We start from the raw sequence: 576,716 nt of genomic DNA, 5'->3' as shown, positions 1-576,716 counted from the left end.
CAGAGGAGGGGAGGGGTATGTGGACCCTGAGTTCTCTTTCATCCCTTGTCCTTTTTATCACCCATAAACCCTTAGGCAGGCTATGGATGGAGGTTACAGGGTCAGCTCAGCATGGTAAATCCCACCCCCTGAACTCTGTGCCAGTGACGCATGGCGATGTGTGACGTCTGATGTATATTGCCTTTACAGAACAGAGGGCAAAGGTGCACAGTGATAGCAGTTAATTACAAAGCATTACTGCCTTTAAACCTGTGCATGAAGCTTACACTATCAGCAAAATTATTATATATTTTTAAATTCGAAGGCATCATTTCCAGATACTTTGAACTATGAAGAAACACTTACTTATTCCTGGCAGTCTGTCTTCAACAATTGTCTGATTCTACATCTTTTTTTTGCAGATTTACATTTATCTTTTTTGGGTATTCTGCAATTTCAGCATATTTAAATTAAGTGGAACTGAACATGATTCATGTCAGTAGGGCATTGCAGTGCACACTGTTGTTGCAGTATATTAATTAATTGAGTGTATATAGGGTTTTCCATGTCTGAATTTACATTGTCTCTTCTACTTAGATAACTTGGTGTCCTGTTTTGAACTTAAAACTGATTTATTTTTATTACCGCAATGACAGTAGTGGTGTATTGTACCATGAAATATATTGTAAAATGAAATATATAGAGACTAAAGAAGAGATTGAGGTTATCCCGGAAACTTGCATCTTTTTTTTTTTTTTTTTTTATTTCACTGTGAAAGTACAAAACAGGGCCCTTGGTTCATACCCCGGCCAATTGGTACACATAGCCATGCGCATAACAGCGTACAACTGTATCTCAAAACTAAACCTATCTAACTAAACTTGCATCTTTAATAACTTAACCACTTCCCGACCGGAGTAAGGCGATGTACGTCGGCAGAATGGCACGGACAGGCAAATGGGCTTACAGGTACGTCCCTTTAAATTTGCCGCCGTGCCATAGCGTGCGTGTCGCTGGTTGGGACCTCCGTGAGTCCGATCGCGGGTCCTGCAGATTCCATTGCCGCGGGGATACCCACGATCATCTCATGGGGAGGAAGTAAACAAGCATCTCCCCGTTCTGCCTAGCAACAGTGTCACTGATCTCTGCTCCCTGTGATTGGAGCAGAAATCAGTGATGTGTAAAACACAGCCACGCCCCCCACAGTTAGCAACACACCCCTAGGACACACTTAACCCCTACACTGCCACCTAGTGGTTAACCCCTTCACTGCCAGTGTCATTTATACAGGAATCAGTGCATTTGTATAGCGCTTATTGCTGTATAAATGACAATGGTCCCAAAAATGTGTCAGAAATGTCCAATGTGTCCGCCATAATGTTGCAGTCACAATAAAAATAAAGGACATCAAGTAAATGCCAAACTTTCTGTATTTCCACCATGACTAATATTGGCCTCTGAGTGATCATTCAACAAGTAAATGGTAGGATTAACCCCTTCTCTGCCACACAGTTATGGTAGGGCAGCGGAAGGCGGAAAACTCCTGGTCACAACAGATTTATTTTATTCATGCTGCTTGTGAGTTTTGTATTGGATTATCCAAGTGGCTGTAAAGCCATCTGATCATTTCTACATGCCAGCAATGCAGGGCTGTAAAGAGCCATCTGTCAGGAAGGGCATACCAGCAGACCCATAGCCCTTTGCATGCACTTAGGAAATGTAGACAAGATAGCACTGAAGTAGCCAGATGCAGCGAAATAAGTTGCAAGCAGGGGTGTTGGTAGGTCTGCAAAAGAGCTGGGGCTAGGGCCCATAGCAGCGGCCACCAACCTTTTTGTAGGCTCGGGGGTGGTAAGCAATTTTTCACAGGCAATTTGTCAGGACAATGGCTGGTGTTGGCGCTTTAATCATCACAGCACCATGGTTGATATGTGCCAGGGTGATTGAAGCGCATTATTTCTATTGTTACATTGTAATATACAGTATCTCACAAAAGTGAGTACACCCCTCACAGTTTTGTAAATATTTTATTATATCTTTTCATGTGACAACACTGAAGAAATGACACTTTGCTACAATGTAAAGTAATGAGGGTACAGTTTGTATAACAAACTTGCTGTAAATTTGCTGTCCCCTCAAAATAACTCAACACACAGCTATTAATGTATAAACTGCTAGCAACAAAAGTGAGTACACCCCTAAGTGAAAATGTCCAAATTGGGCCCAAAGTATCAATATTTTGTGTGGCCACCATTATTTTCCAGCACTGCCTTAACCCTTTTGGGTATGAAGTTTACCAGAGTGTAGACTATATATTCAGTGGAGACTCTATATTCAGTCAGTGCAGGCAGTTGGGTGCTTTGGGGGACCCCAAATCACCCTCCCTATGTTGAGGGCATGTGACCTGGTATGGTTCAGGAGAGGGGGCGCTCGCTCCCCCCCCCATCCTGTTCTCCAGGCTGCATGCTCGGATAAGGGTCTGGTATGGATTTTGGGGGGCCCCACACCATTTTTTTTTTATTTTGCCGTGGAGTTCCCTTTAAAATCCAAACCAGACCCAATGGGCCTGGTATGGATGGGGGGGGGGGGGAACCCATGCCATTTTTTTCCTTGATTGTTAGCTATATTACCCGGCGCCAGCAATAAATTACAGCCACAAGCAAGTTTAAATTTAATTTTTGCCTTTATAAATATAATTTTGCTGTGAGACTGTAAAACCCATCACACAGATGCGCTACTTTACAGGCAGACTAGGGGGACCCCCGGCACGATATTTAAAGGGATATTTGATTTTTATTGTTTCATTTTAAGAATTAATAAAATCACTGCTCCTGAAAAAACTGTTGTTTTTAAAACTTTTTTTGCATTGATATATGTCTCCTGGGGTTGTACCCGGATCCCCATAGACTTTTTTGGCAACAACATGCATATAAGCCTTTAAAATTAGCACTTTTGATTTTTCATGTTCATGTCCTATAGACTTTAACAGTGTTTGCATGTTCGCAGAAATCTTTTGTCTGATCGCATGTTCTGGTGAGAACCAAACAGGGGTGTGTTCAGCTCATCCCTCCTCTGCAGCAATGCCGGCAGCATTCATATGTCCATTTCCCAAGGACAACCTCCGGATATGACCGTGAGCACGTGCACGCAACTTTTTTGGTCGACCATGGCAAGGCCTGTTCTGAGTGGAACCTGTCCTGTTAAACTGCTGTATGGTCTTGGCCCTTGAGCTACAGTTTCAGTGTCTTGCCAATCTTCCTATAGCCTAATCCATCTTTATGTAGAGCAGCAATCCTTTTTTTCAGATCCTCAAAGAATTCTTTGCCATAAGGTGTTATGTTGAACTTCCAGTGACCAGTATGAGAGCGTGAGAGCGATAACACCAAATTTAACACACCTGCTCCCCATTCACACCAGAGACCTTGTAATGCTAATGAGTCACATGGCACAGAGGAGGGAAAATGGCAAATTGGGCCCAATTTGGACATTTTCATTTGGGGGTGTACTTACTTTTGTTGGCTGCGGTTTAGACATTAATGGCTGTGTGTTGAGTTATTTTGAGGGGATAGCAAATTTTGTTATACAAGCTTTACACTCACTACTTTAAGTGGTTGTAAACCCTTACAAACCACTTTGACCTACAGGTAAGCCTAGATTAAGGCTTACCTGTAGGTCCAAGAAATATCTCCCAAACCTATACGGTTTAGGAGATATTTGCCCAAAGACGGGCACCGCTATCTACAGCGCGTGCACCTTAGACAGCGGCGCGCAGGCACACTGAGCGGGGCATCGTCGATGACGGCAATGCCGCGAGTCTCGGCTCCCGTCCGCATGCGTAGGAGTGACGTCATCGCTGCTCCGGCGAATCACAGCGCCGGAGCAGCGAGACCCACGGAGACCCACCAAGAAGATGGACGCTCGGAACTACAGGGGACAGCGGTGACTTCGCTGGCTCCTGTGTCAGGTAAGTGACACTTAATGGACTACTATGCAATGCATAGTAGTCCATTATGCTTTGCACTTACAGGGAATGAAAGAGGAAGTAAACTCATCAGGGTTTACTTCCTCTTTTACATTGTAGCAAAGTGTAATTTCTTCAGTGTTGTCACATGAAAAGACATAATAAGATATTTACAAAAATGTGAGGGGTGTACTCACTGCAGAATCAGTGGGAGCCCTGGGCGTGTCACTTGCCACATCTCCTGCCAACAGATGGGAATTGTCACTTGCCACGTTGCCTACCACCATTTGCGGATTGTCACTTGCCATGTCGCCTGCCACCAAAAGGGAATTGTCACTTGCCACATTGTCTACCACCAATTGAGGATTGCCACTTGCCATGTCGCCTGCCACCATTTGCGGATTGCCACCTGGCACGTCGTCTGCCACCAGATGTGGCTGATCGCTTGCCAAGTCACCTGCCACTATTTGCAGATTGTCCATTGTCATACCAACCAGTGCCACTAAATTGTCCCTGCATTGGTGTAAGCTTTTTAAGTGCAGAGATACCTCTCAAGTCTCCAATCCCATGATAAAAGTATTCACCTTGATTGAACTTCACAGGTGCTGGCTCTGCTCGTAATAAGGTAGAAAAAGAAGTTCCCGGATGGCCGCACTTCAGGCATCTTTGATTGGTTGAATAAAATCCAAAATACAGTCACATCATCATATCCTGTTTGCCATTTGATGATGTGACTGAATTTTGGATTTTATTCAACCAAATAAAGATGCCTTTCTGAAGTGTGGAGATCCAGGAACTTCTTTTTCTACCTGCATTGGTGGAAGCACTGGTCCATTTAGCACAGAGGCAGGTGCAGTTGTTGATTCTGAGTGAGGGCAGGAGAACGGTGATGCGGGGCTGGCAGTGAGAGATGATGTCATCTCGCTGCTCCCCGCCAAACCTCCAACATTGAAGAGGCCCAGCTGTGAGGGCGGAAGAGCAGTGATGCGGGGCGGACAGAGAGAGATTATGTCATGCCTGCCCGCTTCTCTCATCTGCCTGCCCTGGCTGCAGAGAGGCCACGGCCCGGTGGTTAGGCAGGGATACCCGCGGTAAGAAACTCAGGGCTATGGGCCCCAGATTCGGGGCTATAGCCCCAATAACCACCCCCTAGCGATGCCACTGGTTGCAAGTATGCACCGATACACTGTAGAAAAGACAGCAATGAAGCTTAGCACAGGCTCAGTTTTGCGCCAATGCATCTGTTGCTCATGCGCACGCATTTGTTGCTCCCCTTGGCACCAAGCGGGCTATTTAAACCAAGCCTGCGTTCCTGTGCATACCTGCAACCTATTTCTCTGTTACCGACCCAGCTTGTCCTGACTACTTCTGAACTCCACCTGCACTGACCTTGGCCTGCCTCTGACCTTGCTTCTGCCTGTGCCATGCGTGAGTCGCTGTATGACAGGCGTTTTAAGGGATATAGGGGGGCGTGCATGCCCACCTCATCACTTAGGAGCCAATGCGTGTGCCCAGTTTATTTGTGTAAACACACAAATCCCCGTTCTGTCAGGGGGGAGGAGAGAGATCTTTTGTTCCTAATGCTTAGGAAGACCGATCGGTCTTCTCCCCCAGTCAGTCCCATCCCCCAGTTAGAACACATTGATCCCCTTGTTCGTCCCCTAGTGTTAACCCCTTCCCTGCCAGTGACATTTATACAGTAATCAGTGGCTATTTTTAGCTCTGATCACTGTATAAATGTCAATGGTCAAAAAAAAGTGTCAAAAGTGTCCGATCTGTCTGCCACAATGTTGCAGTCCCGATAAAAATAGCTGATGGCTGCCGTTACTAGTAAAATAAAATTAAAATAAGAAAAATGCCATAAATCTATTCCCTATTTTGTAGATGCTATAACTTTGCGCAAATCAATATACAGTTATTGAGATTTTTATTTAAACTAAAAATATGTAGCATACATATTGGCCTAAACTGATGGAGACATTTTTTTTTTTTTAAAACATTTTGCGATATTTGAATAATATTGGTTGTATCAACACAGAGTGGTCCTGTGGATACTTCTATAGTGAACAGTGCCATGTCCTATTAATTGTGACAAGAAATTTGGAATAGAAGCCTTGTACTTTTTAGGCACAACCTAGTAGGTAGTAAATATATAAAAAGTTTATTAATACATATAAAGGAAATACATAAAAATTATCCACATTTGAAGAGTCAGTACAAAACAGTTATACAATTCATACTGTACAAAGCCACTGGAATGACATGTAAAAACTTGGAAGTGAAGAACAATCATTCCATGATCATATAGAGTCCATAAATAAGGCCCAGTACAGAATTGGATGAATATCATATCCTAGGCTCTACATGTTGCGCACCTTGCTCTTCTTCAGGAGAATCAAAAATGACTGAAAACTAAATAGAAAAACAAACAATAAAATTAAACAAACTAAATATACAGAGTTTAAAAAATGTAGCATAATAAATGTTAGTGGCGTTCTGTTTTTGAAAATCCCCCATACTATCCGAGGGGACCAACCAAAGTAGACAAGAAGGGCAGATGGCCCAAATGACCAGTATAGGGACATATATAACATGGTAACCATAATATTTGTTTGCTTTTCATAACCAGGAATATAGGTATAAAGGCTATGGTTGGCAAGCATGATGCAGATGTGTTGGAAATAGGAATTGAGAATAAGGCACAGCATAAGAAAAGAAATGTGAAGCGGAGGGAAGGGAAAAAAAGGGCGGGAGTGGGGAAGGGAGGGGGGAGGGGGAGGAGAAAGAGAGATGGGGGAGGGGTGCACTAGAGCCTGATTGCAACAAGTAACATGTTCAAATGTAACGCCATATATAGTTACCAAAAAAAGGTAAACCAAAATGACCATAAAATACTTCCTATATCATATGTGCAGCAGGCTTGGAGAATAAGCGGTCAACTAGTCCTGACGACATAATGTCATGGTTATGCAATAGAGTTCATCTGCTTACCTGTCTCCATGTGTTCATTGCTAGAGACCAGCCGACCCTCACCTGACTGCTTTTATAATCCATCCTCTGGCATGGCTCCACCCTAGCTCCTATCAGACAACTCTATATTAACCTGTGCACTGCAAGCCAATCCTGCTGATCAACCTTTGTGTGTTAGCTTCTTGTTTCCTGCTGTGTGTTCTTCTACTGTTTTCCATTACCGACTTTGGCGTGTCCTTGACTATCCCTGTTTGCCTGTGATCCTGACCTTTTGGCGTGTCCCCGACTATTCTTGTCTGCTTGTGGCCCGACCTTGGCTTTGTCCCTCTCCATCCCTATCCTCCTGTTGCCTACTGTGGGTGTGAGCTGGGGGACCCTGGGGGTCGCGACCTGGAGCCAGTTGCAGTCAAGTCCATCCTCACCACTTGAGGCTCTGGTGAACACCTGCTGGCTCTTAGACTCCGCGCCCCAGAGAATCTTACGCTCTAACCCCGGTGGGATCCATCTTGGTGTTCTGGCGGCCCTGCCTTCCTATCACCTTGACCCCCATCCGCAGCAGTCAGCCGTAGGGTCCACAACCTTGCGGTGCACTGCTAAGCCCTACAGTGTGCATCTGTCACCTGGGCTCTAGGTGACCTGACACATAATATGTCTAGAAGATCTAAAAAGTTAAGAAAATAGCACCAATAAAAAAAGTATGGCCACCATCCAGCTAAGGTAAAAAGCAGCTATAGTACAAAAATAAGATAGTATTTGAGGCAAATAACAATTGTTTCTTTAAAAATAGTAATTCTTTATTTTTATCAAAGTATCAAAAAGGGTGGGTATAAAGCGTGAATGCATAGGAGTAATAAAAAACAATTCTGGTCTTAACATAAAAAATATATCTCGTCAACTTGGGAAAACCATACATGAACTCATTTTGTGTATAAAAAGAAAAAACTTTTGTAGAGTTTCACATAAATATCCCTACGCGTTTCGACCTGTATAAATAACGGTCTTCTTCAGGGAATTTTATTCTATGTGAAAAAAGAGTTTGATTTATACCATCTATACATCATTTATTTTACATACCGTATATACTCGAGTATAAGCCGAGATTTTCAGCCTCTTTTTTGAGGCTGAAAGTGCCCCCCTCGGCTTATACTCGAGTCATCGCTGTCTGCCTGCTCGATCAGCGTGTCGAGCAGACAGACAGCGGCCATTCTATAATTCAAAAGCCGCGCCTCCGGCTCCGCCTTCGCCTGTGATAGGCGGAACACTGAATTTCCCAGCAGCCTGTGTTCCGCCTATCACGGACATCGTCTCATCCTCGTACTACGGACGAGGATGAGACGATGTCCGTGATAGGCGGAACACAGGCTGCTGGGAAATTCAGTGTTTTCCGCCTATCACAGGCGAAGGCGGAGGCGCGGCTTTTGAATTTTACAATGGCCGCCGAGGCGCCGACGAAGAGCGGCGATCCTGGCAAGGCACGGGACGGAGGCAAGGCAAGGCAAGGCACGGCACGGGACGGGACGGAGGCAAGGCACGACACGGGACGGAGGCAAGGCACGGCACGGGACGGAGGCAAGGAGGCAAGGCACGGGACGGAGGCTCGGGACACAGGCTCGGGACACAGGTAGGCTGGACACACACACACACACACACACACACACACACACACACACACACACACACACACACACACACACACACACACACGGACACACACACACAGGGATGGATGGATGGAGACACACACACACAGGGATGGATGGATACACACACACACAGGGATGGATGGATGGATGGAGACACACACACACAGGGATGGATGGATGGAGACACACACACACAGGGATGGATGGATGGATGGAGACACACACACACAGGGATGGATGGATGGATGGACACACACACACACAGGGATGGATGGATGGATGGACACACACACACACAGGGATGGATGGATGGATGGACACACACACACAGGGATGGATGGACGGACACACAGGGATGGACGGACACACAGGGATGGACGGACACACAGGGATGGACGGACACACACACAGGGATGGACAGGCATGTCTCACCCTCGGCTTATACACGAGTCAATAAGTTTGCCAGTTTTTTTGGGGGTAAATTGGGGGCCTCGGCTTATATTCGGGTCGGCCTATACTCGAGTATATACGGTATATAAAAAAAACAAAAAAACACCTACTACAGAGGTTTTAATTAATTCCCACTCCACCAAAACATCATATAGGAGGCCACTAATGGCCATGGTGTCCATTCCTTTTTTGAATAAAAATAAAGTGCTTATACAATGTGATTATATATTTATCTAAAGTGATTATATATAAGCAGCCATCATGGCCTACTTCTCCCCCAACTCTTTAAGTGAAAAACCCAAAAATCAAGAGGATAAAAAAGCAAAAAACAAAACAAACCCCCCTTCCCAAAATCAGTGGTGACCATGTACAGTCTCTATCCCATTTCACCCCTCCTGTGATCTCCTTACTCCTTGTCCTTAAACCTCCTCTCCACCCCCCCCCCCCCCCCCACTTACGTTACTCAATCCCTCTTTGCTCTTTGGAGCAGATATTACGCTCCACAATGTCGGGGCAGTGAAGAGTTGGTGAGGGAGATGGAAAAAAAAAACACCTGATCAATATTCATAATTCCACTCTTTAATCCCCTATGGCTAAAACCACATATAAGTGTACTAGGGCCCTTACAGATCTATCACACCCCATACTCTCCCATTCCATGTTACTTCTCCATTAACCCATCTCAGATGCACATTGTATCCAGCCCGCCAATGTCTTAAATTCCCCTTGTTGACCCTTCACTACTTGAATCCACCTCTCGGCTACCATTATCAGATTAACCTCCTTCTTCCAGTCCACCAGTGTTGGACAGGCGATCTGTTTCCAGAATCTAGGGATTAATAATTTGGCTGCGTTCAATAAGTGTGGTGTGATACTCTTCCTATAGGATTTAAAGGAGCCAAGCGTTCCATGGAATAGAAAGCATAAAGGCATAAATTCCATAGGTCTGAGGGTCAACCTCTCGACCCATGGCGTGATTGCTACCCAGAAAACTTCAATCCCGGGGCACTCCCACCACAAATGGAGAAATGTACCCTTCTGCTCACAGCCTCTCCAGCACCGGGCATCCTCCAGTGGATACATCTGAGTTAGTCTTACTGGTGTCCTATACCACTGTCAGGACCTGGACTTGAACCTGGGACCTCTGCTGTGTCTGGCAATGAATCTTCTCTCTGAGCTATCTGAGATGCTTGTCAGATCCTTTTGACAACCCTGCCTTGTACCTTGATTTCAGCTGAACCTTGAACTCTTTGCTCCTCCCATGAACTTCCTGATATAAGCCATGTCTCTGCACTTCCTCCTTGCCAGAATATTGTGCCATCTCCAGCCTGTATCTCGCTCCTGGCTTCTCTGCTGCCGCTTATATTTACTACTGCTCGTTATCGACCCTTGGCTTGTTCCACGACTACGCTTCTGCCTGATCCTAATCTGCAACAACTCATTACCGAACTTTTGGCTTGCTTACTGACCACGCTTCTGTTTGATCCTTACCTGCTCATCCGCTACTGAACCCCGGCTTGCTCACCTCCTGGTGGGGCAATCCTGAGGACCGCGACCTGGTACTAACACGCAGCTAAATCCATCTCTACCATCTGGAGCTCTGGTGAAAACCGGTTAGTACTTAGACTCGGCACCTCAGGTGAGCCTGTGTCTTCTGCCAGGGTGACGGCCTGTGTTCCTATCCTGCTGGTTAGTGGTAATCCTGCAACTGCTATAGCAATTGGTCTTCGAGCCTGACCCCTGATCGTGACAGAATATTCTGGCCAAAAACATGGAGGCCGCTATAGCAAATGCCGTGGCTCCGTTCAGGCAGCAAATTGCTGAGCTGCAGCAAGAAGTCCGCTTGTTTAGAGGCACAGTACACCCAACCCCGGAACCGGTATGTCCAGAACCGTTTGTCTTGATGCCTGAGAAGTTTGATGGTAATCGTGCATCCTTCTTTTGTTTTAAGATGGATTGTGAGCTGTTGTTTTCCCTTAAGCCTAGGACCTATGCCACTGACTATATTAAGATTCGTGCTTCCATCAACCTGCTCACTGGACAATGCAAAACATGGGCTCATCAGCTTTTACAGGAAAGGAGTCTAGTCTTGGATAGCTGGGATGCATTCATGTTTGCTCTGGACTCTTACATTCCTGTTTCTAAGAAAACCAGAGTTCCCAAGTCTGCTTTTTGCTCACGTGGCCTGCGGGCATTCAGGGACAGGAGTACCCGGTACAGATACGACTCCATGCCATCACAGTATGTTCCAAGCCATGAAGCTGAAGTCCTTACCCCACAAAGCCTAGACGCTCCTAAGGTCACACGCACACCTTCCCTGGGAGACGTGGAACCCATGGAGATTGGGGCCATCCGGCCCAAGCTATCTCAAGGTGAAAGAGAGCGGAGGAGAGACTGTGGTCTTTGTTTTTACTGTGGGGGGAGAGGGCATCTTATCTCTCTCTGTCCAATTCGCCCACCTCGGCCAAAGGTTCTCCAAGTGGGTACTTCTAGGATCCTTCCTGCTGTCCCTGAATCTCTGCCTGCTATCCAGCTCGAAGTGTCGGTGCCTGTTTCCCCAGTCACAGTACCAGTGTCGGTGTCCCCAGTCACAGTACCAGTGTCGGTGTCCCCAGTCACAGTACCAGTGTCGGTGTCCCCAGTCACAGTACCAGTGTCGGTGTCCCCAGTTGCAGTTCCTGTGTCGGTGTCCCCAGTTGCAGTTCCTGTGCCGGTGACCCCGCTACCTCCTGACTGTACATATGCCTCAAATGGCACCATAGTCCGTAAGCAGGACCTGAAGACTTTCGAAAGAGCCTTGCGAGCGACGAAAGTCTCCCCAACTGGAACTTCTAAAACGAATAAAGCCCAAAGGAAATAGAATGTTCATGCTCCTAGATTAACAAGAGAATTCCACCAGAGGTTCCCTCACAAACCGGGCCCTAAGATGTCCAGTGGACGTCCTGGGAGGAGGGGAGTACTGTCAGGACCTGGACTTGAACCTGGGACCTCAGCTGTGTCTGGCAATGAATCTTCTCTCTGAGCTATCTGAGATGCTTGACAGTTCCTTGTCAGATCCTTTTGACAACCCTGCCTTGTACCTTGATTTCAGCTGAACCTTGAACTCTTTGCTCCTCCCATGAACTTCCTGATATAAGCCATGTCTCTGCACTTCCTCCTTGCCAGAATATTGTGCCATCTCCAGCCTGTATCTCGCTCCCGGCGTCTCTGCTGCCGCTTATATTTACTACTGCTCATTATCGACCCTTGGCTTGTTCCACGACTACGCTTCTGCCTGATCCTAATCTGCAACAACTCATTACCGAACTTTTGGCTTGCTTACTGACCACGCTTCTGTTTGATCCTTACCTGCTCATCCGCTACTGAACCCCGGCTTGCTCACCTCCTGGTGGGGCGATCCTGAGGACCGTGACCTGGTACTAACACGCAGCTAAATCCATCTCTACCATCTGGAGCTCTGGTGAAAACCGGTTAGTACTTAGACTCCGCACCTCAGGTGAGCCTGTGTCTTCTGCCAGGGTGACGGCCTGTGTTCCTATCCTGCTGGTTAGTGGTAATCCTGCAACTGCTATAGCAATTGGTCTTCGAGCCTGACCCCTGATCGTGACAACCACCTTGTCACACACTTATAAGCCATTTCTTGAACATACAAACGTATACAGTAGATGTAGAATAAGTTGATTTAATCATTTTTTTATTTGTTCAGCTGTCAGTACCTTATTTAATTCTCTTTCCCATTCCCTAATAAAGAATGGGACTACAGTGGTGTGAAAAAGTGCTTGCCCCCTTCCTCATTTCCTGTTCCTTTGCATGTTTGTCACACTTAAGTGTTTCGGAACATCAAACCAATTTAAACAATAGTCAAGGACAACACAAGTAAACACAAAATGCAATTTGTAAATGAAGGTGTTTATTATTAAAGGTGGAAAAAAAATCCAAACCATCATGGCCCTGTGTGAAAAAGTGATTGCCCCCCTTGTTAAAACATACTATAACTGTGGTTGTCCACACCTGAGTTCAATTTCTCTAGCCACGCCCAGGCCTGATTATTGCCACACCTGTTCACAATCAAGGCATCACTTAAATAGGAGCTGTTTGACACAGTAAGGTCCACCAGAAGATCCTTAAAAGCTACACATCATGCAGAGACCCAAAGAAATTCAGGAACAATTGAGAAAGAAAGTAATTGAGATCTATCAGTCTGGAAAGGGTTATAAAGTCATTTCCAAAGCTTTGGGAATCCAGCGAACCACAGTGAGAGCCATTATCCACAAATGGCGAAGACATGGAACAGTGGTGAACCTTCCCAGGAGTGGCCGGCCGCCCAAAATTACCCCAAGAGCGCAGCGACGACTCATCCAAGAGGTCACAAAAGACCCCACAACAACGTCCAAGGAACTGCAGGCCTCACTTGCCTCAGTTAAGGTCAGCGTTCATGCCTCCACCATCAGGAAAAGACTGGGCAAAAATGGCCTGCATGGCAGAGTTCCAAGGAGAAAACCACTGCTGAGCAAAAAGAACATCAAAGCTCGTCTCAATTTCTCCACAACACATCTTGGTGATCCCCAAGACTTTTGGGACAACATTCTGTGGACCGATGAGACAAAAGTGGAACTCTTTGGAAGGTGTGTGTCCAAGTATATCTGGCGTAGAAGGAACACTGCATTTCATAAAAAAAACATTATACCAACAGTAAAATATGGTGGTGGTAGTGTGATGGTCTGGGGCTGTTTTGCTGCTTCAGGACCTGGAAGACTTGCCGTGATAAAAGGAACTATGAATTCTGCTGTCTACCAAGAGATCCTGAAGGAGAATGTCCGACCATCTGTTCGTGTACTCAAGCTGAAACGAACTTGGGTTCTGCAGCAGGACAATGATCCTAAACACACCAGCAATCCACCACCGAATGGCTGAAGAAAAACAAAATGAAGACTTTGGAGTGGCCTAGCCAAAGTCCTGACCTGAATCCTATTGAGATGTTGTGGTATGACCTTAAAAAGGCCGTTCATGCTCGAAAACCCTCTAATGTAACTGAATTAGGACAATTCTGCAAAGATGAGTGGGCCAAAATTCCTCCAGGACGCTGTAAAAGCCTCATTGCACGTTATCGCAAACACTTGGTTGCAGTTGTTGCTGCTAAGGGTGGCCCAACCAGTTATTAGGTTTAGGGGGCAATCACTTTTTCACACAGGGCCATGATGGTTTGGATTTTTTTTTCACCTTTAATAATAAACACCTTCATTTACAAATTGCATTTTGTGTTTACTTGTGTTGTCCTTGACTATTGTTTAAATTGGTTTGATGTTCCGAAACACTTAAGTGTGACAAACATGCAAAGGAACAGGAAATGAGGAAGGGGGCAAACACTTTTTCACACCACTGTATGTTACTTTGGGCACTGAGGATCAGTCTATACATCTGAGACAATAGATGGCTTGCGTCTCTCAAACGTACACACTGGCCCCCAAACACCATAATTGAATTTAATGATCTTCAAGAAACCTTTCATTTGGTAATATCTCCATCCTGCATTGGGAACATATCCTAAGGCTGCGGCCAGCTCCGAATGGGTTATTAACATTCCACGTGGGGCAAATTTACCACACGTGGTATCTCCATCATGCCCCCAGAAATTCCCCTCCCTCCCCCGGTAAAAACCAGGGGAATCCCTCCAGTGGAGCCAAAGGGGATACCTGGGGGAAATATATTCCTGTATTTTTCAGTTTATCCCATATTAACAAGGAGTTCAGAGTCAGGGGAGATGTCCATTTTTAATACACTGGATCCAAGGGGCCCTGCTAGGTTCCTCCCGCCATTGTTTTTTCTAATGGAACCCACATTTTACTAGAACAGCCATGGCACCAGTTTAAAATTCTAACTAGTGGCATTGCCTTATAGTACAATGATATGTCTGGTAGCCCCATTCCCCCCTCTGCCTTGATCTGTGCAAGATATCATAAACCAGTCTTGGTCATTTGTCCTTCCATACAAATGCTACGAAAGCTTTCTGTATTTGTTTAAAAAAGGCCCTGGTAATTTAATTGGAACTGTATGTAATATATAAATTATTCTAGGTAATATGCATTTTAATGGCACTCACTCTTCCAAACCATGTTAAATATTGTCCTGTCCATTTCTTCAAGTCCCCTATTATCCCTGCCATTAAGGAAGCATAATTAAGGTCATATAACAATTTTTGATCTGTGGTAATATGAACCCCCAAATAGAACAAGGAGTCCTTCTTCCATAAAAAGGGGTATGCACCCCGCAGCATCCTCGTCATCTCCTAAGGGACGTGACTGGGTAAAATTATTGATTTTTCAAAATTAACTTTAAAGTTAAATAGGTTCCCATATCTATCCACTTCCCGCATAAGAGCTGGTAGGGATGTCTGTGGTGTTGAAAGATAGAATAATAAATCATCAGCGTAAGCTGATACTTTACGTTCCACAGCCCCAATACATGTCTCCGATATCTCGCCATTACTTCTGATCTTACGAAGGAATGGCTCCAATATTATGGCAAATATTAATGGTGAGAGTGGACACCCCTGCCTCGTTCTGTTTCGTATGTTAAGATATTCCGATAATGTACTGTTTACTTTGACCCTTGCTCTTGGGTCAGCATATAGAGTCATTACCCATCTCATTGTGCGGTCACCTATGCCCACCCCCCTCCACACTTCAATCATGAAGTCCCAATTCACCCTATCAAAAGCCTTTTCGGCATCCATTGATAGTACAACCTTTGGGGCTTTCTCTGGGCCATGTTGCATCCAGTGAAGGAGGTGGAGTGCCGGGATGGTATTATCCCTTGCCTCACATCCTTTCATAAAACCTGTTTGGTCTGGGTGCACTAAATTCCCAATATGCTCTTGCAATCGAAGAGCTAAGATTTTGGCCAGCAGTTTAGTATCGAAGTTGAGAAAAGAAATAGGCCTGTAATTAGCACGATATTGAGGATCTTTCTCTCCCTTAGGAAGTACAGTAATATACACTAATAAGGCTTCCGGAGGCAATAAATTAGCAGCATTAATTGTATTGAAGTAGTTGCATAGCGGTTTTATCAGTACTAAAGAAACATTTTTATAATAAGTATTCCTCAAACCATCTGGGCCAGGACTTTTACCTGTTGGCAAAGCTGAAATTACTCTGCTCAACTCTTCTACTGTAATTGGGTGTTCTATTTCTGCGGTAACTGTCTCCGACAGCGTGGGCATTGATTATTCCCTAATATAGTCTCCTATCTCTTCCCTTCTTTGGTTCTCCCTAATTTCTGATAATGAAGACCCAGGCATCCGAATATTATATAAGGCTTCATAGAATCTATAAAATTTTGTTGCTATGGCCTGGGTTTTCACTACCTTTTTACCCCTTATTAGTAAGTTATGGATGTGTCTGGATTCTTGCTGCTTTTTCAGTTGTTTAGCCAGCAGCTGCCCACATTTATTCACTTGCTCATAGCACCTATGAGCAAAGTATCTGCATTTATTTTTGATTTTATCATCTAAGCATTGTGAGAGCTCTGCTCGTAGATTCTGTAGTTGTTGGATGTCTGAGGGGTCGAGATTTTTTTGTGTTTAGTCTCTATTACACTAATTTTCTGTAATAAATCTGTAATCTCCTTCCTTTTTTCCTTCTTCATATGTGAACCATAAGATATCAGCTCTCCTCTTATGACCGCTTTATGGGTCTCCCAAACTACTTGTTTCTGACCCCTCGCCTGGTATGTCCTTCTCAAAATATTCCCCTATTTTAACCAACAATTCTTCGGTTATCTTTTTGTTATCCAATATTTATTCATTCAATCACCATGTCCGTTTTATATGGCCTGCCTGGATCAGGGAGAGTATCAGGGTTATAGGGGCATGATCTGAGATAGTTATAGACTCTAATGTACAATTACGAACCTTTTCTATGTAAAATTGGTCTACTATAAATACATCGAGACACGAGTACATTTTTTGTGTTTTAGAATACCGTAATAGCTGTAGTCCTTAACTCCATTGTGCATTACCCACCAGCTGTCGACCAAATGTTGGGTGCGTAAAAGTTGTTTTAAATACTTTAAAGCTCTAAAGGATAGAGAAGTTTTCCCTATTGTTGTATCCAGACTTGGATCCCATATAATATGAAAATCTCCACCCAAGATCAAACAGCCTTCCCTAAATTTCTCCATCTTCAATGTTTAAGCAAGAACGCGTAGCACTGGCTATGTATTGTACCTTTGGCAAATAAAAAATTACCTTCTCTGTCTGCTTGTACAGACATCAAAATCCATGGACAGGATTTCTTAAACGCAATTGTTACCACCCCCCCCCCTTGCTCTTGCAATAGGCAATGTTGCATGGTACCAATGGTTGAACATGTGTCCAGGCATATTGGGTACTGACCCTCCATGAAGTGCGTTTCTTGTAGAAAAGCTATATCTGGCCAGAGGCAGCCCCTTTTCTGCTGTGAACACAGTCCCTTTACATCATACGATACAATTTTTAGTGATGTAGCCATCTCTCAAAATACCAACCATATCTTGCACTCTCTGCCTTTGACCAGGAAAGAAAAAACAAAACAAAGTCTTATAAAGCATCCCCCCAGAGATATTCCAAATATACCCCCCCTTGGAGCATCCCAACTAACTGGAAGAGGGGTCCGCGTACACCCTCTATACCCAGTCCTCTCTGCCCCCTCACTGATACCAGTTTAACCAATCCTATTATATCGGGACCGTCTTATTGGAAATTGGATCTAGCTCCCTCTTCCCTCTTCCCCAGGCACGTTTCTCTTAAATTCTTCCAGTAGCTAAATATTCTAACTAAGACCAAAGACCCTTTTTAAGATTGAGGGGTCTCCTATAACCTCCCCACATGTTATAACATATAATATAGGCATAGATACATATCTCCTCCCCCCCCCCCAAAAAAAAATGAGGAAACAATCTCATCCACATGCACATATTTAACGGCCCATGTCTCCCCTTATATTTATTTATATAAGTCTCTCTTCCCAACCCCCCCCCCCCCCCCCCAGAAAAAAAGTCTTGTCCACAAGTAAATACATATAAATACTTTACCCCTTCATCCAAAAGAGGGAGAGGGGGTATAAAAGGTGGGGGAAAAAATTATGGGGAAAAAAGAAAAAATTAGGAGCTATGAGTGGGACTTCTCTCCCTCCCCATTCAGTGAACCGTCTGATAGGGCCATTTAGTCTTTATGTGGGTCTGCATCTTCCTTCCTTTACGATTTCTACGTTGACCTCTAGGGAAAACTTGCTGCCACTGTACCACCTTATGTATCCTCCAATCTATAAGGTCTACTCATGGGATATCCAATATTTCAGTGAACAGCTGTAAATAGTTTTTAGTATGTAAAGTTGCTGTTCTGCCATTCTTAGAAGCCATCAAGCTAAATGGAAACCCCCAGTGATAATTAATCTCCTTTGCGCGCAGGGCTTCCAGCAGAGGCCGAACTGCTCAGCGTTGATACAGGGTCCTGCGTGTTAGGTCTGGTTACAGTGATAGATTTATGCCATCAAGTGAAATATCAGGGCTACTACAGGCCATTTTCATAATGGTTTCCTTTGCTGCATATTTATGTACTCTACATATGACATCCCTGGGTTTCTCCATATTTTGGTTAATGTACACTGGAATTCGATGAACCCGATCTATCTCAATACACTCAGATGCAGACTCCCCCATTATCTGACTGATAATACTTTTTGATACTACTGAGGTTAGTTCAAGTGTTTGAATTGTTTTAGGTAGCCCTTTTATACGAATGTTCTGCCTTCTGTCCCGGTTCTTGTAGTCATCCAATTGGTCCTTGTATGAGTTTAGGGCACCCTCATGGTCTTTAACGGAATCTTGAACATCCACCACCATCTGCACCATTACCTCCTGACTCTTCCATACTTTCCAGCCAAAGCCCCAGTGCCTGTGTATCCTCTCTTAAATCCTCTACTGCTTGCTGACAGGCCTGTTCCACTGCACTTATTAGCTGTTAGATGTCCACCTTTGTAGGGAGGGCCCTCAAGAGCTCCCTGATATCCATCTCTGTATCCTCCACTCCCCCCCTTAACAACGGGTGCCTCCTCTCCCCCCCACCAGAGAGGGGCTTGTGGCCTGGGGGTCAGGTTCTCTCCTTGTATACAGAGGCTGTAACTAGGTCTTGCCGTTGCCTGGCTCCCCTCCATCACTGCCAAGTCCTCCCCTGGGAGTGGGGCACCTCTCTCCACTGATACTGGGTCCCCTTTGGGGATAAAGCCTCCAATGCCTTTCTATCTGAGGGTTCCGAAAAATTGTATTCCAGTAAAAGGGTATTAAAGTCCTCTGCTGTTTGAGTGTCTCTGTCTCCATACCCCTCCTGGCCAATTTCCTCCCTTTCCACATTGGCCCCCCTCCTCCGACATCAAACAGCCCTGCTCCTGTACTGCCATGTCCACTCCCAACCTCGGGCGGTATTGCTCTACATTGGGGATGTCCCTTTCGGGGGGGCTTTCTCCCCCTTCCTATTGTCGGCGGTCCTCTACCGTAATCCGTGACGGCCCTTCCTGCTACTTGGACACCACGGCCTGGTGTCGGGGACTCGGGGTCCGCTCGCCTCCCACCACCTCCATTGGCATCCATAGCCCCACGTCTCTTTTCCTCCTGTCTTCCTGTGTGGTGTCCGGTCTCTGCACATGGGGAAAGGTAAGCCCGTATCCCTCCTGTCTCATTCCGGCTTCCCTTAGCCAGCTGTAATGCATTATTTAAATAACACCCATTGTCACTGTAAACATCAACTTAATACAAAAAGTGTTATTGAGCATTGAAAGAAGAAGCCACACATTATTGAATAGAAAGCCTTTTACTCCGTGCATATTTACATGTGCGATATAAAACATTTGGTGGTAAAAAAAAACACATCTTCTGTGCAAGCGTACCATATTGCTCTTTATAGGTGAATGCATATTGATTTATGGTTATATTTACATTGCCTTTTATTTACGGTTGTTGTATGATTATAATGTACGAAAGTCAATATGTAACTCTATACATTGTTATTCTGAAAAATGTGAATAAAAACTATTGAATAAAAAAAACAAAAACACATATTTTTTTGTAAAAGTTTTACCTTGAATTTTGAAGTACATAAACAAGCATGTTTTTAAACATAACATACACAACTCTGGAACTTACAAAGTTCAACATTGCAAAAAGGAAGACAATATCAGACATAGTGTGAAAAAGGTCTTGATATTGCCTTCATCAGATGCGGTCAAAAATGGTGATTTCCTTTCTGATCCCATACCTAATGTCACTGTGTGCATCTTCCAAATGTGCCTTTTAAACTGTATTAAAGCTTTAGAATTTTTTTTTTTTTCGAAAAAATAGAAAAAGGTGTAATCTTTTTTGGATTTAGATTCTCCCTAGTACATCAGTCATGTTCTTCAGTCTTTGTTCAATCTCCTTGTTTTTTTTCCTTGATAAGATCTAAATCATGACTGCACACCATTGCCCTGGATAAGCCGTTGTGCACTGTCACTGGTGAAATTATTAGCTTTTTCTTCCAACCCCTGCACATCACCTAAAATAAAAAAAAACACACCATGTATTATAAATATGCAGGCATACATCTATTACCTGAATCAGTGGTGTCAGACACTGACCTGTTGTGGTGCCAATTTATACCACTTCTTCCACCTCTCCTTCCTCCACATTCACAATCCTACCACAATCATAAAATCAAAATCAAAATAAATAAAATAAAAAAATACCACAATCATCTTCTCCGCTTCTTCCTGGGGTATGGTGTTGCTAGTGTCCTCAGATTGACTGACTGAGTCTTTTCTCCCATTTGAGAATGAAACAAAAGGTATACTTAGTACACAGATATTTGTGGACAGAAATATGAATGTGAAAAATTGCTTGGAAGTGGGGTACAATTGTCTGTTTGGGCAGAGGTCCAAGTTGAAGACATGATTAATTCCCTTAAAGAAGCTGGAATATTTACCTTTTTTGGACAAGTTTCAAATATGGAGACATCCCAAGTATCCACTGGAGCACTTGTGTTTGTCACCCTAAAAAAAGGGACTCTGGTAGACATGTGCATTTGTTTTTGTCCGAATGCATTTTCGTCCGAATTTCAGGTATTTTTGTTATTGTTTTAACAAACGATAGCGAAAGTGCAGAATTCAAAAAAAGGAAAAATGCGACATAAATAAATGCTTTATTTTCATTTTCATTGTGACAACAGTTCGATATAGATAGGAGATTCGACATGACACTGACAATAACAATCTGTGTCTATCTAACCTGTGGTCAAATGTGCCTAACCTTAACTCTATTAGTCCAGGATTATTCTACATAGAGAGAAAAGATTCAACAGAGAGAGAAAATATTACTGCTGGAATTGGGTGGGGGAAGTAAAAAAAAAGTAATGATGATGAAGAATGTTATTGGCTGATTGTAACCAAAGAGGAGGAGCAGTAAAATAGCTAGAACTAAGTATACATGTAAAGCCAACTTACTTACGATGGCTAGCAGAGAGAGACACAGACACTGAATCATTTCAGAAGACAGTCAATCTTAGCTGGTCCGTTTGTCAGAGAACCTAAATTATTTAGCAATTAGGCATAAGCACAGAAGCAGAACAATAGTGAAGCAAGCTACAGTTCAACTTAATTTTTTCACAATAATCTGCTGCTATTGTGTTAGTGTTGTGAACTTGATAGTGATACTAGTCTTGCTAGTTTTGTGATAGCCTCTGAGGCTGCTTGTGTTGTGGGGGGGGGGGGGGGGGGATGATTTATTATTATAGATTCTATATTATAGATTGAGATTCTATATAGATTCTATATACCCTATCTTGTTACCTGTCTGATCAGTGATCACTATCACCAGTCCATTTTCTGTTTGAACTATATACATTCAACATGAATCACAAAGATTCGACAAAGCAGTGAAAAACATAGAAATGTCGAATCTTTGGCTTATGGTGTCTCTTGAAAGTTCTAAGAAGATTCGACGGAGCAGCTAAACTATATGGAGTCATACAGTTTAGCTGCTCAGTCGAATCTTCTTTGAACATTTTGACAGACACCATAAGCCTTCAATGACAGATTCAACCTTAATTCATTTGGATTTTCGGACAAATTTTTTACGAAAAACAAAATAAATAAAAACTAATTTGAGGAGTAACTAAATGTATTTTTCGGACAACAAAATATTTCAGTGTGCACATGTCTAGGCTCTGGTGTCCCACACTAGTGCCCCTGAGTCCAGATGTGTAAACAGCTGCTGAGTGTCCTCTTCTTACATTACACTGAATCAAGTTTGCAATTCATTCTAGCTTCAAAGACATCTAGACAACAATGTCCTAAACTTCTTTTACTACAAATTAGCATGACCAAATGTAGTTAACCCTGTATCTGCCAAAAAACATCATATTTAGTTGGCAAACTAACAATGTTTCCTACGAACGATTACTGTGCCCACGAACATGAAAGTAGCCATTTTAAACTGTACAACAGTAAAGAAAAGCACATGAAGCAGCATGCTAGTTAATAATAATAATAATAGGGACGCACGACAAGTACTTACTTTATAGAAGAACTTTCTTGATCCTTCTGTACTTATCCTGCTCCCTTAATTTGAAATCTGACCAGCGTTTCCTCAATTGCTCCTTGGATCGTCGTATCCCAAAATTCAGTCACAGACTCTTCACAACTTTTGTCATGAATTTGGCCTTTCTCAGATTGGGGTTTAGGTACGGTCCATGCTTCCCATTATAATTGGCCCTCTTCAATATGTCGACCATCTCCACCATCTCATCAAAAGACATATTGTAGGCCTTAAACCTCCTCCTGGATCGGGATGTTTCGGCCTCTGGGCTTTCTTCCTCCTCGTTACTACTAGCAGTAACCACCTGCTGTGTTTCCACCATGCTCCTCTCTCACTGCGATGAAAGAGACAGGGTGGGGAATATTATAGAAAAACATCAAGTGCGGGCGCCACGGGCAGTGTTTCACGCATGTGCAGTGTATATGAAGTTAACACGTGTGTGTTGCACGTGCGTTCGGTGTGCTAAAGAAAGGTAACATCTAAACTTTGGTACATCAGTGGCCTATACTGATTCTAGATTGAGGCCTATATTGAGATAAGATTAGGAGAGTTTAGCCTGATATTAGTGTTTTTGTCTTTTTGTTTTGTCTTGCAGCAAATATGAAACAATTCAAAGACCCTGAATTCATGGGCCACTTCATAGACAAATACAGGGATATGTGAAATTTGTGGGAGGTTAAAAACCCCTTATATCGCAATAAACCAGCTAGGAAGGCATCGCTGGAGAAACTGCTGGAATTTGTGAAGACGCAGGTCCCCGACACAGACATCAAGTTTGTGGATATGAAAATTGGTAGCTTGAGAAGCACATATAGGAAGGAGCTTAATAAGGTCAAGGCTTCCATGAGATCAGGAGCAGCAGCAGAAGATGGGTATGTACCCAGTCTGTGGTACTACAACAGGATGCGGTTTATGGAAGACCAGTTGGAAGCCAGGGAATCGCTTTCTACACTTCCATCCACCCTTCCCTCAACCCCAGCTGAGGTTTCCGAGGACCAACCTGGGCCTTCCATCCTGGAAGAAGTTGAGGAGCCCAGCTGGAGCCAGGCATAGTATTTTTTAACATATTTATTGTCCGAAAATGATTGTTGTTATTGCTAACAAATGAACGTATTAACAAAAAGTGTTTGACATATCAATAGACAGTAGGGGCCAAAAATGAGTGACAAGAATGAAAAATGCTGGGGTCAGAATGATAGTCTTTTCTATTTATTAACATTACATTTATAATAGTCATGAGATGAAAATTGTGTGTAATTGATGAAGCAAAAACTAAAACTATGTCCCTTTTTCATACACAGAAAGACCTCAGCCAGGACGAGGCTCTGGAACGTGGTAGACAGGAGGCGGGAGTAAGTGGCAGCCAGGAGGTGACGGGCCCCTGTAGCCTCACCCAGTCGCAGGTGCCTCCGGTCCGCCTTACAACAAAAGGGCCAGAAAGGGGAGTAATGTGGAGGAGGCCGCACTGGGCCTCATTAAGAATGCTAATGCGGGCCTGAAACCCCCCCCCCCCCCCTGACACTGAAGAGGCCTATGGCTGCTATGTAGCTGCTAAATTGCAGCAAATGGAGGCAGGCCAACGCCTCAGCTGTGAGAAATCTGTTTTTGAGGCCATTCAAAAGGGGTTGAATGGCCAAATAGGTGAAAACATGCACTTATGTGTGCTTGCCCATCCTCCTCCTCCTCCTGCCACAATTCCAACTCCAGAGCCACAGCCTCAAAGGCTATAAGGAAGGCTGCAGGGAAGACAAGAAAGTGATGGCCTGGGTCCAGTCTGGTCTGACAGAAGACACAGGCTGTGGTAGTACCACAGCCTGGGGACATATATGTCATCTGCTACTGTTCCTGATCTCTGGAAAGCATGGACCAGATTGTGCTCCCTATTATATGGACTTCTCAAGCAAACAATTTTATTTTCCAAATAGTTGATGTGTGCCCTGGGGTAGAAAGGCTTCGCAAATTCCAGCGTTGCCTTCTTTATTTTGTTATCAGCCAGAATAAATGGAGATTTCTTTTTCTGAAAATACTTACATATGTGTTTTTCGTCAAATAGTTTGACAGTTTGTGAGTAGGCAGGTACATGTAAAAAATACAATGTCAAATTAGCAAGGGACACCAACACCAACCTCCTTGAGCTATAAAAATACAAGATACAGTAATAATGTTGTTGTGTAAAAAAAAAATGATGGAGATGGCTAGAAAATCATTTTAAAATATTCCAAAAAAAGTTCTTGATTAAAAAAAAAAATACAATAAATTCAAAACATTATTATGGAGATCTGGCTTTAAAAACAAAAAAGAGTATTCATGAGATCACAAGAAATAATAATGAAAGTAGTTTGTGAGAACTGTATGAATATGAGCAGCAAAACAATTTCATTCTTCTAACATTCTAAAGAAGAGAATGCGCTCCATTTATATTATTTCACAAATTTCAGAGTGGTGAATGTGCATGTCCATTACGGACGGTAGTTTTACCAGACCGAGCGTTTCTGTCTCGTAATGGAATCTGAGCATGCGTGAGTTTTTGTGTGTCGGAATTGCATACACACGAACGCAGTTTCGTATAGGAACTTTTTCCAGCCAAAAAAATTGAGAACCTGCTCTCAATCTTTTGCTGCCTGGAATTTGGGCCAGCAAAAGTCCGATGCAGCATACACACGATCACATTTTCCGACCAAAAGCTCTCATCGGTCTTTTGCTGGCTGAATTTCTGATTGTCTGTACGCGGCATAAGAGATGCGGTGGTGTTGAGACTTAGCACTTTCGTCTTGCCTAAGATAATATTGTAGTGGCATCACTTTTTATCCACCTTGTCAAGCAGTGGGTTGCATATCTCTTAAATCCCTTTTCCCACAATCCCCAGGACTCCTGGACTCACCCAGGAAATTATTATGCACTGCTTCCTGTCCTCCAGGGCTCAGAGGGACCAAGCCTGAGGGACAACAGTGACTTGGCACAAGAGGTGCTGGCCCTTCCAATGTTGTATCTGGCGCACAGGCTGCCAATGAGCCACAGTGGTCCAGAATTTTGCCCTTCCAATGGGGGTGGTATTACCTTCATGTCACCAAAGACCAACATTTTCTCCAGCTTTACACTTATGGAGCTTGCCATGGGATCCCAATGACCTGCTACCTGAACTAACATCCACCCACAGTCAACCTCCTAGTGGGAAATGTATACAATTCTCTTCCCAGGGAACTGAAAGTGTGTTTGTTCTAGTTTGTGCCAAAGCATTTGTTTGCAAATTAATTCTTCTGCTTCTCTGTTATACTGTATTGTGCTGCCACCTTGTGGTCAAGTAAGAAAACTGTTCCTAAACTTCCCTGTTTCTTAGATGACTTATTGGGCTCAGTTCACAAAACTGTATCTACCGCTTTAAGATCAGCTGTAAAATAGCCGATAGCCTTTTTTGCAGTTCACTAAAATACTTTACAAAAATATCAAGTGATATTTTTCGCATTTCTTAAAGCGGTATATGCCAGTTTGTGAATGCGGTAAAATACTGCATAGATTTAAAAAAAAAATTTTGTCATTCACTAAGAAACACATCTAAAATATTACATGCAATAGTTTTCTGAAACATGCAATATTTATCTCATAAAACCATGCAGTATTTTATCTCCCCAGTTGAATGGATAAAGTGGAGAAGAATTAGAACCTCTGTCAGTTTTTACTGCTAATAAAGAGGTAAAACGGTTTAAATGTAGAAATATGCCAACTCACTAAGTCAGTGCGGTCCCTGCAGCATATGTATCTTGAAAAAAGCAAAAATATACAGGACACATGTGGTGTATCAAAAACAACTAAGTTAAATCAACCCCTTCGTGCCTAAGGGTAAAACAAATCTTAATGCCTAACCCCATTTTTACGACATGTGTTAGTAAAACCATACATATCATCATAACTACTTTGTGCATCCAGTTGGATTATACCTTGTTTTTTTTTTTCAGGAAAGTTGGGCTTTTATTTGGTGGTAAATGGTAATGGATATCTCCTGACTTTTTTTTTTTTTTTTTTAATCATCAAAGGAAAACTGTCCCAAAACAGTAAAAAAAACACCTTTTTTTTTTTAATGGAGCTGTATATTTCTTGCCACTACCATAACCTTCCACCAAAGCACAAACCAAAATAAATTCTCCTGCACCTGAGGATCACAGCGATACCACATTTGTATGTTAGATGTTGTTTGTACAGTGCTTTCAAAAAGTCTTCATACCCCTTGACATTTTCCACATTTTGTCACGTTACATCCAAAAATGTAAATATATGATTTATTGGGATTTTATGTGATAGACCAACACAAAGTGCCACATAATTGTGTAGTGGAAGGAAAATGATAAATGGTTTTCCAAATTTTTTACAAATAAATATGTGAAAAGTGTGGCGTGCATTTGGATTCAGCCCCCTTTACTCTGATAACCCTAACTAAAGTCTAATGGTACTAATTGCCTTCAGAAGTCCCCTAATTAGTAAATAGAGTCCACTTGTGTGTAACTTAATCTCAGTATAAATACAACTGTTCTGTGAAGCCCTCAACAGTTTGTTAGAGAACCTTAGTGAAACAGCATCATGAAGGCCAAGGAACACATCAGACCGGTCAGGGATAAAGTTGTGGAGAAGTTTAAAGCAGGGTTAAGATATATTTAAAAAAAATCCCAAGCTTTGAACATCTCATGGAGTATTGTTCAATAAATTATCTGAAAGTGGAAAGAGTATGGCACAACTGCAAACCTACCAAGACATGGCTGTCCACCTAAACAGACAGGCCAAACAAGGAGATCATTAATCAGACAAGCAGCAAAGAGCCCCATGGTAACTCTGGAGGAGCTGCAGAGATCCACAACTCAGGTGGGAGAATCTGTCCACAGGACAACTATTAGTCGTGCACTCCACAAATCTGGCCTTTATGGAAGAATGGCAAGAAGACAGTCATAAGAAGTCCCACCTGCAGTTTGCAACAAGCCATGTGACACAGCAAACGTGGAAAAAGGTGCTCTGGTCAAATGAGACCAAAACTGAACTTTTTGGCCTAAAAACAGAATGCAATGGGGGCGGAGGTTCACCTTTCAGCAGTAAAGAGACCCTAAACATACAGCCAGAGCTGCAAGGGAATGGTTTAGAGCAAAGCATATTCATGTGTTAGAATGGTCCAGTCAAAATCCAGACCTAAATCCAATTGAAAATTGCTGTTCACAGACGAAACCATCCAATCTGACAGAGCTTGAGCTATTTTGCAAAGAATGGGAAAAATGTCACTCTCTATATGTGCACAGCTGGTAGAGACATCCCCAAAGACTTGCAGCTGTAATTGCAGCAAAAGGCGGTTCTACAAAGTATTGACTCAGAGGGGCTCAATACAAATGCACGCCACACTTTTCACATATATATTTGTAAAAAATTTGGAAAACCATTTATCATTTTCCTTCCACTTCCAATTATGTGGCACTTTGTATTGGTCTATCACATAAAATCCCAATAAATCATATATTTACATTTTTGGATGTAACATGACAAAATGTGGAAAATTTCAAGGGTTGTGAATACTTTTTCAAGGCACTGTATCCGTAGTATAGCCCACAAACAATAGCGCGCATTTTGCTTTTTTCTATCCTACCTAAAACACACTAGCTGAAACTGATACTCACAAAAAGGTAGTACACCCCTCACATTTTTATAAATTATTTTATTATATCTTTTCATGTGACAACACTGAAAAAATGATACGTTTCTACAATGTAAAGTAGCGAGTGTACAGATTGTATAACAGTGTAAATTTGTTGTCCCCTCAAAATAACTCAACACACAGCCATTAGTGTCTAAATTGCTGGCAACAAAAATGAGTACACCCCTAAGTGAAAATGTCCAAATTGGGCCCAAAGTGTTAATATTTTGTGTGGCCACCATTATTTTCCAGCACGGTCTTAACCCTCTTGGGTATGAAGTTCACCAGAGCTTCACAGGTTGCCACTGGAGTTCTCTTCCACTCCTCCATGACTACATCACAGAGCTGGTAGATGTTAGAGACCTTCCGTTTGAGGATACCCCACAGATGCTCAATAGGGTTTAGGTCTGGAGACATGCTTGGCTAGTCCATCACCTTTAACCTCAGCTTCTTTAGAAAGACAGTGGTCATCTTGGAGGTGTGTTCAGGGTTGTTATTATGTTGTAATTCTGCCTTGCAGCCCAGTCACCAAAGGAAGGGGATCATGCTCTGCTTCAGTATGTCACAGTACATGTTGGCATTCATGGTTTCCTCAATGAACTGTAGCTCCCCAGTGCCAGCAGCACTCATGCAGCCCTAGACCATGACACTCCCACCACCATGTTTGACTGTATGCAAGACACACTTGTCTTTGTACTACTCACCTGGTTGCTGCCACACATGCTGGATACCATGTAAACCAAATAAGTTTATCTTGGTCTCATTAGACCACAGGACATGGTTCCAGTAATCCATGTGCTTAGTCTGCTAGTCTTCAGCAAACTGTTTGCAGGCTTTCTTGTACATAATCTTTAAAAGAGGCTTCCTTCTGGGACAACAGCCATGCAGACCATTGATGCAGCGTATGGTCTGAGCACTAACCTCCCACCCCTTCAACCTCTGCAGCAATGGTGGCAGCACTCATACATCTATTTCCCAAAGACAACCTCTGTATATGACGCTGAGCATGTGTACTCAACTTCTTTGGTTGACCTCGGCGAGGCCTGTTCTGGGAACACTAACAAGTCACATGACAAGTCACATGACACCGGGGAGGGAAAATGGCTAATAAAATATTTACAAAAATGTTAGGGGTGTACTACCTTTTGTGAGATACTGTATATAAATACCCTTCTTCCACCAATAAAAAAATACAATGTTGTCTTTTTTATTGGTGGAAGGGTATTCATATGTGTGATTTTTTTTCATACTATTTTCATTCAATTTTTTATTTATATTTTGTATTTACGTAAAGTATAACTAAAGGAAAAACCTTTTTATTACTTTTGGATGGGGTGTAGACCTATTAGGTATTTACTGCTGTCTGTGCCCTCATTAGGGAGAATCACCCTGTCTATTTGTCCTGTTTACCATTATTGTTGAAAGGGAAATGAAAAACAAAAAGGGGACATTTTCCAATGGGGGGACACTCATCTGGTGACCTGGGGGACCCCAAAAGATTCCCTACATTTGCAGGGGATTTCCTTCCTGTTTTGCCAATAGGAAGTGAAAGTAAATCTCCCCAATGGGACACAGACAGCAAAAAAAACAGGGGTTCTAACGCTCCAAAATTGTAAAACGTTTTGCCTTTAGTTACACTTTCAAGCAGCCTTTCTCAACCTCTTCAACACAGAGAAACCCTTTAACCGCTTGCCGACCGACACAATGATATACGGCGGCAGAATGGCACGGGCAGGCAAAGTAATGTACTGATACGTTACTTGCCTCCTGCGTCAGTGTCCAGTGTCACTTAGCGATTGTTTTTCTGATCGCTGTATTAGTGTCACAGGTGACGCTACTTAGGCAGGTAAGTATTTAGGTTCGCCGTCAGCTTTTTATAGCATCAGGTACCCCCATATACTACCTAATAAAGGTTTCAACCCCCTGATTGCTCCCTAGTTAACCCTTTCACCAGTGATCACCATATTACTGTTACGGGGGAAGCTGGTTAGTTCATTTGTTTTCTATAGTGTCAGGGCACCCGCTGTTTATTACCTAATAAAGGTTTAACCCCCTGATCACCCAGCAGGTGATATAAGTTAGGTTTTAGAGTCTGCGTCGCTCCAGGCAGCGTCAGGTTAGTGCCAGTACCGCTAACACCCACTCACGCAGCATACACCTCCCTTAGTAGTATAGTATCTGAACGGATAAATATCTGATCTGATCTGATCAAATCTATACTAGCGTCCCCAGCATTTTAGGGTTCCCAAAAATGCAGTGTTAGCGGGATCAGCCCAGATCGCTGCTAGCACCTGCGTTTTGCCCCTCTGCCCAGCCCAGCCTACCCAAGTGCAGTATCAATCGATCACTGTCACTTACAAAACACTAAACACACATAACTGCAGCGTTCGCAGAGTCAGGCCTGATCCCTGCAATCGCTAACAGTTTTTTTGGTAGAGTTTTGATACAGTCGCTAACAATCAGGAGCTTTTTTTTACCAGTGAGTCTCACTAGTGTACCACTAAATTTAGAGACCAAAATGGCAAATCGAAGTACACTAGTGAAGAGGCCTACACGTTTCTGAGCATGACAGATAGTGAAGAGGAAGTCACTCATCTGTCAGATTCAGGCTCAGAATACGATCCTGTAGACAACAGCGGCTCTATGACAGATAGCTCTGATGACAGAGTTATGGTCCCTGCCAAGGTCAGGCATACCAGACACCAATCGTCTTCTTCTGTCGTTGATGTGCAAGAACTGCATGTCCCTCGTATGGAGCAGAGCAGTACTGGTGCCGCTCATCCTTCTTGTTAACTGGCAAGCACCAGCGGCCTAGTACACCCTGGTCGTAGTCAAACCAGCACTACAGTATCATGTGGTGATGTGGCGAGTCTCATAAGGACAGTTCAAGCTGGTGAGGTGGCAAGCAGAAGTAGTGTCCCTCTGCCACCAAGAAGACAAACACAGGCCCGTTGTGCCCATAGTGCACTTCCTGCTGCATTCGCCAATCCTAATTGGGAACCCACCACTTCTGCAGCACCCGTACTTGCCCCAATCTCTGGCCAACCTGTCATTCAGGTCGAAAAAGTTGATTTTACGTCACTTGATTTTTGTTCACTGTTTTTCATCGAAGATCTCTATAGCTTATATTGTAAAGTGCTGCGTAAATTGTTGGCGCTATATAAATCTTGAATAATAATATAGATCTATTGTGGATCAAAGCAGTTTGTACGCTGGTCAAAATATTGCCACTATTCTCCTGCCCTCCCTTGCCAGAGATTGGAAACCAATTACGGTTTCCGAATTTAAGCGCTTTCTGGGCCTTTCCCTCATCATGGGCATTACCAAAAAGAGGGAGTTGCGGTCATATTGGTCCACTGACCCAATTCACCATATGCCCTTGTTCTCTGCTTCCATGACCAGGGCACGATATATGCAGATCTTGCGGATCATGCATTTCAATGACAATGAACTCTGTCGTCCTCGTGGAGACCCTGGATATGATCGGCTCTACAAAATTCGGCCTCTTGTAAACCACTTCAACCAACGTTTTGCAGACTTGTTTACTCCCCATCAAGCTGTCTGCGTTGATGAGTCTCTGATTAAGTTTTCTCTCCGCTTGTCATTGGCACTTTCACTTTCTAGGAATCAATAATTTTGTAACATTGCATTGGGTAGCAAGCATCTAGATTAGTTGGCACAGGAGGATTAGTCGGCATAGGAGGACATGTTGACTTGTATATTTGAGAGTGGTGGTAGTTAGCGCAATCCACATATTTTTATATTTTCTAAATATTCCATTCACGGGTTGGTATATATTTTTTTGATTGCAGCAAACTAAGGTACATTTAAGTTGGTCTTTTTGCACCAGTAGCACCTGTTTTTTTATTAAATGTTTTATTGTTATTATGTTTTATCATGTTTGCTTTTCAAGTATGTATTTTTTTATACTTTACTGTTTACTGTGTTTTATTGTTAAACATTTTTTGGTTGTCAGGTACGCCATTCAGCTGCAGAGTCGATTTATTTATCTTGACAGCAACAGCGTTTGCTCCCACAATACATAAAGCCGTGACTCCAGCGCTGTCAGAGGTGACTTCACTACCACAGTTAAAAAAAGAGCATATATGCCGAAGCATGGGGGCAACAGGGGTGGAGGAGCGATTTGCTCCTACCTTTTGCGGAAGGATGCCCCCATGCTTCAGCATATATATATTTTAGGCACAGATTGCGTAAAATTTTTTTTTCTTTTTTACAATTTTTTTTTTGTATTTGCCTTGCTTACTTTGTTTTATTGTTAACCATCATTTGCTTAGCAGGTACACCATTCAGTTGCAGCACGGATTTATTTATCTTGACAGCAACAGCGTTTGCTCCCACGATACATAAAGCCGTGACTCCAGCGCTGTAGGAGGAGATTTCACCACCACAGTTAAAAAAAAGAGCATATATGCTGAAGCATGGGTGGGGTGGAGGAGCGATTTGCTCCTACCTTTTGCGGGAGGATGCCCCGAAGCCTTAGGCATAAATATATTTTAGGCACACATTGCGTTAAAAAATGTATTATTTTTTACTGTTTTTTTTGTATTTGCTTTGCAGGTATGGTAAGTCTTACTGTTATACTGTAATGTTACTTTGTTTTATTGTTAACCATCGTTTACTTAGCAGGTATGCCATTCAGTTGCATCGCGGATTTGTTTATCTTGACAGCAACAGCGTTTTTTCCCATGATACATAAAGCCGTGACTCCAGCGCTGTAGTAGATAATTTCATCACCACAGTTAAAAAAAAAAAAAGAGCATATATGCCGAAGCATGCTTCGGCATATATAAATGGCGCATGTATGCCCATCATTAGAAGTGGGTGGATGAAGGGAGGTATTCTAATGGTGGGCATACCCACTGATCAATCTCTTTTTTTTGTTCAGCCCACAGGCTGCATGAAAAAAAAGATTACAATATATGCCCAACAAGGACCAGCAATGTACTGGCATGTTGCTGGACTTTGAGTGGTTATACCAGAATGATGCCTGCAGGTTTAGGTATCATCTTGGTATCATTCTTTTCAGCCAGTGGTTGGCTGTCATGTAAAAGCAATCCTAGTGGCTAATTAGCTTCTAGACTGCTTTTACAAGCAGTGGAAGGGAATGCCCCCCCCCCCCTACCATCTACCATGTTTTTCTCTGGCTCTCCTGTCCCAACAGGGAACCTGAGAATGCAGCCGGCGATTCAGTCAGCTGACCATAGAGCTGATCAGAGACCAGAATGTCTCCAATCATCTCTATGGCCTAAGAAACCGGAAGCTACGAGCATTTTATGACTTAGATTTCACCGGATGTAAACAGCGCCATTGGGAAATTGGGAAAGCATTTTATCACACCGATCTTGGTGTGGTCAGATGCTTTGAGGGTGGAGGAGAGATCCAGGGTCTAATAGACCCCAATTTTTTCAAAAAAGAGTACCTGTCACTACCGATTGTTATTATAGGGGATATTTACATTCCATGAGATAACAATAAAAATGATAAAAAAAAATGAAAGGAACAGTTTAAAAATAAGATAAAAAAGCAAAATAATAATAAAGAAAAAAAAAAGCACCCATGTCCCCCCTGCTCCTGCGCAAAGGCGAACGCAACCGCTGGTCTGGCGTCAAGTGTAAACAGCAATTGAACCATGCATGTGAGGTATCACCGTGAAGGTCAGATCAAGGGAAGTAATTTTAGCAGTAGACCTCCTCTGTAAATCTAAAGTGGTAACCTTTAAAGGCTTTTAAAAATGTATGTAGTTTGTCTCCACTGCACGTTTGTGCACAATTTTAAAGCATGTCATGTTTGGTATCCATGTACTCGGCCTAAGATCATCTTTTTTATTTTATCAAACATTTGGGCAATATTGTGTGTTTTAGTACATTCAAATTTAAAAAGTGTGTTTTTTTCCCAAAAAATGCATTTGAAAAATCGCTGTGCAGATACTGTGTGAAAAAAAAATGAAACGCCCATCATTTTGATCTGTAGGGCCTTTTCTTTAAAAAAACATATAATGTTTGGGGGTTCAAAGTAATTTTCTTGCAAAAAATATATATATATATATATTTTCATGTAAACAAAAAGAAAGAAAGAAAGAAAGGGCTTTGTCTTCAAGTGGTTGGAAGAGTGGTTGATGTGTGACATAAGCTTCTAAATGTTGTGCATAAAATGCCAGGACAGTTCAACCCCCCCCCCCCTCAAATGACCCCATTTTGGAAAGTAGACACCCCAAGCTATTTGTTGAGAGGCATGTCGAGTCCATGGAATATTTTATATTGTGACACAAGTTGCAGGAAAAATACACTTTTTTTTTTGCACAAAGTTGTCACTAAATGATGTATTGCTCAAACATGTTATGGGCATATGTAAAATTACACCCCATTCTGTTGCTTCTCCTGAGTATGGGGATACCACATGTGTGAGACTTTTTGGGAGCCTAGCCGTGTATGGGACCCTGAAAACCAAGCACCACCTTCAGGCTTTTTAAGGGTGTAAATTTTTGATTTCACTCTTCACTGCCTTTGACAGTTTCAGAGGCCATGGAATGCCCAGATGGCACAAAATCCCCCCCAAATGACCCCATTTTGGAAAGTTGAAACCCCAAGCTATTTGCTGAGAGGTATGGTGAGTATTTTTCAGACCACACTTTTTGTCACAAAGTTTTCAAAATTGAAAAAAAAAAAAATACATTTTCTTGTCTTTCTTCATTTTCAAAAACAAATGAGAGCTGCAAAATACTCACCATGCCTCTCGGCAAGTAGCTTGGGGTGTCTACTTTCCAAAATTGGGTCATTTGTTTTGTTTTTTTTTGCTATCTTGGCATTGTTTGGCCTTTGAAACTGTGATAGGTAGTGAGTTGGTTAGAAGGTATTGAGGTCAGCAATGTGTGTCCTTATACTGCATACTTTGTTGTTCCAAATTAATACAAGCTGTTGCCTGGGTATTGTGCCACATGGGTGTGGTAATCTGTTCAATGGCATTAGTTAATTTTTTTTGGGTGTGGGGTGGGCCCATACAACATATACAACATTTTGCTATGGGGCCCTGTGATTTCTAGTTACGCCCCTGGGCATAAGTCTTTTCTCTATAATAAAAGTTTCCTTTCCTGTACAGTTCCAGTACCTGTTCTGTATGGCTAAATACAGGATTTCTAACAGCTTTATTTACACCTTAAAAAGTGAGCCGAACCAGAACATGTATTGACACACAGACCTGCTGGAACATGCCCCTGCACTTAAGCATAATGCTTGAGGGCATGAAGAGCCTGCAGATGCTGGAGAGTAGCAAGAGACAGAACAGGCACCAGAGACAGAAGGATGAGCAAGTGAAATTATTCCACAGCCAACCACTTGACCTCTGATTGCAAGCTGTATGTTCCTGATGAATCAAAAACTTGATCAGCTGTGTTTTAGAACTGTGTCTTTTATGTAGGGTTGCAACCAGTCTGGGATTTACCCGGACAGTTTGGGTTTTGACTCGTGTGTCCAGGTTTCAGACCATCTGTAACCCGGACACAATATTCAGAATTTACTGTGGCTCCCCAAGTAATCAAGTACAACAAATGCCACGTGTATAGGTGTGCACAAGGGGCCCCACCCCCATACACGGACAGGAGAGAGGGCTTGATCTGCTCCTCCTCCCACCCCTACCCCTCTGTCTGCCCACCCACACGCCAATCCCCAGTGTTCTGTGCCTCAGGAAAGGGATGTGTGGGGCTGGAAGTTTGAAGCTCAGCAACTCAGCTCAGATACATGGTGGATGGAAGGTGTTGATGCATGAGCCTCAGGTGAGTGAGCTCCCCATCCAATGTCTGTAACTGAAGTATTCCCCCTCTCTCCCTTCTCTCTCCTGCCGCCACGCAAGTGAGTACACTAAGGTAAGGGGGGCCCTGTGGACTCTGGTGTAAAGGGGGCTTTAAGGACCCTAATTTAAGGAGGAATGCTGGGAACTCTGTAAGTTGGAGGTTTGGTGAGCAGAAACTCCCCAGTAAGTCTAGTAGTGTTCCCCCTAAAAATAAAATTGCTGTGCGCCGCTAAAGTGTTCGGGTTTGGCTTGAAGAAAAGGTGGCAACTCTACTTTTATGGCTGTTTATTTTTAAAGCTCAACTCAGGATTTGATTTTAATTGTTTCCTGACATTACAACGACACTAAAGTATTTTTTTTTAAATCACACTTTAACCAAAATGTAGGCATATTCATTTTGTAGCATATTTAGTAACTGGACACTCATCATATAGGGACCTTAGATTGTAAGATCCTTGAGGGTAGGGGCCGATGTGAATGTACAATGTAAAGCACTGTGTATTGACGGCGCTATATAAGTATCTTAAATTATAATAATACTGATTGCTTCATGTTAATAACAAATAATTAATTTTCACTAGGTGGCAATATAACAATATTACAAAAGTAACAAAACAGTAAGTGTTTTATAGTATTACATAGCGAATTAAATCTAATTCATAAATCCTGCATGTATTGACAGCCAGAAGATATTTTCTTTTTGTTTGTTTTTTTATACTATTTGTTAAAGGTAGAGATACTACACCCTTAGCTGCTGATTCCCCCCCCCCCCAAAAAAACTATATACATGTGTGTGTGTGTGTGTGTGTGTGTCTTTCCTCTTCCCTTCCTTACCCCTTTCTCCCCTTCTCCTTCCCTTCCTTTTTTTGTAATTTATAATATGTTTTTACACCCCCCCCCCCCCCCCCCCAACTCATAATTCCTTCCTGTAAAGTGCCTATCCCCCATTCATCACTCAATTTTACTAAAAGTTCCTTTAACTCAAATGTATTTAGTGAATACTTTCCCCAATTCCTTACAGGTTTATTGAGTGCTCTTGGCAAATTTCTTATATATATATATATATATATATATATATATATATATATATATATATATATATATATATATATATATATATACACACACATAAGTGAATCTGTGACCCTCCCATACCCTTTTTATTTATTTATGAGGTGGAGAGTGTCTTATCTCTCTACCACCACTGTATACCCCTACAAATCTTGCATTCTTCGAGAAGAAGAGAGAAACCCACCCCCCCCCACCCCAATGGCCACCCTCCCGAGAAAAGGGAAGGGGCCAGGTGTTGAACCTCTAAATACTACCCTCGTTTCCCATATAACTTGCGTATACTGAAGATTGTTTAAATTCCAACCACCCTTTCCAAATACTAGCAAATCTTAATTCAGAGTCATTTTGCAAGTGTATTACTTCTTCCATAAGCCTAGTCTTATCTACCTCCGTAAGCCATTCCTTCATTGTCGGTACCTTCTTTGACCCCCCATTGTTTGGGGATTAATGCCTTCACTGCATTCAGCAAGAATGGAGAGATCGCTTCTCTATATTTCTTCCTTGTGGAGCCCATCGTGTGGAACAAGCATTGTCACGGATCTAGCCCAATTTTGTTGCCACTGATTTTTTTAATTAAATCTAGTATTTCCACCCAATATGATTGAATCAAGTTGCACTGCCACCATATATGGGCATGGGTCCCAACCTCCCCGCATTCCCTCCAGCATAAAGGAGAAATTTGAAGGTTCATTTTATGTAGTTTTAATGAAACATAGTACCATTTAACCAATAATTTGTAATTAATTTCTTTTGTCCGTGTGTCCATTGAAGTAGAGTAGACATAATCTGTGACTTTATTTTTCATTGCTTCAGGCAATGCTTGATTCAGTTCCATTTCCCAACTTCCTAATGGGCACACAGACCCATCTTCCGAGGGGGACATCAACATTCTGTAAATATTAGAAATCCCCTTTCTATTTATTCCCCCTTGATCGACTAATCTTTCCCATGAGTTTAACCTAGAAGCCACGCGGAGAGGTTTTGGGAGAGACTCCAGGCGTTCTCCTTTAGGATATCTTTAAGCCTCATATGCTCGGATAGGGTCCATTTTAAATATTGACTTTTATCTTTTCTCGGCGGGAAATTTGTTGTTATCTGTCGGGGGTCAGAGGACTATTATGCTGCCATGATATACTTTTAAGTAGTTTATCCCATACTCTTATTGTTTCTATAGTAATTGGGGCCATTTCTCCCAAAAGACCTCTATATTGCTTTGGGATCCAGATAATCTGGCCCAGAGCAGCTTTACTCACATTTTCCTCCAGACACCCACTTTTTATGCAAGGAACCGTGGACCCAGTCCAGGTTCCTCCGCAATGCTGCTGCCTCATGGTATTTTCCAAAATCATTATTATTTTATAGGCAATACGATTGCCTCTAAAATTCCATACGAATTTCAGCAGTATCAATATTGAGTTGTGAAATAAGGACCCAGGATATTAATCAGAAGGCTTTGGAAGATATACAGAGCTTTCGGAAGGATCATCATTTTAATCACATTTATCCTACCAAACCATGATAGTCTATGTGCAGGATAACCTTTCAAGTCTTGTTTAATTTTATTCAATAGGGGTAAAAAGTTGTCTTGGTATAGAGCTATTATTGATACTGCCAGGCTCATTCCCAGATATTTTAATCCCTTTTGCTTCCACACAAAGGGAAAGAGCTCTAAGGATCCTATTTTTAGTTGGGGAGACCAAGATTTTTAATATCTCCATTTTCGCCATATTAATCCTTAAATTCGAAACAGCCTAATAGCTGCTCAGTTCTCCCAGAATCTTTGGGAGGGTTTGTGTGGTATTCGTTATATAGAAAATTATATTGTTTGCGAAAGCGGATGTCTTGTATTCTTGTCCCACAATTTCTATACCTTTAATTTCATAGTTGGCTCTTAAAGAAGCTAAAAAGGGTTCCAGAGAAAACACAAAAAGTAAAGGGGAAAGTGGGCAGCCCTGACGTGTACCATTATAGAGCCTAAAGGCTTCTGATAAGGTTCTATTTACCTGAATTTGGGCCTTAGGTTTAGAGCACAGAGCCTCTATCCACCTAAGCATGCGTGGGCCTATGCCAAATATATGCAGTGTCCCAAGCATGAAGTCCCAATCTAACCCATTAAAGGCCCTTTCAGCATCTATTGATAGGAAAAGAACAGGTTTCTTACCTTTTTTTGCTTCATGCATTAATAGAATTATTTTTAGAATATTGTCCCTTGTTTTTCTTCCAGGGACAAAGCCTGCTTGATCTTTTCCTATACATTCTTGCATATATAGCTTCAGTCTCTCAGACAATATCCTCGCATACATTTTCATATCTTCATTAATAAGGGATATTGGCCTAAAGCTAGAGCATAGTGTTGGATCCTTCCTTTCCTTTACCAGGAGTGTTATATAAGACCCCAAGGCTTCTTCACATAGCTTCAGGCCCATCCCAATGGAATTCATATATAAGTGAAAATAAGGAGTCAGGATTTCCAAAAACTTTTTAAAATCTAGGGACGCATACCCATCTGGGCCCGGACTTTTCCCAACCTTACTATTTTTAATTGCCTGCTCTATTTCTCCCTCCGATATAACAGGTAGCTTTATATTCCGTAAATACTGTTCTATTTTATTTCTTCTGTTTTGTGCCTCGTCAGGGTTTTGGGTATCATTTACTTTATAAAAGTGCTTGATAATATTCCATACAAATTGGTCTAATATCCCTAGTAGAGACTTTCATCTCTCCCTTTTTATCTTTCATTTTCTGAATAAAATTCAAATTCCTCCTAGTTTTAATCACCCAAACTTTGGTACTTAAAAATCTCAATTGGCGAAGCTATACAATTTTTTACAGGTTACCGGTTTTGAGCTACAGAGGATGTCTTGGGCTAGAATTATTGCTCTCATTTTAACATTTGCGGCAATACCACACGTGTGGATTGAATGACGTTTACATATGTGGGCGCAAAATATGTATGTGTTTGCTTCTGCGTGCAAGCACATGGGGACAAGGGTGCTTTAAAAAAATACATTTTTATTGTTTATTTTATTTTTTGATTTTTACACTTTCCCTTTTAAATGTATTTGTTTTTTTAATCACTTTTATTCCTATTATGGAATAAGGAATGTAAACATCTATCTCACTCATACTATCTCACTTCTATGAGTATGTAGAGCGTTGCTATTGAATTTTGTTCTCTTGTCTGCGCAAGCTAAATACCAGGTCTACTATGGTATTTTTATTCTTGATAACGTTTTACAATAAGAACACATTTAAACAATAAATTATAATAAATACTATGCAAGAATCTTTAGGGAGTCTGCTCTGGTACAAATTTACTTCAGATCAATTTAGCTGAATAGGCAGATCGAAAATATGGATTTATGAGTTGTGATAGCTTCCATTGTAACATATATGCAGAGTATGTAAGTACGTAAGTTTTATGTCATCATTGCACAGCAAAAGTGTAAGTGTCACCAGTTCTCAAAAACAAAGCTGTCCCATTAAATAATGTAAACAAATCTACACAGTACATGGAATAGGGTTGCCACCTGCCCGGGATTCACCCGGACAGTTCGGGTTTGGAACCATGCGTCCAGGTTTCAGACTGACTGAAACCCGGACACATTATTCAGAATGGACTATGACTTCCCAGCAGGGTTGCTGGCTGCAGTTGGCCAAGCTGAGTGTGTCTGTTACACTCTCTTTCACACTGCCCAAAGCCAACACTAACAACCCCCCCCCCCCCGAATACAGATGGGAGAGGAAAGAGGGCTCGATCTGCTCCTCTTCCTCCCCTCCTACCCCTCTGTGTCTGCCCACACTCTAATCCCCATCACTGTGCCTCAGGAAAAGAAAGTTGGGGCCAGATATTTGAAGTCCAGCAGCCTCAGATACATTTGGATGAGAAGTGCTTACTGCCAAGGGGTGAGTGAGCTCACCTTCCATCCCTCTCTGTGACTGAAGTCTCCCCCCTTCTCTCTCCTGCCTCTGAGTGAGTACACTAAGGTAAATCAGGGTTCTCAGAGCACCCCTTACATCAGAGTTCCCCTTTACACCAGAGGCCACAGTGTTCCCCCTTATATCAGAGTCCTCTCCATATACCAGAGTTCTCAGTGTTCCCTCTTAGATCAGGGTTCTCAGAGGATCCCTTATGTTAAAGTCCCCAGAGTTCTCCCTTACATCAGAGTCTGCAGAGTCCCCCCTTAAAGTGAAAGGGAACTCTGTGAGTTCAAATGTAAAAGAGGAGCTCTGTAGATTCAGATGTAAAAGGGGGAACTCTGTGGACTCTGATGTAAAGGGGGGCTCTTGTTATTAACTTCATATGATTAGAAATGTTATTTAATAACAAAATATATGTATAATTTTTACTATAAAAAAAATTGCTGTGCGCCGCTAAAGTGTTCGGGTTTGACTTGAAGAAAAGGTGGCAACCCTAACATGGAATCATAAATTCAGTGCAAAATAAGCAAACAGTATGCGAGGGATGAGATTGATGTACGGGTTGAACATAAGTTCAAGCAAAAAAGAAAACACTGCGCTACTATAATACAACAAGCAGCTAACACTCAAACAAAGTTACAAAGAATGTGGAACAAAAAAGTTTAGCGCTGAGAGAGTGAATGTAAAAACACTAGGTACAATTTATGAACAAATGTGAACAACCTGTGTTGAACCACAGAGGAGTCACACACTTGTTGTGAAATCAGTGTAGGCAACACTATGTGCACTATATAGTCACCAATGGAGTATACATACAATTTTTATGTGAAAAAAAGTAGTGGCAATAAAATAACCCAATATAAATCCAAAAAAAAATAATAATTGGGTAGTAATCAATATATCAGTTTATACAGGAGTCCTCGTGTACTATTTACGCAAAGTCAACCAATTTTCTCTTGGAAACCTTGAATTAAGATGGCAGAAAAATCAACGACAATGATCTGCTTGTCTATGGTGATATCTGAAGACACAGCACTCAATAGAAATAAGGTGGACACCCTTACCAGAAATGTTGTACCCACCTGCCATACGACAGTGGGTCTAAAATGCATATCATCCCAAAGGGACTATGCTCCAACTCCTCATGGAAGGGGTCCCAGCATCCAGTTCTCCCATAGACGTCCTCAGTCTCAAGTAGAGGTGGATGATCCAAGCTGTCGCCAACCAATGTTTTCCACAATCGAGGGTGGTAATACTTCCAGGGCCAGATGTATACAAGCTTTAGTTTCAAATAGGAACTCAAACAGATGGCATAAAAACCCAAAAAAGAAAAAGAAGGGGGCTCCGGATAGTGTAGGTCAAAAATAAACCAGTCGGTTTTATTAAAATTATACGTATTTAACAAATATAAAGAGTGATCACAAAAAAGGAAATCGAATATAAAAAAGCAATGTGGGGTGCAAGTAATGCTGCCCGACGCGTTTCGAAACAAGCGGTCATCAACAGGGGCATACTATGTCCCCCTACATTGCTACTGGTATAAATACATTACTCTAAAGCTGGTCCGCCCATAAAAGTGGGCGGGACAGGAAATTGGCATGAATGAGATGCTAATGGATTCCACATGTGCATGGGGCAATCCATTAATAAACTTGCTTAGGTCAAGATTTTAAATCCATATCAGCAGTAAAACTACGATCTAATATTATCAACATTTACATTATAACATGGGCAGAAATCAGAATCACAGTAGGGATTAAACCAGAGAGTTATAGACATATAAACTTATCACCTCCAGTGTCCCCAACTAAACAAAGGTTAGAAAGCATACTTCCGGGGTCACTAAATTTAATATAGCAACAGGCCAGAAAAATATAAAATTACTGTATGAACCAATGATAATGGTAAAGCACCTGAATAGGGATAAATAAGACCTGATATTTCACTAGAAATAGTACTGTAATGATGAGTATAAAATTACTCCTCTATGAGTGTTGGATGTGCTTAAACCTCCTATACAGATCACCTAGCCATTCAGCGTCTGAAGGCCACGTGATCGGCAGGGGGGAGGGAAGGCGTGTGCGTCAGCTGTAACCATGACGACATGACGCCCACATCGCAAATCCCGGAACTCGGGACACTGGTCACCTAGATCGACCGGCGCATGTTAAAAACGAGTTGCGCCGGCCACACCGAGGACTGCTCCCCACCGCAGACTCTGTGACCGTGCGTGGAAGAACAACTCCGCACACCGTCAGAGCTACAGGGGGAGGGGACTGTGTTCCGGACAAAGTGCTCGGTCAGAGTATGACACGCCCCCCAATGTCACATGAATATCACGTGACGCAGGGCGGCGTGACGGAGCGTAACAAGCTGCCAGTCACAGTGCCCTATCCACTGTAAGGGTAGAGGCACATAGATATAGCCGGAACGTGTGTAAGGGGGCGTGGCCATAACTAGTCCGCATAATGGTGTTTCCACTATGTGAATTTATCTCATGTGGGTGCTTTGTGACACCAAAGCATCGACATGAGTGAAAGTTACTAAAAGCAACTTCCAAAAAATGTTATATAGAGTGAAAACAAAAGGAATTTGGACAAAAAAACAAAAAAAAGGCTCCCATATAAGGAATAAGGAATCATCTTATTAAAATAATCTATACCTTCCCAAAATGAAATTATAATGAATGGTGAGAATGTCCGTGGGGAATAAGAACACCCACAGAATACGTCACCACTCACATAATAAAACAGTGACATACAGGTGGATCCAACGTTTCTGCCAACTCCTGACATTTAACATTGTATCCCACAGAGGAACTTATAGATCAAGCCTGATTGATAAAACAGTTGACATCCCAGTCAGTATTCATGCTGTGGGGCGCATAACACCTGAGTTCATGGATCCAAAAAGTCTCAAGGCGCGATACGCCCCGCAGGCAAGAATCCCCCCTCCAGTTCAGGATAAAACGGTCTATGATTTGAAATTGGGTACCTGTTGGGTTTCTCCCATGGTGTTCTAAGAAATGTCTAGGAACAGTGTGTTTATCACAACCCTTTTTAATTTTAGCTATATGCTCATTGACCCTGATGGAAAAACTTCTAATTGTGCGACCCACATATTTTTTACAGGGGCACATAATTAAATAAACAATAAACTTTGTTACACTGTAGCAAATTGTTTAATAGAATAAGTCTTGTGAGTAACGGTGGATGTGAAGGTTTCGATTTTTCTTCTCCTTCCTAATGCGTTATGCAAACATACATTGCATTTCCCGCAAAGGGAAGAAGCCCTTACTTTCAGGAAAGAAGGAGATAGGTTTAGGGGGATCTATTGTATTGGGAGCAATAGCTCCCTGAACAGACCGTGCGCCCCTAAATATCACCCCCGCTCGTTCTGGGATAGACTTCCCCAGAATCCTGTCACTGCGGAGCACTTTCCAATGTCGATTGAAATTTTTTTTAATCTCTCTATGCTGAGTAGAAAAGGTTGTAAGAAATGAAATGGCAGTGTGAACTGCCGGCGGGAGGTATGCGATGCGGGAAAACGCCGCGGATTCGCGGCGTTCCCGCATCGCAGCAATGTGAACCTAGCCTTACTGTGATGAAACCTTTCTGTATTTGGAGATGAAATCTCTTCTCCTCTAGACGTAAAGAGTGCCCCCTTGTCCTCTTTGTTGACTGTAAAGTGAATAATTCGACACCAAGTTCCCTATATGGACCCCTTATATATTTGTACATGTTGATCAAATCCCCCCTTAATCTCCTCTTCTCAAGAGTGAATAAATTCAGTTCCTCTAATCTTTTCTCATAGCTGAGTTCCTCCATGCCTCTTATCAGTTTGGTTGCCCTTCTCTGCACTTTATCCAGTTCCCCGATATCCTTTTTGAGAACTGGTGCCCAAAACTTAACGGCATATTTCAGATGAGGTTTTACTAATGATTTGAACAGGGGCAAAATGATATCTCTCTCTCTGGAGTACATACCTCTCTTAATACAGGAAAGGACTTTGCTCGCTTTGGAAACCGCAGCTTGGCATTGCATGCTATTATTGAGCTTATGATCTACCAAAACCCCCAGATCCTTCTCCACTATGGATTGCCCCAGTTGTACTCCCCCTAGCGTGTATGATGCATGCATATTCTTAGCCCCCAAGTGCATAACTTTACATTTCTCAACATTAAACCTCATCTGCCACATAGTCACCCAATTAGACAGAGCATTGAGGTTGGCTTGTAAATTGGTGACATCCTGTAAGGACGTTATTGCACTGCATAGCTTGGTGTCATCTGCAAAGACGGAAATGTTACTTTTGATCCCAGACCCAATATCATTTATAAAGATATTAAAAAGCAAGGGTCCCAGCACTGAACCTTGGGGTACACCACTGATAACCTTAGACCATTCAGAGTAAGAATCATTAACCACTACTCTCTGAATTCTGTCTTTTAGACAGTTTTCTATCCATCTACAAACTGATGTTTCCAAACCTGTAGACTTTACCTTAAACATGAGCCGTGTGTGCGGAACTGTATCGAACGCTTTTGCAAAATCCAAATATATCACGTCCACCGCCACCCCTCTGTCCAAGGTTTTACTTACCACCTCATAAAAAGAAATCAGGTTTGTCTGACAACTTCTGTCTTTCATGAATCCATGCTGTCTGTTGCTCAAAATATTTTTTTCCTGCAAGAACTCGTCTATGCGGTCTTTTATTAATCCCTCCAGTATCTTCCCAACTATAGAAGTTAAACTAACGGGTCTATAATTACTTGGTAAAGACTTTGTTCCCTTTTTAAATATAGGCACCACATTGGCCCTGCGCCAATCCAGTGGTACTATTCCTGTCATTAATGAGTCCCTAAAAATTAGATACAATGGCTTTGAAATTACAGAGCTCAATTCTTTTAGGATCCGTGGGTGGATGCCATCAGGTCCAGGTGCTTTATCCACCTTTATTCTGTCCAAATATTTCTGGACCATATCACTTATGAGCCATTGTGGATTTGGGGCTGCGTCAGTATCACCCCCATTATGGACATGAGCTCCCCCATGCTCCTTTGTATACACAGAGATGAAGAAAGTATTTAATAAGTTAGCCTTCTCTTTGTCCCCAGTCACCCACTCCAGATTATTTTGCAAAGGGCCTACATGCTCAGACTTAACCTTTTTACTATTAATATATTTGAAGAATTTTTGGGGGTTTGTCCTACTGTCTTTTGCAATCTGTCTTTCATTTTGAATTTTTGCATCCTTGATTTCCTTTTTACATATTCTGTTATATTCTGTTATATGCATGGTTCCCTCAATGAACTGTAGCTCCCCAGTGCTGGCAGCACTCTTGCAGCCCCAGACCATGACACTCCCACCACCACGCTTGACTGTAGGCAAGACACATTTGTCTTTGTACTCCTCACCTGGCTGCCGCCACACCCGTTTGACACCATCTGAACCAAATACATTTGTTCTGAGTGGAACCTGTTCTGTTAAACCGCAGTATGGTCTTGGCCACTGTGCTGCAGCTCAGTTTCAGGATCTTGGCAATCTTCTTATAGCCTAGACTATCTAGACAACAATTCTTTTTTTCAGATCCTCAGAGAGTTCTTTGCCATGAGGTGCCATGTTGAACTTTCAGTGACCAATATGAGAGTGAGAGCGATTACACCAAATTTAACACATCTGCTCCCTATTCACACTTGAGACCTTGTTACACTAACGAGTCACATGAGAACAGGGAGGGAGAATGGCTAATTGGGCCCAATTTGGACATTTTCACTTAGGGGTGTACTCACTTTTGTTGCCAGTGGTTTAGACATTAATGTCTATGTGTTGGGTTATTTTGAGGGGACAGCAAATTTGCACTGTTATACAAGCTGTACACTCACTACTCTACATTGTAGCAATGTGTAATTTATTCAGTGTTGTCACATGAAAAGATATTTATATAAATAATATTTATAAAAATGTGAGGGGTGCACTCACTTTTGTGAGATACTGTGTATATACATATTCTGCATTTAGCATAGACTATATATTCAGTGATTATATTCAGTCAGTGCAGGCAGTGTATTAATATATAGATATATATATTTATATATATACACCATTTTCAATGATTTTCATCTATATTGCTGGGACCCGACAATACTTTACAGCTTTGAGTAGTTTTAAATTAAATTTTTTCCTTAAGAAATCACATTTTGCTGTGGTATTGTTCTAAACACAGGAAAAAATGCACTACTTTACAGGCATACTAAGGACACCCCCAGGCACAACATGTAAAGGAATATTTCATTTTAATTTTTTCACTTTAAGCATTATTAAAATCACTGCTCCTGAAAATAAATGCAGTTTTTAAAACTTTTTTTTTTGCATTGCTACATGTCTCCTGAGGCAGGAGCCAGGTCCTCAAACACTTTGTATGGCAATAACTTGAATATAAGCCTTTAAAACTAGCACTTTTGATTTTTTACATTCGTGTCCCATAGACTTTAACAGTGTTCACGTGTTCAAAAAATTTTGGTCTGTTCGCATGTTCTGCTGCAAAGCAAAACAGAAACCGGGGGTGCTCGGCTCATGCCTAGTGGTCACCATACCAAATGGCCCCTGGTTTATTTTACTAGGAAACAGTTGTTTAAGGGTAATGTTCTGGACATGATAGCTACTAATGGCTGTATTCTTTTTTTTAATGCTTTTAATGCTGATTTTTTTAAGTACAGTAACCCAGTTACTCAAAATCCATCTTACATTAGTTTGACTTAGGCAGAGTGAATTCTCATAAAAATATTTGTTGGTTCTACTCTTTAACAACACAGCAGAGTCATACATTCTAAAGAACCTAGAGCAGGGATGGCGAACCTTGGCACTCCAGATGTTTTGAAACTACATTTCCCATGATGCTCATGCACTCTGCAGTGTAGGGGAGCATCATGGGAAATGTAGTTTCAAAACATCTGGGGTGCCAAGGTTTGCCATCCCTGACCTAGAGTCAGTCAACCTTTTTAACACTAGGGAAGCCTCAATGAAAACCTGCCGATAAATACGATACTGTATCCAGGGCCGTCTTTAATATTGATTGGACTCTGGGCAAAACTATTCTTGGCCCCACCCCCCCCCCATGCAGTTTTGCTCTCCACCTGCTCTGAGACATACAATAAATAGCAGCTAGACTCAAAATCAGTTTACTGAATCAGATCAGGTAGCGATTACGATTGGTTGCCAGAGGTTACAGTGTACGGCTCACTGATTAGTTGCTAGAGGTTACAGCACATAATTTCTGCTTGTTGATTGGTTTGCTAGAGATTACTGTGGATATGACCTCAGGGAGGCATAGTATACATATCAATGCAGCTGCTATATACATATGAATGCCACTAATTTACATGTAAACACAGGGTCTGCAGGTGAGTCGTCTGTACACAACAGGGCAGATCTGGGCAGCATTAGTAGTAGCATTTCACACTCAGATATTGGGACATAGCACAGGACTTAAACCTCAAGGGATGAGGGAATTTAAGCCAGGATAGTTGGCAAGTATGAGGCAGCTGCTTTGGGCCCCATAACAATGACAGGGCCCAGGGCAGCTGCCCCTTTTGCCCTGCCTTAAAAACCTGACTGTATCTCCAGTTAATGGTAGATTAGTGTGATGGTCACTATGAAGAATGCTACTTATATTTGTATTCATTAGAAAGTATCCCACCCTTACAAATAGCTAAAAAAGCAATTGCTAACTTATTAAGGCCTGGGAAATTGATATGGGAGAAACCCTTGATATGGGAGAAACCCTTGATGAGCAGGCCTGGGAATGAATATTTTTGATAATTCATAAGGGCTTACAAAATGTGTACACACAGGAACATAACCACAAGATATTTGCTAGATGGCATAGAATCCCTGCTGTGCTCCATAAGATCTATTCATAGATTTTATGGATTGCTGCTGGAGATGTGGTACTGAGGAGGGAACTTTGCTAAACATTTGGTGGGACTGCCCTGCCTTACGTGTACACTTTCCAGGGTTCACAACATTGTCTCCAGCGTCATTTCATAGGCTCTTGAATTCTCCCTGGACCATTACCTGCTCCAGAACTCGAGAGTTATAAACCATTCGTTCCATAAATCTTTTGCAGTGCACATGGTTAACATGGGTCATATGTTTATACAGATTTTCTGAATAACACAAACCATTTCATGGCTTTCAGACTAAACAGAGTGACTGGAATAGGGAAGCTAATCTACACCTCCCAAGATAAATTAACGGCATACCATAAAACATGTCTCTCCTGGATCAACTTTGAAATTACCTTAGGGTACACTGATAATATATCTATCACTCATATATGGAGACAGGATGGTACCCAACCTAACAGAGGTTCACACTCTATAGACTGACTAATTTAGGACCCACCCAAGGACAGATGGTTCCCCTTCTTCTCCACTAACCAATAAAGAGAAAATAAAGAACATTCACATAAAATATGTACAATTCTTGTGGGATGGTCCTCTGCACCCTGTAAAAGAGGGGGATATAAAAATGAGCTTGTTTGGAAGGCCAGAGATGCCATGGGCCAAAGTATGTACATAACCCCTATGTGAGTCACAGGACTGCTGAAGTATATACAAGTTTGAACTGGACCCAGGGTCCCGTAGATCGCTGGGATACTGACCTAAAATGAGAACAGTATGGGAATGATGTCTCAGAGAGGTAAAAACCGTAGTGTACACATATACAAAGCAGACCCCCAAGTGTGCAGGTATCTGGGCCTGGCTGGTGCCGGCAAGACCATGCAAAAATTACCTTTGAGATGGTTCCAGGATGGGAAAGTGGTGCCGGTGGTGAGTATCTTGATACGACGTAGCAGGAACCTAGGGTTAATGCAGAGGGTGCCAGGAGTGTTTTTATCCTGCTTGACTACAACCCCCCCTGCTCATCCCCCTACCCCTTCCCTCCATTTTTTTTCCTTCCTTTCTCCTTCTCTTCACTTTCCTCTCCCTTTTCTACACCACTTCTTGGTCTCTTTAGTATTTTTTTTTTTTTTTTTTACACTGACATTATATCTATCACCCATATATGGAGAGCCAGTGTGTTTAATCAGGAACGCACCCCGGGACGGTACCCGACCTAACAGAGGTTCACATCTATAGATTGACCAATTTAGGACCCATCCAAGGACAGACGGTTCCCCTTCTTCTGCTTTAGGTGCACTATATTGAAGTCGCTGCATCTACACTTCTGAGGCCTATCCTGCTCGACTACAACTCCCCCTGCTCATCCCCCTAACCCATCTCTCCATTTTTTCCTTCCTTTCTCCTTCTCTTCGCTTTCCTCTCCATTTTCTACAACACTCCCTGGTCTCTTTAGTATTTTTTTCCCTCTCTTGATTCTATTTCCACTGTTTCCTATACCTAACTTTCATCCACCACCTCTGTTAGTTTTTGCAGCATACCAGAATCTATCCCTCAGGTACTTAGTGACTCTCTAGTTGACCTGCGCCCTCCTTCATGAACTACTGTCAGACAATCGACTCCTATATGCTTAAACTTCGGAACATTCATTTACATAGATACATAGTTGGTCTAGCTGAAAAAAAAAACATCTAGTTCAACCAATAAAAGGATAAAAAAAATAAATAAATAATATATATATATATATATATATATATATATATATATATATATATATATATATATATATATATATATATATATACACACACACACACACACAGTATCTCACAAAAGTGAGTACACCCCTCACATTTTTGTAAATATTTTATTATACCTTTTCATGTGACAACACTGAAGAAATTACATTTTGCTACAATATAAAGTAGTGAGTGTACAGCTTGTATAACAGTGTAAATTTGCTGTCCCCTCATAATAACTCAACACACAGCCATTAATGTCTACACCGCTGGCAACAAAAGTGAGTACACACCCCTAAGTGAAAATGTCCAAACTGAGCCCAATTAGCCATTTTCCTCCCTGATGTCATGTGACTTGTTAGTGTTACAAGCCTGAAAACAGTTTGCTGGGGCGTGTCCAAGATGGCGACCTGAGAGGTTGTGGATGCCAGAGCTCTGCTGCCTTTTTATCCTGAACCTATGCTCCTGCTGTTCTTTTTCCTGAACAAAAATACCCACGGGTGCTCCGGATGTCCTGCAGAACGCGGCATAAGGGTAAGAAGCTTCTCCCCCGGTACCGGCCCTGCAGGCGGCGATCTCCCCTGTAAGGGCGCGCAATATGGCGTCGCAGACGGAGGTGGAGGACCAGGAAGGGGCTGAGGAGATCGGGCTCAGGGACGTGATGGCGGCCATAGCCACATGCCAAGCCACCCTGACTAATAAGATCGAGGCCGTGCAGCTGGACATCGGCCTGGTCCGTCAGGATCTTGACAAGCTCCGGTCCAGAGTTACGGAGGCCGAACAACGTGTCGGGCGGACGGAGGATCTTACGGCTGAACATGCGGAGTCCCTCCGCACCCTCCATACCCGGGTCCGGGCCCTGGAATACAAGGCCGATGACGCGGAGAATAGGAACCGGAGGAATAACCTCCGCGTTGTCGGCCTCCCTGAGGGAGTGGAAGGGAAGAACCCTACTGTTTTCGTGGAGGAGCTGCTGCGGACTCTGCTGCCGGACGCGCAGTTTTCCCCATACTTCACTGTGGAGCGGGCACATCGCGTTCCTCCTACCCCGGGGCCTCCTGGAGCGAGACCACGCACCTTGATTTTTAGGCTCCTGCATTTTCGGGATAGGGATGAGGCCTTGCGGGCTGCCTGCAGGGTGGGAGAGTTGCGATACCAGAATGCCACCGTTATGATGTTCCCGGACTACTCCATGGAAACACAGAAACTCCGCAGAACCTTCGACCAGGTGAAGGTAGGCCTGAGGGCGCGGAATATTAAGTATAGTGTCCTCTTCCCTGCAAAGCTGCGGGTACAAGATGGAGAAACCACTAAGTTCTTCGCCAACCCGCGGGAAGCTGCTGCTTGGCTGGAATCGCTACCCTCTCGCCGTTAGAGCTGTGATGATGCCCTCATCTTAATTACTGGCTGCTACAGGTGCCTACTTCTGTATCCTAATGTACCGGATCATTTTTCTCCCCCCCTTTTTTCTTTTTTTTTTCTGCTGCTGTCCCCCTGGCTAGTGAGAGGTGGTGGACCGTTTAATATCTGACTTGCTTACCCATACAGAGCGGCTACGGCTATGCCCAGGTATACGTTATGTCAGGAAAAGGACGAACTCTGGGTACTGCACGGTCCAGGGGGCAGCGGTCTTGGGTACTCTTTTGACTTGGCCACGTTTGTTTGCTCCTATGCCATGGACCCTCTTCATGATGTTGTCCGCTCTGGGAGGGGAGAGGTTTTTTGGTTTTCGGATGTTGACTGGCGGATCCTTGGTTGGATGCATGTTACCTGTGCCCATGTTTGCATATAAGCTGAAGCCCCTAGCAGGAGCTAGGAGACATGATATACAGTTTTTTCTCCCCCTTTTTATACTTTTTTATTTTATTTTACACTTGTTGTCAGCACCTCTATGGCTCCTTAATGCCATTAGGCAACACTTCTTGCTATGAACACACGCCCTCTATAGGAAATGTACTTATTGGTTATCTGGGAGATTTATGCACCCTCGGGTTTGGGGGGGGGGGGTGCGGGGAGGGGGGTTATGGTGTTTATATCCGCCGTTCCGGATAGGGAAACTGTTCTGTTCATTGTTGTTTTCTTTGTGTGTTTGTTGGAGTTGCTTATTGTCCACAGGGGGTACTGCCCACTACATACATGGTGTCACCCAGCTGAACCTCTACAGTTACCGGGTCCGTGGTTCCTGTGCTGGGGAATGAGAGCGGGGGGGGGCCTGTGGATTTGGTTAGGTCATGTGTGTGTAGTACAGTATGGCTGATATATCTATTATCTCTTGGAATGTCCGGGGCCTCAACTCCGCTATCAAGAGGTCTCTAGTGTTTAAGTACCTGCAGAAGTATAGTCCCCACATCTGTATACTGCAGGAAACACACCTGACTGGCTCACGAATAATGGGTATTAGGAGGGCGTGGGTGGGTGCTCACTATCATGCTACTTACTCTACATATGCTAGGGGAGTTAGTATTTTGATCTACAGGTCCCTCCCAATGCAAGTCCACGAGGTGCGAACTGACCCTGGAGGTAGATTTGTAATATTACATGTTACCTTATACGAAAGGGATATTGTACTGGTAGGGTTGTATCTCCCCCCGCCAGCTAATGGACAGCTCTTGTACGATATTATGCACACTGTTCTCGGATTTCAGGCACAAGAGGTTTTTGTTTTTGGAGACTTTAATTTGGTTCCTCAGCATGATGTGGATAGGCTCCGCCCCGCATCCTGTCCCAGTGGTGAGCTACAGCTCTGGGCAGACACTTTTGCCCTGGTGGATGTGTGGCGCCACTACCACCCACACGAGCGGGGATATACATGTCATTCCGCCTCCCACCGGGCGCTGTCACGCATCGACCTGGCGTTTGCCTCCCCTGGGGCTCTGGGGTGGTCGAGGGCTGCGCGGCATTTACCCCGTGGGATCTCGGACCACACCCCGCTTATGCTTACAATATCTTTGAAAACAGTTTGCTGAAGACAAGCAGACTAAGGATATGGATTACTGGAACCATGTCCTGTGGTCCGATGAGACCAAGATAAACTTATTTAGTTCAGATGGTGTCAAGTGTGTGTAGCGGTAACCAGGTGAGGAGTACAATGACAAGTTTGTCTTGCCTACAATCAAGCATGGTGGTGGGAGTGTCATGGCCTGGGGCTGCATGAATGCTGCCAGCACTGGGGAGCTACAGTTCATTGGGGGAACCATGAATGCCAGCATGTACTGTAACATACTGAAGCAGAGCATGATCCCCTCCCTTTGGTGACTGGGCCGCAGGGCAGTATTCCAACATGATAACGACCCCAAACACACCTCCAATATGACCACTGCCTTGCTAAAGAAGCTGAGGGTAAAGGTGATGGACTAGCCTCCAGACCTAAACCCTATTGAGCAACTGTGGGGCATCCTCAAACGGAAGGCAGAGAAGAGCAAGGTCCCTAACCTCCACCAGCTCCATGATATTGTCATGGAAGAGTGGAAGAGGACTCCAGTGGCAACCTGTGAAGCTCTGGTGAATTCCTTGTCCAAACGAGTTAAGGCAGTGCTGAAAAATAATGGTGGCCACAAACAATATTGACACTTTGGGCACAATTTGGACATTTTCACTTAGGGGTGTACTCACTTCTGTTGCCAGCGGTTTAGACATTAACCACTTCAGCCTCGGAAGAATGTAACCCCCTTCCTGACCAGAGCACTTTTTGCGATTTGGCACTGCGCCGCTTTAACTGACAATTGCGCGGTTGCACCCAAACATATAGAGCTTTCTTTTGGTGGTATTAGATGGCCTCTGCGGTTTTTATTTTTTGCGCTATAAAAGAGCGACAATTTTGAAAAAAAAACACAATATTTTGTACTTTTTGCTAAAATAAATATCCCCATTATTTAAAAAAATAAGAATTTAAAAATAAAGCATGATCCAATTACACGCCCACAGACGAAGACGTAGTGACGAAACGCGTATGGGCGTGACCAAGCAGCTATACGTCACTACAGAGCAGTCGGTATGAACGTTCGCCCGGGACCCGCCGTGGACGCTGAGCCTGTATACGATCTGAGGCGCTCAGAACTGCGGTGAGGCAAATCCGATCGTACTGGTAGTGATACCTTTGGGAACGATTTAATTAAACGATGATTGTGTACGTATGTTTTATATGCGCATGAGAATTTTAATCAATAAAGCAGTGTGCACTATGGAATATGTTTTTTGTCGTTTCCTACATGTGAATCTGCTACTGTGAGTGAAGCACAAAAAACCAAGAAAGTTGTTGCTGTTAGGATATCAAGGAACCTGTGGTATCGCTGTTGAGAACCTCTTGATTGTTGGTGTGATAAAAAGATTCTCCATAGAGGAACCAGCGAAATAATTATAATTATTGGTGACGATGGGCCTGTTAACCCTCAGTGTTCTGGTGAGTTTATTACCATAAGGGGTGTCACCGGCTGTCAAGTTTCTACGCACTGGTGGTTCTATCTTGGAGATGGACTGTCTTTTCTGTTTTTCCAGCGTGTGAATGTTTTAATTGAAAACTCATATGTTTGGGACTTTCATGAACATTTCTGTGGTTTCTGTTTTGATTACGGAACTGTCACCCTCTTAAATATTTTATTTGGCTTTGATATTTAGCGCTGTCAATATGGTATATATGGGATAATAGGTTAATGGATGATATATACTATATAATGTTATGATCCAATTAGCTCCTGAGGGGGAAAAAAATCCTTCCAAATCCCACAAGAGGCAATCAGATATTCCCTGGGTCAACTTTACCTATAAATATTAGTATCCAGTTATATTATGTAGGAAAGAATCTAGCATCCAGGCCCTTCTTAAAACAATCCACTGAGCTGGCCAGAAACAGCTCTTGAGGGAGTCTATTCCAAATTTTCATAGCTCTTACTGTGAAGAAGCCTTTCCGTATTTGGAGATGATATCTCCTTTCCTCCAGATATAAAGAATGCATTTTGTGGATTCCCAATTCTTTTAATCCACTCTACACTGAATGAGGACAATATTTTTTGGAATAAACCACTTATTGCCTCCTAATGCATATTTACAGTTTTTCTACAGTGCAACATATGATGATTGGAAAAAAAGAATTTGCGGTTTCTTTTTTAACTCCTTTTTACTGTATATGCATTGTACTTTGTTTAATATTTTCATACAATTTTTATGGAACTAAAAAGATATTTGTTGCCAATTTATTTACTTATCTAAGAGGCTCAAGGAGCCCCTGTCAACCTCTATAGGATCCCAAGCATTACACAGACCTGTCGTTGAGAAAGCCTTCTCTAAGGTGAATTTGGATTACAGGAGACCTAATTAGTATGTTTTTGGATTGTGAAAGGACACTGGATGATCCAGAGGAAACACAGGGAAACACTGACAATCTGGAGAAAGTTACATAGTAGGTGAGGTTGAAAAAAAGACACAAGTATAACCTATGTGTGTTATTATATGTGAGTATTACATCGTATAGCCCTGTATGTTGCGGTTATTCACATGCTTATCTAATAGTTTGTTTAAACTATCGATGCCCCCCGCTAAAACCACCTCCTGTCTCCTGTGGAAGGGAATTCCACATCCTTGCCACTCTTACAGTAAAGAACCCTCTATGCAGTTTAAGGTTAAACCTCTTTTCTTCTAATTTTAGTGAGTGGCCATGTGTCTTATTAAGCTCCCTTCCATGAAAAGTTGTATCCCTTTTGTGGGGTCACCAGTATGGTATTTGTAAATTGAAATCATATCCCTCTCAAGCGTCTCTTCTCCAGAGAGAATAAGTTCAGTGCTCGCAACCTTTGTTCATAACTAATATTCTCCAGACCCTTTATTAGCTTTGTTGCCCTTCTTTGTACTCGCTACATTTCCAGTACATCCTTCTTGAGGACAGGTGCCCAGAACTGGACAGCATACTCCAGGTGAGGCCGGACCAAAGTCTTGTAGAGTGGGACAATTATCGCTTTATTCCTGGAGTTAATCTCCTTTTTAATGCATGCCAATATTCTGTTTACTTTGTTAGCAGCAGCTTGACATAACATGACATTGCTGAGCCTATCATCTGCTAGGACCCCCAGGTCCTTTTCCATCCTAGATTCCCCCAGAGGTTCACCCCCTAGTGAGTAGATTGCATTCATATTTTTGCAACCCAAATGCATTATTTTACATTTTTCTACATTAAACCTCATTTGCCAAGTAGCTGCCCACCCCATCAATTTGTTCAGACTTTCCCACGTCCTGCAGAGAAGTTATTACCCTGCTTAGCTAGTGTCGTCCGCAAATACAGAGATTGAACTGTTTACCCCATCCTCCAGGTTGTTTATGAACAAATTAAACAGGATTGGTCCCAGCACAGAACCCTGAGGGGACCCCACCTCCCACCCCTGACCATTCTGAGTATTCCCCATTTATCACCACCCTCTGAACTTGCCCTTGTAGTCAGTTTTCGATCCATGCACTCACCCTATGGGCCATGCCAACAGACCTTACTTTGTACAGTAAACGTTTATGGGGAACTGTGTCAAATGCTTTTGCAAAATCCACATCTACGGGCCTTCCTTTATCTAGATGGCAGCTCACCTCCTCATAGAAGGTTAGATTGGTTTATCTCCTCCAAGAGCTTGCATACTATTGATGTTAGGCTAACTTGTCTGATTCCCAGGGATATATTTTGACTTGTTACTATACTTACCTTGGGTTTATGTGCTTTAGTCAACCTACTACTAATGCCCACAATACTACCCTCTGGAATATGTTCATTGTTGACTATCTCTACCTCTGGACCCTCCCACGTTGCCTAGTTTAAAAACCCCTCTAACTTTTTGGCCTTCTTCACTCCTAGCAGATCTGTACCCTCCTCATTTAGGTGCAGTCTGTCCCTTCTATAGAACTGGTGAACGACTAAGTCGGCACAGTTCTCCATGAACCCAAACCCCTCCTTACTACACCAGCTCCTCAGCCACTTGTTTACTTCCCTAATCTCCCTCTGCCTTTCTGGTGTGGTTCAAAGTGCTGGTAGTATCCCAGAGAATACTACCTTGGAGGTCCTTTTCCTCAATTTAGCTCCTAAGTCCCTAAAATCATTCTTTAGGACATTCCATCTGACTTTGACATTAGTGCCAAAGTGCATCATGACAGCCGGGTCTTCCTCAGCCCCTCCCAGTAATCTATCCACCAGATCCATGATGTGCCGAACCCGAGTGCCTGGTAGACAGCATACAGTTCCACGCTTCAGGTCTTTGTGACAGATTGCCCTATCTGTCCTTCTAAGAATTGAGTCCCCTACCACCAAAAGTTGTCTATCCTTTTCCTTTGCTCCCCCCCCCCCCCACTCTCACTGGAGTTCTTCCCCTGGCAGCTAGGAGAGTCCCTCAGCTTCAGCAGTGCTGGTCCCTGACTGGTTTCATCAATGTCACTCAATGGAGCATACTTATTGGGATGCTCCAGCCCAGGATCGGCCTCCCTGGCACTTCTCCCTCTATCCTTCCTGTCACCCATCTACTCGTTTCTATTGCCTGCCCCTCTTTGTCTCCACCCGCCTCTGTGCTGGCCCCTTACAGCACTTACATTCCCGGCTCTCCTTTTGTGTGGAGGGTCTTCTCAGTGCTGACCATTGCTTCACTAGATTCAGAACCTGGACCTCCAGGGAAACAATGTGCTTACATTTTGCACAGCAGTATTCGCCCTTGATCAGATGATCAAGGAATACAAAAATGTTGCAAGATGTACACTGAGTCACATCTCCACACCAGCTGGGCATCGTACCTACTAATTTAATGAGGATTGGGGATTATACCCTGTCCAAATAACCTAACAACTAGCTTCCTGACACGAATACTCAACAATACAATGCACAGGTACTCAACAAGACAGTACTCACAGACCACATGCACTCACAGCCTAAGTGCACTCGCAGAACTCGTGTACTCACTGCCCACATGCACTCACAATACACAGGTACTCACAATACACAAGTATACACAATACACAGGTACTAGTCAGACAACACTCAGGTACTCCCAACACTCAGCTACTCACAATACTCAGCTACTCACATACACTGTCAGTCAGGTTTTGTGTCTCTGTGTCACTGCACAGCCTCCCCTTGTAATCTGACACTAGCAGTCAGTCAGTCACCTTCAGTGCCGCCACTCACTAATCAGCCTCACACTGTCCCTCCTCTGGTCTGCACTTCACTTAATCACTGCCTCTCCCTGTCAGCCTTCCACCTCTGGTTCCGCTGGATGTCCTCCCGCCTTTTCTGTCCGTGTCTGTGGGGTGATTACTGTTCTCAGTACACCCACCCCCACACCATGATGTCCAGCTTTGCCCCCTCTGTAGGCACCAGGTCACCCGCTTCCATTCACAGTTTTGGGGGGGTTCGGTTGTGGGGGGGGTCTGGTTTGGGCAGGGGGGTCATTCAACCGCCCTACTGATCTCGGGGTGGGGGGGGGGGGGGTCCGGTCCTCTGCATGCTGCTCCCTCTCACGCCACGCTGTCCCCAGCACTGACTCTATGGAAAACTCTGCAACATCACCACCTAGATGTGATGGAGTTACACTAATATATCAAGTAAAGGTAACTCCAAGGGGAAACACACAGCGGTATACTTATCAAAAATGATGTTTATTAATACAAATTGCAAAATTCACAAAAAAAAGCAACCATCCCCACACCATCATAAAAATGATCATGACAACGTTGTCAGTAACTCATAAAAGGGGGACCCGGGCTCTCATTCATAACCCACTCTCACCAGGCAACTGGCTGAATAAACCGAAGTCTAAAGCAGCACTTAGTAGTGAACAGCAGTGGCCAATATGGGAGGCAAATTTCACATGCTATCATGTGCTGGGGTGCCACATCAAGAAACAGTCCATGTATAGAATACCGGAACCGGCAATGTGATTTGGACTTAGGCTGTATTGATAGGTGCTGACATGCACAGCTGTAGTAAGAGGTATGTTCCAAGGCTAAACAATGGAAACACATGGGAGGGTGGAGGGAGGGAGGGATGGTGAAGTCATTCAGGTTGATAGTCATGGGTGAGGAAACATCCACACAGCAGTGATAACAGCAATGAAGTTAGCATAGGGAGTCGAGAGCAGCATCCCAGTATCAATCTCACCGGATCTCTCACTGATGCTCTGTCCTTTACTTTCTTCAGGACATTGTGGAAATCCGTTTCAGGGGTTTATAACAGGTAGCCAAGATACCTCCCCTTTTTAAATTTCTCCCAATCACTTACCATAGTCTTAAAGAACCATGCCATGAAAAAAATCAATTTAAAAATATAATAATAGTTAATAGTGTGTCAGATAGCCTGATGTTATACAGTTTAGGTCTCAAAATACAGACATATTATTTTACTGTAGACATATACATAGAAATATAATATAACGAAATTTCTTTAACCATGCATCCAAACAAATCGATATTGGGGTCATTGACATCCACAACAGGGCAATCAGATGGGAGTTAAAATGACAACAAAAAACCCAAGAGTTTTCTATATTGAATTCTATTTCAGTTCAATTGTTTTGTAGAGACAGAAAATATTAAGCAGTAACCAATTCACGGATAAAATTCCAAAGTTCACAGGTATCTCTGGTGCTATCAGTAACATTACAAATACAGAAACACCTGTAGGCTCAGCTCAGTGTTAAGCCTCTTCGGAACCATTGTTTTTAACCACTTAAAGTGATTGCAAAGGCTCGTTTTTTGTTTTTCTTTAAATAATAAACATGTCATACTTACCTCCACTGTGAAGTTCATTTTGCACAGATTGGCCCAGATCATCCTATGATGATCTGGGTTCCCCCGGCGGCGCTATCAGCTTCTCCCTGCATTGTATAACCCCCTAGGAGAAGCACTCTCCCAGGGGATTACCTTGCGTGCATAGACACAGAGATGGATTTGATGAACAGCAGCGGGAGCCAATGGCTGCACTGCTATCAATCTATCCATCAAGAGCCGAGAACCCCAGGCAGAGAGGTCCAGCTCGTCTCTGCTGAGGAATCAAAGGGCTCAGGTGAGTAAACAGGGGGGCTAGGGGGCAAGTCCCTGTCAGAAGTTTTTTTCACCTTAATGCATAGAATGCATTGAGGTGAAAAAATACAAGGGCCTAAAAATTGAGTTAAAATAATTTTTTTGCTAAAAAATTTCTTAGACCCCCAAACATTATATACTTTTTTTCAGACACCCTAGAGAATAAAATGGCGGTCGTTGCAATATTTTATGTCACACCGTATTTGCGCAGCGGTCTTATAAGCACGCTTTTTTTTTGGAAAAAAAAATACACTTTTTTTTTAATTAAAAAAATAAGACAACAGTAAAGTTAGCCCCAGTTTTTCTATTTTGTGAAAAATAATGTTACGCCGAGTAAATTGATACCCAGCATGTCACCCTTCAAAATTGCACCAGCTCGTGGAATGGCGAAAAACTTTTAACCTTAAAAATCTTCATAGGGGACATTTAAAAATTTCTACAGGTTACCAGTCTGGAGTTACAGAGGAGGTCTAGGGCTAGAATTATTGCTCTCGCTCTAACAACCGCGGCGATACATCATGTATGGTTTGAACACCGTTTTCATATGCAGGCGTGACTTACGTATGTGTTCGCTTCTGCGTGCAAGCTCAGCGGGGCGGGGCACTTACATTTCTTTTTTTCTTATTTATTTTACTTTAACTTTTTAGTTTGACAATGTCCTTTTTAAAAAAAAAATTTTGGGTCACATTTATTCCTATTACAAGGAATGTAAACATCCCTTGTAATAGAAAAAAAGCAATTCAGGACCACTTAAATGTAAGATCTGGGGTCAAAAAGACCTCAGATCTCATATTTACACTATAATGCATTAAAAAAAAAAAAAAAAAAAAGTAAATGTTATTTGAAGAAAAAAATAAAATAAAAAAGGTCCCCTTTAAGAGCATTGGGTGGAACTGACATTTGCTGATGCTTCCATCCTCCAATGCTATTGAGCCAAGTGGGGTCCATCTATCTCTCCCTCACTCTGCATCCAGGCAGTGAGGGGAGAGGAACCGATCAGATCCGCCACTACTGATGGCTCTGGTAAGCGGCGGAGATGACCGAAGCACGGCGGGAAGGTCACCTCTCCTGCCACCGATTAAAAGCGATCTCACAGCGAATCCGCCGCAGAGACCACTTTTATCTGAAAGAAGACAGTCCTCTGTTTAAAAAAAAAACAGGCTTATGGCAGCTAGCTGCTGCCATAACAACGGTATTTAACATCAAAGTAGCGTTGATAATGATGACGGCTGGTCCTTGGTCCCACCCAAAAATGGAACTTCTACTTTTCGGAATCCCCCCCTCCAGTGTCACATTTGGCACCTTTCAGGGGGGAGGGGGAGCAGATACCTGTATAATCCAGGTATTTGCTCCCACTTCCGGGCATAGATAGCCGCAGTATGCGCAGATATCTATACCATATCTGGCGCTTCCTCCGTCCCCCTTGCTGTCTTCTGGGAGACACACAGGTCCCAGAAGACAACAGGGACCAGTGGGATCGCGCAGCGTGACTCGCACAGTAGGGAACCAGGCTGTGGTTTCTGATTCCCTTATCGAAGATTGCGGCGCCTTAAGCCTAACGCTGAGGGACAGATCGGCTTTGGGAGCCTGCTTCATCTGAACAGTTCCTACGAATACGAAGGAACTGACCTATCGGAATTCCCCTAATAAATGATGGAGGATGGTGGCTAGAGGCCACAAGCAATGTGTTAGCAGCTGTCTGTTTCTAAATGTTCTTGCCTCAAGTCTGCCATTGCAGATAGATATAGACAAATCGAGGAAGGATATAGTTTGGGTATTGGAAGTAAATGTAAGTCTAATATTCCTTTCATTAATATTTAGTTCTGAAATTAATTGATGTAATTCTTCCATAGTCCCACCCCAGATAAGCAAAACATAGTCATTATATCTTATCCAAAGATGCACATGGCAAAGATACATCGGCAAACAGTACACATCACTCTCCTCCCACTGTCTAAGGTGGAGACAGGCTTACGTAGGTGCCCAAAGTGCCCTCATGGAAGTTCCCCTAGTCTGCTGGAAATTTATTGCAGAAAATTTGAAACAATGATGAAGAGCAAAGCCAAGCAGCTCCAAAATGAATTCATTTTGCAAACCCATACTGGGATATTTTTTCGCCAAAAAGTGAGCTACCTCAGTCAGACCATATTGTTGGGGGGGTGGAGGTGTAGCGGGACTCAACACCAATACTAGTCAGTATTGCCCCCTTCTGCACCTCCACCCAGGCAATCCTCAGAAGGACATCCCTGGTGTCCTGAACGAAGGATGGCAATTCCTTAACCATCCCTCCGATCAGGGCATCCAAGTATTGGCCAATCCGTTAAAGTGGACCTTCAATGGCTGAAATAATAAGTTTTTCTGGTAGTCTAGTTAAACTTTCATAGACCTTTGGAATCACATACAATGCTGTGAAAAAGTGTTTGCCCCCTTTCTGATATATATATATTTTTTTTGCATATTTGTCACACTTAAATGACTCAGGTTATCAAACAAATGTTATTATTACACAAAGATAACCCGAGTAAATACAAAATGCATTTTTTAAATGATGGTTTCATTTATTAAGGCAAAAAAGCTGTCCAAACCTGCCTGGCTTTATGTGAAAAAGTAATTGTCCCCTAAACCTAATAACTGGTTGTGCCACCCTTGGCGGCAACAACTGCAATCAAGCATTTGCCATAACTGGCAATGAGTCTTTCACATTGCTGTGGAGACATTTTGGCCCACTCTTCTCTGCAGAATTGTTTTAATTCAGCCACATGGAGGGTTTTCCAGCATGAACAGCATGTGTAAGGTCATGATACAGCATCTCAATTGGATTTCCAGGCTTTGACTAGACTACTCCAAAACTTAAATTTTGCTTTGTTTGAACCATTTGGAGATGGACTTGCTGTTGTGTTTCAGATCATTGTCCTGCTGCATAACCCAAGTGCACTTTAACTTGAGGTCACAAACTGATGGCCAGATATTCTCCTTTAGGATTTTCTGAGCTTAGAATTCATGGCTCCATCAATTATGGTAAGTCGTCCAGGTCGTGCAGCTGCAAAGCAGCCCCAGACCATCGCGCTACCACCACCTTGCCTGACTGTTAGTATGATGTTCTTGTTATGAAGTGCTCTATTAGTTTTATGCCAGATGTAACGGGACGCACACCATACAAAAAATTACATTTTGTCTCATCAGTCCACAGAATATTTGCCTAAAAGTCTTGGGGATAATCAAGATGTTTTGTTAAATGTGAGATGAGCCTTTGTGTTCTTTTTAGTCAGCAGTGGCTTTGGCCCTGGAACTCTCCCATGGATGCCATTTTTGCTCAGTCTCTTTCTTATTGTTGAATCATGAACACTGATCTTACCTGAGGCAAGTGAGGCCTGCAGTTCTTTAGATGTTGTTTTGGGTTCTTTTATGACCTCCTGAATGAGTCGTCGTCATGCTCTTGGAGTAATTTTTGTAGGCCGGCCACTCCTGGGAAGGTTCAGCACTGTTCCAAGCTATCTCCATTCGTGGTAAATGGCTCTCCCCGTGGTTCATTGGAGTTCTGAAGCCTTAGAAATGGCTTTGAAACCCTTCCTAGACGGATACATGTACATTACTTTGTTTCTAATCTGTTGTTGAATTTTTTTAGATTGTGGCATGTGTGGCTTTTTGTGATCTGTTAGCGTGCTTCACTTTGTCAGACAGCTTCCATTTATGTGATTTCTTGATTCAACAAGTCTGGCAGTAATCAGGCCTGGGTGTGGCAAGTGAAACTTAACGCAGCTTTCCAAAAAATTGTGGTTAATCACAGTTCATTCATGATTCATCATGGAAGGGGGCAATTACTTTTTCACATAGGGCCAGGCAGGTTTGAACTGATTTTTTCCCCTTAATAAATTAAATAATTTAAAAACTGCATCTTGGATTTACACAGGTTATCTTTGTGTAATATTGAAATTTGTTTGATGATCTGAATCATTTAATTTATATTCAAAACAAAAAAAATCAGAAAGGGTGCAAATACTTTTTCACAGCACTGTATATAGTGGGAATATTAAAATCCTTCACTGTAAGAAAATTCAACTCCTTTTCAGTGAGTAGTTGTGATTTAAAGGCCAGTTGAAGTTTAAAGTTTAATGAGCTAACTATTCCTGCATTTTTTAAACATCAAAGCAACAGTGCAAATCAATGAACCTTAGGAAAAACCTGTCCTGTAAGCAACACATTTTTTACTGGTTTTATAATTAAAGCGGGAGTCCACCGGGACTCCGCGTTTTTTTCTTTTTTTAAAAGCCAGCAGCTACAAATACTGCAGCTGCTGACTTTTAAAATAGTGACACTTACCTGTCCAGCGCGCCCGCGATGTCGGCACCCGAAGCCGATCGCTAGGTCGTCTGTCGGGTCCTGCCGCCGCCATCTTGGGTATGGGAATCAGGAAATGGAGCCTTTCGGCTTAATTTCCCGGTTCCCTACTGCGCATGAGCGAATTGCGCTGCGCAATAAGGACGCTCCCCGCTGCCTCTGGGAGCTGTGTGTTTCCCTGCAGGCAGCGGGGCACTTGCGGGAAGGGGCGGGCACTTGCAGAAAGGGGCGTAAGTTACGCCCCTTTCCGCAGAGAGCTGTCCCGGAAGTGGGTGCGGTTACCTGGATTATCCAGGTAACTGCACCCCCCTCCCCCCTGAAAGGTGCCGATTGTGGCACCGGAGGGGGGGAGGGTTCCAATGAGCGGAAGGTCCACTTTAGGGTGGACCTCCGCTTTAAGACTCTCTGTATGCTTGTAGATTAGACCAGTTTACCTAAAAGAAAAATATAGAAACAATAATATTCAATTCACATAAACAAGGACACTTATTATCATTAGTACACATTGCTACTGTAGATATATTTCAATAACTGCTCCTAGTATTCTAATAATGCTCAGTAAAACTTTAAAATAACATGACAAACAAGAAACAATGGTGAATGTAATGCAGTCAGTCCTCTGTTTATTATCATTTATTCAGAAGTGCTTTCTTTTATAAAGAAATATAGCAATCAAAATTCTATTCAACATGTTTTATGTACAAATCATTTTATTACATGCTACTTGCACATTTCTAGTATACACAGTGCTTTGCAAAATCTTCAGACCCTTAATCAGTTCTCTCATTATGCTGAATAACAAATCCCATAATTAAAATGTGTGCTTAGTACCCTTTCCTATCGCATCTTATGCTAGACAAAAAAATAAACAACTGAAATGTGTATTTACTTTAGTGCAGATTTGGAATTGCAGGCAGAATCACACTGATTCTGCCTGCAATTACAGATCACTACATGTGAATGGGGCCTAAATAATCCAAATTGAGACTTCAGACACAAAGGTAAAGCACATCTAAACCCAAGCACTAACATTTTATATATATTGCAGCTTACCAGTCCTTAGATGCAGTCGCTACATTATTTTTTTAGGCATATTTTAAATTTATGTTCACATTATGATCCTGCCAGTAACACTTTTCCTGCCCTAGGGTGGCAACGCCAATTTACTATACTGTACTATATCTACCATAAGCAGAGTTGTCACCCTAGGACAGAAAGTGTTAAGGACTACAGAATAGATTCGCCCATCCTCCATAATATAGTGGGAAGGTGTTTTGTAGTTTACAGGGATAGATGGAAACAATATTAACTGATAAAATGGCCGGTGGCAATTAACCTAGGCACCCTTCTGTCTGTCGCACAAATAAAAGGAGAAGAGAAGCTGAACGGGAAAAAAAAATTGTAGGTACTTACCTCTCCCACTGTCCATGCTGCTGAACACCATTACAATGATGTGAAATTCCCTATAAAGTCTGTGTAAAAACCAACATTTTTGAGAGTATCATTCAGTCCCCTGAATTGTGCTTAGTGGTATCTCTCACTGACCTCCAAGTCACTACTTTGTTAGTTAGCAGTAGGAGCATTGCAGGGGACACAGGAGATCAACACTCCCAAAATTGTTGCTTTGTGCACACACTTTAAGGCTAGTTTCACACTTGAGCTTTAGTTACTTCATACATTTTTCAGGCTTAAGCCTTTTTGCCCTAGCCAATGAAAAGCTCTCCTATTGGGGTCTACAGGGAAAAATAAAGCATGATGTCCCCAAAGTTGATGTATTTTTTGAGCTTCAAGCGACAATGTTCAAATGTGAGTTGGCATAATAGGTAACAATAGAAATCCCCATGTCAAGCATTTAAGCACTTCTAGAAAAGCAATATATAATATGAATTAAAAACTGTGCCAATTTAAACTATCCAAGCAGCAACTTTTCTGTGAGATATAGACACAGTCCCAAAGGTAATGCAATTAAAGATTCACTATTATAATGAATTAACCATCAGTGACAAAAGTCCAAGAGGTATGAAAGTGTAGAAAACGTCTTATTCCTCGTCATCAACCACCGCCTGAAAAGTGTACCCTTTTAAAGTACCACCACCAACTCAAACAAAAAGTGCTCACTTGCCAGCTCGCACAGACCTCCTGTTATGGGAGGTCATTTACACTTGTGGCTCAATACTCAGCCTGGGCCTTTGCTATCATCAGAGGGAACCCTTGAACCATCCGTCCGAGCATCAGGGAAGTGGTGGTACCGTAAAACAAAAATACAGAAGGCTACACATAGCCATATTACCGAAGCTTGCAATTTGCACTTACATAAGTAGTAGTAAAATTCACCTTAAAACAAATTTGCGGGCCGGCAAATCAGCAACAAGCCATGCTTCTAGCACTGTGGACAGCGATGACATAAGCATATCCCTTCCTTCCTACATGTTTCGTCATACGATGACTACTAGAAAAGTGCTTTAAATCATTAAGGTATAAACTGAGCCTAATGGAGGATTTCTCATCAAGTGGCATTAGTGGCATAGGTAGAGGTTTTTTTCCGGGTACAGCTTTTTATTATACTTTTATTTCAGCAAAATGTTTATTTTCAGTTCTTTGACAGGTACTGCTTGCACTGTAAAATAATCTAAGAATATAGGAGTGCGACCTTTCCTCCATTTATAGATCATTTTTAGTCATGGAAACTAGAGTACAGCTTCTGTGAATAAAGGAGTAAGGCAGAAAGGGCAAGCATAGTTGGCAATCTCGATGAGTGCAAATGACAGGTCTCTCAGCTTGTATTAACCCCCTGTGACACAGGAAAATTACTGCTTTGGGGGTAGGGGAAAATCAGTCAGACAGAGCACGTGCAGGCTCAGATATTTTTTATAGTCACAAAGTGTGATATTCTGCAATTTCTACACTTGCACTGACTAATCAAGTCTAAAGTGTGCTTAAAACATGCTAAAATGGTCTCTCAGATAATCCAGTGTGCTTCCAACTTCCTCTTTGGACTGACAACGCAATGTCTTTGCTGTTTAAAATCCCAACCAGCATTGTCTGCTAAAATACCCATTCTTTCCCACTCCTCTCAATTCCACTCTATGGATGAATAGATTATTTTTCTAGCAAAACAATAGTCTGCATTTCAAGAGCCTGCCCACAGACTGCACGTAATGGATTAACACTTGAGAGCAGGCCCGGACTGGCCATAGGGCAGACCGGGCATTTGCCCGGTGGGCTGGGGCCGCCCAAGGCCTGTTGATGATCAGGCTGCACAGCAGGAGGTAACCGGCGGCCGCGGCCTGATCTTGGGTAACACAGGTCACGGCCGCCGCTCACCTACCGCCATACGGCCGTGCCTGTGTCATGCGGAACTGGTGGCTGCATGGGCTGTGCTGTGTGTCTCTCTCACACACAGCTCAGCCTCAGCGCCGCGCTGACAGTTCCGCTCTCCTCCGCCAGCCATGGGTGTTTGCACGGTGGGGAAAGCTGCTGCTGTCACTATTCCCCCCTCTCTCCCCCTCCCCTTCTCCCGTCTGCAGCAGGGGAAGAGAAGGCGTTCCTGTATGGTCGTTTTCCCTCCCCATTGGCCAAAACAGAGGGCCAATCAGAAGAAACTAGAGGGGCATCATGGGAAATGTAGTCCCAGAGAAACATGGCACCATTGGTCTCAGCAGGGAGCAGACTACAGTCCCCAGCATGCTCTCTGCTGGGGTGAAAGAGAAAACCCAGAAGCAAGCTGAGGAGTGCTTGTAGCAGCTACTACAGGAGACATGGCAAATGAAACAGAGGACTGTGCTGGGGGAACTAATAGCCCCAGCCCTACCAGAGAGAGAGAGCCACGCTGCACCGCACCACCAGAGAGAGCCGCACCGCACCACCAGAGAGAGCCACGCTGCACCGCACCACCAGAGAGAGCCACGCTGCACCGCACCACCAGAGAGAGCCACGCTGCACCGCACCACCAGAGAGAGCCACGCTGCACCGCACCACCAGAGAGAGTCACGCTGCACCGCACCACCAGAGAGAGTCACGCCGCACCGCACCACCAGAGAGAGCCACGCCGCACCGCACCCCCAGAGAGAGCCACGCCGCACCGCACCCCCAGAGAGAGCAACGCCGCACCGCACTCCCAGAGAGAGCCACGCCGCACCGCACCACCAGAGAGAGCCACGCCGCACCGCACCACCAGAGAGAGCCACGCTGCACCGCACCACCAGAGAGAGCCACGCTGCCCCGCACCACCAGAGAGAGCCACGCTGCACCGCACCACCAGAGAGAGCCACGCTGCACCGCACCACCAGAGAGAGCCACGCTGCACCGCACCACCAGAGAGAGCCACGCTGCACCGCACCACCAGAGAGAGTCACGCTGCACCGCACCACCAGAGAGAGTCACGCTGCACCGCAGCACCAGAGGGAGCCACCCTGTACCCGCAGCACCAGAGGGAGCCACCCTGTACCCGCAGCACCAGAGGGAGCCACCCTGTACCACACCACCAGAGAAAGAGCCACACTGTACCTGCACAACCAGAGAGAGAGACACGCTCTACCGCACTGCCAGAGAGCAGGTCAGTGTAACTGGGCCATGGACACAATAGGAGACAGACAGTACTGACATGGCCACACTAGGACTGGGAACTTAAAAAAGAGCACTGTAATCATTGCAGTGCCCCTTTTTAGTGCAGTTCCCTTTATATCACAGTGTCCCTGCACATTACAGTGTGGAGGACCAACACCAGCCACCCCCGCTAATGTCTACCGAACCCCCCCCCCCCCCCCCTGGTCCCTGGAAAGGTTGGCTGCTCAATCTAAAATGCCCGGGCCTATTTTTTGTCCTAGTCCGGGCCTGCTTGGGAGATATAATTCTGGGGGCATACCAACATCAATAGTAACTGAGCCAGGATCTGCCCCTGCAAAAAAATTTACAAGCCTGGTAATGATGTAAAATGTAAAAAAATGTAGGGGGAGAGGGAGTTCTGAGAATACATTTGGGTAAAGTGTTGACATAAACTTTAAGGGGTGTATTTTAAAAAAATGACAGAGCTATTCTTCCCGTGAAGCTGCATGTACTGGATATTTTGTATGAATGCGAGCAAAAATTTTATGGAGCTGATGATGATGATCATAGTAAATATGTGTTTCTGCATTATCGGCTCCATCTTGTGGCCATAATGTTGTATTTTCTTGATTCACGCTAATCTAATACTTGAAAAACATAGGACCGGAATGAAAAATAACATTTGATCCAATTTGCACAGAACAAATATACATGCAGTTTCACAGGACAGATAGCTTTGCAAACTTTTAGTGTCAAATGTAACTTGATTAATCAGGACAACAGCTCTAATAATCACCAGAGGGAGCTCAGATCAATAAGCTGTGTTTTCAAGAAGTAGATCATTGCTTTCTGAACAAGCTGTAATGTACAGCTGTTGCACAGCACCAGCAAGCAAGGTTGTTAAAATATTAATGGAGGTTTAGATTGTAAGCTCGAACGAGCAACGCCCTCTGATCCCTCTTGTACTGAATTCTAACTATACTGTGTCCCTTTATTTTGTCTGTGCAATATGTTGGCGCCATATCATTTCTGTATAATAATACTTATTACTGTTTACATTCAGTTCATCACATTTGCATGTATCTAGTAATAATAATAAAGTATGCATATATATATATATATATATATATATATATATATATATATATATATATATATATATATATATATATACACACACACATATACACAGTATCTCACAAAAGTGAGTACACCCCTCACATTTTTGTAAATATTTTATTATATCTTTTCATGTGACAGTACTGCAGAAATTACACGTTGCTACAATGTAAAATAGTGAGTGTACAGCTTGTATAACAGTGTAAATTTGCTTTGCCCTCAAAATAACTCAACACACAGCCATTAATGTCTAAGCCGCTGGCAAAAAAAGTGAGTACACCCCTAAATGAAAATGCCCAAATTAGCCATTTTCCTTCCCCAATGTCATGTGAGTCAATAGTGTTACAAGGTCTCAGGTGTGAATGGGGAGCAGGTGTGTTAAATTTGGTTTTATCACTCTCTCTCATACTGGTCACTGGAAGATCAACATGGAGCCTCATGGCAAAGAACTCTCTGAGGATCTAAAAAAAAAAGAATTGTTGCTCTACATAAAGATAGCCTAGGCTATAAGAACATTGCCAAGACCCTGAAACTGAGGTGCAGCACGGTGGCCAAGACCATACAGCAGTTTAACAGGACAGGTTCCTCTCAGAACAGGCTCTGCCATGGTCAACCAAAGAAGTTAAGTGCACATGCTGAGCATCATATCCAGAGGTTGTCTTTGGGAAATAGACATATGAGTGCTGCCAGCATTGCTGCAGAGGTTGTAAGGGTTGGGGGGTCAGCCTGTCAGTACTCTGCATCTCTACTCTGCAGCACACTGCATCAAATTGGTCTGCATGGCTGTCGTCCCAGAAGGAAGCCTCTTCTAAAGATGATGCGCAAGAAAGCCTGCAAACAGTTTGCTGAAGACAAGCAGACTAAGGATATAGATTACTGGAAACATGTCCTGTGGTCTGACCACTGCCTTGCTAAAGAGCTGAGGGTGATGAACTGGCTAAGCATGTCGCAAAACCTAAACCTTATTGAGCAACTGTGGTTCATCATCAAATTAAAGGTGGAGGAGCGCAAGGTCTCTAAGATCCACCAGCTCCATGATGTTGTCATGGAGGAGTGGAAGAGGACTGCAGTGGCAACCTGTGAAGCTCTGGTGAACTCCATGCCAAAGAAGGTTTAGACAGTGCTGGCAAATAATTGTGACACTTTGGGCCCAATTTGGACATTTTCACTTATAGGTGTACTCATTTTTGTTGCCAGTGGTTTAGACATTAATGGCTATGTGTTAAGGTATTTTGAGGGGACAGAAAGTTCATTCTGTTTTATAAGTGGTACACTCACTACTTTACATTGTAGTAAAGTGTAATTACTTCAGTGTTGTCATATGAAAAGATATAACAAAATATTTATAAAAAAGTGAGGGGTTTAGTACTCACTTTTGTGAAATACTGTGTATATATATAATTATTATTATTATATATAATTATATATAATTTATTTTACTAAACTAACAAAAAAACAAAAAAGCAATGTTACAAACTAATTATCAGTGTTAGTGTTTTCAGATTGAACTATTACAGAGATCAAAATTATTCAGAAAAATGAAAGTACTGGACAGGGGTCTGAAAAGATTTCCAAGCCACAGTATATTTTCTGCTGACACCAACATAAAAGAGAAGTGTTGATGACGTCACTCATATTAAAGCAACACTGACATTAAGCTTCATAGAGAATATTTACAAATCAATGGGTTAGTTCAAACAAATTTACAATATGTGCAATATCTGCTATGTAGTCAGTGAATCCAGAACTTTCTAGCTTTAGATATTTTAACATGTCATCACAATGGCTCTGTTCAAGACAGTAGACTTGACGTCCTCACATGAACCTACTGGTTTTCATACAATGCAGGAATGACTCACAGTGCAAGCTGTGGTCACATCTTAGATCTCATCGAATGATAGGAGCAGAGCGATCATTGGTTACTGTAGGACGAAGCTTAACAGTTGCAAATGGATTTGTTCCCCTAAAAAAATAGGACAATGAAAATGTCATGTTATTATTGTTGTCAATTTAAGATGTTATTATTTTCATTAGGACTTATGGAAGTTTGTTCATCTGAAAACAGTGATGTGAGATCTCCCCATCTGATTTCCCATCTCTGCCCCATTTAAGTCATTATGAAGTGTCACTTTTCCTACTCCATTCTGTACAAGTAAAAATAGGCAAACAGGCAAATCATAGCAATTATTGGAAATCCATGTACCAGAGATACCTCACCAGAGTACCAAAAAAGACATACAAATTCAAAGGAGAGTCAAGCTGCATCCGTCTTCCAAATACTAAAATTTCTTATAGGCAGACTGGTCCTTCAAATTTCATGGTAAGAGCCTAGAGTTCCCAAAGATTTTCCATGCTACAGTTGACATCATCATTACAATCTACTGTTCAGGTACACATGCAGCCTACACCAAAAGCCAAAGTGCTCAATCTGTGCAACTACTAGGGATGAGCTTCGTGTTCGAGTCGAACATACGTTCGACTCGAACATCGACTGTTCGCCCGTTCGGCGACTTCCGAACGTTATGGGCCGTTTGCGCCAAATTCGTGTGGCGTCATCGCAGTGCATTGCTGGCTCTTGATTGGCCAAGCATGCACTGTGACCCCGCATGCTTGGCCAATCACAGCGCCAGCAGCGAGGAGAGCCATGATTGGCCACAGGCAGGATGCCTGTGGCCAATCATAGCTCAGGCTGTGTAGTACACGCCCCACACTATATAAGGCCGCCAGCGCGGGGGCCTAGTGTAGTGTGTTGGTGTCTGAAGCAGTTAGTGGGTGTTCTGTGTACCTTCAACACAGTACACACGATCGTTATCGGCCGATTTTCGATCTTGCTCTTCTGTAGTGGTTGTTGTCTGCTTGCCCTGACCGCAGTATACACCGCTATATTCACCTCACCTATATAGCTAGTGATCTATCTTTTATAATAGAGCTTGCAGTCAGTAGTGTTAGGAGCTTGTGCGTGCTGTCTGCGTGCTCTGTACCCAGTACACACCGCTATATCCACCTACATTGCTCTTCTCTATTTGAGCCCACTTGCCATCTGCAGGAGTTATTGGAAGTTGTGTGTGCAGCACAGTATACATCTGAATATACCCCTTTATCTCTGGTGTTCTATAAAAAAGGCATCTGCAGGAGTTAGTGGGTTTTTTGTGCCAGCACAATATACACCTGTATCTACCCTTTATTGCTGTTCTCTAATAGAGGCATCTGCAGGGCTTAGTGGATGTTGTGTGACTCAATTACAGTATACCCCTTTATCTCTGGTGTTCTATAATAAAGGCATCTGCAGGAGTTAGTGGGTGTTGTGTGACTCCAGCACAATATACACCTGTATCTACCGTTTATTGCTGTTCTCTAATAGAGCCATCTGCAGGGCTTAGGGGGTGTTGTGTCACTCCATTACACTGCTGTTTTACCCAACTCCCTTCAGGCCATTACCATGTCTGGAAGGACAGCAAGGAGAGGCAGACAGGCGCGAGCCGATAAAAGAGGGCAAGCAGGCTCTGTGTCTAGAGGCAACAGTGCTGGTCATCAGCACGTGGCCATGGGACACGCTTGTCCTTTTCGGCAGCTGGACATGTTGAACGGCAACATTCCAACGACTTGGTAGAGTGGATGACCAAGCCCTCTTCATCCTCCTCATCCTCTCTCACCCAGTCTCAGGGTACTAGCAAAGCAGCTGCCAACGAATTGTCTTCCCTCCTCTCAATGTCATCATCAGTGACTCCATCCCTAGACCCACCACGTCCTCCTGAGGAGTCTCCTGAACTCTTTGAGCACAGTGTTGGGTACATGCTCCAGGAGGATGCCCAGTGTTTTGTAGGCTCTGATGATGACACTCAGCTAGAGGAAGGCAGTAGCGTGAGCGCAGAGAGAGGGGATGCTCAAGAAGGACAACAATCTGGCAGTCATGTTCCACAAGCTGCAGCATACTGCCAGGTTTGCTACAGTGATGAAGAGGGAGGGGATGATGAGGGCACTGACTCCACGTGGGTGCCTGGTAGGAGAGAGGAGGAGGAGGAGGAGGAGGAGGAGGAGGCACATGTCCAACGAGGCAGGATGCCCTCCGGGGGCCAGCTTAGGGGCAGCACACCGACTGAATCACACCGCAGAGCTCCGCCTGTGCAGGGCACTGCCTCTGCGCGTTATTCTAAAAGTTCTTTGGTGTGGGCCTTTTTTGAGACGAGTGCATCAGATCGCACCGCTGCTATTTGCAACATATGTCTCAAGCGTATCTCGCGTGGCCAAAACATCAGCCGCTTGGGCACCACATGCTTAACCAGACATATGTTGACCTGCCATGCAGCTCGTTGGCAAGCGTACCTCAAAGACCCACACCAAAGAACAAAGCGGACCCCCACCTTGCTTCTCATCAGCTGGCATCTCCAACCCCACTAGACCTTCAGTCCTCTCTGAAACCTGCTCTGAGAGGAATGAAGGTGTAGAATTAGGTGTGTCACAGCCAAGTGCTTTCCGGGCACTCTGCTAGCAGTACACCCACGTCCGATAATAGCAGGCAAAAGTCCCTGCCCCAGCTGCTGGACCGGCGAAAGAAGTTCACTCCCAGCCATCCACATGCCCAGCGGTTGAATGCTAGCTTGGCTAAATTGCTAGCACTTCAACTGCTGCCTTTTCAGTTGGTAGACTCGGTCCCCTTCCGTGAGTTTGTACAATGTGCGGTTCCTCAGTGGCAGGTCCCCAAACGCCACTTTTTCTCACGGAAGGCGATTCCGGCTCTCTACCGGCATGTGGAAGGCAATGTCCTTGCCTCGCTGGACAGGGCGGTCAGCGGTAAGGTGCATATTACCGCTCACTCATGGTCCAGCAGGCATGGACAGGGACGTTACCTGTCTTTCACGGCCCATTGGGTCACTCTTCTGGCAGCTGGGAAGGATGCAGGACAAGGTGCAGTAGTGTTGGAGGTTGTTCCGCCACCACGCCTCCAAAATGCTTCTATTGGTTGTGACACACCTCTCTCCTCCACGGCCTCTTCCAGTGCTCTGTCCTCAGAACCAGCGGTGCTCCGTAGGCGTTCCAGGGGCTATGCAAGTACGCAGGCAAAACTATGCCATGCCGTGCTTGCGCTGGTTTGTTTGGGGGACAGGAGCCACACTGGGGCGGATGTTTTGTCAGCTCTGCAGGGGCAGGCCGAGAGGTGGTTGACGCCACGCCAGCTTAAGCCAGGAATGGTGGTTTGTGACAATGGCACCAACCTCCTCTCCGCCCCCGACAGGGACAACTGACCCATGTGCCCTGTGTAGCTCACGTCCTTAACCTGGTGGTGCAGCAGTTCTTGGGCAGGTACCCCGGCTTACAGGATGTCCTGAAGCAGGCCAGGAAAGTCTGTGTGCATTTCCGCCGATCATTTAATGCCTGTGCTTGGCTGGCTGAGCTCCAAAAAGAGTTGAACCTGCCCAAGAACCGCCTTATATGTGACATGCCCACCAGGTGGAACTCAACGTTGGCCATGCTGCAGCGGCTGCACACGCAGCAGAGGGCCATCAATGAGTACCTGTGCGACTACGGCACCAGGACAGGGTCAGGGGAGCTCGGTTTTTTCTCACCACGCCAGTGGGGCATTATCAGGGATGCATGCACTGTCCTGTCACCGTTTGAGGAGGCCACAAGGATGGTGAGCAGTGACAGTGCATGCATCGGTGACACTGTACCTCTTGTCCACCTCTTGGAGCATACGCTGCGTGGAATAATGGACAGGGCACTTGAGGCAGAACAGAGGCAGGAAGAGGAGGACTTATTTGCCTCTCGAGGCCCCCTTTATCCAGACAGTGTTCCTGCTGTGCCACCCATCACACAGGAAGAGGATGAGGAGGAGGAAGAGGAGGAGGAGGATGATTGTGTCAGCATGGAGGTGGAGGCTGGCACTCAGCATCAGCAGCAGCAGTCTTGTAGGGATGATTTACAGTCCCAAGAAACACGTGGACTTGTACGTGGCTGGGAGGAGGTAGCTGCGAATCATGTTGTCCTTAGTGACCCAGAGGACTCCGGACCGAATGCCTCAGCTAACCTACGCTGCATGGCCTCCCTGATCCTGCAAAGCCTGCAGAAGGATCCTCGTATTCTTCGGATCAAGGAGAGGGACCATTACTGGCTGGCCACTCTCCTTGATCCACGGTACAAGGGTAAGGTTGCCGACCTTATCTTGCCATCGCAGAGGGAGCAGAGGATGAGGCATCTCCAGGAGGCCTTGCAGAAAGGTCTGTGCAACGCGTTCCCAGAGACTGGGAGGTTACAAACTCCTGGTCCTGGACAACGTGTTGCTGAGGCATCGGTCAGAAGGAGCGGTGGAGAAGGTGGCCGTCTGACTGATGCTTTCAGACAATTTTTTAGTCTGCAGCCCCAAGGTATGATCGGTTCCAGCAACCATCGCCAGCGTCTGATTTACATGGTGCAGGAATTCCTAGGGGCACCGTCAGACTTGGACACCTTTCCCACCGAAAATCCTCTGGCTTACTGGGTCTTGAGGATGGATCACTGGCCAGAGCTTGCACAGTATGCAATTGAGCTACTGGCCTGTCCTGCATCCAGCGTTCTTTCGGAACGCACCTTCAGTGCTGCTGGTGGCTTTGTTATCGATCACAGGGTGCACCTGTCCACCGAATCAGTTGATCGACTGATCTTCATCAGAGTCTTGGATCACCCACAGCTACCAAGCACCTGAAGCTGATGTAACCAAATAATTTTTTTTGAAATATCACATCCCTTCAAGACTGCCTATGCTGAGTGACTGTCCTGTTATGTTGATTGTCTATCCTCTTCCTCCTCCGCTGATATGTTGGAAGAACATTTCTGGCTCTGGGTGATGCCATCAGCTCAATTTTTCTGCCCCTGTTTAACAGGGGCGTTTAATTAAAATTTTTTATGCAATGCTTTGCAGCAGGGCTAATTCCTGCAATAAAACTAGAGTATATGGAAGAGGTTGCAGTGTGGTGGCACCAGCACCAGTGCCTAAGGCCCAATTTTTCTGCCCCTGTTTAACAGGGACTAGTAATTACAATTCTTGATATAATATTTCACAGGAGGGCCCGTTCCTGTGCCCACCCAGAGTAACTGTGAGGACTTCTAGTGTTGTGGCACCAGCACCACAACCACCAAAAGGTCAATTTTTCTACCACTGTTCAACAATGGCATGTAATTACAATTCTTGATATAATCGTTCACAGCAGGGCGCTCCAGCGCCCACCAAGAGTCACTTTGAGGGCTTACAATGTTGTGGCAAAACCAACACCTTGTTCCGCCATTTCTGCAGAGCATATAGGGCAGGCCCCTACTTTCAAACATCCAACTTACAAACATCTCCTACTTGCAAACGGAAGGAGACAACAGCAAGTGAGATGAAAAAAGATGTACGACAAAACAAATTATACAGGGGTGATAACCCTTCCCTATGTTTTCCAAAAAGCTTAAAAATTGTTTTTTTGACTGGAGCTACACTTTAAAAATGTACCAGTTGAAAATTACAAACAGATTCAACTTAACACAACAAACCTACACAGTCCCTGTCTTGTTTGCACCACCTGTATACTGCTGTTCTGAGTATAGAGGGCCTGGGGGCCACACACATTTCCTTTTTTTAATATGAGTACAGGGTTCCCCTTAATATGCGTACAAGACCCAAATAGGCTGGTAATGGGCAGGGAGGGCTGCCCATGCCATTTTTCTCAATGATTTTCAACCATATTGCAGGAACCATATATAACATTAAAACCGCAAGCAGTTTTAAATGGTGTTATTTCCGTTTAATGTCATTTTGTGCAGGGATTGTTCTAAACACGGGAAATACGTGGCACTTCACAGGCATACTACAGACACCCCCCAGGCACCATATTTAAAGGAATATTTCACTTTTTTTTTTTACTTTAATCGTCATTAAAATCAGTGCTCCCGCCAAAATGGCCATTTTTAAAAACATTTTAGGCATTGACCCATGTCCCCTGGGGCAGGAGCCAGGTCCCCAAACCCTTTTTAGGACAGTATCTTGCATATTAGCCGTTAAAATTAGCACTTTTAATTTCGAACGTTCGAGTCCCATAGACTTCAATGGGGTTCTAAAGTTCGTTCGAATTTGGGGTCCGTTCGAAAGTTCTGGTGCGAACCGAATCGGGGGGTGTTCGGCTCATCCCTAGCAACTACCACTACGATTGTTTGGGTATTGGATATCCAGTAGTCCTGTTGGGTGTAAAAACAACTTAAACAAGTCTAGGTCTGTTCCTTTTTGAGCAGATTTCCCTCTTAAAGGGAAGTCTTAAATTTTTTCTTAAATAAGGCAAGCTCAATGTACATATTATTAGCATTTTTGTTTATATGAGCTTAATAAACTTTGATTCTATGTAAAAAATAAAACTAAGTTAAAAGTTGAGATTGTTACTATCATAAAGCAAGGAAAAACGAATACATCTTGATTAACTGGAAAGGGTTCAATCACATTAATATGGGAAGATGATATTGACTCCTACCTAGGGAAGAGGTTCTCGCGCAATCCTCCTGGACCCTTCTGTAAACACAAAATGGGTAAATAAATAAAAAGAAAAAAATGAAAATATAAAAAAACGCATGCAAATAATAATAAAATGCAGGATTGTACCACAAACCTATCAATACTCTTCTGTTGGCAAAAAAAAAGTACATTGCTTTTATATGGTTCTTAGGTGGAAAGTAGGAAAAGCTAATCTCACTGTCAGACAAAATGACTGACATGATTGGAAGTTTAGATTCTATCCAGTCTGGTTAGACAATATCGTGTAATTTAATAGGTTAGGCCAGCATGCACAGAACTGAGTTGATATGCTAAAGAAGTTGACAATCTTCACTCAGAAAATTGTGTGTGAATATTCACTTCAATTTTCCAAACATTTAAAAAACATCTTTACATTATTCGGATTCAAGGTGAACAGGAATTCGCTACAACTCATCCTTAATGTATCAATGCTTAAAGTAAACCTGTCAAATGTGGGGACTGACATTGTTTTCCAGTTTCAAAAATGCAGGTTAACTGGCTGTGATGCTGACCAATGGGCTTCAATAAGCCTAGATTCACTGAAAAGAAGCATGCAGATCAGTAAATATCAAATAAAAGTCAGATGTATTTATCTGCATAGTTGTTCTAGATAACTAAATCAAATAAGCAAGAGGCAAGAGCAAGAAGGTCAGCATGAAAGCCAGGGAACTGGCATTTTCTGAAGGCGAGGTCAGAAATATCAGTCAGCAAACATATATTAGTCAGCGGACATATAATATTAATTGTCCCTGCATATGTACGTCTTGTATAACTACATTTGTATGAGGCCTTCCATTAAAAACAAAACACAGCACAGCTTACACTCACACTCTGCAGTGAGTTTTTCCACACACTGTGGTCTGGTTTAGTGGTGTGCAATCTGTTAGTCCTAAAATGTGGGGTCCGAAAATCTGTTTTAGGGATCCAATACTAGTAAGCCTGCTATTCAACAGAAGCTACCACAGCTGCTCATTTTTTGGAATCAGATCAATAACCTGTTTGGTGTTTGGAGGCATAACATTGCGTCATGATTTGAGAGGTTTAGAACAAATGCTACAAATCTTCTTGCCTCAGGTTGCTTGGACAATACGGCCCAATTTACAGATGTCCCTTGCACATCCCTAACCTTCCCTGCTTCCACAGTGTGGGGATCCCCCATGCAGGGATTGACAGTAGGAACACTGATCATACTGTTTAACAGTCAGAGCTGTCATTCTGCATCCACCAGAAGGTTGGCTCTGGGGTCATGGTCGTGAGGATGGAGCTAAAGGGACCCTGCTGGGGAAAGAGGAGTAAAAGCTACATGTAAAGCTGAAAGGGTTATTCTTTGCCAGTGTAGATAGAACTGTATTGTCGATGGTTTATCAGGATTTGACTATAAAGGAAATGTCTTCACCATATAAACATTTGATCCATGGATATTACAACTACCTTGTGGGCCGGAGGATAAACGATAGCTCATAAGCTCCTCGCAACATTGTTTTTTCATTCTCAACTTAAATCTATATGGGCCCCTTCAAACCATAAAATGCATAAAAAGTTTCCAGAAAGATTATTTGTAACTTTACACAAAGATTTCAGCAGGGAAAGTTGATACGTATAGTGGTAATATTATGTACCACTCAAGATTAAAGCTGAATATACACTAGTAGATTTTCAAACAAGCATTCTTAAGAATATTCATATGAACATTTGTAAGATATTTCTTTGTACATTCGATGTCTGGATGAATGTTTTTTTAAAGTACTTCAAAATATTGATTTTATAAAACAGGTCCAATCTCAATGTACAGTGCCATATCCTATATATTCTAGACACACGGACATACATGGAATAATCTTATTATTATCTTATGAGAACTACTTAGAAATGTTGTTTGCTTTTAACATTTCATTTTGTATCGAATATAATATATTGAACGAAAACCATATACACCATTAGAAATTTGTTCATTCAAGAAAGAATTTCCATCCTGTTCCTTCGAATTTTCATACTACTGTGGTTGAAAATGAATGCCGCTTTGTCTCCACTAATGATTAGAAGATTGAACAAACATTCTTCTACACAATTCTACTAGTTTAATTTCTGAAGCCAGAATCCTAACTAGGTCTGGTTCAAGTGATCATATTACCCCTATCCTGGAGTCCTTGCACTGGCTACCAGTCAGGTTTCGTATAGACTTTATGATCCTCTTGCTCACCTACAAGGTTCTTCTTGGCTTGGCACCCCATTATCTCTTAGAACTTTTTTCAACTTACCCCCCCCCCCCCCAACCTCTACTCCTCAAATTCTGGTTTACTGTGTGTCCCCCCTACTCACCTACACTCAATGGAGGACAGAACCTTCTCCTGCTATGCTTCCAAAACTCTGAAATTCACTTTCAAAGAGTCGTCTTCTCTAAACTCATTCAGATCCAATCTAAAAACTATTTTATTTTATTCAAGCTTTCACTTGAAAAAGCTTGTGTTATGTTATGTATCCTGTGTATTTCTTGGATGTTTTCCTTGTAAAGCACTTTGAGAAGCTACCTTTAAAGGCACTATATAAAATAAAGTTTATTATTATTAGTTTATAGCCAGCTTAAGGCTAGGTTCACAGATCTAGAGATGGGATATGTGCACAAAATTCCACAGAGAAATGTGCTACACTTTAGCAAATGCATATGGGTGGCAGTAATTCTTAATGGAGCCCCCGTGCATCAAAAACGGTGGTGTGTTTCCACGGACGCTAAACTACATGGTGCAATTTGGCATACTGCAATTAAAAAAAGGGTCGGGGACCTTCTCCCCATGTTTCTTCAGGTAGGGCAACCCACTGAAATGAAAGGGCTGCCTACATGTAAAATGCAGACCCACACAGATCTGAATAGAGCCCAAGACTGCACAGTTATCACTTGTGCTCTTTTTGTAAAAAAAAGTACATTGTCAGGAGAGAATCCTTATCTTATGTGGAAACGAGTTAAATTTCTGTTTTGAGCAATGAACAAAACAAAATCAGTTTTGGACCAATTTATTTTTTTATGGTTAAAAAGTCTTATATGTTTTATATCTTTATTATTATTAATATAAAAAGCTTTATATTAAAAATCTGTAATACAAATTGTACCAATGACCCTGATTTTGCAGAGCATTCTGGATTTTTTAAAGAGAATTAGAGGGCTGAAGTAAATATTTTCTGTGACTGTATCTGCTTCATATGGCTCTATATGAATAGAGAATGGAGGGAGAGTTACTCAGTTGTGTGTAATTTAAGCTGCAGCTATTTAGCTTTGTAAACAGGTTTTTGTTCAGCAAATAAATATGTAAATACAGTATGTCAACATGTGCCTATAACTCCAACCAGTTGCTGGAAATGGTCAATATGAACTGTACAGCGCAATATTATTGTTTTAAAACTAATCATAGTAAAGCCAATATATACCAAAATACAATTAGGGAGGTTTACTAAAGAAGTTGGAGAATCCACAATAAACAAACAGTGCATACAGTATTCACTTCAGTTATTCAATCACAAGGGTAGGTATTTAAAGTGAACAGGAATTTGTTTTTCACACGACCGGATAATTAAAGTGAATATTAACATGATTTTTTGAAATCTGAGCATCTTTAGTAAATCGTCCTCTTTATATTTAATTTAAACTACTGTATATTGTGAGAACAAATGAAATGAAGCTATTTGTATACTAGAGATTATTTGCAGATTTGTGTTTGGTTAAATAAGGGAAATCATATGTGGTTGTGGAACTAGTAAATTGTAATTGTAATTGTAATTGTTTGAACTAAAGTGTATAAAATATTCTGACTATTTTTTGTGGGTTACAGTACATGAGTACTCTTTGTGATATTTTATTGAAAGGTCCACCTGCTTCTGCCAAATGGTATGATTGAAAATTACAGATAACATATCATTACCATTGTGTGGTTTAGTTAAACTGTGACTCTCAACAATTTTGTTTTAGTACAATAATATGCTGCTATAGGCAAAACAAAGTAGACAAAGTCAACTGTCAGGGTATTTTATTGGCACCGTTTGTTACCTTTATGCTGTTGTTGTTGGGTGGTGGAGGGGCTGCATTTGCCACATTTCCTTTTTGGCGGTTTATATTGGCAGGTTGCCGGATATTTTCATCCAGGAGATCGTTAGCACTATGAGCACTGCGCAATGGTGGGGACCTATTTGGAGGGAAGAACATTTAGAACACTTTTTAACTGATTTAAATTAATAAAAGGACTGATAGAACCTTAAGGTAATTCAACTACAGTACCTGTGCAAACCCACAGATGCTTTCCCTTTTTTTTTAAGCTTGTTGCTATTGGAAATGCCAACACTTTCTTATTTGATCAAGAATGAAGACATCATTTATATAAAGAACATATCTAGCTAAGAAGCTGTGGACATCAATACATACAAGTAATTAACACTGTCAACTGTGTAACCCTCAAATACCAGTGATGCCTTGCACCTTTAGAAGGGCTCCCTTCTGGTATTTTATTTGAAAATGCAGTTTAAGTATATACAAATGTATACATAGGAAATAAAATGTAAAAATAAATAAAAAAATTGTCAGAAAAAAGACCAAGTGATACATTGGGTCTGCCCAATTTTTTGTTTATATATGTTTTTATTTTTTTTCATCTATAGACCTATGTTTTCATGCATGTTTGAACAAACTTACTGTTGACTGACTCACTACCTCTGCGTCTACTCCAAGCATCAATCACTCATTCTGTAAAGTAATACTTTCTAGGTTTAGTTTTGAACTTTCCTCCCATTAGTTTAGGTCATGTCACGTGTTCTTGATTTTAGCGATTTATTGGAAATACCGCATGCCAGAACCTTATTCTCATCCTTAATGTACTTAAAGGTTTCAGTCATGTCTACCCTTTCCCTTCTTTCCTCCAGACTGTATATATCACATTCCTGAGGTCTCTCTTGATATGCTTTATCCCCCAAACCTTTCACCAATTTTTTTGCCTGCCTTGGACTCCTTCTAGCTTATCAATATATTTTGTAAGTGAGGTCTCCAAAAGTAGACATTGCATTTTTAATGGGTTCTAACTAAATATCTATATAGGGGAATCAGAGCCCCCTTCCTCTGATTGTGCTCCCTCTAGTGTAGTGGTTCAACTCCTGTCCTCAGGACCCACTAACAGGCCAGGTTTGCAAGATAACCGAAATACATGACAGGTGATATAATTTGCTGAGTGTTTGCAGTATTCTAGTCTGCATCTCCACAAGGCAATACTTAAAATCTGGCCTGTTAGTGAGTCCTGAGGGCATGAGTTGAGAATCACTGCTCTAGTGACAACCAAAGATCTATATAGGGGAATCAGCTGTTGGTGTCACCGCAGCTTCCTGTACAGCATCCTTTTTTCCCTTCCACTAGCTATGATCTGCCTGCATTGCACAGAGAAGCAAAGAAACATAATGATGATGTCACTGGCTCTAAAAAAGGTATAAAATGAAAATGTAAAGGTTTTACTTTATAATTTCATGAGCAAATAGATGAAGTGGGAAAGGAAAAACCAAGGACGAGAAAATATTAGCAGATTACTCTTCTGCTCTTGTTTTATTGTAACTTATTTAGAATAAAAAGTCAGTTTGCTACATTTTTATTACCCTCATATTGTGTGTGTCTTTGTCTGCTGCCCCTCTGTATCACTCTGGAAACACAGCTTATGTGTGGATATGAAAAGCTTACATTGCATCATACTCAAATGACATGAAGAGGAGGAGTCAGCACACAAAAGAATACAAATACAAATGTACATTTCTGTGATAATATTTACTATAATAAGATTGGAATTACCTGCCTGGAATGTTGTTTATGTTTTATTGTGTATATAATTATTTTAGATATTTTGAAAGTAGGTAATAGATTAATTTACACAGAATAAAAGAACACAATATGACCCTTTAAAAACGGCTGTAGCACGAGAAGCATAGACTAGATCCTTCACCCCGCTCTATAAATAAAAAATTGCATTCTTGCCTTGAATCTTGGCTTGCATCCACTGATTTTACGTAAGCCTCGGGGAACCAGCCAGTCCTATGTAGACAACAAAGAAGGAACAATTGAGGATTCTTTTCCATCTATCAGCTATTCTTTCCAACTCTTTAGTTATATTTTAGAGTTACAGAGTACTTTCCACCCAGGCCAAAATGCCTGTGTGTTTTCAGTGACTTTCAGCTTTCGAGAGGATTCATTATATCTTTAATAAATGGCCAGACATAATTAAACGTTCCTGTGAATGTGCCTGGATTAAGAAGTTAAATAGTCTGTAACTGCTGCAATTTTAAACCAGGTTTATAAAACGGAACCCATGGAAATTGTTGACTTTTCCAACATATTTAAACAGGCAACCATTAGCTCTTTAATCAAGCAATGCCTACAGGTTAAGGTTTTATACTTGAATAAACAACCAAGAAAAATTTGCCTTTTCAATCATTTATTCACAAAATTCAACAAAAATATAAATAGCCGTAATTCTGTACTGTGAAAAAAGTAGGTGAACCCTTAGCCTCGAAGTTAGAATTGCCCTCTTTATTAGCAGAAATTACTTCTTGAAGGTATTTTGTATAACTACCCTCCAGTCTCATTTTAACCACTCCTTCATGCAAAATTCCTTCAGTTTTTTCTCTGGGTTCCCTGCACGAACTCCCAGTTTTCAATCTCCCACAACATTTCAATGGTGTGCTTCAGCTCATTATCGTGTTGAGATATTCATTTTCATAAAACATTTTGGACATATGGCCTTACATTTAAAGTGCACTTTGATATAATGCAGAGTTCATAGTTGACTCTAACACTTTAAGCTGTCCAGGCCCTGAAGCAGCATCACAGATGGTATGAGGCTCTTCTCCTGAAATGCTGTCTTTAGCTTGTATTAAACTTGTCTACTACGACCAAACAACTCTAACTTTGTTTCTCTAGTTCATAACTTATTGTTCTAGAGGGCCTGGTCTTTGCCTGTATGATAAATGCAAATGTTAATCTTGCACTTATTTATTGATTACAGAACATCTGCATTAAACAAAAAAATCCCCTTGCCAGACCCATAGCCATCCACAACCTTTCTGAAGCCTTGGAGAGCTCTTTTGCCCTTGCCATGATCACACCATACACATCAATAGAAAATAGAACACCAGACCCAATATATCTAAGGTTTAAATAGGACAGGTTTTACCTTCTGCCTATTCCCCACAGAGGTTCTGAAATTTTACAGCTAATCTGGAACACCTGACTTCTGATTTCGTGGATTTAAAGTTGTGGTTAATCTATGTTTTTACACGTAAGAAATCAGAATTTTCATTAATTCAGATTATGAAAATGAACACACGTCAACTTTATGTGTCATTTTTTCAAGTACTATATATCACTTTATCTGGTGGCACTTTTTGAATGGAGATTTTAAGTGGAGCTAAACTCTAGCTGACAGCACAAACTGAAAATGCCATTTACATAATTTTAATTACATCCCCCCCAGCCCTCTTGAGTAATGGCAGATGATTTATGTAGCATTTACTTCCTGAAATTCATCTGTCCTTAACTCAGGTATGCAGGCAGGAGGGTGTGCCAAGCTGAGAAAGCCCCTCCTTCCCTCCCCCAAATGGGAAGGAAAAAAAATGTGTCCATGAAGCATGAAGACTCCTGGGTTGTACGGCTGGCCTAGGCCAGGAACCAAAAATGAAAGGTTAAAACAAGAAAATAATACACCTTCCTATCTATTTACTAATGTTAGCAACATTAGGATTACATATTAATTAATTACATAGTTAATGGTTGAGGGAGTTTAATTCCAATTGAATGTTTACTTGTTCAAATATGTAAAAAAAGGCATACCTTTCCATGGGGTGTACTTACTTTTTCTCATATCTGTACATCTACACTGACTCCTCCTTCACTCACATTGAAATATATGCAAACCAAGGGGTGCAGGCTGTCTGCACACAGCAGCTGCATTCATTGTAAGCACTCCTTCCTTTAAAACAGTTATTTAGGCCGCGTACACACGGGCGGACTGTTCGCCCAACCTTGTTCGGCAAACAGTTTCATCAAACAGTCCGCTCAAAATTTGCATGAGCGGACTTGCCCACACACGAGCGGACTGTTTGACGAACAAGGTTGGGCAAACAGTTCGCTCAACTTTTGAAATGAACGGACTCGCCCACGTAAGGCGGAGGCAAGTCCGCCCATTTCGAGCGCGTGTACAGGTAGGCGGGGCCCGCGAAGGAGACGTCGCGGGCTCCGCCGCCTGGAATGGGCTTAAAGGGGAACCCCAACGCCGAAAAAAATCGGCGTGGGGGTTCCCCCCAAGTCCACACCAGACCCTTGTCCGAGCACGCTACCCGGCCGGCCAGGAAAGGGGGGCGAGCGAGCGCGCCCCCCCTCCTGAGCCGTACCAGGCCGCGTGCCCTCAACATGGGGGGGTGCCTTGGGGAAGGGGGGGGCCGCGCGGCCCCCCCACCCCAAAGCACCTTGTCCCCATGTTGATGAGGACAAGGGCCTCTTCCCGACAACCCTGGCCGTTGGTTGTCGGGGTCTGCGGGCGGGGGGCTTATCGGAATCCGGGAGCCCCCTTTAAGAAGGGGGCCCCCGGATACCGGCCCCCCACCCTATGTGAATGAGTATGGGGTACAATGTACCCCTACCCATTCACCTGTGAAATAAAGTACAAATAAAAACACAACACAGGGGGAAAAAATATTTTATTGCACAGCCGGGGGTCTTCCGTCTTCGGGGGTCTTCTCGCCGGACTCCTCCGCTATGTGTGTGTAGCTCTTTTGCCAGCGGAGGAGTCCGGCTTTCTTCCTCCCCGCCGCCGGCCTCTTCTCCCGACTTCGGGGGTCTTGTCCCCCTCTTCGGTTCTTCTGCCGGGCCACCGCGCCTGGTCCGGTGGCCCGGTCTTCTGTCGCCGTCTTCCGTTCTTCTGTCGCCGCCTTCGGTTCTTCTGCCGGGCCACCGCGCCTTCTTGTAGCTCTTTTACAGGCGGTGGCCCGGTCTTCTGTCGCCGTCGCCGCCTTCCGTTCTTGTTCTTCTTGTTCTTCTCCAGGCGATGTTGACACGTCGCTCCCTCCGGCCGGAATGCCAGAGCCGCCCTGCGCTGTGACTTATATAGTGACAATGGGGCGGGGTCACATGGTATATGTCACATGGGTTGATGTCACATGGTGACCCCGCCCCCTTACGATGTCATAGTCCCCATGTGACATCAACCCATGTGACCAACCCATGTGACATATACCATGTGACCCCGCCCCATTGTCACTATATAAGTGACCGCACAGCGCGTCCCCGGCATTCCGGCCGGAGAGCTCGTCGAGTCAACATCTCCAGGAGAAGAACAAGAAGAACAAGAAGAAGAACACGAACGGAAGGCGGCGACGGCGACAGAAGACCGGGCCACCGCCTGTAAAAGAGCTACAAGAAGGCGCGGTGGCCCGGCAGAAGAACCGAAGGCGGCGACAGAAGAACGGAAGACGGCGACAGAAGACCGGGCCACCGGACCAGGCGCGGTGGCCCGGCAGAAGAACCGAAGAGGGGGACAAGACCCCCGAAGTCGGGAGAAGAGGCCGGCGGCGGGGAGGAAGAAAGCCGGACTCCTCCGCTGGCAAAAGAGCTACACACACATAGCGGAGGAGTCCGGCGAGAAGACCCCCGAAGACGGAAGACCCCCGGCTGTGCAATAAAATATTTTTTCCCCCTGTGTTGTGTTTTTATTTGTACTTTATTTCACAGGTGAATGGGTAGGGGTACATTGTACCCCATACTCATTCACATAGGGTGGGGGGCCGGTATCCGGGGGCCCCCTTCTTAAAGGGGGCTCCCGGATTCCGATAAGCCCCCCGCCCGCAGACCCCGACAACCAACGGCCAGGGTTGTCGGGAAGAGGCCCTTGTCCTCATCAACATGGGGACAAGGTGCTTTGGGGTGGGGGGCCGCGCGGCCCCCCCCTTCCCCAAGGCACCCCCCCATGTTGAGGGCACGCGGCCTGGTACGGCTCAGGAGGGGGGCGCGCTCGCTCGCCCCCCTTTCCTGGCCGGCCGGGTAGCGTGCTCGGACAAGGGTCTGGTGTGGACTTGGGGGGAACCCCCACGCCGATTTTTTTCGGCGTTGGGGTTCCCCTTTAAGCCCATTCCAGGCGGCGGAGCCCGCGACGTCTCCTTCGCGGGCCCCGCCTACCTGTACACGCGCTCGAAATGGGCGGACTTTCCGAGCGGGAACAGTCCGCTCATTTCGAAAGTACAGCGGACAAGCCCACACACGGGCGGACTGTTCGCTCAAACACAGTTTCAGCGGACAGTTTTTCGGAATTTCCGAAAGACTTTGTCCGTCCAACTGTCCGCTGAAACTGTCCGCTGAAAGCCCACACACGAGCGGACTGTCCGCCCAAACACTGTTCAGCGGACAAGGTTGGGCGAACAGTCCGCCCGTGTGTACGCGGCCTTAGTCATGCACAGTCCTCTGCATTCTATTAGTACATAGCAGATGGTTAGATGATATGATCTTTTGTGTCTGCTGGAATCATCAGATGAGTCCTATCCTTAGTAAACATATGCTGAGGAGCAGGAATACTGGAATTATTTCTATAATAATATGGCAGTTATAGTCATTAATTTTCAGTTTATCGTAAGTTGTAAGGGGCGGTAGTGGGTAGCACTCTTCATAGTTAGTAAGGTTGAATAAAGACACCAGTCCATCCAGTTCAACCTGAGTGAGGTGTCTACAATTGTCCCTATCCCTGTACATTGCACACTCACAACAGTCCCTACCCTCAAGGAGCCCACAATTCTAGGTCCCCATTCATATACTAGGGCCAATTTTGGACAGAAGCCAATTAACCTACCTGCATGTCTTTGGATTGTGGGAGGAAACCGGAGGAAACCCACACAGGCATAGGGAGAACATGCAAACTCCAGGCAGGTGGTGTCATGGTTGGGATATGAACCAGCGACCCTTCTTACTGCTAGGTGAGAGTGCTAACCACTACACCACTGTGCTTTTACTGCTAGGCTCTTGCCTAGCAGTAAAAAAGTTTCCTCCCACACCCCAAAGACATGCTGGTAGGTTAATGGGCTTCTGTCCAAAAATTGTCCCTAGTATATGAATGTGAGTTGGGGACCTTGGATTGTAGGCTCCTTGAGGGTAGGTGTGTAGCGCTTTGACGGTGCTATATGGGTACCTTGAATAAATAATAATAATATGAGACACAATGTACAGGGATAGGGACAAGTGTAGACAAGCACACACACTCACTCAGGTTGAATTTGATGGACTGGGGTCTTTATTCAACCTTACTAACTATGTAACTATGTATGTGTTTTAAAAAAAGGAGCTTAAAATTGTTTATACATGTATTATTTATATATATCAGAGATATGCAATTAGCGGACCTCCAGCTGTTGCAGAACTACAATTCCCATGAGGCATAGCAAGACTGACAGCCACAAGCATGACACCCAGAGGCAGAAGCATGATGGGACTTGTAGTTTTGCAACAGCTGGAGGTCTGCTAATTGCATATCCTAGTGTATATATATATATATATATATATATATATATATATATATATATATATATATATATACACACACACACATACACATACACACTGTATATATATTATCCCTTTCCCGCCGAGCGTACGCAGATGTGCGTACTCGGCTTCCGGGGGGTATACCGGGATGATGCCCGCACCTGCAGGCATCATCCCGGTACCGTTTTGTTCAGCGGGCGATTGGCTATCCAGGCATAACAACCGATGCGGCTAAAAGCCGCTCGGCTGTTATGCCGGAGGAGCGGGAGGGGACGTCCCCCCTCCCGCCGCCTTCCGCCGCTGTTACCGGTGCTCCCGCTCGATCAGGAGCACCGATTCGCCATCCGATGCCTCCGGCCGCTGGGGCGGAACTGGAACGAAGCCGTAATCGGCTTCGTTCCAGTCTCCTCATAGTAAACACGGAAGCGACGTCATGACGTCACTTCCCGTTTACTCGGCTGCTAATGGCGCCGGTTTTAAAAAAATATCCGGTATTCAGAATCGCCGTTTTCGGCGATCTGAATACACTGAAGTCTAAAGGAGGGGTGAGGGGTCTTTTAGACCCCCGATCCCTCCATAAAGAGTACCTGTCACCGCCTATTACTGTCACAAGGGATGTTTACATTCCTTTTGACAGCAATAAAAGTGATCAATTTTTTTTTTTATTTTAAACAATTTAGTCATTTTAAAATAAATAAAATAAATAAAAAATAAAATAAAATTTTTAAAGCGCCCGCCGTCCCCGCGAGCTCGCGGAGCAAAGAAAACGCATACGGAAGTCGCACCTGCGTATGTAAACGGTGTTCAAATCACACATGTGAGGTATCGCCGCGATCGTCAGAGCGAGAGCAATAATTCCAGCACTAGACCTCCTCTGTATCGCTAACCTGGTAACCGTAAAATATGTTTAAAGCGTCGCCTATTGAGATTTTTAGGTACCGTACTTTGTCGCCAATCCACAAGTGCGTGCAATTATAAAGTGTGACATGTTTGGTATCTATTTACTCGGTGTAACATTATCTTTCACATTATGCAAAAAAATTGGGCTAATTTTACTGTTTCTTTTTTTTTAATTCATGAAAGTGTCCCTTTTCCCAAAAAGTTGCATTTAAAACACCGCTGCGCAAATACCGTGTGACATAAAATAATGCAACAATCGCCGTTTTATTCTCTAGAGTCTCTGTTAAAAAATATATATATAATGTTTGGGGGTTCCAAGTAATTTTCTAGTAGAAAATATGGATTTTAACTTGTAAACACCAAATTCCAAAAATAGGCTTAGTCATGAAAGGGTTATTATACACGATTTATATAGCACCAACAATTTACGCAGCGCTTTACAATGTATAAGGGGGGACAAGACAATTACAGTACAATACAAAAAGGTACAGGAGGGCCCTGCTCATAGAGCTTACATTCTAAAAGGTGGTGGTACAAAGGGTAATAGCTGCAGAGAATGATTTGATGGGGGTGGCTCAGGGACAGTTGTTAGGTGGGTGAGGGATAGGTATATATATATATATATATATATATATATATATCACTGTATCACTCTATATTTGTGTGGTGTTTTGTGCATAGTAAAAGATAAGCAAATCTATGCAGCAAGTCTAATATCCATGCCAGTTTGATAACAATGGATTTTGCTCGCCCTAGTCTGATGTCTGAACAATAAAGGACACCTTCTGAAAGCAAACTCTCACTGTAGATTAAATACACAAGCAGTTTTAAAGCGATAATGATAATTTTTATCAATATATAACTAGAAAAAAGGGTTCTAATTATGAATGACACTGTGACAATGTAATTATAGCAAATCATTGATTTTAAGTGTATGTCCAGCCAAAATGTTTTTTCTTAGTTTTGGATAGAGTGGGGGAGGATTAAAACCTTTGTGAGGAGGTTATTGCTATTCAGGGTTTTTTTTTTTTTAAGAGAGATTTAGCCTTAATTCCTGCCTCTATGACAATGTTTGACCAGACAGGAAGTAAAAGGAACTCCTCAAAAGAAACAAAGGCAGAAGTAAATATGGCTTTCTTTAGTATACATGGGAGGGATAAATCCCCAGATTTGTATTTCTGTCTGTGTCTCTGTTGCAGATTTTCCTTCACTTCCTCAGAAAGCAGTAAAAACACGACACAGGTTCTAACTCGTCCTTACTCTATAGAAAACTAGAAAATATATTTAGGTTATCATACACTTTAATCAGTTTGGAACTAATTACAAAGGATTATTTACAGCAAGCACACAGAGACTTCCTAAATAAAGACTCACTTGGATAAAGAGTCCAGTCTCCCATACAGCCAACCATTTCGGGCTTCTGGCACCATGACAGTGATCATATCTCCTTTAGAAAACTGTAGCAAGGTATGGTTTCCGTTTGTGTTGTGATCGACAATAGCTTGAACTTTTATCATCCCTGTACTGGATGCAGCTGCTGCCACAGCTGCTACTGCCACCTCACCAAAGGAGTTAGAACGACTACGAAAATTGCCCAAGGATCCTGAGAGATAAGAAAATACAATGACAGATAAACACAGAGAATATCAAGATTATATTAATGATGTAATGTTGGTAGCAAAATGCTTGTCAATACAGTACAGCTATTAACAGAAACAGAAACATGTAATCTGTCAATACTGACTTTCTTCTGAAAATGCTTGTTGCTTTGCTGTTTCTGGCTTGGATGCTTTGAGTCACTGACCCACACCAATCATGCAAGTAAAAAGCACTATACAGCATGACATACAAACATCTAACAATTTTAGAAGGAAAGGTCTACATTTTCAGCATGCATGTTCTCTCAATATAAATATCCTAGTAGCCTAGAATATTTAGTAGTAGTTTAGTAGTAGTAGCCTAGTGCAGTGGTTCTCAACCACAGTCCCCAAGTACCCCCAACAGGCCATGTTTTGGGAATTTCTCTTAGATAAAATAGCTGTCCACAATTCCAAGCCATTGACTTTAATTTAAAGCACCTGTGCAAGATAAAATAAAAACATGCAAACTTGGCCTGTTGGGAGTACTTGAGGACTGAGGTTGAGAACCACTGGCCTAGTGCTTTGGCCATGCTGGGCATCCAACCGGTTCACTTTAAAGGTTACCACAGCAGCACCTAATATCTAGCTTCCCTTTACATTCCTGCCACTCCATGCCACTCCTGCCACTTATGACTAGAAGCCCTTTGTAAGCTCCTGTGAGATTACAGTTGGTGCTTATACAGACCTGAGTACTAGGGGGTGGTGGTGGCTATGCAAATACACTTGGTGTAATGGTAACTTGGGCATTTAGTATCAGGGAGAACCGAAACTGGACTGCTCGACGAACTGAGGGCTGTTAATAGGTCTCCTTTAGAGACAGCTGGAAGGGTTACCTCCTGATGTGGATGAAGAAACACCAGGTCTGGCCGAAGGGTCGAGGGTCCCTGGCCTTCTTGGTGTAGTTCCTGCCCTTGTAATTTCTGTCAGGAAAGAACACTGGCCCCCTGTCTGGGGCGGATGGCTCGGTTAGTACTTCCTGAATGTAATTAGGTGGGAATGATGGGAGCGGTGGTGGAGCCTTTTCCTCCTGGGGCTCTCCCTAAGCTCTCAAAGTTCCATGCCTTTCTGGTGGGGACGGGACTGCACTGGTCTGGCTGTGGGCCAGGGTTGAAAGAAGCCCATGGTGTATGTGCCCCTGGAGTGGCATAGTTTCACAGTGATGTGGATCACATGAATTATGGCACCAAGGTCACTGCACTTCGCACGCTTTTTTCCGCACATGCCTCTTAAGCCGAGCCTTTTGGCTAGGATCAGCAGAATTTTTTATTCCTGGCCAAGGGCCGGTCATTGTATGGCACAATGGTCACTTTTCTCTTCCCCTCTACTTCCTTCACCCACTTAATTTATTTAAGCCCTTTGTCACTTTTTGTCTTTTTTTGTTTGTACATGTTTTTGCATGTTTGACTGGTAGGGTGTAGGTCCTTGGGCCTGCCCTGAAAGTCTTGGGAAGGTTTGAACATAGCTTTCTGGCTTAGTTCACCCTCTCTCATGGGGTCGCCCTTTGGGGGAGCCCCATCTAGTACTTGGGTGGGTCTGTTTCGGCAGACCCTCCAAAGAATAGGAATAGGGTCCGTCTGGTTTTGGCCAGATGCAACAAGTGTAAGTAACCCAGTCCCCACCTGGAGCCTAACCCCCCGAATGATCAGGGCAAGGTCCTTTGATTTTGGAGGACCATGTTTACACCCGTTGCACATTTTGTGTTTCACTCTTTATGTGTGTGCACTTTTTTCTGCATCGGGTGGAGTTTTTGAAGTGTGTTCACACACCACGGTCTTTCAAAAAAAAAAAAAAAACACTTCCCATTCAATCCTATGAAGAGTTAATATAATGAGAGTACACACTCTCAATAGGACTGAATACAGACTAAAGTGTGCATGTACAGCTCTGATGGAGAAGGTGTTAAAGAAGCCACACAGGTGAAATCTTGGTGGATCAACAAAAATTAAGTCTAACAGTGGCCAGAAACACTTTGTTTTTTGTTCTAAGTGATGTGTGATTTGATTAAAGCAATCAAAAAGCCATAACTTCCCTTCCGATGTTTTTAGTGTTGAAAATATTTTTATTGAAACATTTCAAGTGAAAACAATAAAACAGTAACCAGCATGAGGCAAATGCAAGCAGGAACAGTAACAGGAGTACAGTTACGGGGGGCCGGCTAATGCCCTGTCGGGAGGCTTGGAGAGTAGGGAAGACGGCCTGTTCTCCGATCCACGTGGCCACAGTAGTGAGAAATACTCATGGGTTACTACATGAGACAATGTTTAATCAATAGCATAAAGAAGACAGAAAGAGAGAGAGAAGAGGAAAGGGAAGAGAGGAGCAAAATAAAGAGGAACAAAGTGGTAGAGGGGAAAGCTGAATAGCAAGAAGAGAGGAGAGGAGAGGTAAGGGGGAGAAGGGGAAGGGATATGGGTAAGGGGGGTAGGGTAAGAGAGAGCCCACAGTGTCCCTATGCGTTCGAGATTTGGTTCATTAAAGCGGAGGTCCACCCTAAAGTGGACCTTCCGCTCATTGGATTCCCCCCCCCCCCTCCGGCGCCACAATTGGCACCTTTCAGGGGGGAGGGGGTGCAGGTACCTGTACAGTACAGGTATCTGCACCCACTTCCGGGATGGCTCTCTGCGGAAAGGGGCGTAGATTACGCCCCTTTCCAAAAGTCCCCCGCTGCCTGCTGGGAAACACAAAGATCCCAGAGGCAGCGGGTCCATCCTTATTGCGCAGCGCGACTCGCGCATGCGCAGTAGGGAACCGGGAAATGAAGCCGAAAGGCTCCACTTCCTGATTCCCATACCCAAGATGGCGGCGGCAGCACCCGAGAGATGATCGAGAGATCGGCTTCGGGTGACGACATCGCGGGCGCGCTGGGCGGGTAAGTGTCACTATTTTAAAAGTCAGCAGCTGCAGTATTTGTAGCTGCTGGCTTTAAAAAAAAAAAAAACGCGGACTCCCGGCGGACTCCCTCTTTAAGGTGTCAGAGGAAGAGAAGCGGAGCCAGATCGACCATTGAGATATAAATTTGGTGTAAGTGTCATTGTCCAGTGCCAACATCTCCTCCATTCTCATGGTGTCATTCATAATTGATACCCACCGTGACAATGGGGGAGTATTCGTCGTCTTCCAATAAGCAGGTATCAGTTGCCTAGCAGAGGACATAAAAAAACGGAGCAATCTTTGTCTCTGCGATTTAATAGACCCGGGCAGTATTGAGAGTAATGCAATTTTCGGAGAGATAGGAACCGGAATATCAGCTAAAAGATTTTAACATTCAAAAACCTGTGTCCAGAAGGGGCGGATCCTCTCACAGTCCCACCAGACATGTATATAAGTTCCGACTGAAGCTTCACAGCGCCAGCAGGTGGCTGGTGTAGACGGGAAGATTTTGTGTAAAGTAGCAGGGTCTCTGTACGATCTGGACAATAGCTTGTAGTTCTTTTCTTGAGAGTAGCAGGAGATGGTTGACTTATGTGTGAAATGAAAAGAGGTTTGCCATTCCGGTACAGAGATGTCTTCACCCAAATCCGCAGACCACAGCCTAGTGTAATGTGGGAGTTGATCATGTGCTAAAGTCTGCAGTAAGTCATATAAGGAGGATAGGAGGTGTTTGGGAGTTTCTGGGAGCGAGCACAGTTCCTCGAAGTTGGTAAGCTTGCGATGTATTTGAGAGGAGGAGTGTAGGCGTTTGGTAAATGTGGACACATGTAGGGCCGTGAGCCAATCTCCGGAGTCTGCCAGGGGGACCGGGGTCCCCTGAGAAGGATGTACAAATGTGCAAGCTTGCGGCCACTCCGTACGCTTAAAGGATCTTAGGGAGGCTGCCCCTGTACTTTGTGGTAGAGCAGAATGGTCAAAGAGGGATGTCAGGGGGCCCGGATCAGAGGAGAGGGTGGTGTTTAGCCCTGTCTTATACCACAGCTTCAAGGAGGTCAAAGTCAGTGGGGATAAGGATGTCATACGAGAGTAGTCCTGTTTGTAACCCCATAGAAGAGCTCGGAGATCTACAGGAGAAAGGTCCTGTTCAACGGTCACCGAGGCCTTGCAGGGAGGACGGGGGAACCATTCTATGATGCGAGTCATATGAGCAGCTGTATGGTAAGTCTCAAAATCAGGGAGGCCTGTTCCTCCCATAGTCTTCGGAAGCGTGAGCAGTTTAAATTTTACTCTGAGGAGGCCCCTGTTGCACATGAATCTGGTGGCCAGCGAACGTAGGGAGATAAAAAATGATTTGGGGCGTATCTCCCGAAACGACTTTACTATTTCAGGGTTCTCCCCATCCCAATTCCCTCCCATGTCCTCAATACCCATCAGCGTAGGATCCCGCAATTTATCTGGGGATCGTCTCACCCCCGTATTAATAAACAAATCCTGTTCGCCAACAGAAGTAATGGGGGCCTCTCGGTCCCGAATATAAGAGACTACTACGTAGCTGCTACCATTGCTCCGCTCTCTCTCCTCCATGAGACGTATCAACTCCCACTATGGGCGACTATTGATCTGCTGGAGACTGACCCCGTCCCAATCTCTTCGTTACCATGGCTCCCACCAATACATCACCCTAAGATTACAGGGCCTTGTATGATTCATACGCTGCGAGTTTGGGACTCGGTGAAGTACTCGGCGGGGCTGGCTTCTCCCCATCTCCCGCTGTTGCGACTTTTACGTTGCCCACTTTTACCTCCGGGTCTTGATAACTCAGCGCAATTCAAGTGGTGGACCATAAATGGATTTGGCGATGTACACTCCTTGCTTACTCCCACTAGGATCTTATGATGTTCTGCGCTCGTCACATGACATACCTCTACGAGAATATTTCAGGTATCTACAGATCCGTCATTTCCTCCAGAGTCTCATTAAATCGCAGGACGCCCCATACAGGTTGACACCGTTTGAGAGCATCTGCAGATCCAGGTCCCACTCTCCTGGTCTGATATCTATGATTTACTCAGCTCTGATCTCTAAGAGGAGACCTCCAGTGCAGTCTTATCATTTGCAGTGGGAGAGAGAGTTGGGGAAGAAGCTGGATCCGGAGGATTGGCAGGCAATGACTCTAGCCATATCCAACTTCTCGCGGCAACGTAGTAATTCTGGAAAATGCATATAAAGTGTTATACCGGTGGTATTATACCCCGACGCGCCTGGCTCGCTTTGTCCCATCCTGTTCCTCTCTTTGTTTCAGGGAATGTGCCCAAGAGGGCACTATGGACCATATTTGGTTGACGTGCCCGCGGGTGTGCAGACTATGGGTCAGGGTGTATGCATTGCTCCGTAGCCTACTTCGAGTAAATCTTAAAAGGGATCCGTTTGAGGAACTCCTTGGCAAACCAATCACTGCGCTATTATGCCCAGAGAGCCAATTGGCGCAACATCTCTTTACTGCAACTAAGTTGACAATAGCCAGAGCATGGAGAACCCCAGCCCTGAGCTTCGAGGCAGTTAAGAACCGACTGAATGGTATCCTCCAGGGACCCATGCGACCGTTTATTATGCCGGCAGGATGATACGTTTGACTGTGGTTGCATAGGTTGTTTATATATCCTGCGCTGGACAATCTTGAGAAGTGTATACTAGAACATGGTCTGCGGATAGATAGTGACACAGTACTTGAAAAATTAGCTGATTCATGTATTTTTCATTTGAAAGTTTTGTATTGTTGATTGGAAGACCCTTGCACTTCAACTGTATGTCGAATATCTTTCAATAAAACGTTATTGATAAGAACCGACTGAATGATGTTATGGTCAATGAAAAATTGTCTTCTGTTCTTTCTGACACTCATGCCAAGTTCCTACGTGTCTGCCAACCCTGGATCGGGTATCATTATTCTCCTAGATTCGATGTCGCTATATTGTCAATGTAAGGACCGGTTGTGCACACCCTGTGAACCCATTCTCTTCCCTCCCTCCCCTCTCTCTTCCTCGACCCCCACTACTCCTCCCCTGATTTTCATTCTGCAACCCTTTTAATCTACTCTTGACTCTTTGTACATCTTCTTCTCTCCTTCTTTCTTTGGTCTTACCAATTTACAGTAGATGATTACTATGGGCTGTCAAAGTATTGTACGACAAGCTTCTGTTGCAGTCATGTGAAAACCCGGGTTCACCCGGACACAGAAAATGTTGGCATCGCTTGGGCAACAGCCTGCTTTACTTAATACTATACTGTGAAACACCTGAACTGTAATTTGTATGAAAGCCTATTGTATTGGAATGTAAACTTGTTAATTAATAATAATAAAAACTTTTGTAAAAGAAAAAAATGATTTGGGGACGTGGATGGGGATTGTTTGAAATAAATACAGGAACTTGGGTAGAGTGTCCATCTTTAGGATATTAATCCTTCCGAACCAGGGCAAGGGAGATCCCCCCCACTCCTCAAGGTCCTTCCGTATACAGTTAAGCAGGGGAATATAATTCAGGGAAAACAAATTAGCTAGATTGGAGGGTATAATGACCCCTAGGTAAAAGATCCCCTTGGTCTGCCATTTAAATGAGAAGTTGGATTTTAGAAGGGACAGTGTGGAGGGGGTGAGGGATATGTTGAGGGCTTCTGTCTACTTCCGATGTTTTTAGACATTTTACATAGATTGGTTTCGATCAATCTGAGTTAATCGGCCAATGAAGAACATTATTGATTATTTTGCATCAATCAACAGCACTGAGATGCTCTGTTCACGAATACAAGAATTTCGAGATTACATGGTAGAAACAGAGATGTAAGTTACAATCATGTCTTAAAATGATTGTAAACTATCACCTTCTAAAACAATCCATTCAGTTTAAAATAGAAATGAAAGGCGGGAAGCGTGTACTCCACTCTGCTAGAACCACAATCTGAGAGGTCTGTGCAAGTCTGCAGAGGAGACGGAAATCTCTGCCCACTGAACGCTGAAATTAAGAGGAGAGTCAGCCTGAATATTAAAGAGAGTTCCGGTTCCAGGAATGGATTTAATACAGGCACAAGTTCATAATTCTTCCGGTGAGTCTAATTTTTATTATTATTTGCTTTTTTATTAGTAATGGCGACGATCTGCAATTTTTATCGTGAGTGTGACATTATGGCAGACAAATCTGATACTTTTGACACTATTTTGGGACCATTGTCATTTATATAGTGATCAGTGCCATAAATATGCACTGATTACTGCATAAATGACACTGGCAGGGAAGGGGTTAAACACTAGGGGCGATCAAGGGGTTAAGTGTGTCCTAGGGAGCAATTCTAACTATGGGCGCTACCACTGACATGACGGCGATCACTGCTCCCGATGAGCAGTAGATCTCTGTCGTGTCACTGGGCAGAACGGGGAAATGCCTTGTTTACATAGGCATCTCCCCATTCTGTCGCTCCATGACATGATCATGGGACACCGGCGGACATTGAGTCTGCGGGACCCTTAATGCCATGTCTTAAAGGGGACATACCTGTATGCACATTTGCGCAGCCATGCCATTATGCTGACGTATATCATCGTGCACTGGTCAGCAAGCAGTTAAACATTTTTTTCCTCATGCTTACGCACGGACTCCTCGCTACCTGACATGACAAAGTTTGAGCGTATTTGCAAGAAAGATCCCCATGCACTGGGCTTGATCTCCTCTTTCTACTTACAACCGGTAGATCCACCACACATCTGTACACTACCTAAACAAATGGCAATCCGGCCTGGGCCTACAACTGGATGCTACCGACTGGTCTAACAACTGGGCTGACAAAATCAGCTTCACAGAATGTTGTGGCCTCTGAAGCAAATTACAAAGTATTAATGTTCTGGTACCTGGTTCCTTCCCGGATTGCCAAATATCTTCCATCCTACTCTCCTGCTTGTTTCTGAGGTTGTCCAGACAATGGCACACGCTTTCATATCTGGTGGAGTTGCCCCCTAGCCCAATCATATTGGGCTGACATTTTCCATATCCTTTCCACCCTTATTGGCAACACCTTAGCCCCTGACCTAGCCATGGCTCTACTCAATAAGAAACCTCCTGAAGTAACCTATCTTCAATTCAAGCTACTTTTGCAGGTTACAACTGTTATGAAGCAAACCATTGTGAAGGCCTGGAAAACCCCCCACCTCATTATCTTGGAAAACAAAAATAGTGTTACCAGAGCCATGGTTCATGCCAAAATAGAAGCAGTTTTATTAAACAGGGTCAAAAAGTTAAGCTTGAACGCCTTTGGAAACCTTGGGTCGACCATTTCTTCCCTCCCAACTTCGATAGCGCTTACTATTACCTTGAATAGCCTTATAGATAACTCTGCCTACTCATAAGGACCAGACTCATATCTTCTTCCCCCTCCTTCTTCTCAGCTGCCCCCCACCTCTGCACTGTGCCATTACACTACTAATGCCTGCCCTTATCCTGGGAGAAAATGTATTTTCGATGCATCCTGACGAGATTTATTGTTCTTTCCGTCAATAAAAAAATTGAACAAGAAATGTTGGCATAACACTTTAACTATCAAAGATCGAAATCCTCTCTCTAGTGTGTGACATATCGATCGAATGGCTAGTTGGTTATAGATTGATCTCAATTCCAGCAAGAATACTCAATCATAAAAATTTATAATTTATCTCAGTGTGTTTATAGCCACCTGTCATACACACACAGCCAGCTGCCATACACACAGGCCGAATGTTGGACTTGCATCCTACGCGCCGATTCGTATCGGTTCGTACCATACCCTACGATTCATTATTCATATCATTGCTCTGACCGATTTAGATCATGTCAGCAGCTATGTGCATCACACTCCAAACCGAACTCAGTCACAACGGCGGCACAACGGTTTGCTTCACCAGTATTCCACACACCAATTCTTAACAGTCCCTATCATAAATCTATGATTCGCTATGTATGCCATTTTCACAGTTTGCGCCTACACATACTATTTCTGCTATCCTTTTCTTTTCGCCTATTAGTAGGTTACCTTTGTTGCAATCATTGCAAGAAAATACATCAAGCAATCGCTGCAAAATACACATATCTCAGCATATACTCATTGCATTTGCTACAAACAGGCTTCTCAGCATAGACTCCTTGCAATCGCTGCAAGTACACGCATCTCAGCAGTTACCCATTTGCTATGCTGCAAAAACATGCATCTCAGCATAAACTTGCAAACGCTGCAAGCACACATCTCAACATAATTTCTTGCAAATCGCTGCAAGCACACTCACTTAATCGGCTACTCGTCTCCAGTGGCATTCATACGGGCCACTCATTATTTTCCGTTTGTCTTTCTCCCTCAGGTCAGTTGAGTTCAGGTTCTGTCCTACACCAGGTTGGAAGTTATTTCCCAGGATGAAAAAAAACCCCCCCAATGATTGCATCTTCACCTGGGTCAGTCGCATACAAAGGGAACAAAGGGGGAGTAAAAAAAAAAAAACGTTTTGGTTGCACTTATGTCACCCCTACTGCAGGTGTTCCCGGTTGACCGATTTTCGATCCTAATCAGGACCTCACTTCTAGAGCATCAGGCAGGTGCGTAATTCACAGGTTTTTCTATCACATCACTTTGCAGCACCCTTGCACTACATGATACTCTATTTTCGAAGGACGCCACTCAGAACAGGCCTCGCCATGGTCGACCAAAGAAGTTGAGTGCATGTGCTCAGCGTCCTAGCAAGAGGTTGTCTTTGGGAAATAGACATATAAGTGCTGCCAGAATTGTTGCAGAGGTTGAAGGGGTGGGAGGTCAGCCTGTCAATGCTCAGACCATACGCCGCACACTGCATAAAATTGGTCTCCATGACTGTTGTCCCAGAAGGAAGCCTCTTCTAAAGATGATGCAGAAGAAAGCTCGCAAACAGTTTGTTGAAGAAAAGTTACAGTTCATTGAGGGAACCATGAATGCCAATATGTACTGTGACATACTGAAGTAGAGCATGATCCCCTCCCTTCAGAGACTGGGCCGCAGTGCAGTATTCCAACATGATAACGACCACAAACACACCTCCAAGACGACCACTGCCTTGCTAAAGAAGGTGAGGGTGATGGACTGGTCAAGCATGTCTCCAGACCTAAACCCTATTGAGCATCTGTGGGGCATCCTCAAACAGAAGGTGGAGGAGCGCAAGGTCTCTAACATCCACCAGCTCTGTGATGTCGAGGGAAAGAGGACTCCAGTGGAAACCTGTGAAACTCTGGTGAACTCCATGCCCAAGAGGGTTAAGGCAGTGCTGGAAAATAACGGTGGCCATAAAAAATATTGACACTCTGGGACCAATTTGGTCATTTTCACTTAGGGGTGTACTCACTTTTGTTGCCAGCAGTTTAGACATTAATCGCTGTGTGTTGAGTTATTTTGAGGGGACAGCAAATTTACACTGTTATACAAGTTGTACACTCACTACATTGTAGCAAAGTGTAATTTCTTTTTTTTTTTTTTTTGTTTTCAAAAAGTTTTATTAAAGCGATAAATAGAAAACAGCTTCAGTGAAAAGGATCAAATGACATAAACATCATATGCAGTTGGATGACAAGATTATAACAAAATGGCGAACAGACCATAGGGTTCTACAGTGGCATAGATCTTACATCCAATGAGAAATCGTAATCGAGGGAAAGCAAAAATATTCAATGTCCTGACCTTCATATTCGTAATGTATAAGAATAGACAGCACCAAGAAAGAAATGAGAAGTCTAGAAAGAAAGCAAAGAGAGAGAAGAGAAAAAAAAAAATAACAAAAGTAGAATTCTTTTTATTAATTTTTTATTCCTTAGTTCTTCTTTTTCCAGATGGGCAAGAGAAAAGAAAAAAAAAATCCCCGGTGTGATCATTTTTGTAATCTAAATAGGAACCATGGGTTCCACTTTAGGTCATATATATGAGTGGTGTCCTGTAAAGTATGGAAAATCTTTTCAGTCAGCATTACTTGATCAATGCGTGAGAGAACCTGAGATAAAGGGATCGAAGAGGACTTCCAATGTAACGCTATAGTCCATAGCATAGAAACGGAGATGGAATGGACGAGCCTCACTAGAGGTTTAGGGGTGTCCTGTGGGGTTTGGAAGAGAAGACAGTAGTGGTAAGTAAGGGACATCGCTCTACCAGCGAGTTTTTCTATCAATCTCAAAATCTCCTGCCAAACTGGCCGAATCCGGTCACATTCCCAAAAAATGTGAACAAAAGTGCCTCGGTGATTGCAACCTCTAAAACAGTTGGGGGATGTATGAACATAAATCTTGTGCAAACGTACCGGAGTGTAGTACCATCTAGTAATTACTTTAACAGCTGTTTCCCTAATTGTTAAGGATCTGGTGCATTTACACATGTTGTCCCATCCCTCCTCCCAGTCCACAACACCGGTCCCTAGTGCAAGCTCCTGTTCCCATTGTGATCTATACTTCAGAGTCTGAACCATTGTAAGTCCCTCTAGAGCTTTATAGATCAGGGAAATCAGGCCCTTTTGGCGTGGGAAGTTAAAACATAAATCCTCAAAGATGGTGAGTTGGACCTGGGACCGGAGTCTGTAATGGGAGAGAAAGAAGTGACGGATTTGCAGGTATCTGAAAAGTTCCCTGTCGGGGAGTTGGTGCTGGGTCTGTAATACTGCAAAGGGAATGAAATCAGAACCCGTCACGAAGTCCCTTAACTGAGTAAGCTTGCATTGAACCCATACTCTGAAAGACTCAGGATGTAGGTAGGCTGGGGGGAACCTAGGATCGCCCAGGTAAGAGGCGCCCACAGAGCTCTCCGAAGTGAGGTTGTATTTGTGCTTGTAGCGATGCCACAGTTGCAGGCTGTCTGCAACCATAGTGTTAAGCGTGCATAAGGTTGAGTGAGGTCGATGGGTTGACCACATAAGGCCCGGGAGATAAAAGGGTGCTATCGAATCACTCTCAAAACGCACCCAAGGAACTCTGGAATTAGGGATCGACCATTGTGCTTGTTGCGTAAATCTGCAGGTAAGATAATACAACCAGATTTGAGGAACCCCTAGGCCTCCACTTCTCATAGAGCTGTATAGGACTCCCCTGGCAAACCTGGGCGACCTATTATTCCAAATGAATCTGTTAAAATGGGACTGAAGGTTGAGGAGAAAAGATTTAGAAAGCCTAACCGGTAGGGAGCGAAACAGATATAGCAGCCTGGGAAGGATGACCATTTTGAGCACAGTGATTCTCCCCATAAAGGGGATATGTAAAGAGAGCCAGCTTTTAATAGTATTTTTAAGTTTTCTAATCAATGGGGGATAATTAACCCCAAAGAGGTCACGAAAATTTCCGGGCAGCCCCACTCCCAGGTAGGGTATGTGGGAGGTGGCCCATGTAAAGGAGTAGTTTTGTTTAATAAGGGCTAAATCAGTGGGATCAAAACCTATGGGAAGGGCTACCGATTTGGAAACATTAATGGCTAGACCAGAGACCTTTGCGAAACTTGACAGTGTCGAAAAAAGGTTGGGGAGTGAAACATGGGGATTAGTTATTAACATCAAAACGTCGTCTGCGTACATGCAAAATTTGTACATTTTGTCACCCTTAGTGTAACCTGTGATATCGGGATGTCTCAAAAGGGCAATCGCTAGGGGCTCCAGGGCTAAGGCAAAGATTAAAGGGGAAAGGGGGCACCCTTGTCTAGTGCCTCTACCTATGGGGAAGAATTCGGAGCAACAGCCAGGTAGTTTTATGCGGGTCCTAGGGTTATCGTAAAGGGCTTTGAAACCTACTAGGAATTTCCCCTGAAATCCCATGCGTGGGAGGATTGTGTTGATGTAATCCCATGTAACACTGTCAAACACCTTCTGTATGTCCAGGCTTAACAGGAGGAGCTTGCGGGAAAATAGGTTAGCATCTTGGATAACGTCTGTTGCCAGGCGGATGTTGTCTGTAATTAAGCAGTGTGGAATAAATCCAGATTGGAAGGGGGATATCAAGGAGGGGATAAACTTTGCTAGTCTGTCAGCTAGAACTCTGCTAAATATTTTGATATCATTGTTCATAACCGAGATAGGCCTAAAATTTTGGGGCAAATTGTGATTCTTATTGGGTTTCGGGATTAGTGACATGTTGGCTAACAACATTTCTTCTGGGAAGCTATGGCCAAGTAGGACTGAGTTAAAGAGGTATGCCATTCTAGGGGCTAGGATCATGGAGTATTTTTTGTAATAAAGGGCCGAAAAGCCATCGGGGCCTGGGGCGGAGCCTGTTTTCAGTGATTTGATGACCCCTAAGATTTCCGGAGTTGTGATAGGGGCGTTGAGTTCGTCCAGTTGTGAGGTGGAAAGGGTCGGGAAGGGGATGTCATGTAGCCATGTCAAGTCTTCAGGGGAGGGGAGAGTGTGGGGGGACTCTAAGAGTTTGGTATAAAATTGCTCGAAGATTTTGAGAACCTCCCTGGGATGTGAGGATACAAAACTGTCCTTATTAGACAACCTGTATAAATGAGGGGGGCGAATCGAGTTAGACAATCTTCTAGCAAACAAAGTTGATGCCGAGTTATTAAATAGTAAATTGCGGGCCATGGTCCAACGGATAGACTTTTCAACTTTGGATGACAAAAGGGAGTCCAGTTCTAGGCGCTTTTGTTCGATGGATTGCCTGGTGGAATCCAAGTGTAGCAGAGATGAGTTTTTATATAAATGATCTAGTTCCCTAGTTAACTCCACAATTCTAAGTCTATTAGACTTGTTGCGGGCTGCGGAAATACTAATAATTTTTCCTCTGATGACGGCTTTATGCGCCGTCCAGAGAAGTGAGGGCTGAGTGTCTGGGCGGGCGTTAAGCGAAAAATAGTCCTCCAGAGACTGAGCTAATTGGGAATCTACTGCTGGGTCAGAGAGAATGGATTCGTTCAATCTCCAGGAGTGGGGTGTGGGGGCAAGCCTAATAAACCCTGTAGTGAAAGATGTAACCTGATGGTCCGACCAAACACAGGGGTGGATGGAGGCCTCCAAAGAGTTGGCGAGTATGATGGGGGACGTGTATATGTAGTCTAATCTTGCATAGCTGTTATGAGGATGGGAGAAAAAGGTGAATTCCTTGCAACCCACATTATGTGCCCTCCATGTGTCAGTGAGTTGAAGATCCTGTAAGCCACCAGTGAGAGATTTCGGGAAAGCTCTAGAAACAACCGTAGTTGACGAACGGTCTAGAGTGGCGTTAGCTACTGAGTTAAAATCACCACCTATGATCAAATGGGGGGAGTGGTATTGTGCTAATTTTTCAAAAAATTACCTAAAAAAGGCTGCTGAGCCGTCATTGGGTGCATAAACACTAGCAATAGTAAGTTCCCTGTTGTGGACAACCCCTTTCACAATCATATAACGACTTTCAGGATCCCTGAACAATTGTTTAACCTCCATCGGGAGGGAAGAGTGGAGGAGTATGGCGGCCCCCCTGGTCTTGGACGAGTGGAGCGAGTAAAAGGCTTGGGGGAAGTCTTTATGTAAAAATTTGGGATGGGAGGAGCGGGAGAAATGTGTTTCTTGGAGAAGAAGGATTTTTGCTCCAAGCTGTTTATAAAAGGTAAAGGCTTTACGCCGCTTGGAAGGGGAGTTAAATCCTTTAACGTTGTGTGAAATACAAGTTATCGCCATGGCGTATGAAGTAAAGCGTAGGCAGTTGGGGGATCAAAATTGATGGGGGGAGGGAGGAAGGGGATCACAAATGAGCACTCGTCCACCAGGTCCAAGAACGTCAGGGGAGTCCCCGCTTCATCCTCCATAGCTCGCATGAGTAGGGAGCTATGCAGCAACACTGAGGGCATGTTCAGATCACAGAACCGGAATATAAAAAGAACATATGCTGTAGAAGAATCGTAGGATTTGAAAAATGATTGACCAATATAAGAAAGAACCAAAAAACATAGAAAAATAAAAGTAACCTCTGAAAAAACAATCCCAGCCTTTAACAAAGACTTGGGGAACAACATTAATAACAGATATGGTAGCCTGTGGGAGAGAGTTTCCAAGGCAAAGAGAAAATCATACATCGAGACGACCAGGTCTCGCACCCAGTAGGGTTGCGCAATGGGGGGGAGCACCCCCCAGAGAAGCAACCAACCACTAGGAAGGGGAGCCATGACATAGCTCCTAGGGACATGTATAGTGCCAGAGGAGTAGGCAGACAACAGTAGGGGAAGTATGCTTTTCCTCTCCATCTCCTCTCCCCCCCCCCCAAAAAAAAGGGGAAGAGGAAGAGAGGAAAAAAAAAAAAAGAAATAAAAAAAATTAAAAAAAAAGGGAGTATCTCTTGAAAAAACTGAAAACAAACACACAGCGTGGATGTCCTCTGGGAGTCAGTATTAACCGCAAATAGAACCTCAAGATGGGCCGGAGAAGGTACCCTTAACGAGGGCTATCTTCCATACGTTCTCCAACATCATACCGGATCCTCCGTCTGTCTCTCCTTGTAGGGGGTGTTTGCCATATAGGTGTAGCTCTGGGAGTGGAGGGTAGCCTGCGAATCGCGGAAGCATCCAATAAGCCCAGTTTTACCAGGATCTCTTGACCCTCCAGGATGGTGGTGGCGGAGTATGTTGTGCCATTATGAGGGATCACCAGGGGAAACGGGAATCCCCACCGGTATCTGATACGGGCAGATTGCAAGACAGTGGTAATCTCCTTCAGGTTCCTCCTCCTCTCCAAAGTCGCCGGGGCAATATCAGGGAAAATCTGTATAAAGTGGTCATCAAGGGTTATTCTCTGCTTGTTGCGGGCAGCTCTCAATATTTCTTCCTTGACGAGAAAGTCTTTCATACAAAGGATGACATCTCTAGGGGGTTTGTCATCCGGGGGTTTAGGGCGAAGAGCCCTGTGAATACGATCACATTTGAACATGTTGGAGTCATGGTCAGGGAGCAGGGACTTAAACAATCTAATCACCACAGGTATGAGCTCAGACTCAGACTCAGGAATTCCGCGGAGGCGCAGATTATTGCGCCTGTTTCTGTTGTCAAGGTCTTCGATCTGAGACTGCAGCAACTTGACCGAAGAGGATAGTGCTTCATGTTCTCTGCTAAGGTCGTTATGAGCAATCGCCAACTCATCATGCTTAGTCTCTAACCTCTCCGTTCTGGTTCCCAGGGCAGAGATTTCTTGTGATAAGGCATGTGAAGTTTTGTGAAGTTCCGATTGGAATTTAGATGCCAATCTGTTATACATGGTTTCCAAACTTTCCTCTAGATCAGCTTTAGAGAGGGAGCCAGGGCACTCACCATTAGATGAAGGGGCAAGTGAGGATGGACACGGCGAACGTGGAGAGGTGGCGGGACCCGGGGAGAGGCCCCCCCTGACTGCGCCATCCTGCGCCATGTCGGACTGTTCCTGAGAGCGAAGAAGATACTGTGTGAGGGTCTTTTGAGCGGTGCCCCGTGCTTTTTTTTTCTTCGCCGGCATGCACCAAGGTTCTGCGGGTTGAGGGGTGATAAATAGAAAAAAAGGAGTGAATTGCGGTGTTAACGGCCCTCGGGGATAGGCAGAAGTCCCGGACGGAGCAGAGTTAAGAATTCAAACGTCCATCTTGCTCCGAGCCGCGTATGCGGTTTCTTTGGAAGGGGGTGAGCTGAAGTGAGTGTGGAAAGATAACTGCAAGTTTACTATCTATGGGCCTGCTGGGATATGTGGTCCCACAGAAAGAACCCGAACTTTAAGTGACCCAGGTCCTGCAGGGCAAGGAGGAAGGGGATACTCCCCAGGATATATACTCCAGCTGGGTCTGTGGTAGTGGGAGCTGTGAGGAGCTGGGTGTAGCAGGGTGTAGCAAGATGGCCACCAGGATCCAACATAGGCCGGAGCCAGGGACTTGCCTGGAGAGGGCTGCCAGGGACTTCCGTTGCCTGATGCAGTGGGATAAGGGGATCAGTCCACATAAAACCCCCAGAGGGGGCCCAGTAGGATGTCCTCTTGATGTTGTGGAGAGGGGAGGTGGAGGGGAGTAGGCAGGGGAGAGTTCGGATAGCCCCACAGGAGACTCACCAGGCCGGATGGATGCAGAGCAGGGGATCCCAGAAGACTCCTGTGTCCAGAGGTGCAGCGGGAGCAGCGATTCGGCAGCCGAGTACGCCCCCTCCGGGATGTCCGGGTCCGCCGCCAGAGCGGCCTTCGGGTGGCTCCGCAGGAAAGGCCGGGGATTACGGATTCCTAGTAGGCCGCAAGATGGCGCCCGGCGAGGCGGCAGACAGCGGCCGAAACGGGCCGAATCCTGCGATCCACAGACAGCAGATGGCTGTCAAACGCAGATAGGTCTGTGGAGGAGCACCCGAGGAGCAGGGTGGTATATGTTGTTGGCAACCAGGGCGCTCTGGAGCGGAGGATGGCACCCGATTGTCAGAGGCCCAGCGGAGCTCTGTAGAGAAGCGTCCTTCCTTGGTTCCGGCCGGCCACGCCCCCCCCCTCTTTTTTTTTTAACAATCTTTTTATTAAAAGTTTCACAAATTAACAATCCACAGGTACATGTGCATGTGCAATGAAACAAAGAAAAGGAGTACATATCCTGTACAGTATCGTGAAAGTAAGAAATCATAAAAAAAAAAGAAAAAGAAACAGTAATACCTTTTCCTATAGCAAGCTATACCTCAATGGGCGAGTTTGAGAAACGGTCAGATAAATTTAACATAGAAATGAGACAATGGCAGAATTTCAAACAGGTCACAACTAGTTTAGCAGATGAATTCAAGAAACAGTGTAATGACGTTTTCTAAATTTGTCCCATAAGGCCCATTTTCGAAGGAAGGGTTGTAATCTATCTTCCTGATACGCTACCGTTCTTTCATATTCAAACGAGTGGTCAACTAGAGTCACCACTTCTGACACCAAAGGAGAAGCATTGGATTTCCATTTTCGTGTAATGCTCAGCCGAGCTGCGAATAGTATATGTGACACTAATGTGCGCTCTGGGATTGGATACATGTCCAGATCTACCCCTAGGAGAGCTTGTTCTACTCTAAGGGGATTTAAAATTCCTGTCATTTTAGCTATTATCTTACTTATTTCTCCCCAGAAGCTTCGTAAGGATATGCAGAACCAAAATATGTGTGCCAGATTTCCCACCCGGCTGCATCCTCTCCAGCACTCGATCGCACCCTCTCCCGCATATTTCGCTATTATATAAGGTGTCCTGTACCATCTAAATCGTAACTTATGTGTGCCTTCCCTAAAATTGGAGCACCGAGTGGAGTTGTAACTGCCTTTAATAGCTCTTACCCATTGGTCTGGGGATATAGTGATATGTAATTCCTCCTCCCATTTGGCCAGCTGATTATACACTTCAAAATGCATTTTACCATGTAGGAGATTGTATATAACCGTAATACCTTTTTTTTGTGCGGAAACAGGCTGCCACAGCTCCCAAATACATTCTGGGAGGCTAAAATACTGTATAGTTTCTTTAGGAATCATGCTAGTCAGTCTGGCAAATGTCAGAAATTCAGTTTTAGGAATGCCCTGAGTAGCCATCAAATTGCTAAATGACCGTATGTCGCCCTGCGTAAAAAGTTGGTGAAGAAAACGGAGTCCATAGTTTGCCCAATGTGTTACTTGTAGGTCAGGGGTAAGGAAGGACATGGCCGAAAGGGGGATAGGAAGATGTTTAAGGTCGATATTGGTTGGTTGGTGTTTACGTAGATAAGCCCAGGCCTGCAGTGTCGCATTTATGATGGGGTGGTGTTTATGTGTTCTGGGGTCTCCTATCACCGTGGCATATAGGAGCCCTTGGAGATCTTTCTGTTGTGTCTGTTCAAGCTCACATATATGCCACCGTTTCTGTTCAGGTGCATAGAACCAGACTCTAAGTTGGTCCAAAATAGCTGCCATATGATAATCTCTTAGCTCTGGTACTCCCATTCCACCCACTTGTCTGTGCTTGATTAGAATTCTAAAGCCACATCGAGCAGGCTTCCCGTCCCATAAATATCTACTTAGTTGGCGTTGTAATGTTGTATAAAAAGAAACTGGCAGCATAACTGGAAGTGTTCTGAAAAGATACAAGAGCTTTGGTAGTAAAAACATCTTATATGCGGCTAACCTGCCGGACCAGGAAAGGTAAAACTTTTTAAATCTAGACATTTCACCCTTTAAAGCTCGATAGATAGGGATAGATTCAAAGTTGCATTTGTAAAGTTGAGACAGGGAGCTGGTTAATCTTATGCCCAAGTATTGGATGGATTCAGATGCCCACGTGTAAGGTAGAGAGAGCATAATTCGGTTCTGCATATCCGATGGAACATTAATACCCAATATGCTCGACTTAGGCCGCGTACACACGGGCGGACTGTCTGACAGACTTGGTCCGCTGAAACGTGTTTCAGCGGACAGTCCGCTCGTGTGTGGGCTTCAGCTGACTTTTTCAGCGGACAGTCTGGCGGACTAAGTCTTTCGGAATTTCCGTAATATTGTCCGTCCAACTTTGGTTTCAGCGGACAGTCCGCTCGTGTGTAGGCAAGTTGGACGGACTAAGCATGCTCAGAAAGGATTTACACGGCCGAAGGTTGCATTGCAGTGTATTGGACGTCGTATTTCTAGTCCCGTCGTACGTGCTGTACACGTCATCGCGCAAGCTTTCAGCGGACTGTCTGTTCATCGTGTGTGGTCAAGTCCGTTCATTCAAAAGTAGGACGGACTGTCTGTCGGATTGTCTGACGGACTTAGTTGGACGGACAATCCTCTCGTGTGTACGCGGCCTTAGATGCATTAATTTTGTAATAAGAAATCTCATTAAAATTCCCCAACACTTCGTACACCGTTTTCAGGGATTCCTCTGGGTCAGCAAGAGACAAAATCACATCGTCTGCGTATAGAGTGATAGGGTGCCTTGTCAAGCAAAGTGTAATTTCTTCAGTGTTTGTTTAAATATTTACAGAAATGTGAGGGGTGTACTCACTTTTGTGAGATACTGTAGTTCTGCCACAACAGAACACTGTCAGCTCCTGTCTACGCCTATCATTCCTTTTCCTGTACTTCTCTTTTTATTCCTCTCTGCGTTTTCTCTTTAGCACTCCGCTCTCTATCCTACGGCTAGGCTATGTCTCTTCTTAACATCAGTACCCAAGCTTTTTGTCTTCTAGCCTGAGCCATGTCACAGGCTGGCAGCGAGGGCTCCACACCTGCCTCTCTGTCACCCTCCGCGGGCTCAGAGAGCTGTAGCGTACAGTCCCTCAGGGGATGGACGATCCCCAAACTAATTTCTGAGCTGAGGCGCAGAGATATTCCCTTTCCATCTATGGCCAGGAAGGCAGAGCTTTTCAGGCTCCCCTTCCTAACCCTACCTGCTGCAGCCGGGCCCAGCACCCAGCAGCCATCCCTGCAATCCATCTCTGGGGCCATTTCCCAGCTGCATTCTTTGCTCTCCTCCTATACTGCAACAGTTTTGGAAGTCCAGAGTCACACTTTTGGAAGTTCGCCCACCCATGGCCCTCCCTGATCCGATCTTGGTCCCGATGACAGCTTCCCAACACCAGGCTCTACACCTGCCAGCCTCCACACTCATCCTGTCACAGCCAGCATCAGGAAGAATATACTAGAGTGCAAGGACGCCAATTTGGCATCCCTGCTCATCTCAGCCCATGACTTAGCTGACAACAAATCTTATGCCTGTGGGGACCTATCAGTAGTTGTCAAGTCAAAAGACCCCAGACCCCTGGCCTTCGGGATATTCAGAGACGTCCTCTGTTCAACCACCGCCAGCAGGAGGGAGGAGTTGGACCTATACCTCCATGCAGTGTTATGCCGCATACACACAACCGGTTTTTCCATCAGAATAAACTCTGATGGTTTTTCTGACAGAGTTCCGCTGAAAGGACTTGCCTACACATGAGCACACCAAAGTCCGATCGTTTAGAACGCGGTGACGTGCAACACGTACGACTGGACTAGAAAAAGAAAGTTCAATAGCCCGTAGCCAATACCTGCCCAACAGCATACAGACAAACGGTTTTCCCGACAGAAATTGATTCAGTCAGAAAGATTTAAAACATGTTCTATTTCTAGGTTCGTCAGAATTTTTGAAAAAAAAAAGTCAGCTGAAGCCCACACACGATCGGAATAGCCAATGAAATGATTCAGTCTTACTTTTTCTGCCAGAAAGTCCGACCGTGTGTACACGGCATTAGATGCTTACAAATAGGGTGGCTTTGCCTTCTACGACTACCATCGGTCGTTCTCAGCCAAAGCAGCAGCAAGATTCACCCAGTTTCAGATCAGTACTGACTAGAGCATCTCAGACATAGAACTGTTTTGTCGCCACTTTGCTGGTCTTCGTTCCCCACACTGCGTGATTTGCCAATCTTCCGCCCACACAGCAAATTGGTGCTCTGAGACAGCCACAAGACGCTCCTTCAAATTACCTTCCACCTCCGGCTTCAACCAGGGCCCATCAAGCCCACCTCCCCAGCAGCAGGTAGACAAGTTGGGAAAACCAGTCTTTTCAGTGGGGGGTGTGGCGATATGCAACAACCTCACCCAAAGCGGGTGCTCCTTCAACCAGTGCTGTCTACTGCACTTCATGCCGCAAGGCACACCCAAAGACCACTTGTCATCTAAAGCAGCTAAACAAATCCTGACTAAAATAGATGGATGCCGGTGGCTTGGCTTCTACCTCTCCACACACCCTACCCCTTCACTGGCCATATTTCTGCTACATGGCTTCATGGCTGGATTCCACACCGGCCTAATCACCTTACCCCTCTCCACACACGAGTGCAATAACCTGCAGTGAGCGGCCATCGATGCTCAGGCCATAGACACCCTCTTACAGACAGAGTTAGATAAGGGGTTCATCATCGGCCCCTTCTCACAGTCACCTTTCCAGATTTGGAGAGTCGCCCCCCTTTGGGCTTGTCAAGGGCTAGATCTAGACAAGATCTAGACAAGCTGTCTTCAACAATCCCAATGTACCTATAGCTGAACACAAAGTGGAAGGCCCGGCACATTCCATCACCTTCTTAGGCATAGTCCTAGACATGCAGGCTATGCAGGATAGCCTGCCTTCTGACAAACTAGCCTGTGTTAGGTTGGGCCTTCACGATTTTACCCGGTCACAAGGGTGTACTAAAAGACAGCTGCAGTCCTTACTAGGGATGCTTAACCACCTCAATACAGGACACTTAAACCCCCTTCCTTCCCAGACCAATTTTCAGCTTTCAGTGCTCTCTCACTTTGAATGACAATTACTCAGTCATGCTACACTGTAACCAAATTAATTTTTTATCATTTTGTTCACACAAATAGAGCTTTTGGTGGTATTTATTCACCACTTCATTTATTATTTTTTGTAATATAAGCGAAAAAAGAGCGAATATTTTGAAAAAAAAACTAAATTTTCTACTTTCTCTTTTAAAAGAAACCAAAAAAATCTAATTTTGGCGAAAATTTAGGCCAAAATGTATTCTACTACATGTCTTTGGTAAAAAAAATCCTGATAAGTGTATGATCATTGGTTTGTGTGAAAGTTATAGAGCCTACAAGCCATGCTATGCATTATTGAAAATGTATCAATCCTAATGCACTGATGGCCTATCTCAGTTCTTGAGGCCCTAAAATGTCAGGACAGTACAATAACCCCCCAAATGACCCCTTTTTGGAAAGAAGACAGTCTGCGGTATTTAGTAAGAGGCATAGTGAATTTTTTGAAGTTGCAATTTTTCCCCCACAATGCTTTGGAAAATTAAGAAATATATATATATTTTTTTTTCTTCACTAAATTATCATATTTACAAGTTATTTCTCACACATCTGGAAGGCTAGTATGGGCACTGCCTCGTTGATGGGATGATCTGTTGCTAGCATCTGGCCTATCTTCAAGGAAGGTTGCAGAACTGCTGGTGGATGCCTGCCTATCCCGGAGTGCTGCGCTGCTGGTGGATGCCTGCATATCATCCTGGATTGGTGCGCTGCTGTTGGATGTCTGCGCCTGCTCATTTCTCCCGTTTCTCCTTGTTAGGATTCTATCTTCCACAGTTTCCATCTCAGAGCCACTGCTTTCCACTGGCTCATAATCGCTATCCGAGTCTGACGGAGAGAGTTCCCCGCTACTCTCGTCCGACATACTCTGGAGCATCTGGAAAGCCTCCTCTGCGCTGTACGACCTTTTAGTCACTTTGACGGGCAGATGTCAGATGGCGGGCGGAAGATGTCAGATGGCGGGCGGGAGATGTCAGATGGCGGGTGTCAGTTGTGCCTGATGGCGGGCGGCAGATGTGCCTGATGGCGGGCGGCAGATGCGCCTGGTGATGGCGGGCAGATGCGCCTGGTGATGGCGGGCAGCAGATGCGCCTGGTGATGGCGGGCAGCAGATGCGCCTGGTGATGGCGGGCAGCAGATGCGCCTGGTGATGGCGGGCAGCAGATGCGCCTGGTGATGGCGGGCCGATGCGCCTGGTGATGGCGGGCAGATGCGCCTGGTGATGGCGGGCAGATGCGCCTGGTGATGGCGGTCAGATGCGGCTGCTGATGGCGGTCAGATGCGCCTGGTGATGGCGGCAGATGCGCCTGGTGATGGCGGGCTGATGCGCCTGGTGATGGCGGGTCGATGTGCCTGGTGATGGCGGGCCGATGCGCCTGGTGATGGTGGGCAGATGCGCCTGGTGATGAGGGCGGGCAGATGCGCCTGGTGATGAGGGCGGGCCGATGCGCCTGGTGATGGCGGCAGATGCGCCTGGTGATGGCGGGTCGATGCGCCTGGTGATAGCGGGCCGATGCGCCTGGTGATGGCGGTGAGATGCGGCAGGTGATGGCGGCAGATGCGCCTGGTGATGGCGGGCAGATGCGCCTGGTGATGGCGGGCAGATGCACCTGGTGATGGCGGGCAGATGTGCCTGGTGATGGCGGTCAGATGCCCCTGGTGATGGCGGGCCGATGCGCCTGGTGATGGCGGTCAGATGCGGCAGGTGATGGCGGGCAGATGCACCCGGTGATGGCGGGAAGATGCGCCTGGTGATGGTGGGCAGATGCGCCTGGTGATGGCGGGCAGCAGATGCACCTGGTGATGGCGGGCAGCAGATGCGCTTGGTGATGGCGGGCAGATGCGCCCGGTGATGGCGGGCAGATGCGCCCGGTGATGGCGGGCCGATGCGCCCGGTGATGGCGGGCAGATGCGCCTGGTGATGGCGGGCAGATGCGCCTGGTGATGGCGGTCAGATGCGCCTGGTGATGGCGGTCAGATGCGCCTGGTGATGGTGGCAGATGCGCCTGGTGATGGCGGGCAGATGCGCCTGGTGATGGCGGGCCGATGCGCCTGGTGATGGCGGGCAGATGCGCCTGGTGATGAGGGCAGGCAGATGCGCCTGGTGATGGCGGCAGATGCGCCTGGTGATGGCGGCAGATGCGCCTGGTGATGGCGGGTCGATGCGCCTGGTGATAGCGGGCCGATGCGCCTGGTGATGGCGGTGAGATGCGGCAGGTGATGGCGGGCAGATGCACCTGGTGATGGCGGCAGATGCGCCTGGTGATGGCGGGCAGATGCGCCTGGTGATGGTGGTCAGATGCGCCTGGTGATGGCGGTCAGATGCGCCTGGTGATGGCGGTCAGATGCGCCTGGTGATGGTGGGCAGATGCGCCTGGTGATGGCGGTCAGATGTGCCTGGTGATGGCGGTCAGATGTGCCTGGTGTTGGCGGGCAGATGCGCCTGGTGATGGCGGCAGATGTGCCTGGTTATGGCGGCAGATGCGCCTGGTGATGGCGGGCCGATGCGCCTGGTGATGGCGGGCCGATGCGCCTGGTGATGGCGGTCAGATGTGGCTGGTGATGGCGGCAGATGCGCCTGGTGATGGCGGGCAGATGCGCCTGGTGATGGCGGGCCGATGCGCCTGGTGATGGCGGTCAGATGTGCCTGGTGATGAGGGCGGGCAGATGCGCCTGGTGATGGCGGGCCGATGCGCCTGGTGATGGCGGGCCGATGTGCCTGGTGATGGCGGTCAGATGCGGCAGGTGATGGCGGGCAGATGCGCCTGGTGATGGCGGGCAGATGCGCCTGGTGATGGCGGGCAGATGCGCCTGGTGATGGCGGGCCGATGCGCCTGGTGATGGTGGGCAGATGCGCCTGGTGATGAGGGCGGGCAGATGCGCCTGGTGATGAGGGCGGGCCGATGCGCCTGGTGATGGCGGCAGATGTGCCTGGTGATGGCGGGTCGATGCGCCTGGTGATAGCGGGCCGATGCGCCTGGTGATGGCGGTGAGATGCGGCAGGTGATGGCGGCAGATGCGCCTGGTGATGGCGGGCAGATGCGCCTGGTGATGGCGGGCAGATGCGCCTGGTGATGGCGGGCAGATGCGCCTGGTGATGGCGGTCAGATGCCCCTGGTGATGGCGGGCCGATGCGCCTGGTGATGGCGGTCAGATGCGGCAGGTGATGGCGGGCAGATGCACCTGGTGATGGCGGGCAGATGCGCCTGGTGATGGTGGGCAGATGCGCCTGGTGATGGCGGGCAGCAGATGCACCTGGTGATGGCGGGCAGCAGATGCGCTTGGTGATGGCGGTCAGATGCGGCAGGTGATGGCGGGCAGATGCACCTGGTGATGGCGGGCAGATGCGCCTGGTGATGGTGGGCAGATGCGCCTGGTGATGGCGGGCAGCAGATGCACCTGGTGATGGCGGGCAGCAGATGCGCTTGGTGATGGCGGGCAGATGCGCCCGGTGATGGCGGGCAGATGCGCCCGGTGATGGCGGGCCGATGCGCCTGATGATGGCGGGCAGATGCGCCTGGTGATGGCGGGCAGATGCGCCTGGTGATGGCAGTCAGATGCGCCTGGTGATGGCGGTCAGATGCGCCTGGTGATGGTGGCAGATGCGCCTGGTGATGGTGGGCCGATGCGCCTGGTGATGGCGGGCAGATGCGCCTGGTGATGAGGGCGGGCAGATGCGCCTGGTGATGGCGGCAGATGCACCTGGTGATGGCGGCAGATGCGCCTGGTGATGGCGGCAGATGCGCCTGGTGATGGCGGGTCGATGCGCCTGGTGATAGCGGGCCGATGCGCCTGGTGATGGCGGTGAGATGCGGCAGGTGATGGCGGGCAGATGCACCTGGTGATGGCGGCAGATGCGCCTGGTGATGGCGGGCAGATGCGCCTGGTGATGGCGGTCAGATGCGCCTGGTGATGGCGGTCAGATGCGCCTGGTGATGGCGGTTAGATGCGCCTGGTGATGGCGGGCCGATGCGCCTGGTGATGGCGGGCCGATGTGCCTGGTGATGGCGGTCAGATGTGCCTGGTGTTGGCGGGCAGATGCGCCTGGTTATGGCGGCAGATGCGCCTGGTGATGGCGGGCCGATGCGCCTGGTGATGGCGGTCAGATGTGGCTGGTGATGGCGGCAGATGTGCCTGGTGATGGCGGGCAGATGCGCCTGGTGATGGCGGGCCGATGCGCCTGGTGATGGCGGTCAGATGTGCCTGGTGATGAGGGCGGGCAGATGCGCCTGGTGATGGCGGGCCGATGCGCCTGGTGATGGCGGGCCGATGTGCCTGGTGATGGCGGTCAGATGCGGCAGGTGATGGCGGGCAGATGCGCCTGGTGATGGCGGGCAGATGCGCCTGCTGATGGCGGGCAGATGCGCCTGGTGATGGCGGTTAGATGCGCCTGGTGATGGCGGCAGATGCGCCTGGTGATGGCGGGCAGATGCGCCTGGTGATGGCGGGCGGCTGATGTGTCAGATGGCGGGCTGATGTGCCCGCTGTTGGCGGACAGATGTGCCCGCTGTTCTGTATGACAGGTGTTTTTGGGGACACTGTGTGTTTTGGGGACACTGTGTGTTTTGGGGGACACTAGCTGGGTGATCAGTGGGTAAACAGCAGACAAACAGCTATAAACTCACTGATCTTCCCGACTGAAGCACAGATTTCTCTTCCTCTCCTCACTGACAGGTTCTGTGTGAGGAGAGGAAGAGATGAGAGCAGTTACAACCGCTCTCTATTTACATTACATGACGACTGTGATTGGACACAGTCGTCATGTGATCAGGAGGGCCAATCACATGGCCCTCCTGTTGTATACTGCTCTGCAGTCTCCGGGGGTCTCAGGCAGATCGGGATCGCGCCGCTGCGCGGGCACGTGGCAGCGCGATCACCGGTTATCTGCCACCCATCCCCCTTTGTTTATCTTACGATGGCTGTGATTAGACACAGCCATCGTGCGGATCAGGAGGGCAAATTACATTGCCCTCCTGCCGATCCGAGATGCGGCGTGTGCGGGGGACACGCGCGCATCGGGATCGCGCGCCTGCGCGGGAGCGCGCCCGCGCGATCCCGCTACTTTGACAGGACGTTCAGGAACGTCCTGTCAGGAGTAGAGAGCTCCCACCCGGCCACTGCATATAAACGGCCGGGTGGGAGCTCTCTATTAAGGGTAGATCCAAGTCGCTCCCCGTCATGTCCTTCCCGTGCAGGCTGGTGCAATTATCACTACATCACCAATTTACCATGAGCATATCTCACTTCAAATTTTATCTCATTCTTCCAGCAGGAATCCAGAGCCGACCTATCATCTATCCCACCTTGGTCTCAACCAACAATGGATTGAAGCCACATCTTGCCAATGCAACCCGGCTCATCAACCACTTGCTGTCTAGCAATGCACTAAAGGCTTATCGCACGGCCTGGAACACCTACTGCAGGTTCCTAGCTGCTTGTCCCGGAACCACAGCAGACCACGTCACTCACATCCTAGCCTTCATATCTTATTGTCATACACAGCTGGCTCTCTCTCATAGCACTATCAGGCTGTACCTAGTCGGTATTCAGCATTTCCTGCCCTTACAGAATTCCAGAGAGCCATCTGTATTCACAGCCCATACAGGAAAGCCCCGCTGCATGGAATTCAGAAGCAGAAGCTCGCTACCAATGGCAACGCTTACCCATCACAAGCACCATCTTTAGGGGCATGTCTGAAATCCTCACACGTTCCCCCTTTAGCCTCTTGCTCAGCCTGGTCATCCAGGCGGCCAACTACCTGGCTTTCCACGGCTTCCTATGACCTAGTGAGTTCACCTCTGATAGTACTAGTAGTCAGGTACTGTTCAGACACCTGCTGACTTGCTTCCCAAACCATTATGTCATTCATCTTACGGTCTCCAAAACGTAACAAATCGGAGTAGTTATCAACTTCTTCAGGACCAGCAATGACTGGTGCCCAGTAACGATCCTTGACCATCTGCTCTCTCACCTAACCAGCTAGTCAGTCTCCAGCCCGTTACTGCTTTTTCCGGTCAAACCCCTGAGTGGCAGTCAGTTTATCAAACATATTAGAGTCCTACTGGTAAACTTAGGCCTAGACCCCAGGTGGTATTCTGGACATTTTTTCTGGATCTGTGAAGCCTCAGCCACATCTCAGCATGGACTACCATGTGATCAAGAAGCTAGGCAGATGGAAGTCCACCTGCTTTGCCAGATATATTCCGAAACCTCAAGTGGAGATGGCCCTAGCCTTCTCCAAGCTTGCTCAATGAGCTTAGAACCAATAAGATATACTCCCTACCTGCTTATTTTTGGCCCCTTTTCTTGGCTTACCTACCAGACGACCAAAAGCCACACCTCAGGTCTATTTATGTTGTAAGTCCTGTAGCGTGTTTACGTGATCCACATCTTATTGGTCTTAGGGCCACGACCATAAATTAGAAGGCCAGTATGGTGGCCTGAATTTATGGGAGGAGCCCGATGGGTATTTAAGCTCACCACTCGCCCTTGCTCTTTGTTCGGTTCCAGTGCACGTTACCCTCCCTCCCATTCCCCTTTTACAGCATTTCTCAACTCATTCTCCTCCACAATCATCCATTACTTATCTTGGGTATGGCCCCTTTTCTTGGTTTACCTACCAGATGACCAAAAGCCACACCTCAGGTCTATTTATGTTGTAAGTCTTCTCGCGTGTTTATGTGATCCACATCTGTCTCGGTCTTAGGGCCACAACCATATATTATATATATATATGCACATACATATATACACACACACACACACACACACACACACACACACACACACACACACACACAGTGCATCTGGAAAGTATTCACAGCGCTTTAATTTTTCCACATTTTATGTTACAGCCTTCCAAAATGGATTAAATTCATTATTTTCCTAAAAATTCTACAAGCAATACCCCATAATGACAACATGAAAAGACCTTGTTTTAAATCTTTGCAGATTTATTCAAAATAAAAAACGAAAAAAGCACAGGTACATAAGTAGTAGCTTTTGCTCAATACTTTGTTGAAGCACCTTTACAGCCTCCAGTCTTTTTAAGTATGATGCTACAAGCTTGGCGCACCAATTTTTTAGGAAATTTCTTCAGATAATTTTGTTTCTCATGGTCAGAGTCTTTCAGGTGCCTTTTGGCGAACTTCAGGTGGGTTGTCATGTGCCTTTTATTGAGGAGTGGCTTTCGTCTGGCCACTCTACCATACAGGCCTGATTGGTTGAGTGCTCATCATTTGCGGATGATGGAGGCCACTGTGCTCAATAGGACCTTCAATGCTGCAGAAATCTTTATGTACCCTTCCCCAGATCTGTGCCTCAAAACAATCCTGTCACAGAGGTCTACAGACAATTCCTTAGACAGCATGGCTTGGTTTGTGCTCTGACATGCACTGGTAACTGTGGGACCTTATATAGACAGGTGTGTGTCTTTCTAAATCATGTCCAATCAATTGAATTTACCACAGGTGGATTCCAATCAACTTGTAGGAACATCTCAAAGATGATCAGTGGAAACAAGATGCACCTGAGCTTAATTTAAAATTGAATTAATTTTGAGTGTCATGGCAAAGGCTGTGAATACTTCTGTAAATGTAAATTTTCATTTTTTATTCTTAATAAATGTATAAAGATTTCAAACAAACTTCTTTCACATTGTCATTATGGGGTATTGTTTGGAGAATCTTGAGGAAAATAATTAATTTAATACATTATGGAATAAGGCTGTAGAACAACAAAATGTGGAAAAAGTGAAGCAATGTCTGTGTGTGTATATATATATATATATATATATATATATATATATATATATATATATATATATATATACACATATATTTAATATCTTGGTGAACATATCTAACCTAAACAAATGGTATAATGTGCTTTCACAGTAAATATACATTTTGACAGAGTTTCTGCTCACCATTCGATGCTGTCCTTTGTAAATCTCTTCTGCCCATGTCAACTGGAGGTCTGGCTTCATTCTGTTCTGATCGGTTCACCATAGAAAGGACATCCACCACAGATCTAGGGGTCTAAGAGGCATATACCAAGGAATTCAATAACATATCTCTGTTGGTAGCTACAATTTCTTCTATTGAAAAGGTTTCAATGTAAAATCAGGGAAAATCACCAAGTATGAGATAAATTCTCTATACCAAAACACAAATTTTTGGTTATAAAACCATACTTCACCTGTGCTTTCAGAAAGTTAAAGGTATACAGTCTATATACCAGGTTATGCGCATGATAGGTAAATATGCAAATCTGCTGAGAATAACGCAGAGCATTTACACATGGGTGCAGGTTATATAAATAGAGGTAAGAAAAAAAGAACTTGTGTTGTTTAACCAATCATTTACTGCATATTATATTTTTGTGGTCTCTGTAACCAGGGCCATGGCAGGGACTTGTCCTTGTAAATACTATGGGTTAAAAGGTGTTCATCTTTATCCTTTCAGAAAGTAGAGAGGTATGCGTATCACTTCTGTAACCTGCCTCTTATAATCAATAAGAAAAAAACTGCAGAAAAAATGTCTATTACAGTCACACACTCATATTTGAACAGTACATGCAAAGTCTGATATATGACCTCTGCACTGAAGAGTATGCTTTTGAATGTTTTTAACTGTTTTTAACAGTTTTTTTAATAAAGATATTCGTCGGAATTACACTATGTGGAGCCTTTTTATTTACATGCCCATCTATTATCATTACTGCAGTGATGGAGAGTGGATGTTTATACTATTTGAGGAGCATGTATAGTGGCCCACTATACCCTTCCATATGCACATTTTGACTTCTCTTTAGAGAGTCACATTGTGTTCAGTAAGCCTCAGTGTTTGTCGGTGCAGGACACGTGGTGATTTGTCCCACATAGGATTATGAAGAGAATTCAGAGCACTTACCACTTTATTATAACACATTTTGTGTGTAAATGGTGGACTATTCACTACTTTGTGGGACTTTTTGTTGCTTTACCATTCATGTTATCACTATGTAGAATGCTGAACTTTGTATGAACTGTGTATGAATGTTGTAGTATACAGGCAGTCCCTGGATTTACAATCAAGAGTAAGTATGTGCTGTATGTAACTCGGGACCTACCTGTATAGTGTATCCTGTATTTAGGTGCTGGCTGCTCTTTTTAACTTTTTTTCAGATTTTTCTGTTCACAGCGCAGTGGATATACACACACTTGTTTTATGTTCACTGAAGAGTATTGTTGTTATGGAATAATAGATGGGCAGAATGGTCTGCTCTCTGTGTGTTTTAGATTATATCATTTTCATAAACTGGATATAACTGTTTTAACAACATTTAGAGGAGCTTGCTTATAAAGTGATTGCAGAAAAGAAAACTACTCACAGTCAGTGGTTGTCTTCTATGCTTGGTACCTCAACTGGTTATATGGCTGCACAGACAGTATGTATAGAAGTGAAGGAGAAAGAGAGAGGGACACCGGAAGGAACGCTGGAGTGCACCGCTCGTTTTTATTCATACACCGCTGTTTATGAGTGCTCCATAATGTGAGTACCCTGTTGTTATATCTCAATAAAATTTGTTTTGCTGAACTACTACACTATGGATTACCATCTCTATATCTTGTGAGGTACACCCATCCTAAGATTTCAGAACTGGAGCGATAGGATATACACACCTACACTATAATAAGGCTGTAACCTCACAGCCGTGAGGTAAGGGCACATCCTCTCACTTATTGGATGAAAGAAAGAAACAACCACTGCACTGAAGTGTTTGCATGATAACACCAACACTTGAGTTTGAAACAAAGAACTTTTATTTTGCAGAATTTTGCACGCTTATTTTTTAATATTTCAGGACTTATCAATTTGCATCATTAGCACTTTACTTTTCCTTTTTGCCACTTGCAACGTTTACACAAAGCTATGCACTGTTTTTTTGCTGCTAGCAGTATTTGCACAATGTTATGCACTGTATGAACTAGTAGTCCATGTTTTATATTTTATTATTTTTTTGCTGTCACTATTTTTTCTTAGTTAATGTACTTGATTTATTTAAATTTGTTCTACATTTTGCACATTCACTTGGCACACTATATTGCATTTTTTGCACAGTTTTATTTACTATTATTAGAGTGAACGTATATGGATTTCTGTTGTCCAGTTACTGGCCTATGATTGCTATTATATATTTATTTACTTAGCTCATTACGCAACATATAAGGCAAAAGGTATATTTTTTATATTAAGTCCATATCCATTTATATAGTTCTCTTTCATTACCTCTCATCTATAGCTCTATTATCCAACCCCCCTGTTTGCTTTCCCCCTCCACCCTGTCCCTTCATTTTTTCTTCCCTTTTTCTTTCTCTCTATTCCTTTCTTGTCTCATACTGCACGACACTATCATTTATAATTGGCAAAACTTTTGGGGTAGGTAAACCTCTCTTCTAGTGTACGCAGCAGTTTTCTGTTTCTTTGTTTGGTTGGTTGGCGCAGAGGTATTTTTACACATCAATGTATAGAAGTGAAATATCTCAGTTGCTATACAGATACTATCTATTAAAATGTTACTTGTTTTTTAAAACAGCAACAGATGTTCCTTTAATTCCCATGCACGGTTTGTAGTAGTAGACTTCTGAAATTGAACAATCCATTTTTGACTACCTACTGTAAGGAGATTATAATTGCAAGCTTTTGAGATAGCACAGTCATATTGTCTAATAAAGAGGCCTTTGCTGTCTGGAAAGATGTTGGTTGTAACCTAGACTAGGGTGACCAGATGTCCCCGGTTTCAGGGGACAGTCCCTGGATTGAGGACACTGTCCCCGGACCAAGTCTGTCCCCAGTTTTGTCCCTGGATTTGACTTCAGCAAGAGCTGGGGCAATTTTCAAAGACAGTCAGTGCAGAATAAAAACAAACTCTGAATTACACACCCCCGCTCCTACTAGCTTAAGGGGGTGTATTTTTTCCATTATCTGTGTCCCTTTCTGATGATGATATGCTGATCAGAGGGGATGGACTATTTCTTCAGTTTCCGGCACATGCCCGTTCAGCTCCGCTCACATGTTCTTCTGCCTTGGCTCAAATCCCGGGCAGCCGCCTGCCTGCTTATCTCCTTTTGTCACTAATGCCGCATACACACGAGCGGAATGTCCGACAGAAAAAGTCTGATGGAAGCTTTTCATTAGATATTCCGATTGTGTGTGCCCCATCTGACTTCTTTTTTTTTCAAAAATTCTGACGGACCTAGAAATGGAACATGTTTTAAATATTTCCGATGAAACCAATTCCTATCGGGAAAACCACTCGTCTGTATGCTGTTGCGACGGACCAAAAACGACGCATGCTCTGAAGCAGGTACGAGACGGAGGCTATTGAACTTCCTTTTTCTAGTCCCATCGTACGTATTGTATGTCACCGCATTCTAGGCCGTTGGACTTTGGTGTGATCAAGTGTAGGCAAGACAATTTCAGCGGAACTCCATCGGAAAAACCTTTGGAGTTTATTCCGACGGGAAAACCGGTCGTGTGTACAGGGCATTAGTGTCCGATTTGACCACCGCAATATCGCAGTCCCGCTATGAGTTGACGATTGCTGCCATTACTAGTAAAAAAACAAATATGTCCCCGGATTTCATTTAAAAAATCTGGTCACCTTAACCTAGACAGTCAATAAAATGCATCATTCAACTTGAAATTTTAGTTTCAGCACTGTCTTTTACAATAACCTGTATGTAGATGCTTTATCACATTGGCTATAGATCTTATAGATCTAGCTAGCATAAACAGTGATGTTCTTTGAGATGTCTGTGTTCCTACACCCAGCACTGATTTACAGTTTGAAGACAGTACTCTCATTTGAAATGATCTCCACCTGACAGCAGAAGTACTGTTCTGGCCTGACGTCATCAGAGACAGTGTAATGCTGGAGCATGGTTGTTATTGTGGTAACTGTCACTAATTCTGGGGAGTTATAGAAAACAATTCAATCCGGATGGCTGCACTCCAACAACAATTTCTTTATTGGTTAAAAACCATACAGCAAAAGATGAAATCAACAGCTGACATGTTTCAGACCGTACCTGTTGGTGCTTACTCATAGCTCTCTATGAGTAAGCACCAGTAGTCACGGTGCATTGGTGACAGTTGCCAACTGCCAACGCACCACCTGGCTTGACCTACTTTGATTGAATTATGGGGTTGAGAATTGTTGGCCAAACAATGCATGCATCCAGTCAAATGCAATCACTGTTCTGGTGGGGGAGATTTCTCAATCTACACTGTTTACGAGGATGGGGAACTGACTGAATTTTCATTTAGCCTGCAAGGATAAACAAGAAAAATCGAAATTGACATGCCTATTTAAGTGCTCACCTATTTGAATACGCAATAACCTTTTTGAAAATGTTACTATAAAGCCGTGTACACACGTAGCCGTCTGTCCGACGTACTTAGTCTGGCGGACTTACCGCCAGACTGTCCGTCGGACTTTCCGAACGGGCTACTTGTCCACACACGGCACTTTTTCAGCGGACTAATACGGCGTACTAAGTCCGCCGTACTATCCGCCCTACTTTTGAAATGAACGGACTCGCCCACACACGCAGAGGAAAGTCCGCTCATTTCGAGCGCGTCTCCAGGTAGGCGGGGCCCACGAAGGAGACGCCGCTGGCCCCGCCACCTGGTATGGACTTAAAGGGGAACCCCAACGCTGAAGAAGAACAGAAGAACGGAAGGCGGCGGCGACAGTGGCGGCGATAGAAGACCGGGCCACCGCCTGTAAAAGAGCTAGAAGAAGGCGCGGTGGCCCGGCAGAAGAACCGAAGAGGGGGACAAGACCCCCGAAGTCGGAAGAAGAGGCCGCGGCGACGAAGAAGAATGCCGGGCTCCTCCGCTAGCAAAAGAGCTACAAGAAGATAGCGGAGGAGTCCGGCGAGAAGACCCCCGAAGACGGAAGACCCCCGGAGCTGTGCAATAAACAATTTTATCTTGTGTGTTGTGTTTTTTTTTACTTTATTTTACAGGTGAATGGGTAGGGGTACATTGTACCCCATACTCATTCACATAGGGTGGGGGGCCAGTATCCGGGGCCCCCTTATTAAAGGGTGCTCCCGGATTCCGATAAGCCCCCCGCCCGCAGACCCCGACAACCAACGGCCAGGGTTGTCGGGAAGAGGCCCTTGTCCTCATCAACATGGGGACAAGGTGCTTTGGGGTGGGGGGGCCGCGCGGCCCCCCCTTCCCTAAGGCACCCCCCATGTTGAGGGCACGCGGCCTGGTACGGCTCAGGAGGGGGGGGGGCGCTCGCTCGCCCCTCCTTTCCTGGCCGGCCGGGTAGCGTGCTCGGACAAGGGTCTGTTGTGGACTTTGGGGGGACCCCCACGCCGGCGTTGGGGTTCCCCTTTAAGTCCATAACAGGTGATGGTGCCAGCGGCGTCTCCTTCGTGGGCCCTGCCTACCTGCAGACCCGCTCGAAATGAGCGGACTTTTCTCCGCGCGGGAAAAGTCTGCTCATTTCAAAAGTACGGCGGACTGGCATACACACGGCCGGAATGTCTGCCGAAATGCGAGTCTGGCGGGAAGATTGGAGTGCAACACTGCCTTCTAAGTCCGCCGTACTTTCGGGTCAAAAAAGTATGGCGGAGGCTACACACGGGGGGATTGTCTGGCGGACTTGAGTTTGCCGGACTTTTCCACCCGCTTGTTTGATCGTGTGTACGCGGCATAACTCTCACTTTTATGAGCAAATAGATTCTAGAGCTCCCAGTAATTATGGGTAAACTCTCCATTACAAATCTCTAAATCTATTTTTGGACCATCATGCAATTTACTGTAAGGTGGTCGTTCATCCAGGATGCAAACAACTCATTTGTCAATCTGGCAACAACAATTATTGTGTGTTCCTTTGCAGCCACCTGCAGCCTGCTCTGTAAAGGCCCTAGGTTTGATTGGAAGATCACATCAATTAGGAAGGCATTTCTCAGATTGTGGGATGTGTTTTAAAATCTAATGAGATAAAATCCTTCTATGTTAAAGAATCAATGTCCAAGCCTTTTCCAAGTCTTTATACATGTATAAACTAAAAATCCTGCGAGCTACCAAAAAGTATTAAATCTGAGACTATTAAGCTGCTGGTATTGAACACATCCCATACATCCAACCAAGTCTTTATACATGTTTCTTACCTAAGATTATTCCTTGGTAAGTCTTTAGCAATAACAGACAAACATACCAGAGTTTACAGAGAAGGCATGGCAGGAAACCGTAGCGAATTTAGTTGATTTGTGATATTGGCTAGGGGTTCCTGCATAAAATAAACATAATACCAGCCAGAATGTAACAAAATAAATCACACTAACTCATGCCCTAGATGAAATGTAGAGAGGGGTTGCTTAGCTCTTTGCATTTGGTCATGTGGCACCTTAGAGCCAAAGAGGAAGTTCTGGAGGACTTTTTTCTGTGATTGTGAGTCTAAAGCAGGAGCAGATAAATATATATGTTTAGTACATGTCACTGACTGCAAATCCCTCTCTGACAGGGACACCAGTCTAACATATCTTATTATTACTGCCCAGGAAGCAAATGTCCTGCAGTCCAGTCTTTTCCGTGGTACCCCAAAATGCATACCATGTGAGAGTAGAATAATGACATTTTCTTACCATGTTCATGGAATCCCTTTGGCTTGGAGCTGAACGAGCAGATGTATAGTTCTGAGCCTGAGTCACTGGGCCTGCCTGTGCTCTGCTGGCATCAATCTGCTCCTTCCATGTGGGTACTCGTACATTTAGCAATCCCTGTGCCTGCACGTGCAAAATAAAATATAGGCTAATGAAGATTAAAGTGGTTTTAAAGGTAAAATGATTTTTTTGCCTTATTGCATTCTCTGTATTAGGGTAAAAATGTGCTCAGTGTCCCCGCCAGCCCTACACCTTATGCATACCAGAGCCCAATATCTATCCAGCACTGTGCTTGAGAGCAGTGGCTGTCTCCTTCCTCAAAGCAGCGGGAGCCGTTGGGTCTTACTGCTGTCAATCAAATCCTGTGATGAGGAAGAAGGGGGGGGGGGGGCAAGCCAATCCTGTGTCTATGGAAGCAGTCAGTGTGGCTCAAGATTGAGCCTGCAGGCGTTCCACAATAGAAATCGGCTTCCTATGGTGGCACACCAAGAAGAGGAGAAACCAAGAGCACTGGTAGGGGACTCGCAAAGGAGAAGGATCAGAGCTGCTATGTGCAAAATCATTGTACAGAGAAGGTAAGTATAACACATGTATTACCGTATTTTAAGCCAATATTTTGTTTTACCAATGGGGGGCAGGGATTGGGTGGTCCGCACCGGGAGACACACATTGGGTGGCGGTGTCAGGCCGGCCACCCCGCCTCTCCTGGCCCTGGGACAGTGCTACCTGCATAGTCTATAGTTGAGAAGAAAAATCACCTGCCAGCCCCTTCTCCTACACTGCTTCTCCTGTGTCACTGTCATTGTAAAAGAAACATACCCCAATAGCTCAGTTTTTTTCTGGCTGCTCTCCTCCTCCCGCTCATTCTGCTCCAAGTGTAGGTATAGACTGGAGGAGGAGACCGATCTCCATCCATGAAACGTCAGAGGAGAACAGTCACGTGACTGGATCAGTGAAAGAACGGCACAAATTGAGGTATTTAGAAGCTTTGTTTTACAATGACACAGGAGGAGTGTTGTAGAAGGGGCTGGCAGTGATTTTTTCTGTAGAGTATGCTGGCAATGCTGTCCCAGGAAACTGGGGGTCTCCTGGGAGTGCAGGGGGGCTGTGTATTGAGCAGATATGGGGGGCTGTGTATTGTGTAGAGATGGGGGGCTGTGTATTGTGCAGAGATGAGGGGCTGTGTAATGTGCAGAGGGAGGGGGGCTGTGAAAAAATGTTTTCCTTTAAACTTCCCTCTTAAAATTGGGGTGTTTGTTATACGCCGATAAATACGGTATTTCAAATTTTTTTAAATTACCCTTTACAATTACTTCAAGGTATTAGCTGGCTTCCTGTTTGTTGCATAGATAGACAATACATTAGATTATTATAAATGTTATTTCTCACAAATGTAAATAAAAGAACATTTTCAACGTATCATGCTAGCAGCTGTGAATATATAAAAGTATATTAGCTACTGTATGAAAAACAGCATACAGTGCAATTCAGAAAACATACTGTTCAAAGTGCTAATAAATCAATGAATGAATAAAACTTTGGTGCAAAGTGCAACATGAGATAAACGAGTTCAATACAGTGCAATTACTTTGTCCCAAAGTCCCAGACTAATGTGACCAGTTAACTAAGCTAGCCATAAACTGATCAATGGACACATTCTGATCAGTGTGTGGTCATCCCTTGCCTGACGAAAGTCGATCTACTGATCAACTTCTATTGAAGAGACATGCTAGAAAACTTGATCAGCGATGGCTACAGCCACTGATCAGTGTATTCAGAAAGAGGTGAGGGTGGAGCTGCTTATGCCGCGTACACACGATCAAACAATCGGGTGGAAAAGTCCGGCAAACTTAAATCCGCCGGACAATCCCCCCGTGTGTAGCCTCCGGCATACTTTTTTGACCCGAAAGTACGGCGTACTTAGAAAGTAGTTTTGCACTCCAATCTTCCCGCCGGACTCGCATTTCGGCGGACAATCCAGCCGTGTGTATGCAAGTCCGCCGTACTTTTGAATGAGCGGACTTTTCCCGCCCGGAGAAAAGTCCACTCATTTCGAGCGGGTCTCCAGGTAGGCGGGGCCCACGAAGGAGACGTCACTGGCCCCGCCGCCTGGTATGGACTTAAAGGGGAACCCCAACACTGAAAAAAAACGGCGTGGGGGTCCCCCCAGGTCCACATCAGACCCTTGTCCGAGCACGCTACCCGGCTGGCCAGGAAAGGGGGGAAGAGCGAGCGCCCCCCCCTTCTGAGCCGTACCAGGCCGCATGCCCTCAACATGGGTGGTGCCTTGGGGAAGGGGGGGCCGCGCGGCCCCCCCACCCCAAAGCACCTTGTCCCCATGTTGATGAGGACAAGGGTCTCTTCCCGACAACCCTGGCCGTTGGTTGTTGGAGTCTGCGGGCGGGGGGCTTATCGGAATCCGGGAGCCCCCTTTAATAAGGGGGCCCCCGGATACCGGCCCCCCACCCTATGTGAATGAGTATGGGAAGGCGGTCTTCTGCCACCGCCGCCGCCGCCACCTTCCGTTCTTCTCCTCTTCTTCTTCTTCTTCAGATGTTGCCTCGCCGAGTCCTCCGCTCACAATGACGGGGACCGGGCACGCGGCGACTTATATAGGGACAAGAGGCGGGGTCTTCGGTTGATGTCACATGGTGACCCCGCCCCCTTACGATGTCACAGTCCCGGAGGATGCTGGGACTGCCGCCATGTGACATCAACCCATGTGACATCAACCGAAGACCCCGCCCCTTGTCCCTATATAAGTCGCCGCGTGCCCGGTCCCCGTCATTGTGAGCGGAGGACTCGGCGAGGCAACATCTGAAGAAGAAGAAGAAGAGAAGAACAGAAAAACGGAAGGCGGCGGCGGCGACAGAAGACTGGGCCACCGCCTGTAAAAGAGCTAGAAGAAGGCGCGGTGGCCCGGCAGAAGAACCGAAGAGGGGGACAAGACCCCCGAAGTCGGAAGAAGAGGCCGCGGCGAGTAAGAAAGCCGGGCTCCTCCGCTAGCAAAAGAGCTACAAGAAGATAGTGGAGGAGTCCGACGAGAAGACCCCCGAAGACGGAAGACCCCCGGAGCTGTGCAATAAACTATTTTATCTTGTGTGTTGTGTTTTTTTTGTACTTTATTTTACAGGTGAATGGATAGGGGTACATTGTACCCCATCCTCATTCACATAGGGTGGGGGGCCCCCTTATTAAAGGGGGCTCCCGGATTCCGATAAGCCCCCCGCCCGCAGACCCCGACAACCAACGGCCAGGGTTGTCGGGAAGAGGCCTTTGTCCTTATCAACATGGGGACAAGGTGCTTTGGGGTGTGGGGGGCCGCGCGGCCCCCCCTTCCCCAAGTCACCCCCCATGTTGAGGGCACGGCCTGGTACGGCTCAGGAGGGGGGGGGGGGGGCGCTCGCTCGTCCCCCCTTTCCTGGCCGGCCGGGTAGCGCGCTCGGAAAAGGGTCTGATGTGGACCTGGGGGGACCCCCACGCCTATTTTTTTCGGCGTTGGGGTTCCCCTTTAAGTCCATACCAGGCGGCGGGGCGAGCGACGTATCCTTCGCGGGCCCTGCCTACCTGGAGACGTGCTTGAAATGAGCGGACTTTCCTCCGTGTGTGTGGGCGAGTCCGTTCATTTCAAAAGTAGGGGTGATAGTACGGCGGACTTAGTACGCCGTATTAGTCCGCTGAAAAAGTGCCGTGTGTGGGCAAGTAGCGCGTTCGGAAAGTCCGATGGACAGTCTGGCGGGAAGTACGCCAGACTAAGTACGTCAGACAGACGGCTACGTGTGTGCGTGGCTTTAGCAGCACAGTAAGAACTTTATTGTGGGGAGAGCAGGACCAGCACTACCTAAAGAGACCTACTGGTAAGCTTCCATTTTGGGACAGCGGCAATTTGCTTTGTTCTGGGCCTCTCTGGACTTGAGTAAGAGATGCTGAAGAAACATTAGCATTCCTTTTCTCTTCAGGGGCAAGCAAATTAGCATCAGGTCTGCAGTCATAGGATAGAAGAATAGTACATTGTAGTGCATTGTATTTGAGACAATGTCAATCGTTCAGTAAAAAAAACAGTGTTTCATCGGTGTGTACAGTGAAGACTATTTGAACGTACTGTGGGCTTATTGCTGTATGGCTACAGGCAGTCTGAAATAATAGGAAAGTTGCCTTTCAATATGCCCGACTCATCATCTGGTTTTTTGGAGATACAGCACAGTCAATACCTGTGGAAAGTGAACTTAGCAGCTGGCTTGATTAGGAAGCTAGTGATGGCCAAGAGAAGCAGGTTCAGCCAGCCTGATGATGGTGAAAAGTCCCTCATCTGGACCAGTGTGTCTTGTACCTTGTGACTGTGGCTTTTATGCAAAGTAGTTGGAAATTAGTTTCTCTGTTCCCTGCTGATTCATTGCAAAAAGGCACAACATGGTAATCATCTGACTTGCACTGAATAGCGGATGTTTATATTATAATACATTTATGGGTTTTATAAATGATACAGGATCTGGAATTAAAAGTACCATTTCACTCTTGGCAGATGACACCAAGCTATGCAGTGGAATAACGTCCTTACAAGATGGCTCCAATTTACAAGCCAACCTCAATGCACTGTTTAATTGGACACATGTGTGGCAAATGAGGTTTAATGTTGATAAATGTAAAATTATGCACTTGGAGGCCAAGAATATGCATACATCATACATATTAGAGGGGAGTAGAACTGGGGAAAATCAATGGTGGAGAAGGATCCAGGTGTTCCGGTAGATCATAAGCTTAATAGCATGCAATGCCAAGCTGCAGTTTCCAAAGCGAACAAAATCTTTTCTTGTATTGAGAGACAGAGAGAGAGAGAGAACTATAATTTTGCCCCCAAACAAATCATCAGTAAGGCCTCATCTAGAATATGCATTTCAATTTTGGGCATCAATTCTCAAAAAGCATATTGGGGAACCTGAGAAAGTGCAGAAAATTGCAACCAAATTGAAAAGGGGCATAGAGGAGCTCAGCTATGAAGAAAGATTCGACAAATTGAATTTATTCTCTCTTGAGAAGCGGAGATTAAGTGGGATATGATCAACGTGTGTGTGTAAATATATATATATATATATAATATATTCCATATAGTGAACTTGGTGGAGTTATTCCCTTTATGGTCAGTAGGATTGGATTGTGTATATAGAATTGTATGATTCTTTTTTTTATAAGGATCCACCCCCCCCCCCCTTTTATTGGTTCAACTAGATGGACTTGTGTCTTTTTTCAACCAGACTAACTATGTAATAGTAAATAAGGTTTAATTACAGAGGACAAGGAGACACTCATTATGTTTGGAGGAAAAGAGATCCAATTTCCAAATACATAAAGGCTTCTTCACAGTAATGTACACGCGGTTGGAATTTCCGACGTAAAGTGTGCGATCGGAGCTTGTTTGTGTGTAGGCTCCATCGGACAGCTTCCATCGGAATTTCAGTCGCTCAAAATTTGAGAACTGGTTCTCAAATTTTCCGACAAAAAAATCTGTTTGCACAAATTCTGATCGTATGTACACAATTCCGATGTACAAAGTGCCACGCATGCTCAGAATAAATTACAAGACGGAAGCACTCAGTCTGGTAAAACTACCGTTTGTAATGCAGGTAGCACATTTGTCACGCTGCAAATTTTAAAATCTTTTAATGCAGCGCATTCTCTTCTTCTTTATAATGCTAGAAGAATGAAGTTGTTTTGCTGCTCATATTCACACAGAATTCTCACAAACCGATTTCTTTATTATTTCTTGTGATTTCTTTTTTTTTAAATATACATTTTATTGAATTTTCCAAAGAAAAAAAGGGTACAAAAAAAAAAAAAAGAGTACAGTACAACAGTGGCCATAAAAGGAAATTAAACATACAGATTGATCTTCCATAGAAAGCCCAATTTCCATTAATAGTGCGAACTGCCTGAGATGACATATATTTCTCGTGATTTCATGAATATAATTTTTTTTAGGTCTTCAGAAAAATTTTATTTTGACTTTTATAGTGAATGTTTTTTTTTGGTTGTTTTTTTTTAACCCCCCGATGGTATTCCAGAGTCTGGCTCGGGATGGAATTTCAGAACCAAAAGTGGTAACCCCGAGCCAGACTCTGGATTGCATCGCAGGATCCAGGAAGAGTGTGCTTACCTCATCCCCTGGATCCAGCGATGTCCCCCCGCTGTCTTTCGCTCAATGTATAACGGAGCCGAGCTCCATTTCCTTTGAGCATTGTGACGCATGGGGACAGAGAACGGCGCCAAATTCAAAAAGTGAAACACACACATTACATACAGTATAATGTAATCTTACAGATTACATTGCTGTATGAAATTATTTCACCTCTCTTTTGTCCCTAGTGGTCTGTCCAGTGCCCTGCATGTAGTTTTATATTATAAAAACTGTTCTTTCTGCCTGGAAACTGGAGATTGTCCTTAGCAACAAAAACTGTCCCTTTACATGAAAAGTGGTTTTAGACCAGCTAGAAAACAGCAATAATAAATTAGAATCACTCGCAGACTTCAGCGATAGTGATTTGTGGGGAGATCCGTCATCAAATACTGAAAAGTAATTATTATAGTAGTTATTATATTTTAATTTATGATTTAGTTTTTCAAATTTTATCATACCTGGGATGTCTACTAGACTCTGGTTTGGACAGATTTAAGCGAGTTATTCCTAAGAATTAGGGGCCTACAATATGAAACGCCAAATTTCCATGAAAGATTTTGGTACCGTTTTCAGCACCAAAAATCTTAAATATACAACCCGCCAGGGAGGTTAATCAAGATCTCCTGTTTTTTTTTGTGATCTCCCTAATTTTTGTTTGTGTTTTGTGTGTCAAGTTACCACAGTACCATTATTATCTTGTATTTTTTAACCTCAAGGAAGTTGTTTGGTGTTGGTGTCCCTTGTTAATTTGACTTAGTATTTTTGAAATGTATCTGCCTGCTCACAAACAAACTGTCCCTTTTGAAGGAAAACACATACCGTATTTATCGGCGTATAACACGCACTTTTTTCCCCTTAAAAGCAGGGGAAAATCGTGGGTGCGTGTTATACGCCGATCCCCCTGAAATTCTGAGCCTCTGGGCGGCTTTTAGCCGCCTTCGGCTCTTCAAGGCGACTTTCGGCCACCTTCGGCTCTTCTTGGCAGCTTTCGGCCGCCTTTGGCCGTTCTCGGCAGCTTTCGGCCGTTCTCGGAAACTTTCAGCCGCCTTCGGCTCTTCTCAGCGGCCCAAAGCTTCTGAGAACGGCCGAAAGCTGCCCGAGAAGAGCCGAAGGCGGCCGGAGGCCCGCCGAGAACTACCGCACGCCGCCGAGATACACATCCGGCTCTGTATCTTGGCGGCGGCATTTTTAAAAAATAAAATAGACAAGACTGCAATGGGGGACAAGACTGCATAAGGCTGCAATGGGGGAGAAGACTGCATAAGGCTGCACTGGTGGACAAGGCTGCATAAGGCTGCAATGGTGGACAAGGCTGCATAAGGCTGCAATGGTGGACAAGGCTGCATAAGGCTGCAATGGTGGACAAGGCTGCATAAGGCTGCAATGGTGGACAAGGCTGCAATGGTGGACAAGGCTGCAATGGTGGACAAGGCTGCAGATGACACTGATGAGCATATAAATGTAAGTATTTTTTTTCCCCTTAAACTTCCCTCCTAAACGTTTTTTTCCTTAAAATTCCCTCCTAAACTTGGGGTGCATGTTATACGCCGGCGCGTGTTATACGCCGATAAATACGGTAAATATTCCTTTATTAGGGGTCATAACCAAATAAAGAGGAAGGCAACGCTGGGAAAACTGCTGAAATTGGCAAAGCCTTTGTACCCCAGGGCACACATCAATTGTCAGCCAAAATTGGTGGCCTGAGGAGTCCATATAATAGTGAGCACAATCCGGTCCAGCACTACAAGAGATCAGGAACAGCAGCAGATGCCATATATGTCTCCAGGTTATGGTCATACAACAGCCTGCCTCTTTTGTCAGACCAGGCTGAACCCAGGCCATCACTTTCTTGTCTTCCTTCCACTCTTCCTTCAGACTTACATCCAGGCTGTGGCTGAGGTGTTGGAGGTGTGGGATAAGGAGGAGGATGGTCCAACTCACACAGGTGGGTTTTGTTGGTGATTTCGATCCACAAACACATATTTAGTGTGAGGTACATGATTTCCTCACACAAGAAGCATTGGCCCTCCTCCATTTCCTGCAGTTTGCATGCAGCCATGGAGGCAAAGGCCTCTTGAAGAGTGGGGGTGGTTCCGAGGGCCGCAGAAGCCCGAGTGCTGACTCCTCCATGGTCCTCCCCTTCCTGGGCTTTTTTGGTGGAAGGCAGGGGGGGAGGGACCTGCGATTCTGTCAGACTGGGCATGGACACCTCCTGGCTGCCACATTCCACGCCCTCCTCCTGGCTGAGGCTTTCCTGTGTATGAAAAAGGGACATCATTTTAGTTTTTTGGTCATCAATCATACACAGTTTTCAGCTCATGACTGTTGCAAATTGAATGTTAACATATAGAAAAGACTACCATTCTGACCCAGCATTTTTCATTCTTGTCACAATAACTTTTGGCCACTACTGTCTGTTAATATGTAAAACACTTTATTAAATCAGCAATTAGTGAGCAAAAATAACATCTCGTTAACACCATTCATTTTTTGACAATAAATATGTTGAACAATGCTATACCTGGCTCAAGCTGGGATCCTCCACTTCTTCCTGTCTGGAAGGTCCAGGTTGGGCGTTGGAAGCCTCAGCTGAGGTGCAAGGAAGCGTGGAAGGAAGGGTGGAAGGAAGAGTGGAGAGCGATGGACTGACTTCAGTCTGGTCGGACAGAAAGTTTAATCTCTCATAGTACCACAGTCTGTTTAAATAAATGTCATCTGGTGCTGCTCCTGATCTCTGGGAGTCCTGGACATTCTTCCGCTCCCTAAGATATATGCTCCTCAGGCCACCAATTTTTGTTGTTAAATAGGGGATGTTTGCCATGGGGACTTGTGGCTTCACCAACACCAGCAGTTTGTTGTTATAATGTGGACTACCCGCAAAGTATTCCAGATATTTTTGTCTCATTTCGCGGGCGCTTTGGGGGGGGGGGGGGCAAGCCAGGGCGGCCAGCTTCAAGTGCCATCAGGGTTGAAGTATCAGGAAAGCCGACCTCAGTCCCAACTGAGGCCACATAGTTTGTTGCATTGTTTTGAAAATAATTATGCAGAATGCAGCAGGCAAGCACAATATGGTTCAGTTTATATTCCGGCATGTGGGTTGGTATCAGAAATAGGTGGAACCAGCTGGCCATTATCCCGAAAGCATTCTCCACCACTCTTCTGGCTCTTGCCAACCGGTAATTAAAAACACTCTGGTCCGGGGTGAGGGTCCTCATGGGAAATGGCCTCATCAGATGTTCACCCAGCCCAAATGCTTAATCAGCAACAAAGACAAATGGGAGTCCTTCCACATTCTCTTTCGGAGTGGCAATCCCAAGCCACCACTCTGGAGACGCTTGTAGAACTCTATCTGGGCGATGATTCCACCATCCAACATCCAGACATTCTTCCCCACGTCCACATGGAGGATCTCATATGTCGCCGACACCACCGCTAACATCACAATACTATTAAATCCCTTATAGTTATAATAGCATGACCCCGAGTTGGGGGGTGTAACTATGTGGACGTGTTTCCCATCAATTGCCCCTCCACAGTTGGGAAAGTGCCAACGTTGGACAAAGTGGGATGCCACAGTCTGCCATTCCTGTGGCGTTGAAGGAAATTGTGGCATCAAATAAGAAAAAAATAGTAATTTTCCACAAAAACATTGCAAGCAAATAAGACACAAACATTTTTGGCCAACATCAGTATAACATTTATTTGAAGGAGTATTTAAAGACAAAAGTATATTTATCAGATCCCCCCCCCCCCCCCCCCCCGATGGTTCATTGTAAAAATTTGAGGGGGGGGATGTTTTGGACAGGTAACCCTGTCCACTTCAATGAGAGCTGAATGCATACATGATGTGTGTTACTTTGGCCAGCCCCTCCTTACTTATACATTATTGACCGCCCACTGGACAAGTAAGAAGTGTCATAATACAAAAAAAAAATACACACTGTACAAACGAAGCACATTTTTACATTTTACAATTACCTATCAAGATAATATGAGAACTAAACTTTAAACAGTATCATTTGAAAGTATTCAGGCAGGCCATTTCACTACATGCTTTGGTGAATTCATCCATAAATATGAACACAAAAGAAGTAGGTATAGTGTTATGGCAAAGTCAGCAGATAGAAGATTGGTACCGGTTGACTTAGCGGTTGGGGGGAGGGAGGGTTCCAAATGATTTTGGGACCCCCAAAAAAAGCCTCTAGCACTCTGCATGAATTTAAGCACACAAATAACATTTGGACACATTTTAGGGGTGTTTAGGGTAAAGCACTACTATGGAGCTGCCAAAATACATTGTTAAGTGACTAGGCTAGGTGTGTGCCCAGGATAGCATGCTGGGAAGGTTAGTGAAGGCAAATATGCATGAAGGACAAAAAAGGAAGTTTAAAAAATTCAAGCATGCATGAGAACAAAGGGGACATTCACGGCATATTACAATCATGGTAATTAAGGAATAAGGAAAGAAATACAATGCATTAGCAAACATTAAATACATATAATGTGATGTTAAAAGATAAAACTTACCCTAATATAGTCCTTCTGCAGGACCTGAATGATGGCAGTCTCTGGAATAATGACCCTCAGAGCCCTCTGTTCAGGAGTGATGGCTTGCCGCATGCTGGTATTCTGCTTCATAATATAAGGGTACAGCATAGCCAACAAATGGTGAAAAACAGGGTCCGTCATCTGGAGATAATTCCTGAAATCATCAGGATTATTCTCACGGATCTCCCACAACAAAGGCATATTAGAGAATTGGTCACGCTGGAGTAAACAATTTTTGGCCCATGAACTCCTCCTCCCCACTCTGTGCATGGACTGGGCTTGGGTCAAAATAAGAACCCCAACACCAAGCTCCTGCATAACACGAACTCTACGACAAGAACCTAACCACAACATGGCTTCAAAATGGTCGGCTGGTCAGAACGAACAAACTGAAAAACAGCAAGGCCTGAGAAGAGTGAGCTGAAAATCAGATACGAGCAGACAAGAACGCACTGAAAAAACAGATACGAAATGACTACATGCACTGAAAACCAGATACAAACCCACAAGCACAAACTGAAGAGCAGTAACGAACTGAAAAGCATGAGTCTGAAAAGCATGATTTGTCTCTCACCAAACTTCTACTAACATGAGATTAGCACTAAGAGCCCAAAGAGTGGCGCACTTACTATTGAACTTCCCATTTCTAGTCCCGTCGTACGTGTTGTACGTCACCGTGTTCTTGGCGTTCGGAAATTCCGACAACTTTGTGTGACCATGTGTACGCAAGACAAGTTTGAGCCAACATCCGCTGGAAAAGATCCATGGATTTTGTTGTCTGAATGTCAGATCAATGTCCGATCATATGTACAGGGCATAAGAGTTGTGAAAATGTGCAAAAGACTACCTCAAGAGCAGGCTCTGGCAAGTTCAGTAGGTTATTTTAAGAAAGGCATTACTTCCTAAATGCACATAATATAACTGGATACTAATATTTATAGGTAAAGTTGCCAGGGAATTTCCAATTGCCTCCTGGGAGATCAGGAAGGAATGTCTTTCCCTCGCTGGAGCAAATTAGATGATGCGTTATTGGGGGGGGGGGGGGGGCGCCTCTCTGGATCAACTGTGGTTGTTGACTAGTGTATAGGGAGGTTTTCTATTTGTGTGCGTTTTATTTCTTGTTCATTTTTCTCTGTTGGTTGAACTTGATTCACTTGTGTCTCTTTTTCAACCAGATTAACACTTCTCTTGAGGGTATAATCATATTCTCATATTTACCTGTATGTGGACTGCCTACTGTTGCTCTTCCATGCAATGTTATTAATCATTTGCTTACTGGGCACTTAAACCCCCCTCCTGCCCAGACCAATTTTCAGCTTTCAGCGCTGTCCCGATTTGAATGACAATTGCGCGGTCATGCAACTGTGTACCCAAATGACATTTTTATAATTTTTTCCCACAAATAGAGCCTTCTTTTGGTGGTATGTGATCACTTTTTTTTTTAGTTTTTGTTAAAAAAAAAAAAAAATGAAAAAAGACTGAAAATTTTGAAGGTAATTTTTCTCCTTCATTGACGTACGCTGATGAGGCTGCACTGATGGGCACAGATAGGCTGCATTGATGGACACTGATAAGATGGCACTGATGGGCACTGATAAGGCAGCACTGCTGGGAACTGATAGCTGGCACTGGTGGGCACTGACAGGTGGCACTGATCCTTTTTTTTCCTTTTTGCAGTTTGTATGAAGGTTGGGCCCTTCAGAGGAGTCCTTCAATTCACTTTAATCACCTATTTATCTGGAGTCACCCCCCTGAGCGGTGTTTGTTTCTTCCCATGTAATGACACCACTAATGACACCACAAAGCAACTTATTCACTCCTTGAATATTTCCTGCCTTGACTACTGCAACTCTCTCCTTAAAGCGGGATTCCACTGCCGTTTTTTTATTTTTTTTACCTGTGTCACTGTTGGGCGATTCCTACGGTGTCTTTGCAGCCACGATCGGCGTCTTTTTAACCCCCGGCGTGACGATTTCATTGCTAAGGAAAACTTTTAAAAAAGCAGTCCGGCGGTTTCCATTTTCACTGTGGGCGTTTGAAGCCCACAGGCATTTACTTCCTGGATGCGATGACACTGAGCTCCCAGCATCCACCGCTCCATCTCGCACATGCTCATTGAGTGTCCTCTTTGTTTTCCTTCCTTTTGCCTCATGTGCTATAGTGATAATGGCTGATAGAGCTGCCTGCCCACTTTCAAAATGGCAATTTCGGCTTGACTGTGTCCCCCACGGATTCCTGGGAAATAGCTAAAAAAGTTCCCAGGGACCATTGCGAAGCCGATAAACACGCCTACTCCCACGGGAGCAGAGCCCGGAAGTCGGCATAAACATTAAAAATAAAAAGTAAATACTGCATATTATTTTATTTCAATGGTCATAACTGCATCTATGTTCCAAAGCCATTTGAATAAGATGAACTTGAAATTTTCTGTACAAAACCGCTTTAATGGCCTACTCTTAAGCATGCTCTCCCCCCTTCAGTCTATTATGAATTCTGCTGTTAAACTAATACACCTCACTAACCGATCCGTGACTGCTGCTCCTCTCTGCCAATCCCTTCACTGGCTCCCCCTACCCCACTGTGTAAAATTTGAAAATGCTAACCATAACATACCAACCTCATCTGCAGATATCAGCCAAATCGTTCCCTCCACTCCTCCCAGGGCCTCCTGCTCTCTAGCTCCCTTGTTACCTCCTCCCATGCTCACCTTCAAGACTTCTCCAGAGCCTCTCCCATCCTCTGGAACTCCATGCCCCAGTATATCCGATCAGCCCCTACCCTGTCCACCTTTAGGAGATCCCTGAAAACACATTTATTCAGGGAAGCCTATCCCACATTCACCTAACTGTCCCTGAGCCACACCCATCAAATCATTTTCTGCAGCTATTACCTTTTGTACCACCCCCCCTTTAGAATGTAAGCTCTACAAGCAGGGCCCTTCCGTATCTTTTGTATTGAACTGTGTTGTCCCCCTATACATTGTAAAGCGATGCGTAAACTGTTGGCGCTGTATAAATCGTGTATTATAATAATAATAATAATGTAATGCTATAGTCTGGACACTACCTCAAAGTGTATTACAATTGTGGCAGAAGATTGTGCAGGCATTTACTCTAATGAAGATAGAGCTTTGCTCTATGAGCATTGCTGTATATACATGGGGTACAGGCGATACAACTGTAAAGGACCCGCCCAGACCAGAAGAAGGCAGGACGGGTGAAGTGGAGCCATGTTGTGCACTATAGAAACAATCTCGCAGCTTCTGCTACTCTCTGTGTCATCGAGCTCTTTACTGCCACCCCTGGCAACTATGTGCATATGCACCCCTCGTGTGATCTGCTTGTACTGTGCTCCTCTGTGTCAGCAACATGTCAGCTTTGTGAAAACGAGCTAGGACTAGGTAGGAAGATTTCCTTTACATGTAGGGGCTGTGAAGGAAAGGGAGCGGGGCTGTTTGTGTACAGGGAGGGGCCAGAGGCTTGTGTGTTTACAGATTTGTGTATGTGTGGGGCTGACATATATACTGGTGCGAGGGTGGCTGGCATATATAGGTGTGTGTGGGGGCGTGGGGCTGACATACATACAGGTGTGAGGGGGGCTGGCATATATATATAAGATTGAGGGGGATCTAACATATATACAGGATTAGGGGGGGGGCTGGGTGCATACAGGTGAGGTGGCCTGTGTAAGGATTAGGTGGGATGGCCCATGGGCAAGCCCTGGGGAATGTTGGTGGTCAGGCTCGGAGGGGCCCAGGCCTAAAGTTAATTTCTGATGGCTGTCCTATATACAGGTGCAGGCTTTGGCCCACCCAGCAATGGAAAAGTGACACAGGGACAAATTCAATAAGAAATGTCAAAAGGGCTGTGTGACTGTTCTAACTTACCCGACTGTGGTACTGCATGAAGGAGTTGCAAAGTTGTAAGTGCTTCTCTGCCAGAAAGCGATACCTTCGCTTCTCTTCCAGCTCTGCCGCTCGTTGGCTCTCTTTTACAAAGGACAACATGTCTGTATGCAACATGTTTACTTTCTCCTGGAAAAATCCATGGAGCATGGTTTAAATGACAGGGTAAAGAAAGAAATGAAAGACACAAGAAGTAAGAAACAACAGTTTAGAGCAGGGTTTATCAACCAGGGTTCCATGGAACTCTAGGGTTCCTCTAGAGAGTTTACTAGGGGTTCCTTGAAGCAATAAGCAATTTCTGCCTGTCAGATAAGGTCCCATTGACACCATTGATCTTCCCGTTCTTCCCACTGACCATCACAGGCAGATGTAGGCCTGACCATCACAGGCAGATGTAGTAATTTTTATTAGGGGTTCCCCGAGACCAGAAATTTGTTTACAAGAGTTCCTCTGTGTTGAAAAGACATAAAAGATGAACATCCAACTATAACTGATACAGTTGCCAACTTTCCTAATACAAGAGATAGAATGGAAGTAACCCAAAAATGGGACTTTAACGGCAACAGAGTAAAATATATTATAATTTATTTAGAAAACAATATACAAAATACAATATTCAAACCAATAAAACAATGGTGTTGATGGTGATGAATCCCATAAAGTATCCAGGCGGCCCAATGTGTTTCGGGACGAGGAATGTCCCTTTGTCAGGGGCAACTGTCAGGAAGGGATCACACTAAATAATAAAATCAAACATGTTAATTAGTAGCAATGTACATAGTGATTCTAAATAGGTGCTTCAAGCATGGAACATACAGCATAGTAATAGCATAATAAGGTGCATACCCAGATCAGTCACCATGAAATTTCACTGCTGAAGCAATGACAGCACTTAAATCGTGGACAGGCTACCCCAATGTCCAAAGGACAATGATGTTAAAAGGTGGGTCCACACTGATCCACCACAGTGGCACAACCAGAGACCCACACACAGGATGTCAACCTTCAATATTTCCCACAGTCTCTTCCTTAGTATGAAATCTATTTTGAAGATATAGCACTATATTTTTCAATTCTGATTAGATTACACCAAGTCTGAAAGAGATATCTCCTTGGCAGACATGGTTCAATGTAAAGATGAAAACATGAAGGCACAGATCCCTATTAGTCTGTGTCCTACCTTCATAAGATCCACTTCAAAAGGTGAGGCAGGTACTGGCAGCATACAAAGGGGTGTATATAGAGGTCCAACTCAAACCCTCCTTCTGGATCGCTTGAGATGTGGTCTATATTGGGACAAAGAGAGTATCCAATAATGTGCCAATCAAAAAATAATAATAAATAACACAGCTCACATCCGCAGGGATCTAACCCTGCACAGACGTGGGCTGCAGTATGAAGCAAGGAGGGCAGGGGAGGTCACTTGCAACAATGGCTCATAAAGCCAGTACATACCTAAATGCAATCAAATTCTTGTATAGTGTTTCCAGGCAAAGATGGTATACCTTCAATTGGAAAGCCGGTTTCATCTCCGCCATCTGATACAGTGACGACACAGCAACGTCTAACACTGCTATATATATGATTTCGGCGATCGCGTGTGATGTGATGACGCACCTAAGTCAGGTGCCATAACGTCACTGCCTACATCGTCACACCGTCAACCCGGATCTACCAAGTGCTCACAAGGCATATGCGGTGATCAGCATTGGAAGCCCTGTAATCCACAGTTGCATAGCAATCATTCAACAGTTAATATACACAAAGCCTTCAAAACAGGAGGTGGGACATTTTCCATGGAAAAGCCTACTCTGCATTTTAAACCCCCATACAAGAGAAATTAAGTTGCCTTGGTACAAAAACTTCAAAGCTGGGGGCGGAACGTTTTTCATAGAGGAGCCTACTCTGCAATTTAAACCCCTGCATAAGGAAGTATTGGCTGCTATAGCAAAAAACCTTCAAAATCGGGGAGTGGGATGTTTTTAGTGGAGAGACCTACTCTGCAATTTAAACCTCCGCCTAGGGGGGATTCTAGTTGCTTGGTAATCATCCAGTATGTGGTATATAGGCAGTAGCCCTGGGAGGACCCTGAGTCTTTGCTGCACGGGCGCCACCCACAGGTCCCATCCAAAATGGAAGGCACTGCGGAAAGGCATCCTGCAGGAAAGACCCACCGACACATGCAAGTGGTCCAGGGGGCGGGCACCACTCAATGCCCATGTTGTATAGATAGTACAGATGTAAACAAATAAACAACGAGTTGTACATAACAATACTCCAAACAGAGATATAACAATCAGTTAGAGGAAACATACAATATCGGGGATCGCAAACAATACCTCCTTCATCTTAGACACAGATATAAATCAAAGAAAAGGAGAATATTACAAAAGAGGAGAAGAGGGGGATTATCCAAATAATAAAGGCGAGAACAAAGACAGGTTCTTCATTCCTTTTTGCATCCACCCGAGGAAAAACCCTCCAAAAAGGGTCTAAATCTCAGATGTTTATTGAGCCCGGGGGGGTGAGGCCGCCCCATGGTCCGCAATCCAACGAGCCTCCCGTTGCAAGAGGACTTTGTTCCAGTCCCCACACCTCGGGCTCAGGTGAATCCAATGCAATTTACCCTGGTGTTTAACGATAACATGCCTCCAGAGGGGGAGCTCTGGATTGGGTGTTTTCATCGATGTTATATGTCTAGAAGCTCGCTTATAAAATCTCAATTTGGTTTTACCCACATAAAATTGTTGACACGCACATGTCAGGAGATAAACCACCCCCTCAGTTTTACATTTGGACATTCCCCCTCTTCTCCTCTCTTTGTAATATTCTCCTTTTCTTTGATTTATATCTGTGTCTAACTAAGAAGAAGGAGGTATTGTTTCCTATCCCCGAAGAAATTGTATGTTTCCTGTAACTGATTGTTATATCGCTATTTGGAGTATTGTTATGTACAATTCATTGTTTATTTGTTTACATCTGGGCCATCTATACACCTTGGGCATTGAGCACCCTTTCATTCTCCTTTGGTTACTTGACTGTGACTTTTGTGTTTGGCTCACTGGTGGTTGTCGTGGATTTCATGACACCTCCTTGTTTGGATCCTCTCTTATCCCGCCCGGCGCATGGGGGGTCTCCCGTTTATCGGGTGCCAATCTAGTGCAGCTGGTCGTCTCTCTGGAACATCAATTTCATGGTGCCCATAGTGGTGCCTGCCCCCTAGACGGCTTGCATTTATCGGTGGGTCTTTCTTGCAGGGCGCCTTTCCACAGTGCCTTCCATTTTGGAGGATGGGACCTGTGGGTGGCGCCCGTGCAGCAAAGACTCAGGGTCCTCCCAGGGCTACTGCCTATATACCACATACTGGATGATTACCAAGCAACTAGAATCCCCCCTTGGTGGAGGTTTAAATTGCATAGTAGGTCTCTCCACTAAAAACATCCCGCTCCCCATTCTGAAGTTTTTTTGCTAAAGCAGCCAATACTTTCTTATGTGAGGGTTTAAATTGCAGAGTAGCTCCTCCCCCTGCTTTGAAGTCTTTGTGCCAAGGCCACTTAATTCCTCTTGTGCGGGGATTTAAAATGCAGAGTAGGCTTTTCCATGGAAAATGTCCCGCCTTCTGTTTTGAAGGCTTTGTGTATATTGACTGCTGAATGGTTGCTATGCAACCGTGGATTACAGGGCTTCCGACGCTGATCAGCACATATGCGTTGTGAGCACTTGGTAGATCCGGGTTGACCTTGTGACAATGTAGGCGGTGACGTCATGGCGCCCGACGTAGGTGCGTCATCACATCACATGCGATTGCCGAAATCATATATATAGCAGTGTTAGTCACTGTTGTGTCGTCACTGTATCAGATGACAGAGACGGATACGAAACCGGATTTCCAATAGGACGTATACCATCTTTGCCTGGAATCACTATACAAGAATTAGATCACATTTAGGTATGTACTGGCTTTATGAGCCGTTGTTGCAAGTGACCTCTCCTCCCCTGCCCTCCTTGCTTCATATTGCAGCCCACATCTATGCAGGGTTAGATCCCTGCGGACGTGAGCTGTGTTATTATTTTTTGATTGGGACATTATTAGATACTCTCTTTGTCCCAATATAGACCACATCTCAAGTGATCCATAAGGAGGGTTTGAGTTGGACATCTATATGCACCCATTTGTTTGCTGCCAGTACCTGTCTCACATTTGAAGTGGATCTTATGAAGGTAGGACTTTTAGACACAGACTAATAGGGATCTGTGCCTTTATCTTTACATTAAACCATGTCTGTTAAGGAGATATCTCTTTCAGACTTGGTGTAATCTAATCAGAATCTAAAAATATAGTGTCCCCTATATCTTCAAAATAGATTGTGTACGGGAAGGTTGACATCCTGCGTGTGGGTCTCTGGTCATGCCATTGTGGTGGATCAGTGTGGATGAGTGTGCACCCACCTTTAACATCATTGTCCATTGGTCATCAGGGTTGTCTGTCTGCGATTTAAGTGCCGCCATTACTTCAGCAGTGAAATTTCATGGTGACTGATATGGGTATGGTCCTTATTATGGGATTACTATGCTGTATGTTCCATGCTTGAAGCAACCATTTAAAATCACTATGTACATTGTTACTAATTAACAGTTGATTTTATTGTATAGTGTGATCCCTTCCTGACAGTTTCCCCTGACGAAAGGGACATTCCTCGTCCCGAAACCCATTGGGCTGTCTGGACACTTTATGGGAATCATCACCATCAACACCATTGTTTTATTGGTTTGAATATTGTATTTTCTGAATAAATTATAATATATTTTACTCTGTTGCCATTAAAGTCCCATTTTTGGGGTATTTCCATTCTATCTCTGTGATGAAAAGGTCGAGAAAGGCTGGTTTAGAGAGATACATGACATCGATCTAATTAAGTAGATACATTTACAATAGAAAACTCACATTGGAGCAACCATTTTTGCATAATTAGAAATGGGGTCTAAGAATCCTGTTTTATGATCCTGGCATAGATACATTATATACTCAATTGCTTTCCCAATATTTTAAGCACCAGGCCTAAAACACCCATAAATTTGAAAATGAACACATTAATACTTGGTTCCATTGTTGAACAGTACTTTGGAGTTTGTTCACACTAATATCTGCATTGATGTGAGCTAAATACACATAACAATGCATTTTGTAAAGTCTCTATCTGAACTGATTCAAATTATAAAATGCAGTTTTGTGTAATCTCAACAAACGGATACATATTAAGGGATGACAATATAGGGATAACACTACACAAAAAAGTCAGACTGCTAAGATCCTGAACTGTCACAAGCAGAACTGTAAGTCTTGGTTCGCATATGTCCAGCCATGGTCTAAAAGTCCAAGAAACAAAGTATGCTTTATTCTGAGCTAAAATATGTTTTAGAGATTATTCAAAAGAATAATAAATATGTATTTTGCATTCTGTCCTTTACCTTCATATTTTGTAAATTTCGATCCCTTTGCCTCTCCATCTTCCAAACTTCTGACATGCACTTATCAAGAGTGGTTGCCCTCTGGCGATACTCCATTTCATAACGATTTTGGCTTTCCTATTGAGAAAGAGAAATTACAAGTAAATACAATTTTAATGTTTGAGATTTTATTCATTTTGCTAATGATATTTTAAACAAATATATATATATATATATATATATATATATATATATATATATATATATATAATGTTTTACATTGACTACTTTCCCGCCCAAAGGTCATGCACAGATACACTGTTAATTACACCATTTTGGTAGGTCAGTAACTGCTTATCTTTCTTAGACACAGTACTGGAAAATAAATTCTGAACAAATCATTATATATACACACCACTATATACTGTATGTACAGTATATATAGATATATATATATATATATATATATATATATATATATATATAGGTATATATATATATATATATATATATATATATATATATATACAAAAGAAAAAGTCCAGAGGATCGCTGCACTTAAAATGATGTGTAAGTTCGTTAAGTTTCGGGCTCTGAAGCTTATGCCCTTCTTCAGATCAAACACGCATCTAAAGTCAGAGCTACACACATGGCTTAAATACTATCATTTCACATCTGGAATCAATTATGTGATTAGCAATCAATCAAATGCAAACTAAATCCTTTTCTTATGCATCCTTATATCACAGGTGGGGAAATGGTTACCCCGAATGGAGAAGCACCCCCCCCATTTCAACAGAAGCCTTCAACACATTTAATCTGTCACAAAGAAACATGTACATAATGTATCACCATCTAGACATCACATCAAATTAATTACCACCCCTCCTATTTGTATTAATCCCCTCCAGCACCATGAATTTTAATTGAGAAAAAGAATGTCCTTTCTCCAAAAAATGTCTTGCTAAAGGCAACTGTACCAGTTTGTATCTGATTGAATATTTATGCCATGCTATCCTATCTTTAACTTTCGGAATGGTCTCACCAATGTAAAGTAACCCACATGAACATTTTATTGCATATATTACATATGATGATTGGCAAGTGTAGTAACCTTTGATTTTAATATCATACCCCTTATGTGGATGGGATGTACTTTTGCCTTTTATCATGGCGTTACACTGTATACACGATAGACATGGGTATGACCCTGTGTTACAGGGTCACTAATGGGTTAGGAGGGATATATTGGTCCGATCTGACCAATCGATCATTTAAAGTTCAACCTTTTCTATAGGAGGATAAGAGGGGAGTTTGGAATTCACTAATATTCAGATAAGTCTCTCTTAATAAACCCCAATGTTTCTTAAGGATATTGTGAATAAGAAGTGAATATGGATGATACTGAGACAAATGGAATTATCCTATCTATTTATATAATTTCTATGGTGATGCCTATTATCTGCTAGATGTGTACATTCCCTTTTAACTAATGATTGACAAGCCTGGCTTCCATTTCATTTAGTCTTCACATTGTTGTGGATCACTAACAATTCTTTTAAACCTATACAGTTGGCTCCTAGGTATTGGGGAGTAACAACCAGACATCAGAACCATCGGAGGACAATGTGGTATATAATATTTCTTCTATATCATTGACAGAGACTGAAGTACAGGTATTAAATAGAGGTTTGGGCTTTTGCCCTAAAGAAAAAATGAATGAATTTGTGTTGAGACAGGATTTGTATCGATTTTATAGCTTATTTTTCTTTGAAACAAGGTTTACCAGATCTAGGTGTATTACCACTGTCTATCAAGAATGTAAATTTGAGAGCTAAAAGCACTACTGTACCCCCTATCTCATGCTCTGCCCTTGAGGTGTTCATTGATGAAGTAAATGCAGACATTGATTCATTTGTAGGTGACAGGTTTAAATTGGACCATATACCAAACAACTATAGTTGTAAAGAAAGTGAAGCTCTGTCCTCCTTGTCTGCCCGGCGAGATATTGTTATCAAACCGGCCAAACAAGGGGGGAGCGATTGTGGTTTTGGACACCCATTCATGCTCATCCATGCCACATCAGTTCTCATCAATGCCACATTCATGCCACTACAGTGCCTCACAAAAGTGTAATGGGTAGTCAAATTATATTTGAAACGTATGCCCCTAGAACACCTGATGGTGCTCCCTGCATGTTGGGCCTCTCTATGTGCCCACGCTGTGGAAATGTCTCACACGTGGTTTCGCCATACTCAAGAGGAGTAGGAGAATCTATTTTGGGGTGTAATTTTTGGTATGTACATGCCATGTGTTAGAAATATTGTGTAAATGGACAATGCTGTGTAAAAAAAAAATGCGTTTCGATTTTCTTTACACATTTTCAAAAAACTTGTAGAAAAAAATGACTTCAAAAGACTTGATATGCCTCATAGATTATACATTGGGGCATTTCCATTGTCCTAGTTCTCCAGGGCCTTCAAAAGAGGTAAGAGGTAGTCTAGAAATTATATGTGTAATTTATGCTCCAAAAACGCCTGATGGCGCTCCCTAATTGTTGGGCCTCTGTATGTGGCCACACTGTGTAAAATTCTCACACATGTGGCATCACCAGGGGTCAAGTCCTGGGGAAAAAAGTGTGAGAGCTCCCACCAAAGATCCACTCCCCCATCAAAAAAAAAAAATGATACGCTTATATCCACGAACACTTCAAAAGTGGTATTTTTGATCCAATTTTTGTATTGTGTGTATGAAGCTTAACTGTTAGTACACAAAAAAAACAATCCTCAATAAACATACATACGGTAATTCTCTGAATAATCAGCATTCAATCAATTGTGCTTCCATGCAAATGTGAACGTCATGTTCTGATCTTTATTGGGGAATGTTATTTTGTATATAGAGTGTTTATGTGGTGAGTTTACACTTTTCATTGAACAGAGTTTGGATAACACAGGGTTAAACGGAAAGATCATAAATTAACTGCACATTATCTGGACAGAATGCTTAGGGAGATAGTGATGTGTTCCTGCTTAGGAGATGTATGTTAGCTTGGGGGCTGCAAACTTTGCAGGGCTCCAACACACACTCACTGCTATTCCAACCCTTCACATATTTCCACATAAACTTCCCTCCTGGCATTAAACTTTGCCAAGTATTGTGCTCAGCTTATCACCCCAAACTGATGTTCCTCCCTCAGCTCACCTCTCTTCCTGCATGTCCTGTGAGCAGAATAGCTGTGCTCCTCCTCTGGGTTCCCTCATCATATGGCCCTGAAGATAGAGGAGGGGGGACACACAGAGCAAGTATGCAGGAGACGTGGGGGGGGGGGGAGGAGACAGAAAATCAGGAGGGGCCAGCGGGGAGGAGCGCATCACCAGAGGTCTGACTAAATACAATCTCTTAGCAGCAGGGACCTGATCTATCCATCAGCTAGCTGTGATTGACAGGTAGATCGAAGAGCAAGCTGTCATGGGGCCCCCTACTATCAATGCCTGAATGGTCAGTCCCCCCCCTGGTGTGCGGCACTTACTATTGCGAGCTGTGTCAGCAGCTGCTGGTGGTGTAGCACCTGCCACACAGCTCGCATACTTCAAAGTCTTGTAGGATGCGGCTGCTAACGGGAACTGAGTTCCTGTTGTGGAAAAAGTACAGGAAATCCGTTCCCATGCATTCCCACAGGACTTGAGCCCTGGGTATCACCATACTCAGGAGGAATAGTATAATGTGTTTTGGGGTGTAATTTGTGCTATGCATATGCCGTGTGAGAAAAATAACCTGCTACAGTGCCTTGCAAAAGTATTCGGCCCCCTTGAACTTTTCAACCTTTTGCCACATTTCAGGCTTCAAACGTAAAGATATAACATTTTTATTTTTTGTGAAGAATCACCAACAAGTGGGACACAATTGTGAAGTGGAACGAAATCTATTGGATTTTTGAAACTTTTTTAACTAATAAAAAAATGAAAAGTGGGGCGTGCAAAATTATTCTGCCCCCTTGCGTTAATACTTTGTAGAGCCACCTTTTGCTGCAATTACAGCTGCAAGTCCCTTGGGGTATGTCTCTATCATTATGCCCCTGTTGAAGACACTCTTTGTCGAAACGCGTCGGGCTTGCATCTAGCACCCCACATTGCTCTTATTGACGCTTCCGTTTTGTGATCACTTGTCATAATTTATGTCCTTTTTTATGACTTTTTAATAAATACCTCATGGTAAACTTTTTTTGACCTGCACCATTTGGAGCTTTCTTTTTTCTTTTGTTCCTACCATCCTTGTCAACCCCCTTTACATTTGGGGTCTGGAATGTAAATGGGCCACACTTGATCCGGACAACTTGAGGGATCCCCCTGAAGAGACGCTTGCCACGGTTGTTTCACCACCCGGAGCCTTCTGGGAATCCCGTTGGACTGCTTCCAATCTACCATCTGGTCACATGTGCAGACCCTAAGCGTTCCTGACTCTACTGTCGTAAGACTGGGGAGTCCACCGCATCTGGTAAGAGTATTCCATCTACTTTCTTGATTACTCCAGACAAGTTGACACATCTTGCTACACCTGATTAGTGAAACGTCTATTTCACCTGAAGAAGGCCTCTCATCTCACTTCACGTGTATCAGTCACATGATAGAGGACTTTATACTTTGTTGTTTATATATGATTGTTTTCACTCAGATATCTCATTTCAAGTATATTATCCTCTTATATACGGATTAATCACATGATAGAAGGCTACATTTCTAGGTTTTTTTTTTTTAGCATTCGAAGATTGCTTACACACGGATTTTTTCTCTTGTGTTTATATCACTATATAATTAGCGCTACACTATTATTTTGTTTATAATTTTGGACTTTGTTTGAAGTGTCAGCAGCTGTTTTTTTCACCTGTATTCCAATATAGCGTGGTGTTTTCCCCCCTACCCATTTCCCCTACTATCAATGCCTGAATGGTCAGTCCCCCCCCTGGTGTGCGGCACTTACTATTGCGAGCTGTGTCAGCAGCTGGTGGTGTAGCACCTGCCACACAGCTCGCATACTTCAAAGTCTTGTAGGGTGCGGCTGCTAACGGGAACTGAGTTCCTGTTGTGGAAAAAGTACAGGAACTCCGTTCCCATGCGTTCCCGCAGGACTTGAGCCCTGGGTATCACCATACTCAGGAGTAATAGTATAATGTGTTTTGGGTTGTAATTTGTGCTATGCATATGCCGTGTGAGAAAAATAACCTGCTACAGTGTCTTGCAAAAGTATTCGGCCCCTTGAACTTTTCAACCTTTTGCCACATTTCAGGCTTCAAACGTAAAGATATAACATTTTTTTTTTTTGTGAAGAATCACCAACAAGTGGGACACAATTGTGAAGTGGAACGAAATCTATTGGATTTTTGAAACTTTTTTAACTAATAAAGAAATGAAAAGTGGGGCGTGCAAAATTATTCGGCCCCCTTGCGTTAATACTTTGTAGAGCCACCTTTTGCTGCGATTACAGCTGCAAGTCGCTTGGGGTATGTCTCTATCAGTTTTGCACATCGAGAGACTGAAATTCTTGCCCATTCTTCCTTGCAAAACAGCTCGAGCTCAGTGAGGTTGATTCTCGATTGGATTCAGGTCTGGACTTTGACTTGGCCATTCTAACACCTGTATACGTTTATTTGTGAACCATTCCTTTGTAGATTTTGCTGTATGTTTGGGATCATTGTCTTGTTGGAAGATAAATTGTCCCAGTTTCAGGTCTTTTGCAGACTCCAACAGGTTTTTATCCAGAATGGTCCTGTATGCGGCTGCATCCATCTTCCCCTCAATTTTAACCATCTTCCCTGTCCCTGCTGAAGAAAAGCAGGCCCAAACCATGATGCTGCCACCACCATGTTTGACAGTGGGGATGGTGTGTTGAGGGTGATGAGCTGTGTTGCTTTTACGCCAAACATATCGTTTTGCATTGTGGGCAAAAAGTTCGATTTTGGTTTCATCTGACCAGAGCACCTTCTTCCACATGTTTGGTGTGTCTCCCAGGTGGCTTGTGGCAAACTTTAGATGAGACTTTTTATGGATATCTTTGAGAAATGGCTTTCTTCTTGTCACTCTTCCATAAAGGCCAGATTTGTGCAGTGTACGACTGATTGTTGCCCTATGGGCAGACTCTCCCACTTCAGCTGTAGTTCTCTGCAGTTCATCCAGAGTGATCATGGGCCTCTTGGCTGCATCTCTGATCAGTCTTCTCCTTGTCTGAGCTGAAAGTTTAGAGGGACGGTCAGGTCTTGGTAGATTTGCAGTGGTCTGATACTCCTTCCATTTCAAAATGATCGCTTGCACAGTGCTCCTTGGGATGTTTAAAGCTTGGGAAATCTTTTTGTATCCAAATCCGGCTTTAAACTTCTCCACAACAGTATTACGGACCTGTCTGGTGTGTTCCTTGGTCTTCATGATGCTCTCTGCGCTTTCAACAGAACCCTGAGACTATCACAGAGCAGGTGCATTTATACAGAGACTTGATTACACACAGGTGGATTCTATTTATCACCATCAGTCATTTAGGACAACATTGGATCATTCAGATATCCTCGCTGAACTTCTGGAGTGAGTTTGCTGCACTGAAAGTAAAGGGGCCGAATAATTTTGCACGCACCATTTTTCAATTTTTTGTTATTTGCTAAAAAAGTTTAAATTATCCAATAGATTTCTTTCCACTTCACAATTGTGTCCCACTTGTTGGTGATTCTTCACAAAAAATTACAATTTTATATCTTTATGTTTAATGGCCTGAAATGTGGCAAAAGGTTGAAAAGTTCAAGGGGGCCGAATACTTTCGCAAGGCACTGTAATATAACAATTTTGTGGGGAAAAAAAAGAAAAAAAATCTTGATTTTGCAAAGAATTGTGGGAAAAGATTGCAACTTCAAAAAACTCACCATTCCTCTTACAAAATAAAATGGAATGTCTACTTTCCAAAAAGGGGTCATTTGGGGGGTATTTGTACTTTCCTGGCTTGTTAGGGTCTCAAGAAATGTCAGTACTTCAGGAGTGATCAGATGAGATTGGCACCATAGCTTGTGGACTATAACTTTCACAAAGACCAAATAATATACACCGATTCGGGTTATTTTGATATGTAGCGGTATAAATTTTGGCCAAAATATATGAAGAAAAATTACTAATTTGCTAAATTTTATAACAGAAACTATGAAAAATGCATTTTTTTTCTAACAGAATTTTTGGTCTTTTTTCTTTTATAGCGGTAAAAATAAAAAACCCAGCGGTGATTAAATACCACCAAAAGAGAGCTCTATTTGTGTGAAAAAAAAGAGGACAACAATTTCATATAGGTACAGTGTTGCATGACTCAGTAATTGTCATTCAAAATGTGAGAGCACCGAAAGCTGAAAATTGGTATGGTTAGGAAGGGGGTTAAAGTGCCCAGTGGGTAAGTGGTTAAAGAGACCCATTATTTGCAGCTTAAAAGGGATGGGTTCCAATGTCACACCCCTGTATGCAAATATATTTCTGAATATGATTGAGACCTCATTTATTTATAATAATAAAATGTTTACTGAGCACTGCAAGGGGTGGTTCAGATTTATAGATGATATTTTGGCGGTATGGGATGGTGACATTGGAACCCTTTTATTGTTTGATCAGTATATCAATTACATAGTACCAGGTCTGAAATTTAATGTCTTGTACAGTAATGAGGAGATCTCATTTTTGGGCACATTACTGAAAATAAATGGTACAAACATATAGAGAGTGATCTGTTTATAAAAAATACTGATCATAATCAATTATTACACTACAAGAGTTTTCACCCCCCATGCGGTGTTTAATTCAATACCTAGGAGCCAACTGTATAGGGTTTAACGAATTGTTAGTGATACACAACAATGTGAAGTAAGACTAAATGAAATGGAAGCCAGGCTTGTCAAGTGGGGTTATCCAGCTTCATTCATTAAAAGGGAATGTACACATCTAGCAGATAATAGGCATCACCATAGAAATGATAGGAAAATTCAATTTGTTTCACAGTATCATCCATATTTACTTTGTATTCACAATATCCTTAAGAAACTTTGGGGTTTATTAAGAGAGAATTATTTGAATATTAGGGAATTCCAAGCTCCCCCTTATACTCATATAGAAAAGGTTGAACGTTAGGGAATTGATTGGGCAGATCTGACCAATATATCCCTCCTAGCCCATTAGTTTTTTGGGATCCCTAACACAGGGTCATACCCATGTCTATCGTGTATACAGTGTAACGCCATGATAAAAGGTAAGAGTATATCCCATCTACATAAGGGGTATGATATTAAAATCAAAGGTTACTACACTTGCCAATCGTCATATGTAATATATCCAATAAAATGTTCATGTGGGTTACTTTACATCGGTGAGACCATTCAGAAAGTTAAAGATAGGATAGCAAGGCATAAATATTCAATTAGAGACACATTGATACAGTTGCATTTAGCGAGACATTTTTTGGAGAAAGGACATTCTTTTTCTCAATTAACCACTTCAATACAGGACATTTTCACCCCCTTCCTGCTCAAGCCAATTTTCAGGGGTCATGCAACTCTGTACCCAAATGAAATTTTTTATAATTTTTTCCCCACAAAAGATTTCTTTTGGTGGTATTTGATCACTTCTACAGTTTTTATTTTTTGTGCTATAAACAAAAGAAGAGCGACAAGTTTGAAAAAAATATATATTATTTACTTTTTGCTATAATAAATATCCCAAATTTTTTTTCCCTCAGTTTAGGCCGATATATATTCTTCTACATATTTTTGGTAAAAAAATAAGAGTATATTTATTTGTTTGCGCAAAAGTTATAGCGTCTACAAAATAGGGGATAGTTGTATGTCATTTTTATTTATTTATTTATTTTTTACTAGTAATGGTGGCGATCTGCGATTTTTATCATGACAGACATTGCTGTGGACATATCGGACACTTTTGACACCATTTTGGGACCATTGGCACTTATACAGAGATCCGTGCTATGCAAATGCATTGATTACTGTATAAATGTCACTGGCAGGGAAGGGGTTAACACTAGCGGGCGCTCAAAGGGTTAACTGTGTGTCCTAGGGAGTGATTCTAACTGTAGGGGGCGGGGACTCACAAGAGGAGGAGACCGATTGGTGTTCCTCTGTACTGGGAACACATGATCGGTCTCCTCTCACCTGACAGGACGTGGATCTGTGAGTTTACACACACAGATCCACGGTCTTGCTCGGTTAACGGGCATGCGCATCGGGTCCTAAATGACGCGGCTGGGGGGCGCACGCGTCGCCCAGATGGCCGGGAAGCCCAAGACGTCATATGACTACTACCCAGGATGGGAGATCCCTCCTGCAGATGTCATAGGGCTATATGCGGGATGCGAAGTGGTTAAAATTCATGGTGCTGGAGGGGGTTAAAAGAATAGGAGGGGTGGTAACCGGGAATCTATTTTAACCACTTCAGCCTCTGACCATTTGGCTGCCCAAAGACCAGAGCACTTTTTGCAATTCGGTGCTTTGTTGCTTTAACTGACAATTTCGCGGTCATGCGGCGTGGCTCTCAAACAAAATGAACGTCCTTTTTTTCCCACAAATAGAGCTTTCTTTTGGTGGTATTTGATCACCTCTGCAGTTTTTATTTTTTGCGCTATAAACAAAAAGAGAGCGTAAATTTAGAAAAAAAAACGTTTTTTTCCCTCAGTTTAGGCTGATATGTACTCTTCTACATATTTTTGGTTGAAAAAAAAAATCGCAATAAGCGGATGTTGATTGGTTTGCACAAAAGTTATAGCATCTACAAAATAGGCAATCGTTTTATGGCTTTTTTATTATTATTTTATTTTTACTAGTAATGGTGACGATCTGCGATTTTTATTGGACTGTGACATTATGGCAGACACGTCAGACAATGCTGATGCATTTTTGTGATTATTGTCATTTTTACAGCGATCAGTGCTATAAAATTGCGTCAAATTCTGTAAAAATGTCACTGGCAGTGAAGGGGTTAACCACTAGGGTGAAGTGAAGGGGTTAAGTGTGTCCTATTGTGTGTTGTAACTGAAGGGGGATGGGAATGTGCAGGGGAGATGACAGATCGCAGTTCATACTCTGTATGAACAGACAATCTGTCTGTTCTCCCTTCAGAGAACTGGAAACTGTGGTATTTCGTGTGCCCTGAGTGATCGTGGGAGCCTGGCGGTGATCGCGGCCGCCGGGCACTCGCATTGGCTCCATGTGCGAGCAGGGGGTGCACACACATCCCCTACTGGCTGTCTATGGTACCGATGTACCATGACGGCGTTTCACACAGCCGAACCATGTTGCCGCAGTATAATTGCGGCGGCTGGTTGGCATGCGGTTAAAAAAGCGAGAAGAAGGGGTTGAATACAGAACTGGTGTGCTGCCGTTTGGCTGCAGTACGGGTGTACTCGCGGTTTTCTTTAGCCGCAGTCCCTCAGACTTTTTAGGTTGTGTTCTTTTTGTGCACTTTCAGAATATGCAGTGAGGAGAAGCTCACTTATTTGGTCATGCAATGGACAGCCCCAGGAGGCTGGCTTGATTTTTTTTTTTTAATGCTGTGGCTGCAGAGCTGACTGCTCAGTTTTAACTTTCCCGCCCCACACATCCTCTTCACAGACAACACACGGGCTGCCCGGAGTGTGGGCGGGGAAAGAGAGAGCAGATCCAGCCTCTGACAGACATTTGTGTGGAGGAGGGCGGGGCTGGGCTAAGCTCTGCAACACAGACTGTCAGGTCTGTGACAGAACTCATCGCTGGCTTGCAGTACTGACTCTAGCCATGCCCAACCCGTGCCACACTCGGCCAGCTCCAGACTGCGCATGTGCAGTTCTAAGCTGGCAACACAGCAGCCAAATTGTACAGGACATCAGAGCAGCCCGGGAGGCAATTGCATCTCTGCCCCCCAGCCCAGCCCGCCCCTGACCACTGCTGACCAAAAAAAGAACACAAAGGTTCATCTCACATTTACCAAAAAACATCTTGATTATCCCCAAGACTTTTAGACAAATATTCTGTGGACTGAAGAGGCAAAGATTTTACTTTTTGGAAGGTGCGCTTCCCATTACATCAGGCATAAAACTAAAACAGCAATTCATAACAAGAACATCATACCAACAGTAAAACATGGTGGTGATAGTGTGATGGTCTGGGGCTTCTTTGCAGCTTCAGGACCTGAACGACTTACCATAATTGATGGAACCATGAATTCTGAGCTCTACCAGAAAATCCTAAAGGAGACCGGCCATCAGTTTGTGACCTCAAGCTCAAGTGCACTTGGGTTATGCAGCAGGACAATGATCCGAAAACACAACAGCAAGTTCACCTCCAAATTGTTCAAATAAAGAAAATGTAGGTTTTGGAATGGCCTAGTCAAAGCCCAGATTCAAATCCAATTGAGATGCTGTATAATGACCTTACATGGGCCGTTCATGGTGGAAAACCCTCCAATGTGGCTGAATTAAAACAATTCTGCAAAGAAGAATGGGCCAAAATGGCTCCACAGCAATGTGAAAGACTCATTACCAGTTATCCCAAACACTTAAATGCAGTTGTTGCCACCAAGGGTGGCACAACCAGTTATTAGTTTTTTTTTTTTTAAACAACAGGAGTGTTTTATTGTCAAAGACAAGTGTACAGAATAATAGAACAAAAGACAGGGGAGTAGCCCACATCACAGTCGGATACATAAAAAGAAAAGGTGACATTTCCTATATATAATACAGGTAGCCAATAAGGAATACATACAATCCTAACAGAGGTTCCATCCCAATAACACGCATAGAGAAAGAACAACACCACCTGGCTTAGGTAAGTGCTCCTATACTATCCAGAGGTCCATGGGAGCCAGACCTTATCGAACTTCCACGGGCAGCCTCGATTGTGATACGTGAGTTTGTAAAGTGGCAGAACACCATTTATTTTCTTCTCCCACAAGGCCACACTAGGAGGAGAGGGTGAAAACCAATGACAGATCATTTCTTTTTTGGCGTAAAAAAGGAGATATGAAATCAAGAGTTTAGTATGGTAGGGTGTTTGCTCATCAGCCTGAATATCCAGCAAAGCTAGCTCAGGAAGCCTGGGGACACCCAGCTCTAGCCTGGAATTTAAATGATCAAATATCTCATTCCAGAAATCGACCAGTTTCACACAATCCCAGAACATATGGAGATATGTCCCCAGCTCCGTTTTGCACCGGGGACAATGCGGATCTCTAGCGGGATAAATTCTGGATAGACGCATGGGGGTATGATATACCCGGTGTACAAATTTGGTTTGAACAAGCTTATCTCCTGCGGATATTACCAATTTACTGCCCCTATCCAGACACTCCTCCCAATCATCCCTTTCCAACGCCAGAATATCCGCTTTCCATTTGTCCCATAGAGAGTTCAATTTAGAAAGAGCAACAGGGGACACGACACGATACACATCGGAGAGTGGCTTTTTAAGGCCACCTCCCGCGAACAGTTCTTCCAACTGAGTGGCCTGTAGGGTCGAGGGGGCAGGGAACTGCGCTCTGGCTGCATGGCGCAGCTGGGCATACCTGAAGTACATCCAACCGGGCAAAGCGTGGGAGGCAGTCAGTTGAGCAAAGGAGAGAAGACTACCCGACGGCATTATGTCTCCCAGCGTTCGGACCCCAAATCTCACCCATACCTGCGGGTCCGGGACTGTCCTAAAATGAGGCAGATTCGGATTACCCCACAAAGCTTGAGCCGGAGACCAATATCCCGGTCGCAGAAACCTGCGTCCGGCCACCCCCCAGACCCTAAGTGACGTCTTCGTGGGACCGGGGAGGACAGCATAGGCCCGCGCCCCCTTGTAGGCCAATACCCCCAATTCCTGCAGGGAACCCAGGATAGCCGCCTCCAAGCACACCGCCGCATTCGACCTTCGCGCCGCAAACCACCAAGAGACGGTAACTAACATGGCGGCCCAGTAGTAGAGCTGCAGGTTAGGAAGGGCGAGGCCTCCAACATTCGTTGGTGACTGCAACGTGGACTTGGCTAGCCTAGGGGCAGAACCGTTCCATATAAAGGAGCCTATAAGTTTGTCCGCTTCCCGAAAAAAAATATCCCGGTATCCAGCCTGGACAGTTCCGGAAAACATAGTTAAATTTGGGCAAAAGTATCATTTTAAAAATATTAATACGTCCCAGCAAATTTAGTGGGAGTCCAGACCAAGATTGACACTTCTCACGCAGGAGACGGAGGAGAGGGAGAACATTCAGATTGTAATACTGACTGGGGTCCCTAGTCACCCACACCCCCAGGTATTTAAATTCGGTAGTCCAGTGCAACTGCACAGTGCCAACCGACGGAGGTGTTCCAACATCTATGGGAAATAGGATGGATTTAGACCAGTTAATATTAATACCCGAAAACTAGCCAAATTTATCAAATATTGTGGGTGCCGCTAAAAGAGATGGACCCGTGTCATTTAAATAGAGTAGGGTGTCGTCCGCGTAAAGGGATATCTTTTCTTCCACAGTACCAACCCGAAGGCCCCGTACGACAGGCGACCCCCTGATCAGGATAGCCAGGGGTTCCAGGGCCAGGGCAAACAATCCAGGCAACAAAGGGCACTCTTGTCTGGTACCCCTCTGCAAGGAAAAAGGTTCCGAGAGGCAGGTATTCGTGCGCACCCTGGCCCTGGGAGCCCTATAAAGCAGCTTAACCCAATTGATGAACCTAGGGCCAAACCCAAAGCTAAGGAGTATCCCCCAGAGAAAGTTCCATTCCACGGAGTCGAATGCCTTCTCGGCATCGAGAGAGGCAATCGCTCTGGACCCCACCACCTCATGGTCTACAGATAAATTGAGAAACAGACGTCTGATGTTGATATCCGTGCCCTTGCCGGGCATAAAGCCCGTCTGATCGGCATGGACCAACGTAGATATCACAAAATTTAACCGGGTGGCTAAGATTTTGGCTAGCACTTTGGCGTCTACATTTAAGAGGGAGATAGGGCGATACGACCCACACTCCCGGGGATCCTTGCCTGGCTTGGGGATCAGGACAATTATAGCCTCCCCCATAGATTCGGGGATGCAGTCCTCCCTCTCAAGCCCCTCAAGGAGTTTGTGAAATCTAGGCGCCACCAAGTCAGCATGCTGGGAATAGAATTCTGCAGGCAGGCCATCAGCTCCCGAGGTCTTACCATTTTGAAGGCCCCCGATTGCTAATTGTATCTCCTCCAGGGAAATATCCCCGTCCAGCAACGCCTTATGTTCCCCAGATAGAACCGGGAAGGGGATATCCGCCAGGTAATCCTGCAGTTCCTCAGCCGAGTACTGCGCCCTTGACGTATAGAGGCTTTGAAAAAATTCACAAAATCTACTGTTGATATCTACTTGGGAGGTAAGCTCTCTGCCCTGGGCATCCGTAACACTTGCTATATGGGAAGAGGCTGATTGAACCCGTGCCAACCATGCCAGTAACCTGCCATTTTTGTTACCGTATTCAAAAAGCCTCTGCTTGGAATACAACATAGACTGCTGAGTCTGAGTCACCTGAAGGAGAGATACTTCCCTAAGGACCTCCTGCCATCTGCGATAGGTATCCACATGTCCCGTCCGGACATATTCTGCCTCCCCCTCCCACATTCTTCCTCCAAATCCGTGAGAGATTTATCTGTTACCTTACGGATAGCGGCAATATTGGAGATGTAGTGGCCCCGCATTACAGCCTTGAATGTGTCCCACATAACCGAACCTTCCGCAGAGTCATCGTTCTGTTGCCAAAAATTGCATACCGCCTCCTCAGTTTTTTCTCGCAACCTCTCATCAGTGGCCCAGAACCTGGACAGACGCCACAGCCTAGGGCCCGGAGATTGGGCCAGGGACAATGTAAGCAGGAGCGGAGTATGATCCGATATCCCTCGGGGTAGATGTCGCACAGACCTAGCCCACCGTAAAGCCCCCGGGGAGGCGTAGGCCAAGTCTATACGAGACAGCGCCCGGTGGGTAGCGGAGTGACACGTGAACTCACGTGCATAGGGATAGTAGTGGCGCCAGACATCAACCAGAGCAAATGTGTCCACCCATGCTTGGAGGCCCCTCCCAGACCGAGATATGGGGCGGAGCCTGTCCAGGTCCTGATGGGGCACCAAATTAAAATCCCCAAACACTAAAACCTCTGGTGCTTGAAATCCCATAACTGTGTGCATAATATCATATAACAACTGGCCATTCGCCGGAGGCGGGAGGTATAACCCCACCAGCACCACTTCTTTTTCGTATAGGGAGACATGTAAAATCACAAACCTTCCACCCGGATCAGTCCGCACCGCCCTGATCTGGAGCGGGAGAGACCTATGGATCAAGATGCTGACACCCCTGGCATAAGCAGAGTAGGTAGCATGATAATGAGCACCCACCCAAGCCCTCCGAATACCAAGTGTGCGCGAACCAATCAAACGGGTCTCCTGTAAGATACAAATCTGGGGGTTATATTTCTGTAAAAATTTAAATACCAGGGATCTTTTGGTAGCCGAATTAAGACCCCGGACATTCCAGGAAACAATGGAGACGTCAGCCATCTAAGTCATTATGTAGATGAGGCCACCCGATCCATAGGCATCCCCCCTCCCACCACCCCCCATCCGGAAATACCACAGAATCAAGTAGGGCTAAACCAGACCCGTACATTATAATAGTAGGACAAGAGCACACTCCCCCCGACCACAAAGTCACTCCAAAAAATAATAGGTAAAGAAAACAAGAAACCGAAAACATTATAAAACAGAAAAAAAAACAGAAAAAAACATAACCACCCCATCTGCAACGGCAGAAACAAGTAGTTCCCCCCTCCCCGCACCCCCCCCCCCGAACCTCGGGGGCGCCTCATGCCCCCAAAAAAAGATCCAACACATCCGCTATGGAGAGCGTGAGTTCATAGCTGGAGGTTTCGCCCTGCGGGCACAAGTGAGCCATATAGTTGCTGAAGATAAAAGAAAAAAGTCCAAAAAGAACCAAAGTCTCCCAACTCCTGTTAGGGGTACCGACTTAGTTACAAACAGATCCACGGTCAAATAAAGTTCTAATATAGTCTACTCCAATATAAAAGTAAAGAAGTCCCCGGCCAGGGATCGAGCAGCAGCCCGAGCAGTTCCGTACCTGCGGAGGCCTGGTGCAGTCAGAGTCCCCCCATTAACACCAAAGAGATGCACTGTCCCCCACTGACTAGCATCCCGCTCACCTTGTGTTTATACAGGCAAGAATACCCGGACCATGGTAGGCTGCTCAGGTCCGTGTAAAAGCAGATCTCCTTGGGAAAATCCTTTGCCAGCGTGTATTTTCCCACGCAACCGGTAAGTAGCCAGGTGGAAAGTCAAGCAACTCCGCCAGGCCGCACAAAATCACATCCGATCCCTAGGAGGGGAGCCAGGAGCAGGCCTGTCCAATGCCAGTGCGAAGTGGCCAGGGAACCTTCCATCAAGTAGACAACACAGTGGGAAATGCGAAGATAGAGCACAACGATCCAAGTATAACCCCATCCGACCGGTAACAACATAGGAACATCACGGGCACTTCCATCCCTCACCGGCGCGGAGGAAGAGATTCCAACCAGGCAGCAGCTTCACGTGGGTCGGTAAAGAAGCGAACGGCTTCGCCATCCTGCACTCTCAGTCGGGCTGGAAAGAGAACACTGTATTTAATGTTCCGTGACCGGAGTCCCGCTTTCACCTGGTCAAAAGACCTGCGCATTTTTTGTGTTTCCAATGAATAATCCGGGAACAGCATAATGTTAGAATTTTGGTATCGCAGCTCCCCCATCCGCCGGGCAGATCTCAGGGCCTCGTCTCGATCCCGAAAATGCAGAAGCCTGAAGATCAGAGTGCGCGGTCGTGCACCGGGGGGCCCCGGAGTGGGGGGAACACGATGTGCCCTCTCCACTGTAAAATAAGGGGAGAACTGCGCTTCAGGTAAGAGACCGCGCAGCAGTTCCTCGACAAAGACAGTAGGGTTCTTCCCCTCCACCCCTTCTGGCAGGCCGACGATTCGAAGATTGTTCCTCCGGTTTCTGTTCTCTGCGTCGTCGGCCTTGTACTTCAGAGCCCGCACCCGCGTATGGAGGGAGCGGAGGGACTCCGCGTGTTCTGATGTAACGTCCTCTGTCCGCCCAATGCGCTGCTCCGTTTCCGAGACCCGCGAGCGCAGCTTGTCGAGATCTTGGCGGACGAGACCCACATCAAGTTGTACAGCCTCTATTTTATTGGTCAGCGCTGCCTGACACGTAGCTATGGCCGCCATCACCTCACGAAAGCTGATCTCAGCGTCCTCCGCCTGGGCCTCCATCTCCGTCTGAGACGCCATATTGCGCGCCCTGGCCTGGGGGATCGCGGCCTGTACGTTCAAAACCGGGGCTGGATCCGGGAAATGCAGCTTTTTCCCCTTTCGGCGTGTTCTGCTGGACATCCGGAGCACCGGAGTGCAGCGTTCGGCCAGAAATAGGTGTAGGAAGTTGGTATTCAGGATAATAGAACAGCAGAGCTCTGGCAGTCACAACCTCTCAAGTCGCCATCTTGGACACGCCCCCCCAGTTATATGGTTTAGGGGCAATTGCTTTTTTCACATAAAGCCAGGCAGGTTTGAACAGCTTTTTTGCCTTAATAAATGAAACCATCATTTAAAAACTGCATTTTGCATTTACTTTGGTTATCTTTGTGTAATAATAAAATTAGTTTGATGATCTGAGTCATTTAAGTGTGACAGATATATACCATTTCCCCACCTGTGATATAAGGATGCATAAGAAAAGGATTTAGTTTGCATTTGATTGATTGCTAATCACATAATTGATTCCAAATGTGAAATGATAGTATTTAAGCCATGTGTGTAGCTCTGACTTTAGATGCGTGTTTGATCTGAAGAAGGGTATAAGCTTCAGAGCCCGAAACTTAACAAACTTACACATCATTTTAAGTGCAGCGATCCTCTGGACTTTTTCTTTTATATATATATATATATATATATATATATATATATATATATATATATATTTATACTGTTTATATAAAACTCCACAATTTTTTTTTAACCACTTTAAGACCAGGCCTCTTTTTTGATGTGGAGTTTACAGGTTAAAAACAGTTTATTTTGCTAGAAAATTACTTAGAACCCCCAAACATTATACATTTTTTTTCTAACATCCTAGAGAATAAAATGGTGGTCATTGCAATACTTTCTGTCACACCGTATTTGCGCAGCGGTCTGTCCAGGGGACAGACGCGATCGCCTCCGCCACTCCCGACGGCTCCGGTAAACGGCGGAGGGCACCAGATCGTGGCAGAAGGGGGATAAGAGTGATCTTGCAGTGAATCCACCGCAGAGACCACTTTTATCTTATAGCTGACTGCCAGACAAACACGGGGATACCGGGGTTATGGCAGCTAGCTGCTGCCATAGCGACGATATCCGTCCCTAAAGTAGGGACGTACATCGGCATGCGGCGGTCGGCAAGTGGTTAATTATACGTTTGAGAAAGATTTTATATATATTCTGACCACAGGTGTGGATGTCAGATAATGACATTCTTACCATTGCCAACTTTATCTGTGCTGAACACTAGAGTGGAAACGTGGGAGAGGTCAGCCATGGTGGCATAAAGCAGGGCTCGACAAACCCCAGACGCCAGGTCTCCAATGCGACCAGAAATCGGGCCTGGTGCCTAAGCTGCCACCAGCCCACTCACTATCGATGCCCCAGACATGCAGCAGCATTAACACTGACTGCCGTCCTCCTCCCTCCTTCACACTCTGCAGCACCGCGCTGTGTGTGAAACTGACACGCAATGGAGAGAGGAGGATCTGTCAGCCTGATGTCGGGGTGGGCGGGACCCGGCCGGGGTGGGGGCGGGACCAAGCAAGCTATCAAACACCAGCCAATGGGATCTGGGCGGGCCGCTACGTGTATGTGGCCCGCCCCTTTTCTTAAGCAGCCCAATCGTTGGCTGGTGTTTGATAGCTGCTGAGTCCCGCCCACCCCGGCCGGGTCCCACCCACCCCGACATCAGGCTGAAATCTGACATATCCACCTCTCTGTTTCTTGCCAGTTTCACACCCCGGCAGGGTCCCACCAGCTCCTCTGTTACATTTCAGTAACAGAGTGCTCCGTGTAAAACCTGCCAGTGCCAATCAGTGCCACCTGCCACCAATCAGTGCCAACCAGTGCCACCTCCAATCAATACCACCTGCAACCAACCAGTGCCACCTGCCAGCGCCAACCAGTGCCAGCACCAACCAGTGCCACCTGCCAGCGCCAACCAGTGCCACCTGCCAGCGCCAACCAGTGCCACTGCCAATCAATACCACCTGCCACCACCAACCAGTGCCACCTGCCACCAACCAGTGCCACCTGCCACCAACCAGTGCCACCGCCAATCAGTGCCACCTGCCACCGCCAATCAGTGCCACCTGCCAGTGCCAGTGCCACCACCAATCAGTGCCACCTGCCAGCGGCAACCAGTGCCATCTGCCACCGCCAATCAGTGCCACCTGCCACCACAAATCAGTGCCACCTGCTAGTGCCAACCAGTGCCACCGCCAATCAATACCACCTGCAACCACCACCCAGTGCCACCTGCCACCACCCAGTGCCAGTGCCAATCAGTGCCACCTACTAGTGCCACCTGTCAGTGCCACCTGCCAGTGCCGAGTGCCACCGCCAGTCAGTGCCACCTGCCACCGCCAATCAGTGCCACCGCCAACCAGTGCCACCTACCAGTGCCACCTACCAGTGCCACATGCCACCACCTACCAATGCCACCACCAACCAGTGCCACCTGCCACCGCCAATCAGTGCCACCGCCAATCAGTGCCACCTGCCAACACCAACCAGTGCCACCGCCAATCAGTGCCACCTGCCAGTGACAACTAGTGCCATCGCCAACCAGGGCCACCTGCCATCACCAACCAGGGCCACCTGCCATCACCAACCAGAGCCACCTGCCAGTGCCAATAGTGCCACTTGCCAGTTCCAAACCAGTGTCACCTGCCAGTTCCAAACCAGTGTCACCTGCCAATGCCAACTAGTGTCACCTGTCGGTGCCATCTGGCAGTTCCACGTGCCTTCCAGTGGCAACCAGTGCCACCTGCCAGTGCCAGCCAGTTCCATCTGTTGCCAGCCTTACTCTTTCTGGTCAGCCCATACCCCTGATGTAACAGCGTTTCAATGGAGTTATTGACTGGGTGCTCCATTGTGAGTTAGGGATAGGGGGCTAAAATGAGTGGCCTTACCCCGGGAGCTGAAAAAAAAACTGGCTCCTAACTTTTTTAACTGGCTCCTAAATGTAAAGCAAATTTGTCAACCCCTGGCATAAAGTATAGGTGGAACTCAAAGTGTAACACAGATATGCGGTGCAGGTTTAATCTTAGCCAGAACAATAATAAGTGGAAAATCTTTGTTGCAGCCTTACATGCCAGAAGGTGAAAGAGTTATGGTGATTGTCCTAGATCTTTTTTTTTAGGTGAAAAGCTGACCCACGTGGCTATCTATTACACTCTTTTGCCACCTGTACTTAAGGTGGTTGTAAACCTCTGACATGAAATATGAACAAACCATAGAGTGTGTTCTTTGTCTAAAGCACGTCTAATTTCTGTCTGCTGCCTTAATCCTCTGCTATCTGCATAAGACACTTTTGACAAGTTTTCCTGACACCGAGAGGTAAAAAGGTGACGGGGAGGGAGCTGCAGGACTGCATCTCCTACTTTAGGTAGATTCCAAACCAGTCTTATCAGTACACTGATAGAACACAGCAAAGTCTGGCAAATAAGATAACCCCTTTGATTTAGCCCCATGATGGCGAACCTTGGCACCCCAGATATTTTGGAACTACATTTCCCATGATGCTTGTGCACTCTGCAGAGTAGTTTTAGCATCATGGGAAAAGTAGTTCCAAAACATCTGGGGTGCCAAGGTTCGCCATCACTGATTTAGCCCATCATAAACCCCATTAACAGGACTTAAAGAGGAAGTAAAGCCTCAGCAATAAAAAATAAAATAAAAAAATAACCCCCTGCAAGACAAAGGCATAATGAGCTAGTATGCATGAATTACTTACCTGAGATCGAAGCCCCCGAATCGGTCCTCGTTCCCCAACTCCTATGCCGCCATCTATCCCGGAGTGACAGGCCGGAGCAGCAATGACGTCACCCCCGTGCATATGTGCTACGGCATGATCGCCGTTAGAAATGGCCCGCTCCTAGACATCGGTGCAGCTGGTTCTGAAAATAACTCCTAAACCTTTTAGGTTTGGGAGATATTTCTTGCACCCACAGGCAAGCCTTAATCTAGGCTTACCTGTAGGTTAAACTGGTTGTAATGGGTTTACAACCACTTTAAGCAGTTAAGGTAATACACATCCAAGTCTGGATGATATCATAAGATGTTCCAGTTTCCAGACTTAAATAATTACAACCCTTAAAGGCGAAGTTCACCTTTCTTTTTTTTCTTCAAATTCCAGCTCTCCTATGCACCAATATAGCATTCATGTACCTTTTTTGCAAAAAGATCAAAGCTTTCCATAAAATCTACAGACACGTACCTTACTATCCTAAGTGTAGTGTGAGTATGACCAGTCATTTGTTGGTAAAGATGGGCAGGGTCTGACATTGTGTTTACCCGAGGTAGTACCTTACAAATGAACTTTACCTATTTCATTCAATGAAACTAAGGCAGGACCGGTGCAACGTTTTTTTTTTTATTTCTACATAGGCAAAGGTGCATTTTGCCCTCCATCCATCCTTCAGCTAACCCAACCTGGTACTGCTAGCCCACCTCCCCCATCCTCCACCTTCCCCACACTGGTACTGCTAGCCCACTCCCCCTTCGAGTCCCCCCATGCTGGTACTGCTAGCCCACCCCTCCTGCTCCAACCACCCCAAACTGATACTGCTGTAGCCCCCCACTTCCTCTGGGCCTCCAATCACCCCATGCTGGTACTACTGTACCCTCCACCCCCCATCCAGTCACCCCACTCTGGTCCTCCAACCCCACCTCTAATCCCCTACCACCCCACGCTGGTATTGTTAGCACACCCTGCACCCCCCTGCTCTAGGCACCCCACACTGGTACTGCTGTACACCCCCATCCTCCAGCCACCCCATGCTGGTACTGCTAGCCTAACTCCCCCACCCAATGTTCTCCTACTACCCCAACCTGGTACTGCTAGCCCACCCTGTCTTCCAGCCACCCCATGCTTAGACTGCTTGCCCACCCCACACTGGTGCTGTTGTAGGGCTGCACCAGTGTGTGGGAAGTGCGTTGTGTGCAGAGATGGAGGTGACTCTGGTTCCGGGACACTGTACTGAGCTTTGCTTCATGGGGCAGGAGAGAGGGGCCAGCCGAGGATATGGTGTGGGGAATGTGAAACCACACAGCAGGTTGGAAAGGCAAGGAGCCAAGCATGGCTGAGGGTTTGAATTTTACCCCCCCCCCCCCCAAGCTGCCTAAGCTGCCTTTATACTGACGTTGGGCCTGTGTCTAGGGCAGATTGGATTGTTCAAAAAATCAGGTTATTCAGAACTGGATTGCTTAATAGATATATATCCTTTATAGTGCTTGTTTATGAAAAGAACAGAAATAAAAAGTAAAAATGCTGGTACAGGAAACTTACATGGATAAATTGCATGTCCAACTTAGTGTTCTTATCTATTTGTTGCACAATTTCACCATGTAATGTTTGGAACTAAAAAGAAAAAAAAACAGAAACATGTTAATTTCAATTAAAAAAAAACACTTATACTTGATACCTGTAAACTGTGCATTTCATACATGTAGTGTATGAGCTATATGTAAGCCAATACTGATACAACACTAGTGTGTCCCTTCAAAACAGCAGGGACGCACTAGTGACAAAGCTGTCAAGGACAGAGAAGGCAGACTCAGACATTCTACACATTTAAAAAATGTTGTACCAAAGATTCTACTGGTGTGTGCTAGAGAGTGAACAGAGAGTGAACAGAAATATATATTATATATATATATACACACACATATATATATATATATATATATATATATATATATATATATATATATATACACATGCACACACAGTATCTCACAAAAGTGCACCCCTCACATTTTTGTGAATATTTTATTATATCTTTTCATGTGACAACACTGAAGAAATTACACTTTGCTATAATGTAAAGTAATGAGTGTACAGCTTGTATAACAGTGTAAATTTAGTGTCCCCTCAAAATAACTCATCACACAGCCATTAATGTATAAACTGTTGGCAACAAAAGTGAGTACACCCCTAAGTGAAAATGTCCAAATTTGGCCCAATTAGACATTTTCCCTCCCAGTGTCATGTGACTCGTTAGTGTTACAAGGTCTCAGGTGCGAATGGGGAGCAGGTGTGTTAAATTTGGTTTGATCGCTCTCACTCTCTCATACTGGTCACTGGAAGTTCAACATGGCACCTCATGGCAAAGACCTCTCTGAGGATCTGAAAAAAAGAATTGCTGCTCTACATAAAGATGGCTAGGCTATAAGAAGATTGCCAAGACCCTAAAACTGAGCTGCTGCATGGTGGCCAAGACCATATAGCAGTTTAACAGGACAGGCTCCACTCAGAACAGGCCTCACCATGGTCGACCAAAGAAGTTGAGTGCACGTGCTCAGTGTCATATCCAAAGGTTATCTTTGGGAAATAGACTTATGAGTGCTGCCTGCAGTGCTACAGAGGTTGAAGTGTGGGGGGTCATCCTGTCAGTGCTCAGACCATATGCCACACACTGTTGTCCAAGAAGGAAGCCTCTTCTGAAGATGATGCACAAGAAAACCCGCAAATAGTTTGCTGTAGACAAGCAGACTAAGGACATAGATTACTGGAACCATGTCCTGTGGTCTGATGAGACCAAGATAAACTTATTTGGTTAAGATGGTGTTAAGCGTATATGGCGGTAACCAGGTGAGGAGTACAAAGACAAGTGTGTCTTGCCTACAATCAAGCATGGTGGTGGCAGTGTCATGGTCTGGGGCTTCATGAGTGCTGCCACCACTGGGGAGCTACAGTTCATTTAGGGAACCATGAATGAGAACATGTACTGTGACATGACTGCTGGTTGGAAGCCATACAGTGGGGACCTTGAGTCTAGAGTGTGAACAAGTTTTGCTTTTGACTGCTGGTGATTTCTGAGTTGCATTTTTAGGTTCTTATTTGGGCTTTTCCTTGTAGCTTTTTAACACCATTTTCTGTCACTTTTTAAATAGTCTTTTTTTCTTTGCTTCCTTCAGAAGAAAGAAATAAGTTTTGCTGGATCTACTGATTACCAACAATATAGACCTCATTACAGATGTGGAAATATGGGGCAATTTAGGAAACAGCAATCACAGGTCAATTGGCTTCAGTATAAATCACACAAATAGGAAACATGAGGGGAATACAAAGACACTGAATTTAAAAAGAGCCACCTTCCCTAAACTACGAACCTTGCTAGAAGGCATGAATTGGGCTAAAATCTTAGGAACAAAGAACATGGAGGAGAGATTGGTTTGCCTTAAGAGCATATTAAATAAGGGCATTAGCCAATGCACCCCATTGGGTAATACATTTAAAAGAGCGAACAAAAGTCCTAGATGACTTAACTCAAATGTAAAAATGCATATAAAAGCAAAGGAGAAGGCATTCAAAAAATACAAGGTAGAGGGATCATCATCAGCATTCAGAGTTTATAAAGAATGCAATAAGAAATGTAAGGGTGCAATTAGAGCAGCTAAGATAGCACACGAAAGACACATAGCAGAGGAGAGCAAAAAAAAAAAAAAAAATTCTTTATGTATGTAAACAGTAAAAAAGGGAGGAAAGACCATATTGGCCCCATAAAGAATGAGGAAGGACATCTAGTTACAAAGGATGGGGCGATGGCGAAGGTATTGAATTTATTCTTCTCCTCAGTCTTCACAAAGGGAATCTGGGGGCTTTGTTAACCAAAACTACAGTGTTTGTCCTTATGACACATCATAGGAAGCACCTCCATGGTTAACAGAGGACAGAATTAAAATTAGACTTCGGAAATGTAACATTAATAAATCACCGGGACCAGATGTCTTGCATCTGAGGATACTTAGGAAACTCAGTCAAGTAATTACTGACTGAAATGGTACCAGCTGATTGGAGAAAAGCCAATGTAGCACCAATATTTAAAAAGGGCCCAAAACCCATCTCTGGAAATTACAGACCAGTTAGCCTAACATCAATAGTATGCACGCTCTTGGAGGGAATTTTAAGATTAAGATATAAGATTTTAGTAATGAGAACGGTATCATTAGCAGTAATCAGCATGGATTCATGAAGAATTATTCTTGCCAAACCAATCTATTAACCTTCTATGAGGAGGTGAGTTGCCATTCAGATAAAGGAAGGCCTGTAGATGTGGTGTATCTGGATTGTGCAAAACCATTTGAGACGGTTCCCCATAAATGTTTACTGTACAAAATAAGTTCCGCTGGCATGGACCATAGGGTGAGTACATGGATTGAAAACTGGCTACAAGGGTGAGTTCAGAGAGTGGTGATAAATGGATACTCTGAATGGTCAGGGGTAGGTAGTGGGGTCCCCCCAGGGTTCTCTGCTTGGACCAATCCTATTTAATTTCTTCATAAACGACCTGGAGGTTGGGGTAAACAGTTTATAGCAACAAAACATGGCAAAAATATGAAAGCAATCTATACACTGGGGGGAGAACCTCTGGGGGAATCTAGGATGGAAAAGGACCTAGAAGATGATAGGCTTATCAATGGCATCCAATGACAAGCTGCGGCTAACAAAGCAAAGAATATTGGCATGCATTAAAAAGGGGATTAACTCCAGGGATAAAGTGATAATTATCTCACTCTACAAGACTTTGGTCCGGCCTCACCTGGAGTATGCTGTCCAGTTCTGGGCACCTGTCCTCAGGATGGCTGTACTGGAAATGGAGTGAGGATTGTGTATATGGATTGTGCAAAAGCATTTGACACAGTTCTCCATAAATGTTTACTGTACAAAATAAGTCCTGTTGGCATGGACCAGAGGATGAGTACATGGATTGAAAACTGGCTACAAGGGAGAATTCAGAGTGGTGATTAATGGGGAGTACTCGGAATGGTCAGGGGTGGGTAGTGGGGTCCCCCCAGGGTTCTCTGCTGGGACCAATCCTATTTAATGTGTTCATAAACGATGTGGAGGATTGGGTAAACAGTTCAATCTCTGTATTTGCAGACAGCACTAAGCTAAGCAGGGTAATAACTTCTCCACAGGATGTGGAAACCTTGCAAAAAGATCTTAACAAATTAATGGGATGGGCAATTGCATGGCGAGGTTTAATGTAGAAAAATGAAAAATAATGCATTTGGCAATGGCTTGCAACGCCAAGCTGCTGCTAACAAAGCAAATAGAATATTGCCATGCATTAAAAAGGGGATTAACTCTAGAAATAAAGCGATAATTCCCCCACTCTACAAGACTTTGGTCCAGCCTCACCTGGAGTATGCTGTCCCATTCTGGGCACCTATCCTCAGGAATGATGTACTGTAAATGGAGCGAGTACAAAGAAGGGCAACAAAGCTAATAAAGTGTCTGGAGGAGAAAGGTTGCGAGCACTGAACTTATTCTCTCTGGAGAAGAGACGCTTGAGAGGGTATATGATTTTAATTTACAAATACCATACTGGTGACCCCACAAAAGGGATAAAACTTTTTCACGAAAGGGAGTTTAATAAGACACGTGGCCACTTACTAAAATTAGAAGTCTGTGTAACGCTAAGGATTATATAGAGGTTGCTAGGGGTTCCTTGAGCCTCTTAGATAAGTGAATTGACAACAATGATCGTTTTAGTTCCATAAAAATTGTATGAAAGTAATAAACAAAGTACAATGCATATACAGTAAAAAGGAGTAAAAAGAAACCGCAAATTCTTTCTTTCCAATCATCATATAATGCACTGTAGAAAAACTGTAAATATGCATATTGTCCTAATTCAGTGTAGAGTAGATTAAAAGAATTGGGAATCCACAAAATGCACTCTTTACATCTGGAGGAAAAGAGATTTAATCTCCAAATACGGAAATACATCTTTACAGTAAGAGCTGTGAAAATGTGGAATAGACTCCCTCAAGAAGAAAGGTTGCGAGCACTGAACGTATTTTCTCTGGAGAAGAGACGCTTGAGAGGGTATATGATTTCAATGTACAAATACCATACTGGTGACCCCACTATAGGGATAAAACCTTTTTGCGGAAAGGAGTTTATCAAGACTCGTGGCCACTCATTAAAATTAGAGGAAAAGAGGTTTAACCTTAAACTACATAGAGGGTTCTTTACTGTAAGAGTGGCGAGGATGTGGAATTCCCTTCCACAGGAGGCAGTGGTCTCAGCAGGGAGCATTGATAGTTTCAAAAAACTATTAGATAAGCACCTGAATGACCACAACATACAGGGATATACAATGTAATACTGACATATAATCACACATATAGGTTGGATTTGATGGACTTGTGTCTTTTTTTCAACCTCACTTACTATGTAACTATGTAATATACTGAAGCAGAGCATGATCCCTCCCCTCGGAGACTGGGCCATAGGGCAGTATTCCAACATGATAACAACCTCAAACGCACCTCCAAGATGACCACTGCCTTGCTAAAGAAGCTGAGGGTAAAGGTGATGTACTGCCCAAGCATGTCTCCAGACCTAAACTCTATTGAGCATCTGTGGGGCATCCTCAAATGGAAGGTGGAGGAGCGCATTTTCATGCACAATCATCTGTAGTAGACACGTGCAATTAGTTTTGGTCTGAATGTAAATTCACACAAATTTTTGGTTATTCGGAGATTCGGATGTATCCGAATTTCCAAATGAAATAGTAATGAATTTAAATGAAACGTCTTTAATTTCGTTTCATTTATTAATTATCTAATGAATTCTAAATTTTTGGAACTATTCAAATTCGGATCGGTGGAAACCGCGTCCTTAACAACTGAAGACGCATAAGCTGTCCAGAAGTGCATGATTTCAGCAGGGATTATGTCGAGCTGCCCAACAGATTACTGAGGACCGACCACTGGTCGAGTCTGAAGCCCTCTGGAAGGGTGCTCCTGGTGAGAATGGGTGCTGCAATGGGTCAGGCCAGAGGGTCGGGTCCCTGGCCTTCTGGCCTAGATTGGGGTAGTTCTAGCTCCAGTCAGTTATTCGGGAGAGAACACCAGCTCCTCCTTTACAGGAGAGGAGCGGTTAGTACTTCCTGAATGTAATTAGGTAGGAGTGATGGGAGCAAGCGTTGAGCCTTTGAGGTCTGGGCTCTCACCAAACTTCCTAAACATCAGGCCTTACTGCCTGGGATGGGGGATGCTCTGGCCTGGGCTGTTGGTCAGGGTTGTGCTAAACAAACCTATGGTGAATGTGCCCCTGAAGTGGCAGTTCAGGGGTGCCAGATGATCACTGTGAGATTACATTGATTTAATCGCACCATGGTCACTTCACTAACACACTTTTTTCACATCTGCCTCTAGGGCCAAACCTTTTGACTAGGACCAGGGGAAATTTTTATTCCTGGCCGAAGGGCCTGGCCATTGTATTGGACAATAGTCACTCTTTCACTTCTCCCACTTCCTTCTCCCCACTTTCCTGTGTATTTTACCCCTGTGTTTGTCACTTTTTTGTATTTTTGGTGTGTACACGTTTTGTCACTGTGTGATGAGTAGGGTGCGGGTTCTCAGGCCTGCCTTGAAAGTCTTGGGAGGGGGACGACATAGGCCTTTTGGCTTGGTTCGCTCTCTCATGGGGTCTCCCTTTGGGGGAGTCCCACAGAGTACTTGGGTGGGTCTGCTTTGGCAGACCTTCCAGAGAAAGGGGTTCCATCTGGTTTTGGTCAGATGGACCCAAGTGAAGTACCTCAGTCCCCGTCTGGAGCCCAACGCCCCGGAGGATCAGGGTAAGGTCCTTCCTCGGCAGGACCATGTAAGACCTGTTGCATGTTTTTGTGTATCATTCTTTATGTGTGTGCACTTTTTTTCACACACCATGGGCTTTTGAAAAAAAATAAAAAAAATAAAGTATTTGAAATGCTAACCTGCAAGGTTTTTCTGTTTTATTCACTTCTAATTGCACTATAGAGTGTCATTTGGGTGATAGCCCTGAGCCTGCTGGAATCACATCTAAATTGGTGTCACCAAGTAGCAGTCTCAAGGTTTTAAACACAAAGGAGGTTTATACAGGTAAACATGCATAAAATAAGTTTAATTTTATGGGAAGATTTACGTTGAAATGAATGGTCTGGCGTCAGGGTCTCTTTAACCAGTTGCCGACCGCCGCACGCCGATGTACGTCGGTACAATGGCACGGGCAGGCATAAGGACATACATGTACGTCCCTTGCCTCCCGCGGGTCGGGGGCCCGATCGGGCCCCCGCCCGGTGCCTGCGGCGGTCGGTATTCGTACGGGAGCGATCCCGGACGAGGGGACGGCCATTCATTCATGGCCACCCCCTCGCGATCGCTCCCGACGAATAGAAATCCCCGGTGACATCACTTCCTCTCCTGTAATGTAAACACAGGAGAGGAAGTGATGTATTCTCTCCTCCGTGTCGGTATTTTTCGTTCCGACACGGAGGAGAGCGGATCAGTAAGTTGCACCAACACTCACACACACAGTAGAACATGCCAGGCACACTCACACCCCCCCTTTACCCCCCGATCACCCCCCCAATTACCCCTGCCCCCCAGTCACAGTGACACCAATGTCATTTTTTTTTTTTTTTTTTTTTTTTTGCATTGGTGTCATTTGTGACTGTAATAACTGTTAGGGCAGTTAGAGTTAGCCCCCTTTAGTTCTAATGTACCCCCCTAACCCCCCCAATAAAGGTTTAACCCCGTGATCACCCCCCGTCGCCAGTGTCACTAAGGCTGGGTTCACATTGCAGCGGTTTATGAGAACGAATGTGATTCGCACCGCACTGCAGTGCAAATCACATCCGATCTCTGTGCGATTCGAGTTCAGCCATTCGCCGCACCCGCCACACCCGCCGCAAATTCGCACGGGACCCTTTTTTTGGCCCGCAGCAGAATCGGATCGCATGGGTGTTCACACCATGCGATCCGAGTTTGCAGATCGCACTGCGATATGCGAACTGATCTGGGGGTGTCAGTAACATTTCACTGACACTCCCAGCAGTTCGCATAGGGCAGTGTGAACTGCCGCCGGGAGGCATGCGATGCGGGAACCCGCCGCGGATTCGCGGCGTTTCCGCATCGCTCCAGTGTGAACCCAGCCTAATAAGCGATCATTTTTCTGATCGCCGTATTAGTGTCACAGGTGACGCTAGTTAGGCAGGTAGGTATTTAGGTTCGCCGCAGCTTTTTATAGCGCCAGGGACCCCCATATACTACCGCATAAAGCCCCCTGATTGCCCCCTAGTTAACCCTTTCACCAGTGATCACCATATAACTGTTACAGGTGACGCTGGTTGGTTAGTTATTTTTTTATAGTTTCAGGGCACCCGCCATTTATTACCTAATAAAGGTTTAACCCCCTGATCACCCGGCGGGTGTCATTTGTGACTAATAACTGTTAGGGCAGTTAGGGTTAGCCCCCTTTAGTTCTAAGGTACCCCCCTAACCCCCCCAATAAAGGTTTAACCCCGTGATCACCCCCCGTCGCCAGTGTCACTAAGGCTGGGTTCACATTGCAGCGGTTTATGAGAACGGATGTGATTCGCACCGCACTGCAGTGCAAATCACATCCGATCTCTGTGCGATTCGAGTTCAGCCATTCGCCGCACCCGCCGCAAATTCGCACGGGACCCTTTTTTTGGCCCGCAGCAGAATCGGATCGCATGGGTGTTCACACCATGCGATCCGAGTTTGCAGATCGCACTGCGATATGCGAACTGATCTGGGGGTGTCAGTAACATTTCACTGACACTCCCAGCAGTTCGCATAGGGCAGTGTGAACTGCCGCCGGGAGGCATGCGATGCGGGAACCCGCCGCGCATTCGTGGCGTTCCCGCATCGCTCCAGTGTGAACCCAGCCTAATAAGCGATCGTTTTTCTGATCGCTGTATTAGTGTCACAGGTGACGCTAGTTAGGCAGGTAGGTATTTAGGTTCGCTGCAGCTTTTTATAGCGCCAGGGACCCCCATATACTACCGCATAAAGCCCCCTGATTGCCCCCTAGTTAACCCTTTCACCAGTGATCACCATATAACTGTTACAGGTGACGCTGGTTGGTTAGTTATTTTTTTATAGTTTCAGGGCACCCGCCATTTATTACCTAGTCTCACTAGTGTACCCCTAAATTTAGGGGTGTCTACTTTCCAAAATGGGGTCATTTGGGGGGGGTTTGTGCCATCTTGGCATTTTATGGCCTTCAAAACTGTAACGCCCTTAGAAAGCCTGAAGGCGGTGCTTGGTTTTCGGGGCCCCGTACGCGGCTAGGCTCCCAAAAAGTCCCACATATGTGGTATCCCCATACTCAGGAGAAGCAGCAGAATTTATTTTGGGGTGTCATTTCACATATGCCCATGGCATGCGTGAGCAATATATCATTTAGTGACAACTTTGTGAAAAAAAAAAAAAAAAAAAAAAAAGTTTGTAATTTTCCCGCAACTTGTGGCAAAATATAAAATATTCCATGGACTCAACATGCCTCTCAGCAAATAGCTTGGGGTGTCTACTTTCTAAAATGGGGTCATTTGTGGGGGTTTTGTGCCATCTTGGCATTTTATGGCCTTCAAAACTGTAATAGGTAGTGAGGAGTGAAATCAAAAAATTACGCCCTTAGAAAGCCTGAAGGCGGTGCTTGGTTTTCGGGGCCCCGTACGCGGCTAGGCTCCCAAAAAGTCCCACATATGTGGTATCCCCGTACTCAGGAGAAGCAGCAGAATTTATTTTGGGGTGTCATTTCACATATGCCCATGGCATGCATGAGCAATATATCATTTAGTGACAACTTTGTTAAAAAAAAAAAAAAAAAAAAAAAGTTTGTAATTTTCCCGCAACTTGTGGCAAAATATAAAATATTCCATGAACTCAACATGCCTCTCAGCAAATAGCTTGGGGTGTCTACTTTCTAAAATGGGGTCATTTGTGGGGGTTTTGTGCCATCTTGGCATTTTATGGCCTTCAAAACTGTAATAGGTAGTGAGAAGTGAACTCAAAAATTTACGCCCTTAGAAAGCCTGAAGGCGGTGCTTGGTTTTCGGGGCCCCGTACGCGGCTAGGCTCCCAAAAAGTCCCACATATGTGGTATCCCCATACTCAGGAGAAGCAGCAGAATTTATTTTGGGGTGTCATTTCACATACGCCCATAGCATGTGTGAGCAATATATCATTTAGTGACAACTTTGTGTAAAAAAAAAAAAAAAATTTTTTTTTTGTCATTATTCAATCGCTTGAGGCAAAAAAATAAAATATTCAATGGGCTCAACATGCCTCTTATCAATTTCCTTAGGGGGTCTACTTTCCAAAATGGGGTCATTTGGGGGGGTTTTGTACTGCCCTGCCATTTTAGCACCTCAAGAAATGAGATAGGCAGTCGTAAACTAAAAGCTGCGTAAATTCCAGAAAACGTACCTTAGTTTGTAGATGTGACAACTTTTGCGCAAACCAATAAATATACAATTATTGACTTTTTTTTTACCAAAGACATGTGGCTGAATACATTTTGGCCTAAATGTATGACTAAAATTGAGTTTATTGGATTTTTCTAATAACAAAAAGTAGAAAATATCATTTTTTTTCAAAATTTGCGGTCTTTTTACGTTTATATCGCAAAAAATAAAAATCGCAGAGGCAATCAAATACCATCAAAAGAAAGCTCTATTTGTGGGAAGAAAAGGACGCAAATTTTGTTTGGGTACAACATTGCATGACCGCGCAATTACCAGTTAAAGCAGCGCAGTGCCAAAGTGTAAAAAGACCTCTGGTCATTTACCAGCAAAATGGTCCGGTCTGAAAGTGGTTAAACTGTCCCTTCAAAGGTAGAAGTTATGATCATATTGACAAAAGCAATGATGCAAATTAGGAGATTACCCAATGATTGTGCAAATTAGGAGATTACGAACTTCAGTATCACAATCTTTACTTGGCTTGTGGGCAAGAGTAGCAAGTTACCATGTACTCTTCCTGCCTCTTTTGATAGACTAAATATATCTGCAAATACTCAAAATGTACAGGCTGTTGTATATATAAACATATTTGAAGAGCCTAAAGCTGGCCATATACTAGTAGATTTTCATGTGAATATTTATCTGGAAATTTTCATCAGTACATTTGATGACTTGACAAATGCTGTTTAAAAATGACTTCAAAAAATGTTTGCTTTTAACATTCGATTTTGGACTAAATGGACTTTCCTAAACGAAAATCACATTCACTGTTAGAAATTTGTGGAAAAAAAAAATTCCATTCTGCTCCTTCTAATTTTCTTGTCTTTGCAGTTGAAAATGAATGTTGATTTGACCCCTCTAAAAATTAGAAAATCAAAAGGATATTCTTGTTAAAATAAGTTAATGGGATTTTTTTTTTTTATAGAAACAATGTTCTACAATTACATTATGCAATTAAATACCTCTTACCACTACATTAAGTCCGGCACTTGCACTTTTGCAGCTTTCAGCCATCTGGATGAGGACCTGCCCTGAAGATTTAAAAGAACAAAGATTAACAAAAGATATGCCCAGACAAACAGCCCATTTGGATCCAGAGTGGCATCATGGTTGGAGTCATAATTTAGGTTTTAACTGGGATAAGCAGTGCAAGTAGTGTGTGTGTGTGTGTGTGTGTGTGTGTGTGTGTGTGTGTGTGTGTGTGTGTTGGAGAGGGAGGCTGTATGCTGGCTGTACTGAAACAGTCTACAGGTCTAATCTGACCCAAAAAGTCTCACAACTAGCCATGAGGCTGAATATTTTGTTGTTATACTCGACTGTGCTGACACTGACCCCTGCAAGGTAAACCCTTTGTCCTTGTATTCATTGCAACAGTGACAAATTAACATGGGCAAAAAGCCCTTAAAGTAATATTAAAAGTTTGTATTTTTATTTTTGCTTAAAAAAAAAGCAAACCTGTCATACTTACCTGCTCTATGCAATGGTTTTGCACAGAGTAGCTCTGACCCTCCTCTTCTCAGGTCCCCCGTCGACGCTCAAGGCTTCTGATCCCCCCCCCCCCCCCCACACACACACACACCGAATGTCCCCATAGCAAGCCGCTTTCTATGGGGGCACTCATGCATTCTTGCTACCAAGCCCTGCTCTGTGTGTTCACAGGACACACAGAGTGGGGCTTGGCCCTGCTGCCCGCTCCCTAATCACTGGCTCTGATTGACATCAGTAGGAGCCAGTGAGAGAGCCAATGGAGCCTTAGCTCTCCTGCACATCGCTGGCTTGAGATCAGGCCCAGGTAAGTATTTAGGTGGGGCTGTGGGGAAAGCTGCATGCAGAAGATTTTTTTACCTTACTGCATAGCATGCAGTAAGGTAAAAAAAACCTTCTGCCTTTACAATCACTTTAAAATAGTATTAATACCAAAACCATAAGCCCTTGTACACACGGTCGGACATATCCAACCGACAAAGTTTTAGAGCTGGGCTATAAAATTTTCCGACAACGTGATCTGATCGGACTTTGTTCGATCATTTGTAGAGAATTCCAATCGGACAAAGTGCCACACATGCTCAGGTCAAATTCGTAGACCAAAGCTATTGGCTAATAGCCTGAATGTAGTCCAGTCGTAACGAAATGACGTCATCACGTTATGAACGATCGGATTTTCAGACAACTTTGTCCGACCGCGTGTATGCAACACCAGTTTCGGACAAAATCCGTCGGACAAAATCTGACGGATTTGATTGTCGGAATGTCTGACCGTGTGTACAAGCGCTTATATATTGCAGCTTGCCAGCATCAGATGTAGTGGCTGTATTAGTTTTTTTTTTCACGCTTTTTCCCTCTGTTTTCCCCTGGTGACCTGACCAGTAACACGCCTCTTGTATTATACAATAACAGACACCACTCTGGATAAAGGAGCACGGGGGACAGATTTGGACAGCAGCATTGCCAATCTGGGGGGGAGGGGAGTCTTAGAAGTACTAGAAGATTTAAATACAGTAACAAACTGAAGCTTAACACTGAAAATAAATAACTAAATAAATAACTAGCGCAAATAGGAGAGAAAACAAGTGGTTAAAAAGATTGGTAGAGCAGCCAGCTAGGAGACAGCCTAAAACCTCCAAAAGCAGCACAATTAAACACTATAAACAATTTCTGCAGTGCTCACACACAAAATCCCTTGTGCAAAAATTAACATAAAGTAAAAAATTATATATATAACAACAAAACAAGACACTCACTCTATATTGCCAGCTGCATGTTGCTTCTGAGCTGTGTTGCTTCAGTGTTGCTAAGGCAGTGCAAGCATGTGTGTGCCTAATAACAGGCACATAAGGAGCCACTGGCAACCAGCATGTATGCAGTAGTAAAAAACTGATGACAATGCACACTCACACCTCCCAAGCGTCCCAGGAAAATGGTTCTTGTCCCAGGGAATCAAGGTTGAGTCCCAGATCGCCCGCGGCGTGTGCAGGGTGTCTAGGCTCCCAAACGCTGTGGGTAACACGGTGAATGGCAGCCGCCATCTCTCCTTGCCGTTCCGGCTGCCTCTGACATACACACGCAGGCACACACAGTACAGAGTAGAGTGCACTGAACCCACGCCCTCCTCCGCCTGCTCTGATGTTTTGTTTTCCTGTACAGAGGAGGAGGCGGGGAGCATGCACACCACTCTGCCAGAACCGTGATCTGTCACTGTGTAAGTTAAATGGTAGTTGAGGTTGCAAAAAAGACATAAGTCCATCAAGTCCAACCCATGCGTGTATGCCAGTATTACATTTTATATCCCTGTATATTGCAGTCATTCATGTGCTTATCTAATAGTTTTTTGAAACTTGCAGAGGAGGGGCCCCATGATGGAAAGCTCTGCCCACTGATCAATGGACTCAGGAGGAAGGTACCTTGATGGGGGTCCCATGTGACCGGGGGGGCAGCCATTAGGAAGGAAGAGTAAAGGAGAGTAGACTGGGGGGGGGGGGGGATTGTGCTAGAAAGGGGTGAGGGGATTTTGTTTTTTTTATCCTACCCTACTGACTCCAGGTCCTCCGCCCTGACCCCTGTACCCTGCCATATTGACCCCTGGTCCTCCATCCTGACCCCTTTACCCTACCCTACTGACCCCTGGTCCTCCGTCCCTGACCCCTGTACCCTGCCCTACTGACCCCCCTATCTTGTCCTGCTGACCCCTGGTCCTTAGTCATGACCCCTGTACGCTAACCTACTGACCCCGTTATCTGTCCTGCTGAACTTTGTACCTTGCCCTGCTGACTCCCCTTGTCTTTCGCCCCTAGTGACTCCCTGTCTTCTGTTGTGCTGACCCCTTTACTCTGGTCTATTGACCCCGTCTTCCATCCTACTGTCCCCTTTACCCTGCCCTACTGACTCCCTGTCCTCTGTCCTGACCCCTGTACCCTACCCTACTGACCCCCTGTCTTTTACCTTGTTGACCCCAATACGCTGCCCTACTGATCCCCTGTCTTCCATTCTGACACAACTGATCCCCTATCCTCTGCCCTTGTGATGCCTCTTCTCTGCCCTGCTGATCCCCATACACTGCCCTGCAGACCCTTTTCCTCTGCCATTCCTGTCCACCACACTCCTTAAGCCCCTCCTACTGTTAAGAGTTTGTCCACATCTATATTTCACTGTGGCGTGTTACGCACGCCGCAAATGACTTTGTCCCTCATTCCAAAGTTCAAAAGTTGTGAGGTATGCACATTCCACAGCAATGCCCATGTACTGGTGATGTCACCTTCTGACTATAACATAGTTACATAGTTAGTCAGGTTGAAAAAAAAGACACAAGTCCATCTAGTTCAACCAAAAAAAAAAAATTTGAAAAAAAACATTAAAAAAAGAATATCCAACATATTTCATTTGGATACCGCTAATCTGGTATCCCTTTTTGGTCAAAGGTTTTTCATAAATAAATGCTGATCATTAATAATTGAATTGATAAACTACAGTTACCCTGGAGAGGAGGCCCTAAAAAGAGGGCCATTTCAAAACTCTAAATGAGTTGGATATATAAAATTAAAAGTCTTAAACCTTTCGGACTTAACGTAGACATAGAGATCAATGCCTTTATAGACAATGCATGAGGGGTGTAGAATATATTTGATATATGATATTAGCATAAATATGTTTTTTAGGAGAATGGTAGGTTTTTTGTTTCTTTTGTTCTTGTCCTTTTTCTTCTCCTTTTTTTTAAATTAATTAAATGAGGATAGACTATTTCCTTCCATTTAAATTAAACTTTTAGGAAGGCTGGTCCTTGAGCAGGAATCGGACACCGTGGGCCATCTGAATATGTGTGGCTACATAGTTTCCAATACGAGTTCAGTCCACAAGAAAATAGAGCTTGAGTTGAGCTGGGACTGTGTTTTAGACCCGGATCGCGTTCGATCCGCACGAAAATGGCGACTGAGCGCAGCCCGTGGTTTGGCCCATTAGAGATTCGATTCATCTCCATAGTCTTCGAAAAAATGGTAGCCGTTCGAAAGTGAGGCTTGGTTCGAACGTAATGTCGACCTCGACCTCTTCCGAATGGAATCGAGGCTTGGTTAAGCCGTGACGCTATTTAATGTGATGGATCAGCATATCACCTGTGCCCCAAGAGGATGTAAGATTTTACAAAACATGTCGGGCTGTTTGTGCTGATACCACCACGCTTAGAATATTCCCTAGCACGGGTGTATATTTGTTCTTAATTTTAACCATTTTTTAATGCATATTTTTTATTTGTTAGAATCGGACCTATTCGGTCATACCTTTGGTCTGTTGTGTATTTATTTTATTTTAATAAATCTGCCGACTGCTTAACGGTACGTTCGCGATCGGAGTCCTCTTTTGTTTTCCCCCTCCCCTCGCTTGTGGCCGGGTGGCCCGAGCGTTTTGTGTTTCACTGCAGGTTTGCGTATTGAAAAACTTCAGTATCTGACGATTCATTGGGGAGCTTTAGATAACTCCAGGTATCCAGAGTGATCGGACGGCCACCTTGCCTTTCTCTACGGTGACCGAGAGGAGAAGCAGGAAGTACGATGGTTTCCAGAACTTTTCGATCTAGGCTGGTAACCTTCTCGATTGATCCGCACGGATTCACATCTCTAGTAGTGTATCGGAACGGAATACACACAAAAGAACCCTGCAGAGGGCTGTCTGCTCGCGCTAACGACTCCGCTGGTTTGGAGTCCACCCATTGCGGTAAGAGTCAAACCATTTTCAGATCTGGATGCGATAGTGGCAAAGTCAGGAAGGTTTCACCGAATTCGTAAAAAGGACTGATTTTCCTGTTCGTTGTTTCTTTGGAACTAAGATTTTTTTGATTACAAGGACTCCCTTTTTCTTGATTGAATTTTCACATGATGTTTTTTTTGATTCATTTGTATTTTTTATGTAATTCATATTGAGTTTTTTACTCTTTTCACCTTGAGTTTTCACATATATTCAGCGCAACTTTATGTATAATTTTTTCTGATCATTTTAAGCACTATCCCTGTAACAGAAAGATAGCTTTTCTGTTGAAAAACAAAGGATTTACTGGCTGAAATAGAAGAAAGAAAGCTTAAAAAAGGAAACTACTACAGTCATCACATTTAAGAATTGGTAAGCTGCAATATAATAAATGTTTGCTTTTGGGTTTAATAATGCTTTAATTGTACTTTGGATCTGAATCGTCCTTAGGATGTTGACAGTCAAAGTTCATTGCTATTGGACAGAGACTTTTACAGAAGATTAAGAGCCTTATTGCATATTCTCTCGGGTTGTAAATTGTGAAGGTCCTAGACAACAAAAACAAGATAAGGACTGGCCATGGTGGCAAAATTTGTATAATTAGAAGGCTGACTCAGGTCTCAACTAAAACAATGGTCAGACTTAAAAAAAAAAAATCTTCTCAATACTATACTTTATTTAAAAGTTGCCTTATGAAAAAGTATTATTAATTGCAAGCAATTATATTAGCAATAATTTCTATTGTGTTATTATTACATTATAGGGAGCATTTATATGCCTACTTAATTGAACAATTTCATTTTTTTTTTGTTTATGTACTTTTACAATATTTAACATATATTCATTATATATTGTTTGAATTTTAATTTTGCTCATTGAAATATATTATTCATATGAGGGATGCATGTTTAAAGTATTATTTACATCAGTGAAATTACTTTGAATAACCATTGTGTTTTCATTACCAATTACCTCATCCTCATAGGTATTTGGAGCAAAAGTTAATTACCATCATTCAGACATTATTAAAGCTATATATTTTAGGAAGAGACAATAAGTCGGACAGATACTGCCATAAAAGAGACTACACCATTATATTTATGGTTTTGTTGAAGGCTTAGGTCAGAGGTTATTTGAAGCGAAATCTTGATATTTTTAAGAAAATTCCAAAATTTATTTTAATCCAATACTGCCCCCTTTAGGCAGTTGTGCAAACAAGTGTATGATGAATTATATGCAATTTGACATCATTAATTATGTGGAAAACACATCCACACCTACTTTCTTTGGGGGGATAAAAGTTGGTAGAAAGATTAGGAATGAGAAAGAAACAAAAGAAAAGAAGGAAGGAGACAAAGCTGATATCTCTCAGACAAAGGATTTTGAGATTTCTGGTAAAGTATATATTTCTATTTATCTGTAGGCAATTGACTAGAGATACATCTGCCTGGACTATTTAGTCTTTGTAGCATGAAAATTTGAATTTAAATAAATTCTAACTGCAGTATGAATTGTTTCTTTTCCAATCAATGAAGAAATACACACATATGTATAATCTCATTGAAGCTGATTTCAGTTTATAGTAAATGATTTAGTTAGGATGTATACTCAAAATAAAATGAATTATTGGAAATGTATCTTACATTAAATATAAGTCACCTTATTAAATATAAGTCTTGGTTAAATCACCAATTCTGTGTATGGTATGACAATGTTGTCCATGTGCAGTTAAAGTAAATTTGAGTTTGCAATATCTGTTGACTGAGAGATGTAACGTGTCAAAATCACCACCTTTTTGTTTTCACATCCTGTTGAGCCACTGATAGCTATTAATTACTTTCAAGGAGTTACTCAATCTTACTACCTTGGTATTTTTAAAACAACATCCTGTGGTTATATTCTCATCTGCTGATTCATATGCTGCGTTTTTCATCAATTATATTTGGATATTAATCTGCACTGTGAATTAGCTAGGAGGAAGGAGCCTGATGTGGGTGGCGTGCAGGTGCTGCTAAGCCCGGGGCCCGTGAAAACTCCTTCCCGGGATGCAGCGTTAATGAGATGAGCTCCCCCCTCTTCACCCCTCACGCTGTCTGCTTTTGCTCTGACCTGGGATCCATGGCCGGGAGTGGCGTGGTGGAGCGGTGTGCCGGCGGCATAGACGAGTGCGGCATCTAGAAGCAGAGTGGCGGTGAACACGGCAGCTCACCCCCCCCCCCCCCCCCCCCCAGCAGGGATAGAAGTGGTGTGTCAGACCAGCAGTATAGCGGCTAAGCCTGGAGGAGCTGGCCGCACTAGGAGGACCCAGGAGGAACAACGGAGCGCCTGGGGGTCTCGGATAGCTGGTGGGGGTTATGGTAGTTTCCTAGCCCTTTCCTCCAGCCCTTCACCATCCCCACCTTCAAAACAACAGCTGTATGCAGGTAAAAACATCCCCGGACTGGGTGACTATGCCGAAATCTGAAACCTGCACACGTGGGGAAGACATCTGTATGGTAAGCTATGAACTGGCTATCATAAAGTAAAGTATGTACCAAAGTACATGAGAGATGGTTCCTTGCCCCCTCTAGTGGTATCCCAGGAAAATTGCCCGGACTTTTATAAATTTTCTGCTGATTCTCTAGTGAACTCCCTTTTTTTTTTTTTTATTAAAATCGCAGAATGAAATTATAGAACTGTTGGTAAGAAGAAAGAAAGGGGCAGGAAAAAAAATGTTTTTTTTTCCGCTACGCATCTCTCCGCATTCTCCTGCACTGATGTATAAAATTTCTAAAGGAAACATACTGATATTTAATAATATCTATTGATACTCTGCCTTTGCATAGATTCTGATATATTTTCGGGTATGCTGTGACGGAGGGCAATATAAAGGGATCATTTCCTCAGGTGCCCCAGTTACTGATTACTGTGAGGAAGGGCACCGGACTTACCGCATACAAATACAAATATAGCACGGGTGGTAAATAAAGGTGTGTTAGGTAAGCGGCATAGACCCGAGTCGCCAATAGCTACGGATGCACTGATGCGCTAACACCTATAGATGTACAGGAATATATCTCGATGCGTATCTCAGTGCAAAGGGACTGTTTTTTTTAAGTGCTCCTGAGCTGAACTGCAGATTGTAAGGTGTAAGCAGGGGGCTGGTGACCTGGCTACATATAATTTATAATTTTTTTTTACCTTGGAAGGGGAAGGGAAAAAACAAAAGGAAAAAGGAGCTGCCGGTGACTGACCCCTTGTCTTGTTCTGTTTCCTGTCCCCCCCCCCCATATCAGAATCCTATGCGTGGATTCTCTCTGTACTTCTCGGTACTTCCTTATATTGATATGAGAGGCTTTGGGGGTAGGGGAAGAGGGGGTAATAGCCAGAATGAGGGGGAGGCCGGCAAAAGGAGCGGGTGCAAACCCACCTAAAGTAACATCTAGTCCCAGGAGTATCAAGAAATATATGACAGTTGAAAATGGCAAAGACAGTCCCAGTAAGCAGACTGGGGCTAAAAGTAAAACATCTGGGGAGGGGAGAGGAGATCGCAAGTAGTTACCAATATTTTGCCCCAAAATACAGATATGGGGGTAAAGGATTTGGGTCCCGAAACAATACAGGACAAGCACCTGCCAACAAAAGATGAGATGGCCGAGATGTTTGCCAGGTTGGAAGAATTCATACAGGGGGAATTAACAACCATGCATGAGGACATGAATCATATGCTTAAAAGAGTGGAAGAGGTAGAGGGAAAAGTGGAAGCACAATCAGCGGGCATGTCAGAGTTTAAAGAACAGCTGAAAGAGTTGCAGAGAGAACAAAAATATCTGAGGTATGGTCTGGAAGACCAAGAGAATTGCAGCAGGAGGAAAAATTTGAGGATTAGAGGTCTCCCAGACATTTTAGGGGAGGGCCTACAAGACAAAATGGATAAAAAAATGTCACTGTAGAGATGTCAGCCGGAATACCTAGAGATGTGATCGTAAGATTCCACAATTATAAGGATAAAGAGATGATCTGGAAGAACCTAAAAATAACCCCAGCTAAGTATGAGGAGTCACCTTTACAGATTTTTCCTGATTTAGCGCCAGCAACACTTAGAAGGAAGAAAATGTTGAAACCCCTACTAGACGTATTACAAAAAAATAATGTCCAGTATTTATGGGGATTCCCCGCTAGTCATATTAGTAAGAAAGAGGGGCAATCGGCAACACTAAGATTTCCAGAAGATACAGAAGCATTCTGCAATAAATTGGATATAGCAGTAGTAGAGATTCCTGGCTGGTGGGAAGTACAGGCGAAAACAGCCAATATTCCGGCCCAACAACATTGGCATATGATAGACAGATCAAAGAAAACCTCCAAGAAGAAGCCAGAATAAAGCTGATGGGAGAGGACTGGCTGGACTTATGAGAGTGGGGGTAGATGGGGTGAGGATGGTGGGGGAGGTGCTGCAGGAGGGGGGGTGAGGTGGGGAGGGGGCTCTCCAAATAGGGGGCAGAGGCTTGCCGAATCCCTATCATTGGAGCTCAACCTCTTGGGGGGGGGGACCCGGAGAATAGGAAGGTCCAGAGAGACCTAGGTTCCCATAGCCTTTGCAAGGCAAATTCCCCCATGGGATGTGGGTTTGGGAGGGGGAGGGTGGGTTTTTTTTGGGGTGGGGAGGGAGGGGTGGCATGGTCTCTCCAACACATAGGAAAGGGGCAATAGCAGCCTGAGGGCATCATGATTTGGAATGGTAGAGGATAGAAGGGGGCAGTGGGAGGCTTTTATTTAGATGCCTACAATAAAGGTTGTGTGATACAATGTCTGAGGGCTCAATACCGTAGCAAAAAGAGCTAATATCCTAAGAGAAATGAAACATTTAAAGGCAGATATAATTCTACTTCAGGAAACGCATATTGCTCAGGACTCCAGTCTGAGGATTTGGTCCAGCGAGTACCCATACTGGTTCTATGGGGATTCCCCAACTAATCGGGCTAAGGGAGTTGCTATAGGATTTTCTAGACATATTAGGTTTGTACCTGAGGAGAGAAGGGTGGATTCAGAAGGGCGCTACTTATTCCTAAGGGGAAGAATAAACAAAACAAGGTACTCAATAGCAAATATCTATGGTCCTAATAGAAAGCCAATAGGGTTTTTTTTTGGGGAATAGTGGAACAGTTCATGGAGGGGTTTAAAAGGGGTTGGACCTTGCTGGCTGGGGATTTTAATTTTAGTATGGATCCTGGAGTAGATAGCACGTCCCTGGCACAGTGGGGGGAGAAGGAGCAGCGGAAATGATTGAAAAAGAGGCTTCACCAACATCAATTGATGGATGTGTGGAGAATACAACACGCAAGAAGTTGAAACTACTCCTTCCACTCCGCTGTGCACGGGACGTCCTTAAGGATTGATTTTTTCTCAGTAGAACATAGGATGCTGAATGCTTTGCAGAGTTCAGACATAGAGATTGGGGTTTTCTTGGACCATGCCCCAGTATCAATAAAATTAGAGATAGTAGGGGAAAGAAAGGGGGCTAAAAGTTGGAGACTGAATGAAGCACTGTTGCTAGATAAAGAGGTCGTCGATAGGATAAAAAGAGAACTGGAATGGTATTTTAAAACAAATAGCAGAAGTTCCACTTCGGAATCCACGATATGGGAGGCCCACAAGGCCTACATTAGGGGAATTCTGATTGCAATAGAAGCTGCAAAAAAAAGAGCGACCGTAGAGAAAAGGTAAGGTTCATATGGGGAAATTGACGCCCTCAAACAGAGCCAACAAATTTTAGGCACTAACAGTGTAGAACATGATATTAGTATAAAGAAAGAGCGACTAAAAGAAATTATAGAACAAGAAAATAGAGATCTTTTCTATCGGTTCAAGAAAGAGAGGTGTTTATGGCGTGATATGTCGAATAAATATCTTGCGAAAACACTAAAAAAGAAAAACAGTGCTAATTTTATTGAAAGTATAAAAACAGGGGAAGGGGGAAGGGTCTTTTCTACCCCAGAGATTGCTGTGGCTTTCCAAGATTATTATGTGAATCTATATTCAATAACCCAAAACGACTCCCCGGATATTGTCAACAAGAGATTAGATAACACCAGAGCCTTTCTAAACAGTTGCGATCTGAAAAAAAAATATCCCAAGAGAAAATTGCCCCCCTGGAAGACCCCATAACAGAAAAAGAAACACTTAATATTCTTCAGGAGTCCGCGAATGGGAAAAGTCCCGGTCCAGACGGGTTTACTATCGCTTACTATAAAAAAAATTGTGACATCTTGGTGCCTAAAATGGTATTATACATGAATGGAATAGGCACAGATTGGGAAATCCGATGGGAAGCGCTTGAGGCTGAGATTACTATTATCCCCAATTAAGGAAAATACCTCTCTTTGTGCCCATCTCCCTACTGAATGCTGATGTAAAATTGTTTGCAAAGATCTTAGCGAACCGAATGAAGTCGGTAATGAATGACCTGGTCCAAGTGGGATTCTTCCCTGGTAGGGAGAGTAAGGACAAAGGCATTAGAACTCTTTTGGCTATACACAAACTGAAAGAGAGCAGATCCCCAGGGCTACTACTGTCTATAGACGCCCAGAAAGCGTTTGACAGAGTAGACTGGGGATTCATGCAAAACTCTCTGGAGGCAATGGGGGTGGGCCCTAAAGTGGATATATGCACTATATAAACATCCCACTGCGAGGGTTAAAATAAATGGGTCTCTATCCCGCCCCTTCAAAATGTTTAATGGGATGTGGCAGGGCTGCTCCTTGTCCCCTTTACTATTTATTTTAACAATGGAACCTTTGTTGGCCAGGTCGGCAGACAGCCTGCGTCCATTTGAGCAGCTGTGTGTGGCGACGGACGGAAGAAGAGGGATTTTGAAGATATATAAAATCCTGATGGAATTTAAAATATCGGAGCCCCCTCTCCATATATAAAAAAATGGGATGAATAGATTGGGACAGGCAGTACAGAGGCAGAAGTGCATAAAATACTAAGGATGCCGCATTCAATTTCACCAGATTGTAGACTTTTGGAAATGAACTACAAATGTATGGCTCGGTGGTATTTAACCCCAGACAAAACATACCATTTTCAAAGAGAGGCTTCTAACTTATGTTGGCGAGGATGTTCAGAAATAGGATCTATGATCCATATATGGTGGACATGCCCCAAAATGAGAGAATTCTGAAAAGAGGTAATATTAACAACCAAGGAAATTTCGGGCTTAAAAATACCAGAAGAAAAAAGGGCATCTTTGCTACACGGAGTTACGTTGCCCATTAATCAATACAAGAAAACACTTATACCTTGCTTTTTAAATGCAGCAAAGAGTTTAATTCCTCGGATGTGGAAAAATCCAAAAAGTCCCTCTTTGAAAAGTTGGTTTTGTAACATAAATAAAATCTACAACTTAGAGTATGTAAAGTTCAGTGGAGAAATAGGTGAAGCGAGGTTTGTAACGAGATGGAAAGATTGGGAAAAATATAAGCAATCATTGAGATATGCCGAAAGGATGGCAGTTGCATAACAGGACCCAGGGCCAAAAGGGTACATTTTTAGATACCTGGCGAGACCGAGGGTGGGTAGCGGGTGGGGAGTTGGGTTAGACGGGATATTATTTGGTAACATTGTATACGGTGAAATGTTTTTTTTTTGCTGCCTATGGGGCAAAAAAAAAAAGAAACACCACACTCAAGGTATGAACCAAAAAGTTGATTTAAGTCTCCCAAATGGAATCACCAAGGTGGCAAAGGAAAAACAAAAATGATTCTGCACTGATTTTTAGCAAATAAATATATATTTTGCATACTTTGTATTCCTTTTGTCTTCAGGTCAACGTGAATAAACCAAGTTGATTTATTTTGTTGATTTGTGGAAATAAGTGGGAATCTCCTTAACCCCTTGACCACTGGGCACTTAAACCCCCTTCCTAACCATACCAATTTTCAGCTTTCGGTGCTCTCACATTTTGAATGACAATTACTCAGTCATGCAACACTGTAACTATATGAAATTGTTGTCCTTTTTTCACACAAATAGAGCTGTCTTTTGGTGTTATTTAATCACCGCAGTTTTCTTTTTTTTTGCGCTACAAAAGAAAAAAAGACTGAAAATTCTGTAAAAAAAATGAATTTTTATTCATTTCTGTTATAACATTTAGCAAATTAGTAATTTTTCTTCATAAATTTTGGCCAAAATGTATACTGCTACATATCTTTGGTAAAAATAAGTACAAATTGGTGTATATTATTTGGTCTTTGTGAAAGTTATAGAGTCCACAAGCTATGGTGCCAATATCTGAAAATCGATCACACCTGAAGTACTGATGGTCTATCTCATTTCTTGAGACCCTAACATGCCAGAAAAGTACAAATAACCTCCAAATGACCCCTTTTTGGAAAGAAGACATCTCAAGGTATTTAGAAAGATGCACTGTGAGGTTTTTGAAGTTGTAATTTTTTCCCACAATTCTTTGCAAAATCAAGATTTTTTTTTCACAAAATTGTCATATTAGCAGGTTATTTCTCTCACACAGCATATGCATACCACAAATTACACCCCAAAACACATTCTGCTATTACTCCCGAGTATGGCAATACCACATGTGTGAGATTTATACACAGCGTGGCCACATACAGAGGCCCAACATGCAGGGAGCACCTTCAGGTGTTCTGGAGCACCCAGGACAATTCTGACATTTCTCTCCTACATGTAAAAATCATCATTTATTTGCTAGAAAATTACATAGAACCCCAAAACATTATATATATTTTTTTAGCAAAGACCGTAGAGAATGCAATGGAGGTAGTTGTAACTTTTTATCGCACAGTATTTGCACAGCAATTATTCAAACGCATTTTTTGGGGAAAAAAACAGTTTTGTGCTTTAAAAAAAAAACAGTAAAGTTAGCCCAATGTTTTTGCATACTGTGAAAGATGAAGTTATGCTGAGTAAATAGATACCCAACATGTCACCCTTCAAAATTGCACACACTCGTGGAATGGCGCCAAACTTCGCTACTTAAAAATACCGATAGGTGACGCTTTAACATTTTTTACTGGTTACATGTTTTTAGTTACAGAGGAGGTCTAGGGCCAAAATTATTGCTCTCGCTCTAACGTTTGCAGAGATACCTCACATGTGTGATTTGAACACCGTTTTCATATGTGGGCAGGACTTACATATGCGTTCGCTTCTGCATGCGAGCACACGGGGACAGGGGTGATTTAAAATTTTATTTTATTTTTTTATTGTTCATTTTACTTTATTTTATTTTGACACTTTTTCCCCAAAAATTAATTTTTTGATCACTTTTATTCCTATTACAAGGAATGTAAACATCCCTTGTAATAGGAATATGGCATGACAGGTCCTCTTTACAGTGAGATATGGGATCAATAAAACCCCACATCCCACCTCTAGGCAGGGAAGCCTGAAACAAAAAGACAAAAACAAAAAACTATCCTGGCTTCGATTGTATTGGCGAGTCAGTAGAAGCACCAGAGGGCAGTGGGGGGGACGGGGGGACGGGACCTCCCCTCTCGCCACCCGTAAGAACGATCAAACAGTGGAACAGCCTCTATGATCATTCTTATGGTGTAGGGAATCGCTGGCTGAAAAAGCTGATATCTGAATGATGCCTGTAACTGCAGGCATCATTCAGATATCCACGCACAAAGTCAAGGATGTCATATGGAAGTGGTTAAAATGCATTTTTTGTTTTTCACACAAAGTTGTCCATTTATACAATATTTCTAACATATAGCATGTACATACCAAAAATAACACCCCAAAATAGATTCTCCTACTCCTCCTCATTACAACGATACCACATGTGAGACTTCCACTGCCTGGCCACATACAGAGGCTGAGTACAGCCAAGCATGGCCGAGTATGGCTGGGTACAGCTGGGTATCGCTGAGTATGGCTGTGTATTACTGAGTAGTGATGGACGAACTTCCGACAGGACGTTTCGCGAACCGCGAACGCGGCTGATAGTTCGCGAACCGGAACGTTCGTGGCGGGCCCCATTGACTTCAATGGGAGGCAAACTTTGCAAACCTACAGGTCAAAATTGCAGCCACAAAATAATTAATAGCTGTGCAAACATAGTCCCACCACATGGCCAATGACATAACACATGTATGAGGTGAATCTGGGATCGACAACTACAAGCATTCTTTTTTTATATGGGAAATTGTTGTGACAATTCAGGACTGTGGAGCGCATGAAGGCAATGGAGGAGAAGGAAGGTCAGGGACAAGGGTAGGCAAAGAAGAGGGTGCAGGAGATGATCACCAGCAGCGTGACATACAGCAATGACACCTGCACCGTGATAGAGTCATCTGACACCAGTACCGTGATAGAGAGCACTGACATCAGCAGCGTGACATAAAGCACTAACACCAGCACCGTAATATACAGCACTGACAACAGCACCGTGATAGAGAGCACTGACATCAGCAGCGTGACATAAAGCACTAACACCAGCACCGTGATATACAGCACTGACAGCAGCACCGTGATAGAGAGTACTGACATCAGCACCGTGATATACAGCACTGACACCTGCACCGTAAGCAGCCTCAGGAGGAAGTCAGCATAGCACAGGGATGGTGGGAGCCCCTCATAATGAGCATAGCACAGGGATGGTGGGAGCCCCTCATAATGAGCATAGCACAGGGATGGTGGGAGCCCCTCATAATATGCACAGCAGAGGTACTGCCCCAGGAGGAAGTCAGCACAGCACAGGGATGGTGGGAGCCCCTCATAATAAGCAGCCCCAGGAGGATGTCAGCATAGCACAGGGATGGTGGGAGCACCTCATAATAAGCAGCCCCAGGAGGATGTCAGCATAGCACAGGGATGGTGGGAGCCCCTCATAATAAGCAGCCCCAGGAGGATGTCAGCACAGCACAGGGATGGTGGGAGCCCCTCATAATAAGCAGCCCCAGGAGGAAGTCAGCACATCACAGCGATGGTGGGAGCCCCTCATAATAAGCATAGCACAGGGATGGTGGGAGCCCATCATAATAAGCAGCCCCAGGAGGAAGTCAGCACAGCACAGGGATGGTGGGAGCCCCTCATAATAAGCAGCCCCAGGAGGAAGTCAGTACAGCACAGGGATGGTGGGAGCCCCTCATAATAAGCAGCCCCAGTAGAAATATGACACCACTCAACCTCTTCAAAGAGGAGGGTACGGGCATATAGTACGGTGTGCTTTTTTTGGAAGTGAGCCAAATGAAGAAAGAAGGTCTGTGTGCTTGATTAAAAAAATTGTTTATAGACATATACATGGTCTACTGGTCACATGTGTTGAATTCCTCCGAGATCCATGCCTCATTCATTTTTAGAAATGTGAGGTAGTTAACACTGTCGTGAGCTAGGTGAGTACGCTTATCGGTCACGATCCCCCCTGCTGCGCTGAATGTCCTTTCGGACAGGACACTGGACGAGGGTCAAGCCAACAGTTCAATTGCAAATTGGGCAAGCTCTGGCCAGAGGTCAAGCCTGCCCACCCAGTAGTCCAGGGGTTCATCACTCCTCAGAGCGTCCACATCAGCCGTTAACCCGATGTTGTCGGACACCTGACGGTCTAGCCGTTCCCTGATGCTGGATCCGGATGACACCTGTCGATGGGTCGGCTGAAAGAATGACCTCATATCCGAAGTCACCAACACATCTTCAAACCGGCCTCTTCTTGCAGGCGCTGTTGGATTGGTACCCGCAACTCCTTCTCTGGGAGTGGGAATTGCTCCTCTGCCAGCGCACGCAAAAGCAGACTGCAGCATTTCTCGAAGCAAGGCCTGGAAGTGCTGCATTCTGACAGCCCTCTGTGACGGCGGTAGCATTTCCACCATTTTGTGTTTGTACCGGGGGTCTAAGTACCTTGCCACGCAGTACTGGTCCTTGACCCTTATGCTTTTTATACGGGGGTCCCTATTTAAACACTGGAGCATGAAGGCCCCCATTTGCACTAAACTGGAAGCGGTGTGGTGGCCTGGCTCCTGCTCATCATCCAGGATAATGTCGTCCTCTTCATTTTCCTCTCCCCATCCACGCACAACAACAGTTGTCCCAGAAAGGTTTAAAGCATGCTCTTCTTGCTCCTCCTCATCCGCCCCAGGAACCATCCTCCTATGACTCCTCTTCAGACTCCTGTTGTTCACTTGTCTCAGATAGAGTAGCCCCCCCTGGGAATTCATCCAGCATTGCGACTTCCTCATCTTCCCACTCCTGCTCCTCCACAGCTTGATCAATGATACGACGCAATGCACGCTCCATAAAGAAGGCATAAGGTACCATGTCACTGATGGCGCCATGTCTGCGACTGACCAGTTTCGTGATCTCCTCAAATGGCCGCAGAAGTCTGCATGCGTCGCGCAGGAGCAGCCACTGGCACGGTGAAAAAAAGCTCCCCAGAACCTGTTCTGCCGCAGAGTTCATACAGGTAGACGTTAACTGCATGTTTCTGCTGGAGCAGCCTATCAAGCATATAGGAGGTTGAGTTCCATCGCCGTCGGGCAATCGCAAATAAGACGTCTGACCGGCAGATTGTGTCGCCGCTGAATGTCAGCAAGGCGAGCCATGGACGTGTAAGATCTTCCGAAATGGGCCGAGATTTTCCTTGCCTGCCGCAAGATGTCCTGGACCCCAGGGTATTTGACAACGAATCGCTGCACGACCAAGTTTAAGACGCGTGCCATGCATGGCACGTGCGTCATTTTGCCCTGTTTCAATGCGCTAAGCAGATTGGCACCATTGTCACACACCACTTTACCAACTGTCAAATTGAGCGGTGTTAGCCACTGATCTGCCTGTGAACGCAAAGCTGAAAGGAGTGCCGGGCCAGTGTGGCTCTTGGCTTCCAGGCACAACAGACGCAGCACGGCATGGCAACGTCTCACCTGGCATGTAGAATAGGTTCTGGGGAGCTTGGGCAGCGCAGTGGAAGAGACGCTAGCAGCGGAAAAGGAGGAGTCAGCCGAGGAGGAGAGGGAGGAGGATGGAGTAGGAGGAGGAGGAGGAGAAGAAGAGCCAGGCCTGCATGCAATCCGTGGCGGTAAAACCAAATCTACACGGGTGCCACGGGTTACATGCTTGACGGCCGTCAGAAGGTTCACCCAGTGGGCAGTAAAAGTGATATACCTTCACTGCCCGTGTTTGCTAGACCACGTGTCTGTGGTCAGATGTATCTTGGCACCGACACTGTGTGCCAGAGATACATTCACTTGCCGCTGAACATGGCCATATAGCTCTGGGATGCCCTTCTGTGAGAAATACTTCCTTCCTGGTACCTTCCATTGTGGTGTTCCAATGGCCACAAATTTACGAAAGGCCTCCGAGTCCACCAGTTTATATGGCAGTAGTTAGCAGGCTATGAGTTCTGACAAGCCAGCCGCCAACCGTTGGGCAAGAGGGTTATCCGGCGTCATCATTTTTTTACGCTCGAACATTAGGCCCACGGAAGCCTGCCTTTTTGCAGAAAAACGTGAGCTTGGCGTGATGGAAGGTGGAGTGGAGGACAATTGTGAGGAGAGAGGAGAAGGAGAAGTAGAAGACGAGGCTGGACGGTGAGAGCCTGGAGTGTGGCTTTGTGTGTTCCGTTGCTCCCACTGGGCTCGGTGATGGCTGCTCATGTGCTTTCTTAAGGCGGTCATCCATAGGTGAGTTTTGGGCTTACCGCGACTAATGCGTTGACTGCAAAGATTGCAGATGGCAACGCTATTGTCAGCAGCGGACACGTTAAAAAAAAGCCCACACTGCGGAGCCATGTGCCGGTGTCCTGGGAGCGCCAGATGTGACCGTACATGGTCGATGACTCGCTCCTGATACATTTGCAGTCTGCTTTGTCCCTCCTGTGCAATGTAAGTTATTCCTGCTTCTCCTCCCTATCTGCTGGTCCATATCTCCCTCTGAACTCCCCTCCTCTTCCTCTCTTGTGGGCACCCACGTGACATCACTAGACACGTCATCATTGACGTCACCTTCCCCACCGCTATAAGTAGAGATCTCGGAGTAGGCAGCAACACCGGGGACCAACCTCCTCCTTGGGCTGATCTGGGTACTGTCGTCAAACTGCTGAGTAGCAGTTGTTGCTACTTCCTCTTCCTGATCCAATACCAAGAGTGGCTGCACATCAGAAATGTCTTGATATGGATCGGAAAATAATTCCTGTGACTCAAGCGGAAGGTATGTGGTGGTGGTGGTGTTGTTGATGGTAGTGTCTTTGGGGGTGCACATAGCAGAGAGTGAAGAAGAGGGTGCAGATCGAGAGGATGAGGAGGGTGCAGAAGAGTAAGGCTGAGTGAGCCACTCAACCAAGTCTGGTGCGTCCTTTAAAGTAATTGAACGCACCTTCTGCAACTTCCCACTTTGGCTCCTGCCCTACCCCTACCAACCCTGCGGAAGGGCCTGCCTCTTCCTCTGCCTGTAATTTTTTAAATGACCCTGTGACAAAACTCTCAGTCCCTATACCGATGAAGGACTGCTGCAGTATAGGGCAGCGGTCAGCAGTAGTGCACCTCAACCCTATGTATTGTGGACCTATACCAGTCCTTATAGAATAGCAGACTGTACCTCACTCAACCCTATGTACTGTAGTACCCTATACCTTACCAGTCCTTATAAGGACCTTTGTGGAACAAGTAGGTTGTGACTGATTAGCAGACTGTACGTCAGTCCCTATACTGATAAAGGACTGCTGCATTATAGGGCAGCGGTCAGCAGTAGTGCACCTCAACCCAATGTATTGTGGACCTATACCAGTCCTTACAGAATAGCAGACTGTACCTCACTCAACCCTATGTACTGTAGTACCCTATACCTTACCAGTCCTTATAAGAACCTTTGTGGAACAAGTAGGTTGTGTGTGACTGATTAGCAGACTGTACGTCAGTCCCTATACTGATGAAGGACTGCTGCAGTATACGGCAGCGGTCAGCAGTAGTGCACCTCAACCCTATGTATTGTGGACCTATACCAGTCCTTATAGAATACCAGACTGTACCTCACTCAACCCTATGTACTGTAGCACCCTAGACCAGGTTACCAGTTCTTATAAGGACCTTTGTGGAACAAGTAGGTTGTGTGTGACTGATTAGCAGACTGCAGCAGAAGGGCAGCAGTCAAGTATAATATTCTTTCTATATTTGGAAGAAAGAATATTATACGTGTACAAGCCTATTACCATACCACTGATACCAGTCCTGAAAAGAACCTTTGTGGACCTAATATAGTAACAGCTACTGATTAAACTGACCCTCACTGCCTCACACACAGCTTCCTGCCTGTCCCTATATAAACTGACAAAACAGAGGCTGCTGGAACAATAACTGGTTACTGGAATAGCACTTTTGTGGACCTGATAGTAACAGCTAATGATTAAACTGACTCTCCCTGCAGCACACACCGTCCTGTCCCTTTCTCTAAACTGACAAAAGACACTCAGGCTGCTGCAACAATCACTAGCACAGCACTGCCTCAAACCTATATCCTGAACTACACCTAACACCTATACCAGTCCTGAAAATAACTTTTGTGTACCAAATAGCTAGCGATTTGGGTCACTGCAATCTCTCCCTGCTCCACACAGCAACCTCTCCCTATAGTGACAGAAGAAAGAATGTAAAATGGCCGCCGGATCGGGTGTATTTATAAGTTAGGGGGAATGTCCAAGTGTCCATGTGCTGTAATGTCTCAATTGGCTGTCCTGTTCCCCATGATGGATGTGTCATCATAGGTCAAAGTTCTTTTACACAATAAACACAGAAGTCCGCCGGGCGAACGACGGCAATAGTCCGCCGATCGGGCGAATTCGCCGAGAAACGACGGCCGGGCGAACCGTTCGGCCATCACTATTACTGAGCATGGCTATGTATGGCAGAGTACGGCTGGGTACGGCTGGGTACGGCTGGGTATGGCAGAGTATTGGCAGAGTATTGGCAGAGTATTGGCAGAGTATTGGCAGAGTATTGGCAGAGTATTGGCAGAGTATCACATGGTATTGCATGGTATTGCAGAGTATTGGCAGGGTATTGCAGAGTATTGGCAGAGTATTGCAGAGTATGGAGGGATGGCTGAGCATGGATGGATGGATTGGTGGATGTGACTGTATTTGTGACTGAACAGAGTTGTGGGCAGTACAGATCCAGCCACAATCTCTCAAAAAAAAAAAAAACTGTACTCTACACTATATGCAAATGGAAGGACTTTGACATAAATATGGCACGAACAGGACTGGGACTAGGAACAAGGGGAGCAGCGCATTGGCGACTCCAGGAACAACATTATAGAGGGACACTAATAATTTTCAGTACCAAAGCATACCACTGAAAAAACTAAATAAGTACAGTAGATATAAAAAGTCTACACACCCCTGTTAAAATGTCAGGCTTCAGCGATGTAAAAAAATGAGGCAAAGATAAATCATGTCAGAACTTTTTCCACCTTTAATGTTACCTATAAACTGTAGGTAAAAATAAAACTAAAAAACTAAAATAATGTGGTTGCATAAGTGTGCACCTTCTTTTAACTGGGGATGTAGCCATATTCAAAATTAAGCAATCACATACAAATTCATGTTAAATAGTCAGTACACACCTACCATCGTTTAAAGTGCCTCTGATTAACCCCAAATAAAGTTCAGCTGTTCTAGTAATGCCCTGTACACACGATCTGACATTCAGATGATAAAATCCGTTGGATTTTTTCAGACGGATTTTGGCCCAAACTTGTCTTGCATAAACACGGTCGGACAAAGTTGTCAGAAAATCTGATCGTTCAGAACGAGGTGATGTACAACACATACAACGGGACTATAAAGAGACCAGTAGCCAATAGCTTTTGTCTCGTAATTTATTCTGATCATGCGTGGCGCTTTATCCGTCGGAATTGTCTACACACGATCAGAATTTAAACAATCCGATTTTGTTGCCGGAAAATTTTAGATATAGGTCTCAAACTTTGTGCGTCAGAAATTCCGACAGAAAAAGTCAGATGGAGCCCACACACGATTGGATTTTCTGACAACACGATCTGATCGCACATTTTCCATCAGAAAGTCCGACCGTGGGTACAGGGCATTAGTCTTTCCTGACATTTTCTTAGTTTCATCCTACAGCAAAAGCCATGGTCCGCAGAGAGCTTCTAAAGCATCAGAGGGATTTCATTGTTAAAAGTTATCAGTCAGGAGAAGGGTACAAAAGAATTTCCAAGACATTATATGCACCAAGGAACACAGTGAAGACAGTCATCGTCAAGTGGAGAAAATATGGTAAAACAGAGACATTACCAAGAACTGGACTCCAAAATTGATGAAAAGACCAGAAGAAAACTGGTCAGGGAGGCTGCCAAGAGGCCTACAGCAACATTAATGGAGCTGCAGGAATATCTGGCAAGTACTAGCTGTGTGGTACATGTGACAACAATCTCCCGTATTTACCATGTCTGGGCTATTTGGTAGAGTGGAAAGACAGAAGCCTTTTCTTACAAAGAAAAACATCCACACATCCGCATCGTCCCACCCCCCAACTCGAGGTTGTACTATTATAATTACAAGGGGTTTAATAGTATCGTGATGTTGGCGGTGATGTCAGCGACCTATGACTTCCTGTATGTGGACGTGGAGCAAAATGGCCGGATATCAGCTGGTGGAGTGTTCTCACGGACGGAATTCTACTGGCGTCTCCAGAGTGGTAGTCTGGGCTTGCCACCCCCAGAGGAGAATCAGGAAGGACTCCCGTTTGTATTCGTCCCGATGAGGACCCTCACCCCGGATCAGAGGATCTTTAATTTCTGGCTGGCCAGAACCAGAAGAGTAGTGGAGAACACTTTTGGAATACTGGCCAGCCGGTTCCGCCTTTTTTTAATGCCAATCCACATGGCTGAATATAAACTCAATCACATAGTGCTTGCCTGCTGTGTTCTGCACAATTTCTTGAAAAGACATTCAGCAAACTATGTGGTCTCAGTTGGCCCAGATGCAGATTTGCCAGAAAATGAGAATCTCATGGCCCTTGATGCTGCTCGTCCTGGCTTGCCCCCCCCCCCTCCAAAGCGCCTGCGAGGTATACATGGAGTACTTTGTGGGTAGGGGGGCCATTGATATGCCAGACAATGTCTGAGAGGCATTTTTGTAATGCATTTTTCTTTGAAACTACAATAAACTTTGTTTTCATTCACTGCTTGGCTTGGTTTTAGGTGTCTCCTAGGTATTTTTGTTTTTTTTGTTGGCCCTTTTTCTACAACAGTGCAAACCCAAGTTCTGAGTGAGATGAGGGGACATCAGATAATCTTATTATGTTGTGGGTCTGCTACACACACACCTAGTTTTTGTTACTAATCTATGTAGTGCATTACTGACCAAAATCTTGCTCATTTTCAGCACCATGGCAGAAATATGTGGGGTCAGGAAAATGGCGTGATTGGGAAATTTTACACATGAGGAGGTGGAGGAGGTGGAGACTCAGCTCCTTGCACAGATAGAAAGGGCTGCAAGGGCTGGGACAGTGATAATAATGGGAGATTTTAACTACCCAGAAATTGACTGGGGTTGTCACGATCACTCGGGCGTTTCGGCCGTACACAGGAGACTTACCCGTAGAAACCTGTCGTGGAGAACCCGTCGTTTCCCCTTGACGCGCGCTAAAGCTAACGAACGCACTCGCGTCAACATGAACGAGCGCACGCACGTGGGTCACGAACGGGCGCACGTCTACTCGCGGGGGCGCGCTGACCCGTCGTACGACCGTTTGGCGCCCTAAGGTCTTCTTAAGGCACTTGCTCCCTTCCATCCGTGCTGTCCAGTCTACAGCGTGTCCGTGACCTTGCTTCCTGTACCTGTACCTGTTACCTTGATTCCTGATACCCGGCTTGTTCTTTGACCCTGATCCGTTGCTGCCTGCCTACGACCTCTGCTTGTCTGACCACGTCTCTGCCTCATCCTCTTGTACCTTGCTGATCGATTCCTGCTGACCCGGCCTGCACCTGACCCTGCTGTTCCTGCTTACCTGTTGGGGTTCCTGTATTTCCTGACGTCCACCTGCTTGCCAGTCTCCTCACTTGTGCCTGCCTGCTACAGTCAAGTACCATCAGCTCTACCTACTCGCTGTCGGTGCCCAGCTGCTTATCCGGACCGGACCTATCTGCCAGGCACTTGTGCCCCCTGAACTTTTGAATACCTGTCTCCATCTCCAGGGGTTCATTAGCCAGGGGATACGAGGGGCCGCTCCCTGCATTCCAGGCTCAACTACTAGGTACGTGACAGTACTGGACAGCCATGTCCGAGCCTGCGCAGGGAGCCTCCCCCATGGACGAGCTCTGCCACCACCTGGCCGGCCTTACTCAGGCAGTTAAGAGTTTACAGGAAGGCTACGGTAGACTGGAGGAACAAGTCCAGGCGCTATCCGCTTCTGCACCAGTTGCTCCTGGGGCCCATGCTCCACCGTCAGTCGTGATGTTGCCACCCGAACCCAGGGTCCCAACTCCGGAACGATTCGCGGGAGACCGGAACAAGTTCAGGGCCTTCCGCAACTCCTGCGAACTCTATTTCGCCCTGCAACCTAGGACCTTCTCCCTTGAGGCGACGAAGGTGGGATTTGTCATCTCTCTGCTAACAGATGAACCCCAGGCCTGGGCACACCGTCTGTTGGAACGGAAGGACCCATCCTTAGACTCCATGAACACCTTCTTCCAGGCAATGTCCAGACTCTATGAGGATCCCCAACTCGCTGCAACCGCAGAAGCAGCCTTACATGCCCTGCAACAAGGTCGCAGGCCCGTGGAGGACTACGTCTCAGAGTTCCGACGATGGAGCGCAGACACAGACTGGAACAACGCGGCCCTGCGGTATCAGTTCCGTATGGGCCTCTCCGAGGCTCTGAAGGATGAGTTGGCACGTGTGGGTGTCCCTGAGACTCTGGAAGCCCTGATAGACACCTCTGTCCAAATTGACAGGCGTTTGAGGGAGCGCCGCCAAGAACGTTCTTCCACAACTACTCGCCCGATCTGGATGCTACCACGGGTGCCTAGTCACCCAACTCCTCCTGTTCCAGTCGCATCCACATTGGACACCCCGGAACCCATGCAGCTGGGGCTACTCCGCCCATCTCTGACTCCAGAAGAACGTCAACGTCGCCGGGTCAACAACCTCTGTCTGTACTGCGGAGAACCAGGGCACTTTGTTCGCTCTTGCCCAGCTAAGATGCGTAAGTGCCTCCTTGTTCCACCTGTTCCCTCACCTGTGTTGTCTGATAACATCTCTCATCTGGCTGTTCCTGTTCTTTTACAGCTTCCAGGAAGGACTGTCTCAACCCACGCAGTTATTGACTCCGGGGCATGCAGTGGCTTTGTAGACTCGTCCTTCGCCCGAAAAAACAGGATTCCCCTTAGACCGAGAGAGAAGGGGCTCTCGGTATACCTGGCTGACGGGTCTACCTTGGGATCAGGACCAGTGACCCAGGAGACTAGCCCCCTATCCGCTGTCATCGCCGGAACTCACCAAGAACTCCTTTGCCTAGACGTCATCCAGTCTCCTCTGTTCCCCATCATTCTAGGTATGCCTTGGTTGAAGGCACACAACCCATGCATTAATTGGGCCACTGGAATAATTGAATTCCCCTCGGACTACTGTCTCCAGCATTGCTGCCCGACTCCCAACGGGGACTCCTCGGCCCTTCTCTGTCTGGAATCGGATGATGAAACCCGACAAGCTGTACCTAAGGAATACCATGCTTTTCTGGATGTCTTCAGTAAGAAGGGGGCAGAGACTCTTCCTCCCCATAGGCCATATGATTGCCCTATAGAACTGCTCCCGGGGGCAGAAATCCCCTTCGGAAGAATCTTCCCCCTATCCGAGTCTGAACTGAGTACCCTGAAGTCCTACTTGGATGATAACCTTGAAAAAGGATTTATCCGACCCTCTACCTCCCCAGCCGGCGCTGGGATTTTCTTCGTGGAAAAGAAAGACCACTCCCTGCGCCCATGTGTGGACTATCGGGCTCTAAACAAGATCACCATTAAAAATCGCTACCCCCTGCCGTTAGTACCTGAACTTTTTCAGAGACTGGGTTCCGCTAAGTTGTTCACAAAGCTGGATCTTCGGGGTGCCTACAACCTCGTCCGTATCAGAAAGGGTGATGAATGGAAAACAGCCTTCCGTACCCGCTTCGGGCACTACGAATACTTAGTGATGCCATTCGGGTTGTGTAATGCCCCAGCCACGTTCCAGCATTTTGTCAATTACATTTTTAGAGATTATCTTGATTTGTTTGTAATTATTTACCTGGATGACATCTTAATCTTTTCCTCCACTCTAGCCATCCACCGGGAACATGTTAAGAAGGTTCTGACCCGTCTCCGCCTTCACGGTTTGTACGCCAAGCCCGAAAAATGTGTTTTCGAAAAGGAGAGTATTCAGTTCCTCGGCCTGGTCATCTCGGTTAGAGGGGTAGAGATGGATCCCCAGAAGATCTCCGCAATCCAGGACTGGCCTGCCCCCTCCGATAGGAAGGGAGTTCAGCGATTTGTGGGCTTCGCTAACTTCTATCGTAAGTTCATAAAGGGATTCTCTTCTATTATCGCCCCCATTACCGGGCTGACCAAGCAGGGCCAAAGGTTCCGTTGGACCCCCGAAGCACAAGAGGCCTTCAAAACCCTGAAGGATTTGTTCGTCTCAGCCTCGGTCCTGAAGCACCCCGATCCCGCTCTACCGTATACCCTCGAAGTTGACGCTTCAGAAATAGCAGTCGGAGCTATACTTTCCCAGAGGCAGGGACCCAAGTCCTTACTCCATCCGGTTGCTTTCTTCTCTCGCAAATTATCAGAGGCCGAAAGAAATTACGACGTCGGTGATCGTGAGCTATTAGCAATTAAGTCTGCACTCGAGGAGTGGCGCTACCTGCTGGAGGGGGCTATCCATCCAATCCTGGTCTATACCGACCACAAAAACTTGGAATATTTAAAGACAGCTAAGAGATTGAAGCCTCGTCAGGCCAGGTGGGCACTCTTTTTCTCAAGATTTGTATTCCACATCACTTACCGTCCCGGATCCAAGAATACTAAGCCAGACGCTTTATCCCGCATGTTTAGTCAGCCGGAAAACTCGCCACCTACCGATACCATTCTTTCTGCTGGGAACTTTCTTCTACTCCAGGGAGATGTGGTGTCTCAGGTCAAGCGGGCCTCCATAGGCGCTACACCTCCACCCGGTGCCCCGTTGTCCTCCAACGATGACCTTCTGTGGCATGGGAACAGGATCTTTGTCCCCCAGGCAGTTCGGACCCTGGTTCTGGCCTCATGTCATGACCACCCTCTGGCTGGCCACTTTGGGGTATTCAAAACCCTGGAATTACTCAGGCGTACATTCTGGTGGCCACGGATGAAGGACGACTGCAAGAGGTATGTACAGGCCTGTGCCACCTGTATTCGGAGTAAGGGCGACAAGTCAAGAGCCTGGGTTCTACTAAGACCGCTACCTGTTCCTGATAGACCATGGAGGATGATCTCCATGGATTTTATCGTCGAATTCCCCCCTTCGGAGAACCATACAACGATCTTTGTCGTAGTCGACAGACTCACTAAGATGGCTCACTTCTTGCCCATGAAGGGCACTCCCTCAGCCGCAGAGACAGCTAACGCCTTTGTTAAAGAAATTGTGAGACTTCATGGCATTCCCGCCAACATCACATCTGATAGGGGGGTGCAGTTCACCTCAAGATTTTGGAGGGCGCTCTGTGGAACTCTGAAGATCGATCTTTGCATGTCCTCAGCCTACCACCCGCAGACCAACGGTCAGACCGAGAGGACGAATCAGACACTGGAACAGTACCTTCGCTGTTTTTCGCCCTTCTCTCAAGACGACTGGGTCTCTCTGTTACCGATGGCTGAGTTCGCTTACAATAACACAATCCACTCGGCCACCAAGCAGTCCCCTTTTTATGCGAACTTCGGGTTCCATCCATTGTTTTTGTCTGGCAGTCTTCCCGAGTGTTCGGTACCAGCGGTTCAGAAGAGACTTAACTTCTTTGAAGAAAATAACAAGCTCTTACAAGAAACCCTGGCCAGGTCACAGGAGCATAACAAGGAAGTCTTCGACAGAAGGAGAAGAGGGGAGCTGGATCTTAAGGTTGGGGATCGGGTCTGGTTGTCCACCTTGAATCTTAGACTGTCCTGTCCCTCCAAGAAGTTGGGCCCGAAATTCGTGGGTCCCTTCCCGATCAAGAGGAAATTAAATGACGTGGCGTTTGAACTCAAACTTCCTGAATCTTTCCGAATTCATCCAGTGTTCCATGTATCGCTTCTCAAACCCGCAGTCGCGGACCCCTTCGCTGACAGGACCTCCAGTCCCCCGGAACCTGTGTTGGTCAATGGGGAGATTGAGTTTGAAATCGAGGCCATTCTGGACTGTAGGAAAAGAAAGAACCAGGTCCAATTCTTAGTCAAATGGAAGGGGTACGGACCCGAGGAGAACTCCTGGGAGCCAGAAGCTAACATTCATGCCAAGAGACTCATCCGTGCCTTCAAGAATTCCCACCCGAATAAGTTGGCTCAGTTGGGCATCCGGAGGCTGCCCCTTGGGGGGGGGGGGGCAATGTCACGATCACTCGGGCGTTTCGGCCGTACACAGGAGACTTACCCGTAGAAACCTGTCGTGGAGAACCCGTCGTTTCCCCTTGACGCGCGCTAAAGCTAACGAACGCACTCGCGTCAACATGAACGAGCGCACGCACGTGGGTCACGAACGGGCGCACGTCTACTCGCGGGGGCGCGCTGACCCGTCGTACGACCGTTTGGCGCCCTAAGTTCTTCTTAAGGCACTTGCTCCCTTCCATCCGTGCTGTCCAGTCTACAGCGTGTCCGTGACCTTGCTTCCTGTACCTGTACCTGTTACCTTGATTCCTGATACCCGGCTTGTTCTTTGACCCTGATCCGTTGCTGCCTGCCTACGACCTCTGCTTGTCTGACCACGTCTCTGCCTCATCCTCTTGTACCTTGCTGATCGATTCCTGCTGACCCGGCCTGCACCTGACCCTGCTGTTTCTGCTTACCTGTTGGGGTTCCTGTATTTCCTGACGTCCACCTGCTTGCCAGTCTCCTCACTTGTGCCTGCCTGCTACAGTCAAGTACCATCAGCTCTACCTACTCGCTGTCAGTGCCCAGCTGCTTATCCGGACCGGTCCTATCTGCCAGGCACTTGTGCCCCCTGAACTTTTGAATACCTGTCTCCATCTCCAGGGGTTCATTAGCCAGGGGATACGAGGGGCCGCTCCCTGCATTCCAGGCTCAACTACTAGGTACGTGACAGGGGTAATGGCACTGCTGGGACAGTTAAAGGGCAAAAATGTATAAACCTATTACAGGACAATTTTATGGTCCAGTTTATTGAGGCCCCAACTAGGAATGATGCTCTGTTGGACCTAGTAATCTCAAACCATGCAGAATGTATTACTAATGTTCAGATAAAGGAAGACCTGGGTAGCAGTGACCATAACATGATTTCATTTGATGTTAGCTGTAAGAAAAAATCACATACGGGGAAGATAAAAACACCTAATTTCAAGAGAGCAAATTTTACAAGGATGAGGGCTGCTCTCCAGGACTTAGACTGGGAGGGAATACTGGCATCAATGGGCACAGAACAGAAATGGGAATTCTTCAAAAAGACTGTTTGTGATCTCATGGCAAAGTATATTCCCATGGGCAATAAGTTTAAAAGGCTAAAAATAAAACCGATGTGGCTCACGGCCAAAGTTAAAAAAGCTATAAACTATAAAAAAAGAGCTCTTAAAAAATATAAAAATGAGGGAACGCTAGTGTCATTTAAATGTTACAAAGAATATAACAGAATATGTAAAAAGGAAATCAAGGACGCAAAAATTCAAAATGAAAGACAGATTGCAAAGATAGTAGGACAAACCCCAAAAAATTCTTCAAATATATTAATAGTAAAAAGGTCAAGTCTGAGCATGTAGGCCCTTTACAAAATAATCTGGAGTGGGTGACTGGGGACAAAGAGAAGGCTAACTTATTAAATACTTTCTTCAGCTCTGTGTATACAAAGGAGCATGGGGGAGCTCATGTCTATAATGGGGGTGGTAGTGACGCAGCCCCAAATCCACAATGGCTCAAAAGTGATATGGTCCAGAAATATTTGGACAGAATTAAGGTGGATAAAGCACCTGGACCTGATGGCATCCACCCACGGATCCTAAAAGAATTGAGCTCTGTAATTTCAAAGCCATTGTATCTAATTTTTAGGGACTCATTAATGACAGGAATAGTACCACTTGATTGGCGCACAGCCAATGTGGTGCCTATATTTAAAAAGGGAACAAAGTCTTTACCAAGCAACTATAGACCTGTTAGTTTAATTTCTATAGTTGGGAAGATACTGGAGGGATTAATAAAAGACCACATAGACAAGTTCTTGCAGGAAAAAAATATTTTAAGCAACAGACAGCATGGATTCATGAAAGACAGAAGTTGTCAGACAAACCTGATTTCTTTTTATGAGGTAGTAAGTAAAACCTTGGACAGAGGGGTGGCGGTGGACGTGGTATACTTGGATTTTGCAAAAGCATTCGATACAGTTCCCCACACACGGCTCATGTGTAAGGTAAAGTCTACAGGTTTGGAATTTGCAATTTGTAAATGGATAGTAAACTGGCTAAAAGACAGAATTCAGAGAGTAGTGGTTAATGATTCTTACTCTGAATGGTCTAAGGTTATCAGTGGTGTACCCCAAGGTTCAGTGCTGAAACCCTTACTTTTTAATATCTTTATAAATGATATTGGGTCTGGGATCAAAAGTAACATTTCTGTCTTTGCAGATGACACCAAGTTATGCAGTGGAATAACCTTACAGGATGTCTCCAATTTACAAGCCGACCTCAATGCTCTGTCTAATTGGGCGACTATGTGGCAGATGAGGTTTAATGTTGATAAATGTAAAGTTATGCACTTGGGGGCTAAGAATATGCATGCATCATACATGCTAGGGGGAGTACAACTGGGGGAATCCATAGTGGAGAAGGATCTGGGGGTTTTGGTAGATCATAAGCTCAATAATAGCATGCAATGCCAAGCTGCGGTTTCCAAAGCGAGCAGAGTCCTTTCCTGTATTAAAAGAGGTATGGACTCCAGAGAGAGAGATATCATTTTGCCCCTGTTCAAATCATTAGTAAGACCTTATCTGGAATATGCCGTTCAGTTTTGGGCACCAGTTCTCAAAAAGGATATCGGGGAACTGGAGAAAGTGCAGAGAAGGGCAACCAAACTGATAAGAGGCATGGAGGAACTCAGCTATGAGGAAAGATTAGAGGAACTGAATTTATTCTCTCTTGACAAGAGGAGATTAAGGGGGGATATGATCAACATGTACAACTATGTAAGGGTTCCATATAGTGAACTTGGTGTTGAGTTATTCACTTTACAGTCAACAAAGAGGACAAGGGGGCGCTCTTTACATCTAGAGGAAAAGAGATTTCATCTCCAAATACGGAAAGGTTTCTTCACAGTAAGAGCTGTGAAAATGTGGAATAGACTCCCTGCAGAGGTGGTTCTGGCCAGCTCAGTGGATTGCTTTAAGAAGGGCCTGGATGATTTCCTAAGTGTACATAATATAACTGGGTACTAACATTTATAGGTAAAGTTGATCCGGGGAAAATCCGATTGCCTTTCGGGGGATCAGGAAGGAATTTTTTCCCCTGCTTTAGCAAATTGGATCATGCTCTGCTGGGGTTTTTTGCCTTCCTCTGGATCAACTGTGGGTATAGAATTGGGTATATGGGATTGTATGATATTATTATTAATTAATTTATTTATTTATTTTATTTTTATTGTGGTTAAACTTGATGGACATGTGTCTTTTTTCAACCTGACTAACTATGTAACATCACTGTGGGTGTTATTTACTAAAGGCACATCCACTATGCAGTACAAGTGCACTGCAAAAGTGCACCTGAAACTGCATTGGAGTGCAAAGTGGAGTTTCCTTTAGTAAATAACACCCATTGTCAACGAAAACAACAATTTTACTACAAATACTGCTTTTGCGCATTGAAAAAGGAAGCCACACGTTGTTGATAATTTAACTTTTTAATCAAAGCACATTCACATGTGCGTTTAGAAAAAGGTTTTACAACAAACCAACATATTGGGTGTATCAAAAACATTATTTTAGGTAACTTTTTTGTAACTTGGCGTTTTTGTGTAAACAGGCATGTATCAAAGCGTAACATACAGAACACAGGAACTAACAAAGTTCAACTTTGAAAAGTGAAGACAATATCAGACCTGAGTATGTACGAACTGGGCTGATATTGCCTTCATCAGATGGGGTGTCACCCCTGGAAAAGCCAAAATTGGAAGATGCACACAGTGTGTCAACATGTGCTATCTCCCATCATAAGGGATCAATGTACATGTTTTGGGGGTGCAACCCGTTAATCTCAGCCACTTTCCACAAAACACGTACATTGATCCCCCATGAAGAGAGATAGGGCATGTTGACACACTGTGTGCATCTTCCAATTTTGGCTTTTTGTAAAATACTAAATTTGTTTTTTCAAAACAAAAAATAAAACCCTAGCTAGTTTGGGGTGTTTCAGACTCCCCCCCAAAACATCAATGATGTTCTTCATTTTATTTTGAACATCATTGATGTTTTTCTGTATATTTTCTAAATCGCAACTGCACCCCATTATCTCCCCAATCAGGATCTGGGCACTTTCACTGGTAAAATGTGATTCTTCTTCCACATCACCTAAAAAAAAAAGCAAAAAAAAACCACCATGTATTATAAATATGACGACATACATTGATTAGCTTACTGGAAGCTGTGGTCTCCGACACTCACCTGTTGTGGTGACAATTTGTCCAACTTCAACGGTCTCTTTTTCCTCCTCCTCTGCTTCTGGTGTTGGAATTTCGCCTTCTTTGGGAGGTGTGGGGTCCCTGGTGTCCTCAGACTTCCCAAGTCTTCTCTCCCCTATGAGAATGTAAAAAAGGAATACTTAGCACACAGAGGGCAGAATTAGGAATATGAAACATTGCTTGGAAGTGTCGTACAATTGTGTTTTTTGGCCGAGTTCAAAGGTGAGAACATTATTTTGGACACTTTGTAAAGCTGGAATACTTACCTGCAGTGTGAAGAAATGTAGTGAAGTGTAATTTGGGAAAACCTCATTTTTGGAGTGGGCTAACGAACGAGGTTTCTTACGTACGAGTGAACCCATGAACATGAAAGTGGCCATTTTTAACTGTACAACATTAAATCAAAGCACATGAAGCAGTATGCAAGCAATAATAATAATATGAACACACGACAACTACTTACTTTTTTGAAGAACACGCTTGATCCTTCTGTACTGATCGTGCTCCCTCAGTTTCAGGTCTGACCAGCGTTTTCTTAGTTGATCCTTGGATCGTCGTACCCCAAAATTCTTCTGAAGACTCTTCACAACTTTAGTCATGATCTTGGCCTTTCTGATATTTGGGTTTGGGTAAAGTCCATACTTCCCATCATAGTCGGTCCTCTTCAATATGTCCACCATCTCCAACATCTCTCCAAAAGACATATTTGAGGCCTTAAATCTTCTCCTCCAGGATCGGGACGTTTCAGGCTCTGGGCTTTTCTTGCCCTCCTCCTCGTTAGTGGAACTCTGATGGCGCAACTGCGTTCTCTCCGCCATGTGCTCTCCCCACTGCGCCAAAAGAGAAGGGGCGGGGAATAGTCTATAAAGAACGTCAGGGGCGGGCAGAGTTTCACGCATGCGCACTGTATATAAAACGCAACACGGGTGTGTCGTACGTACGATCTGTGAACAGAGTGAGGAGCTGACGCGCCGATCGTGCAAACGAAGGTACAATTTTTAACTTGGTACATCACTAGCCTAGACTGCTTCTATATAGGCCTATGTTGGGACAAGATTAGGAGGGTTTAGCATGGCATTATTATTATTAGGGTTTGTCTTGTGTTGTGTCTTGCAGACAAGATGGATTCCTTTAAGAACTCCAATTTTATGGGGCTATTCATTGATCTGCTGAGGGAGCTGCCCTGCCTGTGGCAGAAGAACAACCCCTTTTAGAATGACTAAAGAAAGAGGAAGGCAGTGCTGGAGAAACTTCTTGCTTTGGTTCGGATCATGGTCCCCACGGCAGACATGACCTATGTGAAGGGCAAAGTTGGTGCCCTGAGGTGTATATATCTCAGGGAGCGAAAGATGCAACAGAATTCCCTGAGATCACGAGATCCAGATGCCATTTATTACCCCAGGATGTTGTACTACGAGAGGCTGCATTTTATGGCAGACCAGGGGGAACCCAGGCCACCACTCTCCAGTCTTCCTTCAAGGCTTTCTTCACCCCCAGCTGAGGCTTCCGATGTCCAACCTGGGCCTTCCAGGCAGCAACATGTGGAGGGGCCCAGCTTGAGACAGGTATAGCATTGTTGAACATATTTCTTGTCGTACATTTAATGATGTTAACTAGATGTTATTATTGATCAGTAAGTTGTGATTTTACAAAGTGGTTTACATCTCAATAGACAGTAGTGACCAAAAATGTTTGGGACAAGAATGAAAAATGCTGGGCTCAGAATGATAGTCTGTTCTATTTGGTAACATTCAATTTGCAACAGTCATGAGCACAAAATTGTGTGATTGATGAGCAAAAAACTAAAACTATATCCCATTTTCATACACAGGAAGACCTCAGCCGGGGGGAGGCTGTGGCAAGTGGCAGCCAGGAGGTCGACCATCGCCCTCCTTCTCCTCCTCCTGCCACAACAACAGGAGCTGAGCCACAGCCTCGAAGGATGCCTGGCGAGAAGTGCCTAAGGAAGACTAGAGAGTGATGGCCTGGGTTCAGTCTGGTCTGACAGAAGATGCAGCCTCTTGTAGAACCACATCCTGGGGACATAGGTGGCATCTGCTCTTCGTGATCTCTAGGACTTCTGGACCAGACTTCTCTCCCTGAGATATGTACTCCGTAGGCCACCAATTTTGCATTTTCAAATTAGTTCATCTCTGCCCTGGGGGCCAAAGGCTTCGCCAAATTGACAAGTTTCTCCAGCGCTGCCCCCCTCTTTAGTTGTTTGACACCTAAATAAAGTTTTTTTTTGTTTGAAGAAATACTTGCGTATGTGTTTTACTTCAAAAAGGACAGTTTATTTGTGAGCAGGCAGGTACATTTCAAAAATACAAAGTGAAATGAATAACAAGGGGCACCAACATCAAACAACCTCCTGTAGATTAAAAAAGAAAAACAAAATTAAAAAGATAATAATGGTGTTGTGGTAAGTTTACACACAAAACACACCCAAAAAAATGCAAAGATGAGAAAACTGTCAAAAAAGGAGATGTTGATTAAAAAAAACAACCACAAAATTAAAAAAACAAAAAACAAAACAAAAAAAGATTGTGTAGATGTGACGATTTAAAATATTGTATTGCTGAAATGAGTAAAAAGACTAAAGAAATACGTCCGGGAGAAGTGTGTGTGAATATGAGCATCAAAACAAGTTCATTCTTGCAGCATTGTAAAGAACAAGAGAATGTGCTGCATGAAAGAATTTTTAACATTGCAGCGTGACGAATGTGCTATATCAATTATAAGCGGTAGTTTTACCTGAGCGAGCCCTTCCGTGTCCGAATTTGATTGCGAGCATGCGTAGCACCTTGTCCGTCGGAGTAGGCTACACATGATCGGACTATGTCCGATCAGAGCATGTTGTCGGAAAATTTTATAGACAAGTTGGAAAACTTGGTCTGTCGGATACTCCGACGGAAACAGTCCGATGGAGACCACACACAGTCGGAATATCCGACAACGCGGTCCTATTGGACATTGTCCATCGGAATATCCGACCGTGTGTACAAGGGCTTAGGCTCCACCAATCATAGAAAAGATCATAGAAGGAAGAAATCGCCACATAGCGTAAAATCCTTGATTAAGGTTTTATTGAATAAAGTAATGCACTTACATCAATGTGGATGGATACAGGCACTGTAAATGATGTGATCACAAAGGGTGGCAAAGAATGCAATATCATGGAGCCAGCACAATACGTACAGATGCATTTCGTCCACTAAGACGTCATCTGGGGATACCTTTTTTATCGTACTAATCTAACACTTAAAAGGCAAGCTTTCAAGAGTTTTCCTAAGACTATCAGAGAAAGAAAAGGAAACTCTCAAAAGCTTTGCTTTATAATTTAAAGCAATTTCAGCAAACACCAGGGGGCTGTGTAAATAATCACGTTAAATATGTCACTAATGAAGACCAATAAACAGACCTTGCGTGAGTGTGTGTGTGTGTGTGTGTAACTATCTAAAACTAAGTACCATCATGCACCAATTTTGCACATCCAGCTACTTTCTACCTACCAGCCATTTTCACCACCACACCAGATATATGACCATGCTGTACTGCACTGCTGACAGTACATATAAAAAAAAACATTGTAAAAAAAAATGATTTTTTTTTATTTCTTCATTTTCCAAAAAAGTGTTACAAAAAAATTACAACTTCAAAAAACTCACCATGTCTCTTACTAAATACCTTGGACTATCTTCTTTTCAAAAGGGGGCCATTAGGGGGGTATTTGTACTGTCCTGGTGTTTTCAGGCCTCAAGAAATGAGAAGCCGTCAGTACATCAGGATTGATCAATTTTTAAATATATATACCATAGTTTGTAGATGCGATAACTTTTCTATAGACTAAATCAGGGGCCTCCAAACTTCCTAAGCAAAGAGAAAGTTTAATGCCTTTCAGGCTTTAGGAAGGTCAGACTGTGTCCAGTGGGAGTGGAAAATGCCCTAGCATCAATGGTAGTCCACAATGTCTCAGGTTTGGTGGTCAGTGGGATTAAAAATGTGTTTAGTGGGAGAAGGAATAGGGCCACATCATTGGTATCAGTGGGAGGAATGGTGCCTCATTGTTGGTGTCAGTACAGGAAATAGTGCTTCAAGGGCCGGACAAAGGACAAAGGCCCTAGGGCCACAGTTTGGAGACCACTGGACTAAATAATAAACACAGATTTGGGTTATTTTACCAAAATAATGTAGCAATTATGGCCTAACTTTATGTAGAAAATTATTTATTTTCAAAATTTTAGAACAGGCGAAAAAAAAAAACATTTTTTTTTTTTTTAATTACTTTATTTTTGTTTATTTAGCATAAAATAAAATACCCAGTGGTGATTAAATAACAACAAAAGAAATCTCTATTTGTGTGAACAAAATTATATAAATTGTAATTTAAAGTGTGACAGCACCGAAAGCTTAAAATTAGTCTGGGCGGGAAGGAGGTAAAAGTGCCCAGGACTGAATTGGTTATAACAGACGAGAGCCTAGTGGTATAGGGTCCCCCCTGTCCCCCCTGCATGCCAGCAATAATGTGATATGAGCACGTATGCACAGTTCACATCACATTTACAGCCCACTCTGTGTGTCATGGGAGTGATGTCCCCACTGCCTGGCCATTCAAACAGTCGAAGATAGAGAACTTACGGAAGCCTGCTGCTTGCTCTCTGGAGAATGATTTACAGCACAATTTGCAGCCTAATTTAGCAGGGGCACATGGGGGGGGCAAAGAATAACCTAGGGGGGCAATTTCCCCCCATTGCCACCCTTCAGCACTGCCACTGGAGCAGAGATGGAGTAGCAATATACAGGGGACTGCATATAGGGCAGGAGCAGGCAGGAATTAGGATCAGGATAATTTAGTGAGCAGGTATTTTGATACCAGGCAAAACACTGAAGTAGGATGGAACAGTAGAGGTGGGATTAAATACTCTACCAGCAGCCAGCATCAGGCAAAAACAGATAGCTGGGATCAGTTTACTGCTGGGAGATACCCGCTGGTGGACTCTGGAACTACAATCTTCTGGTCCAGGAACCACATTCATAATAGCAACTCTGGTAATTGTGGTAGGAAGTAATATAAGGAAAAAGAAGCCATTTCCACTGTTGCTGCTAGAAATAAACAAGTTAATGTGTGGACTTGCAGTTAGAGATTATACTAATGTTAATGAGTAAGCCACACACATTATATAGTTATAGTATAGGTATAGTAATGTATTATCTAGCCATAGGTTTAGCCTTGGCATTAAATTATTGTTTTTTTCTTTAGCAATCTTAGTTACCATCCAAACATGGCCAATAATTACAATATTAATTATAAGCTATGGTTGTGGTGTTCTAGTGGAGCAGATAGCCATTAGACCATAGTATGATTCTACACACACAACCAACCCTACATACACTTTTTACTACATCAGTGCATAGCCAATACTTTTATTGAACTATGCAGAATTGGTTAAAGCAGGACTCCGGGAGCAGAGGAGGAGGACGGAGGAGAGAGGAAAAGGAGGACACCTCTCCATGGGCTGCACAGACTGGAGGCTGTGAGACCCCATTCACCCACAACATCTCTGCTTCCTTCCTGCTCGGCTTTACAGAGGACTACAATGGGGCATGCCAGACCACTGGCTGAGCGGAGGAGAGGGAGATAGCGGAGGAGAGGGAGATAGCGGAGGAGAGGGAGATTTCCTGTTTGTAAGACCAGCGGTCTTACAAACAGGAAATCCCCAGGCAATAACGGTTTTTCAGCAAGTTCAGTAGCAAATTACATAGAGAACTAGAGAGCTCAGAAGAACATGGATGGCAAAGTTGGTGAAGGGAGATCAGCAACAAGGACATGGAAAAAAAATTTGGCCCAAGTTCTGCTTTAAGGGCATGTAAATTGACTTGGCATACAGGTACGTCCAATCTTTAATGCCGCTCTGCCATCGCGAGCGCGCCACCAGCGGCGGTCGGGACCCCCGCGAGTCCGGTCGCGGGTCCCGCGGACTCGATCGCTGCGGGCATACCCGCGATCGTCTCACGGGGCGGCTGAACGAGGAAATGCCGTTGTAAACAGCATTTCCCCTTTCTGCCTAGCAACTAGTGACGCTGATCTCTGCTCCATGTGATTGGAGCAGAGATCAGTGTTCACTATATTAAAGCCCAGCCCCCAAAGTTAGTAGCACACCCCTAGGAACACTTAACCCCTACACTGCCACCCCCTGGTTAACCCCTTCACTGCCAGTGTTATTTACACAGGAACCACTGCATTTATATAGCAGTGATTGCTGTATAAATGACAATGGTCCCAAAAATGTGTCAAAAATGTCCGATGTGTCTGCCATAATGTCGCTGTCACAATAAAAATCACTGATCGCCGCCATTACTAGTAAAAAAAAATATTAATAAAAATGCCATAAAACTATCCCCTATTTTGTAAACGCTATAACTTTTGCGCAAACCAATCAATAATCGCTTATTGCGATTTTTTTTTTACCAAAGTCATGTATAAGAATGCGTAGCTGCCTAAACTGAGGGAATTTTTTTTTTTTTTTTTATATTTTTGGGGGATATTTATTATAACAAAAAGTAAAAAATAATGCATTTTTTTCAAAATTGTCACTCTTTTTTTGTTTATAGCACAAAAAATAAAAACTGCAGGGGTGATCAAATACCACCAAAAGAAAGCTTTATTTGTGGGAAAAAAAGGACGTCAATTTGTTTGTTTGTTTGGGAGCCACGTCGCATGACCGTGCAATTGTCAGTTAAAGCGACGCAATGCCGAATCGCAAAAAGTGGTCTGGTCTTTGACCAGCAAAATGGTCAGGGGCTGAAGTGGTTAAAGTATAACTAAAGGCAAAAACTTTGTCCTTTGTCCCTGTTCAGGAGATTTTCTACTTTAATGTTTAAACCCAATTGAAGTTTCCTTTTACTAATATTATTGAATGTGCATTTAGGCAGGTGCAGTCTATTTTCTCCACTGCAGGTGGTGTTCAACCGCAGCAGTAGTGCAGAGGGAGAGTAAGTCAGGGGGAACATGGTTCCTATATGGTTTCCTGAATCACTGGGGCAGCAAAGTTGGATGCTGGCTGCCTATGTGACTATGGTGGCCATCTTAGGTGTGGCAGAGTCTATTTAAGACTCTGGCTCCTGGGTTTGGCGTGCATTTGTGTGTGGGTAGTGTAGGGACAGGTCCCTGACAGACAGGTAAAGGTAGCAGTAGGGAAAGCTTAAGGTTCCACACACTCTTTGGACACTTCCCCATTTGGGCTTGGACCTACCAGGCAGAATTCCGCCCCTCCAGGTAAATGTGGTCAGTTCAGTTGAAACCTGCTTCACTACATGCTGTTAGCTCCCCGGTTGGGCCCTCTTCCACCTGGTTTGTTGCAAAAGGTTTTGCTTTTACTTCAATACAAGTTCCATTATTTATACCTGGACTGTGATGTATGTTATTGCCTCTGCACCCACATGCAGCAAAAGTCTTACTGCTCTAATTCTTCTAATTACTCCCCAGAACCACCCCAAAAATCCTAGGTACAGGCAGCAGGTCAGAGCAGCCATCTCTCTGCAATGATCTAGCATGCTCCCTGCTGAGAGATAGAGCAATCAGCAGGGATTGTAAGCTTTGCCATATGTGTCCCATTTGTCCCAACCCACACTCACATGACCACTCACACAAAGAGAAAAAAAAGTGGAGAGGAGCAGCAGTGGAGAGAAGACATTTTACACATTATTTTAGCCATTCCTTCTACTTTTAACATTCAGTCCAGTTCCTATAGCTACATTCACCCTGAGTTGGGGATAGGAGGTTAAGGGTTAAGGCTATGACCTTGTTTTAGGAGATGATTAAAGGCAAAACTTTTATATTCAATTTGGACTGAGTAGGAAATGGTTAAAAACCAATGCCTGTCAAGCTTTATTTTGCCATATGTTTCCCTGTAGAGATTTACCTTAATTTCCTGTTCTGTAAGCCCAGCAGGAATTGAGAGGAAATCTCTCCAAAGTAAAATAAATCCATTCTCGGACAGTTGTAATTTAAAACAAATGTCCCAATTGGAAGATTTCTCCTCTAATCTTGTTCTGGAAACAACTCAGAATTTTGGATTTAATCTCACTTTCAGTCCTAATGGTCACCAGGATAAATAGAGAGTGCATTTCCCTAGCAGGGACTATAAAGAACCTATACAGCAATAAAAACCTGATTTTAACCTACCATCAATCACAGTATAAAATGTTTATCTGGGCAAAATAAAAAAAATATTCAGTACATCTCTCCAATACATGCTTATCTCCCTGTATTTGCCTCTTTATAAATGCTTCATGTACAAAAGAAATACAGTATCTTGCAAAAGTAAGTACAATTTTTTTTTTAAACTAATTTTATTATATCTTTTCATGTGACAACACTGAAGAAATTACACTTTGTTAAAATGTAAAGTAGTGAGTGTACAGCTTGTATAACAGTGTAAATTTTCTGTCCCCTCAAAATAACTCAACTCAGCTATTAATGTCTAAACCGCTGGCAACAAAAGTGAGTACACCCCTAAGTGAAAATGTCCAAATTGGCCAAAGTGTCAATATTTTGTGTGGCCACCATTATTTTCCAGTACTGCCTTAACCCTCTTGGGCATAGAGTTCACCAGAACTTCACAGGTTGCCACTGGAGTTAACTTCCACTCCTCCATGACAAAGCTGGTGGATGTTAGAGACTTGCGCCGCTCCACCTTCCATTTTTAGTATGCCCCACAGATGCTCAATAGGGTTTAAGTCTGGGGCGGTCTTTTTGACCGGATGGGCGAGGAGAGAAGACATCCAAGTAAGTGCACCAACAGTACACTGACACGTAGGTACACATAGGCACACAAATCACCCCAGTCACCCCCCGATCACTCCTTGCCCCCCCCAGTCACAGTGTCACTGATCACTGTATTTAGTGTCAGTTGTGACTGTAAAAAGTGTCAGGGCAGTTAGTGTTAGGCCCCTTTAGGTCCAGGGTAGCCCCCTGCCCCCCTAATAAAGGTTTAACCCCTTGACTGCCCCCCCCAGTTAACCCTTTCACCTTCTTTTTTTTTTTTCTCGTTCAAAATTTTTTATTTTATGTTAAAATAAATTACATGTACAGAATATAAGACAAATTATGTGATACCAGAAATAAAAAGTAGACATATTGAAGTACGGATGATACAAAGCAAAGAAGAATTTCACTTTCACCTCCTTTTGCCAGTGTCACTAAGCAATCGTTTTTCTGATCGCTGCATTAGTGTCACTGGTGCCACTATGTAGCTAGTTATTTTTTAGGTTCACCGCCAGGTTTTTATAGTGTTAGGTACCCCCATATACAACCTAATAAAGGTTTTAACCCCCTGATTGCCCCTACAGTTAACCCTTTGACCAGTGATCACCGTATAAGTGTCACTGGTGACGTTGGTTAGCCATTTCGTTATTTAGGTTCCCCGTCAGGTTTTTATATAGCGTCAGGTACCCCCATATACTACCTAATAAAGGTTTTAACCCCCTGATTGCCCCTAATTATCCCTTTCACCAGTGATCACCATATAAGTGTTACGGGTGACGCTGGTTAGTTAGTTCGCTTTTAATAGCATCAGGTCACCCGCCATTTATTACCCAATAAAGGTTTAACTCCCTGATCACCCGGCGGGTGATATCAATTCGGTTTTAGGGTCAGATAGGGTCTGCGTCACCCCAGGCAGGTTAGTGCCAGTATCGCTAACACCCATGTGCAAAGCATACACCTCCCTTAGTGGTATAGTATCTGAACAGATCAATATCTGATCAGATCTATACTAGCGTCCCAAGCAGTTTAGGGTTCCAAAAAACGCATTGTTAGCGGGATCAGTCCAGATACCTGCTAGCACCTGCGTTTTGCCCCTCCACCCAGCCCAGCCCACCCAAGTGCAGTATCAATCGATCACTGTCACTTACAAAACACAACACACATAACTGCAGCGTTCGCAGAGTCAGGCTTGATCCCTGCGATCGCTAACAGTTTTCTTTGGTAGCAGCGTTTTATACAGTCGCTGACAGCCTAGGTGCTTTTTTACCTGTTAGTCTAAGTAGTGTACCACTAAATTTAGAGCCCAATATGGCAAAGCGAAGGTACACTAGTGAATAGGCCTACACGTTTCTGAGCATGACAGATAGTGAAGAGGAAGTCACTCATCTGTCAGATTCAGGCTCAGAATACGATCCTGTAGAGGACAGCGGCTCTATGACAGATAGCTCTGACAACGAAGGTGAGGTCCCTGCTAAGGTCAGGCGTACCGGACCCCGATTTTCTGATGTTGTTGAGGTGCAAGAACCGCAGGTTCCTCATATGGAGCAGAGAGCCAGTACTAGCGCCGCTCATCCTTCTGGTGAACTGGCAAGCATCAGCGGCCTAGTACACCCTGGACGTACATCCAGCACTGTAGTAACACATGGTGATGTGGCGAGTCCCATAAGTGCAGTTCAAGCTGGCGAGGTGGCAAGCACAAGTAGTGTCCCGGTGCCACGAAGAAGACAAAGGCAGGCCCATCATTCCCATAGTGCCCTTCCTGCAGAATTCGCCAATCCTGATTGGGTGCACACCACTTCTGCAGCACCAGTACTTCCCCCATTCACTGGCTAACGCGGTATTCAGGTGGAAACAGCTGATTTTACACCACTTGATTTTTATTCGCTGTATTTCACTGAAGATCTCTATAGATCTATTGTGGACCAAACTAATTTATATGCTGGTCAACACATCGCCGCTAATCCCCAGTTGCCTTCCCTTACCAGAGATTGGAAACCAATTACGGTTTCCGAATTTAAGACCTTTCTGGGCCTTTACCTCAACATGGGCACACATAAATTCATGACGTTGCGGACATATTGGTCCACGCATCCGACTGACCATATGCCCGTGTTCTCTAACTCCATGTCCAGGAAACGATACGAGCAGATCTTGCTGTTCATGCACTTCAATGACAATGAACTTTGTCGTCCTTGTGGAGACCCTGAATACAATCGGCTCTGCAAAATTTGGCCCCTCATGAACCACTTCAACCAACGTTTTGCAGCCTTGTTAATCCACATCAAGTTGTCTGTGTTGACGAGTCCCTGATTACGTTTTCTGCCCACTTGTCATTCAAACAGTACATTCCCAACAAGCGTTCCAGATACGGGGTCAAGCTCTATAAGTTCTGTGACAGGGCAACATGCTATACGTGGAGCTTTACGGTTTATGAGGGAAAAGATAGTTAGGTAGAGCCGGAGAACTGCCCTGACTACATAGGAAGCGCTGGCAAGATAGTGTGGAACTTGGTGTCACCCTTATTCGGAAAGGGGTACCACTTGTACGTGGACAATTATTATACGAGCGTGCCACTGTTTAGTCATTTGTTTGATCATCAGATTGGAGCATGTGGCACCGTGCGACATAATCGCCGGGACTTTCCCAGGGGCTTGTAGATTCCCGTCTTAGGCTGGGGGAGAGAGCCTGCTTGCGGTGTAATAACTTGCTTGCTATGAAGTGGAGGGATAATAAGAATGTTTTCGTTCTTACCTCCCTTCATGCAGACACGACGGTCCAAATTTCTACGGCGACTGGTGTTGTGGAGAAACCCCTCTGTGTCCACGAATATAACCAAAATATGGGAGGGGTGGACCTCAATGACCAGTTGTTGGCGCTGTATCTAGTTGCCCGTAAGGCCAGACGCTGGTACAAAAAAGTGTCTGTTTACTTATTTCAATTGGCTTTGCTGAACGCTCATGTGCTATACAGAGCTTCAGGCGGGACTTTATCCTTTCTTTTATTCCAGAGAGAGATTGTCACAGACCTTCTGTATCCAGACGGTTCTGCACTTCACCATTCCCAACCAAATGCAGTAAGCCGGCTGCATGAGAGGCATTTTTCGTATGTCCTCCAGAGTATCCCTACCCAACAAACCCCCCAAAGAAGATGTCCTGTCTTTACCAAGCGCGGATATAGGCATGACACCTGTTGTTATTGTCCACGTTGTCCTGGCAATCCTGGTCTTTGCATTGGTGAATGTTTTAAACGCTACCACACACTAAGTGAAGTTTTAGCGTAGGGTACAACATTTCACAGGCTAGGACACACTAACACAGGGTCTCCCAAGATGCCATCACATTTTGAGAGACCCGAACCGTTACAGTTGTTACAGTTCCAAAAAAAAAGTGTAAAAATAAAAGTAAAATAAAAAAAATATATATAAAATATAAAAACCTAAAATTGTTGTCGTTTTATTGTTCTCTCTCTCTCTCTCTTCTCTCTCTATTGTTGCTCTTTTTTACTGTATTCTATTTTGCAATATTTTATTATGTTTTATCATGCTTGCTTTCCAGGTATGTAATTTTTTTCATATTTTACTGTTTACGGTGTTTTATTGTTAACCTTTTTTTTGTTTTCAGGTGCGCCATTCAGCTGCAGCGCGGATTTATTTATCTTGACAGCAATAGCGTTTGCTCCACGATACATAAAGCCGTGACTCCAGTGCTGTAGGAGGTGATTTCACCACCACAGTTAAAAAAAAAAAGAGCATATATGCTGAAGCATGGGAGGAGGAGCGATTTTGCTCCAAACGCGTACATACGGTCGAAATTCCGACAGAGGGCTTGCCCGTGGAAAAGTTCAACTGTGTGTACGCGACATAACTTTTTTGCGGGAGGATGCCCCCATGCTTCGGCATATATATATTTTAGGCACAGCTTGTGTTAAAAAATATTTTATTTACTATGTTTTTTTTTTTTGGTATTTGCTTTGCAGGTATGGTATGGTAAGGTTTTACTGTTATACTGTAATGTTACTTTGTTTTAATCTTAACCAGAATTTGCTTAGCAGGTACGCCATTCAGTTGCAGCACGGATATATTTATCTTGACAGCAACAGCGTTTGCTCCCACGATACATAAAGCCGTGACTCCAATGCTGTAGGAGGTGATTTCACCACTATAGTTAAAAAAAAAAAAAAAGAGCATATATGACGAAGCATGGGGGCAGCAGGGGCGGAGGAGCAATTTTGCTCTTAATGCCACGTACATACGGTCGAAATTCTGACGGAGGGTCTGCCCGTGGAAAAGTTCAACCGTGTGTACGCGGCATAACTTTTTTGTGGGAGGATGCCCCCATGCTTCGGCATATATAAAAGGTGCATGTATGCCCATCATTAGAAGTGGGTGGATGAAGGGAGGTATTCTAATGGTGGGCATACCCACCGATCAATCTCTTTTTTTCGTTCAGCCAACAGGCTGCATGAAAAAAAAGATTACAATATATGTCCAACAAGGACCAGCAACATACTGGTATGTTGCTGGACTTTGAATGGTTATACCAGAATGATATTAGCCTCTAGACTGCTTTTACAAGCAGTGGGAGGGAATGTCCCCCCTCCCGGATATAAACAGCGCCATTGGGAAATTGGGAAAGCATTTTATCACACCGAACGGTGTGGACAGATGCTTTGAGGGCAGATGAAAGATATAGGGTCTAATAGACTCCAATTAAAAAAAAAAAAAAAAAAGAGTAGCTGTCACTACCTATTGCTATCATAAGGGATATTTACACCCCTGTCCCATCTGCTCTTGTGCAAAGGTGAACGCAAGCGTTGGTCTGGCGTCATATGTAAACAACAATTGCACCATGCATATGAGGTATCACCGTGAAGGTCAGATCGAGGGCAGTAATTTTAGAAGTAGACTTCCTCTGTAAATCTAATGTGGTAACCTGTAAAGGCTTTTAAAGGCTTTTAAAAATGTATGTAGTTCGTGGCCACTGCGCGTTTGTACGCAATTTGAAAGCATGTCATGTTTGGTATCCATGTACTCGGCCTAAGATCATATTTTTTATTTCATCAAAAATGGGGCAATATAGTGTGTTTTAGTGCATTAAAAAAAGTGTATTTTTTCACAAAAAAATGCGTTTGAAAAATTGCTGCACAAATACTGTGTGGAAAAAAAATGTGATACCCACCATTTTAATCTGAAGGGTCTTTGCTTTAAAAAAATATATAATGTTTGGGGGTTTAACGTAATTTTCTTGCAAAAAAAGGGCTTTGTCTTCAAGTGGTTAGAAGAGTGGATGATGTGTGACATAAGCTTCTAAATGTTGTGCATAAAATGCCAGGACAGTTCAAATGACCCCATTTTGGAAAGTAGACACCCCAAGCTATTTTCTGAGAGGCATGTCGAGTCAATGGAATATTTTATATTTTGACACACGTTGTGGGAAAAATATTTTTTTTTTGCACAAAGTTGTCACTAAATGATATATTGCTCAAAAATGACATGGGCATATGTGGTATTACACCCCAAAATACATTCTGTTGCTTCTCCTGAGTATGGGGATATCACATGGGTGGGACTTTTTGGGAGCCAACCACGTACGGGACCTCAAAAACCAAGCACCGCCTTCATGCTTTCTAAGGGTGTAAATTTCACTCCTCACTGCCAATTACAGTTTCGGAGGCCATGGAATGCCCACATGGCACAAATCCCCTCCCAAATGACCCCATTTTGGAAAGTAGACACCCCAATCTATTTGCTGAGAGGTATGGTGAGTATTTTGCAGATCTCGCTTTTGGTCACAAAGTTTTGAAATGTGAAAAATAAATGTTTTTTTCTTTACTTTCTTCATTTTCAAAAAAAATGAGAGCTGTAAAATACTCAGCATGACTCTCAGCAAATAGCTTGGGGTGTCTACTTTCCAAAACGGGGTCATTTGGGGGGGTCTTGTGCTATTTTGGAATTTTATGGCCTTCGAAACTGTGATAGGTAGTGAGGAGTGAAATCAAAAATTTTCACCCTTAGAAATCCTGAAGGCGAGGATTGGTTTTCGGGGCCCCGTACGCAGCTAGGCTCCCAAAAAGTCCAACACATGTGGTATCCCTGTACTCAGGAGAAGCAGCAAAATGTATTTTGGGGTGCAATTCCACATATAACCATGGCATGTGTGAGCAATATATAATTTAGTGACAACTTTTTGTAAAAAAAAATTTTTTTGTCATTATTCAATTTCTTGGGACAAAAAAAAAATATTCAATGGGCTCAACATGCCCCTCAGCAAACAGCTTGGGGTGTCTACTTTCCAAAATGGGGTCATTTGGGGGGGTTTGGTGCCATCTTGGCATTTTATGGCCTTCAAAACTGTGATAGGTAGTGATAGGTAGTGAGGAGTAAAATAAAAAATGAATCCTGAAGGTGGTGCTTGGATTTCAGGGTCCCGTACGTGGCTAGGCTCCCAAAAAGTCCCACATGTGGTATCCCCGTACTCAGGAGAAGCAGCAGAATGGATTTTGGGGTATTCATTTCACATATGCCCATAGCATGTGTGAGCAATATATCATTTAGTGACAACTCTGTGCAAAAAAATAAATAAAAATTTGTAATATTCCCACAACTTGTGGCAAAATATAAAATATTCCATGGACTCAACATGCCTCTCAGCAAATAGCTTTGGGTATCTACTTTCCAAAATGGGGTCATTTGGGGAGGTTTTGTGCTATTTTGGCATTTTATGGCCTTCGAAACTGTGATAGGTAGTGAGGAGTGAAATCAAAAATTTTCACCCTTAGAAATCCTGAAGGCGGTGATTGGTTTTCGGGGCCCCGTTAGCAGCTAGGCTCCCAAAAAGTCCCACACGTGTGGTATCCTCGTACTCAGGAGAAGCAGCTAAATGTATTTTGGGGTGCAATTCCACATGTAACCATGGCATGTGTGAGCAATATATAATTTAGTGACAAATTTTTGTAAACATTTTATTTATTTAATTTTTTTTATATTTATTTAATCACTTGGGACAAAAATAAAAAATATTCAATGGGCTCAACATGCCTCTCAGCAATTTCCTTGGGGTGTCTACTTTCCAAAATGGGGTCATGGGGGGGGGGGGGTTGTAGTGCCCTGCCATTTTAGCACCTCAAGAAATGAGATAGGCAGTCATAAATTAAAAGCTGTGTAAATTCCAGAAAATGTACTCTAGTTTGTAGACGCTATAACTTTTGCGCAAACCATTAAATATACGCTTATTGACATTTTTTTTTACTAAAGACATGTGGCTGAATACATTTTGGCCTAAATGTATGACTAAAATTGAGTTTATTCGATTTTTCTTATAACAAAAAGTAGAAAATATCTTTTTTTCTCAAAATTTTCGGTCTTTTTCTATTTTATATCGCAAAAAATAAAAATCGCAGAGGCAATCAAATACCATCAAAAGAAAGCTCTATTTGTGGGAAGAAAAGGATGCAAAATTTAATTTGGGTACAGCATTGCATGACCGCGCAATTACCAGTTAAAGCAGTGCAGTGCGAAATTGTAAAAAGACCTCTGGTCCTTAGGCTGACAATTGGTCCGGGGGTTTAAGTGGTTAAGGAGAGACTGCTCAGGCTGCCAATATACTGTGAGAATATGTTCAGCCTGCTTACAAAGATTGCCAGGTAGCAGAGAGATTGCACAGGTAACCCTCATACTAATCCTCTTTGTAGTTATAACCTTAGAGAGAGCTTGCTCAGGACCCTACTCGGTAACCCAGAGACTACTGTAAATCTACATGACATAAATCCTATTAAATGTTTGCAGTGTGTACTGAACCATTAGCATACTGACCGTATCTGAGAAAGAAAATATATTTTTAACAAACCATTTTACTAGTATGTTCCAGCACTGTTAGCTATAGTTGTGTGGATTCAGTGCCAAGAGGAAGTGAAAGTATTAATAATGCTCAAAGTGTCCCAAAGTTCTCAACTATCCTCTACTTAAATTACCAGCATACGTCCCTCCCTAAAACCCTTAAAAGCTAAAACACATTTTTATTTATAGTTTTAGAGTGTTTACAGGTTAGAACATGTTAGGTTATATATTCTGTGTCCCTGCAAACAAGATTCATTCTCTCTATTTTTTTTTTTTGTAATTCTTTTATTTATTTAATGTGGAAGAAATAACAGGCACATGGACAATCATAATAAAACATACAGAATTTCAAACATAGAGCTTACAGTATCACTCAGGTGGGACATATATAGAGACCACCCCCAACACAGGCTTAAAACGAAACAAGAAAAACATTCCCAGACCGGGGGCTAGAGTCCTTCTCCAGACCTCCAACATCAATTAGCAAACCAATCCCACCTAGGTGAGCAGCAATTATCGCATGGCCATGTATTACAGTGAGATGGACAAATTTTTTGTATTATAAAGAAAGGGAAAAGGAGGGAGATGGGCGATGAGCCGGGCCCCAGGCGGACAGAACAAACACTCGTTGAAAACCGGTCAGTCCCAGGGAAGCCCACAACCCACTACTGTCCGCCAGGGCTAACCGGCAGGATCTAAGCATGAAAAATAAAGGCTGAGAAAGCAAAACGGTAAGGGGAAAGGGGGGTACGGAAGGAAGAGACTACAGGGGGAAACAGAGAGAAAGGGGAGCCAGGGAGAAGGAAGGGGTATCAGAACAGAGAGACAGACCACGTAGAAGAAACACAGAGAAGGCTCCAGGCGAGCGAAAGCGAGGAAGGCAAACAGAAAAGAGCAAAACAGGGACCGTGAGTACCACTGGACCGCGGGGGGGGGAGCGAAGCCAGCCGACAGAGACCCTCTCTCAACGGGCATTTAAAGCTACCACCCGAAGGTAAGCCTCAGTGTAGGTGAAATGATTCCAAGGCCTCCAAGTCTCACGAAAGGCCTCCTCCCTATTATGAAGCGTCGCTGTGAGGTCTGCCATATCTCTTAATTCATTCACTTTAGAGAACCATAGAGCCATAGCCGGTGGGTTCTCCGATCTCCAGCACAGAGGGATACAGGCCTTCGCCGCGTTAAGCAGCTGAATAGTCAACGAGTTCCTGTACTTTTTAATGGAACGGTCCGACAAGTGCAGCAGGCAGGCCGCAGGGTTCCCCTCCAGAGAAACACCAGTCAGACGACTGATCGTGTCGGTCACCCCGTGCCAGAAGGGTACCAGCTTGGGACAGGCCCAGAAAACGTGCAGCATCGTTCCCTCTGCCTCCCCACAACGCCAGCAACATGCCGACACCTGGGGGAAGATGCGGTGGAGAACGGATGGGACTCTATACCACCGAGTTGTGATCTTGTAGCACGTCTCCTGAACCCGTGTGGCCATAGAGGATTTCTGTGCAAAATGGAGAATTTTCTGCTGTTGATCTGGAGTAAAGTGGGTGCCGAGCTCTGCCTCCCACTTCGCCACATACGAGGGGACATACCCCTCAGCCGGACGAATCAGGGCAGAGTAAAGGAGCGAGAGGCAGTGCCGCACCGGTTCCCCCCGGTGACAGATACGCTCTAACTCCGTGAGGGGGCGAGAGATGCCCGGCGTCCGCAAACAATTACGTAAGAAATTCCTCAATTGCAGACCGCTCCAAAAGTCCAGTGGGGGGTCCACTGCCCTCTGCCCTGCCTCCGGGGCGAGTCAACCATCCGGGCCGATAAAGTCACACAGCCGCCGCCTATCACCCATCTGCAGACGATGAAAGCAGGGGTTCTGAAAGCCCGGTATAAAGTCCGGGTTTCCCAGAACTGGCACCATGGGGGAGGGGACCGGGGACACCGACGAGTTCCGAACGGCCTCCCTCGTCACCCGCAGGGTGCCACCCAATGTGGGATGATCCAGTATAGCCCATGGCAAAGGCGCTGATGACCAGGGCCTGCTCCCGATCGTGTCCCCCGAGTCCTCCCTCTCCATGGCCACCCAAAGCTTCGCCCCCTCATGACAATGCCAGTCCACCAGCCTGGACAAGTGGACTGCCCTGTAGTATGTCTTCACGTCCGGAAGACCAACTCCACCCCAGTGCTTAGGCAGATGCAGATCATTCTCTCTATTTGTGTCTCAATGTGATGGCAATAAAAAAACACAAATAACCAAAATTGAGGAGAAACCTTTCAATAGTGATGACTGGTTTTGTGACAGCTGTCTAAAAAGATTGATTTTACTTTATACATTTTTCACTCACTTCCTGCTAAGTCTACAGAACAGGAAGTGAAGGGACTTCCCTCCAATGAAACACAGATGATAAGAAATCCCATCATAGATATTATTTCCTACACAATCCAAAAAAATATAAAAAATCCTTAAAGCAAGGCTGAAGTCTTTATCGTTACCCCCCAACCCCGACGTAACACTTAACATAATTACTAATTGAGCCCATAAACTCTTTCTGTGCATTTTTCATGCTGGACAAAGTAACACGATCTAATGTCAGACCACAACAGATACACAATTGGTATTTCCAGGTACAGTTCAGCATGGGATCCCTTACTCTTCCTCCTCAGGTTTCACATTTTATGTACTGAGAAATAAAACAAGGAATCTGACTGGCTGCTATGTTACTAATGCTCCATTTTCTCAAGATTTTAAAAGGAAGTCCCTACCACAACACATCGCTGAAGACGTCCTATGATAAAACGCGTCCAAAGTAACCACGCACACCACGTCACTTCCGGTCTGTCGAGCTGGGTGGAACACAGGTTGGAACACACGCTAGTTCCCTGTTCGTTTCTCCGCCCGTTCCCCCGCTCGTGCATTGGTTTTCCAGACCGTTAAGGAACATTAACAAACCCCTGGAGTGTTAATGGTGGGTGACCCTCCCCTAGGGTGTCACGTTCGGGGATTTTTTTACTGTGACCCCTGCGGTTGGGTAAGTCTCATCAAGGACCCCTGTTGTTTACACTTGCTTATCCTGAGGGGGTGTGCAAACATACTTTTCATTTTATTCCCATTTTTTATTTATACCTTTTTTTTATTGTGTTTTTTATAATAATTCTTTGTGGTGTAATATTATCCCGGGACTGTATCTATGTTACACTTTGTATATCACTCCCCTTGTGGGTTTATGCTATTGGAATCTTTTTAAAAAAAAAAATTTAATTAATTTTTTTCCGGTCTGCTAATTAACCACTTCGGACCCAGGCCAATTCTGACATTTCTCTCCTACATGTAAAATTCCTAATTTTTTTGCTAGAAAATTACATAGAACCCCCAAACATTATATATGTTTTTTTAGCAAAGACCCTAGAGAATACAATGGCGGTCATTGCAACTTTTTATCTCGCACGGTATTTGCGCAGCAATTTTTCGAACGCGTTTTTTTCAGAAAAAAAACAGTTTCATGCTTAAAAAAAAAAAAAAAGTTAAGTTAGCCCAATTTTTTTGCATAATGTGAAAGAGGAGGATACGCCGAGTAAATAGATACCCAACATGTCACGCTTCAAAATTGCACGCACTCGTGGAATGGCGCCAAACTTTGGTATTTAAAAATCCCCATAGGCGACGGTTTAAATTTTTTTACTGGTTACATATTTTGGGTTAAAGAGAAGGTCTAGGGCTAGAATTATTGCTCTCTCTAACGTTCGCGGCGATACCTCACATGTGGGGTTTGAACACCGTTTTCATATGTGGGCGGGACTTACGTATGCGTTCGCTTCTGTGTGCGAGCTCACGGGGACAGGGGCGCTAAATTTTTTTTTTTTTTTTTTTTTTTATTGTTAATTTTATTTTTATTTTTTTAGTTTTACACTTAAAAAAATTGATTGACTTTTGATTGACTTTTATTCCTATTACAAGGAATGTAAACATCCCTTGTAATAGGAATATGGCACGATCGGACCTATTTACAGTGAAATATGGGGTCAATAAGACCCCATATCTCACCTCTAGGCTGGGAAGAATATAAAAAAAAAAACGATCATGGCTTCCTAGCCAGATCGGCGCCGTTAATTTGAATACCGAGGCCGGGCGTGACGTCATAACATCGCGCCCGGCCTCCGAACGATTATAGAGACTCCGGGGACAATCTAGTCCACTGGAAATCTCTATGATCACTTGCTGGGGCCGGCGGATCCTGTGACCGACTCGCCGATGGAAACGGTGAATCGGTAGAAGCACCGGAGGGCGGCGGGAGGGGGGGCGTCCCCTCCCGCCGCCCGTAAGAACGATCAAGAGGCGGAACAGCCGCTATGATCATTCTTATGGTGTAGGGAATCGCCGGCTGAAAACGGCAATATCTGAATGATGTCTGTGGCCTCAGGCATCATTTAAAAATAACCAGCGAAACCCCATGACGTCAATAGACGTAGTGCGGGTCTCAAGTGGTTAATAAAGCCTATTTTTTTAACCTAACTCTTGTGACCTGGAATTACTACACTATGACACTTTTTCTATCTCTTTGAGGATATACTGACCTATTATCACCAGCCCGTTGGAACTTCCCTGTGCATCGAGGAAGGAGAAAAGGGTGGAAGGTTTCCCTCTGGATTTCTTTTCCCTGTGGATCAACCAGTTCCTGCACTTTGAGATATACAGGCTTGCTTGCCCTTCGTGGGCAAAGGGATTCGGTGAGTGGGGAGCCGAGGGGGTGAGCACGGAAGTCACCTGAACTATATGTCTGAGCACCAGTCACTTTAAAATACACCTGTCTGAAGATTTATAGTATATACTACTACCCTGCTGTAACAACTGATGTGGATTTCACTTATTTTTCTTATTTTTCTTTAAGGACGTTTAACTAAACAATTTTTATGGACGTTTTGCACTAAGTCATAACACACGTTTTTGTTTTATTTACTTTTTGTATACATATACTTTTTTATATATATTTTTTTTTCTCTAGGTGATCATGTGTGGATCTGGAGACTGATGTTGTTTTTTGCATTTTTGCACATTTTCTGTGCTTTTTTGTATTTTTTGCACTTTTGCACTTTCAATTAATATTACTTATTATTAATTCTTATTTATTTATATCACTTTTTGCTTTTGGCCTGTGATTAGCCTGCTTATACTGTGTATATGTTTATATTTGTGAGATATAGTGATTTATATATGCACTTTTTATGGTTTTTTTGTACACACTTAAAATTTTAGGGTTGCACCTGAATCACTTCTAGTACATTATAGCTAGTACTGTAGATTCGCCTCCTGTACCACTATTCAGGGATTAGAATAATTAGCATTGGATTCATGCTTCTAAGTGGTATTTTCTGACAACTACTTACCTTTTAGTCTATAACTATACGGCTTGCTCGTAGTCTGTCCTGCTTATCCCTCTCTTCTCTTCTTCTTTTATTAGCGGCTGCTGGGGGCATTAATCAATATTTATCTGGATTTTTCCAGCCTTCTAAGTTAAATATATATATATATATATATATATATATATATATATCTATAAAATTCTATTTACTTATTAGAGGTAGCGCCTGGGCCCTTTTAACACATAATTTGATAATGGCATATCTAATAAACTGGATTATAAAATGCTTCCTTCATTTGAATATTCATTGTTAGAACATTGTAACTCCTAGTTGATTAAAGTTCTAAACAAGATACGTTTCTGGCAACGCTTTTCCAAAACCTGGAATTATCTCTTGGAATGAGGGACAATCTGTAACTGTACAAATGAATGACACGTAAAGATCAGCTGCTGTTCACTTCATATAGAAGACAGATTTACACGTGTGCTAAATGAGTTCATGAGTTCATGAGTCCAACCCTCCCTAAGATAATGTACTCAAAATCTATGTCACACAATAATCTGCAGGCTGTCACACCCAGCTCTGCAAATCTCAGATCTAGACATTTACAAATATGCCATTGCCATAGCAACATGACACTACTTTATTATAGATATCACACTGATTTATTGACTGGCCTGCAAAGACCATAAGGAAAGACCAATAAATGTAACTATATTTTAAAATGAAACAAATCACAGGACAAAAATTAATAAAATGCCAGAATAATGTATACTATATCTTGATCATTGGTTTTTCAACTTAAAAGGGGCCACATTAGCATTCACAAGTTAAGTGAAGGGCTCCATCTACTGTATTGCAACATTTTATTTCAATTTTAAATTCAGAAATATCAGGTGATGTATATACAATACATGATAATACCAGATTGCCATACATAATAAAAGCAGGAAAAGACATGCCAAAGTCTGCAGCGAATTAAAGGTTAAGTTCACCTTTATGGAAAAAATAATAAATGAACATGTTTTTGCAGAAAAAAAATTATGGATGGGCCGCCATTGCACATATCCCTGTGAATGATGCAGCTGTGCGGGCAGAGGTCTGTACAGCCATAGGATTTTACATGTGACAACAGCTACAGGACAAAGTAACTCCTGCCCACTGTCACAGGGGGGAATCTCAAAGGGTGATGCAGGGGATGGAAACATCAGAACATGTTACGTCCTAAATATGAGTTTAACACGTAACATGCTCTAAAGGTGAACTTATGTTTTAAAAATAATAAATTTTTACTGGTGGCTGCATTTGGTCCCCGCTTGTTTCCTGTACTTACCCAGTCCATGGCATGTGGAGTTCTGTAGCGCCTGTTCACCTATTTTTTTAATGGCAATATAGTAATTCTCAGCAACTTCGGATAAGGCTGGAAAAAGAGAACAGCAGTTAGTTCACATCTAACATGTACATTCAACCCTAGCATTAACATTGTCGTTTTTAGAACCAAAATAACTATTGATTGCACAGTTGTAAATGTGTGGACATTAAGGCTTCATGCACACTGGAGCTCATCAACTGCAGTTTATTGGAGCTTGTGAGTTTTTTTTTTTAAAGCCCATAAACTCCACTCTATGTTAGCCTATGTGTCCATGTGTGCAATGAGCAGTGGAGTTTATGGGCTTTTTTCTGAACGCCAGAAATTTGCATTCAAAGTGCAGTTTTTCACCGCCAAAAAAGTCAAATGCCGATAAACGCTCATAAACGCTAGTACAAAACGCTGTTAAAAGCAAGTTTTTCAACCAGCGTTTTCTGCCAGAAATCTGGCATCCAGAAAAGCTTTTTTGAGCTTCAGTGTGCATGGAGCCTTAGGGTCCTTTCATACAGGCAATCCAATCAGGTCCACCTGACAGTTTTTCAGGCAGACCTGATCGGATGGACTATGCATTCCTATGTGTAAATGGACTTGTGTCTGTTTACACTGGCCTACCTCCAGGTTTGATCAGGCCCGTTAAAAAAAAATGGAGGAGGACTGAGTCCTCTTCTGTTTGGCCAGACCAGATCGGAGGCAGCCTGGTGTAAACAGACAGCAGAAGCTGGTTAATCCCAGTCGCTCATAGAGCAGGTTCTGTCCATGTCCACTCTACATAAACTGAGTGGACATGGACATGTCATCCACCCTGCTCTATTCCAATCAGCAGGGGATCTGTGAGTGGATGCCCTGCTGAATGTCTCCCCACCACCACTGCTGCTGGAAGAAGAGGAATCTCCTGCAACACCACTGGACCAGTTAGAAGACTTTAAGAAAAAAGTACGCATAGGTTTTTAAAAAATATGAGGGAAAGGGGGATGAGGAGGCAGAGGGTTATGCCGCGTACACACAATCAGACTTTCCGGAGGACCAGAGTGCGCCGGACAATCCGCTCGTGTGTGGGCTCCGGCAGACTTTTTTTTCCCCAAAAGTCCGGCGGACTTAGAAAGTAGTTTTGACTCACTCGCAGTCCGGCGGACAATCCAGCCATCTGTGTGATAGTCCGCCGGACTTTTGAAATGAACGGACTTTCCCGCACATGGAGAAAAGTCCATTCATTTTGAACACAGCTCCAGGTAGACGGGACTAGCGAAGGAAGTCAATGTCGCCGCCTTTGGCGGCGAGATTGACGCGTCGCTGGCCCCATCACCTGGTATGGACTTAAAGGGGAAACCCTATGCCGAAGAAGCAGCGTGGGGGTCCCCCCCAAGGTCCATACCAGACCCTTATCTGAGCACGCAGCCCGGCGCCGGTCAGGAAAGGGGTGGGGACGAGCAAGCAACACCCCTCCTGAGCCGTACCAGGCCGCGTGCCCTGAACATGGGGGGGTGCTTTGAGGAAGGGGGGCCCTGCGGCACTCGCTCGCCCCCACCCCTTTTCCTGACCGGCCGGGCTGCGTGCTCGGATAAGGGTCTGATATGGACCTTGGGGGGGACCCCCTTGTCATTTTTTCTGTGTAAGGTTTCCCCTTTAAGTCCATAAAAGGTGACGGGGCCAGCGACGTGTCAACATTGACTTCCTTCGCTAGTCCCATCTATTTGGAGCCGTGTTCAAAATTAACGGACTTTCCTCCGTGTGTGGGCAAGTCCATTCATTTCAAAAGTCTGGCGGACTCCCGCCATAGTCTGCCGGAAAAGTCCGGTCTGTGTGGGCAGGTCTGTCGTTCGGAAAGTCTGGCGGACCTCAGCTGCAAAGTCCGGCGGGTGTTCCGCCGGACTAAGTCCACTAATCGTGTGTACACAGCATTACATGCCAGGAGTTCCACTATATGAATGTGTAAAGGGAAGGTCCATAGCCTGGGCACAGGTTTTCTTTAACATATAATTGCAGCCAAAATGAACCTCTGAACCTTAGATAGTTTTCACAGGAATAAGTGAAACTGTTGAAAGCTTTTCTCTTTACTTCAAATGACTGTAAGATTTTTAATTTCCCCTCACTTTTTGTCACATTTACAATTGTAACCATGACAAATACTGAAGGTGGATCAGTACAAATGGAACACAGACAACAATAAAAATATGGCAGATGTTCTACTCTACCCTATTATGTACAATCTAGAAAAAGTTTTGGCCTGGAGTCTTACTTAAAGTGGTTGAAAATATCAGACATGAAATGTGAACAAAGCATACCATGTACTTGTCTCAATCCAAAGGATTAAGTTTAATTGCCAATTGCTGCCTCGTTCCTCTGCTATGTACCCGAGTCACTTTTGACAGGTTTTCCTGACATTAAGAGAAAATGGTGACAGGGTAGGGAGCTCCAGCTGTGTGCCTGTGATTGACAGCCTCAGCTCTATTCCTATGTGCTGTAAGAAGGGGGTGTGTCCCTTCCCTGCAAACAGCTCTCAACTCTCCTCATTGAGCTCTGCAGAGTGTAACATCAGCTCCCTCACCCCTGCTTTCTGGAAGCTTGGGCAAGCTGTATAAATCCTTGACTGACTGTAGAGAAGAGAAGACTACAGATATACAGGTGCAACTTAAGTAGGAGGATTTGTTTAATCTCTGTGTATCATCTGAGGCTAATCACTTCCCTGGGTATATGTATATGTGGGGGTTTACAACCAGGGTGTTATGATCAGGGGTGTACCTAGAGCATTCGGCACCCAGGGCCCATCCTATATCTGGCACCCCCCCCAACTGTAAAAACACCCACAAAAAACACCCTCCTCTGCCAAGATCAGAGTTTTTTAATTATGCTTTCTTTTTTAAATGGCGCTGTTGGCTACCAAGTAAACCGGAAGTGACACTGTGCTGTCGCTTCCAGTTTTCTACATCGGAGACCTGATCAAAGGCAAATTCGGCTTTGTTCGGGTCTCTGGCCAGCTGGCTGGTGGCTCAGGTCTGTGGGTGGCATGGGAGACCTGGGCGGAGCTGTGGGGGGATGGGGACGTCCCCTCCCGCTCCTTGTAATAACAGCCGATGCTGTTCATCCATGGTAGCCAGTGACAATAGACAGGACAGAGGTGTCAGTCACTCAGGTGTGAGCAGATGCCACATTTTTGGACATATCGTGCCAAGGTCAGGAAAGTGGAGAGCTGGACTGGAGCTGCTATGAGGGAGACATCAGAATGAGACGGGGAGACAGCTGACAATACAAAGTATGGCCCATACTTTGCATTATCTACTGTCCTCAGGGACAGATCTGATCCAGAGATCCCACTGTATGGCGATCTCTGGATCGGATCTGTCCCTGGGGACAGCATTGGCATTGATGATTTGATTCAGATTTGGGAACTGACCTGCTGACAAGGCGTGTTGCTTGCTGGACGTGGATGGGATCTGAGGGCTGCAGGGAAGATGGCAAGATGCTGCTGTGACCTGCTGCTTGCTGGACGGATCTGATGGCTGCAAGATGTCTGTGTAAGTCCCCCCTTTATCAGATCAGCTCATCTACTCTATACCTGGTTTGGGAACACAGCAAAACCACCCCCCCTTCCCCTTACCAGGTAAGATCACAGCTCAGCTACTATAGGTGGGTGGTGGCCACACAGCAATATACAGCACACACCTGCATTCTGCAACTTGTATACAGCACACGCCTGCATTCTGCAACCTGTACACAGCACACGCCTGCATTCTGCAACCTGTACACAGCACACGCCTGCATTCTGCAACCTGTACACAGCACACGCCTGCATTCTGCAACCTGTACACAGCACACGCCTGCATTCTGCAACCTGTACACAGAACACGCCTGCATTCTGCAACCTGTACACAGCACACGCCTGCATTCTGCAACCTGTACACAGCACACGCCTGCATTCTGCAACCTGTACATAGCATACGCCTGCATTCTGCAACCTTCATATAGCACACGCCTGTGTTCTGCAACCTGTATATAGCAAACGCCTGCATTTTGCAACCTGTACATAGCACACGCCTGGATTCTGCAACCTATACATAGCAAAAATCTGGAGTCTACAACCTGTACATGGGTACATGGCACATGCCTGCATTCTGCATCCCCCCCCCCCCATCAGGTCAGCTACACTATACCTGGGTGGTGGTGGACACAGCAACCCCCCCTTCCCCTTTTATGACAGGCCAGCACAGTTAAGGATGACAGGACAGACACACTCCTCCAGCATCTTCTCACAACCCACACACCCCCTATCACCAGCTCACCTCGGCTCTTAGCTTCAGCTGGGGAGGTTTAGACTCCGGAAGATGATGTGGACACAGTGTGTAACAGCAGCCACCCCTGCGCTGAATGATGACACACTCAGCTCGGCTGCTCAGCAGTGGTGGGTGGAGCTAGCAGGTGAAAACAGAAACTAGACCATACTATTTCGGCCGCAGTGCTGGGGGTGTTCCAGCTCACAAAAAACATAGCAGCCAGAGCCAGGGATTCCCTTCAGGATTCTGTCAGACAGTGTCTGAGTGCAGAGTAAACCCCATAGCAATGCCACCCAGCCACTTACACCCCCCTCAATGTGTGGCACCTGGGGGGGAACGCCCCCCCGCCCCCCGCTTGGTACGCCCCTGGTTATGATCAGGGGTCAGGCTCAAAGACCAGTTGCTATAGCAGTGAGAAGCTCACACAGAAACCAGCTGGATAGGTACACAGGCAGGTCACCCTGGTGGATGATCTAAGTACTAACCCATAATACAATAGATAGTGCTGCGCTATCTTCAAAGATAAAGTGCCAAGTATATAGTATATCAAAAAATAAATTAAATCAAGGAATATATTATATTAAATTATCCCAAGAGAAATACAGCATACAGTGTGCTTACCACAATCTAGCCAAAACAACCAAAGTGCGATGTGCTAATTGATAGGTGCTACATAAAGGTGCCAAGTGCTAAAAAAAAGGGAGGGCTGAAGATCCCTAGTATTAATCTTGTTAAGGAGTGAAGGAGAAAAACCTCCTCAAAGTAATAATACTCCTATTATCCATGTGAAAAAAATATATATTTAAAAAGTATTACTAGTATAATTTTATAAATAAAAAAAATTAATAGAAAATTTATTGTGAATCAATCCACACCCTAGCACCAGCGTAAATAACTAAATAATTAATGATATCCCAAGATGTCACAGACAATAGGTGAATAAATTAAATCGTGATAAACATCATATGAGCCCCAGGTGTCACAAAAGGAGAAAATATTAAATTAATAAACTATATAAATAAAAAAAATATAGTTCAAAGAGCACAACCAGTGTGCCTACTAAGTGATCAAATATAACAAATATTTTCAATCATTTTAGTAAAAATTATAATAATAATAATAATAGTTCCTCCAAAAAAAAGGTTCACATTAATAGGAAGTATTATTATGCGAGTGAGTATGTATAAAAATGTACTTATCCAGGGAGGATCACACTAAGGAGGGGAAGGTTGACTCGTCCTAGGTGTATAAGCAACTTCAGCTCAGTGAAGATGTCCCAGGGAAGATCGCCACACTTATCCCCCTTTAATAGAAATAAGCTCCAAGGAAGAGATAGATCTTCTTTCCTTCAATCCGGTAGTTCCATTTTTTTTTTAAAGAAAAAAGGTAACATTGCACAATATTGTATTATTATTTACTTTTTCAAAGGGTTGTCCTTTGAAAAAGTCACGTGGCAGTGACGCAACGTGTGAGGGAGAGGAGATCTGACAGCGCATGAGTGTTTCTAGCAGTGCAGCGGCTGCAGGCTCATGCAGTGATCTGACCATTTGTATTGCGCTCTCATTCTTCTGGACATGTGAGTGGCTCTTTATGCTGATTCAGCGTTGTTTGTGGTTACAATATTGCACAACGCTACCTTTTTTCTTTTTAAAAAAAACAGAACTACCGGATTGGAGGAAAGAAGATCCTTGGAGCTTATTTCTATTAAAGGGGGATAAGTGTGGCGATCTTTCCTGGGACATCTTCACTGAGCTGAAGTTGCTTATATACCTAGGATGAGTCAACCTTCCCCTCCTTAGTGTGAGCCTCCCTGGGTAAGTACATTTTTATACATACTCACTTGCATAATAATACTTCCTATTAATGTGAACCTTTTTTTCAGAGGAACACTTATTATTATAATTTTTATTAAAATTATTGAAAATATTTTTTATATTTGATCACTTAGTGGGCACTCTGGTTGTGCTCTTTGCACTATATTTTTTTTATTTATATAGTTTATTCATTTAATATTTTCTCCTTTTGTGACACCTGGGGTGCATATGATGTTTATCGCGATTTAATTTATTCACCTATTGTCTGTGACATCTTGGGATATCATTAACCACTTGACCACTGGGCACTTAAACACCCTTAATAACCAGACCAATTTTCAGCTTTTGGTGCTCTCACATTTTGAATGACAATTACTCAGTCATGCAACACTGGACCTATATGAAATTTTTGTCCTTTTTTTTCACACAAATAGAGCTTTCTTTTGGTGGTATTTAATCACCTCTGTTTTTTATCTTTTGTGCTATAAAAGAAAAAAGACCGAAAATTCTGTGAAAAAATGAATTTTTCTTCGTTTCTGTTATAAAATTTAGCAGATTAGTAATTTTTTTCTTCATAAATTTTGGCCAAAATTCATACTACTACATATCTTTGGTAAAAATAAGTACAAATTGTTGGATATTATTTGGTCTTTGTGAAAGTTATAGAGTCCACAAGCTATGGCGCCAATATCTGAAAATTGATCACACCTGAAGTACTGATGGCCTATTTCAATTCTTGAGACCTTAACATGCCAGAAAAGTACAAATACCCCCCAAATGACCCCTTTTTGGAAAGAAGACATTCCAAGGTATTTAGTAAGTGGCATGATGAGTTTTTTGAAGTTTTATTTTTTCCCACAATTCTTTGCAAAATCAAGATTTTTTTTCCCACAAAATTGTCATATTATCAGGTTATTTCTCACACACAGCATATGCATACCACAAATTACACCCCAAAACACATTCTGCTATTACTCCAGAGTACGGCGATACCACATGTGTGAGACTTTTACACAGCGTGGCCACATACAGAGGCCCAACATGCAGGGAGCGCCATCAGGCGTTCTGGAGCACCGAGGACAATTCTGAAATTTCTCTCCTACATGTAAAAGTCATCATTTATTTGCTAGAAAATTACACAGAACCCCAAAACATTATATATATTTTTTTAGCAAAGACCCTGGAGAATACAATGTTGGTCGTTGCAAATTTTTATCTCACACGGTATTTGTGCAGCAATTTTTCAAACGCGTTTTTTTGGGGGAAAAAACAGTTTTGTGCTTAAAAAAAAAAAAACAGTAAAGTTAGCCCAATTTTTGCATAATGTGAAAGATGAAGTTATGCTGAGTAAATAGATATCGAACATGTCACTCTTCAAAATTGCACATGCCCGTGGAATGGCGCCAAACGTCGCTACTTAAAAATCCCCATAGGCGACGCTTTAAATTTTTTTTACTGGTTACATGTTTTGAGTTACAGAGGAGGTCTAGGGCTAGAATTATTGCTCTCGCTCTAACGTTCACGGCAATACCTCACATGTGTGTTTTGAACACCGTTTTCATATGTGGGTGGGGCTTATGTATGCGTTCGCTCCTGCATGCGAGCACATGGGGACAGGGGCGCTTTAAAAAAAAATAATTTTATTGTTCATTTTACTTTATTTATTTTAGTTTGACATTTTTTTCCCCCAAAAAAAAATTTTGATCACTTTTATTCCTATTACAAGGAATGTAAACATCAGGAATATGGGATGACAGGTCCTCTTTACAGTGAAATCTGGGGGTCAATATGACCCCACATCTCACCTCTAGGCTGGGAAGCCTGAAATAAAAAAAATAAAAAATAAAAAAGATTCTGGTTTTGATCGTATTGGTGAGTTGGTAGAAGCACCGGAGGGCGGTGAGGGGTGGGGGGGGGGGGCGTCTATGGCTGGGTATTGCAGGGTATCACCGAGTATGGCTGGGTATCGCCGAGTATGGCTGGGTATTGCAGGGTATCTCCAAGTATGGCTGGGTATGGCAATTTATGGCAGGGTATTGCAGAGTATTGGCGGGGTATTGGGGGGTATTGCAGAGTATTGGCGGGTATTGCAGAGTATTGGGGGGCATTGCAGAGTATTGGGGGGTATTGCGGGGTATTGGGGGTATTGCAGAGTATTGGGGGGTACTGCAGAGTATTGGGGGGTACTGCAGAGTAATGGCAGGGTACTGCAGAGTATTGGGGGGTACTGCAGAGTAATGGCAGGGTACTGCAGAGTATTGGGGGGTACTGCAGAGTATTGGGGGGTACTGCAGAGTAATGGCAGGGTATTGCAGGGTATTGCAGAGTAATGGGGGGTATTGCAGAGTAATGGCAGGGTATTGCAGAGTAATGGGGGGTACTGCAGAGTAATGGGGGTACTGCAGAGTAATGGCAGGGTATTGCAGAGTAATGGGGGGTACTGCAGAGAAATGGGGGGTACTGCAGAGAAATGGGGGGTACTGCAGAGTAATGGCTGGTATTGCAGAGTATTTGCAGGGTATTGCAGTGTATTTGCAGGGAACTGAGGGGTTAAATTCGGTGAGCAGCGATGTGGGCACTGCAGATGCAGCCCACATCGCTGCTAACACCGATCTCTTTCCCCTCCGCTGTACCGATCGGTACAGAGAGGGGGAGGGAGGAACCGGCGTCATAACATGACGCCGGTTTGTTTACAAGTGATCACTCCATCATTTGACGGAGCGATCGCGTGGTAAACGGCCGCGACGAGCGGCCGTTTACCGTGATCCGTGATGCGCCGGGTCCACTGGACCCAGGGGGCGTGCGAGAGCAGAATTCTGGGAGGCCGTTAATTAACGGCCTCTCAGAGTTGAACAACCGCCCTGAAGCCGTTAATCGGCAATGGGCGGTTGTTAAGTGGTTAATTATTTAGTTATTTACACTTGTGCTAGGGTGTGGATTGATTCACAATTGTTTATTAATTTATTTTATTTATATAATTATAAAATTATACTAGTAATATTACTATATATATATATATATATATTATAATTTTTTTCGCATGGATAATAGGAGTATTATTACTTTGAGGAGGTTTTGTTCCTTCACAAGATTAATACTAGGGATCTTCAGCCCTCCCTTTTTTTTTTAGCACTTTGCACCTTTATGTAGCACCTTTTAATTAGCACATCGCACTTTGGTTGTTTTGGCTAGATTGTGGTAAGCACACCGTATGTTGTATTTATCTTGGGATAATTTAATGTAATATATTCCTTGATCTAATTTATTTTTTGATATACTATATACTTGCCCCTTTATCTTTGAAGATAGAGCAGCACTATCTATTGTATTATACTTATCTTTGGTTGGCTGGCCTGTTTTGAGTGCTTGCAGCTGTTTTATCTTCCTTTATTTATTTAATCTTTTATTATTTTTGTATTGAATACTTTTCTATTCATTTCTTGCACTTAAGTCATTTTTTCTTTCTTTCTTCTTTTTTAATAAGTACTAACCCAGTGTTCACCAGGGCTCTTAATGGTGGAAATGGAATTTGCAGCTTGTTAGCACCAGTTCACAGTCCTCAGGATCGCCCCATCAGGAGGTAAACAAGCCGGGGCCAAATAGCGTATTAAGTAAGAATCGAACAGAACCATAGTCAGTAAACAAGCCAAAATGGTCAGGAACTAGTTGTTGCAGGTTGGGATCAGGCAGAAGCGTAGTTGAGAAACAAGCCAAGGACTGATAATGAGTGGTAGCAAAATATGGATAGTGACAGAGAAGAAAAGAGTGAGATACTGGCTGAGAGAGGACAATAATCTGGCAAACAGGAAGTGCAGAGACATGGCTTAAATCAGGATGTTTATGGGAGAAGCAAAGAGTTCAGAGTTCAAGATAAACATAGGTTCAAGACAGGATCATTCAAGGAATTTTCCAGGGAACTGTTCAGCATTCCGGGTAGCTCAGCAAGAAGAGACATTGGCTGACACAGAAGAAGTTCCAGGTTCAAATCCAGGCCCCGACACAGGGTTATATAATCAAGCCAAACTGGCCATACCTGTGGGGATCTGAAGGTGCAGAACACCACAATTCTCTGCTCAGTGGATGTGCAAATCAATGGCTGCTAAATTCATGTTTTTTTGATATTCCCATTAATTCCTATGAAGAAGTACAACACAGTAGTAGTTTGTCCTCATTCAATGCAGCTATATTAGCAGAGGTGAAAAAAAAGAAAGAAAATTATCATATCTTTAAGAATGTATATGCTGATCCTTGATGCCGGTCACATTTGTTTGTACGGAGGGAAAATTTCTTCCAGTCAAGAGCCTCAAGACTGCCCAGAGATATACTATTGTTATTATTATTATTATATAGGATTTATATAGAGCCAACATTTTGCTCAGTGCTTTACAATGTAGAGTGGGGACATCACAATACAAAGACTGGGAGGGCCCGGCTTGTGAGGCCCACAATCTAAAGGGAGAGGGAGGTGGTACAAAAGGGAATAGCTCCCGGGGTTGATCTGATGGAGGTAGCTTGGGTACAGTTCTTTGGTGGAGGTGGGGTAGGCTTTCCTGAATAAGTGAGTTTTTAGGGATCGCCTAAAAGGTGGACAGGATAGAGTCTTACATAACATACTGGGACAGGGAGTTCCACAGGATGGGAGAGGCTCCGGAGAAGTTCTGGAGGCGAGCATGGGAGGAGGTAACGAGGGAGCTAGAGAGCGTGAGATCTTGGGAGGAGTGGAGAGCACGATTAGGGTGATATATGCAGATCAGGTTGGTGATATAGCTGGGGGCGATGTTGTGGATGGCCTTGAATGTTGTGGTTAGCATTTTGTATTTTTATATGGTGGGGTAGGGGAAGCCAGTGAAGGGATTGGCAGAAAGAAGCAGCAGTCCTGAATCGATTAGTAAGGTGTATTAGTCTAGCAGCAGCATTCAGAATAGCATGTGTAAGGGTAGGCCAATGAGGAAAGAGTTGCAGTAGTCAAGGCGGGAAATAAGCAAGGAATGGAAACGTTTTTTGTGGTGTCGTTAGTCAGGAAGGGGCCAATTCTGAAAATGTTGCTGAGGTTAAGGCGGCAAGATGTAGCCAGTGATTGGATGTGGGGGCGGAAGGAGAGGTCAGAGTCCAAGATTACACCCAGCACCTTTGCGTGTGAGGAGGGACCAATGGTTGTGCCGTTGATCTTAATGATAAAGTCATGGGGAGAGGATCAGCGAGGAGAAAATATTACAAGCTCAGTTTTAGAAAGATTGAATTTGAGGAAGTGGTGTGACATCCATACTGATGTCAATCAGTAAGTTTGTGATACATGGGTTATATATATGGGTTATGAGATTGAAGGGGTAGGTTGAGAAGTGGAGAGATAGATCTGGGTGTCGTCAGCGTAAACGTGGTATTGGAAGCCATGTGAGGTTATCAACTGGCCCAGGGAAGAGGTATAGAGAAGATAGGAAAGGCCTAATGACAGAGCCTTGGGGTACACCAACAGAAAGAGGAGCAGCGGAGATGGTGTTGTATGTGACACTTAAAGTGCGCTGAAATAAATGGATAAACTGGAGAAAAAAGACAAATGCAGTGCACTTCAAAAGAGTAGATTGAAAGAGAGGGAGAGTGAAGAACTGGAAGGTGCAATGTGGGGAGAGGAGAAGTCTGACACCACCTCCTTTTCATCCGCTGGGTCTGGGTGAGTGAGTCCAGAGGAGGCCGCTATGGGATAGGGCAGCTGGAGAGGTGGTGTCGGATTCCTGGAGCCAGGTTTCAGTAATAGCAAGTGGATTGAAGGAGCTGAAGAGGAAAAGGTAATTGACAGAGGCAAGTTTATTAGAGACTGAGCGGGCATTCTGAGGGCACATAAGCAGGGGCTGACTCGTGGAATTAGGGGAATTGGAATAAGAGAGTGGGAGTTACGGCTACTGTAAGAGGAGGAAGACTGCCAATTCTGGGGGTGAGAGGAGGGCCAGGGTTTAGCACGATATCCCCAGACATTAAAAGTAGTAGGAGGGTGACGGCGGTAAGGTGGGAGTGGGATTTATACGAGGGCAGGGGGTAGGTGCTGCAGTGGAGTGAAAGTGTTGACATTGTTTGGGCTCAGAATGAGCAGGAGGTGATAAGTACAGTAATATTGAGAGGGCAAAAGTGAGGGAGATATGTACAGGTTGTGGACTGGAGGGGGGGTAAAGAAATTAGAGTTTGAGGAAAGAGGGCATTATTGCAAAGAAAAGGATAAGTATGAGCATGTTGGAGGGTGAAGAGAAAGGGAAAAGATGAAAGGTAACCTCCAGACAACTTGGTGTGGAGCACTAATATTTGTACTTGCTTTTAGTAGAAGCGCCTTAGTTAAAGTGCCAGGCACTCATCACCCATTATGGCACTTTGCGCAAGATGTGGTCAGCCTACCCTTGCAAGCTGTCCAATGAGTTGAACTAAATTTATATTGAGATGGGGTAGGGGAAGGATACTATACTATAATTCTGATAAGGATTCAAGATAAAAGGAAGATTGATGATCAGTCACTGGGTCAGAAAAATAAGGAAGAGGAAGCGAAAAGTAAAGTAAAGCAGTGCAAAAAGCAGTGATAATATGCAAAGTGCAATCATCGTTATTAACCAATTATATTCAAAGTTATAGTAATCAGGACATTGGAAAATGTTGTGTTTTGCTGTTATTTGCATATGGTTTTGTCCTTATCAACTATAACATATTTTACAAGGATATAGGAACAGTATACTAGTTTATATTTTTCTTTGATTTTTGTCCTAACAGCTGTCCAGCAAAGACAGCCAGGGGAGGGAGTTAAAAAATATTTTTATGGATGATAATAATATGCATAGTTTAAAATGTATGTATAGTTCCAACTGCTTTAAATGTGAGCATTTAACCTAATGTCCTGCTCTGGTGACAACTTTAAATGCTGAATTTCCCACCACATTCTGTCTCAGTGACAATGGTCATAAAGACAAATACTGAAGATGCATTGGGACCTAGTTGGGACATAGACAGCAATAAAAAAATTGACAAGGGTTCAAATCCTCTCCTACTCTATTCAAAGCTAAAATTATTTGGGCTATACATACACGTTAATGCACAAATAAAGTAGATACTGTATACAGTCAGATAAACACTGTACTAACAAACTCAATTTTAATTTTTAATAGTGAAGATGAGCCGAATATACTCAGGTCTAGAGAATGGTATGAAAGTTCAGATCCAAAATTTGAACCCTAATAAATAAACAAATAAAATATACAGGAGCCAAATATTTGTTTTCAGTAATCTCCATTTTCTAAGTTAAAAACAGGGATTTTGGCAGAACTGTGTTCTGGTACCTCTGCCAGCGAGCAGGACTTTTTTTGTTTTGTTTTAACAGTTGGTTTATGCTGCTGCCAGCCGACAGAGTGATCTGACAGCCACATAAGCGGACACAGCTCCTATAGTTCTGGCTGTAGCCTTAAGAGGGGTGAGGGCGGAGTGATATCAGCTGCAATCCGCCTCTCCCTGTAGCAGAAGGATGTTCCTTTTGTGAGGAAGAGTTGCCATGTGGGGTGGTGTCCTGCCCCAAGACTCCTGTCTGCCAGATCAAGACTGCTTTCAGTAATTGTTTAACTGTCATTGTTGTCTTGCTTTTTAGATATGTGTCTATTAATGCTGCTGCCAGGATATATACATGTGGGCTGTCTCTTGCTGCGTGTGTATATATGTGGACTGTCTCTTGCTTTGTGTGTATATATGTGGGCTGTCTCTTGCTGTGTGTGTATATATGTGGGCTGTCTCTTTTTGTGTGTATATATGTGGGCTGTCTCTTGCTGTGTGTATATATGTGAGCGGGCTCTTGCTGTGTGTGTGTGTGTATATGTGGGCTGTCTCTTTGTGTGTGTGTGTGTGTGTATATGTGTATGTATATATATATATATATATATATATATATATATATATACCCACATATCTAAAAAGCAAGACAACAATGACAGTTAAACAATTACTGAAAGCAGTCTTGGTCTGGCAGACAGGAGTCTTGGGGCAGGACACCACCCCACATGGCAACTCTTCCTCACAAAAGGAACATCCTTCTGCTACAGGGAGAGGCTGATTGCAGCTGATATCACTCCGCCCTCACCCCTCTTAAGGCTGTAGCCAGAACTATAGGAGCTGTGTCCGCTTATGTGGCTGTCAGATCACTCTGTCGGCTGGCAGCAGCATAAACCAACTGTTAAAACAAAAAATGCAAAGGTTCAAAAGGTTGCCCCTGCAAAGCCGAGAGAACCAAATTTAGATCCCATGGGCATACTGGAGGTTTGACTGGCGACCTTATCCGCATAGCCCCCTGGATGAAAGCCCGCACCAGGGAATGCGATGTAAGTGGCTTCTGAAAAAATACTGACAAGGCTGAAATCTGCACCTTGATAGTGCTTACGGCCAAATTCATTTCTAGGCCTGACTGGTGAAAGGCCAAGATCCTGCTAATGACATACTTTCTAGGATGCCATCCCCTGGGTTCACACCAGGAAACATATGCCCTCCAGATTTTGTAGTAAATAAGCCTGGAGGCCGGCTTTCTGGCATTAACCAGAGTAGAAAGGACTGGCCCCGAAAGCCCAGGTTCTCTCAGAATGTGGGTCTCAGCAGCCAAACTGTAAAATTCAGACTGTGTAAAGCAGGATGGTAGATTGGACCCTGTGAGAGCAGATCTGGCCTGAGAGGGAGGATCCATGGCCTGCCTACGGCCAACTTCATGATCTCTGCGTACCACGGTCGCCTGGGCCAAGCCGGGGCTACCCAAAGGACCGACTTCGTTTCCCTCTTGACTCTTCCCAGGAACCGCGACAGAAGCGGGCACGGGGGGAAAGCATAAATCAGATTGTACTGATCCCAGGGAACTGTCAGAGCATCTGACCCCTGAGCAAGTGTATCTCTTGTTCTTGACACGAATTTGTCCAGTTTTCTGTTGAACCTGGATGCAAACAGATCTACGTCTGGAGTACCCCACCTGTGACATATGTCCAAAAACACGTCGGGGTGCAGAGCCCATTCTCCTGGGCACAACTGCTGCCGGCTCAGAAAATCCGCCTGCCAATTTTCCACTCCTGGAATGAAGACTGCAGAAAGGCATGGAACATGCTTTTCTGCCCAGACAAGTAAGCGATTCACCTCTTTTTGTGCTACCAGACTCCTGGTACCACCCTGGTGATTGATATAGGCCACTGCTGTGGCATTGTCGGACTGAACCCTAACAGGGAGACCCCGTAGTCTGGAAGACCACCTTATGAGAGCTATATAAACTGCCCGGATCTTCAAGACATTTATGGGCAGTAGCCTCTCGATCGCAGACCATTTCCCCTGCGAGCATGTCTCCTCTAACACAGCTCCCCAGCCTATCAGGCTGGCATCTGTCGTAATAACCTTCCCTGGAAGAGGAGGAAAGGTTTTGCCTTTCAGTAACCACCAGACGAGACTCCTGCGTGTCCCTGGGGATAGACGCATAGGAAGATCCAAGGATGGGGCTTCCTGTTCCAGGCCGCAAGGATGCATCTTTGCAGAGGCCTTGAGTGGAACTGGGCAAATGGAACGGCCTCGAAGGAGGCGACAATTTTCCCTAACAGTCTCATGCATAACCGAATGGGGGAAGATCTCCTGCCCAGAATGAGGCACACCAGATCCCCGATGGCCAAGGCTTTTGGCCTTGGAAGAAACACCTTGCCCTGAGCGGTGTCGATAAACATAACCAGGTATTCCAACCTGGTAGCAGGCTGTAGGGACGACTTTTCTAGATTTATAATCCAACCTAGACGTTCCAGGTGTTCTAGTGTTATGGAAACACTGTGGTTCAGGGACGCTACTGTTTTCTCCATGAGAAGCAAGTCGTCTAGATAAGCCATTAGGTTTGCCAAGAGAGGGTCTAGAATCTTTGTGAAGACTCGAGGGGCCGTAGCGAGCCCAAACGGCAAGGCCACAAATTGAAAATGGCGCCGCTCTACCGCGAACCTTAGATACCTTTGGTGTGCGGGAAAAATTGGCACATGGAGATATGCAACCTTGATGTCTATTGATGGCATAAACTCTCCCCCTTGCAGGAAGGAGACCACAGTGTGAATTGACTGCATTCGGAAGGACTGGATGCGTAAAAAATGGTTCAGATCCTTCAGATCCAGGATAGGTCTGACACTTCCATTTGGCTTCGGAACGGTGAAGAGATTCGAGTAAAACCCTGAACCCTGTTCTTTTGGGTCCACTTCTACTATCACCCCTTGGGATAGTAAGTGATCCAAGGCCAGAAATAGCGGTTTTTGCTTTACTGGATCCCTGGGGATCCTTGACCTTAGAAAGCGAGAAGGTGGAACCTCCTGAAACTCTAGCTTGTAGCCCAGAGACACTGAAGAGATCTCCCACTTGTCCCGGATCTCTTCCCGCCAGGCTTCCGCAAACTGCCGAAGCCTTCCCCCCACTCGGCCGAGCGGGGGCGCCCCTTCACAAGGAAGCTTCCGCCCCCAAGTCTTTTTCTACCCTTGGGCCCGGCCCTAAGCCTTTCCTGTAGAGGAGGGTTGAGAAGGCCGTCGCCACTGCTTAGAGCTTGATGCTCTGGGAGAGAGAGAACGCCTAAATGACGGACGTTTGCTCTTTTTGACTGGAAGGAGAGTAGATTTACCCCCTGAAATTTTTGGGACGAATTTGTCGAATTCTTCTCCAAACAGACGTTCCCCTTTAAACGGGAACCCAATCAAATGCTTCTTGCACGATAGCTCAGCTGCCCAATTTTTTAGCCATAGGGCCCTTCGCATGTGTACCAACAGGAGAGATACACAAGATGCTTGTTGGACAGAATCCAAAATCGCATCAATCATGAAACACAGAATTTGAGGTATTTCTGCATAATTCTCCACTCCACTTTCTCCAGGCCAAGCATCCCCTTAACCTGTTCCTTGAGGAACTGACACAACCCCACGGCTGCGACTGTAGGTTGCACTACAGCGCCAGTCATGGAAAAGGAGGCTTTTAATAATGTTTCCAACCTCTTATCAGTTGGATCTTTAAATACCTGAGCATTATCCAACGGACAGGTCAGGTTTTTATTCACACAAGAAACAGCCGCATCGACAGATAGGACCCCCCATTTCTTGGTGAAACTTTCCTCCAGAGGATAAAGCATAGAAAACCTTTTAGGAGGAGTAAACAGTTTATCGGGATGTCCCCAATCCTCATACATCAATTTATCCATTAAGGGATGAATTGGGAAGGAAAAAGCAGTCTGTGGGATTTTCCTGACTCCTAGGGAAGAAACAGAGGACGTAGCGACTTCAGCAGCAGGCATGCTGAATGTGGTACGCACCAATTCAGTATAATACTGCACCTGTTTTCTGAGCGCCTGGGAGGAGGGGACTCTCTCCTTTTCCTCTGATTCCTCCGACTGCTCAAAATCCCTGTCCCAAGATAGGGATCTCTCCTCATTGTCAGAAGAATCATCTGAGAGAGGAATCTCAGCAGAGGGAGGGGATCTACCCCTTTTCCTGCCATCTTTCAGGGAAGCAGAAATAAAATCCATGATTCTCCCTTCAAAACCCTCCAATGTAGCCCTAAGGGAGTCCTCAGTGACATATACCGGGGCTGGGACATTAGGAGAGGCTGCAAAATCTGACAGGGGCACTGACTCGTCCTGTGAGGCTGGCTCCAGTCTTGCAGGGGGGGATGGTAACTTACAGGCATTTTTAGAACCCCTGGACCTAGGCGGTTGTTACCTCCCCCTGAGACCCTCTTACGAGGAGACATAGTCCTAAGCTACAAAGCAGAGGTACTAGAACAAAGTGCAATCACTGTTATGCTAAAAGTCTCACAATAACATATATATGCTTAATACTGCACAACCTGAATGCTGAGTAGGTGTCTAAGGTTTGCCTGGATCCAATCCCCTGGGATGCTTACTGCCCACAGCTCCTGTGTCTCTCACTTACAGTCCCCTGACGCTCTGGGCTTTTAAAACTGCCCCCTGGTGCCTGCGCAGTACAGCGCCATGCACACCAACGTGCATGGCTCACAACCACACTCCCCCTCCTCCATTAGCCCGGGAGCGCGCGCGTGCACGAGGACCGCCGGAATCCAGGGGGGAAAAGGAGTCTCATCAGAGCTGCGTGGGACCCCCAGACTACGAGGGACCCCTGTATTACCTTGTTGTGGCAGGGACTGCAGTGGAGACGTGAGACCTCTGGAGAACCAGGCTTCACTGAGCGTGTGTACTGAAAGGCATGTAAGTATGCATCAGGCTGCTCTTACTCCGTCTAGTGGTGGAAACCAGGTAAGACATACAACTACTCAAAATGAAGAAATACATCCTCGCCGCAGGAATTGCTGAAACAAATTCCAGCCTTCACCCATCACAGCGGGCAGTGTTAGCCAACCTTCAGGTTTATCTGGGGCTCTTTCTCAGAAGAGCCTCCTACATGGACCTTGTAAAAGACTCTGCCAGAAACTTTCGTGCGCTCTGTGTAAACAGTACACCAAGTCTGGGTTTCCCAGAGCCCAGTCTTCCAACAGGAGAGGACTTACAGGCCAAACCTCGTTTCTTCGGCTGACAAGGCCCGGGTACCATACCATCTTGGGAGTCAAATATCGGCCCGAGATATGGATCCGGTTTGTTGTAGCCCTTAGGCCCCCACAGGGACCTGCACAGAGCTTTCTTCATAGCACAAGTTTTACGTGACCAACCACCATAGACACTGGCGAAAAAACTGAGGTGCCTCCCATATGGGAGGGGTTATATAGGGGAGGAATTCTCCTTAATGGGGGTTAACCAGTGTCCAATCACCAGAGGAGACTATATAACCCACTATGTAATGAGCTCCTGTGTCCCGTGATGTATGATCAAGAAAGAAAGTTTTAAAAACTGACGTTTTGTGGGGGGCAGTGATTTTAATGATGCTTAAAGTGAAAAAATAAAAGTGAAATATTTCTTTAACCACATCAATACAGTGCACTTACACCCCCTTCCTGACCAGACCAATTTTCAGCTTTCAGCGCTCTCACAGTTTGAATGACAATTACTCAGTCATCCAACACTGTACCCATATGAAACTTGCGTCCTTTTTTCCACACAAATAGAGCTTTCTTTTAGTGGTATTTAATCACTAGTGGGTTTTTTATTTTTTGTTCTATAAATAAAATAAAACGTAAATTTTGTGAAAAAAATGCCTTTTTCTTTGTTTCTGTCCTAAATTTTTGCTAATTAGTATTAGTATACTGTTACCTATCTTTGGTAAAAATAACCCACATTAGTGTATATTATTTGGTCTTTGTGAAAGTTATAGCGTCTACAAACTATGGTGCCAATCGCTGAAAATTTATCACATCTGATCAGGCCTTCAGTACATCAGGTGTATCTCATTTCTTGAGACACTAACAAGTCAGGAAAGTACAAATACCCCCCAAATGACCCTTTTTTACAAAGTAGACATTCCAAGGTATTAACCACTTCAGCCCCGGACCAATTAAAAGCCTAAAGACCAGAGTTCTTTTTACAATTTCGCACTGCACTGCTTTAACTGGTAATTGCGCGGTCATGCAATGTTGTACCCAAACAAAATTTACGTCCTTTTCTTCCCACAAATAGAGCTTACTTTTGATGGTATTTGATTGCCTCTGCGATTTTTATTTTTTGCGATATAAATGGAAAATGACCGAAAATTTTGAGAAAAAATGATATTTTCTACTTTTTGTTATAAGAAAAATCGAATAAACTCAATTTTAGTCATACATTTAGGGCAAAATTTATTCAGCCACATGTCTTTAGTAAAAAAAATGTCAATAAGCGTATATTTATTGGTTTGCGCAAAAGTTATAGCGTCTACAAACTAGAGTATTTTAATTTATGACGGCCTATCTAATTTCTTGAGGTGCTAAAATGGCAGGGCAGTACAACCCCCCCCCCCCCAAATGACCCCATTTTGGAAAGTAGACACCCCAAGGAAGTTGTGGAGAGGCATGTTGAGCCCATTGAATATTTTTTTTTGTCCCAAGTGATTAAATAATGACACAAAAAAAAAAAAAGTTTACAAAAAGTTGTCACTAAATGATATATTGCTCACACATGCCATAGTTATATGTGGAATTGCACCCCAAAATATATTCTGCTGCTTCTCCTGAGTACGGGGATACCATATATGTGGGACTTTTTGGGAGTCTAGCCGCGTACGTCGCCCCGAAATCCAATCACTGCCTTTAGGATTTCTAAGGGTGCAAAATTTTTATTTCACTCCCCACTACCTATCACAGTTTCGAAGGCCATAAAATGCCAAAATAACACAAAACCCCCCCCAAATGACCCCATTTTGGAAAGTAGACACCCCAAGCTATTTACTGAGAGGCATGTTGAGTCCATGAAATATTTTATATTTTGCCACAAGTTGGAGGAATTTTACAATTTTTTTTTTTTTGCACAAAGTTGTCACTAAATGATATATTGCTCACACATGCTATGGACATAAGTCAAATTACACCCCAAAATAAATTTTGCTGCTTCTCCCGAGTACGGGGATACCACATGTGGGGGACTTTTTGGGAGCCTAGCCACGTACGGGACCCCGAAAACCAAGCACTGCCTTCCGGATTTAAATATAAAATGCTACCAAAAAAAACTGTTAGCGATCACAGGGATCAGGCCTGACTCTGCGATCGCTGCAGTTATGTGTTTAGTGTTTTGTAAGTGACAGTGATCGATCGATACTGCACTTGGCTGGGCTGGGCAGAGGGGCAAAACGCAGGTGCCAGCAGGTATCTAGGCTGATCCCACTAACAATGCGTTTTTTTGGAACCCTAAACTGCTGGGGATGCTAGTATAGATCTGATCAGATCAGATATTGATCTGTTCAGATTCTATACCACAATGGGAGGTTTATGCTTTGCGTGTGGGTGTTAGCAGTACTGGCACTAACCTAGCGCTGCCTGGCCCTAAAACCTAATTGATATCACCCGCCGGGTGATCAGGGGGATAAACCTTTATTGGGTAATAAATGGTGGGTGCCCTGATGCTATAAAAAGCAAACTAACCAGAGTCACCCGTAACACTTATACAGTGATCACTGGTGAAAGGGTTAACTAGGGGCAATCGGGGGGTTCAAATTTTTATTAGGTAGTATATGGGGGTCCCTGGCGCTATATAAAAACTTGACGGGGAGCCTAAATAACTAACTGGCTAACCAGCGTCACCAGTGACACTTATACTGTGATCGCTGGTGAAAGGGTTAACTAGGGGCAATCAGGGGGTTAAAACCATTATTGGGTAGTACATGGGGGTACCTAGCACTATAAAAACCTGGCGGTGAACCTAAAAAAATAACTAGCTACCTAGCGACACTAGTGACACTAATGCAGCGATCAGAAAAATGATCGCTTAGTGACACTGGCAAAAGGGGGTGAAAGGGTTAACTAGGGGAAATCAGGGGGTTAAAACCAGGGGAGGGGGGGGTTGTGTGCCTGTGTGTGCCTACATGTCAGTGTAGTGTTGGTGCACACTTACTTTCTGTCTTCTCCTCGTAGTCCGGTCAAAAAGACCGCCCCGAGGAGAATTACATCACTTCCTCCCTGCCTGTGTATACAATACACAGTGGGAGGAAGCTTCTCATTCGCCAGGAGCGATCGAGAGGGGATGGCCAGAAACCAACGGCCATCCCCTCATCCCGGATCGCTCCTGAAGCGAAACGGACCGCCGTATCCAGCGGGAGGGGGTCTGATCGGACCCCCCACCCGCTGGAAGGCAAGCACGTACATGTACGTGCTTGTGCCTGTACATGCCATTGCAATGACGTACATTGGCAATACGGCGGTCCTTAAGTGGTTAAGTAAGTAGCATGGTGAGTTTTTTTAAGTTGTCATTTTTTCCCACAATTCTTTGCAAAATGAAGATTTTTTTTTTTATTATTTTTTTACAAAATTGTCATATTATCAGGTTATTTCTCACATACAGCATATGCATACAACAAATTACACCCCAAAATACATTCTGCTACTCTTCCCGAGTACGGCGATACTACATGTGTGAGACTTTTACACAGCCTGGCCACATACAGAGCACCAACATTGATGTAGTACCTTCAGACGTTCTACGAGCAAAAATGACGCATCTCATTTCTCAACCACCTATTACCGTATATACTCGAGTATAAGCCGAGATTTTCAGCCTCTTTTTTGAGGCTGAAAGTGCCCCCCTCGGCTTATACTCGAGTCATCGCCGTCTGACTGCTCGATCAGCGTATCGAGCAGACAGACGGCGGACATACTACAATTTGAAAGCCGCGCCTCCTTCTCCGCCTCCGCCTGTGATAGGCGGAACACTGAATTTCCCAGCAGCCTGTGTTCCGCCTATCACGGACATCGTCTCATCCTCGTCCGTAGTACGAGGATGAGACGATATCGGTGATAGGCGGAACACAGGCTGCTGGGAAATTCAGTGTTCCGCCTATCACAGGCGGAGGCGGGGCTTTTGAATTTTAGAATGGCCGCCGAGGCGATCCTGGCAAGGCACGGGATGGAGACAAGGCAAGGCACGGCACGGGACGGGACGGGACGGAGGCAAGGCACGAAACGACACGGGACGGAGGCAAGGAGGCAAGGCACGGCACGGGACGGAGGCAAGGAGGCAAGGCACGGCACGGGACGGAGGCAAGGAGGCAAGGCACGGGACGGAGGCTCAGGACACAGGTAGGCTGGACACACACACACACACACACACACACACACACACACACACATGGACACACACACACAGGGATGGATGGATGGATGGAGACACACACACACAGGGATGGATGGATGGAGACACACACACACAGGGATGGATGGATGGATGGACACACACACACACAGGGATGGATGGATGGATGGACACACACACACACAGGGATGGATGGATGGATGGACACACACACACACACAGGGATGGACGGACACACAGGGACGGACACACACACAGGGATGGACAGGCATGTCTCACCCTCGGCTTATACACGAGTCAATAAGTTTGCCAGTTTTTTTGGGGGTAAATTGGGGGCCTCGGCTTATATTCGGGTCGGCCTATACTCGAGTATATACGGTACATTTTTGAAGGCCCTGGAGTACCAGGACAATGGAATTGCCCATAAAATGACCCCATTTTGGAAAGCAAACACCCCAACATATAATCTGTGAGGCATAATGAGCTATTTGAACGGTTAATTTTTTTCCAGACGTTTTTGGAATATGTGGAAAAAAATTGAAACGCATTTTTTTTTTTTACACAAAAATGTCAATTTATAAGATATTTCTAACACAAAGCATGTATATAGCAAAAATGACACCCCAAAATACATTCTGCTACTCTTCCCGAGTATGGCGATACCACATGTGTAGGACTTTTACACAGCCTGGTCACATAGAGAAGCTGAACATTGAAGTAGTACGTTCAGGCGTTCTAGGAGCATAAATGACACATCTCATTTCATTCCTACTCATCACACTTTTGAAGGTCCTGGACCACCAGACAGTGAAATTACCCACAAAATTACCCCATTTTGGAAAGCAAACACCCCAACGTATATTCTATGAGACATGGGCTGCAAATAGGTACTCGGGTATTCTGATGGGCTGGAGATAGGTACTCTGGTACTCTGATGGCCTGGTGACAGGTACTCGGGTACTCTGATGGCCTGGTGACAGGTACTCGGGTACTCTGATGGCCTGGTGACAGGTACTCGGGTACTCTGATGGCCTGGTGACAGGTACGCGGGTACTCTGATGGCCTGGTGACAGGTACTCGGGTACTCTGATGGCCTGGTGACAGGTACTCGGGTACTCTGATGGCCTGGTGACAGGTACTCTGATGGCTTGGTGACTGGTATTTGGGTACTCTGAAGGGCGGTGACAGGTACTCATATGGACTGTGACAGGGACTCTGGTACTCAGATGAACTGTGACAGGTACTCAGATGAACTGTGAAAGGTACTCGGGTACTCAGATGAACTGTGATAGGTACTCGGGTACTCAGATGAACTGTGACAGGTACTCGGGTACTCAGATGAACTGTGACAGGTACTCGGGTACTCAGATGAACTGTGACAGGTACTCGGGTACTCAGATGGGCTGTGACAGGTACTCCGGTACTCGGATGAACCGTGACAGGTACTCGGGTACTTTGATGGGCTGTGACAGCTACTCGGGTACTCGGATGAACCGTGACAGGTATTCGGGTACTTTGATGGGCTGTGACAGGTACTCGGGTACTTTGATGGGCTGCAACAGGTACTCGAGTACTTTGATGGACCGTGACAGATACTCGGGTACCATGATTGACTGACAGGTACTTGAGTACCCTGATGGACCGTGACAGGTACTCGGGTACTCTGATGGACCATGACAGGTACTCGGGTACCCTGATGGACCGTGACAGGTACTCGAGTACTCTGATGTGCTGTGACAGGTACTCAGGTACTCTGATGGACAGTGACGGGTACTCGGGTACTCTGATGGGCCGTGACAGGTACTCAGGTACTCTGATGGGCCGTGACAGGTACTCGGGTACTCAGATGAACTGTGACAGGTACTCGGGTACTCAGATGAACTGTGACAGGTACTCGGGTACTCAGATGGGCTGTGACAGGTACTCGGGTACTCAGATGAACTGTGACAGGTACTCAGGTACTCAGATGAACTGTGACAGGTACTCTGGTACTCAGATGGACTGGGACAGGTACTCGGGTACTCTGATGGGCTGTGACAGGTACTCAGGTACTCTGATGGGCTGTGACAGGTACTCAAATACTCTGATGGACTGTGACAGGTACTCTGATGGACTGTGATTGACAGGTACTATGAGGGGTGGTGACAGGACCTCTTTATTGGGGGGGGGGCAATCAGTGTGCTTGAAGTGTACTGTAGGCAGTAACGAGATGTTACCGCAATCTCCTCCTCACACACGATCGGTGTGTGAGGAGGAGAACCCGGTAACATCTCGTTACCGCGGTTTGTTTACATTTTAGTGATCGGCTGTGAAAGGATCACAGCCGATCACGTGGGCAAACAGCTGGCCAATGGCTGTTTACCAGCATCGGTGATGAGCAGTGTTCCCGGGGAATACGCCGCCACCAACGTGCACGCGCTCACGATAGCGCGCATGCGCCGTGCACAGTCGGGGGTTGACCATCTGTGATCGGCCGTGACTTCACCACGGCCGATTACGTGGTAAACAGCCATAACCAATGGCTGTTCACCCCTTTCGGTGGCGAGCGGTGTCTCCGTGACACGCCGCCACCGAAGAAACAGGGGTGCGCGCGCACGATCGCGCGCATTCCCTGTTTAAACGGGAGGCCGTCATATGACGGCCTCCCGCCACAATAGGTGCGCCGCCTGGCCGTCATTGGACGGCCGGCGGTCAGCAACTAGTTAATTATCATACGTGGGGGGGTGTCTATAGTATACCTGTAAAGTGGCACGTGTTTCCTGTGTTTAGAACAGTCCCTGTGCAAAATGACATTTCTATAGGAGAATAAAAGTCATTTAAAACTGCTTGTGGCTGTAATGTAATGTCGGGTCCCGGCAATATGGATGAAAATTATTAAGAAAAACTGCATGGGTAACCCCCCAGCCCATTACCAGGCCCTTTGGGTCTTTTATGGATATTAAGGGTAACCCTGAACCCAAATTAAAAAAAGAAAAGGCGTGGGGCCCCCAGGCCCTATATACTCTGAACAGCAATATACAGGCTGTCCCCAGGTTACAAACAAGATAAGGACTGTAGGTTTGTTCTTAAGTTGAATCTGTTTTTAATTTGGAACAGGTACATTTTTTAAATGTAGCTTTAGCCAAAACATCTATTTTTAAGCTTTTTGGATAACATAGGGAAGGGTTATCATCACCCCTGTAACATTTGTTTTGCTGTCTGTGCCCCTGTTAAGAAGATTTCACCTCACTTTCTGTCCCAATGACAATTTAGAAAATTTTGAGTTTTTAGGAAACAGGGATTGGGAATAAAGCATCAGTGGAGACACCTTTTTCCCATATTAACTCTTACAGGAGAGAATTTCTCTTCCTAGGGGTAGATTTCCTCTCACTTGCTGTTGTCTCCCTCCATTTTTTAGTAGGAGTCGTTTGTAAGTCGGATGTTTGAAAGTAGGGGACCGCCTGTATATACTATACGGCCTGCCCTATATACTCTGCAGAAATTTGGGCCTTAGGTGTTGGTGGTACCAGAACATTGTAAGCCCTCACAGTTGCTCTTGATGGGCACTGGAACGGGCCCTGCTGTGAAATATTATATCAAGAATTATAATTACACGCCCCTGTTAAACAGGGGTAGAAAAATTGGGTCTTAGGCAGTGGTGGTGGCGCCACAACACTGTAACCCCTCACAGATTCTGTTGTTGAACGCAGGAACGAGCCCTGCTGTGAAATATTTGATCAAAAATTTTAATTGTTTGTCCCTGTTAAACATGGGCAGAAAAATTGGGCCTTAGGCGAGGGTGGTGGTGGTAACACAACACTGTAAGCCATCACAGATACTCTTGCTGAGCGCAGGAATGGGCGCTGCTGCGAAATATTACATCAAAAATTTTAATTACACGCCCCTGTTAAACAGGGGCAGAAAAATTGGGCTTTAGGCAGTGGTGCTGGTGCCAGAACACTGCAACCCCTCACAGATACTCTTGTTGAGCGCAGGAAAGAGCCCTTCTGCAAAATATTACAGCAAAAATTGTAATTACACGCCCCTGTTAAACAGAACCCAGTGCCCAGAACCAAAAATGTTCTTAGAAGCTATCAACATGAACATTGAGGAGGAATAGGATAGTCACTCAGCCTAACAGGATAGTCACTCAGCATGAGCATATGCAGTCTTCAAGGGATCTCACATTCAAAAAAAAAATGAATCGGTTACACCAGCATCAGGTGCTTGGTAGGTGGTGATCCAAGACTGATTCATTTTTATGAAGGTGATCTGATCAACCGAGTCTGTGGACAGGCGCACTCTCTGTGATCGGTTACAAAGCCTCCAGCAGCACTGAATGTGCGTTCAGATAGAACACTGGATGCAGAACAGGCCAGTTGCTCAATTGCATACTGTGCAAGCTCTGGCCAGTGATCCATCCTGAAGACCCAGTAACCCAGTGGATTTTCAGTTGGAAAGGTCTCCAAGTCTGATCTTGCCCCAAGGTATTCCTGCACCATGTAAATCAGATGCTGGTGATGGTTGCTGGAACCGATCAGATCTTGGGGCTGTGGACTAAAAAAAATTCTGAACACATCGGACAGATGGCCACCTTCTCCACCGCTCCTTCTGTGACTGACCCCTGCTCCCTCTGTGAAGGCTGGATAAGTTCCGTAACCTTAACCTTGTAACGTGGATCAAGAAGGGTTGCCAGCCAGTACTGATCCCTCCTTGCCATGAATCCGAGGGTCCTTTCGCAAGCTTTCCAGGGTCATGGAGGCCATGCAGCATAGGTTTGCTGAGGCATTTGGTCCGGAGTCTTCTGGGTCACCAAGGATGACATGATCCGCAGTCACCTCCCCTCCCAGCCACGTACAAGTCCATGGGTTTCTGTGGACTGAAAACGATCCCCTGAAGACTGCTGTTGATGCTGAGCGCCAGGCTCCACCTCCATGCTGACACAATCCTCCTCCTCTCCCTGTGTGATAGGCGGTATCACTGATGTATGCACTGTCACTGCTCACCATCCTCATGGCCTTCTCAAATGGTGCTGGGACAGTGCATGTATCCTTGATCATTAGCCACTGGTGTGGCGATAAAACGCCAAGCTCCCCTGACCCTGTCTTGGTGCCATACTCGCACAGGTACTCATTGATGGCCCTCTGCTGCATGTGCAGCCGCTGCAGCATTGCCAATGTTGAGTTCCACCTGGTGGGCATGTCACAGATGAGGCGGTTCTTGGGCAGGTTGCATTCCTTTTGAAGGTCAGCCTGCCAAGCACTGGCATTATATGACTGGCGGAACTGCCCACAGATTTTCCTGGTCTGTCACAGGAGATCCTGTAAGCCCAGGTACCTGCACAAGAACCACTGCACCACCAAATTAAGGATGTGAGCCAAACAGAGAACATGGGTCAAGTGTCCCTGTCGGAGGGCAGAGAGGAGGTTGGTGCCATTGTCGCAAACCACCATTCCTGCCTGAAGCTGGTATGGCGCCAACCATCTCTGAACCTTCCCCTGCAGAGCTGCCAGAATCTCTGCCCCACTGTGGCTCCTGTCCCCTAAGCAGACCAACTCCGGCATGGCATCTTGTTGCCTGAGTGCTTGCATAGCCCCTAGAATGCCTACGGAGCACCGCTGGTTCCAACGGACTGCATGGGAGCTCAACATATGTCTGGTAAAGCATGCAGTGCCCAAGCGGCTGCTATCTGCTGCACACATCTCAAAAAAGGCCCACACCAAAGAACTTTTGAAAAAACGCACAGAGTCAGCAGTACATGTGGAGCTCTGCAGTGTGATGCAGTCAGTTGGCTGTCCTTAAGCTGGCCCCTGGAGGGCATCCTGCCTCGGAGATATGCCACCTCCTCCTCCTTCTCTCAGGCACCCACATAGAGTCATTGACCTCATTATCCCCTCCCTCCTCATCACTGGAGCAAACCTGGCAGTATGCTGCAGCTGGGGGAACATGACTGCCAGTTTCTTGTCCTTCTTGGGCACCCGCTCTCTCTGGGCTCACGTTACTGCCTTCATCCTCAACATGGGTATCATCATCGGAGCCTTCAAAATTCTGCGCATCCTCCTGCAGCATGTACCCGACACTGTGGTCGAAAAATTCGGGGGACTCCCCAGGACATGATGGTGGGGCTAGGGAAGGAGTGACCGATGCCATTGAGCCGATGGAATAGGCTGCTTTGGCAGCAGCATTGGCAGCCAAACTTGTCTTAGCCTTGGTGACAGAGGATGAGGATGGCTTTGTGATCTACTCTACCAACTCTTCTGCATGTTGTGGCTCAACATGGCCAGCTGTCGAAAAAAAAGGACAAGCGAGCCTCACGGCCAAGTGCTGAGGATGCACCATGTCCACAACCAGCACTGTTGGCTGTTCACACAGAGCCCGCTTGCCCTCTTTTAGTGGCCTCCGAGTATCTGTCTTTCCTTGGTGGCCTTGCAGACATGCTGTAAAATTGGATTACCAAAACAACACCTGAAGTTTACTAGAAAAATTACACCAGGAATGGCATGCTTGCCTGAAAGTGTCTTTGAATACGTACACCTGGAATGGCCTATAGTCAAGTATAGGCTTGACTAGACTAGAATGCAGTGGATATATATGTAGGAGACAGTATATTTTATATATATATATATATATATATATATATATATATATATATATATATATATATATATATATATATATATATATATATATATATATATACACTGTGCAGATCACTGAATCACTTGCTTGCCTGGCTGAAAGTGAATTTGAAAATGTACACCAGCAACGGCCTGCAGTCAGATATAGGCTTGGCTAGACTGGAATGCAGTGGATATATATATATATATATATATATATGTAGGAGACTGTATATATATTTTATGCACTGCAGATCACTGGATCACCTGCCTGCCTGAAAGTGTATTTGAAAACGTACACCAGGAATACCTGCAGTTAGATATAGGCTTGGCTAGATTAGAATGAAGTGGATATATATATATATATATATATATATATATATATATATATATATATATATATATATATATATAATGTTGGAGACAAATATATATTGTAGGGGATCAGGGGGGTGAAGAGCTGGCTCAGAGGCAGTCCAGTAAAATAAAATTGGCTTTTATTCAGAAAAACAAAACATAAGATCAGACAGACTTGTCTTATTACACGGATGTGCACACAGGTACAGCTCGCAGGCTTAGAGGTAACAGTTCATAGCTCCAAACACAGCTAAAGTCTTTTTGTGGTTTAAGCTCACCCAGCAGGTACACCTTCCAGCAATGGACGTTTCCACACAGCATGCTGCTGTGTCTCTGTCTCCTACTCAACAACTCCACACTGCCACTTTCAGCACACCTGATAATAAGCAGGCCTGAAGGGGAAGTACCTGCCTTCTTCAATTAACCCCCTCTTAACCCTGCCCCAGGCTGACCCTCTTATATATATATATATATATATATATATATATATGCAAATCACTGAATCACTTGCCTGCCTGCCTGAAAGTGTATTTGAAAACGTACACCAGGAACTACCTGCAGTCAGATATAGGCTTGGCTAGACTAGAATGCAGTGGATATATATGTAGGAGACAGTATATATATTTTATGCACTGCAGATCACTGAATAGCCTACCTGGCCTGGCTGCCTGAAAGTGTATTTGAATACATACACCAGGAACGTTCTGCAGTGAGATCTGGATACAGTGGATATATATATATATATATATATATATATATATATATATATATATATATATATATATATATATAGATATATATATATACAGTGGTGTGAAAAAGTGTTTGCCCCCTTCCTCATTTCCTGTTCCTTTGCATGTTTGTCACACTTAAGTGTTTCGGAACATCAAACCAATTTAAACAATAGTCAAGGACAACACAAGTAAACACAAAATGCAATTTGTAAATGAAGGTGTTTATTACTAAAGGTGAAAAAAAATCCAAACCATCATGGCCCTGTGTGAAAAAGTGATTGCCCCCTAAACCTAATAACTGGTTGGGCCACCCTTAGCAGCAACAACTGCAACCAAGCGTTTGCGATAATGTGCAATGAGGCTTTTACAGCGTCCTGGAGGAATTTTGGCCCACTCATCTTTGCAGTATTGTCCTAATTCAGTTACATTAGAGGGTTTTCGAGCATGAACGGCCTTTTTAAGGTCATACCACAACATCTCAATAGGATTCAGGTCAGGACTTTGGCTAGGCCACTCCAAAGTCTTCATTTTGTTTTTCTTCAGCCATTCGGTGGTGGACTTTGTCCTGCTGCAGAACCCAAGTTCGTTTCAGCTTGAGTACACGAACAGATGGTCGGACATTCTCCTTCAGGATCTCTTGGTAGACAGCAGAATTCATAGTTCCTTTTATCACGGCAAGTCTTCCAGGTCCTGAAGCAGCAAAACAGCCCCAGACCATCACACTACCACCACCATATTTTACTGTTGGTATAATTTTCTTTTTATGAAATGCAGTGTTCTTTCTACGCCAGATATACTTGGACACACACCTTCCAAAGAGTTCCACTTTTGTCTCATCGGTCCACAGAATGTTGTCCCAAAAGTCTTGGGGATCATCAAGATGTGTTGTGGAGAAATTGAGACGAGCTTTGATGTTCTTTTTGCTCAGCAGTGGTTTTCTCCTTGGAACTCTGCCATGCAGGCCATTTTTGCCCAGTCTTTTCCTGATGGTGGAGGCATGAACGCTGACCTTAACTGAGGCAAGTGAGGCCTGCAGTTCCTTGGACGTTGTTGTGGGGTCTTTTGTGACCTCTTGGATGAGTCGTCGCTGCGCTCTTGGGGTAATTTTGGGCGGCCGGCCACTCCTGGGAAGGTTCACCACTGTTCCATGTCTTCGCCATTTGTGGATAATGGCTCTCACTGTGGTTCGCTGGATTCCCAAAGCTTTGGAAATGGCTTTATAACCCTTTCCAGACTGATAGATCTCAATTACTTTCTTTCTCAATTGTTCCTGAATTTCTTTGGGTCTCGGCATGATGTGTAGCTTTTAAGGATCTTCTGGTGGACCTTACTGTGTCAAGCAGCTCCTATTTAAGTGATGCCTTGATTGTGAACAGGTGTGGCAATAATCAGGCCTGGGTGTGGCTAGAGAAATTGAACTCAGGTGTGGACAACCACAGTTATAGTATGTTTTAACAAGGGGGGCAATCACTTTTTCACACAGGGCCATGATGGTTTGGATTTTTTTTTCACCTTTAATAATAAACACCTTCATTTACAAATTGTATTTTGTGTTTACTTGTGTTGTCCTTGACTATTGTTTAAATTGGTTTGATGTTCCGAAACACTTAAGTGTGACAAACATGCAAAGGAACAGGAAATGAGGAAGGGGGCAAACACTTTTTCACACCACTGTATATATATTGTACAGGACGCCAAGGTTGGGTCCTGGACGGGTACTATGTGGCGCCTATATTCGGGATGTGGTCCCTTTAAGGGAATCATGGTAGGCCTCAGGGGGTCACTCAAAAATGGGTGACAGATTCCGGGTGTAGTTTTCGGGAGATGACTGATTCGTGGTCCTCTCTATATTTTAAGAGAGGTAGTTGGGACCCGGAATTTGGGAGGCTCTAAAGTGACATTTGGGTGGGAAAGAGCCTCCCTCCCTGACCACAGGGGGTTAACGGCCTCCAGGAAGACAGACAGCCTATAAAGACAGGAAGTAGACAGAGAGGTGTGGTGAGGAGGAGAGGGAGATGAACACCTGTCTGGGGAGCTGTCTGGCTGTGCTGTTGTATTTTCTATTTGCTGTTTGCTGTTTTGGAGGCTGCAAAATGATCTCTGCAAGGACTCTTTTTGGTGAAGACCTATCTACAGAACTGTAGGTGCTTTTCTTTTTGTATTATTTTTTGTGCTGAAGATAAGCGGACTTTAATTTACAGTTTTTTACATGCTGAAGAAAAGCTTTATTTTTGATTTAATTATAAATAAATATATTTTGGTTTCACCTGACAACGGTTTATGCACTTAATCCCACGGAGCTAGTATCCCCAAACTTCACAATATATATATATATATATATATATATCAGTCTGACTGTGTGTATATATTTATATTTATATATATTAAATATACCGCAGATAACCGAATCAACTGCCTGCCTGAAGTATATTAGAAACAGTACAGCAGGAACAGTCTGCAGTGAGATCTAGCTAACTGAATAAATTGCCTGCTCAAAGTAACTGAAATGACACTCTCACTATCTATCTCTCTCTCCGCCAGCAACACACCACACAAGGCAGACGTGCAGGCAGCCTTATATAATGTGAGGCGTGGACTTAAACCCCTGAGCCATAATTGGCCAAAGGCACCCTGCCTTTGGCCAATTATGGCTCTCTTTGCTGACGGCGCTGTGATTAGCCAAAGCATGCGGGTCATAGTCCATGCTTGGCCAATCATCAGCCAGCAATGCACTGTGATTATGCAGTGCATTATGGGGTGTGACGCGCTGCTTGAATTTGGCACGAACGCCCCATAATGTTCGATGTTTGGCGAACGATCGAACAGCCGATGTTCGAGTCAAACTCATGTTTCGACTCAAACTAGAAGCTCATCCCTATATGACATATCCGAATCATTTAAATCCTTATTTCAAAGAATTTCCTGAAATTTTCCATTGTTTTCTATTATTGCAATAGGTGAAGTGGATGCACTATATTTAGAAAGAAATTGAGTTAAAAAAAAACATTATGGTGACATGGTTAGGGCTGCCACCACATATTGTAAGCTTCATGGGTTGGATTCCATAGTTGACTGTCCTTTTCCATATTGCCTTTTATAATTTTTAGGGTCCATGACTCATATATATTTATGGTCAGAGCCCTCCAACTGATATAGGCGCAAAACCACATAAAGACGCCACATGACTCACAACATAACATAGACCTGAAGTGTGCCCTGGTCAGCTGGTCGGTACGCCAAAAAGGGGGAATACCCAATATAAGTAATGGTTGATTGTAGAAGAGGGATATATCATGCACTGGAACCTTCAAGGAACACAAGTGGGCTGCTTAACCACTTCCACAATGTGCAAATTCTGACACTTCTCTCCTACATGTAAAAATCATAATTTTTGTGCTAGAAAATTACTCCCAAACATTATGTATATTTTTTTAGCAGACACTCTAGGGAAAAAAATGGCGGCCATTGCCACTTTTTATGTCACACGGTATTTGCACTGTAATTTTTCAAATGCATTTTTTTTGGAAAAAAAACATTTTCATGAATAAAAAAATAAAAATAATGTATAATGAGACAGATGATGTTACTCTGAGTAAATAGATTCCTCATATGTCACGCTTTAAAATTGCGCACACTCATGGTATGGTGCCAAACGTCGGTACTTCTCCAGAGGGGACAGTTTAAAATTTTAGAGTTACAGAGGAGGTCTAGTACTAGAATTATTGCTCTCGCTCTAACGTTTACGGCGATACCTCACATGTGTAGTTTGGACGTCTTTTACATATGCAGGCGTGACTTACTTATCGCTTTTGCGTGCAAGCTCACAAGGACGGGGCACTTTAATAATTTTTTTTACTGTTTATTTTTTTTACACTTCCCTTTAACATTTTTTTATCACTTTTATTCCTACTACAAGGAATGTAAACATCCCTCGTAATAGGAATAGTGACAGGTCCTCTTTATTGAGAGGTCTTATAGACCCCACATCTTTCCTCCACGCTGGAAAGCATGAGATAAAAAAAAAAATTTACGATCTGATGCTTTTCTAGCTGAGAACTCAGCTTTGTTTACTTGTGCGACCTGGATGTGACGTCATCTGTCTCTCAAAAATCTCTATGCCTCTCTTCCAATGCTGGTCAATTTGCTCTCCAGGTGCCCGATTGCATGGGAGAGCCCGGAAAAGCACAGGAGGGTGGCGGAGAGGGGGGGACGTCCCCTCCCGTCACTGCCAAGAACGTTTAAGTGGCTGAACAGATCATTCTTATGATCATTCTTATTGAGCTCAGAATCACCAGCTCTAAAAAAAACAATATCTGGATGATGCCTGTAGCTGCAGGCATCATTCAGATATCCCCACTGAAAGCCAAGGACATCATATGACATTTGGCGGCATGGAAGTGGTTAAATACACTCCTCCTCCCATAAATTCAGGCAACCGTACTGGCCTTCTAATTTATGGTCAGAACCCTCCAACCAAAATAGACGTGAAACCAAATAAAGATGCCACAAGACTCACAACATAACATAGATCTGAGGTGAGCCTTGGTGAGCTGGTAGGTACGTCAAAAAGGGAGAAAAAATACCAGGATAGGGAAAGCTGTTTTATTGGTATACATGACATTTATTGGACAAGCTTGGTAAAGGCTTGCAACATCTCAACCTAGGGATTTGGAATGTACTGGGAAAAGCAGGCGGATTTCAATCTGCCTAGTCTTCTGATGACATGACCCGTCACCCAGAAAGGAGTGCCCGTAAAACTTGTTAGGGTTGAGGCCTAGATTAACCAGGAGGATACGAATATACCCGATGAACTGGCTTGTCCGGGGGTAGTCAGTGGTGATTCCCAGGAAGGTGATGGACTGAGCACAGGGCATGCCACTTTATGCTCCGCTATGGGCATGTTAAGGTTGCCCAACACTATCCTTTATTTGTCTAAATCTTTGAGGGACTCGTCAGGCCGTTCAATCAGCAGGAAGTAGTCCAGGTAATGGATGACTTACTGGCACTGCGCCTGGTAAGTTTGGTTCCAAGTGAGGGACTGAGCAAAGGTATCAAAGAGCCTTGGACTGCTCTTTGAGCGGAAGGTCAGTTTAGTAGCGAAGTAGTACTAATCTCTCCATATGATGACGTGCCACTGCCACAAGGAAGGTTCAATGGGTAAGAGCTTAAAAGCATCTCCTCCTCAACCTTGGAACCCATCACTTACTGCGATTCTTTTACATCAAGTGGCTCATAATTCAGCAGATTCTTCTATGCCAGTTGGTGTGGCAAGGGCAGGAGTAGCTGTGGATGAGGAGGCAGAATAGGGTGCTTTGGCAGTTGATGTGGACTTCAAGTTAATCTGCACGTTACATAGTTACACAGTAGGTGAGGTTGAAAAAAGACACAAGTCCAACCTATGTGAATGACAGAAGAGGACGACGATGATGAAGGCTTGATTAGACACTCCACCACCGCATGTTCTGGCTGTATAGCAAGCCCAGCACCAGAAAAAAAATGGCAAACATGTCCATGACCACGGATTTAGCCTGTGGACACAGAGGTTGCTTGCCCCCTCTATTAGATTATAAGCTTGCAGGGCACATCTAACCCTCTTGTATTGAATTGTATTTTTGCTGTATTGCCTCCGTTTATATTGTACAGTGCTGTGCAAACTGTTGGTGCTATATACATCCTGTATAATAAAATAATAATAGCTTCACAGGAGCATCTGCTTCTCCATGTAGGCCAGCCAGACATGATGTTGATATTGTGGAGCTTATTCCCTACTGTTATTTGCAACTATTGCAAGAACTGTATGAGGCTGAAGTGGTGAAGTGAGTGAAGTGTAAACTTGAGAGCAACAATACTCTTCATATGTCAGACTTAGCATGTACAGCATTTACTGTTCAAATATGAGTGTGTGACTCTAATTGATGTTTTTTCTTGCTCAATGCTTTTTATTGATTATTAGAAGCAGGTTAAAGAAGTAATACAAATAACTCCAAACTTTCTGAAATGAAAAAGAGGGACCTTTTAGCACACAGTATGTAGGCAAAGGACAAAGCCCTGCCAGTCTCAGTTACACCGAACACAAATAACTAATATGCAGTAAATGGTTGGCTAAACCATAAAAAAAAATTTCACCTCTATTTTTGCTTTACATTGGCTTTTCAAAATAACAAATGCACTAAATATAGAGGCTGGATTTTTTTGCAGCATAAAGCCCCATACACACAGATTTTCTGCTGATTTTTTCCTTCAGATTTACCAAAACCATATAATATGATGTCAAACCTTAGGAGTTTCAATGTGTATGCAGTCAGGCAGGCCCTTCTACTACATGGTTTTGGTAAACCTGAATTTAAAAAAAATCAGCAGAAAATCTGATAGTGTGTATGGGGCTCAACACTAGTTTAGTAGTAACACAGGACATTTTGTATGGAGATGTACACATCAGTCAAAAAAGAGGGACAACTAAGGCTACATGAGGGACAAAGCAATTTGGTTTCAAAAGAGGGACAGTCCTTCTACAAGTGGGATAGTTAGAAGCTATGCTTAAAGCAATGCTGACCAAGTTCTATTTCACTCATCTATAAAAAAACAAAAAAACAAATGAAATGAAGCACGAGTAACAGGAAGTACTGGTGTTTTTCTCCTTAAGGCCCAACTCTAGGCAAAAAAAAAAGTTTTCCCATGCAGTGGGGTTATGCCTGCACCGCATGTGTTAAATGCTCATTTTGTGAAGGGGCAACCAGAAAGCTGTATACTCACCTGATCCTCCACTCCACTCCATTCTGGATTTTGCCTTTTGTCCATGGAAAAACAGGAATGTTTGGCTCTGTAGCAGTTCTGGCTCCTGGCTCCAACAAAATGTCTGCCCGCGCCGCCACGAGAGCTTTCCTCTTGTGTTCAGCTACATCTCCTCTCGTTCCTCGTGTTCAGTAGGGAGGTGAGGGGCTGATCCGTGCAGCCAATGAATCAGCTTCTCTCTTCACAATTCTCCAGCTAGGGTTAGCTGCACGGGTTGGCCCCTCCCCTCTCCACTGAACACGAGGAAAGAGAGGAGATGCAGCTAGACTGCAGCCAACACTCTGCTGGGGGCACTGATTTAAGAGGCACTCCACTGGGGGCACTGATTTAAGAGGCACTCCACTGGGGGCACTGATTTAAGAGGCACTCCACTGGGGGCACCTGATGTAAGAGGCCCTCCGCTGGGGACATCTGATGTAAGAGGTACTGTACTGGGGACACCTGATGTAAGGAGGCACTCCGTTTGGGGACACTTGATGCATACTTGCCAACAGTCCCGATTTTTCCGGGACAATCCTGATTTTGGGACCTTCTCCCCGATCTGGGCTCGTTCCCATTAATTTCCTGGGATTTTGCCTTTGTCCTGGGAAAATCGGGAATGTTTTAGAAAAAAATGGCCAGCGAGCTACAAAAAGATGGCTGCCGCCACATCACGAGGATTATTTCCCCTTGTGTTCAGTGGAGAGGGGAGGGGCAGCCAACAGCTTCTCCCCTCTCCACCGAACAAACACATGAGAAAGCCAGGAACTGCTGGGAACTGTAGCTGCCACGCTACTGGGGGACACAGATCGCTCTGTAAGGAGGACTCCACTGCTGCTGCCAGGGACACTCAAGTAAGGAGAGCTCTGTTGCTGGAGGACACAGATCGCTCTGAAAGGAGGGCTCAGCTGCTGCTGCCAGGGACACTGAAGTAAGGCGGGTTCTGTTGCTTGGGGACACAGATCGCTCTGTAAGGAGGGCTTCGCTGCTGCTGCCAGGGACACTGAAGTAAGGAGGGCTCTGTTGCTTGTTGACACAGATCGCTCTGTAAGGAGGGCTCCGCTGCTGCCAACTGCTGGGGACACTGAAGTAAGGAGGGCTCTGTTGCTAGGGGACACAGATCAGTAAGGAGGGCTTAGGTGCTGGGGGACAAAAGATGTAAAGGAGGGCTCCACTGCTGTGGGACACCAGATGTAAATGAGGGCTCTACTGCCCAGGACACAGATGTAAAGGAGGGCTTCCGCTGCTGGGGACACCAGATGTAAAGGAGGGCTCCGCTGCTGGGGGACACCAGATGTAAAGGAGGACTCCGCTGCTAAGGGGACACCAGATGTAAAGAAGGGCTCCGCTGCCGGGTACACCAAATGTAAAGGAGGGCTTAGCTGCTGGGGATACCAGATGTAAAGGAGGGCTCCACTGCTGGGGACACCAGATGTAAGGAGGGGGTCCGCTGCCAGGGACACAGATCTGTAAGGAGGGCCTCTGCTTCTAGGGGCACCTGATGTAAGCACGGACTCTGCTGGGGGATCCTGATGTAAGGACAGACTCTGCTGGGGCACCTGATGCTATCTGGTGGCAGGCGACACCCCCAGGGGTCCCACTGATTCTGGATTATGGTGAGTTGAATGATTTCATTCTATATTACAATGTAATAACAGTAATAATGCGCTTCAATCATCCTGACACCACAACAACCATGGTGCTGGGATGATTGAAGCTCTAACACCAGGGGTTTGGAGTATCTTTATCTGCTGATTTGTTAACCACTTGACCACTGGGCACTTAAACACCCTTAATAACCAGACCAATTTTCAGCTTTCGGTGCTCTCACATTTTGAATGACAATTACTCAGTCATGCAACACTGGACCTATATGAAATTGTTGTCCTTTCACACAAATGGAGCTTTCTTTTGGTGGTATTTAATCACCGCTCGTTTTTTTATTTTTTGTGCTATAAAATAAAAAATACAGAAAATTCTGTAAAAAAAATGAATTTTTCTTTGTTTCTGTTATAAAATTTAGCAGATTAGTAATTTTTTCTTCATAAATTTTGGCCAAAACTTATACTACTACATATCTTTGGTAAAAATAAGTACAAATTGGTGGATATTATTTGGTCTTTGTGAAAGTTATAGAGTCCACAAGCTATGGTGCCAATATCTGAAAATTGATCACACCTGAAGTACTGACGGCCTATTTCAATTCTTGAGACCTTAACATGCCAGAAAAGTACAAATACCCCCCAAATGACCCCTTTTTGGAAAGAAGACATTCCAAGGTATTTAGTAAGAGGCATGATGAGTTTTTTTAAGTTGTTATTTTTTTTACTTTTTTTTTTTCACAAAATTGTCATATTATCAGTTTATTTCTCACACACAGCATATGCATACCACAAATTACACCCCAAAACACATTCTGCTATTACTCCCGAGTACGGCGATACCACATGTGTGAGACTTTTACACAGTGTGGCCACATACAGAGGCCCAACATGCAGGGAGCGCCATCAGGCGTTCTGGCGCACCCAGGACAATTCTGACATTTCTCTCCTACATGTAAAAATCATCATTTATTTGCGAGAAAATTACAAAGAATCCCAAAACATTATATATGTTTTTTTAGCAAACACCCTGGAGAATACAATGGTGGTCGTTGCAACTTTTTATTTCGCACGGTATTTGCGCAGCAATTTTTTCAAACGCATTTTTTTGGGAAAAAAAACTGTTTTGTGCTTTAAAAAAAAAAAACAGTAAAGTTAGCCCAATGTTTTTACATAATGTGAAAGATGAAGTTACGCTGAGTAAATAGATACCTAACATGTCACTCTTCAAAATTGCACACGCTCGTGGAATGGCGCCAAACGTCGCTACTTAAAAATCCCCATAGGTGACGCTTTAAATTTTTTTTACTGGTTATATGTTTTGAGTTACAGAGGAGGTCTAGGGCTAGAAATATTGCTCTCGCTCTAACGTTCGCAGCGATACCTCACATGTGTGGTTTGAACACCATTTTCATATGTGGGCGGGACTTACCTATGCGTTCGCTTCTGCATGCGAGCACATGGGGACAGGGGCGCTTTAAAAAAAATATTTTTTTTTATTGTTCATTTTACTTTATTTATTTTAGTTTGACATTTTTTTCCCCAAAAATAAATTTTTTGAACACTTTTATTCCTATTACAAGTAATGTAAACATCCCTTGTAATAGGAATATGGCATGACAGGTCCTCTTTACAGTGAGATATGGGGTCAATAAGACCCCGCATCTCACCTCTAAGCTGGGAAGCCTGAAAAAAAAAAAAAAGATTCTGGCTTTGATCGTATTGGCAAGTCGGTAGAAGCACCGGAGGGCGGCGGGAGGGGGGGATGTCTATGGCTGGGTATTGCAGGGTATCACCAACTATAGCTGGGTATTGCAGGGTATCTCCGAGTATGGCTGGGTATCTCCGGGTATGGCAATTTATGGCAGGGTATTGCAGAGTATTGGCAGGGTATTGCAGAGTATTGGCTGGAATTGTACTGCAGAGTATTGGCGGGTAGTGCAGAGTATTGGCGGGTAGTGCAGAGTATTGGAGGGTAGTGCAGAGTATTGGCGGGTGTTGCAGAGTATTGGCGGGTGTTGCAGAGTATTGGCTGGTGTTGCAGAGTATTGGCTGGTGTTGCAGAGTATTGGCTGGTGTTGCAGAGTATTGGCTGGTGTTGCAGAGTATTGGATGGAGTTGCAGAGTATTGGATGGAGTTGCAGAGTATTGGATGGAGTTGCAGAGTATTGGATGGAGTTGCAGAGTATTTGCGGGTGTTGCAGAGTATTTGCGGGTGTTGCAGAGTATTGGCTGGTGTTGCAGAGTATTGGCTGGTGTTGCAGAGTATTGGCTGGTGTCGCAGAGAATTGGCTGGTGTCGCAGAGTATTTGTGGGTATTGCAGAGTATTTGTGGGTATTGCAGAGTATTTGTGGGTATTGCAGAGTATTGGGGGGTACTGCAGAGTATTTGCTGGTACTGCAGAGTATTTGCTGGTACTGCAGAGTAATGGCAGGGTATTGCAGAGTATTAGCTGGCATTGCAGAGTATTAGCTGGCATTGCAGAGTATTGCAGGGTATTGCAGAGTAATGGCAGGGAATTGAGGGGTTAAATTTCAGTGAGCAGCGATATGGGCACTGCAGATGCAGCCCACAGTGCTGCTGACACCGATCTCTTTCCCCTCCGCTGTACGGAACGGTACAGAGAGGGGGAGGGAGGAACCCGCATCATAACATCATTTGACGGAGCGATCACGTGGTAAACGGCCACGATGAGCGGCCGTTTACCGTGATCCACAGGACCTGGCAGTCACGGATGCTTTTGAGTGTGCACCCCAGGGGGCGCGCGAGAGCGGAATTCTGGGAGGCCGTCATATGTTAAACAACCTCCCTGTAGCTGTCATTTGGCTATGGGCCGGTTGTTAAGTGGTTAAACTCTGGAATACACATTTCTATTGTGGTGTAGGATCTGGGCCTGCTGTCCCTCCGTCCCTCTTTCCTTCCTTCTCTCTCCTTCCCTCCTGCTTTCCTTCTTTCTCTCTCCCTCCCTCTTTTCCCCTTTCTTTCTCCATCTCTCATTGATCTCAGACTCTAACCACACCCCATTTGAACCATGCTCATATAAGCCACGTACACTATTTTACGTAAACCATGCCCATTTTTTGGCACGGCTCATGCCACTGTTTTCTTTTTTTTGCTATGCCACGCCTACAAACACATGCCACGCCCCCTAATTATAATAAGACTCCGCCAAAGACTCAGCCAAAAAGTGTCCCTAGAAATTTCTTTACAATGTTGCAGTGGCAAACATTTTACAACTATGCAGTGGCAAATGGTGCTCCACCATGAACGTCTTCACATCCAGAGCAGCTCTATGGGTGTGATGACATCAGGAACAGTCCACCACACAACAAGACTGCAAGGGGGGGAGCAGGAGCCACAGGGGACGATCTTGTTCTGAGAGGATTGGAGGATTGGCAAGTATATCTATAACCAATATGTTAATAAATGGTATTCTATATTTAGCTGCCAGCAGTTCCAGGTTCCTCCTGCTGACTCCAAAGTCAACGTGGTAGAACACATGAACACTGACAAGCAGAGATTTGTGTTCAGGCTAAGCCACGGGTTGGCTGACTTTGACTGACTATCCTAGCACCTAATGTGAGAACAGAGCTGCTAAGAGGTATGAATACGAGGATGAATTTTCTTTGGGTAGTGAGGGGATATTAGAAGGTTCACTGTAGGCAAGGCCAGTGCCAGCATAAGGCAGCCAAGGTGGCCGCCTGAGGGCGCCAGGGGAGGGGGGGGGCACGAAAATCAAGGGCTCCCCAAGAGGTTTTTATGCTGACGCCGGCGGACAGCCATTCCTGGAACCTCTACTGAACCCAGCTGAGCACACTGACAGGCAGCGCAGGCAGCACAGCCCTGGCCGGGCGCTGTTAACTTTGCCTGCTTGCCTCTGCTCACTAGAATTGCAGGCTGGTCCTGCCTACTGCACGCCTCCTTCTCTGCCAGCTGCAGCATAGAGAGAGATTCACGTAGGACACCCAACGTTAGAGGTGATTTATTCTTCCACAGCAAATATATATTTGCACACTGGTACTGAGTGGTATTCCAATGTTTCTCTTCTTCCTCAATTTCTGTCTATCAGTCAGTTAATGTCACCCCAGTTCTGAGGTAGAGGGTCACAGAAGGGACAAACAAGGATGCTGTGGCGGCAACAGACCTCCTTATAAACTGATGATGTCATTGTTTGTTAAGCTCGATACACACTATACAACTTTTGTTGTTAGATTTTCTTTAGATTTGCCTTAACTATGTAGTGCAAGGGCCTGACTGATTGCATACAAATTGAAAGTGTTTAGGTTTGGCCTCATATTATATTTTTTTGGGAAATCTAAAGGAAAAAAAATCTAAATAAAATTTTATAGTGTGTATCCAGCTTTAGGATGCCAGTGTCTATAAAGTCATAATGGTGCATAATGAAAACCCGTGGCTTTATGTAACTAAAAGATAGGTTTCATCCACCCACTGGCTTGTATACAATTTTTGATAAATTTTTTTAGATTTTGCCAAGGCACCCCCGAGTGCCACAGACACCCCCCATCACGCCGCAGCCTGGTCCTGGGGCTGAGGATCTCTGGATAAGGGAAAAAAAAATCCCCCCACCTGGGCGGCTGCTGAGAGGGTCACCAACATCTCGATTTATGCATTCTTCTCACACACAGTGTGTGAGAAGACAGGGAGCCCTGGAAGCCTGGAGCCGACTGAGACCTGGAGGAGGGGCCAAGACCAGCAGAAGGCCCAAGAGGAGCACAGATGAAGATTTCTATCAGCCATCTACAGTGGAGCAAAAAAGTATTTAGTCAACCACCAATTGTGCAAGTTCTCCCACTTAAAAAGATGAGAGAGGCCTGTAATTGTCATCATAGGTATACCTCAACTATGAGAGACAAAATGTGGAAACAAATCCAGACAATCGCATTGTCTGATTTTTGAAATAATTTTTTTTTAAATTATGGTGGAAAATAAGTATTTTGTCACCTACAAACAAGCAAGATTTCTGGAGAGTGCGAAGTTGTAGGGAGAGCATGGATACCAGTGAGATATAATGCAGGTTCAGATAGATTAATGGGAGATGCAGGGGTATAGAATAAGATGTAAGGTAAGCTGTGGAGGGCCCCCTGATTTCTAAGGCCTTACATGCCTTAGAATGCTAGGTACACACTATAAAACTGAAGAGCTCGGGAGGAGCGATGCGATGGCTGCCAGCGCTGATAAGATGCTGGTTTTCCAGCATGCTTGTTCAACAACAGATGGCCGTTTAGCCAGCCTCTGTTGGACATGCTGGTGTACACAGGGTACCAATGTCAGACAGTTTCTGTTGAACCGGACGATGTGTACCAGGCTGAAGGGTATGCAAACAGTTAAGTACTAGGCTTAGGCATACATTTTATTAGCTGGGTTAAACTATTGTGTGTCCAACCCTCGGCCTGGATTAGGGTTAACGGCGAACCCTTTCCACTGTTCCGGGGCACCAGACAGGGGTGCCCATTGTTGCCCTCGCTGTTTGCCCTGGCCTTGGAACCGCTCGCGTCGCGAATAAGGGGGGGCAGCAACATAGTGGGGTTTTAGTGCAGCACGGACACCGACATAGTGTCATTATATGCTGATGACACACTGCTATATTTGGGTGACATGCAGGATTCATTGAGCGCAGTAATGACTCTTATCAAGGCCTTCGGTGCACTGTCTGGCTTCTCCATTAATTGGAAGTCAGTACTAATGCAAATAGACCCCATCATGGCCCCTTTGCCTGAGTGTGTGGCTATGATACAGGTAGTGCCCTCTTTTCCCTATCTAGGTATCCCCAGACGTATCTCAATACATATCCCTTAACTTAATCCCCCTATTGCCAAATTCCGAGATAAATCTAATGCTTGCTGCAAATTTCCTCTATCTGTAGTGGGGAGAATCAACCTCATAAAATGGGTGTGGGCACCCCAATTACTACACATTTAACAACTCCCCAGTCTGTATTCCACAACGCTGGTTAGACAGGCTAGACTTTAGGGAACTTATCTGGTGCAAAAAGAGGGCAAGAACTTGCTTATCAACGTTACAATAACATAAAGATGAAGGGGGACTAGCAGCACCTCATTCTAGAGCATATTACCTAGCTTCCCAGCTACAGCAGCTGGGAGGGTGGGGATTAATAGAAATATTAGACCCCATCCGCAGGCTTCTCTACATCACAAATACTGACAACACAATGGCACTGACATGCCTGGAGGCAGATTATCCGCATCTAGATCCTGGGGCCCCAACTATACTCCTTTTATAGACACTATGGTCTTGCAATAAACAGTTGCTGGGGATACGAGGCTTCCTGACCGATATTCCTCTTTTGCAAAACAAACTACAAAGAGCTATAAAAACTCAGAGGATTTGAGAACTGGGAAAAAGCAGGAATAAGATACTTTACACAAGTATATAATGGGTCTACCCTCAAATCATTTATGGAAATGCAAACAGAATTCGACATACCATGTACTAACTTCTACAAGTATTTACAGCTGGGTCACACACTGCAAGCGCAGTCAAGACAAACATTGCTTAGATTGACAGACCACTCACTGATACAGGAGATCCTAATGGGAGGCAAAAAGAAAGGTATGATCTCTAGATGTTATAACATGCTTCTCAATGCAATCCAAGATCCAGCTAGCCTACCTTGTAGGAGTAAATGGGAGAAAGATGTGGGAGCCATGGATGGGGAAACGTGGAATCTTTGCCTTGCCTTTGCCCCCCTTTTCTCAGTGTCCGCCTCTCAAAAATGATCTCATCTTTAACATGGGGCATATAGGAATCCAGCACGACTTCACAAATGGGGAGTACGTGTCACACCCCTCTGCCCGAAATGTCTGAAGGACAATAGTGACCTCATGCACATGTTCTGGAAATGTCCCAAACTTTTTCGCTATTGGAAGGAAGTCTTTGACATACTATCACAGGTTTATACAATCACCATACCAGGAAACCCTACGGTATGCCTACTGGGTGCCCTGGATGAGGAGATATTATTCCCATCAATGCACACGGCAATCCTTCGTCTGCTATTTGTTGCCGTGAACTAATTGTACAATTCTGGATAACTCCCAGGGTTCCCACTAGATGGTAATGGGTTGAACAGGTTAATAGACTGCTAATAAGAGAAAAATTTACATATCAGCACAGGAATGCTCCGTGCAAATTTTTTACAATGTTGCAGGCTTGGTTGGATGTCCCGGGGGTTGGCACTGCATCATTTGGTTAAAGACAGACTTTTACAGGGATAAAAATTAAAAGATGCTACCTTAAATAGCTATAAAGAGAGCATGCATAGCACTTGCTTTCAGTAGTATTGATGACTTTGATGGGTCATGTAGAATGTTTGGGAGCAGCAGAACCCCGTTAAGAATATTTAATCGTCTTATTTTTCTTTATGTTGGGTTTTTGTTGTTTTGAATCGATTTCTCCTTAATTAGTTTTATCTACTGTGCTTTTTTCATGCATTATAGTACATCATTTGGAATTTCTGAATCACTTATGCACTATACAATGTTGGACAAAGCAACCTGTGATAAAAATTGTTCTGTATCGTATTCTGTAATATCCTGTATGTTATGTATATGGCACGATGAACAACAAAATAAAATCTTTTTTTTTTGACAAAAAAAAACAAAAAACTGTTGAGTACACATTTACAAAACATATCTGTATACTGTCTTACCTGACAAAAATATGTAGTCCTGCTCAGTCAGTTTTATGATCCAGACACCCCTATTATACACTACACAATGTCCTGACTATTTACTTTTATTCAGGGCAGTCAATGCAATACAAATTGGTCAAGTATGTGATTGGATAGTAAAACTCCCTGATAATCAGCAAGCTTTTTTTGTTAGATTTACAGAACTGTGCACAACAGGCTTATAAGCTAAAAAGTGCAGCCCCTTCCTCTCCCTGTCTAAGGCCCCATTCACACTGTGCTGTGATTCTGCCCACAATTCCAAATTGCATGGCAAACAAAGCATATTGTGCAATGTGTGTTTGCGTGCCATTCATTCTAAATGGCACCCCCAAATGGTGTGCAATTTTGCTGCTATTGTCACACCACAGAATCAAGCTGCAATCACAGCAAAATGCACCTTTAAAAATTGTGTGAAGCTTCTCTCCCAGAAAAAGAGCAGAATCTTCTTTTGGGCAACAAACGCGCATAGGACAGCACATTGAAATGAATGGGATGCCCTATGCATCACATGAAATCGCCCACAAAAAAAAATCGGGAACAGGAAAGCGAGTTCCCGCTAAGCAAAATGTGAATGGGGGCCTAATGTGCAGGAAATATCAAAGGGCTAGGCAAATTGAAGTACTCTTAAAAAAAAACTAATGCAATACTTTTAAATCAATATGCAACTAAATGGATGCCTTTTACTGTATATCTACATATGCTTACATAATAAACATCTGTGTATTGTACTACGTAGTTTGACATTTACCATTTAATCTTTTATTGGTTATGACTTTGATAAGAAGTAATTTTGGGTGTGTAGTTACTGTATAGTCCCAAGAACCTAACATGAATATACTTTTTCACTGAAGACTTAGGAATTTACGGTGCCTTGCAAAAGTATTCACCCCTTGGCTTTTTACCTATTTTGTTACATGACAGGCTTTAGTTCAATGGTTTTTTAATATGAATTATATGTGATGGATCAGAACACTATAGTCTAAGTTGGTGAAGCAAACTAGAAAAAAAATAAATAAAAATTATATAAACAATTTTTCAGAAATAAAAAACTGATAATTGCCATGTACGTATGTATTCTCCCCCTTTGTTATGAAGCCCATAAAAAGCTCTGGTGCAACCAATTACCTTCAGAAGTCACATAACTTGTGAAATGATGTCACATGATTTGACATTACATATACACACCCTTTTAAAAGGCCCCAGAGGCTGCAACACCTAAGCAAGAGGCACCAAAACAACAACAAAACACTGCCATGAAGACCAAGGAACTCTCCAAACAAGTCAGGGTTAGGTTATAAAAAAATATCCAAATCTTTGATGATCCGTATCCCTAGGAGCACCATCAAATCCATCATAACCAAATGGAAAGAACATGGCACAACATTAAACCTGCCAAGAGATAGCCGCACACCAAAACCCATGGACCGGGCAAGGAGGGCATTAATCAGAGAGGTAGCATAGAGACCTAAGTTAACCCTGGAGGAGCTGCAGATTTCCACAGCAGAGACTGGAGTATCTGTACATAGGATGACAATAGAGCTGGGCTTTATTGCAGAGTGGCCAGAAGAAAGCCATTACTTTCAGCAAAAAACAAAATAGCATGATTAGAGTTTGCGAAAAAGGCATGTGGGAGACTCCCAAAATGTATGGAGGAAGGTGCTCTGGTCTGATGAAACTAAAATTGAACTTTTTGGCCAAAGAAAACGCTATGTCTGGCGCAAACCCAATACATCACATCACCCAAAGAACACCATCCCTACAGTCAAACATGGTGGTGGCAGCATCATGCTGTGGGGATGTTTTTTAGCAGTCGGGACTGGGAAACTGGTCAGAGTTGAGGGAAAGATGGATGGTGCGAAATACAGGGATATTCTTGGGCAAAACCTGTACCACTCTGTGTGTGATTTGAGGCTAAGACAGAGGTTCAACTTCCAGCAGAACAATGACCCCAAACACACTGCTAAAGCAACACTTGGGCAGTTTAAGGGGAAACATTTAAATGTGTTGGAATGGCTTTGTCAAAGCCCAGACCTCAATACAATAGAAAATATGTGGTCAAACTTAAAGATTGCTGTTCACAAGTGCAAACCATCCAACTTGAAGGAGCTGGAGCAGTTTTGCAAGGAGAAATGGGCAAAAATCTCAGTGGTAAGATGTGGCAAGCTCATAGAGACTTATCCAAAGTGACTTGGAGCTGTGATAGCCGCAAAAGCAGGCTCTACAAAGTATTTACTTTTTTTTTTGGGGGGGGGGGGGTGAATAGTTATGCACATTGAGTTTTTCTGTTATTTTGTCCAATTGTTGTTTGCTTCACAATAAAAATCTTCAAGGTTGTGGGCATGTTCTGTAAATTAAATGATGCAAACCCTCAAACAATCAATGATAATTCCAGGTTGTTAGGCAATACAACACAAAAAAGCTGGGGGGGGGGGGGGGGGGGGGGTGAATACTTTTGCAAGGCATTGTAAAGCCTTAATGGTTACTGTGTTATGAGTTATGAATTTTCATTTTCATAAAAAAGATTGTTCATAACACTGTTTCTTAACCTTTTTTCAGTCAAGGCACCCTTTAAAATTATGGACAGTCTCAAGGCACCCCATTCTAAAATGTAGAAAACTATTCTAATAGTTTTACATAAAGCAGCAACATCAATACACGTAGGACACCCAACGTTAGAGGTGATTTATTCTTCCACAGCAAATATATTTTTGCACACTGGTACTGAGTGGTATTCCAATGTTTCTCTTCTTCCTCAATTTCTGTCTATCAGTCAGTTAATGTCACCCCAGTTCTGAGGTAGAGGGTCACAGAAGGGACAAACAAGGATGCTGTGGCGGCAACAGACCTCCTTATAAACTGATGATGTCATTGTTTGTTAAGCTCGATACACACTATACAACTTTTGTTGTTAGATTTTCTTTAGATTTGCCTTAACTATGTAGTGCAAGGGCCTGACTGATTGCATACAAATTGAAAGTGTTTAGGTTTGGCCTCATATTATATTTTTTTGGGAAATCTAAAGGAAAAAAAATCTAAATAAAATTTTATAGTGTGTATCCAGCTTTAGGATGCCAGTGTCTAGAAAGTCATAATGGTGCATAATGAAAACCCGTGGCTTTATGTAACTAAAAGATAGGCTTCATCCACCCACTGGCTTGTATACAATTTTTGATAAATTTTTTTAGATTTTGCCAAGGCACCCCTGAAGAAATCTCAAGGCACCCTGGTTAAAAAAGGCTGGTTCATAAGACATAACAAGATGTCTGGAATGGATCCTGGTTCATAGGACATAACAAGATGTATGGAATGGATATCACAGTATCTTCGAGCATCCATTATCAATTAAAACAGCCACTGATTATCACACAAATGGCACACAAGCATTTCAAATACTTATGATGAAATACAATTTGCAATCAAATAACCAAAAGACAGCAAACTTATTACTGAAGGATCTGCAAAAAAGGAAAGTATACATACATAAGTTGCATACTTCACATAGGTAAGGGCAAGTACATTTCAGGTACTTTCATTTTTTTAATTAATTACACAAAAGGGTAAACTCACCACCTAATGCTCTGAGATAATTATTGCCAAGATATACCAGGTTCTCCAAGGATGGGTTAAACTGGCCTAAAATTTTCTGCAAGGAAAAAGAAACACAGTGTACTGACCAGTATTTTGTGTGATGTACCTAATATCTACCTTGTGATCATATAATATAGACTGACGTTCAGGCAACTGCATATACACAGACACACAAGCTTTTTTCCTGCCACACCTTACCGGTAAAACAGCTGACTACTTTACATTTTGTAACTGTACATAAAAATTTAAACATAAATATTATAACGATAAATTACAAAAATTATTGTTTGGTATTCTTTATTTTATACTCAAGATCATCCCTTTTTCTAATTCCATATTACATTCTAACAGATAATTTTCATCTACATTACAGGTTAAATGTTTACGTGATCGAATGTGGATGTATTGGCATGGTGGGCTCACCTTATAAGATCCAATGGTTGATGTATAAATTGATTCCATTTCCCGAGCCATGGCTGCACTCCTAGAGCCAGCAAGGAAGAAGGGGTATCTCTGCCAATGGAGTTTGGACGTTGATCACAGGCTGCAGGGAAGAGAGAGATGGTTTAATAATTCACCAGGTACAATGATACCTGATCATTCAAGTAACAGAACACCCAAGAGCTTAGTAAGTGCTCTGCTAAAGAGTGCACCATTTGATTATCTGGGAATAACCGACAGGAGAGATGCAGTCTGTTCCTCCTACTATAGGATGACACAAGAAAGCAGTTTTTGTCCCTGTACCACGTATGGCAAACAGAATAAGTAATTTAGCCAGTGACCACTGTATTCTATGGGGGGAATTCAATAAAGCTGCTGCAGCTCTTTTCTAGTGTTAATTCCTCTTGTTAATGTATTGTGCCAAATTCACAAAGCATTTGCAACACTTTTGGTTGTGACAGCAACTTGTGCACCAAATTCAGGTAGTTCTAAAATGCTCCACCTTTACATTGTGTTGCAATGAATGTGTCTAATTCAAAATAAATTGCCAACATGTTGTATTTAGTAAAAATTTAGTGAATTATGATCAACTCTCTTTTGGTTAACAGAGAGAGAAACTAGCACAGATAGATTTTACGAAAGTGTCTCACGTGCTTTCTAAAAGTGGTGCAGGCTGTGCCAAAATTAAGTACAAGCTCTAGACAGGTACATGAATATTGTACATTCTGCACCACTTTTGGAAAGCACAAGAGACACTTTTGCAAAAGCTGTCTGCACCAGTCTTTATGAATTCTAGGGTGTATGTAGATGCAAGAACACATTCCCTGGCATTCATAAAGACTGGGGCAGACAGATGTTGCAAAAGTGTCTCTCATGCATTCTAAAAATGGTGCAGAATGCACCAAATTCATGTAGATGTCTAGAACTTGTACTTGAATTTGGTGAATGCTGCGTCACTTTTAGAATGCAAACGAGACACTTTCACAAAGTCTGTCTGCGCCAATGTATGCCAAAAGAGAATTGGTCCACTTAAGTAAGATACAAACTGACAGTATTTTATTTTGAATTTGGTGCATTCAATGCACCACAATGTAGAAGTGAAGCATGTAATGTGCCACAATGTAACAGCAGCACATTTTAGAACTACCTGAATTTAGTGCGCGAGTCGCTGTCAGAACCAAAAGCTTCATGAATTAGGCACAATATAAGAAAACATAAGTTTTGCAGCAACCCCCCATTATGTACTGTATATATCCATTCAGTTGTATCAGCCTCTCAGTGATTCTATAGGCACCATGTCTGATACACTTGAAAACCTTTTTCTTTAGAATTTTCTTGCTATTTATTTTTATGGGGTAGGTCTCCAGGTGGTTTCCCAACTCTTTACAATCGCACTGTGAGCCAATCCTTTAGTGCATAACACAGCGTTGTCAGTCTAACATTGGAAGCTTGCTGAGTAATGAGTTTTAAGGATGTCACCTCATTGTCTGGTCAGTAGACTGGGAGCAGATTGGTGACAAAGGTTGTATTAAAGCTAAACTTTAGGCAGATTTAAAGAGATTAAAGTAGAACTATAGGCAAAACTTTTTATATCATTTTGAATAGAGTAAGGGAGGGTTACCACGCCTGCAAGGTTTATTTTTGCCATCTTTATCTCATTGGGGAGATTTACTTTTACTTCCTGTCCCATAACCAAACGGGAAGTGAGAGGAAATCACTGCAAATAAAGAATTTCTTGGGGATCCCCAGGACACCAGAGCTGGTGTCCCCATTGGAATATATTCCTATTCCTTTTTTGGAACAGCCCAAAATTTGAGATTTGCTTTTACTTTCACTTTCATTGATAACGTTAAACAGGAACAATTGAGAGGGTGGATCTCTCTAACAGGGGCACAGGAAGAAATAAAAACTGACATGTGTTGTAATCTAATTCCACTGTATCCAAAACTAAAAAAAAAGTTTTTCCTTTAGTTATACTTTAAGTTCTTGTATGTAAAAGCAGTATTAAACTCCAAAGCAAACATTTAATATATTGCAGCATACCAATTCTTAGATGTGATGGCTGCATTAGTTATTTTTTAGGCTCTCTTTATTCTATTTTCACCTAGTCATCCAGACAGTAAATTGGTTGTTTTTTTCCAAAAGGACAAGCTTTCTTGCAGATGTATCAGTTACAGGGATGAGACAAACCATTTGTGTAAAATCATTATCCCAAAAGGAAAAACATAAAATGTTGCTATAACTGCTTATACAGTTTTAGCTGGAATTTGGATTAATTTTGTTAGTGTATATAAACCTGCTAGTAGTTCTAACACTCCCCTTCTCCCAGAGTGACAATGCTGTTGGTCCAAACATGCCCTCTGTGCTCATTCATCCAGAGTGGAGGTGTGTTGCTGGCCAGATCACAAGATGAACACAGAGGGGGGAAAAAAAACCTAAAAAGAAACAAAAAACTTTTTGTCACTTATTTTAATGAAATGGTAGGGGTACATTTGTACCCAATTACCAATTCACACAGGGGGGGGGCAGGATCTGGGGATCCCCTTGTTAAAGGGGGCTTCCAGATCCTGATAAGCCCCCAGCCCTTCTCCCCATCAACATGGGGACAAGGTGCTTTGAGGGACTACCTCAAAACACCCTCCCAATGTTGAGGGCATGTTGCCTGGTACGGTTCAGGAGGGGGGGACGCGCTCTCTCGTCCTCCCCTCTTTCCCTGCGGCCTGCCAGGTTGCGTGATCGGATAAGGGTCTGTTATGGATTTTGGGGGGGACCCCACGCCATTAAAAAAAAAAAAAAGGTGCAGGGTTCCCTTTAAAATCTATACCTAGTATGGAATTTAGGGGGACCCCCACGCTTTTTTTTTATTATTCTGGTTTGGGGTTTCCCTGTGGGGAAATCCCCATGCCATTTTTATTAATGAACTTTTATGTGTATTGCGGACCGACAATTCATTATAGTAGTAGTAGTTTTAAATTACTTTTTTTCCTTTAGAAATGCAATTTTGCTGTTAGACTGTTCTAAACACGGGAAACATGTGCCCCTTTACAGGCATACTATAGACACCTCCCAGGTACGAAATTTAAAGGAATATTACACTTTTATTATTTCACTTTAAGAATTATTAAAATCACTGCTCCTGGAAAAACGTTTTTAAAAACTTTTTTTGCATTGATACATGTCCCCTGTGGCAGAACCCAGGTCCCCAAACATTTTTTACAACAATACCATGCATATAAGCCTTTAAAATGAGCACTTTTGATTTCTCCCATAGACTTTTAAAGGGTGTTCTGTGGCTTTCGAATTTGCCGCAAACACCCAAAATTGTTTGCGGTTTGGCGAACTGGCGAACAGCCAATGTTCGAGTCGAACATGAGTTTGACTCGAACATAGAGCTCATCCCTGTTGTACATTTACATCAGCCCCCTACCCTCAAGGAGCTTACAATCTAAGGTCCCCAACTCACATTCATATACTAGGGCCAATTTAGACAGAAGCCAATTAACCTATCAGCATGTGGGATGCAAATCTGCCACACCAAAACTCATGGACCGGGCAAGGAGGGCATTAATCAGAGGCAGCACAGAGACCTAAGGTAACCCTGGAGGAGCTGCAGAGTTCCACAGCAGAGACTAGTGTATCTGTACATAGGAAGACAATAAGCCCCATAGAGTTGGGCTTTATGGCAGAGTGGGCAGAAGAAAGCCATTACTTTCAGCAAAAAACAAAACGGCACGTTTTGAGTTTGCAAAAAGGCATGTGGGAGACTCCCAAAATGTATGGAGGAAAGTGCTCTGGTCTGATGAAACTAAAATTGAACTTTTTGGCCATCAAAGAAAACGCTGTCTGGCGCAAACCCAACACATCACCCAAAGAACACCATCCCCACAGTGAAACATGGTGGTGGGAGAATCATACTGTAGGGATGTTTTTCAGCAGTCAGGACTGGGAAATTGGTCAGAGTTGAGTTAAAGATGGATGGTGCTAAATACAGGGATATTCTTGAGCAAAACCTGTACCTTCCAGCAGGACAATGACCCCAAACACACTGCTAAAGGAACACTTGAGCGGTTTAAGGGAAAACATGTTAATGTGTTGGAATGGCCTAGTCAAAGCCCAGATCTCAATACAATAGAAAATCTGTGGTCAGACTTAAAGATTGCTGTTCACAAGCACAAACCATCCAACTTGAAGGAGCTGGAGCAGTCTTGCAAGGAGGAATGGGCAAAAATCCCAGTGGTAAGATGTGGCAAGTTCCTAGAGATTTATCCAAAGCGACTTGGAGCTGTGATAGCCGCAAAAGGTGGCTCTACAAAGTATTGACTTTAAGGTGGTGAATAGTTATGCACATTGACTTTTTCTGTTATTTTGTCCTATTTGTTGTTTGCTTCACAATAAAAAAAAACTTCAAAGTTGTGGGCATGTTCTGTAAATTAAATGATGCAAATCCTCCAAAAATGCATGTTAATTCCATGTTGTGAGGCAACAAAGCACGAAAAATGCCAAGGGGGTTAATACTTTTGCAAGGCACTGTAGATACCATTGTTGTATTGAGGTGACAGTTTGAACAGTCTAGTATCTCTATAGCTACAGTCTCAAACTGGCTTCAGTATAAATCACACAAATAGGAAACATAAGGGTAATACAAAGACACTGGATTTAAAAAGAGCGAACTTCCCTAAACCACGAACCTTGTTAGAAGGCATGTAATGGGATAAAATCGTAGGAACAAAGAACATGGAGGAGAAATGGGTTTGCTTTAAGAGCATATTAAATAAGGGCATTAGCCAATGCATCCTATTGGGTAATACATTTAAAAGAGCAAACAAAAGTCCTGGATGGCTTAACTCCAATGTAAAAATGCATATAAAAGCAAAGGAGAAGGCCTTCAAAAAATACAAGGTTGAGGGATCATCATCAGCATTCAGACTTTAACCTCCCTGGCGGTGATCCTGAGTCTGGCTCGGGTTAGGATTTTACTATCATAAGCGGTAACCCCCGAGCCAGACTGGATACAGGGAGAGGTTACTTACCTTGTCCTCTGGATCCAGCGATGTCCTCCGTGCTGTGTGATCAAGCTGTCCTTCGCTCGACTCACACAGTGCACGAGTGCCGCCGAGCTCCGTTCCCTGCGACGTTACAGCGCACGGGAGCGGAGATCGGCGTCAAATTAAAAAAAGTTAAAATACACAAAACACACACAGTACTGTAATCTTACAGATTACAGTACTGTATAAAAAAAATTACACATCCCCTTTGTCCCTAGTGGTCTGTCCAGTGCCCTGCATGCACTTTTATATTATAAATACATTTTTTTTCTGCCTGAAATTTGGAGATTGTCTATAGCAACCAAAAAGTGTCCCTTTATGTCAAAAGTGATTTTAGACCAACTAGAAAACAGCGATAATAAATTATAATCACTTGCAGAATTGAGCGATAGCGATTCGTCATCAAACACTAAATCTAATGACCATGACAATTCTGCAAATGAGCAAATTTCAGTGTTTTTGGATTTGATTACATTATTGAATAATTTTTATTATTATTTGTTATATTATAAATTTTATCATACCCGGGGTGTCTGCTAGACTAAGAGAGTTATTCCTAAGAATTACAGGACTACAATATAAAACGCCAAATTTCCATGCAAAATAATTGTACCGCATTCAGCACCTAAAACCAGAACTAATCATACCGTCAGGGAGGTTAAAAAGAATGCAACAAGAAATGTAAGGGTGCAATTAGGGTGGCTAATTGCACCCTTACCCTCCCTTGAAATTCTTTAAGTATGCAAAAAAGGGAGAAATAAGTATATACCCAGAGAGCAAACAATTGAGTTTTAAGGTGCAAGAAAATCAATCAAATTTACAAAATTATAGAATTTATTACATAGTTAATATAAAACTATTTATAAAATTCGTCCCAAAACAACCCAATGGTCAACGTACAAAAGTGTGATTGCCTCTACATGTTTCACCACAAACATGGCTTCTTCTGGAGCTTTTGTAGGACCTTGTTTTTAATACATTACCACTAAAACAGAAAATAATAAAATCAGTCTTGCATTTTAATAATCAACAATACATCCATATAGGGGAAAAAAGGAGGACAGACCATATTGGCTCCATAAAAAATGAGGAAGGACATCTGGTTACAAAGGATGGGGAGATGGCAAAGGAATTTAATCTATTCTTCTCCTCAGTCTTCATAAAACGGGTACAGAAAGGCATTACTGTGCAAATTTGTTGTGCCACATCCTATAACAATTGCAGAAAAGAGGAAATCCCTATAGGTGGACTTTAACCACTTGCCGACCAGCGCACGACGATGTACGTCGACAGAATGGCATGGGCAGGCAAATGGGCGTACATGTACGTCCCTTTAAATTTGCCGCCCTGCCATCGGGAGCGCGCCGCCGGCTTCCGCGCTGGTCGGGACCCCCGTGAGTCCGGTCGCGGGACCCGCGGACTCGATCGCCGCGGGCATCCCCACGATCGTCTCACGGAGCGGCCGAATGGAGAAGTGCCGTTGTAAACAACATTTCTCCATTCTGCCTAGCAACTAGTGACGCTGATCTCTGCTCCATGTGATTGGAGCAGAGATCAGTGTTCACTAAATGAAAGCCCAACCCCCCCACAGTTAGTAACACGCCCCTAGGAACACTCAACCCCTACACTGCCACCCACTGGTTAACCCCTTCACTGCCAGTGTCATTTACACAGGAATCACTGCATTTATATAGCAGTGATTACTGTATAAATGACAATGGTCCCAAAAATGTGTCAAAAATGTCCGATGGGTCCCCCACAATGTCGCAGTCACAATAAAAATCGCTGATCACCACCATTACTAGTAAAAAAAAAATAATAAAAAATTATTAATAAAAATGCTATAAAACTATCCCTATTTTGTAAACGCTATAACTTTTGCCAATCAATAATCGCTTTATTGCGATTTTTTTTTACCAAAAATATGTAGAAGAATACGTATCGGCCTAAACTGAGGGAAAAAAATGTTTTTTTATATATTTTTGGGGATATATATTATAACAAAAGTAAAAAATAATGCGTTTTTTTCAAAATTGTCGCTCTATTTTTGTTTATAGCGCAAAAAATAAAAACCGCAGGGGTGATCAAATACCACCAAAGGAAAGCTCTGTGGGAAAAAAAGGACGTCAATTTTGTTTGGGAGCCACGTCGCACGACCGCGCAATTGTCAGTTAAAGCGACGCAGTGCCGAATCGCAAAAAGTGGTCTGGTCTTTGACCAGCAAATTGGTCCGGTCTGAAAGTGGTTAAAGGCACATACTACTTATACGGTGAAGTACAAAACTATATTTTTATTAATACAAAATCTATATATACATAATCACAAAAAGTAGACACAAAGTAGTACAAAACAATTAAAAATAAGAAAACAATGTTAATATTGCAGAGTTGAGCACCCATACACAAAAAGGTGCACGCCAATACTTGTTACCCTACACGTTTCGGAGGGAATATACACTCCATCAGGGGTAAGTATACGTTTTGTGGAATGGGGTTCTAGTGAAAGACACAAATGACAGGGTATTAGGCAAACAAACAAGTGATACAGGTCAATGAAGACAAAGCGGCAGTAGCAATAAGGTTCCCATTACTTACATAGCAAAATCTGCGTAACCAAGTCTGCAAATATAGGCATACGATATCTTATGGATTTAAAAGCAGTAAGCTCGAACAGTCAGATGGTGCAACTCTCCAGTGTATTGGGTCTCACAATTATAATTTAGTAGCGGATTACGATAATTTAAAAGATGTCAACGTAATTGAAGGGCCCTGTGGAGTATACCCTGCTCCTCCTCCAAAGATAGGAGAATGGCACTAGGAAGGGGTGGGAGATACACTGAGGCGAAAAAAAAAAGGCAGGAAACCCTAGAAAATGAGAAGAAAAGGGGAAGAAACAGAAAGGAGGGAATTAGAGCTGGTAAAAAAAATGTAAAAATATTTTTTGAATAGACATGGATGTATGGATGATATAAAGAGTAAACCGCGCTATTCAAACAAGATAAAAAAATATATAAATAAATTCCCTACAAGCAGCAACCCTAATTGTAATACTCCGATAACAGACTAAATAGGTGAAAAAAGTGAGCTGCGCTAAAAAAAAAACTCTAATCAGAAAAAATTCTTCTAATCACAAAGATTCATCAATAATCACAAGAAAAAAATATTAGTGACAAAAAGGGATACAAACAATTGAATTATATCAGTGAGAAATATCTTTTCACCATATAAGTGACAAAAAAAATGTTTTTAAATCAGTGCCCATAATATAATTAGCATAAATTGCATACCCCTTATATATAAATCACATAAATTGTCAGTATTAAAGAAAATAAACCGACACACCCCCAAATTAGTTGTAATGAATGAACAGAAAAACCCAACAAAAAAGTATTGAATTAAAGAAAAAAATCAGAAAAAAGTCCCAGAAATAATATCCAAAGAGCAGTGTTGATTCTTCCAAAGTGAAAAAATGGAATTAACACCCACAATGTTCTGTGTTAAAGAAAAATCCAAGCATTCCTATACCAGTGAGAAAGGGGGCCGCTTACCAGAATTATAGATCTCAGTGTTAATGAGATCAACAGGGCAAAAGCACAGAAGTTCTGGATGAACCGTCACATGAGCCACACAGCATTTATCTCTGATGCGAAGCCTCCAGACAAGGAACGAGGATATCGTGGATCATATAAAAAATCAGAAAGGCACTCGCATAGCGTAAAACCTCTTAGTTTAATGGAATTTAAAAATTAAACAGTATTGCACTCACATGTACACAGAAGAATACGATCGTATAATAAAAAACGAGCCGGCCGGGTCTCGTATGCCGCCCGCACTTCCTAGCTTGGCGTAGAACGCGGAGACGTCAGAACGGGAGGTAGGCGTTCTGACGTCTCCGCGTTCTACGCCCATATTATTTCTGGGACTTTTTTCTGATTTTTTTCTTTAATTCAATACTTTTTTTGTTGGGTTTTTCTGTTCATTCATTACAACTAATTTGGGGGTGTGTCGGTTTATTTTCTTTAATACTGACAATTTATGTGATTTATATATAAGGGGTATGCAATTTATTTCAATAATTTTTATTGAAGATTTTCATCAGAACAATAAAGATGAACATTCCTTAACCACTTGACCACTGGGCACTTAAACACCCTTAATAACCAGACCAATTTTCAGCTTTCGGTGCTCTCGCATTTTGAATGACAATTACTCAGTCATGCAACACTGGACCTATATGAAATTTTTGTCCTTTTTTTCACACAAATAGAGCTTTCTTTTGGTGGTATTTAATCACCGCTGGGTTTTTTATTTTTTGTGCTATAAAAGAAAAAATACCGAAAATTCTGTAAAAAAATGAATTTTTCTTTGTTTCTGTTAGAAAATTTAGCAGATTAGTAATTTTTTCTTCATAAATTTTGGCCAAAATTTATACCACTACATATCTTTGGTAAAAATAAGTACAAATTGGTGGATATTATTTGGTCTTTGTGAAAGTTATAGAGTCCACAAGCTATGGCGCCAATATCTGAAAATTGATCACACCTGAAGTACTGACGGCCTATTTCAATTCTTGAGACCCTAACATGCCAGAAAAGTACAAATACCCCCCAAATGACCCCTTTTTGGAAAGAAGACATTCCAAGGTATTTAGTAAGAGGCATGATGAGTTTTTTGAAGTTGTCATTTTTTCCCACAATTCTTTGCAAAATGAAGATTTTTTTTACTTTTTTTTTTTTCACAAAATTGTCATATTATCAGGTTATTTCTCACACACAGCATATGCATACCACAAATTACACCCCAAAACACATTCTGCTATTACTCCCGAGTATGGCGATACCACATGTGTGAGACTTTTACACAGTGTGGCCACATACAGAGGCCCAACATGCATGGAGCGCCATCAGGCGTTCTGGAGCACCCAGGACAATTCTGACATTTCTCTCCTACATGTAAAAATCATCATTTATTTGCTAGAAAATTACATGGAATCCCAAAATATTATATATGTTTTTTTAGCAAACACCCTGGAGAATACAATGGTGGTCTTTGCAACTTTTTATCTCGCACGGTATTTGCGCAGTAATTTTTCGAATGCTTTTTTTTGGAAAAAAAAACAGTTTTGTGCTTAAAAAAAAAAAAAAACACAGTAAAGTTAGCCCAATTTTTGCATAATGTGAAAGATGAAGTTACGCTGAGTAAATAGATACCTAATATGTCACACTTCAAAATTGCACACGCTCGTGGAATGGCGCCAAACGTCGCTACTTAAAAATCCCCATAGGCGACAATTTAATTTTTTTTTACTGGTTATATGTTTTGAGTTACAGAGGAGGTCTAGGGCTAGAATTATTGCTCTAGCTCTAACGTTCGCAGCGATACCTCACATGTGTGGTTTGAACACCGTTTTCATATGTGGGCGGGACTTACGTATGCGTTCGCTTCTGCATGCGAGCACATGGGGACAGGGGCGCTTTAAAAAAACATTTTTTTTTATTGTTCATTTTACTTTATTTATTTTAGTTTGAAATTTTTTTCCCCAAAAATAATTTTTTTGATCACTTTTATTCCTATTACAAGGAATGTAAACATCCCTTGTAATAGGAATATGGCATGACAGGTCCTCTTTACAGTGAGATGTGGGGTCAATAAGACCCCGCATCTCACCTCTAAGCTGGGAATCCTGAAAAAAAAAAAAGATTCTGGCTTTGATCGTATTAGCGATTCGGTAGAAGCACTGGAGGGCGGAGGGCGGCGGGAGGGGGGGGATGTCTATGGCTGGGTATTGCAGGGTATCACCGACTATGGCTGGGTATCTCAGAGTATGGCTGGGTATCTCAGAGTATGGCGTTGCAGAGTATTGCGTTGCAGAGCATTGCAGGGTATTGGCGGGTGTTGCAGAGCATTGCAGAGTGTTGCAGGGTATTGGCGGGTGTTGCAGAGCATTGCAGAGTGTTGCAGGGTATTGGCGGGTGTTGCAGAGCATTGCAGAGTGTTGCAGAGTGTTGCAGGGTATTGCGGAGTGTTGCAGAATGTTGCGGAGTGTTGCAGTGTTGCAGAGTGTTGCAGAGTGTTGCAGGGTATTGCAGAGTGTTGCAGGGTATTGCAGAGTGTTGCAGGGTGTTGCAGAGTATTGCAGAGTGTTGTAGAGTGTTGCAGGGTATTGCGGAGTGTTGCAAGGTGTTGCGGAGTGTTGCAGGGTATTGCAGGGTATTGCGGAGTGTTGCAGGGAGTTGCGGAGTGTTGCAGGGCATTGCGGAGTGTTGCAGGGCATTGCGGAGTGTTGCAGGGTATTGCAGAGTATTGCAGGGTATTGCAGAGTGTTAGCAGGGAATTGAGGGGTTAATTTTCGGTGAGCAGCGATGTGGGCACTGCAGATGCAGCCCACATCGCTGCTGACACCGATCTCTTCCCCCTCCGCTGTACCGATCGGTACAGAGAGGGGGAGGGAGGAACCGGCGTCATAACATGACGCCGGCTTGTTTACAAGTGATCACTCCGTCATTTGACGGAGCGATCACGTGGTAAACGGCCGCGATGAGCGGCCGTTTACCGTGATTCGTGATGCGCCGGGTCCACTGGACCCAGCGGTCACGGATGCTCTCGTGTGCACGCCCCAGGGGGCGCACGAGAGCAGAATTCTGGGAGGCCGTTAATTAACGACCTCTCAGAGTTAAACAACCGCCCTGAAGCCGTTAATCGGCAATGGGCAGTTGTTAAGTGGTTAAAACAAACAAGCATAGTCCACCTTTGCATATATATAGCCAATCTAGACAAACAGATCTAGACAATAACATAACAGAACAGACCTGTAAAACAATCAGGCAATATGTTGATATATCATTTGTATTATCCTGAACCCATATCATCTAGTCTATTCCCCTAAATGGAGTATGTCTAGTCAAAGCACCCGAGCCTCAGGCCCCCTGGTGCCCCAAATGGGATCAAGCTGCAGACCAGGGGTTGGGCCCGCCCACCAAAACCAGGGTACTCCCATCCCATCCCTACAGGGTTCAACTACCTGGGATGCCGATAGGAATTTTGGGCGATTAACTAGCCCGTAGCATGGCTGCTGTCTTTCTTAGGACCCCATGCGGGGCACATCACGGTACACCAAGGGAGGTGAAGAAGGAGGGAAGAGAGAAAACGTGTGAAAGAGGAGAAGAGAGAATGTAATATGCTATTCAAGTGTTACCTGCCCCGGAGGACAGAGTACCAGGCTGCACCCCTGGAATAAGAGAAATATTACACATTGTTGCCCAAGGTTCCCAGATCAACCGGAATCTCTCCGTTTTGTCGTTCCATTTGGCCACAACTTGTTCTTGTACCATAATCCAAGTTACCTTAGTTCTAAACATCTTAAAGGAAATCGTGTGTTTCTTCCAGGCCTTGGCTATCGTAACTTTGGCCCCAAGAAAAATAAAAAACGCCAGTTGCTGTAAATGTTTGGGTAGAGCCGGGATGATATGATTTAGTAAGGCCGTACTGGGGTGTGGTACTAAGGTGATCCCCGTAATGGAACTAACCGTGCAAAACACTTTCCACCAAAAAGAGCGGATGCGTGGGCAAGACCACCAGACATGAAACATGTCTCCTTCCAGACCACAACCTCTGAAACACACTGGCGAAGAGCCCGGAAAGATTTTAGCCAGCCTGGAAGGAACATAGTACCATCTAAATAAAACTTTGATACCTGCCTCGATTAGCGAAACATTAAGGATACCTTTGTGAGCTCTCATCGAGGCCCCAAACCATTGTTTCGACTCCCAGGTGCAGCCCAAGTCAGCTTCCCATGCCCGAGCATAAGGGGGCTTGTTGTCCGTCCTCATAAGAGCTGTGTAGATCAGGGAGATGCCCCCCCTCTGGTCCGTAGCCCGCGCACACCATTGTTCATATTGCGTTATAAAAGGGGGAAGTGGCTTAGAAGTCCAAATGGAATTTAAATAGTGTGAGATTTGTGTAAATCTGAATATTTCCGAATCGGGCATGTTTAGTTTCTTCCTGCAGTGTGTTAAAGAAAGAGGGCGGGTAGGGGAAAAGAAGTGTCCAATTCTATATAGCCCCTTGTCCGTCCACCATTTAAAGGCTTCTATATTTTCCCCCGGGGGGAAATCCCCATTATGAAAAATATGTGTTAGCGGTTTCAGTGGGGAGATCAACGAGTCCCGTTTAAATAGGTTGGAGCTCAGCGCCATGGAGTGTGAAAGGGTGGGAGCTAGAATCGCAGGTCTACGTTTGGGGTTGCAACCCATCAGGAAATCTATTGTGTGGTGGGGAATAGACTGCCGTTCCATCAATAGCCAGTCCGGTTTTACAGACCAGAGAAAGCCATTGATATCTGGGCCAATTGCGCCGCTTGATAATAACCCCACAAGTTGGGAAGACCTAACCTCCCTTGAGATTTCAAACGGTAAAGTGTGGCTGAGGAGCACCTATAACCTTTCTTCCCCCAAACAAACCTCACGATGTCCGATTGTATGTTGCTCAGGAATGTTTTGGGGACCGGAATTGGGAGTGAACGAAACAAGTATAATAATCGCGGTAAAAGTGTCATTTTCACCGCATTAATCCTACCCAGCCAGGAAATGCCACAACCGGACCAACGAACCAAATCCGTTCTACATTTTTCCACCATGTTGGGATAGTTAGCTTGGAATAGTGTGTGCATGTCTGAAGTGAGTTTGATTCCTAAGTATGGAAGCTGGGATTGCGCCCACGAGAAGGTGAAATTATTCGAAAGTTGTGAGAGCATGTCTGTGGAGATCGTAACATTCAGAGCTAAAGATTTTTCCATATTGACCCGAAGTCCCGAGATCCTACTAAAGTCCAATAAAGTCCGGTTAATTATGGGCATGGAGGTCAAGGGCGAAGTGACAAAAAGGAGGAGGTCGTCCGCATAAAGGGCACATTTGTGTTCGCAGGACCCGCACATGACCCCCCTAATGTCGGGGTTGGAACGTAAGGCAATGGCTAAAGTTTCTATGGCTATGGCAAAAAGAAGCGGTGATAGTGGGCATCCCTGTCTTGTCCCCCTACCAATGCTGAATGTGTTAGAATATCTGCCCAACAGACGCACCTGAGCCGTAGGAGTAGAATAGAGTGCCGATATGAGATTAAGAAAGTATGTGCCGCATCCCCATCTCCCCAGGATATCAGTTAGGTATGTCCAATCAATGGAATGAAAGGCCTTATGCAGGTCAATGGACAACAGAAACCCCTGTTGCGGGGTACCCCCGTCCCATTGTGCCTTTAGGAGTGATATAATATCTACTGCGCGCCTAATCTGGTCTGGTCCTTGTCTCCCAGGGATGAACCCCACCTGATCTTTGTGTATATACCGAGAGATAAAGCTTGAAAGTCTGTTCGCCAATACTTTCGTCATTATCTTAATGTCATTATTGATAATCGATATAGGCCGAAAATTGCCCACCTCGCTGGCATCTTTTCCGGGTTTCGGAATCACTGAAATATATGCCGAGTTCATATCCGGGAGCATGGTGGCTCCATCCCTGAGAGAGTTAAACATTTTCACCAGATAAGGGGTTAGAGAAAGGCCAAACTTCTTATAATATCCATTGGAGAATCCGTCCGGACCCGGTGCAGAGCCCACGGAAAGAGTTTTAATAGTGTCAAGGACTTCTGCTTGAGTGAACGGATCCTCCAAAAGATCCCTGTGTTCCTCGGAGAGCGTGGGCAATGGGAGAGCGTTCAGGAGCGTCTCACGAGCACCTTTGGGGGGAATAGGCCCTTGTTTGTACAAGTCTGAGTAAAACCACAAAAAAGTTTCCATGACTTTAACAGGATTCTGAGAAAGGTCCCCTGAATGTACCCTGATTTTAGGAAAAGACTGCGAGCATGGCTTGGGGGTCAGTTTTACCGCTAGTCGTGAGCCAACCCTGTCTTTCTGGGCATAGAATTTGGCCCCCGTCCAAGTAAGATGTTGAGCAGCCGCTGTAGTTAAGGACATGTTCAGTCGGGCCTTGGCCGCATCTAGTTTGGCCAGTGAATCTGCCGTGGGGCGCTGTTTATGTGCTTTAGCTAGTGAACGGAACTCTTCCGTGAATTTGAGAGTGTCGGCCCGATGTTGTGCTTTGAGATTAGAGGACAACTGTATCAATTTGCCTCTCATTACAGTTTTATGTGCAGCCCATAAAGTAACCGGTGATACTTCCCCGGTATCATTCAGCTCAAAGTATTCTCGTATAGAAGCCTCTAAAGCTGCACTATGTGCAGGATCGCTCAAAATGGATTCCCTGAGACGCCAGCATGGGCGGCTCCCGTATCCCATAGGTCTCCTGGACACTACAACCACCATGGAGTGATCCGATAAGGACGAGTCCAAAATCCTCGCATGTACTAACAAAGGGATCGTCTGGGATTTTGTAAAAATGTGATCTATTCTGGCATAAGTGTGGTGTGGTGCCGAAAAGTGTGTATAATCCTTTGCCCGTGGGTTCATCTCTCGCCAAGTGTCAATCAGACCTTCGGAATGGATCATGTGGGCAATGTTAACGCTCTGTTTCGATGGACGCTTGGGTTTGGATCGACCAGTCGCCGATTTATCCAGAGAAAAATCAAATGCTACATTCGAGTCACCTCCTATAAACACCGTGCCCTGAAGGCGGTTCTGCAGCTTCCCCAGCATGGATGCAAAGAAGGAGCTTTGACCCTTGTTGGGCGCATAATAGGAAACAAAAGTGTAGCATTCCCCATCTATGTGTCCTGATACCAAAATATATCGACCCTGCGGGTCCGTAAAAATCTCAGGTTGAGACAAGTTAATATGTTTGAAGAAACACACTGCCACCCCTCTAGTTTTGTTCTCTGCGGAAGCTAAGAAAAACTGAGGATAGTGCTGGTGTAAATATGTGGGTTTGAAAGTAGAAGGGAAGTGTGTTTCTTGTAGTAAGAGAATGTCCGCGTGTACAGAACGGTAATGCTCTAAGAGCTTCCTACGTTTGAGTGGGGAGTTAAGGCCTTGAGTGTTGTGTGAGACAATTTTAAGGGTGGGCGCTTTAGCGGGTGTGTCCGACATGAACCAGAGGGGGGAGATCCACACAATTGATCAGAAACTCACCGCTCCTAAGAAGAGGGCCACGCTGTCGTTGATTCAAGAGCCACCAATAGGTCTCACAAAAGTCTGGGAGTGCAGGTTGGATGTCAAAGCTGGGGTCTCGATGTCTGCAATATACATGTGGAGAAAGAAGAAGGAAAGAGATGAACATGAAGAGGGATGAAGAATCATAGAGAGAAAGGACAGCAGCATGAGAAGAACCATGTTGTATTACCATTATGTTGTCAGATAAATACATACAGGGGACCCCAGTCCCCATCCACCCCCCTGAGTGGTCGGAACCTCCCCAACCAACCCTCATCCGTGAACAGTCGGGGCAACCCTAGATAAGGGTACCCCGTATGTGGCTCAGAAGCGCAGAAAGTGCCTCTGAACCAGGGGGAGCGCACTAAAACCAAGGGGTATGCAATTTATGCTAATTATATTATGGGCACTGATTTAAAAACATTTTTTTTGTCACTTATATGGTGAAAAGATATTACTCACTGATATAATTCAATTGTTTGTATCCCTTTTTGTCACTAATATTTTTTTCTTGTGATTATTGATGAATCTTTGTGATTAGAATAATTTTTTCTGATTAGAGTTTTTTTTTAGCGCAGCTCACTTTTTTCACTTATGGATGTATGGATGTATATAAGTGCCATAATGACATATCTCATATATAGATATAGGACAGAATTTAAATTGAACTTGTGAAACATTAATAAATCACCAGGACCAGGTGGCTTGCATCCAGGGGTACTTAGGGAACTCAGTCAAGTAATTGCCAGACCATTGTTTCTAATTTTTACTGACAGTCTACAGACTGGAATGGTACCAGTTGATTGGAGAAAAGCAAATGTAGCACCAATATTTAAAAAGGGCCCAAAATACATCCCTGGGAATTACAGACCAGTTAGCCTAACATCAATAGTATTCAAGCTCTTGGAGGAGATGATAAGGGACTATATACAAGATTTTAGTAACAAGAACGCTATCATTAGCAGTAATCAGCATAGAATTATGAATAATTGTTCTTGCCAAACCAATCTATTAACCTTCTATGAGGAGGCGAGTTTCCATCTAGATAAAGGACGGCCCGTAGACGTGGTGTACCTGGATTTTGCAAAAGCATTTGACACAGTTCCCCATAAACGTTTACTGTACAAAATAAGGTCCACTGGCATGGACCATAGGGTGAGTACATGGATTGAAAACTGGCGAGTTCAGAGGGTGGTGATAAATGGGGAGTATTCGGAATGGTCAGAGGTGGGTAGTAGGGTCCCCCAGGTTTCTGTTTTGGGGCCAATCCTATTTATTTTGTTCATAAACGACCTGGAGGATGGGGTAAACAGATCATTCTCAGTATTTGCGGATGATACTAAGCTTGCAGGGCAATAACCTTTCCACAGGTTGTGGAAACATTGCAAAAACATCTGAACAAATTAATGGGGTGGGCAACTACATGGCAAATTAGGTTTAATGTAGAAAAATGTAAAATAATGCATTTGAGTGGCAAAAATATAAATGCAATCTATACACTTGGGGGAATCTAGGACGGAAAAGGACCTGGGGTCCTGATAGACTCATCAATGGCATGCAATATCAAGCTGCTGCTAACAACGTAAACAGAATATTGGCTTGCATTAACCAGCTAACAACTGGCCCATAGCCGAATGATGGCTACAGGGCGGTTGCTTAACTCCGGGAGGGCATACAGTGACTTCCTCACAGAATTCCGCTCTTGTGCGCCCCCTGGGGCGCGCTCTCGAGAACATCTGTGACCGCCAGGACCACAGGACTCGGCGCATCATGGATCACGGTAAACGGATGCTCATCGCGCCCTTTTACCACTCGCTCGCTCCGTCAAATGACGGAGCGATCACTTGTAAACAAACCGGTATAATGTCGCTGGTTCCTCCCTCCCCTCTCTGTACCGATCGGTACTGTGTTAGAGGGGGAGAGATTGGTGGCACCAGCGCTGTGGGCACTAAAATCCCCCTCTGCTCCATAACAATTAATCCAGCAATGCCCTGCCAATACCCAGCAATACTTTGCAATGCCCTGCCAATACTCTGCAATGCCCTGCCAATACCCAAAAATACCCTGCCAATACTCAGCCATACCCAGCAATACTCTGTGATACCCTGCAATATCCAGCCATACTCGGTGATACCCTGCAATACCCAGCCATACTTGGTGATACCCTGCAATACCCAGCCATACTCTGCAATACTCAGCCATACTCGGCCTCTGTATGTGGCCAGGCTGTGGAAGTCTCACACATGTGGTATCGCCGTACTCAGGAGGAGTAGGAGAATCTATTTTGGGGTGTAATCTTTTGTATGTACATGCTATGTGTTAGAAATATTGTATAAATAGACAACTTTGTGTTAAAAAAAAGAAGCATTTTAACCACTTCCCACCTGCTGCCCGTCATATGACATCCTTGACTTTGTGCGGGAATATCTGAATGATACCTGCAGCTACAGGCATCATTCAGATATCAACTTTTTCAGCCGGCGATTCGCTACACCATAAGCATGATCATAGCGGCTGTTCTGCTGCTTGATCTTTCTTACGGGAGGCGAGAGGGGACAACCCCCCTCCCGTCGCCGTCTGGCTTCTACTGACTCACTGCTATGATCGAAGCCAGAAACATTTTTTTATTTTTTTTTATTTCAGGCTTCCCAGTCTAGAGGTTAGATGTGAGGTCTTATTGACCCTATATCTCACTGACAAGAGGACCTGTCATGCCATATTTCTATTACAAGGGATGTTTACATCCCTTGTAATAGAAATGAGATAGGCTGTCAGTATTTCAGGTGTGATTTTGGCACCATAGATTGTGGACTCTATAACTTTCACACAGACCAGATAATATACACCAATTTGTACTTATTTTTACCAGAGATACCGACGGAAAATGTGCGATCGGATCATGTTGATCAAGTTGTCAGAAAATCTGACCGTGTGTGGGCTACATTGGACTTTTTCCGTTGCACAAAGTTTGAGAGCAAGACCTAAAATTTTCGGACAACAAAATCTGACGGACAAAGTGCCACGCATGCTCAGAATAAACTAAGACAAAAGCTATTGGCTACTGGCCCGTTTATAGTCCCGACATACGTGTTTGACGTCACCTTGTTCAGAACGATCGAATTTTCCATCAACTTTGTGCGACCGTGTGTATGCAACACAAGTTTCGGGCAAAATCCGTCGGAAAAAATTAGATGGATTTTGTGGTCGGAATTTCCGACCGTGTGTATGGGGCATGAGTCCGAGTTGTCAATGGAGATCACAAACACATGGTAACCGGAGTTAAGTAACTTTTAAGCGTACTTTTACTATGCAGGAAGAAGTATCTCTGTGTTATCCCAGGCAGCACATCCCCCATCCACTTAGTAAGCACACCCAGGGAACACAGTTAGCCCCTTGATCCCCCCTGATGTTAACCCCTTCCCTGTCAGTGTCATTAGTACAATGTGAGTACATATTTTTAGCACTGATCACTGTAATAATGTCACCCATCCCAAAAAAGTTTAAGAAATGTCAGTTAGATGTCTGAACTGTCCGCCGCAATGTCGCAGTCCCACTAAAAATTATGTTCGTCGTCATTACTAGTAAAAAATATAAGTAGTATAAACTATAACTTTTGTGTAAATTAATCAATATATGCTTATTGTTTTTTTTTTTTTTTTTACCAAAAACATGTAGCAGAATACATATTGGCCTAAATTGATGAATAAATTAGATTTTTTATTTTATTTATATTTTAGAGCAGAAAATAAAACAATAGGATTTTTATAACAGCTTACCTATAAAATCCTTTACTTACGAGGTACATCACGGAACACAGAGTCTCAGTAAACACTGATGGGTTATATAGGGTATCACCAGGCAATTGGACACTGGCACACCCTAGATAGGAAATTCAACCCCCTATATAACCCCTCCCCTTACTGGGAGTACCTCAGTTTTGTAGCAAAGCAATATAAGTGTATTAGAAGTGGGGAGGGACCTCTGTGTCCCGTGATGTACCTCAAAAGAAAAGGAATTTACAGGTCAGCTGTTATAAAAATCCTATTTTCTTTCTCATACATCACTGGACACAGAGTCTCAGTAATCACTGATGGGATGTCCCAGAATAATGCTATCTGAGGCGAGGGGAACAACAACAAAGTAGGGTGTAATCAGACTTGAGGACCTTGTACCGCTGCCTGCAGCACACTGCGCCCAAAGGCAATATCCTCATGCCTTCTCACATCCACCTGATAAAATCTGGTGAATGTATGGACTGAAGACCAGGTTGCGGCCTTGCAGATTTGAGCCATGGAGGCCTGGTGATGCACTGCCCACGAAGCACTAATAGCCCTTGTGGAGTGTGCCTTGATTTGAAAAGGTGGAACTTTCTGCTTCAAACCATAAGCTTGGACAATAACTTGTCAAATCCATTTAGCAATGGTAGAGTTTGACGCTGCATGTCCTCTATTTGGACCTTCTGGCAAGACACACAAAACATCCGTCTTGCGAATCTGAGCAGTAGCTTCCAGATAGGCTTTGACCGCTCTCCCTACATCCAAAGAATGTAGTGACCTTTCTTCTGTAGAACAGGGATCTGGAAAAAAGGAAGGCAGAACAATATCTTTCCTTCTTCCTTTGGTAGAAAGCTAGGATGAGGACGCAATACCACTCTATCTTTGTGCAAGATTAAATATGGCTCTTTACAGGAAAGAGCTGCTAATTGTGATACTCTTGTAGCAGAAGAAATGACTACCAGAAAAATGTGCTTCCTTGACAACAGGACCAAGGGAATTTGACGCATCGGTTCAAAAAGCTGTTTCTGTAAAGCTGACAGAACCAAATTCAAGTCCCAGGGGTTTAGGGGTGCCTTAACCGGAGGATTAAGGCGCGTTACCCCCTGAATAAAGCTTCGGACCAAAGAATGCAAAGCAAGCGGAAGTTGAAACAATACTGACAAGGCCCGAGACCTGGCCCTTGATGGTATTCAAGGCCAGCTTAATCTCTAACCCCATTTGCAGAAAGTCAAGGATTCTACCTATGACATATTTTCTGGGATGCCAACCCCTGGATTCACACCAGAAGACATATGCTTTCCAGACTCTATGATAAATGACTCTGGAAGCTGGCTTCCTTGCATTAATCAAGGTAGAAATCACAGGGCCTGAAAGCCCACAACTCTTCAGAACGTGGGTTTCAATAGCCAAACCATTAAATTTAGCATTTGTAAGGCAGGATGGAAAACTGGTCCCTGGGATAGCAGGTCTGGACGTGATGGTAGGATCCACGGGGAACCTACCGCCATTTTTACTATTCCTGCATTCCAAGCTCTTCTTGGCCATGCTGGGGCCACCAGAAGTACCGACTTTTTTCCTGCCTGATCCTGCGAAGAAGTCGTGACAGTAGCAGAATAGGAGGGAATGCATAAATCAGAGAGAACTCCTGCCACGGAGTCACCAATGCATCTGTCCCGCATGCAAGAGGATCCCTTGTTCTTGACACAAAGTTGTCGATCTTGTTGTTGAACCTGGACGCAAAGAGATCTACATCCAGAATGAAGATTGCCGATATGCATGGCACATGCTTTTCTGCCCAGATTAAGATCTGGTTTACTTCTCCCGGGGCTGCACGACTCCTGGTGCCTCCTTGGTGATTGATATAAGCCACTGCTGTGGCATTGTCGGACTGGATCCTGACAGGGCATCCCTGTAACCTGAGCAACCAGGCCTTTAGGACTAGATACACCACACTGATCTTCAGAATGTTGATGGGTAAGGTCCTCTCGGTCTTGGACCATCTCCCTTGGACAGTCGGCTGTTCCAGAACTGCTCCCCAACCTGAAAGACTGGTATCTGTTGCTACCACTCTCCAGGTAACTGGTAAAAAGGATTTCCTTTTTGCAGATTCTCGGGTCTCTGACGCACTGTAGGGACACATCGGAAGATCTAACACATGGAACCTTTTGTTCCAGGCAGACAGGATACTGTTTTGCAGCAGTCTCGAATGAAACTGAGCACAGGGAACTGCTTTGAATAAAGCTACCATCTTCCCCAGCAGCCTCATACAAAGGTGAATAGAAGGACCCTTCTTTGCCCTGACTACCTGAATCAGTTCTTTTATGGCACTGACTTTAGCCTGGGGTAAACATACTCTTTCCTGGGCTGTATCTATGACCAGACCCAAATACTCTAGTCATCTTATTGGATTTAAAGAAGACTTCTCTAAGTTGAGGACCCAACCTAGGTATTCCAGGTAGTTGAATATGGTGACCAAGTTTTGGTCAGAGCGGGCTACCGACCGGTCTACCAAGAGCAGGTCGTCTAGGTACGCTATAAGTGTTAAACCCTGAGATCTTAATCTAGCCAGAGGAGGAGCCAAGATCTTTGTAAAAACCTGAGGTGCAGTAGCTAGCCTGAAAGGCAGAGCAATAAACTGAAAATGGCGTTTTTCTACTTCGAAACGCAGATATTTTTGATGAGCAGGGAAACTGGATACATGCAGGTACACATCTTTGATGTCTATCGACGCCAGTTCTCCTCCTTGTAGGATGGAGACTACCTATCGGATTGATTCCGTGAGAAAAGACCGTACTTTTAGGAATCGATTTAGATCTTTGAGATCTAGAATGGGTCTGACATCTCCATTTGGTTTTTGTACCGTGAAAAGGTTTGAATAAAACCTCAATCTTTGCTCTTGCGTGGGAACTACCACGATAACTTTTTGCGGCAAAAGTCGCTCAAACGCTAGAAAGACTTTTTTCTCTGGGTCTTTGGGAACATTTGATGTGAGGAAACGAGGAGAGGGGAATTCTCAGATCTCTAGTTTGTAACCTAGAGTTATTGTGGAGACCACCCATATGACCTGAAAATCCTCCTGTCAGACCCTTGAGAACTGTCTTCCTCCCACTCAAACGAGCGGGGCACCCCTTCATAAAGAGGCTTTAGTGTTCTATCTTGTAGACTTCCTCCCCCAGGACTTCTTTTGTCCCTGTGGTTGACTCTGAGATTTAATTCTTGAGCCTGATGGAAGTCTGCCTGGAGACTGATGCTCTTAGCACTGGGGAAAGAAACAGCTTAAAAGAGGGATGTTTACTCCTTTTCTTAACTGGCAGGGTGCTTTTACCACTAGAGATATTTTGGATATAATTGTCCAAATCCTCCCGGACAGCCTAGCACCACAAAAGGGAAACCCAGCCAGGAGCTTCTTACATGGTGACAAATTTTTCAACCATAAGATTCTACACATATGCACCAACCCAAGCGCAAGGCGAGAGTTCTGGAGGATAGAATCTCTGATTCAACCGCAAAACACAAAGCCGCTGGTAGGTTGGCCAACCCCCAGGCCTGCTGTTCAGGAAAAACTATGAACACCTGTTTAACATGGTCTCTCAAGAATTGACAAACTCCAAATGCTGACACTGCAGGCTGAGCTACTGAACCTGCCAGGGAGAAAATGTTTTTTAACAGGAATTCCAATTTCTTATCAGTTGGATCCCTAAGCATCTGAGTGTTGTCAGTGGGGCAAAGTCAGACTTTTATTCATGGACAATATGGCGGTGTCAATTGCCGGTATACTCCACGTCTTTGTAAATTTTTCCTCCATAGGATAAAGCGTTGAAAACTTTTTAGGAGGGACATTTTTTTTTATCTGGGTGATCCCACTCAGAATGAATAAGCTTTTCCAGTAAACCATGAACAGGAAAGGCATGTGCAGTTTGAGGAGGTTTCAGTGAAACCAAACAAGACGAGGGTTCTTCAACTAGCCCAGTTACGGGTAACTTAAATGTGGAGCGGACCAATCCAGCAAGAATTTGCACCAGCAACTTCTCATCCTGAGAAGCTGAAGAGGGCCCTTCTCCACTTTATTCCTCAGAAGAGGAGTCATCAGTCTCATCCCAATCCTCTAAGGGGGATTCCTCTCCCTTTTCACAGAGTTCCTCTGTTTGAGAGTCATGGGTGGTAGACGGGGACCTAGTGCATTTTCTTCCACTGACTGAAGATCCGATTGAGGCCACTAGCCTTTCCTCTAATCCATTTATGGTTTAGGAAAAAACCTCCTGAGTATGTATACAGAGGCTGAAGTGCCAGAAGCAGTTGCAGCCCCTGACCCCGATGGCTCAACCTGGCCAGCCTCCCCAGGTCCTTCACTGCTGAGCAATGTAGTTCAGCAACTGCTGATGCTACCAAGTCTCAGTCTGGTGCCTGGGAATGCCTGTGTCCCCCACACTCACATGCGCCCATCTGCTCTGTGCCATGTCCCTCCATAAGCCGTGTGCACCTGAAAAAGAGTGCACTATATAGCTTGTGTAGCCTGCGTTGTGGGCGTCTAACCACGCCAACGTTGCACTGACGTTCAACCCCCCTCCTCCGCCCACCCCTTCCGCCCCCCTCGTCTCTTTCAAAAAAGGCCACTTTCCCGCGCGAGCCGAGGGCTCCAATCCCTTCGGAACAAGCTTGGAAGGAAGGCTGGGGCAGAGGAGAGAGGAGGGCCGGTGGATGGGAAGCTGCCATAATGGCGGCGGTGCGGTATATTACCGCTTTCTTGTGCCTTAACCTAAGCCATGGGGGGAGAATCCCAGAGAAAAAAAAACCCTTCCCAGATCCTACCTGGAGCATGGCTTGGAGGAGCATGCAGCATGGACAGAAGACAAAACAGACATGAAAAGGTATGTGCTCTTGACAGCCCCGGGTGGCGACTTTAGGCATAGCATACACTTACTTAAAGGAGAAACTTACTAGAATTAGACTAGAAAACTTCTTAAAGCGGAATTCCACTGAAAAGTGGAACTTCCGCTCATTTGATTCCCCCTCCCCTCCGGTGCCACAATTGGCACCCTTCAGGGGGGAGGGAGGTGCAGATACCTGTATAAAACAGGTATCTGCACCCACTTCTGGGAATAGATTCCCATGGGAGTCACGCCCCTTCCCGCACCCCCCTCTGTCTTCTGGGAAACACACAGGACCCAGGAGATAACGGGGACCACTTACAACGTGCAGCACTACTCGCGCATGCGCTCTAGGGAACCGGGAAGTGAAGCCGTCATGCTTCACTTCCTGATTCCCTCAATAAGAATAGCAGTGGCAGCAGCTGAGAGTCGAGCGATTGCTCGGCTTTGGCATCGCTGGACCCTGGTACAGGTAAGTGTCCATTTATTAAAAGTCAACAGCTGCAGTATTTGTAGCTGCTGGCTTTTAATAAAAAATTTTTTAGGTGGACTCCCTCTTTAAGGAGTCTCCCTTACCTTATACAGCTGCAGGGTTCTGTGTAACAGACCCAATCTTCACCTCTCATGGTGGGTTCGGTTTCCATTATACCCCCTTAATGACCAGACCAGTTAGCCTAACATCAATGGTATGTAAACTCTTGGAGGGGATGAGGGACTATATACAAGATTTTAGTAATGAGAGTGGTATCATTAGCAGTAATCAGCATGGATTCATGAAGAATCGTTCTTGCCAAACCAACCTATTAACCTTCTATGAGGAGGTGAGTTGCCATCTAGATAAAGGAAGACCCATAAACGTTTACTGTACAAAATAAGGTCAGTTTGCATGGCCCATAGGGTGAGTACATGGATTGAAAACTGGCTACAAGGACGAGTTCAGAGGGTGGCGATAAATGAGGAGTACTCGGAATGGTCAGGGGTGTAGTGGGGTCCCCCAGGTTTCTGTGCTGGGACCAATCCTGTTTAATTTGTTCATAAACAACCTGGAGGATGGGGTAAACAGTTCAATCTCTGTATTTGCGAACAATACTAAGCTAAGCAGGGCAATAACTACTCCGCAGGATGTGGAAACCTTGCAAAAAGATCTCAACAAATGATTGGGGTGGGCCACTACTTGAAAATGAGGTTTAATGTAGAAAAATGTAAAATTATTTATTTGGGTGGAAAAATATGAATGCAATCTATACACTGGTGGGAGAACCTCTGGGGGAATCTAGGAAAAGGACCTGGGTGTCCTAGTAGATGATAGGCTCAGCAATAGTATGCAATGCCAAGCTGCTGCTAACAAAGCAAACAGAATACCGGCATGCATTAAAAGGGGGATAAATTCCAGAGATAAAATGATAATTCTCCCACTCTACAAGACACTGGTCCGGCCGCATCTAGAGTATGCTGTCCAGTTCTGGCCACTAGTCCTCAGGAAGGATGTACTGGAAATGGAGTGAGTACAAAGAAGGGCAACAAAGCTAAAAAGGGTCTGGAGGATATTAGTTATGAGGAAAGCTTGCATGCACTGAACTTATTCTCTTTGGAGAAGAGATTCTTGAGAGGGGATATGATTTCAATATACAAATACCATACTGGTGACCCCACAATGCGGATAAAACTTTTTCGCAGAAGGAAGTTTAACAAGACTTGTGGCCACTCATTAAAATTAGAAGAAAAGAGGTTTAACCTTAAACTACGTAGAGAGCTCTTTACTGTAAGAGCGGCAATGATGTGGAATTCCCTTCCATAGGCAGTGGTCTCAGCAGGGGGCATTGATACTTTCAAGAAACTATTAGATAAGTACCTGAATGACCACAACATACAGGGATATAAAAGATAATACCCTATTTCCCCTAAAATAAGACCTAGCGTGAGTGTCGGTGATGCCTGCAATATAAGCCCTACCCCCCAATAAACCCCACCCTCTTTCCCCAAAAATAAGCCCTGCCCTGAGAATAAGACATAGAAGGACTTTAACTAGGGCTTATTTGGGGGGTAGGGCTTATATTGCAGCCATCGTCGACAATCACGCTAGGTCTTATTTTAGGGGAAACAGGGTACTGACATATAATCACACACATAGGTTGGACTTGATGGACTTGTGTCTTTTCAACCTTACCTACTATGTAACTATAATTGTGTCAAATGATTTTGCAAAGTTACCTATACTATATCCACACTGGTGCAGCAATTCCAAAGGAGACCACAGCTCACCCACCACTCAGTCCTCTCTCTCTGTTCAGGTTAACAGACAGTTTTGCCAACGGTTGTAAAAAGCACATGTTTTGTAAAAGGTCCAGCACTTAACCTCACAGAAGGGTAAAATGTATTTCTATATATAATAAAAGTCCAAAAGTTTACTGCACTAAAAACAGTTTCCTGTAATATGAGTACCACATTTTAACAACCTTTCTGAACACTATTGGTGAACGCATATTGCAGGAAACTGCATTTAGGACAGGTACTGCACATTTGGACTTGTATAATTGTTAAACAGTTGACTAAATATTATGGTAACTGTTGCTTTCAAGTTGCCAGTGATTGAAAGCAGAGTTATGTCCCGTCACTGTTTTGGTGTATGCTTTTGTGAACAGTTGTCCTTTCTTGCTGTCAGCTAAACTGATTTCTAAATATACCACAGTCACTGCTGTTCAGGTTTGGTCAATAAACCATTCCCGTACGGGTAAGGCTAACATACCAAAACTAATGTTTCAACAGAATGGATAACATTTGTTGGTTGTATCAACGTGTTTAATTTAAAGTTTTTGTTATTCTTTGCATGATTTGGGTGACCCATCTATTCTGTGGAATTTGGCCGTCACTGTGAATTTGTGGATGAACTGCAGATTCCTTATATAATGGCAATCCAACAAGTGTTAATGCATGCTTCAGTAACTCACACAAAATTTTCTCGTACATTTTGGTTGATGTGAAAACCTACTACATCAAAAGCCAAATATCTCCTGACTAAAAAGTTTGTTGTTAAATATCATGTAATAGTTAAAGAAATCTTGTCAAGCCCTAAAAGTACCCAGTCAAGCAGTACTGATTAAGTGCAAGTTCCTGTATTCTAAAATCAACTGTGTCTAGTGCAACCAGTGCATTTCAAGCTCAGGTTGTATAGGGCCTTGTCTTCTTCCCAGGCTGAAATTAAGCCCTGCCCCTTCTCATTTACCTGTCCAACTGTTAACTGTAGTGACCAATAAAGGCTCTGTCATTGGAGTGTTCACAATGTGAACATCAGTCAACATGTATTATGCAGAAAAATACAATGTCCCACCTAAGGCCGCGTACACACGGGCGGACTGTTGGCTCAACTTTGTCCGCTGAACAGTGTTTCAGCGAACAGTCCGCTCATGTGTGGGGCTTCAGCGGACAGTTTGACGAACAAAGTTTTTCGGAAATTCCGAAAAACTGTCCGCTGAAACTTGGTTTGAGCGAACAGTCCGCCCGTGTGTAGGCCACTTTCGAAATGAGCAAACTGTTCCCGCTCGGAGGGAAGTCCGCTCATTTCGAGCGTGTGTGCAGGTAGGCGGGGCCCACGACGGAGACGTCGCGGGCTCCGCCGCCTGGAATGGACTTAAAGGGGAACCCCAACGCCAAAAAAAATCGGCGTGGGGGTCCCCCCAAAGTCCACAACAGACCCTTGTCCGAGCACGCTACCCGGCCGGCCAGGAAAGGGGGGCGGCGAGCGCGCCCCCCCTCCTGAGCCGTACCAGGCCGCGTGCCCTCAACATGGGGGGTGCCTTGGGGAAGGGGGGGCCGCGCGGCCCCCCCACCCCAAAGCACCTTGTCCCCATGTTGATGAGGACAAGGGCCTCTTTCCGACAACCCTGGCCGTTGGTTGTCGGGGTCTGCGGGCGGGGGGCTTATCGGAATCCGGGAGCCCCCTTTAATAAGGGGGCCCCCGGATACCGGCCCCCCCACCCTATGTGAATGAGTATGGGGTACAATGTACCCCTATTCATTCACCTGTAAAATAAAAGTACCCAAAAAAAAACACAACACACGAGATAAAATATTTTATTGCACAGCTCCGGGGGTCTTCCGTCTTCGGGGGTCTTCTCGCCGGACTCCTCCGCTATCTTCTTGTAGCTCTTTTGCTAGCGGAGGAGTCCGGCTTTCTTCCTCCCCGCCGCCGGCCTCTTCTCCCGACTTCGGGGGTCTTATCCCCCTCTTCGGTTCTTCTGCCGGGCCACCGCGCCTTCTTATAGCTCTTTTGCAGGCGGTGGCCCGGTCTTCTGTCGCCGCCGCCTTCCGTTCTTCTTCTTCTTCTTCTCCAGGAGATGTTGACACGTCGCTCTCTCCGGCCGGAATGCCAGAGCCGCGCTGAGCGGCCACTTATATAGTGACAATGGGGCGGTGTCACATGGTATATGTCACATGGGTTGGTCACATGGTGACCCCGCCCCCTTACGATGTCATAGTCCCCATGTGACATCAACCCATGTTCCCCTTCCCCAAGGCACCCCCCATGTTGAGGGCACACGGCCTGGTACGGCTCAGGAGGGGGGGGCGCGCTCGCTCGCCCCCCTTTCCTGGCCGGCCGGGTAGCGTGCTCGGACAAGGGTCTGTTGTGGACTTTGGGGGGACCCCCACGCCGATTTTTTTCGGCGTTGGGGTTCCCCTTTAAGTCCATTCCAGGCGGCGGAGCCCGCGACGTCTCCGTCGCGGGCCCCGCCTACCTGCACACGCGCTCGAAATGAGCGGACTGTTGCCTCGTGTGTGGGCGAGTCCGCTCATTTCAAAAGTTGCGCGGACTTAGTACGACGAACAAAGTTTGCCGTATTTGTCCGCTCAAAAAGTGCCGTGTGTGGGCGTGTTCGTTCATTCAAAAGTTTGAGCGGACTGTTTGACGAACTTAGTTTCGGCAGACAGTCCCCGCGTGTGTACGCCGCCTTATTTTCCATCAATTAAACCTGGAGTTATGATCAATAAAAGAAAACCTTGAAGGCATAACTTGGTCATAAGTTGCCCAACGCAGTCCCACTGCAAGAACATGGTAATTAGGAAATGTCCTGTTGCTTAATTTTGCACCTACAAGCTGGGTGTTGATGTGCATTGAAAAAAGTAGGGCATGTTGCATTTTTGCAAAGCATGTTATACAGCAGTATGCTTTACGATGTGTTGTTATGCATAATAATGAATATGAGGAGTAAAAAAAACACTGCAATGATTAATAACACATTGCAAGGCATACTAAATCATACACAAGCTCATATGTGTTATACACTTGATAAAACACATGCTGTTGTGTCATTGGATCCTAATGTGTTAGCTGTATAAATTTGGGAACTGTATAAGGCAATGCTACACACCTTAGACCCCTTTCACACTGAGGCAGTTTTCAGGCGTTTTAGCGCTAGAAATAGCACCTGTAAACTGCCTCCTATGTCGCCTGAGTGTGAAAGCCCGAGTGCTGTATACAGCGTGCCCAAAACACTCCAGCCCACTACAATGAATGGGCATTGCTTCCGAAGCGCCTAAAACACTTTTCAGAAGCGTTGCAACATGGGTGTTTTTAACCTATTCTTTGGAGTTAAAAGCACCCAGCTAGCGCCCAAAAAGCGCCACTTAAGCAGCGGTAAAGCGCTGCTTGTTTTAGCACCACCAGGGGCTGTAAAGAGCACATACCTGTTGCATGCTTTGCATATCTGGCTTTGTGTCAGAAGCTGCAGTCTTCCTCCAGCTAAGCAGTCCTAAGCCTCCGGTAAGATGTTGGAGGGGGGGGCTCCACTCCTTCTGCCACTTTGAAACAGCGACGGCTCTCCTGCTCTTCGTCCGCTCCACCACCCCCACCCACACGCCAATCCGGTCGGATCGTAGGCCGGCACATGGGAAACTGGCTTTTTTGAGGGGGCCGTGGCTTAGTGTGGCAATGGCGTGCTTCAACGTCCTCAGCGCAGGTCTGCATTAGCTATGAAGTCTCCATTGCCAGGCTTAATTTTGCTGTCAGAAGGATGCTAGAGCAGATGGGGGCATGTAAGTGTGGTGACACAGGCATTCACCAAGGCACATTTACTTAGCACCAGGCTGAAGCATTAATAACAGTGGCAGTGTTGGACTATTACTGAGCATTGGGTGATTTTTTTTTTCTGGCAGTACCTCTGCATTTGTACTTAGGACTATGCCTGGCAGAAGGGAAGAGGGTAAACACCCCAAAAAAAGGGTCCCAAAGGTGTCACCTTCAGGCTCTGGAGACCCTAATCTCGTCTCTGCAATACCATTCTCCCCTGAAAGACCTAGGGAGGCTGGTCAGGGTGAGCCATTGGATCTGTCAAGTGTTGCAATTGTTTCGGGGTCATGGGTCTCGCAGACTCTATGTCCGCAGGGATACCTGCGATCGTCTCACTGAGAGGAAGAACAGGGAGATGCTAATGTAAAAAAGCATCTCCCCAATCTGCCTAGTGACAGTGTCACTGACCTCTGCGATCAGGAGCAGAGATCAGTGATGTGTCACACGTAGCCACACCCCCCACAGTTAGAATCACTCCCCAGGACATACTTAACCCCTATACTGCCCCCTAGTGGTTAACCCCTTCACTGCCAGTGTAATTTACACAGGAATCAGTGCATTTGTATAGTACTGATTACTGTATAAATGACAATGGTCCCAAAAATGTGTCAAAAATGTTCGATGTGTCCGCCATAATGTCGCAGTCGTGTTTTTTTTTACCAAAAGTATGTAGAAGAATAAGTATCGGCCTAAACTGAGGAAAAAAAATATATGTTTTTCTATATATTTTTGGGGGATATTTATTATAGCAAAATGTAAAAAATAATGCTTTTTTCCAAAATTGTCGCTCTTTTTTTGTTTAAAGCGCAAAAAAAAACAAAAAAAAAAAAATAAAACACAGGGGTGATCAAATACCAGCAAAAGAAAGCTCTATGTGGGAAAAAAAGGATGTCAATTTTGTTTGGGAGCCACGTCACACGACCACGCAATTGTCAGTTAAAGTGACGCAGTGCCAAATCGCAAAAAGTGTTCTGGTCTTTGGCCAGCAAAATGGTCCGGGGCTTAAGTGGTTAATCAGTAGTATCAGGCTGCAACATAACAAAATGTGAAGGGGGGGGGGGGGGTCGATGAATGCTCTGTATTTCCTGGGTATCCCACAAATACATACATTTCAATATATGTTGTTCGTTGACCACCAAATAAAATATATAATGGAAGAGCGTGTGTTTGTGTAAAATATTTAATTAGAAAAACCCCTTTGACCCTTTGAATTATTAGGTAATGGCAATTGTGTAAACCATTCTGTATAACACATTCTCTCTGGTGGAAACAACAGAGACAATATAAATAAATGTATTTATTATACACACAACGCTGTTTATACATTATGTCTAAGCAGTCTTATAATATAGAATTTAAACATAAATCAGTATCAGTGCAATGTTATTAAAGCACAAATTAGTATATGTTGTCAAAAGAGAAGCAATAATTGGATATCTTCCAAATAGGAAACTAAAAAAAACTGTGGGCACATTGCCCTTTGCTGACAAGATGGAGCCTCTACATTTAGTATACCCAATGATCCATTATTTATTGGATCCACTAAGCAGTTCTGACTTTATGGGGTTGATTTACTAAAGGCAAACAGGCTGTTCACTTTACAAGGTCATTTTCCCCATGCTTAGCAAATGTTGTGAAAAGTCACTTGGGTAAAGAATACCCAATCATCAAGAAAAACAGTATTTTTCCTTGCATGTGATTAAATGGTAGAAGTCAGCACAACTTTACCTTCTTCACTAATCTAAGTAAAAGTTTCCCTACCAAGTAAACAGCCTATTTGTCATTAGTAAATCAACCCCTATTACTGTGTAAATATCTTCAGAGCACTACAACCTGGCCTCGGAAACTCAAAGAAAACTATTCAATGGAGTTGTTCAATTAGCTCATCAGCATCACATGATAAAACAGAGAAAATAAATTATACCTCCACTGGCCATAGATTGCCAACTCATTGAAAGTGAGTCAGCAGTGTTGTGTGTGTCATTTGAAAGCCACCCAACAAAAAACAATACTCTTTCATATTAAAATTGAAAAAATTACTAATATTGATGCCATTTAAAGTGAAACTATAGCCAGAAATGTTACTTATCCCTTTGCATTGAGAAAAGGTCATAGCCAATGTCACATTTTTATTGGTGTTTGTGTTCAGGTTCTGTCCCTTTGAAGGTTTAAGTAAAGGAGGGGGAATCTCATTATTGGTGACACAGACCTCAATAAAAATTAGAGGGAGTTACAATTTATAAAATATATCTGACTCGAGTTCTACTTTAATGATTAAACAACAGAAGACATACATTCCAGTTATTTTTCTTAAAGGGCAATTCTACCAACAATAGACAAATCCATTTTGGCAGGAGTGTGATAAAGTTTGAGCCCCTTCAAGGACTTTGAAGTGCCTTGATTTCAGATCTCCTCATGCTCTTATGAAAGACTGTTTTTAGCTTTAACAGTTAACTGGGTCACATGGGCCCGCTGGATGCATAAGATATTCCAAGAAAGAATCCACTAGGGCAGGCATCACTAAATAGCGGACCCCAGGCCAGATGTGGACAGTCACTGTCCCATCCAGAGCTGGTTCTTCGTCACACCAAACTGTAATCACAGCACGGCAGCCGTGGGACAACGCTAGACAGAAATCGAGAGACAAAGCAGCTTTGGGTGGAGGGCAGGGACTGCTGGAGTTTTCAAGTGTCCCAGCAGGTGATTGGTTGTAAGGATAAAGGGCGGTCCTAGCAACCTATCACCTAATGGGACACTTGAAAAGTTAACACTGGCAGCTCCTGCTCTTGCCCTCCATACAAAGCTGCGGTTTTTCCCACTGTCTAGATCTGCCTTGCCTCCTGCTCTCCACTCTCTGTAGACTAGAAAGGTAGGAGAGTGAAGGTGCAGAGTTGAGGGATCTACAATGTGAATGAGGGGGACAGATTTAGTGGGGGTCTGTAATGTGAATGGAGGGCAGAGCTATAGGGGCCGAGTGGGGATGCATTGCGATTAGAGGGACAGATCTGTGGTGGTCTGCAATGTGAAGGGGGGTGCAGAGCTGAGGGGGACTGCAATATTAATGAGGGGGACTGCAATGTGATTGGGGGCAGAACTGACGGGGGGGTGCAATTTTAATGCTTAGGTGGGCTGCAATGTGAATGGTGGGCAGAGCTGAGGGGGGCAGCAATGTGAATGGGGGGACAGCTTAGGGGGGGCAGCAATGTGAATGGGGGAAGAGCTGAGGGGGGCAAAATGGGGGCTGTGAAAGTGTGTGTTCAGAGGACACTACTGGGTGGGGGATGGTGTGAAGGGGGGTCAGGGGATACTGTTGGGGGGGTGTGATGTTACAGGGGGGTAGAAGACACCACTGTCAAGGGACAACTGTGATGTAAAAGGGAGAGTGAGGAAAACAAGAGGGGGCTGTGATGTGAATAATCAGAGTCGTCACACAAAAAGCAATTTATTCAGACCTCGGCTGGAAGAAAATTTTACAGACCTCCATGAATTTTTTATTCAATACCCCTGCACTAGGGCGTAGGTGACAATAGGGAAATAAGTGCATAATATAAAAAAAACTCAGAACTAATAAAACTGAGGATCTTCACTAGAGCTATGATATCATTAATATCAGTAACAAAGCTCTGTAATAAACGTAGGTGGTTAACACCAGAGCTGTTTAGTTTTCGAAGTATCAGATTTGGAAAAAATAAAGAAAACCCCTAGCGATACTGATCATCTGCAGTCTTGAGATGAAGGTAGCAATCTTCTTTGTACTTTGTGCTCCAGGATATGCAATAGTTTCAGAGATGTTTAAATCAGATGATCAGGGAGACCTTTAAAGGCATTTTACTTCATCTTGATGTTGATTAACTCACTCTTTGTTTAGCAGTGTGAACGGAGATGATCATACTAGAATACAAGAAATCATGAAGGAGCATACAAAATGGCATAATATTAATTTGCTGTTTTACAATTATACAGAACAATAACCCAATCAATCAAATACCTTCCATAAGATGACTGCCCATACCATCAGCACCCTGCAGTAGTATTATATCCTTTGGATATTATGACATGTTTTGACATCTATGACCAATACTAGATTTTTATTTTAATGCTCTTAAATTTCTATGTATTAATTGTTAATATATCACCATTGTCGTCATTTTTTGTTTCCTTTTTAGTTGGTGTTTGTTAATAACTCCTCTGTTACTATGTACCATAAGAATTGTACCTACTGCTTATGCTGTATGATGCCGAAAAAACTTTTAATAAAATATTATTGAAAAAAAAAAAAAAAAAAAAAAAATGATTGTTTATTTTTCTTATGATTTGTGCCTAAAAAGTCAATTTTTCCACTTTCAATACTTGATCAAGTACTAAGTCATGTTTTGCTTGGGGATCAAATACTTATTTTACTCGCTGAACTGCAACTCAATTTATAACATTTGTATCATGTGTTTTTTCTGGATTTTTGGTTGATATTCTGTCTCTATAAAATACACCTATGATAACAATTATAGACCATTTCATTGTAAGTGGGCAAACTTACAAAATCTGCAGGAGATCAGATAATTATTTTCCCCACTGTATTCAATAACTTTTCTCTTCAGTATCACTCAATGTCAAAAAAAAATTATTATCGATTAGTTGGTCTCCTAATGGCACGCACCTTCCTCCCTCCATTTCAGTACCGCCTCCGTCCAAGTGTTACAATCCCCTGTGTAAAAAGCCGGCGCCACTGTATACCTCATAGCCGCACTCATGTGACCAGGCATGTCCACCTCTCTCCTCCTCTCTGCTGATGTCAGCGTGGTATTTTCAGCCCCACTCGCTGCTGCCTCAAGGGAAGAGAGAGAGAGGAGAGAAGCAGATGGTCACGGGATTGCCGAGCTGTGATAAGGTAGCAGCTTGCTTTTAAAATACAGGAAACTTGGCAAAGCATTCATGTTGGTATTTATGGGAGGACAAGTACCCCATCATTGGTGTTCCGAGGGGGGGGGAATAGTGCTCCATCATTGGTGTTCCGGGGGGATGGAAATAGTGCTCCATCATTGGTGTTCCTGGGGGGGGATAGTGCCCCATCATTGGTGTTCCTGGGGGGGTAGTGCCCCATCATTGGTGTTCCTGGGGGGGGTAGTGCCCCATCATTGGTGTTCCTGTGGGAGGGGGATAGTGCTCCATCATTGGTGTTCCTGAGGGGGGAGAAATAGTGCCCCATCATTAGTGTGCCGGGGGGGAGGGGAATAGTGCCCCATCGGTGTTCCTGGGGGGGGGGGATAGTGTCAATGGAAAGCGGCTCTCCATGGGGGCATTCGAGAAGATGAGGCTCCAGGAGCACTGTGAGGAGACCCCAGAAATGGAGGATCAGGACCACTTGCACAAAGGAGGTAAGTATAACATTTAGCTTTACAATCACTTTAAGTATAAAACTGTTAAAGGCATGCAGACCCCATACATCTTACTTTTTACTAAAGTATGTTTTATAAAAAATGTTTATTTAATTTAATCACTTCAATACCAGGATGTTACAATCCCTTCATCGTCAAGTACTGAAATCGATTTTATATACTGTATTTGTCGGAGTATAACAAGCACTTTTCCCCCCTTAAAATAGGGGGCAAATCGTATGTAGGGCTGCCTCGGAGGGGAAGGAGGGAACGAGCGCCGCTGAAATAGACAGAGCCGGATGTCCTGTACTGTACTCAGTTCAGCTCGCAGTGATGCCCAGTCCCATCCCCTGGTTGGTTCCTAGCATTGATGTCCTGGTATTGGACCAGTGCTATGGCCATCATAGGAGCCGGGCCAAAAAACGTGGTGTATCTGGATATTGCAAAAGTATTTCATACAGTTCCCCATAAACGTTTACTGTACAAAATAAGGTCCGTTAGCATGGACCATAGGGTGAGTACATGGATCGAAAATTGGCTACAAGGGTGAGTTCAGAGGGTGGTGACAAATGGGGAGTACTTGGAGCAGTCAGGGGTGGGTAGTGGGGTCCACCAGGTTTCTGTGGAGGGGCCAATCCTATTTAATTTGTTCATAAACGACCTGGAGGATGGGTTAAACAATTCAATTTCTGTATTTGCGGACGAGGATGGAAAGGATGCAAGAACTGAACTTATTCTCTCTGGGGAAGAGACGCTTGAGAGGGGATATGATTTCAATTTACAAATACCGTACTGGTGACCCCTCAATTGGGATAAAACTTTTTTGCGGAAGGGAGCTTAACAAGACACCTGGCCACTCATTAAGATTATAAGAAAAGAGGTTCAAACTTAAACTACGTAGAGGGTTCTTTACTATAAATGCGGAAAGGATGTGGCATTTCCTTCCACAGACGGTGGTCTCAGCAGGGAGCATCGATAGTTTTTTTTAAAATAGATAAGCACCTAAATGACCACAACATACAGGGATATACAATGTAATACTGACATATAATCACACACATAGGTTGAACTTGATGGACTTTTTTTTTTCTTTTTTCAACCTCACCTACTATGTAACTATGCAAGGTGATTTCCCCTCACTTTTTATCCTCTGAACAGGATAAATGCAGCAGCTGCTCAGCACAACATCTGGAAGACCGCAAGGATCACAGCAGTAGCAGGGGCTAATACAGTGATTCTCAGTTTCCACAGGCATCGGCCAAGTATGGAGTATGTACTGTATGCTTACATTGGTCCAAGTTGGACCAATTTAACCTTGCAGACAAAAAATATATAATCCATAGCTTTAAACAGCCATAGAATAGTCTAAATATTACATCTTTCATAAAAAAAAAATTCATAGAACTAAGGATGAAGCAATATAGTTCATTTTATTAGTATTATGTTTTTATAATAATATTCATAGAAACTTGCAAGAGACTCAACCTTCTTTACACTCACCAATAAAAAAGTTAAATTTAGTGGAGCTTTAACAGAAATTAATCTCATTATGGAACTGAAAATCTTACATGATATTTAAGTGAAAATCTGATTAACCACTTGCCCACTGGGCACTTAAACCCCCTTCCTGTCCAGGCCGATTTTCAGCTTTCAGTGCTGTCACACTTCGAATGAAAATTGTAAATGTAATTTTTTATCATGTTTTTCACACAAACAGAGCTTTCATTTGGTGGTATTTAATCACTACTGGGGTTTTTATTTTTTGCTAAACAAATGAAAAAGGAACAAAATTTTTGAAGCCCCCCCCCCCCCCCAAACAAAAAAAAAAACAACATTTTCATAGTTTGTTATAAAATTTTGCAAACAGGTAAACGAATAGGCTGCACCGATGGGTAATACTGATAGGTGGAACTGATTGGCAGCACTAATTGCCACTGGTGGGCATTGATAGGTGGCATTGGTAGGTAGCATTGGTGGGCACCAATAGGCAGCACTGATCGGCACAGATAGGTGGCACTGCTGTGCACTAGCAGGTGGCACTGGTGGGTTCAGATCAAGCGGCGGTGGCTCTCTGTATGAGGGACCAATGTCCCTCTGACAGAAACCGGTGATGTTTTTTTTAGCCGATTACCAGCTCTGTTTACATCATGTGATCAGCAGTAATTGGCTGACAGCTGATCACGTGATAAGGTGTCGGGATTGGCCCCTTACTTCGATCTATGATCAGTCAAGCATCCTTGACTTGATCACAGAGTGAGCTGTGCGCACCCTGCAGGGGGGCGTGCAGGCTGCTTAAGCACGTGAGGATGTACACGGACCCCCTCCCGGCAATTAAGGCCCGCACTGTAGCCGTCTTTTGGCTATAGCGTGGGCAGGAAGGGCTTAAAGAAGGCCTTCTAAATGCATTCAGCATCAAATTCCTGTTGTGATAAAATTCAACATTTTTGTGGAATACGTGGTGTCAGCTCTACCCTCTTGTCTTTTTATAAACTAGTAATTATTCTTTATCCTATTCTACACAACATAAAGACTAATTGACTGTGCTGTAGTCCCAAGATATGAACTGAAAGTTCTACTTAGGCTCAATAGGCCAACACAGAAAGATTGCAAGGGATAGCTCTGAATTTCTGACAAGAGCAACTGGTAATTTTTTTGCACTTATCAAACAAATATCAGATAAACAGATAACAAAATGCTTCCAATGGTAAATTTAATATAGCAAAAAGGAGATTAAATAAAAATGTAATTGTTAGGGTTTGCATACACTTTAAAGCTTGTCCTCTATTAAAAATGTCTGACACATTACGATCTTGAAGAGGGATTCCACCAAAAAAAAAAAAATATTAAAAGCCAGCAGCTATAAATACTACAGCTGCTGACTTTTAATAAATGGACACTCACCTGTCCCGGGTTCCAGCGATGCCGGCAGCCGCCATTCTAGGTGAGGGAATCAGGAAGTGAAGCGAATCGGCTTCACTTCCCGGTTCCCTACTGCACATGCGTGAGTTGCGCCGTGCAATAGGAAATCTCTGCGCTGTCACTGGGACCCGTGTGTGTCCCAGCAGACAGCGTGGCAGGGCAGGAAATGGCGTAGACTCCCACGGGAGTCTATGCCCGGAAGTGGGTGTAAATACCTGTCTTTGACAGGTATCTCCACCCCCCTCCCCCCTGAAAGGTGTCAATTGTGACACCGGAGGGGGGGAGGGATCCAATCAGCGGAGGTTCCACTTTAGGGTGGAATCCCGCTTTAAGTGTAAACCCCTTCCAGCCAGTCACCTGCCATAAAGTTGCCTGGGCATCAACTTGCTCCATAGCAAGAAAGGAAAAAACAAAAGACAAAAAAATGTAAAGGTGTTACTAAACCCAGTAATATGAAAATAAAGACCAAAATGAGCATGTGCAGCTTTACTACTCTGACTGTGTATTATCTGACCTTGCCAAGAGAGACACTGCATGAGGGGGAGGATCTGTGCATATATGATCAAAGAGTCTCTTTACACAATACAGAGAAATAACCCCTCCACAGTGAGTATAACAAGAATGTTATTCTGCATACACAGATTTTACTGTTGTGGGTTTAGAAACACTTTCAATTCCGATAGAAAGTCAAAATATTGCCTTCCTCCTGTTATGGACAAAAAAAGCCAAAAAAGGTCCCTAGTTATTTCAAAGTTCAAATGTCAAGGTTCCATCTATGGAAATAATAGCACTAGTATACCTTTTCTAAACCATAATATGTAGTGGGGGAGCCTCACTGCAAAGGGTACTATTTAAATTTTTCCCAAAGTTACATTTTAAGAAATGCTGCTTGAATTCTAAAAACCTGGGGCTAAATGAGTGTAATAAAAGACCATTCAAATGTCAACAGCTGGGAGGAGTACTTGTGATAATATTAAATCATCTACACAACAAAGAGCTCAGAAATGCTAAGGTGTAAAGTCTAAACAACCGCACTGCATATCAGTAGTAATCGGTTTGGTTTACAAGCTAATAGACATGCTATACAAGGGAAAATATTAACTTTGCCATTTATGGCCTAGGCATTACACAAATACTTCAAAGCAAAAATGTCACTGTGGTCTAACATTTATATTAGTTAGAGGAACTTTTTGACTCATACCTTTACCCATAACTTTTCTAGCAGGGTCTTTATATTGGAAGCTTCTTTACTACAACCTGCTGTACTAACTCATGAAAATAGGAACCAAAGTCGACAAGTAGTACATTGTGTAGGCTAGAAAACCAACTCTCTAGGCTTTGTGTTGTAATCATGGAGACCAATTTTTTATGGGTATCCTGGGTAATGAATGCCAATATTTCATTGTTTTATAAGATAATAATAGGGCCCTAGGCGCTACCTCAAAAAGGATGTTTTATGAGCTAAACCTGTGATTTATGGGGATCCTCTAAAACCTCTATACCAGACGAGATCAATGACCCACCTGCACTGAGGGAAGGCCACAAAATCTCCTCTAGTAGTGGGATTACACTCATTTGTCTTTATCGTGCTACAAAGTCCAATTGAGGCTACCAAGATTGTATACAATATTTCCCTATATTGGGTGTGAATACAGTTGACACTAAAACTGAAATAAAAATAACGATAAACAGGAAAAACACTCCATTCTCTGCATACACCCTATTAATACAAAACAATACTTGATATTGGGATGAATTAGGCCAGTGAGATGTAGTACATATTTGTAAACACAGAAAAAAAAATTCTGAACCACAAAAAAAAAAATATATATATATAATAATATCATACCAGCCCATATACCCAAATCTATACCCACAGTTGATCCAGAGGAAGGCAAAAAACCCCAGCAGAGCATGATCCAATTTGTTCTCCCACTTAAAAAGATGAAAGAGGCCTGTACTTGTTATAATAGGTATAACTCAACTATGAGAGACAAAATGTGGAAACAAATCCAGACAATCACATTGTCTGATTTCTGAAAGAACTTATTTGCTAATTATGGTGGAAAATAAGTATTTTGTCAATATCAAAAGTTAAATCTCAATACTTTGCTATATATCCTTTGTTGGCAATGACAGAGGTCAAACGTTTTTTTGTTCACCTTTCTTGTGATAATTTTGACCCCACGGGGTGAGATCTTGCATGGAGCCCCAGATCGAGGGAGATTATCAGTGGTCTCACACCAAGCTGCTTGCCTATTGCAGATTCAGTCTTCCCAGCCTGGTGCAGGTCTACAATTTTGTTTCTGGTGTCCTTCGACAGCTCTTTGGTCTTCACCATAGTGGAGTTTGGATTGTGACTGTTTGAGGTTGTGGACAGGTGTATTTTACTCTGATAACAATTTCAAACAGGGAATGAGTGGAGGACAGAAGAGCCTCTTAAAGAAGAAGATAAAGGTCTGTGAGAGCCAGAAATCTTGCTTGCTTGTAGGTGACCAAATACTTATTTTCCACCATAATTTGCAAATAAATTATTTAAAAAAAAATCAGACAATGTGATTGTCTGCATTTGTTTGCACATTTTGTCTCTCATAGTTGAGGTATACCTATGATGACAATTACAGGCCTCTCTCATCTTTTTAAGTGGGAGAACTTGCACAATTGGTGGCTGACTAAATACTTTTTTGCCCCACTGTACATTACTTTGTTTCTAATCTGTTCTTGAATTTTGTGATTGTGGCATGATGTGTGGCTTTTTGTGATCTGTTACCGTTCTTCACTTTGTCAGACAGCTTCTATTTGTGTGAATTCTTGATTCAACAGGTCTGTCAGTAATCAGGCCTGTGTGTGGCAAGTGAAAATTAACTAAGCTTTCCAAAAAATTGTGGTTAATCACAGTTCATTCATGATTCAGCATGGGAGGGGGCAATTACTTTTTTCACATATGGCCAGGCAGGTTTGAACAGCTTTTTCCCCTTAATAAATTAAATAATAATTTAAAAACTGCATCTTGGATTTAGTTGGGTTATCTTTGTGTAATATTACAATTTGTTTGATGATCTGAATTATTTAAGTGTGAGAAATATGCAAAAAAAATAAAAATTAGGAAGGGGCAAATACTTTTTCACAGCACTGTAAGACTCTTACTTTTTACAAATGAGCAAACTACCTTGCTGTGCCTACACATACCTTCATAGTGTTTCCAAAAGTAGTAGTCAAGGTTCAAGTAATAGCCTGACCAGTTTCTGAATTTCTTCCCTCTGCTGGTAGATATAGATTTGTGTATCCCACAGCATATTAACTAACACCGCATCACTAACTTCATCCAGCATCACATCTGTTTGCAGCTGTGGGCTTAATCTGTATTGGAAAAAACGAAATTAAGAAAATAGTGTTGTTGTAATTGTCAGGTAGACATATATCTAGATATACACTGCTAGCTGTATGGGTAGGTAAATCCGTTTATATGTTGATTTAGGTTTCCCTGGAGAATAATGCTTTTATATGATTTATGACTAATGCACTTTTAATTTTCATCTTAAAAAGTATATGTGAACCCAGAAACTGTAAACATTACATCTTAAATATGGTGGCAGCATTGGGTTTATTGTTAAGGCTTATTTTTACCTGGAAATCCTGTGAATAATACATTTTCTGTCTTAGCCCTTGAACACACGGTCGGAGATTCCGTCGGAATGTTTCCTATCGGAGCATTTTGTCGGATATTCCGACTGTGTGTGGCCTGCATCGGACTGTTTCCGTCGCAATATCCGACGGACCAACTTTTCCAACTTGCCGGAAATATTTTCCGACAAAATGCTCCGATCGGACATACTCTGATCATGTGTAGCCTACTCCGACGGACAAGGTGCCACGCATGCTCACAATCAAATTTGCACACGGAAGCGCTCGCTCAGGTAAAACTACTGCTCGTAATCGATATAGCACATTCGTCACGCTGCAATGTTAAAAATTCTTTCATAAAGCGCATTCTCTTGTTCTTTACAATGCTGCAAGAAGGAACTTCTTTTGATGCTCATAGTCACACACACTTCTCCCGAACGTATTTCCTGACTTTTTTTTACTCATTTCAGCAATACAATTTTTGAATTCGTCACATCTACACAATTTTATTTTTTGTTTATTGTTTTTTGGGTGAATTTTGTGTTTGTTTTTTTTCATAAACATCTCCTTTTTTGTCATTTTGCTCATCTTTCCATTTTTTGGGGTGTGTTTTGTGTGTAAACTTACCACAACAACATTATTATCTTTTTTATATTTTCTTTTTCTTTTTTAATCTACAGGAGGTTGTTTAGTGTTGGTACCCCCCCCCCCCCCTTGTTATTCATTTCACTTTGTATTTTTGAAATGCACCTATCTGCTCACAAATAAACTGTCCTTTTTTTAAGTAAAACACATACGCAAGTATTTCTTCAAACAAAAAAACCCTTTACTTAGGTGTCATTAACAAATAAAGAGGGAGGCAGCGATGGACAAACTGGGGAGATTAGCTAAGCCTTTGGCCCCCAGGGCACACATCAACTATTTAAACGCAAAAGTTGGTGGCCTGAGGAGTACATGTTTGAGGGAGAGAAGTCTGGTCCTGAAGTCCAAGAAACCCGGAACAGCAAGAGATGACATCTATGTTCCCAGGCTGTGGTACTACAACAGGCTGCATCTTCTGTCAGACCAGACTGAACCCAGGTCATCACTCTCTGGTCTTCTTACCCCGCTTCCTTCCAGGCTGTGGCTGTGGTGCTGGAGGTGTGGCAGAAGGAGGAGGAGAGGGGCATGGGCCAAATCACACAAGTGTGTTTGTGTCATTTGGCCCAACAGACCCTTGTTGAGGGTGTGTATAATTACCTCCTCACACAAGAACTGTTGCCCCTCCTCCATTTTCTCAAGCTTGCATGCAGCCAAGGCGGCAAAGGCCTCTTGATAGGTGGGTTTGGCTTGAAGGGCCACTGATGCCTACCCAATCAGCCTCACACATTCCCCCCCTTTCTCGCCCTTTTGCATGGAAGGCGGAGGGGAGGGACCTGGCATTCTGTGAGGCTCCTTTGCCTGCCCACCGCCTGGCTGCCTCTTACCCCCGCCTCCTCCTGGCTGCCACTTTCCACAGCCACCTCCTGGCTGCTGCATTCCACACCCTCCTCCAGGCTGATGTCTTCCTGTGTATGAAAAAGGGACATTTTAGTTTTTGGTTCATCAAACACACACAATTTTCACATCAAGACTGTTGCAAGTTGTTAACCAATAGAAAAGACTATCATTCTGAGCCCAGCATTTTTCTTTCTTGTCCCCAAGGTTTTGGCCACTACTGTCTATTGATATGTGAAACACTTTCTAAAATCAGCAATTAGTGAGCAAAAATCAAGTTAACATCATTCATTTATACTCCCAAAATATGTACAACAATACTATACCTGGCTCAAGCTGGGCTCCCCCAGTTTTTCCTGAGTGGAAGGCCCAGGTTGGGCATCGGAAGACTCAGCGGGTGTGGAATGTAGCATAGGACGCGTGGAAGGAAGAGTAGAGAGGGATTCTCTGGCCTCAGCCTGGTCTGACAGAAACTGCATCCTGTTATAATACCACAGCCTTGGGACATAAACGTCATCTGCTGAAGCACCAGATTGCATGGAGTCCAGCACCTTCTTCCTCTCCTTCAGATATGTATTCCTCAGGCCACCGATTTTCTTTTTTAAAAAGTTGACATCTGCCTTGGGGACCACCGTCTTCACAAACTCAACCAGTTCGTCCATTGCTGCCTGCCTCTTTAGTTTGTTACTATACTGAGGGTGTGTCGCTTGCCACAGGCAGGGCATCTCTCTGTATTTATCAATGAACAGAGGGAGGAAGCTATGATCATTGAACCCGTCCATAATGTCTGCAAGACACAACACAAGACAAACCCTAATGTCAGGCTAAACTCCACTAATGCAGGCCTCATTCTAGAAGCAGTATAGCCTAGTGATGTACCAAGTTCAAAATTGTACCATTGTTTGCACGTTCGTCGCCTCAGCTTCTCCCTCTGTTCACAGATCATACGGACGACACACGCGTGTTGCGTTTTATATACAGTGCGCATGCGTGAAACTCCGCCCGCCCCCGACGTTCTTTCTAGACTATTCCCCGCCCCTTCGCTTTCGGGGCAGTGGGGAGAGCACATGGCGGAGAGAACGCAGGTGCGCAATCAGAGATCCACTAACGAGGAGGAGGGTGAGGAAAGCCCAAAGCCTGAAACGTCCCGATCCAGGAAGAGAAGATTTAAGGCCTCAAATATGTCTTTTGTAGAGATGTTGGAGATGGTGGACATATTGAACAGGACCGACTATGATGGGAAGTATGGACCTTACCCAAACCCAAATATCAGAAAGGCCAAGATCATGAATAAAGTTGTGAAGAGTCTTCAGAAGAATTTTGGGGTATGCCGATCCATGGATCAACTGAGAAAACGGTGGTCAGACCTGAAACTGAGGGAGCACGAGCAGTACATAAGGATCAAGCGTGTTCTTCAAAAAAGTAAGTAGGTGTCGTGTGTTCATATGATTATTCTTGCTTGCATACATCTTCCATGTGCTTTGATTTCATGTTGTGCATTTTAAAATGGCCACTTTCAAGTTCATGGTTTCATTCATTCGTAAGAAACATCGTTCTGCAGGTAAGTATTCCAGCTTAACAAAGTGTCAACAATAATGTTCTCATCTTGGAACACGGCCAAAAAACACAATTGTACAACACTTCCAAGTGTGCTAATTATTCTTTTTTTACATTCTCATAGGGGAGAGAAGACTCGGCAAGTATGAGGACACCAGGGACCCCACCCCTCCCAAAGAAGACAAAATTCCAAAACCAGAAGCAGAGGAGCAGGAGGAGGAGGAGGAAGGAGAGATCGTTGAAGTTGGACAAATTGTCACCACAACAAGTGAGTGTCGGAGAACACAGCTTCCGGTAAGCTCATCAATGTATGTCACCATATTTATAATACATGGTGTGTGTTTTTTTGCTTTGTTTTGTAGGTGATGTGGAAGAAGAATCCCATTTTACCAGTGAAAGCGCCCAGATCCTGATTGGGGAGATAGTGGGGTGCAATCGGGATTTAGAAAATATACAGCAAAACATCAATGATGTTAAAAATAAAATGAAGAACATCATTGATGTTTTGGGGAGAGTGTGAAACAGCCAAAACTAGCTAGGGTTTTATTTTTTGGCTTTTAAACCACAACTTTTGTATTTTTTGAACATCCAAATTTGGAAGATGCACAGAGTGTGTCAACATGCGCTATCTCCCATCATGGGGGATCAATGTACATGTTTTGTGGAAAGTGGCTGAGATGAAGGGGTTGCAGCCCAAAACATGTACATTGATCCCCCATGATGGGAGATAGCACATGTTGACACACTGTGTGCATCTTCCAAATTTGGATTTTCCAGGGGTGACACCCCATGTGATGAATGCAATATCAGCCCAGTTTGTACATACTCATGTCTAATATTGTCTTTACTTTTCAAAGTTGAACTTTGTAAGTTCCTGTGTTCTGTATGTTACGCTTTGATACATGCCTGTTTACACAAAAACACAAAGTGAAAAAAAATGTACCTGAAAGACTGTTTTTGATACACCCAATTTGTTGGTTTGTTGTAAAACCCTTTTCTAAACGCACATGTGAATGTGCTTGGATTAAAAAGTTAAATTATCAACAATGTGTGGCTTCCTTTTTCATTGCGCAAAAGATGTATTTGGAGTAAAATTGTTGTTTTCGGTGAGAATGGGTGTTATTTACTAAAGGCAACTCAACTTTGCACTCCAAGTGCAGTTTCAGGTGCACTTTTGCAGTGCACTTGTAGTACATAGTGGAAGTGCATTTAGTAAAAAAACACCCACAGTGATGTGTTAATTTTGACAATCATGCCATTTTCCAGCCATGGTGCTGAAAATGAGCACGATTTTGGTCAGTAATGCACTACATACATTAGTTACCAAAAACAAGGTGTGTGTGTAGCAGACCCACAACATAATTAGCTTATCTGAAGAAGAGACTGTCCCCTCATCTCGCTCAGAACTTGGGTTTGCACTGTTGGTGAAAAAGGCACAACAAGAAAAAACATAAATTTACCTAGGAGACACCTAAAACCAAGCCAAGCAGTAAATGAAGGAGTTTCAAAGAAAAATTTATTCATAAAATGCCTCTCAGACATTGTCTGGCATATCAATGGCCCCCCTACCCACCTAACCTCACGGGCGCTTTGGGGGGGCAAGCCAGGACGAGCAGCTTCAAGGCCCGTGAGGTTCTCATTTTCCAGCAAGTCTGCTTCTTGGGCAACTGAGACCGCATAGTTTGCAGAATGTCTTTTTAGGAAATTGTGCAGAACACAGCACGCTAGCACAATGTGATTGACTTTGTATTCCGCCATGTGGATAGGCATTAAAAAAAGGCAGAACCGTCTGGCCAGTATTCCAAAGGTGTTCTCCACCACTCTTCGGGTTCTGGACAGGTGGAAATTAAAAATCATCTGGTCCGGGGTGAGGGTCCTCATCGGGAAAGGCAGCATTAGATGGTTCGCCAGGGCAAACGCCTCATCCGCGACGAAGACGAACGGGAGTCCTTCCTGATTCTTCTTTGGGGGTGGCAAGCCCGCACTGCCAATCAGGAGACGCCAGTAGAACTCCGTCCGTGAGAACACTCCACCATCCGACATCCGTCCATTTTGCCCCACGTCCACATACAAAAACTCATACCACCGCCAACATCACAATACTATGAAACCCCTTGTAGCTAAAATAGTACGACCCCAAGTTGGGTGGTGGGACGATGCAGACGTGCTTCCCATCAATTGCCCCTCCACAATTGGGAAAGTCCCAATGACTGGCAAAGTGGGAGGCCACAGTCTGCCATTCCTGTGTCATTGAAGGACAAATTAGTAATTTTACAAATCAACATTGCAAGCAATGATCCTCTGGGTCACTAAGGGCAACATGATCCACAGCTACCTCCTCCCAGCCACGTACAAGTCCACGTGTTTCTTGGGACTGTAAATCATCCCTACAAGACTGCTGCTGCTGATGCTGAGTGCCAGCCTCCACCTCCATGCTGACACAATCATCCTCCTCCTCCTCTTCCTCCTCCTCATCCTCTTCCTGTGTGATGGGTGGCACAGCAGGAACACGGTCTGGATAAAGGGGGCCTTGAGAGGCAAGGAAGTCCTCCTCTTCCTGCCTCTGTTCTGCCTCAAGTGCCCTGTCCATTATTCCACGCAGCGTATGCTCCAAGAGGTGGACAAGAGGTACAGTGTCACTGATGCATGCACTGTCACTGCTCACCATCCTTGTGGCCTCCTCAAACGGTGACAGGACAGTGCATGCATCCCTGATCATGCCCCACTGGCGTGGTGAGAAAAAACCAAGCTCCCCTGACCCTGTCCTGGTGCCGTAGTCGCACAGGTACTCATTGATGGCCCTCTGCTACGTGTGCAGCCGCTGCAGCATGGCCAATGTTGAGTTCCATCTGGTGGGCATGTCACATATAAGGCGGTTCTTGGGCAGGTTCAACTCCTTTTGGAGCTCAGCCAGCCGAGCACAGGCATTAAATGATCGGCGGAAATGCACACAGACTTTCCTGGCCTGCTTCAGGACATCCTGTAAGCCGGGGTACCTGCCCAAGAACCGCTGCACCACCAGGTTAAGGACGTGAGCTACACAGGGCACATGGGTCAGTTGTCCCTGTCGGAGGGCGGAGAGGAGGTTGCTGCCATTGTCGCAAACCACCATTCCTGGCTTAAGCTGGCGTGGCGTCAACCACCTCTCGGCCTGCCCCTGCAGAGCTGACAAAACATCCGCCCCAGTGTGGCTCCTGTCCCCCAAACAAACCAGCGCAAGCACGGCATGGCATTGTTTTGCCTGCGTACTTGCGTAGCCCCTGGAACGCCTACGAAGCACCGCTGGTTCTGAGGACAGAGCACTGGAAGAGGCCATGGAGGAAGAAGAAGAGGAGGGGGTGGAGGAGAGAGGTGTGTCACAACCAATAGTAGCATTTTGGAGGCGTGGTGGCGGAACAACCTCCAACACTACTGCACCTTGTCCTGCATCCTTCCCAGCAGGCAGAAGAGTGACCCAATGGGCCGTGAAAGACAGGTAACGTCCCTGTCCATGCCTGCTGGACCATGAGTCAGCGGTAATATGCACCTTACCGCTGACCGCCCTGTCCAGCGAGGCAAGGACATTGCCTTCCACATGCCGGTAGAGAGCCGGAATCGCCTTCCGTGAGAAAAAGTGGCGTTTGGGGACCTGCCACTGAGGAACCGCACATTGTACAAACTCACGGAAGGGGGCCGAGTCTACCAACTGAAAAGGCAGCAGTTGAAGTGCTAGCAATTTAGCCAAGCTAGCATTCAACCGCTGGGCATGTGGATGGCTGGGAGTAAACTTCTTCCGCCGGTCCAGCAGCTGGGGCATGGACATTTGCCTGCTATAATCGGACGTGGGTGTACCGCTAGCAGAGTTCCCGGAAGCACTTGGCTGTGACACACCTAATTCTACACTTTCATTCCTCTCAGAGCAGGTTTCAGAGAGGACTGAAGGTCTAGTGGGGTTGGAGATTCCAGCTGATGAGGAGCAAGGAGAGGTCCGCTTTGTTCTTTGGTGTGGGTCTTTGAGGTACGCTTGCCAACGAGCTGCATGGCAGGTCAACATATGTCTGGTCAAGCATGTGGTGCCCAAGCGGCTGATGTTTTGGCCACGTGAGATACGCTTGAGACATATGTTGCAAATAGCAGCGGTGCGATCTGATGCACTCGTCTCAAAAAAGGCCCACACCAAAGAACTTTTAGAATAACGCGCAGAGGCAGCGCTCTGCACAGGCGGAGCTCTGCGGTGTGATTCAGTCGGTGTGCTGCCCCTAAGCTGGCCCCCGGAGGGAATCCTGCCTCGTTGGACATGTGCCTCCTCCTCCTCCTCCCTCCTTCCAGGCAACCACGTGGAGTCAGTGCCCTCATCATCCCCTCCCTCTTCATCGCTGTAGCAAACCTGGCAGTATGCTGCAGCTTGTGGAACATGACTGCCAGATTGCTGTCCTTCTTGAGCATCCCCTCTCTCTACGCTCACGCTACTGCCTTCCTCTAGCTGAGTGTCATCATCAGAGCCCACAAAACACTGGGCATCCTCCTGGAGCATGTACCCAACACTGTGCTCAAAGAGTTCAGGAGACTCCTCAGGAGGACGTGGTGGGTCTAGGGAAGGAGTCACTGATGATGACATTGAGAGGAGGGAAGACGATGCGTTGGCAGCTGCTTTGCTACTACCCTGAGACTGGGTGAGAGAGGATGAGGAGGATGAAGAGGGCTTGGTCATCCACTCTACCAAGTCGTTGGCATGTTGCGGTTCAACATGTCCAGCTGCCGAAAAGAAGGACAAGCATGTCCCATGGCCACGTGCTGATGACAATGCACCACGTCCACGACCAGCACTGTTGTCTCTAGACACAGAGCCTGCTTGCCCTCTTTTATCGGCTTGCGCCTGTCTGCCTCTCCTTGCTGGCCTTCCAGACATGGTAATGGCCTGAAGGGAGTTGGGTAAAACAGCAGTTGGGTAGTTTATATTGTGCTGGAGGCACACAACACCCACTAACTCCTGCAGATGCCTTTTTTATAGAACACCAGAGATAAAGGGGTATATACAGATGTATACTGTGCTGTGCTGGAGGCACACACAGCTTCCAATAACTCCTGCAGATGGCAAGTGGGCTCAAATAGAGAACAGCTATGTAGGTGGATATAGCGGTATGTACTGGGTACAGAGCACGCAGACAGCACGCACTATCTCCTAACACTACTGACTGCAAGCTCTATTATTAAAGATAGATCACTAGCTATATAGGCGAGGTGAATATCGCGGTGTATACTGCGGTCAGGGCACGCAGACAACAACCAGAAAACAGCAGAGATAAAGGGGTATATACAGATGTATACTGTGCTGTGCTGGAGGCACACACAACTTCCAATAACTCCTGCAGATGGCAAGTGGGCTCAAATAGAGAACAGCTATGTAGGTGGCTATAGCGGTATGTACTGGGTACAGAGCAAGCAGACAGCACGCACTATCTCCTAACACTACTGACTGCAAGCTCTATTATTAAAGATATATAAATATAGTGAAGTGAATAGTGAATATAGTGGTGTATACTGCGGTCAGGGCACAGACAATAACCACTACACAACAGCAAGATAGGAAATCAGCCAAAAACGATCGGTGTGTACTGTGTTGAAGGTACACAGAACACCCACTGCTTCAGATGCTAACACACTACACGAGGCCGCCTCAATGGCGGCCTTATATAGTGTGGGGCGTGCACTACACAGCCTGAGCTATGATTGGCCACAGGCATCCTGCCTGTGGCCAATCATGGCTCTCCTCGCTGCTGGCGCTGCGATTGGCCAAGCATGCGGGGTCACAGTGCATGCTTGGCCAATAATGAGCCAGCAATGCACTGCGTCATCGCAGTGCATTGTGGGCCGTGAGCGCCATGCGAATTTTGACGCGAACGGACCAAGTGTTCGGATTTCGCCGAACGGACGAACAGCCAATGTTCGAGTCGAACGTACGTTTGACTCGAACACGAAGCTCATCCCTAATAGTGTGTATTGGGTTTGGTAAAGTCAGCAGATAGAGGATTGCTATCAGCTGAGCTAGCAGTTGGGGAGAGGGGGGTTCCTAATGAGTTTGGCACAACCAAAAAAAAAAAAAAAGTCACTCTGCATGAATTGAAGCACACACATAACATTTGTAGACATTTTAGGGGGTGTTTAGGGGAAAGCAATACTATGGAGCTGACAAAAGACATTGGTAAGTGACTAGACTATAGTTTTATGGGCCAAGAAGAGCATGGTGGGGAGGTTAGTGAGGCAAATATTCATGAGGGCAAAGGGGCAGAGTATATGAATTAGAGCATATTGCAGTGATGGTAATTAGGGAATGAGGAAAGACATGCAAGACATTAGCAATCATGAAATACATAGAATGTGATGTTAAAGGATAAAACTTACCTTCATATAGTCCTTCTGCAGGACCTGAATGATGGCAGAACAGGTCTCTGAAATAATGATCCCCAGAGCCTGGGGGGAGATGCCTGTAGAGTACTGTACTTGAGGTCCTGAAGGCTTAACCCTGTCGCCAAGTAGCGCAACGTGGCGATGAGCCTCTGCTCCGGAGTGATGGCTTGCCGCATGCAGGTATCCTGCCTGCTGATATAAGGGGTCAGCAAAGCCAGCAGACGGAAAAAAACGGAATCCGTCATCCGGAGATAATTCCTGAAATCATCAGGATTATTCTCCCGGATCTCACGGAGCAAAGGCATGTGCGAGAACTGGTCACGCTGGCGCAACCAATTCTTGGTCCACAAACGCCTTCCCTCCCTGTTCATGGACCGGGCTTGTGTCAAAGTAAGAACCCCAACACGAAGCCCCTGCACAGCACAAACTCTACGACGAGTACGTAGACGAAACATGGTTTCAAAACGGTCGGCTGGTCAGAACGGACAACAGAAAGCACCGATAAACAGCAATGCCTGAAAGAACGAACTGAATAGCAGAAGCAAGCAGACAATAAGCAATGCAAATCAAAGCATACTATACCAAGATATAGTCCACAATGAGAAACAAATACTTACTGACTACACGCACTGATTATCAGATACACAAAGACAAGCAGAAACTGAAGAGCAGTAGCGATCTGAATCACTAATCTGAAAAGCGCGAATCGTCTCTCACCAAACTTCTACTAACACGTGATACACACGAGATCAGCAGAAGGAGCCCAAAGGGTGCCGGACGTGGTGCTGAACTTCACTTTTCTAGTCCTGCCGTGCATGGCTTACGTCACCGCGTTCTTGGCAACCGGAAATTCCGACAACTTGGTCCGACCCTGTGTATGCAACATCACTTCCGGACCTCGCCCGGAATTAATCCGTCGGAATAACTAACGGATTTGGTTGTCAGAATCTCTGACCGTGTGTACAAGGGCTTAGTGTGGCTCCTCTTACTCACTCCACTATGCATAGAGTAGGGATGGTCTCACAGGATAGACTTTAAAAGGGAATTCCAGGTTTCCTGGAAATAATTTGTTTGGGCCAGCTTGGACCAAATGAATGTGTGATATAAATTAGTAGCTTGTGCTACATACAGCAAGTGGAGCTGCATTCTGGGAGCAGACCAACAGACTTTCCCTCTACTACTCCTTGCAGACTGCAACTTGAAAATGCTTAGTACAGCTTATATTTTTTTAATGAGCTAAAATACACCCCATTAATTATAATGTGTCTAAGAACACAGGTGTGTAAACAAGCGCCGTGTATTCTACAGTAAAAAAAAATAAATAGAAAAATCTGCATTTTTGGTCAGTAATTTATGCAAATGCGCACATATTTGCCCATTCGACATTGTCAATTTGGGTGCTTCGTCGCATGAGCGAAAATGTGCGTGAATTTGCGCAAAAATTGCGCATATGTGTAAAAAGAAAAAATCTGAAAAAGTAGATGCCCAAACAGGAGTATTGTGTACAAGAGGTCTTTTACTGAACATACAGAGAGTTTCCCTTACCATATACCTACCATTGAGAAAAGCCTTGCATTTTTATCAATGAATACAAGGCATCCTCTGACTGGCCAAGCTGGAGAGGAAGGCATATGACATCACGATCTTCACCTCGGTGAATCAGAAGCAGCCTTGTATTCACTGAAGATTTACAAGGCTACTCTTTAATATCATAAACGCGGTTAAGCCAACTCTTTCTGTATCCAGGAGTAGAAGAGTATATCATACTGCCCAGAAAGGAGTCAATCTAAAAGCGGAGCAATGTTTTAAAGAGCAATACACAGCCTACGGGATGCTCACCTGAAATAATGAACATCTATCATTTCACACCACGCTCTGGCTCTATTCACAGCTGGACCATCTGAATCTGTACACTGGTAAAACAGCAGAAAACAAATTGGTTGTTGATGCTACAGAGATGTCTATAGCAAAGGATTTTTTCTTAACATTGGTCTCATTTTGGTATAACATGTTTAGTTTCCATATACCTAAAAAGCACAAGATGCCCTGGTGCCCAACACACGGGCTGCACACTGAGCCCCAGTGGCTACACCTTTACAAGAGCACTGGTGTCCCCAAATAAGGAGAGAACACTTGTTTTAATAACTTAAAATCATTATAACAATCACAATATTACAAAAAATAAGCTATTGTGTAACCCTCTGTATCAAGGTATGTATTTAAAGGATAAGTTCACCTTTTGGAACATGTTGCATGTCCCACCTGTATTTAGCGTGGAACAAGTAACATGTTCCAGTAGTTGCAGCCTCTCCCCCCCTCCCCAGTGACAATGAGTGGGGAACTTATCCTGACGCCTGCTGTTTGCCCACATGGACGCATCATTCATTCACAGTTTCCTGTGAATGACTTGAACTGAAAGTACTGTCAGCCTTTGTGGCTGACGGATTGTAGTTCTGAATGGACTGCGAGGTTGCTGATGAGTGGCCTAGTAGTCCCTGCTTGTAAACAGCCAGCCTGTATGCAGGTATAGGCTAAAAGCTGCAGGGCTTGTTTTCAGGAGTCTGGCATTCCACCCCTGATCAAGGGTGCAATGCTGTCCAGGCTCCTTAGGGAAAAAATAATAAATTTGTTTTCCCTGCAAAAATCTGTGCATTTATTATTTTTTTTCCCAAAAGGTGAACTTATCCTTTAAGGCCACCTATATTAATCACATTTGCCACCACAGTCCTACAGGAACAGCATTGCTGGAGTATAGGCACCTTGTATTGCCTGCAAGTATCTTTGTTAATCAATTATTGTGTAACTTTGGAGCCCAAAGGCGTTGAACAGAGCCCAATAGGGATTGTAAAGGAATGGGAAAAAAATAATAATTAAACATGTCATACATATCTGCTCTGTGCAATGGTTTTGCACAGAGTAGCCTCAATCCTCCTATAACGCCCCTGGCTTCTCCCCCTTCTGAGCGCTCCCGTGCCATGTTCTGTGCATCAATTGACACATAGAGCGCTGCTTGGTCCTGTCCCTGCTCTCTCTTCCAGTGATTGATAGCAGCAAGAGCCAATGGCTGTGGGGGGAGCTGCACACAGAAGTTTTTTTTTTACCTTAATGCAGAGAATGCATTAAGGTAAAAAAAACTTCTACCTTTAGAAACACTTTAACTTTTCTCCAAGCCATAATTAAAGCCTACACCCTCTTGGAACTAATCCCTTGGATAAGTCAATGCTCTGTGTACGGCTGGGCCTAAGACTCAAATGGCTCAAAAAGGGGGTGTTTTAGAACGATTATGTTTTGCGCTTATCTTTACAGGCTAAGGCAGTTTCAATTTATGAAGAAATCAAGAAAATCCAGCAAACCACAGCAAGATACCATACTACATTTGTCTGATTACAATAACTAATCCGATTAGTTGCAATGGTTAAACTTAATATTTAGTATACCCGAATGCATAACATAATAATTTTTTCGAAGAGTATACATCAAATAAAACAGGAAGTCACTGCTTAAATGATACATACACAGTCCACCACCATCTTGCCTAGTTCTCTTGCTCCGACCACAGTCTTCATTACCTCCCATGGGTTAGACGGTCTGAACACATCAACAGTGCCAACCTGAATTTGGGGGGGCTTTCCAGTTCCCAATGAAACCACCACACTTAATTTCTTAACCTGTTCACTTTGACCCTGCAAAGAAGAAACGAAGGATAGGAAATTTTATTTGAAATTGCAAACGATCTTTTAGAAGGCTATACGGTGGAAGGATTTCCCTTCTGTAGCATGTCCTGAATGCAAAACCAAGAAGCCACATACAATATAGGAAACATGATTCATTTATCTTACACCACAAAACTAGACATATTTCTCAATAGGCAAAACAAGCCAGACTGGATACAATTAGCATGTCACAATGCTTGATGCGGTAAGTCATGTGACTAAAACTCTGAATGAAGTCTTTGTCTATATGTAGTTGTTACTCCAATCTAGTAGACATACATTCTCACCTGGCGTTTCTTGCATTTGTTGTAGTCATGGATCTCTGCCATGGCATCTAGGGTGGGATTATTTGAAAGCAGCCCACCATCCAGGAAACGACCCATAGGGCGGAAATACGTGGGAGCAGCACCACTGGAACGAGCTGCACGCCACACCAGTTGCTCTATGTGCAGAATAGCAAAGGAAGAAAGAAAGATAACGAGGTATACAAAAAAAGAGAGTGAAATAAATGAAGCGAGAGACAGCCATAGTATCATCAATACATGGGCTATTTGTATATATATCAAATTAGGAAAGAATTGCACTACAAAGTAATAATCTATATAAAATGTCTTACAACTGGAAGCTAGTGGCATTGGACTGACCTTGGCAAGTCTAGATCTAAAGTGCTCTAGAAAACAATCTATCTGTAGCCTATGGCCAAGCAGAGTAACAGTTGAGTGGAGCTAGCGGGACACTTTAGTCATACCTTTCCAGGACAAATCTAAGCTTTCACCTCCCTCAACATCTTCACCTGTAGGTGGTAAGTAAAAATATTGATGCAAAGCACAAAGGTCTTCACGGAATGATTTAATGATCAATCATGAACTTTAATGCAAAGTCATATTTCATCGCTTTTCATAGCTTTTTAAGTTAAAGCGTATCCAAACCCAAACAAACAAAAGAGAATATATTGCAGCTCACCAGTTCTTAAATGAGGTGGCTGCACTAGGTTTATTTGTTGGGTTTTGTGCCTTTATTCACACCCAATAATCCTGTGAATAACACGCTTCCTGGGTGGCTAGATTCAAATCTCCAGTTTCCTCACACAGGCTGAAATTCAAACATGTCTGTTTTTAATCATTTTAATTACATGGGGTGATGGGATTAGTAGTTTACACAAGATAGATAAGTTTGTTTTTGCTTCCAGTCCTTCTCACAAGACATGGCAAGGATACTGCGTAGATCAACAGGCATTTTCTGTACTTGCTAAAAATGTTCTTTAGCCTGATGAATGAAAAATTAGATTTTTGATTTACCATTAAATTCCTTTTCTTGGAGTACATCACAGGACACTGGACATTTTCATATTCATTAGGATAGGGTTAACTGGTACCTTCAGGTGATTGGACACTGGCAAAAAAAACAAAACAAAAAAAAAACAGGAATCAAAAACCCCTCCCAGCTCAGCACAGCTTTACTTTTCTAGCAAGCATAGAAAAAATAGGGGTGGGATTCTCGTGTCCTGTGAGGTACTCCAAGAAAAGGATTTTGCAGACATCAAAGGACTCAAGGTATTTTCATAGCTATTACAATAGGAAAGTCCTGAAGCACCAAATATGAGGAGAGGGCAACACAGCAACAGGCTCCACAAACAGATGAGATTCTCATGCAGCCGCATGTAAGACCCTCCGACCAAAGAGCCCTGAACATCCACCTGGTAGAACTTGGTCCTCGGTTCACTATTTTACTAAATAGCAGCATTAAAAACTTGAGCTAATGAAGCCAATGTTGGATAGCCCAGATTCCTGGTAAAATGAGCCATTACAGAAAATGGCAGAACCTGTGTTTAAGACTATAAGCCTGAGAAATAAGCCAGATTCTTCTAAAAATGGTAGATTAGGACCATTCAGGAAGCACAAAAACAGAATCAGCAGCTGTTGACTTCAGGTAAATTTTAAAAGGAGAAGTTCACCTTTGGGAGCATGTTACATGTTCTACCTGTTTTAGGACAGAACATGTGTAACATGTTCCCACTGTTGCAGCCACTCCCCTCTCTCCCCGTGACAGCAGTACGGGGATAAGTTCCCTGTACTAGTAGTAACATTTTGAAAAGATTGTGGCCGTGCGGGGCTCCACCCACACAGTCGCTGCATTCATTAACAGAGTTCTGTAAATGGGTGAACTACAAGTACGACATCCTTTGCTGATGTCAGCTTGTAGTTCTCAATGAACTACCATGTGTGAAATTGCCTGCCCGTCCATCTTGACAGCTCACACAGACAGTCTGCAGGAGACCTGCATGGCATTAGCAATATGCTGATTGCTGGTGCAATGCTTTCCAGGCTCATAAAAAAAAAAAAGATAAGAAAATGGGCATTTATTTTATTTTTTTTCAAAAGTGAACTTATCATTTTAACAGCTTGAGCCGCATTCAAAGTATGAAGAGGTTTTTTCCCAGGTATCAGAGGTTTAGGACAGAAGGAAGATTACATGATATCCTGGTTAAAGCGGCGGTCCGCCCACCACTGCAAAAATGAAAAGCCAGCAGCATACTGCAGCTGCTCACTTTTAATAATAGGACACTTGCCTGTCCTGGAGTCCAGCGATGTTGGCACCGTAGCGGTTTCCATCAGCTGTCGGGTGCTGCCACCGCCATAGCCAGTATGGGAACCTGGTAGTGAAGCATTGTGCATGCACGAGACACCAGCTGCACTCTCCTACTGGCCTGGCAGTGGGGGAAGGAAGAGGGAGCCGAACGGTGACATTAACGATTGTGACCGAGACTCCTGGAAGTGGGGACAGGATACCTGTCGAAGAGGGATCCATCCCCCCCCCCCCCAAAGGTGCCAAATGTGGCACCGGAGGGAGGGGAAGAGACAAATGAGCGGAAGTTACACTTTTGGATGGAGCTCTGCTTTAAGGTGGAGCAACACATAATATAAAAAAAAGATGGCTCAGGTAACAAGCACACATTGTTATGATGAATGACCAGTTATGGTTCTTAAAAGGCAAGAGCAACAAACTCTGAAATGCTGCGAGCTCCAAATTCTGAGTTTCAAATTCAGAATTTTGAGTTCCACGTGCCAATTTTTGAATATCAAATTCCAAATTCAGATTTTCAAACATTTCAATTCCAAGTTCTAAATTTCGACTTCTGAGTTCCAAATTCTAAGATCTAGATTATTAATTCCAAGTTTTGAGGTCCAAGTTCCAAGTCCAAGGCAAAGTAAGAGATCCAAGTTTGATGGTAAATCTCAAACAAAATCACCTTCCTATCCATCAGAAGTGTAGGGATAATGGAGTCAGAGACAACCCTGTCTCTCAAGAATCTGACTTCAATAGTCATGCTGTTAAAGCCAGCAACTGTAAAAAAGGCACCTCACAAAGGAGTTTACACTGAGGAGTTTACAATGTTGGAGTATGTTTGTCCCATGGTACGGCAGGCCACTGAAATCCAAAACTTTCTGGAATCCTTTCCAAGTGTAACCTGAAAAGCAGGTTACACTTGGAAAAAAGCTGTATTAGAGGAAAGAAGAAATTGTATCAGAGGAAAGAAGAAATTGCAGAAAACTGTTCCTGAGCATCCATCTCAAATACTTGGATCACTAGTCCTGGAATACGAATCTGTCCAGCTTTGCTTTGAAGCTTGACCCTAGAAGATCTTCATCCAGTGTTACCCGACTCTTACATAGCACCTGGAACAACTTCAGGCAAAAAGCCCTTTCCCCCCAGATTCAGTCAATAAAGGCTGAGGAAGATTGTCTGCCAGTTCTCCATGCCAGGAATGTGTATTGCGGACATGACCTTTAGCCTAAAACAGCTAGAAAAAGTAAATGTGAGGACTGTACAAACATTAACATCACCAAAGACACTAGCAAAAAACTGAAGCTGTGCTGAGCTGGGCGGAAATTTCTTTTTTAGCATAACCTTATTGTATTAAATATGAAGATGTCCTGTGTCCTGTCATTTACAATCGCCACTACACAAGGACTGAACAGCTGTAAAATATGTTTTTGTTCTTGGGTTTAGATATGCTTTAAAATTTGGTGCAAATGTGTGCTACCATTGCTTGTTTATTTCTGATGGAGCCCAAGGGGTGTATTTATTTAAAAAATATATTACTGTGAAAAAGTATTTATTTTCAATGATCATCACTTCTATCTAATAGCCATAATGTGTTTTTTTCACTCACTTCACAAATCATTCATATTCAGTATGAATTAATAACATTCAACCTGGAGAGAAAATAGCCTAGTAACATTTGATCTTGCCCCCATTTGCACAGAAGGCATGTACATATATAGTTTCACAGGATGAATAGCTCTTCACAATTTTTATAAGCCCATCCCCTAGAAATTAAACAAATGCATCACCACGACAAGTACTCTTGCAAATGCTCCAAACCCTAATACCAATACCTTTGCAATGTGATTTGAGCCCATACAAATAAATGGGCTCAAACCGCACTGCAAAGAATCGCATGCGATTTAAACAGGAATCCCTGTCCGAATCACATGCTACATCGCTCCTTGTGAACCTAGGCTTGTTATAGTGACTTTAGACAGGAAATGTGTTACTGTTCACCAGTTGAAAATAAAGAAAAGGATTTTTGTACTTTTGTACTCTTGACCTTAGGGTTATATCGCCCCTTCAGGAGAGGACTAGGCAGAACATGTTAAAACAGCAAAACTGCACAGTACCGCCCAGGGGCCAGTCCTACTGGCTATAAACCCTCACATTGCATCCAGCAGTTTAGTTCATCAAAAAGCAGTACAAACATAAATAGGAGAGGTGGGTGCTGTGTCTGTCAATGAACTTCAGAGAAAAGGATTTTACAGTGAGTACAAAAATCCTATTTTCTCTTTCGTTTATTGACAGACACAGCATCTTCATCTTGACCTTAGGGACGTCCCCAAGCAGTGAAAAAAAAACGAGGGGTGGGAACAGCAAGAAAATAACTCCACCCATAACAACTCAATGGAGGAGTTGCAACCTTAAACAGCCGCCTGCAAAACCTTGCGGCCGAAGCAAGCATCCGAAGATGCGCTCACATCAACCTTGTAAAATTTAGTCAAAGTGTGAACAGACGACCAGGTCACACACCTGGGAAACGGACGCTTGATGTCGGAAAGCCCAGGAGGCACCAATTGCCTTGGTCGAATGCACCGTGACAGAGAAGGGGGATGCCCACCCTCTTAAGGTATAAGCCTGAACCACGATCTGTCTGACCCACCGAGAAATGGTGGTCGATGAGACCGCCAGGCCCTTCTTCGGACCAGCCACTGATACAAACAGCGAGTCCAACCTCCGAAAAGGAGCCGTAGGAGACGGATACACCCGCAGAGCCCGGACCACGTTCAAGGAATTCAAAGCAACCCCTTTGGGGTGTGACGACCGAGGACATAAGGACAGAAGCACAATGTCCTCATTTAGATGAAAGGCCACGTACGACTTCCGTGCCCTCAGCATAGTGGAGATTAAAGAATCCGACAGACCTCGGCCCCTTAGCCCCTGGCATTTAACAGACATGCTGGTAAAGCCAGCAACGGTAAAGCAGGATGAAGTATTGGACCTTGCGACAGAAGGTCCTCTCGCACCAGCAGCTGCCAAGGAAAATGTCGACGTACCACAGACACCGAGGCCAATCTGGGGCAATCAGAATCACCGGAATCCCTCGGCCTCCACTCTGCAAAGCAGACGCGGTAGAACTTTGAGTGGTGGGAAGGCATAAATCAGCCGATAATGCCTCCATGGAGCCACCAACGCGACTGCCGCGTCTGCCCAGGGATCTATTGACCTAGCCACAAACCTCTGCACCTTCCGTTTGAGTCGAGAAGCAAGGAGATCCACATCTGGCGTGCCCCACCTTAGGCAAAGGAGCCCAAATACATCTGGATGCAGCGACCGTTCCCCTTGATCCAGTATCTGACGACTTAGGTAGTCCGCTTGCCAGTTTTCTACGCCCGGAATGTACACGGCCGACAGAGCCGGCACGCGCCTCTCTGCCCACCACAATGTGAGCGTCCTCAAGTGCTGCAGCCAAGCTCCGTGTTCCTCCTTGATGACTGACATACGCCACTGCTGTGGTGTTGTCTGACTGGATCCTGACCGGATGCCCCTGCAGCCTCTGTGACCATGTGGAGAGGCACCGCCTGATCACCTGAAGCTTCAGCACATTGATCTGCAGGCGAGATTCTTCCTGTGTCCAGTGACCCTGGGCCGACTGTATGCCACAACCCCCCCCCCCACCCCAACCGGTCAGGCTGGCATCTGTTGTGATCACCGTCCAATGAAGAGGAAGGAAGGACTTCCCAGACGAAGGGCCGGCGACCTCAGCCACCAGAGCAGGGAATCCCTGACTAGCTGGCTGACCTGAATTTGACAATCCAGGGATAATGGAGATTTGTCCCGTTTGGACAGCATCTCCTTTTGCAAGACTCGAGTGTGGAATTGAGCATACAGTACAGCCTCGAAAGTGGCTACCATGAGACCCAGGGCTCGCATGCAAAAAATGCAGCGACGACCACCTGCGGGACACCAACAACGTCATAGCAGCTTGTCCGAAGAGAGAAAGACTCATCTCTGAGGAGCCTAGAAGCAAGCCCAGGTACTCCAGGTGTTGAGTCAGACCCAACACGACTTTTGGAGGTTCAGTACCCAACCAAACTCCCGAAGAGTTTGCATGGTAATTGCCACATCCTCCCTTAATTCCAAGGCAGAAGCTGCTCTCAGGAGGTTGTCAAGGTAACCCACGATTGTGATCCCTCGCTACCTTAGCAAAGCCAGAATTGGGGCTAGCACCTTGGTGAAGATCCTTGGTGCCAACGCCAGGCCAAAAGGGAGAGCTACAAATTGGTAGAGCTCGTCCCTGACCGCAAATCGCAGAAACCTCTGATGCTTGACGCATATGGGGACATGCAAGTATGCGTTCTTGATGTCCAGGGACGCCAGGAAATCCCTCTGATGGAGTGCAGCGACCGCAGAGTGAACTGATTCCATCCTGAACCTTTATACTTTCACAAAGCTGTTGAGGACCTTGAGATCCAGGACCGGACGGACCCCTTCCTTCTTAGGGACTACAAATAGATTGGATTGGCGTCGGCACAGGCACTATCACCCTGCAGGTCCTGTACTGCCCCAAACAGGGCTTCCCGATGAGCCGGAAGATGATGAAGGTTGGAGGGAAAAAATCTGTTTGGCGGACAAGAAAGAAACTATCTTGTATCCTGATGAAACCAGTTCACAGACCCACTGGTCGGAAAGTAGGGAGGTCCACCGAGCTGCAAACTCCCGAAGTCAACCCCCAACCCGAGAATCAGGCAGGGGCAAACCTTCACGCGGCAACAGATTTGTTCGCAGGCTCCTCAGTGGGCACCTTGTTGGACTACCCGCTGACCCGGGTGGACGAAAAATCTGATTCTGAGGGGAAAAGGAGGGCCCTTGCCTCCGGTGTGGCTCCTTACCTTTTTGGACTGTGGAAGCAATGTACTCTTACCCCCAGTAACATTCTTAATAATGTCATCCAGCGAGGCTCCAAACAGCCTATCTCCCTGGAAGGGCAAATCCGCCAGTGCTTTTTTAGATGCCTGGTCCGCAGACCAGCATTTTAGCCAAATAAGGCGACATCGCACCACAGCTGATACTGAGGCTCTAGAGCATTGTTTTTCAAGCAGGGTTCCGTGGAACCCTAGGTTTCCTCCAGAGGTTGCTAGGGGTTCCTTCAGCATTGGGCCATTTCTGCATCTCAGATAAGTTCCCACCAACACCATTGATCTTTTTAGATATCTGTAAGAAGGTAATTCTTCCCAATGATCACAAGTGTAAGGACCATTTTTCCCACTGACTATCACACAATGTATCATGAGTTGTAGATTTCAAATTTTTAGCAGGGGTTCCCCGAGACCAGAGAACTATTTCAAGGGTTCCTCTGTGTTGAAAAAGGCTGCTCTAGAAAGCAAGGAGGCCGTATCTGAGGCCGCATCACAGACATACTTACCAACTGGTCTGCCATCTCCACGCAGACCGGGGAAGCCTGTTGCTTCTCCAACTCACGGTGCAACAATTTAGCCCATTCAGTAAGTGTCTGGGACACCAAGGCCGTGGCTAACACAATACTGACCCCACCACCGTAAACATGGATCAGGCAACCACCTCGGCCCTCCTGTCGGCAGGGTCACTGAAAGCAGGGGTCCCTTCCACCGGAATTGTGGTTACCTTATTTAACCTGGATACCTGGGGGTCAACAATCGGAGATGTCCATTTCTTCAGGAAACTCTCCTCAAAGGGGTAACATACCACCATGCGTCTCGGGACTGAAAAGGCCCACTGTGGTCTTCCCCACTCCTTGCAAATAAACTTATCAAAATAAGTTAGGTAAGGAAACACCTTAGCCGTGCGGACCGGCTTGTGGGACCCGAAAAGGACTGACACCTCTGTAGATGCCTCCGCCATATCCCCCATCTTTAGGGTACCCCGCACCGCTGTGATAAGTGCTCCTACAAGCACCCTTTCCTGCGCTGACCTGGGCACGGAGTCATTCTCACTGCCGGTCCTGGTCTGCATCCTCTGAAATGTCAGAACAGAGGTCGCCTGCCACAGTGAGACCCGAGTCTGAATCAGAGCTTTCCCCAAAAGACGGTGGGGGGAGGGGCGGTTTTTACCCCCCTTGTGCCCACACGCCGATTCCACCCTGGCAACAAAGGCCTCCAGGACCGCCGACAGAGCGCCCATTGGCACCGCAGGTGCAGGGGAATCAGTTGCCTTAAAAGGGATGTCTAGGGAAGAAGCACCAGCTTCTGACGCCATGCTGACCCAAATTTGCCTGTCACCACTTAGGGCCCTAAGGCAAGTCACACAAAATGCCCACCCTCCTAGCTGCCACAGACTGAGGGGCCCCCCGCAGGACTCACCACTCTGACCCAGGTACTGCTCTATGCTGCTGCTGTCCGCTCTCCCCTGTGTCAGCCATGAGATGTTGTGTGTAAAAAGTAAGCTGTTCTAGAAAATAAACAGTCACCCAGCACTAGAGTCAAAACAAGTGGAGGCTACTAGAAAATGGCCACCGGCCGCCTCAGCAAAAAACATCTGAGGGCACCGGGAAAATAGCCACTGGACTTCCAGAAAATGGTCAAAATGGAAAAAACTAGCTGTGGCCACAGAAAAATGGCCGCGGTCACGTGCCTCCCCACATGGCATACACACCAAAACACCCCACCATGGCCCCCGAAACAGGGAAGAGGACAGCGGACCCCCAACACCTAGCGCAGCCCTCTGCCAGGACTCAGAGCCCCCTTGGGGACCCCCGGCCAGGTACGTGCACCGCACCCCTATATGCGCCGTCACACAGCGCCCCATAGCATGGGGACGAGGGAAAGGGACAGGGAGGGAAGAACGAAAGGGAGAGAGAGAGACCCCCTAGTCGACCTCACAGGGAATGCCCAGCTGCTTCATCCTGTTGAGACAGGTGGAACCATACTTACCCCTCCTGCAGGGACTGCTCGATGCATTCCACGGACAGACCCATCACCTGGTCAGTACGGGGCATGTCGTGGCCGACCCAGCGCATAGCTAGGGTCTGCTCACGCTCGATGGCCAGGTTGGGGAGACTACCAGGATCTATATTATCTGGTCTGTCACCCAGCCCAGCTGTTGATTGTAGATCCCAGGCATAAAAAATAAAAAATTCCCAGGACCAATGGTCCCACTGGGAGCCAGGTCCTTCTACACTAGGCAGAAAAAAACTGAGCTGCTGGATGCAGTGTGAGGGGTTATAGCCAGTAGGGCCGCTCCCTGGCCAGTACTGTGCAGTTTGCTGTTGTTAACATGTTCTGCCTAGTCCTCTCCTGAAGGAGCAATATAACCTTAAGGTCAAGATGAAGATGCTGTGTCCGTCAATGAACGAAAGAGAAAAAAGGATAATAAAGAAAAGCACAACACAACATTTAAAGTGATTGTAAAGCCTTTTTTGTTAGTTAAAATACCTCCCATACAGGCAGACAGTTACTGAAGTGCAGGAGTTATCAATGAACTACGAGAGCGCTCACCAGCACCTTTGCAGTTCATTGTGAAATACAAGCTGTCTGCCGCAACGGTCAACGATACTTGTAGTTCATTCATAAAAAAAGTGAATGGATTACACAGCTGTTTGGGTGGAGCCCTGTACAGTCACACCTTTTTCAAAAAGTGACAGTAGGCGCAAGCAGTAGATCTCTCGCCCACTGCCACAGAGCAGGGAGTGTTGACGGTGGGAGGTGGGTGTATACATGTTACATCCTAAACATAGGTGTAACATATAGCATGCTTTATCCTTTTAAGCGTTTGTAAAGGCAATTTTTTTTTTAAAATAACATGTCATACTTCCTGTTTTGTGCAATGGTTTTGCACAGGGCAGTCTCCATCCTCCTCTTCCTGGGTCCCATGCTGGCCTTCCTGGCCCCTCCCTCCTGCTGAGTGCCCCCACAGCAAGCTGCCTGCTCTAGGGACACTCGTGAGCCGCCTCTGTGAGTCGATGTGACACACAGAGCATGGATCGGCCCCACCCCTGGGAGAGCTTTTGTTCTCATGTACATTGCTGGTTCGGGACCAGGGTCAGATGAGTATAAGGGGGAGCCAGGAGGGAGCTGCAGACTAAAGGTTTTTTACCTTCATGCATGTATTAAGGTAATAAAAAACCTTCAGTCATTAGAACCACTTTAAACTAAGCTACTTTGCTTATTAACAGTTATGATAATGAATGAATACGGTAAACAGCTGTTCATGTTCTCAAATAATAAATAATAGCTAGGTAGATATAGATCGATATAAAGTGTCCAAACAATCAAGCAATTAAAATCATACATCAACAATTGAAATAAAACTTCTTATCTGTAATAACAAAATAGAAGTGCAAATAAAACTATGCATATCATATAGAGTCCATTCTGAAACATCCTTATCTTCCAAGGCCATGTCCTTGGAATTAACGTACACAAAATTAGTTTGAGCCCAGGTTCACACTGAGCTGCGGGAATGAAGCAGCACGATTTCAGCTGAACTTGCACGATTTCATTCCCGCATGTCAGTCCCGATTTTGGCTGCAATTTCACAGACATCTGCGTGGGTTTCAATGGAAATCGCACCCCTAAATCACAAAAAGTAGTACAGAAACTACTTTTTAAAATCTGTGCAGCATCGCACTGATTAGGACATGTCAAATCACACCAATGTGAACCAGGGCTCAAACTGTTTCCAAACACTCCTCTGTGTCTTCCACCAATTTTATAAATAGCTCACCACTGTGCACACCATACGGGTTAAGCACGCACTAGATGTCGTTGACTATTTATCTTTAAGTTGGTCAAAATTTGTGTTTTTGCTGTATCCACTCTCTCTCCTTTTTCTTTCTCCAATGTGCAGTTTTTACCTTTCAGTAGTACCGTAACTCCTTATTGTTCCCTTTTTTTTTGCAACTTAGCACTATGACTTGGCACTTTCCACTGGGATTCACATGCAATCTCATGTAAAGAGCAGTGGAGCACTGCATAAAGTAAAAAGAAAACTGACAGAATATACTATACCCACATTTAAAATATGCACGAACACGTGCACACTGATGCAGGCTTTATTATCTACACTGTTCAGTATATGTTTTACTCTAACTCAGAATTCAGCTACATAATTATTAAGGTCAAAAACACATTGATATTTACCAAGTTCAGCCTCTCAACAAGGGCTTAGCGGTGGCTCTAATCTTAGAGGGTGTTTGACAGGCAACCGGAAGACATTATGTTGCCCCCTCACTGCCCCTTTTAACCCTGTAAAACCTGCATCAACGTACCACAATCACATTCATTGTATCTGGTTGCAGGGCAGGTGCCTTTGCTCAACCTCCTATTTTTTTTGCCTTCTGACTGCAAGTGTAAACTAGTCCTTACAGTTTTGTTACAGATGAAGGTGAAAATTTATTTTAATATAAAAAAAAGTTCATGCAACAGACTTATTTTTGCAATTACCTTCTGGCCTTGTCACAGGACGGAAAGAGGCAACACTCTTGAACGTTGGATCTCGGCCAGTTTCAGGTGGAACATAGTTTCGGAACAGATGCAACTCAGCTGGATGTCTGTCTGACATTGTACTAGTTACCATGACCCTGCAGAGAAACAAACGCCCAATTTAAGGGATCGTGTTAGTGTACTACTGTGAATCTGAAAGCAAGAAAAAGCAGGGCATATTTGTATTACATGTTCCTGTATAGGGAATGGGAAGGCTGCTTTGCACATTCATTCATGTTCTCAAAGTTGGGAAGTGCTCATTGGGCCCATCTACATCACATACACTTAAGTGCACTATGACCAGCAAGCTATGCATAACACAGGCCTGTTTTAATTCATGTGAACACATGTAGTGTTTCTATGACTCTGGTGCCCAACATGAGGGCTGCAGGCCATGTGTAGCCCGACAGCTCTTTCTGTGCAACCCACCGCATCCTGGGCAGGGTCCATCTACCTGTTTGAGCACTTTGCAGATTGGGATGGTGGGTATTGGCATATTTTGTTCCCACACCTGGCACTAAAATAAAGCCAGTGCAGTCAGGCAGACTGATCATCCAGCCTGACGTAATAAGAGAGAGCAGTGCTGGAGCATGTGATCTGGTAAGTAAACACTGAATAAGGTTAAACAGACCTGCCACTGACAACCCATGTGGGGTGGGGGTTAACAGCATTAAAACTGACCATGAATGCAGGGGGGGGGGGAAGTTAAGGGGGTTTAACAGGATGGTCCCATGGATAAAGAAACAGTGCCGATACATGCAGCAGTTTATCCTATAAAGGTAACTTTCGTTGAACGTAAAAAATTGCAACATTCAGGGACGTGGGACAGAAGTGTGAATAATGACTTTTTTTTTTTTTGTTTACAAACGATTTTTATTGTTGCAAAAGGTCATAGTTTGGTATAAAAGTATAAGAAAAGCATATTCAGTATAAATCAATGATGTGCTTAATATGCAGTGAATAGTATATATAAAAAAAGAACTTAGCAATACAATGTAAGAACAATAGTGTTTATATCTAAGAATTTGTTTTTCCTATAAGGTTATGTAAATTACATCACCATTTAATTCTAGGCTGATATTATTTACTAGGCTACAATATGTGACATTCAGGGTTGAGGTATATCCCAAGGGGACCATTTTTTTTTTTTTTTTTTGTTGAAAGTGTGCATAGTGTCAAAGAGAGTATGGTGGATACGCTCTGACAGTTTTATTTGATCCATTCTATTCATTACTTGGAACCATTTGTGAGTGCCAAGTAAACGCTATCATCCAGTGGATTGAGTTGAACAGTGTGTGAACTAACCTAATATGGTGTATGGGTATATTTGGTATAGGTGCACACAGTAAACCTATCTTAAGAGTGAGGGAAATTTTTGTTGCCTATATGTTCAATCCTAGCTACTGCTTGTAACCATATGGGATTCAAAATTTTACAATTCCAGAAGGTATAAAAGATGGTGCATTGATCTGGGCATCCCCTGAAAATAGTGGGGGATACTGATGGATAAAATTTGTTTACTTTGGAGGGAGTTAGGTACCATCTGGTGTGTATTTTGTTGGCTGAATCTCTTGCCGAGATTGAGTGAGTACATTTCAATAAGTTTTGGATCATAGTGGTCCATTCTGGTAGTGTAAAAGATTGGTCCAAGTCAATTTCCCATTGCAGCATTGGTTTTGATTTTTCTAAAAGAGAAATTTAATTTAAACATACGAGCGATCAGGCCCTTATCGCTTGATGAGGAAATGCAGATTTGTTCAAATTGAGAGTAAGGGGTATGTAATGTTAGAGAGAATTATTTTTGATAAAATGTTTAAATTTGAGTATAGTGGGGTAATTCTGAAAGTGGGAGATTATATAGTTCGCATAAATCTGAAAAAGGGCAAAATTTGTTATTTATGGATAGGGATTTCAGAGAAGTAAGGTTGTATAATTTCCATATCCCGAATGAAATTACTATTTCTAAAGGCTGGTGGGAGGTGGGGGTCTCCTATAAAAGGATGCCGGGGGGGGGGGGGGTGGGATGGGAAACATCAAATCAAATTTATCTTTGTAACTGTGCCATAACAAGAAGGCCTCCAAAAAATACACGGTTGAGGGATCATCATCAGCATTCAGAGTGAATGCAACAAGAACTGTAAGGGTGCAATAAGGATGGCTAAGATAGAACATGAAAGACACATAGCGGAGAGTAAAAAAAATCCCAAGAAATTCTTTAAGTATGTAAATAGTAAAAAAGTGAGGACAGACCATATTGGCCCCATAAAGAATGAGGAAGGACATCTGGTTACAAAGGATGGGGAGATGGCGCAGGTATTGAATTTATTCTTCTCCTCAGTCTTCACGAGGGAATGGGGGGGGGGGGGGGCATCAGTAACCAAAACTGGAGTGTTTATCCTCATGAGACATCATGGGAAGCACCTCCATGGTTACCAGAGGACAGAATTAAAATTAGACTTGGGAAACTTAACATGAATAAATCACCGGGACCAGAGGGCTTGCACCAGAGGGTACTTAGGGAACTCAGTCAAGTAATTGCCAGACCATTGTTCCTAATTTTTACTGACAGTCTACTGACTGTAATGGTACCAGTTGATTGGAGAAAAGCCAATGTAGCACCAATATTTAAAAAGGGCCCAAAATACATCCCTGGGAATTACAGACCAGTTAGCCTAACATCAATAGTATGTAAACTCTTGGAGGTGATGATAAGGGACTATTATTTTAGATTTTAGTAATGAGAACAGTATCATTAGCTGTAATCAGCATGGATTCATGAAAAATGTTTCTTGCCAAACCAATCTAACCTTCTATGAGGAGGTGAGTTGCCAGCTAGATAAAGGAAGGCCCATAGACGTGGTGTATCTGGATTTTGCAAAAGCATTCGACACAGTTCCCCATAAATGTTTACTGTACAAAATAAGGTCCGTTGGTATGGACCATAGGGTGAGTACATGGAATGAAAACTGGCTACAGGGGTGAGTTCGGAGGGTGGTGATAAATGGGGAGTAATTCGGCATGGTCAGGGGTGGGTAGTGGGGTCCCCCAGGGTTCTGTGCTGGGACCAATCCTATTTAATTTGTTCATAATCGACCTGGAGGATGAGGTAAACAGTTCAATCTCTGTATTTCTGGACAATACTAAGCTAAGCAGGGCAATAACTTCTACGCAGGATTTGTAAACCTTGCAAAAAGATCTGAACAAATTAATGGGGTGGGCAACTATCCTAGTAGATGATAGGCTCAGCAATGGCATGCAATGCCAAGCTGCTGCTAATAAAGGAAACAGAATATTGGCATGCATTAAAAAGGGATCAACTCCAGAGATAAAACGATAATTCTCCCGCTTTACAAGACTCTGGTCCTGCTGCACCTGGAATATGCTGTTCAGTTCTGGACACCAGTCTATAGGAAGGATGTACTGGAAATGGAGTGAGTACAAAGAAGGGCAACAAAGGCGATAAAAGGTCTGGAGGATATTAGTTATGAAGAAAGGTTACGAGTGCTGAACTTATTCTCTCCGGAGAAGAGATGCTTGAGAGGGGATATGATTTCAATATACAAATACCATACTGGTGACCCCAAAATAGGGATAAAACTTTTTTCGCAAAAGGGAGTTTAACAAGACTTGTGGCCACTCATTAAAATTAGAAGAAAAGAGGTTTAACCTTAAACTACATAGAGGGTTCTTTACTGTAAGAGCAGCAAGAATGGGGAATTCCCTTCCTCAGTGAGGGGCATTGATAGTTTCAAGAAAATACTAGATAAGCACCTGAACGACCGCAACATACAGGGATATACAATGTAATACTGACATATAATCACACACATAGGTTGAACTTGATGAACTTTTTTTCAACCTCACCTACTATGTAACTATGTATAACTGATATGAATGAGCCACCACCTTATTTAAGGGAAAGATCTCTCTAGGTTGAATCGACTTGGACCATAATTTTCCTTGTAGATGGAATGGTAAAACTGATTGTTCCTCAAAATGTAACCGGGCCACTTGATTTGAAGAAGCAAAACATTGAGCCAACTGTATAAATCTTGCTGCTAGGTAATAACACCATAAGTTAGGAAGGCTCAAACCACCATTGGATGGAGATCTGTGCATAAGAGAGTAACCAAACCACGTTTTTTTGTTGAGCCATATAAATTTGTTAATTTCTCTTTGTAGGGGATCTAGCATATTTTTTGGAACCAGTATGGGTAGAGCTCTAAAGTGAAATAGTAGTTTAGGCAATATCACCATTTTGATAGCAGTTATTCTCCCCAAAAAGGACATGTAAAAGTTAGACCATGATTTTAGTAGTGAATAGTATTTGTGAATAGTGGTGGATAGTTGGTTTGAAAACGTTTTATATGATGGGGTAATGAGGATGCCCAAATACTTAAAAGAATGCGATGTCCAGGTGAAAGAGATACTCTCCTGTAAAGATGCTGTTAACAGTGATGGAATATTTATAGGCATTCCAGTACATTTAGATAAATTAACCCTTAGGCTGGTGAGATCTTGGAATTTTTCTAATTCTTTGATAAGGTTAGGGAGGGAAAAGGAATAGCAAGATGTCGTTGGCGTATAAGCTCAGTTTGACATCTATTAGGCCTTTGGAATAACCATTAATATTGATATTATTACATATGGCACATGTGAGGGGTTTGATGGCCAGGGCAAAAATGAGAGGGGAAAGGGGGCACCCATGTCTAGTACTGCTACCCAATGCAAAAAACTGAGTTTTCTCCAGGAAGCCTAATTCTAGTTTGAGGATTTTGATATAAGGCTCTAAAGCCATGCATAAATTTGTTGGAAAGACCGTATTTGGGGAGTAATAGTTTCAGGTATGACCAACTGACGCTATCAAAGGCCTTGTGAATATCAAGGCTAAGAATAACTACTTGGTTTGCATGTAAGTTAGCGTTCTGTACTATATTTGTGACCAACCTTAAATTGTCTATAATCTGTCTGCCTGGAATAAAACCCGTTTGGTCTGGATGGATTAATGAGGTGATGACCGCAGCTAATCTGTCAGCCAGCAAACGGGTGAAAATTTTGAGGTCCTTATTTATAACTGATATTGGGCAGTAGTTCTGTGGAGAAGTGTGCTATTTATGGGGCTTGGGTAGAAGACAAATGTTGGCTAGAAGCATTTCCTCCGGGAACTTATTGCCTTGTAAAATGTAATTGAATAATTTAGATAAATGGGGGGCCAGAATATGGGAGAATTTTTTATGATAAAGGGTATCCATCTGGGACTTAATAATCTCAGTTATTTCTATAGTGGTACATGGAGCGTTCAGTTTTTCAGTTTGTTGGGCGGACAGGGTAGGTAGCAAAATATCTCCAAGCCATTCTTTTTTTAATCAAAAAACAAACTTTATTGGAAAAAAAAAGAAAGAAACAGAAGATAACATACATAGCAGGCATACATACGATACATCAAATAACGTGGGCCAATCTGGCCAAGGCAGTGTTGCATACATGAGAGCATTGGGTTAGCTGCGCTGTATAGGGGTCCGACACCCATCATGGGTAGATGCATTATTAGAGCTAATTTGTGTCAACTGGGGTAGGGGGAGCAGGCAAAAGGAGAAATAAAAGGGGGAGGGGGACATAATAAAAGTAGGTCCTTAAGGTGGAGGAAGCACCGAAGGGGATAAGCAGAGGGGGGAGGGGGGCAAGGGATCAATATAACAGCATATCAAGTACACGTCTCCCCATCTCCCAACCACCTACCCCAGATCCGCTCATATTTAAGTGGACATCCTCTATGTGTATAAACCAATTTCTTATAAGGGAGGGTATCGTTAACCTCTTTTTTCCAGCACTGGACCGTGGGGGGGAGGGCCTGCATCCAGCCACGAGCAATCACTTTTCGCACCAGGAACAGTGTTTCATGTAGGAAGGTGCGAAGGGACTTGTCAGCTTCTAATTCTGGTAAGAGACCAAGCAGACACATCTTCGAGTCAAGGCTAGCAGGAGAGCCCATTTGGTCATGGAGAAAGCGAATTACCTGTATCCAGTATGTTTGGATAACCGGACAGGACCATATGAGGTGATAGAAGGAGCCTGGAGTGTGGTCGCATAAGCGGCATCCTGGATTATACGTGGGTTTAAACCGTGCTATCTTCTGGGGGGTCAGGTATGTCCTATGTAGAATGTATAGCTGTGTGAGGCGGTCCGAGAGCCTGGGGGAGACTCTCTTCACGTCCCCCAAGACTTCATCCCACTCCTCATCCTCAATCACTCCCACATCCAGCTCCCATCTGGCCTTGGCAGCATAAGCCAATGCCCTGGTGCCTGGGAGACGGATGGCGGAGTAGAGGGCGGAGATCAACTTGGTTGGCTCAGCACCTGTGACTATATCCACTATGTGAGGGACTGTCAGAGTGGGGTTGGAGCCGGCAAATTGAGTCTGTAGCGCATGTCGGAGCTGTAAATATCTGAAGAAAAGATGGTTAGGGAGTGTGAATTCTTCCTTTAGTGACTGAAAGGATTTAATCCCAGTGTTAGTCATAATTTGGTGCACATACAGGATCCCATAGCGCGTCCAGGCTGCGGGGTCCGGAACGGACAGCAATTCGGGCAAATGAGTGTTGAACCAGAGAGGCGTGTAAGAATGAACCTGTGGGGTCCCAAGTTTGTTAAGGGCCGCCCGTCATATCCTCCGGTGGTGCGTCAGCATGTCTACCTTGTGATGAGGGGGACGTCTGGACAGTGGGGCCCTAAGGACTGACTGAAGTGGGGTGTGGGCTGGGTCGTCAGGGCGTTTACAAAGTAATGTCTGGTATCTTGGTAGCTCGCTCTTGTCAAAGTGATAGAAATGGGACAACTGGGAGGCAAGATAATAATCCTGGAAATCTGGAAGAGCAGCCCCTCCCATTGTCACTGGGTTCTTCAGAAGTCTCCAAGACAATTTGTGTCTGCTGTGGCCCCATATAAATGAATTAAGAATTGATTCAATCGTCTTGAAAAAATTTTGTGGTATATACAGGGGTGCATGCCACACCAAATACAGTATCTTGGGCAGGAGTATCATTTTGACCAGATTGATGCGTCCCATAACACCCAGAGGTAGTCTGGCCCAGGTTTGAGTCTTGTTCTTGATCAGGGTGAAAAGGGGTTCAATGTTCAGGGGTATATAGTCTGTCAGCGATCTAGTGACCTGCACTCCTAAATACTTGATCATGGAAACCCTAGGGAGATTTAGAGGAGGGGACGTGGGCACAGGGGGGAAATGATCAAGCGGAAGGATCTGGGATTTAGACCAGTTGATGCTCAGACCCGAATGACTACCAATACAGTCTATGGTGTGAAGGGCTGCAAGGAGAGAGGGACCCGAGTCGGCTAAGTATAGGAGTGTATCGTCAGCATACATCCCGATCTTTTCCTCCAGATCTCCTATCCTAAGGCCACAAATTCTGGTGTCTGCGCGAACCATAATAGCTAGTGGTTCCACAGCCAACGCATACAGCATGGGAGAAAGGGGACAACCTTGTCAAGTCCCTCTCTCCAGTGGGAACTGATCAGAGAGCCAGCCGTTCACAAGCACCTTGGCCCTCGGGGATTGATACAGGAGTTGGACCCATCGAATAAAGTTGGGGCCAAGTCCGAATCCCGAGAGGCATTCCCACAAGTAGTTCCATTCCACGGAGTCGAAGGCCTTGGCAGCATCCAAGGCCACCACTACCCGCGAGCCGACTTCATCATGGAATCCCTGGATGTTCATGAGTAAGCGGCGGATATTCATGGCGGTGTTTTTTCCTGGCATAAAGCCAGTCTGGTCAGGGTGGATCAGTGAGAGGATGACCTAATTAAGGCGGGAAGCAAGAATCTTGGCCAGTATTTTAATGTCGACCTGTAGTAAGGAGATAGGTCTATACGATTCCGGGTAGTTTGGGTCCTTCCCTGGCTTGGGAATCACTACTATTTGTGTTTCTCTCATGGAGGGAGGTAGGATTCCCGTGTCAAATATGGATTTATATAAGTCATGAAGTTTAGGGGTCAAAATTTCAGAGTAGGTGGCATAAAATTCAAGCGGGAGACCGTCCAGTCCTGGATCTCCAAGCCATTCTTGAGAAGAATGTTTTGGTGAAGAATGGAGAGCAGATAGCTAATTTTTATAGAAGTCTAAAAGGTCTCTATGACTTCTTTAGGGTGAGAGACTAAATTCCCTTTGGAATTGTGTAATTTTTACACATGTGGGGGGTTTGTATATTGTTTTAGCTTTCTAGCAAACATTGTAGAGGCAGAGTTGCTATATAATATGAATTTTGCTTTGGACCATCTCAAGATCTTTTCTGTGTCAGCAAACGTGTCTAGGGTACATCTTTTATGTTAGATTTGATTATATAGGTCCAAAGAAGGGGATTGGAAATGTTTGTCTAATTCTTTGGTTAGGGTATTAATATCCATTAAATTAGATTTTTTGTTTTTGGCCGAGGCAGTATTCATTAGATGGCCTCTCATAACTGCCTTGTGTGCTGTCCATAAAGTGGTAGAAGAAATGACGGGAGTATTATGAGTAAGTAATCTTCCAATTTTGTTGAAAGTTGTTGCGTAATAGTAGGGTCTGTTATCCACTTACAGACCACCCACCGCAGTTTTACGGTGGCTGTTTGAGGCTGGGTTCACACTGCAGCGATGCGGGAACGCTGCGAATCCGCTGCCTGAGTTCCCGCATCGCATGCCTCCCAGTGGCAGTTCACACTGCCCTATGCAAACTGCTGGGAGTGTCAGTGAAACGCTAATGACACCCCCAGATCAGTTCGCATATCGCAGTGCGATCTGCAAACTCGGACAGGAATCGGATCGCATGGTGTGAACACCCATGTGATCCGATTCTGCTGCGGACCAAAAAAAGGGTCCTGTGCGAGTTTGGGCCGGATGCGATGCGAATTCAGCCATACTATCTGTATGGATCAACTCGCATCGCACAGAGATCGGATGTGATTTGCACTGCAGTGTGGTGCGAATCACATCCAATCTCATCACCGCAGCAGTGTGAACCCAGCCTGAAGGAGGATATCGTTGTTATGGCAGCAGCTAGCCATAACCCCAGTATCCCCTTCTTCAGCAGGCGGTCTGCTACAAGATAAAAGTGGTCTCTGAGTCGAATTTGCCGTGAGATCACTTATCGGTGGCGGGAGAGGGGCCTCCCCTCCTGCCGCGATCCGGAGCCCTCCGCTGCTTACCGGAGCTGTCGGCAGCGGCGGAGGCGATCGCGTCATATCTCCTGTCAGGTATGGAGACGAGTGAGGGGGAAGATGGCCCCCTCCCGTCTCCATACAATTGCGTCACATCCCGTCGACAGCTCTTAAAGGGCCATTTTTTTCTAAATTATTTTTTATATTAAAATTTTATTTTATTTTTATTGCATTTTAGATTTCATATTTAAGTGGTCCTGTCGTGCTTTTTTTCTATTACAAGGGATGTTTTCATTCCTTGTAATAGGAATAAAAGTGAATTTTTTTTTTTTTAAACAGTGACTGTGCTGGACATTGCTCAACCCCAGGTTGCACAGGTATGTTGTTCCTACTCAAGCCAGCGGCTGATCTTTATGCAGCCCAGATACATCCTCACTCTTTAACGTTGTGCAAGGAAGGCACCTTCCTATGACTGCTGACACTCTCTTCTCCCCTTTCATACAGGGTATCACAGAAGCCCGCACAACACTGACTGCACATATATGCAGACCTCTCCATCCTATTACCTGCCTCCTTAATCATCTCTGATAGGCTCCTGTTCTCTGTGTTGGTGCTTATACCTATAAACACTGTTAGCATTATCCCCAGCACAGCTGTGGTATCTGTGTTTTTCAGGCTATCAGGTATGTTTACCTCACATGATTTTCTAGTATGGTGTTTTATTTTTGGGGGGCTTCCACTCTAGTGGAGGCTACCACTATGTACACCGCTCGGTCCCTACGCAAAGTTTGGCACACTTACGGGTTCCCCCTTTGTTCTCCTACCGATTACGCCTCGCTTCCTGGACCGCGACTATATCGATTGGGGTCTTGCCACCCTCAGTGGGGAAAACTCCCCCATGGGCCTCCATTGGCCCCCCCCCGCTCGGACATTCTGGAGCCAGCATCGCGCAGGACATTAGCATCCTATCCCATTCCTCCTGTTTTTAAGTGCATGCAAAATATCTAAGTCCCCAAGCAATGCTTTATGGTCAGTGTAAATAGAACTTTTTAAATGACATAAGTATGCATAATGATTTTTTTATCTTGTCATTACATTTTATGTTTACAATTGTCCTTTTAATTTATAGACGTATCCGTCGTCATGGTCACAATCTTATACCCCTGAAGAAGAGTAATATCAATCTTAAACTCAAAACATTGGGTTTTTACTTGTTTGTATTACCACATACAAAGCCTAGATTGTGCCTTATGTATTGCATATACTGTATTTTCCTTGATCAGATTTTGTGCATCCTGTATACCCACCTGTCTATTTTTTGTACTTTGACTTGTTTACATGTAGATTGTGTCCATCTACTATCACCTTACACATCTTATACTAAAACCCTACGCCTTTACTTACAAGAGTAGTTTACCTTTTAAAGTCCCACTAGAGGAATAATCCTTCTAGTATACACATTAATTTGAGATGTGGGTAAACTTGACTGTGTAACCAAACCAGCACCGTCCCCCAATCCGCATTGCGCCTCGTATGTGCCCCTTTTAAGTTGGGAACATGGCCTTAGTTCATCTTATTTCCAACATCCTAGTTTGAGGCAGTGATGAACTACAACACTGTTGAGGGGTTAAAAAACCAACTGATAAGGGAGCTGTGGAGCCCTGTTAGAGTAAGTAGAGCAAAGAGATGTTTTTGTTGGGGTGTAGCAATATGGCTACTACTCCTATGAATGATGCTGAGAACTGTACTTCCCTGAGGTAGTGGGGGAAGAGGGGGTTCTTTGATTAGCACTATATCTGGAACCCAGATATGCTGGGCAGTTCTGTTGACTTTGTATGGCGCTATCCAGGCTCAGGGGGGTTAGAAAAGTCCCAGTAATCATGCTGTCGGGTGGAGCAAGATGGCCGCCACAAGTGGGTATGGGGACAGGGCCTCGGCCACCTTCTGTGCTACCCACGCCAAGGAGATCACTGTAATCCTCGACCGGAGTCCAACTCTGTACGGTCGGGATGTTCCTGGTATGCTGTGGGGTCTTTATCAGGCACAGGAGAGGTGCGGAGGCTGCTAGTGTGTGTCCAGGAGTATAAAGAGGGGCACTTCTCTTTATTCTTGATGGTAACTCTGGATGGCTCAGGAGCGGTGGCTCAGTGGCTGCCGGCCATGGGTAATAGGCCACACAGCCAAACAGTTTGCGAGGAGTGAGCAAGAGAGTTAGTGGTGATGATGGTGATGCTGCCGCTGGGTGGAGCAAGATGGCCGCTGCTCCACTTAGATAGTCTGGAGCCACGGACTGCCCCTCTGAAGGTTGAAACTGGGATGTGCTTCGCACCAATGGCCCCAGGTGGTTCCCCGACAGGCCAGGGGACACAGGTGTCCGTGCTGAGATCCGGACAGGGCCGCTGGAAGCCGCAATTCTGCCTATTTACCTCCAGAATGCAGGAGCTGCAGTTCAGCTGACTTTGTTTTATTTTTTAAGGTTATATCCTTTAAAAGTTGATTTAAATACATGAAAACCATTACCAAAGCACTATAGTTTAACTAAAGAGACATCACAGCAGAAGTGACTTTCAGACAGATTTCTTTCACTGAACCTTCTTAGTGAGCTGTCTTGATAGGGGATGAGACCCTGAATTTCTGTCTTGAAATTTCACCCTGACCAATCCAAATCCATTAACAGGCTTTAGTTAACATATAAAAATACAGAAAGCAATGAAAGAAGACCAGAGCTCCACCTGCTGGCTAAATTAAAGACTACATAATTTTCACATGCAACAGTTCACATTTAAACAACTAAAAATGTGTACTTAGAGAACATACCTACATATGTATTCCCTTATGGGCAGGCTCACACCAGAAGTGTGGGAAGGCCATATGCATTTCCTGCACCTTATTCAAAACGCACTACCCATTGCAATCTGCTGGGAATGGCAACATAATTGTTACTGACACCCCAAACGCAGGTCTCCAATGCAGTGCATTTGCAAGCACCAGATTGCATGCTATACCATGTACCATGCAATTTAGTGCGATGCACGCTGCCTCAGTTAAAGCTATCTAAAATAAAAACAGTGTGATCCAGGCCTTATTGCAGACATCAGGAAAGAAAGAAATAAGAGAGGACCAGACATATACAGTATGAGTATAGCATATAACAAATTGGAAAACTCACTTAGGGTGTGTCACATCGGTCATCTTTGTTTGTTCCCCAAATTCTTTTTTAAGAAACTCTTCCAGTGGGGCAGACTCATATGGGCGTGAGCCACAGAAAACTTCATTCTTCATGCGGAAATATAAACAGCGGAGGTATTCCATTGATTTTCCTGTCAAGACACAAAAGAGAATTGCTGATTTAAAAATAATAAAAGCAGGTAGTAGCAGACATGTCTTGGGGAGACCAGGCTCAGAGGTGGTCATCTTTATTTTTGCCTCTCTTATATACACACACACACACACACACACACACACACACACACACACACACACACACACACACACACACACACACACACACACACACACACACACACACACACACACACACACACACACACGTGAAAAAGTATTTGCCCCCCTTCTGTTTATTCAATTTTGTTTGCATATTTGTCACACTTAAATGATTAAGATTATCAAACAAATTTTACTATTACACATAGATAACCCAAGTAAATACAAAATGCAGTTTTTAAATGATAATTGCATTTATTAACCACTTACAGACCGGACCATTTTGCTGGTCAAAGACCAGACCCCTTTTTGCGATTCGGCACTGCGTCGCTTTAACTGACAATTGCGACGTGGCTCCCAAACAAAATTGACGTCCTTTTTTTCCCACAAATAGAGATTTCTTTTGGTGGTATTTGATCATCTCTGCGGTTTTTATTTTTTGCGCTATAAACAAAAATAGAGCGACAATTTTGAAAAAAACGCATTATTTTTAACTTTTTGTTATAATAATTATCCCCTAAAAATATATAAAAAAACATTTTTTTCCCTCAGTTTAGGCCGATACGTATTATTCTACATATTTTTGGTATAATAAAAAATCGCAATAAGCGATTATTGATTGGTTTGCGCAAAAGTTATAGCGTTTACAAAATAGGGATAGTTTTATGGCATTTTTATTAATAATTTTTTATTATTTATTTTTTTACTAGTAATGGCAGTGATCAGCGATTTTTATTGTGACTGCGACATTGTGGCGGACACATCGGACATTTTTGACACATTTTTGGGACCATTGTCATTTCTACAGTAATCACTGCTATATAAATGCAGTGATTCCTGTGTAAATGACACTGGCAGTGAAGGGGTTAACCAGTGGGTGGCAGTGTTCCTAGGGGTGTGTTACTAACTGTGGGGGGGTTGGGCTTTCATTTAGTGAACACTGATCTCTGCTCCAATCACATGGAGCAGAGATCAGCGTCACTAGTTGCTAGGCAGAATGGAGAAATTCTGTTTACACGGCATTTCCTCCATTCAGCCGTCCCGTGAGACGACCGCGGGTATGCCCGCGGCGATCGAGTCCGTGGGACCCGTGACCGGACTCACGGGGGTCCCGACCGGCACGCGAGCGTGCCGCCGGCGGCGCGCTCGTGATGGCAGGGCGGCATTGAAGATTGGACGTACCTGTACGCCAATATGCCTGCCCGTGCCATTAACCGGGACCCGGTTAAGGGGAAAAAAAGCTGTCCAAACCTGCCCTATGTAAAAAATTGCCTGCCCCCGCTAAATCATGAATGAACACTGTAATTAATCAAATTTTTTGGAAAGCGGAGTTCAATTTCACTTGCCAAACCCAGGCCTGATTACTGCCAGACCTGAAGAATCAAGAAATCACTTAAACGTAAGCTGTCTGACAAAGTGAAGCATGCTAAAAAAAAAATCTAAAAAAGCAACACAATGCCGCAATTTAAAGAAATTCAAGAACAAATGAGAGACAAAAGTAGTAGACATCTTTCAGTCTGAAAAGGATTACAAAGCCATTTTTAAGGCTTTGGAACTTCAGCCAACCATGGTGGAGAAACCAAATGAGAAAACTTGGAACAGTGGTGAACCTTCCCAGGAGTGGCCGGCCAACCAAAATGACTCCAAGAGCACGACGACGACCCGTCCAGAAGGTCATAAAAGAACCCAGAACAACATCTAAAGAAATGCGGGTCTCAATTGCCTCAGGTAAGGTCAGTGTTTATGATTTAACAATAAGAGACTGGGCAAAAATGGCATCCATGGGAAAGTTCCAAGGCCAAAGCCACAGCTGACCAAAAAACACACAGGCTCCTCTCACATTTGCCAAAAAAATCTTGATTATCCCCAAGACTTTTGGGCAAATATTCTGTGGACTGATGAGATAAAAACTGAACTTTTTTTTAGAAGGTATGTAAAGGTATGCGTCCAGTTACATCTAATGTAAAACTAACACAGCATTTTATAAAAAGAACATGATACCAACAGTCACATATTATGGTGGTAGTGTGATGGTCTGGGGCTTCTTTTCAGCTTCAAGACATGGACGACTTGCCATCATTGAGGGAACCGTGAATTCTGCACTCTACAATCTCAAGCACATTTGGGTTATGCAGCAGGACAATGATCCAAAACACAACAGCAAGTCCGCCTCTGAATGGCTCTAAAAAACCCAAAATGAAGGTTTTGGAGTGGCTTAGTCAAAGTCTGGACTTAAAACCGATTGAGATGCTGTGGCATGACCTTAACCACTTTCAGACAGGACCATTTTGCTGGTAAATGACCAGAGGTCTTTTTACAATTTGGCACTGCGTTGCTTTAACTGGTAATTGCACGGTCATGCAATGTTGTACCCAAACGAAATTTGCGTCCTTTTCTTCCCACAAATAGAGCTTTCTTTTAAAGGTATTTGACTGACTCTGCGATTTTTATTTTTTGCGATATAAACGTAAAAAGACCGCAAATTTTGAAAAAAAATGATATTTTCTACTTTTTGTTATTAGAAAAATCCAATAAACTCAATTTTAGTCATACATTTAGGCCAAAATGTATTCAGCCACATGTCTTTGGTAAAAAAAAAGTCAATAACTGTATATTTATTGGTTTGCGCAAAAGTTGTCACATCTACAAACTAAGGTACATTTTCTGGAATTTACGCAGCTTTTAGTTTATGACTGCCTATCTCATTTCTTGAGGTGCTAAAATGGCAGGGCAGTACAAAACCCCTGCAAATGACCCCATTTTGGAAAGTAGACACCCTAAGGAAATTGATAAGAGGCATGTTGAGCCCATTGAATATTTTATTTTTTTGCCGCAAGCGATTGAATAATGACATAAAATTTATTTTATTTTTTTCACAAAGTTGTCACTAAATGATATATTGCTCACACATGCTATGGGCATATGTGAAATTACACCCCAAAATAAATTCTGCTGCTTCTCCTGAGTACGGGGATACCACATGTGTGGGATTTTTTGGGAGCGTAGCCGCGTACGGGGCCCCGAAAACCAAGCACCGCCTTCAGGCTTTCTAAGGGCGTAAATTTTTCATTTCACTCCTCACTACCTATTACAGTTTTGAAGGCCATAAAATGCCAAGATGGCACAAAACCCCCCCAAATGACCCCATTTTAGAAAGTAGACACCCCAAGCTATTTGCTGAGAGGCATGTTGAGTCCATGGAATATTTTATATTTTGCCACAAGTTGCGGGAAAATTACAAACTTTTTTTTTTTTTTCACAAAGTTGTCACTAAATGATATATTGCTCACGCATGCCATGGGCATATGTGAAATGACACCCCAAAATAAATTCTGCTACTTCTCCTAACTACAGGGATACCACATGTGTGGGATTTTTTGGGAGCCTAGCTGCGTACGGGGCCCCGAAAGCCAAGGACCGCCTTCAGGCTTTCTAAGGGCGTACATTTTTGATTTCACGCCTCACTACCTATTACAGTTTTGAAGGCCATAAAATGCCAAGATGGCACAAAACCCCCACAAATGACCCCATTTTAGAAAGTAGACACCCCAAGCTATTTGCTGAGAGGCATGTTGAGTCCATGGAATATTTTATATTTTGCCACAAGTTGCGGGAAAATTACAAACTTTTATTTATTTTTATTTTTTTTCACAAAGTTGTCACTAAATGATATATTGCTCACACATGCCAGGGGCATATGTGAAATGACACCCCAAAATAAATTCTGCTGCTTCTCCTGAGTACGGGGATACCACATGTGTGGGACTTTTTGGGAGCCTAGTCACGTACGGGGCCCCGAAAACCAAGAACCGCCTTCAGGATTTCTAAGGGTGTAAATTTTTGATTTCACACCTCACTACCTATCACAGTTTTGAAGGCCATAAAATGCCAAAATAGCACAAAACCCCCCAAAATGACCCCATTTTGGAAAGTAGACACCCCAAGCTATTTGCCGAGAGGCATGGTGAGTATTTTGCAGCTCTCATTTGTTTTTGAAAATGAAGAAAAAAAAATAATGTATATTTTTTTTCTTTTTTTCAATGTTCAAAACTTTGTGACAAAAATGAAGGTCTGCAAAATACTCACCATACCTCTCGGCAAATAGCTTGGGGTGTCTCCTTTCCAAAATGGGATCACTTGGGGGGATTTTGTGCTATCTGGGCATTCCATGGCCTCCGAAACTGTGATAGGCAGTGAGGAATGAAATGAAAAATTTACACCCTTAGAAATCCTGAAGGTGGTGCTTGGATTTTGGGGTACCGTACGCGGTTAGGCTCCCAAAAGGTCTCACACTTGTGGTATCCCCGTACTCAGGAGAAGCAACAGAATGTATTTTGGGGTGTAATTTTACATATAACCATGGCATGTTTGAGCAATATATCATTTAATGACAACTTTGTGCAAAAAAAAAAAAAAATAATAATAATAATGTCTTTTTTCCACAACTTTTGTCAAAATATAAAATATTCCATGGACTCGACATGCCTCTCAGCAAATAGCTTGGGGTGTCTACTTTCTAAAATGGGGTCATTTGGGGAGGTTTTGAACTGTCCTGGCATTTTATACACATTTAGAAGCTTATGTCACACATCACCCACTCTTCTAACCACTTGAAGAAAAAGCCCTTTCTGACACTTTTTGTTTACATGAAAAAATATTATTTTTTGCAAGAAAATTACTTTTAACCCCCAAACATGAAGTGTTTTTTTAAAGCAAAAGCCCTACCGATTAAAATGGTGGGTGTTTCATTTTTTTTTTTTACACGGTATTTGCGCAACGATTTTTCAAACGCATTTTTTGGGGAAAAAACACACTTTTTTTTATTTTAATGCACTAAAAATCACTATATTGCCCAAATGTTTGATGAAATAAAAAATATGATCTTAGGCCGAGTGCATGGATACCAAACACGACATGCTTTAAAATTGCGCAGAAATGTGCAGCGGCGACAAACTACGTACATTTTTAAAAGCCTTTAAATGCCTTTACAGGTGACCACTTTAGATTTACGGAGGAGGTCTACTGCTAAACTTAGTACCCTCGATCTGACCTTCGTGGTGATACCTCACATGCATGGTGCAATTGCTGTTTACATATGACACCAGACCAACGCTTGCGTTCGACGTTGCGCCTTAGCAGGGGGGGGACAGGGGTGTTTTTTTTATTTTTTATTATTTATTTTGCTTTTTTTATTTTTAAACTGTTCCTTTCATTTATATATATTTTTTTATGATTTTTATTGTTATCTCAGGGAATGTAAATATCCCCTATGATTGCAATAGGTAGTGACAGGTACTCTTTTTTGAAAAAATTAGGGTCTATCTGTCCTCAAAGCATCTGACCACACCAAGATCGGTGTGATAAAATGCTTTCCCAATTTCCCAATGGCGCTGTTTACATCCCGCAAAATCTAAGTCATGAAATGCTCGTAGCTTCTGGTGTCTTAGGCCATAGAGATGATTGGAGCCATTCTGGTCTCTGATCAGCTCTATGGTCAGCTGGCGGAACCACCGGCTGCATTTTCAGGTTCCCTGTTGGGACAGGAGAGCCTGAGAAAACCATGGAAGATGGTGCGGGGGGGGGGACATTCCCTCCCACTGCTTGTAAAAGTAGTCTAGAGGCTAATTAGCCGCTAGGATTGCTTTTACATAAAAGCCGACCGCTGGCTGAAAAGAATGATACCAAGATGATACCTAAACCTGCAGGCATCATTCTGGTATAAGCACTCAAAGTCCAGCAACATACCAGTATGTTGCTGGAACTGGTTGGGCATATATTGTAATTTTTTTTTCATGCAGCCTGTGGGCTGAACGAAAAAAAAATATTGATCGGTGGGTATGCCCACCATTAGATACCTCCCTTCATCCACCCACTTCTAATGGTGGGCATACATGAACCATTTATATATGCCGAAGCATGGGGGCATCCTCCCGCAAAAGGTAGGAGCAGATCGCTCCTCCACCCCTTATGCCCCCATGCTTCGGCATATATGCTCTTTTTTAACTGTGGTGGTGAAATCACCCCCGACAGTGCTGGAGTCGCGGCTTTATGTATCGTGGGAGCAAACGCTGTTGCTGTCAAGATAAATAAATCCGCGCTGCAACTGAATGGCGTACCTGCTAAGCAAATGATGGTTAACAATAAAACAAAGTAACATTACAGTATAACAGTAAGACGTACCATACCTGCAAAGCAAATACAAAAGAAAATAGCAAAAAATAACACATTTAACACAATCTGTGCCTAAAATATATATATGCCGAAGCATGGGGGCATCCTCCCTCAAAAGGTAGGAGCAGATCGCTCCTCCACCCCGTATGCCCCCATGCTTCGGCATATATGCTCTTTTTTAACTGTGGTGGTGAAATCACCTCCGACAGTGCTGGAGTCGCGGCTTTACGTATCGTGGGAGCAAACGCTGTTGCTGTCAAGATAAATAAATCCGCGCTGCAGCAGAATGGCGTACCTGAAAACAAAAAATGGTTAACAATAAAACATTGCAGAATAGAATACAGTACAAAGGAGCAGAACAATAGAGAGAGAATAGAGAGAGAGAGAACAATAAAACGACAACTATTTTTGTTTTTTTTGTTTTTTTGTATTTTATTTTATTTTTTGTTTTTTTTACTTTTTGTTTTTTTAAACACTTTTTTATGTAACTTTAACACTTCCATTGTAACGGTTCCAGCGGTTTGGGTCTCTCAAAATGCGATGGCATCTTGGGAGACCCTGTGAACGTGTGCCTAGCCTGTGCAATGCTGTACCCTACTCTAAAACTCAACTAGTTCATGGTAGCGTTCAAAACATTCACCAATGCAAAGACCAGGATTGTCAGGACAGCGGGGACAACAATAACAGGAGTCACGCCTATATCCGCGCTTTCTGCAGACACGACATTTTCTTTGGGGGGCTCGTTGGGTAGGGGTACTCGGGATGACATAAGGATAATGCCTCTCATGCAGCCGGCTTACTGCATCTGGTAGGGGAAGGTGAGGTGGAGCACCGCCTGGATACAGAAGGGCTCTGACGATATCCTCCTGGAATTTAAGGAAGGATCCAGTCCGTCCTGAAGCTTTGTGTAGTACATAAGCATTCAGTATAGCCAATTGGAATAAATAAACAGATACTTTTTTGTACCAGCGTCTGGCCTTACGGGTAACTAGATACGGCGCCAACAACTGGTCATTGAGGTCCACCCCTCCCATGTTAAGGTTATATTTGTGGACACAGAGGGGTTTCTCCACAATACCAGTCGCCGTAGGAATTTGGACCGTCGTGTCTGCATGAAGGGAGGTAAGAACGAAAACATTCTTATTATCCCTCCACTTCATAGCGAGCAAATTATTACTGCGCAAGCAGGCTCTCTCCCCCAGCCTAAGACGGGACTCTACAAGCCTCTGGGGAAAGCCACGGCGATTAGGTCACACGGTGCCACATGCTCCAATCTGCTGATCAAACAAGTGACTAAACAGTGGCACGCTTGTGTAATAATTGTCCACGTACAAGTGGTACCCCTTTCCGAATAAGGGTGACACCATGTCCCACACTATCTTGCCAGCGCTTCCTATGTAGTCAGGGCAGTTCTCCGGCTCTACGTGACTATCTTTACCCTCATAAACCATAAAACTACGTGTATAGCCTGTGGCCCTGTCACAGAGCTTATACATCTTGACCCCGTATCTGGAACGCTTGTTGGGGACGTATTGTTTGAATGACAAGCGACCAGAAAACTTAATCAGGGACTCATCAACGCAGACAACTTGATGGGGAGTAAACAAGTCTGCAAAACGTTGGTTGAAGTGGTTTATGAGGGGCCGAATTTTGTAGAGCCGATCGTATTCAGGGTCTCCACGAGGACGACAGTGTTCATTGTCGCTGAAGTGCATGAACCGCAAAATCAGCTCGTATCGTGCCCTGGACATGGAAGCAGAGAACACGCGCATATGGTGAATTGGGTCAGTGGACCAATATGACCGCAACTCACTCTTTTTGGTTATGCCCATGTTGAGGGAGAGGCCCAGAAAGATTTTAAATTCGGAAACCGTAACTGGTTTCCATTGTCTGGCAAGGGCGGACTGGGGAATAGTGGCGATGTGTTGACCAGCGTACAAATTGGTTTGGTCCACAATAGATCTATAGAGATCTTCGGTGAAAAACAGTGAGTAAAAGTCAAGTGTCGTTTCCACGTTAATGCCAGGTTAGCCAGTGAATGGGGGAAGTACGGGTTCTGCAGAAGTGGTGGGCACCCAATTAGGATTGGCGAATTCTGCAGGAAGGGCACTATGGGTACGACGGGCCTGTCTTTGTCTTTGTCTTGGTGGCAGCGGGACACTACTTGTGCTTGCCACCTCGCCAGCTTGAACTGCACTTATGGGACTCGCCACGTCACCACGTGTTACTGCAGTGCTGGATGTACGTCCAGGGTGTACTAGGCCACTGGTGCTTGCCAGTTCACCAGAAGGATGAGCGGCTCTAGTACGTCTCTGCTCCATACGAGTGACCTGCGGTTCCTGCACCTGAACAACAGAATACATTCGGGATCAGGCACACCTGTCCTTAACAGGGACCTCATCTCCGTCGTCAGAGCTATCTGTCATGGAGCCGCTGTCCTCTACAGGATCGTATTCTGAGCCTGAATCTGACAGATGAGTGACGTCCTCTTCACTATCTGTCATGCTCAGAAACGTGTAGGCCTCTTTACTAGTGTACCTTCGCTTTGCCATTTTGGGCTCTAAATTTAGGGGTACACTAGTGAGACTCACAGGTAAAAAAGCACCTAGCCTGTCAGCGACTGTTTCAAAACGCTACAAAAAAACTGTTAGCGATCGCAGGGATCAAGTCTGACTCTGCGAACGCTGCAGTTATGTGTGTTGTGTTTTGTAAGTGACAGTGATCGATCGATACTGCACTTGGGTGGGCTGGGCTGGGCTTGGCGGAGGGGCTAAACGCAGGTGCTAGCAGGTATCTGGGCTGATCCCGCTAACAATGCGTTTTGGGAAACCTAAAATGCTGGCAACGCTAATATAGATCTGATCAGATACTATATTACTAAGGGAGGTGTATGCTTTGCGCGTGGGTGTTAGCGGTACTGGCACTAACCTGACGCTGGGGCGACGCAGACCTTATCTGACCCTCAAACTTATATCACCCGCCGGGTGATCAGGGGGTTAAACCTTTATTAGGTAATAAATGGCGGGTGCCCTGAAACAAAAAAAAAATAACTAACCAACCAGCGTCACCTGTAACAGTTATATGGTGATCACTGGTGAAAGGGTTAACTGGGGGGCAATCAGGGGGCTTTATGCGGTAGTATATGGGGTTCCCTGACGCTATAAAAAGCTGCGGCGAACCTAAATACTTACCTGCCTAACTAGCGTCACCTGTGACACTAATACAGCGATCAGAAAAACGATCGCTTATTAGTGACACTGGCGACGGGGGGTGATCACGGGGTTAAACCTTTATTGGGGGGTACCCTAGAGCTAAAGGGGGCTAACCCTAACTGCCCTAACAGTTATTACAGTCACAAATGACACCAATGCAAAAAAAAAAATGCAATTGGTGTCACTGTGACTGGGGGTGCAGAGGTGATTGGGGGGGTGATTGGGGGGGGGGGGGTGATCGGGGGTGAAAAGTGTGCCTGGCGTGTTCTACTGTTAGTGTAGTGTTAGGTGCAACTCACAGTTCCTCTCTCCTCGGTGCCGGAACGAAAAAGACTGTCACGAGGAGAGATTACATCACTTCCTCTGCCTGTGTTTACATTACAGGAGAGGAAGTGATGTCACGGAGCATTTCCATTCGTCGGGAGCGATCGCGAGGGGGTGGCCATGAATGAATGGCCGCCCCCTCATCCCGGATCGCTCCCGAACGAATACCGACCGCCGCAGGCACCGGGGGGGGGGGCCCGATCGGGCCCCCCACCCGCGGGAAGGCAGGGATGTACAGGTACGCCCATATGCCTGCCCGTGCCATTCTGTCGACGTATATCGTCGTGCGGCGGTCGGCAAGTGGTTAAAACAGACCGTTCATGCTGGAAAGCCCTACAATGTGGCTGAATGAAAACAATTCTGCAAAGAAGAATCGGACAAAATTTCTCCACAGAGATGTGAAAGACTCATTACCAGTTATTGCAAATGCTTGATTGCAGTTGTTAGGGCCAGGCAGGTTTGGACAGCTTTTTTCCATTAATAAATGAAATCAGAATTTAAAAACTGCATTTTGTATTTACTTGGGTTATCTTTGTGTAATGTTTGCATTTGTTTGATGATCTGAATAATTTAAGAATGAAAAATATGCAAAGAAAAAAAAAATAAAATCAGGAAGGGGACAAATACTTTTTCACAGCACTGTATATTATTATATATACAGTATCTCACAAAAGTGAGTACACCCCTCACATTTTTGTAAATATTTTATCTTTTCATGTGACAACACTGAAGAAATTACACTTTCTCACTGACTATAGCTATAAATATAGCTATACAATCAGGAGAGGTGGGCGGGGTTGAGAATTCCCCGTGGACGTCAGGACTCAGAGATGAGAGAGGAGAGGCGGGACGGGATGGGAGTCACATGATTGGGATGTATTGTTGTACTACTGTGAAATTCGGAATGAAGTGATATATTTTTTTTTTTAAAAGCACATATAGCGGGGCCATTATAACACGGCATTTATTAAAAGGAAGTACAACATTAAGTAGAGTACAAATATGTTTTTACTCTACTTACACCTCAAGCTCCATGCTGACAGGTCCCTGGGCTTCCTGTTGAACATTCCACTGTTAACTCCTAGTGTGCTGGAAGGTGCAAACAGGAATGCCAAGGAACTGTAACAACCAGTGACTGTCAGCCTGTGCATTGTGGGGGGGGGGGTAGTGAAGTGATGGCTGCATTTAATGGGCACAGGTGGCTGCATTTCAGTTTGAGTATTTTTCAGTTTGTTTGCGCCCCCCAACATTTTTGAGCACCATTTCACATGGCTGTTTGTCAACTGTGGATTGTAATCCCTCCTGACCTCCCAGCAGCAGTGTGTGTGAATGTCTGTACCCTTTAGTGCACCGGATTAGTGCAAGGGAGTGAGGTTATTTTAAATTCAAAGCGGAGTTCCAGTCAATTTTTTGTTTATTAAAAGTCAGCAGCTACAAAAAAAGTATCTTCTGACTTTTAATAAAAAGACACTCACCTGTCCCACAAACCAGCGACATGGCCACTCAAACCCTCCATTCTCTTCCCCACCTGTCCATGGCGCTGGCAATACTACTGTGGGTATCCGGCTGTGACAGCCTGCAGGTTCAAAGCTGGGTGTGCATGTCTCACTGCGCTGTCCTGCATACCTGGGCAATCTTTTGGGAACTGTTATGTGTCCCAAAAGATTGCAGGGTGGAAGGGCCGGTGATGCGTTGCGGAATCTAATCAAATACCAGATGATCGTAATCGAATTGTGAGACCAGTGAAGATGCGCACCCCTAGTAGTAAGGTCTGAATCACTCTTTCTGTTAGGCTTTTACTCCTCAAAATTTCTTCCTCAGTAATCACACTGAAAGGTTCAGCATGGCTACTTGTGGATGTAAGAGAGGTCCCCGTGACAAGAGATCTTGCCTGCAGGGAAGCCTCAGAGGAGGCTTGTCTGTCAACTGTAAAGTTGTGAACCATGGCCTCTTGGGCTAAAATGGAGCCACTAGGATTAAACACGTTTCCTCTGCTAGAAACTTCACTAGAACCCTCGGTATCAGGTGAAGTGGTGGAAACGCATAAGCCAAGTTTAAGATCCAGGGAGTCTGTAAGGCGTCTACCACCAAGGGTTGATCTCCTGCTCCTAGCAAGCAGAAACTGGGAAATTTGGCATTTCCTTTGTTTGCAAATAGGTCCACTTCTGGTTTCCTCCAAAAAGTTGCTATGTGGTCGAAAACTTCCGGGTGTAGAGACCACTCTTGATTCGAAACTAGCTGTCGACTCAAGAAGTCTGCAGTGCTGTTCTGCTCCCCTTTCAGGTGTATTGCAGAGATTGATTCTAGATTGGATTCTGCCCACTGAAATATCATAGTTTCATAGTTAGTAAGGTTGAATAAAGACACCAGTCCATCCAGTTCAACCTGAGTGAGGTGTCTACAATTGTCCCTATCCCTGTACATTGACATTCATATTGGTTCCTACCCTCAAGGAGCCCACAATGCAAGGTCCCCATTTATATACTAGGGCCTATATTGGACAGAAGCCAATTAACCTACCTGCATGTCTTTGGAGTGTGGGAGGAAACTGGAGTACCCGGAGGAAACCCACGCAGGCACAGGGAGAACATACAAACTCCAGGCAGGTAGTGTCGTGGTTGGGATTTGAACCAGCGACTCTACTTACTGCTAGGTGAGGGTGCTAACCACTACACCACTGTACTACCCAAATATATGTGCTTGGCCAACATTACCTGAGGACTTCTGGTGCCTCCTTGCTTGTTTATATTGGCTACTGCCATCATATTGTCTGAGCCGACTTGTAGATGGTGACCTTGTATTTTGTCCTGAAATGCTAGTAGGGCTCTGAGGATAGCTGTTAGCTCCTTCCAATTGGAAGAGAATTGTTTCTCCTCTAGTGTCCACCTGACCTGAGCCCAGCTTGAGTTGAGGTGGGCTCCCCAACCCCAACTGCTCACATCCGTAGTCACTGTGGATGTGATAGGCAAGACCCAGAGTACCCCTTTGTTTACATTTTCTGAGTCCTTTCACCACCAGAGGGAACATTTTACTTTGGGGGGGATCAATACATATTCTCCCAGATCCTCGTCTTTTAACTGTTCCAACACAAACCTCTGAAGATCTCTTTGGTAGAACCTGGCCCATTGTACGGCCGGAATTGATGCTGTCATGAGTACTAATACTGACATAGCCTCTCTGATTTCAGATTCAATATCTTTTCTTCCGGTAAGACTATCTTTTGATCTATGGACAGGATCTTGTAGCCCATATACAGAATATTCGTGTTGGGGTGGTTCTGAACTTTTCCAAACTGATTATCCACCCCAACTGACTCAGGCTGAGTTGAGTAAACTCTAAGTCCTGACAAAGTTGTTTCTCCGAGTGGGACATGAGGAGCAAGTCGTTTAGATACGGAATGATCAAGACTGACTGAAGTCTTAACAGAACTAGTGCAAAAAAGGAAAAAACTGCGCTATGATAAAAATATTATACTAATCGTCCACAATGGAACTTTGATCAGCTGCGGCTTGACTGTATTACATAATTACAGAAAAAAACACATGAAAAAATTGAGTAAGCTGTGCTAAATCATAAACCCACATAAAATTCAATGAACTAAAAAACATTAGACAAAATTTCAATAATAATGTGCAAAATTAGGCCTATTACCCCCAGTCCTAAAGAATAAGGGTTATAGGATAATTGATCACAGTGAACAACGAAAAAAGAAGAAAAACTAAAAAATATAAAACAAAATAGTGAACACCCAATGTGTAATTATATAAACATTTAAATTCCAATAGCCAATCGGTTGATCAGATTCCCAAAGAGGCCACCCCTCCCATAGTACTCAATTTGGCCAATCACTATATTAGATCAACCATAGCTTCCCCTTTAACCAAGCCTCATTCGTGTCAATAGGTGGGATATCCAATCCCACGGCTTGATGGCCATCCTAGGGGTTTCACCTTCCCATATACAACATTCAATCAGAAGCTAGATTTTTCCCCACCCCTTACCAGTGTGATGATGACTTCTGCTTAACCAAGCCTCATTTTGACTTGTAAACAAAGCCAACATGACATCCAATCAGAAGCTAGATTTTTCCCCCACCCCTTACCAGTGTGATGATTACTTCTGCTTAACCAAGCCTCATTTTGACTTGTAAACAAAGCTAACATGACATCCATTCAAATAATCCTGATATATGCCCATTCTACCGTGCCTCGTCCTACATGGACAGGCAGACATGATGAGTGCTGGTAACCACAGTGGTGTAGTGGTTAGCACTCTCACCCAGCAGCAAGAAGGGCCGCCAGTTCAAATCCCAACCACGACACCACCACTGGTCTCGATGTCTCTATCCTAAACTGTCATCAAAAAAAGAGATTAAGGGGGATCTAAACGATTGGCTCCCAAAGATTAATATAATTAATAAAAATTGCTAAAAATTAAACTAATAAAAATAAGATAAAATGTATAAAAATAACAACGCATAAGTAATGTTGGAACAAACACATGAATAGTGTTAGAACAATATAACAACCCCTTCGGGAAGGAAAGCCAAAACCCTCTTTCTCGTGGGTTAAATTACATAACCTTACTTATCCCTAAATCCATATAGAACATGGCTCCCCCATGGGTTAGGGACCTCATTCTATTTCATCCCCGCCTGAAGGACTAGGGGTACCCATCTATCACAACTGACCTAGGCCACCAACCTCAATATATATGTAAACAGGTCATAGGGGGGCATACCATTAAACTTTCTTACTCATAATGAATCCCCACGAGTCAAATGACCCATCACATATCCCCCGATGCCTGCGGCCCAGAGCATAAGCTAACGGGGGGGGCTCACAATCTACTATAACCAGCATAAGTAATGATTAGAAAATAGTTCAATGGTTGGTAGTATCTAATGTCCCAAAGGGGACATACTCATAAATGACTATGAATATAAATTCAAATACCATCTGATGTGACATGCGCTATACCCACATTCAGGCACTGTTGATAGACACATTCCACATACCCACATATTCAGGCATTGTTGATAAATGCGTTCACATCCGTATCAACATTGAGGCCAAAAGGGGTATACGTTTTCAATCTATGTATCCATGCCATTTCCTGTTTCGAAATCTCCCTCACCAGAGACCCACCCCTCCAATAGGGTCGGTATTTATCAATCCCCATATATAGAGTGTCGGAGGGGTCTCTGTTATGCACCTGATCGAAATGGCGGGAGACTGGATGTTTGTCAAAGCCTCTCCTAATGTTCCCTATATGTTCGTTAAGTCTTGTTTTCAGTGCCCTTTTGGTCCTCCCAACATACTGGAGGCCGCAAGGGCACTGTATGAGGTATACCAACCCCTCAGATGAACATGTGATGAAGGGTTCTACATCGAAGGACTTCAATGTACTTGTAGAAGTGAACCTTCAGATTTTTCTATCTCTACATCTATTCAAAGTACAAACCTGACAGTTCTTACATCTATAATATCCCTTGAGGTTCTGAAAGAAACAACGATTGGTACTTAGAGGATCGTGTACGCGCAATGCAATTCGACTCGCCAGGGAAGATGCTCCTTTAAAAACTACCTGTAGTCTCTCTGGTAAAATGGCACCAAGAACTGAGTCACTCGTTAGTAAATGCCAATGTTTATGTATCAACCACTTAATGCTACGGTGTTGTACCGAAAAGGTGGTAATAAACAGTATCCTATCCTGCAATTTTACATTCTCCAGTTGTTTATTAGCTAACAATGTTGTTCTCTTTCTCACGGGCTGTTTGGAGTGCTCTTGACAGGGCTGCTCCATCATAACCCTTCTCCAAAAACCTATTTGTGAGAAGGGCCGCCTGCTCCTCAAAAGTATCAGTCTCAGTGCAGTTCCGCCTCAGACGTGTGAACTGCCCTTGAGGTACCGCCCTTAACCAAAGTTCATAGTGACAGCTATCCAAAGGTATATATGAATTGCGGTCAGTAGCCTTGAAGAACGTAGCAGTCACAAATCTGTCGTTTTCTATTTTAATTTTCAAATACAAGAAGCTAATCTCCTTCTGACTTGCTTCAAAATTAAGTTTAATGCCTCTCTCATTTGCATTGAGAGTGGCCATAAACGCATGTAACTCCATTTCTGATCCATCCCAGAGGAGGACGTCATCGATATATCGAGCCCACAAGGCCACCTCCGGCCTCCTGGGGGCATCGATGACGTCCTCCTCCCACTTGGCCATTTACAGATTCGCAAGGCTAGGGGCATATTTTGCCCCCATCACCACCCCCCTATCTTGGCGGTAAAATTGGTGGTCAAACCAGAAATAATTGTGACTGGCCACATACTCTAAGAGTTCCATGATAAATTCGATCTGCAAAGATTCCAAACCTGATAACCTTTCAAGATATAACCTGACTGCCTCCAAACCCAGGTGGTGCGGGATTATGGTGTATAGAGAAGTAACATCCGCAGTTACCAACCATAGATCTTTCTTAGGGGTAGTATTAGACAAGGTGTTGATAACCTGTTTGGTATCCTTGATGTAAGATGGTATGGCCTGAACCAAAGGTTGCAAAAAGTGATCTATGTACTTGCCCACCCGGGACATAACCGAGTCTATACCACTCACTATAGGTTGTCCCGGGGGGCAAGTAACACTCTAATGTATTTTAGGCAAATAATAGATCACCGGTGTGCGAGGAGCACACGGTACCAAAAAAAGTTTTTCTTTTTCATTCAGGATACCCCTCCGAAAGCCCTGATCAACGATTCTTTTGAGGGTCTTTTTGTACTTAGAGACAGGGTCTCTATTCAAAACGGTATAAGTGGTACTATCGTCTACAATATGATGCATTTTTTTTAGATAATCGGCCCGGTCCAATATCACAAACCCCCCCCCCCCTTTTTCGCCGCTCTGATCACCAGAGATTTATTGGTGCAGAGGGAATCCAATCCTATCTCAAGATCCCTCTGCATCTTAACCTTCCTGACTTTCATCAGATCTAGGTCACGTAGTACCACATCTCTAAAGACTCTGATGTTATCAGGTATCGGGCTCGGGGGATTGAAGAGGGATGCATTAGATAGGTTGGAGTGTTGAAATTCCGACCTACTTCTCTCTCCATTACTGGTAGTGTTACTAAGCATGTATCTTTTAATGTTTAATTTACGGACGTACTTGTGTATATCCATGTACGTCTGGAACTTACTCATGTTCCTTGGTGGAGCGAATTTCAATCCTTTATCTAGTAATCTTTTTTCGGAATCCGTTAAATCCTGTTTGCTTAGATTAAAAATCCCTGAACCTATGGCCTCCTTCTTTTTAACTGACTGGACTCTCCTCCCCCCTCTGCTTCCTCTCTTCGTTCTACCGGATTTTTTATGCCTCTGTTGTCCCTGTGAAAATCTGAGCTCCGGTTCATCCCACCCCACAGAGAACCTGGATACTGTAAGGATCCATGTTCATCATAGTTCCTAACAGGATCACTATAATGATACAATCTCGAGTCACTGTCACGGTCGCCCCTATTCAACCGTCTATCGTCATATCTTAGGTTATTAGATCCTTCTAAATCAGATAATGGAAAAAAACGGTTCTGAGATGCAGAGTCTAGTTCCCAATCCCTGTCACCCGCATTGTGATAAACAGAATTAGGTCTGCCATATCCTTGTGGAAGTCTCGGAGAGTCTCGTCTAAAGTAGTGGTCGTCTTGTAGTCTCCTCCCACCATTCTGCTGGTATCCCATCACCCCGTCTTCCATTACCTCTCTGACCCCTAGATGGAGCATTAGTAAATCGCTGGCCCATACCCCCATTGGGGGCCCTTGGTCCGGTCCTGGGGTGAATAAAACCATTACCTCTCACTGGGGGGGGGGTGGCACCCTCTCTTCTCATCGGGGAGTCATGACGGTTCTGTCGTGCATATGTCAGAGGAGGGTTAGCACCTGGGTTGTTGGATGGCAGGGTCTGGAGTAGAGTATCCATTGCACTTTCCCCTTCATTTTCAAAGGCCAGTTTCCTCTGCCAGGCAAAAACATAACCCATTTGGTAGTCCTCCTTATCCCTACTGTATTTTTTCTTCTTTTTGAATTTTTGGTCCTTCTCTTCCTTCTCTAAAATTTTCTGTAGATTTTTAGAACATTCTTTGTACTCTTCCCCATTGGCGAAGGGTATCAATTTTTCTTTAATCAATTTTATATCATCTAATTTGGTTAGCTTCTCGTTCTTTTTCCGAACGAGAAACCGCAGCAGGTCAATGCCTGCTTCATTAAAAAATTTAAACCAACTTTCCAACTCTAAGTCACCTTTCGGAGGGCTTACTTCCCACCTCAAACTGGGGACCATTGCTTCCCTGATGTATGTTTCCAGGAAAGCAATGTCCCATTGGGCATGTATTTCCAAGGTGGTGAGGTTCTTGAGCCTGACAAACAAACCACTAACATCAGATTCGGAAGTAATAGGAGCAGTATTGAAAACCTCGGAGGTATTTACAACCCTCTTGGCTCAAAATTAGAAAATGTCCATATTAGCCTGGACACGCTAAATACCAAAGCAGCAATTAGTAAATGTAATAAACGAAAAATTGGAAAAAAGGAAAAAACTGCGCTATGATAAAAATATTATACTAATCGTCCACAATGGAACTTTGATCAGCTGCGGCTTGACTGTATTACTTAATTACAGAAAAAAACACATGAAAAATTGAGTAAGTTGGGAGGACCAAAAGGGCACTCAAAACAAGACTTAACGAATATATAGGGAAGAAAAAAGGAGGGAAAAACTGCGCTAAGGTAAAACGTAAAAATTGATCATATATAATGCTCTTAAATACAAAAGATTTTGCTGCAGCTTAACTGTGTCACATAAATACAGAAAAACAAAAAGAAAAATAATAAGCCGCGCTAAATCACATAAACATCAAATTGTGTGAAAAATTGGGAAATGAGTAGTGGACAATTAATATCCTCTACACATAAATTAATATACCCTTGTGTCATAAGTAACAAAATACATATATGAGTTATAAATTCAAGCTATGCAGATCACTCATTCTTTGCAGTATAAGATCACATAGCATATGCCTATAATAGTACAAACTCTAAAGAAACTCTACACAAAACACACACCCAGTGTATGAACAATAAGTCCGTGTATATGTATCACAGCAAACTACTTTCAAAAGACTGTGAACAAAAGTCCTCCACAGATAAACCATAAAGGATCATAAAAAATCCATTGCTGGGTCCATTTACAAAGTGCTTGATCCACCACCAAAACACGATTAAATTTGCCGCTTACCAGAAGGGCATGACCCCCCACTACAGAGGATCACAAAAGGCCTTTGGGTATAAACACCTCTTCCAGCCTAGAGGGGTCCTCAATGTTCTCCTTGCGTCACCACTCCAGATAGGGGTTGTGAACTATTTGGAGTTCTATCTTTCTTCTATGGTTCTGATGTTCCTACCCTGAGTCCCTTTGGATTTATAAGAAGGACCTCTGGGAGTGTTTACTTCACAACCCCTATCTGGAGTGGTGACGCAAGGAGAACATTGAGGACCCCTCTAGGCTGGAAGACGTGTTTATACCCAAAGGCCTTTTGTGACCCTCTGTAGTGGGGGGTCATGCCCTTCTGGTAAGCGGCAAATTTAATCGTGTTTTGGTGGTGGATCAAGCACTTTGTAAATGGACCCAGCAATGGATTTTTTATGATCCTTTATGGTTTATCTGTGGAGGACTTTTGTTCACAGTCTTTTGAAAGTAGTTTGCTGTGATACATATACACGGACTTATTGTTCATACACTGGGTGTGTGTTTTGTGTAGAGTTTCTTTAGAGTTTGTACTATTATAGGCATATGCTATGTGATCTTATACTGCAAAGAATGAGTGATCTGCATAGCCTCAATTTATAACTCATATATGTATTTTGTTACTTATGACACAAAGGTATATTAATTTATGTGTAGAGGATATTAATTGTTCACTACTCATTTCCCAATTTTCGCACAATTTGATGTTTATGTGATTTAGCGCGGCTTAGAATATATAGGGAACATTAGGAGAGGCTTTGACAAACATCCAGTCTCCCGCCATTTCGATCAGGTGCATAACAGAGACCCCTCCGACACTCTATATATGGGGATTGATAAATACCGAACCTATTGGAGGGGTGGGTCTCTGGTGAGGGAGATTTCGAAACAGGAAATGGCATGGATACATAGATTGAAAACGTATACCCCTTTTGGCCTCAATGTTGATACGGATGTGAACGCATTTATCAACAATGCCTGAATATGTGGGTATGTGGAATGTGTCTATCAACAGTGCCTGAATGTGGGTATAGCGCGTGTCACATCAGATGGTATTTGAATTTATATTCATAGTCATTTATGAGTATGTCCCCTTTGGGACATTAGATACTACCAACCATTGAACTATTTTCTAATCATTACTTATGTTGGTTATAGTAGATTGTGAGCCCCCCCCCCCCCCCCCGTTAGCTTATGCTCTGGGCAGCAGGCATCGGGGGGATATGTGATGGGTCATTTGACTCGTGGGGATTCATTATGAGTAAGAAAGTTTAATGGTATGCCCCCCTATGACCTGTTTACATATATATTGAGGTTGGTGGCCTAGGTCAGTTGTGATAGATGGGTACCCCTAGTCCTCCAGGCGGGGATGAAATAGAATGAGGTCCCTAACCCATGGGGGGAGCCATGTTCTATATGGATTTAGGGATAAGTAAGGTTATGTAATTTAACCCACGAGAGAGGGTTTTGGCTTTCCTTCCCGAAGGGGTTGTTATATTGTTCTAACACTATTCATGTGTTTGTTCCAATGTTACTTATGCGTTGTTATTTTTATACATTTTATCTTATTTTTATTAGTTTAATTTTTAGCAATTTTTATTAATTATATTAATCTTTGGGAGCCAACGGTTGAGATCCCCCTTAATCTCTTTTTGATGGTGTCGTGGTTGGGATTTGAACCGGCGGCCCTTCTTGCTGCTGGGTGAGAGTGCTAACCACTACACCACTGTGGTTACCAGCACTCATCATATCTGCCTGTCCATGTAGGACGAGGCACGGTAAGATGGGCATATATCAGAATTATTTGAATGGATGTCATGTTAGCTTTGTTTACAAGTCAAAATGAGGCTTGGTTAAGCAGAACTCATCATCACACTGGTAAGGGGTGGGGAAAAATCTAGCTTCTGATTGGATGTCGTATATGGGAAGGTGAAACCCCTAGGATGGCCATCAAGCCGTGGGATTGGATATCCCACCTATTGACACGAATGAGGCTTGGTTAAAGGGGAAGCTATGGGTGATCTAATATAGTGATTGGCCAAATTGAGTACTATGGGAGGGGTGGCCTCTTTGGGAATCTGATCAACCGATTGGCTATCCAAAATGAGGCTTGGTTTGAGCGGGAAATGCCGAGGGCCCAGAGCGAGGCTTGGTGAGGATGTGGCAGTATAAATAGAGGTGACACAGTGTGCCGCTCGTGCCCCTGGATGATGCACTTTTTTGCGAAACGCGTAGCCTGAGTGATGCGCTGACGTCACCCCTTACGAAGGAATTGTACCCAGGAACGACTAGTTTGTCCGCTTGCGTCCAGCCGGCGCATCGGACTTAAGGCTGATCTTTCCTTTGTGCTTTGTAAGTGCATTTTTGTTTTTATATTTGAGTTATATTAAAAGGTTTTACACTATTGGAGCTTCATTTCTTTTGCATGGAATTGGCACATATGACCTAATATATGGGAGATAACTACAGATACTTGTTTGACAACCTGGTCATGATATAGGTGGAGGGAGGAGAACAGCTGAGACCCTTTTGAAGTGGGAGATATCTATTGTTACATGCTGTTGGTGACCCTCTGTAGTGGGGGGTCATGAAATTCTGGAAAGGAGTAATTTTGGCTGTATGGTGGTGGATCAAGCACTTGCTACACAGTAGAAGATTTGACGATTTCATCTATATTGGACTCTGTTGGAATTTAAATGTTTATATAATTACACATTGGGTGTTCACTATTTTGTTTTATATTTTTTTGTTTTTCTTCTTTTTTCGTTGTTCACTGTGATCAATTATCCTATAACCCTTATTCTTTAGGACTGGGGGTAATAGGCCTAATTTTGCACATTATTATTGAAATTTTGTCTAATGTTTTTTACTTCATTGAATTTTATGTGGGTTTATGATTTAGTGCAGCTTACTCAATTTTTCATGTGTTTTTTTCTGTAATTATGTAATACAGTCAAGCCGCAGCTGATCAAAGTTCCATTGTGGACGATTAGTATAATAATTTTATCATAGCTCAGTTTTTTCCTTTTTTCCAATTTTTCGTTTATTACATTTACTAATTGCTGCTTTGGTATTTAGCGTGTCCAGGCTAATATGGACATTTTCTAATTTCGGGCCAAGAGGGTTGTAAATACCTCAGAGGTTTTCAATACTGCTCCTATCACTTCCGAATCTGATGTTAGTGGTTTGTTTGTCAGGCTCACGAACCTCACCACCTCGGAAATACATGCCCAATGGGACATTGCTTTCCTGGAAACATACATCAGGGAAGCAATGGTCCCCAGTTTGAGGTGGGAAGTAAGCCCTCCGAAAGGTGACTTAGAGTTGGAAAGTTGGTTTAAATTTTTTAATGAAGCAGGCATTGACCTGCTGCGGTTTCTCGTTCGGAAAAAGAACGAGAAGCTAACCAAATTAGATGATATAAAATTGATTAAAGAAAAATTGATACCCTTCGCCAATGGGGAAGAGTACAAAGAATGTTCTAAAAATCTACAGAAAATTTTAGAGAAGGAAGAGAAGGACCAAAAACTCAAAAAGAAGAAAAAATACAGTAGGGATAAGGAGGACTACCAAATGGGTTATGTTTTTGCCTGGCAGAGGAAACTGGCCTTTGAAAATGAAGGGGAAAGTGCAATGGATACTCTACTCCAGACCCTGCCATCCAACAACCCAGGTGCTAACCCTCCTCTGACATATGCACGACAGAACCGCTTAGTAACACTACCAGTAATGGAGAGAGAAGTAAGTCGGAATTTCAACACTCCAACCCATCTAATGCATCCCTCTTCAATCCCCCGGGCCTGATACCAGCTAACATCAGTCTTTAGAGATGTGGTACTACGTGACCTAGATCTGATGAAAGTCAGGAAGGTTAAGATGCAGAGGGATCTTGAGATAAGATTGGATTCCCTCTGCACCAATAAATCTCTGGTGATCAGGCCGGCTGATAAGGGGGGGGGGGGATTGTGATATTGGACCGGGCCGATTATCTACAAGAAATGCATCGTATTGTAGACGATAGTGCCACTTATACCGTTTTGAATAGAGACCCTGTCTCTAAGTACAAAAAGACCCTCGAAAGAATCGTTGATCGGGGCTTTCGGAGGGGTATCCTGAATGAAAAAGAAAAACTTTTTTTGGTACCGTGTGCTCCTCGCACACTGGTGATCTATTATTTGCCTACAATACATAACAGTGTTACTTGCCCCCCGGGACGACCTATAGTGAGTGGTATAGACTCGGTTACGTCCCGGGTGGGCAAGTACATAGATCACTTTTTGCAACCTTTGGTTCAGGCCATACCATCTTACATCAAGGATACCAAACAGGTTATCAACACCTTGTCTAATACTACCCCTAAGAAAGATCTATGGTTGGTAACTGCGGATGTTACTTCTCTATACACCATAATCCCGCACCACCTGGGTTTGGAGGCAGTCAGGTTAGATCTTGAAAGGTTATCAGGTTTGGAATCTTTGCAGATCGAATTTATCATGGAACTCTTAGAGTATGCGGCCAGTCACAATTATTTCTGGTTTGACCACCAATTTTACCGCCAAGATAGGGGGGTGGCGATGGGGGCAAAATATGCCCCTAGCCTTGCGAATCTGTTCATGGTCAAGTGGGAGGAGGACGTCATCGATGTCCCCAGGAGGCCGGAGGTGGCCTTGTGGGCTTGATATATCGATGACGTCCTCCTCCTCTGGGATGGATCAGAGATGGAGTTACATGCGTTTATGGCCACTCTCAATGCAAATGAGAGAGGCATTAAACTTAATTTTGAAGTCAGAAGGAGATTAGCTTCTTGTATTTGAAAATTAAAATAGAAAACGACAGATTTGTGACTTCTACGTTCTTCAAGGCTACTGACCGCAATTCATATATACCTTTGGATAGCTGTCACTATGAACTTTGGTTAAGGGCGGTACCTCAAGGGCAGTTCACACGTCTGAGGCGGAACTGCACTGAGACTGATACTTTTGAGGAGCAGGCGGCCCTCCTCACAAATAGGTTTTGGAGAAGGGTTATGATGGAGCAGCCCCGTCAAGAGCACTCCAAACAGCCCGCGAGAAAGATAGAACAACATTGTTAGCTAATAAACAACTGGAGAATGCAAAATTGCAGGATAGGATACCATTTATTACCACCTTTTCGGTACAACACCGTAGCATTAAGCGGTTGATACATAAACATTGGCATGTACTAACGAAGGACTCAGTTCTTGGTGCCATTTTACCAGAGAGACTACAGGTAGTTTTTAAAGGAGCATCTTCTCTGGCGAGTCGAATTGCACCGAGTGTACACGATCCTCCGAGTACCAATCATTGTTTCTTTCAGAACCTCAAGGGATATTATAGATGTAAGAATTGTCAGGTTTGTACTTTGAATAGATGTAGAGATAGAAAAATCTGTAGGTTCACTTCTACAAGTACATTGAAGTCCTTCAATGTAGAACCCTTCATCACATGTTCATCGGAGGGGGTGGTATACCTCATACAGTGCCCTTGCGGCCTCCAGTATGTTGGGAGGACCAAAAGGGCACTGAAAACAAGACTTAACGAACATATAGGGAACATTAGGAGAGGCTTTGACAAACATCCAGTCTCCCGCCATTTCGATCAGGTGCATAACAGGGACCCCTCCAACACTCTATATATGGGGATTGATAAATAGCAACCCTATTGGAGGGGTGGATCTCTGGTGAGGGAGATTTCGAAACAGGAAATGGCATGGATACATAGATTGAAAACGTATACCCCTTTTGGCCTCAATGTTGATACGGATGTGAACGCATTTATCAACAATGCCTGAATATGTGGGTATGTGGAATGTGTCTATCAACAGTGCCTGAATGTGGGTATAGTGCGTGTCACATCAGATGGTATTTGAATTTATATTCATAGTCATTTATGAGTATGTCCCCTTTGGGACATTAGATACTACCAACCATTGAACTATTTTCTAATCATTACTTATGCTGGTTATAGTAGATTGTGAGCCCCCCCGTTAGCTTATGCTCTGGGCCGCAGGCATCGGGGGATATGTGATGGGTCATTTGACTCGTGGGGATTCATTATGAGTAAGAAAGTTTAATGGTATGCCCCCGTATGACCTGTTTACATATATTTTGAGGTTGGTGGCCTAGGTCAGTTGTGATAGATGGGTACCCCTAGTCCTCCAGGCGGGGATGAAATAGAATGACCCATGGGGGAGCCATGTTCTATATGGATTTAGGGATAAGTAAGGTTATGTAATGTAACCCATGAGAGAGAGGGTTTTGGCTTTCCTTCCCGAAGGGGTTGTTTGTTCCAACATTACTTATGCGTTGTTATTTTTATACATTTTATCTTATTTTTATTAGTTTAATTTTAAGCAATTTTTATTAATTATATTAATCTTTGGGAGCCAATGGTTGAGATCCCCCTTAATCTCTTTTTGATGACAGTTTAGGATAGAGACATCGAGACCAATGGTGGTGTCGTGGTTGGGATTTGAACCGGCGGCCCTTCTTGCTGCTTGGTGAGAGTGCTAACCACTACACCACTGTGTTTACCAGTACTCATCATGTCTGCCTGTCCATGTAGGACGAGGCACAGTAAGATGGGCATATATCAGGATTATTTGAATGGATGTCATGTTAGCTTTGTTTACAAGTCAAAATGAGGCTTGGTTAAGCAGAAGTCATCATCACACTGGTAAGGGGTGGGGGAAAAATCTAGCTTCTGATTGGATGTCATGTTGGCATGGTTTACAAGTTAAAATGAGGCTTGGTTAAGCAGAAGTCATCATCACACTGGTAAGGGGTGGGGAAAAATCTAGCTTCTGATTGGATGTCATATATGGGAAGGTGAAACCCTTAGGATGGCCATCAAGCCGTGGGATTGGATATCCCACCTATTGACACGAATGAGGCTTGGTTAAAGGGGAAGCTATGGTTGATCTAATATAGTGATTGGCCAAATTGAGTACTATGGGAGGGGTGGCCTCTTTGGGAATCTGATCAACTGATTGGCTATCGAAAATGAGGCTTGGTTTGAGCGGGAAATGTCGAGGCCTGGAGCGAGGCTTGGTGAGGATGTGGCAGTATAAATAGAGGTGACACAGCGTGCCGCTCGTGCCCCTGGATGACACAATTTTTTGCGAAATGCGTAGGGCTGAGCGATGCGCTGACATCACCCCTTACGAAGGAAGTGTACCCAGGAATGACGAGTTTGTCCGTTTGCGTCCGGCCGGCGCATCGGACTTAAGGCTGATCTTTCCTTTGTGCTTTGTAAGTGCATTTTTGTTTTTATATTTGAGTTATATTAAAAGGTTTTACACTATTGGAGCTTCATTTCTTTTGCATGGAATTGGCACATATGACCTAATATATGGGAGATAACTAAAGATACTTGTTTGACAAACTGGTCATGATATCGGTGGAGGGAGGAGAACAGCTGAGACCCTTTTGAAGTGGGAGATATCTTATGTTGTTACATGCTGTTGGTGACCCTCTGTAGTGGGGGGTCATGAAATTCTGGTAAGGAGTAATTTTGGCTGTATGGTGGTGGATCAAGCACTTGCTACACAGTAGAAGATTTGACGATTTCATCTATATTGGACTCTGTTGGAATTTAAATGTTTATATAATTACACATTGGCTGTTCACTATTTTGTTTTATATTTTTTTGTTTTTCTTCTTTTTTCGTTGTTCACTGTGATCAATTATCCTATAACCCTTATTCGGACTGGGGGTAATAGGCCTAATTTTGCACATTATTATTGAAATTTTGTCTAATGTTTTTTACTTCATTGAATTTTATGAGGGTTTATGATTTAGCGCAGCTTACTCAATTTTTCATGTGTTTTAACAGAACTAGTGCCTCCCCGAGAACCCTGGTAAAAATTCTTGGGGAGGACGACAGTCCGAAAGGGAAGTGCTCTGCACTGAAAGTGATAAATCTTGGTGTCTATTTAAATCTCCATCCGAATAAGTTTCTGGCATTCCTTCCTTATTGGGATATGTAGATAGGCATCCCTTAAATCCAGGGTAGTCATAAACACCTCTTTTTGGAGAAGAGTCCATATTGAGTAAATGGACTCCATTCCGAAATCTTTTGCATCGGATGTTCATGATTAGTCTGAACTTCCCTGATGGCTTTTTCACCACAAAGATGTGCAAGTAAAAACCATCCCCCTGTTCCTGAATAGGGACTGGTGTCAATAATTATTGATCCCCCATCTCCCCTATTAGTAATGGTAGGGCCCTGGCCTTTTCCGAGTGTCTTGGAAGCTTTGTCACAAAAAACTTTCAGAGTGGATTGCTGTGAAATTCCAGTGCATAACCTCTTCTTATTATATTTAAGACAAACTCGTTTGAGGTTATCTTTTCCCACTGCAGGAGAAAATTCTTTAATCTTCCTCCCACAGGGACCCTGATGTTACTGGGGTTTAGGGTTCTGACTGGGGCGGTTAAAAAGTATGCCCGCTTTTCCTTTCCCTTTTTGCCCTGTCCAGTGCTTTTTGGGTTTGAAGTCCTTCTCTGCTTTTGGGGATTCTTTGGAGGACAAAAAAACGTCTTTGAAAGTTTTTCTTTTTGGAGGGTATCTAATTCAGGGTCAAAGACTAAGTCTCCTGTAAAAGGGACACTGCACATGGGTGTTTTGGATGGCGTGTCTCACCCCCCCCCCCCCCCCCACAGTTTTCATCCAGACTGACCTTCTGGCTGAGATGGAAAGCACCACAGTCTTAACTGTAAATTTTACGGACTCAGTAGTTGCTTTGAAAAGCATAGGGAAGGTTTTTAAGAGCTATTTGACTGAAGAAAATGATAAAAAAAATGTGTTGGGGTACAGTGTAGCATGACCGTGCAATTGTCATTCAAAGTGTGGCATTGCTGAAAGCTGACAAAATGGCTTGGGCAGGAAGGGGGTGAAAGTGCCCTGTAGGCAAGTGGTTAAAGAAGCTAAGGAATTTAGCCAAGGGAGAGTCTGCCTCTGTTTTAAGTAAGCCTGTAATACACTGTCTACATAAAGCTTTGTTAGAGCCTGAGGATAACTTGTTTCCACAATTAGGGCACTTTTTGCGGCCCAACTTGTCTTATCTTGCAGCCTCCTTAGCCTGTAAATAGAAAATAGATGATCACAGCATCAAAAACCTCCTAACCAACCATCAGACTGCATATACCTGGGACAGTGAGGTATCCCCCAACATGGGGTACTACAAGTCCCAGCCTTACAACTGACCACGTGAAAAACCACAGTACAGGGCTTGCCCAGCAGCCTACCTGGGTTTGGCTGGTGCCTGTATCTGCCGGAGTATCCTGGGGATTAGCCTCCATGGTCCTCCCCCTCTTGTTTCGGATCCCACCACTAGTCCGGTATTGCTGGACGCTGGTCGAAAATTGTAGGCCCAGCCTGGGCTTTCCCCTTCCTCCTTGCGCCTCTGGAGACCCAGAACCGGGAAGTCTCGGCACACAGTGATGACGGCGGTTCAGCCGGAAATTACGCAAACGGCATCTCCAGCCCCCACCGCGACTGCAGCAAGGAGCTGGGATGGACGAATCCACCCAAAACGCTCCTGGGGGAACCTGCCTCACCCTGCCACTTGCACACCTCGGCACTGGAAGGAGGGGGTAATGGGTCTGCTCCTTAGCATGCTGGACGGTACCCAAGCCCTGAATAGCATAAGGTAGGAACTTCATTGGAGCCGATGGATAGGACCAATCCCCCTATGCAGTCTCCACTCCCTTCAGGCAGCCCCTGAGAGATGAAGCGCTCTCCTGGTTCCTGGCAACATGTTCCTCCGATGGAGGAAACACAAATGACTGGCCAGGGACCTGAAGGACCGCCTTTTGAACCGTGGCAATGTGTTTCCTGTGGTGATGGGAGGGACTCCATCTCTCAAGGGCTGTCCTGGAAGATGACTGGGGAAAATTAGATACAATGGCTTTGAAATTACAGAGCTCAATTCTTTTAGGATCCGTGGGTGGATGCCATCTGGTCCAGATGCTTTATCCACCTTTATTCTGTCTTAATATTTCTGGACCATATCCCTTTTGAGCCATTGTGGTTCATTTGGGGCTGTGTCACTACCACCCACATTATGGACATATGGAGCTCCCCCATGCGCCTTTGTATACACAGAGCTGAAAAAAGTATTTAACAAATTTGCCTTCTCTTTGTCCCCAGTCACCCACTCAAGATTATTTTGTAAAGGGCCTACATGCTCAGACCTGACCTTTTTACTACTAATATATTTGAAGAATTTTTTGTGGTTTGTCCTACTATCTTTTGCAATCTGTCATTCATTTTGAGTTTTTGCATTCTTGATTTCCCTTTTACATATTCTGTTATTTTATTTGTAACATTTAAACGACACTAGTGTTCCTTCATTTTTATATTTTTTATAAGCTCTTTTCTTATTGTTTATAATCTTTTTTAACTTTGACGGTGAGCCACATAGGTTTTATTTTTAGCCTTTTAAACTTATTGCCCATGTGAATATACTTTGCAGTGAGTTCACAGTCACTTTGAAGAATTACCATTTCTGTTCTGTGTCCATTGATGCCAATATTCCCTCCCAGTCTAAGTTTTGGAGAGCAGCCCTCATCCTTGGAAAATTTGCTCTCTTGAATTTGTGTTTTTATCTTTCCCGTATGTGTTTTTTGCTTACAGCTAACATCAAATTAAATCATGTTATGGTCACTGCTACCAAGATGTTCCTTTGGTGAGACTAGTGGGAAAAAGGGAAAAGTTGCGTTTGTGTAGTGAGAATGTGTGAAAGAACAGAAAGAACAAATGAAAAGTGATGGTAAAAAAAAAAAAGTGATGGTAAAAAAAAAAAAGTGATGGCACCATTTCCCCTAGTGGGTTTGCCCCTCCCGGGATCCTTTTATCTTCATTAACCACAATTTCAGGTATACCCTGTTTCTCCTTACTCACTTAATTTCACTTTATTCCACACTTATTTCACTCATTCCTTTTTGCTCAATTTTGTTTTTCACTCTCGTCCCCACTGTCCTCATTTCCTCCCTTCTCCCCTTTCCTTCCCTCACCTCCTTTTTCCCTATCTTCCCCGTTTCTTGCCCCATGTTCCCCTTTTTCCCCCATCTCTATGCTTCCCTTCTAACCCCACCCCTTTATCACAGAGTGACCACTTTATTTCTTCTTTATTTTGTTTCATCACCCTTACCGTTTCCTCATTTTAATTTCACTAATCTTCACTTTTTTACCATCACTTTTCATTTGTTCTTTCTGTTCTTTCATACATTCTCACTACACAAACGCAACTTTTCCCTTTTTCCCACTAGTCTCACCTATGCGTTTTCCGCATTCACATCCATTCACTCCACTTGTTTTACCCCGATAAGCTGATAGTATACTGACTTCTTTTATTTTATTCTATTTTAGTTCAATTTATTTATCTAGATCCCAGTCACCACACTATGTGGCTTCCCCGAGTTGCCGTGGGGGACTATTTATCAGGTGGTAGCACTATGAGCTTGAGGCCTGCTGGAGTATGGGTAAGCAGTTTTTACCTTTTCTAAAGATCCTCCTAATTATGATGCTGTACATTTTATTATGTATTCAATGTTTTGATTACCTTATTGTTCTTTTGATCTAATCACAGATAAACCTCCCGATGAAGCGGCAAAAGTCAGCGAAACTAGTAGAGGAAACTGATATCTGTGATCAACAGTTTTATTGTGACTACTCACTGATGATAAACGTGTATTGCTTTTAACATGTAAATGATAATTTGTTTTTTGGCATCAATAAAATCATCTGTATCTTTTATAATTATAATTTTGTTACGTTATTCATTATATTGTTTTTATTGTACCGTAATAGTCCAAACTGCCCCCATTTTCTGGTAACCTGGTTGGGGACCAGGCTACCAATCTCTATATTATTTGATTTCTGGATGAAGGTACAAATTTCTATATATTATTTATTTTTTTCTTCTTCTTATCATTAGAGGTCATATTCAATTTTTCTCAGGTCCTCTTTCACACTCACTTTGAGATCACTTCTCACATAGAGACAGACCCCGCCACCTTTCCTTTTTACCCTGTCTCTCCGAAAGAGTGCATAGCCAGGAATATTAATAGCCCAGTCATGTAAAGAATGAAGCCAAGTTTCAGAAATATGGATTACATCATAGCTCTCCTCGTGCACCAGAGCTGCCAACTCACCTATTTTGCTTTAGTAGACTTCTGGTATTGGTAAACAAACACTTTAATGCATTATTACATTTTGCTCTGGTGTTTTTCATATCTTGTTTAATAGTACAAATGGCACTATAATTTCCAATGGCTGTTTGCAACATGGGAACTTTCTTGTCACCTGCCATAACCCTCCCTCCATCTATCCCCAATTCCACCCTCCATTAATGTCTGACCGTTAACTGACCTGCCCGATGGAATTCTAGTTCCCCCTCCCCCCTTAATCCTACTTTAAATACTCCTCCAGCCTTCTCATAAACTTCTCCCCCAGTACAGCAGATCCCCTTCCATTCAGGTGCAAACCATCTTTAGCATATAGGTTGCAGCCCAATGAAAAGTCAGCCCAGTGCTCTAGAATGTGTGCTTCCATGTTCAGCTGGAGTTATACTATAACTTACCATGCACTATGGCCAGTGCCAAGATACCTCCTGTGCTAGTACCAGAAACCCAGTCAAAGAGCTCCCGGATGGGTCGCCCCGCAGTCTTCTCTATGGCAATAAGCAGCTGAATAAGAACTAGTCCCCGGATGCCACCTCCATCCAAGCCCAGGAGCCTGTCATGTCTGCAGATAAGAAGAGTCAAGTTAATAGCTCTGCCATACAACTGGCCATTTACAATGAGTATAGCATAGTATAATACAAGAAACTCTACATACTGAGCGGTCCTATTGAAGTAATTATAGAGGCAAAAAGTTTTTTTTTTTGCCTTAATGCATTCCCTGTATTAAAGCGGAGGTCCACCCTAAAGTGGAGCTTCCGCTCATTGGAACCCTCCCCCCCTCCGGTGCCATAATTGGCACCTTTCAGGGGGGAGGGGGGGTGCAGATACCTGTACAGTACAGGTATCTGCAACCACTTCCGGCATAGATATCTGCAGAAGGTACGCCCCTTTCCGCAGAATCTACGCCCCTTTCCGAAGGTCCCCCGCTGTCTGCTGGGAAACACACGGATCCCAGAGACAGCGGGGACCATCCTTATTGCGCAGCACGACTCGCGCATGCGCAGTAGACTACCGGGAAATGAAGCCGCAAGGCTCCACTTCCTGATTCCCATACCCAAGATGGCGGCGGTAGGACCCGAGAGACGATCGAGAGATCGGCTTCGGGTGCCGACATCGCGGGTGCACTGGGCGGGTAAGTGTCATTATATTAAAAGTCAGCAGCTGCAGTATTTGTAGCTGCTGGCTTTTAAAAAAAAAAACGGCGGACTCCCGCTTTAATTAAAAAAACTTTTCAAATGTTTCTCCCCCCAGCTCCCCCTTATATACTTAACTGAACCTGATCTTGATTCAGTGCTGTGCAAGTCTGCAGCAGCTCTTCTCCCATTTCTCTCTTCTCATAGGGGACTTTGCAGTAGCGTGTGCACTTGGCTCCTGTTACTGTCAGTCAAATCCTGTATAGAGGGAGCAGGGAATGGGGTCGAGCCACAGTGTGTGTGTGTGTGTGTGCGTGTGTGTGTAGACGCACACAGCCCGATCGAGCATACATGAGTGCCCCCATAACAAGCCACTCAGAAAAGAGGAGGCGCTAAGATAACCAGTGGGGGGACCCCAGAAGAGGAGATTTGTGCAAACCATTGCACAAAGCAGGTAACTAGACTGTTTGTTATTATTTAAAAAAATGTAACCTTTACAATTACTTTAAATTCAAGCCACACATACTCACTTGCATATAGTTTTCTGCTTCCTTTAGTCAATAGTGCATAATGCTCTTCTTCTATCCAAGCGTGGAGTCTCTCATTCATACTATGCCATTACCTTCCTCAGTAAAATACACCAATCAGCCATAACTTTATGACCATATGTATACACTTATTATGTTGTTACAATGGTATCTGAAAGTCAGTGGAGTATAATATGCAGCAGGTAAACATGTTTTCTATGAGGTTGATGTGTTGGAAACTGGAAAAAAAAAAATAGGTATCGCTGTTTGTTGCATATGGGGCTGCACAGACGTAGACCAGCCAGGGTACCCAAGCTGACCCGTGTCCACAGCCAAAAGCACCTACCATTGGGAACTAGATCACGGAGCAATGGAAGGTGGCCTGGTCTGATGAATCACATTTTCGTTCACATCATATGGATGGCCGGGATGCAGCGTGGGAATAAAGCAAGGCGGCAGAGACAGTGTGATGCTTTGGGCAGTGTTCTGCTGGAAAACCTTGGTCCTGCCATTTAAGCAGATGCTACCTTAACATTGACCACCTACCTAAACATTGTTGGTAAAAAGTACACCCTTCATGGAAACAGTATTCCCCAATAGCAGTGGCCTCTTTCAACAAGATAATGCACCTTACCACATTGAAAAAATAATTCAAGAATGGTTTGAGGAACACAACGAGTTAAAGGTGTTGACTTGGCCTCCAGATTCTGCAGATCTCAATCCAATCAAGCATCTGTGGTAAATGCTGGAAAAACAAGTTTGATCCATGGAGGCCTCAAACAACTTACAGGACTTAAAGGATTAGCTACTGACGGCTTAGTGCCATATTTACCTTCAGAGGTCATGGCTGTTTTGGCAACAAATGCAGGACCTACTTAGTACATTATTAGGTGGGTAGTCATAAGGTTATGGCTGATCAGTTAACATGTTTTTATGAACAGTGTAAAGTGATTCCTAATTCATTAAACAAACTCAGGAAATATAACCAATAGATACTATTTTCTGTAAAAGATCTTAATGTCCCTTAGAAAAATGCCATAGCTTATTTTATAAGCTGAGAGAAATTCATATAGTTTATACTCAGGGGGATGATGGACAGTAGGTATGAAAACTGAAGGGGAAAAAAAAAAAACTTATAAAAAAAAGAGCTTATCATACCATTCATTTATTCTTGACACATTTTTCAAGGCAAGCAAATAGTAACCATATGTTGTTCATAACTTTTTTTTTTTTACATTAAACCATCGATTCTGCAGGATATTATAAAGCTGTTGGATGACTTACATTCTTAGGCCATCTTCCATGAAATCCACAGTGTCACGTGATGCCAGCATGCTGCTTAGTGCAGTGGACACATAGATCATGTCCTGGAATCCTGGGTAAGAAGTACAAGCTAGTTTATTTCAAGGTAAATTTACAGGATAATAAAGAAGATGGACACCATCTAAAAGGAATTTACAAAAGGTCAACAGCTATTTTAGCAACAAATAGGGAGAAAGTAGAAGGGAGTGCACACACTCATTCACACTCACAAACACTCCTTTCGTACAATTTTATTGAAAGCCAGCTAAGACTAGTCTAGATCAGTCTATTAAAACTGATGGTCAAGCCTCTGGCAGGATGCCGGGTACTAAAGGAATATGGACGGAGAATGTTCACATCAGGGACTGCAACTTATGTCACGTACACACGATTGGAATTTTGGTTGGAAAAAGCTCTGATGGTTTTCCCGACGGAATTCCGAAGAGATTTCGCTCATGTTGTCTTGCATACACACGGTCACACCAAATCCCAACCGTTAAGAACGCGGTGACGTACAACACATACGACAGGACTAGAAAAAATAAGTTCAATAGCCAGTAGCCGATAGCTTCCATCTCGTAGTTGAATCTGAGCATGCGTGAGTTTTTGCGCGTTGGAATTGCATACACACAAATGGATTTTTTGATAGGAACTTTCTCCGACCGAAAATTTGAGAACATGCTCTCATTATTTGCTAGATGAAATTCGGCCAGCATACACACGATCGCATTTTCTAACCAAAAGCTCTCATCTGTCTTTTGCTGGCTGAATTTACGATCGTGTGTACGGTGCATAAGTGGTTGGAGAATTGTGTGCTACTGGGGACAGTAGCCACACAGATAGAAATACATATATTTAATTGATGGAATGCTAAAATAAGTTTGCTTTTTGACAGCTTTATGACAATGCTTGTATTTTCTGCACAGCAGTAGAGTGAAGTGGTGGGACTTTTTAGTTTCTCCTACAAATGCTTGAGTGTGGTCCTCTTGTACTGCATTGTCCTATCATGGAACAAGGAGTCACAAGGTTAATATGTTTTATCTGTTTAATCTATTCAGCCAAAAATTGCTTTATTTATGAATGTATCTGAATAAAGAACTGCTTTTGCTGTTCATAGCACAAAATCAAACCTCCCATTACAAAAATATTACCAAGAATCTAGTTGAAGCCTATCACGCCTCCAACTAATCTTTTACCACTTCCATCAGCTCATTCTCCACAGTTACCACCTTTTGTACCACCTGCCCCACCCTATTAGATTTGTAAGGTCTTCTGAGCAGGACCCTCTTTTATTTTAATGTATTATAACTGCATTGGCTACCTTTTATATTGTAAAGCGCTGAGTAAACTGTTGGCGCTATATAAATCCTGTATAATAATAATAATAATAATATCTAAAAGCAAAAATAATAGTTTTATTTTAAAACTCTGTGATAAATCAGGTCCAGCATGTGTATCTACTGCATAGCTATGCAACAATAGTAGGGATGCACCGATATTTTGCCCGCGAAACATATCGGCCGAAAATGCTCTTTTCGGCAATTTGCCAAAAGAGAAAAACGGCCGATAATGGAGCTGAAATGGGCCGTGGCCCGTGTGGGAGCAGGGCTCCGCCCCTGGTGCCACCCATCATGGGGGTGTCCTATAGTGCAGGAAAGCCGCCTCCGCTGCCTGTTTGATCACAGCGCCGGGAACATCACAGCTTTCATTTAAATAGCTGTTGATATATAAATAGCTGTTAATAGCTTGTCCAGGCACTTTGATAGACAGATCATCCGTCCAATCCTGGGACGGGTGATCTGTCTATCAAAGTGCCCAGACAAGGGGAGGGGCTGTGTGTGATGGCACGCGGCCGGGAATACACAGCTATTGAAATGAAAGCTGTGATCAAACAGGCGGCGGAGGTGGCTCTCCTCTCTTCCCTTCACAGGCTGGCTGCAATAGAGGGGACACTCTGGCTGCAAAATGGGGGACACTCTGGCTGCAAAATGGGGGACACTCTGGCTGCAAAATGGGGGACACACTGGCTGGCTGCATCTGCCGGGCACTGGTGAGGATGAATTGATCTCTTGTATCATTTGTGCAGTTTCTGACCATCTTCTGTACCATGTCCCCAGTCTGACCATCTCCTGTACCATGTCCCCAGTCTCTGACCATCTCCTGTACCATGTCCCCAGTCTCTGACCATCTCCTGTACCATGTCCCCAGTCTCTGACCATCACCTGTACCATGTCCCCAGTCTCTGACCATCTCCTGTACCATGTCCCCAGTCTCTGACCATCTCCTGTACCATGTCCCCAGTCTCTGATCATCTCCGGTACCATGTCCCCAGTCTCTGATCATCTCCTGTACCATGTCCCCAGTCTCTGATCATCTCCTGTACCATGTCCCCAGTCTCTGATCATCTCCTGTACCATGTCCCCAGTCTCTGACCATCTCCTGTACCATGTCCCCAGTCTCTGACCATCTCCTGTACCATGTCCCCAGTCTCTGACCATCTCCTGTACCATGTCCCCAGTCTCTGACCATCTCCTGTACCATTTCCCCAGTCTCTGACCATCTCCTGTACCATGTCCCCAGTCTCTGACCATCTCCTGTACCATGTCCCCAGTCTCTGACCATCTCCTGTACCATGTCCCCAGATTCTGACCATCTCCTGTACCATGTCCCCAGTCTCTGACCATCTCCTGTACCATGTCCCCAGACTCTGACCATCTCCTGTACCATGTCCCTAGTCTTTGACCATCTCCTGTACCATGTCCCCAGTCTTTGACCATCTCCTGTACCATGTCCCCAGTCTCTGACCATCTCCTGTACCATGCCCCCAGTCTCTGACCATCTCCTGTATAAAAATATATTTTTTTAAATATGTTTCGGTATCGGTTTCAGTTTTCGGCCTAGTGTATTTTTAATTTTCGATATCGGTTTTGGCACCAAAAAACCCATTCGGTGCACCCCTAAACAATAGTATATCTGTACTGTTCATTGAAGCAGGCACATCTGAACACAGTTCTTTAATGAAATACAAATTAAATATAAATAAAGATGTATGCCTCAGGATTAATGTGATGGTTTTTAAGTGCCGGGGTGGGGGGGGGGGGGGGGGGGTGCACCTGGGGGTCCTTAACATGCTCTTACATCAAAAACAAGTGTTAAAACGCTCCCACAGAACAAACTCCCGGCCTTTAGACTATTCCTAACGTTTAACACTTACCTTGTCCAAGCCCCAACATTTCATCCAGCCCAGAGTATTAACCCTTAAACCGAAACCTAACCCACACTTTATCCCCGAAAACCTAATATTCATCACACTTTACACACATGAAACAGATGTCACAGAGCACTATGGGTTTTCTGAAAAGTCAGCACAGCAGAATCTGCTTTCTTTAAAACTCTAATTATAATCTCTATATAATTATCTTAACAAGGAAGGAAGGAAGGAAGGAAGGAAGGACGGACGAACAGAAGGAAGGAATTAGTAATCTGACTAATTCAGCTATATGTGTAAATATGAGCTTGAAAAATTGTATGCTCTTGGGGTTTACTAGCTGGACAGTACTGTAGACATACAGATAGAAATACAAGTATTAATTGATGGAATGCTAAGGTATGTTTGTTGTTTTATAGCATTGTGACACAACACATAGTTTTCTGCACAGCATTAGTTGTGGGAATTTTTGGTTTCTCATCCAGATACTTAAGTGTGCTCCTCTTGTGCTCTCATAGGACCAGAAGTCACAATGTTTAATTTGTTAATCTTTTACCCAATTGACCATAACTTACTTTATTTTTCAAAGTATCTAAATGATGAAGTGATTAAGAGGTTTACAGCACCAAATCAAATTCCCTGCTACAATATTAGCAAGGCTCTGGTTGGTACCTAAAAGCAAGAAGAATAGTTCTCTCCATCTCTGTGATACATAAGGTACAGAATGTGCATCTGTATCCATGTAACATAACCTTATACCTGTACTCTGAACTTGGCACATCTGAATACAGTTCTCTTCTGGTACTGCACTGATATGATGGATTTTACAACCAAGAACGTGGCACCTGGTGGTTCTTATCATGGGGCTTTCCACATTAAAAACAAGTTTTAAAAACTGTCCTCACACTAAAAACCCTGACCTTTAGTCTAACTCGTATCTAACCCTTAGTATTATTTACTTTAACTTTCAACCTGACCTTCAAACACTCTGTCCTCTAAAACCCAACATGTAGTACAGTTTACTAGTGTCACAGAGAACTACAGATTTTTTGAAAAGTGCACAGCAGAATCTATTTAAAGACTCTCTAATATAAAAAAATAAATAAAATAAAAACTCTCTAATTAATTAAGAGAGAAATTCAATTAATTGAGAGAAAAGGGCAGAGCTCTTCCTGCTGGAATTGTAAATATACAATATTTGTATGTAACAATTTATATTTACTCAGCAGAATAATAAAAAAAAAAAAATTAAAATTATGTTTTGGTCCTCAACATAATAAAAATAAATGATATATTTTCTATAACGAATGCATATCACAGCCAACAGGCTGGCATATACAGTAGACACTTTAAATAGGAAGGCTGGGCAAAACATTTTTTTTTTTTTTGTAGAGTATGTAAGGGCTATAAGATCTGTCAAGTTCTTCATATTGAGCTTCTGTCCCAAAGATTCACTTCAAATTTCTGTCCTGGTTACACTGTAATGGGACAAAAAGTGAGGGCAATTCTAAAATGTTGCCATGTCATCAGAACAGAAATAGAGATGTAACCTGCCAACGGGGATACTTTTTCAAGGACAACTGTCATAGGATGGATATCCCATTACTTTGAGGAAATGTATTCTTCCTTATTGAGATAAAAACGCTTTAAAATGGGGATTTTAGTGCATACTATCCAAAATGTTGACAAAAGACTTGGTTTAAATTCTCTTTAGCAAAAAAATTAATCATTGCATCAAACCTCATATACATACACACGTCTTCGCATAGACAGATCATAGAAGTAGGAAGGAAAATGAGTGCAAGAAAAGAAATGATTCCCATATTTCAGACTGAAGAAAACAGGGTGACACCTGAAGGAAAAAAAAAGGAGCTGTGGAATTTTACACAGAAAAGTAAGGTTTGCACAAGGAAAAATGAAAAAAAAAAAAAAGAATAATCTAGCTGTGATTTCATCCACTCTTTTGGAGCTCACAATATTATAAAAATAAGCCTATAACCATCAATAGAATTTTATCACACAATTTTTACCATACATTTCTTATTAGTGTCTCTAAAGAGCTCCAAAATTGAGATGAAATAGAGAAGATCTTGTTTGCAGGAGGAAGGGGAAGGTTACCTATGCCTCTACTTGTGTCCATGGGTAGCGCTGCTGTGGAGCAGGAGGCAGCTGGCGGAAGCTGGGTATCTGGGGGAAAACAGCGCTGTGCTCCTACGTTATAAAGCATGTCGAGCAGCACCTTGCGATTAGATCCTTTAAAGGGGAGGGGAAGAAAAAGGCATCATTTGCTAGAGGATGAACTAGCACACTACTGCAAAACAGAAGCAGTATATTTCAGATGTAGCACTAGCCTGTGTACTATAATATATATATATATATATATATATATATATATATATATATATATATATATATATATATATATATATATATATATATATATATATGTAAAATATAAAAGGCATGTTTTTAAATTGAGCTATCAATGCTGACATTTTTGCCATGTCTATAAAGCTGCTCTGAGCAACTACTCCACTCATACTGTACTTCCACTGTATTTCAAATCAGGCAAATTATTTTGTAGATTAATTATAAGATTTCAAGTAGAGGAAAGCTATATATATATATATATATATATATATATATATATATATATATATAAAATAAAACACACAGTATCTCACAAAAGTGAGTACACCCCTCACATTTTTGAAAATAGTTTATTATAACTTTTCATGTGACAACACTGAAGAAATGACATGTCCAAGAGCGTTAAGACAATGCTAGAAAATAATGGTGGCCACACAAAATATTGACACTTTGGACATTTTCACTTAGGGGTGTACTCGCTTTTGTTGCCAGCGGTTTAGACATTAATGGCTGTGTGCAGAGTTAATTTGAGGGGACAGCAAATTTACACTGTTATGCAAGCAGTACACTTACTACTTTACATAGTTACATAGTAGGTGAGGTTGAATAAAATCCACCAAGTCCAACCTATGTGTGTGATTATATGTCAATATTACATTGTATATCCCTGTATGTTGCGGTCTTTCAAGTGCTTATCTAATATTTTTTGAAACTAACGATTCTCCCCGCTGAGACCACGGCCTGTGGAAGGGAATTCCACATCCTTACCGCTTACAGTAAAGAACCCTCTACGTAGTTTAAGGTTAAACCTCTTTTCTTCTAATTTTAATGAGTGGCCATGTGTTTTGCTTAAACTCCCTTCTGCAAAAAAGTTTTATCCCTATTGTGGTCACCAGTAAGGTATTTATATATTGAAATCATATCCCCTCTCAAGCACCTCTTCTCCAGAGAGAATAAGTTCAGTGCTTGCAACCATTCCTATAACTTTTGCCACCCAAATGCATTATTTTACATTTTTCTACATAAAACCTTAGTTGCCCACCCCATTAATTTGTTCACATCTTTTTGCCAATGGACCTTATTTTGTACAGTAAAGTTTATGGGGAACTGTGTCAAATGCTTTTGCAAAATCCAGATACACCACGCCTACGGGCCTTCCTTTATCTAGATGGCAACTCCCCTCCTCATAGAAGGTTAATAGATTGGTTTGGCAAGAACGATTCTTCATGAATCCATGCCGATTACTTCTAATGATACCGTTCTCATTACTAAAATCTTGTATATAGTCCCTTATCATCCGCTCCAAGAGTTTACATACTATTGATGATAGGCTAACTGGTCTGTAATTCCGTGGGATGTATTTTGGGCCCTTTTTAAATATTGGTGCTTGGCTTTTCTCCAATCACCTGGTACCACTTCAGTCAGTAGACTGTCAGTAAAAATTAGGAACAATGGTCTGGCAATTACTTGAGATGCTCAGATGCAACCCATCTGGTCCCGTTGGTTTATTAATGTTAAATTTCCCAAGTCTAATTTTAATTCTGTCCTCCGTTAACGATGGAGGGGCTTCCTGTGATGTGTCATAAGGATAAACACTGCAGTTTTGATTACTGTAGCCTCCCGATTCCCCCGGGAAGACTGAGGAGAAGAAGAAATTCAATACCTTCGTCTTCTCTCAATCCTTTGTAACCAGATGTCCTTCCTCATTCTTTATGGGGCCAATATGGTCTGTCCTCCCTTTTTTATTGTTTACATAAAGGATTTCTTGGACTTTTTTTTGCTTTCCTCCACTATGTGTCTTTCATGTTCTATCTTAGCCGCCCTAATTACACCCTTACATTTTTTGTTGCATTCTTTATAAAGTCTGAATGCTGATGATGATCCTTCAACTTTGTATTTTTTGAAGGCCTTCTCCTTTGCTTTTATATGCATTTTTACATTGGAGTTAAGCCATCCAGGACTTTTTTTTCACTCTTTTAAATGTATTACCCAATTAAATGCATTGGCTAATGCCCTTATTTAATATGCTCTTAAAGCAAACCCATCTCTTCAGTGTTCTTTGTTCCTAAGTTTTTATCCCAATTTATGCCTTTTAGCAAGGTTTGTAGTTTAGGGAATTTGGATCTTTTGAAATTCAGTGTTTTTCTACTCTCCTTATGTTTCCTATCTGTGTGATTTATGCTGAAACCAATTGACCTGTGATCGCTGTTTCCTAAATTGCCCCATATTTCCCCATCCGTGATCAGGTCTATATTAATGATAATCAGTAATCATTGTAGCAAAGTGTAATTTCTTCAGTGTTGTCACGTGAAAAGATATAATAAAATATTTACAAAAGGTGTAATCACTTTTGTGAGATACTGTGTATATATAATTTTTTTATATAAATTTGCAGCATTTAGAGTTTTTTAATATTTTTATACACTTCACATTTTTATTATATCAATGATTTATCATGAATAATTTAACAATAGGAGCAAGTGAAATGCAGGAACCCAAATGAAAAAAAAATCAAGACTCCATAAATAGCCTCTTTGTACAGTATGTGTGCAGAGGGCTCTCTCTGTATAATAATATTATTGTTTCACACTTCATATATGATTATGATATTCTATTTGCAACGACCTGTGTGTATGTGAAAGAAAGGCTGTCTTAAATACATCAGATTATATATATATATATATAAAGAAAAGTGTGTGTGTGTGTGTGTGTGTGTGTGTGTGTGTGTGTGTGTGTGTTAAACGTGCTCCAGGAGCATTCTTTCTTCCACTCATTTCCTTGCAGAGAAAAAACACCAATTCAACATGCAAGGTTTAACACCTTTGCTGGACCGTGCTGCCAGGAGTCCCGGTGTCTCCCCAAAGTCGTTTGGCTGCTCCACATTGGCCCCGAAAACGATGAGAGCTTTAATCAGCTCCAGATGATCCTTCTGCAGAAAGAATATAGATGCACATAAAAAACATGATCCTTGATATAATGCTACTCAATTCTTCACAATAAAAATATGATTTACAACATTCATTATTAACGGTCAAAGGAAATCCACACTGAAAGAAAAAAAAAAAAAAAGACTTTCATAGCTGACCGCTTTCAGGTGAGTGGAAATAGCCTAGAATGCATCTGCCTACAAATACCTACCTGTAGCTAGTGAAGATAGATGAAAAGTTTGAACTGCTGATCTGCATACTCATGTATTAGTGACTGAGCCAAAATGTTTTTCTTTTTTTGTTTTGTATATGAGCAGGGAATAGTTAAAACTCCTGACTTTTTTTCCCCTTTTTTCTTGCTTTGCATCCCATTGGGGATATTTGTCTGGTAGGAAGCAAGAAAAGATCTCTCAGACGGGGAAATCCTCTTTTCACAGTCATCACTGAAACAAATGTTCTCACTGGAGGTTTGCATGTCTATTTCTGACTGAAAAAATAGGACTGTGCTCAATTTCATTTAGTACGATAACAGAGTTAACAAAAGCCAACAATTCCCTGTAAAAATAGGTCAAAAAGCCTAAACAGATTCAGAGAGAGCAGCTTGTAGCGCATTACACTGGAAACTGGCATCTAAGGAAATCTGAACATTTACCTGGTACACAGAAGACCAGGTGGGAGCCTTGCATATGGGAGAAATGGGTGCTTGATGCTGGAAAGCCCACTAACAGATCTGGTAGAGTGAGCCATAACAGGGAAGGAAGGAACCCTATCCAGTTTAGACCATAGGCTTGAATGACGACATGTCTTCTCATCATAGACTCTCACGCAGACAAGAACTGAGGATTAGCCCTGAGATCGTCAGGCCCAGACACCAGAAGGTCTTGGACAGGGTGGAGTCCAACATCAGGCACAGAAATTCTGAATGGTAAAATAGTTCTAGTGATGACTTCTATAGGTTGAGGAACTCATTGAAGCTCTGGAAAGTTCTGCATTTTCCACTGGACATAGCAGATACAGGGAGGGAGGACTGATCCTACAGGTAACCCACAAGGGTATCCCTAGGAACAGAACAGAGTGAAGACCAGGGCAATCACCTTAGTAAAAACCTGGCAGGGCTATGGACAGGCTAAAAAGAAGGGTGAGAAATTGGCAATCCTGATTCCCCACAGTGAAAAAACAGAGAGCATTGATAAAAAGGGAACAGATGGAAAAAAAAAATATTATCTATCTATATATATATATATATATATATATATATATATATATATATATATATATATATATCTCTATCTATCTATCTATCTATATATATATATATATATATATATATCCCTGAAGTACTTCCCTCCGAAGCAAAAAAAAAAATCCCAGAAGGAAGGAATGAATGACCTGGCAAATTTTATTATGCAGAACTTTTGAACCCACAGAAACGGGTTGTGGGTTTTTATATCCATGGTCCGAACACCACAACCTATCCACTGAGTCCTCAAACACAGGATAATCCTCTACAGGGAAAATACACATCTTGTTAAGACAAGAGACGGCAGGGTCCACTACAGGGACCATCAATTTTTGTATGAAGTGCCCCTCAACAGGATATTGCTGAAGCAAAATGCTCTGGAGGAGAGAATAGGTTTTCAGTGTTGGGTCAGTCATAATATGGCCCAGAATATCGGATAAACGATCGTCCGTTTTTTTTTTTTTGCATGCTAGTCTCATAGCGAAAAGAAAAAGGTTACTAAAATTACGAAAATTCTCACAAGACAGAATACAACTGATGTATGTGATGTAATGTATTCCTTCATTTCCAAGCATGCGGGTTCGTGGTCACGCAATTTTTTCCGCACAAATACTATACCGATTATATGAAAATGGTTTGTTCTGTTATCATACGAGAAAGATTTTTGGGCTTGTCCCTTCGGGTATATGCACATGAACTGTCGTGATTGAGAAAGTTGTGTACTAATGCATTTATTTTTCATCAGATATTCTCATAGTGTGTACAAGCCTTAAGATTAAATGGACTGGAAAGCCTTTGCGGGTTTGGGTAATTGTAAGGACTGGGAGATGCTGTTGCATTTGGAAGGCAAGCCCAGAGGGAGTGGAAGCTGTACACACATGCTTAGTAAACAGACAGAGAGGAAGGCTGTGCAGGTGCAGTAGCACCTAAAAGCCAGCAGGAATGAGGAGACCAGACCCCAGTCTGACTAACTCAACAAGATGCACCATGTGCCAAGGTGATTGTCCATGCAGGATCCAGTACTTGAAGCAGCATTGCAGGCCTGCCTCATTTTTCCCATCTGGCAGGGAGTGGGTATGGTCCCCCAAGGCACAAACGAAGAGACAACTGATCCTGAAGATGCAGAAAGAAGCCTGCAATGGCTATGGGGCAGCCAGGAATCTTCATAGAGGAATACTTTTTAAGAGTTGTACACCCTCCTGTATGATTTGTAGAATAAGGCTTACCTATAGGTACTGTAAATATCTCCTAAACGTGCGCTCTGAAGGAACGGTCGCCCATGCCGTTTCTTCAGGAGCGTGTGCCGTGACCGGCAGCTCCCATGCACATGCGCAGGAGTGACATCACGTGGCCCTGGCCAGACACACAGCTGGAGTCTGCGGCCCTGTAAGGAAGATGGGCAAAAATGGATACGGCCTGCAGCGTGGATGACGCAGGCTTCGCTTGCAGGTGTCACATAATGTGCGCATACACAAAGCATACAAGCACATTATGCCTTTACTTTGCAGGGAAGAAAAAAAAGGAGAAAAAAAGCACTGAGTTTACTTCCTCTTTAGGACAAAATACCTCCATAAGAAAAGAAGAAAGTATCTCTCAGTAGACAGAAGAGGTCCATCAATTAAAGGAGAAGTCCAGCCAATGCTTGTTTGGCTATACTTTTCCTATGGATCACAGGAGTGCAATTCGTTTTGCACTCCTGCGACCCATTTTCAGCAGAGAGTGGATTGAAGTCTGCTCTCTGCTGACGTCACAGAAATCAGCCCAGGCACCACGTCATGGTGTCTGGACTGACACCTGTCTCAGCCTCTCAGCCTGAGATGACCACTCCTCATCCCTGCACAGCTCAGCGCTCCAGTGAGCGAGGAGGAGCAAAACGGAGAGTTGTTGATTGATAGTTAACAGACTCTGCTTGGGAGCTTGAGAACCGAGCCATCGGCAGTGTTCAATGGCTCGGTTCTCAGTGTAGAGACGCCGGGGGACCGATGCTGCATCCCCCTAGGCAAGTACGATACAAAAGGAAAAAAAAAAAAAAGCTTACAGTACTTCCGTTTTAAGGACACTGACAAAAAAAGGAAGAGGCTAGCTGGGAGAGAGAGGGTTTACAGTATATAGGGGATGACCCTGCATCTTTCTCTTTTTGTCTGTATCCAATAACCTAAAATGTAGCTGCATATAACCAATGGTTTAAGATTATGTGTCCTACACTGTATGAAATCAAATATAAAGAGTTCTACCTCACCATCAGTTCCCTTGACAATAAGCAAATAGACAAATATAGAGTAAATTTCTCCAGCGAGGACACCGATAAAGCAAAAGTTATGAACCTTCTCAACTCTAAAATAAAAAAAAATATGGCTTTAGATACACAATACATGCCCTTGGATCAACCAAAAGCAAAAGAATAAAAAGGACAATATAAAAGCAATGTGTCCAAACTTACTCAAACTAGTGTGGTTTTGTCATTATAGCCTAATTGGCATTCAAGAAAATATAAGGGATTCATTTTTTTTGTATGCCCTTGGAGCAGCCTACATATTTCTCTACGCACAGATTTCCTTTAACATTTGCTGACTGTGACAATGTCAAGCTAAATGCCAAGTCTACTGAAAACTGATAATCCTAACCCATGTGATTGCATTCATCTGAGATACAGAAACATACCACCTCCCATAACACATACAACACCACCCTCCCTATAGCAAAGGTCAAAAAAAAATATTCCCCAGAAGACCAGCAGTGCCACCAAATGGTCTTAACTGGTATGACAATGTTAGAATTCTATGGTATCTATAGCAAAAAAATATATATTATTTCTGATTAGAGAAAGATTAAAGCACCTGTTCATTTTTTGTGTCCTGCTGATATTTTCCTTTACTTTCTGTTCTGCAGACACAACAGGAAATAAAAGAAAATCTCTACATACAAAAAGTGAGAAAAATCCACTCAGACAGCTGTCCCCAGAACAAATGTTCCCATTCAAACAATTGTAAAACTGGATTTCCTATCACTTTGCGTTCTGGTGACAATGGTCAGCAGAACAAATAGAAAACGGAGAATCTCCCCATTGGTGATGCAGACAGAAAACAGGTATTCTAACTTTTACTGGTTTTATACAAAATCACAAAAAAAGGTTTTGAGGAGAGATACACAATAATACCCTTGGATATGTGTTATATAATTGGAATATTCTATGCAGAATTCTATTCTATGCATGTTCTATGCAGAACCAACCATCAATAGATAGAACATCCACAAGTCACCACATAAGCATACAGATGTTCTAGCACGAGAAGGTAACTCACTGCAAAGGGACATGTCCTCACACTAGTATATAGGTGTGCTTATATGCTGACCCATGGGAACCTTATAGGGCTGTTCAAGACTGCGCATTACACTCCTCTTCGACTCTGAATTTAAGATTTCAATTTTTATTAAAATAAAAAATAGGCTATAACAACAAAACATACCAAGACCGGAGAATTGCTTAAAAAAGTGACATTAGTCTATTAAAATTTTATAAAATTGTAGTCACGTGGCTAAAATAAAGATCATCCTTCAACTAAAGCTTTGTGCATTGCACTGCGTATCTGCAACACTATATTCTGCTTTTATGGAGAAATGGAGTGGAGTAAAAGAAAACTCTTTGCCATAATGAATTAAGCCATCAGGGATTAAAAGAGAAAAAAATACATTCAACTGAATTTCAGGTCTAGTTATTTTCTATGTGATTGGTAGTGGCAAATGTACATGTCTGTTTGTATTAGGAAGTTTCTGTAAAAAAAAAAAAAAAAAAAAAAAAAAAAACTACGAACATTATGGAATTATTTACTATAAAAAGACACATTATTATATTTATTCAATGTATTTATATACAGCTTTTATATATATATATATATATATATTTTTTTTTTTATTATATTTTCATGATCTGTTTATGGTATAGTGGCTCTTTATGCATAATTGTTTTTATTGATTAGGGTTGTAAGATACAGTATCTCACAAAAGTGAGTACACCCCTCACACTTTTGTAAATATTTTATTCTATCTTTTTATGTGACAACACTGAAAAAAAAATGACACTTTGCTACAATGTAAAGTAGTGAGTTTACAGCTTCTAAATAGTGTAAATTTGCTGTCCCCTCAAAATAACTACTGGCAACAAATGTAAGTACACCCCTAAGTGAAAATGTCCAAGCTGGGCCCAAAGTGTCAATATTTTGTGTGGCTACTAATATTTTCCAGCACTGCCTTAACCCTCTTGGGCATCGAGTTCACCAGAGCTTCACAGATTGCCACTGAAGTCATCTTCCACTCCTCCATGACAACATCAAGGAGCTGCTGGATGTTAGAGACCTTGCGCACCTCCACCTTCCCTTTGAGGATGCCCCACAGATGCTCAACAGGGTTTAGGTCTGGAAACATGCTTGGCCAGTCCATCAGCTCTACCCTCAGCTTCTCTAGCAAGGCAGTGGTCCCCTTGGAGGTGTGTTTGGGGTCCTTATGTTGGAATACTGCCCTGCAGCCCAGTCTCTGAAGGGAGGGGATCGTGCTCTGCTTCAGTATGTCACAGTACATGTTGGCATTCATGGTTCCCTCAATGAACTGTAGCTCCCCAGTGCAGCCCCAGACCATGACATTCCCACCACCATGCTTGACTGCAGGCAAGACACACTTGTCTTTGTACTCCTCACTTGTTTGTCGCCACACACGCTTGACACCATCTGAAACAAATACTTGGTGTTATCAGACCACAGGACATTGTTCCAGTAATCCGTGTCCTTAGTCTGCATGTCTTCAGCAAATTGTTTGTGGGCTTTATTGTGCATCATCTTTAGAGGAGGCTTCCTTCTGGGATGACAGCCACGCAGACCAATTTGATGCAGTGTGCGGCATATGATCTGAGCACTGACAGGCTGACGGACAACATCTGCAGCAATGCTGGCAGCTCTCATATGTCCCTTTCCCAAAGACAACCTCTGGATTTGATGCTGAGCACATGCACTCAACATCTTTGATCGACCATGGCACGGCCTGTTCTGACTGGAAACTGTCCTGTTAAACTGATGTATGGTCTTGGCTGCCGTGCTGTAACTCAGTTTCAGGTGATGGACTGTCCAAGCATGTTTCCAGACCTAAACCCATGAGCATCTGTGGGGCATCCTCAAACGGAAGGTGGAGGTGCGCAAGGTCTCTAACATCCACCAGCTCCGTGATGTTGAGGAATGGAAGAGGACTCCAGTGGCAATCTGTGAAGCTATGGTGAACTCCATGCCCAAGAGGGTTAAGGCAGTGTTGGAAAATATTGGTGGCCACACAAAATATTGACACTTTGGGCCCAGCTTGGACATTTTCACTTAGGGGTGTACTCACTTTTGTTGCCAGCGGTTTAGATATTAATGGCTGTGCGTTGAGTTATTTTGAGGGGACAGCAAATTTGCACGGTTATACAAGCTGTACACTCACTACTTTACATAGTAGTAAAGTGTCATTTCATCAGTGTTACTCAAAGTGCATGAATACGGCCCAATAGCACTGCTCAGCACAAAGGATAAACACTCCTCTAAGGTAATAAATGTCAAAACAATAGCTTATAATCTAAAACCATTTGTGTTAGCTACTATAAAATAAATCATACATAAAACTAATGACAATTAAAAATGTCATGCGACTTCAAACTGCCATAGAAGCGCTCATGTCAATCCATCAACATATGACACGCTCTTATATAATTCCTCATACAAGTGAAAAAAGTCCAATGAAGTGGTTTGAGTTAATCAAATTCCTTATAGGTGATAAAAGTTCTTATATTCGTGCACCACACACCCAGGCTTGTCACCGCATGAGAAGAAACTCGCCCCTTTGGGGGTTAAACTCACCAGAGGACTGAAAAAAAAAATCAAACATCACAACCATCTTATGTTGCCACTTCTCAGGAATATCCACTGGCTCTGCTAATATTTTTATTGGGTATGGAAGGCTCCAGTAAATAAGGGTCTCTCCATGTGATCTGCTTAGGAGCTCAGTTTGAAGTCGCATGACATTTTGGACTTTAATTGCCATTGGTTTTATGTATTTCTTCAGTGTTGTCACATGAAAAGATATAATAAAATATTTACAAAAAATGTGAGGGGTGTAGTCACTTTTGTGAGATATATGCACACACACACATATATACACACACAAAGTATTGAACAAGTCACCATTTTTCTATGTAAATGTATTTCTAGAGATGCTAGTGCAGGGGTGGCCAACCAGACGAAGACCAAGAGCCACATTTTTTACCGAGTTACCGCAAAGAGCCATATCATACGCATGGGCACACATGAACATCACCCCATCCCTTCCTCATACACACATACTTTTGCTCAGCTGGATTTATTGTAAATGTCACACACTGTTTTAACACTACAAAGACCACAGGTCAGTAATCTTCCTTTGAAAGTACATCCATGTGACAGAAGACAGCAGCTCATCTAATTTCCAAAATACAAATTGCCTTACAAACAGTGAACTGTTCAGGATAACAATAAACAGTTAATGGGTCTTCTAGCCTGAACTAGCAGTAAATTCTTCCAAAAAACATCACAGAAAGCATGCAGCACACACAGAGCTCTGGATAAATAAGTGAAAAGAAGCTGAAATGGTTAACAGCCAGCAGTGTGTCACACTATCAACAGACAGAGAATGTGCTGAGCAGATCTTATCAGTGTTCAGGTGAAACCTTTATAAAAAAAAAAAAAAAAAAGTACAGAGCAAGACAGAGGGAGAAGGGAGGACAGATCAGTAACCTGCACACTTGTGGCCATACCTTTTTGTATCTCATCGGCTTCAGATACAGCGTGTTTCTCCTTCCTCTGCCCCCCTTCAGCCTCACTCCAGCGCCTATGTATTCAAATGTGGCGGGCTGGGGACACTACATGCTGATTGGCTGTTGATGTGTGGGAGGAGCGGAGGAGTGCAGAGACTCGGGCTGCCTGTCACCGCAATGAAACAGCCCGAACCAGCCCGAACGCAAGAGCCGCAGGAAACCGTTCAAAGAGCCGCATGCGGCTCGAGAGCCGCGGGTTGGCCACCCCTGTGCTAGTGACATGAAATATTCATCATGTTCCTAAAAACCCATGAGATTCATAAATACAAAGAAACCAAAACAAATAAGTTCAGAATTTTTTTAAACTTTATATCTTTATTAATTTCTTTTTCATTACAAACATCACAAACAACCTTTCCATAAAAAAAAAAAAAAGGTAGGAACACAGTACCATTTTTACATATCCCCATCCCACCCTTCCATTTCCTACATTAGTCACCTCCCCACTCATACGCACCCACTCCTCATACTTCCTTCTTATTAAAAAGTACCATCATTCATTTTCTCCCACCATACCTTCCATATCCTGTCGAATTTTTTAATACCTCCTTGTCTTATATATGCTACTCTTTCTTTAAGGATAACTCTGTTCATATTTTGCACCCACTCTCCACTCGTTGGAGGTGTAGAGGATTGCCATTTCTGGGCTATAAGTTTTCTAGCTTGAAAAAAACACCTTAATTTTGCTAGGTTACCATCTTTAGGTTCACTACTCCCCTTGATCCATCCCAGTACACATCCCACCGGTTCTATTTCTACTACCGTCTCAAAGACATGACTAACTATCCTCACCACCTCCCTCCAGTACCGATGTAACTTAGGACATCTCCAGAACATGTGGATCATGTCTCCTTCTATCCTTCCACATCTAGGACAAGCTGCATCACTCCTTCTGCCAAACTGGGCCATCCTCTTAGGGGTATAATATGCTCTATACAAAAAAGAGTAAATGTGAGAACTTTTGAGATGGGGAAATGGACACCCAAGGTGCCACCTCAAGAATCCTCTCCCATTGATCTTCCGAAATGTTACCCACATCCGTCTCCCATTTTTTCCTATTTATTTGACCCTGTTTTTTCCCCTGGGATTCCTTACACAACTCTGCATACACTTTAGATATTAATCCTTTCCCCGATTCTGCTCGGAGTAGATCCTTAATTACTGGCATCTCGCTCCATACTATTGCTGCCCCCTCAAACTGCTTTTCCAGGGCATGCCTAATCTGCAAATATCTAAAAAAGGACTTTTTGGGATTAGAAACGGATTCCTTAATTCTTGGAATTGCTTCATTCTGCCATTCTGATAAATTTGGTGAACAAAATTTATACCCCTTCTTTCCCATTCCCTTACTTGTCTTATTTTTAGAACCTCGTCTAACTTATTATTTGCCCATAGGGGGGAGTATTCTGTAAATCCCCTATATCCCAGTATTCTTTTAGTTATCTCCCACACCTTTGTCATTAACCCTAGAGTAGGGACCTCTCGTACAACAATCCCTGCCTCTAACGCCACTACTAGTGGTCTTCCGAGGCAGTTGTTCAAGGGGAGTTTCCTTTTTCCAACCCCCCCCTACCTCCTCTCCTGCCAAATGCTGTAACTGAGCTGCTAGGAAGTAGTTAAATGGGTGTGGGAGTGCAACTCCCCCCCCCTTTACTTGGAAGTTGCAGAGTCTTTAACCCAATGCGTGCTTGTCCCCCCTTCCACATCAGTTCTCTAACTACGGAGTTCATCTTATAGAACCAGTCCTTGTGTATCCATACTGGCGAATTGTGTAAAACATACAAAAGTTGCGGCAGAAGTATCATTTTAATGAGGTTACATCGACCTGCTGCTGATAGAGGTAGTTTCTTCCATATATTATTTTTTTGTTTAAATTTAGATAGCAATGGGGCCAAGTTGTTTACCACATATTGTTTAAGATCTTTAGTAATGCAAATACCCAGATATTTCATCTCACTCACTATCTGGATATGTGCTGCTTCACATGGTAGGGGGCTATCCAATGGGTCTATAGGCCGTATGCAGGATTTATCCCAGTTTATTTTTAGGCCCGCAAGATGTCCAAAATTAGTTATTCTGTACATCACTTCCCCTATTGAGTGCTGGACATCACCGAGAAGCAGAAGGAGGTCATCTGCAAATAATACTACTTTTTCTTCTTCCTTCCCTCTCTTAAAACCTTTTATCCTCATATTTGATCTCAGGGATATAGCCAGGGGTTCGATCGCCATAGCAAACAAGAGGGGAGACAGGGGGCACCCCTGCCTCGTGCCTCTCTTCAGTCGGATCCCGGCCGAACTCTCATTATTTATTCTAATCCTTGCTTCCGGGGATCTATATAGCATTTTAACCCATTTTATAAATACCGGACCCACCTTATATTCCCTCAAGACTCTCCACAGATAGCTCCACTCTAGCGAGTCAAAAGCTTTAGCAGCGTCTAAGGATAAGACAGCTCTCTGGCCATCACCGTCCACTGGAATCTGGAGATTCAAAAAGACCCATCTTATATTTATACTCTTGGATCTCCCAGGAATAAATCCTGATTGATCAGGATGAATAATTTTTCCTATCACTCCATTCAATCTCCTTGCCAAAACCTTGGCTAGGATCTTTACATCCAGATTCAACAGAGAGATAGGTCTATATGATGAGGGAGCCAGGGGGTCCTTGTTTTCCTTTGGTAGCACTATTATATTTGATTCTCTCATTGAGGCCGGGAGTTCTCCTATTTCTATCGCCCAGTTAAGAGTTTTTAGGAGCTCCGGGATTAGCACCTCGCCAAAATGGCGATACACCTCCACCGGGAGACCGTCTGGGCCTGGAGCCTTCTGACCTGCCATTTCCCGCACTATACACTGAATCTCTTCCACCGTTATAGGGCCATCTAGCATTTCCCCGTCTTCTTTAGAGAGATGAGGTATTGCCAGTGGACTAAAAAATGTGTCCATTTCCTCCCTCATCTCAGTCTGGCTGGATTGATATAGATCCTCATAATAAGCTCTGAATCTCTCTAAAATATCTATTTTATTTGTGGATATCCTACCATCTGCCATACTAATCCTTGATACCATGGACAGGGTTGAATTTGTTTTCACCAAGCATGCTAGCATCCGACCTACCCTTTCTCCTTCCCCAAATGCTAGTTGTTTCTGAAATATGAATTTATTTTCAGCCTTCTCTAGCATTATATGGCGATATTCCTGCTGCGCTTTTAGCCATTGTCCCTGGTTCTCTGGTGTTGGGTTTTTTATATACTGGATTTCTGAGTTTACCACTCTCTCTGAAGCAGAATCTTCCCTTTCCCCAAACTGTTTTTTAATTTTAGACATCTGTTGTATCAAAAGACCTCGAAGGTAGGCTTTTAATGCATCCCATACTATCCCCGGCGAAGCCGAACCTGTATTCAAATTTACGTATTCTTTAAGTAAGCTTAACACTTCCTTTGGATCTCTCATAAGCTCCAACCATACGGGGCTAAATCTCCATCCTCTTTGCTGGTTTCTCTCCCCTATATCTAAGAGGGCCTTCATTGCTGAGTGATCCGATAAGCTTCTTGGCATATAGTTTATTTTGTTTTACTAGTGCCACTACCTCATCGTTCCCCATGATCATGTCTATCCTTGACAAGGTTGAATACGTGGCGGAAAAGCACGAGAAGGAGCGAGATTTTGGGTTCTGAATTCTCCAAAGGTCCTTCAGACCCATTTCTCCCATGAACTGCAATAAGCAGTTCTACCTTATGCCTCCTTGCTGAATCCTCCCACTGGGGAATCTATCCATTATTTTGTCAATAACCATATTAAAATCCCCCATTAATATCAATGGGACTTCCGGCTTATCCAGCACAAACTCAACCAAGTCATACAGAATATCCATAGTGGAAGGTGGTGGTATGTAAACATTTAACATTTTTAATTTACCATATAAAAAAAATATACCTCCCTTGCTCATCAATCTTCACCTGAAACAATTAAATGAAACCCCTCTTTTAATAAGAATACTAACCCCCCTGGAAAAGGAGGTATAACACGAGTGATATTGAATATGATATTCCTCCCACCCCAGCTGTGTAATAGTAGCTTTTGTAAAATGTGTCTCCTGGAGAAAAAGAAGCATTGCTCCATGAGACCTAGCCGTCAACTTGACTGCAGTTCTCTTCTTCGGGTCCCCCATCCCTCTAACATTCCAGGAATATAGGGTAAGACTTCTCCCCCTAAACACTGTGCGTTCACTCATTAATAATTATAATACCCATACCTGAAAACTAATTTGTGTAACTCATCTTTGTTATTCCATTTTATGTGATATACTTTTACCCTTTGTTTACTCATAAATATATGTGCTTGCAACCCATCCTTGTTGTTCCATTTTATGTGATAAACTTTTACCCATTGTTTCATTATAAATAAATGTGCTCTATATAGTGCTCTTCTCACTCGAATATGCTTCTTCCACACTTCTCCCACATGCCAACCATACCTTAAACACCCTAGTCCCCTTTCTCTCCCACCATACCCCTCCCCCTTCTCACACACTTCTCCCATCGCCTCTTTAGGCTTCTCCTGGGGCCTCCTTCTGTGACCTTCCCATACACACCTTGCCTGTAAATCACTCCACATCTTTTCCTTATACACTACTCCCTTCCCACGCCGCATCCACACTACTCCCCTCCCCCCCAAACCCCTCCAAACAAAGAAATTACCCCATGCAACTGATGTAGGAGGGGAGCACCCCCCCAACTGCTCCAACCCAAGGGGTAACATGCGTGGAGCTCTCCTCCCTCAGCTCGCCCTCCCCTCCCCCCTCTCCCCCATACTCTAAATAGCATCTCACCAGTTATCCCCCTCTTCCCACCTTCACCACAACAAAAACTCTAGAAAAATAACTTATAAACAAACAAAGGAAAAAAAATACTTATGAACCCACATTCCTCTCCCCCCCCCTCCAAAACAAGGAGGAGGGGGGGGGAGCAGAAGACAAATCAGGCCCGAGAGTCCATCACTACTAAAGTCTCCGGGGATGGGTCTCCAACCACTCCTCCACACCCCCAGGGTTGTCAAATATTATATTCCCTTCAGGAGCGTTTATCCGTAATCTTGCTGGATATAGTAACGCATAAGTCATGTTTATTTGGCGGAGTTTCCTTTTAACTTCCCCAAATTTAGCTCTTTTTCTTTATAGGTCTGGAGAAAAGTCCGGAAAAATCGATACTCGAGAGCCATTATATACAATCTTACCCCTCTCCCTAGCTTTACGGGTGATAGTCTCTTTATCTTTAAAAAACAGTAACTTGGCCAAAAATGGTCTTGGGGGGGCGCCCATCTGTGGGGGTCTTGAGGGAACCCTGTGTGCCCTTTTAATGGTAAACGGTGATGAAAAAATATCCTGGCCAAACATATCCCTAAACCATTTCTCCAGGAAAGCTATAGGGTCTGAACCCTCGCACAGTTCTGGCAAACCTGCGATCCGGATGTTCTTCCTCCTCATCCTATTTTCCATTTCATCTAATTTGTTTTCCTGTTTAGTTAACTGATCTTGCATTAACCTGAGTTCCCGTATCAAAGGGGCCAAGTCATCTTCAACCCGGCCCACCCGATCCTCTAGCGCTGTGGTCCTTTCCTGGATCCCTTGGATATCCTGTCTGGCGTACGATAATTCCTCCTGGGTGGAGATAAGTCGAGTACTCATTCCTCCCAGGGACTCTCTACAAAGGTTGACTGCCACCAGAACCTCTTTCAATGTTGGCTCGGGCTCTGAATCTGGTTCAAGACTTCCCTGTAGTCCCTACTCTAGTGGCCCAGTTGCCCCTTCTAGACTCATATCTTTGACCTGGCCCTGGGAGTTTACTCTTTTGTCGTTTTCCTCCACAGCCGTTGGGGGGAGGCTTGACCCATGACTTTTCCTGGTGCCTTTAGCGCCTGATAACCTATTAGTTTGGGCTTGCTGTCCTTGTTGCGGACCCTTTGGGGAGGTCTGACTAGGCCCCTGACCCGGATTATGAGCATACTTTTCTAGTTTTGCAGCTGCGGCTGCTTGACTTGCTTTAGTCGCACGATGCGATGGCATGATAGCTTTGATTTTGCTCCAAGATAATATTCCCAAACTATATATGTATATTTGGTTTCTCTCTCACCAGGAGGTGGAAAAAAGCAAGGGCCAAAAAATAAAGGGACACACAATTTGGACTTTATAAGGCACGTTCTGGGCTATACCAAGACCTCTCTAGTTCCAAATGGATCCAAATAGCTCCAACTCCAATCAGTATGTTTAGGTGTATCAACAAGCACTTTTAAACAGGTTACAGTCCCTTTAAAGAAACGATTTACAGTTCTCAATACTCTTATGTGCAGAGGGTTCTTAGGTTTTAAGGCAGTGGAAGAACATTATCCAGGCTTTCACGGCAGGGGGCAGGAAAAAAAACCAGACCAAGGGGTGGGAAAGCACACACAACGTGGTTTGCACTCTATACGGTATACTCTAAGCTATACCGGGACCTCTATAGTTCCAAATAGATCCAGATAGCTCCTGCTCCAACCGGTATGTTTGAGAATATAAACAGGCACTTTAAATCAAGCTAAAATCCCTCCAAAGAAAGAATTTACAGTTCTCAATACTTTTGTAAGCGGAGAGTTCTTAAGTTACAGGATTAGAACAGTGGGAAAGCGTCCAGCAGGTAAGTATATACTGTGGAAATTAATAGATCTTATCCATCTTCCTTCTCCTGTATGTAATCTTAATCACAGTTCACATAGATGATTCACACTCACCACCCTGCTTGGCAGTTCACTCTCACCAGTTCCTTGGGATTGCCTGTATGCTTCTCCCCTTGTACCTCTCCACTGCATATACCAGGAGTTTCTCTCCACCTCCCCTTGCTACTCTCATTTCTCCGGGACCCAATCCAGCGTTTCCGTGGCAGTCAGAGGGGAGCCATCCCCTTCACTATACCACCCACCGCCGTCAGCTCTTTTACGAGTCCCAATCACTGCAGCACGGCGTGGTGATAGACAGGGGGGGATGTCCGATCGTCCGGTCGGCTAAACGCCGTTTTTCCTGGCCATCCTGCGTCCGGATAGAGGCATGTAGACCGGCAGGTCAGCAGGGTGAGACGCCGCACGTTGCGGTATACTACTGGCATGGAGGGGAGAGCGAGACACCCACTCACTGACACGTTCGCAGCCTCCTCCTTCTCCATCCGGTCACGCCCCAATAAGTTCAGAATTTAAGTTATGTGTAATAAAATGGAACGACACAAGGAAAAAGTATTGAACACATGAAGAAAGGGAGGTGCAAAAAGCTCTGGGAAGCCAAGACATCAGATGAAATCTGTCAGTAATTAGAAAGCATTTCCTGCCCCTTGTCAGTGTAAATTAATATCAGCTGGTTCAGTCTCAACTGATGGCCTATAGAAAAAGGTGTTTCATTACCAGGGTGCCACACAATAAACATCTCATGATGGGTAAAAGCAAAGAGTTCTCTCAAGCCCTTCATAAACATCTCATGATGGGTAAAAGCAAAGAGTTCTCTCAAGCCCTTCACAACCTTAAACTTCTGAATGTTCCAGTGAACATTGTTGGGGCCACAATCTGGAAGTGGAAAGAACATAATTTCATAAACCGGCCATGACCAGGTGCTTCTTGCAAGATTTCTGACAGAGGACTAAAAAAAATTATCAGAAGCGTTGACCAAGAGCCAAGGACCACTTGTGGAGAGCTTCAGAAAGACCTGGAATTAGCAGGTACAATTGTTTAAAGAAAACAATATGTAATGCACTCAACTGCTATGACCTGTATGCACGCTCACCACGCAATACTCCATTGCTGAAGAGAAAGCATGTTGAAGCTTGTTTAAAGTTTGCTTGGGTCGTGACCAGATGTCAGTGCAGGCGAGTGTGTGTATGTGAGAGCATGTGAGGTGCTTCTCTGCTCCGTTCTCCCTTTTGTGGCCGCAATGCCCCATAACGTGGCCCCGGATTGAGGAAACGTCTGATTGCCTGATCTCACCCTGTCTTTCCTCCTCCGCCTCCTCTCGCATTGTCGGTCAGGTGATCGGGCGACCCCTCCTCCCGCAGCGGAGAGTCTATGCTGGGCGTGAGGATACTGTGGAGGAGGAAGATCGCGTTGAGATCCCGCTAGATCTTGTGGCGGGTATCTGTGTCGCTGAGCCGGCCTGATCCCTGTATAGTCTGCGTGTCGGAGGTGTGAGCGAGCAGTGCGGGCGGCTTGTTACACTGCACTACACATGGGAGTGCGTGGCTGCAACACAGTGTCAGAGGTGGACAACTGACTGTGCTTCACCCCCATCCCAGTAACAGGCTAAAACAGAGTACACAACAAGTAGTGAACTGCCCACCAAGGAGGGGAAAGGAGGGGAAGAGCGTGGAGATTGCGGTACATTTTCTTGACTTGGCAGCTGAGGAACAGCCCCCCCCCCAGGAAGGGCTATTGTCAACGTGGTCTGCAAAGGACAAAACTAATCAGCTGCTGCAGCCGCCAAACTGGAGCGCTATGCTCACTCAGCTTCTTTGTCACCTGCCAAGGGAACTCTCAACAGGTAACCATGCATCTTAACCCTTTCCCGCCGAGCGTACGCACATCTGCGTACTCGGCTTCCGGGGGTTATACCGGGATGATGCCCGCACCTGCAGGCATCATCCCGGTACCGATTTTTACAGCAGGCGATTGGCTATCCAGGCATAACAACCGATGCGGCTAAAAGCCGCTCGGCTGTTATGCCGGAGGAGCGGGAGGGGACGCCCCCCCCTCCCGCCGCCTCTCGCCGCTGTTACCGGTGCTCCCGCTCGATCGGGAGCACCGATTAAAGATCCGTCGGCTCTGGCTGCTGGGGAGGAACTGGAACGAAGCCGTAATCGGCTTCGTTCCAGTCTCCTCATCGTAAACACGGAAGCGACGTCATGACGTCACTTCCCGTTTACTCGGCTGCCAATGGCGCCGGTTTTAAAAAAATATCCGGTATTCAGAATCGCCGTTTTCGGCGATCTGAATACACTGAAGTGTAAAGGAGGGGTGGGGGGTCTTTTAGACCCCCGATCCCTCCATAAAGAGTACCTGTCACCACCTATTACTGTCACAAGGGATGTTTACATTCCTTGTGACAGCAATAAAAGTGATCAAATTTTTTTTTTTTTTTTTTAAACAATTTAGTCATTTAAAAATAAATAAAATAAATAAAAAAATAAAAAAAAAATTTTCAAAGCGCCCGCCGTCCCCGCGAGCTCGCGAAGCAAAGAAAACGCATGCGGAAGTCGCGCCCGTGTACGTAAACGGTGTTCAAGTCACACATGTGAGGTATCGCCGCGATCGTCAGAGCGAGAGCAATAATTCTAGCAGTAGACCTCCTCTGTAACGCTAACCTGGTAACCGTAAAAAATGTTTAAAGCGTCGCCTATTGAGATTTTTAGGTACCGTACTTTGTCGTCAATCTACAAGTGCGCGCAATTATAAAGTGTGACATGTTTGGTATCTATTTACTCGGCGTAACATTATCTTTCACATTTCGCAAAAAAATTGGGCTAATTTTACTGTTTTGTTTTTTTTTTATTCATGAAAGTGTCCCTTTTCCCAAAAAGTTGCGTTTAAAACACCACTGCGCAAATACCGTGTGACATAAAATATTGCAACAATCGCCGTTTTATTCTCTAGAGCCTCTGCTAAAAAAATATATATAATGTTTGGGGGTTCCAAGTAATTTTCTAGCAAAAAATATGGATTTTAACTTGTAAACACCAAATTCCAAAAATAGGCTTAGTCATGAAAGGGTTAAAGAGCAGAAGAACTCCTTCGCAGTCAGAAAGAGCAAAGGTCGGGCCTCTTCAAATCCACCTACCCCAAGTGCCAAAACAGTGAGTATTAAGGGTCCAGGGGAGGCAAATCTGGAACTTTATCTTTAATTCCAGCTGTGACATCCGAGCTGGCCTCTGCACCCGGCCTTGAAGAGCAAATGGAAGAACCTACATTGAGAGAGGTATTTAATGCGATTAATGACTGTAAAGAGTTTCAATTTCTAGTCGATACCCAGTTAAAGTACATTAAGGAGGACATTATTTATATGAAGCAAGAGCTCTGTAAAACTGTGCAAAGAACTTCCACTCTGCAAGAACGAATAAATGCTGTCAAGGATGATTTGGGCCCACTGATGGGCCCAAATCATGCGAGAAATTAAGGGACTCAAAGAAACAATGCATATCCAAGTCGCTAAACTTGATGAGATGGAGAATAGGAGTCGCAGAAACAATCTTAGAGTAACGGGCCTCCCTGAGCATAGTGAGGGTCCAAATCCAATAGCCTTCTTGGAGGGGTGGTTTAGGGAAATTTTTGGGGCTTCTTCGTTTACATCATTATTTGCGATCGAAAGAGCTCATCGTGTTCCATTAAAAAACACGCCAGTCAGGTGACCCCCTAGACCACTACTTATGAAAATGCTTAATTACAACGATAAGTTGACCCTTCTACAGAAGGCCAGAGAAATGGGGGATATCAGGTTCAGGGCAGCCAAGGTTTCGTTCTATCCTGACTTTTCGCCAGAGCTCCAAAAGTGTAGAGCTGAATTTACTCCGATAAAGCATAGTTTGATGAAATACAAGATTGTATATGCATTATTGTACCCGGCCCGCTTAAGGGCGACAGCACTAAGCAAGACTGTTTAACTTCCCCGGCTGACGCAGCCCCAGTGGCTGGAGGAAAAAAAGAAGGGCTTATAGTTTTTTGGGGAGAACTTTGGGAGTTTGCAATAACTATGAAAAAGTTACTGATTTGACTTGACTATGTGTAGTAGGGGGGAGGGGATGGGTGAGGGTAGTGCTATTTCCCCTCTGCCTTTTTGTTCCCCCCCCCCCCTTCCCCCTTATTGTTTTTTTCTTTCTTTTTTTTTTACTATTGTAATATCACACTAAGTACAATGGTTTATGGGAACACTAAGGAGTGGAGGAGTGTAAATGCACCTCATTTTGAATGCTTAGATGTTTTTAGGTATGAGTGATAGACCAAGTAGGGGCTCTATATTGTTTTCTTATTGGAGATGGTATGGTAAGGTCGCGGGCGTACCCCTAAGGGGAAGCCCAGTTGGGCAGGGGTGGCGAGATATGAGAGGGAGGGGGGTTGGGTGTCTAGGGGATAAGGGTTGGGGTGGTAGGTTGGGTAGGGTATGAGATAACGGGTATGAACCACTTATGTTAATACGACTTAACACAAAACTTGCGACAAGGATGGGAGAGGGAAAAGTACACATATTGGAGTATATATTTAAAGTTGAGGGGAGTAAAATGGAGCACGAGATGCGTTTATTTTTTATTTTTTTATTTATGTTTCTTTCCCTTATTTTTTTCTTCTTTTTTTTCTCCTTTCCTATGCTATAGCACTATTTTTATAACACTACATGCAAGATAAAATGTTTAGCTTTTTTTCTTGGAATGTCCGAGGTTTGAGAGACCTATCTAAGAGAGCTTTGGTTCTCTCAGCACTTGAGGGGAATGGGCCTGAATTGCTCTGTCTGCAGGAGACACCTGACTAATGATACAACTCTACTACTTCGTAGTTGGAAATTCCAAACTCAATATCATTCTGTTCACATCTCATATTCTAGGGGGGTGAGCAAATTGATTGGAAGAGAAGTGGTGTTCTCCTACCGAGAGAGCCATATTGATACTCAAGGGCAATATATTTTTCTACATTGTTCAATCTAGAACAAACCATATATTCTAGCAAATATCTAGATTCCTCCCCATTCAAGCTGGAAATCCTACAGTAATTGTTAGACTTTACATTGGATAAAGTTGGTGTTCCAGATATTTCAATTAAGTCCTAGATAAGTCTTTAGACAGATTTCCACTGGTAAATAGCCTTGTCGGATTGGGAGAGCGCAGATTAGCCCGCTTTTTGAACAAAATCGGACTGTGTCATATATGCCGCACATGGTACCCGCTGGAAAGGCAATATTCTTGCTTTTCAAGCTTTAATCTCTCTCTAATTGATATGGCTTTAGCCAACAATGAAGCCTTGGCCTTGATCAGGAACATAGAGGAGTCTCCGACCATTCCCCTCTCACCCAGACAATTAATGCCAGGAGTAGGGCTCACTCGAGAGAATGGAAAATTAACCCCTCTTGGTTGGAAGTGATCCCCAACTCTGGTGAAGTGGTGTGTAGATTAAATTAATTTATAAGTATTAATACAGATGCAGCGTCGGTTGGACTAGTCTGGGACTCCTTGAAGCCCTACCTCAGAGGTCTCCTTATTCAACAGGTGGCAAGAGTTAAGGGTAAGTCCAGGGAACGGGAAAGGGAAGTTAAATATGAGGCAAATTTTGCAGAGAGGCAATTTGTTGATGATCCAACCCCAGATAGACAGAGGGAATGGCTAAAAAAACAAAAACACGTTTACAAAATGACTATCACGAGAAAGATAGATAATAGGCGCATATTCCAGAGACCGTGCCAATTTGGAGAAGGAGAGAAAGTTGGTCGTATGCTATCTCTACTGATTAGATCTAATACTCCCCCTCAACAGTCTCGGTGGTCAAGACTCCTTGTGGAGTCATTTCCTCCAATCCAACTGTCATCATGCACACATTTAGAGAATACTATAGCTCCCGCTATAGGTCCCATAAGGATACGGGGAGGGAAGAAATGGATGATTTTCTTCGGAAGATAAAAATCCCGTCCCTCTCAGAGAGGGATAAAATAGTTATGTATGCACCAGCAACCCTAGATGAAGTGCGGCGAGCAGTAGCTGGGATGCCAAACCAAAAGTCCCCAGGGCCTGACGGGTTGCCAGTAGAAATATAGAAACAGTATGGCAAAGTTTTGCTTCCCGAATTGCTGAAGACACTGAGATGGGCATTAACCAATGGGAGACTGCCCACCTTGATGTCGGAGACCCCTGTTGTTGTTATACACAAAGAGGGGAAAGATCCACTGGAAGCTTCTTCTTATTGCCCAATATCATTGCTATGCATGGATGCAAAAATTTTGGCTAAAATACTGGCAACCCGTCTAAATGGATGTATTCAGAATCTTATCCATCCAACCAGTTGGGATTTATCCCGTATAGGTCAACTAGCATTAATATTCGCAGAGTTCTGTTGAACATGCAGATTCCAACTGATAAAAGCGGGTCCAGGGCCATATTGGCCCTGGATTCAACCAAGGCCTTTGATAGCCTAGAGTGGGATTACCTACTCAAGGTGCTTGAGAGATTTGGGTTTGGTCCATCTTTCATTAATTGGGTGAAAATACTCTATACTGACCCAAGAGCAAAAATAAAAAATAATAACGAGTATTCCGATTTGTTCTTGTTAGAGGTACGAGACAGGGCTGCCCCCTGTCCCCTTTATTATTTGCTCTTGCAATGGAGCAGCTAGCAATCATTACTAGATCTAATCTGGATATGCAGGGATTTCCGAGGCGGAAAGATGAGGACAGGATAGCATTGTTTGCAGACGATGTTCTTTTATTCCTTGGAGATGTTCAAGTATCATTAAAAATAGCGATATAAATGGTTGGAAAGTTGATACGATTTTCTGGCCTGGTTATTAATGGGACAAATTGGCTTTGCTTCCGGTTGACCCTCTTGGTAGCCAGATACCCTGACCTGAGAGTTGTGGATAAACGAAAACATCTGGGGTTCTGGATCAATACGATATAAACCTATATCTCAATGAAAACCTAGCCCCTCTATTGCTCAAATTGAAACATAAAGAAGATATCTGGGGTCAACTCCCTCTGTCTATAGCAGGACGCTGTAATTTAATCAAGATGATATGGTTGCCCCAGATATTGTACTCCACAATTCTCCAGTTTGAATATGCCAAAAGTTTAGGGATTTAATTAGGAAAAAGGGCCAACCCAGAATTAGTTTGCAAACAATGCAGCTGCTGCTTAAAGAAGGGGGTATGGTGGTTCCACATCCGAGGTCTTACTTTTTGGCATCCCAGCTACAGCATCTGGCGGGTTGCGGAGCCCCTGGAGGGGGGGGAACTCCAGTGTTAGGATGATGTTGATGAGGACCCCGCACAGTACTTTGATAGAGGTCTTAGAGGCAGATTCACCCATCGACAAATGCCCGATGATAAAATGAATCAGAAAGTATGGCAATCAAAGAAGATCTTATTGGGATATAGGGGAATATCAAATTATGCTCCTCTGGAACAATAGAAATTTTGCTGAACTAAGATATTGAGAGGTCTATGGAATCTAAACCTGAAACAGGAATTTAATCTACCAAATAGTTCATTTTATAAATACCTCCAAATCAGGCATGCTATTCAGTTGCAGTTTAGGTTGCAAACAGTTGAATGGATCTAGATCCCCATATTGGCACAAATAACGACTCTGGAATCATCTAAAGCAGGGATATGCAATTAGCGGACCTCCAGCTGTTGCAGAACTACAATTCCCATGAAGCATAGCAAGACTCTGACAGCCAAAAGCATGACACCCAGATGCAGAGGCATGATAGGGATTTTAGTTTGACCAGTGCCCTAGATGTAGGGATTCTGGTGATTTTGTCCACATGCTATGGAAATGCCCGAAGCTATTCAGATACTGGATAGAGATTGTAGACAGGATAAATAAAATATTCAAGATTTCAATTGAGCCAACGGCCATAACGGCCCTACATCTAAGTGCCCTAGATGTAGGGATTCTGGTGATTTTGTCCACATGCTATGGAAATGCCCGAAGCTATTCAGATACTGGATAGAGATTGTAGACAGGATAAATAAAATATTCAAGATTTCAATTGAGCCAACGGCCATAACCTGCCTACTGGGGAAAGTGGAGGGGGTAACGTTTCGAAGGATATCATCGAAGCAGTGCTAAGATGCTTATTTCAAGCAAGGAAATTAATTGCTCAGCATTGGCAAGCAAATAACCCCCTGCTTGTATACTAGGCTGTGACTGTCAACTCAGTAGCAGGAAATGAGAGAGTGATTCTTATCAGGCAAGGTAACTATAGAAAGTTTAAGAGAATGTGGCTCGATAAGATGGGTTTTCCTCTACAGGGTCCTCCTCCCTTCCCCTTTTCCTCCTTTGCTTTTCTTTTTTTTATTTCATATATAGTATATATAGTGGTTGTTATAGCTTGGTGTTGAAGGGTTGAAAACGGAGTGGTGTGGGGGTGGGGAGGGGCAGGGTGGAATGGGCATGGGTAATTAAATGTAAAATTTGAATGTTATACCATAATACTGGGTATCATAGCTTGAGATGCTATATTTTTTTTAACATTGTTTTGCTATCTGTGTAACAATATATTAATATATAAATAAAGAAAGAAGCAGCAGACCGGGACAACAAGGATAGTCAGGAGTTAAGACAAAAGGTCAGGGCAACAAGCAGATAGGGATAGTCAAGGAACACGCCAAAAGGTCGGGATATGAAGCAGACAATGACAGTCAAGAACAAGCCAAGGTCGGTAAACAGGATCAGATGTAGGACACACAGCAATGAGCACATGGAAGCCAAAACACAATATTGATCAGCAAGGCTTGGCTTGCAGTGCACAGGTTACGATCACGATGTGATGCCTCCAGCTGCTGGGGAGGAACTGGAATGACGCCGTAATCAGTGTCATTCCAGTCTCCTAATAGTAAACACGGAAGCGACGTCATGACGTCACTTCCCATTTACTCAGCTGCCAATGGCGCCGGTTTAAAAAAAAAATATACAGTATTCAGAATCGCCGTTTTTGGCGATCTGAATACTTTGAAGTGTAAAGGAGGGGTGGGGGTAAAGAGTACCTGTCACCACCTATTAATGTCACAAGGGATGTTTACATTCCTTGTGACAGCAATAAAAGTGATCAAAATTTTATTTTATTTTTTAAAACAATTTATTCATTTTAAAATAAATTAAAAAAAGAAAAAAAATTTTAAAGCGCCCGCTGTCCCCGCGAGCTCGCGAAGCAAAGAAAACGCATACGAAAGTCGTGTCCGCATATGTAAATGGTGTTCAAATCACACATGTGAGGTATCGCTGCGACCGTCAGAGCGAGAGCAATAATTCTAGCACTAGACCTTCTCTGTAACGCTAACTTGGTAACCATAAAAAATTTTTTAAAGCGTCACCTATTGAGATTTTTAGGTACTGTACTTTGTCGTCATTCCACGAGTGCGCGCGATTATAAAGTGTGACATGTTTGGTATCTATTTATCAGTGTAACATTATCTTTCACATTATGCAAAAAAATTGGGCTAATTTTACTGTTTCTTTTTTTTTAATTCATGAAAGTGCCCCTTTTCCTAAAAAGTTGTGTTTAAAACACCGCTGCGCAAATACCGTGTGACATAAAATATTGCAACAATCGCCGTTTTATTCTCTAGAGTCTCTGCTAAAAAAATATATATATATAATGTTTGGCGGTTCCAAGTAATTTTCTAGCAAAAAATATGGATTTTAACTAGTAAACACCAAATTCCAAAAATAGCCTTAGTCATGAAAGGGTTAAACTGAGCATCTATGGTCTGGGACTGTGTCCCCGCACGGTCCATCGCAGGTTTGATGGAAAACAAGTCTTCTCCATGCCAGATTCTCGGGTGGGGTGTAGGGGCGATTCGCCCAGTCCGTCAGGCACCACAGATTGCATCTGGCTCGAGATCTATGAGCCGGCCAGCTGCACAAAGTCTGGGAAGAATTCACAGTTTTCTATCGATGTCCCCCTGTAGAAACATCTTGGAATCGCTGGGCCTGAAGAGAACGGAGGACTTGAGATCCGTGCTGAGACAACTGCGAGGATCTAGTAGGAGCCTAGGAGGGACCCGGACGGGCCGTGGAAGACTCTGGTTGGGAAGGAGGGAGATCAAACTGTAACTCCTGAAATTGCCGCCGGAGGTCTGACAAAGATGAAGCATGGAACATACGTTCTAGGTGGTAAAAGGAAAGTTTAAAGGGGAACCCCCACCGGTAGAGGGTGTTTCTGGCTTGCAAGATTTGCAGATAAGGCTTCATGATCCTCCTTTTAGCTATTGTGACTGGGGAAAGATCTGCAAACAGTTAGAGGGGGTTTCCCTGGAATGAGATTTCCGGTAAATCCCTGGCTGCTTGGAGAAGCCGCTCCTTGGTTCTGTAGAAATTAAATTTTATGATCACGTCCCTGGGAGGTCCCTCGGTGGGCTTGGGGAGAGGGACCTGTGTATACGGTCTAATTCTAGACGTTCCGTGGGGATATCAGGTGCAAGCTCCTGAAAAAAAGCTGTTGCTGTTCCCTGGAGGTCTGTAATGGCCTCCGGGAGGCCGCGTATACTTAGGTTACCTCTACGGGCCCTATTTTCAGAGTCCTCGAACTTCTCCTGGAGGTTAAGTTCAGCATTCAATTTTTCCACCTCCTCCTCATGCCCCTCCAGTACTGTGGTTGTTAAGTCCATCCTCTGCTCCAACTGATTAGTGCGGTGTCCTAGCTCTTTAAGACCCTTCACCAGTTCAGCAGAGAGATTGCGGGAGGCTGCATTTATTTCATCCCTCACTATAGTGCGGAATTTCTGAAGCAGAGCATCAGAGTCAGTGTCCACAGGACTTGCCAGGTTAGAGGGGAACTGCGACAAGCTATCGTCTGAGTGCTGTGTGGCATCGTCTGGCTCCGGTGGTTCAGGCGCCATTTTGCCCTTCCCCTTCCCATGGGCTGGAGAGGTTTTCCGCTGTGATCTGTTGCGGGGACAGTTCTGGGGCATATTATACATACCCGCCGGTTGCCCGATAGCGTCCGCAGCGAATGGGCTTGGTGCGGTGGCAATTTACTCCGGGCTGTGCCCGATTCACCGAGTGGTAGCGTTCTGACGCCGTGGAGCTAGGAGATCAAGCTGCCATCTTCGTGGCATCCGCGCATGCACCGCGGTTGACGTTTATTCTCAAAGGACTGAAGAAGCTCAGCTCCCAGCCCCATTGAAGAAGTGTCCACTTCAACAAAAAATGGATCCCCAGGGTTAGGTCTCCTCAAGAGAGGCCCAGAAACAAAGCCTATTTCAAATCGTGAATTGCAGAGACAGCTTTAGGGGACCACTCCTTGGCATTCACATCCTTCTTGGTAAAGGCAATAATAGGCGCAGCAATGGAATAGTAATTCTTAATGAACTGCCTATAATAATTTGTGAACCCAAGAAAGCACTGTGTGGCCTTGAGGCTGGCAGGAAGGCCAGTTGGTAATGGCTAAGACCTTTCAATGATCCATACGAAGACCCAAACTAGAGACAAAGAACCCCAAAAACAGGACCTTAGAACATTCAAAAGAACATCTCTCCAGCTTGGCATACAGATTATTCTCTCTAAGGTGCTGAAGTACAATCCGGACATGGTTTCTGTGGACAAACAGATTTTCTAAAAAGATGAGAATGTCATCCAGATGACAACAAATTGATACAGCAGATCCAATAAAATGTAATTGAAAAATTTTGGGACACAGCTGGGGCATTACACAAACCAAAAGGCATAACCAAGTATTCATAATGCCCACCCTTAGTGTTAAACGCGGTTTTACATTTGTCACCTTCCCGTATCCAGATCAGATTGCATGTACCTCCGGGATCCAACTTGGTAAAAATGGAGGCACCTTTCAACCTGTTGAATAGTTCAGATATTGAGGGTAAGGGGTATAAATTTTTGATTGACTATTGAGACTTAAATGCGGTGACAATGCAGGGTCTTAAGGTACTATCTTTTTTGGCAACCCTGCTTTTGCAGCCGATGAGGATTTCCAGATGAACCCCCTTGCTAGATTCTCAGCGACATACTCTGACATGGCATGGGTCTCTGGAATGGACAGCGGGTAGGTACGGCCTCTGGGCAGAGTTGCTCTGGGAACAAGGTCAATAGCACAGTCAACGGGCCTGTGAGGAGGAAGCACCTGATTTTTTTCAGAACATAAATCGCTATATGCTGTTGAAAGAGCAGAAGATACAGATGTAGTTGCAACTGGAAGTCTCTCCTTGGGGGCAACCTTGAGTAGGCAGGATGAGAAACAGGAGGGACCCCAAGCCAGGATGTGCCCAGAAGCCCAGTCCACATGTGGAGAGCGGAGCTGTAGCCAAAGAAGGCCCAATACGATGTGGGTTGAGGCCTTAGGTAGGATAAGGAAGGATATCTACTCCTGGTGGAGTATCCCTACCGACACCTTAACAGGGAGAGTCTGGAAGTGGATAAAGCCCCCTGGAAGAACTGTGCAGTTCTCCAGTCCATAAAATTGCCAGCAGCCCCGGAATCCAGATATGCCAAGACCGATTGAGAAGAAACGCCTACATAAAGGGACACTGAAAGAAGAAGACAAGAAGGTGATATTTCTGGGTCCAATACTCCACCTTCCAGATAATTAGACCAAGCATTTCCCAGACGAAGCGAGCAGGAGTCACGAAAATACCCCTTGCCCCCACAATAGAGACATGGGCCCAGAGTTCTGCGCTTAGCACGTTCCTCGGGGGCTAGCCTGGTCCAGCTGCATAGGTTCCACAGCTGACAGAAGATGCTCCATGGGCTGAAGGGAGGGGAGCTTATGTCGCGTACACAAGACCAGACTTTCCGGCAGAATAGGTCCAAAAGAATCATTCCGTCGGATAGTCCAATCGTGTGTGGGATAATCCAATAATTTTTCTTTAAAAAATTCAGACAGACCTAGAAATAGAACATGTTTCAAATCTGGCCAATTGACTCAATTCCTATTGGGAAAACTGTTCGTCTGTATACTGGTCCAACGGACCAAACACAACTCAAGGGCAGCTACTGGCTACTGGCTATTGAACTTCCTTTTCTAGTCCCGTCGTATATGTCATTATTTTCAAAACGAACAGACTTTAGTCCGTTCGTGCGTGGGCAAGTCCGAACGCTCGGAAGTCCGTCGGGAAGGCCGTTGGACCTTTTCAGCCGGAAAGTCCGGTCGTGTGTACACAGCATCAGGCTGACTAGGGAACAAGGAAGTGCTGGCATCTTTTCTCTAGGGACCTCTCCTTAAAGCGAATATGGCTCTGGTTATACAAGGAGATGACCAGACCGGCGGGGATGGTTCTTCCCGCGAATTCATCCTTCACTCGGTCAGAGAGGCCATGAAAAAAGGTTGCCCCTAAGACCTCAATATTGCAGCTCAACTCAGCTGTTAGTATGCGAAACTGAAGAGTATACTGTCCCACAGAAGATGTAGAAGGGCACTGGCTGCTGAAAAAACCCGACCCGGTTCCTCAAAGATATTCCAAAAGGGCTTCAGGAAGTCAGGCAGGCTAGAAACCAATGGACCATTCTTCTCTCACAGGGGGGAAACAAAGGCTAAAGACAAGAAGTTTGGATGCCATTGGTCCAACTGGAGACGTGAACATTGCCAGACCACTGAACCTGAGGGCGGTGTATCTGCCTCACCCATTTAGCTAGTCTAACAGATACATAATAAAGTCACTGTATTAGACAAACTAATACGCAGGTCCACAAGGATGCAAGCCTAGACAACATTGGTCTACAGCTATACAACCCTGTAGGTATGCAAGCATGCAGATACCCAGGTATGCAAACATGCAGGTATACACATTTTCTTGCCATTCATGCATCTATGTATGCAGCTCAAGGAAATAAGCACATATGTATGTATCCCTATAGCAAGGTAAAAAAAAAACTTCTGACTTTAGGACCACTCACTTCCTGCCCAGGACTACATGTCCCATGAGGGATTCCTCCTCACACATTCACAAGTTCTCAGGCACTTACTGACATGTATGGATGGTGTATTGAGTTGTATGTGTGCTGCACTGTATTTCCTGATATGTAAACAAATAATGCATTCTGTATGCAGGCTGAATAATCTGCTGGCCGATTGATTATGAAAATAGTTGACAACTATTTTCATAATCCATTAATTGATTAGTTGTTTTGGCCCTACAAGCTGTACACTCACTACTTTACATTGTAGCAAAGTGTAATTTCTTCAGTGTTGTCACATGGAAAGATAGAAATAAAAGTAGAAAAAAAGAAAGAAAAATATTTACAAAAATGTGAGGGGTGTGCTTACTTTAATGAGATAATAATATATATATTACACACACATACATACACACACATATACACATACACGCCGTATTTAATTGGGGTATAAACACATACATTTTCTCCCTGAAAATCAGAAGCAAATATTGTGTGCATGTTATACGCCGATACTTGCATTTGGGCTGCCTCAGAGGGGACACGGAGGGGGCGGGATCAGTGCCGTCAGATTAAATAGAGCGAGAATCTCCTGTTTACTCGGCTGCAGCTGTAATACATAGTCCAGTCTCCTGGATGGGCATTGGACCAGTGTTCTGTCCATCATAGGAGCCTGTCCAGGAGGCGGGACTTCATATTAAAGAGGCCGTCGAGTAAACAGGAAATTCTCGCTCTATGTAATCTGAAGGCGCTAGTCCCGCCTCCCTCCCTGTCCCCTCTGAGGCAGCAGTAATCTGACGTGAGGCTGCAGATTGGCAATGGTGAGGCTGCAGCTGGCCACTGATTAGGCTGCAGATGGGCCATGGTGAGGCTGCAGATGGGCACTGATCAAGCTGCATTGATGGGCAATGGTGAGGCTGCAGATAGGAACTGATCAGGCTGCAGATGAGCAATAGTGAGGCTGCAGATGGGCACTGTTCAGGCTGCATTGATGGGCAATGGTGAGGCTGCAGATGGGCACTGATAAGGCTGCATTGATGGGCACTGACCCTTATTTTGCTTCAAAGTTCTTTATGAAATTTCCCTCTTAAAATTGAGGTGCATGGTATACGCCGATAAATACTGTATATACATATAGATCTCAAGATGTGTAACAGCACAGAGAGCAGAATTTATAGTCCCATTAAAAAATAATCCAGCAACTTCAGATCTGCCCTTTTGAATACAGACCTGCACTGTGCAGTGAAAATGGAGCTATGTCTATGTTCAGGTCCTAAATTGCTTCCATGCATACAACACAGGAGATACTAAAAAAGTATAACCACGTGTAAACCCTTATATATCCATAGCAAACTATGTGTATTTTAAAATGAATGATTACTGCTACATAAGATTTATATAATGGGCAAAGTATAATTACAATACAATTTAGGACAAGAGGGTTAGGAGGACCCTGCTCTTGCCAGATTAGGTTCAAAAAGGTTGGATGACAGCCAAGATTGCTTTGGCACCTTGTTATACTTTATTTTTTGCTATTTTAAAGCATACTACATCTCAATCTAAAGATGTGACAGTGGGTAGCAGCCAAAAAAAAAAAAAAAAACATAAAATACAATAACATTCAAAGACAAATAAACATTGCTACTGTGGTAAAATACTCAATGTAATCAATGAGAATAGAGCACGAATATAACCAACAAAATATATGCATGCCAGTGTAAAAACAAAATAAACAATAAAAAAAATATATATTATATATTATATATATTATAACTACTATTCACTCGTTAAAAGATTTATGAAAAGTATGTAAAAGAGTGTGGATCCAATTTCAATACCAAATCATACTACTATCCTAAAGCAATAGAGCAGAGTATGCTTTACCTTCATGGCAAGGTGGAGGGGGGTGTTTCCATGCTCTCCCTTGGAGTTGGGATCGGCTCCATGAGTTAAGAGAACCATGGCACAATCAAACCGATCTCTCTTCACCATTATGTGTAGTGGGGTTTCTGATGTCCTGCTGAGTGCATTCACATTGCTACCACGATTAAGCAACAACAGAGACATCTGTGAAACAGATAGATACTGTCAGAGTTATAATGGAAAATCTATAGCTTCCTAAAGGTTACTCTGTACAGAGAATTGTGATGGTTCCAGGACACGATTGTGTTAAATTAAAATGTGATGCCCACAGCAATCATACCCTTCATTTTAGTTTAAAATGCTGTAAAAAATAAACAGTTGCTATTCTCAGTACTTCTTTTTTTTCTCATGGTAACTGTGCACACAATTCCCAATAATTCTGTCTACTTTTATCACAGGAACATACAGTATCAGCTAATGTATATGCTGCAAAACTGTTTCCTAATGTGCACAAGTGTACACATTCTATACAAATCAATCAATAACAGAAGGAGGTCATCATTAGGTTGATAAAGTGGTAACTGATCGTGGTCAAAGCAGTAGAGTTTGGGAGCCTATGGCAAGGCAGAGAGGAGTAGGGGGTCATTATACTCGCTAGGATGGAAGGCAGTATAAAAACGGATTCAGGTAGGGGAAGGAGAAGCAGACTGTGAGCAAAATACAGTAGACAGGTCAAAGCAGCTCAACAGGTATCCAATGCTGCCTACTGTGTTGGTAAATGTAGTATTGTTTTGTACAAACTGCTGTTTCTCTTTCCTGGGGGACAACAGTAAATACAGTCTCTACTGATAGGCAAGTGTCATGTGCACAGTCATTGAGTTAAAGGTGGGCATAACGCCGGGTCCTGATGGCTTCACAGCACTTTACTATAGGAAATTTGCAGACATGTTAGCTCCTCACCTGACAGCTATGTATAATTTCACTAAGGATAGCCAGGCCTTTACTCCGAACCTTTTGATCGCTAGCATAGAATTGCTCCCAACACCCGACCGTGATCATATATCCTACATAGTTACATAATTGGTGAGGTTGAAAAAAGACACAAGTCCCTCAAGTCCAACCTGTGTGTGTGCTTCAATGTGAGCATTACATTGTAATATCTCTGTATGTTGTGGTCCTTCAGGTGCCTAATAGTATTTTAAATTAATCAATGCTCCCCACTGAAACCACTGCCTGTGGAAGATGATTCCACATCCTTACCGCTCTTACAGTAAAGAACCCTCTACGCAGTTTAAGGTTAAACCGCTTCTCTTCTAATTTTAGTGAATCACCCCGTGTCCTTTTAAATTCCCTTTTGAGGAAAAGCTTTATTGTGGGGTCACCAGTATGGCATTTGTAAATTGAAATTATATCTCCTCTCAAGTGTCTCGTTTCCAGAAAGAATAAGTTCAGTTCAATTTTTCCTCATAACTAAGGTCCTTCAGTCCCTTTATTATCTTTGTTGCCCTTATCTGGACTCTCTCCAGTTCCAGCACATCCTACCTGAGGACTGGTGCCCGGATCTGGATGGCATACTCCAGGTGCAGCTGGACCAGAGTCTGGTAGAGTGGGAGAATTATCATCTTATCTCTGGAGTTAATCCCCTTCTTAATGCATGCCAATATTCTGTTGGCTTTGCTTGCAGCAGCTTAACATTGCACGTCATTGCTGAGCCTGTCATCTACTTGGACCCCATGTCCTTTTCCATCCTAGATTCCCCCAGAGGTTCTCCCCCTAGTAAGTAGATTGCATTCATATTTTCTCACCCAAATGTATTATATAAAATTTTTCTACATTAAACCTAATTAGCCATGTAGTTGCCCACCACATTAACCACTTAAGCCCCGGACCAATTTGCAGCCAAATGGACCAGGCCCCTTTTTGCAATTCGGCACGGAGTCGCTTTAACTGACAATTGCGCGGTCGTATGACGTGGCTCCCAAAAAAAATTGGCATACTTTTTTTTACCACAAATAGAGCTTTCGTTTGGTGGTATTTGATCACCTCTGCGGTCTTTATTTTTTGCGCTATAAACAAAAATAGAGCGACAATTTTGAAAAAAATGCAATATTTTTTACTTTTTGCTATAATAAATATCCCCAAAAAATATATAAAAAAAAACATTTTTTTTCCTCAGTTTAGGCCGATACGTATTCTTCTACATATTTTTGGTAAAAAAAAAAATCGCAATTAGCGATTATTGATTGGTTTGCGCAAAAGTTATAGCGTTTACAAAATATGGGATAGTTTTATAGCATTTTATATTAATATTTTTTTTTACTAGTAATGGCGGCGATCAGCGATTTTTATTGTGACTGCGACATTATGGCGGACACATCGGACATTTTTGGGACCATTGTCATTTATACAGCAATCAATGCTATTTAAATGCATGGATTCCTGTGTAAATGACACTCGCAGTGAAGGAGTTAACCACTAGGGGGCAGTGTAGTATTATGGATGGCGTTATATGGTTTTTGGCCTGACATGTGACGTCACTGATCGTCATTCCCTATAAAAGGGAAGAGACGATCGGTGACAGCCACACAGGGAAGCACGGGGAGAGGTTTGTTTACACAGACCTCTCCTCTTACTTCAGCTCTGTGACCCGATCGTGAGACACCAGCTGCGATTGGGTCCGCTGGTCCCGCGGCAACGGTCACAGAGCACAGGCCCGGGTCGGGAGCACAGCGCCGGTGGCGCGCTCCTGACCCACGGCTGGGCACTTTAAAAAAATCACATACCGGTACGTGATTGTGCCCAGCCGTGCCATTCTGCCGATGTATATCGGCGTGAGGCGGTCCTTAAGTGGTTAATTTGTTCAGATCTTCTCCCAAGCTTTCCACATCCCGCAGAGAAATAATTGCCCTGCTTAGCTTAGTATCATCCGCAAATACTCAGATTGAGCTGTTTATCCCATCCTTCAGGTCATTTACGAAAAAATTAAGGACAGAACCCTGGAGGACCCCGCTTTCCACACCGGACAGTTCCGAGTACTCCCCATTTACCACTACCCTCTGAACTTGCCCCTGTAGCCAGTTTTCAATCCATGTACTCACCCTTTGGTCCACGCCAACAGACCTTAGTTTGTGCAGTAAACATTTATGGGGAACTGAATCAAATGCCTTTGCAAAATCCAGATATACCACGTCTATGGGCCTTCCTTTATCTAGATGGCAGCTCACCTCCTCATAGAAGGTTAATAGGTTAGTTTGGCAAGAATGATTTTTCATGAATCCATGCTAATTACTGCTAATCATACCATTTTCATTACTTAAATATTGGGCCTTTAGGTCCATTTCACTCATTAATAAGTGCATGCGCGCTTCCTTTGGCCAGCAGGGGAGCCAATCAGCAGGTCTGGTGAACTCGATGTCCGCCACCCACCCACAATCTTTCCCTGCAGTGACAGAACAGGGATCTGCCTGTGTAAAAAGGCAGATCTCCATTCTTACAGGGGAGATCGCACAGATCCTGTCTTTCTGATATGCAGGAAGATGGATCTGTGCTTTTCCCCGGTCACACAGTCCCCCATACAGATAGAAAACACAAACAGGGAACACATTTAACCCCTTGATCGCCCCTGATGTTAACTCCTTCCCTGCCAGTGTCATTAGTACAATAACAGTTCATATTTTTAGCACTGATTACTGTAATAATGTCACTGGTTGCCAAAAAAGTCAAAAATGTCAGGTGTCCAATCTGTCCGCCACAATGTCACAGTCCTGCTAAAAATCACTGATCGCCGCCATTGTTAAAAATAAATAATAAAAATTACATAAATACTATCCACTATTTTGTAGACGTGATAACTTTTGCCCAAACCAATCAATATACGCTTATTGCGATTTTTTTCGCCAAAAATATGTAGCAGAATACATATTGGCCTAAACTGATGAAGACTTTTGTTTTTTTACATTTTTTTGGGAATTTTTTTATAGCAGAAAGTAAAAAAATTTAACGATAGAAGAGATCAAATACCACCAAAAGAAAGCTCTCTTTTCTTGGGGAAAAAAAGGACATCAACAACGTCTCACAACCGCACAATTCTCAGTTAAAGCGAAAGTTTGGCTGGATAGTGGCGGTTCACATGTCATACATTCCGAAATTGCTTTACTTTTTCCAGGTCCTGCCAGTCACAGTTCCTTCACATATTCTGCTATACATCAATGCAAACTTTTAAGGTTTGTTTACTTGACCCAGAGTAAACAAACAGGTTCCGCATGCCCCTAGGGTAAACAGTGGCTTTTTCTGTCCCCAATTTACAAGCTTACTATACTGCAGCAAGTATAGCCCCATTAGCCTACCGCCACAAGAAACATCAAATGCCATTATGGGCCACTATTGATTGATTATGGGCCACATTATGGGCCACATCTCTTCTATGCCTTGGCTCCCCCCTATTTACTGTTCTACCATGATAGGATCATGCTTAACTCACTCCCTTTGCCTGTGGGATACTGTCAAATTTTCCACAGGCCTGATTTTTCCACATCTCCCTAATTAATGCCCATTATTCACATTGGGTTGCAATGATGTCCATTCCTTATTCACCCCTACCAGGATATTCACCTTCAATTCCCTACGTTGTTCTCATAACAACCCCCAGCAAGAACACTATAGTTATCCACAACTTAGGCATTTTCTTCAACAGCTCATAAAATTCCAACCCCCCCCCCATACACCTTGACCCCCTTTGAGAGCCCAACCTCACTCCCCAGGCTTCATATCATGAATTTATTCCTCAATATTTTTTTCTTAAAAAAACCTCAGTTGATGCCTCATCTTCAGTGGCAGAAAGAATTGGGGAAACAAATGGACCCAGCGGACTGGCAGATCATGACTGACATTATCTAGGTCTTCAAAAAACCTTATACTTGAGAATGCCTACAAAATACTTTACAGAAGGTATTATACGTCAGGCAGGCTGGCCAGTTTTATTCCAAGCTACTCCCCTCTCTGCTTCCGAGAATGTTTCCAGGGGGGCACAATGGCACATATTTGGTGGTCTTGTCCGAAGGCATGAAGGTTATGGGTCAGATTCTACACTCTTCTCAGAAATTAACTTCATACCAATTTCAAAAGGGACCCCTATAAGGCTTCCCTTTGAGGAATTGCTTCGGGCCGGAGTGTCAACTGATAAGAGGCATGCAGGAACTCGACTATGAGGAAAGATTAGAGGAACTGAATTTATTCTCTCTTGAGAAGAGGAAATCAAGGGGGGGATATGATTAACACGTTCAAATATATAAGGGGTCCATATAGTGAACTTGTTGAGTTATTCACTTTATGGTCAACACAGAGGACAAGGGGACACTCTTTACGCCTAGAGGAAAAGAGATTTCATCTCCAAATATGGAAAGGTTTCTTCACAGTAAGAGCTGTGAAATAGTGGAATAGACTCTCTCCAAAGGTGGTTCTGGCCAGCTCAGTAGATTGCTTTAAGAAAGGCCTGGATTATATCCTAAATGTACATAATATAACTTTGTACTAACATTTATAGGTAAGGTTGGTCCAGGGAAAATTTGATTGCCTCTCAGGGATCAGGAAGGTATTTTTCCCCCTGCTGTAGCAAAATTGGATTATGCTGTGCTGGGGTTTTTCACCTTCCTCTCGATCAACTGTGTGTATAGGATAGAGTATATGGGATTGTATGATATTTTTTATTTTATTGTTGAACTAGATGGACTTGAGTCTTTTTTCAACCTAACTTTGTAACTGGCTCTGCACCTTTTTGCTGCAACTAAATTAACTATAGCAAAGTCCTGGAAAATTCCTGTACTTAGTTTTGAGGCAGTAAAAAAAGGCATGAATTATATTATGGTAAATGAAAGGTTGACAGCTACTCCATCAGATACACATGATAAATACCTTTGGGTTTGGCAAGCATGGGTTGCATACAATCAACCTTTCAGATTCAATTCCTTGCTCCTCTTGATTTAATACACTCACTCTGGGCGTGTACCGTGTGGACTCCCTCGCTTTTATTGTCCCCTTGTCCTTTTTTTTTTTTTTCTCTTTTTCTTATCTCTTCCTATGTTTCTCTCTTCTTGGTTTTCTCTCCCATGCTCACCTTATAAATTTATCAGGCCACCAGGCATTGTCCTGGTTGTGATGGTTACATTCTAACATTGCATCTTTGAATTATAGCCTCCTCTACGTGTACATTTTTTTTTCAGCTGTATGTGATTTTATGTTTGGACATTTTCAGTACTTTTTCACAGCATGCAGCATTTCCCCGAGTTCCAAGTCATTCTGGATTATGAGGATTGCCCATACGTGAGGCCTTCCTTAGAACTTGTAGGATTTCAGTACTCTTCTTTATACTTTATGATCTGTTTTATGCAATATGCATTGTAACCATCTAATTGTTGAAGTGGTCGTAAACAAAAAAAAGGAAGAATAAACCACAGTCTGTGACAAAGAAGAAGTAGCATTATACGGATGAGGTAATTCTTGTACTCTTCCCTCCGGTAAACATGTTACCTCTAAGTAATAAAGCCAAAGAGTGATTGCCCCTCATCTTCCTGTCTGAGTGCAGATGATCAGGGACTTCTGAGTATTATCAGCTTGGGTGCTATACTAGTATTTAAAAAAAAAAAAGATGTATTTATTTATACACGATTGAGCTAAATTTTTTATTGGCTACCAAGAGTTCATCTTAAATTATATACAGTACCTCAAAGCAATGAATCACAAACAGCAGTATAAGCATGTAAGAATGCTTATAAGAATAGTCCAACACAGCATGGAAAATTGACAAGCCTTCCCTAAAATTATTCTACTTCTATTGATTTTCAAAAGGATGCTTCTCAGTGGTATCACAAAACTGTATGCATCCTGATGCTTTTTCTAGATCGCTGCCAGTCATCCAGTATAAGCACTATCCACAACTATATGAAGCCCCATATACAGAATGCATAACTTTAAAGTGATTGTAAAGTCTTGTTTAAAAAAATAAATTATAAAAAAAAAAAAACAAACATGTTATACTTACCTGATCTGTGCAGTTGGTTTTGCACAGAGCAGCCTGGATCCTCCTTTTCTCAGGTCCCTCTTCGCTGCCCCTGGCCCCTGCCTCCTGTCAAGTGTCCCCACAGCCAGCAGCTTGCTATGGGGGCACCCGAGCTGAGTAACAGCTCTGTGTGTCCATTCAGACACAGAGCCCTGACCCAACCCCACCCCCTCTCTCCCCTGATTGGCTAACTGACTTTGATTGACAGCCACGGGAGCCAATGGCATCGCTGCTGTGTCTCAGCCACTCAGGAGGAGAGTCCTGGACAGCTAAGACACTCGTGGACATCGCTGGAGAGACATGGGGCTCAGATAAGTAATTAGGAGGTGCTGGGGAGGCTGCTACACACAAAAGGTTTTTTATCTTTATGCACAGAATGCATTTAGATAATAAAAACTCTGCCTTTACAACTACTTTAAGCAAAGTAAATGTGGGTTACTGGATGCAACCACAAGCAATTAAAACAGTATCTGCTCCAAGGTATAAGGATTATGGTACCTCTGCGTTCTTTGACCAGTGAAGTGGAGTCCCCCCATATCGAGGATCTTCAGCATGGATCTGGGTGGCAGTAAAATCCAGAATTGCTTCTGAACATCTTGGGAGAAACAATGAGTATTTTATTTGTTGTTTACAAGATTCCAGTCAAAAAAGCCAGACACATTAGCTACAAACAAGACATTCTCTCCAATTTATTTATTTTTACATGGAGCTCGATTAGGTTTATTACTGGATTTTCTCTGTAAAGGCCCACACTACTATGCAGGGTGTACAGCCCAAATTTCTTTTGGTGTTTGCAGCATTCTTACAAATAACTTTAGAGAGGATTCCAATTAAAAATAGTTATTTTGGAACATTTTTGTAGTCTAAAGGGTCCCACTGTGGTCTCCCATCAGTGATTCAGGAACCCACATGGAGGTTTAGATCACAATTTGAGTGGGGAGGATGAAAAGACCCCTATAGAAGAGACTAAGGGAATACATCCAACATATCAAAAAAGGATGACTGAAACATGATGTATCAATACATTTTCTGAAATGCCATAATAAAAGACCCTTTCAACCTATTTTTCTGGGGGATCAAAAGCTATAAACCCCACTGGAGGGGGAGTAATAAAGTTACCTCCATGAATAAAAGCAAATTAAGATGGATATTTAAGTTACAAACTTTAACCCCCCCCCCGGATACAATATAGAATTTGGACTTGATTTGCTTTATTAGTAATGTATGTACCCTCTCAACCTTTTTCCCTTTTCTCGATCAGTAAGTTATATGGAAAATCTACCCTCAATTACAAACTATACCTAAGGGGATAACTCTTCAGAAAATGTGTACATAAACGGGAAACAATAATAAACACTATATATATATATATATATATATTTCAATTCACACTAATATACAGTGTGTTGAAAAGGTATCCATAACCCTTGAAATTTCCCATATTTTGTCATGTTACAACAAAAAACATAAATGTATTTTATTGGGATTTTATGTGATAGACCAACACAAAGTGGAACATAATTGTGAAGTGGAAGGAAAATGATAAAATCTAATGGAACCAAATGCCTTCAGAAGTTACCTAATTAGTAAATAGAGTCCACCTGTGTGTAATTTAATCCAAGTATAAATACATCTGTTCTTTGAAGCCCTCAGGCTTGTTAGAGAACCTTAGGCCCCTTTCACACGGGATGGATCCATGATGATCCGCCCCGTGAACTTCCACTTGCTCAGCGGGGATCGCTCTGTTGATCCCCGCTGAGCCGGTGGGTTAACAGGGCGGTCCCTGAACACCGTGCAGGGACCACCCTGTCAGATCTCCGCTCTCCTCTATGGGGGATCGGATGAACAAGGACCGTCTGTCCGTGTTTATCTGATCCACTCTGCAGATGGATAGAAAAATAGGATTTTCCTCCAACTGCAGAATCGGACAATAGCGGAGACGGATGATATCGGGGGACAGCGGATGTTCATCCACTGACACCCGCTATCACATAGGGATGCATGTATGTTCGTATTTCATCTGAAAACGGATGGATGAAATACACACGTGTGAAAGGGGCCTAAGTGAACAAACAGCATCATGAGGGCCAAGGAACACACCAGACAGGTCAGGGATAAAGTTGTGGAGAAGTTTAGAGCAGGGTTAGGTTATAAAAAAAATCTCAAGCTTTGAACATCTCACGGAGCAACATCCATTGTTGAAAGAAAGCCATAAGAAGTCCTGTTTGCAGTTTGCGAGAAGCCATGTGGGGGACACAGCAAACATGTAGAAGAAGGTGCTCTGGTCAGATGAGACCAAAATTTAGCTTTTTGGCCTAAAAGCAAAATGCTATGTATGGTGAAAAACTAACACTGCACATCACCCTGAACAGACCATCCCCCCTGTGAAACAACTGGTGGTAGTGTCATGTTGTGGAAATGCTTTTCTTTGGTAGGGACAGGGAAGCTGGTCAAAGTTGATGGGAAGATGGATAGAGCTAATTACAGGGCAATCTTAGAAGAAAACCTGTTAGAGTCTGCAAAAGACTTGAGACTGGGGCAGAGTTTTACATTTCAGCAGGATAACAACCTTAAACATACTGCCAGAGCTACGATGGAATGGTTTTAGATCAAAGCATATCCATGTGTTAGGATGGCTCAGTCAAAGTCCAGACCTAAATCTAATTGAGAATCTGGGGCAAGACTTGAAAATTGCTGTTCACAGAAGCCCTATATCTACTCTGACAAAGCTGAGCTATTTTGCAAAGAAGAAAGGACAAAAATGTCACTCTTTAGATGTGCAATGCTGGTAGAGACATCTCCAAAAAGACTTGCAGCTGTAATTGCAGTGAAAGGTGGTTCTACATAGTATTGACTTGGGGGGGGGGGGGGGGCTGAATACAAATGCATGTCACACTTTTCAGATATTTATTTGTAAAAAAATAATAATTGAAAAAACATTTATAATTTTCCTTTCACTTCACAATTATGTGCCACTTTGTGTTGCTCTATCAAATGAAATACATTAACGTTTTTGGTTGTAACATAACAAAATATGGAACATTTCAAGGGGTATGAATACATGAATACAGTTTCAAGGCACTGTATATCAAGAAATGGTATGTCCCACAGAAAACATACATAGGGAATCATAGGGATCATATCTAAAAGTCTGTTAGCTCTGACAACATTAGGGATCACCTCACAAAACTGAACTGGTTTGAGGATAGGGTGTTTTAAATAAATATGGAATTGTTATTTACTAGATGTATATTTTATATATATTTCTTTAACATATATAGATATTAGTTTTACTAATTTTATCTTTAACAATTTTTACTCAATGTTACCATTTGCTGGCATATGCTACTGGACTTTGAAGATTTTATCCAATGCAAAGTAGACCTACAATGCCTTTAGATTGGCTATCACTCTTTAGAGGTTGCATAGTATCACCTTTTAGAGGAAATGTGGGTTTATTATGAAAGTCTGTAAATCGTCCACTAGATGGTGCTACAATGAAATTGTTATTTAAATCAATATATACTTTCCTAATCTTTCAATGATTAGTTCAAATATTCTTTAAATCATTTTGACTTCGATTTACAAATACCATATTGTGATTTAACCACTAAATATATATGGTTTTAGATGTAAACTACAAAAAGGGATACCTTAGATTGTTCCAGCTACATTTTAATTTTTATCTTAAAGTTTTTTGTTTTTTTTTGTAATTCCTTTATTAAATGCAAGGAAAAATAACAGAAGCATGGACAACATTGATAGAGCATGTACAATTCCAAAACACAAAAGCCATGGTATCACTTGGGTGGGAAATACAGTAAGCAGTCCCGAACTTATGCCTATACAAACTTGTAGGCGCTCTCAAACTGGGAGCGAGATTCTACTACAAGACCTCTAATACCATTCAAGCAATTCAGGCCAACCCAAGTGAACAGTAATCATTGCCTGACCATGCATTGCAGTAATATGTGCAAATTTTTATTCACTAGAGAGGGAAGGGGAGAGGGAGGAGCGATGGGCCGCACCTCGAGCGATCAGGGCTTACATTATCGGTGACAAGTAAATTCCGGAGAGGCCCACCACCCATCCACATCCTCAAAAACAGATGATGTCTGATAAAAAACCAGAAGGAATGAAATAAAAAGGGGGGGGATATAGGGAAGGGGACTACAAGGGTGGGCAGGGGGAGAGGGGGCCAAGGGAAGAAGGGAGAGGAGCCAGAAGATAAAGAAAAGCGGGCATAAGAAAGAGAAGGAGACTTCAAAAGGGTTATTGAAAGAAGGCAAAGCACAAAAATGAGCGGAATAGTGACCATGGGCATCACCCAGTCGCGGGGGGGGGGGGGGGGGGCGAGAATCCAGAGAACAAGGACCCTCCCTCATCGGGCAGCTGGTGCCACCACCCGGAGGTATGCTTCAGTGTAAGTGAAATGCTGCCATGGTCTCCATGTCTCCCAGAAGGCCTCCTCCCTGTTGTGCAGCGTCGCCGTGAGGTCTACCATATCTCTCAGTTCATTCACCTTAGAGAACCATAGAGACTTAGCCGGCGGGTTCTACGATCTCCAGCACAAAAGGGATGCAGGCCTTCGCTGCATTCAGCAACTGAATAGTTAAAGAGTTCCTGTACTTTTTGATGGGTCGCTCCGTCAGGTGCAGCAAACAGGCCGCAGGGTTCCCCTCCAGGGAAGCCCCGGTCAGGTGACCAATCGTGCCAGTCACCTCGCGACAGAAGGGTGCCAATTTGGGGCAGGTCCAGAAGACATGCAACATCGTTCCCTCCGAATCCCCACAACGCCAGCAACGGTCAGGCACCTGTGGGAAGATGCGGTAGAGAACGGATGGAACCCTATACCACCTGGTTGTAATTTTGTAGCACGTATACTGGACTCGGGTGGCCATAGAGGATTTCTGCGCAAAGTGGAGGATTTTCTTCTGCTGATCCGGGGTAAAGTGGGTGCGGAGTTCCGCCTCCCACTTAGCCACGAAAGGGGGGACATACCCCAATTGAGCATGGAGGAGCGCAATCCAATATGTTCTAGGGCAGCACGGATAAATGACAAGTCCACACGGTCAAAAGCCTTCTCCGCGTCTGTTGACAGCAAGAGAAGGGCCCGTTTAGAAGTTCTGGCCGCATGGATCAGGTTTAGGACTCTGATGGTGTTGTCCCGGGGTTCGCGCCGCGGGACAAAACCAGCTTGATCCCTATGGATGAGACCGGGGATGTGCGGAAGCAATCTGTTCGCCAAAACTCTTGCGAAAAGCTTCAGATCCGTATTTTTTTTTTAATTTACATAATCTTTATTTATTTTCACAATAATTTTTCCATTAACAAACTTTATACAGTTAAACACTCCATTTTCCACTTTAACAATTCCCACCCCCTCTCCCCCCCGCCCCCCCCCCCCCCTTCACATACATAACAGGAAGAAACAGTGGGCCCCTCATGCAGAGACTGTGACCGTGCTACTCCCTATACCTCTAACTTTTTATCACCTATACCGAGAGCTCTCTCTCTCCTTCCTCCCCCCAATCCTCGGTCACTCCAAGCCTTTATACTATGTGTCCCAACCTATCTAACCATGGTTTCCACATTTTTTTTAATTCCCTAAGATTCCCTCTCCTTACATATACTACCTTTTCCTTCCAGATCGTCTCTATAATTGTCTCCACTCCGCTACCGATGGGGGGTTTTTTGCCTGCCACCTTTGCGCTATTAGCTTCCTTGCCTGAAACATACATCTCATTATTGCTTTATTTATACAAGCCGGCCCTCTTATTCCCTCATTCAGGCCCAGCAAACACATTCTGGGGTTCCCATCAACCGTCACTCCAAATGTTTCGTTCAGATCAGCAATAACTTCTGACCAGTAACGAAACAGTTTAGGGCACCTCCAGAACATGTGCATCAGGTCTCCTGTCGCTTGACATATCGGGCAGCCATCATCTTCCCTTCGCCTAAACCTGTATAGCCTCTTCGATGTATAATAGGCTCTATGTAGCAGCATTAGGTGTGACAACCTCTGGGCTGGCGAGACAGATATCAAATGTCCCCCCTCCAGGATCCTCATCCACTGCTCATCTGAGAATGTTCCTACTTCCTCCTCCCATTTTATTTTACTTTTAAGTTTCTCTGGGGTTTCTATGCTCCCTTCACAAATATATGGATATATTTCTGCTATAAACCCTTTTGCACTATCTTCAGATTTTAATCCATTATAGATGGGGGATTTGCTCCATACTGGCCCCGGTGTACCAAATTGTTTTGATAATGCGTGTCTGATTTGTAAATATTTATAAAACGAATGTTTTGGTAGATCATATTCCATTCTCAGTGTATTAAATGTTTTTATTATATTTCCTTCATACAACTGAGCCAGTCTGTCAATCCCCCTGCTTTCCCAGTCTTTGTGCCTTCCTATCATTCCCATTTCCTGTAGGTTCAGGTTATTCCATAATGGGGTTTCTTTGGTCATCCCTTCCAGACCCTTTATCGTTTTTACTGCCTTCCATACTTTTAGAGCAAGTTTTATTGTGGGCGTTCTATGGGAGAATGAATTTGCCTCCAAAACCTCTACTATGGTTTTATGAGGTGTCCCAGTAATCATTAACTTCCTATTTATATCACCACTAAGCTCATTGCTCGTCCCCAGATGTTGCAATTGTGCGGCTAAGAAATAGCTTCTTGGGTGAGGTACTGCCATTCCTCCTTTCCTTGTCGATAGTTGCAAAATTTGTAGGCCTATTCTTGAAGTGCCTCCTCTCCATATTAGTTCTCGAAATAGTGTTTCTATTTTTTTGAACCACTTTATATCTATCCATAACGGCGAGTTATGCAACAGATACAATAACTGTGGCATCCATAGCATTTTAATAAGATTACATCTCCCTGCGACTGAAAGAGGGAGTTTCTTCCAGATTTCTATTTTATTTTTAAATTTGACTAATAAGGGGGCGACGTTATCACTTATATACCTTTTTGCATCACTTTGTATGTTTATTCCTAAATATTTTATTTTCTCCACCACTTCTAACTGCGGGATTGCCAATATACTTTGGCTCTCCAGTGTGTCTACAGGCATCAGAGCTGATTTTTCCCAGTTTATTGTTAATCCCGAGAAGCTGCCGAAATCCCCGAGGACTTTCATCCCCTGCCTGGTTGACTTCTCAAGGTCCCCCAGATAGAGGAGAATATCATCGGCGTATAGCGCGATCTTTTCTTCCCTCTCTTTTCTTTGAAAGCCTGCCATATCAGCATTAGATCTTATTGCAATGGCTAATGGTTCCATTGCGAGGGCGAAAATCAGGGGTGACAAAGGGCACCCCTGTCTTGTACCTCTTTCTAATAATATCTTATCTGAATACTCGTTATTAATCCTGATTCTAGCACTGGGGCCATTATACAGAGTTTTTATCCATTCAATGAATGAAGAGCCGAAACCAAATTCTCTCAGAACCCGCCAAATGTATCTCCATTCAAGACTATCAAAGGCTTTGACTACATCCAAAGCCATAATTGCCCTTTTCCCTATATTTTCTGTTGGTATCTGTAGGTTAAGGTATAGTCTTCTGATATTCATGCTGGTTGATCTACCAGGAATGAATCCTGTTTGATCAGGGTGTATTAATCTGGAGATAATTTTATTCAGTCTGGCCGCCAGTACCTTAGCTAGTATTTTTGCGTCCGTGCACAGAAGTGAGATAGGTCGGTAAGATTTAGTTTCCAACGGATCCTTCCCCTCCTTGTGCAGAACGATTATCGTTGTCTCCGTCATCGAGGTAGGCAATCTCCCTTCCTCCTTTGCCCTATTTAATACTCTGAGAAGCTCTGGAAGCAGTACTTTCCCATAATGTTTATAGGTTTCCAATGGAAGACCGTCTGGTCCTGGTGACTTCTGATTAGCCATTGCTGTCACTGCAGATTGAATTTCTTCTAATGTTAATGGGGCTTCCATTATCTCACTCTCCTCCTCCGTAAGGGAAGGAACTTTAATATTTCCAAAAAACTTGTCCATCTCCTCGTCTCCCCTCATCCCCTGCGATCTGTACAATTTTGCATAGTATGATCTGAAAGTATCTATAATCACTGAGCTCTGAGTTGAGATTTCTCCTTTCTCTGTCCTGATCGCGGGAACGGTGGATGGCGAGGAGTTGGTCTTCACTAAGTGTGCCAACATCTTCCCGACACTTTCCCCCTCCCCAAACGCCACTTGTTTCTGGAACAATCTTTTGTTCTCAGCTTTCCTAATAATCATTGCTTTATATTTCTGCTGTATATCTAACCATACCTTTTGTTTCTCTGTGGAGGGATTTGCTATATATTCTCTTTCTGCTCCTACTAACTCCCTTTTAACTGTATTCTCCCATTCTCTAGATATTTTCTTAATTTTCGCTACCTGTTGAATAAGGATACCCCTGAGGTAGGCCTTTAATGCGTCCCATATCACTCCACTCGCAGCGGTATCCTTATTGAGCTCTATGAACTCTTCTAGCTGGGATAATACTTTGTTTGCATCTCCAATTATCTCGAGCCATACTGGGTTCAGTTTCCACACTTTCGAGGGGCTTCTCCCCTCTAAGTTAACCGATACCGTCACCAATGAGTGATCCGACACCCCCCTGGGTTGGTATACTATTTCCCTTACCACTTGGTTAGCTTCTTCGTTCCCCAGCACTAAGTCTATTCTTGAAAGTGAAGAGTAGGAGCTTGAAAAACACGAATATTGTAGGACGTCCGGATTCCGAACTCTCCACAAATCAGATAGTCCCCCTTCTTGCATAAACCTGGATAACCGACTCTCACCCTCTCTCTGCAAATCTGTCCCTGGTGGGAACCTATCCTGATTTTTATTTATAACCTCGTTAAAATCTCCCACTGCTACCACTGGGATCCCAGATTTACCTACTATAAATTTCATTAGATTATATAAAACATCCAGTTTAAACGGGGGTGGAATATAAATATTTGCAATAACATACTCCCGATTTTCAATTACACAATGCAAAAATACATATCTCCCTTCTTTATCGATGCTGATCTGCCGACAGTTAAACGCTACTTCTTTTCTTATCAACACAGCCACACCTCTTGAATAAGAGGTGTGGACTGAGTGAAACTGAGTGGGAAATTTCCTGCTGTAGTTCTCCAACTTGGAGTCCTCAGTTAGATGCGTTTCCTGTAAGCAGATCAGCCCGATATCACATTTTTCGAGGGCATCAAACACCGCTGCTTTTTTAACTGATGTACCCATCCCTCTAACGTTCCAGGAGCCAATATTCATAACTCTATCCTGCATACCTTTCCAGAAAAACAGTAAAAAAAACAGGCAAAAGGAATTATCTCAATATTATAATTGATCTCATAGGGATGTTCTCTATACCCCCCTCTAGAAAAGAGTTGCGAAATGTGAGGGAACAAAAGGAGACAGAAAAGCTTACTCGGGATGGAGTTCCTAATATCCTTGTGTGTCCTTTTAAATATTGTAATACCATTCTGTCCTAAACTTCCCCACTGTGAAAGAGAAAAGATAAGCTTTTCATATATTCCAAACATTATTTTTAATTTATCCTCTATTACTGTGCAATCTTCACCCTTTTCCTGTCCATTATTTCCCCTTTTATTCCTTGTTCCTACCCCCCACCCCTCCCTATACCCTTCTAGGTTACCCCTAGGGGCTTTTCCTGTGACCATTACAACCACACCCATACCTTCAAACTCCCTTCTCTTTCCCACCCATTCACATACTTCCTCATCCCCCCTCCCCCCCTCCCTAACCCATCTCCCCTTAGACCCAACCTGTGCCTCATTTTTTACCCTTCCTAATACCATTCACATATTCCATTATACTGTGTGTGTCCCACCTCCCGCCAATGCATGTGTATATACGTTGTGCCCGTGATTCAAGTGCATTGTACCCACTATAATCAGATCCGTATTTAACAATGCAATCGATCAGTAGTTCCCACAGCACAGTGGATCCTTCCCCTCCTTTGGGATAAGAGATATATGGGCCCTGAGAGAGTCCACTGGAAAGGAAGTGCCATCAGTGAGGGAGTTGAGGGCGGAGACCAGGGGCTGTCCCAGTATCCCAAAGAAGGTTTTATAATAGGTCGGCGTGAAGCCATCGGGGCCAGGTGCCTTCCTAGGCTTCAACGCCGCCAGGGCCACCCCCAACTCCTCGACCGAAATGGCTTCCTCCAGCTTGTCCCGCACCTCCCTGGGGAGGGAGGGCATACCCGAGGCAGCCAGGTACGACCATGGGGTTGGACCCTCCCCGTCGTGAGAGTCAGGAGCAGGTGGCCTGTTTAGGTTGTAAATCTTAAAGTTTTTTGCATACTTTGTTTAAACATTCGCCATACACCTGGCACGGCATATTACTCCAGATTGGCAGCTTATAAAACCTTGATTAGTATCCATGAGGATAGAGTAGACTTATAAATGAAGGCATGGAATCCACCTTACTCCAACCCTGATAAAGTCACGTGTGCTGTGACACAAAGCGTCAGGCGGAGTCACTTCCATGTTTCGGCTGGACCGATGTTCCATAGCGGATACACTGCATATATTGCGTTTAATTACCAATGCTAAATGGGAGTGTAAAATTGCTTACTTATAATTAATAAAGTGTTTAAATATGATTTTACACCACGAGGAATCTTTTTGCTTATACAGTTGCAAAAAAAAGTATGTGAACCCTTTTGGAATGATATGGATTTCTGCACAAATTGGTCATAAAATGTGATCTGATCTTCATCTAAGTCACAACAATAGACAATCACAGTCTGCATAAACTAATAACACACAAAGAATTAAATGTTACCATGTTTTTTATTGAACACACCATGTAAACATTCACAGTGCAGGTGGAAAAAGTATGTGACCCCCTGGACTAATGAGATCTCCAAGAGCTAATTGGAGTGAGGTGTCAGCCAACTGGAGTCCAATCGATGAGATGAGATTGGAGGTGTTGGTTACAGTTGCCCTGCCCTATAAAAAACACACACCAGTCTGGGTTTGCTTTTCACAAGAAGCACTGCCTGATGCGAATGATGCCTCGCACAAAAGAGCTCTCAGAACACCTATGATTAAGAATTGCTGACTTGCATAAATCTGGACAGGGTTATAAAAGGATCTTCAAAAGCCTTGCTGTTCATTAGTCCAATGCAAGTCAGATTTGTCTATAAATGGAGAAAGTTCAGCACTGCTGCTACTCTCCCTAGGAGTGGGCGTCCTGTAAAGATGACTGCAAGAGCACTGCGCAGCCTGCTCAATGAGGTGTAGAAGAATCCTAGAGTGTCAGCTAAAGACTTACAAAAGTCTCTGGCATATGCTAACATCCCTGTTAGCGAATCTAAGATACGTAAAACACTAAACAAGAATGGATTTCATGGGAGGATACCAGAGGAAGCCACTGCTGTCCAAAAAAAACATTGCTTCACGTTTACAGTTTGCACCAGAGCACCTGGATGTTCCACAGTAGTACTGACAAAATATTCTGTGGACAGATGAAACCAAAGTTCAGTTGTTTGGAAGAAACACACAACACTATGTGTGGAGAAAGAGGCACAGCACACCAACATCAAAACCTCATCCCAACTGTGAAGTATGTTGGTGGGGGCATCATGGTTTGGGGCTGCTTTGCTTCATCAGGGCATCTGGACGGATTGCTATCATCGAAGGAAAAATTAATTCCCAAGTTTATCAAGACATTTTTCCACCTGTCCACCAGCTGAAGCTCAACAGAAGATGGGTGGTTGCAACAGGACAACGACCCAAAGCATAGAAGTAAATCAATGACAGAATGCTTAAACAGAAGAAAATACGCCTTCTGGATTGGCCTAGTCGGAGTCCTGACTTCAGCTCGATTAAGAGGATGTGGCATGACCTTCAAGAAAGCGATTCACACCAGACATCCCAAGAATATTGCTGAACTGAAACAGTTCTGTAAAGAGGAATGGTCAAGAATTACTCCTGACCGTTGTGTACATCTGATCTGCAACTACAGGAAACGTTTGGTTGAAGTTATTGCTGCCAAGGAGGTTCAACCAGTTATTAAATCCAAGGGTTCAAATCATTTTTCCACCTGCACTGTGAATGTTTACATGGTGTGTTCAATAAAAACATGGTGACATTTAATTCTTTGTGTGTTCGTAGTTTAAGCAGACTGATTGTCTATTGTTGTGACTTAGATGAAGAATATATATCAAACCTGGAGGTGAGCAGCCATCTGCACAGTGATTTGAAAGGCATGGGATCAGTGTCATACTGGAGGGGGGGGGGACATGATTTATGAACGGATGTTCACTGAACACTTCTAATATAGGACTGCACATAATTTATGTGAAGGATTTTTGCACTTTATTACCTTTGCAGGGCAGGTTTTAAATAAACCTGTTGGCTTATGTCACTTTGAAGAGGTATTTAATGCAGAAACACTGGGAACACTTTAATGTTTAATTGCACTCTAATTGTATATACGGTGGGTAAAAGAAGTATTGAACTTGTCACCATATTTCAAAGTAAATAGATTTCTAAAGGTGCTATTGACATGAGATTTTCACCACGTCTGTATCAACCCATGCAAATCATACATACAAAAGAAACTAAAACAAATAAGTCCCTAAATTAAATTGTGTGCAATGAAATGGAATGACACAGGGAAAAAGAAGAAACTAGTTGCATGCATTGCTCAGGTGTGATTTTGGCTCATTCTTCCACTGAGTCTTCAAATCTTGAAGGTTCCGTGGGCCTCTTCTATGTGAACTCTGATCTTTAGTTCTTTCCATAGATTTTCTATTGGGTTTAAGTCAGGTGATTGGCTGGGTCATTCGAACAGCTTTATTGTCTTTCCTTTAAATCAATTAGGAGTTTTGGGCTGTGTTTGGGATCATTGTCTTGCTGAAATGTCCACCCTCAATTTAGCTTCATCATCCTGGTAGATGGCAGCAGATTTTTATCAAGAATGTCTTGGTCCATTTTGACATTCATCTGATCTTCAAAATGATATGAAGTTTGCCAGTACCGTATTCTGAAAGACAGCCCCACACCATGATGTTCTCACCTCCAAACTTCACTGTTGGTACTGGGGTGTTTTTGGGATGATTTGCAGTGCCGTCTGACCTCCAAACATGGTGTGCATTATGGCATCCAAAGAGCTCAATGTTGGTCTCATCTGACCAGACTGTATTCTCCCAGTATTTCACAGGCTTGTCTAAATGTTGTGCAGCAAACTTTAAACAAGCTTCAACATCACACACATATGACTTGATGGACTTGTGTAACATGCTTTTTCTTCAGCAATGGAGTATTGTGTGGTGAGCGTGCAATACAGGCCATGGCGGGTAAGTGCGTTATTGTTTTGTTGGAACCAATTGGACCTGCTAATTTCAGGTATTTCTGAAGCTCTACACAAGTGGTCCTTGGCTCTTGGACAACCCTTCTGATAATTCTTCTCACTCCTCTGTCAGATATCTTGCAAGGAGCCGTGGCCGGTTTATGGCAAATTTATGTTCTTTCAACTTCCGGATTATTAGCCCCAACAGTGCTCACTGGAACATTCAGAGGTTTAGAAATCCTTCTGTAACCAAAGCCATTAATATGTTTTGCAACAATAAGGTTGTGAAGGTCTTGAGAGAGCGCTTTGCTTTTACACATCATGAGATGTTTGCGTGACACCCTGGTAATGAAAAACCTTTTTGTAGGCCATCAGAGACTGAACCAGCTGATATTAATTTGCACTGACAAGGGGCAGGATTGCTTTCTAATACTGATAGATTTCAGCTTGGCTTTTTTATGCCTTTTTGTACCTCCCTTTCTTCATGTGTCCAATACTTTTTCCCTGTGTCATTCCATTTTATTATACATAACTTAATTTCTGAACTTATTTTTTTTTGTTTCTTTGTATGTATGGATTGCAAGGAAAATTATCAGTTAAAGCGACGCAGTGCCAAATCGCAAAAAGGGGCTTGGTCCTTTAGCTGGAAAATGGTCCAGGGCTTAAGTAGTTAAACTTAAAAAATACTTTTAACCTCTTATTTATCTATGTACAGTTAGGTCTATATATATTTGGACACAGGCACAATTTTAGTTGTTTTTGTTTCAGGTATTTACCAAAACATATTCAAGCTATAGTTACATAATGGATATGGGCTACATCAAGTGTACTCTCAGGTACTTCCAAATTGGATTAAGAGTTTAGGAATTACAGCTCTTAAGAATAGCCACCCCCCCCCCCCCACTCCCCTTTTCAAGGGACCAAAAGTAATTGGACAATTTAATCAAAAGCTGTTTCATGGCCAGGTGTGGACTACTTCTTTTTGTTATTTCTTCATCAATCAGGCTGGGTTCACACTGGTACAACATACGCTCCCCGACTTTGGGAGCACATGTCGCATGACGTGTGTAAATCAATGATTCCCAATGAGAGCTGTCTTAACTCGTCCAACACAAGCAGTCCGACTTTGAAAAAGGTTGGTAGGACTTTGGTCTTACTTTATCCAATAGAAAAGGAGACAAGGTGCGCCAATCTAAGTGCAGTATCAAAAACAGCTTTAATGGAAATATGTAAAGGTGGCCAAATGGCTACTCACAATTACTCAATAGAGTTAGGCATGTAAACACATAGTTTGTCCATAGGAAATCCGCAGCTTTTCACAGTGGGGCATCCCAGCGATGTAAGGAGATGGCTGTCGACATGGTGATGGTGGGGTGATCTGTGGTCTGAGGTCTTTGGGTGGTGGGAGCGCTGCCGTAGGGGGTACAAGGAGACCCAGGTGGGATATTATCTCACCCTGGGTTTGTTTTGATTGGTCAAAGGACAAGTCAGACTATCTCAAAGTTGGAGCAAAAGCTTATCTTGTTCATTCAAGTCTGAAGTAAGACTGAAGTAGGACCCATGTCAAAGTACGGCAAAGTAGGATGACAGTCGTACAGCAGTCATGTAGTACCAGTGTGAACCAAGCCTGATGGCATGTGATGCCATCTAACCCCTCCAATATCAGGTCTGGGTTGCAGAAGTTCAGAGAGGCAGTCTCACCTACTGATAAGCCTCTTTTACACGCCAGTTTGTGAGTATAATTATTGCCGTTATAGCATTTAATAAAATTTACCATTGGTAATGCACAAGGTCGGTCCTCTTTTTATGTTTCAGTTTTAAGAATACCCATTGTTCTGAGGAAGGCAGCAAGAATGCAGGCACTGTTTGACTTAGAGGGTTGGCCGCACCACTTATCCATAGACTAAGCACCCAAGAGCAGGAGATTATTGTTTTGTTGCCAAACTACAAGTACTGACAGCCTTTGTTGCTGTTGGCTTGTGGATCTCAGTGAACTATCAGAGTGATGTTAAGTGCTCTAGGTAGTTAACAGAGGCTTCCTGTCAGCGTGTAACTGACTGTACCTTGAAAGCTTACACACAGAGTCTTCAAGAGCCCTGCATTGCACCTGTGATCTGCTGCTCGCGGGTGCAAAGTTTTACAGACTTCCAATAAAAAAAAGTGCACCAATACGGCTACAATCAACTCAAGCTTAATGGAAGATATGTCCTAAATTTACTAAAGGCAAATATAACTGTGCACTTTGCAAATCTAGTTGCACTCATTTTTTCCAGAGCTTAGTAAATGCAGTGAAGCTCTGCTGATTTACATCATCCAATCACGTGGAAGCAAAAATGCAATTTTTAAAAATTTTCCTTGTGCCCTATAGGGTATTCTCTTCAAAGTGAAGCTTAACCACATTCACTAAGCTCTGGGGAAAAACGAGGACAACTATACTGCACAATCTATTTGCCTTTAGTAAATCAGCTTCATGGAGTTGCCTCTTTGCAGCATTATTTCAAGTCAATGTAATTATTTTATTTTATTTTTTTTCGTTTTGGATAGACTGATGAAATGTTAAAACCCCTGTTGGGATGATTAGACTGTAAATGTCCATGCTATCAATTGGCCTTCAATACAAAATAGGATGTAAATTATAAAAGGTTAGCGTTATCACATGCTCTCAGACACCTTAAACAGGCACATGATGTATTAAAATAGCACTAAAGGCATTTTGGTATAAGCAACCTAACACTGACATTTTACCACAAACATGTTACTATTCTTTAATAGGCTATTAAAGATAATTCAGCATGTTAATTTTTAGTTTGACTGCTGTTTTGTTATAAGTAACAACTATCTTACCCTTTCATTGTGTACTTCATCGCTGTATGAATTGGGTATCCATCCTTTCCAACAATATCGCAATGAGCATGGCATCGTAGCAATGCGAGCACCGATTCAGATTTGCCCATTCGGCAGGCCACATGCAATGGAGTCTCTTTGCTATTACTCAGATGGTTAATACCAACAGTTGGAGTAGAGCACAGGATCTGTGATTGCGGAAAAAATAAATGTTTAAAGCAGAATTCCAACCAAAATCAAAACTATAATATATTGCAGCTTACCATTTATTAGATGCAGTGGCTACATTGGTTTCTTTTTTTAAAGTTTTTTTCCCTCTGTTTTCCTGTGGTGATCTGGCCACTGAAACACCTCCTGTATTAGAATGCGTCCACTCTGGATGAATGAGCACGGGGGCAGATTTGGACAGCAGCATTGTCAGGCTAGGGGAGTGTAAGCCCCTGTACACACGGTCGGAGATTTCGAAAACCAAATCTGTCGGATTTTCTCAGTCGGATCTTGTCAGAAAATGTTGCATACACACGGTCGGACTAAGTTGTCGAAAAATCCGATCTTTCAGAACGTGATGACGTAATTTCGTTACGATGGGACTACATTCAGGCTAGTAGCCAATAGCTTTGATGTAGGAATTTGATCTGAGCATGCGTGGCACTTGGTCCGATCAAAATTCGCTACACATGATCGGAGTATGTCCGACCGGCCCAGTTGGTCGGGAAATATTTCCAACATGTTGGAATATTGGGTCCGACGGATATTCCGACGGAATCAGTCCGATGCATACCACACACAGTCGGATTATCCGACGACACGGTCCGATAGGAAACATTCCGATGGATTCTCCGACCGTGTGTACAAGGGCTTAGATGTACTAGCAGACTTAAATAGGCTACCAAATTGAAGCCTAACTCCAGCTAATACTTTATAAACAGTTATAGCAAACCCTTTTTCCTTTTGGGATAAAGTTTTCCATAAACAAATAAAAGCGGTTCATTGTAGGCACCCATTACACTAGTAAATGGTTTGTCTCATCTGTGTAACTTCAAGACAGCTTGTTCTTTTGGAAAACAACAGACTTACTGGCTTGATAACCAGATGAAATAGAAGTAAAAAAAACTAAAGTTAGATGGCAGAGCCATCCTTAAACAATGAACTTCATCTATTGCTCCAACAGTTTCAGGTGCTAAGAGGGAACTGAAACTCCTACTGTATTGAGAAAAGCTGGAGTCTGAATTATGATTTTCATCCGGTTCCAAACAATGTTTCTAACGCAGATGGCAAGCCTTCATATCAACCACTCTATTCACAGATTCTTCCCTCGCAAATTCATTTTGCGATCTTCAAGGTCTACTGCAAATGCATGATAATGTGGATTCTATGCAATGTAGTCTTTGTTCTGACTCCCTCATGACTGGCTTTAAGCTACTTCGAACTCCTTTGCCGATGGCATTTTGACGATCAAAATTCATAGGACTGGTTTTAGTTACGAGTTTCACCTTACTTGTCCCCCCTCCCAGTAGTGCTTAGTTTCCCTCTCCCCTTTTTTCCCCGATTCTCCCCTTTCAGGATGGGAACTTCTATACTTTATCTTCAAATGGTAATACCCTCTTACCCCCACCCCTTTTGTCTGTGGAGTTACATCCATATCTCATTTATCTTTTAGATAATAAGGCAAGTTCTTTTCAATTTGTTTACTGTACTACTTGTGTGTGCATGTTCTGTACATGGCTGTATCCCTATTTGACTTCTATGCTTTGTGCTCTGCAAAATCACTAAAACCTCCTAGCTTTAACATATTAAAATAATACCTGGGGATACTCCTATGAGGAAAGTTCATACACTTCCTGTTATTAGATGACAACTGTCTCCCAACTGTGCTTCTGCTTTTTAAACCTGTCTCATGTGTTCCTGAAGAGAGACTAAAGAAGTTCTGCAATACACACTACACAGGCATGTTCCATTATGTCACCATCTGAAAGCCTGCCCTGAACAATGACATACAGCCAGTGTTGGGAGCATTACTTCAGAGAGGAGAACGGAGATCAGTGCTCACTTGTATTGTAGTGCAACATAAGGCATGTTTCAATGCGTGTTGACTTGCATTTTGATGCATTTCCATTGATTTAAATAGAAAGCACACCTGCAGGCTCACTCCCGAGCTGGGCTATATGCATTATACATAAAACATAGTGCAGTGCTAAAAAGTAACAATATGTAAATATACACATATATTGGACAATTCAAGGTCAAATCAGTAAAAAATGACATTGAATAATGTGTGAAATAAAAAAACACCTCTATAGATATAAAAGGAAAAGTCCAAAGTGTCAAATTGCAAATTCAATGGTCATGTAAATCAATATAACACACCCCATACACAGTGAGTCCAAAGACACAAGCTCCAACTTGGGTGGAGCTCGTGCCTGTGACATCATTGCGTGATTTGATCCTGGATTTTCTCCTTATTTACTTTGGGATGGATGATTTTATACAGCATTGTAATTCAACAGACTTTTGTAGGTGTTTATTGTGAATTTTAATAAAAATGTTAGTGCTAGGAGATCTGCAAATAGCCCTTAAATTTGGGTTGAGCCTCTCTGGGATTGATTGGAAATCACAAACAGTTCAGTTGACTCAATACCAACGATATAGGAGTCCACTTGCTTTGGTAAACGCTTTGGCTATATATTTGGCGGTGGATCATTGATAAGCTTTTGAGCTTCAGATTATTTATACACGCAGAAAGTCACATATCTTTTCTTGGACTCACTGTGTATGGTGGTGTCATTGATTCACACAACCACTGAAATTTCAATTTGACACTTTGGACTTTTCCTTTATATCTATAGAGGTGTTCATTCACTTTGTTTTTTTAATTGCACACATTATTCAATGTTGTCTTTTTTTATTGATGGATCTTGAATTATCCAATATGTGTATGCATTTACATATGGTTACGTTTTATGTATTTTCTTTTTGCACAATCTATGTCTAGTGAAGTGTTAGCAGCTACTTATACTCTCATAGCGCTATTTCTTTTTACTTTGTTTTGTATGCATTGACAGACACACACAGCATGACTCAGCTCTGCCCCCTGCTCACGTGATTTTATTGACAGCAGCTGGAGCTAATGGTTCCCACTGCTGCCTCTGTGAGCCGAGAGAGAGAGCAGAGCGCTGCTGCAGACACGCACAGAGCTGGATCGAGATCAGATCAGGTAAGTATACAGGGGGTGAGGGGGTGATACAAGTAATAGGAGAATATTTACCTTAATGCAGAGAATGCATTGAGGTAAAAAAATGTCCAGCCCTTAGAACTACTTTAAGAAAATCACACAGGTAGTATAGTAAAGCATACCAAAAGACAAACTGTAAAATAAAAAAGGTATAGAAAATGCAGCATAAAAGTTCTAACCTCAATGACAGAAGGGTTATTCTGACGAGCTGCATAGTGGAACACGGTTTCTCCATTAAAGTCGGCTATGTCCTGCCGAGCCTGACAGTCTTCTACTAGCTCCTGAATGCACTCAACGTCACCCTTCTTACAGGCCAGATGAAGTGGTGTGCAGCCTCCATCACACTCTGTGCTATTTACACTCCTAAGGAAAATTGATATATAGCAACAATTAAAGAAATAGTCAAAAACTGAGCTGCACAATGATGTAAACAAATAGACAAAAGGGTAATTAAATTGCATACTCCTTTGAAAATAGATACAATACATTTATTTCAACATATGAATAGAATAACTAAATATGACTTTTTAATTCACCTACTGCCATCCCCTTTACAGCAGAACTCCAACATGGCAAAAGAGAATGGAATAAGGCTCTGCTGTATATGGATGAACTAGCAGGGAACATGCAGACACAAGGAGAGCGCAGAGTGATCAGAGTTCATGACTTATTGGAGTTGGTTTACTACAGGCAAATAGGCTGTGAACTTAGCAAGTGCAGTTGCACAAATTTTCCCCAGAGCTTAGTGTATGTGGTGAAGCTTTAATTTGTAAAGAATACCCAATTGGGTGAAAGGAAAAAGAAAACTGCATGTTTGCTTGCACGCAATTGGATGATGGGAATTAGCAGAATTTTACCATATTTACTAAGTTCTAAGGGAAACTGAAGTCTATTACTCTTTATTAAATCAGCAAGCATTTCTGCTCATTCCTTGGCCAATCAGCAGGCAAGGAGATAACATCACAATATTCCTTACCTTTTATTTTATCAGTATTTTTTAAAACTTCACTATAAAACATGCCAAGCATTTATAGTTTTCTATGGATAAGCATGCAAGGTATTTTTATTGACATAACATCTAATAGTACTTTGCATCGTAGCCAGCACATGCATCCACATGTGCATCAGAATCACCTTCCGGCAGGGTTTGTCTAAGCAAACAAAGTGGATGGATGTAAAATAGTTACAACTCCTTTTGACATGGTCACACTGTCTAGACAAATACAGTGACTTGCAATCCCCCCCCCCCCCCCTCTTTGCTTTTTGCCTATTTTGTTACATTACAGCCTTTAGTTCAATGTTTTTTTTTATCCGAATTATACGTGATGTATCAGAACACAATAATCTAAGTTGGTGAAGTAAAATTTGAAAAATATATACATAAAACTATTTTTCAGTAATAAAAAAACTGATAATTGGCATGTGCATATGTATTCACGCCCTTTGTTATGAAGCCCATAAAAAACTCTGGTGCAAGTACAAGTTAGGTTATAAAGAAATATCCAAATCTTTGATAATCCCTAGGATCACCATCAAATCTATCATAACCAAAATGGAAAGAACATGGCACAACAGCAAACCTGCCATGAGATGGCCACACTCAAACTCATGGACCGGGCAAGGAGGGCATTAATTAGAGAGGCAGCACAGAGTCCTAAGGTAACCCTGGAGGAGCTGTACAGCAGAGACTGGAGTATGTGTACATAGGGTGACAATAATCTGTACGCTCCATAGAGTTGGGCTTTATGGCAGAGTGGCCAGAAGAAAGCCATTACCTTCAGAAAAAAACAAACGTTTTGAGTTTGCAAAAAGGCATGTGGGAGACTCCCAAAATGTATGGAGGAAGGTGCTCTGGTCTGATGAGACTAAAATTTAACTATTTGGTCAACAAAGAAAATGCTATGTCGGGCGCAAACCCAACACATCACATCACCCTAAGAACACTATTCCCACAGTGAAACATGGTAGTGACAGCATCATGCTGTGGGGATGTTTTTCAGCAGTCGGGACTGGGAAACTAGTCAGAGTTGTGGGAAAGATGGATGGTGCTAAATACAGGGATATTCTTGAGCAAAACCTGTACCACTCTGTGTGTGATTTGAGGCTAGGACGGAGGTTCACATTCCAGGAGGACAATGACCCCAAACACACTACTAAAGCAACACTTGAGTGGTTTAAGTGGAAACATGTACTGTATATGTGTTGGAATGGCCTAGTCAAAGCCCAGACCTCAATCCAATAGAAAATCTGTGGTCAGACTTAAAGATTGCTGTCCACAAGCGCAAACCATCCAACTTGAAGGATCTGGAGCAGTTTTGCAAGGAGGAATGGGAAAAAATCCCAGTGGTAAGACGTGGCAAGCTAAGACTTATCCAAAGCGACTTGGAACTGCGATAGCCGCAAAAGGTGCCTCTACAAAGTATTGACTTTAGGGATCTGAATAGATATGCACATTGACTTTTTCTGTTATTTTGTCCTATTTGTTGTTTGTTTCACAATGAAAAAAAAAAAAATACATCTTCAAAGTTGTGGGCATGTTCGTGAATTAAATGATGCAAATCCTCAAACAATCCATATTAAATACAGGCTGTGAGGCAACAAAACATGAAAAATACCAAGGGGGATGAATACTTTTGCAAGGCACTGAAGACATTGAGGTCCAAGAGTGCTCCCAAGGGTGGTCTTCCCTAAAAAAGGAAATTTCTCCTTGTCTGGCAACAACTTTCCAGTGTCACCTCAAACCGTTCACATCTGCCTTTCTTCCATATCCAAACAAAAGAACTCGCTGCTCCAGGGGAGACAGGAAGCCTAATGATATCACAGGTGCCCGCCTCGGCTCACTTCTGCATACGATCAACACACACTAACTTAATGTGTGAAACGCGTCTACCATTTGTACTGTCTGTAACACTTGGGATGTTCTTTATTAAACAAGAATTTTGATGGATCTTGGAGTGCAGCCATTTCTTCAGTGTTGCTTTTCTTCCACATGAAGCGCCCATGCAACTGGCTACAACTAAAGTCTATTACAGTGCAACAACCAAATAGCTCTTACAGGAAAAACAGTGTTAACCACTTAAGGACCGCCGTATTGCCAATGTACGTCAACACAATGGCACAGACAGGCACAAGCACGTACATGTACGTGCCTGCCTTCCAGCGGGTGGGGGGTCCGATCGGACCCCCTCCCGCTGGATACGGCGGTCCGTTTCCCTCCGGGAGCGTTCCGTGATGAGGGGATGGCCGTTGGTTTTCGGCCACCCCCTCTGGATCGCTCCTGGCCAATGAGAAGCTTCCTCCCACTGTGTATTGTTTACACAGGAAGGAGGAAGTGATGTCATTCTCCTCGGGGCGGTCTTTTTGACCGGACTACGAGGAGAAGACACAAAGTAAGTGTGCACCAACACTACACTGACATGTAGGTACACACAGGCACACAAACCCCCCCCGATCCCCCCCCGCCCCCCCCCCCCCCCAGTCACAGTGTCACTGATTGCAGTGATCATTTCTTTACTGATCACTGCATTCAGTGTCAGTTGTGACAGATAGTGTTAGGTCCAGGGTAGCCCCCTATCACCCCCCAATAAAGATTTAACCCCCTGATTGCCCCTAGAGTTAACCCTTTCACCCCCTTTTGCCAGTGTCACTAAGCGATCATTTTTCTGATCGCTGCATGTGTCGCTAGGTAGCTAGTTATTTTTTTAGGTTCACCGCCAGGTTTTTATATCGCTAGGTACCCCGATATACTACCCAATAATGGTTTTAACCCCCGATTGCCGCTAGTTAACCCTTTCACCCCCTTTTGCCAGTGTCACTAAGCGATCGTTTTTCTGATCGCTGCATTAGTGTCGCTACTGTCGCTAGGTAGCTAGCTATTTTTTTAGGTTCACCGCCAGGTTTTTATAGCGCTAGGTACCCCGATATACTACCCAATAATGGTTTTAACCCCCTGATTGCCGCTAGTTAACCCTTTCACCCCCTTTTGCCAGTGTCACTAAGCGATAATTTTTCTGATCGCTGCATCAGTGTCGCTAGTGTCACTAGGTAGCTAGTTATTTTTTTAGGTTCACCGCCAGGTTTTTATAGCGCTAGGTACCCCGATATACTACCCAATAATGGTTTTAACCCCCTGATTGCTGCTAGTTAACCCTTTCACCCCCTTTTGCCAGTGTCACTAAGCGATCATTTTTCTGATTGCTGCATTAGTGTCGCTAGTGTCGCTAAGTAGCTAGTTATTTTTTTTAGGTTCACCGCCAGGTTTTTATAGCGCTAGGTACCCCGATATACTACCCAATTATGGTTTTAACCCCCTGATTGCCGCTAGTTAACCCTTTCACCCCCTTTTGCCAGTGTCACTAAGCAATCATTTTTCTGATCGCTGCATCAGTGTCGCTAGGTAGCTAGTTATTTTTTTAGGTTCACCGCCAGGTTTTTATAGCGCTAGGTACCCCGATATACTACCCAATAATGGTTTTAACCCCGATTGCTGCTAGTTAACCCTTTCACCCCCTTTTGCCAGTGTCACTAAGCGATCATTTTTCTGATCGCTGCATTAGTGTCGCTAGTGTCGCTAGGTAGCTAGTTATTTTTTTAGGTTCACCGCCAGGTTTTTATAGCGCTAGGTACCCCGATATACTACCCAATTATGGTTTTAACCCCCTGATTGCCGCTAGTTAACCCTTTCACCCCCTTTTGCCAGTGTCACTAAGCGATCATTTTTCTGATCGCTGCATCAATGTCGCTACTGTCGCTAGGTAGCTAGTTATTTTTTTAGGTTCACCGCCAGGTTTTTATAGCGCTAGGTACCCCCATATACTACCCAATTGCCCCTAGTTAACCCTTTCACCAGCGATCACAGTATAAGTGTCACTGGTGACGCTGGTTAGCCAGTTAGTTATTTAGGTTCCCCGTCAGGTTTTTATATAGCGCCAGGGACCCCCATATACTACCTAATAAAAATTTGAACCCCCTGATTGCCCCTAGTTAACCCTTTCACCACTGATGACCGTATAAGTGTTACGGGTGACTCTGGTTAGTTTGTTTTTTATAGCATCAGGGCATCCACCATTTATTACCCAATAAAGGTTTAACCCCCTGATCACCCGGCGGGTGATATCAATTAGGTTTTAGGGTCAGGGTCTGCGTCGCCCCAGGCAGCGCTAGGTTAGTGCCAGTACCGCTAACACCCACGCGCAAAGCATAAACCTCCTGTAGTGGTATAGAATCTGAACAGATCAATATCTGATCTGATCAGATCTATACTAGCGTCCCCAGCAGTTTAGGGTTCCAAAAAAACGCATTGTTAGCGGGATCAGCCCAGATACCTGCTAGCACCTGCGTTTTGCCCCTCTGCCCAGCCCACCCAAGTGCAGTATCGATCGATCACTGTCACTTACAAAACACTAAACACATAACTGCAGCGATCGCAGAGTCAGGCCTGATCCCTGCGATCGCTAACAGTTTTTTTGGTAGCATTTTATATTTAAATCCGGAAGGCAGTGCTTGGTTTTCGGGGGCCCGTAAGTGGCTAGGCTCCCAAAAAGTCCCCCACACGTGGTATCCCTGTACTCGGGAGAAGCAGCAGAATTTATTTTGGGGTGTAATTTGACTTATGCCCATAGCATGTGTGAGCAATATATCATTTAGTGACAACTTTGTGCAAAAAAAAAAGTTTGTAATATTCCCGCAACTTGTGGCAAAATATAAAATATTCCATGGACTCAACATGCCTCTCAGTAAATAGCTTGGGGTGTCTACTTTCCAAAATGGGGTCATTTTGGGGGTTTTGTGCTATTTTGGCATTTTATGGCCTTCGAAACTGTGATGGGTAGTGAGGAGTAAAATCAAAAATTTACACCCTTAGAAATCCTGAAGGTGGTGATTGGTTTTCGGGGTGCCGTGCGCGACTAGACTCCCAAAAAGTCCCACACATGTGGTATCCTCATACTCGAGAGAAGTAGCGGAATATATTTTGGGGTGCAATTCCACATATAACCATGGCATGTGTGAGCAATATATCATTTAGTGACAACTTTTTGTAAAAAAAAATTTTTATTTTTTTTTTGTCATTATTCAATCCCTTGGGACAAAAAAAAAATATTCAATGGTCTCAACATGGCCCTCAGCAAATAGCTTGGGGTGTCTACTTTCCAAAATGGGGTAATTTGGGGGGGGTTTTGTGCCATCTTGGCATTTTATGGCCTTCAAAACTGTGATAGGTAGTGAGGAGTAAAATAAAAAAATGTATGCCCTTAGAAATCCTGAAGGCGGTGCTTGGATTTCGGGGTCCCGTATGCGGCTAGGCTCCCAAAAAGTCCCACACATTGGTATCCCTGTACTCAGGAGAAGCAGCAGAATGTATTTTGGGGTGTCATTTCACATATGCCCAATGGCATGTGTGAGCAATATATCATTTAGTGACAACTTTTTGTAAAAAATTTTTTTTGTCATTATTCAATCCCTTAGGACAAAAAAAATAAATATTCAATGGGCTCAACATACCCATCAGCAATTTCCTTGGGGTGTCTACTTTACAAAATGGGGTCATTTGGGGGGGGTTTGTACTGCCCTGCCATTTTAGCACCTCAAGAAATGAGATAGGCAGTCATAAATTAAAAGCTGTGTAAATTCCAGAAAATGTACTCTAGTTTGTAGACGCTATAACTTTTGCGCAAACCAAAAAATATACGTTTATTGACATTTTTTTTTACTAAAGACATGTGGCTGAATAAATTTTGCCCTCAATGTATGACTAAAATTTAGTTTATTCGATTTTTCTTATAACAAAAAGAAGAAAATATCTTTTTTTTTCAAAATTTTCGCTCTTTTTCCATTTATATCGCAAAAAATAAAAATCGCAGAGGCAATCAAATACCATCAAAAGAAAGCTCTATTTGTGGGAAGAAAAGGACGCAAATTTCATTTGGGTGCAATATTGCATGACCGCGCAATTACCAGTTAAAGCAGCGCAGTGCGAAATTGGAAAAAGACCTCTGGTCCTTAAGGTGTTTATTGGTCCGGGGCTGAAGTGGTTAAACACCAATTACACAGCAAACACATTTGGTGTAAAAATATTTAGTAAATATAATTTGATATCGACTATTGTTCTAAGTACTGAAAAACCTATTGCGGCTACTCAATGTATACACAATACACATATGCCACGGTACAGGGGACAGGAGTACAGACCCTCTTTCCTCTCCATTAGGTACCAGAGTGGCGCAGTGGTTTAGTGGTTAGCACTCTCACCTAGCAGTAAGAAGGGTCGCTGGTTCAAATTCCAACCACGACACTACCTGCCTGGAGTTTGCATGTTCTCCCTGTGCCTGCATGGGTTTCCTCACGGTCTTCCGGTTTCCTCCCACACTCCAAAGACATGCAGATAGGTTAATTGGCTTCTGTCCAAAAATTGTCCCTAGTATATGAATGGGGACCTTGGATTGTGGGCTGTACAGGCATAGGGACAACTGTAGACACTCACGCAGGTTGAACTGGATGGACTGGTGTCTTTATTCAACCTTACTAACTATGTAACTATGTACCAGCCCCCCTCTCCCTCCAGTACAGGGCACCTGTCTTCCGACCAGTACAGACTCCTTCCCCTCCTTAAAGCTCACTTACAAGATGCAGCTACAGTATATAGTTACATAGTTGGTAAACTTTAATAAAGACACCAGTTTCTAGTTCAACTTGTGTGGGTGTGTGTATGTATTTTGTCTCTACCACTTCCCATATCCCTGTATATTGTGTTAGCTAAAATGCCCATCTAAAAGTTTCTTGAAATTATTGACACTTCTGCTGACAACACCATACTCCTCTTACCATAAAGAACCCTCTACATTGAGTGACCACGTGTCTCCTTAAAGTGAAGCTCCACCTGAAAGGGAAAGCTCCACTTGTTCGCTTCTTCCCCTCCCCCCCGTGCCACATTTGGCACCTTGCGGGTGGGGGGAGCGGGTAACTTTTTTTGACAGGTACCTGTCCCCACTTCTGGGGAGACCTCACCACGGCAAGGTCCCTCAGAAGTTCGGCCCCCCTCCTCCTTCCCCCGCCAATGGCCTATTCACAAAGCACAGCGCACTTCATGCATGCACAGTAGGGAACCAGCAGCGAAGTGGCAGGGCTTCACTGCCGGTTTCCCTTACAATGAATGGTGTCGGGAGCAACCAAGAGGGGATTGAAAAGTGGGCACCGACATCCTGGGATCCCTGGTCAGGTAAGTGTCCTAATATTAAAAGTCAGCAGCTACTGTATTTGTAGCTGCTGACTTTATTTTTATTTTTTGGTGGAGAGGCGAAATTCCTCTTTAAGCACTGAAAAGCAGAAAAAGAGGGTGCACCAGCGTAGAGCATTACCTTTATAAACCTATAAAGGCAATGCGCTAGGCTGCTACGCCCATTTTTTCTGCTTTTTTAGTGTTGTCCATCTCCCTATGCCAGAATCACCATCTAGATATTTGTACATTGCGATCTTGTCACCTCTCAAGTAACTCTTCTCTAGAGAAAATAAGCTTAATGTGTATCCATTCATCAGAATTGAGATCCTCCTGCCCTCTTATTAGCCCCTCTCTGGACTCCTTGTAGTTCCAGAACATCTTTCCTGAGGACTGATGACCACAACTGGGTGGCACGCTAAAAATGTAGCCAGACCAGAGCTTTGTAAAGTGTTAGCATTATCATTTTAATCTCTTAAAAGGGGTTGCAAAGGCAGCTTTTTTTATCTTAATGCATTCTATGTGCAGCAGCCTCCTATAGCCCCCCTAACACTTACCTGAGGTCCCTCTCTGTCCAGCTTTTTCCAAGAGTGTCTCAGCCAATCGAGATTCTCCTTCCTGATTGGCTGAGACATAGCAGCAGCGCCACTGGCTCCCACTGCTGTCAATCAAAGTCAGCTAGCCAATCGGGGGGAGAGGGGGCGGGGCTCCGATTCTGAATAGACAGGGAGCTGTGACTCAGCTCGGGGTGCCCCCATAGCAAGCTGCTTGCGGTGAGAGCACTGAACAGGGGAGGAGGGGCCAGGATTACAGAAGAGGTACCCGAGAAGAGGAGGATCCAGGTAAGTATAACAAGTTTGTTTTTATATATATATATATACATACATACATATACATATACATATATATACATATAAATCGAATTTACAATTAGTTTAAGTAAATTTCCTTTCTAATGCATGCCAATAGTCTGCTGGCCTAGCTTGCTACAGGTTAGCAGTGCATGCTATTGCTGAGTTAAGTCTATCATGTATTAGACCCTTTTCCATCCTAATTCCTCCAGGAGGTTCTCCCCTAACGTGTAACTTGCATTTGTATTTTTAACCCCCAAGTGGATTACTTTACATTTTCCCACATTGAACCTCACATTTTCTTTTTGTTTCTTCCCCTTGAAGCTCCAGCCACAAGGATTTCAACTCCTCCCTTGCCCTGTTAGCAAGGTCATCCTGTATGTTTACCAGCAAATCACTCTTGACATACATGCACACCCCTCCCCCTCTTCTAGCATTTGTGAACATGCCTTTTAATTTTATTTGGGCGCATATTATTTCCTCCTCCTTAGTTCTGAGGCTGCAGTAGCATTTTGCCAGCCTACATGTATTGGTCTTAGGTACATCAATTTCACGACCAACACTGACCACAGTAGCACCTTCTGCCCCTTGTTTACTGTCTGGAATAGTTTCCTCCAATTCCATCCACCCCACACCTAGTGTAAAAGTTCCTCTAACCTTTTGGTCATCTTCTCCCCCAACAAAGCTGCACCCTTCCCATTTAGATGCAGTCTGCCCCAGCTATAGAGCCGGTAATCAACTGGAAGATTAAGCCCATTCGCCATGAACCCCAAACCCTCCATCCTTCACTGGTTCTTCAGTCATTTGTTACGTCTTACAAGCTCCTGCTGCCTCTCTGCTGTGGCTCAAGGTATAGGCAGTATTTCTGAAAATACTGCCTTGGAGGCTTTTCCTTAAAAATGGCTCACAGTGCCCCATCTGCTCACAATACCTCCAAGTTACAGCGCCCCAGTTACTCCCAATGTCTCCCAGTTACTCACAATTATCCAGTTGCTCTGACTCAGTACTCACAGTGCCCAAATTACTCTCATTACTCGAAGTGCCCCAATTACTCACAGTGGTCACCCCCAGCATCTGCCTCTCGCCTTGAGCGTCCCAGTGGCTGTGCAGTGTGCCTGGAGCCAAGGAGAGGTTTCCCTCGACTTTACATAAGAATGACATGGAGAAATTCTTTCATATTCAAACCCCAATATTCACTCTTTCATATGCAAAGCGCATGCCAGTTCATTCATAAGCAAACATGAAGCAATTTGCATGTGAATGAGCTGTGGGCACAGTGTACAGGGGCAGAGCCTTTGTGGGGACAACCCCTTTACAAGGCACAGTGAAAGTAGGGTGAGAACATAGGACAGTCCTACACATTCCACATAATTGTGAAAATCTGAACTCTCGAGAATAGGGTTCAGAGAAGGGGGTGCAGGGCCAATAGCAGCAAATGTTAGGTGGCTTAATACTTAGTCTATGTACAGAATTCAGGAGCATGTAACATAGTTACATAAAATGTAGAGGTGTGGAGTGAGTGAAGTCTCTTGCCTCAGCTATTCAGAGAAAGTGTTGTATTCATTCATAGAAAACAAAGCTCCCTGTGAATGGCCTTATGTATATCATATATTTGTAAATAAATGATTGAATGGGAATACACATACAATTAGCATAGGCCAAAAATGAGGATCAAAATTACAATTATGGGACAATGAAAGGGCATATTAAGAACTTAAACTATATAGAAAAAAAAAAAAACATGCCAGTGTGTTATCAAAAGTAAATACAGCAGCTGTGCACTAAACCCTATAAGAAATGAAAAGGAGGAAGGGAGAGAGGTGCACCGAAGTGCAGTATTACAGAGTTATTTATTAGCGCAAAAGTAATGCACTTACACAAGAGAAGATATCAAAAGGCATATCTGTTATTTGGAAGGGCCTCCTCGAGGGGTGCCACCAATCCGGTTATCCAGCATTCGGCGGAGTTCGTGCCTGTATGGGACTCTGATTCCAAAGCAGGAAGTGAAGGGGATCTTGGCAGCCTGGCGTGGACCGCATGGAGGGAAATTATGTCCCCCAGTTAGCGGACTTCGGCATAGGCAGGACAGGAAGCTGGCCAGTAGAAGGAGCAGTATGCTCCGAGCGCGTAGCCTAGTTTCCTGTCCTGCCTATACTGAGGTCCGCCCACTGGGTGATATTTCCCTCCGTGCGGTCCACGCCAGGCAGCCAGGATCCCCTTCACTTCCTGCTTTGGAATCAGCTTCCCGTACAGGCACAAACACCGCCGAATGCTGGGAAACAGGATTGCTGGCACCCCTCGAGGAGGACCTTCCATACGACAGATATGCCTTTGATGTCTTCTCTTGTGTAAGTGCATTACTTTTGCGCTAATAAATAACTCTGTAAATACTACACTTAGGTCCGCCACTCTCCCTTCCTCTTTTTCAATTCTCATAAAGCGTCATGGTTATGCAGTAATCTTTCTCTGTCTGCCTACCTCTCTTCATGTGTTCAGACTAAGAGGCCAGCCACTTCCACCTGGTGGTTTTTATAACCTCTTCTCTAAGCATGGCTCCACCCCAGGCCCGATCAGGGAACCCTATATTAACCTGTGCACTGCAAGCCAGCGGTGCTGATCAACTATTGTGTATTCACTGTGTGTTTGGCTTCCTGTTTCCTGCTTGCCGTGTGCTCTTCGTTTGTCTCCATTACCGACCTTGGCGTGTTCGAACGATTCCTGTCTGTCTGTGACCCTAAACATTTGGAGTGTACTCTGTTGTTCCTGTCTGATAGTTGCCCTGACCTCTACCTTATCCCTTTACTATCCTTGTTGTTCCAGCCTGCTGTTTCATTCTCCTGTGGTCTACCGTGAGCTGCAGGACCCTAGGGGCCACGACCTGGAGCCAGACTGCAGCGAAATACATCCTAATCACTGGAGGCTCTGGTGAACATCTGCTGGCTCAGACTCCACACCCTGGAGAATCTATGCTCCAGCTCCCAGTGGGATCTGTGTTAGTGATCCAGTAGACCTGCACCCTGAATCTCCCTGGGTACAATCCGCAGCAGTCAGTCCTAAGGTCCACTACCTTAGCGGTGCACTTCCGACTCCTACGGAGTGCATCTGTCACCTGGTCTCAGGTGACCTGACACAAAGTACTTTTATACGCTCTGGGGATGGCTTGCACCTGAACTGTTTTGAGCATATTTGGACCAATTCCTACTACAAAAAGGATAATATTAACTACATATATACAGGCTTTCTCATTGTTATGTGCTGGGTAACCCTCTCTAGCATTAAAACCTAAATACAAGGTAATCAAATTACATATACATATATATATATTCCTAAAAGTGCAGAACACCATATATAACATAGTGCAAAACCTTTGAAGTGAACATAAAATCTAGTCAAGATATTGGTCAATCCAAAAATGTTCTTATGCAAAAGTGCAAAATACATTACATTCATAAAAGTGCAAAGTTCATAAATTAATCACTAAAGTGCATCATCATATAACGTTACATATAACAAAAAACTATCGTAGGGACGATGCTTCATGCATGCTTTTTGAATTAATGACTGTTTGAAGGATAGCACTGGCTATAGTGGAGAGATTTTACAGCCAGCAGCATTTTTATTTTATATGCAAGTGCACCGATTTCAAAATAAAACGGTTGAGACCATACTACACCATGAGGAGTCCCTGTTTTTCACCTATTTTAACTGTGAGGATTCATCCATCCCATCTGAGAAGCTGGATCATCTTGTCACCATAAGGGGGAACACAGTGAAGCTGGCAGGGGAACACTTCCAGATTTCCATCCGAGGATCAGAGATCCTAATAAGAGCTGAATGATCGTCCTGAGTAAGGAAGATCACTGATGATCTGGTAAGCCCCCATCTGATTTATGGTGAAGGTGTCACAACGGTGAATGTCTGAGCACTGCACCGTCAGGATCTATCCAGTGTGGGACACTGGCATGCATGAACTGTTTGCACAGGAGCACTTTACTGATTAATTTATGAACTTTCACTTTTATGAATGTAAAAAAATTTGCACGTTTGCATAAGGCCATTTTTGGATTAATTAATATCTTTGATTTGAGTTTTTGTGTTAATTCTAAGGTTTTGTTATATGTGGTGTTCTGCACATGGTAATTTTATTTAGCGCTGCACTTTTAGGATAGAGATCTATATAAAACTTAAGACCAGAAAGATGCAATTCCTCAATATAGCACACAAGTGGAGCATTGATAAAGAGACTTTTGAAGCATTAAAACATACAGTGGATCAAATCCTTGGCAGCATTAAAGTGTGTACTGGACTAATAAAATTGGAGGCATGTTGAGGGTTAAATTGAACTGTGGGGAAAAACAGGAGAGATTTAGCAGTGAAGATTTCAATGAATGGGAGTAAAGAGGAATGGAAACTTAACCACTTCAGGCCCATAAGAATTGACCCCCTTCCTGACCAGAGCACTTTTTTCAATTTGGCACTGTGTCGCTTTAACTGACAATTGCGCGGTCGTGCGATGTTACACCCAAACAAAATTGACATCCTAGTAATGGCAGCGATCTACGATTATTATCGTGACTGTGACATTATGGTGGACACATTGGACAATTTTGACATATTTTTGAGACCACTGGCATTAATAAAGCGATCAATGCTATAAAAATGCATCGATTACTGTAAAAATGTCACTGGCAGTGAAGGGGTTAACACTAGGGGCGATCTAGGGGTTAACTATGTTCCCTGGGAGGTGATTCTAACTGAAGGGGGAGGGGACTGACTAGAGGAAGCGACGGATCGTGGTTCCTAGCTAATAGGAACACACTATCTGTCACTCCTGTCAAAACAGAACAAGGAAGTGTGTGTTTACACACACTCATTCCTGTTCTGTGTCTCCTGCTCATGATCGCTTGTGGCCAGCGGTCATCGCGACCGGCCACGAGCATCGACGCCCCCGCTGTGCAGTGGGAGGCACACGCGCGCCTGCTATCCTGACCCCGCCGTATAGTTACGAATGCTCGCGGGTAACTGTGGCTGGTGGTCGGGAAGCAGTTAAAGTGGGTGTAAACCTCAGACATGAAATATGAACAAAGCATGTACCTCTGTTTTTCTCAATTCAGAGCAAAGGGTCATTTCTGTCTGCTGCCCTATTTGTGTGCTGTCAGCATAAGTCACTTCTGAGGAATTTTCCTGACATCAATAGAAAAATGGTTGCAGGGGAAGGCACAGCTTGTGATTGACAGGCTCAGCTCGGTTCCCTGTGTGAAAGGGGGGGGAGGGGTGTTGCTTCTCTCCAATCAGCTTTCAGTGCTCTTCTCACTGAGTGCAACTTCAGCTCCCCATCCCCTGCTTTTCAGAGCTAAGAGGTAATGTGTAAATTCTGTACTTTGAATGGAGGTAGGGGAAATACGGCTGTAGATAGGCAGATAGAGCTTATGTAGGATGATTTGTTTTATCTCTGTGTAGGGCTGAAACAACTAATCGATTATGAAATTAATCGATTACTATTTTCATAATCGATTAATCAGCCAGTAACATAACGGGGTTAAAAAAAAAAAAAAACTAAAATGAGCCCTTTATAGTAAAAAAAATATAATCACTACTGTAAATATTACTTTCACTGTTCTACGGTAAAAAAAAAAAATGAACCCCTTCCAGTAGTGATTATCTGCTTTTTTGTACTATAAAGGGCTAATTTTAGTCTATTTAACCCCATTATGTTACTACATGTCTTAGGCCTGGTTCACATCTATATGTTTATTGGTGATTTTTGCAGAAACGCACTACAGTCCATTTACATGGTTTCCTATGGGACACGTTTACATCTGTGCTTTTTTCAGCCGCTGTATATTTGGAAAGGGTCAGGGACTTTTAACGCAAAGTGATCCTTTTTTTTGGTTCAATATACTTTAATGGAGAAGCTGCAGAAAAGCATGTAATGCATTTTTGCAGCAATTTGTGTTTTTTAATCTGCCCAAAAAAATGCAAAAAACTCAAATTGCAGTAAAATCACGTGCGCAAAAATCAAAACGCACAGCAAAAAGCATTGCAGAAACAGATCAAAAGCAAAAACTGCATAGGTGTGTACCGAGCCTTATGCTGGCCTCGCGGATCAATTTTCTGGTGAGAATATTCAGATGAAAAATCTTTGTACATTCGTTGAATGAAAGAATTTTGTTTGAAATTTTCACTTCATTTCTGAACAAAAAACACATACACTGTCTGAAAATTCCTTTGATCAAGAAGTTTTCTATTATTTCCAAATTTTCCCGTCACTGTGGTTGAAAATGAACGTCAATTTGACCCACTTTTTTTTTTTTTAAGGTTATTAACCGATTAATCGAAACAATAATCGGGCAACTAATCGATTATGAAAATAATCGTTAGTTGCAGCCCTATCTCTGTGTATCACCTGAGGCTAGTCACTTCATTGGGTATATGTAAGGGTTTACAACTACTAAGTTTATAATTACTTCCGGAAGATTGGCTACAAATATGTAAGACAAAGGGCTAGGGATTGGAAAGGGCTAGGTTAGCCCTAGCCCTCTTCTATCCATCTACTTTTTAGCTATTTTGATTAACTGATTTTTAAATAAATGTTATAGCTAGATTTTATAGTGGAGGACACCTACTGCTTTAGAAAATCCAGCACCCCACACCTTTCTTCTACTTCCACATTGTATATTAATACAGTGGATATAAAAAGTCTACACATCCCTGTTAAAATTTCAGGTTTCGGTCATGTAAAAAAAAAAAGCACCTTTTGATTTTATTACAGCACTCAGTCTTTTTGGGCATGAGTCTATCAGCATGGCACAGCTAAACTTGGTAATATTTGCCCATTCTTCTTTGCAAAAACACCCCAAATCTCAGATTGCGAGGACATCTCCTGTGCACAGCCCTCTTCATACACAACGGATTTTCAATCAGATTCAGGTCTGGGCTCTTGCTGGGCCATTCCAAAACTATAATCTTCTTCTGGTGAAGCCATTCCTTTGTTAATTTGGATGTATGCTTTAGGTCGGCGTCATGCTGAAAGATGGAGTTCCTCTTCATGTTCAGCTTTCTAGCAGAAGTCTGAAAGTTTTGACTGGTATTTGGAACGGTTCATAATTCCCTCTACCTTGACTAAGGCCCCTATTCCAGCTGAAGGAAAAACAGCCCCAAAGCATGATGCTGCCACCACCATGCTTCACGGTGGGCATGACGTTCTTTTGGTGATCTGCAGTGTTGTTTTTTCACCAAAACATATCTTTTGGAATTATGGCCAAAAACTTCAACCTTGGTTTCAGATCATAACACATTTTGCCACATGCTTTTGGGAGACTTCAAAATGTGTTTTTGCAAAATTTAGCCAGGCTTGGATGTTTTTCTTTGTAAGAAAAGGCTTCCGTCTTGCCACTCTAACCCATAGCCCAGACATATGAAGAATACGGGAGATTGTTGTCACATCTAGCTGACAGCCTGTACTTAGCAGATATTCCTGAAGCTCCTTTAATGTTGCTGTAGGCCTCTTGGCAGCCTCCCTAACCAGTTTTCTTCTGGTCTTTTCATCAATTTTGGAGGGATGTCCAGTCACTGTTTTCTCCACTTGATGACTGTGTTCACTGTGTTTTTATGGCATATCTAATGCCTTGGAAATTCTTTTGTACCCTTCTCCTGACTGTTAACTTTTAACAATCAGACCTCCCCTGATGCTTTGGAAGGTCTCTGTGGACCATGGCTTTTTCTGTAGAATGAGACTAAGAAAACGTCAGGAAAGACCTACTAGAACAGCTGAACTTTATTTGGGGTTATTCAGAGGTACTTTAACCTCCCTGGCAGTATGATTATTTCAGATTTTAGGTGCTGAAAGCGGTACAATTATTTTGCATGGAAATTTGTCGTTTTATATAGTAGTCCTGTAATTCTTACCCCCTGTACACACGGTCGGAGATTTCCACAACCAAATCCTTCGGATTTTGCCCGTCAGATTTTGTCCGTCGGATCTTGTCCGAAACTGTTGCATACACACGGTCGGACAAAGTTGGCGAAAAAATCCGATCTTTCAGAACGCGATGACGTAATTTCGTTACGATGGGACTACATTCAGGCTAGTAGCCAATAGCTTTGATGTAGGAATTTGATCTGAGCATGCGTGGCACTTGGTCCGATCAAAATTCTTTACACATGATCGGAGTATGTCCGATCGGCCCAGTTGGTCGGGAAATATTTCAAACATGTTTGAAAATTGGGTCAGACGGAATCAGTCCGATGCATACCACACACAGTCAGATTATCCGACGACACGGTCCGATAGGACACATTCCGACGGATTCTCCGACCGTGTGTACAAGGGCTTTGGAATAACTCACTTCAATCTGTCCAAACCAGGGTCTAGTAGACATCCCGGGTATGATAACGTTTGAAAAATGAAATCATAAATTATAATATAAGAACTATAAATAATTATACCAAATAATAGTAATATAATAAAAATTATTCAATAATGTAATCAAATCAAAAACACTGACATTTGCTCAGTTGCAGAATTGTCACTGTCATTACTTTTCAGTGTTTGATGACGGATCTCCCCACAAATCGCTATTGCTCAATTCTGTGAGTGGTTCTAATTTATTATCGCTGTTTTCTAGCTGGTCTAAAACCACTTTTGCTGTAAAGGGACAGTTTTCGTTGCTATGGACAATCTCCAGTTTCCAGGCAGAAAGAACAGTTTTTACAGTGGTGTGAAAAAGTGTTTGCCCCCTTCCTCATTTCCTGTTCCTTTGCATGTTTGTCACACTTAAGTGTTTCGGAACATCAAACCAATTTAAACAATAGTCAAGGACAACACAAGTAAACACAAAATGCAATTTGTAAAAGAAGGTGTTTATTATTAAAGGTGAAAAAAAATCCAAACCATCATGGCTCTGTGTGAAAAAGTGATTGCCCCCCTTGTTAAAAACATACTATAACTGTGGTTGTCCACACCTGAGTTCAATTTCTCTAGCCACACCCAGGCCTGATTATTGCCACACCTGTTCACAATCAAGGCATCACTTAAATAGGAGCTGCTTGACACAGTAAGGTCCACCAGAAGTCCACCTCCTTAAAAGCTACACATAATGCCGAGACCCAAAGAAATTCAGGAACAATTGAGAAAGAAAGTAATTGAGATCTATCAGTCTGGAAAGGGTTATAAAGCCATTTCCAAAGCTTTGGGAATCCAGCGAACCACAGTGAGAGCCATTATCCACAAATGGCGAAGACATGGAACAGTGGTGAACCTTCCCAGGAGTGGCCGGCCGCCCAAAATTACCCCAAGAGCGCAGCGACGACTCATCCAAGAGGTCACAAAAGACCCCACAACAACGTCCAAGGAACTGCAGGCCTCACTTGCCTCAGTTAAGGTCAGCGTTCATGCCTCCACCATCAGGAAAAGACTGGGCAAAAATGGCCTGCATGGCAGAGTTCCAAGGAGAAAACCACTGCTGAGCAAAAAGAACATCAAAGCTCGTCTCAATTTCTCCACAACACATCTTGATGATCCCCAAGACTTTTGGGACAACATTCTGTGGACCGATGAGACAAAAGTGGAACTCTTTGGAAGGTGTGTGTCCAAGTATATCTGGCGTAGAAGGAACACTGCATTTCATAAAAAGAACATTATACCAACAGTAAAATATGGTGGTGGTAGTGTGATGGTCTGGGGCTGTTTTGCTGCTTCAGGACCTGGAAGACTTGCCGTGATAAAAGGAACTATGAATTCTGCTGTCTACCAAGAGATCCTGAAGGAGAATGTCCGACCATCTGTTCGTGTACTCAAGCTGAAACGAACTTGGGTTCTGCAGCAGGACAATGATCCTAAACACACCAGCAAGTCCACCACCGAATGGCTGAAGAAAAACAAAATGAAGACTTTGGAGTGGCCTAGCCAAAGTCCTGACCTGAATCCTATTGAGATGTTGTGGTATGACCTTAAAAAGGCCGTTCATGCTCGAAAACCCTCTAATGTAACTGAATTAGGACAATTCTGCAAAGATGAGTGGGCCAAAATTCCTCTAGGACGCTGTAAAAGCCTCATTGCACGTTATCGCAAACGCTTGGTTGCAGTTGTTGCTGCTAAGGGTGGCCCAACCAGTTATTAGGTTTAGGGGGCAATCACTTTTTCACACAGGGCCATGATGGTTTGGATTTTTTTTCACCTTTAATAATAAACACCTTCATTTACAAATTGCATTTTGTGTTTACTTGTGTTGTCCTTGACTATTGTTTAAATTGGTTTGATGTTCCGAAACACTTAAGTGTGACAAACATGCAAAGGAACAGGAAATGAGGAAGGGGGCAAACACTTTTTCACACCACTGTATAATATAAAACTACATGCAGGGTACTGGGCAGACCACTAGGGACAAAGGGGATGTGAAATAATTACATACAGCAATGTAATATGTAAGATTACATTACACTGTATGTAATGTGTGCGTTTTACTTTTAGAATTTGTTGCCGTTCTCCATCCCCGTGCGTCGCAATGCTCACAGGGAACGGAGCTCGAGCGGAGGACGAGCCGCTTACACAGCGGGGGGGGACATCGCTGGATCCTGGGGATAAGGTAAGTATACTCATCCTGGATCCAGTCTGCCTCGGGGTTAACGATAATGGTACTGAATTTAAACCCAGAGCCAGACTCGGGAATACCGCCAGGGGGGTTAAATTATGGCAGGTGTGTACTGACTCCTATTTAACCCTTTCATGACTAAGCCTATTTTTGGCATTTGGTGTTTACAAGTTAAAATCCCTATTTTTTGCTAGAAAATTACGTGGAACCCCCAAAACATTTTATATATTTTTTAGCACAGACTCTAGAGAATAAAACGGCGATTGTTGCAATATTTTATGTCACACGGTATTTGCGCAGCGGTGTTTAAAACGCAACTTTTTGGGAAAAGGGACACTTTCATGAATTAAAAAAAAAAAAACAGTAAAATTTGCCCAATTTTTTTGCATAATGTGAAAGATAATGTTACGCCGAGTAAATAGATACCAAACATGTCACACTTTATAATTGCACGCACTCGTGGAATGACAACAAACTATGGTTCCCTAAAAATCTCAATAGGTGTCGCTTTCAATTTTTTTTTAGAGTTACAGAGGAGGTCTAGTGCCAGAATTATTGGCTCTCGCTCTGACGATCGCAGGGATACCTCACATGTGTGATTTGAACACCGTTTACATATGCGGGCGTGACTTCCGTATGCGTTTTCTTTGCTTCGCAAGCTCGTGGGGACGGCGGGCGCTTTAAAAAAATGTTTTATTTTTTTTAAAATTAATAAGTTATTATTTTTTTTAAATAAAAATATTTTGATCACTTTTATTGCTGTCACAAGGAATGTAAACATCCCTTGTGACAGTAATAGGTGGTGACAGGTACTCTTTTAGACCCCCGATCCCTCCTTTACACTTCAATGTATTCAGATCGCCGAAAACGGCAATTCTGAATACTATATATTTTTTTTAAATCCGGCGCCATTGGCAGCCAAGTAAACGGGAAGTGACGTCATGACGTCGCTTCCGTGTTTACTATTTGGAGACTGGAATGAAGCCCCTGCCCAGCAGCCGGAGGCATCCGATCGTGCATCGGTGCTCCAGATTAAACGGGAGCACCGGTAACAGCGGCGGGAGGGGGGGAGTGCTCCTCCGGCATAACAGCCAAGTGGCTTTTAGCCGCATCGGTTGTTATGGCTGGATAGCCGATCGCCCGCTGTAAAAAACGGTACCCCCTAAAAGATTTCAGTTCGATTTTCAATTAAGTTGTACAGTTTATATGTCACATTAAAAAGGTGGAAAAAGTTCTGAAATGATTTATCTTTGTCCCATTTTTTTACAATCACAGAAACCTGACATTTTAACAGGGTGTGTAGACTTTTTATATACACTGTTTTTTTTTCTGTTCAGGTGAGAATTTCAACAGTATATCTCAAGCTTTGTAAATTCTCTCCAAGATTGGTATTGGTCTAATACTAGGAGGCAAATATCAATACCCCACGTAAAACATGCCAAATATTACGAGTGAAAAAAGAAAAAGGAAATAAATTTAAAAGGAGGTGAAAAAATTCCAGAAATAGAATAAAATAAAATAAAATAAAAATGAAAAATAAAAAATATTAAAAATATCACAATAGGTACTCCCCCCTCAGAAGATACCCCCAAACCACCCCCTTCCAGAATAGGCACCACAATGGTCCTTTTCACGGGGGACAAGGACACAGACCACCGAGAAATCCCCCATTTGGACCAAGAAACGGCTGGAGGCCTTTCCGATATCCAACAAGAAACCAACACCAGGGACCTCCGAGGAGGAATGGAGGATGGAACCCCAGGTGGACAGGCCCAGGAAACATGAGAGAAGAATATCCAGCACAACAGGACTACCGAGAGAACCAGAGGAGAGAATACAGACCTCCAAGATGGGCAGAAGGAAACGAAAGAGGGGCAAACGAGGAGGCCTCAAGAAAAAGAAGGCGAGAATATTAGGTGAAGGTATATACAATCTAAGCGGGACCACTTTCAGCGAGGAGGAACTCAAAGTACTTGACTTAGGCTTGAAATATGCGCCGGATAAGAATTTGGATAAATTTGAAACTTTTATCGACTTACAAAAATTCATTAGGAAATTAAACATTAAAAAATTCTTTGCCAACAACACATATTCAGGGAAAGAAAAAGAGCAAACAAATTTTAAACACTCTGAGCTGAGAAATAATTCAACTTTTAACCCCAACCAGCAACAAAACGAGGGAATTAAAGTTTTTAAAAAACTAGTTGAAAGAGATATTAGGGAATTAACCATCAAACCCTCTAAGAAGAAGGACATCTGGAAAACCATAAAACAGTTAGAGAAAAAGAAGGATATAGTCATAAGACCAGCGGACAAGGGAGGTGGACTGGTCATACTTAACAAAAAGGATTATGAACAAGAAATGGCCAATCTCTTAAATATTCCGGACACTTATCTACAATTAAAGAAAAATCCGAAAACGGCATACAGAAACAAACTGAAGAGTTATGTCCAAAAAGGCCTAAACAAAGGGATACTTAACAAAAAAGAAGCCCAATATCTAATCCCAAAAGCACCAAAAACCCCTGTAATTTACTATGTCCCAAAAATCCACAAGAGCCAAACGCAACCCCCGGGGAGACCCATAGTAAGCGGGATCGACTCCCTTTTCTCAAGACTAGGAGCATATGTGGACGGTTTTTTACAACCGCTGGTAACCAAAGGCAAATCTTATCTGAGAGACAGCAGACAACTGCTAAAGGAATTGGATAACATTAAAATTGAGGAAGAAGACCTATTAGTCACTATTGACGTCAACTCTCTATATACCAATATTAAACAGAAGGACGGTTTCAATGCGGTAGAATGGGCCCTCCATAGAAGATCAGACTTAAAACAGGAACAAATAGATTATGTACTTGAAGGACTAGACCTGGCGATGAAACATAACCACTTCTGGTACCAAGACAAATACTATGTTCAAACCAAGGGAGTCGCTATGGGGGCTAAGTACGCACCCAGTGTAGCAAATCTATTCCTGGATCATTGGGAGGAGGAGCAAATCTACGGAACCCCCAGAGCGAATTTAAAAATGTATAGGAGATACATAGACGACATTTTAATAGTCTCGGGAGGTTCCCAAGATGAATTACGGTCCTTTCTGGAAGAAATAAATTCTAACATTTATGGCATCACATTTACAGGAAAACATGACACTCAAAGCATAGACTACTTAGACTTACAAATTTTCAAGTCTGAAGGATCATTGGGCACAAAAACCTTCTTTAAGGCTACGGACAGAAATGGGTATATACCCACGTCAAGTTGCCACCACCCAAGATGGATAGGCAACATACCCAAAGGACAACTCCTAAGAATATACAGAAACTGTACCAAAAGAGAGGACTTTGACGCACAAGCAGAGGTTATTATTACAAGATTCATACAAAAAGGATATAAGGAACCCTATCTCAGAGCCCTCAAAGAGATTATAACGAAAACCGAGAGAAAGAAATTAATAGAGGACAAAACGACCGCCAGAAACAAGAACAATATAGAAATGGCCTTCCTTACAGGTTTTAGCAGACACCATAAACAAATAGAAAAGATTATAAAAACACACTGGCCAATTCTTAAAACAGACGAAACGCTAAAGAAATTATTACCTAATAATCCTGCGTTCATTTACAAGAAGGCCCCCAATCTAAGAAATAAATTGGTTAAAAACACGATCGACCCTCCACGATATATAACAATCAGTAAACATCTAAAAGGTTTCTTCAAGTGTGGACAATGTCTCCCATGTCGCAAAAGCAAAAAAACCCAAAGGAAAACCACTAAATTCATGTCAGTCACCAATGGAAGATCATTCCTTATAAAAGAATTGATTTCCTGTAAGAGCACGCATGTGACATACGTCATAGAATGCCCGTGCCGCAAACAATATGTAGGCAGAACAACACGGGAACTACATATAAGAATTGGCGAACACATTAAAAACATTAAGAAGGGATACGACAAACATAGTGTCTCGCGGCATTTTAGAGATTTTCATAACCAAGATCCCAATCAAATGATTTTTTATGCCATTGACAAAGTGAAGGGACACTGGAGAGGCGAAGACTTGACTAAAAAGATTTCACAGAATGAAACAAAGTGGATTTTTAATTTAGAAAGTTTACATCCAGCAGGAATGAACATAGACCTGGATCTGAACTGTTTTTTAACCAATTTTTAATTCTTAATTTAATTTTAAATTTTAATAAATTAATTAATTTTTTAATTTTTTAATTTATTTTTACACAAAGTCCTCACATTTAAATTTTATTTTAATTTTGAATACAACCCCATCCACACGATTATCGAAAATAACACTATTCAGTGCTAAACTCCTGATCGAATACAGTTTATAACATTCTGGGGTCGAATGTAGTCTATAATAATTAGGATCGAATGTTGCCTACAAGCCAATACTACAAGAGTATATTTTCGCTTATATTGTCATTGAGAAAAAATAAGCATAGAAATATGGGTCGAATAGTAATTACAGCACAGAGGGTCGAATGTCGAGGGTCGAATGTTATCTATTCAACCAATGAATATTCCAAACCATCATTTCAACCAGAAAAATAACAATCAAAGAAGGGCATACTCAACCATTAAAATATCCCTCTTTTTTGGATACATATATTTACGTAGCTATAAAACATCTTACACCAAGTTATACTTTTTTACATATCCTTCAATTTTTATTACCAATTCCCATAGCTCATTCTGATTTTCATTCATGTTAATTTTATCTCATCTTCAATTTATTCCCAATTTTATTTAAATTGATCTTAATTTTCCCAGCTATTTTTACATACATAGGTTTTTATCATATATCTTTCTTTCCCTCCACATTACATAACAAAAATCCAAATCTTATCCGCTTATTGCCACCACTGATCATTTAGAATAACATCTTATAGTATGGTCCATTTTTATAGTACGCTATTATTAATGTCGCCTATTTGTATGTTTTTACCATTATCTTCTACCATTGCTTTTATTATTGGTTTTCAATTGCAATTAATGTCACCTATTTGTATTTTTTATCATGGATTCTTTATTATGGGTTTTTAATTGCAATCTGTATTCACCATATTTATGTGTAATTTATATTTGGTTTTAAGTAAGCAGAGTAACTGTTTATTAACAAATACATACACATATAAGCTCTGTATATATAAAATCCAACAGCGGGCTAAAAACGGCAGAACACTATGTAGGATAGTTATAGGAACACAATCACCACCGCGCTCTATTTGACATATGGGCATTCCCACAGCAAAAATGGCGGCGGTCGTCCGCGCATGCGCGATAGGTGTATTGTGTCCTATAAAGAGCGTGAGGTGTGTAAAGATGGCCGCTCCGGATGACGTCCCAGTGACGAAACGCGTAGGGCGTGGCCTATCGAATACACACTTCCAATACAGTCGGCGTGGAAGACGAACGGAACGCTCTCAGCAGCTTTCCTACCTTTAACACTGTACCTTTACACTACGGCGTGGAAGACGAACGGAACGCTCTCAGCAGCTTCCATACCTTTCACACTGCACCTTTATACTGCATTTATTCAAGCCATTTTCTTCTTTCAAAAGTGTGAGTAATTTTTAGTATCTTCTTAATAAAGTGATTTATACAGTATCACACTATGTATGGTCCTCTCTTTCAATATATATACTGAGGCACACTCCACCTGGAAATAACGAGGGATCCTCAACAGCCTATCTGAAGCAAGCCAGAGAGCGACACGGTAGCTTATACTGTGAAGGCTGATCCACCCCGGATGGGGTTATTTTTCTGGTGAGAGTACATCCTATAAGTGCCCACAATGCATGAAGATTAGTTGTTTGGATCCATCACATCCCCTCCTGTATCTACGGGAAATCCCCCATTAACTGCACTGCATCAGAGACTGTGCTTTTTTGCTTCTTTTTTACTCCCCCTTTTTTTCTCTTTGTACACATTTTTATATTTTTATTACTTGGGACAAATACCTAAAAAAATCCTTTATTTTTATTTTTAATATTTTTTATTTTTCATTTTTATTTTATTTTATTTTATTCTATTTCTGGAATTTTTTCACCTCCTTTTAAATTTATTTCCTTTTTCTTTTTTCACTCGTAATATTTGGCATGTTTCACGTGGGGTATTGATATTTATCACGGATTTATTGTACATTTTAGTATTGCACGCATAGATTTTATTTGTCACATTTGTGCACAATTGTATTATTGCACGCATAGATTTTATTTGTCATATTTGTGCACAATTGTATTATGTTTATGGTTCATATTTACATGTAATATTTTTACCTGAATTATTAAGTAGTTCACATATTTAAGGTACTCATGTGATTAAGAGTGCATAAGGTAATCACCCATTTAGGTTTATCGCACCTGAGACAATACTTTATTTTCCAGCCAGCATGCTGGTAAATTTTTAACAATTTATACACATATATTTTTGAGTTTTTACTTCCCACCCACAGTTTACATTTTATACTTTATCCCAACACTAATATATTGCACACCAACTCTTACACACCGGATTAATGTAACAATTTCAAATTTAATTTAGCACATTAATTAAGTTTCTGATACACAGGTATAGCGCCAGATCTATTCATAGCACTCCTTTATCTAACATTTTCCACCCCACCAGGTGGATAGTAATAGAGGCAGCTCTTACCTACTTTCCTTTTCCTTTTTTATATTTTATGTGGATTCGCTCATAAGTTCCTTAGCGCAACCTACCCCTTTTATTTTTAATACTAGGAGGCAATGGTCACAGAGGGGATCTAGCAATGGTGAATAATGTGTAGAAAGCCTTTTTGCTAAAAAGCTGAATCAGCCATTGTTGGGATAAATTCTGTCAGCATGGTGACCTCTGCCTGTACTGAAGTCCTACTGTACATACATTATTTTTAGGGATACTGGACAAAAATGATTATGTGGTTAATTTGACTTTTGTAGTCACAGGGGAAACTGTCTTCAATTTTACAAAATAAAGGTTTTATAAGGCCGATTTGCTTTCTCATCACTTTTGAAAATCCTGCTTTAGTAGCAAGATTTCCTCCTTAACATCCCACATTTATTCTCTAAAATGTATTTAATGAGGCTTTGCATCAATGGATGGCTATCAAGACTTCTTTCAAAGTTGGCTATTTATTACAACTGTGGTTTGAAGTTTGTGCTGAATTAATATATTATAGGCTAGTATTGTTTGTTATACTTGCTGCCTACCCGGCATTGTCTTTCCTTTCACAGGCATACAAGCGATCTTCTCTAATTTCATGGCTGCCTCTATAGCTCTGTTGCCATTCTTAGATGCACCCAAGCATTAGGATATCTTTCAGTAAGCTTCCATTTGAATGTGTCCCCAGTTAGAAGAATTTCCTTAAATTTTTGTTATGGTCAACTCAAAATTTCTGACTTTCCCTCTTAAAAGCAGACTGTCATCTATTCAAAATTTTCATCTATTAAATCTTCTGCCCTTGTTGTTTTAACATTGGATAGTAAAACCTTTTTTCTTTCTGCCAGTAAAAAACCTTATACAGCCCATTTTCTTTTTTTTGTTTGATAAAAAGCCTAGGCTTATTACATCATGCACCGCTCTCTCTCTCTCACTCTTGTGAGAGATTGCAAGGAAGGGATTGGGGGGGAATCAAAAGAGGGCCAATGAGAGGTGCAGGGCTGCAGAGCTGGAGGTGTGCCTCTGTACGATTGTGAAAATCCAGGGAGTGAACAGGCAGCAGCTTCAGCTGCCCACAGATAAAATAGTTGCAGCCCGACCCAGTGGAGGGAGATTTCTGCAGCATATTTGGTAAGTACAGGATCACAGTATATATAAAATATGCAAAGTGGTTGGAGGGACACTTTAGAATGGTTTTAGAATAGCAAAGATGTTTCTATTAAAAATTATGTGAGCAGACTGCAGTTCCTCTTTAAGTTACAGTGTCAAAAGGCAACAGAGCAAGTAAAGAAAGTAAAATCAGACACATGAAAGGGATTGTAATTTTTTCTTAGCTTTGGATAGAATAAGCAAGAACTCTAATAGTGCACTTTTAATTACAAAGTTACATAGCCAGATTGAAAAAAGACACACGTCCATGCAGTTCAACCCAAAAAGAAAAAAAAAAAGAAAAAAATTCATACAATCCCATATACACAAACAAGCCTTCACCCACAGTTGATCCACAGAAAGGCGAAAAACCCCAGCAAAGCATGATCCAATTTGCTAAAGCAGGGGGAAAAAAAATCCTTCTTGATCCCCGAGAGGCAATCCAATTTTCCCCAGATCAACTTTACCTATAAAATGTCAGTACCCAGTTATACTATGTATAATTAGGAAAGAATCCAGGCCTTTTTCAAAGCAATCTACTGAGCTTGCCAGAACCAACTCTGGAGGGAGTCTATTCCAAATTTTCACAGCTCTTATGCCTTGTACCCACGGTCGGAATTTCCGACGGAAAATGTGTGATCGGATCATGTTGGACAATCCGACCGTGTGTGGGCTCCATCTGACTTTTTCCATCGGAATTTCCGATGCACAAAGTTTGAGAGCTGGATCTCAAATTTTCCGACAACATGATCCGATCGCGTCAATTCTGATCATGTGTGGCCTAGTCCGATGCACAAAGAAAATAAATTATAAGACTGAAGCGCTTGGTCTGGTAAAACTAGCGTTCGTAATGGATATAGCACATTCGTCACGCTGCGATGTTAAAAATTGTTTAGCGCTTTCTCTTTTTCTTTATGCTAGAAGAATGAAGTTGTTTTGCTGCTCATATTCTCTCACACACACTTCTCCAAAACGTATTTCTTTATTCTTTTTCCCCGATTACATGAATAGATTATTTTTATTCGTCAGATCTCCCGAATCATTTTGGATTTTTATCTTTTAATTTTCTTTTACATTTTGTGTTTGCTTTTTTAATCAAGATCTCTTTTTTTTTTGGTAATTTTATTTGTGTGTTTTGTGTGTCAACTTACCACAACACCATTATTCTCTTTTTATTTTATTGTTTTATTTTTTACTCTCGAGGAGGTTGTTTGGTGTTGGTGTCCCTTGTTAATTTGGCTTAGTATTTTTGAAATGTACCTGCCTACTCCCAAATAAACTGCACTTTTTGAAGTAAAACACTTAGGCAAGTATTTCTTTATGACACCTAATAATAAAGGTTTTTTTTTGGTTAATCAAATAAAGAGGGAGGAAACACTGGAGAAACTGGTGAAATTGGCGAAGCCTTTGGCCCCCAGGGCACACATCAATTATTTGGAAAAAAAAAATGGTGGCCTGAGGAGTCCATATCTAAGGGAGTACAGTCTGGTCCAAAAGTCCAAGAGATCAAGAACAGCAGCAGATGACATCTATGTCCCCAGGCTGTGGTCATACAAGAGCCTGTATCTTCTGTCAGACCAGATTGAACCCAGGCCATCACTCTCTGGTCTTCCTTCCACGCTTCCTTCCAGGCTATGGCTGTGGTGTAGGAGGAGGAGGAGTAGTAGTATGGTCCAAATCACACAGGTGGGTTTTTGGGGTGATTTGGCCCTTCACCCCTTTGTTTAGTGTGAGGTAAATTAGTTCCTCACACATGAGGCGCTCCTCCTTTCTCAAGTTTGCAGACAGCCAAGGTCTCTTGATGAGTGGGGGGTGGCTTTGAGGGCCGCAGTAGCCTCCCCAATCAGCCTGAGCGTTGACTCCTCCACGTTCCCCCCCTTTCTGGGCCTTTTGGTTGGAAGGCGGAGGGGAGGGACCTGGGATTCTGTCAGGCTCCAAGGCCTGCCCACCTCCTGGCTGCCACTAACCCCTGCCTCCTCCTGGTGGCCACATTCCACAGCCACCTCCAGGCTGCCACATTCAACACCCTCCTCCAGGCTGAGGTCTTCCTGTGTATGAAAAAGAGACATAGTTTGAGTTTTTGGTTCATCAATCACACACATTTTTCAGCTCATGACTGTTGCAAACTGAATGCTAATAAATAGAAAAGACTATCATTCTGATCCCAGCATTTTTCATTCTTGTCCCAAATATTTTGGCCACTACTCTCTATTGATGTGTAAAGCACTTTATTAAATCAGCAATTAGTGATCAATAAGCACATCTAGTTAACCTCATTCATTTTTACTCCAAAATTATGTAGAGCAATACTATACCTGGCTCAAGCTGGGCTCCTCCACTTCTTCCTGGCTGGAAGGCCTAGGTTGGGCGTCAGAAGCCTCAGCAGGGGTAGAAGGAAGTGTGGAAGGAAGAGTGGAGAGTGATTCCCTGACCTCAGTCTGGTCTGACAGAAAATGCAACCTGTCATAGTACCACAGCCTGGGACAAACGTCATCTGCTGCAGCTCCAGATCTCATGGACTTCTGGACCTTCTTGCGCTCCCTCAGATATGTACTCCTCAGGCCACCAATTTTCGCTTTTAAATAGGTGATGTCTGCCCTGGGGACCACCGGCGTCACCAACTCCAGCAGTTTCTCCAGCACTGCCTGCCTCTTTAATTTGTTGTTGTAATGCAGGTGTTTCGCTTGCCATAGACAGGACAGCTCCCTGCATTTGTCTATGAATAGGGGGAGGAAGCTGTGGTCATTGAACACATCCATTTTCTCTGCAAGACACAACACAAGACAAACCCTAATGTCAGGCTAAAATTGCATAATCTTGTCCCAATATAAGCCTCAATCTAGAAGCAGTATAGGCCAGTAATGTACCAAGTTAAAATTGTACCTTTGTACGAACGATCGCTGCTTCCGTTACTACTTCCTCCGCTCACAGATCGTACGTACGACACACGTTTATTACATTTTATATACAGTGCGCATGCATGAAACTCCGCCCGCCCGACATTCTTTCTAGTCTATTCCCCGCCTCTTCTCTTTCTGTGCAGTGGGGAGAGCACATGGCAGAGAAACAGCAGGTGCGTGCTAATTATTCCAGTAATGAGGACGGCAATGACGAAAGCCCTGAGCCAGAAAAGTCCCGATCCCGGAGGAGAAGATTTAAGGCCTCAAATATGTATTTTGTAGAGATGTTGGAGATGGTGGATATATTGAAGAGGAACGGCTATGATGGGAAGTATGGACCTTACCCAAACCCAAATATCAGAAAGACCAAGATCATGACTAAAGTTGTGAAGAGTCTTCAGAAGAATTTTGGGGTATGACGATCCAAGGATCAACTGAGGAAACGCTGGTCAGACCTGAAATTGAGGGAGCACGATCAGTACAGAAAGATCAAGAGAGTTCTTCTAAAAAGTAAGTAGTGGTCGTGTGTTCATATTATTATCATTATTATTGCTTCGATACTGCTCCATGTTTTTTTTTTTGTTTTTTAGTGTTGTACAGTTTCAAATGGCCACTTTCATGTTAGTGGGTTCAACAATTGTTCGTAGTAAACATCATTTGTTCGCCCACTTAAAATACGATGTTTTCGAAAGTTTCAGATAACTACATTTGTTCATGCCTATTTCTAGACAAAGGAAGTTGTCTAGAGGGGTTTGAATGAAATGCAAACTTGATTCAGTGTAAAAAGGAGGAGAGGACACTCAGTAGCTGTTTACACATCTGGACTCAGGAGCACTAGTGTGGGACACCAGAACACCCTTTTTATTTGGGTGTCCCACACACGTGCTCCAGTGGATACTATAGGGGTTTCTCCATCTAAGAAACTTTCACAAAATAGGTAAGTATTCCAGCTTTAGAAAGTCTCTAAAATAATGTTTTCAGCTTTGAACTCTGCCAAAAAAGACAAATTGTACGACACTTCCAAGCAATGTTTCATATTCCTATTTCTGCCCTCAAATATCTGTGTGCTAAAAGTATTCCTTTTTTACATTCTCATAGGGGAGAGAAGACTCGGGACGTCTGAGGACACCAGGGACCCCCCACCTCACAAATAAGGGGAAATCCAAAAACCAGAAGCAGAGAAGGAGGAAGGAGAGGTTGTTGAAATTGGCAAAATTGTCACCACAACAGGTGAGTGTCTGAGACCACAGCTTCAGGTAATAGATGTATGCCTGCATTTTTATAATACATGGTGTGTTTTTTGGTTATTTTTAGGTGATGTGGATGTTGTGGAAGAAGAATTGAATTTTACCAATGAAAGTGCCCGGATGTCAGGGCTGGCTTAGCCCTTCCTTCTTTGGGCTGGCTGCTCAGCTGTCGGCTAATTGCCAGCTCTCATCTCTCTCCACAGTTACCAGCTGTTACTGATCATGTGTCAGAAACCATGAATCAGACTGAGACAGAAGTACAATTAAATCACACTTGTTTATTAATAAAAAATAAAAAGGTAAATAGAAAAAGTGTAGTCAAGCAGAGTCCAGTAACCAGATCGGGTAGTCAGCCAGGCCAGAAGTCAGGGATCCAAGTAGAGCAACAGCAAGCAGAATAAGGAGCCAGAAGGGATGTCAGCAAGCCAGTCTTTAAACAAACCACAGGAGATGGTTTCTGTCATGTGACCAAGGCGAAGGCAGAGGTGAAGTGAGCTGGAAGGCTTTAAGTAGGCAGGTCAGACGAGCATCATCAGGAACAGCTGGTAACTGTGGAGAGAGAAGAGAGCTGGCAATTAGCTGACGGCTGAGCAACCGGCCCAGAGAAGGAAGGGCTAAGCCAGCCCTGACATCATGCTCGTCTGACCTGCCTACTTAAAGCTGTCCGGCTCACTTCACCTCTGCCTTCGCCTTGGTCACATCACAAAAAACCATCTCCTGCGGTTCTGTTTAAAGACTGGCTTGCTGACATCCCTTCTGGATCCTTATCCTGCTTGCTGTTGCTCTACTTGGATCCCTGACTTCTGGCCTGGCTGATTACCCGATCTGGTTATTGAACTCTGGCCTGGCTGACTACTCTATCCGGTTACTGGACTCTGGCTATGCTTTGACTACGCTTTTTTAATTTACCTTTTTATTTAATAAGCAAGTATGATTTAATTGTACTTCTGTCTCGGTCTGATTCATGGTTTCTGACACCAGATCCTCATCGTGGAGATAATTGGTTGCAATCAAGATTTAGATCATTTCAAGAAAAACATCAATGAGGTTCCACTAAAAATGAAGATCATCATTGATGTTTTAGGGAGAATCTGAAACACCCAAAACTAGCTAGCATCGATTTTATATTTTAAAAAACAGTTTTATATTTTGACAAAAGCCAAATTTGGAAGATGCACACAGTGTGTCAACGTGTGCTATCTTGTCACGTACCTGGTGAAGGAGCCCAGAATGCAGGGAGCGGCTTCTCGTAAGCCTCTGGCTCAAGAACCCCTGAAAGTGGGGACAGGGACTCTAGAGTTCAGAGGGCACAAGTGCCAAGCAGGTGTAGGACTGGTCCGGACCTCCGGAGAAGCGTGGGAACACTGAACCGCAGGATCAGCAGGTGATACACAGGAGCTTGGCAGAGGCACGGGAACAGCTGGCAGGAAGGAGATGTCCTGAAGCACAGAAGAAGCCGGTGGCCGGAACAACCAGAAAACAGGCTGAAACAGCTGGTAGCAGAAGGAACACAGCAGTCAAGCAGGAACAGCGGATAGCCAGGGATAGTCAAGGTACAAGCCGGGTCGGTAACAGGCGGGAAGCAAACAGTTCCAAGGGAGAGGCAAAAGCGTAGTCAGACAGGCCGACGGTCGGAGGCTGGTAGCAAACAGACGTAGTCAGGAACAGGCCGGGTAAACAGGGATCAAGGTAAACGGAGTAGCAGAAAGCAGGAACACTGGACACGCTGTAGACTGGAAAGCAAGGAGGCACAGTGACAGGTTCCTTTAAGTAGCCCTTTGGGCTCCAAGCACAGTCGCACGTCGTGTCCGCGTGCCCCCGCGTGTAACCGTTCGCCCATTCGTGACCCCGTGTGCGCCCGTTCGTACCATCGCGCACCCGCGTGCGCCCGTTCGTACCATCGCGCACCCGCGTGCGTCCGTTCGTACCATCGCGCACCCGCGTGCGTCCGTTCGCACCAACGCGCACCCATGGATACCGATTAGATCTTAACATGGAGATTCTGCAGGCAGGTCTCCCATATACCACTGGATTACCGGAACGACCATGACATTGCCCCCCCCCCCCAAGGGGCAGCCTCTGGATGCCCAACTGTGCCATCTTATCCGGATGGGACCTCTCAAAGGCAAGAATCAATCTCCTGGCATGGATATTAAATTCCGGCTCCCAGGAATTTTCCTCAGGTCCATACCCCTTCCATTTCACCAGAAATTGAATCTGATTACGTCTTTTTCTGCAATCCAAAATGTATTCGACCTCATATTCGATTTCTCCATCGACGATCACAGGTTCAGGGGGACTGACATTTCGGTTGGCAAAGGAATCCGGAACTGCAGGTTTGAGTAGGGCCACATGAAAAACCGGATGAATCTGAAATGATTCTGGTAGCTATAGCTCATAAGCCACGCTATTCACCTTCCTTACAATCGGAAAAGGACCCACAAACCTTGAACCCAATTTCTTGGACGGGCAAGCCAGTTTCAAGTTCAAGGAGAATAACCAAACCTTGAGATCAAGTTCCCCCCTTCTTTCTCTGTCGAACACCTCCTTATTGTAGTTCTGTGTCTTAGTCATGGTCTCCTGCAGAAGCCTATTGTTTGCCTTGAAGTTAAAGCGGGAGTCCGCCGGGAATCCGCGTTTTTTTTTTTTTTTTAAAAGCCAGCAGCTACAAATACTGCAGCTGCTGACTTTTAAAATAGTGACACTTACCTGTCCAGCGCGCCCGCGATGTCGGCACCCGAAGCCGATCTCTCGATCGTCTCTCGGATGCTGCCGCCGCCATCTTAGGTATGGGAATCAGGAAGTGGAGCCTTTCGGCTTCATTTCGCGGTTCCCTACTGCGCATGCGCGAGTCGCGCTGCGCAATAAGGATGGACCAGCTGCCTCTGGGAGCTGTGCGTTTCCCAGCAGGCAGCGGGGGACTTTCGGAAAGGGGCGTAATCTACGCCCCTTTCCGCAGAGAGCTATCCCGGAAGTGGGTGCAGATACCTGTACTGTACAGGTACCTGCACCCCCCTCCCCCCGGAGGGGGGGGAGGGTTCCGATGAGCGGAAGGTCCACTTTAGGGTGGACCTTCGCTTTAAGGTTTTCTTGGACAGCTGGTACCGGGCATTCAGGGAGGTTGTTGGATAGGAACAGAGGATGAAAGCCGTAATTGGCAAAAAACGGGGATTGCTTTGTGGCAGAATGAACAGAATTGTTGTATGCAAATTCAGCAAGGGGTAGAAGTGAAGCCCAATCATCTTGAGAGAATGAAGAAAAGCAGCGCAAATACTGTTCCAGCGTCTGATTCGTCCTCTCAGTTTGGCCATTGGTCTGGGGGTGATAGACAGAGGAGAAGCAGAATTCAATCTTCAGAGTCCCACAAAGTGCCCTCCAGAATTTGGAAGTGAATTGCACCCCCCTATCTGACGTGATATTTGCGGGGATGCCATGGAGCCTCACAATCTCCCTGATGAACGTTTGGCCATCTCCGCGGCAGAGGGAGTGCCCTTCATTGGCAGGAAGTGGGCCACCACCACAAAGATTGTGGAATAACTCTCCGAAAGTGGCAACTAGACAATGAAGTCCATGGAGATCATCCTCCATGGTCTGTCTGGGACAGGTAATGGCTTCAACAGGCCCCATGCTTTCTACTTGCTGCCCTTGTTCTGAATGCAGGTGACACATGCCTCCACATACTCCTTGCAATCCCTCTTCAACTGTGGCCACCAGAACGTACGTTGCAGCAGTTCAGAGGTCTTATGTACCCCAAAATGGCCAGCCAGCAAATGGTCGTGACAGGAACTCAGAACCGAGACTCGCACTTCCTGAGGGACGTAGATCTTGTCCTCATACCATAGGAGGTCATCCCTGGCCAGTAGAGGGGTATCAGGCGGGAGAACAGTACTCGTGGAAGCCTTCTTGATTTGGGACAGTAAATCCCCCTGGAGCAGGAGAAAGTTTCCTGAGGATAGGATGGTGTCTGGGGACGAAGGAATTTCAGGTTCGCTGTACATACGTGACAAGGCGTCAGGTTTGGTGTTCTTTGACCCAGGGCGATAGGTGATGTGGAACGAGAATCTGGTGAAGAAAAGTGCCCACCTGGCCTGTCGTGGTCTCAGTCTTTTAGCAGTCTTCAAGTATTCCAGGTTTTTATGATCAGTATACACAAGGATCGGGTGGGTGGCACCCTCCAGAAGATAGCGCCATTCTTCGAGTGCCGCCTTAATCGCCAGTAGCTCACGATCTCCAACGTCATATTTCCTCTCCACCTCGGATAACTTACGAGAGAAGAATGCGACTGGGTGCAGAAGGGATTTAGGCCCTTGTCTCTGAGAAAGCACTGCCCCAGCCGCTATTTCTGAGGCATCCACTTCTAGAATATATGGCAGGGTCGAGTCGGGGTGCTTTAGAACTGAGGCTGAGATAAACAAGTCTTTCAGAGTTGTAAAGGCCTCTTGAGCTTCGGGAGTCCATTGGAACTTTAGACCCTGCTTGGTCAGTCCTGTGATGGGAGAAATGATGGAGGAAAACCCCTTAATGAATTTCCTATAAAAATTTGCGAAACCCACAAACCGTTGGATCCCCTTCCTGTCAGTAGGAGCGGGCCAGTCCCGGATGGCAGAAACTTTCTGGGGGTCCATCTTAATGCCTTCCACTGAGATGATGAGACCGAGGAACTGGATACTTCGTTGCTCGAAGACACACTTTTCAGGCTTGGCGTATAGACCGTGAATTCGGAGTCGCGATAAGACGTTTCTTACGTGTTCCCGATGTTCAGCTAGAGAGGAGGAAAAGATCAGAATATCATCCAAATAGATAATTACAAACAGATCAAGGTAGTCTCTGAAAATATCGTTCACAAAGTGTTGGAACGTGCCAGGGGCGTTGCACAGACCAAAAGGCATAACCAAATATTCAAAGTGCCCAAAACGTGTACGGAAGGCGGTCTTCCACTCATCACCCTTCCGAATGCGGACGAGATTGTAAGCACCCCGAAGATCCAACTTGGAAAATACTACAGCTGATCCCAGTCTTTGAAACAATTCGGGCACTAAAGGCATATCGATTCTTGATGGTGACTTTATTAAGTGCCCGATAATCGACACACGGACGCAGGGAGTGGTCTTTTTTCTCAATGCCCCCGCCGGGGAAGTGAAAGGTCGGATGAACCCCTTCTCCAGGTTGTCATCCAGGTAAGATCTCAGGGTCCCCAATTCCGTTTCTGATAATGGAAAAATTCTTCCAAAAGGAATATCTGCTCCAGGAAGCAATTCTATCGGACAGTCGTATGGCCTATGTGGAGGTAGGGTTTCTGCACCCTTCTTACTAAACACATCCAAGAAGCTGTGATAGGCTTCGGGTACAGCTTGTCGGACCTCAGCGTCAGTTTCCAAGCAAAGTAGAGAAAAAGAGGCTTCATTAACACCCGGAAGACAATGCTGAAGGCAGTAAGAAGAAAGAAATTAGATTTTTCCCGAGATCCAATTGATTCATGGATTGTGAGCTCTCAGCCAGGGCATGCCTAGTATGATATGAAACAGAGGAGACTTGATGACATCTAGGCACAGTAACTCCTGGTGAGTCCCGGCAATGGTAGTAAGCAGCGGTAAAGTCTCCTGGGTCACTGGTCCAGATTTAAGGGTAGAGCCTTCAGCCAGATACACCGAAAGTCCTTTCGCCCTAGGCCGAAGGGGAATGTCATACTTAAAAGGCGAAGGACAAGTCCATAAAGCCACTACAAGCCCCAGAGTCAATTACTGCGCTGGTTTGGATATTCCCTCCTGGGAGCTGCAAGAGAATAGGTACAGCCAGATGAGAAACATTGTTCGGCAAAACGGGAGGAGGAGCAGGAGAGATGGAAAAGCACTTACGAGGTTTAGCAGGGCAAGTGCGAACATAATGTCCCGGTTCTCCGCAGTACAGACAAAGGTTGCTTGCCCGACGATGTTGGCGCTCTTCAGGTGTCAATGAAGGTCGGAGCAAACCCAGCTGCATGGGTTCTGGAGAGTCCAGGGCGGCCGTGGCAGGAGCAGAAGGGGCAGAATGGGAGGAACTTGGCACTCGTGGTAACATCCAAACGGGACGAGAGTTTGCAGATGAACGTGCCAAGCGGCGCTCTCTTAGGCGTCTGTCTATCTGAATGGATAGGTCTATGAGGGCTTCCAGAGTCTCAGGGGTGCCCACTCGGGCCAGTTCATCTTTCAAAGGCTCTGAAAGACCCATGCGGAACTGGTATCGTAAGGCAGAATTATTCCAGTCTGTGTCGGAGCTCCAGCGTCTGAATTCCGACACATAGTCCTCCACGGGTCCGCAGAAGATCCGGGAACGGCTGGCGTAGATGCAGATAGGGCCTGGACTCGCTCCTCCAGTCAGCCGTAGCCTTCCTGCAGGCTCTTCACTGCCTAAGTAAGTCCAGCTAGGTGGCGGCAAAGATCGTCCATAGGGGAGGCTCCCTGTGTGGGCTCGGACATGGCTGTCCAGTACTGTCACGTACCTGGTGAAGGAGCCCAGAATGCAGGGAGCGGCTTCTCATAAGCCTCTGGCTCGAGAACCCCTGAAAGTGGGGACAGGGACTCTAGAGTTCAGAGGGCACAAGTGCCAAGCAGGTGTAGGACTGGTCCGGACCTCCGGAGAAGCGTGGGAGGCAGCAGGTGATACACAGGAGCTTGGCAGAGGCACGGGAACAGCTGGCAGGAAGGAGATGTCCTGAAGCGCAGAAGAAGCCAGTGGCCGGAACAACCAGAAGACAGGCTGGAACAGCTGGTAGTAGAAGGAACACAGCAGTCAAGCAGGAACAGCGGATAGCCAGGGATAGTCAAGGTACAAGCCGGGTCGGTAACAGGCGGGCAGCAAACAGTTCCAAGGGAGAGGCAAAAGCGTAGTCAGACAGGCCGAAGGTCGGAGGCTGGCAGCAAACAGACGTAGTCAGGAACAGGTAGCAGAGTAGCAGAAAGCAGGAACACCGGACACGCTGTAGACTGGACAGCAAGGAGGCACAGTGACAGGTTCCTTTAAGTAGCCCTTTGGGCGCTAAGAACGGTCGCACAGCGTGTAACCGTGCGCCCGTTCGTGACCCCGCGCACGCGCGTGCGTCCATTAGTACTATCGCGCACCCACGTGCGCCCGTTCGTACCATCGTGCACCCGCGCGCACCCGCTCGTACCAACGCGCACCCGCTCGTACCAACGCGCACCCGCTCGTGAAAACGCGCACCCGCGTGCGCCCGTTTGTACCAGCGCGCACCCGCATGCGCTCATTCGCACCAGCGCGCACCCATGGATACCGATTAGATCTTAACATGGAGATTCTGCAGGCAGGTCTCCCATATGCCACTGGATTACCGGAACGACCATGACATATCTCCCATCATGGGGGATCAATGTATGTGTTTTGTGGGTGCAACCCCTTCCTCGCTATTAAAGTGGCTGAGATGAAGGGGTTGCACCCCCAAAACACGTACATTGATCCCCCATGATAGGAGATATCACATGTTGACATTAGGCATGGGATCAGAAGGAAAATGCCCAGTTTCAATCACAATTTGTGTGCATCTTTCAAATTTGGCTTTTACAGTGGTGACACCCCATGTGATGAAGGCAATCTCAACACAGTTTGGGCATACTCATGTCTGATATTGTCTTCACTTTTCAAAGTTGAACTTTGTAAGTTCTTGAGTTCTGTATCTTATGCTTTGATACAAGCCTGTTTCCTCAAAAACGGCAGGTTATATTAAAGTGGAAGTAAACCCACTTTTTTAACTTTTACCTACAGGAAAGCCTATAATAAGGCTTACCTGTAGGTAAAAAAAATATCTCCTAAACCTGTACGGTTTAGGAGATATTCCCCTCGGTATGCGCCGCTGACTGCAGCGGCGCATGCGCACAAGGGGGTTCTCTCCGCGAAAATCCGGCAGTGCTCGTCCGGCCGGATTTAAATCTCCCGCGCGCATGCGCGGGAGTGACGATATCGCGGCTCCGGCCACTCACAGCGCCGGAGCCGCGATACCCGGAAGAGACGCCGAGGGAGCATGTCGGCTTCCTCGGCGTGGATCGGGCGAGATGTCGGGGCCTCGTTCTAAGGTAAGTATTTCATAATGAGCTAGTATGCGGTGCATACTAGCTCATTATGCCTTTTGCTTTGCAGGTTTAAAAAAAAAAAAAAAAAAAATGCGGGTTTACTACCGCTTTAATGTTACCAAAAATAATGTTATATACAAATATGTTGGTTTGTTGTAAAACCCTTTTGTAAACGCACATGTGAATGTGCTTTGAGTAAAAAGTTTAATTATCAACAATTTGTGGCTTCTTTTTTCAATGCACAAAATCAGTATTTGTAGTAAAGTTGTTGTTGAGAATTGGTCATGCTGGAGCAGCCAATTCTTGCTCCATAAACTCCTCCTCGCCCTGTTCGTGGACTGGGCTTGTGTCAAAGCTAAAAGCCCAACACCAAGCCTCTGCACAGCACGAACGCTACAATGAGTACATACACGCAACATGGCTTCAAAACGGTTGGCTGGTCAGAACAGACTAACAGAAAGCACCAATAAACAGCAAGGCCTGAAAGAACGAACTGAAAATCAGCAATGAGTGGACAATAAGCACTGAAAATCAAAGAGTACTATATAAATATAGCACGCAATGACAAACAAATGCAAACTGACTACACGCACTGATAAGCAGATACGCACCGACAAGCACAAACTGCAGAGCAGTAACGATCTGAAGCACAAGTCTGAAAAGTGCAAATTGTCTCTAACCACACTTCTACTAACACGCTATAAACACGAGATCAGCAGAAGAAGCCAAAGGGTGCCGCACGTGGCGCTGAACTTCCCTTTTATAGTCCCATTGTACACGTTGTATGCCACTGCGTTCTTGGTGATCGGAAATTCCGACAACTTTGTGCGACCGTGTGTATGCAAGACAAGTTTGAGCTATCCAGCGGCAAAAATCTGAGGGATTTTGTTGTTGGAATGTCCGACCATGTGTACAAGGCATTACTGTGAAGAAACCTTTTCATATTTGGAGATGAAATCTTTTTTCCTCTAGACATAAAGAGCGCCCCCTTGTCCTGTGTGATGACCTTAAAGTAATTTGTCAGTCCAGCATTTGCATACAGTTAAAAAAGGAGATTGTTTGCTGGGATCTGTAAGAAAATAACTTGTCAAAAAAGTGAGAAAAGTATGCTTAGAAATTTAATGTGTAACTATGCAATGACTCATATACATTAATATGCCTAATGAGCAATGCTAGGTAACAAATGGTAGCCCATTTCTGGTAAAACAGAAAAGTAAATAGTAGAGTCGGGCAAACAGTTGGAACTGAGCAAAAATTAGGCCCAAACATCCTGTTCGCCCATTCGGCAAAAACATGTATTTGCAGGGGGCTTTCGTCCACCGAGCGCCCCACAATGCACTGCACAGTACATTCTAGGGCTCTAATTGGATGGAGCACAGTCAGAGCCATGATTGGACAAAGTCATGACTTTGCCCAATCATGGCTCAATGCTCATAGTCCCACCTTATACTATAAACAGTTCCTTCCCACAGGAAGTCTCGAGTATAGTGTGAGTTTAGTGTAATGTCAGGGCAGTGTGAGTATAGTGTAGGGTGTCACTATAGTGTACTGCAGTGTTTAACACAGTGTTACATAACATTTAGTGCTGTATGCCCCCCTTTTTTGGTTGCGGAGTCCAATGCTTTCCCCCTTTTTTAAGCTGTCAGCCACAGTTTCTGACTACGACGCTATTGTTTCCTTTAGTTTTTACATTTCTGTCTGTGACAGTCCTCAATTTAATGTGCACCAAACACCAATTTTCATGCAATAAAGTGAATCCAACTACACATTTCCCAGTATCTATTAAATTTGGATAATATGCCCCCTCCAACGTGTCTGGGAGGCCAAGGAGAGGCAGATGTTCCCATGCCACTATGAGGGGGCCAGCAACATCTCTGTCCACAGGCAAAGGTGGACATGGTCCGTCCTCAGACAGGGCATGTTTTTGTCTGTTTAGCAGGCATGTACTGGCCATCGGGACTACCGGGAGATTCCCAGTGGGCCGATGGCTCAGTGGGCCAGTCTGGTGCAGCCCTGGAGCCGCTCCTCTCTGACAGTGAGTGATCGCGATTTCACTCCTGTCAGGAGGAGCAGTTTCCGTAATATGCTGGAGAGAGCATTAGGCTTTCTGCTCTCTCCAGCCGGCAGGGCGAGATAGACATGGTCAGCAGACTTTCCTTCCTCTCTCCCCTATCACTTTTTATCACATGACTGGAGAGAGAGGAAGAAGAGAGGCTGCCTTCAGAACTGTGAGTACATGTGGGAGGGGGAAACTCTGATGTAAAGGGGCTGGTGATGGGACTCTGATGTAAAGGGGCTGGTGATGGGACTCTGATGTAAAGGGGCTGGTGATGGGACTCTGATGTAAAGGGGCTGGTGATGGGACTCTGATGTAAAGGGGCTGGTGATGGGACTCTGATGTAAGGGGGCTGCTGATGAGAATCTGATGCAAGGGGCTGCTGATGGGAATCTGATGTAAGGGGGCTACTGATGAGAATCTGATGCAAGGGGCTGGTGATGGGAATCTGATGCAAGGGGGCTGCTGATGGGAATCTGATGCAAGGGGGCTGCTGATGGGACACTCAAAAGGTAAGTGGGCCGGTCTGGATGAAGTCCAGGGCCAAATTTCTGTCCCAGTCCAGCCCTGCTGTTTAGTGATACTGCCTGTGCTATCCAACAACAGCATGCAGAGGAGGTGGTGGACTGGCTTACTATACCATCCTCATCCTCCTAATCCTCTATCACCCAAGCTGAAATTAGTCCCCAGCAGCTGCCAGAGCAACCTATTCTGCCTGGTCCATAGCTACTTCTGCCATAGCCCCAGCGTCATGCATGGAGGAGTCAGCTGAATTATTTGAACACAGCCTCAGCCACTTGCTTTTTGACAATGCTCAGGCATTACTTGTTTCTGATGTTGATGCTGTCCATGAGGTTTAGGAATGTATCTTTCATTAATTCCTGGGGAGTGGCTAGGCTGAGCATGTGAGAGGAGGACGCTGTAGCACTGTGCTCCTGCCGACCATCAGCTGGCAATTAGTGAGGTATAGGGGAAGGATTCACCTGGCTTTCCACTGCTCCACAAGCTGGTTACTGGAGATTTATGTGTCTCTCCGTTTTTTTCACTGATAAGTTGCTGAACTGCTGATAACCCTGCTGATAACCCTGACCTAATTATCTTCCTCCTTCAATCCTTACCAGCCACACTGTTAGAGGAAAAGTTTGTTTTGTCTGAAGTTTGCTGTGTTTGGCTTTTGCTAAGCTAATCTACTGACTACATTTCCCAGTGTGCATCTTGCATCCTGCAGCCTTATCTGGTTACAAGAGCAATGGGGAAGCGTCTGAAGGAGACTGGAACAAGTGGAACAGCAGGAGAGAAAAGTATACAAGAAAGTGCTGTTCAGCCCTCACTCCAGGCAGGGAAAAAGGATAGAGGAAAAGATGCAGCTGCAAGGCTGGGAGGGTTTGCTTGGAGTGTGAACCGGGATGCAAACAGAGTGCCTAATATGCCTGGTATGTCTAATACATATAATATTTCTGACAGAGGCGTAACTAGAAACCTCAGGGACCCGATGCAAGAAATCAGGAAGGCCCCCCCCCCCCCCCCGAAAAGCATGATTTTGATACTATATTTTTTTCCACTGTAGAACAAAGTAAAACATTTCTGTGCAGCCTGTGTCCCGAGTGAAACCTGTGTCACCAGTGCAGTGGTGGTACTGGAGGGGGGTGGCAGTGGTACTGGAGGGGGATGGTGGTCCTAGAGGTGGGTGGCGGTGGTGGTCCTGGAGAGGGGTGGCAGTGGTACTGGAGGTGGTGGCAGTGGTACTGGAGGTGGGTGGTGGTGGTGGTACTGGAGGGGGGCTGATGGTGGTACTGGAGGTGGGTGGCGGTAGTCTGGAGGGGTGGTGGTGGTGGCACAGTCTGGAGGGATGGTGGTGGTGGCACAGTCTGGAAGGGTGGTGGTGGTGGCACAGTCTGGAAGGGTGGTGGCACAGTCTGGAGGGGTCTGGAGGGGTGGTGGTGGCACTAGAGGGGTGGTGGTGGCACTAGAGGGGGCTAGTGGCAGTCTGGAGGGGTGGTGGAGGCACTAGAGGGGGGGTGGTGGTGGCACAGTCTGGAGGGGTGGTGTTGGCAGTCTGGAGGGGGGGGTGGTGGGCTGGTGGTACTGGAGGGGGGGGGTGGTGGCACTGGAGGGGGGATGGTGGCATTGGAGGGAGGGGTGGCACTGGAGGGCGGTGGTGGCAGTCTGGAGGGGGGGTGGTGGAACAGTCTGGAGGGGTGGTGGTGGTGTCACAGTCTGGAGGGGGGGTGGTGGTGTCACAGTCTGGAGGGGGGTTGGTGGTGTCACAGTCTGGAGGGGGGGTGGTGGTGTCACAGTCTGGAGGGGGGGTGGAGGGCTGGTGGCACTGGAGGGCGGGTGGTGGCACTGGAGGGGTGGTGGCACAGTCTGGAGGGGTTGTGGCACTGGAAGGGGGTGGTGGGCTAGTGGCACTCGAGGGGTGGTGGTGGCACAGTCTGGAGGGGGGGTGGTGGCACTGGAGGGAGGTGGGGGTAGCGGCACTGGAGGGGGGTGGTGGTGGCACTGGAGGGGGGTGGCACAGTCTGGAGGGGTGGTGGTGGCACAGGAGGGGGGGGGTGGTGGGCTGGTGGCACTATGGTAGCACTGGAGGGGTGGTGGTGGCATTGGAGGGAGGGGTGGCACAGTCTGGAGGGGCGGTGGTGGCAGTCTGGAGGGGGGTGGTGAAACAGTCTGGAGGGGTGGTGATGGCACTGGAGGGCGGGGGGCACAGTCTGGAGGGGTGGTGGTGGCACTGGAGGAGGTTGTGGGCTGTTGGCACTGGAGGGGGGTGGTGGCACTGGAGAGGGGGTGGTGGGCTGGTGGCACTGGAGGGGGGGTGGTGGTGGCACAGTCTGGAGGGGGGGTGGAGGGCTGGTGGCACTGGAGGGCGGGTGGTGGCACTGGAGGGGTGGTGGCACAGTCTGGAGGGGTGGTGGCACTGGAAGGGGGTGGTGGTGGCACTGGAAGGGGGTGGTGGGCTAGTGGCACTCGAGGGGTGGTGGTGGCACAGTATGGAGGGGGGGTGGTGGCACTGGAGGGAGGTGGGGGTAGCGGCACTGGAGGGGGGTGGTGGTGGCACAGGAGGGGGGTGGCACAGTCTGGAGGGGTGGTGGTGGCACAGGAGGGGGGGTGGTGGGCTGGTGGCACTATGGTGGCACTGGAGGGGTGGTGGTGGCATTGGAGGGAGGGGTGGCACTGCAGGGAGGTGGTGGCACAGTCTGGAGGGGGGGTGGTGGTGGAACAGTCTGGAGGGGGGGTGGTGGTGGAACAGTCTGGAGGGGGGGTGGTGGTGGCACAGTCTGGAGGGGGGGTGGTGGTGGCACAGTCTGGAGGGGGGGTGGTGGTGGCACAGTCTGGAGGGGGGGTGGTGGAGGGCTGGTGGCACTGGAGGGCGGGTGGTGGCACAGTCTGGAGGGGTGGTGGCACTGGAAGGGGGTGATGGTGGCACTGGAAGGGGGTGGTGGGCTAGTGGCACTCGAGGGGTGGTGGTGGCACAGTCTGGAGGGGGGGTGGTGGCACTGGAGGGAGGTGGGGGTAGCGGCACTGGAGGGGGGTGGTGGTGGCACTGGAGGGGGGGTGGTGGGCTGGTGGCACTATGGTGGCACTGGAGGGGTGGTGGCGGCATTGGAGGGAGGGGTGGCACTGCAGGGAGGTGGTGGCACAGTCTGGAGGGGGGTGGTGAAACAGTCTGGAGGGGTGGTGATGGCACTGGAGGGCGGGTGGCACAGTCTGGAGGGGTGGTGGTGGCACTGAAGGAGGTTGTGGGCTGGTGGCACTGGAGGGGGGTGGTGGCACTGGAGAGGGGGTGGTGGGCTGGTGGCACTGGAGGGGGGGTGGTGGGCTGGTGGCACAGTCTGGAGGGGCGGTGGTGGCGAACAGTCTGGAGGGGGATGGGGTGGAACAGTCTGGAGGAGGGGATGGGGTGGAACAGTCTGGAGGAGGGGATGGGGTGGAACAGTCTGGAGGAGGGGATGGGGTGGAACAGTCTGGAGGAGGGGATGGGGTGGGACAGTCGGGGGGGGGGGGATGGGGTGGAACAGTCTGGAGGGGGGGATGGGGTGGGACAGTCGGGGGGGGGGTGGGGGTGGGGTGGAACAGTCTGGGGGGGGGGATGGGGTGGAACAGTCGGGGGGTGTGGTAGAACAGTCTGGAGGGGGGGTGGTGGTGGCACAGTCTGGAGGGGGGGGTGGAGGGCTGGTGGCACTGGAGGGCGGGTGGTGGCACAGTCTGGAGGGGTGGTGGCACTGGAAGGGGGTGGTGGTGGCACTGGAAGGGGGTGGTGGTGGCACTGGAAGGGGGTGGTGGGCTAGTGGCACTTGAGGGGTGGTGGTGGCACAGTCTGGAGGGGGGGGTGGTGGCACTGGAGGGAGGTGGGGGTAGCGGCACTGGAGGGGGGTGGTGGTGGCACTGGAGGGGGGGTGGTGGGCTGGTGGCACTATGGTGGCACTGGAGGGGTGGTGGTGGCATTGGAGGGAGGGGTGGCACTGCAGGGAGGTGGTGGCAGTCTGGAGGGGGGTGGTGAAACAGTCTGGAGGGGTGGTGATGGCACTGGAGGGCGGGTGGCACAGTCTGGAGGGGTGGTGGTGGCACTGGAGGGGGTTGTGGGCTGGTGGCACTGGAGGGGGTGGTGGCACTGGAGAGGGGGTGGTGGGCTGGTGGCACTGGAGGGGGGGTGGTGGGCTGGTGGCACTGGAGGGGGGGTGGTGGCACTGGAGGGAGGGGGTGGCACAGTCTGGAGGGGCGGTGGTGGCGACCAGTCTGGAGGGGGATGGGGTGGAACAGTCTGGAGGGGGATGGGGTGGAACAGTCTGGAGGAGGGGATGGGGTGGAACAGTCTGGAGGAGGGGATGGGGTGGAACAGTCTGGAGGGGGGGATGGGGTGGAACAGTCTGGAGGGGGGGATGGGGTGGGACAGTCGGGGGGGGGGGGTGGAACAGTCTGGAGGAGGGGGATGGGGTGGAACAGTCTGGAGGGGGGGGGATGGGGTGGAACAGTCTGGAGGGGGGGGGATGGGGTGGAACAGTCTGGAGGGGGGGATGGGGTGGGACAGTCGGGGGGGGGGTGGAACAGTCTGGAGGAGGGGGATGGGGTGGAACAGTCTGGAGGGGGGGGGATGGGGTGGAACAGTCTGGAGGGGGGGGGATGGGGTGGAACAGTCTGGGGGGGGGGGGATGGGGTGGAACAGTCTGGGGGGTGTGGTAGAATAGTCTGGAGGGGGGGGATGGGGTGGAACAGTCTGGAGGGGGGGGATGGGGTGGAACAGTCTGGGGGGTGTGGTAGAACAGTCTGGAGGGGGGGGGCTGGTGACACTGGAGGGGGGGTAGTGGGCTGGTGGCACTGGAGGGCAGGGGGTGGCACAGTCTGGAGGGGTGGTACTGGAGGGGCGATGGTGGGCTGGTGGCAATGGAGGGCAGGTGGTGGCACTGGAGGGGGGTGGCGGGCTGGCACAATCTGGAGGGGGGGTGGTGACTTACCGCCAATCAGTCGATGATGATGATCGATTCCCCCTCCTCAGAATCCTGCAGAGTGAATCCTGCAGAGTGACGTAAAGTTACTCCACGAAGCGTGCCTCCGCTCCTCCTTGCTTCAGAGAGTGCCTTCACTGCATTGGCTGAAGGTTTTTTTGTGTCGCAGAGTCGCAAGTGCGACTGGGCCCTGTAATTTTCGCCCACTTCAGGGGGCCCACCGGCAGCCCGCCCGCCGCCCGAGGGGCCCACCTGACTGTCCGGCCGGGGGTGTGCGTGTGCGGTGTTATTAATGTCAGGTTCATGCCGTCCTTCACCAGCGTGAGAGAAGTGCTCGGTTGGCTCCGCCCCCGCCTATCCAGAGCGACTGTAAGGGAGGCGGGGGCGGAGCCAACCGAGCACTTCTCTCACGCTGGTGAAGGACGGCATGAACCTGACATTAATAACACCGCACACGCACACCCCCGGCCGGACAGTCAGGTGGGCCCCTCGGGCGGCGGGCGGGCTGCCGGTGGGCCCCCTGAAGTGGCCGAGAATTACAGGGCCCAGTCGCACTTGCGACTGTTGCGACCCTGATAATTCCGCCACTGATTTCTGATATAATAAAAGGCAAAGTGAGAGATGAAGTGGAGATGGAGGAGGTGATGAGGATGGAGAGAAATGAAAAGGGGAAGGCTGACTCATGTGAGATAATGGAGGGGGCGATACAAACAGAGCAGAGTGGAGCTGCTGGACGGATGGAAAGAGTAGAGAAAGAAGGGGGGAATGTTTCAGGTGTTGTTGCTCTGCCTGTCCAAGATGAGTTGGGGAGAGAACCAACAATTAAGGATGTGTTCCTGGCAGTACAAAATTGTAACTGTACCTTGACTTCACTATCTACTCAGTTTAACCATCTCAGGGAAGATGTGTCTATTATGCGCCAGGATATGCAGAAAGTACGTGAGCGAACATCTGCAGTGGAGGGGCGGGTGGCTACTTTGGAGGAAGAGATGAGCCTAATGCAGAGGGACTTTAAGGAAATGGGTATGCAGTCGGGTCGCAATGCAAATCGCATGGATGACCTTGAGAACAGACTCAGAAGAAATAACGTGCGAATCCTTGGTATACCTGAAGGCCTAGAAGGGGGGAAGCCAACGGAATTCATAGAGCAGTGGTTACTGGAAGTGTTTGACAAAAAAAACTTTACCCCTTTCTTCGCTGTGGAGAGAGCACACCGTATTCCTGCTAGACCCCCACCTCCGGGTAAATATCCAAGGCAGTTTATTCTAAAAATGCTTCATTACAGAGACAGAGACAAAATATTATCACTGGCTCGTATTAAGGGCACCATCGAAGTCAATGGGTCTAGAATTTCTTTTTTTCCGGACTATTCTGCTGAGGTTCAAAAGCAAAGGGCTCAATTTAAAGATGTTAAAAGGCGACTTCGTGATATTCAAGTTCAATATTCCATGCTTTATCCTGCCAAATTAACGATTATAGCTAGAGGAGAAACTTTTTTTTTTGATAATTCTAAGGCAGCGGCATCTTGGCTTGACAAAAATGAGCAACATATTTCATCGCTTGTTGACAGCACTGATGTTGTGCAAGGAAACTGAACTTTTTATGAATAAATTCAAAGGATAATGATTAAAAATATGATGAAAAATTAAAAATGTGTTAAAAATGCGATAGAAGGTGAAGAAATGCGACTGGGATTTGGAAAAGAACTTTTCTCTGTACTATATGGGGGAGGGGACAGAGACAAAAATGTTTTGTTTTCTAACCTTTAATCTCTTTTTTTTTTTTCTCTTCCTTGTCCCCAACCCTGCCCCTTCCTGCCCCTTCCTTTCCTTGTCCTTTCCTTGCGCCCACCTGAGGCATTTTTTTTTTCTTTTTTTCTTCCTTCCCTTATCCCTCCCCTTTTATTTATATATATGTGTGTATGCATGTGTATATGTGTATGTGTATATATATATATATATATATATATATATATATATATATATATATATGTGTATATATGTATATGTGTGTGTATGTATGTGTATATATGTGTATATATGTATATGTGTGTGTATGTATATATATATATATATATATATATATATATATATATATATATTTTTTTTTTTTTTTTAGGCAGGAGCCCCTGCTTTTGTACTTGCAATAGTACAAGAACTCCTCCTCATTAGGGCTCAAGCCTGGATGGATTTTTTCCTTCTCCCCTGTATACACCTTCCTGCGGGAAACAATGTTTTTTTTTTTTTTTTTTTTTCTTGTTTTTTTTTTTTTATTTCTTTTTTGTTTTTTGTGTGTGTATGGGTGTATGTGTGTGTGTATGGGCGACAATTTACATGTTACTGCTTGATGCTGTTGTATTATTTTGTTTATGTCTATTACAGTACGATACGCTTAAGAGATCAACTGAATGTTGGGCTGGTCAGGTCTGTAACTCTTCAAATGGAGGAAGACCGTATAATGACTTACTGTTGTATGGTTTACCGTATTTTGGGGATCATGTGGACAATATGGGCACCATGTCATGTGTGTGTATATATAATTATTAATGGATAATAAGATCAGAATATGGTCATGGAATATTAGAGGGATTAAGAACCCTATTAAAAAGCGTGCTATGTTCAATAAACTGGTCCAGCATGACCCGTTGATTGTTTGCTTGCAGGAAACACATTTAACTAAAGATACTGTTAGCTTATTACAGAATAAAAAGTACACTACTCAATACCATTCAGTATATTCAGCTTACGCAAGAGGAACAAGTATATTAATTTCCTCAAAGGTCCAGTTTTCCTGCAAGCAAGCAAGGATAGATCCACAGGGTAGGTTTGTTTTGCTGGTATGTACACTGTTTTCTACGCAATGTATTTTGGGGTCTATTTATATCCCTCCTCCATATAACAGTGAAGTAATGCGACAGATAGGGATGATATTGGCTGATAATCCAGGGACCCCCATGTTTATTATGGGGGATTTCAATAATGTATGTAATCCCAGCATGGACAGATATCCAGCAGGCCCTAATGTGAATACTACATTCTACAATTATATTCAGGAGCTTGGACTGTATGACATATGGCGGCTTAGGAATCCATCTTCTAAAGAATATTCTTGTTGCTCTGGTACTTTTCAGACCCTATCAAGGTTAGATATGTTCTTGGGAACAGACTCAGCTATTGTTTGGGTTTCTGATGTTTATTATTTAACAAGAGATTTATCAGATCATTCACCGTTAGTAGTAACAGTAGATAAAATAAAGCCTAAAATTAGGTCTAACTGGAGAGTTCCTGCTTTCTGGTTTAAAGTTCCCCATCAGGGGGATGAAATGAGGTTGGCCTTAGTTGAATTTTTTCAAATTAATAATAACTCAACATCACCTCAGGTAGTATGGGACACCATGAAGGCATTTTTGAGAGGATTATTGGTTAAGGCCATAAGCGTCTACAAAAAAGCATGTAGAGAACGGGAATCGCTGTTAGCAGCAGAGGTGCAGCAGAAAGAAGTTCAGTATATTCAGAGTCCTACTACCTCTAATCGTAGGGTGTGGAAGGATGCACAATTATTATATAAACAAACTTCTATGAAAAAGGCTGCGCGGTCTGACTTTTTGTCTAGATGTCGCAGATTTGAAGAAGGGGAAAAATCAGGCAGAATGCTATCAGTAATAGCTAAATCCCAAGAAGATAGTAAAATTATTTCTGCTATTCGTACAGTGGAGGGAGATATTACTTATGACCAGAAGGAAATAATGCGATCCTTTGTTCATTTTTATAGTAATTTATATCAAAATAAAGTTAATTGTTCCGAGACAAGACTTAGAGAGTTTTTAGAACCTTTAAAACTCCCCTCTCTTTCTGAAAATGATAAACAAGAACTGGGTGCTCCTCTGACATTGGAGGAATTGATTAAGGCAGTGGAAGAAAGTCCAAATGATAAAGCCCCGGGTATTGATGGGTTACCCTCAGAAGTATATAAACAATATGGTGAGGTTTTGCTTCCAGAATTATTGAAGGTCCTTAACCAGGCTTTGGAATCATTCAGGCTTCCTGAATCTATGAGGGATGCTTGTATTATTGTATTAGCAAAGCCGGGAAAGGACCCTTTGGCTCCGGAATCCTACCGCCCGATATCATTGTTGAACTCGGACGCTAAGATTTTAGCCAGGGTCCTGGCTAAAAGACTAAGTAGACATATGCAGGGATTGATTCATCGTGACCAATGTGGCTTTATCCCAACAAGGTCTACAGCTATTAATATAAGGAGGCTTTATTTGAATATGCAAATACCAACTGATAATATTGGGACAAGAGCGATTTTGTCACTCGACGCTGCGAAAGCTTTCGACAGTGTCGAGTGGACATATCTGTGGGAGGTGTTGGGTTTGTTTGGCCTGGGGGACAAGTTTATAAGGTGGATCAGGATGCTGTATGCCACTCCGAGGGCATGTATGCAAATAAATGGCACGGTTTCAGAATTTTTCCCATTATACAGAGGAACAAGACAGGGGTGTCCCCTGTCTCCTTTACTATTCGCACTGGCCCTTGAACCACTGGCCGAGGCCGTTTGACAGGCAGAATCTATTTGCGGATTTATTAGAGGAACGAGGATTGAAAAAATCTCCTTGTATGCTGATGATGCATTACTGTTTCTTGGGGATACAGAAGGTTCTTTAAGCTCCTTAATGTCACTAATAAAACAATTTGGATCGTTTTCTGGTTACATTATTAATTGGGATAAATCCGTACTACTTCCCTTAGACAATCCTAGTCTGTCCAGGTTAAAAGAGGCCCCTCAAGTTAAAATAGTGTCATCATTTAAATACTTGGGAATAATTATAAACTCTAGAATAGAAAACTATTTAATGGATAACTTGTCACCTATTCTTAACAAATTTCAACTTAAGAGCATGGCGTGGACCAAATTGCCATTATCGGTGGTAGGCTGTGCAAATCTCATAAAAATGATCTGGACCCCTCAATTGTTATATATACACTCCATAATTCACCGATATGGATAACGTTAAAATGGTTCAAAAAAACAGAATCAATATTTCGTAGGCTATTGTGGAAAGGAAAAACCCCGAGAATTAAGTTATCAATTCTCCAGAGGGCAAGGGATTGGGGTGGATTAGCGGTACCACAGCCAAGACTCTACTTCATAGCCTCCCAGCTTCAGCATTTTGCAGGCTGGGGGGAAAGTAATTGGGAAGACCCCATACAGGTTTTACTGTTAAATAACAGTTTTCGATATAATCTTGTGGCTCAGTTGGAATCCGGAGCCCTGGGTAACACCGGTAGGGGTCTAACAACGACACTTATGAATAGAGTCTGGAAGGAAATGAGGAGTATAATGAAATTTGAAGGAGTCTCAAAATACTCCCCGCTTTGGGGGAATAAGCAATACAAAGAACTATATAAATTGGAGGGATTCGAAAGCTGGCACTCTAAGGGGCTTCAATATATAGAACAGATGTTTACACATAACGTTCTGCGCTCCTTTCAGGACCTGCAAGAATCCTTTCAACTGCCTTCTAGTCACTTCTATAAATATTTACAATTACGGCATGTGATTCAAACTCAGTTTAGAAGGGAAAAGATAGTGATAAAACCTACCCCACTTATAACATCATTAGCAAGGGGGGAGGAAAAAAAGGGCTTGATCTCGTCTTTATATGGTCAATTGATGAGACTATATCAGGATAAAGTTGTCAGCCCGGGTAGAACAGGCTGGGAGAGAGACATAGGGGACATCTCAGATGAAAACTGGCAAATTATTTTGAGAAGGGTACCCCTAGTATCATTATCACCGGCTCATTGCCTGACGCAACTATTTATAATATATAGGGTATATAGAACACCAGTTAAATTATTTAAGTGGGGCAGACGCGATTCTCCAGAGTGTCCTAGATGTCAAAAGTCTCCAGCGGATTTAATACACATGATGTGGAATTGTCCAAAAGTGGCTAGATATTGGCAAGAGGTGGTTAATACAATCAATGCTACATGTAATACGCATATCGACAGGACCCCTATGACATGTCTACTGGGATATTTGGACGAGGAAGGTTTCTTTCCCAGGGAGGTGATGATATTAGTCACCAGACTATTGTTTATTGCACGTAAGTTAATTGCTCTAAGGTGGATATCTTCGAATGCACTTTTACTTGAGGACTGGCGTCTTCAGGTAAATGAAAACATCTTGAAAGAACAACAAATTGGTTGCAATAGGGGAGAATCCAATAACTGGATTAAAATATGGAAACGATGGATATCGGATCCACGGGTAGCTCCACCCTCATTGGTAATGGGGGAGTCTGTATTGAGTGGTTAGTATAGTTTTTCTTTTTCTGTTTGAGTGGGACAGTAAAAGCAGTATTCAAAGGAAGATGTGGGTATAAACATTCTCCTCCTTTGTCAGCTTGTGATATATAACTAACTCACTATGGAAACTACGCTATGGATTTTTCGCCCGGAGAGTGCGTGTGTTTTTTATATTTTTTTATTTATTTATTTATTTTTATTTTTTTTGTTTTTTTGTGTTTATGTCTGTGTGTATGTTTGTAAATACTTGTGTCTAAAGGATGGTTAGGTAGTATATATGATAGTGGCAAGTAAGAATAAGAGAAAAATATAAAAAGTTGTTTTGCACGGATCAATTGAAATAAATAGGAAAACGAGAATATGATGTATTAGCGGTATAAGGAAACAAAACTGTAAAATATAAAACTGATATTGTAACTTGGTCTGTTATAACTTGTAATATGTCAAATAAAGAAATAAACAATAAAAAAAAAAAAAAAAAAGGAATGTATCTATGGGAAGGTTGGACCATTCTTCCAGAAGCGCATTTGTGAGGTTGGGCACTGATGTTGGACAAGAAGGCTTGGTTTGCAGTCTCCATCCCAAAGGCCCCCTTCACACCTGGGAGTAGCGTTTTCAGGTAGAAAGGTAGCGCGATTTTGTACAGGTAAAATGGTCACAAATGTAAAAAGCAGAAAACTGTCTGTAATCTGCCTAAAAAAAAAAAAGTTCCAGAATTTGTTTGAGCTTCAGGCGTCTTGGAGCGGAGATGTGAACCGTTTTCATAGAGAAGATAATAGATTTTTTTTCCCTCTCCAACCTTTTTTTGTAGCTTCAGGCTTCAAGCTAAAAAACGCTCAGGGGAATGGGGCCAAAGGTGTTCTATTGGGTTGAGGTCATGACTGTCTGTGCAGGCCAGTCAAGTTCATCCACCCTTAAGGCGTCAGTCCTTAGACAATTTCATGCTCCCAACTTCGTGGAAACTGTTTGGTGATGGCCCCCCTCCTGTACCAACATGACTGCGCACCACCAACACCCAAAGCCCAATTTTTCCGCACCTGTTTGACTGGTGCATACATTTTCTATTTTTTACAGAAAGGCCAATTCTTGCTTTCATCAAGTGTATCTCTAGCCATTTCCTGCTCTCTCAGCATTCTGCAGGAAAATGTTTTCTTCCTTTCACTGGTCTGTAGATCAGCGGTGGCATCAGTGGCATCTAAAAACAGTGTATTATAATTTGCCTTCTTAACATAAGGCTTGCTCACTGCGGTGCAAAAATTTGTTATTTCCAAAGTCTGCAAAAGACACATCAGAATGTATCCAAAAAATCTCTAATTTTGTTCCAAGTGCACAAAATTGTTGCCTCATCATATAGACTAGCTCCCCAAGTCGTTGTTTACAAAATAGAGAAAGACTGTAGGGAAAAATATATCAAATTAATATATATATATATATATATATATATATATATATATATATATATATATATATATATATATATATATATATATAAATCAGGTTTTGCTGCAGCAGGTTCTATACATGGTATAGATACCCCCCTTTACAGGCAGACTAAGGGGACCCCCAGGCACTATATTTAAAGGAATTTTTCATTTTTATTGTTTCACTTTAACCCCGGACCAATTTTCAGCCTAAGGACCAGAGGTCTTTTTACAATTTCGCACTGCACTGCTTTAACTGGTAATTGCGCGGTCATTCAATGTTGTACCCAAATGAAATTTGCGTCCTTTTCTTCCCACAAATAGAGCTTTTTGATGGTATTTGATTGCCTCTGCGATTTTTATTTTTTGCGATATAACTGGAAAAAGACCGAAAATTTTGAGAAAAAAAAAGATATATTTTCTACTTTTTGCTATAAGAAAAATCGAATAAACTCAATTTTAGTCATACATTTAGGGCAAAATTTATTCAGCCACGTGTCTTTAGTAAAAAAAATGTCAATAAGCGTATATTTATTGGTTTGCGCAAAAGTTATAGCGTCTACAAACTAGAGTACATTTTCTGGAATTTACACAGCTTTTAATTTATGACTGCCTATCTCATTTCTTGAGGTGCTAAAATGGCAGGGCAGTACAAACCCCCCCCCCAAATGACCCCATTTTGGAAAGCAGACACCCCAAGGAAATTGCTGAGGGGCATGTTGAGCCCATTGAATATTTTTTTTTGTCCCAAGTGATTGAATAATGACACAAAAAAAAAAAAAGTTTACAAAAAGTTGTCACTAAATGATATATTGCTCACACATGCCATAGTTATATGTGGAATTGCACCCCAAAATATATTCTGCTGCTTCTCCTGAGTACGGGGATACCACATAAGTGGGACTTTTTGGGAGCCTAGCCACGTACGGGACCCCGAAAACCAAGCACTGCCTTCCGGATTTAAATATAAAACGCTACCAAAAAAAACTGTTAGCGATCGCAGGGATCAGGCCTGACTCTGCGATCGCTGTAGTTATGTGTTTAATGTTTTGTAAGTGACAGTGATCGATCGATACTGCACTTGGGTGGGCTGGGCGGAGGGGCAAAACGCAGGTGCTAGCAGGTATCTGGGCTGATCCCGCTAACAATGCGTTTTTTTGGAACCCTAAACTGCTGGGGACGCTAGTATAGATCTGATCAGATCAGATATTGATCTGTTCAGAGCCTATACCACTACGGGAGGTGTATGCTTTGCACGTGGGTGTTAGCGGTACTGGCACTAGCCTGGGGCGACTCAGACCCTGACCCTAAAACCTAATTGATATCACCCGCCGGGTGATCAGGGGGTTAAACCTTTATTGGGTAATAAATGGTGGGTGCCCTGATGCTATAAAAAGCAAACTAACTAACCAGAGTCACCCGTAACACGTATACGGTGATCACTGGTGAAAGGGTTAACTAGGGGCAATCAGGGGGTTCAAATTTTTATTAGGTAGTATATGGGGGTCCCTGGTGCTATATAAAAACCTGACGGGGAACCTAAATAACTAACTGGCTAACCAGCGTCACCAGTGACACTTATACGGTGATCGCTGGTGAAAGGGTTAACTAGGAGCAATCAGGGGGTTAAAACTGTTATTGGGTAGTATATGGGGGTACCTAGCGCTATAAAAACCTGGCGGTGAACCTAAAAAAATAACTAGCTACCTAGCGACACTAATGCAGCGATCAGAAAAACGATCGCTTAGTGACACTGGCAAAAGGGGGTGAAAGGGTTAACTCTAAGGGCAATCAGGGGGTTAAACCTTTATTGGGGGGTGGTAGGGGGCTACCCTGGACCTAACACTAACTGCCCTGACACTTTTTACTTTTACAACTGACACTGAATGCAGTGATCAGTAAATAAATGATCACTGCAATCAGTGACACTGTGACTGGGGGGGGGGGGTTGTGTGCCTATGTATTAGTGTCAGTGTAGTGTTTGGTGCACTTACTTTTAGTCTTCTCCTCGTAGTCCGGTCAAAAAGACCGCCCCGAGGAGAATGACATCACTATCTCCCTGCCTGTGTATACAATACACAGTGGGAGGAAGCTTCTCATTCGCCAGGAGCGATCGAGAGGGGGGTGGCCAGAAACCAACGGCCATCCCCTCATCCCGGATCGCTCCTGCAGCGAAACGGACCGCCGCATCCAGCGGGAGGGGGTCCGATCGGACCCCCCACCCGCTGGAAGGCAAGCACGTACATGTACGTGCTTGTGCCTGTACATGCCATTGTGATGACGTACAATGGCATGCGGCGGTCGTTAAGTGGTTAAGCATAATTAAAATAATTTCTCCTGTAAAAACGATATTTAAAAAAAAAAATTAATTGCATTGATACATGTCCCCCAGGGCAGTACCCAGGACCCCATACCCTCTTTATGGCATATAAACCTTTAATAAGGTTTGAGGCCTGGGGTCTGAACTTTTGTGATGTTAGGGGTTCTGGCACGAACCGAACTGGGGTGTGTCCGGCCCAACTCTAGTGAATAGCATAATTGTTTTCCCTCACCTTAGAATGCCATTGTGTCTAAAGCTGTCTCGAAGTCCCATCTCAACTGCCACGTGTGCCAAAGACCAGTTGGGATGGCTGCGTAGAAAGTCTGTAAGCTGCTGGACAGTGTCTAGCCGAAGTCCTTGCCTTGCACTTTCATAAAAAGGACGCAATTTGATTGTGTATTCATGAAATTTCTGTATGGCCTCTGTCTCTGAATCCAGCTGAAAGAGCCTGAGAGATAAATGTAAATGTCAGGTTACTACAAGCATTTAAAAGTTGCACAGCCTTATAGCTACTTTAAATGAGAAGTGCTCTTATCCTGTTTGCCCCTTTAAGGTGACTAAATAGATTCACCCACCTAATTTCTCCAGAGATGCATATTTGCCTCCATCTAATGGCTCTGGCCTCTGGGGACTGTTTATATCCTGCACTGCAAGTCCTCTGTGTCCTGACCACGCCTGCACATTGAAGTCTATGAAGCCCATCTAACTCAGTCTCTGACCAAGAAACACAGGCTGATAAAACTCATTGATTTTGAAGCGACTGTTGTGCATGTATGGCCAGGACATAGAAGGATTTTTGGCACAAGATGCAAACAAACCATGGAGGCTGCAAATCTCAGATTGAGCTAATTATGCATCTGTGGAGGGGACTGTGGTAACCAGTAGGGCAAACAGAATAAGTGTACCTTCTCAGAAAAAAAAGCAATATAGCAGGGCAGATCAATGAAAGTGTACAAAATGAAGGAATTCAAACCAATCAAAAATCACATCAGCTGACTTCAGTAAGCTGAAATCTTATTGGTTGTTAAGGGGTTACCATCTTCTGGTCCTCTTTTGCCATTTGTACGGTTTATGAAATAAGCCTGAATTAACAAATCTTCAGGAAATACTGGAACATTCTTTGGTAGTTTGTTTGCCATTATAGCCAAGTTCCTGCATTGAAAGAAATACAAGGATGGTACCAAATCCTGGTGGGGGGGTAGTAACAGTGTCTTAAACAAGTTCTATCTCAACTTGTGCAGATGCCTATAGTGACCAATTAACTTCTATTTTGATTTTTTTCCCCCACACCACTCTTTTTGAAGTGGTGTCTTAATCAGGTGCGCACTTGTAGTTTTTACCCGTGTCTGTGTTGCAATGTGTAAAATATGAAATATGAAATATTATGAAATAATGATATTTCAAAGTCTTATGTTGAAATCAATCAATTCTTGTGAGACGAATTTCCTTAATTAGATCTGAGTCAGCGTAATTCAAAAATGTGTATTTATTTGTACACATTTAAATACAAAAGAATGCTTACAAAAATAGTACAATGATTCTTATAGAAGATATAAGGTTATTTCAAACCTAAAATGGCAGCCCTTTGTATGCTGGCAGCCTGTGTGCAAGACATGTGTCCTTCTGTGTGTAAAATTCAAGAGAGACCCCTCCTCCCAACTTTACCATTATATTAACAGCTCTAATTTCGCGCCACAAAAGACAACTCCTCCTCTACAGAGGTGGGAGGGCTAAGGATAACACAGCTCCACATTCTAATGACAGGATGTAAGGGGGGAAGGGAATTTCAGATTCTATGCAAACCTTCATTTACACTTAAGAAAAGCTTATATAAAATATATACTATTCCTCAAAATCCTGACAGATTTTAAATATTTACTTCTTCAATTATCGCAAGTCACAACATAGAAATTATTGTCTCAAAGTTCTTTCACACAGTATGAAAAATATTATATTCTGAATAAAGTATAATAAGCCAATTAAAATTTAGATATTAAGAATATAACATTCCCCTCTGAAATATGAATACCAATCATATTTTTCAGATTAAAAATTCATCCATCATCATTCATGTCACATTCAAACAAACTTTGATTCAATAACTCCAAATGTTTTGTCATGCAAAACTGAATTCATACCTTCAAAATGCATTTTCCTCTTCAATTTACTTTGTAACAAATCATCTCCTTTCTTAATATCATTTCTAATTCGATAATATAATTTTTTCATTCTAAACATTAAACATAACTGGAATATAAGGAATAACATGATAATAATAAAAATAATTACAATAGGATGTGATAAAATATTTCCTGCTGCTGAAGTTATCGAAGTTTTTCCCCACATGGATACACTATTACTAAATCTTTTCCACCAATTACTTCCTGAAAATTCTGACCATTGATGTGATATTTCTTGCAAATTACCTTGTTCATGTTTAAACAATACTTCTGCATTCTGCAATTCCTTAGCCAAAGCTATTAATAAACCTTGATCCTTTTGAATTATATTTGCCCATTTTTCCCATGGAAATTCATCTATTTGGGAAATATTATACTGTGTAGGTAGAGTGCTAATATTTTTCATAAACATATTTGTTAAATTTGTTCTCAACCCATTAATACTTATTGCAACAATATCTCCTTCTATACAATACAACCCTTGATTTAGGTTTTCTGTATTTGTACAAGAAGAGAAAAAAGTTTTAACCCTTTCTGTATCTGACATAATTTGAAAACAAACCTTCTTTTTATCTACACGAGTAACTAATTCAGAATTAATTTTATTTTCAATTCTTGCTGAACATAATGTATGATTATGATAACAAGAATGAAATATGCTTTTATCTTGATTAGGTAAACATATAATTTTAGACTGGAATTGTAAACATGATGACAAATCTAATTGTTCTAATTCAGAATTTTCATTGTTAAATACAAAATCTGTATACTGTAATTTATAGTATAATAATTGTGTATTACTGACAGGTAATCCCAAAACAGTGATTGGAACCAAAATTTGTTCTTTTCCGGCTATTGGAATCATAGAAGAACTATAACATATGTCCTGCTTGCATCCTATCCATTTATTTACCCATAAATCTGTATGATTTATCGCATATAAATATTCTTTGGGCAAATACTGTAAAATGCCAAGAGGAGTTATTCCACTCTGAAATGCTTGCGCAATTATTTTAAAATTAGTGGAATATTCCGTTTGAATTTCTAAACATGCTCTGGCTATATGAGAATGTTGTTCACTTCTCATCCGATCAAGAGTAATATTTTGAAGATGTAAAATAGATGGACCCATTATATTAGCAGTTTTAATTACCATATTTTCTAAAATCTGATTTAAATGTCTTTGTATTTTAATACCATTACTTCCCACTAAACCAGCGGTTTCTAGATCAGACTTTAAAGTACTAATATCCATACTATTTGTTATACTCCCGATTGTGCCAATCCCTCCTAAAATACCTTCAACAATACCACGCTTATTCCTGTTATAATTTCTATTATTAATTCCAAACCATCTCTCAATACCCAATTCCATATTAACCAGATGTCCTTGACATTGTGGAAACCTTGTAGAAATTTTCCATTCTGAAACATTAAAGTTCCACAAAACAATGACAAACTTTCCCTCTCTCAAAAGAGTTCTGGATTGGAAATGGTTAATCTGAAAAGGGCTTGCAGAGAAACTTTTCTTATTGACACATGGAGTTTTCCTTGGAGACATAACAACAACACTTGCCTTTGCATATTTCACCGGATAATTTTCTATTGATATGCAACATTCATATATACCAGTATCATTCAAAGATACTCTCATTTGTTGATAAACAAATGTATTATTGATCCAATTCACACTACCAAAAATTCCTTTATGAATTATGATAGTTGAACTATAAAGAAAACTACCCAAAAACTCACCATTCCTTTTCCAAGTCAACAATGAATTTTGAGGTAAAGATATTTTTGTATCACATATCAAATGCAAATTATCTTTATCTTCCATAATTTTCAAAGATTGTGGGAAAATATTAATTTCTGGAACAATCTTATCAACTATAAAGATATCGATTTTGACCCTTATTTCAGTAAATTTTCTTATAACTTTAAAATCCCATGTTCTTACAACGTCTCCTTTTTCATCTCCAATGATGTTTAAATATTTTGGATTTAATATCTTTACAAAACTTTGAAAAAGATAATAAAATTGATCAAAGGAATAAAGTATTTTCCCAGATCTTGTCATAATATTAGTAACATCTCCAGACCAAATTGTTGACTCATTACCCTTTAAAAATATAGACCAGAAACTCCTCAACAATATGTTACACTCAAAAGTTCCGGTTTTGTTATTTAGTCTATAAGATCCCTGCATTTTAACAAACTTTGTTTTGGATTCTATTTTAACTTTGATGTCAATATCATTGCTGTGAATGAAATACAATTGTAAACAACAACGATATCCATCACCAATACACAAAAATCCATACAAATCTTCTGCTGTATTAATATCAACATCTCTAAAATTATGATTTTTATCATATGCACTAATATCAATAACTCTATCATTTTTGTCCTTTGTAATGATATCAATGTTCTTATTTTTCAGTTCATCTGCATTGATATCAATGTCTACATCTCTCTTATTTCTGAACAACATATGATCTTTGTTGTGTAATTCTTCATTCCTGTTAGTCTTTATATAACTTGAACAATTCTTGATATATCTTATCACAAATAAAATTGTCACTAGGGAAAAGATGCATCCTGTAGTGATGATACACTTTCTCTCTTTAAAACTTTTCATTTGTTGTGCTGACATCTTTTTCTTTTGGAATACGCACTTTCTTCAGGTTCGATTTTTTTATTTTTAATTCCTGAAAAAATAAAGGCAGCATCATTATCTTGGAATATAAAATTTGTTATACCCACATTTTTCTTTCTACATACTTGTTTCACTGAACTGAGAAAGTATTTGTACCCCTTGAACATCCCAAAATGTCCATAGACTTTCCCAATTACTTTTCCATGTTTCAACTCCTGAAACTCTGTGATGTGTCACCATCTCTGGGTGTGGCCTCACATGTAACAATTCTTTAATCATCTTTTATCTTTTCTTGTCTTAGACTTGTGTCAACAATATCTAATTTTATCTTAAATAAACCTTTCTGTTTCTGGTCTACTTAATAGACCGCTTATCTTATACAAAAGATAATTTTGGTTTAACAACAAAATAACACAATGTTACAAAAAACAATATCAATTGTAAAATATCAAAAAATAGATTATTCTGAAGATTAAATCCGATATGTGCATGGATTTAATAACAATCCTTCATGATATATATGTGTCTTGTGTGTGCTGGAGAAAAAATCTCCCTGGAATGTATGCCCTCCAGTAATTGACTGTCTCCTCTCTTGTTACAAAATTCTACTCCTAAACACCAACTCCCACCTTTTTTCTTTTTAAGACTAGCTTAAAAGTTCAGCTGGGCTATATTGTTCCACAGAATGAGTATTTTCCCTCCCACCTTTCTAAAACAATGGGTGTCTCATTCTAAATTCCTAAGGGTTGCTATGAATAACCCTTTGTAAAAAATCATTTTAAACATACACAAACCTTTTTACCTTATCAATATATATACAAATTATTTCTTAATCTCTTAATCAAGAAACATTGTAATATAAAAACTTATATTTTTAACTAACAAAGACACTTTTTATCATGAATTAACTTTCTTTTTCAAACTTAGAAATATGAGGAGGAACCATTTTGTATACCTTCTTACTCCACGAGGCAACACAAACTCCATTTTATTTTCTCAACTGAAAATTTTTAGAGAAACCATTTTGTATCTCTTCTTCAACCAATTATGACTCCACGAGGCGATACAAACGCCATTTTACTTTTTCTTTTAAACTCAAAAGGAGAATACTTTGTAGCATCAGAAATTGTGCTTCTTACATCCATTAAAAATAACTGGAACAACATCAACCCAAATATTTCCTTTGTCCAACAACCTTTATCAATCCTAGATTTAATTATCTGATACATCCTCACAATAATACCTACAAACTGTGAATGTTATCGTACATGAAATCTCTGTTTTTATTCCCTGATATTACACATCCTCTGTCACAACTGAAGTTTGCTGATATATCCCAAACTAGAAAAACATGATTATTCAACCTCTAAACAATAGTTAAAGCATCATCATTAGTGAATCCCACCTGAAGGTGTTGTGATTTATATAAAAACACGAAAATCCTTTTTTGTCATGACACAAACTTATGGTCTAATGACCCAAATAATAACTCTGTGGCACCCTATGAGGATAAAAAAGATTGTGACCTTTTTTCCCTCTGAAATTAAAGGAATCTGTGTGTCCATTTTTTCACAACATTAATAGATACCATTCCAGGTTGAATTACTAACTCTCCATGCAAAAGCTGCTTCCTTTGCCAATGAATTCTGCTGTTCTGTTACCTACAGATAACTCACTATCTTTTTATGTGATGGAATTTTTACAATAACATATGCAAAAGAATTACTCTCTGCAAGGTCAAAAACTACTTCTAATGTCTCTTTCTGCACAAGAGTCTTATTGGATGAATCCACAAAACCTCTACATAGATAACGTACAACATATGAACTATCACTCTAAATCATTAGTGAACCTTACTTCTCTTCCTTGTCAATACTCAATGCGGTTTAAATCAACAAATACAAGCTCATCACTTTTCTCTGTCTCTCCTTGTTGTCTATTCATTCAATTGCTAATTGAATACCATGCTGAAAAGGTCTTCAGTTACTGAATACACAACTATTCTTAAAACCATTTTTTCTAGTCCTTTCAATGTTCAGCCAGAACAAAACAAAAATAAAAACTTAATACTCATGACAATGAAACATAGATAAAAAATAATAATCCAATAGATTATACTTGAAAATATTAAAATTATATCAAAGTCCTCAATAATATTCCAAACGTCAAAACCAAAATTTTTTAAACTCATATCAATCCTTATTCATAGCCATAAAACGTCAACCAGAAAATTCTTACCATATCTGCAGTTAATTTAAGGACTGCTGACTGTTTTCAGAGTGTTATATGCTACATAATTAAACCTTTCCTGTCTTAATGGACTATTTTCAGTTTGCAATCTTTGTCTTTGGGTCTTAGAAGAAAAATGAATTTGCTTATTATGACCTCTATACCTCAGATTACTGTGCCAACGTACAGAATAAACTTCTTGACGCCTGGGCAAAATTTTCGGATAATACAACCTCTTTTGTGTATTATTATTATTCAACTTTTTATAGACTTTCCTCTGAGCATATGGCGATGAAAATCTACATTTCTGCTTACTATCAGTATTATTTAAATCAACTGACTTCCCACTCTCATTTTCTGAGGAAATATTAACATTTGACTCATTACAGGATATGACGTTGACGGCTGCCTTCATCATATGTTCATCATCCTCCATCCTTGAGCACTGAACATGTGCAGGAATCTCAGCTTGTAATAACTGGGTCTTAAACAAATTTAAAATATTTCCATGCACACAGCTTTCCAAAAAACCTATTTGATTTTCATTTTCTTTCAGAGATTGCAATAATGCATCAATTCTATGTTCCAATTCAATTTTTTCAGTCAATAATTGTTCAGTATATTTCTTCTCCTGCTTTGCTGCAATTTCTATTTCATTCTCTAAATTTTCAATATATGTACAAAAAGTCTCACAATTTGAACAACTAGATTCAAAAAGTACATTTTCAGTTACACTTTGACTTTGTTTTCCTGGCATATCAAACACCATATCATTATAACTTTTAACAAGTTTCATTATATTACGTACTTTTTTCTTTGTTTTAACTAATGAGAATCTATCCTTCTCAATGTCAGCATTTGCCTGAAAGCATTGATCATACATTAATTTCCATAAAACAGCATCAGAGACCTGTTTCGATAAACCTTTAAATTCTAATGTACTTTCATCAGCTAAAACAGCTACAAATTCCATAATTACGTTTCTACTCACCAAATAAAAAACCCGTCAGTTTTTTCCTGGAAATTCTCCGGTCTTTCACAATCAATCGATCGATTTTTCTTCTAGGTTCTTTTTCAATCTTTGCGAAGTTTAATCTCTGTTCATCAATTCATTCCCCTCTGATCAAAGGATGAAGTTTGGAAAAAAAAACTTCCGACTTATGATTGAACTGGTTGTAGCTCGCCAATTGTAATATAAGAAATATATAAAATATTATGAAATATGAAATATTTCAAAGTCTTATGTTGAAATCAATCAATTCTTGTGAGACGAATTTCCTTAATTAGATCTGAGTCAGCGTAATTCAAAAATGTGTATTTATTTGTACACATTTAAATACAAAAGAATGCTTACAAAAATAGTACAATGATTCTTATAGAAGATATAAGGTTATTTCAAACCTAAAATGGCAGCCCTTTGTATGCTGGCAGCCTGTGTGCAAGACATGTGTCCTTCTGTGTGTAAAATTCAAGAGAGACCCCTCCTCCCAACTTTACCATTATATTAACAGCTCTAATTTCGCGCCACAAAAGACAACTCCTCCTCTACAGAGGTGGGAGGGCTAAGGATAACACAGCTCCACATTCTAATGACAGGATGTAAGGGGGGAAGGGAATTTCAGATTCTATGCAAACCTTCATTTACACTTAAGAAAAGCTTATATAAAATATATACTATTCCTCAAAATCCTGACAGATTTTAAATATTTACTTCTTCAATTATCGCAAGTCACAACATAGAAATTATTGTCTCAAAGTTCTTTCACACAGTATGAAAAATATTATATTCTGAATAAAGTATAATAAGCCAATTAAAATTTAGATATTAAGAATATAACACAATGCAGTGCAAACTACTTGGAGCACAAGCATTCCAGACCTTGCCTGACACATGTTGTTTAAAGCGACACTTCAGTCATTTTTTCATCTTTCCATCTTTTAAAATTTTGTTTTAACTTTGGATAGCAAAAACATTTTTTTCTGCCAATAAATACCTTATACAGCCCACTTCCTATTTCTTGTCTGGTAAAAAGCCTAGGCCTATGACATCATGTACAGCTCTCTTCCTTCTTGGCAAACTCTCCCAAGAGTGAGAAAGGGGGGGGGGGGGTTGAGTCATAAGAGGGTCAATGAGAGCTGCAATGCTAGAGGTGTGCTTCTGTGTGTCTGCATCAATCCAGGAAGAGAACAAGCACCAGCTTCAGCTGCCCACAGTTAAAATGGTTGCAGCCAGACTCAGTGGAGGGTGATTTCTGCAGCATACTTGGCAAGTACAGAATCACAGTATTAGTGCCAGGAAGCTAGTTGTTAGGCAATTTGGACAGGGTATAATCCCCAATCCTCATTAAATTAGTAGGTGCAATGTCCGGCGGGTGTGGAGAGGCGATCTGTTGTACATCTTGCAGCATGTATGCGTTCCTTGATCATCCGATCTAGGGTGAAGAATGCTATATACTGCTGAATGCAAGCACATTGTTTCCCTGGAAGCCCAGGTTCTGAATCTGGAGAAGCAACTGTCAGCCTGAGAAGTCCCTCCATACTAAAGGAGAGCCAGGAACGTACACAGCAGGGGCCAGCACAGAGGCGGGTGGAGACAGAGGTGCAGGCACTAGGAAAGAGTAGATGAGTGACAGTCAGGAAGGGTAGAGGGGGAAGTGCCAGGGAGGCCGATCCAGGGCTGGAGCATCCCAATAAGTACGCTCCATTGAGTGACATTGGTGAAACCAGTCAGGGACCAGCACTGCTGGAGCTGAGGGACTCTCCTAGCTCCCAGGGGAAGAACTCCTCCACTGAGAGTTGGGGGGGACCGAAGGGAAAGGAAAGCCAGATTCTGGTGGTAGGGGACTCAATTCTTAGGACAGAGAGGCCAATCTGTAACAAAGACCTGAAGTGCCGAACTGTATGTGGTCTACTGGGTGCTTGGGTTCAGCACATCTCGGATCTGGAGGACAGATTACTGGGAGGGGCTGGGGGAAGACCCAGCTGTCATGATACAGGTTGGCACCAATGACAAAGTCAGAGGCAGATGGAGAGTCCTAAAAAACGATTTTAGGGACTTGTGTAGTATTCTCAAGAATACTACCGGTACATCGAGCCACACCAGAAAGGCAAAGGGAGATTAGGTAAGTAAACAAGTGGCTGAGGAGCTAGTGTAGAAAGGAGGGCTTGGGTTCCTGGAGGACTGGGCCGACTTCTCAGTCAATAACCAGTACTATAGAAGGGATATGGGCAAAAAGTTGGGTTTTTAAACTAGGCTTGACCAAACTTTACCAAAAGCACATAAACCCAAGGTAAGTACAGTAGCAAGTCCTAGTTGAAATCTTGGAACACCCAATAAGAGGATATGGGACCAGTCTAAACTACGTGACATGTTCACCAATGCCAGGAGCCTGGAGGACAAGAAGGGAGAACTGGAGATATCGTTGTACGAGGAAGATTTAGACAACTCTCATTATTGGCTGGCAACCGTTCAAGGGTATACCCTTTATCGCAAGGATAGAGAGGGTAAAAAAAAAAAAGGGCAGGGGTATGCCTATATATCAAGAATAATGTACAAGTGAATGTGAGAGATGACATCACTAAGGGAGCTAGGGAGGAGGTTGAATCCTTATGGGTAGAGCTCCAAAAGGGATGAAGCTAAGGGGAAAGTATGCTATAGGCCCCCTAAACTGAGGGAGGAAGGGGAGACAGATCTATCACAATTTGGTTTAGCAGCAAGAATGGGAAGTTATCATAATGGGGGACTTTAATTATCCAGACTGTAAGGACTTACCTAGGTTGGAGTCCATGGCGCAGAGATGTACGCTCAACCTTGCAAATACACACAGTCCACGGTAACAAAAGTGATAAGCTACCTGGGCTGTGAATCTGTGCATGGGGGCTTGTCAGGAATAGCCAAGCGATAGTCAAGGTAAATCCGCGGTCAGGGATTCCAGAAGTCGGGATAACAATAAACAAAGCCAGGATCTGAAGCCAGGGTCAGGCTTGGAACACTGCAACAGAAGACAGGAATACTTGGCTAACGTGAGAAAATGAACTGACAAAGCTCTCAGAGTGAGACAGGGTTTTATAACCAGCTAATTAGGTAACCTGCCTCAGCTGATCGAGGAGAGACAGGTACAGAGTAACGCCCACAGTACAGAGCCACTTGGGGGCGCGACCACGCCTGGCTGTCTGCAAGGCACGGTAGGGACTGCGATACAGACACAGACTGGGCAGAGGGAACCACGCATTAATCTAAGGCTCGCCAGTTCCTAAATGTCTTCCAGGACAATTTTATGGGTCAGATGGTAGACGCACCAACTAGAAATAAAGAGTTACTGGAACTACTGATTACCAACAATCCAGACCTGATCGCGGATGGGGAAATAGGAGGCAATTTAGGTAACAGTGATCAGACACTGAATTTCAAAAGAGCCAACTTACCTAAACTACTAACCTTGCTAGAAGGCATGAATTGGGATAAAATCTTAGGAAGAAAGAACACGGAGGAGAGGATGGGTTTGCTTTAAGAGCGTACTAAATAAGGGCATTAGCCAATGCATCCCATTAGGTAGTAAATTTAAAAGAGCGAACAAAAGTCCTGGATGGCTTAACTCCAATGTAAAAATGCATTTAAAAGCAAAGGAGAAGGCCTTCAAAAAATTCAAGGTTGAGGGATCATCATCAGCATTCAGACTTTATAAAGAATGCAACAAGAAATGTAAGGGTGCAATAAGGATGGCTAACTTGGAACATAAAAGACACATACCGCAGGAGAGCAAAAAAAAATCCCATGAAATTCTTTAAGTATGTAAACAGTAAAAAAGGGAGCACATATTGGCCCCATAAAGAATGAGGAAGGACATCTGGTTACAAAGGATGGGTACGAAGGTATTGAATTTATTCTTCTCCTCAGTCTTCATGAGGGAATCGTGGGGCTTCAGTAATCAAAACTGCAGTGTTTATCCTCATGACACATCACAGGAAGCACCTCCATGGTTAATAGAGGACAGAATTAAAATTAGACTTGGGAAACTTAACATTAATAAATCACCGGGACCAGATGGCTTGCACCCGAGAGTACTTGGGGAACTCAGTCAAGTAATTGCCAGACCATTGTTCCTAATTTTTACTGACAGTCTAATGACTGGAATGATACCAGCTGATTGGAGAAAAGCCAATGTAGCACCAATATTTAAAAAGGGCCCAAAATACATCCCTGGGAATTACAGACCAATCAGCCTAACATCAATAGTATGTAAACTCTTGGAAGACATGCTAAGGGACTATATACAAGATTTTAGTAATAAGAACGGTATCATTAGCAGTAATCAGCATGGATTCATGAAGGATCGTTATTGCCAAACCAATCTATTAACCTTCTATGAGGAGGTGAGTTGCCATCTAGATCAAGGAAGGCCCGTAGACGTGGTGTATTTGGATATTGCGAAAGCATTTGACACAGTTCCCCATAAACATTTACTATACAAACTAAGGTCTGTTGGCATGAACCATAGGGTGAGTACATGGATTGAAACCTGGCTACAAGGGCGAGTTCAGAGGGTGGTGATAAATGGGGAGTACGCGGAATGGTCAGGGGTGGGTAGTGGGGTCCCCCAGGGTTCTGTGCTGGGACCAATCCTGTTTAATTTGTTCTTAAACGACCTGGAGGATGGAGTAAACAGTTCATTCTCTATATTTGCGGATGATACCAAGCAAACCAGGGGGATAACTTATCCGCAGGATGTGGAAACCTTGCAAATAAATCTCAACAAATTAATGGGGTGGGCAACTACATGGCAAATGAGGTTCAATGTAGAAAATGTAAAATAATGCATTTGGGTGGCAAAAAATGTGAATGCAATCTGTACACTGGGGGGGGGGAGAACCTCTGGGGGAATCTAGGATGGAAAAGGACCTGGGGGTCCTAGTAGATGATAGGCTCAGCAATGGCATGCAATGCCAAGCTGCTGCCAATTAAAAAAGAATATTGGCATGCATTAAAAAAGGGGGTTAATGCCAAAGATAAAACGATAATGCTCCTGCTCTACAAGACTCTGGTCCGGCCGCACCTAAAGTAAGTTGTCCAGTTCTGGGCACCAGTCCTCAGGAAGGATGTACTAGAAATGGAGCAATAACAAAGAAGGGCAACAAAGCTAATAAAGTGTCTGGAGGATATTAGTTATGAGGATTTCAATTTACAAATAACGTACTGGCGACCCCACAATCGGGATAAAACTTTTTTTGCGGAAGGGAGTTTAACAAGACTCATGGCTGCTCATTAAAATTAGAAGAAAAGAGGTTTAACCTTAAACTACGTAGAGGGTTCTTTAATGTAAGAGCGGCAAAGATGTGGATTTCCCTTCCACAGGCGGTGGCCTCAGCAGGGGGGCATCGATAGTTTCAATAAACTATTAGATAAGCACCTGAACAACCACACCTTTCAGGGATATACAAGGTAATACTGGGTGGCACAGTGGTGTAGTGGGTAGCACTCTCACCAAGCAGTAAGAAGGGTCGCTGATTCTAATCCCAGCCACGACACTACCTGCCTGGAGTTTGCATGCTCTCCCTGTGCCTGCGTGGGTTTCCTCCGGGTTCTCCGGTTTCCTCCCACACTCCAAAGACATACTGGTAGGTTAATTGGATCCTGTCTAAATTGTCCCTAGTATGCATGAATGTGAGTTAGGGACCTTAGATTGTAAGCTCCTTGAGGGTAGGGACTGATGTGAATGTACAATGTATATATAAAGCGCTACGTAAATTGATGGCGCTATATAAAGTAACTGAAATAATAATAATAATGACATAAATCACACACATAGGTCGGACTTGTGTGTTTTTTCAACCTCACCTACAATGTAACTATGTAACAGTATATATAACATAATAATATGCAAAGTGGTTGGAGGGAAGCTTCAGAATGGCAAATATGTTTTTATTACAAATTGTGTGACCAGACTGCAGTTCCCCTTTAATCTGCACCTGTAAACATAGAAAAAATATGTAATTTCCACCATGTCAATACTGACAAGTTTTAGAGCCTTAGGCCCCTTTTATAAGAGAAGTTTTTCAGCCAGACCTGATCTGACACTCCATTCTCCTCTATGGGTAGTCTGATGTGAACAGACTTGTGTCCATTTACAGCTGGCTACCGCCCAGTCCGATCCCACAATAAAAAATAAATAAAAAACAAAAAGGGAAGGTCCATTCCCCTCGATGCAAAACGGACAGCCAGTCCGTTTACATCCGGTTGCCCATAGAGCAGAGCAGGCTGTGTTTGTGTAAACTCTGCATAAGCAGAGTAAATATGGACCTGTTATCCCCTGCTGAGCAAAATCATATCCAGCCTGTGAGAAAAGGGGCCTTACAGTGCATGTTTGGGCAAAAATAATAAAAACTAAATAAAAAAAAAACACACACATTGTGTACATACCTGTAATATACTTTAGGCTCGGTTCACACAGGGGGCGACGAGAGGCGACACGACTTGCCGTGCCGCGACCTGACAAGTCGCCCCCGTTCTGTACTACAGAACCGTTCTAAGAGGAGCGACTCGAGTCGCTCCGACTTAGAAAAAAGGTTCCTGTACTACTTTTGGGCGACCTCGGGCGACTTGCATTGACTTCTATACAGAAGTCATTTGCAAGTCGCCGCTGAGGTCGCGGCAGGTCGCGGAGTGGCAAGTCGTGTCGCCCCGCATCGCCCCCTGTGTGAACCGAGCCTTATACACAGGTCTCCCATTCTTTGTCTTTTAAAATGCTGCTACAGAAAAAACAACTGTAGATCTTGGCAGAAGCCAACTCTCTGAAGTGAGCTGACAATACTGCCTCTGCTGCACTAAAATCCCAAGCTGTGTTGTCTTTTCTGCTGGACTACAGAAAACATTTTTTTATGCTCTTCATTTTCATAACCTCTGCTTTTTTCACATTGTCAGCACTTTCCCCTGCTATACAAGCTGTCTGCTGTTTTTTTCCTATCCTGCTATCTTATGCTACAAAGTGTGGTTGGTTCCTAGAGAGAAAGATAGAAGGAGCTTAATTTTCACACAAACACCTCCTATTCTTTCTTTTAACCATTTGCCCACAGTCCAATGCATGTATTCAGCAACAGGGCTAGTGGACCTTAACGTCCACGTGCTGCACCCATGTGTCCATGCTGTGTCATTGTTGGGAGCGTGCTTACTTTTTGCTCCCAGCACACTCACTGAGCTGTCACTGACAACACACAGTCACTGTTAGGCCTCATGCACACGAGACGCAGTTAAACGCGCGTTCAGATGCAGTTGGACAGTTTTTTCAACTGCCCCTGAACTCATTCAATGTTATCCTATGTGTCCATGCACACAGTCTCGTTTTTTTTCCGTTTTTATGCAGTTGCGTTTAATCTAGTTTTTCCAGAAGCAAAAAAAATGCGTTCAGAAGCAAAAATGTCCACGTTTCAGACGCAAAAAACCCGGCAAAACGCGGTAAAATGCGGCAAAACGTCGCTACCGCGTTTAGCCGCGTTTGTGTTTATATGCGTTTTTAAAGGTGACCTTTTTTTTACATTAAAAATCTCAAAAATGATTGCAAATGATGAAAAACCATTAGAAAAATATTTTAAACAATTGCAATTGCAAGTGGACAATCCACAACTTGTGGCAAGTGACATGGCAGGTGGCAAGTAACGTGGCAAGTGGACAATCCACAACTTGTGGCAAGTGACATGGCAGGTGGCAAGTGATGTGGCAAGTGGACAATCCACAACTTGTGGCAAGTGACGTGGCAGGTGAAGTGGCAAGTGACATGGAAAGTGGACAATCCACAACTTGTGGCAAGTGACCTGGCAGGTGACGCGGCAAGTGACCTGGCAGGTGATGTGGCAAGTGGAAAATCAACAACTTGTGGCAGGTGACTGGCATGTGACGTGGCAAGTGGACAATCCATAACTTGTGGCAGGTGACGTGGCAAGTGACGTGGCAAGTGGACAATCCACTTGTGGCAGGGGACGTGGCAAGTGACGTGGCAAGTGGACAATCCACTTGTGGCAGGGGATGTGGCAAGTGACGTGGCGAGTGGACAATCCACAACTTGTGTCAGGTGACGTGGCAAGTGGACAATCCACAACTTGTGGCAGGTGATGTGGCAAGTGATGTGGCAAGTGGACAATCCACTTGTGGCAGGTGACGTGTCAGGGGACGTGGCAAGGGACGTGGCAAGGGAACAATCCACAACTTGTGGCAGGTGACGTGGCAGGTGATGTGGAAAGTGATGTGGCAAGTGGACAATCCACAACTTGTGGCAGGTGATGTGGCTGGTGATGTGGCAAGTGGACAATCCACATCTTGTGGCAGGTGACGTGGCAGGTGACGTGGAAAGTGGTGTGGCAAGTGGACAATCCACAACTTGTGGCAGGTGATGTGGCTGGTGACGTGGCAAGTGGACAATCCACAACTTGTGGCAGGTGGCATGGCAGGTGACGTGGAAAGTGGACAATCCACATCTTGTGGCAAGTGACGTGGCAGGTGATGTGGCAAGTGACGTGGCAAGTGGACAATCCACAACTTGTGGCAGGTGACGTGGCAGGTGATGTGGCAAGTGATGTGGCAGGTGATGTGACAAGTGGACAATCCACATCTTGTGGCAAGTGACGTGGCAGCTGACGTGGCAAGTGGACAATCCAAAACTTGTGGCAGGTGACGTGGCAAATGACGTGGCAGGTGACGTGGCAAGTGACGTGGCAAGTGGACAATCCACATCTCGTGGCAAGTGACGTGGCAGGTGATGTGGCAAGTGACGTGGCAAGTGGACAATCCACAACTTGTGGCAGGTGACGTGGCAGGTGATGTGACAAGTGGACAATCCACATCTTGTGGCAAGTGACGTGGCAGCTGACGTGGCAAGTGATGTGGCAAGTGGACAATCCAAAACTTGTGGCAGGTGACGTGGCAAGTGACGTGGCAAGTGGACAATCCACATCTTGTGGCAAGTGACGTGGTAGGTGATGTGGCAAGTGACGTGGCAAGTGGACAATCCACAACTTGTGGCAGGTGACGTGGCAGGTGATGTGGCAAGTGATGTGACAAGTGGACAATCCATATTTTGTGGCAAGTGACGTGGCAGCTGACGTGGCAAGTGACGTGGCAAGTGACGTGGCAAGTGGACAATCCAAAACTTGTGGCAGGTGACGTGGCAAGTGACGTGGCAAGTGGACAATCCACAGCTTGTGGCAAGTGACATGGCAGGTGGCAAGTGATGTGGCAAGTGGACAATCCACAACTTGTGACAGGTGACGTGGCAGGTGATGTGGCAAGTGGACAATCCCCAACTTGTGGCAAGTGACGTGGCAAGTGGACAATCCAAAACTTGTGGCAGGTGACGTGGCAAGTGACGTGGCAGGTGATGTGGCAAGTCACGTGGCAAGTGGACAATCCACAACTTGTGGCAGGTGACGTGGCAGTTGGACAATCCACAACTTGTGGCAGATGACATGGCAAGTGACGTGGCAGGTGATGTGGCAAGTCACGTGGCAAGTGGACAATCCACAACTTGTGGCAGGTGCCGTGGCAAGTGACACGCTAAATACAAGTACACTGCAGCTCTCACAGCTGCTGCTACTCACTCTGGTCTCACAAAATTGCTGAAATAGTTAATTTTTGAGCTGTGGAGGGTCTATGATGTTAGCTTAACTAAACGCTTCTAGACGCAAACGCGGTAAAACGCCGCTAAATCACGGTAAAAAATCGCGGCAAAACGTGTTTTTCTAAACGCCGGTTTCAACATGTGTCCAGCAGCGTTTGCATCTGCGTCTCGTGTGCATGAAGCCTTAGCATTTAGGGGCTGGTGGAAGGGGCTCCCAAACATTGACCACTGTGACTCCGCAGATTTAGACAAATAAACCTGGACTTCCTGAACAACGTCCAAAGAATGCAGTGGTCTCTCTTCCGCCGAACGAGGCTGAGAGAAAAAAGAAGGTAAAATAATGTCCTGATATAAACGAAAGGCCGACACCGCTTTTGGCAAAAAGGAAGGAACAGGTCGTAACACGACTTTGTCATGGTGAAAGATCAAGTACAGTTCCTTACATGAAAGGGCCGCCATCTCCAACACCTTTCTAGCCTAGGTGATAGCCATTAGGAAGGCTAGATTGCGTGACAGCAAGGCTAATGGAATTTCCTTGACAGGTTCAAATGGTTGCTCAAGTCCCAAGGACATATAGGTGACCTAATGGGGGGGGGGGGGGAGCAAGCGAGGTGAATTGCCCCCTGCATAAAAGGTTCGGATCAGTGAATGGGAGGCTAAAAGGTCTTTGGAAGAATACTGATAGGGCCGAAACGTGACCTCTGATTGTACTCAAAGCCAATTTGATTTCCACAGCTGACTGTAGAAAAGAGAATTCTCCCAATCACATATTTCCGAGGGTGCAATTTTCTGGCTTCACACCAAGCAATATAAGTCTTCCAGACCTTATGATAAATCTTCCTAGTGACAGCTTTTCTAGCATTCACTAGAGTAAACACCACTGGTCCCAAGATGCCACGGTCCTTTAACACCCTGGCTTAAATAGCCATCAAATTTAGAGACTGTAAATTGGGAAGGAATATAGGACCTTCAGACAGTAGATTGGGGTGATGTGGAATAGTCCATGGCCCGTCTATTAGTCTGAAAATCTCTGGGAACCAGGGCCTTCTGGGCCAGGCTTGTGCCACCAGAATGACTGGTACCCCCTCTCCGAATCCTGCACAATAAAATGTGGAAGGAGAGGGATCGGAGGTAAAGCATAGACCAAGGAGTACTGGGTCCATCAGAGCATCTGCGCCAATTGCCAGAGGATCTCTTGTTCAGGACACAAACTGCTGTAGCTTGTTGAACCTGGATGCCATTAGGTCGAGCTCTGGTCATCCCCAATGTTGGCAAATTTCCTGTCACACCTCTGGGTGTAGGGACCATTCCCCCAGGTGGATCTGCTGGTGGCTGAGATAAACTGCCTTCCAGTTCTCTCTACTCCTGGGATATGGACTGTCAATATAAATTGGCCCATGTCCCTTATATAGGCCACTGCCGTGGCATTGTTGGATTGAAAACTGATGGGGCAGTCCTGAAACTCCTCCGCCCAGGAACGTAGGGCTAGACGTACCGCCCGTAATTCAAAGACATTGATGGGCAGGGTCTGCTCTGTCCCTGACCATTTCCCCTGAGCTGTGAGCCCGTCTAGGGTCGCTCCCCAGCCTGAGAGACTGGCATCTGTAGTCAGTACTCTCCAAGTTACCAGGAGGTTCTGATCCTGCAACTACTAGTTTAGGCTTAAGTATGCCTGAGGAGATAAGCAGACTGGATAATCCAGGGCTTTTTTTCCCTGTGTTCCAAGCCAACAAGATGTCTTGTTGTAATGGCCTGGAATGGAACTGGGCATAGGGCACTGCCTCGAAGGAGGATACAATCCTCCCTAGAAGAGTTATACAGAGCCGAATGGAGGGTTGTCTGGTGCCCTTAATCTGACACATCTGTTCCTTCAGGGCACAGATCCTTATGGGCGGTAAAAATACTCTTGCTTGGACCGTGTTTAGGATCAGATCTAAATACCTTAGACTTTGAGCTGGTCTCAAAGCTGACTTTTCGGTCTTTATGATCCAGCCTAAGCTTTTCAAATACTGCACCGTGCATACTGTGCCCTGTTCTGGAGCCTATACTGAGTGATCTCTGAGCAGGAGGTCATCCAGATACCCGAGCACCAGAATCCCTTGGGCCCTTAAAAGACCCAGTACTGGTGCTAGGACCTTTGTGAACACCCGGGGAGCTGTAGCAAGCCTGAAGGGTAGAGCCACAAACTGAAAATGAAGTTCCTCTACTGCAAAAACGTAGGAACCTTTGATAAGGCTGCACTTTGCACTCGTAGTGCAAAGTGGATTTGCCTTTCGTAAAAAAAACAAAAAAAAAAAAAAAACAAACACACCTTTAGGTCCAAAATGGGTCTTGTGTCCCCATATGGTTTCTGAACTGTAAACAGGTTTAAGTAAAACCTTGTGCCCCTTTCAAATACAGGAACCTCTACAATCACTCCTTGATGCACTAGATAATGTAGTGCCTAAAGCAACAAGTTTTCTTTTTGGAGGGAATGCTGGATCTTAGAAAGCTATGAGGGAGAACCCCCCCGCAACTTCAGCTTGTAACCGTGAGATACAATTGTGGTGACCCACTTGTCCTGAATTGTTGTTTTCCAAATGTCCGGAAAGCGCAGTAGCCTTCCCCCCACCCGATGGAGTGGGGGCGTACCCTCAAAAGGAGGGCTTGGTGTTGGGTTTAGAAGAATTTTGGACCCAGGGACTTTTCTGGCTCTGGCCTTGCAGCTTGCCCATGGCCCTAGCGCCCTGTTGGTGGCAGAACTGCCCTAACGCTGAGACATTTGAGGAAACGGCCACTAGGTTTTTAAATGAGGGACGGGTGGTGCTTTTCTTCACAGGAAGTAGAGAACTCTTCCCTCCGGAAATCTTTTAGCTATATTTGTACAAGTAATCACCAAATAAACGTTCTCTATGAAACGGGAAACCAGCCAAAAACTTTTTACAAGGAAGGTTGGATGACCAGTTCTTAAGCCATAGAAGTCTGTGTATATGTGCAGACAAGAGAGCCAGATGAGAAATCTGCTGAATCTTATTGAATCCTTTAAAACGTCAGCAGAAAAAAAAATAAAAAAAAATAAAAAAAAACACACAGCGCTCGAGAAATATGTCTTAAGCCCCGTACACACGAGAGGACTTATGTCCGACAGACTTCCGAAGGAGTTCTGCCGGAGTTCCGACAGAGTTCTGACGGACTTTTCGACTGAGCGGACTTGGCCACACACAATCACACTAAACTCCGACGGATTCGAACGTGACGACGTACGACTGGACTCGAATAAGGAAGTTCATAGCCAGTAGCCAATAGCTGCCCTAGCGTCGGTTTTAGTCCGTCGGAATAGCATACACACGAGCGAATTTTTCAAAGGGACCGGGTCCGGCGGAGTTCCGTCGGAAAAATTTGAAGCATGTTCCATATTCTAAAGTCCGTCAGACTTTGGCGAATCAAAAGTCCGTTGCAGCCCACACACGATCGAATAGTCTGACGGAATCAGTCCGTCGGACTTTGGATGTTGAAAAGTCCGCTCGTGTGTACGCGGCATTACTTTCAGGCAGATCATCCTCCTGGTTAGGCCTATCAGTCCGTTTGACCTGATCCTTTATGGACTGGCAAATACCAATTGCTGCAACAGCTGGCTGAATAGCTGAACTGGCCAAAGAAAAGGAAGCCTTTAATAATAACTCTGTGCGTTATCTACTAGACAAGATAAGCTCTTGTTTAACCACTTGACCACTGGGCACTTAAACCCCCTTCCTAACCAGACCAATTTTCAGCTTTCGGTGCTCTCACGCTTTGAATGACAATTACTCAGTCACGCAACACAGGACCCATATGAAAATTTTGTCCTTTTTTTCCCACACAAATAGAGCTTTCTTTTGGTGTTATTTACTCATCGCTGTTTTTTTTTATTTTTTTGCGCTATAAATCCAAAAATACTGAAAATTCTGAAAAAAAAAAAAAAAAATTGTTTCTGTTAAAATTTTGCAAAATTGAAAATTTTCTTCATAAATTTTGGCCAAAATATATACTGCTACATATCATTTGTAAATATAAATCAACATTGGTGTATATTATTTGGTCGGTGAGTCCACAAGCTATGGTGCCAATCTCTGAAAATTGATCACACCTGAAGTACTGATGGCCTATCTTATTTCTTGAGACCCTACCAAGCCAGGAAAGTACAAATACCCCCCAAATTAACCCTTTTTGGAAATTAGACATTCCAAGGTATTTAGAAAGAGACACAGTGAGGTTTTTAAAGTTGTAATTTTTGCAAAATCAAGTTATTTTCTTTTTTTTTTTCGCAAAATTGTCATATTATCAGGTTATTTCTCACACACAGCATATGCATACCACAAATTACACCCCAAAATACATTCTGAACCTTTAGCCTCTCAAGTATGGTGATACCACATGTGTGAGAGACTTTTACACAGCGTGGCCACATACAGAGGCCCAACATGTAGGGAGCGCCAGCAGGCGTTCTAGGGGCATAAATTTCAAGGTTAATTTGACCAATTACACTTTGAGGCATTGTAGTAGCATGGATAAGCCATAGATGGCTGGGTGGGATAGCTGGGTATGGCTGAGTATAGCTGGGTATGGATGGAGAAGTATTGCAGAGTATTGATGTGTACGGCAGAGTGTGGCAGAGTACGGCAGGGTGTGGCAGGGTGTGGCAGAGTATTGGCAGAGTCAGAATGTGGCTGGAATGGGCACTGAGCAGCGCTGTGGGCACTACACATCTAGCCCACAGCACTGCTGCAAACAATCTCTCCCCCCGTCCCCTCACACTATAGCAATCGGTACAAAGAGGGCAGGGAGGAACCGGACGGGATGCCGGTCTGTTGCTGTGATCGCTGTCATTTGACAGAGAAATCACGTGGTAAACGGCTGCTATCAGCAGACATTTCCATGATCTGCTGGGTCTTCCGGACCTGGCGGTCACAGATGTTCTCAGGTGCACACCCCAGGGGGCCCTCCCAGAATAAGCCAACCGCACTGTAGCGGTCTTTCGGCTATGGCCCGGTCGGCATGTGGTTAAGGGAGAGGCTGCTGCATCTACGGGTGGCATGCTCCATTTTTTAACAAACTTTTCATTCATGAGATATAAAAAAGGGAAAACCTTAGTAGGAACAAAAGTCCTGTCAGGATGTTCCCAATCAGCATACACTGCTTGTTCCAACAGGGGGTGTAGGGGGAAAATCTGTGTGACCTGAAAAAGCCTTGGAAATCCCAGAGGACCAGGGGCGCTCAGCCACCTCTGCAAGAGGCAACTTAAATGCAGAACGAACCATTTCGGTCAGAGTCAGGATCAAAAGCCTCTGCGACTGAGAGGCAGACATCGACTGGATATCTTCTTGTCCGGATTGCTTCAAAGCCGACTCATCTGCTGGGTACTCCACCGAATTCTGAGCTTTAAGCTCCTCCCCATCCTCGACCCATTCCTGCTCCAGACTAGGAGACTCCGGGGAGGGGGATCTGTCATGCTTCCTGCCACCCTGCGGGATGGAGGCAATCATGCCAGCAATCCTGTGCTCTAACCCGGATATAGCTGAGGACAGTTCATCCTTAGTGATAAAGGGTGAAACAGCAGCATTGACTGCAGGCACAATACCAGATAGGTGCAGCGGCTCAGATTGCCCAGAAGCCTCTGGTCCTTCAGGGGATACAACACTAGGGATATGACAAGGTTCATCAGGAACTACTGATGATGTGGTGTTAGTCCTACTCCTCTTTTTGGAAGACATTTAATAGCCACAAAGAGTAAAATAAGCTAGGTGGCACCGAAGCGTTATGTGCGTGTACGTACACACGCAGTCCTGGCGAACGAGCGTGACTGTATTTGCGTACATTAGGAATCTTCATGCGCCCAGATAAAGGCTACGGTACATGTGTGGCGTAGCTGCATGTGCCATGGCCGCCAAACTGCCGAGTCCAGCGGCATTCTTGCGAATGCATGTGCGCCGTAGCAGACCAAGGCGAAATTGAGCACATTTGTGCGCCATCATACAGGTAAAAAACAGCCAGACACAAGAAGAAAAAAAAAGGTACACTTTGCAAAAATCCACAGCTAGCCCAGAACTCCCTCATATGGTCACCGCAAACAGATGTCCAGCCTTTAGGTAGCTTGACAAAATAAAGGGGTTTCACTTACCCATCCAGGCACAGGGCCAATTAGAAACTAAGGGCCCAATCTTCATCCTTCACGGCTGCTTCCTTGCACTTGGACCTTCAAGGACTGGGTATCCTTTACAAGTTTAGGGTCTACTCTCTTGGACCTGTACGGCACCCTGCAGGAAATGCCTTAGCGCAGTACTGTCCAGGATTTCCACTCTGCAGGGTCCAGTGCCCAGAGACCACATTACAGGCAAAACCTTGCAGGATCTTGAGTCTTCTTTGCGAGGCCCGGGTACCAGCTGTCTAAGCATAAAAACCTGTGTCAAATGGATCCAATAATTAAATCCCTTGATTAATTTTGGAACCATTTGTGGGACTAGAGACCTGGCGGTCAGAGTGCTCAAACAAACCGTGCCATCCACCTTGCAGACACTGGTTAAAAAAAAAAAAACACTAAAGTACTTCCTGTATGTGAGGGGTTATATAGGGGATCGCTTCCTGTCTGAAGACCTTTGGTCTACCAGTGTCCATTCACCTGATGAAGAACGATGAGCTCAGGCGTGCTCGCAACTAGCACATGCAGAGCCTGCCAAGAAGTTGCCACTGCATAGCGTGAATCACAGGCAGCGAGACATTCCTCGATCCCTGCAGCCGCTCATTGGGACAATGTCTCAATGCTTGTGATTAGCGCTGTGCAGTGCAGACTTCCTGGTGGGCTCTGCACATGCCATTTGCGAACACGCCGGAGCTCATTGATGAAGTATAACCCAGCAGGTAATGAATATTAGCATGACTTTGTGTCCCATGATGTATGAAAAAGAAATGTTTGTTTTTTGTTTTTTGCCCAGACAAACTTTAATACAAATTATGCACCCTTATATTGAATCAAAATCAGCATATAAAAAAATATTGGTGTTAGATTAAAAGCAGAAAACATACAAACCGGTAGGCATTTTGTGGTGTCAGTGGGTTAACTAAAAGGCAGTCCCATGATCTTGCAGTTTTGCTTTTGTAAAGCAAGAGCCGTCCATCTTCTCTGATTCTCGGGCAACCAACATAGTCCAGGAGAGGCACCTCTCTAACCTTATAAGGATTTGTAAACAGGTTGCTCACTGCATTTACAGTGTTGAAGATTCGTCCAAACAGGTCCATGGAAAATCACTGACAAAAGGTAATAATCAGATATTTTTCCATTAATACATTTCTAAAAACCTTATTACATACATTCTAACAATCAACTTCCTTTATTTACTGCTATTTGGTTAATAATTATACCATTGAAAGTGTTTTGTTATATCTTTCGATACCGAATTCAAAAAGATTTGTTCTATTTGTAGGACATAAACTGAGACATTTATTTAAAAGATTTATCGGATTTTCTTTTAACCTATTTTAAGAACGGTCTTCCACCTCTGCGTCATTTTTTTGAGGGACCTTTTGGCCTATTGGAGAAAAGAATTTTATATATGAACATGGTTTATATAATATCTGCTTAGCTGAACACAATTTTTAAAAAGAAATAAGTAATAAAGATATTTATTACTTCAACATTATATATAGATTAATATCTATTAGGCTACATGCACACAGGCGGCTTGGCCCCTCAGCAAAATCCCAGAGTTCTGGGGCACCTTGAAGGCAGAGATGCAGCATCCCACCCGGCTACCATCAGGTTGTCAAGATCTATGAAAGGCTGAAATACGCAGTTGCTCCATGCTGCACTGCCTTATACATTCAGGAAAGTTTCAACCAGACTTAGGAATACTGCATTCGGGGTATACCCCTGTTAAAGTGAAAGTAAACTCTTTTTTTTCACTTGTACCTACAGGTAAGCCTATAATAAGGCTTACCTGTAGGTACAGTGAATATCTTCTAAACCTTCACCGTTTAGGAGATGCTCAAACTCCATGCAGCCAGTGATGTCACCGATGAATTCCCTCTGAAGGGACGGAGCCGTGGTCTGTGACTCCCACGCACATACGTGGGAACGATGACGACCGGAGCATGTAAACCCAGAAGAAAGACCGGTTGAGGATGGAAGCCCTCTCAGCAGTGACCGCGCACCGCTAGAGGGCTTTGTTCTAAGGTAAGTATTTCATAATGTGCTAGTATGTAATGCAATCTAGCACATGATGCCTTTACCTTGCAGGATTTAAAAAAAAATGGTGTTTACTTTTGCTTTTACAGTAACAGCCCCAAACATGAGTACTGCTTGGTATAGAATCCAGCCACTGTTTATTTCAGCCTGTCATAAATGTTGACAATCCAATTAAAATAGATGTGTGGCACTTACCATTAGTAACTGAGGGAGTTCAGACAAGTGCATATTGAAGAGATTGCCCTAAGGCCCCTGAGTACCATTCATATCTGTGTGACTTCAGAGTAGTCCCTGTACTACTTTGGTCCGACTTTGATACATATTGAGGTCCATAGACCTCAATTTTACACAGATAATCCCTGAAATCACTGTAAACTCACAGCAAAAATTACTTGACTTTGAAGTCGCAGTAGTGTGTAAGGGGCCTTAGAGATCCCACACTTCTGACCTCTCTAAGACCCCTTTCAAACTGGGGCGGTGGGTCCGTTGGCGATAAAGAGCCGTTATTTTTAGCGGCACTTTACCGTCGTATTTGTGGGGTTATTCGGCTGCTAGCAGGGCACTTCTGACCCGCGCTAGCGGCCAAAACTGGGTTAGAACCACCCGCAAAGTGCTGCTGCAGCAGCGCTTTGCCAGCGATATAGCCGCACTGCCCCACTGATTTTAATGGGCAGGAGCAGTGGAGGAGCGGTATACACACCGCTCCAAAGATACTGCTAGCAGGACTTTTTTTTACCGTCCTGCCAGCGCAGCACTCCAGTGTGGAAGCCCTCTGGCTTTCACACTGGAGTGAATGTAGCGGCTCTTTCAGGGTGCTTTGCAGGCTCTATTTTTAGTGCTGTAGTGCCTGAAAAGCACCCCAGTGTGAAAGGGGTCTAAAATAGATTGTGCCGGGCTGCTGTCCTAAGGCACCTGAAAACACTTTGTTTCATTTATGAAATAAGCAGGTCGAAAGCCATTCAGTTTCTGCACTTTCTATCCCACAGCCAAAACAGGAACTAAGCAGAAAACCCTCCAAAGTGAGAAAATACCTGGTCGTCATCAGGGTCACCAGAAATAGTGACCCCACTAGATTTCACTCTATTCTTGTTCTGCTGACAACCCAAAATTTTAGGATTCTCTTTTAACTTCAACTCTTGATGAAAAACTGGGCAGTTAGAGAGAGTGACTCTCCCTAGGGGGCATGGACAGCAATTTAAAGAAAAAAAAAAAAGGCAGGTGTTCTAACCCTTCTCTCCACTCCGTCAACAGCACACACCGATGTACGTCGGCAGAATGGCACAGGCAGGCATATTGGCGTATAGGTACGTCCAATCTTCAATGCCGCCCTGCCTTCGCGAGCATGCCGGCGGCGCGCTTGCGTGCCGGTCGGGACCCCACGGACTCAATCGCCGTGGGCATACCCGCGATCGTCTCACGGGACGGCTGAATGGAGGAAATGCAGTGTAAACAGCATTTCTCCATTCTGCCTAGCAACTAGTGACACTGATCTCTGCTCCATGTGATTGGAGCAGAGATCAGTGTTCACTAAATGAAAGCCCAACCCCCCCACAGTTAGTAACACACCCCTAGGAACATTTAACCCCTACAATGCCACCCCCTGGTTAACCCCTTCATTGCCAGTGTCATTTACACAGGAATCACTGCATTTATATAGCAGTGATTAATGTATAAACGACAATGGTCCCAAAAATGTGTCAAAAATGTCCAATGTGTCTGCCACAATGTTGCAGTCACAATAAAAAAACAAAACAAAAAAAAAAAACAATCGCTGATCGCCGCCATTACTAGTAAAAAAAAAAGAAATAATAATAAATTATTAATAAAAATGCCATAAAACTATCCCTATTTTGTAAATGCTATAACTTTTGCGCAAACCAATCAATAATAGCTTATTGCGATTTTTTTTTACCAAAAATATTTAGAAGAATACGTATCGGCCTAAACTGAGGGAAAAAAATGTTTTTATATATTTTTGGGGGATATTTATTATAACAAAAAGTAAAAAATAATGCGTTTTTTTTCAAAATTGTTGCTCTATTTTTGTTTATAGCGCAAAAAATAAAAACCGCAGAGGTGATCAACTACCACCAAAAGAAAGCTCTATTTGTGGGGAAAAAAAGGACGTCAATTTTGTTTGGGAGCCACGTCGCACGACCGCGCAATTGTCAGTTAAAGGGACGCTGTGCCGAATCGCAAAAAGTGGTCTGGTCTTTGACCAGCAAAATGGTCCGGTCTGTAAGTGGTTAAATTAGATTTTAAAGAACATGTGTCAAACACAAGGCCTGCAGGCCAAATCCAGCCACCTGCCAATTTTATGTGACCTTCATACCCAGGGCTTTTTTTTCAACTGGAACTTGGTTCTGCCACCTCCCACTCTTGCTCTCTGCTCCCCACACAACACCATCACTTGTAAACACAGAAGACTTCTGTTTTTACAAGGACAGCTTTCCTAGTAGCAGTCCTAACAGATCTCTGCCTGCCCTGTAGTCAACCCTTGCAGGGACAAGGGAGATGCAGATGCAATATGGGATGGGATATCACATGGCAATCTGCACTGTGATCCCTAGCTGTGCCTGGGTGAACATACCACGACCAAAGATCTCCTTGCAAGTGAGGTACTAGAGCTGCACACCCCTAAACCCTGTACACAGCGCACCCCAGAACCCTGCACTGGGTACGCACGGGCAGCCCTGAAATTGCACATAACGCACTCCTGGTATTTATTGCTCCTTAGGATCCTCAACTGTTAGTGCAGTTTGGCCACACCCACCGCTGAATGCTGTTCCTGTACCTATTCTGACAAAAAAAAAAAAAAAACATGGATAAATTTATATAGTCTTTTGAGGGCAACCAAAATGTTGATGCGGCCCGCAATGAAATGGAGTTCGAAACCCATGCATTAGCCAAGCTTTATAGGAAAGCTCATGTGATTGTGGGTGTAATTGCCATCATCCCGTTTGGAGAAATTTTTCTAAGATATCCTCATTTTTCGGACTTTAAAGGCAATCCAACCATGATTTAAGGTTGGATATATTTTTTATTGTTGTTTTCAGAAAACAATAATTACAAAATATCAACATTGTAACAAAGTCATTATCAAAAAGACGGAGAGGTAAAAAGGGGAAAAGGCAGGGAAGGGGGAAAAGGGAACAAAGAAGAGGGAAGGTAAAGGGGAAAGAGAAAGAGGAAGCTCCCAGTAGAAGTCCTCTCCTCAGTGCAATATGTATCAAAGTGCAATGACAAATAACCTTGTAAACTAGAAACAGTCTCCAGTATCGAGAGACCCATCTCTGTGTAGGGCTATCAATCTTCAGGCCCAACCCAGAGTTAAAATCCATCTTTTACACTGTCTCCAGGAGGAGAGTACCAATGGTATTAAAGGGGGGGGGGGGGAGAGAAAAAAATAAATAAATAAAATAAAAAGGGGGGGGGGGGGGCGCTCAGCATGTATGGGCTTGCAAAAAATGTATCTAAGTTACCTAGTGAATTTGAACAGGTGATTTACCACCTTTCATTTAAATATGATTCATAACTCATTCAGTGTCTCCATCCTCCACCCCTTCCATAGCTTCTGATCTCAACCTCATAAGGTTAGATTGTTGAGGAATAGATCAGAGGCGGAATGATGGCGCCATAGGGACCATAAGATAATGAACTTGTCATATGTATCATCCGCTTTCCCTTGCATCTCCTCCATGAGCATTATGTCATTCAGGATGTCCACCCATCCTGAGATGGGAGGGGTGGAGTCCTTCTTCCAGTAGAGGGTGACAACATGGCGGGCTGCGGAAAGAAAGAATCTTAGGAGGCATTTTTTTTGCGATTGGGTTGAACCGGGGAGAATGGACAGGAGAGCCATAAGAGGCGAGGGGGATAAAGATGTCTCATACATATCATTATAGATGACAAATATTTTATCCCAATATGGCCGAATCTTGACACATTCCCACCATATATGAATATAGGAACCTTTACCTCCGTGACATCGCCAACAAGCGTCCATAGTGGACGGGAACATCCTGTGTACCGAAGCTGGAACTCTGTACCACCGAGATAATAGTTTGTCATTTTTCTCCTGTGCAAATCCCGACCTAGATGATTTGTGGGTGATTATAAATGAGGTAGTCCACTGAGCTGGGGAAATCTCAACAGCTAAGTCTCTGGACCACTTGTGTGTGTACGCAGGAAGCGAGTCGCACGTGTGAGATTGAATTCCTTTGTAAATGAGTGATAGAGTGTGTCTGGGGGTTTGGGAAAGACTACATAAATCCTCAAGTGGTGTTAGAGGCCTGTGAACCCCTCCAGAAAGATGTAGAGATCTGCTAAATTGGTTCAGGGAGATTGTGGAGAGACAGTCTGTGGCAGTAGAAATCTGTAGGTCCGAGGGCGGTTGAAAATGGCCTGTGGTGGGGTGGACGAAGTGTTTAGCTGTTGGCCATTGTTTGCGTATGTATGCCCCACATTGTTCTCTGAATAGGAAGGTCAGAAGAGCTGAACTATCAAATAAAGGAGAGAGAGAGGCCCTGGAACAGTGGACAGGGCAAATATGGCGACCACAAATGCAGAGCAGCAATCGTGTGTGGGGAGATTGCTTGCAGTGTACGAAATTTAGCGTTATATCCCCAGAGAAGGGCCCGCAGATCTACTTGTGCCATATCTTGTTCAATAAGAGTATAAGGTTTCGTTAAACGTCTTGGAAACCACTCGAGGAGAAAGTAATGCCGAGGCATGATACAATTGGAAGTCTGGAAGGCCGGTGCCCCCTTGGACTTGGGGGGCGCATAGGAGCTTGTGTCTAGGGGGATGATGCTGCCATAGGAACTTGACCGTCAAGGAGCGGAGCGTATAAAAAACGCTTTGGGAAGCAGTATGGGCAACGTTTGAAATAAATATAACGTCTTAGGAAGGATGTCTATTTTAATGACATTCATCCTCCCCCACCACGTAAGCTTGAGGTTATGCCAGGCTTCAAGGGATCGCCTGATTTTTGTCAGCAATGGGCTAAAGTTTAGGGGATAGATGTCGTCATGGAAATCACTGGGAATCTGAGTCCCTAGGTATTTAACCAAGCGTAATTGCCACCGAAAAGGGAACTTTTTCTGAATGATGTTTAGTTTGTTCGGGGCTAAGGAGATGTTCAGGGCTTCTATTTATTTATGTTCAGTTTAAAATTGCTATGTGCGCCAAAGCGGGCAAGCTCCTCTAATATCGCTGGGATACTAATTTGTGGTTGAGTAACATATAGGAGTAAATCATCAGCATAGAGTGACAGCTTACGGGGACCAGAGGGAGTGGAGATCCCATGGATGGAACCGTTATTACGTATTGCTTGGGCAAGGTGTTCTACAGTGATTGCAAAAAGCAATGGTTATAAAGAGCAGCCCTGTCGTGTGCCATTTGTAATCACAAAGGCCTCTGAAGACTCCCCATTAGCCGAAACCCTCACAGATGGGTTTGAGTACAGAGAGACATTACTTTATTACGCGTGGGCCTAGGCCTATTTGTTGTAACGCAGCCCGGAGGAACGGCCAACTCACCCTATCAAAGGCTTTCTCTACGTCACGCTCCAGAAAGCAGGCTGGTATATTGTGGGATTTAGAATATGATATAAGATGGAGGGTTTTCGTGGCGTTGTCTCTAGCTTCCCGTCCTGGGAGAAAGCCCACTTGGTCGCTGTGAATTATGGAGGGAAGTAGGGGGGGCTATACGTGTAGCTAGAATTTTGGAGTAAAGCTTTAGGTCAATGTTTAGTAGAGATATGGGACCATAATTACTACAATGTGCATGGTCTTTTTCTGCTTTTGGAATCCCTACTATCTGAGCTTGGAGGAGTGAAAGGGACAGAGGATGCTCCTCGTCCACCTTCTCGAAAGCCTTTGCCATGATTGGGGCTAATTGTTGTGCAAATGTTTTATAAAAATTGAGGAGTGTAGCCGTCCGGACCCGGACTTTTGCCATTCTTAAGGCCTTTGATAGAAATTAGGAAATCAGCCACAGTCTGTGGTTGTTATAAGTTTTCCGCATCAGATGGGGAGATGGTAGGCAATGCAGTATCCTGTATATAACAGTAGAGGTCGGATGGGGGCAAAAGATGTGAGCTGCTGGGAGGGGGGAGATTGTAGAGGGATGAGTAGAAATCCCTAAACTTGGAAACTATCTCAGAGTTCTTTACCTTCTTCTGGTGGGAAGGGGACATAATGTGGGCAATATTTTGTCTGTCCTGTCTGGGGTGTATAACTCGAGCGAGGCGTTTCCCGCATTTTGTTAGCCTGGGAGTAATGGATGTGACAGCCTTTGTTACAAGCTACCAGCGATCTGTCTGTGAAAATATGTAATAGGTCCCGTCGAGCATTGGAAAGTTCTGTCAGGGTCTTGGGATCTAAAGCCCCATACACACTATCAGATTATCTGCTGAGTTTTTCCTTCAGATTTACCAAAACCATATAATATGAGGACAAACCTTAGGAGTTTCAATGTGTATGCAATCAGGCAGGCCCTTCTACTACATGGTTTTGGTAAATCTGAAGGAAAAACTCAGCAGATAATCTGATAGTGTGTATGGGGCTTAAGGTGCATTTATGAGAGTTTGAGAGAAGCTATCTGAGAGAAGAGAAGGTGTATATCTGCTGTGCGGGCTTTCTGGGCATGAAGATCACGCGCAACATGCATTTCAGAGTCTCCCACTTATTCATGTCAGATGTCTCGTCTCGACTATGGTCCCGAATGAAATCCGTAATTGCTTTAGACACCGCTGCAGTGCAAACGGAGTCATGTAGGAGGTTGTCGTTCAGCCTCCAAGCATTACGACGTGTATGTTGTGGAAGTCTCCGGAGGGTTACGTGTACTGGGGCATGATCTGACCACAGTTTTAGACCAATCCCACAGGCAGGGTCTGAGTCCAAAAGTGTTTGAGAGAGGAAAATGTAGTCAATCCTACTGTAGGACTTATGTGCCGGAGAGTAATAAGTGTAATCCCTCTCATCAGGGTGGAGGAATTGCCAGGTGTCTACTAACGAAATGTCTTTTAAAATGGTGCGTATTTTGGTTAGTGAGGAAGGTGGTATGTGTGACTTACCGATAGAAGAGTCCAGCCTCGGCACAAGAGGGATGTTTAAGTCGCCCCCCCAAGATCAAGTTAGGGGTCCCAAAGGTCTTCAGGCGAGCGCTCACGGAGGAGAGAAATTGGAGCTGGTTCTGGTTTGGAAGATAAATATTGGCAATTGTAAAAACAGTATGTAAATGTTGCAGTTTCAGAAACAAAAATCTACCTTTTGGATCTATATCACTATCAAGTACCTCTGGGTTAAAAGAGTTGTGGAAAGCCACCGAGACCCCCTTCGTTCTGGCCAGGGGATTGGTGCTGTGGTACCAGGTGGTAAAGTGCTTATTAGGTAGAGGAGGAACCTTGTCCGAGCGGAAATGTGTTTCTTGTAACAATAATATATGTGTCTTAGCCTTATGGAAGTGGAGCAAGATCTGTCTACGCTTTTCAGGGGTGTTAAATCCTCTGCAATTAAGAGAGGAAATCTTAATCTCTAAGGAGGTAGTCATTGTAAAAGTATATTGAGAATGTGTAAATGGTGCTCCTTGAACTCAAGGAAGCTGAGTCTGAAGTGTTGATGCTGAGCAGGGAAAAGGGAGAAGAATGAAAATGGAAAAATGGAAAGGGAGGATGAAGGACGCATGCACTGAAACAAGGAAGTATGCAAAAGGTCACAGTAAAGAGTACGTATCAAGGGACATTGGTACAGGAGTTTAAGAGAGCCTTGTGTCAGTGTGCTAGTTCGCTTATAGTTAAAGAGGAAGTAAACCCTGATGGGTTTACTTCCTCTTTCATTCCCTGCAAAGGTAAAGCATAATGGACTACTATGCATCGCATAGTAGTCCATTATGTGTCACTTACCTGACACAAGAGCCAGCGAAGTCACTGCTGTCCCCTGTAGTTCCGAGCGTCCATCTTCTTGGTGGGTCTCGCTACTCCGGCGCTGTGATTCGCTGGAGCAGCGATGACGTCACTCCCACGCATGCGCACGGGAGCCGACACTCGCGGCATATCGCCGCAATCTGCGGCTTACCCAGTGCGCCTGCGCGCCGCTGTCTTCAGGTAAATATCTCCTAAACCGTATAGGTTTAGGAGATATTTCTTAGACCCACCGGTAAGCCTTAATCTAGGCTTACCTGTAGGTCAAAGTGGTTTGTAAGGGTTTACAACCTCGTTAAAGCGGTTTTGTACTCAAAATTGCAACTTAATGTTATTTAAATCCCTTTTGACCATATATGCTGAAATGACCATTAAAAAAAATTAATATGCAGTAATTACCTTTTAGTAGTAATTATTATAATGTCTTCCGGGCTCTCCTCCCGTGGGAGTAGGCGTGTTTATCGCCTTTCCCCGGCTTCGCAAAGACCCCTGGGAGCTTTGTTAGACTCTTCCCAAGAATCCGTGGGGGACGCCGTCATGCCGAAATCTCGTGAGATTTCCGGCGACGCTGCCCGTTGTGATGGCAACCCGAAATTCTACGGCGCTGCTCACCGATATCACTGAGCATGCGCGGGATCGAGCGGTGAATGCTGGGAGTACAGCATTCACCACATCCAGGAAATCAGTGCTTGTGGGCTTCAAAATGCCCACAATAAAAATGGAAACCGCCGGGAGGAATTTATATAAGTTTACCTCACGTACGAAATCGGCAAGCAACGGATATAAAAGCTGCAAGAAGTGAGTGATAGCATAATACTTTAAACGTATAGCGATGAGACACAAAGAAAGAAAATTATAGGTCAGCGGAATCCCGCTTTAAGCTGTATGATGAGTTTTATAGGGAGACTACTCCCTCTAGTGTCAGAGAAGGGATAGAGGTGGTGGACACTACATATTATACCTAGTAAGGATACCAGTAACAGTCATTAAAGACTCTGTAAACCCTATTGTGGGGAACGTGTTTGGTCAGAACTCAGGGGCTCCGCCCCAACTAAAAATATAATGATTATCTCTAACTAAAGCACACAGCACCGTGGACTCTCTGGGATAATTGGTGACCTGTTTAGAACAGGTTGCTAATATAGCATAAAAAAACAAAGAACAAAAAAAAACACAACTAGGTGTATTAGAATCTTATATCAGTAAAGCATATAACTCGAACAGTTGTAACCTGTGGAGTTTAACCCTGCAAGTGTCTGCAACAGCTAAGACTGCTAGTGCAGGCCTCTCTCCCTTCCTCCCCATAAAAAGAGGTGCGTGGAGGAGTCAACTGATCCTATCTAAAGGCCACTGAAGAGGGGGGGGCAACTCCCTGGACCCCAAGGAGGAAAGGGAGAGAGGGAGGGAGCTTCATAAGAGAAAAAAAAATAAAAAATTTAAAAGGAAAAACTTCAAAGTCCCAGGAGGTTTAAAGACAAAATAAGTAACTGTCCCACCGGCCAGCGGGAAGAAAACGGTTCATCCTGGTGGGGATTTAGATGTTCGAGAGCGGGACCTCTTCTTTTGGGTTGCTTTTCCCCATCCAGAAACTGTAGTAAAGCCAGGTGTAGCTGCATTCAGAGGCCAGTGGGGGATCCTGATTTGAGGTAATTCAAAAGTACCTAGAAAGTTGGTCAGCTCTCCAAGGGTGCGGAAGGTGGCTGGTTTACCATTCTGAGATGCAAAGAGGTGAAAGGGAAAACCCCATCTATATTTGATTTGCTTGGAGTGTAAGGCACCCGTTACCGGTTTCAGAGCTTTTCGCATGAGTAGGGTTTGTTTCGATAAATCCGTCAGAAGCATGATGGGGGTACCATTAAATAAGATGGATTCCTGGGCACGTGCTGCCTGCATAATTTCAGCTTTAATATTAAAGAAGTGTATGCGGCATATAATGTCTCTGGGATACGCTGGGTTAGGGTTGCGAGGGCCCAGGGATCTGTGGATTTCAAGAAGTGTGTCTTTGGGCTTATTCAGCAGTTGGTTAAACATGGCGGTGACCGCCGTTGTTAGATCCATATTTTCCACTGATTCTGGCACACCGTGTATGCGTATATTGTTGCGACGGCTTCTGTTCTCCCACTCGTCAAGACCGTAGAACAAATGTTGGATCTGATTAGTATGCTCCTGTAAAATATTGTCATGCTCTATTATTCTGGTCACTGATTCCTCTACAGTAGATTCAATGTCTTCTATGTGTTGGCCTATATCATTGCGGAGGTCATTAATCTCCCTCTTATTTGATCTTTCAACCCTTCTAATGTAAGACTCAATGTCCCGTTTTGTTGGTAGAGCTTTGATATAAGATTCCATATCCCAGCTGTCCCCCTGACTGTGCGGCCCCGGTGACGGGCTTCTAGAGTGTGAGGGGCTCCGTGGGTCCCTTTGAAAAAGTCACGAGGTCGTGACGCAACGCGTCAGGGAGGGAGCTTTTGGTGTTACACTCATCACTTCCGTTCGCGGCCGAGACCGGAAGTTCCGTTCGTATTTGCCAAGTTTGTTGTCATTTGCTCCGTTCGTATTTGCGAAGTTTGCTGTCATTTGCTTCAATGTAAGTGATTTATTTTATCTATTAAAACGCTGCTGTTGATTACTACCCATGAGAGCCTCCCCTTATCTTTCCTATGTACCAAGAACGATAATTTCACCTGTTTGAAGATACTGGGGAAATACTATTCCTATATGTACAGTGGTATCCTGCTGAAGCTGGACTGCTAAGGACGAGTGAATATCGGTTTTGTTGCAGTGCTTATATATTTGATTTCTGAGGTGAGAGGCTGGGGGAAACAGTGGGTGCACGGAGTTGTGGCACTGAAATCGGGCACTGAAGTTTTGGACAGTCACGGATTTGGAGAACACTATACTAATTTTGCATGAACTGTGATACATGCTCACCGTTTAATTGCATGGACTTCATTAGAGAAGCACTTTTTACGTATTATTGTTTTTATAGGAGTATTTATTCAGCAATTTTCACATTTAATTATTTGTTTTACGCATGATGTTTTTGAAGATTCATACACTTTATCTTACCAGATATTATAATATTCACGGTTGAATATTGCACATTTATCACTTTTAGTGAGGTGGATTCACTGTTGCACTTTATATGTTTTATTATATTATTTTATTTTTTGAGTGTTCTAGGTAGCGCCGCATTTTTCTGTATTTTTATATTTTCCTAAGGTGTTGAGATCACTATTTTTTGCTGGCAGCTTCCTACATATATACACGTATTAGTTTAATATTTTTTTAGGTTTACATTTACATATATATATTTAGATTTTTCACAGATTTAATACTAGCTAGGTGGAGCGCATTAGTTTCGTGCATTCCTCCGTGGGTTTATGTCTCCAGACCCTGGGGACCGGGGTGATAAAGGGGAGAGCGTTGGCTGAGAGGGATGTACCTTAGAGGCAGTGTGTGCTGCCTGAGCTGCTGCCGAGCGGGTTGCCGCCATCTTGGAGGCCGGCGTGGCCTTGCTGTTAGTCCCCTTCGTGGAGAAATAACTGCCAATCTCCCCTGTTTTTTTGTGACCCGGAGGTGCGGGGAGTGTTGCTGTCACCCCTCCTGCTCATTTGGATGGCCAGTGGTCCGTGTAGCGGCCGTGCTATGTGCCGTTCGTGAAGCTGGAGTCAGAGCTGAGCTCTAAGACGTCTGTCTCCTCCATGCGCCAAGCCACGCCCCCAACCATGATTTAGCATAAAAGATATAGTTTATTAGAAAACATCATTGAAAAAAAAAAAAAGTGTGACACAAGAACAATTTACGACAAACAAAATTCATCATGGCATGTAACAAGATGTATGCACTCAATGCATCTCATTGTTTCTTGTTAAACGCTATGCTGAATTTTGTTTGTCGCTGTAAATTGTACATTGTTCTTATATCACTTTTTTAATGTTGTTTTTTAATAAACTATATATCTTATACTAAATCATGGTTGAATTAGCTTTAAAGTACCAAAAATTAGGATATGTTATTTAACCTCTTGACCACTGGGCACTTAAACCCCCTTAATAACCAGACCAATTTTCAGCTTTCGGTGCTCTCACATTTTGAATGACAATTACTCAGTCATGCAACACTGTACCTATTTGAAACTTTTGTCCTTTTTTTCCACACAAATAGAGCTTTCTTTTGGTGGTAATCACCGCTGGGTTTTTTATTTTTTGCGCTATAAAATAAAAAAAATAAAAAAAAGACTGAAAAATTCTGTAAAAGAAATGAATATTTCTTAGTTTCTGTTATAAAATTTTGCAAATTAGTAATTTTTCTTCATATATTTTGGCCAAAATTTATACCATTACATATCTTTGGTAAAAATAACCCAAATCTGTGTCTTTGTGAAAGTTATAGAGTCCACAAGCTATGGTGCCAATCTCTGAAAATTGATCACACCTGAAGTACTGATGGCTGATCTCATTTCTTGAGACCCTAACAAGCCAGGAAAGTACAAATAACCCCCAAATGATCCCTTTTTGGAAAGTAGACATTCCAATGTATTTAGGAGAGGCATGGTGAGTTTTTTGAAGTTGTAATTTTTTCCCACAATTCTTTGCAAAATCAAGATTTTTTTTCCCCCACAAAATTGTTATATTAGCAGGTTATTTCTCACACACACAGCATATGCATAGCACAAATTACACCCCAAAACACATTCTACTACTGCTCCTGAGTATGGCGATATGGCATGTGAGACTCTTACACAGCGTGGCCACATACAGAGACCCAACATACAGGGAGCAGCATCAGGCGTTCTTGCAGCATAAATTACACATATCATTTCTTGATTACCTCTTATACTTTTGAAGGCCCTAGAGAACCAGGACAATGGAAATGCCCCAAAAATTACCCCATTTTGGAAAGAAAACAACCCAATGTATAATCTGAGGCATAGAGTCTTTTGAACATGTCATTTTTTTTTACAAGTTTTTGGAAAATGTGTAAAGAACATGAAGATGCTTTTTTTTTTTTTTTTTTTTTTTTTTTTACACAATGTTGTCTATTTACACAATATTTCTAACACATAACATGTACACAAGAAATATTGCACCCCAAAATAGATTCTCCTACTCCTCCCGAGTATGGCGATACCACATGTGAGAATTTTCCACAGCGTGGCTACATACAGAGGACCAACATGCAGGGAGCACCATCAGGTGTTCTAGGGACATAAGTTTCAAATCTAATTTGACTAGCTATTACACTTTTGTGAGGCACTGTAGTGGCATGGATGAGCCGTGGATGGGGATGGCTGAGCATGAATGAGTATGGCTGGGTACCGCTGAGTATGGATGGGTACAGCTGAGTATGGATGGGTACGGCTGCGTACGGCTGGGCATGGCTGGGTATGGTTAATTATGGATGGGGGTGGATGGGCTGGCTGAGCATGGATGAATGAATGGATTAGTATTGCTAAGGATGGATGGGTGAGCATGGATGGATGAGTATGCAGAGTATGGATCGATCTGTCACTGAGCAGCGCTGTGGGCATTACACATGCAGCCCATAGCGCTGTGGGCACTACACATGCAGCCCACAGCGCTGCTGTCACCGATCTCTCCCCTCTCCGCTCACACTGGACAGAGAGGGGAGGGAGGAACCGGAAATCACGCCGGTTTGTTTACATGTGATCGCTCCGTCAGTGGCCGTTCACCGTGATCCGCCGGGTCACGGAAGTTCTCGGGGGCACGCGAGAGCGGAATTCTGGGAGCACGTCATAGTACGCCATCCCAGAGGTAAGCAACCGTCCTGTAGCCGTTATTCAGCTATGGGTCGGTTGCTAAGTGGTTAAGCTTTATACCCAGAGTGACAGAAGCGCAATGTAAAAAGCACAAGTATACACAAGCCTTTAATTGTAGGATGAAAAGGTACTCGTACACAGAAACATTCAGGAAGCACAGAAACTTTTATGTCTGGTTCGGCCAACCAAGCCTTCAATTTCACCTCATGTTGCTACAGAAAAGAATTTGAGGCTGGGCATCTTCTTTTCCTTTACGGGTATTTTCTTTTCTTGCACATGCGCATTTCTATTTTGATTACATTTCTTGCACGATTGTCCCATCATTGATTAGAAAATAGTTTTTCAAAAAATTTCCAACATGTCCAAATACTGAAATTTGATTGCCACGCAAAAATCGGCTGTTGCTGCAGCCCATGCAATGGTGCGAAATATGAACAAAAATTCTTAGATAATATTTTCGAAAGAAAATTCTTTCGAAACTCGACCCATGTATGGACTGCCTTAGGCTTGATTTACACTTATGTGCTTGCATTGCAGCACTTTTTTTTATGTTTTTTTATAAAATGTTGACATTCCTATGCAAAGTCCATAACATGTGTGAAAGCATAGACATGACCCTTTTTAGGCCGATGCATGCCAACATGCTGTAGGCCAATGAGTGCCTTTAAAAACAACAGTAAACCTCTGACTATGTTATAAATGCACATCAGAGTGCATGAGGTGTGTAAAACAGACCTTTACTGACCGAAGTCTGAGAGGCTGAAAGCTGCTGTGGCTAGACAGTACACAAAGTGGTACTAACATTTAGGGCAGGGTGCACCCAGGGACGGGTGTCTGGATCCCGAGAAGTCTGCATTCTGGGCATCTGCCCTAACTGTTAGTGTCACTCAATGAACTGTCCAGCTACAGCAGCTGTCAACCTCTCACAGAGTTTACCAGACTGCCGGCTGCAGGGTTGGATGATTCACCTGTGCATTCAACCTGCAAGAGAACTCTACGATCTTATGCACAGGGGCTAAACACCCAGTGTGTAAGACAGGGCTCGACAAAACCCGGGCGCCAGGTCGCATTTGCAACTAGAATTAGCGACCTGGCGCAGCACAGCTGGGGGTATCCTGTCTCCGTGGATCCCCCCCGGCGTGATCGCGTCGGGCCGCGCCACCGGTAATTGAGCCCCCGGCTTTGAGGCCTTCTCTGATCCTATGGTTCCTTCTGCAATCTGGCGCCCTCTTGTGGTGGCCGTTGGAATTACAACCAGCAATGCTAATGGAGCTATCTCCTTCCCTTTACTTAGAACCCCCTAAACATTAATATATATATATATATATATATATATATATATATATATATATATATATATATATATATATATATAATAAAAAAATACATTTTTTATAACACCCTACAGAGTAAAATGGTGGTCGTTGCAATACTGTCTGTCACACCATATTTGCACAGCAGACTTACAAGCGCACTTTTTTGGGGGGGAAAAATAATTTATTTAATAAAAAAAAATAAGACAACAGTAAAGTTAGCCCAATTTTTTTTTATATTGTGAAAGATAATGTTACGCCAAGTAAATCGATACCCAACATGTCACGCTTCAAAATTGCGCCCGCTCATGGAATGGCGACAAACTTTTACCCTTTAAAATCTCCATAGGCGATGTTTAAAAAATTCAGAGGAGGTCTAGGGCTAGAATTATTGCTCTTACTTTACCGATCGCAGCGATACCTCACATGTGTGGTTTGAACATCGCTTTCATATATATGCGTTCGCTTCTGCACGCAAGCTTGGCGGGACAGGGCGCATTTAAAAAAAAATTTTTTTTCTTATTTTAACTTTTATTTTTTATTTTTTCACTGTTCTTTTAAAAAAAAAAATGTGTGTCACTTTTATTCCTATTACAAGGAATGTAAAAATCCCTTGTAATAGAAAAAAAGCATGACATGTCCTCTTATATATGAGATCTGGGATCAGAGAGACCTCACATCTCATATTTACACTAAAATGCAATTTAAAAAAAAATCATCATTTGAAAAAAATAAAACAAATAAAATGTCCCTCTAAGAGCTATGGGCAATGACTTGGAGACAGGTGGGGGGCTGGGGGCTATCTTCCCCTCACTCGTCTCTATGTCAGGCCAGGGACAGGTCCAGATCGCCGTCATGGACCTGGCTCCTAGATTCCAAGCAAATTTGTCAACCCCTGGTGTAAGAGGTCGAAGCACTTTTCTTTCGCTGATATATTCAGTACTAGTAAATGTGTGTGCAGGGGTACTGGGATGGGCACTAGCAGAAGTAAAAAAATGTGCGTGGCAGCCAAGGGTGTGATGTGCGCAAAAAGAGGGCCAAGAACAATGGAAGAAGAGGCAAAGGGTGAGCAAAAGATAGGGGGAGGGGTAGTGTGGAAGCAGGAGGATAAAGATATTTGTTAAAGCTCAACTCTAGGATTAAAGTAAACCCTCTCTTACTGTCTTCTCTCTGATCATTGGATTAAAATCTTTATTTTCACTTTAACCTTTTACACACCAACAACCCATATGTGCAGTGGCACAAAGCTGGGCTTAAACACCCACATGCCGCATATATGCGTTGCTGGGCAAGCAATGTTTATGTCCTGGGAGGGTTCTCCCTGCATGCTCCCAGCACAAAGATCCTGAGAAAACGTCAGTAGCTGGTGGAGCTGGTGGGACTGGCTTTCGATCATGTGATCACTGTGATAGTCATGAGCGAAAAAGCAAAAAAAAAAAAAACAGTCCAAAAAGTGAAATTAGATCATGCGACATTGGTCACATGATCGCTAATCCTTCCCATTCCCCTGGGCATTAAGAACTTTTCAAAAGAAAATGCCAGGGCAGCTGGAAAGGGGTTAAAGTATGACAAAAGCCAAAACATTTTTTTTGTTGTTGTTTTGGATAGAGTGGAGAGGGGCTAGAACACATGTCAGGTTTTATTGCTGTAGGTTCCCCATTATAGGCACATTCACCTTCCCTATTGGTCCTGTTTACCGTTATCATAGAGAGTGAAAGAAAATCCCAAATTTTAGGCTGTCACCAGAACAGAACTTCTTTGCATTTCCTGGTTCCCTAAAGGACTACAAGCTACAGAGTTGTTTACCATTTATGGGCCATCACAAAAAAACACTCCACAGCTTGTACTCAGGGCCGCTGTTAAAAATCATGGGGCCCCGTACAGTCTACCTGGCGAGGCCCCCCACACAGCAGGGAAAAGACTTTCACTCTGGGCACGGTGAATACCCACAATATTTTAGATATGTGGGAGAGCAGTATGCAGTATGGCCAACTTTATGCTCAGAGCCCGCTCCCAGTCTCTACCTCCACCTAACATCCCCCGACTTCACAAGTACCTGGTCCTGCTGGCTTCTTTTATCTGGGGTCCTCATGCAGTGCTTCTCCTGGGGTGGGGGGCTTGGATCCTCTGGATCTGGGAGCATGGGGACCTGCCAGAAGCTGAGCTCCTCTAAAACCTCTGCTCCTTCCACCTGGGCACGAAGTTGGACAGCCGAAAGCAGAAAGCAAAGTATTTAACCACTTGGGATCCGCGCTATTGCAAAATGACGGCAACAGCGCGGACCCACATTTCCGGGACTACGTCTATTGACGTGGTCCCGGTTACGAGCGGCCTGCGCGCCCCCTGAGGGGCGCGCGCGGCGCGCTCTGTGATCGGCGAGTCCGTGAGACTCGCCTGATCACCGATCCGTGTAAGGGGTCGATCCCGACCCCTTATCACGTGATCAGCTGTCAGCCAATGACAGCTGATCATGTGATAAAACGGAGCCGGTAATCGGCTAGTATTCCTCCTTGCGCTGACAGCGCGAGGAGAAAAAAAAAAAGCCGATCGCCGGCGGCCGTGTTCGGGACATCAGTCCCGATCACGGCCAGCAATTCAAACGGACACCTGCCCCCTGCCAGTGCCCACCTGCCACCCGCAGTGCCATCCTGAAATAAAGTAAGTGCCCCCCTGTCAGTGCCACCCAGCAGTGCCCATAGTGCCCACAGTGCCACCCAGCAGTGCCCACAGTGCCACCCACAGTGCCACCCAGCAGTGCCACCCACAGTGCCACCCAAAATCTGCCTCAAAGGTGCTGCACCCCAGTGCCGCCCATCAGTGCCCAGCAGTGCCGCCCATCAGTGCCCAGCAGTGCCACCTATCAGAGCCACCTATCAGTGCCACCTATCAGTGCCCATCAGTCCCATCTATCTGTGGTACCTATCAGTGCCCATCCGTGCCACCCATCCGTGCCACTTATCCGTGCCACCCATCCGTGCCATCTTATCTGTGCCCATCTTTGCCCATCAGTGCCGCCTTATCTGTGCCCATCGGTGCCGCCTTATCTGTGCCTATTAGTGCCGCCTTAACTATGCCTATCAGTGCCCACCAGTGCAGCCTATCAGTGCCCACCAATGCAGCCCATCAGTGCCCACCAATGCAGCCCATCAGTGCCCACCAATGCAGCCTATCAGTGCCGCCTAATCAGCGCACTTCAATGAAGGAGAAAAATGACCCGTTTGCAAAATTTTATAACAAACTATTAAAACATGATTTTTTTTTTTTTTTTTTTTTGCATCTTTTTTTGTTTGTTTAGCAAAAAATAAAACTCCGAGCTGTAACTAAATACCACCAAAAGAAAGCTCTATTTGTGGGAAAAAAATGATAAAAATTTCATTTGGGTACAGTGTTGTATGACCGCGCAATTGTCACTCAAAGTGCATCAGCGCTGAAAGCTGAAAATTGGTCTGGGACTGAGGGGGGTTTAAGTGCCCAGTAAGCAAGTGGTTAAACACTTTCGGGAGTAATCTACAGCCGTATGTCCAGACAATTACATTACACAAGTCCCGGACGGCGTATTGATATAGAAGAGACTGGGACTTGTGTAATGTACTGTATGTAATAGTCTGGACAAGCGGCTGCAGATTACTCCCAAAAGTGTTTAAATAATTTGCTTTCTGCTTCCTCCCACACACACTACATGGGACCCTAGTATAGTCCCTATAATGTGGGAGTCCCCCCTCTGCCTCTGGGCCCCCCTACAGGGCAGGGCCCAGTACAGAAGGGCTGGTGGTCCCCCCCTATCAGCGGCCCTGCTTGTACTAAGTGAGATCAGATGAGACATCAGAGGGGGAAGCACAGACCACACTGCCCACACTGCCCACAATGGTCAGAAGGAAAAAAAAAGTCAAAATGATACCGAAGTGTATTGCTTTTCTTTGCTTAAAGTGGAATTCCAGAGAGGGTTTGAAGCCCTGTAATGTTATATGCCATCTGTGTCCCCTAGGCAAGATTTCTTTTCACTTCCTGTCCAATAGCCAAAACAGGAAGTCAAAGGAAATCCCTCCAAAGTGAGAGAATCCCTGGTTGTCACTAAGGATGAGCTCAGTCGTGTTCGCATGGTCCACGTGCAGAGCCCGCCAGAAAGTCGACACAGCGCTGCGCTTATTACAGGCAGTGAGACATTGCCTGATCTCTGCAGCCGCCCATCGGGACAATGTCTCACTGCCTGTGATTAGTGCATTGCTGCACTGACTTCCTGGCGGGCTCAGCACGTGGAGCATGCGAACACGCCTGAGCTCATCCTTAGTTGTCATCAGAACTAGTGTCCATATTGGAAGATTTCCTCTCTATTGCTGTTCTGGTGACAACACAAAATTTAGGAATTTTCTTTTACTTTCGATAACAGTCAACAGGACCAATAGAGATGGTGAGTCTCTCTATGTGTCTGGGGGCACAGACAACAATAAAAAACCTGTCATTGCTGTTACCAAGTAACTCAAGAAGAGGTCCGCTTTACCCGCTTGCTAACCGTATACAATACATATAAAGTGGCAAGGCAGCTCTCCTGTGCAAAATCACATACAGGTATGTGATTTTGCAGTTTCAGAGACCCGCTCCCACTGTGATTGGTCACAGCGGGAGCCAATCAGGGGGTCAGACCTGCCGATGGTTCCCGAGAGAAGAAGTGGAACAGCGGTCTGCCTATGTAAACAAGGCAGATCGCCGTTCTGTCAGCAGGGAAGGTATTGATCCTGTGTTTCTGCCAACGGATCTCTGCCTTCCCACTGTACAAGCACCTCCCACACAGTTAGCAAGCACTCCCAGGGAACACGTTTAACCCTTTGATGTTAATCCCTTCCCTGCCAGTGTCATTAGTACAGTGCATATTTTTAGCACTGACCACTGTATTAGTGTCACTGGTCCCCAAGAAAAGTGTGACTTAGTGTCTGATTTGTCTGCTGTAATGTCGCAGTCCCGCTATAAGTCGCTGATCGCCACCATTACTAGTAAAAAATACATTTTTAAAAAATTCCAATATATTCCGTAGTTTGTAGACACTATAACTTTTGCGCAAACCAATCAATATATCCGCTTATTGAGGGTTTTTTTTTTTTTTTTTTAACAAAAATATGTAGCAGAATACATATTGGGCTAAACTGATGAAATTTTTTTACTTTTTATTTTTTGGATATGTTTTATAGCAGAAATTAGAAAATATTGTTTTTTTTTTTTCAAAATTGATGGTCTTTGTGTTTATAATGCAAAAAAGAAAAAAACGCAGGTGTGATCAAATACCGCCAAAAGAAAGCTCTATTTGTGGGTTAAAAAAAAAGGACATCAATTTTGTTTGAGTACAGTATTGCACGACCGTGCAATTGTCAGTTAAAGCAACGCAATGCTGTATCGCAAAAAACTGGCCTGGTCATGAAAAGGGGGTAAATCTTCCAGAGATGAAGTGGTCAAAACACAGGCAATACAGACAGGAGAACCTCACACAAAGCATTACCTTAAACACCACAGCAGACCAGCATACAAGGGGTTACTACGCAGGAAGTGTTTCCCCCCCCCCAATGAGCAGATGACAGGCTGGACTGGATGACAGATAATAAAAGGGCAGAGTACAACACAGTACAAGGGGGATAGAGAGGCTGCAGAGTATACACGGACAGCCCAAGCACTAGCACCAATCAGATACTTACAGAGGATGGAGAGATCAGGTAAAGGAGCTCATCAGAGGGAGAGGAATGTACTAGACATAAATCGAACGCAACTGATACAAGTCACAGGACTCCGGTCTCCAACAACATGGCTGCAATAAGCGTCTAAGGAAAATGAACGGAACACACCAAGTGCCATTTTGTAGAAGACAGGAAGTATGGGGTCATTTAGAGACAAAACGTCTCCATAGGATAAGAAGGACACCCACGTACATGCGCCTGGTGACAGGAAAGTCACATACGCTCACACTGACCAGTCTGAAGGAATAAGAGCAAAGAATAAACTAGTCTCTGGGTCTGGAGGAGCATGTGACCGCATCGGGCCAATCACCATGCCACAGTGATAGGAAGTGTACATTGTAAACTGGGCTGGAGTGACTCCTGACTAAAAGCTGGCCATCCATTAGTAGAATTTTGTTCCACATTTTTCAATTTAAACTAAGATTTTAGAAAGGGGAAAAAAGGCAGACAGGCAGGATTTTTAATATGGAAGAGACATGCTTTGTTTCCTCTGCATTAAAGCTACTTACCTGCCTGTCTGACCATAGGGTCAAGTCGACTTGTTTTGAAAGGGTTAAAGGAGAGTATATATTTTTTTTTTTGAGATTCATACCTAGGTGCATGCATCATCGGCTTGATCCTGCATCTGTCCCCCGGTTCCTCTATGCTGAGAACCGATCGATCGAACATTGCCAATCGCTCAGTTTTCACACCTCCACAAGCAGAGAGCTTCCATGAGCAGAGAGCTGTAGACTGTCAGTCAGAGCTCTCTGCTCTGCTCCCTATTCGCTCATTGGAGCGCTGAGCTGTGAAGTGTCAGTCTCAGGCTCTCGGCAGCTCGCTGAGATGGGTGTCAGTCCAGGCACCTGGTAGATCCAGACTTCCATTGTCATGATGATGCGGAGCCTGGACTGAAATCAGTGACTTCATCCTGCTCTCTGCCGACAACGGGTCACAGGAGTGCAAAATAAATTGTACTCTTGTGATCCATAGGAGAAGTGCAGCCAAACGAGTTTTGGCTGGAGTTCTCCTTAACTCCTTCAGCCCCAGGAAGAATTTATCCCCTTCCTGACCAGGCCATTTTTTGCGATACGGCACTGTGACGATTTAACTAACAATTACGCGGTCATGCAACACTAACCAAACAAAATTGACATCCTTTTTTTTTCCCCACAAATAGAGCTTTCTTTTGGTGGTATTTGATCACCTCTGCGTTTTTTTTTTTTTTTTTTTTTTTATATCAGGATTGCGGCGGACAGAGCAGACACTTTTTTTTTTTAATTTTTTTTTTTAAACATTGACATTTATACAGCAATTGGTGCTATAAATAGCCACTGATTACTGTATAAATGTCACTGGCAGGGAAACCCTAGAAGGCGATCAAGGGGGTTAAATGTGTTTCCTCACTGTGTGTTTTAACTGTGGAGGGGATGGGACTGACTGGGGGAGGAGCTTGATCGGTGTTCCTATATACAAGGAACAACAGATCTGTCTCCTCATCCCTGACAGAATGGGGATTTGTGTGTTTACACTCACAGATTCACGTTTCTGCTCTGTCAGGAGCGATTGCGGCCGCCAGCAACACGCATCGGCTCCTCAGTGATGCGGCGGCCCCTTATACCATCGGGAAGTGGAGGATGTCATATGACATGGCCGCTTCCAATCCATGGCAGCTTCATTTGCTGCCATGGATTGGCATCAGGAAAGGAAAATTGCGGTAAGTATTTGATACAATTTTAAATTTTTCTGATGCCAACGTGGCAGCACACATATGACAAATGATGAGCTAAACGGGGAGGGCTAAAATGTATCATTATTATTTTACAGGCAGGGCAGCTATCAGAAATTGTGGGGTCCCTTATACAGCTTTAGGCCTGCCCCCCCCAGCCAACAACATTCCTCAGGGTCCTGCCCACTGTCCGCCCCACCAAATCTGGCCAATAGCCATCCCACCAAGTCCTTCAGTGCCTCAGCCCCCTCACACCTGTACGCTCTCAGCCCCCTCACACCTGTACGCTCTCAGCCCCCTCACACCTGTACGCTCTCAGCCTCCCCTCACACCTGTACGCTCTCAGCCTCCCCTCACACCTGCACGCTCTCAGCCTCCCCTCACACCTGCACGCTCTCAGCCTCCCCTCACACCTGCACGCTCTCAGCCTCCCCTCACACCTGCACGCTCTCAGCCTCCCCTCACACCTGCACGCTCTCAGCCTCCCCTCACACCTGCACGCTCTCAGCCTCCCCTCACACCTGCACGCTCTCAGCCTCCCCTCACACCTGCACGCTCTCAGCCTCCCCTCACACCTGCACGCTCTCAGCCTCCCCTCACACCTGCACGCTCTCAGCCTCCCCTCACACTTCTTTAAAGTGGTTGTAAACCCTTACAAACCACTTTGACCTACAGG

The 576,716-nt window shown here is 43.9% G+C and overlaps 2 protein-coding genes across 10 annotated transcripts; both read right to left on the bottom strand.

Annotated features, from left to right (window-relative positions):
- Positions 1-72,305: 72,305 nt before the first annotated feature.
- On the bottom strand, positions 72,306-290,386 carry BAIAP2L2 (BAR/IMD domain containing adaptor protein 2 like 2). Of its 2 annotated transcripts, XM_077452380.1 has the most exons (14): positions 290,232-290,386; positions 289,788-289,863; positions 239,657-239,743; positions 183,767-183,828; positions 172,819-172,890; positions 150,208-150,324; positions 144,721-144,867; positions 130,097-130,237; positions 123,374-123,485; positions 93,067-93,295; positions 85,249-85,305; positions 83,293-83,428; positions 79,216-79,253; positions 72,306-72,704 (listed from the first exon to the last, which is right to left on the bottom strand). In XM_077452380.1, the coding sequence occupies exons 1-14, from the start codon at positions 290,280-290,282 to the stop codon at positions 72,629-72,631; spliced, it is 1,401 nt and encodes a 466-aa protein (XP_077308506.1). In that variant the 5' UTR covers positions 290,283-290,386; the 3' UTR covers positions 72,306-72,628. The 2 variants fall into 2 exon arrangements, with proteins under 2 accessions (XP_077308506.1, XP_077308507.1); XM_077452381.1 differs by lacking the exons at positions 239,657-239,743; positions 289,788-289,863; positions 290,232-290,386 and adding an exon at positions 185,539-185,790.
- Positions 290,387-322,383: 31,997 nt separating this feature from the next.
- Positions 322,384-574,479, bottom strand: PLA2G6 (phospholipase A2 group VI). Of its 8 annotated transcripts, XM_077452372.1 has the most exons (19): positions 574,294-574,475; positions 560,669-560,787; positions 552,436-552,653; positions 527,954-528,169; positions 470,654-470,837; positions 467,243-467,430; positions 451,564-451,660; positions 444,033-444,215; positions 413,315-413,423; positions 410,243-410,377; positions 404,899-404,989; positions 402,353-402,516; positions 370,477-370,627; positions 358,120-358,256; positions 346,435-346,589; positions 345,950-346,117; positions 344,274-344,347; positions 332,580-332,750; positions 322,384-324,990 (listed from the first exon to the last, which is right to left on the bottom strand). In XM_077452372.1, the coding sequence occupies exons 3-18, from the start codon at positions 552,642-552,644 to the stop codon at positions 332,606-332,608; spliced, it is 2,406 nt and encodes an 801-aa protein (XP_077308498.1). In that variant the 5' UTR covers positions 552,645-552,653; positions 560,669-560,787; positions 574,294-574,475; the 3' UTR covers positions 322,384-324,990; positions 332,580-332,605. The 8 variants fall into 8 exon arrangements, with proteins under 8 accessions (XP_077308498.1, XP_077308505.1, XP_077308497.1 ...); XM_077452379.1 differs by lacking the exons at positions 552,436-552,653; positions 560,669-560,787 and adding an exon at positions 501,201-501,311 and having other exon boundaries at positions 574,294-574,478; XM_077452371.1 differs by lacking the exon at positions 560,669-560,787 and having other exon boundaries at positions 574,294-574,474.
- Positions 574,480-576,716: the final 2,237 nt, after the last annotated feature.

This window comes from Lithobates pipiens, unplaced genomic scaffold, assembly GCF_037356315.1.
Source record: "Lithobates pipiens isolate NorthernLeopardFrog02 unplaced genomic scaffold, aLitPip1_a1.2 Scaffold_23, whole genome shotgun sequence".
NCBI classification, from domain to species: domain Eukaryota; kingdom Metazoa; phylum Chordata; class Amphibia; order Anura; family Ranidae; genus Lithobates; species Lithobates pipiens.
This window is presented reverse-complemented; position numbering and strand designations above follow the sequence as displayed.

What these genes read in the sequence shown, in the direction of transcription:
- BAIAP2L2 (XM_077452380.1), bottom strand. Translation starts at nt 290,282, where the DNA reads ATGGCTCGGGAAATGGAATCAATTTATACATCAACCATTGGATCTTAT. An exon ending in AGACTGGACTCTTTATCCAA is followed by an intron (nt 85,306 to 93,066) that starts GTGAGTCTTTAT and finishes TTGTCTACATAG; the next exon opens with GACTGGCTGGTTCCCCGAGG. An exon ending in GATGCAAGCCAAGATTCAAG is followed by an intron (nt 83,429 to 85,248) that starts GCAAGAATGCAA and finishes CCCTCCAAATAG; the next exon opens with GTCCCCACCATTGCGCAGTG.
- PLA2G6 (XM_077452372.1), bottom strand. Translation starts at nt 552,644, where the DNA reads ATGGACCTGTTTGGACGAATCTTCAACACTGTAAATGCAGTGAGCAAC. An exon ending in ACTGGTCAAAGAACGCAGAG is followed by an intron (nt 444,216 to 451,563) that starts GTACCATAATCC and finishes TCTGTTTCACAG; the next exon opens with ATGTCTCTGTTGTTGCTTAA. An exon ending in TCCTGTGACAAGGCCAGAAG is followed by an intron (nt 346,590 to 358,119) that starts GTAATTGCAAAA and finishes TTCTGCACATAG; the next exon opens with AGCAACTGGTGTGGCGTGCA.